This window comes from Dromiciops gliroides, chromosome 2, assembly GCF_019393635.1.
Source record: "Dromiciops gliroides isolate mDroGli1 chromosome 2, mDroGli1.pri, whole genome shotgun sequence".
Taxonomy (NCBI): domain Eukaryota; kingdom Metazoa; phylum Chordata; class Mammalia; order Microbiotheria; family Microbiotheriidae; genus Dromiciops; species Dromiciops gliroides.
In genome coordinates this window covers 46,382,217-46,958,932 of record NC_057862.1, presented here as the reverse complement: position 1 = coordinate 46,958,932, position 576,716 = coordinate 46,382,217, and the positions used below count along the sequence as shown (strand labels likewise).

Genomic DNA, 576,716 nt, shown 5'->3' with positions numbered 1-576,716 from the left:
AAAGTGATTTGCCTAAGGGCACATGGGTGGTAAGTGGCCAAATAAGGATTCCACATCTTACACCCTTTCTTCTATATCATCACCTCTGGTGGTGCCCCAGATCATGACCCCAACAAGGTCCTCTATTCCTAGGAGAATACTTGGCTCAACTATGTCAATTACTTGCTCTTGGTTATTGGCACTGAGAGCCCCATCCCCCTAAGTGTCCAGTCGTTCCTACCTTTGGGGTAACTTGTTTCCATTCATCCAGATTCCATTGCCATCCCATAGAGACCCTGAAAACATCTCTCTGATCCCCTCCCAAGATTATACTGTGCCTAAATTCTTCAGCAGAAACCCACTGTTCACAATATTAAGAAGGATGCTTTTTTGAAAGAATGAGGGAAATAATTTAATAGAGCATTTTTGCGCGGGCAATGATGTGACTTGCCCAGGGTCACACAGTAAGTGTCAAGTGTCTAAGGCTGGATTTGAACTCAGGTCCTCCTGAATCCAGGGCCAATGCTTTATCCACTGCACCACTTAGCTGCCCCCTAATAGAGCAAAGTTTTAAAGGGAAAGGGGAGAATAAACATTTATATAGTGCCTGCTATGTGCCAGGTACCATGCTAAAGGCTTTACAAATACTATCTCATTTGCTTCTCACAACAACCTCCTAAGATAGGTGCTGTCATCATCCCATTTTACATTTGAGGAAACTGAGGCCAATAGAGATTAAGCAAGGGATGGAGAGGCTGCCCATGGCCCCCTATTCTTCCTAATATCAGGCAGCTGTGTTGTTAGCAATGGCATAGACATTTTCCCAGAGCCACCCAGCTAGTAAGTGCCTGAGGCTGGATTTGAACTCAGGTGTTCCTAAATCCAGAGCCAGTGCTTTATCCATTTCATCATGGCATTGTATCTAACAGCTAACAGTGAACTGATGCTATGCAAGATGCTAAGGGCAGGAAAATAGACATAGCATAAACCCTACTCTCAAAGAATTGACCATTTAGTAGGCATATAAAGGAGGTACACAAAGAAGCACTACTATGTTCCAGGCCCTATACTAGGTACTGAAGATACAAAGACAGATTCATATTGGCCCTTGTCCTATTGGAGCTTTCATTCCAGGAGGGGAAACAACTTTCACACAAATCAGTGAATACAAAATATATACCAAGTAATGGCAGGGAGCAAGGTGGTATGTTGATCATGAATAGTCGGTAGGGACTCCTTTAGTGAAGTGGTGGCTCTTGAGTCCAGCCTGGATTGGAGCTAGGGATTCCAAGAGGTGAAGTAAGGAGAGAGCAGTGGCCTTTCGGAGGATAAGGACCTACTTCTTTGTTTCTTTTAAAAATCATTGGGGGGGGGGGCAGCTAGATGGCGCAGTGGTTAGAGCACCGGCCCTGGATTCAGGAGTACCTGAGTTCAAATCCGGCCTCAGACACTTGACACTTACTAGCTGTGTGACCCTGGGCAAGTCACTTAACCCCCATTGCCTGCCCAAAAAAAATGGAAAAAAAATCATTTAGGAAAGAAAATCATTTAGGGGGCAATGGATAGAGCACCGGCCCTGGATTCAAGAGGACCTCAGTTCAAATCTGGTCTCAGACACTTGACACTTGACCCTGGGCAAGTCATTTAACCCTCATTGTCCGCCCCCCCCCCCGAATAATAATAATTTAGATATCTTTTGTTTTTATGTCACCTTCATTTCTAACCATATCCCTCCAGGGAGCTGTCCCTCAGAACATAGAATACCAAAGAGGGGGAAGGCAGTTCTACACCAACTAGTAAATCAAATATGAAAGGATATATAGTATCAACCATACATGGTCCTCTGCCCTTGCAAAGAAGGCCCATTTTCTCATCTCCTCTCCAGGACCAAAACTGGTTATTATAAAAACCAAACATTTGGTTTTATTTCTTTATTCTTTTCCTTCACATTATTGTAGCCACTGTGCATGTCGTTTTCCTGGTTCTCCTTCAGGCTGCATCAATTCATATAAGTCTTTCTATGAGGACTCATTTAACATCAAAATATTTTGCAAATCCTTACACTATCCCTCCTCCCCTTGATAATGTTTGTGTTGTATGCTACAAGGCAGAAAGTGCTACGGTCAGAGGAAAGATCTGGACGAGTAATTCCCTACCTCTGGGCTACAGACTTCTTGGAAGTCTGCTGAGTTATTGCAAGGGGTACACGTCCAGTCACATACCTTCTCAATAAGTGGATACTAATACAGATTTGTCTTGATTAGTATAAATAATGAATTCCGTGAAGTAGTCACATTATTTGAATTCACGCTGCATATTTACATTGAGCTGGGATCATTTCTCATTTTTATATAATCATAACTTTAAATAGTGTGAATTCAAATACATGAGACCACTTCATGGTTTTCATTCACATGGATTGGGACCTAGCTGTAATATAGATGCTATCATGTGGGAAATCTGCCCATTTTCTTGAAGTTAAAAATAGATCCTTATACTTGAAAATGTTAAAAATCATTGGACCAGATAATTTGTCTAAGAAATTTGAAAAAGGAAAGATCCTTTTCAGCTGGTGCAATCAAAAATGGCTTCTGGGGAAATGTGGCACCTGAGATGAACCTGGAAGGAAGAAAAGAATTTCAACAGGCAAGGATTAGAACAGGATGCAGTCCAGGTATTAGGAGGCAGCAGCCTCCTTAAATATGTGGAAGTGAGACAGGACCAGATGAGATCAATGAATAGCTGGAATATTGCATGCGTGAAAAGAAATAATAGTATTAAACAGGCTGGAAGAGTAGATTTGGAACCAGGTGGTGGATTGACAGGCATAAACTGGAATATATTCCAAGAAAGTGAATAGAAATGGCAAAGAAACTTGAAACCATGATTATCAAGGGACAGTTGAGAGAACTAGGAATATATTATTTGCCCTTCATTTCTGAAGAGGACCAGTGGCGTCATGGAGTGAGATCTTGACTCCCTCTTGAACTGGATTTAAGTGAGTCAGAGTTGTACAAAGTCCTCAGCCTCAATCTCTCTTTCAGAGTCATTGAAGTTCAGTGTCAATAAAAAAATCAGGATAAGTGGCGATGGTTTGGGAGACAGTGGGTGGTCTTGGTATCTTCCATGTCCGACCAACACTCCGCAGGGCCCACTTTATCCCCCTTCATGGCCACAAGAACAAATTATTCTCATCTGTTCATTCCACTGGTGTGTCTTCCCATGCTTGGGGTAGACATCCCTCTGACTCATTAACAGGTGTAAATCCTGCTGGTTACCCTCAGCCTGGTTTAGCCCATTCACCAAAACGGTTTACCAAGGCACAGCTTTTGCATAAACTTCAGCTTCTTGGAGCCACAGGTGAGAGTTTGATGAAAGGTGGACACCAAAGTTGAATGAGCAGCCCTGAAAAGGGCTTGGCAGGACCTCATACCAGAGGTACTACGTAGAACACCCCCAAAAAACCACTAGCTGGAAAAAAGACTTTCTGGAATGGAGCATGGTCATGGTTTTCAAATATAGGAAGGGTTATGATGTGGAAGATGGAGCCGTCTTATTCCATATGGCTACAGAAAGTATACTAGGACAAATGCAGAGAAAGTTGGGGCACATTTCAGTTAGTTACAAGAAAGAGCTTTCTAAGAATCTAAGTTGTCCTACAGTGAAATTGCTTGGTGCCTAGCGCATAATAGGCAAATGTTGATTGATTGATTGATTGATTGATTGATTGATTGATTGATTGATTGATTGAAATGGTCTTACCCATAATGTAGTAAGCTCCCCATTATGTGAAGTGTTCAAGTAGAGGGTGATGACTTGTTTTCAAGGATATTAGAGAAGAGAGTCCTATACTGAATGTGAGTTTAGACTACATAGCCAGTTGTCAATGGTGAAAAAATTCATTGGATTTGGATGACTAGAATAGACCTTGAATTGTCAATTTGATCCTGCTACTGATTCTGACCTACATGACATCAGTTCCATCTCTGTACCTCAATTTCCTCATCTATAAAAATGGTGAGGGGCAGCTAGGTGGCACAGTGGATAGAGCACCAGCCCTGGATTCAGGAGGACCTGAGTTCAAATCCAGCTTTGGACACTTGACACTTACTAGCTGTGTGATCCTGGGCAGGTCACTTAACCCTAATTTACCAGCCAAAAAAAGAGAAAGAAATGGTGAAAGAAATGACTTCTAATCTTCCTTCTGATTTTAAGAGCTATGATCTCCTAGAGCAGGGATTCTTAAACTTTTTCCACTCACAACCCCAGGTATATAGGCACAAAAAAATAAGTCCACACAACCTTGTACTGTTGCCAATTACCTCCACATTCAATTGCATTACCCCATGTAGGGTTGCCACCCACAGTTTAATAAGTAGGTTCAAAAGTCTCCTGATTCTATCATTCTTGTTTACAACCTGTATACTCCAAGGGATCCATCATCTTCGTCACATGAGTATCCCCTCCAGTAGTGCAGATTGTACCTGTACATTCTTGCCATTTGTCCATATCCCACCCCCATAAATATCCCAAAGAGTTCTACCCAATGTGCTAGAGACTTTACTCTGCATCTTTCAACGCTAAAGTTTGTTTTTAGGAAGAGATCACCATAATATGGAGACAAGTATTTGAGAGAAAAGATCACAAAATCACAGAATTCATAGATTTACACCTGAGGTCATGTAGTCCAACCTGTTCATCTTACAAATGAGGAAACAAGGCTTACAGAGGTTAACTGATTTACTCAAGGTCAGGGTGCAACTAATAGACAGACCTGGAATTTAATCACAGTTTCCTAGACTTCCACTGTAGAAGCTAGATGGAATGATTGATAGAGCACAGGAATCAGGAAGACCTAAATTCAAATCTAGTCTAGACATCACTAGATGACTCTGGGCAAGTCTCTATCTGTAAAATTCCCTCCTAGGGTTGTTGTATAGAACAAAGGATAACATCTCTAAAGTGATTTACAAACCTTAGAGTGCTATATAAATGCTAGCTATTATTATTACCACATTGAAGATGACTCAAGTAACTCAATGGATTTGTCTGGGATCTGCTGTGGATTATACGGTGGGAGGGGTGGAGACAATCCTAAAAGGAATCAGTGTGTTCTTGTTGAAGAGCTATCTTGTGGGACAGCTTTGAAACGAATGTGTTCCATTTAATACATTATTTTTTCAAGTCAATCTCTACATAATATTCATACACAGCTTAAAACTGCACTAAGACTTTTTGACACTCTGCATAATCCTCTTTTTCTCTTCCTCTTTGAAGATGGTAATGCTCATACTTATTGGTATTTGTCAAGTTTAGAATTTTTTTTTAATTTTAATTGTAGAATTTTCCTAATCTTAAAGCAAGTAAGTTGTTTCCTAGCTCCATGGAGTTTTAAGGACAATTTACCTTTTAATCAAGTTTTCCCTTAGAGAGAGAAAAAGCATTTTACCTATTTCATGAATCAAATCAGAAGATCTCCCTTAGCTAAGCTCACAGTCTCCCAGACCAAAATTTTGGCTCTAAGAGACATTTTCAAGGGGTCCCAAGAATCAAATAATGGAGATAATAATACTAATTAATAATAATAATAATGACAGGTAACATAATCCTTTAAGGTTTATATATGTTGTCTGATTTGATTCTCATAATAACCCTATAAAGTTGGTAATGTTATTTTCTGCTATTTTACAAATGAAGAAACTGAGGTTCAAGGAGGGTAAGTGATTTGCCCAGGATCACACAGTAATTATTTGAGGTAGGATTTGTACACAGATCCTCTTGACTCCAAGTCCAATATTCTGTCCCTTTTGGCTCCTAAAAGATCCTTAAATGGCTCCCAAGCATCCCCTGATCACCTGAATAGTCTGAGGTGGGTCTTTCATTCCTATTTGAAAGTTTAGGTTGTAAAAATGTAATAGGGAAATTTTAAAAGCTGGAGAAGAGGGAACAAAATTCAGGAGCTTCACCCACAGATGGGGAAACTAGGGCTAGGAAGCTTTGAAGGAGGTACAGCAGGAAAAAGCTGGGTGCTTGGGGTTATACAGAAGTGAAGGGGTGTAAGAAGGATGATAATCAACCAGAGACCGTAAACTGTTTTCAAGTACCTTTGTGTATGTAAATTATGCTTCTAAACACTTGATGTTCAATTTCAAATCACTTTTATCTATTCATTAAAGCTGGTCCCTATTGAACTTGTCAATTACACACACAACACCTACTTCACAATTCTCTAGGAAATTCTGCTAATTCATGAAGCATTTTTAAGTACCTGCTATATACCAGTCACTGTCCTAGAGGTACGAAAATAAAATAAGACCTGATCCCTGCGCTCAAGGAGTTTATCATCTAGGGGGAGGTCAAGTTACACAAGCAACTTTAGGAGCCCAGAATCTCAGCTGTGGGAGGGATCTCAGAGGACATCCAATGCCACTTACACTTAGGTAGAACTTCTACCTACTTCTTCTTCTACTATAGAAGTTGTTAATGGGGGACATAGTCTCTGGATAGATTTCATGGGGTTGTGTGTTAATTGGGATGAGTAGAAATAGATCTTTGTTTTCACAAAAAAATAGATCTTTATTTTATAATCCTATGCAGTTTGTTTTATGTAGTTAAAGACATTGTGAAAAAGAGGACAAAAAATACTTCCAATTCTCTGTGGAATGCTACAAAGTCATCCAACATCTTTAATGCTGGAAATAACAAACAAAAAATGAAATCAGACATCATCCCTACCCTCAAGGAGTTTATACTCTAGTAGGCAGATTGTATACTAGCAACTGCAGTTAACTTGAATAGGGGGAGAATGACATCATTATTTTCACTTACCTACTGTTTTCTTTGTAATTCAATGTATTTTATTTTATGCATTTAAAAATATGATTCTTTTCCACTGCCAAAAAGGTCTAGGATACAGGTTTAAGGACCCTTGCTCTACAACATCCTCAACAGCATGGGGGACAGTCAGTGTAAAGGTTTGGAGTTGGGAAGTTGCGGGTACTCTACAAGGAATGGGACAATTGACCAAGATCACTGCAGGGCAGTGTATAGTTAGAAGAGTAAAGAATAAGATGACTGCAAAGGTAGGAAGGGGCCAGGTTGTAATGAGCCTTCAATGCTAAACAAAGAACTTCATGTTTGATACTGGAGCTAAGAGGGAGCCACTGAAGTTTATTTTTTTATTTTATTTTTTTTTTTTGCAGGGCAATGGGGGTTAAGTGACTTGCCCAGGGTCACACAGCTAGTAAGTGTCAAGTGTCTAAGGCCGGATTTGAACTCAGGTACTCCTGAATCCAGGGCCGGTGCTTTATCCACTGCGCCACCTAGCCGCCCCCTGAAGTTTATTTTTTAAAAGGGCTACAGGGTCAGATCTACTCTTCAGGAAAAATCTCTTTGATAGGACTGTGGAACCTCTTTCCACTATACTCTTTGCAGAGGTTATTAGTTCAAGTGAGAAGTGATAAAACCCTGGGGGAAGATTATTAGTTCAGGTGAGAAGTGATAAAGCCCTAAATAATTATAGTCAGTCAATAAACATTTATAAAGTGCCTACTATGTGCCAGGCACTGTGACAAGTGCTGAGAATACAAAGAGAGGCAACAGTCTTTGCCCTTGAGGAGCTGATTTATATGGGATCTGAAGGCTAAAAAGCACTTTGCATAGATTATCTCACTTCCTCCTCATAACAGCCCTGTAAAGAAGGGTCCTCTCTGCCCCAGATGGGGATAGAAGCTCACAAAGGTTCTCCATTTCTCAGATGAGGGAATGGAAGCTCACAAAGGTTAAGTGACTTGGGGCAGCTAGGTGGTACAGTGAATAGATAACTGGCCCTGGATTCAGGAGGGCATGAGTTCAAATCCAGCCTCAGACACTTAACACTTACTAGCTGTGTGACCCTGGGCAAGTCACTTAACCCCAATTGCCTCACCAAAAATTAAATAAATAAAAGGTTAAGTGACTTGCCCAGTATCACCTAGCTAGTAAGTGTTTGAGGAAGGATTAGAGCCCAAGCATCCCTGGCTTTAAGTCCAGCACTCCATCCTCCACAACATGTTGAAATCAAGTTGTACCTATGTGGATGTATAAGGAGGAGAAAGATGGGATGAATAGGGTAGAATTGACAGGATTTCCCAAATGAAAACATATGGAGTATGAAAGAAAGGGAAGATAGAAAATGACTCCAAGATTTCTATTTTGGGTGACAAGAAGAGTCCTGGTGTAATAGAACAGTATTAGAACAAAACACAGAAGAGGGACAGGTTGCTGGGTGAGGGTGTGTTTACCTTGGAACATGGGGATGTTGGGATGCCTAGAGGTCAGCTATGTGGAAATAACCACTTAAGTTACTTAACTTCAATGAATCTTTCTTTTCCCATCTGTAAAATGAAGAAATTAGACTCAGTAGCCCTCACCATCCCTTTCATCTATAGTCTTATGATCTTAAAGTGGTGAGAAGCCATCTTATAGTAAAGTCAAGGAATGAGAGGATGGTGACAAGTGGAGGCAGGAAGTAGAGGTCACTCTGTTCAGAAGTTTTGCATTGAAGGAGATGAGAGAAACCATATAACTTGAAGAAGTAGCAGCATCGAGGAAAGACATTTGGGAGGGTTGTTGTTGTTGTTAGAAGGAAGCAGGAAACTGGATAGGGGAGACCTAAGCATGTTTTTCAGCAACAGAAAAGGATCCAGTAAGGAGGAAAAAACTAAGGATATTCTCATATCCTTATCCAGCAGGACTGACGAAGGTCCCAAAAGAAGTAGGAGAGAGTCAGATCAAGGTCACCTGATAGAAGGGTTTGCTTTCTCAGTGGTAAGCCAAGACTAGAAGATAAATGATGAATGAGTGGAGAGTGGATAAAGACATAGAGTTTGAGATATGAAGGAGCGAAAATTAAAGGAGATGAGAGGGAAATGATGTTAGATGCCCTTCATCTTCTCAGGAAGATAGTAAGTGGTGAAGTTGTCTGCTAAGAGAATGTTAGTGGTGAAGAAGGAGCAGAGAGGAGGACTTGAGAGAGAGAGAGGAGACAGCAACACCTGTTCCCCATCCTCCCCCGGCTCCCTTGTCACTGGAGATTTCCCATTCTTAGGGCATTAACAAGGTCTGAGAGCCTTAAGCTCTTGAGAGCTCAGAGATGTTGATTGTTTGGCCTCAGCATTCAGACAGTATTCAGGGGGTTGTGATGACCCTTCACAAAGGTGGAATAATCATGTTAGTGTCCTCCTTGGATTCATGTACACTTGGGGACATCTGCCAACTCCTAGTAATGAATGAATGGAACAAAAAAGCAAAGTTAGGCTTGATGTCAGGAGTAGCTTAACTCCCTCCAAGTAGAACAGGCTGCCTTGGAAGGAAGCAGGTTTCCCCATTCCTAAAGGTCTTTAAGCAAAAACTGGATCACCATTTTTCAGATGTGTCATAGAAGGGGCATTCTTATACAGGTAGGGTTGGACCAGAATGAACTTTGAGGTCCATTCCAACTATGAACCTGAAGATATGTCCAGTACCACATCAATAAGCAGAAATAACAGTCAAGTAATTCAGAAGCTAGGATATGATTGTTATCATTATTACTAATAATATTTAGCATTGATATAACACTCTACGATTCACAAAATGGCATACAAATATCATCTCATTTTATCACAATCACTCCCTGGAAGGCAGGTGCTATAATTATCCCCATTTTACAGATGAGGAAATTGAGGCAGATAGAAGTTAAGTGACTTGCCCAAGATCACACAGCTAGTAAATATTTGAAGTAGGATTTGAACTCAGGTCTTCCAGATTCCAAATCCAAGTGTCTGGGGCCAGATTTATCTTCCTGACTCCAGATCCAACACTCTATTCACTTAGCTGAAGTGATCAAAGGAGGGAATCATAGAATGAAAGACTGGGACCTTAGAAGCAACAGAGTTCAACCCCTTTCATTTTACACACAAGGAAACTGAGGCAAAAATCATTAATAATTATTGGTATTTGGATAATAGATTTAGAATTAAAAAACATCTGGTCCAATCCCCTCATATTACAGATATGGAAACTGAGGCCAAAAGAGGTCATATATTATAAGTATTTGGCCTATAGTTTTATATCTGAAAGGGATCCAAAAATACAATGAATCCAACCCTTTCATTTTACATTGAAGGAAACTGAGGTCCATGGAGGTAAAATGACTTGCCCAAAGTTATACAGGTAATGAGTAACAGATATGAGATTCAAATTCAGGTCATTTGATTCCAAATTCAGAGCTGTTTACATTATTCTATTTAGTCAGCCAATAAGTCTTTTCTGGGAACATCTCATGTACTCAATTCAGCGCTCAATGCGGGAAACAGTCAAGAGAAGGAGCAGCCCATGTTCTTAAGCAGCTTCCTGAGTGATTGGAGGGAAATACCAGAAACAGAGAGAACAGTATTACAAGACAGGGAAGAAGGGTTATAGACAGTAAGAGTTCCAAGATGGAATTCAGAAGGGAATGTTAGAGTGAACTAGAGTGGTCTGGAAAAGCTTCCTGAAGGAGATGGGGCATGAGCTGGGAAGAGATAGGAAGGATTTGGATGATCAGAGAGGATTAGGGAGGATTCTTTCGTAGAGGTCGGAGCACAGGGAAGCTAGGGGGTGCAGTGGATAGAGCACCGGCCCTGGAGTCAGGAGTACCTGAGTTCAAATCCGATCTCAGACACTTAACACTTACTAGCTGTGTGACCCTGGGCAAGTCACTTAACCCCAATTGCCTCACTTAAAATAAAAGAGGTAAGGGCACAATCAAAGACGAGGATACAAGCATAGCCACTGAGTATTTGGAGTTGGAATAACTGGGTTCAAACCCCAGCTCTGATAATACCTACTTTCTACAGGACTTACATGAGCTTGGGCAAATCTCTTTCCTCATCTGTAAAATGAGAAGTTTGGACCACTAGATGACCTCTAAGGCTCCATCCAGCCCTGAACCTATGAACCTAAATGTCAAATATAACCCCCAGCATGGCTTGGTCTGGAAAAAGTCTTCCTTCCCAGTAGGCAGCACACAATGGGATGTGAGGGGCACCAGGAAGACCTGCTTGCCCAGAAATATATTCCCCACTGGCTTCTCTTGTTGCCTGCAATTCCCTCATTAAAACCATACCCTTTGGTTTCGACATTGCCCTCTCCCCTTCCTCAGGGACAAACTCTAAGTCTTCTCCACCTACATGACTTTAGACATCACCTATACTTGCTCCTTTTTTAAAATGGGGAAACTGAGGCACAGAGCTATAAAGGGACTTCCACTTAAATCAGGACTTAAGTCCTGGTCTCCTACCTCCTGGTCTAATGCCTTCTCCACCATGCCATACTGTTTCCCCAGAAGGAAGCAGGGTAGAGGGTCACCCCCTCCCCACTCCCCCAACAAACTTTGCCTCTTTCCCAGTTTTCCCACCCAGAGCCCATCCTCCTCCACTTGGACTCCACAGCTCCAAGAAGGGTCTGACCTGGAGAGGGTCTCTGGAATGTCTGGCCTAATTTACTAATCTCCTTATTGGTCCCCTAATCACATCACCATGGAAACCTAGGTGAGATCATAGGCATAATAAAAGGCATTAAAGGAACATTCCCTTTTGGCTCCACTAGATACTCAAACCCCAAAACAAATCCCCTAGGAAGCCTTGAACAGAGGGGAAAGAAGAAATAGATTGCCCTGCCCTTTGGGAGCCCCCACCTGAGGTGGGCAGGGAGGCCTGGCCCTCTCTCTTATACGGCTTCAGGCCTGATGGGAAAGTTGGGGAGCCCTTGATTTCCAAGGCAGACATGTTACCTGCTAGGATTGAGTCACACCTAAGGTCCTGAATTAAAGACTGAGGCTCCTGGGCCCTTCTCTCTTTGCCAGGGTAGGAATCTCGTGATGACTCAGGTCATTGAAAATTCCAATCTGAGCGTGTCCTCTCCCAAACCCTCCCTAGTTGGGGCTCACAGCATCCCCAGAGACATCACAGCTCCTCTGGCTGCTTCCAGACACATGTGTCGCCGCATGGCTTTTGTTTCATAGTGTTTAGGAATTTAGAATGGAGTTAAAAAATATCCTGGCCTCTTTCCCTTGGAGGAGGGAGAGGTCAGCAGGAATTTGGAAGCACTTCAGCTGCTCTAAGACCCTTTCCCTTTCATCCTGGACAGGTCACCTGTGGAAAGGGGAGGGCAGTTAGAAAAGAACACTGGTAAGACAAGACCTGAACTGGGTATCTCTAAGATTGCTTGGGGAGGGGGAAAAGGGGAGGAAGACTCAGCATTTGCCCTTCCTAGAGTGACTTGTGGTATGAAGGGAGCCTGGAAAGAGAGGATCAGTGTGACTCAGTTTCCCCACTGAAAAAATGAGGGGTCTAGACTACATGATTTCAGGGATTCCTTCCAGCTCCAATATTCTGTAACAACAAAGACCAGAGCTAAAGGAAATTCCTGTGCCCAGACACTAAAAGAAACATTGGAGATCATCTGTTCCAACCCCCATCCCATTTTACAGAAGGAGAAAGTGGAGGTGCCAAGGATAAATGAGCTCACCCAAAATCAAATAGTGTGAGCTGATTCCCAATTTCTTTCCATTGCCCTGTGTTGCATCTTCAAAGTTATTAAAAGTTTCAGGAGTCACAGTAATAATATCTGGTCAGGCAGGAGATATTTCACCACATAGCCCCATGATGAAAGGCAATCCAGAAAGGAAAGATCACTGGGCTGGGTACCAGGCAGCCCTGGGTTTAAGTCCTGGTTCTGCCACTAAATCCTTGGTTAATCTTGGGCAGTCTATTAATTATTCAATCAGGAAGCAATTTTTAAAGGTCCTTGATGTTCCAGGCATTTTGTGAGGCTCTGGGGATGGCAGGAAAAGCCCCTGCTCTCAGGGAGCTTATTTTGTTGTTGTTGTTGTTGTTGTTGTTGTTGTTGTTGTTGGGCAATGAGGCTTAAGTGACTTGTCCAAGGTCACACAGCTAGTAAGTGTCAAGTGCCTGAAGTCAGATTAGAACTCAGGTCCTCCTGAATCCAGGACTGGTGCTTTATCCACTGTGCCACCTAGCTGCCCCAGGGAGCTTACTTTTTAATAACTGATTACTCCAGCACCTCTGCACCTCATTTCCTTCTTCTAAAAAATGAGGAGTTTGGGTTGGTTGATCTCTTCTAGCTCTACTTTTTATAACTCTGTAAGGTTCAAACCCCAGAGCATCCCCTGCTTCTGATCAGCTCCTGACTAGAGAAATCAAGGTACTGGATGAAAAAAGGCCAAGAAGGGGGCGGCTAGGTGGCGCAATGGATTAAGCACCGGCCCTGGATTCAGGAGGACCTGAGTTCAAATCCGGCCTCAGACACTTGACACTTACTAGCTGTGTGACCCTGGGCAAGTCACTTAACCCCCATTGCCCCGCAAAAAAAAAAAAACAAAAAAAACAAAACAAAACAAAAAAGGCCAAGAAGTTCATAATTCACTGGGTACAAATACAAACTCTCTAATACCAACAAAGTACCTTGAGCCCAGCCCTGTACCTTGATCATCCCTTTGCACTAACCCTTATGGCTATTACTCACCATCCGACCCAGTTAGGGGAAAAACATTTAGTTTTTCCAGGGCACACACACATACGAACACATACATACACACGCACACACACAAACACACACCATACATTCTTTCCTCATTTCTAAAATGAGAATAATAATAGCACCTACCTCCCCCAGGGTTGTTGTGAGAATAAAATGAGATAATATTTGTAAAGTGCTTTGGGAACTTGAAAGTGCTATTTAAATACTAGCTATTATTAGCTACTATTTTAAGCTTTTGCCATGCTTGAGAAGCAGAAAGCACAGGGATTATTAAACCCATTGCACAGATGGGGAGGTTGAGGTCTGAAGAGGTTTGTGCCAGCCTACTTTCTCCACCCCCCCCCCCCAAATACAAGTACCAGGGAGAAGAAAGGAGAGACAAAGGACTGTTGTTTAGTCATTTTTCAGTCATGTCTGACTATTTAGAACACTATTTGGGTGGTGGATTTTTTTGGGGGGGAGCAAAGATATTGGAGTGGTTTGCTATTTTCTTTTCTAGCTCATCTTACAGATAAGGAAACTGAGGAAAATAGAGTTAAGTGACTTGCTCAGGGTCATTGCTGTTGTTGTTTGTCCTTTGTTCATGAACAGGACCCTGGCATCAGGTTGACATTATGACTTGCACTGAATTGGATTTAAGTGAGGGACAGCTGTGCAAGGTCACCAACCTCAGGATCCAATGGCAAAATATACATCAGGACAACTGGAGATGGCCCCAGATGTTTAAGGCAATTGGAGTTAAGTGACTTGCCCAGGGTCACACAGCTAATGGCTGGGGCTGAATTTGAACTCAGGTCCTCCTGAGTATAGAGCTGTCACTCTATGCACTGTACTCCCTGGCTGCCCCATGACAAAGAATAGGCAATGTTATTTTCACCCACAAATCAATTTCTTTTAGGATCCCTGGGATGATTGTTTCCATGGCTGAATTTGTTGGTCAAGAATGAGACAAAGGGTTCTGCCACCAGACAGAATAACTCCTTAGAGTCCAGGATATCAGTTACATTGACATGTGTTCCATCACTCTGACGTCCTTGCTTAAAAAAAAGAAAAAAAATCTATACATCATGATGGAATTCTCCAATCAGATAGGAAAAGAAACTGGGAAAATCCTCTCTGAAGAAATTAGTATTTAATAAGAAAACATGAATGTCAGTGAACTAGAAAGAGACATTGGAGGGGTGGCATATAGGGGATGATAGATGAATGATAAATCAATGATGGGGAGTGATGGTAGCAGCTGGCAAAAGAGCATGTGTAAGATTATAGGAGGCACTTGAACCATCCAGGGCTTTCATTTGCTGAATGCCACCAGGAGGACCTCTTCTCTGCCCACCTATCACCATGACCTTGACTGTAAATGTCCTGTCCAGAAGTTCCAAATCAGCATGAGTATTACAGGTTCCTAAACAGACCAAAAAAGGAACCTTAAACAAGGACCTAGTTCAAGTTCCTCATTTTTACAAACAGGGAAACTAAGGCCCAGTGAGTTTAAGTGACTTGCTCCAAGGTCACACAGGCAATGACAGCCAGGATTTGAATCAAGCTCTAATTCCAAATCCAACACTCTTGGTACTATAATGACCCCCCAACCTTCTCCAGAGGTGAGCTTTACAGCTGCAATGTGTAAATTTCACACCACTCATATGTGAAAAGCCATCTTATTCTAGTATTTAGAGCTAAAAGAGACCTTCTATCTAGTCCAGTGGTTCTCAGACTCGAGTCTCAAAACTCCTCTGCACTCTTAAAAATTGAGGACCCCTCAGAAAGAGCTTCTGTTTATGGGGGTTATATCTACTGATAGTTACCATTTTAAAAACTTAATGTTTTAGTATTATTATGAAAATAATTTTGACTTGTAAACCCCCCTGAAAGGATCTCAGAGACCCCAGTGGATCCCTAGACCACACTTTCAAAATCTATTCTAGTTCAATGCCTTATTTTGCAGTGGAGGGTAAAGAAGCCTAGCAAAGTGAAATGACTGTCCCAGGGTCACACAGGTAAGTAATGGACTCAGGTATCACAGGATCACCAACATAGACTTGGAAGGAACCACCTTAGTAACCATGTGGTCCAATACCTTCTTTTTACAAATGAGGAAACTGCAGATAAGAGAAGTCAAGTGACTGTCCCGAGACCACACAAACTTGAATTTGAATCCAGGTCTTCTGATTCCAAAGCTGGTGTTCTTTCAATTGCTCCAACATTCCAAAATTCCACCTTCTCCAAGAAGGCTTCTGCTATCAATAGGACTTCAGAATCTCTGCTCTTCCACATATTCTACCTTTATCCTCAAAATTCTGTAGATATTTAAACCTATCTCTCTACATTCCCCAGATTCCCTAGACAGTCCTCCTGTTTTTACTTTGTTCCAGCCACAATCCATCCTGCCTGCATGTCCGAACCAATCTCCTGAAGACAGAACACTATTCATGCCACTCCTCTCCTCAAAGTCTTTCAGCCCCTCCCAATTACTATGGTTGTCAAGGCTTTCCATAATCTTCTCACACACACACACACACACACACACACACACACACACACACACACACACACCTTCTAACCTCATTTCCCATGGCTCCCTAACATAGCTCCTGCTCCAGCCAGCCAGGTCTCCTCAATGGCCCCTTACACAATGCCCCCTGTACCACCCAAGTTTTTCTCACACTTTTCCCACAAGTTGGAATGCCCTACCTGCTCCATCCTGCCTTTTCAGGTCCTAGAATACTTTTCTCTTCACCATAATATTGTCGATATTATTGTAATAGCCATGTGCATCACCATCAATGCTAGCATTGCTCTATCAACATCTTCATGACCATTGCAATTACCCCCATCACTTTCCACATCGGAAGTATCCATATGACCATGAAAGTCAGTATCATCACTGGCATCAGCAACATTCTCATTATCGTGACCCTCATCAGCATAAACGTTCTCACTATCACCACCAGCCTCATCACGGCCATCACCATTGCCATCAGCAACCTCATCTTTGCCATCCTAGACTCTCAGAGTTGGATGGGATCTCATAAGCCACCTAGTCTAACATGCACCTGAATAAGAATCCCCTATAAATTGTTTGTAATTTAACCTTTGCTTGAAGACTTCCAGCAAAGGAAATGAAAAGCTACGTGCTGCACTCATCCATTCCACTTTTCCATAGCTATAATTGTTGCTCCCACTGCATCGAGGGCCATCTCCAGTCGTCTTGATGTCTATCTTGCCACTGGACCCAGATGGCTTCAGAAGAGAGAGTGAGGCTGGTGACTTTGCACAGCCCTGCCTCACTTAAATACAATTCACTGCAAGTCATGACATCACCCCTGATGTCACAGTCCTCTTCAAGAATGAAGGACAAACAACAACTATACTTGTTAGGAAGTTGTTTCTTTTTCTAAATTAAGCTTAAATCTTCCTTTCTATACTTTCTACCCATTGTTCTGAGTTCTTCCCTATAGGCCAAGCAGAATAAGCCTAGCCACTTCCACGTTATTATCCTTGAAATACTTGGGCAACCATCACATATCTACTATTTTCTGTTCTCCTAGTTAAATATACTTAATTTCTTCAACTGGTCCTCATGGAGCCTATACTTGAGGCCCTTTACCATTCTGGTCATGTTCTTCAGCTTATCGATGTCCTTCCTAAAATGTGGTGCTCAGGACTAAACACAATAATCTGGATGTGGTCTGACCAGGACAGAGTGAGTAGAGATGATTGCCTCTAAATCCTGAACAAAATGACTCTCTTAATGCATCTAAAAGCTGCAGGAGCATTTTAAGCAGCCATATCATATTATTGACACATGTTGAGGTGGAAGTCCCCTAAACTACACAGATCTTTTTGACATAAGCTACTTTCTAGTCCTACCTCCTCTTGTTGTACTTATGAAATTGATTTTTTAGACTCAAGTATGGAAGTTGACATTTATTCCTATAAAAGTTCATCTCTCCTCAGATTCGGTCAAATTTTCTAGATTATTGAGACATTTGTGAGTCCTTAGCCACCCTCCCAGTTTTGTGCAATATGAAAACTTGTTAAGTATGTCATCTATGTCTTTTTCCAAATTGTGGAAGAAAATGTTAAACAATCCAAGGCCAAATACCCCTAGGACACTTCCCTACAAGACTCCTTCCAAAGTGACATGGAGTTCTTAGTGATTACTACTAGGTCCAGACATTCTACCATTTCCAAATCCCATTTAATTATACTCTCATCTAGCCCATGTATCCTTATTTTCCCATAAGATAAGCAAGAGAGACTTTGTTCAATACTTTACTTCAAATAATTGTCAACATTGCTACCATCAACTTGAGATCCTCCACCATTGTCACTACATTAAAAATGGAACCAGACTACATTCATTGTGTGAGTAGCATGAATCCATCACAGTTGAAGGCAAGGAAATACCTTCACATTTCAAAGTACAGATACCCAAACAACCCACCTATTTAGTAAAAAGCCATGCCTACCATGCAATAACACATTGCAGATCTGGAGCACCATGGATGCTGAGAAAGAGTAATAGTACATTCACACCATAGAGGAAAAGCCAAAAAAACAGCTGGCACAGCTGGAGCTGCAATTATCATTTGCCTTCTGTGTTGTAAACAGTCTGGACTGAATTTGCCCAAGGAGTCCTCTGATGCTGGCGATCTAATCAGCTACCTTTCTCAGCTTTCTGAGTCAGGTTACTACACATAGAAACTCTGCATTTCAAATCCAGAGCATTCAGGGAGGTACCGGTGTTCTGGGAAATTCTCTGTCAAATCTAGGATTTCTCCCTTACCTGACCTGTTATGTGTCTCCCTCTATTTCTGTTTTCACCCATTCAAGATTGCAGCAAGAAAGGTGTGCCCTGTCTTTGTGTTCCCATAGGAAGGAAAATTGCTAACCCTTGTCCTTTGCTGAGTTGGGAAAAGGAAGGAGAGAACTGGCCCAAACTTGTCAGACCACTAGGGGTAATGGCCAAAGATGAAAAGTGACCTCAGATGAGAGTGAATTCACAGCTGATCAAAAAGAAATACTTTGGGGGGGGGCAGATAGGTGGTGCAGTGGTTAAAGTACTGACTCTGGATCCAGGAGGACCTGAGTTCAAATCCAGCCTCAGACACTTGACACTTGCTAGCTGTGTGACCCTGGGCAAGTCTTTTAACCCTCATTGCCTTGCCCAAAAAAGAAGAAAAAGGAAAAAAAGAAATACTTTGGCTACAAACTAACCCACCCTCATATAGAAGTGTGATTCTACTCTCAAGAAATACCACTTGGGGAAGATGTCAGTCAGTGCCCTCTCACCAGCTCTGTGGCCTTGGGCAAGCCACTTTCCTGCTTTGTGCCTCAGTTTCCCCACCTGTAAAAAGGAACTACTAACCCCTGCTTAAAATGGCTCAGAATAATGCATTGAAATGCATTGAAAGCTACAAACTGCTATGCAAACATAAGGGCTTAGTATTAATATTATTATTATCATCAACACCACAGGAGATGATTGCCAGTTTACAAAATCCCTTACTTACATTATCCCAACTGATCTTCACAGCAACCTGGAGATGTGGGTAGAATAAGCATCATTATCCCCGTTTTCCAGGTGATGAAACTGGGACCTCGGAGAGATGAAATAACTCACCCAAGGTCACATAGCCATTGAGTGTAGTGACATGGGTCCTAACCAGTTAGGGGTCAGACAGGAAATCATCGCAATGGGATAGCAAAGAAGGAGAGCAAAAAGAAAGGGAGTGGTTTCTCTTCTTCTCCCACACATCCCGAATTCTCACTCCACCATGTGCAGCTCCTTCAGTTGGTATTCAGTGGAATAATACTGTTGGTAATGAATTCATTTTGCATTCAGTAGGATAACACTCTTGGTTATGAATTCATAATTTGCAAAGGGATAATACAAGGATACTTTTTTTTCCCTTCAAGCCATCAGAGAGGCTGTTGCTTACAAACTTGTAATTCTCTGTTTCGAATCTGTCTGTAAATGACACTATTCTGAGCTGAATAACTCCCGGGGGCAAGGCACACTGTTTCAGAATTAGACATTGAATATGGCATGAGCCTGCCATCCTGTGCGGCCCCCAGTCATCCCCCCCATACATAATAATAATTGTTCACATTTAAATAGCATTTTATGATGGAAAGGGGGATTCTCCTGCAATTCCCAAATAAGTGCTACTCCCCAATATGCATTTTGTCTACCTGACAGCCGGTCCTCACTCTCTTCTCTTTTCCATTTTGTCAAGCCACCATTGCCCACTCTCTTCCCTTCCCAATTCAGTCCATCTCCCATCCCTCAGTTCCCATCCCTCAGTTCCCATCCCTCAGTTCCCCTCCCTCAGTTCCCATCCCCAGTTCTGTCTGTCTAACTCTCAAGCCTCACCCTTCTCCCTTTCCCCACTCTGTTTCTCCTCAAGTCCAAGCATCCCCCAGTCCTGGCCAAGCATGTCTTCTAAACATGTCTGTTCATCCCATCACCACCTTCTTCTCCTAGTATTCCCTTCTTTTTATTCATCTTCATTTCCTCTCTCTACCCTGGGGAAACTGGAGAGTCACTGAAGGGAGGCTGTACTTTTCAATTCAAAACCAGGCCATGGGGAAATATATATATATATAGATTTAGGCCTATCAAAACATTTTCCTGAACATCTTCCCTTCCTTCAAGGGACTTCGAGGCCAGGATCAACCAAACAAAAATGGACAAATTCTGAGAAGAAGAATGACATAAAAGCAGTCAACAATAACAGAGTACTCAACAAGTCTTTGCTGAGTGATCCAGTATGAGCAGCCTCATAATAGGAGCTATGGAAGAGACAAGAGAAGTCCTTGCCCTCAAGGAGTTTACAATCTCATTGGGAAGATAAGGCACATTTTGGAAAGGATTAGAAAGAGCAGTGGTCTCCACTGAAGTCCTTTGATGTTTCCTGAGAAAGTGGGGGTAATACAAGGTTCTTGAAAGGTTTGCAAGTCTAGCCTGGAGAGGGATTATGTATCTGCCATTGAGAAGGACCTGCTCAACAAAGTTCAGAGAACTGATCATCATAAGATGATAAATGGTACTAACCAAAGAAATTAATAAAAATCACATTGCTAGGGGGCAGCTAGGCAGTGAAATGGATAAAGCACCAGCCCTGGATTCAGGAGGACCTGAGTTCAAATCCAGCCTCAGACCCTTGACACTTACTATCTGTGTGACCCTGGGCAAGTCACTTAACCCTCATTGCCCTGAAAAAAAAAGTAACCAAAAAAAAATCGCATTGCTACCCATGCAATCACGGGTGATTCACTTAATCTCTCTGGGTCTCCATTTCTTCAATTATGAAGTGAAAGGGCTACACTCGTGACCTCTAGAGTCCCTTCCAAGTCTATGAAATGAAAGAGAATCTGCCTTCAAGAAGCATACAACTTAATTGGGGAGTAGGGGTGGGAGGTGGAGGGATTGTTCTGCATATACACCAATAAATATGATACAAGGACCAAGTCCTTATATATGTTAAGACCAAAGTAGAATTACAGGAAAAAAACTTGCTAGGAAAATTTGTGGAATTTGTGGAATGAGAGATAATATATTATAGGCTGCTTGGATTTCAAATCCCTATCCTGCTATTATTTATCAAGTCATTTAACTTTCCTGAGACTCAGTTTCCCCTCTAAAGTTCCTTCCAACTCTAAATCGTGAACCTATGATCTCTTTATACTTAACCAACCCCAAACCATCTTTCATCCCACCCACCAAACCACCAAGACCTGACAAACATGAGAAGTTTGTTCTGTGTAGATGGGCCCTTTTACCCCTATTTTCCACTCTTTGCTCAGGGACAATAAATAAATCAATAGGTACTATTGCTATCGCAGAGAACATTCTAGTCTACTGCCCTACTGATCCACTCATCATTCCTTTGACTGCCTGGCCCAGAGGTTCTTATCCTGGGCCTATTTACAATGTGAATTTGTCTTTTTTTGAAATATATTTTCCAAGGGGTGGCTAGGTGGCACAGTGGATAAAGCACTGGCCCTGGATTCAGGAATACCTGAGTTCAAATCCGGCCTCGGACACTTAACACTTACTAGCTGTGTGACCCTGGGCAAATCACTTAACCCCAATTGCCTCACCAAAAAAAAAAAAAAAACCATATATATTGCTGTGGGCAGTTAGGTGGTGCAGTGGATAAAGCACCAGCCGTGTACAAATCCGGCCTCAGACACTTGACATTTCCTAGCTGTGTGACCCTGGGCAAGTCACTTAACCCTCATTGCCCCAACCCGCCAAAAAAAAATTGCTAACCATATTTCAATATAATTAGTTTCCTTTGGAATCCTAAGTAATTTTATTTAATGTATTTAAAAACATTATTTTGAGAGAGGATCCATAGGCTTCATCAGACTCACCCAAGGATGCATGACAAACACAAAAAAAGGTAAAGAATCTTTGGCCTAGACCAAAACTCCTTGAAGTGTGTTTGTCTCCAACTCCTCAACAGCAGGGGTTGTCTTACTTTTTCATTTATACCACTAGCACTTTGTATACAGTAAGTGTTTAATAAATGCCCCATTCATTTGTTCATCAATCCATCTTCTGTAACGAGCTTCTGAAGGTCAGGAACTATCTACTTTTATATCTGTCTGTAATAGCACCCAGAATAGTACCTGCATACAATAGGCACTTAATAAATATGTGTTGAGTAATTTGATTAACCCAGGGCTAGATCCTATAGTTTGGACTTTTAAGTGCTATAAGAGGTCAGAGCAATCAAGGAAGGCTTCATGGAGAAGGTGGGATTTGAGGAAGATTTGAAAATGGATTTAGATGAGTTCTCCTTCCACCTTCCTGAAGTCAGCCTCAGCTCCTTCCTAGGCAATCCCCAACCCCATTTTTATTCCCTCCTACCTTATGCCCCACCATCATACACACACACACACACACACACACACAGCTATACACCCAGATCTCTGAACTTGAATTCTTCAAACCACTCATACACAAGGTTTGTCTCCATCCCCCTTCTCTCTCTTCAAATTACTCTATATTTCTTGTTTTCCACGTGCATCCTTCCAGCAGAATATAAGCACCGTGAGGGCAGGCAATATTTTCATTTTTTGTCTTGGTGCCTCGAAAATAGTAGATACTCAATAGATGTTTATGGGGCTGAATTTCATTGAATCCAGGGGAACAATATCTCCTCTCTCTGGGACCATAACCTAGTGGGACCTCCTCCCCCTCCTCCAGGAACACAGGCTAAGAACAAGTGTGCTTGTCTAATCCTGCTCCCCTTCCAGACACTTCATCCTCTTTGTTTCCTCTGCCTTGAACTCTCCCTATCTATCTGCATCCTTCTCTAGCCAGTTCAGTTTAGCCACAACAATTAACTCATTCATTCTCTTTTTCTCTGGGCTAACAATGGAAGAACAAGCTCTGAGTAAAAAGGGAACAGACCAGGATTATAAAGGCCTCTAGTGGTGTCCCTGACTGTGGAGGGAATGCAGAGGAGAAGGCTGGGGGTGGAGGAAGGAGAGAAGCCTCGACCACTGTCAAAGCCAGCCCCAAGGGGAAGTGCCTGGCTTACCCATGTGCTCCGGAGCAGGCTTAATTGGCAAGGGCCTTTGGGCCTTAAACAAAACACCAGATCTCAGTTCCAATGATGGTGAAAAGCAGATCCCTGCGTATCCAGGCTGGAGACAGAAGACAGTCAGAGAAAGAAAAATGAGCAGTTGGCATTCTCCCAGGGGGCACTGCCACAGAGCTCCACTGTGCTGGGAGCCAGCCAGTGGAATGGGGTCCAGGGAGTCACTCAGCCTAGGGCATGGAATGGGGGCTGTGGGGACAAGAGTTAAAGAGGAGAGCTCAGCAATGGTGGAGAAATGGGAAAAGGAGTGGTGACTATCCCAGGAAGCCAGGACTTTCAGGGAAGAGATCCTTGAAAGGGATCTCCCTCTCTCCATCTCTCTCAATCTGTCTCTCTCTGTCTCTCTGTCTCTGTCTTTCTCTCTCTGTCTCTGTCTCTGTCTGTCTGTCTCTCTCTGTCTCTTTCTCTCTCTGTCTCTCTCCCTCTCTGTCTCTATGTCTCTCTGTCCGTCTGTTTCTCTCTCTGTGTCTCTCTGTCTGTCTGTCTCTGTGTATGTGTGTGTGTCTCTCAGTCTCTGTCTTTCTCTGTCTCTGTCTGTCTCTCTGTCTCTATGTGTGTATGTGTGTGTCTCTCTGTCTTTCTGTCTGTGTGTGTGTGTGTCTGTGTGTCTGACTATTTCTCTCTGTGTGTCTGTCTCTCCCCCTCCTGGGAGGGGGAGATGATGACGTTTCTAGAAGATGATGAGTTTCTAAATTAGTGATAGAGCCATGTCTTGATCTCCAGGCCGCAGTAGAACTTTGGAGGGGAAAGGGGTGAGTTGAGTAATGGATTTGCAGCTAGGATGCCAAGGCTCAAGAAATGGCTCCTGCATTTACTAGAGTTATGATCTTGAGCAAGTCATTGACCTCTATTCTCTGATCCTCAGTTTTCTTATCTGTAAAATGGGAATAATAGACAATTTCTTAACTCATAGGATGAAATCTGTGCCTCCTCCTAAAGGCACCCTTCCTCATCCCCTGTGCTCTCTCCCTGTGCAGGTATTCTTGTATTCCTTTACCCGCATCCATGTTTTACCTCCCAGTAGAATGTTAGCTCTCTGAGGTCAGAGCCTCAGCTTCCATGTTGTTTTGGTCTCCATCATGCCCTGCCAACACATGGCATGGAGGGCTCCTTTAAAAGGAGCCTTACTCCAACTCTTCCAGTTGGGAAAACATCCATCCTACGTTTTCAGGATTCACATGGTTTGATGGAGAAGCTGGAAGTCTGGGAACCTGAATTCCAGACTAATTGGCCCTTCCATGCCTCAGTGTTGCCACCTGTCACGTGTCCCAGCAAAAGTCTGGCCCTTCTGTCCTCCCCACAAAGATGGTGAGCTTCACTGCATCATAGACCATTATTGGGAATAGCTTAGAGATCAAGAGTTTGGAGGGATCTGATCTCTCACATAGTGCAGGGGTTCCATAGGTTTCAGGGGACCCATGGACTTGGATTAGGAAAAAAAACAACATCTTCATTTTCACTAACTGTTGACTGAAATTGAGCATTTCCTTCTATTAGAAATGTAGGTAATGGAGGGGCAGCTAGGTGGCGCAGTGGATAGAGCACTGGCCCTGGATTCAGGAATACCTGAGTTCAAATCCAGCCTCAGACACTTGACACTAGCTGTGTGACCCTGGCCAAGTCACTTAACCCCAATTGACTCGCAAAAAAAAAAAGAAAGAAATGTAGGGAACGGGTCAGCTAAATGGCGTAGTGGATAGAGCACTGGCCCTGGAGTCAGGAGTACCTGAGTTCAAATCCAGCCTCAGACACTTAACACTTACTAGCTGTGTGACCCTGGGCAAGTCACTTAACGCCAATTGCCTCACTAAAAAAGAAAAAAACCAAAAAAAAAGAAAAGAAAAGAAATGTAGGCAACAAACATATTCAGACAAGGGGTCCAAGGATTTTATCTGACTGCCAAAGGCATCTGTGACACAATAAAGGTGGGGACTCCCTGATTCCAGCCCAACCCCTTGATTTTAGAGATGAGGAAACTGAGACCCAGAGAGGTTGAGTTCAGAGGCAGGATTCAAACCTGTCTTCTAGCTCCTAGTGAAGTATTCTATCAATATCGACTCTGGTAAACTGCCTCTGTGTCACTGAGTAGAGCTACAAAATTTCCGGAAATGTTGAAGCCAGTGGGAGGCCAGAGAAGGAAGGGGTTTGAGGGAGAAATAGAAACATCAACAACAAAAAATTAAATATATGCAATACTTAAAATTTTAGTACATTTTGCAGGCCCCTGTTGGTCTAAGCCATAAAATACATTATGTGCTGGATAGTCTCCTCATAAAATGATCGTGGTTGGTTTAGGTAGAGAAATATGAAAGACTGGGGTGGGGATTATGGAGAAAGAGTTGGGATTTTATGGGGCGGAGACCCTTTTTTGTAAGGAAAATGTTTTTCCTGAATTTTATAATTTTCCTTTTTCCCTTCCCCTACCTCATGCCTCACCTGGGACCTTTACATTTCTGTCCCAAGTCTCTACAGAAGACGGTTCCCCTCTGAATAGCATTCACCCCTGAAGGACAAGGAGTTTCCTTAAAGAGGGGAGATTAAATTCAATTCAACAAGCACTTATTAAGCTCCACTTACTACTATACAACCATCCATCAGGGCACCAGATTCTTACCAGGGTAGCTATCTTGCCCTCTTCCCTTCTGCTGCATGCCTTTTCCCATCTGGAATATCAACACTCTGGAAAGGGACCTAAGCACACTCTCCTCATCAATTCTTATATGTGTTTTATTACGGAGAATTAAGTCATTCAGTTTTCCTACTCCCTGGGGAAGAACAGCCAAGATTGAAGGGGAAGTCAGTCCTGGACTCAAGGGTCCCTAGCCTGAGGCCCTAGAAACTTAGGAAGAGCAGTGCTTCCTGGCCTGTCTTCCTATATGGCCACCCACACCATGGCCCAGCCAGTGCGAACATCTTGCCAACTGTCCTTCCATTCGATGTTTATTTTCCCTCTATCCCTCACTTCTGTGCCACCTGAATCTCTTGACAGTCCAAGACCTTCAACCGCAAAGCCTTAAGAATAGTGGTGCTGGGGCAACTAGGTGGCACAGTGGATAAAGCACTGGCCCTGGATTCAGGAGGACCTGAGTTCAAATGTGACTTCAGACACTTGACACTTACTAGCTGTGTGACACTGGGCAAGTCACTTAACCCTCATTGCCCTGCAAAAAAAAAAAATAATAATAGTGCTGCTTCCAGTCCAGTGCCCACAGCCATCATCCTGGGAAGCAACCCCTATGGAGATGCAGCCTGGCCACTGCCCCTGCAAGTGATACAGTTTCAGCTACAAAAGACGAAGAGGAGAAAGTTCTTGCCACCAATGTCCTTGGCTTTGTCAAATGATTCAACATCAGAAACAGATGTGATTGTATCAGTAAAGTGACTTCAAAGAAGAGTATTAACATTTGCTTTGCTGCTGCACCCTGTGGACCACAGGACTTTTCCATCTGACTTCCAGCTAAAATCTTCTGTATGTATTATCTCCCCCATTAGAATACGAGTGTCTGTCTTACTATTCTCTCCATATCCCCAGCACTTAGCACAGTGCTTTGCACATAGTAAGCCCTTAATGAATGATTTATTCATTCATTCTTGCTCCAGGAACAATAATAAAATCCATTTTACTACTTCTCCTGACAAGGGCATAACAATCTATTACCCTGAGGCTCCACTTATGATTCCTGTAACTGTCTAGCCCTAAGCTCCCAGCTGGGCCACCTCCCAAATAGAATGAAAACTCCTTGAGAGTAAAGGCTTTGTATTCATGCCCTCCCCTCCCCCAGAGCTCAGCATCTTTCCTGGCACATAGTAGGCACTGAACAAATGCTTCTTGAATGATTGGTTTGTATGTGAAGGGAATGCATTCAACTCTGGGGATAAAAAGAAGCTTACATTCTTCTGGGAGATACAATATTTACACAGATAAGTAAATACAAGATGATTTGAAGCAAGAGAGAGCACTAACAACTAGGGGAGATCAGGAAAGGCTTAGCCAAAGGAAGTGCCCTGGAAAGCATCTCTCCTCTCTAGCTCAGAATCCTTAAGTTCCTTCCAAATTCAAGTGAAACATCACCTTCTACATGAAATCTTTCCTCATTCCCCCAGCTTCTGGTTCCTTCCTTTCTACCCTGCCCCCACTGGAAAATATATTTGTATTTGTGTATTCATTTTTTATATTTTGTATATTCTCATATATGTACATATTATTCAAATCCAGCCTCTGACGCTAGCTGTATGGCCCTGGGCAAGTCACTTAACTGCTTCCATCCTCATTTTCCTTCATCTGTAAAATGGAGATAATATAGAACCCACCTCCCGGGGTCATTGTTGTTGTTTCTGTAAATTATTGTGTGCTTGTTTTTGTTATTATTTTCTCCTCTAAAACAATGTAAGCTATTTAATGACATAAAATGTTTCTTTTTCTTTTGGTATCCCCAGCATGCTTCACAGTGCATGCATGTAGCAGCACTTCATGAATACTAGTTAATTGATTGATCAATGATTGAAGAGAACCTGAGTGGCAGAGGTCAAGAGAGGATGCCTCCCAGGCATGGGGACAGTCTGCATACAAAAGCATGGATGAAATAGTGAGTTCAGAGAACAGCAAATTGACTAGTCAGGCTGGAACTTAGGTTCTGAAATGGCCACCCTGGTCAACGTGTACAGAGGGCTTTCAAATCCCAGGAGGAGGTGGGAACAAAACAATGGGATTATTGCTCCGGCTATACCATTACATTCAGAGACATTCATTCAACAATCAATTGATCTAGAAGCGGAAAGAGTGTGAGACTTGGAGACAGAAGGCCTGAGTTGGAGTCTTGGCTCCGACACTTACCAGATTGTGATTTTGGGCCCCTCAAGACCTCAGTTTCCTCATCAACAAAATACAGGAGGGAAAGGCATCTGCTCCTTACTTTGTAGCATCCCTATGAAGATTGAATGAAATAACATTCATAAAGTGCTTTGTACATTTCTCATCTACCAATGTATGACAGCACCTACAGTTTGGGCACTGAGAAGTGACTTGCCCAAAGTCACTCAACTAGTGTTTCTCAAAGGCAGAACTTGAAGCCAGATCTTTCTGGTTCCCCAAGCTGGCTTGTTATTCATTATGTCATTCTGCCTTTCACACCTGCTGTTTTTATCCTTCAGCCCATCTCCTAATAAATGCAATGATCTATCTCTACCTTCACTGGAACCCTCCCTTGCAACAAATAAAAATTAAGCAAAAGTAGCAAGTCCATAGACCCTATGTAAATTTTTCTAGACCAATAGTCACCTCTCATGCATGAGATTTTTCCAGAACTAGGATTCTCATCTTTCCACTTATTTCATATTTCCTTGTATTATAGTTATTTTGATCCTGGGATTCATGGGATCATATGGATTGAGAATCAGAAAGAAGCTCAAAGGCTGACTAGCCCAACCCCCTCATTTTCCAGATAAGGGAACTTAGACATAGAGAGATGAAATATCTTACCCAAGATCACACAGGAAACAGAGGTAGAATTCATTTTTTTTATTTCAAAGCCAAGGATCTTTCCACCATGCCACATGCCACATCTTTTCATCCATTCCTTCCTCATATTGACTTAAGAATAGGGCCTGGATTATAACTATGCCTTTCTCAGTAACACCTAGTATTGTGCCTTGAATAGAGTTTTAAATGTTTCTTGGATTGAATTTATTAAATTTGTCACCTATACCAGGGACTCTCCTAGAAAAGCAGGGCTAGGGCTTTGGATTCCCGTGCACCAGTTTTAGTCCTAGGGAAGCTGAGAGCAAAAAGAGGGAAGTCATACTTTCTTTGAACTTTTATTACCCCCCCATTCCAAAGTTCTAGGGAAAATTTCTTAAATGAAGCTTAATCATGGCTCTATGATTCTTTGGATCCATGGATCTATGATTCTAGCTCCCCAAAAAGGATTAACAATGTCCTTTTTAGAAAAAGGTACTCAATGCACAAAGTAAGATATCAGGTATGGGACAGCTCTTCATTTCCTCCGCAGGAATAAAAATGCTTGAAATATAAAAGACTCCAGAAACATGCACTAACAAATATTTTATGGAAACAAATATTATTATACTCTCTCAAAAAGCAGAGGACCTTTTGCCTGCTAAACAAGTATGTCACTTTCACCACTGACTTACACTGTCCCTGGCAAGGCAGGGAGTGACTTGGATTTTCTATCTATAGTCAAATGGGAAAAAAAGTGGATATTTCTGGATCAAAGGGTATGCACAGCTTTACAGCCCTTTGGACAAAGTTCCAAATTGCTCTCCAGAATTGTTGGATCAGTTCAAAACTCCAACAGTGCATTAGTGTCCCAATTTTCTCACATCCCTTCTAACATTTGTCACTTTCCTTTTCTGTCATATTAGTGAATCAGATAGATGTGAAGTGGTACCTCAGAGTTGTTTTAATTTGCATTTCTCTAATCAATAGTGATTTAGAGCAATTTTTCATTTGACTACAGATAGCTTTGAGTCTTCATCTGAAAACTGCCTGTCCATATCTTTTGACCATTTATCAATTGGGGAATGACTCATATTCTTATGGGCTTGACTCAGTTCTCTATATATTTGAGAAATGAAGTCTTTATAAGAGAAACTTGCTGTAAAATAATTTCTCCCCATTTTCTGCTTTCCTTCTAATTTTGGCTGCATTGAATTTGCTTGTGCAAAAACTTTTCAATTTAATGTAATCAAAATTATTGGGGCAGCTAGGTGGTGCAGTGGATAGAGCACTGGCCCTGAATTCAGGAGTACCTGAGTTCAAATCCGGCCTCAGACACTTAACACTTACTAGCTTTGTAACCCTGGGCAAGTCACTTAACCCCAATTTCCTCACTTAAAAAAAAATTATCCATTTTACTTCCTGTAATGCTCAAATTCTTCTGTTACCCATAGATCTGACATATAAGATATTCCATGCTTCTCTAATTTGCTTATGATATCACCTTTTATGTTTAAATCATGTGTCCACTTCAACCTTATATTGGCATACGCTGTGAGATGTTGGTCTATACCTAGTTTCTGCCAAACTGCTTTCCAGTTTCCCTAGGAGTTTTTGTCAGATAATGAGTTCTTGTCCCAAAAGTCTGTATCTTTGCATTTATCAAACACTAGACTACTATGGCCATTCGTTACTGTATATTGTGTGCCTAATCTGTTCTACTGGTGCACTGCTCTATTTCTTAGCCAGTATCAGATTGTTTGGATGATTACTGCTTTATAACATGTTTTGAGATCTAGTATAGGTGGTAGACCATTTTCCTTCACATTTTTTCATTGATTACCTTGATATTCTTGATTTTTGTTCTTTCAGATGAATTCTATTGTTATTTTTCTAGCTCTATAAAATAATTTTAGTAATTTGATTGGTGTGGCACAGAATAAGTAAATTAATTTAGTTATAATCACCATTTTTCCATAGCTCCATTCAAGGCCACCTCCTAGAAACCTTTCCTGATTCCTCCAATTATAAGATTATTTTCACCCTGTTTTCCAAATAACTTCCAGCTTATTGAATATACATTTTGTATTTACTATGTTCAGTACTTTCTTTCCAATAAAAATGTAAGCCCCTGAAGGCAGGACTCTAGGCTCTGATTCTCTTTATCTAACCCATAATTTGCTCAAGTCACTTAAACTTTGCTTCAGTTTCCTTAATTATAAAATGGAGATAATAATAGCACTTACTTTATAGGGTTTTGTGATGATCAAAAGAGATAATATTTGTAAAGTTCTTAGCACAGTGTCTGCCACATAGTAAGCACTTAATAAATGTTTATTCCCTGACCCCTATTCTTTTCCAATACTTATCCCAGTGCCTGGCACAGAAAAAGCTAATAAATTTCCTTCTATTTTTTTCTTCATTCCTGTTTTTTTATTCCTTTCACCACTAACTAACATGGTGCCTGGAACATAGTAGATGCTCTATCCACTGCACCACCTAGCTGCCCAGAACTCAATTCCAGATATGGTCTGACCAGGGGAGAGTTCAAGGAACTGTGACCTCCCTTGACCTAGGGTGCTGAGTCTCTCTTAATAGATCCTAACCTTGAGTTAACTTTTTTTGCAGCCATGCCCTACTGTTCGATTCAACAAACATGTATTAATCCCCAATCAGGTAAGCAATCCTAGATCTATATCTAGAAGAGATCAAACTTCTCATTTTACAGGTGAGGAAACTGAGGTCCTCTCTGAATAGGTAGTAAGTGTCAGAGGGGAGATTAAACTCAGGTCCTCTAACCCTAGAATGAGGTCTCTTTCCAGTGGGTCATACTGACTTCCTAACTTTATGCAAAGTATTGCACTAGATCATGGGAATATGGTCTGGACCTGTGGTTTTATTAGTATATGGAATTCTTGATGAGAAAACTTTCTCAACCAATGCACACCAGAACCTATTAAGTAACTAATAGTCTTAGAGGAATGTCTGGGATTGAAAGGAACTTGAAAGATACAAAGACAAAAAATGAAATAGCCAATGCTTATGTAGCAAGCTGTGGAGAGAGACATGATGGAGACTGCCAACTCCTCTCATGTCAGTTTCTTCCAAGGGTTTTTTTTTTCAAGTCGATGATCTGAAGAGAGAATGGCATCATTCATCTTCTCTCTTGAATCTAGAAGCCAGAAGAAGCAAAAAAGACTTAAGAGATTATATCTCTTTTCCCTCCTGCTCTCACCAACTCTGCCCCAATTGTCACATAGAAACAGGGTGTTGTAAGCCGATAAAATTAGCCTCAGGCGCCCCAAACAGGCCACCCCTCCCCCAGGGCAACTGCTCTCCCTGAAATCGCCCCAGGCATCCAGGGGAGTAGAGAAGGAAAGAGGCTGCTGATGAGAAAAGAAAAAGGGGTTTCCAGTGACTTGAATGAGGGTGGCTTTCAGTTAAGAGGGGAGCGATGGAGAGAGAAGGAGGCAAACTGGTCTGAGTGAGGCATGGCTGCGATAGGGACAGGAGAGAAAAAGAGAGAGTGAGGCCATTGGGGTCAAGTTCACAGGTCATATTTCTTGCTTATTTCTACATTTATCTCTAAGTTTATTCTCATAAATAAATCCTGTATTTGTTTTAATTAAAAAGAGGCATTTTTAATCTTTTTTTCTTACCAGGCTGGGAGAGGCAGTGGAGGAAAGGGAGCCCCCCAATTGGTTCTTCCCATATTAAATTAAACCCTTTAAAGATTAGATAGAAAGTTAATATTTTTTCAGAATGGCAACCGCAGCAGGACTTATGAGCCACTTATAGAAAGTTTTCAGATTAGTAAGGCAGTTAACATTTTTTTTACAGTATTAATATCCACTAATGAAGAGAAAGGCCCATACCAATGGACTTTGGAGTTTGAGTCACATTTGCATTCTTTTGTTGACTCGCAATTGAACTTGGAGTCCATTAAACCCCCCAGATCTTTTTCAAAGGAACATCTATCTATCAGTGCTTCCATTATGTCCTCTTTGCATGGTTGGGGTTTTAAGCTCCATTGTGGGACCACCCATTGATCTCAATTAAATTATATCTGTCCCATTATGTCTATCATCATTCCATCTTGTTAAAATCTTTAAGTATCCTGACCTTTATCTGACATATTATCGCTCTCAAATTTGTGTAATCTGCATAGTTAATGATTTCACAGAATCATAGGATCTCAGAAATAGAAGGTCCTTCAAAGACCAGTCCAAGATTTTCTCCCAGTGTATAAGTCCCTTCTACAATATCCCCAATAAATAGTCAATAGTCTTCTGCCTAAATACCTCCAGTGATGATAAACTTCTTATTCCAGAAGGCAGCCTGTTACCTTGTTGTATAAAGTTCGTTGTTAGAAAGTCCTTCATAACATTAAGTCAGAACTCACTTCCCTGCACCTTCTATCCACAGCTCCTAGTTCTTAGTACAGAACAAAAGCAAAAAAAAAAAAGCCTAGTTCTTGTTCTACACAATGATCTTCCATATATCTGAAGACCATTCTCAAGTCTTCCCCAAATCTTCTCTTTTCCAGGCTAATCACCCCTAAGATGAAATATTCTAACCCTCCAGTCATCTCTGTATAACCTCACAATTCCTTGAAGAAATTTCTTCCTAGATCCCTGTTTCCATGATTGGTGACTGCCTCTCCCTGACACCTTTCAGGAAAATCCCTTGCTATACTTTACTCCTAACTCTCCTTTCATCTCCTCCATAGTCTTGTCAGCTACCTTGCCCCAGCCTCTTTGGGTATCCTTTCCTCTCTGTTCTCCCCACAAATCATGATCTCCTTGACACTGTCATTGTTCCTGCTGAGGGGTGTCAACCTATTTTTCTATGGACCTCACTGGTCATCCCTTTAACTCTCTAAGTCAAAGTACCCCTCCCTGGCCATGGCACTACCCCCTTTTATGGTGATGTCCTCATTATAATGTACTGTCCTTGAAGGTAGTAACTATCTTCACCTTTCATATTTGTAGCCCCAGCCCTTAGCACAATGGTTGGCATATAGTGAATAGTTAAAAAATTTCATTTATTCATTCAAATTTCTTATAAGAACATGTGGACAACAAGTTAAGATAATGGGAAAAATAAGGAAAAGAAGCATAGCACAGCATAGTTCAAACCCCACCTCCAACATTTACTACCTGTGTGACCCTAGGCAAGTCACTTAACCTCTCTCAGACTCAGTTTACTCATCTGTAAAATGAGAGTTGGACTAGATGCCTTCCAAAGTCCTTTCCAATTCTAAGTCTATGATCCTGGACTCAGGAGACTCTTTTTAGCCTTAGGAACATTGATTTCTTCACCATCCTGGAACTCAGTTTCTTCATCTATAAAGTAAGAGCAAAAATAAGAGCACTGGACTAGATCTCCAAAGACCTTTCCAGAATTAGCCACCTACAATTCTGGGACCCAGATTAAGGTCTAGCTGAGACCCTCACTAATTGGGTAATGCTGAACAAGTCACTTCAGTTTGATAAAGGAAGTAAGGAAAGACCTAAGCATTAATTACACAGCTACTACATGCCTAATACCATGCTAAATGCTTTTTAAAATATTTCATTTGAGAGTGAAGTGCAGACTCTTCAGGTCCAGCTGCCACCTCTGCCACACCCACAGCTTCCCGCTTCTCCTGCTCCAGCCTAAGCTTCCCTGGACCATGGCCAATACCAAGCACACCTTCATTGCCATCAAGCCCAGTGGAGTCTAGCAGGGCCTGGTCAGGGATACCATCAAGAGTTTTGAACATAAGGGATTCTGCCTTGTGGGCATGAAGCTCCTTAGGGCCTCAGAGGAACATCTGAAACAGCATTATGTTGACCCTGAAGGACAGGCCATTTTTCCCTGGGCTTGTGAAATACATGAACTCAGGACCTGTTGTAGCTATGGTCTGGGAAGGCATGAATGTGATGAAGACAGGCAGAGTGATGCTGGGGGAGACTAACCCAGCTGATTCTAAGCCAAGAACCATTGGTGGGGACTTCTGCATTCAAGTCAGCAGGAACATCATTCATGGCAATGATTCTGTAAAAAGTGCTGAGAAGGTGATCAGCCTGTGGTTTAAACCTGAAGAACTGGTTGACTATAGGTCTTGTGCCCATGACCGGGTCTATGAATAAGAATTTTTAAATGGATATAGACTGTACCCACCACTCTTAGTAGTTATGGTATGTGTGTGTGTGTGTGTGTGTGTGTATTCATCATGGAGTATGAATATGTGTGTGTGTCTGTGCGTGTCTGTGTGTGTGTCTATCCCTGAATACAACACCTCATGCCAGGGGAATGAAAAGAATTGGAACCAGCATTTTCTAAAACAGTCTTGTAAACCTGTTCAATAAAGCCTTGGAAATTAAAAAATATATATTTCATTCAATCTTCAGAGTGGGAGGTAAGTGCTATTATTATCCCCATACTAAAGATGAGGAACATGAGGCAAACAGAGGTAGTGACTTGACCAAGGTCACATGGCTATTAAATATATGAGGCCAATCCAGGTCTTCTTGGCTCCAGGCCCAGTGCTCTATCCACTGCACCACCTATTGGCCTCAGTGAAAACAATGCTGAACATGAAGTCAAAGGACCTGAGTTCAAATCCCAGCTCTGCTCCTTACTGCCTGTGTGACCATGCCCAAATCCCATAAAAAATATGCAGTTTCCTCATCTGCAAAATGAAGAGATTGCTCTAGATCAGGACTTCTTAAACTTTTTCTACTCTCAACTCCTTTTCACCCAAGAAATTTTAATGTGACCCCACGTAGAGATATATATGAAAGAGGTATACAAATCAAACACTTAATGCCAAATTTTTCATAACCCACAGTTTAAGAAGCTTTGGACTAGATGACCCCAAAGGTCCTTCCCAGTATGATATCTTTGTTCTTATGATTCAACTCTCTGAAGCCATCCCTTCCTGTACAAGGCATGTCTGAACAAGCATGACTGTATTTTCAGTACTTACAAGGTTCCCAGCACTGCCTGATCCCTTCATGGCTCTGCCTTCCATACAGCTGTGTCACAAGGAAAGAACCATACAGATGAGAGCCAGTTTGTTCTTTTCAAGTAGTACTCATGTGACATGATTTCTAGACCTTTCGTCATCCTCCTTATTCTCATGTTTCAGTTTGCCTGTGGGCCAACTGAGAGGAGTTTCATTGGTCTGCCTGGAATCAGAGGGGTGCATTAGATGACCTCTGGGGCACCTCCTGGCAGAATGAGCCTATATGACTGAAGAAGGCAGCTTGCCTCCTCTGAGATGGGGCTTCGGAATTGGTGGCTGGTGGAACACAGAGAGTCCTTTAAGTGCTTCCTTGCCTGCCTTTTAGCCAAAATAAATGAGTCTGTGCCTGCATCTTGACTTATCACATTAAGGGGATGGAAGCACAGTTCAGGGTTAGACCTTAGCACTCTCCTGTTCTACCTCCCTTCCTTCCCTTTCTAAAAACATAAAGTATCATTCCTCCCTCATTTTCCCTCCAACTCCCTTTATGGGCATCATCTCTTTGGTCCCTCCTCTCATTTAGCCACCAATCAAGCTCACCCCAGGGTTCCTGTTACCCTGCTTCCCTACCTCCTCCTGAATCTGTTCTGTTCTAAGTCATTTCTCATCCTGCCTCTGATACTTATTGCCTGTAGAACCTGAGGCAGTCACTGCACTTCTTCAGGATTCAGTTTCCTCAACTATGAAATGAGGGGATTGAACTAGAAGACTTCTAAAGTGCCTTCTATTTCTAGATAAATAATGCCTGCTTTCCAAGGTAACACTTAGTCGTCTGCTCTACTCATCATGGTAGCTAGGTGGTGCAGTGGATAGAGGCAGGCCTGGAGTCAGGAAGACTCATCTTCTTGAGTTCAAATCTGGCCTCAGAATCTTACTAGCTGTGTGACCCTGGCCAAATCACTTAACCCTGTCTGTCTCAGTTTCCTTATCTGTAAAATGAGCTAGAAAAGGAAATGGCAAGTCATTCCAGTATCTTTGCCACAAAAACTCCAAATGGGGTCACAAAATGACTGAACAACAACTACTTATCATTGTCCTGACATTATGGAAGCTGGATAATCATCTAGTTCTTCATAATAGGAATGGGAGACAACAGATAGGAGTATAGACTGGAGATATGGAGACCTGAAGAACTATTAAACACAGAGCCCTTTCCTGGTTTGGGGCTGGGAATTATCACATGGAAAGAGCAATGGTTGGGGAATTGAAGGTGCTGGTTTCAAATTCCACCTCTGATGTCACACTACATGTGGGACCTTGGACAAGTCACCTAACTTCCATGGGCATGAATGTGCTCATCTGTAAAATGAAGGTCTCGGGTGAAATGATCTCAAATGTCCCAGCTGGCTCTAAATCTATCATCTTACATTCTCGAAGGTCCCTCAATCATCCTGACAGCTAACAGCCTTGGGTAGCTTGAATAGACCTTCCCAAGTACCAGAGAGAGTAAATTAAGGAATGATTCCAATGCTTTGCCAGTCCATGGACAAATAGAGAATGTTCCCCTTAAGGAAAACTCCAATCTTTTGTATTAATTGGGAGAAAAGACATTGAATTTGGGGTCAATTTTCCTGAATAGGAGTTTCCATGGGAGGCTAGAAACAGTACATCTTAGTGGGGGGGGGGGGAAATCACCATATTTAGAGAGGGTAAATCATAGGATCATGAGATTCTAAGTTTGAAGGAATCTTAAAGATGGTCTACACAGGGGTTCTTAATACAAAATTAAGTGCATATAATATGAGGCAAATGGAAGTAAAAGACTGTATTAACAACAAGAGTGATCAAGGGAGGCCATAGAGAAGAGGTGGCACACAAGCTGAGCTCTGCAAATAAAACTGAGATTTACCAGAGAGAACAGCACCAGGAAAGTGTTTGGAGGATGCAGGACTTGTTTCCACTCCTCTATCTTCTGATGAGGAACCTCTGAAATTAGGTAGGCTGGATGATTGAGGGAAAACTTTTGATGAAATAAAAGCCATTCCCCCTTGATCTGACCTGCCCCAATTTGCTTGAACATCATTCATTTATTCAACAACAAGTATTTATTTAGTGCCTTCTATGTAACTGGTCTAGCACAGGCACATAAATGCTAGAGACCAGGGATACACACCAAAAAATGAAACAGTCTAAGATTGATGGAATGCCCACAGTGTCCTGTGTAATACAGGGTACTGGGATGGTCTAATGAAGCTTTCAGCACACTATAGTCACAGCCTTCAATTTGTGTGAATTAAATACATATAAATAACTTGATAAATCAAATAAACTAGGAATTTGACCTGGGACTTCATTGAAATAGGAAATTCATAGATAAGGAAACTCCTTTTACTAATGGAGATTGGTACCTTTTATCAACTTATAGTCAATCTACAGGAGTCCTTAACCAGAAGTTAAAGCACAGTCACCCTTGTTTTAAAGGTTTTAATAACTGTATCATACTATAATGGGTTCCCTTGTAATACTATGTTGTTCATCTTATGCATTTAAAAATATTATTCTGTCCATTGGTTTCATGAGACTTCCAAAAATGTCCTTTAGAGAGATGAGAGAGAGTCGATCCTGGTTCTTACTGGTCATTATGTGTCAGAGGGGAGGACTATATACCAGGCCTTCCTAGCACCATGGCCAGCTCCCTCTCCACAAGGCCACCGTGCCTTTCCATAAAATAAATGAAATATAAATACAGTTCTTCAAAAAGTTATATTCTATATCCCCACACCACTTGATGTTGTTGCCAATTTCTGTTCTCCTTGCTGTCAGGTATCATGACATCAGGAGGTTGCTTGCAAGTTGGTGTGACTGGGCAGCACGAGGAATACCCCCTACCAGTTTACTACCACATCTAAAATTCCACCATTGACATTCCTTCCTTTGGTCACTGTCTCCAAAAGGCCCCGTTTAAAATTCAATTACCTGTAAGAGAAACAACAGAGGAATCCATTCAAATCTAGTAAAACTGCTTCTCAGATTATTTTATCAGATTGGCTTCAAAGGCCAAGAATCCTTCCTTCCTCCCACCCGCCGCCTGCCTGGTGGGGAGGAAGCCGGGGGTCAGAAGCAGTGTGTGTCGCTTTAAAGGCTCCCCGCTCCGCTCGGCCCGGCCCCCTTCTCTGACAGTGCAGAGAGGCTGGGCTGCCTTTAGCTCAGCCATCGCCCAGAGCTGCCAGTCTAGCAGGAGGCAGAGCCACCCGCCCGCCTGCCTGCCAAGCCGGCTCCCTGGCACCGCGGTTCTGTGCCCGTCCCCCCAGAATCAGGGGACAGGAAAGAGAGCGGCCCGCGGACCGAGAGGCCCCGAGGTGCCTGGAGAGGACCCATTCTGCTCTCCCCATCCTCCTCCTCCTCTTCCTTTTCTGGATTTGGAAAGGCACTGCACGCCGTTCCTGTGGAAGGAGGAGCAAGTGCCCGTTCCCGCAGCCCCATGGCTGGCTTCCCTTGCGGATGGGCTGGGAACCCAAGCATCCAGAGCTGCCCAGCTCAGCTCTGCTGACAGCCTAAGGGTGTTGAGGAGTTAAAACCCCAAGAGGAGGCTACAGAGCCCCCAACGGGGCTTCCTCCTCCGCTGGGCTCCCCTCGCCGCCCCCCCCTCCCCGGCGCAGCGCAGGGCGCAGAGAGAGAGAGAGAGAGAGAGAGAGAGAGAGAGAGAGAGAGAGAGAGAGAGAGAGTGCGTGTGTGTGTGTGTGTGTGTGTGTGTGTGTGTGTGTGTGTGTGTGTACGCGCGCGCGTGTTCGGGTGCGCGCGTGTTTGTGTTCTGTGTATGTGTTGAGTGTGTGTGTGCTTGTGCTGGGTATGCTCTGTGTGTGTGCGCGCTGAGTGTGTGTTTGTGTGTGTGCTGTGTGTGCGCGCGCCGGGGTGCGTCCCCCCCACCCCCACCCCCGCCCCGGTCCAAGCTCGCTCCCACCCCCTCCCCGCCCCCACCCGCGCCCCGCAGCCCTCTGAGCCGGGTGGGAAGAGGAGGACGCGCACGGCCCCCGGGAGGAAGAGGACGCGGAACCGCCGCCCCCCTAGTGCCAAGGAGCTGTGTGCCGTGGTGCAGCCGGATCCGAAGGGGGATGGGACACAGCGGCGACCCCCAGCGCCCCCACCCCAACGAGGCGCAGAGAGCGCCTCCGATCGCCCTACCCAGTTGCCGGCCAACGGTCCCGGACCAAGCTTGCAGAGCTGGCCTCGCCTGATCCCGACAGCTACCCACTCCTCTCTTTGGATTCCGGATCCCGCGCCGGAGGTTCGCTCCCTGCTGACTTTGGTTCTCCTCTGCCCCGGGACCGGCCTGCCGCCTACTGGGCTTCCCGCCGGCCCCGCCGCCCCTGCCGTTCCCTGCAGGAAATGTCCCGGTCACCTGTGGCCTCTCGCCCCGGCCCCGCGCCGCGGTCCGCGCTCCCGCTGACTCCCTGCGGACACCAGCAGCCCAGTGGCTTGCCCGGCGCTTCTTCTCCCTCTGCTGCCCGCGCCTGAGTCTATGTCCGGACCCGGTGTTCCAGTTGGGGCAGGGGATGATCGTTGAAGGGATTTGTTTTTCCCGGGCCTGAAAGGCAGGGGCCGGGAGACTCATTCTCAGACCTAGACCGAATGTGAAAGCTGGGGTAATTTTGTTTGTTTGTTTTTTCTTTCTTGGAGAACGGAATTCTTCGTCCCCCCCCCCCCCCGCCTTCCAGCTGCGCCAGATGTTGTCCACTGCTTAGAGAAACTCGGGGACTCGTCCGGGCAGATCCTCTCCCTTTGAACACCCACCCTAGCTAGGGAGCTTGGACCTCCCTCTCCCATCCCCCCTCCCCCAATCCTCCAGCCAGTGGCCAGAACTGGGCCCCGGGCCCATCCCATGTCCTGACTTTGAGGGCAGCTCTGGAGCCGCCCCGACCTGGCTAGTGAGTCCTGGGGGGAGAAGGGGAGGGGACAGGCCCTAAGTTAGGGCTGTCCTCTTTGGCACCTCCTTCCCCCGCCCACCCCAGGAAGGAGGGTCTAAAAGGTGGGGAGAGTCTACTAGAAACGGAATTTGGGAGCTCCTCTTGGAGGGGGTGGAGAAGAGCAGAAGGGCAGCCTATTTGAAAATTGAAGGGGACCTTCCTTAGGCCCCAGGCCTAGGTGTGGGGGGGAAGGTGCAGTGCCCCCCTCCAGCTTCCTCCTTTCAGCCGGTGAAGCATTTGGTCCCCTCTCCTGCTGTCCCCTTGAAGTAGAGTTCTCTACCCTTTTCCCAATCCTTCTCCCCTCCCCTTCCAAGCCAAACCAGCAAAGGGGACAGGTTGAGGGAAAGGGGCGGTTCAGGAAGCCCACGGTACTCCTGCCTATTTTTTGCTCTGGTGCAAAGAGATCTCTTTCACTGGAGAGCAACCCACGTCCCTGCCCTCCTCTGGAAACCCCTACTTGTTAAGAACAGCGTGGAGAAGGAAGGGTAGGCCCTGCTGCATCTGGAATCCTCTGTGCTGACATCCCGCGCTTCCCCCCTTCTCTTCCTGATGTAGGACAGACTAGGAGTTTGAGGGCTGTGCTTGTCACCCCCTCCCATACATCCCGGGCCCCAAGGACATCACAGGGGACGACTTGTTCCCTTCCATCCCCCAGGAACCATTCCCCAGCCCCGTCTCTGGCAGACAGCCACCAGAACCAGGGAGGCGGGGAGTACCACTTCAGCAAGTGGACAACAGAATCCACCCCGGAGACACACACATCCCCAAGCCCTAGCTCCAGGCTGCTGGTTCGATTTAGCTCTCGGCTAAGTCTTGGGGGCTGCAAAGCTGACACTTTTAACCCCTACTTTTGTGCCCCTCTCCACTGGACTCTGCCCCTACTGATCAGTCTCTTGCCCTTATTCCCCTCCCTCTGGGAGTCCCTGCCCCCTCAGGTGAGCAGTCCCCAGACCAAGGGAGGAAGAGGAAAAAGAACAGAGGGACAGGGAGCTGGGCTGAGATCAGGTGGGTGTGGGCTGGGGCTGGGGCAGCTGGGGGGGGGTGCCGTTAAGATGTGGAGCTCTCCCTGGCTGAGAGGGGCTCCAAGGAGGCAGTGGCAGCGTGAGGCCCAGAGAGAGCAGCATGGACAGGCCCGTGGCAGCGTGGTGAAGCATGAACATCCGGAGTGCCCAGGACCACGGGCAGGCCAGTGACAACCCCGGTGGTGGTGGTGGCAGTGGTGGTGGTGAGAGAGAACGAATCCGGAGGCGAATGAAAATGGTCATCGGGCAGCTGGAGGGCATCCTGCAGGAGCTGAAGGAGGTGGCCAAAGAGCTGAGAGAGGTAAGGATGGTGGGGGTGGGGGTGGGCAAGCAGGCTGGAGAGCTGGGCTGTGACTGGAGAGTGCCCAAGGGCCAAGGTGGGGGGAAGGGGGAAGGGCTTACTGGTTCTCATCGGAGTAATCTCAACATTTTTTAAGTTTCATTTCTTTTTGTTCTTCAGTTTAACTCGATACAAAGAGAGTATGTGCATATTGTTATAATTTTGACAGAGGTGGCTTCTAAGCCATAATTAGTATAAATGTCTCCTTCCAAGTCTCCCTTCTCAAAAAAAAAACCCCTCATTCCTGGGGTGGGGGTGGGGGGAAAGAAGGGGAGAGAGAGGTGGTCTCTTCTTTTCAGAGAATCCTAAACCCTAATCATGTCCATGTCCCATTAGCCTGATGTTAGAGGAAGCAATCTTGCTTGCATTCACGTTGGGATTATGAGTTAACTCTTTCAGGGCCCCATTGCCGAGTGGTTACAACCCAGTGCCCATGAAGCCAAGGTTACAACCTTTTTCACCCAATGAGTTGATTATATTCAAACACAGAGGGGAAACTGTTGCCTGATCTCAGACTGACCCACCCCTAACCCTCACCCTTATTCCCACTCAGTGTCTTACACATGTGTAAGATCACAGGAGACATCATGCAAAAAAGGTAGATGGTTTAGTGTACTCCATTTGTAATGCCAAAAATCCAGTTTAGCTCCTGTAAGGTGGATGGGAAAGGGCCCTGATTTAGAATCAGGGAACTGAGTTTGAATTATCCTTTTAACTGTGCAAGTGCCTTTTCCTCTGCACCTCAGTTTCCTATTTGTGAAATAGGGGAGGGGTGGAATAAATAACCTATAAGTTCCTGTTTGGCTTTAATTGTGGCTGACGATGCTGTACTGAAAGGGCTCAGGAGTATCCCTTCTGTATACAAAGGAAACCCCACTTTAAGGATATGTAAGGCCCCAGAAGAGTCAATTCATCCCTTTCCAGAACATTAGCCATGTTTTCCCTTCTCCAGGCTAGAGTCTGAAGAGTTTTGTGGGTCTCATTTAATTTAGACTGATGAGTACATGGTTGATTGGGACAGACCTTAAGAGTGTGAGGCAGGGCATCCCTGCTGACTATCCCCTTGGTAGGAACTGCCCCAGGGCAAACTGCCAAGATAGAACTGTATCTTGGTATGATATATGGGTCGAACCCTCCCTCTCCCCTATCCCCAATGCTTTTGGGACCAGAGATGGAGAAGGATAAAGAAGGGGGAGGGAGGAAGCAGGCAGAAGAACTGACTTGAAGGGCAAAGGATTGCCTGGAGTGGAGCATGTTTCTTGAGCAATTGTAGGACTGGGTACCTTTGCAGAACAGAGAGAGCCAAGAGATCGTATAAGAGAGAGACAGAGAGACAGAGACAGAGAGAGAGTGTGTGTGTGTGTAGTGTGTAGTCTGGTTAAATTTCTATTCCCAACATCTCAACAGAAATGAAGTGCATATGTCCTTGGCTCTCCCCAAACCCCACCCCAGGGTAGCTTTGAAGCCCAAAATGCATGACCCACTCTTCCCTAGCCATTAGTTCCTAGTAGTTAACTGGATTTGCCCCAAGAGTAACATTTCTGCAGGGCCAGGTGGGTTTTAAGCAAATGTAGACTCCATGTAACCAGGATCCCATAGGGGTTGGGGGGACATATCAATGGAGCTAGAATGATGGGTCCTGGCAGTCCTTTATGCAGCTTCCCACAGAGTGACACTAGAAAGAAGAAAGAGCTGCCACTTTCTAAGGAAGGAGGGATATGGGCACTAGTGTACGGGCTGCTCAAATGGAAACTTCAAAAAGATGGAATGGAGGATCTAGCTGTGGGCATTAGATCTGGCGGCTCCTCGGACACAATCTAGGGCACCTTTGGCCCTAAGACTCTTTCCTTTAACCTGTGCTTAGGGAATATCAATTTGGCAGCTGAATGGAGATTGGATGAAGGGGGAGAGAGGCTGAGTGCAGGGATACCATTTAGGAGATGTTGCAAGTGGAATTGGAAGTGGAATTCACAAAACTCAGCAACTGATAACATAGAGGAATGGGGTCTTGCAGATGGAAAATATTTTCCTAAGCACTTACTACATACCAGGCACTGTGTACATACAAGTGATGCAGTGAATAGAGCACTGGTCCTGGAGTCAGGAAGAACTGCATTCAAATCAAACCTCAGACACTAAGCTGTGTGACCCTGGGCCAGTCCCTTTACCCTGTTTGCCTCAGTTTTCTCATCTGGAAAATGAGCCAGAGATGGAAACGTCAAACCAGTCTCTTTGCCAAGAAAACCCCAAATGGGGTCATAAAGAGCCCAACATGACTGAAAAATGACTCAACAACAAGTAGTACACAGAGTAGTAGTCAGTGATCTCAGAGGGAAGCCACTAGCAGTGGGGAGAATTGGAAAGGCCTCCAACAGAAGGTGCAATTTAAGCTGAGTCTTGAAAGAAGCCAGAAGACATAAAAGAGGAGGATGAGCATTTTAGGCATGGGGATAGCCAATAAAAAGACCAAGAGTGTCATGTGAAGCATGAACAAGAACATCCAAAAGGCTGGTGTTGCTAGATTGCAGGATATATGGAGAGAATAAAAGGTTAGCAAGACCAGAGTTGTGAAGGTGGTGAGATCCTGTACCAGAATTTACAAGTGGCCAAAGAAGGGACCATCTATAAGAAACGTTGTAAAGGCAGAGGCAACAAGACTTAGCCACAGATTGGACACAGGGGTGGGGGGGAATGAGAATTTGAGGATAACACTGAGGGAGAGTCAAGAGGCATGGATGATTTCTAGGTTACAAACCTAGACACAAAAGATGGTGGTACTCTTTACAGAAATAGAGAAGTGGGCTGAGTGGAAAAGATAATGAATTCAGTTCTGGACATGATGAGTTGGAGGGCCTTATAGAAATATTGACATGGAGATGTCTGGTAGGAAACTCCAGAGAGTGAGGAAGGTGGATATGTAAATTTGGGAGTCATCTGCATAGAGATGAGCATCAAAACCATGAGAGCTGATACCAGTGGTATAGAGAAAGAAGAGGACCCAGGACGCCTCAATATGGTTCTTTCTCTCCTTCCAGAAGATCCACAGGTGTTTCTCAAGTATAGGGTCACAGAATCGGATGACCTCAGAGACATCCATTCTAAGCCATTCTTTTTTTTTGGGGGGGGGGGCGGGACAATGGGAGTTAAGTGACTTGCCCAGGGTCACACAGCTAGTAGGTGTCAAGCATCTGAGGCCACATTTGAACTCAGGTCCTTCTGAATCCAGGGCCAGTGCTTCATCCATTGCGCCACCTAGCTGCCCCAGTCTAAGTCATTCTTAAGCAAGAATTCTCTCTTTATCATGCCGCACAAGTGTTGATTGACTCTTTGGAGGTAGCTAGTTGGTACAATGCATAGAATACCCAAGTTTAAATCCAGCCTCAGACACTTACCAGTTTGTGACCCTGTGCAAGTCACTTAACCTCCCAGGATCATTTTGAGAATCAAATGAAATATTTGTAAAGTACTTAGCACAGTGCCTGGCATTCAGTGAGTATTTAATAAATGAGTTTTTTCCTTCCTTTGTTTGAAGACCTCTAATAAGGAAGGGACATACTCAGTGGATGGGGAATTAAGGCATGTGTATACAACAGTTCCTATGAGAAAAGGTTTGTAGAGAAAAAATGTTACAAAGGCAGAATGGGCCCCACCAAAAAAGTTACTGTGGGGGCAGCTAGGTGGCACAGTGGATAGAGCACCAGCCCTGAATTCAGGAGGACCTGAGTTCAAATCCAGCCTCAGACACTTGACACTTACTAGCTGTGTGACCCTGGGCAAGTCACTTGACCCTTATTGCCTGCCCAAAAAATGTTATTGTGATTTCAGGCTACCTTAAGAAAATCCAGAACCAGGACTAATGAAGTCATTGTCTCTTACTCTCTGTCTTGGTTGGACCACAACTAGAAGATCTTGGTCAGTTCTGAATCCCACATTATAGGAAAGACATTGACAAGCCAGTGTGTTCAGAGAAGGATAATTAGTATAGTGAGTAGACTAGAGAATATGCCCAAGTAGGATTGGTCAAGGGAACTGAGGTTATTTAACCTAAAGAAGAGAAGGCTTAGGAGGCATATGATAGATGTTTTCAAGTATTTATAGGGATGTCATGGAGAAGGCTGGACTCTGCAGTATGTAAAAATAGGGGTGACTCTCATTCTCTGTGGGAGACTAGGTGAAAGTTCCAGAGAAGAAAATTTGGACTTGATGTAGGTAAATTGTCCATCGGTGGAATGGGTTGACTGAGCGACCATTTGTGAGATATCTTGGAGGGGAAATTATTGTTCAGGTATGGGTTGTGCCAACTAGTCCCTGCTGTTCCTTATGTCTTGGTGATAGGTCAGTTTCATTTGTGTTGCCCTGCTCCTGGGGTTCTGTCGAGCTCATCTACACCTCCATATCTACTGCCTTTGAGCCTAGGCTGGGCCAAGTGGCTGGGGAGATTGGTAGGCTCTGGGAAGCAGGTGGTTTCCTCTCTATCCTGCTTCCCAGCTTAGGGTTCTGGGCACCAGACTGTATCAGTGGAGTGGGTGGGAATATGGAACATCTCTGCCTCTGCCCCCTACCCTCTGCCATTAAAAAGAAAGAAAGAAAGAAATGAAAAAGAACAAACCCCCCACATAGCCCAGCAGGGGCAGAAAGAAGGGAAAGCTCTCCACGGAGTCTCTGGGGCAGCGTGGCAGGCTTTGATCTTCTGTTTTTCAAATACACAACCCAAAAGATGTTATGTCGGTGTCAAGTGATCAGGTAATTTTCTCTCCCGGAAGCCTTCCTTTCCATCCATCCTCCCTACCAGGCACCAAGGCTCTCAGAAATGACCAGTATCCACCTGGGTCCACCTGGGATCATTCACAGCCTTGAGCTGAGTGTGGGTTTCAAACTCAAGAACTTGTAAAAATCATCATAACAGCTAACATTCAGGTAACACCATAATGTTTGCAAAGCATGTTATGCCATATTCCCTTGCTAGAGCTGGAAAGGACCTCAAAGATCATTGAGTCCCAGTCTGGACTTGAAAAATGGGGAAACTGAGGACTAAAGCAGGGACATTAAGTCACACAGAAAATGAATGACAGGACTTAAAGTAGAAGCAGGGTGTACTAATTTCCCTGTCCACTACTCTTCCCACTAATCGATAGGACTCCAGGGCAACAATGAGCTAATCAGATTCCATTCAATCCAATAAACTTGGCAAAAGAGTCTTCTCGATGCAGAGAACTATACTAGGCTCAGTGGAAGACAAAAGTTTTAGGTAAGACAAGCTGCCTCAGGGGCAGCTAGGTGGCTCAGTGAATAGAGCACCGGCCCTGGATTCAGGAGAACCTGAGTTCAAATCAGGCCTCAGACACTTTACACACTCACTAGCTGTGTGACCCTGGGCAAGTCACTTAACCCCAATTGCCTCACTAAAAAAAAAAAAAAAAAAAAAAAAAAAAGACAAGCTGCCTCCCCTCATGGAGCTCATAGTCGAATAGAGGGATAATACATCTGTGCACATAACTTCTGTCTGTAGTAATATTCGAGAGGGAGCATGACACAGAGTCCAGGAAAGTCAGTGATAATAACTGCTACTACCACTAACATCAATATAATTTTTTACTATATGCCAGGCACTGTGCTAAGTGCTTTACAATTATTATCTGATCCTCACAACCCTGGGAAGCAGATGCTATTATTATCCCTGTTTTCAGGGGAGAAAACAGGAAAACAGGTTTGGGACTTGCCTATACTTGCACAGCCAGTAAGTTTCCATGGATTTGAGTTCAGGTCTTCCTAATTCCAAGACCAGTTCTCTATCTATAGGAAGACCTGGGTTCATGTCCTACCTCTGAAACAGATCAACTGTGTGACCCTGCAAGTCCCTCAGTGCCCTAGACAAGGGCTTCTTAAACTTTGTCCACTCGTGACCCCTTTTCACCTAAGAAATTTTTATGTGACCCTGGCTATATAGGTATATATAATGTAACAGTTGCCAAATTATTTGCAATTCCCACATTCAGTTATGTGACCCCATATAGGGTTGCAATCCACAGTTTAAGAAGCTAGTCCTGGGGCAGCTAGGTGGTGCAGTGGATAGAGCACCAGCCCTGGAGTCAGGAGGACCTGAGTTCAAATCCGGCCTAAGACACTTAATACTTACTAGCTGTGTGACCCTGGGCAAGTCACTTAACCCCAATTGCCTCACCAAAAAAAAAGAAGAAGAAACTAGACCCTAGACAACTCTTTGAAGTTTATAAAGTGTTGACCAGCCCTGGTACTGGGGCACAAAAGCAGAAATGAAAATGATGCCTGCCCTCTGGGAGCTTATATTCTGCTGGGAGTAGGAAAGAGACAATGTATTCACACATAAGCAAAAAGAGTATGCAAAGTAATTGTTTGTGAGGGAAGCACTAACTGTTGGGAAGACCCCAAATGCTCCCATATCAGAGACTGTCCTTGTAAATTGATCTAGGAGAGAGACCATCTCAGGGGTGGCAGAAAGAAGGAGATGGGATGGGAACATCAAGTCATTCGATCTGCCTGCTAGACATTGATTGGGCTTTAAAGATGGCATTAGAATTCAGCTGGTGAAGGAGAGAATACAAACATTCCAGGGACAGGGAGCAATGTGTACAGAGATGGGGAGCTGGGAACACAGGACATAGACAGAGGCTAGAGGGTAGTGTGTTTTGGCAGGAGCCAAGAGGCCTTGACTAGAAATGCCAGTGCAGGCTTATGGTTTCCTGCCAAGGCATTTCAATTTTAATAGAGCCTTCTGGAGGCAGTTAGCCAATCAAAGTCCTAATGATGGGTAGTCAAGAGGGGAATGGGGTACTTTCTTTAAACCCCATGAGCACCTTAATCTTCCCATGTCTGAGGTCTTCCCCAAGGGAAGGGCTTCTCAATGCCACTTTGCCAATGCACATTTTGACATCAGTCCTCTTTCCGGGGTCTCTGGTCCACAGAGTGAGTCCAGGGAGCAGGGAAGAACAGAGGTTTCCAGGTGTTTAAGAAGCCCTGTGAGGAAAGCAAACCAGCAACAAGAGCTGACTAATGAGAAAGAGAAGCTGAGAATGAAGGCGTTCTAAGAACACCTGGGCTCCCTGTCCATGTGCTTGAATGGGAAGCAGGGACAGAGAGAACCAAGTCCCTCTTTTTTATCCCATGTGCCTCTACCAGAATCTTTGGCAGGTTGCTAAGGCAACGGGAGTCTACCAGATAGTAATGCCGCCTAGTGCTGATGGCATTTGCTGATAGGGGGAGGGGCAGGCCTCCAAACTTCCCTTTCTCCCATGACCAAGCAGTCCCAGAAGAAGAGCAGAGCTAGAAGAAAATTTTCAATAGGTTTGGTCCCTGGGAGGTTTCAGGGTGACAGGCCAAAGTAGTGGATGAGAAGGGAAGGTTGTGGCCAAAGTATAGGACAAGGGGTGACTTTGAGAAAGTCATGGCCCACTCCCTGGGTCCACCTGGGACCATTCACAGGCCTTGAGCTGGGTCTGAGCCTTAAGCTCAAGAATGATCTCTTAAGAGCCTTTGAACCTAAGACCCAGGCCCACATCAGTGCCTTTGGATGAACCCTGGTGGAGCCAGGAGGTCAGAGCTTATTGCTGGGAAGTCCTGGGGCCTAGTAATGAAGATGGGGGTGGGGAGAAAAATTTCCAGCATCAGAAAAGGCTGGCCCTGAAAAATGGCTGGTAATCAATAGAGTTCCCTTTGATGTGCACATTTGAGAAACACCAAATCAGACCTGTATCCCTCCTGCCCCAGAGGCTCTGCAGAACGCTCCAAGCAGCTCTGTCTTCTTATGTGGGGGAGGGAAGGAGGAAGGAAGAGAGGAAGTCAAGGGGGAGAGGAGTAGTGTCTTTTTTTGGCAGGGGGATGAGGAGGATTTTCCAATGTTTCTTCACATTCCACCAGTACATTCTCGCATTCAGAGTCCTTCTTTGGGCCTCGGTTTCCCTTTCTATAGAAAGGGAAAAAAAACAGGAGGCTACCAAGTGAACAAATGGGAAATTGGGTGAGGTTCTGATGAAATAAAAGGTTTGTATGGGGCTGCTATCAGCAAGTGTGGTGGGGAAGGCAACCTTAGGATAATGGTTATCTATGGGGAGAGGAGGTAGGCACTGAATGCAAAAGCATCATCCCCGCCATCTGCAAAACCAGGTCTTTTTGTGGTGCTTCTTAGAAACCCCACCCCCTTTAGTCCAGGAATGGATGTTCCCATTTCAGGGGGGGGGGGAGGCAATTGGGGTTAAATGACTTGCCCAGGGTCACAGAGCTAGTAAATGTTAAGGTTCTGAGGCTAGATTTTAACTCAAGTCCTGAATCCAGGGCTGGTGCTCTATCCACTGCGCCACCTAGCTGCCCCTTCCCATTTTTTTCAGCCCCTCTCTCATTCTGAGCCTACCTGGAGGCAGCATCAAAGTAGGGAAAGCCCATCAGTCTGGGCTCGTGCTTCTGCTGGTTCGTTCCACTGAAGGGGCGGGGCTGAAGAGAGAGGATACAGTAAAACTGGAAGCAACAGTTTTGTAGCAGATTCAGCTCTGTGAGCCTGTTGTTCCTGGGTGATCAGTCAGTCAGTCAACAAGCATTTAGGAAGCATTTACTCTGTCACAGGCCCTGTGCTAAGCACTGAGGGTACAAAGAAAGGCAAACCCTGGGTGGCTTCCCTTGAGTATCTCTGTTCAACTACAACAACAAAACACATTTATTAAACACTCAGTGGTTCCAAGAGCTGAAGGATTGTACACAGAGAATTCCTGACATTGGGGGTGGTGTTTCTGCATCACTGGGTTGGAGACAGATCCCAAAGCACTGAATTTCTGAAGTTTCCTGTGTAAAAATTAAATCTTTGCACTTCCATTGAATGACTGTTGTGTGTCCATACGGTACTTGGTGCCAAGGAAGAGATGCTAAAGGCAGGTCCATTCCCATTGGGCACCTCAGTCTCCTAGCCCAGAAAACCCAGTGTATGCCCAAGTCCTAGACTTTCAGTGATTGGATGGGGATCTTTGAGGGGAGGCTGGATGACCAAGGGTTGCAAATGTTTTTGAGGAGATTCCAGTAAATATATGGACTGGGCCAATCAACCTCTGAGCTTCTTGGGTTCTCTATCTTTCCAGCTTTAATTAGTGAGTCTTCTCTCAGGGTCCAGTAAGCCCCACAGGGCCCTGCTCCCCTAAGCTGATGCTCAGTCACTGTGAGGAGAAAGTTCATGGAGGTGTATTCATTGCTTTGCAGAGCACTCGGTGGGAGGCCCTGCCCATAAAATGGCATAGCTATTTCTTTCCAATCCATTCTGGACTCATGTCTAGGTGAGTTCATTAAATTTCAGTGGCAGGGTTATTCCTTTTGGAAGGAGGGAAAGCATTAGAACAAGATGAGACATTTTTGTGGTGGAGGCCCATACCACAGAGGAGGAAACCGAGGCCCCCCCAGAGAAGAAGAGTAGCTTCCCTGGGTATTCTGACTTCCAGTCCAGGGCTCCAAGAATCAGATTGTGTAGTTAGAGTGGAAGGAAAGAAGCATCAGAGCATTCTCTTTCTCTTTCTCTCTCTCTCTCTCTCTCTCTCTCTCTCTCTCTCTCTCTCTCTCTCTCTCTCTCTCTCCCTCCCTCCCCCTCTTTCTCTCTCCCCCTCTCTCTCTCTCCCTCCCTTCTGTCTCTCTCTCCTTCCCTCCTTCTCTCTGTCTCTCTGTGTCTGTCTGTCTGTCTGTCTGTCTCTCTCTCTTCTGACATGGAAAAAGGACAGCTCTCCTCACCATAATCTGAGACTCTGTTCCCAAGAAACTTAAGGATCTCCACTATGAAGACAACGCCCAACCACCATTCCCATCCACCAACCAAATTTTTGACTTGGCAAACAACATACAGGATCAAAGGGGCAAGTCCTTCACATGACAGAGAATGAGACTGGGTATCCAGAGACCTGTTAGTAAGTTTTGACTCTGCTCCTCAACTGCCATCATGCCTTGAGCAAGTGACTCCATTCTTTCTGTGCCTTGGTTTACTCTTCTGAAAAATGTGGGGGCTGGCCCATTCCAGCCTTGGCAATCTGTGGGTCTTCGAGCACTCCCAAGCCATGAGGCCATACCTATTTCAGGAATACAGAGCAAGGGAATGATTGAGGGGAGTGAAGGGTTCATTACAAAAGTCTTCCTGGAATAAGTGGGTTTGGGACTGAATTTTGAAGGAAGGAAGAAGGGTCATGAACAGTCAGAGAGGTGAGATGAGAAAATTCCAAGCAGGTTTGAAGCTGGTATGTCCAAGGGACCAGATAGAGCTTAGGGTAAATATTGTCTCACCCTCAGAGGTTACATTGGTTAGATGTCAAAAAATGGAAAAAGAACCTTTAGAAAAAACCATTCACATTTCCACAGCAGCTTTCAAAAAACAATTTCCTCACAACACAACCATGTGGAGTAATTCAGATATATCCCCATTTTACAGATAGGGAAACTGAGTCATTCACAGCTATTAAGTCACAAATAGAACTCCCACTCATCTTTTCTGACTCTAAAGTTAAGGCCAGGCTGAGAAAGAGTCAGATGGGATCAACTGTGACCTGGTTTTCTAGAAGACCTCAGCCTAGTATTCTAGTATCATTGGTGAAGATCAAGCCTTAAGGTTACCCAAGGCTTCAATGCATAGGAGGAAAAAAGACACTTCCATTCCATTCTCATTTCCATGCACCCTGCCAAGCCATCCACCCAGTCAAGCATCCCATGTATCCCAGCCCAGCAATGGACAGTAAGCTGCCTCCCTGTTACCCCCAAGATTAATCTCAGCATGGTGGCAGAGTGTGCTAAACCAAGTCAAGAAGAGCTGGATTCAAATTCTGCCTTTGACACTTAACAGCTCTAGGCAAGACCTTTGGGAACCTCGTTTATAAAATGAGGATAGTAATTAATAGCACCTACCTCCCAGTGTTCTTGTGTGGTTCAAATGAGACAGTGTACATTCAATAAGGCTTTCTAAGCCTAAATTTGAGTTTTCATTGCTGTTATGGAGAATCAGCAGAGTATAAAGAGCTGTCATTGGAACCAGGAAGATCTGAATTCAAATCCTGCCTTTGACACATACTGACTGTGTAACATTGGCCATGTCACTTAACTTCTCTATGTCCTAAGGTCCTGAGGCAGCTAGATGACACAATGGATAGAACACTAGGTCTGAAGTGAGGAAGACCTGAGTTTGAATACATCCTGAGACACTAATTGGATGCTCATGGGTACATCATTTAATCTGTTTAGCTCAGTTTCCTCAACTGCAAAGTGGGAATAATAGCAGCACCTAATTTTCAGGGTTGTTGGGAGGATAAAATAAGATCATATTTGCAAAGCCCTTAGCATAGTGACTGGCACTTAGTGGGTGCTACAAAAAGACAATCTCTTTCTTAAGTAAGACTCAAAGTTGCGGTGAAGGTGGTGAGAGGAAAAGCCCAAGAGGGATGGGGTCTTTGCTTGGTCTGGTTGAGAGCTGTGTGAGTAAAGAGAGAGGGATAGATTCAGACTAGGCTGTGGGGGCAGATTCAATAAGGCCTGGCAAGGAATTGGATATGAGGGGTGAGGAATACTGAGCAATTGATAATGCTAAGGTTTCAAACCTGGATGATTGGAGGGCAGGAGAGGAGCTGGTTTGGCCTTTCTTGGTATCCCTGGTGCTTAGCTCTGGCTTTGCCAAGGAAATCATAGATCCAATCCTTATCATCATCATTATCATGTTATTATCCTCACCTCCACAGCTATACTTTTGCACTTGATATGCCCTATCTATTCTAGTCTGTTTTTTCTCAATTCTATCTCTGTCTTTCTGTCCCTCCGTCTCTATCTCTGACTGTCTCCCTCTTTCCTTCTCTTTCTCTGTCTCTTCCTCCCCTCTTTCTGTCTCTTTTCTCTGTCTCTCTCTCAAACACACACACATACATACACACATTCATACATATACATACACATTTACACATGCACTCTCATGCGCACACACACACACTCACTATACTTATTCTCACCTACAAGCCTTTTTCATCTGCCAGTGTGGAAGCTGAGACACCAGCCAGGTGTTCCCAGGGACAGAGAGCATTGGCAGCCAAACCTTGCCAGCTTGATTGTGCAGCCCTATCCCTGCTGGGTGGCAGTTTCCTCCCCATTTACCCCCTATATAACATTAATGGTTTGCAGATTGATGTGGTTCTTTAAAGGTTTTCCAAGCCCTTCTCCTCCTCCCAGCTCTCTCCCTTTCCAGATCTCACCTGTCCTTCAAAGCTCCCTCATATGCCACTACCTCCAGGGAGCCTTCCTAGACCAAACACCAGTTCACACTGACCTTCCCCTTCTCTGAATTTACTGAGCACTATGTGCCCAGGCCATGTGTTTTAGTCCTTGGTAGTCTGGCTTTGTATTATTCCCCAAGTATTTTTTTATCTCCCCAGCCAGACCATGAGGCTCCAAAGGGCAAGGGGATGCACTATCTCTCGTCTCCCCCACAAGGTGAGGCACCCTTGATCTGACTGCAGTTCTCCTCCACCTTCACCCTTGATGCTAAGCATGTGACATCACCTTTCACACCCAGGACAAACCCTCGTGGCCCCCACTGACATGAGAGTCCCGTGGAGGGTGGAGGGATTGTGTGGAGGTGGGGGAGAAGCATCAGATCTGTGTCACTGCCTGGTGTGGAAGCTGAGGCACTAGCCAGGTGTTCACAGGGACAGAGAGAGCATGGCAGCCGATCTTTGCCAGTCAGACTATGGCATCACATCCCTGCTGAGCAGCGTGTGAAGCAAAGCTGGGAAAGCCACCTAGAGTGTGAGTGTTAGATAAATGTGTCCAGGCAGAAGGCGTGATTTGAGCTGGGGAGGCGCTAGGGACCGCAGAGTCTGTGCCAAAGTGGGTCAGCTCCATCATCCGCAGCTCAGCAATAACAAAGTTGATTCTCCCCCCTCCCTTCTTTCTGCTCCTTCTCCTCCCCCCACCCCACCCCCAATCTCCTCATCCAGACGGATTCACCCAACCGCTCTGGCCAATTAGTCAGAGTGGCCGAATGGAAATCATGAATCACATTTCTCTCACCCCCCCAACATCCAAGAAAGATAATAAATAACATAATCACAGAATTAAAAAATAATCATCGGTCATAAATAATGCAGTTCCCCAATTACATAACCCAGCTGCCCACGAAGCCAGAGAGGCAGGAGGAAAGGGAGACAGAGAGGAGAAATGCTTTGTCAGATGAGGTAAGAAGGGGCTGGGGAGCTGCTGGAGGGAGCTAGATGCAAGGGTCACTGCTCCCCTGAGCCTGTTGGAGGCCTACAGAAGCGAGGGACATGCTTTGCTTCCTTAGCTTCAAGGGAGCAGAAGCCACAGGGAGGAAGTGGGAGTCTTAGCCCCAGGGAGACTGGAGCTGAAAGGCTAACCGGGAGTGCAGGCATTGAATAGCATGCACGGAGAAGGGATGCCAAGAGCCAGATCCCTTTCCTGATGTCAGCTGCATCCTTCCTCCTGGTCTCCTCACTCCCCACAGCCCCTCCTTCACTTCCTTGTAGCTCTAGCAACCCAAAGCTGAGCTTCCTGACCTCCATGCAGCCCCACTGTGCAGCCACACACACCCCAGGAGGGGCATAGCTGCAGGCTGAGTGCCAACAGCCCTGGGACCTTACTGGGCTTCCGGGGAGGTTTATCATTAACTCTAAGTACAGTTGGGTGCTGAGGATCCCCACACAATACAGTGAAATCCCAAAGTCTATTGCTAACACCCCTACCTTCTTCTATTTCCCTACTTTCCCCAACTTGGAACTCAGGACCCTCGGGGTCCTTTTCTTATCTGGAAGGGAGGCCTCTGATAGACTCATTCTTCTTGCAACAGGAGAGACTTATGCTCCCCTTTGGGACAGATTACAGGATGAGAGCAACATGCAGAGAGAGATGCTAAACCCACGAGAATAGTAATGGAGGAATTTCAGGCAGTCTGAGAGAAGGGGAAGGCGATATTTCTAGGAAGGGGTCCTTTCTGACATTTCTTACATCATAGCAAGTAGGCAACTGCCTACTCTGCTTAAGGATAAGGCTGGTTTTTTTCTCTGTAGCCCTTTCTTTTGTGCGAGGCAATGAAGGCTAAGTGACTTGCCCAGGGTCACACAGCTAGTAAGCATCAAGTTTCTGAGGCCAGATTTGAACTCAGGTCCTACTGAGTCCAGGGGCGGTGCTTTATCCGCTGTGCCACCTAGCTGCCCTGTACCCCTCTTTTAAGGAGTAGGTCTCCTTATCCCATCTAGGCTGGAAGTGCCAGGGCTATTCATGGACCAATCCCATTACTGATCAACATGGGAGCTGAGACCTGCTCCTTTATTACCTTTGCCTTTCATTAGGCAATCTGATGGCCCCCAATTCCAGGGACTCACTCTATTCATGACAGATTTCATATGGATACACAATTAACTTAGCCGCTCAGAACTCATGAGCTCAAGAGATCCACCTGCCTTAGCCTTTCCAGTGACAGAGATTATAGGTAAACACCACCACACCTCCTAGCCTTTGTGTGTGTGTGGGGGGGGTGGAGTTAGTTGCTGACAGCCCTTTTACCTGGTTAAATATTTATGTTCTTTGTACAAGAGACTATGTCCTGCATGATTTCAAGTTATAGCATCTAGCAGTCCCTTTCAAATAGATCAGGCAATCCTATAAATGGGTTTTCTTTTCTCTGGATGCCACATGCCATCCCATGTTTTCGAGCTCATGGCAAGGTGAAGCAGGTGCCTTATGGGGGTAAAGTAGAGGGGTGCACCCCCCCCCCTTTATCCAGGATCCACATATCTGCAGCCTGTATACCAATGTTGATCCACAAGTCACAGTCTTAGAGAGTTACCTGGGGTCACTTAGAATTTAGTATGCGACAGAGCTTCCTAACTCTGAAATCAACTCTGTCAACTCCAGATATTTTGTAGATGAGGAAACCAAAACCCAGATACAAGAAGTAGTTGGCATGATATCAAAAATCCCTCCACTGGGGCAGCTAGGTAGCACAGTGGATAAAGCACCAGCCCTGGATTCAGGAGGACCTGAGTTCAAATCCAGCCTCAGACACTTGACACTTAACTAGCTGTGTGACACTGGGCAAGTCACTTAACCCTCATTGCCCTGCAAGAAAAGCTTATAAAAAACAATCCCTCCACCTCCAGCCAAGCACTTCAGACTTTCTCATGATGGGCCTCCTGTGGCTGTGATACCAAAGCTCTGCTGAAGACCCTGAGCCCATGTCACCCTCATTAGGAGGGTTAGACTAGATGACATCCAAGGTCCTTTACAGCTCTAAACCTTTCTCCTATGATCCTATTCTTTCCATGCTGAACTTATCATTTGGTCACTTTCCCCAGGAATGTAGTGTAGGAATAAGATTTCCTATTTGATAAGATCCCTCAGTCCTCTGTGTCTTAGCTTCTTCATCTGTGAAATGGAGATAGCTTTTGTTGTGAGTGACTGAGGTGCTCCGATTTCATTAACTGTTCAGTAACTAGAGATTTCTGCATTTCTGTTCCCAGGCACCCAGACCTGGATAAGAATCATGCAGTCTATAGAATGTAAACTTCTAGGGGGCAAGGGCTATTTCCATTTTTGTCTTGGTATTCCAAGTGCCAAAAAGAGACAGTGTGGCATAGTGGATAGAAAGCTGGCCTTGGATTTATTAAGACTTGGCTCAAGAACACCCCTAATTCATACTGGCTGTATAATACTTAATAAAAGTTTGATGAACTGAATTAAATCCCTCTGGAAGATGGTCAGCATCGTTTTGAACTTGAAGTAAAGAAAGCCCTGAGGGGCAGCTAGGCAGTGGATTAAGCACTGGCCCTGGATTCAGGAGGACCTGAGTTCAAATCTGGCCTCAGACATGATACTTACTAGCTATGTGACCCTGGGCAAGTCACTTAACCCTCATTGCCCTGCTTTTAAAAAAGCCCTGAGTTCAAATCCTACCACTGACACCTTTACCATAGTCATTTTATTTCTCTGAGGCTTAGTTTCCTCGTCTGTGAAATAGGGATAATATCTTTAGACCCCCACCTCACAGGGTCATTGTGAGGATAAACGTAGGTAATCTATAATTAGTGCTTTACAAAGCATATTATGTTAATTTTCTTCAATGTCTTCAGATAGAGCTATATATTCCAGTTAGTATTGGATAGATAGTATCAGGACTCTGGACAGTGACATGTTTCCCATGAAAGAAGCCTCCATTCATATTCAATAATACAAAAGTTCATAGAATTTAGGGCCCACAGGGCCCTTAGAAATCATGAAATCTATTTATATTTTATATTATCTGAGGCCCAGAAAGAAGCAACTTCAATAAGGTCATATTGGTAATATTTGAACTGGCATTTGAACTCAGGTCCTCTGGCTCTAAATTACTTTCTACTAAGACTCTACTATCTTTATTGAGTGTCCAATCTTGTTCTACTAAGGTTAATAGGAAGACATAGTCTGGTTGGAAAGATGGAAGGAAGGAAATAAGTACCTACTATATGCCAGATACTGTGTTAAGGGCTTTACAAATATTATCTCATTTGATCCCAATCATGGGGGCAAAGGGCTATTATTACCTCCAGTTTACAGATGAAGAGAGTGAGACAGACAGAGGTTAAATGACTCATCCAGGATCACAAACCTAGTAAGTTTCTGAAGCCAGATTTGAATTCAGGAAGATGGATGTTCAAATGGAAGAAGATCATGCAAACAGCTATGTATATATAAAGGTCTATGTGAAGGGGAATGTAATCAAAGAGGGGAGGTGCTAACAATGGTAATTGGGATGGGGGTGGATAAATAGAAAGGTCTCCTGAAGTAGGTGAGATTTGAGTTGATCCTTGACAGAAGCCAGTAAATGAGTAGAATTAAGGGGAGAACACCAATGGGAGAAAAACAGAGTTGGGAGGTGGAGTACCATGAGTTGAGGAGGCTAGTACTGCTGGGTCCAAGAATATGGAAAAGAGAGTCAAGTTTAAGGAGACTGAATGGGTAGGAATGGTTCAGGTTATGAAGGGCTCTAAAACCCAACCATAACATTCTATATTTGAGCCTAGAGGTAGAAGGGAGCCACAGAAGATCATTGAGTAGAGGAATAACATGGTCAGGCCATAGCTTTAGGAAGATTTTGGGCAGCTAATTAGAAGATGACCTGGAATGCAAAGAGACTAGAGGCAGGGAGATGAACCAGAAGCCCAGTAGAGTAGTTCCAACATGAGGTGATAAAAGCTCATATGTTGTGAAGGTAACACTGAGAAGATGGCACCATATTTCTTAGGTAAAGTGAGTGTAAGTGAGAAGCCACCAATGACACCAAGGTTTTGGGTTTTTTTGGTGAGGCAGTTGGGGTTAAGTGACTTGCCTAGGATCACACAGCTAGTAAGTGTAAAGTGTCTGAGGCTGGATTTGAACTCAGGTCCTCCTGAATCCAGGGCCAGTGCTCTATCCACTGCGCCACCTAGCTGCCCCAACACCAAGGTTTTGATCCTGGGGGACTGAGAGGATGGTGGTGGAAAGGGGAATGATTAATTAGGGTGAGTGCTGGGATCCCCAAAGAAATTGGCCTGGTTAGAATTTGAGAGAATATAAATGGGAGTATTAACATTTTGCCCAGGATAGTTGTTAGAACCAAACTGTGCAGGACTTTCAATGCCAAGCTAATTTTGGATGTTTGGATTGTAGCCTGTAGGCAATGGGGAGCCATTGGAGGATTTGAGTAGGAGAGTGACACAATGAAAGTGGTGTTTTAGGAGGGTTGGTCTAACAGCTGTAAAGAATAAAGTGTATACACACACACACACACACACACACACACACACACTCGACTTGAGATTGCCCCAGATGTTTTAGGCAATCAGGGTTAAGTGACTTGCCCAGGATCATATAGCTAGGAAGTGTCAAGTGTCTGAAGTCAGAATTGAATTCAAGTCCTCCTGATTCCAGAGCCAGTGCTCTATCGACTGAACCACCTAACTACCCCTAGCAGGAGGAGAAGGAGTGGTAAATTAGATGACTTCTTTCAGCTCTAGATCTGAAATACTGATTACGAAGAAAGAGAAATTTTGAAGGACTGCTTGGTGAGGCAAGAACCAGCTGATCTCTCAGGCTTTGCCCAGATCTCAGAATTTGTGACTATGATTGTTGGCCTCTCACAGAGAAAGGAGCTGAGAAATAGGGAGAGGCATCAAGACAGAGGTTGAATATTCCCCACAGACCTCAGCCTTCCTTCCCAAATGCTTATCTCATTCTTTTCCCCTACAGTAAAGGGAACTCCTAGCCAACTCTTACATCCAGCTGCCTCAAGAGTCCTAGATGGAGCAAAGGTTTCTAGGGGGAATGCCAGTGTGTCATGTTGAGCACTAAAGCTTCTAGGAGTCTAGATACCTGGATGGTAGCTCTGGTCTGGGCTGCATTTTCCTTACTTACAAAATGAGAGGATTGGATAGACGATATCTGAAGACCCTTCCAATTCTCTCTCTCTCTCTCTCTCTCTCTCTCTCTCTCTCTCTCTCTCTCTCTCTCTCTCTCTCTCTCCCTCTCTCCCTCTTCCCCTCTCTCCCTCCCTTTCTCCCTCTTTCCATCTCTCTCTCAACCTCTCCCTCTCTCCCTCTCCCTCCCTCTCCCTCCCTCTTTCTCTCAATCTCTCTCTCCCCCATCCTCCCTCCTTCCTCCCTGTCTCTCTCTTTTTCATGTGTATATAATTATTTCCCTGTACTCCGAGACAATCCTGAATTACACATAGACAAAATGATTATTAAATCTTTGAGGGAAATCACACATTCCAAGTAACCTGAAGTAGAGAGGCAGGTGGTGAGGGGCTCCCTGAATTAGCCCCACGCCCACACTGTCTGCTTTTCCATGCCCAAAACCCACTCTTCTGCTCCTCTGTCTGGGGCCGGCCTTCATGGTAGGCGGAATACACAGCAACGAATTCTGCTTTGGAATTTGAAAGGGGACCAAGAAAGACTCCTAGCTCACAGATAGCTCCACTCAGTTCAATTCAAATATTTGTTCAAGTGTTTGCTATGTGCAGAGCACTGTACAGAATTCTGGGAAAGAGCTAAATAAGGATTTACATTGACAATTAAATGTTTTTTTTTTAATTTGGCTAAGACCTGGTCCCTGCCCTCATGGAGTTTACAATCTACTAAGGGGATATGACACATATACATATTACCAAAACACAGGAGTAGGTGGGAAGGGCATTGGAGAAGTGAAAAATCCAGCACCAGTGTCATAAAGGCCTAAAGGGGAAGGGCATTATCAGACCAGAGAGGCAGGAAGGGAAGGAAAAAGGATCAGAGAAGGAGGCCTGGCTTTTAAAGGCTCTCACCCCGACCTGTCCTAGTGCCTGGAATTCTATCATTAATATATTTTCCTTTAAGTTAAGTCGTTCAAGACCTCTCTTAATAATAATAATTTTTATTATAATAAAAATGACGACCAGTAATATTTGTATAAATAATCTTTGAAGGTTTTCCGAGCACTTTTGAGCCTCATGATGACTCTGTGGACCATAGGCATTATGATTATTGGGCAGACAGTGGAATGATTGATGTGAAGGCACTTTGGAAAATGTGAAAGCTTGGCCTATATGAGGCTGATGCTTCTGATTCTCATCTGAGCCATTCCTTGATTCCTTGATTCCTCTAGTCTCAAGGCCTCAGAGGCCTTGTTTTAGTTGCCCCCAGGAGAGGCAGCTAGGTTAATGAGTCTACAGTGGGGCCCATGGGCAAGGAAGACTCTATCCACCAACTCCCAGATATACCTGTTGTAGACATTTGGGATTTGAAATGCTTGGGTTTTTTAAACCTGGCCCCAGAGAATTTTTTAAATGGTTTGCACCTGGTGGGTGGTTTGGGGTAGGGCTGCGGTTGGGGGGCCAAGAAAAACAGAATGTGTGTATGTGTGTTTGCTGGACCCTTTTAGGAGTTCCATCTTTGGGACCCCTGAAGAGCTTAGATTTTTCTCTTTTCTTCTATTACTAGATGACCTTGGTCAAATCATTTCAGCCCCTATCTTTCTTCTCTCCACTTTATGACCTTAAGCAAGTCACCCTTTCTCTAACCCTCTCATCTATAAATTTGAGGGGTTGGATTAGATCAGGGATTCTTAATCTTTTTTGTGTCATGAGCCCCATTGGAAGTCTGAACTCAGAATAATGTTTTTAAATAATTGAAGCAAATTCTCAATTTCAGTTAGGGTTTAATGGAAAATGATGGTATATATTTTCCTATCCAAATGAACAGACCCCTGAAAATTTGCCCATGGGCTCTTTGGAATTCTCAAATTAAGAAGTCCTGGAGGGGAAGCTAGGTGGTGCAGTAGATAAAACTCTGGCCTTGGATTCAGGAGGACCTGAGTTCAAATGCAGCCTCAGACACTTGACACTAGCTGTGTGACCCTGAGCAAGTTACTTAACCCTCATTGCCCTGCAAAAAAAAAAAAAAAAAAAAGTCCTGGAACAAATGAGCTCTAGGGTCCCTTCCAACTCTAAATGTATGATTTAGATCTCTCTTCACTATCCCCTGTCCCATTTGCCTCTTCTGTTGCTCTGGCTTGTCCCCACCCCAATTGACTGTCTCCTTCAACCTTAGTCCTTCCCTGAAAAAAAAAAACAATTTTACCCCATTTAGACTTTCCAGAGCACTTTCATATCTATAGCCTAATCTGATCCCTAGTTTCCTCCACTGTTGCCAAAAATAACAAATATTATGCCCAGTTTGCAGATGGGGAAAAAAATGAGATCAGGAAGGGAACTTGTACAAGTTCATCCAGCAAGACCTAGGATTAGGTCCTAGATTTATAGATTACAATCCAGTGGGGCTTTTTACTACTTGCTGAGTAGATCATTGGAACTTTGGAGAAGACTGATCACAAGTTAGTTAAGAGCAGTTTGCCTAGTTTCATTTTCTTCCATCCTCAAGTTGCCCCCAACCTTAGCAGTTCATTTAAGACTGACATGGATTCTGAGGAAGGACAAAGAGCATACTGACAGAGATTTAAGTGTGTCCTCATGTAGCTAAGGGTCAGCATCCATATATAAGACCTTTAGGGAGATGTATAACAAAGTCTTGCCCCCTAAGACTCCCAAGGGAAACTGATCCAGGAAAATGTAGTCCAAAGGGAGGAGCTGGTATGACACTGATATTAACCAGATGGATTTCAGCTGGGAAAGATCCTGGGCTGTGTAGCCTAGAGGTGACTCTAGAGTTAATCAAATCCAATAAATTTATACATTAACTACATACTATCTGTCAAGCAGTTGTGTTAAATGCTATAGATATAAAGACAAAAAATAAAGAAACTCTGCCTTGATGGGGCTTATATTTTACTGGAGGAAAACATGATCGTAGAAAATTATATACAGTATTTATTATATGCATACTATGGTACATAATATAATATAAACATATACATATATGTGTATAACCTACATAGGTTACAAGTATTCCAAATACAAATTAATTTTGGGAAGGTGAAATGAATCACTAAGAGAATCAGAAAAGGGTTTTTTTTAAGACACCGCTCTTCAAGGTGAGCCTTGAAGAAATCTAGGGATTCCATGAAGCAGAATGAGGTGGGAGAATCTATTTAGAAGGACAGAAAGAGGGGGTTGGATTGTCATGTATAGGGAATGTCAAGGAGACAGCTTTGGTTGGAATGTTAAGTGTGTAACAGGGAATAATGTGAAATCAATCTGGAAAGAGAACTTGAAGCCAGATTGTCACAGGCTTTAAATGTCAAAACGGAGAGTCTATGCTTTCTCCTAGAGACAGTGAGGAGTACCTGAAGCTTCTTGAACTGGCCTCCCATCTGCGCTTCAGTAAGATCATTTTGGCGGCTATGTGGAAAGCAGATTAGAAACGGGTGAGCCTGGAGGCAAGAAGAGCAATTAGAAGGCTATTGAAATAGTCTGTGGGAAAGGGGCTGAACTATGGGAATAAGCTATATGATTGGAGAGAAGGATATGAAGGTGAAATGTCAGGTAGGATCCACGAGAAGGCAGCTGGTTGTATATGTGATGTGAGCTCAAAATGACACCAAAATTGTTAACTGGAGTTAACAACTCTCTCAAATCTGGAACTGGAAGAAACCTGAGAATTCCTCTGGTCCACTCCCCTCCTTTTATATATGAGCAAACTGAATACTAGAGAGTTTAAGTACCTTGCCCAAGTTCATTCAAATAATAATTGCTATTATTCTCCAACCTTTAAATAGCAGATTTGCAAAATACTTCTTTACACTGAGCATTACAAGTACTATTATAGTGGAGAAAGCACCGTCCCTGGATTCAGAAGGACCTGAGTTCAAATATGGCCTCAGACACTTGACACTTATTAGCTGTGTGACCCTGGGCAAGTCACTTAACCCTTATTGCCCTGCCCCCCCAAAAAAATACTATTATACCTATTTTACAGATGAGGAAACTGATTTTTAAGTTATTTGCCTGAAACCATTGAACTATATATATTTTGGAAAATAAAATTCTATTCAAAAAAAAAAGTGCCAGACCCAGAATTCAAACCCAGGTCCAATGCAAATGTGCTTTCTATGAGAATTTGCTGCTTCTTTCATTTGCCTAATACTTCACTGCCTCTCCCATGCCATAATTTACTAATAGCAACTAGGATGTGTTGGGGCAAGAACTGAGCCTACTTCATTCTGACTCTGAGTTTGGACCTCCTCTAGGCAGGCACCTTTTTGGCTCTAATTCCACCATTAGAACTTCATTCCTTTGGATACACAATAGGCACCCAAATAATCCTGACTGATAATATGGTGCAGCAAGGAGGAGAGTCCACTTTTCCTTCTGATATGAAATATGCTTCGAATTTAGGTGAGAGGTTTAGGGCAGCATCTCTGCTCACAAAGGAGTGTAAAATCCCTTTCTTTAGGAAGAAAAAAATGTGAATATTTGCTCTTGTGATTCCAAAAGGTTCCATGAAGAAATACCCTGACCCTTTGTGAACAATCCTTCTCCATGTGCTCTGGCTGAGGCTACTGAGCCTCCAGGTGGCCCCGCATTGAACTCAGTTTTAGTTATGAATTGGAAAACCTGTCAGAGAGAGGAAAAGATCAATTCTCTTGTGTCTGGAGCATTCTTATCTACCCCTATAAAATAGCTCCAGAAGCAGTGGATGGAAGTAACAGGCAAATTTCTGCTCAAGATAAGCAAGAACTAGGGACAGCTAGGTGAAGCAGTGGATAGAGCACCGGCCCTGGATTCAGGAGGACCTGAGTTCAAATCCGACCTCAGACACTTAACACTTACTAGCTGTGTGACCCTGGGCAAGTCACTTAACCCCAATTGCCTCACTGAAAAAAAAATTAAATAAAAATAAAAGATAAGCAAGAACTTCCTAATGGTGTGAACCATCTGTTGAAAAGCACTTAGCACAATGCCTGGTGCATAGTAGACACTTAATAAATGTTTATTCATTGAAAAGTGGAATGGGAAGCCTGAGAAGGTAGTGAGTTTTGCATCTTTGGAAGGTCTCCAACTGACTGAATGACTGTTAGGATTGTTTTAGTTGGCATTTCTGTTCAAGCATGAGTTGGACTTGGTGACCTCTGAGATTGCTTCCAGACCTGAGATTTTATGAATCTCTTAAAGCCTTTCCTTGCCTTTGGATTAACCTGAGAAGGCCACAGTGGGAGTCTGCTTCCCAAAACTGTTTGCCCAGAGAATCCTCCTGTTCTTTGCCTGTCTTTTACAGACCATGGTGATGGATGTCAACTAGGAAAGTCAGTAATATCAGGAATTGGTATTGAATGGAACACATAACAAATGATCCATAGGATGGGAATACCCTAAGGTTTTGTGTTCATGGGGACACATCTGATTTACAGTCCAACCAAGATGGCAGCTTGGCATAGAGTAAAGCGCATTGTACTGGAAGTAACTAGCTATACGACCCTATATCACATCCTTCTTCAGAACCTTTATTCCTCCAGTTATAAGAGTTATGTAGATGATCTAAAAAAGTTCCTTCCAAATCTTGTAACCTATGAATATTTTCTCTATTTAAATGGGACAGGAAAGGGGGTCTACATAGGCTGGGCCTACAGGCTTCTCCTAAGTCTTCATCATCCTTCCTGCAAAATATAGTCAGATTTTCATCTGGTCTTTATTGAGTACAAAGTATTCCCGAAGGACACGGCTGGGGCCAGCCTGGAAAAGCAAGAGAAAGGCAAATTGTATTTTTAGTAAAGCCATTATGAGAAGAAGTGGACAAGCCACTTAACCTTCCTACCCCTGCTTTTCTCTATTTATAAAATCATACTGAGCTCCTCCTCAGGAGATAATGTGGAAATAATCAGGACTTCCTGGGTATCTGCAGATCCTTTGGGAGAGTCATCTGCAAGGTGGGCTGCAAATGCCACCTTTATCATGATTAATAGGAGGGGCCAGTCATACCCATAGATGAAGTACGTGGCCTATCTGTGCAGTACGATTTAAAGAGTCACATGAATCACCCCTGGCCCAAATTATCTTTCTTATTCACCTGCCCCAATGCCTAAAATTCCCTCATTATTGCTTTCCCCCTTTGGGATCAGCATTGCCCTCTCCAAATCCCAAAACTGGGCAGGGAGTGTAGTAGGGATACACCTGTCAAACACCTTCCTCTGGGACAGGTGGCAGAGGTAACTTAATAGCTGAGGCAAAGAGATGTGACTTTCCCATAGTCACAAGCCAATAAAGTGTCTGATGTATGATATGAATCCTAACTTCATGTCCAGTTCCCTATACCATGTACACTATACCTCCAGTACACTATACCATGATGCTTTTCTAGAAGAAAAAGGGGGAGATGGAGCAGAGAGAGGAAAGCAAAGAACATGGGCCAGCTCCCTGAAATAGGGTCTTCCAATTATATAATTTCACCTACTGTTAACAAAAAAGGGGGCTTGTGTTCACTGTCTTCATATGACATGTACAAGGTCCTGTCTGGGTCCCGCCCATGAATTCTCCTCAGAAAATCTCTATCAGGCTCTAGGTGGCATCAGGAACATATTTTACAGAATGGCAGCATCACAGCCAAAGAGGTGCGTGATGATGATGGGTGATAGTAAGTTAGAAGGGTTAGAAGGGACCTCAAAGACCTTCTAGTCCACCCCAAACCTGAACAAGAAGACCTTCAACAGTTCACATAGAAACAGTCATCGGGTCTTTGCCTGAAGATGTCAAGGGAGGAGGAAGCTTCTGCCTCCAAGGCAGCCCATGTATTGATCCATCCTACTTTTGGTAAGCTCTCCTTTTTACAAAGTTCTTTTTTCCTTGCACTAAGCCCAGATCTGCCTTTTTGTACTTTTTCATCCAATTGCCTCTAATTCCACCCTCCAAGGGATCAGCAAGAACAAGCCTAAGCCCTGTTCCACATGGTAACCCTTCAAATGCTTGAAGCTAGATATCATGGGCCCCCTGAGCTTTCTCCTTTTCAGGATAAATGTCTCCAGTACCATCTCCCTGTCTTCATATGGCATGACCATAAAGTGTGTGTGTGCATCATCATGCTGTTCATGCCCCTTTGTCCTTTCCAGTAACTCTTTATGTGTTACTTTCCCCCACCAGAATGGAAACTCCTTGAGGATAGGGGTTGGTTTACTTTTTGCTCATATTTGTATTCCCAGCACATACCACAGTGCTGCTGCCCAGTAAGTGTTCCATCCATCCATCCATCCATCCATCCATCCATCCATCCATCCATCCATCCATCCATCCATCCATCCATCCATCTTTCCATCTATCCTATCCATTTGTCTATTTGTCTGTCTATATATCTATATCTATATATATAATCTTTGTATCTATCCTGCCTGCCTATCTATTATTTATCTACCTCTCTTATCTATCTATCTAGCCTGTCTGCCTATCATCTACCTCTCTTTATCTATCTATCTATCTATCTATCTATCTATCTATCTATCTATCTATCTATCTATCTAGCCTGTCTGCCTATCTATCATCTACCTCTCTTCATCTATCTATCTATCTATCTATCTATCTATCTATCTATCTATCTATCTATCTATCTATCTATCTATCTATCTATCCTGTCTGCCTATCATATATCTACCTCTTTTATCTATCTATCTACCTCTCTACCTCTCTTATCTATCTACCCTGTCTGCCTATCTACCTATCTTTATATATTTCTACATGTATGTACATATCTAGATAGATAGTATATCTATCTGTCATATCTATTTATCTATCTTATCTATCCTATATGTCTATTAATCTATTATCTATCTGTCTGTCTTCTTTCTATCTACCTATGCCCTTCCTAAAATGGGTCCAGAGCTGAACACGATAATGCAGATGGATTCACACCAAGGCAAGGTACACCAAGGTTACCATTGTCCTCATCTTGGATGCTGTGTCTCTTAATGCAGACCAATATTGCATCACCCTTTTGAGCTATTATATTACATTCTTGACTCTCATTGAGCGCAGAGTCAGCTAATGCCTCACATCTTTCTCAGATCAACTTCTTCTACATGTAAAGCTGGCTTTGGACCAAGTGTAAAACTTAAATTTGTCTCTATAAATATTATTTTAATAAAGTGTGGTACTCTTTTAATGGTAGGGTATGACAGGAAAATTGAGAGGAGAGTCTACAGACACAGTCTACATACAGCCCTTCCCCATCCCCCAGTTCTAGTCCATCAATATCTTTTTGGATCCTAGCTATGTCTTCCACCATGTTTAGCAATTCCTCCCTATTTTGAGTGATATGCACATTCGATAAGCATGCCATCCTTGACTTTATCCAAGTCACCAATAAGAAATGTTAAATGGTTCAGGGGCAAGCACTAATCCCTTGGACACTCCACTAGATTATTCTTTGAATGTTGACATCAAACCATTTATGACTCTGGATCTGGCCATTCAACTAATGCTGTATCCTCGTGGCCATGCTATCACCTAGCCTGTCCTTCCCCACAAGAATAACATTTTACTTCATCAAATGCTTAGCTAGGTAGCTAGGTAAATGTATCTACAGCATCCTCCTGACTTTTGGTCTTGTAACTATCAAGAAAGAAGATATGGTTAGTTTGGCATGACTTGTTCTTGGTGAAGCTATGCTGGCTCTTTCTAATCATCGCTTCCTTTGCTAAATGTGCATTATCATCCCTTTCATAATGAGTTCCAAGCATTAAAGTTTAACTTACAGGTCTATAGTCTTCAACTCTATCCCCCCCATTCTTTTCTCTTTTTGAAAATTGGTATATTTGCCACTTTCTTATCCTATGTCACATATTCCCTTTTCATTATCTAAGTTCATTGGCAATGGCTTAGTTTCCACATTCAAAAGATTTTTAGTATCCTTGAATGATGTTCATCTGGGCCTGGTAACTTGACTTCATCAAGAAAAGCTCTCTTTCTATCTCCATAATTCTTTTGGATATCAACTTTTTTATTATCCATTTTTATTCTGTCTTTTCTAGTTCAAAAATTCTTTTCTTTGGCAGAGAAAAAAGAAACAAAATAAAAGGTGAATAGTTCTGCATTCTTTCCATCATCCATTATTGTCCTCTAATCCTCCCACTATCCACAGTGCTCAGCATATCATAGGTGCTTAATAAATGCTTCTTATCTTGACTTGACACCAAACAGTGGTCATCTGACTTCTTTGATCTTCCTTTCCTCTATATAACTTTTTAAATCCTTCTTTCTTCTCTTCAGCTTGCTTCATCAACCTCAACTCATTGTGATATGTAGGATCCTTGATGCTCTTCTTATAGGACCATATTGTATTTCTTCATGAATCTTCCACTACCTATCTTGGTTCCTATCTTCTGCATGTATTTGGGGGGGGGGTGCGCAATGGGGGTTAAGTGACTTGCCCAGGGTCACACAGCTAGTAAGTGTCAAGTGTCTGAGGCTGGATTTCAACTCAGGTACTTCTGAATCCAGGGCCGGTGCTTTATCCACTGCACCACCTAGCTGCCCCTGAATGTATTTTTAAAAATTGAAATTGGTTAAATCGTTAAACAAAATCATTAAGCACCTACTACATGTAGCCAAGCATTGTGCTAGGCACTGGGGCTAAAAATACAAAATTGAGATAATTCCAGCTTGCAAGTATTAGTCTTTTTTGACAATTGCCACTTCTCTTCATCATCAGAATTGTTTATCTTTGTGTCTTGAGAATTTTATATTTCAGAATCCTATCCCTCCTCTTCTCTTCAGGTCCTATCCCTTCTATGTTCACTTCCCCCTTGGAATTTTAGGCCATGGAATCGAAGCATCTTTTCTTTAAACCCTTTGAAATATGCTCCCCAAAATCTAGGGTGCATCACTCTCCTCTCCTCTCACAAATTATAAGATGCAAGAGTCAGTTTCTCCCAAGGTTCTCATCATTTCTATTTCAGCAACCAGTTCCTCCTTACTAGCTGTGTGATCCTAAGCAAATCACTTAACTTTTTGTACCTCAGTTTCCTCATGCATAAAAAGGAAGAGGTTGGACTCGCTGGTCTTTAATGTCCCTTCCTGCTCCAAATCTAGGATCTTGCTTTGTGATGTTTAAAATCTAAATTGTGGTCGCCTTAAATCAGAAGCTTCAGCTCCAGTCTAGTCTAGAGTTCCAGCCTGGTTGGGTTCTTCCTGAAGTCCTCCTCCACGAGCCTGCTTTAATCAGGAACTCCCCTCGAAAGCTGTTTGTGGAAGCTTTTTTATACATCTGGAACAGAGGTGGTCCTTACACACTGCTTCAAGGTGATTGGTTGGTGTCATCCAAATCCATTGTCTTTGAAGGTGTTCTCAAGTTGAGTTCACAGTCTAGTTTCTGAGAACAATACCTTCTTAAGGGATAGCCAGGTGTGATTACAATCCAATTAACGTGAAGTAGGCTTAATTAGCAGTCAATCACTCTCACTTGATTCAATCAGTATAGATTAATCTCCAGGTGGGTCTTTGAGTATCTGCTAAATCCCATTATTTCATCACAACTTGTAAGAGTTAATTCCAAAATAGTAGCTCCCCTAGCATTTCCTCCATCTGCTGAAAGGTTGAAATTATCATTAAGGCAAACTCTACTTATCATAAAGTTGCTCTCTGCTTTAGACAGAGATCAAGGAGATATTCAAATAATTAAATCCTTTAATTAATTTTATTCCTATGCTAGGCTCCCAGTTTCTCCCAACTCCTTAGATAGCTCTTCCTTCTGGCCAGGTGGTCTATAGGATAGCTTAACGACAGTCTGTTTTTTGTTTCTGACTCTATCCATCTTTACCTGAACACTCTCCACCATTGTTTCCTCTAGTTCCTAGATTTCCACACATGAGTATCTTTTTTTCTTAAGGCAATCAGGATAAAGTGACTTGCCTGGTATCACACAGCTAGTAAATGTCTGAGCTTAGATTTGAATTCAGGTTCTCCTTAGTCCAGGTTCAGTTGCTGTATCCACTGTACCACTTAGCTGCCCCCATATGGCTATTTAATATAACATAGAGTGTAGAGTAAGGCCTTGGTTCAAATTGTACATATGACCCTTCCTAAAACATATGACCATGAGCAAGTCACAACCTTTCTGAACCTTGGCTTGCTCGTCTGTAGAATGGGAAAATAATAATAACACCTACAATATCTACTTCACAGAGCTATTGTGAGGCTCAGATAAGATAATATATGTAAAGCTGTTTCCAAACTTTGAATAATAACAACATTTTAATGTTACAATATATTTGTTATTTAAAATGTTTAATATGTTAATAACTAACATTTACATAGCACTTTAAGGTTTGTAAAGGGTTTTGCAAATATTTTATTCTCTCCTCACAATGACCCTAGGAAGTAGGTGTTATTATTATCCTCATTTTTCAGATAAGGCACACAATTATCTCCATTCTACAGTTGAGGAAACTGAGGTAGACAGAAGTTAAGTGACACACAGCTAGTAAGTATTGAAGCTGTATTTGAACTCATGTCTTCCTGATTCCAGGTCCAAAACTCTATCTTCTCTACCACCTAGCTACACGTCACTTACTGTTGTTGTTATTATTATACACACTCAACTTTTTACCTATTTTTCCCCTTTGAATAAGGTATACTCAGAACCATATAAAGGTATCTAGGCAGTACATTGGGTACACTGGGCCTGGAGTTTGGAAGATCTAAGTTCAGATACATCCTTAGCTGCTATTTAGTTGTGTGACCTTGGGCAAGTCACTTGAATTCTATCTCAATTTCCTTAATTGTAAAATGGAAATAATAACAACACCTACCTCCAAGGGTTGTTGTGGGGAAAAAAACCCAAAAGACTGATAACAGAAGAAAATTTAGGGTGTTTCATAATAGAAACTGAACTGGAAAAGAAACTGGAAAAAAACCTCAAATGAGATAATATTTGTAAATTTCTTAGCACAGTGCCTGGCGCAGAGTAAGCATTTCATAAATGCATCCCCACCTCTACCCCTGTCATATTTAAATCTTAGGTCCCATCTCGACAAGTCTCAATGACTGCTAAAGTAAACTTCTCTTATTAAAACCTGCATTGAGATCTTTGTTTCTTCTTGCTTGCTGTCCATACTTTTTGTATTTGGGCATATGATGACAGGGCTTTATTGCAGTTTTCTTCTTAGGATTTTGTCTCTTCTGGCTTTCCAAACATCTCTATCTCTCCTACTCTTCTACAGTGTAGTTCCTGGCCATGGTATCTATCTTGGTTAATATACAGAAGTAGTTTTCTTCCTCCCTTTTCTTTTCAGTCTTATTTCGATTCCTTTTATGAGACTCAAGACAAACACATTTTTAAAAGCCTAGGTTTCCATATCTCATCCAAGTTTGAGGTACAAGAGCTCCTGATGGGCTCAATTCCCTGACTGTCCTACATGGACACCTTGACCTGCTCCATTTCTGATCTGGGCCAATTTGTTCCTATAAGGCATTAGAAAGACTCACTGTATGCATACCATGATTAGTGCAAACACCTGATGGGTGTAACTCACTGCATCTCAGAACACTTAAACTCAAGAGATTCTCCACCCCACCTCACTTTAGCCTCCTCAGTAGCTGGGATTACAGACCTGCATCACAACACCCAGCAGCAAATACATTTTGGCCATCCCTTGTTCCATGTGTTCCAACCCTGCCAAGGGCCCATTGTGCCTATATTTTAAGCCAGAATACAGAAATCCAAAGTCTCTCCCCATATACTGTCTTCTTAACCAGCTGTTCACTTCCTAAATCTGCCTTTCTCTTTTGATTCTTTAGCCTTCGCTCAGTGGAAGTGATGAGGACACCACCTGGGCCCCAGAGGTTTTTGGTTTCTTGCCCAGGATTTCTTTCTGGCTGAGCTCTGAGCCAGCTTTGGTGACTATAGCATATATTCAGGTAGCTTGTTCATACTTTAAAGCAAGAATGTTTATTCATTCCCATACCAAATGCCATGTTCCTGCAATATCCTTTCCTTACACTTACCCCTGATCAATTAATCTCTGGTTTTCCCAAGGAGGAGCAAGAGTGGAGGGAGAGATAAAAGAGAGGGAGGGAGAGAGAGGGAAGGGGGAAGGGGGAGAGAAGGAGGGAGAGGGAGAGAAGGAGGAAGAGGGAGAGGAGGGAGAGGGAGAGGGAGAGGGAGAGGGAGGGAGGGAGGGAGGGAGGGAGAGAGAGAGAGAGAGAGAGAGAGAGAGAGAGAGAGAGAGAGAGTGAGAGAGAGAGAGAGAGAGAGACTTTATTAAGTGCTTACTATGTGCCAGGCATTGTGCTAAAACACAAGACATCAGAAGCAGAGCCAGGAGAGGAGTTAGCACAGATGGATGGCCTAAACACTTCCAAAAATGGTGATCTGAGCAGGAACTCAGCATCATAGGAAAGAAGCTGCAAAGGCAGAGACATCTCCAGTCTGAGAAAGCTGCTAGGGCAGAACTGGAAAAACAGACTAGAGGATGGGAGGGCTTTTGATTCATTCAACAAAGATTTGTTGAGTGCCTACTGTGTACTAGGCACTAGGAATACCAAGACAAATACAAAACAATCCCTGCCCTCAAGGAACTTATATTCTATTAGGGGAAAACCACATACACAGAAAAATAAATACAAAATCTACAGAAATACAAAGTAGATACAATGTAATTTGGGAAAGGGCAACTGAAGCTTGGGTATTCCAAACAGGCTTTCTGTAGGAGGTGACAGTAGGTCAACTTGGAGGTCACCTGGGAATTCCACAGTGGACACTAGAAATCCTAAGAAGTCAGTCCTGGGACTTCCCAAGGGAATATTTTCCCCATTTTAGTCCTAATTCCTTCTCTGGACTCGATGGAATCCAAAGGAAGGATGACTAAATATTCTTTGTGTTTGACCATACAGAACCCCCCAGCCCAGACTCTATGAACCCAGCCATCCATAAATCAGCACATCTTTCCTGAGTCCTCTGGTGTCTTAGTCTGGTCCTGGTGCTGTGGAGAAGACAATTGAAAGAGACAACCTGGGTTCTGCCCTCAGATTGCTCCTAGTCTAGATAAGATAACAAGATTCACCATGTGACACCTTTAGAAAAGAATTGGTAACTGATGTGTTTGGACATTGTGATTCTATAGGAAATCAGAAAAATGGGACTCTAAATAGTCAGGGAAGGCACCCAGGAAACCGTGAAGCACCAACTGTTAGTAGGTCTAGCTTGGGTTCAAGATGGGGAGAATTAGAACCAGATATTTGAGAGATTACCATTTCTGAACAGATAGCTGCTTGTTCTTGGTCAGAAAGAAGACTAGGGATCTTTAAAAAGGTCAATGAAATTTTGATCATTGAGGCTTAATCCTAGGTCAGAAAGACCCTGAGGCAGTCCCATAAGGGTAGTTCTGACCTTCGAAGACTCCAGGAGCAGGGAGATGCCCCACATTTAAAGCCTCTGTTCCCAACAACGTCATGGTAGGATGGGGAATGAATATATTTCTGAAAGCTCCAGCAAGGGATAATACAGTATTCCTAACTCTTTACCCAGTTCATTTTCAGGGCCACCTCTTCCCCCAGGTGGCCAGGTCTGCTGCTACTTTGTCCCCATACTACCATGCTCTCAACCAGTTGTCACTTGGAATGGAACTACTAAACAAATTCCCATTTAGAGGACGTGTGTTTGCATTTTAAGGGATCCTTCAAAAGGAATGAATGTCTACTGTTTAAAAAAAAGCCATACATCAGCAAAGCCTTTAAACTAAGATTGTAGTAGAATGAAAGCTCCTTGAGGACAGGTACTATCTCATTTTTGTCTGTTTTCCAAGCACCTAGCGCAGAGTCTGACACAAAGTATGCTTTTTTTTTGGCGGGGCTATGGGGATTAAGTGACTTGTCCAGGGTCACACAGCTAATGTCAAGTGTCTGAGGCTGGATTTGAACCCAGGTACTCCTGAATCCAGGTCTGGTACTTTATCCATTGTGCCACCTAGCTGCCCCACAAAGTATACTTTTAATAAAATCTTGTTAAATTGGATTGGATTAAATTGAAGATTAGGTGTGTATAATAAAGATTATTTCTGGGCACAGTGCCTTAGCATCAGGTACCCCTCATATCATGTCATATCATGCCAGCAGCTACCTACAACTTGAAGTGGAAATCAATGTGCATTATAATTATTATTGTTTTACTCTGCTTATGAGAAGCTGACCCTGTCCCACTGTTTTCTCCCTCTTATCCTCTCCCTTTTAGCCCCCTTCCCCAACCAGGTCACTAGGGGCAGCCCCAACCTGGCTCTTTCTCCAAAAAGTGAAGCCCCTGAAGTTACCCAGGGGAGAGACAGATACTGTCACCAGTGATTGCTGGTACCCAAGGAAATCTCCCCATTGAGGTCCCGCATTAACTCTCTTTCCCAGAATCATGCCCAGAGCCAGCAGGCAGCTTAGGAAGTGCCAGCATGCATTGAAAAGCTATATTTTCAGAATATGTTTGCTTCACAGCTTCCCGGGTGTGAGTGGTGAATCAGTCACTCGTCCGAACTCCCACCAGCTGGGCCGCCATGAATGGAGCTGGTGGCTTCAATTGGGCGGGTGGCTCCAACTCAAGGCATGGGATTGGCTGGCCAGACTTGGATGGAGGGAGGCCTCAAGTCAGATTCAGTTTGTCAATCATGACCATCCTCAGCCTTCTGATTGTCTACATGTGCTGAAGACTGGTGATGGCACCTTACATCTGCAAAGTGATTTTATATCTATTCTCTTGTTATTATAACAGTTCTGTCAGATAGGTAGGGCTAGAATTACTATTCCCAACTGACAGATTGGGAAAGTGAAATCTAGATATTTAAGTGAAAGATTCCAAGGTAGAAGAGAAAAAGCCCTGGCTTTGGAAGCAGAGGACCTGGGTTCCGATCCCATCTCTCTGGTGCTTACCACCAATGGGACCATGAATCAGTCACTTAACCTCCCTGGGCCTCAGTTTCATCATCTGTAAAATGAAGGACTAGACTATGTGGCCTCTGGAGTCCTTTCCAGGGCTAGATTATGGTCTTCGTTCGGACATAACAAGTCAGGATGCAAGGAGCAGGAGTCAGGCCTTTCCCCACCCTCAGTGCCCAGCCAGCGTTTCTCTTGGGGTGGGGAAAGGACTCACTTCATCCCAGCCACTGTCTCTTCTGAGTAGGCCAATCTAGGTCACCCAGGCTTTAAAAGGAGATTCAGAATTTAGGATGGTTTGGGCATATGTGGACAAAAAGGGATGGAGAGGCTGCACAAACCCAATGGGCTTAAGATACATTGAAGAGACCCATCACCACTCTGGGATGGTTGGGGCTTCGACCCAAGGTGCAGCATGGGCTGGGGAGTCTTCCTCCCCATGGCAGCTACTGTCTTTTCCCCTCCCATCCCTCCGGTGCTGCCAAATCCTACCGTCCCCTGGTTACCATCCCCAAGGTCCCATTCTCTGATGTCCCTCTCATGAGCCTCCTTTCCCCTCCTAACACCAAACTCAATGAGGACAAGGATCAGTTTCCCTGAGAGACAGGCTTCCCTCTCTCCGAGTTCATCTGCATCTGCAGGTAAACCATTCTCCAAGTTGACTCCACCTTCCCTCTACCCACCAGCCAAATTTGCTGCCCACTTAGTTACAACTGGTTATGGCTTTGAGACTAAACCTAATGGCCTTTCCTAGGATCAATAGCCTAGCCCTACCAGGAAGGACTATCTTGTGGGTCCAAATATTGGTTGAAGGAAAAGAGGGAAGAGAAAGGGCAGAGAATTTGGGGTTCAGGGAAAGTGAGCAGGTAGGGAGCCATTCTTCTAGCCTACATCTTGGGGTTTTTTGCAGGGCAATGGGGGTTAAGTGACTTGTTCAGGGTCACACAGCTAGTAAGTGTCAAATGTCTGAGACCGGATTTGAACTCAGGTACTCCTGAATCCAGGGCTGGCGCTTTATCCACTGTGCCACCTAGCTGCCCCTTCTAGCCTACGTCTTGACAGAGGTCTTCGCATAATGGGAGAGAGAAGGGACATCCATGCCTGGTACAATTTCAAAAAGGCCTAGGCAGTCAGGAAGACCTTGGTTCAAACTATGCTTCTGACAGTGGATATCCCTTCACCCTCTGATCATTCAAGGGCCTGGCCTGACCATCTACTCCTTCCCTCCTGCTGTGTCAGGGAAGGCCCAGATATTTCATCACTAATTAACAGTAACAAGACTGCAACATGCAGCAGCTGCTGATGAGGCAGGAGAGCTGACAGTGGGGATGGAGGAGGGGGAGACAAGGGAAAGAGGTCAGGAAACTGTACCCAGTGCCTTCCCAAGAGGCACCATGGTCAGAAGAGTACCAAGGTTCTCCCAACTTTACTCCTCTCCCCAGGGAAGTGCCCAGTGCTAGCAGTGAGCACTGGCATAAAGGGATAATGGCATCCAGGGCCAAGTCTCCTTTCCCCAATATCAAGGCATCCTAAGCCTACAGCAGGACAGAGTCCTCTGTAAACTTGTTTTTGTTTTACATTTTGATAACTGTATTTCAAAGTAATTGGTTTCCTTTGTAATCCTGCATATTTTATTGTTTGCATTTAAACCCGTTATTCTGAGATTTGACTATGACACAAAAAAGATTGAGGCCCAGCTCTGTTCTCTCCATGTCTCTCATCCTTGTCCCCTCCTCAGGCCAGGAGACACAAAACAATGGTTTTAGATGAGCCATGAAGGGCTTACGCTCATTGTGAGACTCCTGCTGGGTGGTCCCCATACTCCAACTCCAAGCACTTGGCCCAGTGCCTGGCACATAGTAAGCACTTCATAAATGCTTGCTGATGACTGCCTGACTCCCAGGGGGCAGCCCCATCTAGGATACAGAAGCCCTAAAGTCTGGTTCTGGCTTTGTGACCCTGGGGAGAGAGAAATCATTTCTATTTACTGAGTGTATCCACAGGTTCTGTATGCACAATACAACTGATTGACTTCTGCAGGAGAAGAGCAGTTAGGATGCTAACAGCTGCTATGACCTCATCACTAGAAAGAAGAGAAAACCAGGAAGTGCTGGGACCTTAGATGTCATCTATTCTGGCCCATTCATTTTAGAGACAGAGAACCTATATGACCTGACCAGGGTCACACGCACAGGAAACAGCCAAGCTGGAATTCAGATTTCATTCCTCTGGCTACAAATCCTATGTTCTTTCCGTTAAGCTCTGAGGCCTTAACTTTTTGCTACTATGGAGCCCTTTGGCAATTTAGTGAAGTCTATAGATCCCTTCTCAGAATAACACTTTTTTGCAGGGCAGTGAGGGTTAAGTGACTTGCCCAGGGTCATACAGCTAGTAAGTGTCAAATGTCTGAGGCATGATTTGAACTCAGGTCCTCCTGAATCCAGGGCCGGTGCTTTATCCACTGTACCACCTAGCTGCCCCCTACCAATTCCTTTCTAATGACTCAAAGAGAATGGCCAGTGATAATCCTCTCCTAGGATCTCAAATTTTTTTACAACCTCTAGTCCCCACCTTCACTCAATCCAGAACCTTGGGCATCGATAATCATTCCCTCTACTACCCAACAATGGCAGTGCTTTTGTAAGTTGCTGAGCTGTTTAGGATGATAGATATCCTTTAGACCTACCCCCCACCCCAGTTTTACACTTGGGTAAATGAGGCCCAGAAAAGTGAACTGAGGTCACATATGCACTAAGTGGTTGAACTGGGATCTGAACCCAGGTCTTCTCATACTAAAAGTAGTATTCTTCCCAAGACCACACTTGTTACTCCCTGATTCTTCTCACTATGCACCTGTTTTGGGAGCAGGCAGAGATACGGGACAAGGCTTGCAATGAACTGGGCTAGACTATCTAAGACCAGATGCTATACAAGATGGTTTATAAGATGAATGGGCTATCTAAGACCAACTGTTGTAGCTGTGGTCTCCTCACTAGAAAGAAAGGATGGCCATAGGATTCAAATCAGAGGGCATAATATGACCTTAAAGATCACTTAGCCCAATTCCATAATTTTATAGAGGAGGACACTGAGTCTTGTTGACTGGAATCATAAGATCTAGAACTACAAAGGACCTCAGAGGCCAATGTGCCCAATATTATTTTACAGGTGAGGACACTGAGGCTGATGGAGAATAAATGACTTACCCAAGATCACATGTATAGTAAGCAAAGTCATCTGACTCTAAATCCTGGGGTTCTTGCCACTGTGCTAAGACTGGGATTCAGCAATCACCTTGGGTTTTTTAATGTAAATAGCATTTATTTTTTCCAATTATATGTAAAGACAGTTTTCAATGTTCATTTTTTATTTGTTTTTGTTCATTTTTTATAATAATTGAGTTCCAAATTTTTCTTCTGCCCTACCAACCCTCCCCCCTCCCCAAGATGGTAAGAATCTGATAAAGATTATACATGTGCAATCATGTTGAATATATTTCTACATTAGTCATTTTGAATCACTTTGTTTTAAAGGATTCAGAAGGAGCAACCATTTACATGACCTTCCTCCACTTTTAGGAACTTAAAACCTAGAGGAAACCTGAGTGGTCTCTGCCTCTTCATAGCCCTAGGATCCTAGCCTATCCTTCAAAAAAGTCAGGCATAGTCTGCCACATTCCTCAATCCATGATTATCAAATATGAAATTTACAAAATGTTAGCATAGTGCCTAGTACATAGTAGGTGATTAATAAATGTCTGTTTCCTTCCCCAAGAGGATACATGTTCAGAGAGGGTAAATTGTTTTTTCGAGAATCACGCAGTATCAGTCCAGGCTTCAGAACTTCAGATCATGAACAGCGCTACCACTGGGAAGAAATATAATTGGGTGGAAAAGACAGATGGATATATAGGGGAAGTAACCTGGGAATTGTGAAAGAAATGGAGAAGCCAGGACCACAGAATTTCCAAGCAAAAAGAAACCTGAGAGACCCTTCAGTGGAATCCATCCCTAAACAGGAGCCCCACCTCCAATGCCCCTGATGAGTGGTCCCCCAGACTTTGCTTGGAGGCTCCTGTTCCTTCCAGAAGCAGACTGTTCCACTTTTAGACACTTCTGATTAGTTAGAAGTCTCTTCTTACGTGAAGCTGAACCTCACTCTTTTTTTTTTTTACGGGGCAATTGGGGTTAAGTGACTTGCCCAGGGTCACACAGCTAGTAAGTGTTAAGTGTCTGAGGCCAGATTTGAACTCAGGTACTCCTGAATCCAGGGCCAGTGCTCTATCCACTGCGTCATCTAGCTGCCCCCAAACCTCACTCTTGATCCCTTCTATCCACTGCCCCAGAAGCTCAATAGAATGAGTCTAATCCCTTTTCCACATAACCCTTTAAATCTTGGACGGCAGTTATTGTTACCCCTTCCCACAAAGTATTCTCTCCTCCAGGCTTGAAATCCCCATTTGCTTCAACCAGTGCCCGTGGGACATGACCTCCAGCCCCCCAGTCTTTTGTTCACCCTCCTCCGGCCAGGTTACAGGTTGTCAATGTTCTTCCTAAAGCTTGCTGCCCAGACCTAAACACAATCCTCCAGATGAGGCCTGAAAAGGGCAGAGTGCAGAGGCTCTGTCACCCAGATCTGGACACTAGGAGCCAATTAGTGCCACCTGAGAGTTCATTAGCATTTTTAGATGCCAGGTCCCACTGTGGATCCAGATGGAGTTTGCCGTTCAACTGGATGAATGCAACTGGGAAGGCATCATGGGTAGTGAGTTGTCCAGCCTGTAGAAAGTGTGGCTCTGGGGGGCAAAGCTGAGACCAGCATCTGAAGAAAGGGAGTGAGTGGACAGCCCAGGTGCAGAGTTCAAAGAGGCAAGCCAGGGCTAGTGTCTAGAAGGAATTCTCAATCTTAATCCTTTTGGCAGCCAGGCAAAGCCTACGGATCCCTTCCCAGAATAATATGTTTAAATGTATAAAATAAAATGCACAGTGATAGGCAAAAAGCATTGGTTGAGGGCCTACTATGTGCCATGCTCTGTGATAAGCTCTGGGAATAAGAAGCCAAAAATAAAAACAGTCCCCCCAACACTTAGGGGGGAGACAACATGGATGAGGTGTTGCGCATGGTTGTGGGAGGAAGCCAGCCTTCAAAGCCTCTTACATTCATGCAGGCAGCTCTGGGATTATAAGGCAGACATCCTTCCCCACACCCCGCACCCACTCACAAGTACATAGACTCTCCTATTCACACTGACATCATCACGGAGTGTAAGACATCCTTACACACACACACACATACAGAAAGACACACACACACACACACACACACACACATATCCTTATACTTAGGACAATAAAGCTGGCAAGGACCTTGGGAAGCAGTTCAGCCAGAGATTCAGAAGTTTTGCTTTGGCCTAGGGAGAAGCCAAAGGGCCCCTTCTCAGAATCATTTTTTTAATGCATTAAACAAACTGCATTGGATTATTAAGGAACCTAATTATATTGAAATACTGTTATCAAAACATTTTTTAAATACAAGTTCACAGACTCCAGGTTGAGAACCTCTGCTCTACTCCACTGTGTAACGTAGGGGGAAAGGTTCTAGATCTGGGAGTCAGGAAAGCCCTGTTGAGAGTACATGTAAACTACTGCGCTTGGTTCCGGGTGCTGTGCAGTAGAAAAGACATTGACAAACTGGAGCATAGCCATAAAGGGGCAACAGGTGTGAGGGGGAAAATGAAAGATTATGCCAGGAGATCATTTGACACACTCTGCCTAGAAAGGATCATCTCTTTCTAGGGGGAATGTGGTAGCTGACTCAAGATTTTGAAGGATTGTCTTATAGAAAAGGGATAAGAATTTTTTTTTGCAGGGCAATGAGGGTTAAGTGACTTGCCCAGGGTCACACAGCTAGTAAGTGCCTGAGGCCGTATTTGAACTCAGGTCCTCCTGAATCCAGGGCTGGTGCTTTATCCACTGTGCCATCTAGCTGCTCTCAAGAATTTTTTAAATGTAACTCCCTCCAAAAAGAAAAAGCTAGGAGAGAGGGGTGGAGGCTGCAGAAAGACACAGTTTATGGTCAATGTAGGGAGAAATATCTTAACAATCAATCAGAGCTCTCCAGAAGTGAGTGAACTGCTTGTTGTTCTCGTCAGCAGTGATCTTACATTCAATCAACACTCATGAAGGATAAAGTAAAGAGAATCTCTGTTCTGGTACAGGTTGGACTGGTTGACTTCTGTCATCTCTTCCAACTCAGAGATTCTGTGAATCCCATTTCTGCCATTTACTACCTGTCTGACCTTGGAGAGTCCCTAAACTTCCCTCTGGGACTAGTCGACCTCTGAAGTACCATCCAGCTCTGTCATAGAATCATAGATTTAGAGCTAAAAGGCTCTCTAATCCACCTCTCTCATTTTACATATAAGGAAACTGAATTTCTGAGAAGTTAAGTGCATTGTGAATGATTGTTGTTGTCCAGTTATTTTTCAGTCGTGACCCCATTTGGGGTTTTATTGGCAGAGATACTGGAGTGGTTCGCCATTTCCTTCTCCAGCTCATTTTATAGATGGGGAACTGAAACAAACAGGGTTAAGTGACTTGTCCAGGGTCACACAGCTCGTAAGTGTGTCTGAAGACAGATTTGAACTCAGGAAGATGAGTCTTCCTGACTCCAGGCCTAGGGCTATCCACTGTTCCACCCCACTGCCCATGGTAGGCATAGTGTAGCCCAAAGGTAAGGTATAAACCAGGAACCATGATCTGAGATGCAGTGAACAGGACGAAGAGGCAAAGCTTGGGAGTGGGCAAACCACTGCAAAAAATAACATGAGCCATGTTTGTCAGTATGTCAGCCATCCCTAATCTGGTGTCCCAGCCATGGGACAGTTTTAGGTCCTTGATAAAGTCCAAGTTTTTCACTTCTTCTTGTGCCTGCTGAAGCATGGGCAGCATCTTCAACAGCCCCGATTTCCCACAGGTATGTCTTTTATAGGTTTTACATTGGCAACATTAGCATTCCTTCTATGTTCAGGGGTTTTAAAACTTTGTCATGGCTGACAGCTTTGTAGACATGGCATAGATAGAGGACTTCCCAGTAAGCCTCCCTCATGCTAGGACCCACTAGAAACCAATTCTCCTTTGAGTTTGAGGAATTGATTAGCTTTCAGCTGACTCTGGGTTTTGGCATTTTGACCTGATGGGTCAAGTGTAGGCATTTCAGGTTAAAGTTCCTCAGTGGTAGGAATGGCCATGTTGGGGACTGATCAGAGGAAAAAAGATATGTTGATTCACAGGACAAGGAGTTAGTCCATAGGATGCCACACCCTGGGATGTAGGAAATCTAAAAATTCCAAACAAGATAAAATAGGGCTTAGCTGAGCAACCTCTGATCCAGCTTCCAAACAGTTTGGAAATATTCTAGGGGTTTTGACTTCTTTTTGCACAGGGACTGGGGTGTCTGGTCCCCTTTAAATTGCATCCTAGGTCTGAAGGACAGCCTTAGAATTATCACTATTAGACAGGATAAATCTCCTCCACTTGTGCTAATTTGCTCGAGAAATAGGTGCAGGACCACGATGGATGGACCAACAGCTTCAATGAGGACAACCCTGTTGTGACAAGCCTCAGTTTCCACCAGAAGGCATCAGTGGGAGCAGAGGTCTGAGTAAGTCAAGACTAGGCCTTTCACAGTCCACCAAATGAATTTTCTGAAAGTGACCACAGTTTTCTGTACCTTGTGAAATGCCTCTGAGTATTTCGACAGGAAATTACACCCAAGAGAGAAGGGAAGTTCTAGAGCATGAGATCCTGAGGATGCAAAATGAAGTGATTCTAATGAGGAAGAAAAATTAGGTGTTGTCTAAAAACCAATATGGATGCACAGGGATCTCACCAGCCAATCAATTTAGATCTTGTTTTAAATGTACAGAAGATAGATAGAAGACAGGTAACAGAAAATGAATAAAAAACAGATGATGTGATATGGGCCTGTAAGAATAACATCATCAGACATGCTAAAACTGAGAACAAGCTGAGACTTCTGACGAAAGCTAAGGATAAGAAAAAAGACCACAATGGGGGATGGTGGAGGGAGGATCATAAAAAGAAATAGGACATTCATGCCATGTGGATGGGCTGATGATAATGGATGATGAAGAGAAGGGGCAGCTGCTCACCTTTTATACTGATTGTATTTTCTCTGCCAAGGAGAAAGATCTTTAGGCTGAAAAGGACAGAACAAAAATGGGCACTAGAAAGTTGATACCCAAGATAAATAAGGAGCTATGAGAGCACTTGGCTGCCCTTGATGAGTTCAGGTCACCTGGCTCAGGTGAACAACTTCCTTAGGTACTCAAAGAACTGGCAGATGGGGTTGCTGAGCCATTGTCGGTAATCTTTAGAAAGATCCCGGAGAACTGGAGAGGTGCCTCGAGATTGGAGAAGGGCAAATGGCCCATTTTTTTAGACATAAAAGGAAGAGAATTGAATCTGCAAACTATAAACCAGTGAGCTTGACTTTGATTCCTGGCAAAATGATAGAACTCATCATTAAATGGATGTTTAGTGAACACCTCGAAAAGGAAGCAGTGAACAAAAAGAACCAGCATGACCTCAGCAAGAACAAGTCGTGCCAGACTAACCTCATTTCCTTTTTTATCAGGGTTACTAGATTGGTAGAACAGAGGAATGCCACAGATATGGTTTCCCTAATTTTAGCTATGCATTTTATAAAATTCTCATGGATGAGATGGCCGGATGCAGGCTAGATGAAAATGTAGCTATGTGGATTCAGAACTGGTTGAATGGCCAGACCCAAAGAGTAGTCATTAGTGGTTCAATGTCAGCTTGGAAGGAGGTCTCCACTGAAGTGCCCCAGGCAGCTGTGCTCAACCCTGTTCCATTTAACATTTTTATCACGGAGTTGCAACAAGGCATAGATGGTATGTTTGTCAATTTTCAGTTGAAGCAAATTTTCTGCAGGAAGAGTGAACACATTAGAATCAAAAGGAACAAGATCAAATGGGTAAACAAAGCCAAAGCTAATAAGATGAAGTTTCCCAGGAATAAATGTATACTCAGATTCAAATGGATACTCAGATTCAAAGAATCACCTTTGCAAGTAGAAGATGAAGTGAGGGGTAACTAGATAGCAGTTACTCTGAAAAAGATCTAGAGGTTTTAATGGACTTTAAAAATCAATAGGAGTCCCTCGTGTGATATGGCAGCTAAGAAAGCAAATGCAATCACAGGTTGAATGATGTGAGGCATAACATAGAGAGGAAAGGAAAGTGATTGTTCCACCGTTTCCTGCCCCAGTCAGGCCCCATCTGGTGTACTTCATGCAGTTCTGAGAGTCATGCTTTAGGTGTGACACTGATAAACTGAAGGGTGTCCAAAGGAGGGCAACAAGAATAGTGAAGTGACTCAAGTTTCCCCCACACAAGGATAGTGTAACAGTGAGCCTGAAAGACACGGCATCACTTGACTCCAGGTGTTTTCACTGACTGTCCACCATGTTTGGAATTCTTTCCCTCTTAAGCTCCATATTGTGGCTTCCTTGACTTCCTTCAAATCCCAGCCATTCCTGATCCCCCTATGTGTTGTGCCCACAGCATTATATTGTAAGCTCCTTAAAAGCAGAGAATGGGGGGTTTTGGGGCCTTTCTTTGAATTTCCAGTACTTAGAGCAGCACCTGACACGTAGTAGGTACTTAACAAATGTGTGTTGAGCAACTGACATGATAGACATCTCTAAGTATTCAAAGGACTTTTCAGTGGAACAGGATTAAACATGTTCTGTTTGGTCAAAAGGGGAAGAATAAGAAACTATGGGTCGAAGTAGTAAGCAGGACAATTTAAGCTTGATGTAAGGAAAAATGAGAGCTATACAATAATTAAGTGGATTGTGATCTAATGATCTAGTGACTTCCTCCTCAATGAGAGTTTTCAAACAAAGGCTGAATGACCCGTTGGGTTTGGTTAATATCCATATTCAGGTGTAGGGTGGACTAGAGCTTAGTCAGTGGGTCAATGGTCCCCACCACCCACCCAGCCCCCACCCCCGGCCCAGACACAACAGCAGTAAAGACAAAGCACAAATTCTGAGGACCACTGGAGAGTCTTGCCAGTATTGAGTCTTCATTGCAATTGCACTTATGCTTCGGGCAGCTAGGTGGCGCAGTGGATAAAGCACCTGCCCTGGATTCAGGAGGACCTGAGTTCAAAGCCGGCCTCAGACACTTGACACTTACTAGCTGTGTGACCCTGGGCAAGTCACTTAACCCTCGTTGCCCTGCAAAAACAAACAAAAAACAAGAACAAAAGAAATACAATGATCCAAAAAAAAAAAAAAGAACACTTATGTTTCCCAAAGCTCTATCTTTATTTCCTGACTTGAGACCTTCTAGTACCCCATTAAACCCATCTTTTCAAACTGGCACTGGCCCAGGTTGGATAATGTTCTATGCCAAGGTAAGTGTCCAAGAACCACATGGACCATGTTGGTACTTACAGAAGGAATTTTTAGTAAATTAGAATTGTTCAAAATACACCCCCTCCCCACAGTATATCAGGTCTTTAGCAGCAAGGTCCATGTAGCACTGGAAGAGGGCAGGGATATTATATAGCCTGAACAGCATGATGATCTATTTGTATTTAACCAAAGCTAGTCTGGAAGGCTTTCAGTCATCTCATTCCCAAGTCCTTACCAAGTGGCAGGCTATCCACAGGAGTAGTTCAGCCTGAGCTCATTGACCTAGGAAGTAGAAGATTAGTGCTAGCAGGTAGAAGTTCTTGATGAAATTCAGGCCAGAAGAGTTGTAGAAAAGATGTAAGAGCCCCCTTTTGTTTTGAACAGTATGGGGGTTCCAATAGGTAGGTAACTGAATGATCCCCTTCTGTTGGTTTTTCTCAGCAAACTCATGAATGTAAGGGGCTAAAATTCTAGCTATACTGTCTAAAATATTTAATGAGTGGTCACCAATAAATTATACGCTTTAGCAAGAGTTAGACTTTTAAGCATTTATTAAGGAGAATAAGAATTTGGTAAAGAGAGAAAGGCCTATACTCATCTATCTATTAAAGGGAGGGTGCATTTCTAGCTCCCTTCTCCACCGGAGTCCTCAGGAAAGAGAGAGTCAAAGCCCCAGCCTCCCCCTTCTTCCTCCCACAAGCAAACATCACTTCCTGATGCCAAAGAAAAAATGCATGGTATTGCCCTCAGAGGCCTTCTCCTCATGGTGGAGCTTTGCTACAGTAAGTCTCCAGCAGGTGGCATCATTCAAATCATTACATAAAGGATGTAATTTCCAACTCTATTAAGGAGGAGAGGTGGCCTATGCTAATGGAGATGCCCAGGACCATCATTGGAGATATCAATTTCTATTGAATAGTCATTGAAGGAGTAGTGCATCCACTTTGATTGACATCATTCCTGGAGTCTTAATATTGCCTAGTGACCATGTGGGTACTGAAGAGGTAGCACTGGTTTTAGGAAGAGGAGAAGGACTGGGCATGCTTCTAGTTCCAGCTGATGCTTGGGTTAGACTGGGCCAGTAATTTGACCTCCAAGAAGATGGACACTAGAGAAGACTGGGTAATGTCAGAAAGGCAGCATGTTCCCCACCTCAAGACTGTAGGCATTTGGTCTCCTGAGGGATCAGTCTGGCCTGGGGGGTGTCCATGACTATGAGTGTTAGTGTCATGACTTATGTGCTAGTGTCGTGTTTAGGATTTCTTCTAGGCTCCTAAGTCCATTGGGACCCAGACCTACAGCCTCCTGGTGGTCAAGGAGTTCTAGTTCAGGGGCAGGAGGAATGGGTCAATGGCTACAGAGAAGAGCAGAGGATAGGCAAGTCACTCTGGGTTTTGATGTCATCATCTAGATAATTAGGGGGTTGGATTAAAGGACCTCTAAGACTCTTTTCAACTCTCAATCAGTGATCCTATTATTTTATGAAATGTGGGGCTGCCAAGGGGGCCTTCCCATAGACCTTGGTTCATTTCCCATTGGCCATAGGACCCAAAATCATGGGTTAGGGTAGCTGTGCCAGTGCAGCACACTGTCTGTGAGATACCAGCTGTGTTCAGTGAGGATGAGCCAAAGAATTCTAGGATCATAGACTGAAAGATGGAAGGGATATGGGAGATCATTTAGTCCAACCTAGTCACTTTATAAGCAATATCAGTGAGGCCCAGAATACTTAAATGGCTCATCTGAAGTCACACCTCCAGAGAAGTCTGGAAGATCCTCTGACTCCAGGTGCGACCCACTCTCTTTGCCTCACACTGCTTCTCTGACACTTTAACAACAAACTGCATGAGTTTCCTGGAGTCTGAGATAATATCCTTGAGAACAAAAGGCAGCACCTAAACAGAAGTAAACCACAAAAACTGCCTTGGCTCACTCTGTGCAGAAAGCTAGGAAGTTCAGTGGGTGGAGAACTTCTCAGGTACATTTTGGATGTTGATCCGGGGTGACCTGCCATGGAGTGGATATCGCCTCTCTCAAGGTTCCCTTTCCATGGGATAATGGTGGTTTTGAAAGGGATGGGTGTTAAAGGAGGCAGTCCATCAGCAATATTTTTCCCCTCAGTAGGAAATGCCATCATAGCCTGGGAATGGAAGGCCTGTAAACCCTGAGTCTGGGGAGAAATAGCAGTGGCTCAATGATCTCTTTGTACCCGAGTAGTAACCACAGCTTCCCTTCCCTCCCTGCTTAATCCTCTGCAGCTGTGTTCGAAGCAGGGGATCTGGGTGACCTAGGGCTTCACAGCCAGGACCCTGAATCCAGCCCACTGTAAAGCCAGTGAGGAGACATGACTTCCTGGGACAAATGGTGTGCATTGGGAAACAATGATAAATTAAGTTGGATCAGGTCGGATTGTTAAGAACCTCAACTTCCAGACTGAGTGAGGAGTTTGACCACAAAGCAGTGGGGAGCCATTGAAAGTTCTAGAGCTGGGGTATGTATGATGGAAGAGAGTAGTGGCATTTGGGTAGAAAGGGGCAGGTGACAGGTTGACATTTAAGATGATTCCCCTCCATCCACCACAACCCCCCTAGCTCAACCTTGGTCTATGTCTTCCAGGTCTTGGTTCTCTGCCTATGGGCTTCCTTACTAATGGATTTTCTCTTAGAAGGAGAGCCTTCTCTCCACAGTTCTGAATGAGTGGTCAGGTATAACCAGTGGAATCTCATTTGGAACCATACCTTGATCCTCTGACTTATCTAAGACTGGCAACTAGGAAAAAGTCTGTTCATCTTTATTCTTTGTCCCCAGCTCCTATCAATGACAGGCTGAGCCCCTACCTCTCAGCCCACTAGAGCTAAGACTCCCAGATCTCTGCTTCCAATGCCTTTACTATAGTTGACGGCCCTGTGGATCTCCAGTCCTCATCCCTTTTTATAAAACTCTGGTAAATGGAGTCTGAGTGTGATGAAAAGGGCACTTTCTGCCAGATATCCATGGATGTAACCTTATACCTTGTGGCATCTTGAACCACTTTGTGTTATCCCTTCTTGAATGAATGAATGAATGATCATAAGAATGTTTTTATCATCCCCTCCCCTTTCCCTTCCCCTCCCCCCCCCAATCTCTACTAACACTCCCACCCCTATTGAGGAAAATAGGCTGACTATATAGGGAAACTCCTAAAGCCCTGCCTCCACTTGGAAGCATCCTCAGCTTAGCTGATGAGACTCCCTCTGCTACTCTCCTCCAGCTCCAAATACAGTCATGAATTGCATTCTTATTATGGTCTCAGCCCCCTCCAAAAAACAGTGAATATTGATCAAAGGTTTCCCATGTCCAGCCCTCCTATGCTGAGTTGTGTTGTCATGGAGACAGGAAAGAAAGACCCAGGCCCTGCCCTCCAAGAGCTCCAAATCTCAATGAGAAGACAGGAGTCATACATGTGAGAAAATGAATGTATGTATGATTGAGGTCTAAATAGTCTGATCAAGACTTTAAAATCAGAGAAAAGGGAGAGTGGTAAGACCTGAGGTTGTCAGAGAAGGCTCCCTGCATGACTTGGGTCATGAAGGATAGAAATCCTAGATTGTTCAAGCTGGCATGGACCTTAGAGACCATCCAAAGGTACATGCTGACACCCCTGAATAAAAAATCTGCTATCGGGGCAGCTAGGTGGTGCAGTGGATAGAGTACCGGCCCTGGATTCAGGAGGACCTGAGTTCAAATCTGGCCTCAGACCCTTGATATTTACTAGCTGTGTGACCCTGGGCAAGTCACTTAACCCCAATTGCCTCACCAAAAAAAAAAAATCTGCTATGGCTACCTAGTACCCCTAGAAGAAAATACACACTCCTTAGCCTAACATTTCAAACCATCCAGTCTGGCTCCAACCCACTTTTCCAGACGTATTTCACCTTACTCCTCTTCCTGCTCGTCACAATCCAGGCAAAACAGCCCACTAGCTGTTCTGCAAACTCAGTATTCCATATCCTCTCTCCACACCTTCCCACGGACTGGGCCACGTGCCTAGAATCCACTCTCTCCTCCTTTCTTTCTCTTAGCATCTGTAGCTTTCTTCAAGGCTCTGCTCATATGCCACCTCCTATATGAAGCCTTTCTAATCACCTTCAGTTGTTACTGCTCACCCCCTCCTTAAATCATAGTTTCACTTATTTGTGCACACATTGTATGTCCCTGGCAAGACATATGCTCCTGGAGGGCAGGAACTTGGAGTAAATGTTAGTTGAATTGAATCTGGACTAACCCTCTCATCTCAAAAAAATGAAATTTGGGTCTGGAGTACCCTAGGCTACAACACAATTTAGATGGGAAAAGAGGAAGGAGGATGCAATGCCTAGTGGGAGAAACATTCTGAGCCAAATGCAGGTGACAGGAATCAGCATAACCAAATGCAGGGAACCATAAGCCTATGGGTTCTATGTTGGAACAGGATCAAGTGAGACTTTAAAAGCATTGTGGTATGATTATCGTCTAAGATTTAGAGCAGGAAAGCACCTTAGACACCATCCATCCCCCATCTCATCCAACTCACTTATTTTTTTTTTGAAGACAGTACATTTCTACCTCCACAACGCTGGAAGTAATAGGATTGGCCTGTGAGCAGCACTTGTAGCCTTGATGAGACCGGGAGATCAGCCTTTTTTAATGAGGGGAAAGAAGAGAAAAGGGCAAAGCAAGGGACTTAAATGAGGTGGGGGTTGGATGATGCCTAAGGTGCCTTCCAACTCTAAATCATGTGATCCAATAATCCTACAACAGTTTTTAAACCCCATTTGACTCTTTCCCAACATAGATCCCATAAATCTAGGAGACTGGACCTGGTCAATTTCTGACCTGGGCCTGTTTGTCCCTCATTAGGCAACTTGGTGGTCCCCACTCCCAGTAGTTCACCATATTGATACCTAACCCAGTGCAGACATGATTAATTTAACCCATAGCAGCTCAGAACTCCAAAGCTCAAGAGATCTGCCAGCCTCAAATTCCCCAGTATCAGGGATTACAGAAGGGAACTACCATATCTGGTTGTCCCAAGTTTTCCAGATGAGCACATTGAGGCCCAAAGCAGCTGGATGATTCTCTCAAATTCACACAGTGAGCAAAACAGATCGGTGTCAGACTGAGAAGAGGCTTAAAAGGCAGAGTTTAGACTTGACATCAAAGGAAGTAAGGAGCCAGTATGAGTTTTTGGGTGAGGGTATGACTGTCCTATCCCACTTTCTGTCCTCTCCAACCTAGTCTTCTCACATGAGAGATCAGCAGAGTCTGGTGAGCTTTTAAACCTAAGTGGTTGCCTTGCCTGCTGAAACCTGGCTTTGTCAAGACTTTTTGGAAGCCTGTTTCATTGATCTAGTTACCTGATCTCTCTATCAGAAGAGCTGGATTTGGGGAGTAAAGTGCTCACTGCATTAAATAATAATAACAACAACAACAACAACAACAACAACAATAATAATAATAATAATAATAATAATACCTTGTCGGCTGGGTGACTGGCCAGAGCCTTACTGGGAAACTGACAACCTTCTGCTGCTCCATTTGCTTTTCCTTTGTTTTATTGTTTACTGGAGTCCATTAAAGTGCAAGGATCATGGGGTAGATAGAGATTGATTGGTCTATAGCCTGACCCTTGGGTAGATCAGCCAGCTACCTACACAGTGTGACATCAGTACTCTGGGACAGCCCCTTCCCCATCTCAAAGCATTTTAAAGAATGGGCAATAGGTTCCCCCTCACTTGATATGCTCAAGGAAAAGCTGCTTGGCACTTGTCAGATAATTGTACAGGAGATTCCTATACAGGGACAAGACTGAGATGGCCTGTTCTGTCCCTTCTGCTTCTGAATTTCTGTGATTCTAGATGATGTCTGAGATTCCTTTCAAGGGGTACAAAAGCCCTGGTTGCCCCCCATGAGACCTAAGACTTAGAATCCACATGGCCCTGGGAGAGCATGGTACCATGGAGAGATCAATTGTTCTAGAGTCAGAAGACTTCATTTCAAATCCCAATTTTCTTAACCTGAGCCTCAGTCTCCTCATCTGTACAATGAGGGAGTTGGAAAGCCTCTGAGGCCCTTCTTTCTCCAGATAGATTTATTGTCCTATGATCCATATTAAGAGTTTGCTGACTGCCCTCAGAGTCAGTTTTCTAGAGAAAGGAAAACAACTTGGTGGTCCCCACTCCCAGTGGTTCACCATATTGATGCCTAACCCAGTGCAGACATGCCCTGGGGCTGTAGAAATTGAAAAGGGGGAACCACAGAAGAGAAGCAGAAACCCAAAGGGCAAGGTACAGAAATCAAAAACAAATTGCTTGGACTTCCCATGATTATTGAGTGTCAATTCTGCTCCATATGCTCCCACTAGAAAGAGATTCCCTATTCCCATTCCCTTCTGTTAGAGTCCTGAATTTGCTGCCATCCAGAACCCTCTCTATCCTCTCCAGAGTAGCCTAGAGGAGAACTTCTCTACCTAAGAGAGATGGAAGCAGGATGCATGCCTGATGCTCTAACTTCCTTGGGATGGGCCCCTACTGGTTTGGTGGAGGGGATAAAATAGGCAGGCTTTCTTGTAACCATCAACATGGAACATTAATTCAGCAACAATCTCTCCATGTATGGAGAAAGAGAGACAGATGTAACAACCCCCACACACACTTTCTGGGAATTTATAATCTAAGATGGATTCATAGACACAAACTGAAAGGCATGGTGTGATTGGGAGGACTAAGGTACAATTGAAAACCTTAGATCTGAGGTCAGATTGTTTCAGTACAAGATCTAGCTCTGACATATAATAATACCATTGTGTCCTTGGGCAGGTCACTTAACTGACATTGGTCTCAGTTTCCCTATCTGTAAAATGGATATTAATAACACCCCCTCTATCTACTTCATAGAGGGTGTTGATGAGGATCAAAAAAGCTCATGCATGTCAAAAGGGCTTTATGATATTGAAACATTACAGCAATTGGACCTGGAATTCTGTCGGCATGATGCTCCATATTTCATGCAGTTCAGGTCATTTGATTCTCATAATACCCATTCTGTAAGGCAAGTAGAGTGGGGTTTATTAAATCCACTTTACAGATGAGGAAACTGAGCCCCAGGGATATTCAATCATTTGCCAGAGACCACACAGAAAATCAGTGGGAAAGCAAGAACCAAAACCCACATCCCATGACTCCCAGCTCAGGAGTCTTCTTTGCAACACACCTCCTCCAGAAGAACACACTAAATTTAATATTTACAAAGAGCTATGATTTCACTGGTTTGGGTGCTTCTTCCACCAATACCTTAGTAGACAGTTTCATGAGTTGCTGTGACACATTTATCACCTGGTGGCTGGTCCTCTGGCTCTGAGTCTCTACAAATGTGGCTAAGCTGACATACATTCTGCCATAGAGTTCTGAACTTGAAAAATTTGCAGCTGGGTGGAGCCTGGCAGGGTTTGTACTTTTATGTTTAGCCTCCAAGAGCCCAGAATCACTTCTCCACCATGATGAGAAGGCAGATGAGGACCTTGGCAGAGAAAGAAATGAGGCTTAATTATTGACTTATACAAAGCAGGAGCCAGTCTGGAAAGACCATTAAATTGCCCTGACTTTGGATGAGGTACAATCATAGCAAACTCTTTGCCTATGAGGTAACATGGTCCAGTAATGAGTGCAGAATTCCTGAGCCCTTGAATTTCCAGCCCACATCTAGTCAATACTTGCCTTGTGACCTTGGTCTCATCCCTTTCTATGCTTCTGCTTTCTCAACTGTGTAAAACTAAGCTGTTTTCACCTTTGTTCATTGATGACTGATGGGGACCATGTTGACAAAGTGCTCTTTAGGGAAATACCTTTTTAAAATACAGGTTTGCTTCTCTTAATGAAGTAAGGAGGTGTTACTGGACAAGTGAATGTAAATTGCATTTTCTTTTCCCTACTATTTCAGAAAGGCTTCCCTTTCATCTCCAATGGATCTCCATGGAGTAAGGATTCCTAATTCTTTGTACAGGAATATCTCCACCCTTCTTGCCCCCAATTCCTCTGTCAGTTCCTTATCCATTCATAAACAAACACTTTAAAGCAGAAGAAGAGCTGCTATTTAAAGGAAGCTTGGGGAAATCTTTTCATAAACTGAAGAGTACTTTTGCAAAGCAAAAACAACAAAAAAACCCACATCGAATTGTCTTCATTTCATAAAATTAGGATTTTCACAGAAAGGATTTGCTTGCTTATATACACATAGGTGTGTGTGCATGCATACACACACATACACACGCACATGCATACATACATCCACGAATTCTCCAGTTTTCATGATTCCATACACAATGGCCCTAATTTCAGAACAGTGGACAGCTCCCCTTGGCTGATGCTTGGATGTTGCTTGCAGAGGTGGAACTAGGGAAGCTGGCTGAGCACCAGCTGACCCCTCCCTCCTCCTCTTCAGCCCTGGAAACAACACTGAAAGGATTTCCCTCCCTCCATTGAAAGCTCCTGGATTTTCTATATCACTGTCTTATTCTTGGTGTCTCTCTGAGCCTTTGCCCTTTGTCTTTCTGTTGTCTTTTGTATCTATCTTTGTTTCCGAATGTCTAACTCTCCCTTTCCTCCCTCTCTTGTGGCCCTCCCTCTATTACATTTCTATGTATTGGGTTTCTTTCTGTGGGCAGTGTCAGGATTTCACTTGTCACTGGTGACCAGCATGGTGGGCAGTGACTGGCCTGTGTCCATTCCAAATCCTGCTTTCTGTTGTGTTCATCTGAAACCTTTTAGCAAGGGACCCTCAACAAAGAAAGCATTGCTCCTTTATTGCTTTCCAAATAACATTTGGGTTATTTGTTCTCTCAACAAATAATGCAGTTGATGGAGAGGGGGAGAGAGGAGGGAGGAAGAAAGAGGAAAGTTTGACTAACCAATTTGGCACATAGGCTTCATAGAGAATTGCCACCGAATGTTAAGGATAGAGTGAGACCATCTAATCACCCCTTCCTTTAACAGAGCTTAGCTAATGTGCCCAAGGTCACACAGGGAGTAAGTGGTAGTAGCAGCAGGATTTGAGGTCAGCATACTAACTCCAAATCCGGTGTTCTTTCACCAGGAGGGCACATAGCCAAAAAGATCATCAGATCCACTTTGGTTTTCAATTTACCACTGCCACCCACGACCAGTTTTACTCTCTTGAACACTATGGTACTGAGCCCCAAGGGCTAACAGAAGTTACTTAGACTGGGGGCAGCTAGGTAGCACAGTAGATAAAGCACTGGCCCTGGATTCAGGAGGACCTGAGTTCAAATCCAGCCTCAGACACTTGACACTAGCAGTGTGACCCTGGGCAAGTCACTTAATCCTCACTGCCCTGCCCCCCCCAAAAAAGATAAGTTAATTAGACTGCTGGGATTGGCTGATTCTCCTTTCTTAGGAATATTTCTTTTGTTTCCTTTTATTGCAACATTGTATCCTTGTTGCCTCCCCTGTCACTTTTTCCACTGTGGTACCCTATCTGTTTGACTTACCTTGTTGATGGCTATTCCTGTAACAACATTGGATCTATTTCACCTTATTCTTTTCTGCTGCCTCTAATTATAGCACTCCAATCTTGTAGCTTTGAGCCTGTTTTGAATGGACCTGCTAATAATCCTTCTGGGCAGGCTTTTAAAGGACCCACACAATCCAGTAAACAACATTTATTAAATACCTACTGTATGTAGAGCAGTATGCTCCCTGCAAGGCAGTATATACCCTCATGATATAATGGATATTGAGTTACTGGATTAAGAGTCAGAAACCCCTGGATTCAATCCTGTCTCCAGACACTAATTGTGTACCTTCAGTGTCTTCTTACAGTTACACACATACACACATTTTATTTCCATGTGTCTTGGGCTTATCTCTAAAACAAGAATAAAAATAGCACCCACAGGGGCAGCTAGGTGGTAAAGTGGATAAAGCAGCAGCCTTGGATTCAGGAGGACCTGAGTTCAAATCCAGCCTCAGACACTTGACACTAGCTGTATGACCTTGGGCAAGTCACTCAACCCTCATTTCCCTGCCATAAAAACAAACAAATAAAATAGCACCCATTTCACAGGATTGTTGTGAGCATCAGGAAGGTTAATATATATAAGGGACTGCAAAGACATCCTTATTTGCTTTCTCTCTCTCTCTCTCTCTCTCTCTCTCTCTCTCTCTCTCTCTCTGGAGGGAGGGAGGGGGGACAGAGCAATGACAGTTAAGTGACTTGCCCAGGGTCAAGTGTCTGAGGCCAGATTTGAACTCAGGTCCTCCTGAATCTAGGGTGGGTGCTTTGTCTACTGTGCCATTTACCTGCCTCCAAGAAATCCTTTTTCTCTCTGTAAGATAAAAGCAGTAGCTAGGAGGCACTAGGGTGCACAGAACACTGGACCTGGAGTCAGAAAGAGCTAAGTTCAATTCTGGTCTCAGGCACTTACAAGTCGTGTGACCCTGGGCAAGTCACTTAACCTCTGTTTGTCTCAGTTTTCCCCCAACTGGAAATTGGGAGTAATAATGGCACCTGCTTCTCAGGGTCGTTGTGAGGATCAAATGACATATTTGTTAAGCCATAGTAGGCACTATATAAATGTTAACTATTATTATATGGTAACATAAAGAAGAAGCAGATTCCAAAATTAGACACCCAGATATGAGGTATAGGTACAGCAGTAGACGAAAGGAAGGTAGTCAAGGATGATATGACAGGTCACTGAATCAAGTCAACCAAGAAGACTTAGGAACCAGAAAGGTCAAGGGGTTCTAGGTGTCCAGCTAAGGACCAAGAATCAAAAATTCTAGACCAGGTTTAGAAATTAGTAAAAGAGAAAGCCCTGGGGACACAGGAAAATGGAGACCCAGAATGTTCAGGAAGCTAACAGGGATAAGCAAAGCCTAGGGCCCAGACTCAAGTCTTTTATTGGGTGAATAGGAATATCTGATAATCATCTGAGATTATCTCAAGAGGTTGATACTTTAATACCCTAGGATAGAAACAGAGGGAGGATATATGGGATTTAAGGAAAGAAAATGAGTGTTGGTCTTGGCTTAGACATACCATGGACACACTCAGTTCATTCTGTGCCCTGGTTCTTTCCCCAAGAAGAAGCAGTTGGGGATGGCTGCCACCTCGCCCCTGCCTTGACCTACCCGTACCTTCCCATTCTCCCATCATCCAAATGGTTTCAGGATTTTGTAAAAATATTAACTATATCTACCACTCTATTTCTTAGCCAGTACCAAATAGTTTTGATAACTGCCACTTGATAGTATATAGCTTCAGATTCTGTTTGGCTAGCCAAGGGCATCTCTTAATCCTTTGATATTTGAATCATTCTTTCTCAAAGGGACAACAATCTGAGGAGCCTGACTGACAGATAAAATGAAAATAATGGGTGGAAGTAGATTCTTTTGTTAAACTGGGAGGGATTTTTTAATGGGGACCCATTTTATCAGTGATCCATCCTTTAGTTAATTAATGAAAATTTTCATGTGAGTCTGACTTCTTCATGCCACAAAAGCTTGTAAGGAGGCAGCCTGATTTAAGTGGAGAGAACGAAGGCCTAAGAGATAGGAAACCCTGGATTCATGTCCTAACACTGGGATATATTAGTAAGTCACTTAACCTTTCATTGTCCAAGAACACTCTCAAGAATTATCAGCTGCAGAAAAGTTGTTATCTTTTTTTCTTTTTCTTTTTCTTTTTCTTTTTTTTTGGTGGGGCAGTGAGGGTTGCCCAGGGTCACACAGCTAGTAAGTGTCAAGTGTCTGAGGTCAAATTTGAACTCAGGTCCTCCTGAATCCAGGGCTAGTGTGCCACCTAGCTGCCCCCTAGTTGTAATATTTACTGTGGAGCTTCCTCACTCATGGTTCTCTGCCTCAATGAAATCATGAATCTAAACCCAAACAAAATTCAGCAAATTCATAACTTCTGGGACTTGGGCTAGAAATACTCAGTTAATAAAGATTACTTCTACATTAAAAAATATTAACAATGGCTAGCAATTAGCTAGCACTTTATGATTTACAAACTCTGTGTCTATAATTATCCCTACTTTACAGATGAAAAAACTGAGGACAAAAATAGATTCAGTGACTTTCCCCCATCCATACAATTGGAGCCGGAACTCCACCATGACTCCAAATCTCACTCTCTTTCTCCTGCACCAAAAGACTAGACAGGAGAAGGATGTTGAGACAGCTCTGGTATAGTAGATTAAACATTGGTCCCGAGCTTGGTTCCTAGTTATGTGACGATCAGCAAGTCCTTTTCTCTTGGGGGACCTCAGTTTCATCCTATGTAAAATGAAGGGGGTGGAGGGCAGCTAGGTGGCACAGTGGATAGAGCACCAGCCCTGGATTCAGGAGGACCTGAGTTCAAATCTGGCCTCAGGCCCTTGACACTTACCAGCTGTGTGACCTTGGGCAAATCACTTAACCCCAATTGCCACACCAAAAAAAAAAAATTTTTAATTAAAAAATTGAAGGGGGTGAACCCTTCCAGCTCTAACTCTCATGAGCCTTTGAAAAGGGAAGGGGAGGGGGCCAAGTACAGTGGAAGTGTTTACACTGTATTTCCCCTTGTGTCTCCTCTTCCTGCATCCTGGAGCAGGTGGTGAGCCAGATAGACAAGCTGACCTCCGATTTTGACTTTGAGCTCGAGCCTGATGATTGGACCACAGCCACGGTCAGCAGCACATCGAGCAGCGAGAAAGGTGGCGGGAGTGGCCCCTTCGACCTGACCCACCTGGACTTCATGACCTCAGACATCCTCTCTGACAGCTGGGAATTCTGCTCTTTCTTGGACATCTCAACCCCTTCAGACTCAGGCGAGGGCCCTGAGCCAGCCCGACAGCCTCCCACCCCTGACTACAGGCTGATGAATGGAGGTGTGCTTATCCCCAACGGGCCCCGTGTGGAGACCCCTGACTCTTCTAGTGAGGAGGCCTTCAGTTCTTGTCCCCCTGATCCCCCCAAGAGCCAGCAGGCCCATCGGACCCCGGGCACCAGGGAGCGGGTACGTTTCAGTGACAAGGTGCTCTATCATGCCCTCTGCTGTGATGATGAGGAAGGAGAGGGGGAAGAAGAACAGGAAGAAGATGGGGGAGCCCCATCCCCCAACCCCCCCCAGACAGAGCCCCATGTGGCACCTCTCAAACCCCCCCTTGCATCCTGCAAGCCACAGAGGTCTCCCCTCACCAGCCGGAATGGGGGTCACACCCCTACACTCACCCCAGGGTCAGGGCAGACCCGAAGGGTCACACGGAACACCAGCACCCAAACGGTGTCGGATAAAAGCACCCAGACTATCCTGCCATATGCAGCAACCAGACAGAAAGTCAAAGGGAAAAACTGAGAGGAGCAAAAGGGATGGGGGTGGGGAGGGCATGGGCAGGTGGGGAAATAGATACACATATATATTTAAACAAATACAATCATAATAAAACAAGAAACAAAAATGGCCAGGAAAAGGTCGTAAGAACTCCCCAAACTTGTCATCCAGGCAGGGCCAGCCCTACCTATTGACAGACTGGGTGGTTGCCTACAGGTGTGACATGAGCATTGGAAAAATTCCTCCACAAAAAAAAACCCACCCCCAGCCTGCCACAGTGCCTGAAATGTCCCCATTAGAGCTATCTCGATTTGGGTCGGGCATCACTCCTCTCTTATGCGGAATACCTCCATGAGAGAAGGAATCTTCAGTCCCTCCTACATCAGGGGGAAATACTTTGTTTGATGTTTTAATCTGGGATGAGAGACAGGGACAGCTTGAGAGCTCTGGTACAAAAGGGGGAAGATGGGATACAGAGGCTGAAAAAGACAGGAAAGGTGCTGGGGGCCCAGACACAGCTTTTTCCAACTTCCCAATTTCACTGTCTGTTAAACAAGTAGGGCTGGGGCTCCTTCCCCTCAGCTGACAGGGTTGAGATAACTACACTCAACCCCTGGATCCCACTCTGAGAATACATCTTGTATTTGGGGTGATATCAGGGCCACCCTTACCATAGAATTATTTTCTTTCAAGCTTAAAGGGACTTATCATTAGCATTCCATCATCACTATTATTGTCATTTAATTCCAAACCCTCATTTTACAGATGAAGAAACTGAGGCCCAGAGAGGGAAAGCAATTTGCACAAGGTCAAACAGCTACATTAATGACTCAAACTCCTGAATCCAGTGATTCTTCCACTAAACCCATTCATCTTCCAGCTAAGAACAGGGGCTCTTGCAAAGGTCATTCCCCAGCCCAATCAACCCCAGACCAGCCTAGGGCTCTAGGGAAGGGGTTGTACTCCTATCATTTTCTAGGGTAATGCTCTCCCATCTTAGTTCAAAGTCCCCTGAGAAGCATATCAGATGTTTCTCTCCATGTCTGGAGGGACCTGAGCCCCTTTCAGAAGGAAGACAATTATTTCTCTCCATGGGCAGGTGGTGGGGGGGGACCTCGATTTGCATTGCAGAACTATAGAATCTTATTGCAACTATAAGCAGATGCAAGGGGTAAAAAGAAAGAGAAGATAGGTTATCGAAATAATCGTGTGGTTTCTCAATAGAAGAGAGTGACTTAGGGACTTCATAGGATCACAGCCAGAGAGCTGGAAAGTTAAAGATGAGGAAACAGAGTCACAGAGCCATGAAGTCTGTCCGGTGTCACACAGCTTACAGTAAGTGTCTAAGGTAGAATTTGAAGCCAGATCTTCCAGAATCCAGAGCTCACTCCATTATGCCCATCACCCACCAAATGGTCTTATTGCAGGGAACCTAGGGCACTGAATTTCTGCTTGTCTGTGACCCCAGGGCAAAGTCTATTCCCCTTGGGTTGGACTCAAGGTCATTGAAGGAGAGCATAAACTCCCCCACATAGCTTCATGATGAGTAGTTATAACATCTGAAAATAACTACCTGTCTTTGTCTCTGAAATGAGCACCTTTCCACACATCTCCCCAGTACCCCCAGACTCATTCTTTTGATTCCAAGAAATATGGTTACTGACAGGGTATTGGGAAAGGTTGGGAGAGGGAACAAAAATATAGGGAAGGGGAAAGGAAAGGTGCTGGTACTGAGGTCAGGAAGGTTTTCTGAAGGATAGAATTCATTCATTTGAAGTTAATAATAGCAGCTAGCATTTATATAGTGCTTTAAGATTCACAAAGAGCTTCACAAATATTATTTCATTTGAACCTCATAACAACCCTGGGAGGTAGGTGTTATTATTATCATCCCCATTTTACAGATAAGGAAACTGAGGCAGACAGAGGTTAAGTGATTTGCCCAGGGTCACACAGCTAAGAAGTATCTGAGGTCAGATTTGAACTCAGGAAGATGAGTCTTCCTGACTCCAGACCCAGTACTCTATCCTCAGTCCCTGCCTATATTATTCAAAATAACTTGTGAGTAGTGTGGAGCACCCTGAAAATAAGCTACTTTCCATGAGAAAGGAGAGTTCCCCTTTAAGAGAAATGAAGGGGTAGAGGTGGGGAAGAAGAGAGAGATCATAGGCTAATTGTCTGGAAGTATTTGAAAGATTATCATATGGAAAGGGAGATGAGATTTGTTCGGTTTGGCCCCAAAGGGTAAAATCAGGAGAGCTGGGTGGAAGTCAGAAAGAAGTAAGCTTAGGTTTAACCTGCTGGGATGACTTGCTAACAATTAGAGCTGTAATAACAATGATAACTCATTTATATAACTTGAATATTTATCTCATTTGAGCCTTACAACAACCCCATTAGTAAGTGCTATCACAGCTCCATTGTACAGATGAGGAAACTGAGTTTCATAGAGGTTAAGTGATTTGCCCAGGGTGAAGCATCTAGTAACTTTCTCAAGTGGCATGTGAACTCCAGACTTGCCAACCTCTCTGTCTGATCCAAAAGTGGAAGGAGAGGTACAGGGTTTACCCACACTGGAGGGCTGTTGTCAGGTGTGATTACTAGGGATGCTGTGGGGGGTGGGGGAGGTCTGAACAGTGAGCTTCCTTCCAACCCTAAAATACTGTGATTCTGCACTCCCAGAGGACTGACTCCTCAGGATAGATGGAAAGCAAGAATAAATAAATGCCATCTTACCCACCTAGGCTAATTGTGCCTAGGGTGGGAGGCACCAATAGAGTGGCATGCTTCCCAGGATCTATGTAGCAAAGGGGAAAAACACCAACTAAACTGGGAAAGTTGAACCCTCCTAGGGAGCTTCATTATGTGAACAGTCTCTACTTAAGACAAGACTTCTTGAGGATTCTCAGAATCCCTTGGATGAGGGTCATGCAGATGACCCCTAACCCTGGTCACAGACCAAACCCTAATACCAGCCAGGGTTTGGCTCTTAACGCGATCATTAAACGCGCTGTCTGTTCTGGTCATAGACTGAACACAAACTGGCCCTGTCCTGACCCTTAACCTTCTAGTCTAATCCTTAGAAGGTGGTGAGATACAGAAGAAGAATTCTGGATTTGGAGTCAAGGGACAGGGGTTTGAATCTTGGTGTCACTACTTATCGCCTATGTGATATTGAGAAAGTCTCTCAGTCTCAGTTTCCTAATTTGTAAAATTAAGAAGTTGGATTCAATGATGGTCCCTTCCTTCTGTAGCACCTCCCAGCTCAAATCATATGATTCTTCGACCCTTAACCTTGACAGTGGATTGATTCCTAACCAGAATCGAAGTTTGAGGCCTAACCCCAGACCAAGACTTACTCTGAACATCAGCCACACCCTCCCCCTCAACCCTATCCACAAACTCCCTCTTAAAGGGGATTGGATGAGAATTGAGGTGACACACTGCTGCCCACCCGCTTTGTGGATTCACTAGAAGAAAAGCTTAGGAACTCTATGATTTGGGGATCACCTAAAATGAGGTCAAGGGAGAGCAGGGTTTTGTCCAAGGAGCTGGGATCTAGAGGGATGCTGCCAGCACTTTCAACCCTTTTGTGGCATACAAACAGTGATGCTTCACACCTCGTTAGGGAGAACAAATGGGGGAAATAGGAAACTGCTACATGGCAGCTTCCTTTCCACCAAAGCTCATCCTCATACTGTCCAGCTGTGCTCTCCTCCCCCCAGTGAACTGAGGATACTTATTATGCAAATTACCCCAGGTACAAAAATGGCTAGTTATGGCTCTGGGAGTCATCAACCTCACTACAAATACAGGACAGAATCTGACACTTTTCCACTCACCATAAACCACACTGATCCTGCCTCTCCCCCTCTCCAGCCCCCAGCCTCTAAATCCCTGCAGAACTTCTGGTCTGAGCGACTGTCAGACCCAATAACAGACTTCTCTAATTGTTCCTTGTATATACATCTGGTCTCCCTACCCTGCTAGAGGCTGAACTCCCTGAGAGCAGGGACTGTCTTCTCTTCCTATTGCCAGCACAGAGCCTAGGGCAAAACTGGAGGCCTCTTTAAAGACCCAACATGAGTTGTGTGCAGTAGAACTCAGGAGTAGTCCCTGGTCCTAAGGAGCTCAGTTTCCCACAATGAGATCTCATTTGATACCTGAGACTAATTTTCAATTCAATTCAATTGAGCAAGATGTTATTAAACACTTAATGTATAGAAGGGACCATACTGTACAACTGGGGCATTCAAGAATGAAAAACAGGCACCCTCCTGGTTCTCAAGGTATTTACAGTCATGGGTATGAGACATGTACATGCATAACTATGGCCCAAAATAAAAGAAGAGATCGGAGATGTGAAGGATTAGGTGGGGAGAGAGATTGGTTCTAGCTGAGACAATAAAGGATGTGGCACCTGATCTGGCTTTGAAGGATGGGTAGGGCTTTCAAAGGGAGAGATGCAGAGGAGTCTTTCAGATATAGGGCAGCGGAATCCCTGGATAAAGGCAAGGAATCTAGAGAGGGCTAGTTTTGCCAAAATGTGATCTGCACAAAGTGGAGTCCTGTGAGATAATATTGAAAAGGTAAGTCAAAGGCCCTGAATGCCAAGTTAAAGAGGTTGTATCTTGTTACCCACTGGTTACCTAAGATCTTTAAGGTAAGGAATAAGTTGGGTTTGTTTTGGTTTGTTTTTTTGGCAGGGCAATGAGGGTTATGTGACTTGCCCAGGGTCACACAGATAGGAAATGTAAGTGTCTGAGGCCAGATTTGAAATCAGGTCCTCCTTAATCCAAGGCCAGTGCTTTATCCATTGTACCACCTAGCTGCCCCATTTAGGTAAAGAATAAATTAATCAGGGCAGTATATGAGAAAGATAAATTTGGGGTCAGGGAATGAGTAAGTGAATGAATGAATGAATGAATGAATGAATGAATGAATGAATGAATGAATGAATAGCATTTCTCAAGCACTTGCTTTATGTCAAGCATTGAGTCTACAAATATAAAAGGTAAGACAGTGACTACCATAAAGGAGCTAAAATTCTAGTAAGAGAAGACAACACACATAAAGGGAGTGGCCACCAGGAAAGGGTTGGGTTTGGCTGGTCACAGGCAAGGTGAGTATAGCTAGAGGGGGATCAATTGATATCCTCTTTTCAGAACCAGTGGGTGCATTGATTACTCTTCTCAGAGCAAGAGACTGGAAGCATAAAGAGATAAGGCAGGTCAGGGAAGGGGTTGCTCACCATTGTGGAGGCAGAGCTGATGGCATGATGGATGGTCAGGTAGAGATTCAGAGGCTAGAGTCAGAGAAACCAGCTAAAAATCACTGGAACAAATAATGGAGAAGAGATATAGATGATAAGAAGGACTTAAGTCCAGATGCGGAAATGGGGTATGAATCTGGGGTTCCTTTCATGACAACCTCAGCCAGTAATCATGCCTAAATTAGGCAGATGACAGGCAAACCTAACTTAGTGTTTTCATAATAGCAACATCCAATTTAGTGCTTGGCTTTTATGTTTAATTGGTGTAGTTGAAGACATGGCCCTTCTCCTTCCAGACCAGTGTCTCTGACTCTCTAGGAGATGATAGATAGATAGATAGATAGATAGATAGATAGATAGATAGATAGATAGATAGATAGATAGATAGATAGATAGATAGATAGATAGATAGATAGATGATAGATAGATAGATAGATAGATGATAGATAGATAGATAGATAGATAGATAGATAGATAGATAGATAGATAGATAGATAGATAGATAGATAGATAGATAGATAGATGATAGATAGATAATCAACAGAGAAGACAGACAGATTCTGTTTGAGTTCTCAGTATTTTGATGGATTTCACTAAACTATTCACATGTTCATTTGGGTGCAGTCTCTAGTCAGTGGGAGGGTTTCATGGGATGTACAGCCAGCCAGGACCTCAGCTCTAGTCCCTCATTTTAGGTCTCAGTGGTAGTTATATAGTAACTCAAATAGAGTGCACTTTCCATCTTTGGCAAGGGTTAGAAGTAAGTCAGTCTATGGCTAGGATTAGGAATTTCAAGGCTCAATAGCTGAAAACAGAAACACCTGAGTAGGGGACACCTACACAACCTTTTCCACCAGATTTTAGAGTAGATGAATGGAGGGAGGGTGGGGGGGACAAGGAAGTATGTATAAGAAGACTCTCCTGTTTCCTGGAGAAGAATTTCAGGAGGGGTATCACTGACAAACTCCCAACAGCCAAAGCCAGAACAATCTCCTCTGTTGTAGACTCTCCCTCAAGCTCCTAAGCAGCTCCCACTCCCATGAAGGAAGCATGACCACCTAGCACCCCGGACCCCAGATCAGGCATCCCTGGGAGCTTCCTACCTCCAACATGGCATAGGAAAGGGTGAGACTTGAACCACCTCATTCCTCTACCATGAGATCTGTCCTACTGCCTTGTTTCTCCATTGAACCCATTCTACACACACCCACCTCTCCGACCATGTGTTAATAATGACAACTCATTCTCAAAACACTTTAACTTTTAGAAATTGCTTTCCTCCTGTCCACCCTAGGAAGCAGGTCACTCAGTCAATCAATATTAATTAAGCACTTACTGTATGTTCAGCACTGAGCTAAATGCTAACAATACAGAGACAAAAGACACGAACTGCCCTCAGTCACAGTCTAATGGGAGAGATTATGTGCAAACAACTATATACAAACAGGATAAGGAGGAGGAGGAGGAGGAGGAGGAGTGGTGGTAGTGGTAGTGGTAGTGATGGTGATGGTGATAGTAGTAGTAGATAATTTTATATATATATAACCAATATTACCAACTGTGTTCCAGGTACTGCACTAAGTGGGTTTTTTTCCTTGTTGCTAAGTGCTTTATAAAAACTATCTCATTTGATCCTCATAGTAACCCTGGGTTATAGGTGCTATTATTATCCCCATTTTTATTGTTCAGTCATGTCTGATTCTTTGTGACCCCATATGGAGTTTTCTTGGCAAAGATACTGGAGTGGTTTGCCATTTCCTTCTCCAGCTCATTTTACAGATGAGGAAATTGAAGCAAATAGTGTTAAGTGACTTACCCAGGGTCACACAGCTAGTAAGTGTCTGAGGCTGAATTTGAAGTCAGGAAGTTGAGCCTTCCTGATTCTAGACCCTGTGCTCTATCCACTATGGTACCATCTAGCTTTTTACAATTTTACAATAAAGAAAACTTGCCCAGGGTCATACAGCTAGAGGGCTTGAGTTTAAAACATGGCTGTGCTACTCACTACCCATGTGACCCTAGACAAGCCATTTCATCCCTTTGGCCCTCAGTTTCCTCATCTGTAAAATGAAAGAGTTAGACTTGATGATTTCTAAGGTCTCTTTCTGGCCCTAAAAGTCTATAATCCTGTTATTTCAGTGTTCCGAGATTTGAATTCATTACTAAGATCATTGCTAAGGTCACTGCTAACTTTGCCTATATTTGAAGACACCCACATCCCCATCCTCAATCACTAATGGATAGATCATTCTAAGCAATATACTGGTCCAATGCTTTCCCACCCATTCATTTAAAGAGACATCTCTAGGAAGCAATTGTACTAAGCTTTGGAAAAATAGAAATGGAAAAGGCTAGAAATAGCATCTCCTCGTTCTCATCTCCTGCCTCTCTCCTTCTGCTTTCCTTCCCCACTCTATTCTCAAGAATGCATCTTGTCTTCTTTCCAGGGGATGGCAATGTCTTAGAGCCAACACCCCAAGATTGTTCCCTTCCTAGCTAGAACCCTTAAACTTCTACACTGGAGTATTATCCCCCTAATCAAAGTGGGCATAGGAAAGAGAGTCCCAGAGGCAAGGTCTTTAATGGAAATATCCATGTACTGGGAGTTAGAAGCCATGCATTTTTTTTTTCTTTTTGACATGAAAAATTCACTTTATTTTGGAAAAAAAATTAACCTTTTCTCTTTATACTAACAGGACAAGATTAAGCAGAAATTTCTTAACATTATCCAGAAAAATAACAAGATTTAAAGCAGCCAGTTTCTGGCATTAATGTAAGCACTACAGGCCTATTCAGCAGGGGTAGCCTCAGTGCTCTCCTGCTCTGGGGCAGGTTCACTGCCAGAGAAGCCATGCATTCTAATCCCAATTCTGTTAACAACTCATTGTGTAACTTTGGATAAGTCTCTTCATCTCTATAGGATTCATTTTCTTCATCTGTTCATAGGAGCTAGTAATATTTGTCCTGCATACCAGGGACCATTATGAAAGACTTTTTGAAAGGAATACTGGATCCTACCACATGTAAGGCAGTAGTAGTAGTAGTAGTAGTAGTAGTAGTAGTAGTAGTAGTAGTAGTAGTAGTAGCATTCCTTCACAAAAGTCCTGTTTTCAATGTCTCACTAAAGCATTGAGGTTCTCAAACAGTTGGAGACATTGGGTCCTCAAAGGCCAAGCAGCAAAGCACAAATTAACAATCTGGAAAACCTTTGAAGACAGATGCAGTGATGAAGTGATCCTCCCAGGATCGGCTGAGCTGAGTGCCAAGGGGTTAGCTGGCAGGAGGTTGGCTACCAGGGAAAGTATTTTTGAGTATCTAAGCTCCTAAATACCAACTACTAGGTGGGGTTGTTATCTGTGTGAGTGGAGTAACCACCCACATGGACAACATCAAGTAGGCAGCAGAAATGTCATCACTAGGGTGGGGTGACCTGGGCTTTCCCAAAGGGCAACAAAATGTAGATAGCACTGGCAAGCTCCTTCAGGAGCATAGAAACAACTGAGCCTTAGACCTAGGTAGCAAGTTAGCTTTCTACCTAGTTAGCAAGAACAAGAAACTACCAGATGGCTTATAGTTCTGAAGCTGCCTCTGTCTCTCTCTGTCTCTTTTTGCCTGTCTCTCTCTTTCTCTGTCTCTCTGTGTCTATCTGTCTCTGTCTCTCTGCCTGTCTCTGTCTCTGTCTGTGTCTGTCTCTCTGTCTCTGTCTGTCTCTCTCTGTCTCTCTCTGTGTGTGTCTCTGTCTGTCTGTCTGTCTGTCTGTCTGTCTGTCTGTCTCTCTCCCCTACCTCCAACTGAATTTGTCTTGGAAAGTTAATTGGAGGATCATTTTTGTCCCCATTGCATTTTGTGAAGCTTGCCCCAGGTGGAAGATATGCTAGTTATAGCTCTGGGGAAGCAAGCAAAATGGAATCTAAACCATGAAATGACAGCCCAACTCCTATCGTACTATTCTTGTCCCTAGGGATATTTATCTGCAGAGAACTTAGGGAGTAGGGTGGGAAAGCAGATAATCATGAGAGAGAAAGCCAACCTCCAGCCCGAATCCTTTGAGCTGTTCTTCTGGGTTGGGAAACGACAGCCCTAAGTAGGACTCTCTCACCAGAAGGGGGCAGACCCAGTCCAGGTGAGGATAGGGAGCCCTTAGATTGAGTTTGGCTAATGGTCAATGCCTTTGGTGCATGGATGGCTTCCCCCAGCCTACCCTGTGACTTGAGAGCCTCCCCCATCATTCCCATGACTAGGTTTCGCACATCTCTGCTGGCAGCCATCTCTCCAATGCTCTTGGCAGCACCGGAGGGTGGGAGAGAACACAGAGCCCGAGCCAGCACATACCAAAGCCCAGCTCAGCTGTCAACAGAAGGAAGAGAATTGGCTTAGGGCCAAGAGATGAGCTGTGGTGTCAGGCTCCAAGTGTTTCTATAACTAAGGGGGCTTCTGTTCAGGGGAGCTGCAGAAAAGCAGGTCTTCTCTTCCTTCCAGAGAATAGCACAACTGGGGCTTGGAGAAGGAGGAGGCTTAGGGGGAAAGGGGGGCAAGCCCACAGGTCGCTGAGGTAACAATGGAACTGCAGAAACTCACCTAGGGAGGCAGCACAATACAATGCAAAGACCACAGGAGTGGGTGGGTGAGGGCCTCGTTTCTAGTCCCAGTTCTACCATTAATATTCTGTGTGACTTCTCTCTCACACAGACTAGGTTTCTTGATCTTTAGAATGAGCTGACCTCTAAGCATGTCCTCAATAACAAGGGCAATTTCAGGCATGCCCTAAGCCTCTCTGCCCTCTGGGTAGACAACCAAGAACCCTCCTGATCTACTCTAGCACCCCACAAATCTTCAGGCTAACTAAGAGAGGGGCCCAAGAGGGTCTGTTGAATTCAGACTCTACGCCCCGGCCTGTCTTTTCGGCCATAGCTTTCCCTTCCTCGGGGCATCTCTGGTCAAAGAGGAGAGATACAGTCCCTGTCCTCACAGAGTCCTTGGGCTGAGAGGGGATAAAGGCAGCTGTCCTCAGAGAATCCTTCATCACCAAGGAATTAAAAGTCCCTGAACTCTAGAAGGCTCTAATCTGGAGGAGGAAATGCAATCCCTATTCTTGGGAAGAAGACATAATTCAGGAATGAGAGAGCCCTCAGGAGCAGGATCAAATTATAGCCCCTGTGTACCAGGAAGCCCCTAGCCTGAAAGGTGAGGGAGAGCCCTGACCTCAGAAGGGTCTGGATGTGGGAAAAGAAGCACTTGCTCTTGCCCAGGGAAGCCACAACTCTCTCATCACATCTGGAGCCCCTTGTTCACAATATTTCACTTGATTCCCCTTGGCAGGGAAAGAGACCTGGAGCCAGATGTTGGAAAATTGCTATAGCTTGATTCATTGCCACCCCCAGCTCAGCCAAAGACGTGCCACAAGGATAATAGCTCCTCTGTTGTCCTCTCCCCACATTTCTATTAAGGACAGATTTACAACTTTCACCAGTCGTATTCGTGTTGTTTCATCAATCCTGGTCAGTCAGGGCTGAAAAGAACTGTATTCTCTTCCCATTCCCAGGGCCAGAAGTCAGGGATGACCATCCAAGGCCAAGTGACCCCAAGAGGAATGTTGTGGGGGCTACAAGAAACAGGAAGTGGACCTTATAAATTTCCACCTAATCATGGGGTAGGCAGAGAGTCCCCAAAATGTTGAGAGAGTCCAGAGATCTCCAGACATTTGGAGTCTCTAGGATGTAAAAACCTTTTCACCAGGCAACCTAAGAGTGGCCTTGGGCTGCTTTGGTATGCTCTACAGGGTTGAAAATCCTCCTAAAGTAGGCAGCAGAGAATGCACAAGGAATTTTGCCGTGTCTGACCCTCCTGGTGGCAGACCCAGTCAACGAGGGGAGAGATGAAGAGCTCTCCTTCAACCTCACAACAACCTGAAGGGCCAAATGAGACCATCCCCACTTTACAAAAGGAGCAACAGAGACCTTCAAATGGGGGTAAGGGGAGAAGGGATGATCCATTTGATAAAATATCACCAAGTGTCAAAGATAGAACTCAAAGGGAAACGGTATGCATACCCACCTAAAGACAAAGAGAGAGCGGGTATACTCTCCACCAGCCCATCACATCTGTGTGGAGGTAGGAGGTGTGGTCAAAGTTCAGCAGCTGGCTAGCATCCATTCAAAAAGTAGAAACTGAGATGTATTGTCATCTCCATTTTACAATTTCACATAGTTGAGTTGTTTTGTCCAAGGCCCCATAGTCAGGAGAAGATAGAACCAATTCTTGAACCCAGGGAGGTTCTATTCCCTTGTACAACCCATACCTTCAATAGCTAAACAAAGACTTTGGGGCGGGGGGGGGGGGGACAAACTTGGCATTCCAAGGCCATTCAAATAAGAGAATATTTGGAAAGCACTCAACACAGTTATCAGCACATAGTAGGTGCTTAATAAATGTTTATTCCCTTCCTCTCCCTTCCAAATCTGGCTATGACCCACTGTTCCTGTCTAATCTTCCATTCAATTCCATTCATGAGACACATAAGTTCCTATTATGTGCAAGGCATTCTTGCAAACTTCAGCACATGCAAAGATAGACACATCAAATACCCTGATCTCAAGGTGACATTGCTCTCTATCTTGTATGCTGCTCTCCAGCCACTCTAGATGAGTCATGTTGCCCCAAACAGGTCTAGGGCTCTTCTTTCTCCATGCCTTTGACTGTGCACTTGAACTGTGCTCCTTATCCCTACCCACCTCCATCTATACCAACCAAAGCTCTGAACATTTTTGAAGTCCTAATTCCAATGTCACCTCCTCCATGGTATAGTGGATAGGGTACTGAGCTTGCTCAAATACTGCCTCAGATACTTGTGACCTAGATGACCCTGAGAAAATCACTTAACCTCTGTCTGCCTCAGTTTCCTCATCGGTAAAATGAAGGAACTGGCCTCTAAGTTCTCTTCCAGGTCTTTATCTATGATCCTAAAATATCCCCAGCCAGAAATAATAAGAATAGCAAGCATTTATATACCTCTTTAAAGTTTGCAAAGCATTTTACAAATATTGTTTTGTTTTATCCTCACAACAACCCTGGGAGAAAAGTGCTATTATTATCCCCATTTAACAGATGGGGAAACTGAGGCAGACATCAGTTAAATGACTTACCCAGGGTCACACACAGCTAGTGTCTGCCCAAATCTGAACCACTGCACCATCTAGCTGCTTTCATCTATCCCTCCAATGAACTTCCTCTGTACTGTCTCTCTCCTATGCTACCTAATTATAATCTCGCCACCTCAAGGAACCTCAGAGGTCACCTACCCCAACTTGTGCAACTATAGCCTATGCTTTTCACATTGGGCCTTTTATTAATATAATTGTAGCAGAGGCTCTGAAACTACCCTTAGAATCCTCCCTCCCACTTGTGGGTCCCTGAGGGCAACGGCATTGTCTACATTGGCATTTTAAAGAACAGTGAAGGGCTGGGAATAGTTTTTAAAAATGCTATCCACGTCTTTTTCAGATCAAATGCTATGTAGCTATGCCCACACATATTACACTTGCAAACTTGATTTTTTAACCCATGTAAAAGACTTTGCATTTATGCCAACTAAATTTTGTCATTCAATTTGACCAGCCAAAATTCTTTTGAAAACTGACTCTGCCATCCAGTGGGTTTGCTACATCTCTCCCATTGTGTTTATCTTAAGATAAGATCGATCAACCATCAGTAAGGATTCATCCAGTACTGCTGTGTGCCAGACACCATGCTCAGCCCTGGAGATGCAGAGACATCTTACATTCAATAGACAGAGCCAGCGGGTACACAAATAATTCCAAGAGACATAAGCATGTCATTTGTAGATTTAGTCAAGTCAGAAAAATATTCAATACTTAGGGCATAGACAATAGATCCCCCAGGGAATTCCACTGCAGATCAATGGAGGGCAGCCAAGTATTGCAATGGATAGAGTGCTGGACCCAAATTTAGGAAGACCTAAGTTCAAATCCATTCTCAGACACTTACTAGCTGTGTGACCCTGGGCAAGTCATTTCACTTCTGTCTGCCGCTGTTTCCTCATCTGTTAAATGGGGATGATAATATCACCTCCCTCCCAGGGTTATTGTGAGGACAGAATGGAATGACATCCATAAAGTGCTATATAAATTCCAATTATCATTATTTCCCTCCAAACTGACATCAAACCATTAATGACTGGTTTGGGGTTTTGTGGTTTCATTAAAAGCCTGTCAGTAACATTTATCAAGCACCTGCTTTATACCAAGCACTGTGCTAAGCCCTGGGGATACAAATACCAAAAAGAAGTAAATCTCTGCCCTCAGTGAGCTTACAATCTAAAGACGACACACAAAAAAAAGCTGGAAGGGGGGTTAGGTGGACCTATTCATTAGTACAACTTAGAGGACGTGGCATTTGTGGAATGGCCAGACCCAAAGTGGAGAGTAGCACTTGTTAGTTTGTACCTTTGGGTATATGCCCTGGGTTTTATGCCTGGCTCCCTCCTAACATTTTGCCTTCTGGGGGCAAATGGATGTCCCCGGTCCCTCTCCCATTTATGGGCTCCACTATTCCTGCATTCCTTAATAAAGGTCTTTCTGTGATATGATCACTCTCATATGATGGGCATTCAGCCCTCGAGCTCTGGTAGCTATAGTACTATTCCTGCCAACATTGATATATCAGGGAACAGACTTTGGGAGGAGAATCGGTGGCAAGTTGAAGGCAGTAGAACATGAGCATAGTGAGATTTCACTTCTGGCCCTACAGCCATTGACCTGGGATGAGACTATAGTTGAAGTCTTCACCTCTGGGCAGGAGAAAATTCATGAGATGAGTTGTGGGGTAAGAGGTTGAACCTGTGAAAAGTGGTACAGAACAGACATGGCATTGATTGAGCTACCAAGTGGTTGAGAGATGTTCTAGGTTCTTAAAGTCACTGAAGATTAGAGAAAGTACGAAATGTCCTCAAGATAGTGGCTCCACCCCTCAAATTTGTTTTTTTCTTCTATATTGTCTAGCTCTTTTCTGCACTGATCAGTTTTAAGGAGAAGTGTACAAAAGACTAGGGTGTGGAGAAGGATAGTGTGATGTGGGCGAAGACAGCCCCCAAGGTAAAGTTGGATACACCAGTCTCCATGATGAATTATTTCTGGGTGCCCCAGTATGTCGAGATAAGGACCTGAGGTGAAGTGACTTGTGGAGGCAACATGAGAACACACTGTCCTTGCCCCACAGTGTTACTGTTAGCATAATCAGGGAGGTATAGAATTTGAGCTGAGGGAGAAGGAAGGCAGCAGCTATAGCCAATATCCCTAACAAGGACTGGGGAAAAAAGGATAATGCTCATATTACTACACCATACTTCCTAGAACAACTCTATCTCCCATTCTGAGGATACCTATAGCTTTATATGAATGCAAGGAGAGCCCATACCTCTGGTTCAGTATTCCAAAAATGTTCTTCAAGTAGTAATGTAAAGCTGGCTATTGGCAATTAGAAGAGCCTCATTGCTATATGAATACAATGGAATACTATTGTGCTGTAAAAAACGATGAGCAGGAGGAGTTCCTAGAAACCTAGAGGGTCTTGCGTGGGCTGATGATGAGTGAGATGAGCAGAACCAGAAGAACATTGTACACAGTATCATCAACATTGAGTGTTGATCTACTGTGATGGACTATATTCTTCTCACCAATGCAATGGTACAGAAGAGTTCCAGGGAACTCATGATGGAAGAGGATCTCCAAATCCAAGGGAAATAAAAGAACTGTGGAGTATAGATGCTGAATAAACCATACTATTTCTTTTGTTTTTGGTGCTGTTGTTTTTTCTATTTTGAGGTTTTTCATCATTGCTCTGATTTTTCTCTTATAACATGACTAATGCAGAAATATATATATATATACATATATATATACATATATATATATATATATACATATATATATATCAGATTACCTGCTGTCTAGGGGAGGGGGGAGGGAGGGGAGAGAGGGAGAAAAACCTGATATTGGAAAGCTTGTATAAACAAAAGTTGAGAACTATCTTTACATGTAATGGGAAAAAAATAAAATACTTTATTAATTAAAAAAAAAAGAAGAGCCTCATTGTGACTTGAGAAGTGTTATTCTGGGGAGTCTGGTTACCTAGAATTTTACCTGTGAGTCTGGGTTTGTGGCTTTCTATAGTCAATGTGGGGTTTTTTTTGGCTTAGTATTCTATGCTATAAATTATCTAAGGATTTTCAGCACAGAGTACTGGGTAATGATGATTCTATGTCCTAAGGTCTGTGACAGCTCCTTTCCCTATTCTCTCAGGAATATCAATCTCAAAGGTTGGAGAATCCTGACAATCAGTGGGCATGGATGGGATCCTGGTATCCGTCACTAACCACCCTTCTCCAGAGAGTAACTGGGAGTAAGCTCTATCACTATAATTCAGATACACAGCTCTAGGCTTAGGACAAGCCCAACTTTGTCATGACTCCAATTACTTTGGGTGTTAAAAATGGACTCTAGAGCAGCAACAGCAGCCTTGATCTCAGACCAACACAGATACCCATGAACTCTCCTACTTACCACAGTGATGAAACAAGGGGAAAGACGGCCAGTCCCCAACACTGATAACACCCAGCTGCAGTGTTCCTCCCAGCCTTGCCCAGTCTCTCTGCCTACATTCATGCTCCTTCCTCTCACCACTCATAGAGTCTGATGGAATCCAAGATACACCAACCCACTTCCCACTATTGGCTCCTGAGAATGCTGGTGTGACCAGCCTCCACTTAATTTTGCTGTTCCCAGTGCACTACAAGTATGTTCTGGGGGAATCTCCCACGTATAGCACAAAGCACTGCCTCCTCCCTCACCTGCCTCCACACCCCACAATGCTGACAGACACCCCCACAAAGCTGACAGGCATTCTACTAAGAGAAATGAGACACAGATGAAATTATGAGAAAATAAGAAAAGCTAATAGATAATCCAGCACAAGTCTGTATGCTGCACCCAGTTGGTGCTCAAAGAGTAGAGAGGAAGATGCGATCTGTGTGAGCTGGAGCCATGAGAGAAGACGTCTTGGAGGTTGTGGAGCTAGAGATGAACCTTAACCATGGATGAAGGAGAGAAAGGGCCTCTGGAGGGACAGACTGTCCAAGGCCGTTTTCTCTAGGATTAGCCTGTGCCAGGCTGCCCTACATTCCCTGTTCCAGCTTCAGGAGGGGAGGGCAGACATAGGGAGCTGGGATATTTTTAGCTGATGAGGTCTCGTGGAGAGCTGGCTGTTCAATGATATTTCATCAGGAAGGGAAAAGGAAGGAAATAGAGGTGGGAGTGTGTGTGTGTGTGTGTGTGTGTGTCTGTGTGTCTGTGTCTGTGTCTGTGTCTGTGTCTGTGTGTCTTTGTGTGAAGGAGGTGTCAGGGAGCACTTCCTGGACCTCTCCCCAGGACTTGGAATGTCTCTTTGGAAGGGAAAGACCCCAAGTCAGGGTTATGGTCATCTCAATTATGGGTCAGTGTTGGGGGGGCAGGAATTCTGGGAAAGGAATGCCAAGTGGACTCAAACATACAAAGAAGAGGAAAATTCTATGAAGTGAATAAGAACAGATTGTAGCCTTTCCATGGACAGGAAATTCTAGACTCAGAATTGGAAGGCACCACATTTAATCCAACCCCTCACTCTGTGCATGACCATTCTACCTGGTGGTCATCCAAGCTATTCAAAGACTTCCAGTGACTGAGAACTCAGTGCAATGAGGTGCCTGACACTAGCACCATCTCCTTTCTGCTCTTCACCTGGAATATCTAAAAAGACTGCAGGAGGCTCTTAACTCAAATGGAAAAAAAAACCACACCTATTTTCACAAACTTCTCATTTAAATGTAGCATTTCCTCCCATCATTAAAAACTTCATCTGAGGAGTCCAGAGCCTTCACAAGGCTGCCAGCAGGGTCCAAAAAAGGTTAAGAATGCCTTTTCTCTAAGGTCATCTTCAACCCCCCTATTCCATACTCATCTCCAACTGGAGATGCTACATTTGCTGTCTGTACCACATATTCTCTGTCTGTTTACTTTTTAATTGGCATCTGTCTGTGATTCTTGTTTCTCCAACTAAAATGGCAGCATCCTGAGGTTAAAAACAGCTTCCTCTCTTCAGTCTTCCACAGGGCATGGCATAGGGCTATCACTGATTTCTACTGCCTGGGTTAGGAGCTTTCCAGGAATTCTTCCTACAGCCAGGGAAGAGGAGTCGGGACATTCTTACACAGGTTTCTGTCCAGAGGCCAGGTGGTGCTTGACCTTCAAATTAATTAACAATCCAGATGGGACCTGAGTGTCATTGACCCAAGACAGGAGGTAGGGCAGTTAAATGGAGAAGTAAATCCAGTGCTGGGCCTGGAGTCAGGAAGACCTGAGTTCAAATCTCATCTCATATACATAATAGCTGTATGACCCTATATGTCACTTAGTCTCTGTTTATCTCAGTTTCTCCATCTGCAAAATGGGGATAATAATAGCACCTACCTCCCAGGTTTGTTGGGAGATTAAATGAGATATTATTTGTAAAGTTCTTAGCACAGTGCCTGGCACATAGTAAGCACTATGTAAATGTTAGCTATTAGTTATTATTATTATCATTAGACAACAAAAGAGAATCTAAGGGTAATTGAGACTGAGTTCAGTCTAACTGCGCTCACTGCCCATCCCAGATGGTCTTAAACATGGAGAAAATATGTAACAGCCTCTTGTGCCCACTATCCTTTCAACTAATCCAGTCCTTTTCTCTCTCTTTTTTTTTTTTAGTGAGGCAATTGGGGTTAAGTGACTTGCCCAAGGTCACACAGCTAGTAAGTATTAAGTGTCTGAGGCTGGATTTGAACTCAGGTACTCCTGATTCCAGGGCCGGTGCTCTATCCACTGCGCCACCTAGCTGCCCCTCCTTTTCTCTTTAAGAAGGTTAGTCCTTTGCCACTGAAGCTTCTACCAGAAGCTGTGCCAATTCAGAAGGAATCTGAAATAGCTGAAGGGGACACAGGCCAGGGGTATCCTTATTCCAGTGCTTAGAAGCATGGCCCCAAGGGCTTGGGACAGTGTGAGCACACATCTAGTGGCTGAGCAGTGATTCTTATATAGTAGAATGACCCTATGAGCACAGTTGGTCCCTATGAGGGGTGACAGAGGAAGGAGGGACCACAGTCTTGCTCTTCCCAGTCTCACAGCCAAGACATGATTTGGCCTCCAGGAACTGAAACAATGTGGCACCTCCCTGCCACTGAACCCAAAGGAAGAACTTCCCATTTCTGCTTCTAAGCTCACTGGGCTCCTGCCCCTCCCCCTCCAGCCACCTCCCTGCATAAAGATGATGAAGAAGAAAAAAATGAGAGGAGATAGTTGTGTAGACAGACATTTCTGGGGAAGGCCCAAGTGTGGAGAGAGAAGGAGAGAAACAGGAATAAATCAATCCTGAAGAGAGATGACAAATTCTCATGGCAGAATAGAAGCCCCAAAGACATTTATTTATCAAAGCTGGGAATCCAATGTCTTCACAAGGAAAAAGATGTGCTGTTTAACTAGCATAGTCATGGAGAGAAAAGTTGTATTTTATAATACATAGAGTTGGCCTCAGAATCAAGAAGACCTAGGTTCATGAACTGCTTCTGATGTGGACTGGCTAGGTTACCCTGAACAAGTCCTTTAACTTCCCAGTGCCCCCAAAATGACAAAAAAAAGACTGTAAGTTATAAAACAAGTGCAGATATGCATTTGTAGAAAGAGTGTCTTCACCAAATATTCCCTATAAAATATGGTCCCAAAAACGGGGGTGGAATGGAGGTAGGGAAAGGAATGGACTACCCTGGGAGAATTAACCAGCTTCCTCTATTCCCTGCTAGTGACTAGTGACTAATAGTTAATAATAACAGGCAGCCCTGTTGAGGAAACATGAGATAAGAAAAGGAGGACAGGACAGAAGAGGAAAGGAAAGAGAAAAAGAGGACAAGAAAGAAAGGCAACATGGAAGACTAGGAAGAAAAAAGAAGAGAGGAGGGGGAAAGAAAGAAGTAGGAGAAGAAAAGGAAGGATTGGGCAAGGGGGAAGGTAAGGGGAAGAAATGAGAGAAAAAGAGAGAGAGGAGAAGGTAGAAAATATATGGTAAGAAGATGAAGGAAGGAAGAGAAGGAAGGAGGGAGAAAGAAGTGAAGGAAGAAAAGGGAAAAGGAGGGAAGCAGAAAGAAAAGAGGAAAGGAGAATGGAGGGGAGGACGAAGTTGAGGGGATGAAGATAGGTGAAGTAGAAGATAAATGAGGAAGAAAGGAAGAAGGGGAAAGAGAAAGGAGGAGGGGAAAGAGGAAAATGAGAGGAAGAAGAAAAACAGATGAAGGAAGTAGGAAGTGTAAAGAAGAAGAGTGAGGGAAAAGAAGGCTTGGGAGAGGGAAAATGAGGGTTAAAGAGTTTGGGGAAGATGAACAAAGAAGAAATGGAAGAATAGAAGGGAAGGAGAAGAAGGAGGAAAAGAAGTAGTGGAATTGGAAGTCTTCGAAAGAATAGGATTCCTCTGTGCAATAGTCTCTCTAGCATTAGAAAAGATGAATGAGAAGCAGAGAAGAGATGAACAGTGAGTGTTCCCATGATAACTTTTCCCAAGGAGGCATCTGGGAAGAGGGTGAGTGTTGAAGTTCAGCCACGTGATCTGCAAATGAAGGGGTGAGAGCTGTTCGGTTCCAATCTCTCTTCTCTTCCTTTCCCTACTCAGGGACTGGTCTTTAGGCATTGGGCATCTAGCATCAGGAGGGTAGGAGGTGAATTCTGGAGGCTGAAGGGAAGGGGTCCCTGTTAGCAGGGCTTCAGGACAAAAAGAAGGGCAGCTGGAAATGCTGAATAATGACCAGGGATAAGGTTTCAGGACTGTTGTTGTTTGTCCGTCATTCTCAAAGCGAATCATAACATTGGGATGATGTCATGACTTGCAGTGAATTGTATTTAAGTGAGGGAGGGTTGTGCAAAATCATCAACCTCACTCTCTTCTCCAGAGATATCCGGGTCCAGTAGCAAAATATACTTCAGGATAATTGGAAATGGTCCCAGATGTTTAAGGCAATTGGGGTTAAGTGACCTGCACAGAGTCACATAGCTAGTAAGTATCTGAGGTGAGATTTGCACTCAGGTCCTCCCAACTTCAGGGTCAGTGCTCTACCCACTGCACCGCCTGGCTGCCCCAGATTTCAGGGCAGGTGAATAAGGGAGGACCAGAGTTAAGATTAACAGCACATTCCAAAACTGCTAAGTAGGGATCTGCTTTGGAGAAATCAGCCTTGGGTTAGAAATGCAAACAAATGTAACCCTAGTAGCAGAAGGTCTTATGACATGAAGGACCCAAGTGCACTCTGGGGGATTTTCTCACTCTCTTGGCTTGTGACCCCCACAAATGTGCACATGTTACCTCTTTAGACCATCAGTGCTTCCCCACCTGCAAACACACAGCTCATGTTGTAGAAGCATGTTCTACAAATATTGACAATGATAGAAGTTGGAGCTAAGAGGGACCTCAGAGATCATCTACTCCATCTCCTTGTTTCATGGATATGTTATGGAAACGTGACCCAGAAAAAAAAAGACAAAGGCACAAGATTAGTGTCAGAGGTAGGACTTAAACCCAGGACTTCTGACTCCAATTCCATTCATTTTCCTATTTTATTAACAGGCGAGGAACATATTCCTCTACCATTCAATTCAACAAACATCTATTAAGTCACAACTATACCCAAGGTACATTAGATAGAATGCCAGGCCAGGAGTCAAGAAGACCTAAGTTCAAATCTAGTCTCATATACATATTAGCTGTACGATCCTACACAAGTCACTTAGCCTCTGTTTACCTCAGTTTCTCCACCTGTAAAATGACCTGGAGAAGGAAATGCCAAACGACTCCAGTATCTCTGCCAAGAAAACCTCAAATGGTCAACAGATAATTCAGACATGACTGAAAAATGACTGAACAACAAGTGTCCCAAGCCAGAGGCAGTCATGGAATCACAGAATCTGAGAGTTATAGGGGCCCTCAGCTGCCATCTAGTACAATCCAAATAGCGATCCAGTATGGCACAGCCCATAGAGAGGCCTTGGAATCACAGGACTTTGGCTCAAGTTTCTCTCTGCCAGTGGGAACTTGGATAACATCTCAGCACTCCCCAACCCGCCCCCTACCCTGTATCCCTACCCTGTATCCCTACCCTACCCCAGGACAGGTGATTTAACAATCCAAATTAATAGAGGGAGCCAATGAAAACACAGGTCTGGGCTAATGTGCAAAGCACCAGACACGAAAACAACAACTGGACAATAGTCAGACCCAAAATGAAATCCTCAGTGTCATAATCTTAAGTGTGATGATTCTTTTGTATTACCCTGCTCTGCTCCCTAGCAGTAGCAGGAGGTAGGAACACTGGTGTCTCTATCTCTGTCTCTGCCTGTCTCTGTTTCCGTCTCTATCTCCACTGTCTCTATCTCTGTCATTCTGGGCCTATCTCTGTGTCCATCTCTGTCTATCTCTTTCTGTCTCTGTCGCTGCCTCTGCCTGTCTCTGTTGTCTGTCTCCCTGTGTCTCTCTGTATGTGTGTCTGTCTCTCTGCATCTCTGTCTCTGTCAGTTTGTGTCTGCCTCTGTCTCCCCTTCCTGTTTGTTCCACATGGAATTCCTAGTTCCTTGTCAGTCTCTCTATTTCTCCAGTCTTTCATACAATCTACCTTGCACAAAATGAAAATAAACCTTTAGGCCTTCTTCTCTTGGGTTCTCTCCCAACTCCCACTTCCCCATTTTTTCCAGTCTCCACCCATGCCCCATTGCCATGTGTGCCTCCCAGTGAGAAGAACATTTGTTTTCCCCTGTTAATCAAGTGGGAGAGAAAAGAGAAAATAAGAGAAATAAGAAAAGCTTATAGAAAGAGAGGGAGAGGAGAGAGCAGGGAGGTAATTTGTGATGATAAAGATACAAGGGAAAAAAGAAAGAAAAAACCAACAATAAAACATCTTGAAAGCATACAGAAGAAAACAAAAAGTTCTAAGGAAGACACAAAGAAACATTCATTTTATTACTTAAATGTTAAATATAATATATCATTTTAAGAAGTGTAACAAGTTCACAATTTCATATAGAATCCTGCTTTGAATTCCCTGCATATTAAAATGTTTATTTTTGTTCCTTATTGTTAAGTTCATGATGAAAAAATGTTTAATTATAGGTTTATAGATCTGGATTAACCCTTAGAGAGTATTTATTCTGGGTGAGTCATTAAACTCTGTTTGCCTCAGTTTCCTCATCCATAAAATGGGGATGATAATAGTACCTACCTCTCAGGGTTGTTGTGAGAATCAAGAGAGAGAATGATTGTAAAGCACTTAGTACAGTGGCTGGCATGTAATAGGCACTCTATTGATGCTAGCTATTGTTGTCATTGTCATTGTTGTTACAGAAAAGGAAACTGAGGCTCAGAGAATCCCCCTACAAAGGTAGTTGGGATATGAACTCAGAGCTTATGATTTCAAATGGAGTGCTTCTGCCAGGCTGAAATCCCATGAGGAAATAAGAGAGAACTGGTAAGCATGGTATTGATAAAGGAGCTAGCTCCTGGGAGGAACAGAGCTGACTGGGTGAAAATCCATCCAGGCACAAGTGAAAGACTGACATAACCCAATACTCTTCTATGTTGGGGAAATTTATGAGGAGCTAGAAAGCTCAGATCAGTGGGAAAGAAAATGGGAAACAAGTTACCAACAAGGAGAAAGCATTCAAGTCTTCTCACGGTCTGAACTTATATGCACCTGTACAAATTTCTGTCCCCCTCATCTTCAGTGCACCCTGCTCTCTAACCAGACTGGACTCTTCACTGACCCCATTTCACTGGCCCCCTTCCCACCCTGGCACAAAAGGATTATGGGTGCCAATCATTTTCCCCAATCACTGAGACTTAAGCAAATGTCTTCTATCCACCCTCAAAGTGGTATCAGTGGGTAAGTCCATGCTCCCTGAAATCTTGTCAAGTTAATGATTCAGCTTCCCTGATCAGCTCCCTCTACACGCACCATGCTCATTCCTGCTTCTAACCCTAGAATGCCCTCCCCCTCCTCTCTGTCTGTCCAAAACATACCCACCCTCTAAGACCTAATTGAAGCCCCAAATTCTCCAGGGAGCCCTCAGAAAGTGGGTTTTTTTTAATTTCTTAATTCTGAACTTAACAAACTCCAAAAGGAAAAAATAGCATCTCCATGTATAGAGTAGAATAGAAAAAAGAGAATTGTACGTGAAACTGTGAGTGTCCATTATATACAGCTCATTTTACCTTTTAAGGATATGATAAATACAACATGTAATTTTCAAAGCTATCCTGTCTGTCTATGTCTCCTTCTATCCTTCATTCTGTTCTCTTTTGTGTGTGTGTGTGAGTTTCGAATGCTTCAGTGACTCTCTTCTTTCTTTCTTTTCTTTTTTTAAATAACTCTACCACTATCTAACCCTAGAAGAACTCCTTAGAGGGTCAACCCACTAACACTTTGGGACAACTCATCCCATTTTTTGATAACTAGCTCTAATTACAAGTAAATTAGTGCATATTGCTGATCCAACATCTGCCTCCCTTCGATCTGTTACTCTTAGTTCTGCCTTCTGGAACCAGAAAGAGCAAAGCCATAATCCCCTTTCCCCAATGCAACCCTTTAGATATTTAAAGAAAGCCATAATTTTCCTTTCACTCTTCGCTTTTCCAGCCTGAACAACCTTTGATCTTTTAACCACTCTTATGGAGCAAAATGTCTAGTCCTTTCATCATCCTGGCGATCCTCCTTTAGATACACATACTACCTGTCAATAACCCCCCCTTAAATGTGATCCCTAAAACTGAACACCCTATAAGGTACTCTCTGAGCAGGGCAGAATACATTAAGACCATAACCTCCAAGAATAGCACAGTGAAAAGAATGCTAAATTTGGAGCCCCAGGAACTGAGTTCAAATGGTGACTATGCTACATAAGACCTTAGAGAAGGCACCTTATATTTCTAATTTGTAAAATAAGGGAGGGGAAGAAATAGATGATATTTTTAAAATATCCTTTCCTTTATCTGTGACCCTGAACACTGTCTTCTCTTAATGTAGCCTAAGATTCGAGGTGGGGAATCAAGTGAGAGCTTTGAATTGTAGAGTCTTAGAGCTGAAAATGAGCCCTTAGAAGGAGGATACTGGCTAAAGGATCTCTAAGCTCTCTCCCAGCTCTAAATCCGATAATCCTTTTAGGTCATCCATCCTGGTCTTTTGCCTTTCTGCAGGTGACTGTATGAATCAATGATTTGCAGGTTTCATTAGTTTAGTGAGACTTCTGTGCCTCCCTCTCCCCCTGACCCATTTCCAGAGGTCTCTTGTGCTCTTGGGAAATGCTAGGAAAAAAATTCTTAGGGTACAAAAAAATTTTAATTTGAAAAACGCCTACTAGGCAGAGAAGGATTATACCAGAGAAATACTAGGCTGCCCTCAGCTGGGGAGAATATTCTGAAACGCACCTTGAGACAAGAAATCCCTACCCAGCCCTGTGAACCTATGATTATTCCCAAGGGGGAGTATCTTTGCTCTGACTGTGACTGTGTACTGACAGAAGGCAGAAATGGCAGGGGTTGGGGGTGGAATAGAGGGGGATAGGAAGGCTGCTCACAGTGATTCCAGCCTGAGTGATTGGTTCTGCTGGGTCTGGAAAGAAGGAGGTGGGGGGGGGGGAGACAGGAAGAAGCTAGGTGGATGAAAGGACTAAGCTAAGGAAGACTTAAAAGACGGGAGAGGAGTCAGAGTCTGTGATGAGTTACAGAGGAGTCCTGTCTTTGAAGACTAAAAGAAGCCTTACTGAGAAAAATCCTGGGCAAACCAAGGAAGGGAGGTGACTTTGACACTTGCACTTTGAAAAGCCTGGATATCCAAGGACTACAGAATAAAGGTTGGATGATCTGCCCTCTGGGACCCCTCCCAAGAAACCTTCCCTGGGGAACATGCCAAATTAATATCTTAGCCTCTCTTTTTCATTAAGGGCACACAACCTCCACCCACCACCACCAATTCTTCCCCCTATTTAACACACACACACACACACACACACACACACACACACATACACACACACACACACACACACACACACACACACACACACACACCACTATGCTAAAAAAATCTCACTTGGGGTCAGGGAGAGTCAACCATAGAATTTCAGTGAAATGGAGCTAAAAGGGTCCTTAAGGATCACCACACTGGCTACAACTCATACTAGCCATCTCCTATGCTCTCAGTCTCATACAGGAAACAGTTAGGTGGGATGGAATGATACTGGGAAGAAAAGATTGGGTCTTTTCTTATCAAATACAAGACAGTTTTTGATAAGGGTTGAAAGGGTCCAAATGCCTTCCTGGAAGTGGTAGAGGTCAAGGGATTGGAAGAGATGACCTCTGAGGTCCCTTCCAATGCTGAGACTCTGAGATTCCATAACTCAGTGAGTGGTACAAGGAAAGAGGAGTCAAGACAAAAGGGAGATCAGTGAGGGCTAGAATTGTAGAATCTCAGCTTTGGAAGCGACCTTAGAGCTTAATTCTACTCCAACCCCGATTTGTACAAGATGGAAGGATTAGATAGATGAAAGGGTGTATGGATGGATGGATGGATAGATGGATGGATGGATGGATGGATGGATGGATGGATGGATGGATGGATGGATGGATGGATACTTAAATAGATACATAGATGAATAGATAGACAGATAGATGGATGGATGGATACATAGATACATAGATGAATAGATAGATAGTCATTCAGACAGGCAGACAAGCAGGCACACACACACACACAGAGGCAGAAATAGAAAGACCAAGACTGAGAGAGAGAAAAAGGAGAGAATAAAAGACCACAGACAGAGGGATAAAGAAAGCATTTATTAAGCACATAGTATATGGCAGGTATTGGTACTGTGGTAAGCCTGGAGATGCAAATACAAGTAGGACTTCCCTGCCTTCAAGGAGCTCACATTCTGACAGGGTGAAACAACACAAACACATAAAAGGGAGCTGAAAAGGAAACCATGTAGCCCATGTATCAGCAGGTTTAGAGGTGGCCAGGAAGAACCTGGTTCCAGGTAAGATAAGGTAAAAGTATACCTATAAAAGGACAGACTGGTTCTAGGCATGGAGGCCAGGGTTTCCATGGGAAGGAGATGGGGATGACAGACAGAGCAGAGGAAGCACAGAATGGAGGAAGCATTTCATGGAAAGACCTCCATCAATGAAAGACCTTCTAAGTCAGTCCACCCTACTTTTGAAAAGCCTTCATTTTTAAGATGTTTATCCTAAGGGCAGCTAGTTGGCGCAATGGATAAAGCACTGGCCCTGGATTCAGGAGGACCTGAGTTCAAATTCAGCCTCAGACACTTTACACTAGCTGTTATGGCCCTGGGCAAGTCACTTAACCCTCATTGCCCCGCAAAAGAAAAACAAAACAAAACAAACAAAAAAAGATTTTTATCCTAGAATGCTCAAAATCATTAAAAATAAAAGAAATTTCACCTCACACCCTGCAAATTTGCAAAAATGACAAAAATTGGCCACAGTCAGTGTTGGAGGGATTGTGGAAGGATGGGCACACTAATGCATTGTTGGTGGAACTGTAAAATGGTACAACCATTTTGGAAAGCAAGTTGAAATCATTCAAATAAAGTGACTGAAATGCCCATGCCCTTTCAACCAAAGAGTCCATGACTAGGCTTATGCCTCAAGGAAGTTATCAGTAAGAAGAAAGTCCAAAATATTTATAGCAGCATTTTTGTGATAATGAAGAATTGAAAACAAAGTCAATGCCCATCAACTGGGGAATGGTTAGACCAATTGTGGTACATGAATATAATGGAATATTACTGTGCTATAAGAAATAATGTGCAGTGAATACGGAGACAAATGGAAAGATCTATATAAATTGATGCAGAATAGGAAAAGGAAAGCCAAAAAACAAATATAAACATTAACTACAACAATGGAAATGGAAAGAACAATGACGCATCAAAATAAATCAAAAGAAAATGTAAAAAAATTACAAGATCAAGCAGGATTCAAATGAAAAGACATGAAAGGAGCATCCCACCCCAACCTACCCTTTTGTGGATGGGGGAGGTAAACAGCTGTTACTCATTGCACATGTTTTCAGACTTTTTCAATGTATTGATTAATTGTAGTGACTTTTTTTGTATCTAAAAAATAATTATCATGTGGAATGACTTTCTGTGAGAGGGAAGGAAGGGGATACTTGGGATAACTATAGTGGTTTAAGAAGAGAAAATGTCAATGGAACTTATTTTTTTAAAGAAGTTTATCCTGATATCACACTGAAAATTGCTTCTCTTTTGTCCATGATTCTTAGTCCTGCCCTCCAAGGCCAAGCAAAACCAATTTAATGTCTTTTCCGCATGACAGATCAGATGAGATAACACATGTAAAATGCTTTACAAACCTTAAAGCTCTCTACAAATGCCAGCTATTAGCTCTTATTAAGACAGGTCTTGAAATACTTGAAGATGGTTATAATATCCCCTATCTTCACTTCTCCAGGCTAACTGCCCCAAGCTCCTTGACCAACTATGGTCAGCAAAGGCTTCCTGGAGGAGGTGGGGCCGGCATCAGGCCTTGAAGAGACAAGAAAGATTGGAAAGCATCATAGTGCGAGCTAAGATAAAGAGATGACGATGAGCTTGGACTATTTATGGGATGATAAGGAGCTGGGCTTGGTGGGAGCATGCATGTTGGGGTGGTGCAAGAGAGAATATGGATAGATAAGGTGTGTGTCATCACCACCTCCTCTAGTATCCCAAAGGCCTCCCTCAGATCAGCTGAGACCACCCCCCACACTCTACTCCCTCTCATCTACAGAGATGCCAAATGACAGCAGATTTGAGTAGAATAGAAGAGAGAACAACAAAAGGGGGAGATTGTGTATGTGTTGCCAGCTAAAGGTCTTTTAAGTCCTACTTTAATGAATGGTGGGGAAAATGGTGAATAATTAGCACACTCAATGTTGTTAGATAAATGGGCTGCTAAACCCTTGAAAATAATATGCTGCCTGGGAGGCAGAGAAGGAGGGATACTGGGCAGAACTGTGGTGGAGAGAGGGAGGGACAGAGGGAGAGAAGAGAGAGGGAAGGAGGGAGAGAAAAGAGAGAAGGAGGGAGAAAGAGAAGAGAGGAAGAGAGGGGGAAAGAGAAGAGACAGGGAGGGAGGGAGAGAGAGAAGAGACAGGGAGAGAGGGGTAAAGAGAGAGAGATCAATAAGAACATTTTAAATAGGTTTCCTAATGTAGGCTAAACATCCCCACATCACTCCAAACCCGTAATGAGCTCTTAGAGCCATGGAGACCTAGAATCCAGAGATGGAAAGGACCTTTAGAGATTACCTAGTCCAACCCCCATCACAGATGAAGAAACTGAGGTAGGACTGCATAGCTAGTTAGTGGGGAGGCTGAGTTTTGAATCCACGCTTTCAGATTGTGAATCTTATGCTCTTTCTGCTTATGAAGAGGCAGTGGGTTAGTAGCACAGGTGTAAGAATCAGAGCCTGGAAGACCTCAGTTTCAATCACTCCTCAGGCATTTACTCTCCTTGTGAAAATGAGCAAGTTGCTTAACTTCTCAAAACCTCCACTTTCTCATCTGTAAAATGGGGGCGATGATACCCATAGTGCCTTCATCACAATGTGGGCTCTGCAAGATAATGAGCACAAAGCCCTTTGCAAATCTTCAAGCACTATATAAATGTCCATTATAATTGCTGTTGTTGTTATGAGATAAGGGCACGGCATCCTCAGCAGAGCTGATTCTACCAGGTGAGAGCCCAGGAGGGCTGGCCATAGTCTCCTCCATGCAGTCTGTCCAGCGTGACACCAGCCAAGGAGGAGACAGCAGCGATGTGGCAGCCAGGCAGTGTGATGGAGCCTCAGGCCAAAACTGTCCCCTTCCCTGAGCAGCACATGGGGAGCATTAGGGATTCTGACGTTGATGAGCTGAGCTTCTGACTGCCAGGGACTTTAGCCTTCTTCCCTGACTCTCTGTCTCCTTCTTGTGCCTGCCTCCACCCCTCAACACACATACACACACACACACACACACAGAGTCAATTGATTAGTTCAGTCAGCAAACATATATGGTTATCTCTTCCACATTGTGACTTGCCCCATTGCAGTTTCCATATGTTGCAGGTCAGCATAAGAAATTAAATGGGAATCTGGGAGGAGATTTTTGGAAGCTACAGACAACACAGATGACACAGAGCCTATGATGAAATATTTAGCCCAAATTTTATAATAAGGTATTGTAAACACCTCATAAAAGAAAAAGAAAAAATGAAGGTTTCTTCTCTGGTAGGAAGGGAAGGTCAAAAAATTTTACTTGGATTTTCTGGATCGCTGGGTTGCCACATTCCTAACCCCCCCACACCCCAAGATGTGGAAGGGATAACTATAATAAGCACTTACTAATGTCAAACATTTGTATTAAGTGCTAGGGATACAAAGAATGGTAAAAAAAAAAAACACTGACCCTGCCCTCAAAGTGCTTACCTTTTAATACACACATACACACACACACACACACACACACACACACACACACAGAACAGTCATTCTGGAGTAAAAGGACCTGAGTTTGAATCGTAACTTTTGCTACTAACTGTGTGAACTCGAACACATGCCCTCCTCCTAAAGCATCAGTTTTTTATCTGTAAAATGAGAATGGAGCAGGAGAAGGGTAGACTAGCATTAGACGGGTAGACTTCTGAGACACCTTCCAAACTCTAAATCTTGTGATTTCAGTTACCTACTTCAATCCCCCTTGCCAGGAGAGCAAGGCTGATTATATTGATTAACATAAGGGTCTGGATTTGTAGATTAGATAGATAAAAAGATGGATGGATGGATATATACATAGATACATATAGATTTACGGATCTTCCATATATATATATATATATATACATATATATATATATGGATTTGTAGGAGATCCATAAATATATAAATCCAGAGAGAGAAAGAGAGAGATTATAGTAAGTTGAGCAACCTTTCCAGAGTTCAACAAGGCAGGAAAGTCTCAAGGCTGTGTGCTTTTCTCCTAAGGAAACTCAAATTTGGAGATCCTCCCTCAAATGGTATTTCTTCCTTCAGGGTGGCCAGATGCTTGGGAATGATCAAGGAAGGTAGGAAAGGGAATAAAGATCCGGCCTTTGGACAGGACTTCCCAGAATCACAGAGGTCATCTTGTCCAGTCTGTAGCTTTCTTGCATCCCCCTCTTTAACATCCCTGACCATCAGTCACTCAGAGTCTGCTTAAAGACCCTCCAAGATGGGGAATATGTTACCTCCCAAAGCAGCAAATTCCACGTTGGGGGCAGGTCTAAGTGTTGGTGAGTTTCTCCTTGTACTGAGATTAAACATCTCTCTGTACTTCTTTCTGCTGCTTCCAGTTCTCCCCTCTGGGGCCCAAATGAAACAAGTTTCATTCTTTTTCCTCATGACAGGCCTTCAAATATTTGAAGACAGAAATCATGTCCCTATGTGAAGAAACATACCTCTGTGTCCCCTGGTGAGTTGTCAGACACATCCGGTACCCTGTTCAACCAGGAGTCCTGGGGGCCAGTGGAATAGCTTCACGATGGCAGTGAGGACAGAAATGGGCAAGAATTCCTCACAGGTGAGACAGCAGAAGGGGCCCTGGATCGGGGATCACAGTCTGGCTAGAAATCTGGACTTGGTGTTAAAAGTCCAGGCTTCTCATCTGATGCTAAACTCTCTGTTACTTAATCTGATCTAGTCACTTAAACTCTCAGCCCCAGTTTCTTCCTCATCTCTTTTTTTCAAAGGGCATGGGAAACCATGAACTTGTGTTCTGTACAATTTTAAATGTGTATTAAATTGACCAAGCTAAATTGTTTTCTGTTGGTGTACAAACTCTCTCAGTCTGTGTTTGTTTCTCCCCTAACCCTCTGGAGGCAGAGCTTGCTGAAAACATTCCTGAGAAGGTGTTTGTACTCTCCAAGCAAAACTCGGGTCCTGATCTGGGGGAGGGGAGGAGGCTGAGCAAACAGCCCGATAACCTGCCCTCCCCTGGTTTCCTGGGTCCTCCCATTTGGAGTTTCAAGTTTCACCTTCAGAGCTGATATTTCTATAGGTGTGACCTCAGCTGATTGATCCTCGCAATCCTCCATGAGGCAAAACAGTCATGGAAGTTATGTAAGAAGAACTGCATGTTGTCTGCTTAGTTCCAGAGAGCAGAAGAAAGAGCAATGGGGAGAAAGGAGATTTCAATAGTGTATAAGGAGAAACCTTCCCAGAAATTCACATAATACAGAATGGAATGGGATGGCTTAAAAGATAGTGAGCTGGGGCAGCTAGGTGGCGCAGTGGATAGAGCACCGGCCCTGGAGTCAGGAGTACCTGAGTTCAAATCCGGTCTCAGACACTTAACACTTACTAGCTGTGTGACCCTGGGCAAGTCACTTAACCCCAATTGCCTCACTAAAAAAAAAAAAAAAAAAAGATAATGAGCTGCCCATCATTGAAGCTAGGTGGTACCATAGCACCAGGAAGACCTAAATGTGACCCTGGGCAAGTCACTTTACCCTGCTTGCCTCAAGTTCCTCATCTGTAAAATGAGCTGGAGAAGGAAATGGCAAATCACTCCAGTATCTCTGCCAAGGAAACCCCAAATGGGGTCATGAAGAATCGGACACGACTGAAAACAACTGAACGACAACAATAACAAAATGTGATATACACCTCAAAGAGCTTACACTTTAATTGGGGAGACAACACAAATAAGACAGTGGTGGCCAGGGTCTGAAAAGGTACAGAGATGGTCAGAGGCACCATAGAACAGTAGATTGACACTGCCCACCCAGAAACAATGGCAAAGTTGATTTGATCATGGTTCATGGTCCCAGAACTGGAGGTGGGGTGGGATGCTGGCAAGGGAAGGGCACCTCCAGAAACTTCTCTAGGGAAGGAGTTTCTCCAGGCATGATTTCTGGTGTTGGAGGAAAGGCTCCTAGAGAGGTCATAGAAGAGGTGGCCAGAGGAGAGAGAGTGAAGTGAAGATTGCCCAGCTCTGTCCTAAAGTACAACTATGGGAGAAGTAGCCACCGGTCAGGAAAACAGGGTCCTGGGTGGGAGCGCCTCCAAAGCATGCCGTAGAAGAGGTGACCAGAGCCAAAGAAGCAATGCTTCATTATATTATATTATAGCAGAAGGTATCAATTGATTTCTGGGGAGATAACCTCATTGCCCTGGGGTTCCCAAATACCCTTGGGACCACAATGGCTGCCAAAGTATGAGGACTCACATCATCTACATGTCACTGAAGGTCCAGGAAGTGGAAGGGAAGGGGGAGGGAAGAGAAAGGAGAAGTGGGAGGGAAAAGAGAGGGGAAAGGGAAGGAGGTGAGAGAGGGAAAGGGAAGAAGAGGGAAGTAGAGGGGAAAGGTTAAATCTCTCCATCTCTGACAACCAAGTCATATTCCCCCAGGACTGGGAAAGATTTCATCCCTCAGAAAAAGCTCTCTGACCCAAGGGATTTCTGCCTTAGTGTCTTGGAAGGTGCTGATGACCTTGTCCTATGGGACAAATTGCCATCTGCTTCATAGATAGGAAATGTGTTATCTTTATGCCTTATGTGTATATGAGGAGAGAAATGGATCGAGAGAACAAATAGAGCTAGACAAAGAGTTTAGAAGAGAGGGGAAAGGAGGAGTAGAAAGTAGAATGGGAGGAAGGGGGGAAGGAGATGGCAAAGAGGGGAGAGGAGAAAAAGGGGAAATAAAATGGAAACACTGCAGGATCTGGGGAAGCTGAGGCCAGTGAGGGAGGGGGAGGGGGTTCCCCATTGGGAGAGGAAGGGGGAGGGGCAGAAGCCCAGCCCCTCACTCTTGGAAACATTTTGTGTCTCTGAGTCTCTTGGGCCACTTCTTAATGTTCAGGGCTCATCGTGCCCACTGTCAGAAGATAAATGGGTTGTTTTCCAAGGGCTCGTTCTGGCTGTTGCCTCCGCTAATGTGCAGCATCTTGTCATCCTGGTTCTGTTGTTGCTCCACAGCTGAATCCCGGTGAGTAATAGATTGGCTTCATGGAAGGTTTCTTCCCTTCTCTGAACTCTAACTAAATTCTGACAGTATGGGGCTGTCCCACCTGAACTCCTCCTCAGCCTAGCAGGTCAGAGAAAAAGCCCAAAGTGGCTGCCCTCAGATTCTGCAAGAAAACAGAAGATTCAACAGGGTGGAGATCAGCCAGATTCCATTCAAATCAATTAAATGAACACTTATTGAGCACCTACTGCATATGTGCCAGACTCTGTACTTATCCATCCTTAATCCCTTTCCTAACCTCCAGACTCATATCTCCTACTGGACATTCCTGACTGGTTGTGTCATGGACATCTTAAACCCAATATGCTTTAAACTAAATTTTTATCTTTTTCCTCCCCAACCTCAAACCTTCTTCCTTTCTTCTTATCTTTTCTATTACTGTGGAGGGCACCACCATCGTCTGAATCACTCAGGCTCATAAACTAAATGTCATCCTTGACCCATCGCTCTGTCACCAACTCCCCCCAATCCAATCAGTTCCCAAGCCCTGTCCATTTTAACTTCATAATATCTCTCCTAGGCTCTCCCTTCTCTCCTCTAATGCTGCCATTACATTGGTAGAAACCCTCATCACCTCACACCTGGACTATTTCCATAGCCTGCTGGTTGGTCTCCCTGCCACAAGTACCTTCTCACTCCAGTCAATCCTCTTCTCACCTGTCAAATTTGTCTTCCCAAAGCATGGGTCTGGCCATGTCACCCTTCAATTCAACCAACTCCAGTAGTTCCTTATTGCCTTCTGGATCAAATACAAAATTCTCTGTTGGGGGCTAAAAACCCTTATAACCTGTCCCTGCTTACATTTCCAGTCTTCTTCCACCTTACTGCCCTCCACATCTTCCATGATTCAGTGGTGCTAGCCACCTTGTTGTTCCTCAAACAAGACCTTCCATCTTCTGCCTCCATGCATTTTCACTGGTTCCCTGCTATGCCTGGAATTATCGCCTTCTCATCTCTACCTCTTGGCTTCACTTGCTTCCTTCAAGTCCCAGTTAAAATCACACTTTCTATAAGAATCATTTCTTGATTTCTCCCATTGCTAGTGCCTTCCTTCTTCAATTATCTCCATTTTATTCTGCATATATCTCATGTTTGCAGGTTGTCTCCTCCATTTTATGGTGAGCGAAGAGCAAGGACTGTCTTGACTTTCTTTGTATTCCCAGCACTTAGCACAGGGCCTGGCACTTAATAGGCATTTTAAAAATGCTTCTTGACTTGACTTGACAAGCATTCAATAGGTGAGGAAATAAAGCCAGAATGGCCAGATGACCTGCCCTAGGTCATTAGCTAATAAGAAATCCAGAATTAGAACAAGCGTAGGGTTGAGGTCAGTCTAGGACCAGAGAAGAGTTTTGTTTTATTTGGTTTCTGAACAACATAAGAGAAAAGGCTAGACTGACCTTTGGATGAGTTGTGTTTCAACCCATGACTATGACCCCATTAGCACCATGCATTGGCCACTGAGTTCACCAGTCCCATTAATTAGACATATTTACAGAGAGTCTGCTGTGTCCTGGGAACTAAAAAGCAGCTACAAGAGCTAAATTTTTTATTTCTAGAAACTCCCTCCATGCACAGACAAGGCGGAGCTATGGTTAGAGATCAAATGCTCACATTATGCAAACATTCTGCCTTTCTCCAGCCATTTCAATGCTAGAAAATGAATGCTAGCCCTGAAATCAAGAAGACCTATGTTCAAATACAGACTCAGGCACTTACTGGCTATGTCAACCTGGGCAAGTCACTTAACTTCTGTCTGTCTCAGTTTCCTCGACCATATAATGAAGAATATAATAATATCTACCTCCCAGGGTTATTGTGAGGATTTAAAATGCTATCTATTGCTGCTGCTGCAGAGGTGGTGGTGGTAGTGATGGTGATGGTAGAAATCTATTGAGTCATCAAAGTAGACACCCTAGAGGAAGAGGACTTTGAAAAGAGATTGAGAAAAATGTTTGGCAAAGCTAACAAAGAAGGCTGTTTCAGAGAGACAATAAAGGATTGCATATTAATAACAAAGTCAAGAAGACCTGGGTTCAAATTCCATGTCTGACACTCTCTGTGTGGTCACGAAAAAATTATTTAACCTCTCTGAGCTTCCATTCTCTCATATTTAACCTGAAGACAATAATATCTTTAGCATCTAGGCGAGACAGTGGTTAAAATACTGGATGCAGATTCAGAAAGAGCTGAGTTCAAATCCTACCTCAGACACTTGGTAACTGTTTAAGCTTGGGCATGTCACTTAATTTCCCTGTGCCTCAGTTTCCTCATCTGCAAAATGAAGATAATAACACCTACCTGACAAAGTCGTTGTGGGGATCAAATGAGGTAATTTATATATGTCACTTTATAAACCTTAAAGTGTTATATAAATGCTAGTTATTGTTATTATTATTTATTATCATTATTTTTACCACCTCACAGATGAGGTTCAAATGAGAGATCATTGTGTAAATGGTAAATTTGCAAACTGTAAAGTGTTAAGTAAATGTCAGTTACTATTACTGACTGTAGGAGAAATCATTCATTTATTTAACATGTTCTGTGTGTATAGCACAAGAGCTGGGAGAAAACAGGTACACGTGGGTTTGAAAATAGCAGAATTCATGGAAGAGGAAGGGATCCTTCCCACCTGTGTGCCCCCCACCCTTGCCCAGGCCAAGCTCGTTTCTCAACCCCTCCAGGAAGCCCTCCTGGAGGTTATCTCCCTTCTCTAATCTCCTTCAGCACCAGCTGCCTGAACCATAGCCTAGCTGGTCTAATTATTGCATGTGTGTACATCTTTCCTCCCCAATGAGACAGTCAAACCCTGAAGATGGGGAGGAGAAGCATGTCATCTCTTCATTACCCACCAAGAACTGCTCCCACGCTGTCTTGATCAAGGGTAACAGTAGGTGAGTATGTGGCAATGCAGGTGTATAAATGAAAGTGTGTGTTTGGGTGTGGATGGCTAAGTGAAATATGGTGGGGGTCAGGGTGAGCATGTTGATATTTGTTTCTGTGCAGGTGTGCAAATGAGGCTATGTGAGAGTTGGTATGGATTCCCACTCATAGCCTTCAGACCCTCATCACCCCTTGTCTGAACTATTGCAATAACCTCTTTATAGGTCTCCCTTTATGCATCTAGGCTCTCCCCTCTCCAATCCTTCATACAGCTGCCAGATTCATATTCCCAAAGCCCAGATTGAATGAGGCCATTTCCCTGCTCAAGAAGTTGCAATGGCTCCCTGTTACCTCTAGAATATTCCTTCATCACCATCTAGCTCCAAACTCTCTAGATAAATTTCACATTTCTTTATCATGTCAAACATCTATAACCCACCAGACTTGCTCCCAACATCTCATCTCCCACAAGCACAGCTGCACACGGTCTGTCCACAATGAGATCTATCTCTTGGAATCTCTGCTTCCTTTTGGGGGATGAGCTCAGAAGCCATTTCCATCAGGAGACTTTGATTGATTCTACTTTCCTCCTTCCCCAAATTATTTTGTATTTATCGTTATTGCCCCTGATAAAACATAAGCTACTTGAAAGCAGAGATTGTTTCATTTCTGTGCAAGAGGAGTCTTAGACACACACTCACTCACTACCCCCAATTAATATAAATAATCAGATGCTATAGACCCTGGTGCTTTGATCAGGCAGGAATGATTCCCATAAAATGAAAAGATATAAAGCAGATATATTTCATATTCCAATAAAGTATAAAAACTTAAACGATTCCAAGATACCTCTTTGAATCATGCAAGTGAGCAAAGCCATAGACTAGGCAAAGGAGAAACCCTTAATCAGTCTGCAAGAAGTGAAATGTTTCAGGCCATTGGGATAAAATGAGATGACTATGCAGGAAGTCTACTGAGATTATCTGAAGAGAATCAATTTGAGAGCTCACTAGTTCAATTCCATGTGCTAATAGCAAGCCAGCCTAGTGCTAGAGAAATTCCAGCCTAGCTCTCAGAGGGAATTACTTGGGGGAAGGGTAACTCCCTCCATGATACAGTGAGTGGATAGAGAACTGGGTGTGTTCATGAGTTCAAATCCAGCCTTAGATACTTACTAGCTGTATGGCCCTGGGCAAGTCACTTCTCCCTGTTTGCCTCAGTTTCCTCATCTGAAAAATGAGCTGGAGAAGGAAATGGCAAACACTCCAATATCTTTGTAAAGAAAACCCCAAATGTGGTCATGGGAGAATCCGACACCACTGAAATGACTGAACAGGGGAGGAAGGAGAGAATCTCTATTTCCTCCCCACGTTGGCCAAAGGAAAAAAAACCATGTGACCTTCAAAGAAGCAGTAGGTCTGGACTTTTCACCTTGCCATTATGCCAAAGGGGAACTTCTAGAGGGCTCCATAAAGGGGAAAAGACGATGTCCAGTTATCAGCAGCCAAGCATCCATCCTTTGACCGCCGGAGCTGAGTCTGAGCCCACGTTCCCCTAGATTCTGTCTCTATTAGTGGAAGAATGCAATGCCCCAGTCTTTTGGAGGAAGGTACTTTGGTCCTCAGTATAACTCCTCAGTATATATCTAATTGATGCTAAATGGTTAATTAATATTAGAGAAATATTAAATGGTGTGATATTGGAGCACATTGGAAGTGAGTCCAGGGGCAACAGTATTAAATAACCAAAGCCCACCCCTCAGTTTTACTTACCCCTAAAACTTCAAGGGTTTTGGTAGTCATTAACCTCTGCAGGCCCAACTTGCTAATAATGATATTTATACAGCATCAAGCCTTTGGCAATTATTATCTCATTTGTCCTCACAACAACCCTGGGAGGTGGGTGCTGTTATGATTCTTCCTTTTACAGATGAAGAAACTGAGGTAAAGGGAGATTAAGTGATTTACCCAGGGCCACACGGCTATTACGTGTCTAAGGATGGATTCGAACTCAGGCCTTCCTAACCCTGGCCCATCAATCTATCCACTACACCGCCAGGCTGCAAATGGGAGTCGGAAAAAACTGCAAAGGGCGTGCTGTATCTACCACTATATCCCCAGTCCAGCCCCTGGCACATAATAGATACTTTATAATGTTAGTCGATGATACATTTTGGTTTTGTTTGTTTGTTTGTTTGTTTTGCGGGGCAATGAGGGTTAAGTGACTTGCTCCGGGTCACACAGCTGGTAAATGTCAAGTGTCTGAGGCTGTATTTGAACTCAGGTCCTCCTGAATCCAAGGCCAGTGTTTTATCCACTGCACCAACTAGCTGTCCCCGATGATACATTTTGTATTCCCTTATTTGTATACTGGTTATATCCCCCAATTGTATATAAGATCTTTGAGAGCAGGTATTTTTCACAGTGCTTAACACAGAGCAAACACTTAACTTTTGCTAAATTGAGAGTAGTAATCTTGGGGTTAGGAATCCTGGTTCCTGCACTCAATGTTTGTTATGACCTTGGGAAAATCACTTACAATTTTCTGATCCTTAGCTTTCTCATCTGTAAAATGGAACACTTGGACCAAATGCCTCAGGTCTCTTCCAGCTTGAGATTAAGGTGACTAAATGATCAGGCTATCTGTGGGGGGGGGGGGGTAGATACATAAGAGTGTGAGTCAAAGTAAACATTTGAGTGAAGAAAAAAGTATGCCAGCAGATGGGTCAGTTTGACTGTAAATGAAGAGAGGTGTGTAAAAGGAGTAGTGATATGTGTGTGTGAAGGAATATGAGGGGTAGGCGTGAGGCCTTTCTGTGAACTGTGTTTGATAATCTCCCCACTCCCAGGATATGCCGAAAGAGGCTTCTGATGCTTCCCAAGGCCCAAGAGGTCATTCCCTTGCACCTCTGAATTAGAAGTCCCTGGTTATCTATAAATTACACTACAACCAGCACGATTAAGCAGGGAAGTTTTCATTTCCTTCTTCCATTTAATTGGAGAAGTATTTGAGCAAAGAAAGCCAAGCAATGAGGAAAAGGCCTCTGTCCGCTAGTTAATTAAAGTATATATGATGGAAAGAGAACAGGTAGGTGGCACCATAATGCATAGAGCACCAGGCCTGGAGTGAGGAAGACTCATCTTCATGAGTTCAAATCTGGCCTCAGACAGTTCTTAGCTGTGTGACCCTGGGCAAGTCACTTCACCCTGTTTGCCTCAGTTTCCTCATCTGTCAAATGATCTGGAGAAGGAAATGGTAAACCACTCCAGTATCTTTGCCATGAAAACGCCAAATGGGGTCATGAAGAGCCAGACACGACTGAAATGAGTGAACAACAACAACATAATAAGAAAAGCACTGACTTTAAAGGTAAAGGTTTGAAAACTAGCTTTGAGGGGCAGCTAGGTGGCTCAGTAGATATATCACCAGCCCTGGATTCAGGAGGACCTGAGTTCAAATCCGGACCTCAGACACTTGACACTTATTAGCTGTGTGACCCTGGACAAGTCACTTAACCCTCATTGCCCCAGGGGGAAAAAAGATAATTGATTCTGAAGTCCTCCTTAGGGGCAGCTAGGTAGAGAAGTGGATAAAGCACTGGCCCTGGATTCAGAAGGACCTGAGTTCAAATCTAGCCTCAGACACTTGACACTTACTAGCTGTGTGACCCTGGGCAAATCACTTAACCCCCATTGCCCCGCAAAAAAAAAAAAAAAACAATAGTAGACAATGTTTACATAATATTTAAAATTTGCCTTTGCACATATTATCTAATTGGATTATCAGAGCAACTCTAAATGATAGGTTCTGTTATTAATATATCCACTTTACAGATGATAAAACTGAGGCTCAGAGAGGATAAATGGTTTGTCTAGGGGGTTATACAACTGGAAATTTTAAGAGTTGGGATTTGAATTCAGGTCTTCCTAATGCCAAGTCCAACAAAAAGACTTTGAGCTGAGAAAGGGCATGAAAAACACAATTTCTTCCTGAATTGATCAGATAATGAATTTGAAGGCCTCGAAGGAAGGAACCAGAGTTAACAGTACTTGGTCCCCAAAGCTCAGAGCTCCTCATTCTACCTCATCTTCCTCTCAGTTATATAAGTGCCAGACTAACCTCATTTTCCTTTTTGACAGTATCATTAGACTGGCAAATTAGGAGAATGTTGTAGATGAAGTTTACCTAGATTTCAGCTATGCTTTTAGCAAAACCTCTTATAATATCCTTTTTTTAAAAAATCATTTATTTCACCTTCATTTATGTGTTTCTCCAAAATGAACCAAAATGAAAAGAAAAGAAAAAAACAAAACCCTCATCATAAGATGCATAGTCCAGCAGAATAAATTCCCATGCCTGAAAAAGAGACAGAGATAGACAGATAGATAGGCAGATGGATGGACCGGCAGACAGATAGATAGATAGATGATAGATAGATAGATAGATAGATAGATAGATAGATAGATAGATAGATAGATAGATAGATAGATAGATAGATAGATAGATAGATAGATGGATGGATGGATGGATGGATGGATGGATGGATGGATGGATGGATGGATGGATGGATGGATGGATAGATGGATGGATGGATGGATGGATGGATGATGGATGGATGGGTTTTCTATATTTTAAGTCCATCACCTCTCTGGAGGGAGGTAGATGGCATATTTCAACTTTCAGTATTTTGGACTTGTGGTTTATCAGCGCACTGATCAAAATGTTAAAATCCTAGGGGGCAGCTAGGTGGCACAGTGGATAAACACCGGCCCTGGATTCAGGAGGACCTGAGTTCAAATCCAGCCTCAGACACTTGACACTTACTAGCTGTGTGACCCTGGGCAAGTCACTTAACCCTCATTGCCCTGAGGCAGGGTGGGGTGGGGTGGGGAGGGGCTGCTAAAGTCCTTGAAGACTGTTTCTCTCCATGATGTTGTTATCTTTGTATAAATTGTCTAGTTCTACTCACTTCACTCAGAATCAACTTCTAGAGTTCTTCCTAGTTTCCTCTGAAACTGCCCACTTCATCATTTCTTATGAAATAACAATATTGCATTCCATCATTTATGGAGCCATTCCTAAATTGATTAGGACCCCCTTATTTTCCAAATTGGAACTACTGCAAAAAAAGGGCTGCCATAAATATTTTAATATCTGTGGAGCCATTTCCTCTTTCTATGTTCTTTTTGGGGTACATACCAAGTAGTAATATTTTATATCATCCCTGTGGAAAAAATGGAACTATGTGACACTAGATAAGGGAAGAGTTAGATAGAAGTGGCTTAATAATAGTACCAATGATTTGGTCTTTGATGGGGCAGTGTTCATTTGGAAGGGGATCTCCAGGGGAAAGTCCCAGCGATCTGAGTGTGGCCCAATTTTGCTCACTATTTTTATCAGTGACTTGGAGAAAGGCATAGATGGCAGGCATGCCTATCCAATTTGCTGATGACACATAGTTGGAAGGATAACAAACATGTTAGATGACAAAGTCGAGCTTCAAAACTATCTTGACAGGCTAGAACACTGGGCTGAAATCATATAAAATTCAATAGAAATGAAAGTTACAGTTTAAACTCCAATAAAGAAAAGTCAACCTCACCACCAAAAAAGAGAGAAGGGAATCCAGAGAACAGTTCAGCTGAGAAAGATTGGAGGTTTTTGCATTCAGTGGCTGCCCCGAAAGATAATGAGACCTTGGGATTAACTTGAACTAGTTCACAGTCCCATACTACTAATTATTTACATTCAAGGACGTGCTTACCAAGTTTTCAGAGGACACAAAGTTAGGGAGAGTTTTCAGTTTACGCGGCGCCTTCCTCCCGATGACCCAGGGAGCTCAAGATCATGGTATCCATCGCGTTTCACAAATGAGGAAATCAAGACTCCCAAAGGTCAAGTGATTCACTTAAGATGACACAGAAAATAAAATCTCAAACTCAGGTCTTTTGACTCTGAGAGGTCTCCTCTTTTTATCCAATCCCATTGCCCTCAGTCCCAGGGCTGGTAAACTGTCAGAACTGGGAGCACAGTCCAGATCCTGTGGCTCCAAGGTCAAGGTCCCTCCCACTAGACCATGCTGTGGTCAAGGGTGAAGGGGCCTTTTCTTGAACATGGCGTTGGGGGTTCTCCATCTGCAGGTCTGGCCTCTGGTGAGGTCTGCCTGTCTGGTTACTATAAAGCCCCACAGAACTAAGAATGACTTCTCAGATTGGACCAGGGGTGAGAGGTGGAGGTGGGACTCTAGAGATGCCATGGGATTAGGGATGGGAACTGGGGTGGGTGTAGGTGAGTCAGGGATGTTATGTCAGATGGAACTGGGGAGGTACACAATAGGCAGGGCGACTTGGGTGACAATCTCCACCTTGTTAATACCCCACCCTTTGGGAATTTTTTTTTAAAGGCAAAGCAAAGGATATTTTAAGAACAAAAAGCAGGGCAGTACCAGGGCAGACCTGGAGCATTAAGCAGCCCAAATAAGATTGCCCCAGTACTGGGACTTATGGCCCCAAACCAACTAGGACAAATTACAAAGGCAGAATGTGCTAAGGCATCATCAGAGCCCACAAGGTTGAAACGCAGAAAGCCAAGGATAAAAAAAATGAAATCCTCCTCAAAAGAGAGCAAGGAAAACCTTCCTCAGATCAGTCAGGCAGGTCATAAGCCAGAAGGCACAGTGGATCATTTGTTAAACCTGAGTTTGAATCTTGCCTCAGACACCTACTGGCTGTGTGATCCTGGGCAAGTCACTGAACTTGTCTCAGCCTCAGTTTCCTCGTATGGAAAATAGGGATAATAATAGAACCCACCTCCCAAGGTTGTTGTGTAGATCAAATGAGATCATAATTGTAAGATGCTTTATAAACCTTAAAGCACTATATAAATGCAAGCTATTATTGATGTTGTCTGACTCTGCGTGACCCCATTTGGGGTTTTCTTGGCAGAGATACTGGAGCCCTTTGCCATTTCTTTCTCAAGATTATGTTACAGATGAAGAAACTGAGGCCATCAGGGCTAAGTGACTTGCCCAGGGTCACCTAGCTAGTAAATTCTGAGGCCAGATTTGAACTCAAGAAGATGAGTCTTCCTCATTCTGGGCCCAGCCCTCTGTGCACAGTGGTGCTACCTAGTTGTCTGTTGTTATATTAGTGTCACCATTAATTCAGGGAGGCTAATATATATATATATGTGTGTGTGTGTGTGTGTGTGTGTGTGTGTATACATATATAAATGTGTGTATACATATATATACATATACATATATATACATATACATATATATACAGAGAGAGAGAGAGAGTAAATGCCCTTCCCTGAATCCTACTTTTCTGACTGCTGAATATCTCCACCTAGATGACACCCTGGAACCTCAAACTCAGGTCCAAATGTGAGCCCACTGTCTTTTCCCCTGAATCCACCCTCCTCCCAGCTTCCCCCCTTCTAGTCAGTACCTCTACCATCCTTCCCATAACCCAAGCTTGAAATTTCAAGGTCATCTCTTTTTTGTCCCTCTTCCAAACCCTCAATATCCAATAAGTTACTGAATCTCTCTCTCTCACTCCCTCTCTCTCTCCCCTTCCTGTCCTTATCTCTCCTCTTCTTTCTCTTTCTAGAGAGATATATACATATACATATATATGCATGTATATGTATATGTACATATGTGTGTATTGCATGAGTGTGTATATATCTATATATCTATGTATATCTGTATGTGTATATATATGAGTATCTATGTGTGTATATGTATATGTATATCTGCATGTGTGTATATATGTGTGTGTATATGTGTATGTATGTATGTGTATGTATACACATACACACCTCTTCCCCACTCACACTGCCCCTACCCTAGTTCCATCTTCTATCACCTAGACAATTATAAAAATCTAAATGACCTCCCTTCCCATCTCTGCCCTGCTCTAATCTATTCTTCATACTACTACCAAGATAATCTTCCTAAGGTACCATATCTAAACATATCACTCTGCTGCTCAAAAGTCTTAGGTGGCTCCCTATTACTTATAACATAAAATCTACTTTCCTTAGCCTGGAATTTAAGGTTTTCCATTGTCTGTTAATCAGCTATTTTTTCCGTCTGATCTTATACTCTTATAATATTCCCTATCCTGCACTCCAATAAACTAATTTCTATTTATGTCTGACTTTAATGTTCACAGAGCATAATTCTCACAATGACCTGGAAAGGTAGGCAGCATAGGCATAGTTATTCCTACTTTACAGCTAAGGAAACCAAGGTTCAGATAGGTCCGGTGACTTGTCTTATAGTCACATAACTAGTCATGTAGCTAGTAAATGACAGAGCAGGGGTTCAAACCCAGTTCTTCTCTTTCTTTTTTTTTTTTTTGGTGGGGCAATGAGGGTTAAGTGACTTGCCCAGGGTCACACAGCTAGTAAGTGTCAAGCATCTGAGGCCGGATTTGAACTCAGGTACTCCTTAATCCAGGGCCGATGCTTTATCCACTGCGCTACCTGTGCTTTTCTACCATGCCATTCTGTCTTGCTAAAATCTTGCCAAATTGAATGATTCCCTACACCCTGACTATCTTGCCCTTTGCCCCATCTTTGGCAGGAACTCCACAGTGCACTGGATAGAGTGCTGGCTTTAGAGTTAGAGGACCTCGGATTCTAATTTTGTCCCTACCTATGTGACCTTGGGTGGATGACCCGTCCCTTCCCCTCTCTGGGCCTCTGTTTCCACATCTGTAAAATGATGAGTTGGGGTATGGGACTTCTGAGATCTTTCAGGTCTATGACATCTTTTCTTTCCTCTGTGGCCCAACTCAGTCCCCATCTCCTCTGCAAAACCTTCCCTCTTCATCCCAGGTGAATACATCCATTTTCTCCTCAGATCTCTTGTAGAACTTTGTCTGGATCATTCCTTCACCTGGGCCACCTTATATGATATTTGTATAAATGGCATACCCTTCCATCGAATTATAAGCTCTTAGACTAAACAAAATTTCTTGTCATCCTTGTATCTCTGGCACTTAGCTCACTTCTTGGCAAACAGTAGGAGCTTAAAGTGATTTTAATTGAAATGAACTGAAATAAATGAAATCAGATGGAAAGGAGCAGAGAGCAATAAACAGGTAGCATTCAAAAGAGAGTAGTGCTGAATCTCTTTTTAACTCCAACAATGTTAAAACTAGGGCAGCAAAGAAATACGAAAGGCCAACTGGAAGACATAGACACTCAAAGTCTAGGAGTTAGAATCCACCCTTCATTCCCCCATCCTATTCACTTGGATTAAACCTATGATCTCACTGGTTTAGGGAATTGTCAGTGAGAAAACCCATCTACCAATGAAGACTGCTACCTGCTCTGGTACCTATAGTCTCAGAGAAATACTTGAGGACAGGAAGAGGTTAAGAGACTTTCCCAAAGTCACAAAGTCAGTAGGTGTCAGAATCAAGACTTGAACCCAGATTTTCCTGTCTCCAAGGCCAGCCCTCTATACTCTAGACCACACTGTCTCTCCTTTACTTCTTGCCATCTTGAAAAATAAGATATCTTTGGGTATAGACTTCAAAGTACATAACCAATTGCATATCCTAGTTGCTCATCCCCAAAGACAGGCTTGGGAAGCTAGGTGGCAAAGTGGATAGTGTCAGACCTAGAGTCAGAAAGACTCATCTTCATGAGTTCAAATCCGGCTTCAGATACCTACTAGCTGTGTGACCCTGGGCAAGTCATTTAACCCTGTTTGCCTCCATTTCTTCAGCTATGAAATGAGCTGGAGAAGGAAATGACAAATGACTCCAGTATCTTTGCCAAGAAACCCCCAAATGGGGTCACAAAGAGTTGGACACTACTGAAAGAGGCACTTAATTCTGAGCACCTCTTTGAGTCCATAGGCAATGGTAGACTAATCCTAGATCTAGCCCCTGTATTTTGAACTTGCTTGGTCTCTCAAGTACTTCTAAGCCTCTGCCCACATGTCACAATTTGAAAAGGTTTTGGAAGGTTGTTCCAAAAAATATTTTCCTTGGGGGCAGCTAGGTGGTGCAGCGGATAAAGCACTGGCTCTGGATTCAGGAGGACCTGAGTTCAAATGCAGCCTCGGATACTTGATACTTACTAGCTGTGTGACCTTGAGCAAGTCACTTAACCCTCATTGCCCTGCCCCCCCAAAAAAAAATTTTTCCTTATCTACTATCCCCAGGGTCTGAACTTTTCTCATGAGAGTGTGATTCCTTTAGAAGCTCAAAACCTTTCCATCAAATGCAAATTCTTGGAATGGGTTATTGTTACCAATAACTCCTATGAATGAAATTCCCACTTGAGTGTGAATTAGGTTATCAGGTTCTTTCTTCCTGACATCTAGCTGGGAATGAGGCCAAAGAAGAGGGAGCTGTGATGGGAAGATGCACACAAGGGAGGTGGGAAGGCTTCACCATCTTCACACTCTAGGAAGAAGCCAGCCAGGGCCAGGTCCTAACCCTGGCTGATCCTGCTAGCCACAGAGAAAGAGGAGATGACCTAGAGATCATCTAGCCTAAATCCTTCACTTTGCAGGTGAAAAAAACCAAGGCCCAGAGACATGAAGAGATTCCTCTCAAGCGATCACATAGGTAGCAGATCGACAAAACTGGGATTCAAACCCAGTATCTCTTAAGTCCAAATCCAGTGTTCTTTCCACTATACCTCTATTCAAGAGCAGCTGCTGGTGCAATGGATAGAGCTCTGAGCCTGGAGTCAGGAAGACCTGAGTTCAAACCCAGCCTTAGACACATAGCCAGCTGTATGACCCTGGGCAAGTCACTTAACCTCTATTTGTCTCTATTTCCTCATCTGTAAAATACAGATTAATAATAATACCTGATTTTCAGGGTTGTTGTGGGGATCCAATGAGGTAATATTTGCAAGGCCCCTAACCCAGTGCCTGGCACAAATGCTTGTTTCCTTCTTTACTAAATAGCATACACAGGCCTAGAATGAATCACTTCTCCTGGCTTTGGTATTCCTAGATATAAAATGGGGACAGAATTTCCCGATGCCAATGAAATCACAGGTATGGTCTTTATCCCTCTCCAGTCTAACTCACAGGGATACTTCAAGGATCCAGCAAGACTAAGGATGGGAAAAAGGACTGACAGGCATAAAGAATTGATCAAATCAAAGAACTGGGAAGGAACATGAAGAGGAAAACCAAAGGTGGGGGAAGGCAGGCAGGAAGAAAACCATGGCTCCAGTGAGGGGGAGGGCAGGAGGGGCGAGCCCTTTGGTGGAGCAGCCTGGGTCCCCAGTGCTAAGAATTACATGCTTCGCGGCAGTCTCTAATAAGATCTGATATACAAGACAGTAATGGAGCTCCTGTAGCCAACTGACTTCCGAACCAACATTAATCACACTTCAAATAAATAATTAAAACATTTCTTTTAGACTCAACCCTGGCAGTTAATTAGCACCACTCTAGACCTGCTGCTGGATAGAGATTTCTCCCCCCCCCCCGCCATGTTTATAATTGGTGGGGAAAGAGCCTCCCAAAATATCCAGCCTTCATGATGGGTAGGGTGGCTGTTCAAAGTGGGAGAGAGCCAGAGTGGAAAGGGGAGGGGAGCCCTCCTTCTTTTGAGTCTTCCTTGCTCAGAGTCTAAGAGAGGAGAGAGGAACTCTGTCCTGGGGAGCTGGGAGCTTGGGGAGCAACGGGTTTCCATGGTGAAAGGCTAGGTTGGCTGGCTGCTCATATTCTGGGTGGGCAGGAGAAGGGAGACAGAAGCCAGGCCAGCCAATGATATGTCCAGGCACTCTGCAAATCCTCCACCTACCAAGCTGGCTTCTAAGAAGAATAGATAGACAGAAAGATTGTCCTATGGATGAAGGAGGAAAGTCCAGGGGAAGGTGAAAGAGAGTGGAGATTTAACCCTTTCTAGACAAAGGATAAATATCGCCACCTAGCCCCCATTCTTTCTGTCATGAAAGGATTTAGAACTGGAGAGAGTCTTACAGATTATTGAATTGACTCATAGATAAGGGCACTAAGAACCTGAGAAACCATACACAACACCTCTGGGATCCTTCCCTGTCTCTTACACAACTAGCTCAGGCCCTCAGAACTTCTAATCTGGGCCACCCCTATAACCTCCAAATTGGGCTCCTTGCCTCTAGGTTCTCCCTGACCCAATCCATCTTCCACTCAATGGCTCAAGTACTTTTCTTTATTTTTTTTAAATATTTTTTTGGTGAGGCAATTGGGGTTAAGTGACTTACCCAGGGTCACACAGCTAGTAAGTGTTAAGTAAGTGTCTGAGACCGGATTTGAACTCAGGTCCTCCTGACTCCAGGTCCGGTGCTCTATCCACTGCGCCACCTAGCTGCCCCAAGTACTTTTCTCACAGCATAGATCTGTCTATGTCATGCCCCTGCCCAAAAGGTCCAGGAGCACCTGAGTGACTCCGCAGTAAGATACAGAAATGCTTCTGTCTGGATGTATCTCTACCTCTCATAATACCTAGCTGCAATTTGGAACTGTGCCCAAAGAGCTATAAAATTGTGCATGCCCTTTGACCCAGCAAAACTACTGCTAAGTCTGTACCCCAAACAGATAAAAAAAAGGAAAAGGACCTATTTGTAACAAAAAAAATATTTATGGCAGCTCTTTTTGAGGTGGCAAAGATTTGGAAATCAATAAGATGCCCATCAATTGAAGAAAGGCTGACCAAGTTGTGGCATATAATCGTGATGGAATACTATTGTGCTATCAAGAATGGTGAGCAGGAGGCTCTCAGAAAAACCTGGAAAGACTTACATGAACTGATGTAGAGTAAAACGAGCAGAACCAGGGGAACATTATATACAGTAACAGCAATATTGTAAGAATGATCGATTGTGAATTACTTAGCTGTTCTCAGCAATACAATGATCCATGAAAATTCTGAAGGACTTATGATGAAAAGTGCCATTCCTCTGCAGAGAAAGAACTGATGGCATCTGAATGCAGATTGAAACATACTTTTTCTGGGGGCAGCTAGGTGGCGTAGTGGATAAAGCATCAGCCCTGGATTCAGGAGGACCTGAGTTCAAATCTGACCTCAGACACTTGACACTAGCTATGTGACCCTGGGCAAGTCACTTAACCCTCATTGCCCTGAAAAAAAATACTAAAATAAAAAATATTTTTTATAAAAAAAGAAACATACTTTGTCTTTATTTTTCTTGGTTTTTAAAAAAAATCTATGTTTTCTTTCATACATATTACTAGCACAGAAATATATGTTTGCATGGCTGCAAATTGCTTGCCTTCTCAATAAGGGGGAGGGGAGAGAGAGAATTTGGAACTTAAAATCTTTAAAAATAAATGTTAAAGGGGGAAGCTAGGTGGCACAGTGGATAGAGCACCGGCCCTAGATTCAGAAGGACCCAAGTTCAAATCCAGCCTCAGACACTTAACAATTACTAACTGTGTGACCCTGGGCAAGTCACTTAACCCACATTGCCCTGCAAAAAAAATGTATATAATACTCAGTTTCCTTCCAAGTTCATCGCAAGCCTTGCCAGTCCTACATAAAGATTTTCCTGATTCCCCCAACTGCTGGTATATCTCCGACCCTAAATTACCTGCCAATAAGAGAAATGGACCTGGAAATCAGGAAAACCTAAATTTAAGGCCAGCATCATTCACTTACTAGTTGTGAAACTTCTGTTTGCCTGAGTTTCCCCCCACTGTGAAATGGGAATCATAATAAGAGATACCTCCCCAGGTGGTTAAGAGGAAACTAGAATTCAAACCCAGATCCTTTGATTCCCAATTCAGTTCTCTTTCTCATGTGCCATGTATAATAGCCTTATGTTTATATCATTCTACATATTTATGTGTCAACCAACATACATTTTAAGTGCCTGCTGTGGAACCAGGCACTGTGGGAGGCCCTGGAGATATGACTGAAAACAAAATTGATCATGTCCTCCAGGACAGCATTCTATTCATTTACATTCTGTTAGGAGAGATGACACCTACACTTAAAAGTATATGCAAAATATGAACCAAAAAATATAAGGGGATTTTGGAGGAAGGACATCCAAGGGGCACCATAGTGCACAGAGCCCTGGGTCTGGAGGTAAGAAGACTCATCTTCCTGAGTTCTAATCCAGCCTCAGATACTTACTAGCTGTGTGACCCTGGGCAAGTCACTTAACCCTGTTTGCCTTGGTTTCCTCATCTATAAAATGAGCTGGAGAAGGAAATGGCAAACCACTCCAGTATTTCTGCCAAAAAACAACTTCAAATGGGTCACAGAGAGTCAGACATGACTGAAAATCAACTGAACAACAAAAATTTTGGAGGAGAGGTGCTAGAAGTTGGGGTGGAGTGGGTAGAAATCAGGTTCCCTGCTAGATCTAATCTTCCAGTCGGTCAAATAGAATGTGTTAAGTGCCAACTATATACCAGGCACTGCACTAATTATTGGAGATACAAAAAAGGCAAAAAGATAGGTCCTATTCTCAAGAAAATTAAGGATTTTCGGAGGAAGAAGTGAGGATGGAGTATACTCCAGGCAATGGGAGAGACTGTGCGAAACAGGAAGACAAGAAATAGAGTATCCTGTGTAAGGGATAGCAAAAAAGCCAGTTGTGCTAGATTGTAGAGTTTGTGAAGACACATCATGTATAATAAAGCTGGAAAGATACCTTCAAGAAATCTTGAAATACCAAAGGGAAGAGCTTCTTTTTGATCCTAGAATAATAGAGAGCTACTGAAGTTTATTGAGCAGAGAAACGATGTGAGCACATCTGTACTTTAGGACCATCACATTGGCAGCCAGGGTGAGGAAGAAGGATGGGGAGAGATGTTGTAGAGGTTGAGTCAGCCAGATGTGGTGATTTGTTGGCTACAGGGGATGGGGAAGAGTGAGGGATTGAGGAAGACTCTCAGCTTGCAAACCTTAGCAATGGGAAGAATGGTGGTTCCCTTCATCATAATAAGGAAGTTTAGAAGAGGGAGGGTTTGGGGGAAGGGGCTGTTGAGGAAGATAATGAGATCTGTTTTGATGCATTGAGTTTGAGATGCCTTCAGGGCATCCAGTCTGAAGTGTCCAAAAGGCAGCTAATGATGTAAGACTGGAGCTCAGGAGACTAGGGCTGGATAAATATATCTGAAAATCATCTGCATGGATATAATAATTGAGCCCATGGGAGTTTGAGAGATAGCCAAGAGATAGTGTATAAAAGACAGAAGAGGAGCCAGGACAAAGTCATGGGGTACACACCTATGAGAGCCGTGTCACACACACACAAAAAAACCCAGAGTGAGTGGAGATGGTATCCAGGAGACAGGGATCAACAGTGTCAAATGCCTCAGAATAGATCAACTTCTTTCTCCATGTCAAAAGATCTGCAATTTCAGATCTTTTGGGTAGGTGCTAAAGGAGGCAGTAGAGCATGTCACTTCAGTGGCAACTGGAAGACCATGTATTGGGCATGCCTTCAAGGACACTTCTACTGATGTCTTCCAGGTTAGAAAAGGTGATCTTCAAGGTCCCTTCCAGCTCTGGGATTTTCTGATCTCATGAATAAGGAGCCCTGTTCACTGCTGAGACATTATTGAAAAAAGCCCTGTACATGGCTGAAATGTTATTGAAAAACCTCCTTCCTTATATTTTCCTGTCCTTCAGATGACAGGATGATCTATTTATACAAGAAAAAGCAGGAAATGCTGATCTGAAGGAACAACAGAGCCTATTGTTTGATGTTATAGATCTTGGGAAATCATAATAATAGCTAAAAATTATATAGGGCTTGCTAAGTAATATTATAGATATTATCTCACGGATCCTCACAACAACCCTGAGAAGTAAATGCTATTGTTATATCCCCATTTTACAGAGGTGAAAAATGAGAAAAGCAGAGGTTCAGTGATTTACTCAGGGTCACACAGCCAGGAAGTGTCAGGGCAAGATGTAAACTCAGGTCTTTTTGACTCCAGGTATGATGATCCACAGTACCACCTAACTGCTCCAAAGCATAATTATACCTGCAACATTCATTTCATAAGATTGTTAGGAAGTTCAAATAAACTAATGTATGGAAAGCACTTTGGGAAAAAAAATACTATGAATTACAGTATGATGCCCCTGCAGCACCCTGCAAAACTGCAAAGTTAACTTTGGGGGTCTTCCACTCTTGGAGAGTCAGTCCTATCACCCAGTGCCCTCACACGCCGCATCTTGGACCCATGTTTCCCTCCTCCTCCCTTATGAAAACTCAACTATTGTTGGTCTCTTCAGGAATCAGAAAGTTGGGAGGGATCTCTGTGTCCATTTGGTCAAACCTTCCTTCCACAACATTTCTGATGAGTAACCATTCAGCCTCTGCTTAAAGACCTCTGGTGAGGGAAGCACACCCCTCCTGGGTGTGCCCATTCCATTGGCTTTGATTGCTAGGAAGGTCTTCTTGACAGGGAGCCTAACTCTGCCTCTTTGTTGTTCCAAGTTCTTTTTTTTTATAAGAAAAGTATTTTATTATTTTCCATTTACATGTAAAGATAGTTTTCAACATTTGTTTTCATAAGATTTTTAGTTCCAAATTTTTCTTCCTCCCTCCCTTCCCTCCCCCCTCCCCAGGACAGCAAGCAATCTGATATAGGTTATATATGTACAATCACATCAAACATATTTCTGCATGTCATGTGTTGTTCCCAGTGCTGCCGTCCTGGGCCTGGGAAGAAGGACTCTAAACCAGGAACAGCAGCCCTTGAAATCCTTGCATGCCACTACCATGCCATGCCAAGTCTTCTTCCCTGGGCTAAGCATGACCAGGTCCTTCAGCGGAGCCTCCCAGGTAATGAACTTAAGGCCCTTCCCCCTCCCAGCTGCCCTTCTCTGGACCCTCTATGACATGTCGAAATCCTTCTCAGGTCATAGCAGCCAAAACTGAAGGTGGCTCCTCAGCTGTAGGTGGAGTAGAGAGGCAATGAGTATAGAGAATGATGTCTTCCCAAGTGCCAGCCACCGTATTTAGCCCAAGATTGCCTTCGCTTATTTGACTGCTGCAACCCACTGTTGACTCATATTGAGCCTGCAGTCAACTAAAACCCCCGGATCTTTTTCAAATAAACTGCTGTGCCTCTGAAAAATCCCAGTGGGCTCCTTTTCATTGAGCATTAATGATGGATAACAGTTTCAAGGGTTCCCCTTTCTGGAGCTATTTATATTTTAATCCTGAGATGACACAGATGTAGAAAGAACTCTGGACCAGAATCCTGCTCAGGGGACCAGGATTCTAGGCCCAACTTTGCCACGCACTTACCTGGGTGACTCTAGATAAGTCATTTCTGTTTTCTGGGGCTTGGTTTTCTCAGGTGTAAAATTAGTTTTGACTGATGATCTCTGAAGTCTCTTTCAGCTTGACCATCCTATGATCTAGCTAAGTACTGTGTGAGTGGTGAAGACAGTGAGAGATCAGAAGAAGGGGGGGAATTATCACCAACGGAAAGAGCTCTGTGTTAAAGTTAGAGGACCTGAGTTCAAATTCTGACACTGCCATTAATTAGTCATGTGATCTTGGGTATGTCATATAACCTCTGGAAGAGATGATTGCTAAGGTCTTCTCTGGATCTATGAACTTAAAATAAGCCTTTGTGGGGAAAGGGTCTGAAAGATTAGGAGGAAAGAAAAGGGAATTCCACTAGAAGAGTGTTGTTCAGTCATGATCATCTCTTCATGTCCCCATTTGGAGTTTTCTTGACAAAAATACTAGAATAGTTTTCCATTACCTTCTCCATCTCATTTGACAGATGAGAAAACTGAGGCACAAAGAGTTAAGTGACTTGCCCAGGATCACACAGTAAGTATCTGAGGTCAGATTTGAACACAGGTCTACCTGACTCCAGGGCTAGTGCTCTAGTCACTGTGCCACCTAGCTGCCCTTAAGAAGAGTAAAGAATCAGGGCAGCTAGGTGGCACAGTGGCTAGAGCACTGGCCTTGGAGTCAGGAGGACCTGAGTTCAAATCCAGCTTCAAACACTTGACACTTACTAGCTGTGTGACCCTAGGCAAGTCATTTAATCCCAATTGCCTCACCAAAAAAAAAAAAAAAGAGTAAAGAATCAACAATTAGAGGAGCTTCCAAGTCCTGGGACAGTCTAAGTCTATAAACACAGAGTGGAACAGCTCTCACCAAACCCCTCTCAGAGCCTGAGTGACCTGTGGCCCTTGGACAGAGTAGCCAGGGTAACTGACAGAATAGCAACAGGATCTCCTGGTTACCCCAAAGAAGGTGGAACATAAAATTACAGATTTATGTGGGCACATTTTTGCCGGTCCTTAAACAATTAGTCTTGGGAATAGAAGAGTAAATGAATGTATAATTCATTATACACATTATACTATGTATATATACATATAAAACTGTGTATACATTATAATAAATAAATTATAATTCAGGGAATAGTACACTTGTCCTTTTAATATCAGACAGCACTGGGTGCTAAACTAAACTGATAACAATCCTTAGAGAATTAAAGACTGTTAGAGTATGGCTTTGGGGTAGGGTGGAGAGGGCAGGATAATCACCATCTACTCCAACCCCTTTCATTTGAAAGATGAAGCCTAGAGAGGAGGAGGGATTTGACCAAGGTTAACAAGGCTAAACATAGAAGAGGAAGAATTTGTACCCAGGCTTTCTCACTCCACACTGGGGGTGTGGGGCATTGATGCACCGTGGTGTCATGTGATAAAGACTTGGGCTTGTGGAATGGAATTTCCCTGGTGCCTACCACCCAGGGTTTTTGTGAGGCTCAAATTAGATCATGTAGGTAGAGCATTTTGCAGACATTAAGGAGCTCCATAAGTGTCTGTTATTATTATTTCCACTCTACCAGGCTACCGACCTGGTGACCAGGCTGCCTGGGATGAAGGTACTGGGCATCATGAGCCACAGGGTAGGACAACTGAGGTTTTCCTCAGGAATTTAGAGCGCAATTGCAATGTCTAGTCTTTCCAGGAGCACAGAAATAACTGGGTTTAGTTCCTGGTTATCAGGAATAACTAATTAAAATAGAAAACTAACCGATCAGCAGCATTTGATGGGATCCCCTTTTGCCAACTGCCCCAGACATGTTTTCAGCTATGTGTTCTGTGTACAAAAATTGCAGCTTTCTCAGCTCTCTGACATCCTTTCCATCCACCCACCACCTCTTCGGCCAACGGATAAAGTGGGCCCCATCATGGGGTCAGTCAACCCTTCTTGCAACAGTCTTTTCATTCATAATTCTGTTCCTCCCTTGCTTCCCTTTCTTCCCATCAATGACAGTCAAATGTTTGCCTTTCCTTTAAATCCTTCCAGGGAACCAGTCCACTTGAAAGAAACATTCAATGCATGTCCCCTTATCCTTCCCACCACACCTTCTGTAATCTACAGAATACTTCCCAGCATAGCGGTTCCCCTACCTTTGCTCTTCTAACAATATTAACATATAAACATTCTTCTTTGAGACTAAAATTGTTACAGATCAAGGCTCTGTTGCCTCCACTGAAGTGTTTTTTAATAATTTTTAAAGGTTATTTATTAGGAAAACTAGGCAGTTGAAACCTACGGCTATTAGGGATAGCCAATCCTTATCGCCTCCTTTTGAAAGCTAACATTGCTCAGTGAAATATTCTCTTCTCTCAAATCGTGCCCCCATTAGGACTCCAGAAAGCTTGGGTTGAGTTCCCTCTCTGCTCTGGAGCTGAAAGAAACAGAAATGAGATATTTGTCCATTTTTGTCTGACTTGCAAGTCAGGAATTTTTTCTTTTTCTTTTCCTTTTTTTTTTTTGTTTGTTTGCCAATAAAAATCCAACAACACTATTAAACTCTCTTTTGGAAAATGGAATTGATCTGACAGTTGAGGGCTTCCTGGAAGAGTAGTTACATAAATCCAAAGGGCTGGCACCAAGCACAGCAGTGCCCTCCACACTGTCTTCTCCACTTTCCCCAAATCATCATTAATCCTGTCCGGCCAGCATTCCTTCATTGTCTGCAGGGCATACACACTCAGCCAAGTATCTTCCAGATCTGTCTGCTGATCCATCATTTATTCATTATATACAACCTGAGCGAGTCACCTAAAATTCTTTCGCCTCAGTTTTCTCATCTGCAAAATGAAGGAGGTTGGATTAGATGTTGTCTGAGATGCCTTAGAAGTCAAAATCTTATTTCTTATCTAAAATCAAACTTCCCTCAGTCTGACAGATGGAGGAGGGAAGAAGCATTGATCAGTATTTCACTGAGTTCTGACATCACTAAGTTTCTCTTCTGATGCCCCATCATGGCACATAGAGATGGTCCTGGGATCCTGGAAGTAATGCCGACTTTAACTAGACTCTAACAGGTCCTACTAATCTGGAAAGGGTTCGAGTGTCCTTAGATTATCACATATATACTTATCAATGGTTATATTTCTCTCCTTTCATCACCTCAGTCCCCAATAGAATATTTAGCTCCTTGAAGGCAGGGAGAGTTTGGTTCTTGTCATTGTATTGCCAGTGTCCGTCCCATGGCCTGGCATGTAGAAAGGGCTGAATAAATGTTTGTTTAATCTAGTTGAATTGAATATGGAATGATTAAATATGCCTAATGTAGGGTATAGATGGTGCTCTGGAAGGCAGAGGAGAGGGATGTCAGTGTGGGCCCAAGGAATCAGGGAAGTCTCCCTTGAAGGATGTTGAGGGAGGAGAGGATTTGGACGGGTGTACAGAGGTAGTCAGGGTGGCATGGAAGCACTCACTCTTTATTACTTTCAAGCGCTGGATTCTATTATTGACTGTATTGTGTGTCAAGGGTTTTCATACCCCATCCTTTGCCAAAAAAACCCTTTGGGCAGAAAGAGGGATTGTCTAGTAATGATGTAGGTATCAATCAATCAATAAGCATTTCTTAAGTACCAAACACTGCGTAGTATCAAAAGCTTAATCAGGCAGCTTCCTAATTATCTGAGGAAGGCTGAGAATGGAGAATCCATCAACAAGCATTCGTCAAGCACCTCATCTGTGCCAGGCGCTGCATTAGACAGAATGGGCATATATATATTTATACAGATGATATACAAAATAAATTAATACAAAGTCATTTCAGGGAGGGGGAGGGGCACTAGCAGGAATCAGCAAAAACCACATGCAGGAAGAAGCATTTAAGCTGAACTTTGAAAAAATTCTAAGAGCGACCAATAAGGAGAAAAGGCATTTCAGACATGAGGAAATAGGCAGTGAGAAGGTACAGAGACAGAAGATGAATAGCATGTGTGAGGATCAGCCAACAGGCCAGTCCGTAAGTGCATCCCTCTCGTGGATTACCATTACTTATGCTAACTACAGGATGGAAACATTCATTACACTTAGACTTCTCAATTCATGCAATCAAACATTATTAATCAAAAAGAACAAATGATACTCTCTAAAAAGAGATTCCCCCCGTCACCCTGATGTTTTAAATATTCATTACACTGATACTTCTTAATTCATTCAATCAAATTTTATTAATCAAAAAGAGCAAACAATGCTCTCTAAAAACACCTCCCCGTTACTCTGGCATTTTAGAGGTTCCCATGGGCTTCTTACTTACCAAAGTAGACTAGGTCCCCTCTCTCCCCAGCTAGCCATGCGTCTCCCTCTGCGGTGGTCTTCCAGCAGTCTACAAATCTCAGTCAACCAATGAGCACTGCCCTGGAGCAATACAGGCTTACTCTAGTCTCAAATGTGGAAATGCGGGAAATGCAAGAACTAGCCTTCCTTAGAAACAGGCTGATAACTGGCATCTCAGGTGGGTTTTTATACTTTTAGCTGAAGTTGTTTACCACATAATTTGATTGGTAATTTATGTCCGAAAGTACTGATCAAGTTGTTTATAAGATTTTCTCATGTCTTATCAGAGGGTCTCCATATGTTTCTCAGTTGTTTTTAAAGATCCCCAAATGTTGTTTATGATATTATGCCACACAGGTGCTTTTCTTATTGTTGAAAAACAACTTATAAAAAAGCAACTTACTCAAAGCAGCTCAATCACAAAATAGCGATTTAAAACAAAATGGAATCAGTCATGCTAAGTGGACAAACTATCTTATTAGGGTCATAAAACCTATTCTCACTACATTTTCAGTTATACTGAATTGACAGACTATTTTATTAAGGCAACAGAATTTACTCTTACTGCAGTATGTACCATTCAGTGTGGGAAGAATATAATGTAATGAGCATGGAAAGGTAGGTTGAAGTTGGAGTGTGAGGGGGTATAAATGTCAGAAAGAGGAATTTGCTCTTAGAAGTCATTGGGAGAGGGGCAGCTAGGTGGAGAAGTGGATAAAGCACTGACCCTGGAATCAGGAGGACCTGAGTTCAAATCTGGCCTCAGACACTTAACGCTTAATAGTTGTGTGACCCTGGGCAAGTCACTTAACCACAATTGCCCCACTAAAAAAAAAAAAAAAGAAGAAGAAGAAGAAGTCATTGGGAATCATCGCTGTTTGGCAACTGCACTATTAAGTTGGAGCAAAAGTCTCAGGTGGGCCAATCCCAACCTGGTGGGAAGTAACTTTGGAGTGCAATGAATCTGTGATCTCATTGAGGTGGCATTGCCTACAATCTTTTCATGCCTACCCATCCTGATCAACTATCTTCTATACACACCCATAAGTTCATCATGATGGGGTCTATTACACATGGTGGGGGGTCTTCCTCAAGTTCTTATGACATTGTGGGGATACCAGTGGACCATATGAACTGTCCATTAGTTATCTCTTACTCTCTGTTAGATTGGCCGATCTTCTTATGCAAAGAAATGCCATTTTTTCCCCAGAGGATGTGAGGAAATTAGAGATCATGGTATGAGTCTTCCAACCTAGAAAGGCTCACAGGCCAAAGCATACCCAAGGAACTGGAGTTACATAGAACAATAACCAGGGAAGTTCAGGTGCTACTTTGATACTTTACTTTTATTCACATTCCTAATTATCCCGATCTCATGTATTCTTTCTGAATATGTATATAAGGGAAAGGTAACCCTGGACTCAGGAAGGTGCCAAGTGCTACAATAAAATCAATGCTGAATCCTAGGGAGCCCAGGGCATTTGCCTTTTCCTTTTCTCTCTAAAGGTTCCTCCTCTGTGCTAGACCTAAACACACAGGCTAGATTCAATCATAGAAAATTCCTCTGGGTTCCTGCAACACAAAGCACTTAAATATTCTCCAGGGATCCCTGAAACACATAAGCTAACTATAGGTCCAAGCTCATCCCTTCCTAGAGCAAAGAGACTAATTTAAAAATAAGACATAGAGGGGCAGCTAGGTGGCGCTGCAGTGGATAAAGCACTGGCCCTGGATTCAGGAAGACCTGAGTTCAAATCTGACCTCAGACACTTGACACTTACTAGCTGTGTGACCCTGGGCAAGACCCCATTGCCCTGCAAAAACAAACAAACAAACAAACAAAAACAAACAAACAAAAATCAAAAATAAGACATAGAGAAGTCCCAAAGAGGTACTGGACTCCCGAAAGGGTTTAAGCACTTGGGGCTGACTGCTCTACATTTCTAGATCAGGAGACAAACCTTGTCCTATGAATCTAAAGTCTATAAGGATCTCAAACAAGCTGTGTGGACTCACAGAATGATAAGGACAGCAGTCTGGGTCTGACTGAATAGTTATGAACCATGTGTGACTGAATAGTTGGATGGCCTATACAATTGGGTACAGTAGTACAACAGGTAGAAATATTCACACATTCAAACAGGCAAAAGTTACCTCCAAGAAACTGGTCTGACTGTGAGAAAACATAACAAACTGTCCAAAGAGAAAAATGCTCATTTTTCTCTAGTACATAATAATAATAGCTAACATTTATGTGGCACGCTGCAAAGAAATTCACTGGTATTACATCATTTTATTCTCGTAATATTGAGAAGTAGGTGTTATTACTATCTCCAGTTTACTGGTTACTGGAAAACTGAAGCAGATAGAGGTTAAGTGACTTGCCCAGGGTCACAGAGCTAGTGAGTTGGATTTGAACTCAGGTCTTCCTGACTCCAAGTCCAGTGCTCTATCTGCTGTACCACATAGCAAAATAAGAGTTCTGGATGGAGAATCTCTCTAGTGGAGTCCTGGATAAAGCTCCTCTCAGTAAGGCTCCTCTCTCTTGACTTATTCCCCCAACCTGTACTTACACTCACAGTTTAAGGTCCCCAGAGGGTATGCCAACTACATATTCTATGGAATAACCAGGGATAACCCTTTAAGGTCTGTGTTTTAGTACTTTACTTTCAAGCCTCTGCCAGTGTGTTTCCCATATGATTAGTCATCAAAAAATTCAATTACCTTCTAGAAAATGGTATTTCCAGGGTAAGATAGCAAGGACAGTTGGTATAAAGCACCCCCCACAAACCAAGGACACACTCTTCCCTTGTATACACAGGGTCCTAGGAAATAAAGAGCTTAAATTGAGAGTACTATTGTATTGAGGCATGAGTGTAAAGAATCTATGTGAAGAACAGTTAACTCATGGTTACAGGAGGTCCCTTCTTGGGTCTAATAGCAGGCATGCTTCTCTGGTGCAGAAATCTCTTTCTATATCCATCAGCGTCCCTGTTTATCGTCACTGTGTCCCCTGGGTTCATTGTCTGCTACTGGTTAATCTCCAATGACATGGTCAGTGGAGGATAGGAGGAAAGAAAACTATGCCATGCCTAAACCAAACCATGCCTAATAACAGAAAGAGAGAGAGGATGGGGGCAGGAGAGAGAGATTCCCACTCAGTAACCCAGCTGAAATCCTTAAATCATTTCTTCCACTATTTAAAGCCCCCATGGGTGTGGTTAATTCTGGGGGGCTAGGCAATCATTCTGTTCCCTTCTTGACCCAATTAGAGTTCACACTTGATAAAAGAATTGGAGGGTATACGAAATATTCTTTATTTTTTTAAGCTTAATCATATGTATTATTTAATTGAGATTTGACAATTGCACTTGTCAAACCCCCTCCTTTACATGTATATTCAGTTTTCCCTTACATAGAAAGCCCTTTAAAAAGCCTATTGATGCTCTGGGATGGACGACAGGAGGTTATCAAAAAGAATGGCTGCTAGAATTAGTTGTCCATTCACCAGTAGGGGATTTAGAGACCAGTGATGATTAACAAACAGGTGAAAAATGAAAGCCCCAAGGCCAAAGGCAAAGAACTCTGGGACTAGGTCTGAGAAGCAACTCAGGCCCCTGGAAACGAATGAAAGAAGTAAGGTCTAAGGTCTGGACTGGTCTCATCCACCTACCAGTTATTGAATGACTTAGAGCAAATGCCTTAACCTTTCTGGACCTCAACTCCTCATCTGGAAAAGACTGGAAACCTGTGGTATTGTCATCCATCCATCTGTCGTGGTCTCTGTCTGTCTGTCTCTGTGTCTGTGTCCATATGTCTCTCTCTTACCCCTCAGCCACCCTGTCTCTATTCCCACTATTCCCGTTCCCTCTTTCATATTTCCAATATCTTCCTTTCATTTTTATACTGATTCCTCACTAAAGCAGGTCATACAGAAGAGATTCTTTTCCTTATACCTTCCCCCCAAAAGGCAGATCTGCAACTTCCCAAGGTGTTTGACATCCCTGTCTTTCCACGGAGTTGTCTTTGAGTTTACCCTAAGTCCTTCTAACTGCAGTCTACAGATGAACACTCAAAAGAGCAATGCATTTGGGTACCTGGTAAGAGCAGTTTGGTATATTTCTCAGGTCACAGAGGTACTCTCATGCTATTATTATTTTATTTCTCCAGTAAGAGGGCCCTGCTCAGACCAGCTTCATTTCATTAATATTTCCTAGTGATGAAGTTAGTAAGAATTTAAAATTCAATCCGATTAAGAAAGCTATAATGAACAAGAAGTGGCACATTAATTCATTAGCAGCAAATTACACTAAATTATCTGGCAAATAAGGCCAAACTTCCATTCACTTGCCAGGTTTTCAGAAATCTTTCCCCTCTGGCATCCCCCCAGAAGCATCATCTGAGCTCTGAAGTTATTTTTCAGGAGAGGACATGACAAGACAGAAAGCATGAAACAGAGGCAAATCATTTCATAAGAGACAAAGCTGCAGCTCTATGTCTAGATGCCTAGAGCCGAGAGGAAACTCAGAGACCCTGTGGTCCACTCGCCCCCATTTGGGGTGGAAACTGAGGTCCTCAACTCCAAAAGGAGGTGAAGTGGAGGCAGCTAGGTGGCACAGTAGATAAAGCACCAGCCCCAAATTCAGGAGGACCTGAGTTAAAATCCAGCCTCAGACACTTGACACCAGCTGTGTGACCCTGGGCAAGTCACTTGACCCTCATTGACCCACCAAAAAAAAAAAAAAAAAAGAGGTGAAGTGATTTTCCCAAGGTCACATGTATTAAGTATCAGAGGCAAGATTTGAACCTAGTACCTCTGACTCCTAAGTCAGTACTCTTTTTTTGTGGGGCAATGGGGGTTAAGTGACTTGCCCAGGGTCACACAGCTAGTGTCAAGTGTCTGAGGCTGGATTTAAACTCAGGTCCTCCTGACTTCGGGGCTGGTGCTCTATCCACTGGGCCACCTAGCTGCCCCATCCATCACCTATTACTTGCATTTCAATTCATTAAGTAACTCCTAGGAATCAGGTACTGTGCTGTGTGCTAGGAATACAAAGGAAAAAACAAAACAATCGAATCATTCCTTAAGAAGCTTGCTTTCCACTGAGAGAAAAGAACAGTACAAAAAACAAGGAAAATTGAGGTTGGTGTTGGGAGGATTATGTGATCCCTTATGGAGTAGATGTGAGAGAACGAGTGCACAAATACACTGGGGCGGGGTAGCTGTGAACTAGTCCTTCTAGAAAGCAGTGGCAAACTATGAGCAAAGAATCATCAGGCAGCTCATACTCTTCAATTCAGTGATGCCAAAGAGGACTAAAAATAGGAGAGGGGCAGCTAGGTGGCGAAGTGGATAAAGCACCGGCCCTGGATTCAGGAGGAATCCTGAGTTTAAATCTGATCTCAGACACTTGACACTTACTAGCTGTGTGACCCTTGGCAAGTCACTTAACCCTCATTGCCCGGGAAAAAAAAATAGGAGGGCACAGTCTGTACCAAAAGGGGCAGAGGATAGAGCACCAGACCTGGAGGCAGGAAGACCTGAGTTCAAATGTGACCTCAGACACTTATTAGCTGTGACCCTGGGCAAGTCACCCAACTCTGTTTGCCTCAGTTTCCTCATCTGTAAAATGAGCTGGAAAAGGAAATGGCAAACCACTCTAGTATCTTTGCCAAGAAAATCCCAAATGAGGTCATGAAGATTCAGACATGATTGAAACTACTGAATATACCAAAATAATCCTAGCAGCACTTTTTTTGGTAGCAAAAAAAAACCAAAACAACTGGAACAAAGCAAGAATGTTCAGCAATTGGGGAAAGACTGAATAAGTGTGAGATATAAATATGATGTAATTTTATGGTACTCTAGGACATAATCTGAAGGATTCAGAAAAAAAACTTAGGAAGACATGTATAAAATGGTGCAGAATAAAGAAAATGGAACCAAGAAAACAACCAACATAATGACTACAATGGTGTAAATGAAAATAGCCGTAAATGACCCCAGACTCAGATGATTGTGAGAGCGGAGAACATTATAGATATTCCTCTTCTTGTGGGTAGGTGATTAGGAATACAAAAGGTAGCATATGCTGTCAGTCTTAGTGGCTTTGTGGGTCAGTTACATTGGATTGTTTTTCCTTATTACAAGAGAGGGTTCGATGTGGGGTGGTAGACTGGGAAATAATTAACATAGTAGGCACTTATGACATGAGTATAATGGAAGATTACTTGGCTGTAAGAAATGATGTATGAGATGAACACAGAGAAGTCTGGAAAGATCTACAGGAACTGATGCAAAGTAAAGTAAGCAAAGCTAAGAAAATAATATAGACAATGACTACATCAATGTATGGGGAAAGAACAACCACCCCCCCAAATAATCGAAAGGGAATGTTACAAAATTATAAAAATTAAGCAGTACTCAGAGAGATGAGAAGACATAACTAATCTACAAAGGCAGGAGGAGGATAGGTGTTCCACATTGCATGTGTGTTTGGGCTTTTTTGAGATATCAATCCATTTTACTGATGTTTTTTTCTTTAAAAAAAAATACTATTTGTTATATTGAATGACTCAGAGGAGAAGGGGGGATACTTAGGAAAACTGATGATGTAAGAAACAGTAAAAATATTTTTAAAACATAAAAGGAGGCTGTTAGATCATCAAATACTAAATGGATCTATGAGCTCATCAATGTGGCTATTCCTTCCAATGAGGTAAATTATCCCCACACACACACACCCATCTACCCTTTAAGACTTATCCACATCCTCCCATTAGGTCACCTCTGGTACTCTTCATCACTTTCTCCTCACACTAGAAGGATATCACTAGAGTATGTGAGCCATCCACTAGTTCCCTCTAATTCTCTGCATGTAACCAGTCTATAATCTTTTTGATCATACGTTTCTCTGCTGACATCCTTTCATCTGGTTCTTATTTATTATGTGTTGAAGCCTACAATATCCCTCTCCATTGCCCTCTGAGTCATACTCATTTTTCATTCTTGAGAAGCAATCATATTCCATCACTGGTAGTCATATAAGAACACAATAGAATATTGGTATCTAAGATAGTTCAAATAATATCAAAGTGTTTTCAGTGTGTTCATTACTTTTGCTGAATTTTTTGTAGTCCTCTTTTTAAAAATTGTTTATTATAAAGAATGGCTCTCTGAGTGGAAGAAGGATACAGGGTGGGTATAGATGATATAAAAACAAAAGGTAACAATAAAAATCTCTTTTTTAAAACGATATATCTTCTCTTCTGGAATAATTTGGGGGTCATCAGTGGAGATGTGCTATTTCCCAAGGGCAGGCTAACTCACTCTTCTCACATTTAGTTGTGGGACCAATGCATTATCTCTTTGCAACATCTGTCCAAGATATATGGACTAATGGATGGTTCTATTGTCTATCTAACCGTATTCCATAATCTGAAGGAAAAAAGGCATTCTTCATCCACTGGGTTTTTCTGGTGATGGTTAGAGCAGTCTCTTGAGTGGTTATGCATCTCTTCAAGGAGACAGAAGTGTTTCTGCTTGGTGCAAGCAGTGTGGTGTCACACATAAATGGGAACATCTTTCCAACATCTGGAAGACCTTCCCATCAACCAGGGAATACCTTAGCAACTTGAAGTCTGCACCATATCTGCTCTATCACAGTGGAGAGCACCTTTGTCAATGAAATGTCCCTATTTGTATGCCTCTCCTGATATCACTGATTAGCAGATCATTAAACAAGGTTATCTCTATTGTTGTGCCTTTTAATAAATCAACCAATTTGAATGTATTAATGAGATACACTGTTAGAAGAGTCTTTAAGGTGGTATTTTGCTCTGTCAAATCAAATCCTTTTTTAAAAAATAATCAAACAATAAGCACAGTGGGGTTTTATATTCTCTACATCTTTCAGTCATCTGCGTGATGGTAATGATGTAGTCTACTGTGGAACAGAGTTTGTGTAAGCTTCCCTGTTCTCTACTGATACCCTTATCAAAATGCCCTCAATCTATGTGTAGATTATTCTCATAAAAATTTTATATAAAAGTGACAGCAGGTATACAGCAAGTTGTTGATTTTCTCCCTGTTGCCTTTTTTCAGGATTAATAAGGACTAAAGTTTTTTTTTTCCCTTTGCCTTTGTTATCTCTCTCTCCTTGAGACACCTCATGAATTGCTCCCTCACCATCCTCACAATTGTGTTGCCTCCAGCATGGATCTTATCCATGTATACTTGATCTAGCTGTTTTTTCCCCAGTCTTTATTCTTTTTAGTATGATTTTTGCCTCTCCTATAAATACACACAGGCCTGTGATGATAGAGTCCAACTTTGAGAGTTGAAAGTGGAGAAAAAGGGAGCAACTAGGTGGTGCAGTGGATAAAGGACCAGCCCTGGATTCAGGAGGACCTGAGTTCAAATTCGGCCTCAGACACTTGACACTTGCTAGCTTGTGTGGCTTTAGGCAAGTCACTTAACCCTCATTGCCCCACCAAAAAAAAAAAAGTGGGGACAAGTTTGTTATTAAAAAAAAACCTTTGCGGTTCTTTTCAGCCATGAAAGCCTGGGTTCAAATCCTGCTTCAAAACCTTATTAGCTGTATAATCTTGGTCAAGGCACTTAACCTTTCTGAGCCTTAGTTCTTTTATCTGTAAAATGGAGATTATAGTAGTATAGAGGTATCATGAGGATCAAAGGACTGAGGACTGAACCTCTTGTTTCATCCTCTCCTGGATGAGGGTATTCCCTCTACCAAGGCAAAACAGTACCTGTTCTAAAATGGGAGAACTTGTCTTAGAGCAGGGGTGTCAAACTCAATAGACATATGGGTCACATTATACCACACATTAAGGATCCCTGCCTGCCACATATTGGCTTAGAAAACCACATATTCTGTTCTATTGTATTTTTATTTTGTAAAAAATTTCCATAAATAATAGTTATGATGATTGATTATAATGGCAAAACATATGGTACCTACTTTGCTGGGCTTTTATGAAGAAAATTATCTGTCAAGCTTAAGGTACTATATACAGGTTATAATGAACAGGATACTATCAGAAAAACCTGGAAAGACCTACATGAACTGAAGGAGAGTGAAATGTACTGTATACAAAATAACAGCAATAGTGGGGGATGATCTGCTGGGAAGCATGTGGGTTTTTTTGTGTTTTTTTTTTGCAGGGCAATGGAGGTTAAGTGACTTGCCCAGGGTCACACAGCCAGTAAGTGTAAATGTCTGAGGCCGGATTTGAACTCAGGAACTCCTGAATCCAGGGCCGGTGCTTTATCCACTGCGCCACCTAGCTGCCCTCAGCATGTGGTTATTTTAAGCAAGACAATGATCCACTATAACCCTGAAGGACTTATGAAGATTGCAGCCTATCTGCAGAGAAAGAATTGATAGTATCTTAAAACAGATGAAGACACATTTTTAATTTTTTTTTCTTTTCCTCTTTGACAATTCCTTAATCTGAAGTTTGGGGGTTTTTGACTTTGCTCTCACAATTAGCTAATATGGGAATTTTTCCATGACTACTCATGTATAACTTATTTTGAATTGTTCAGTTCTTATGGGTAGGGGGTGGTAATGGAGGGGGAAAGAGAAATTGGAACACAAAGTTTTTTAAAAATTGATGTTAAAATTTTGTTTTTACATATATTTTGGGAAAAAAATTCTATTCAAATAAAAAAAAAACAATTTCCAATTACTTTTTTTTTTGGTGAGGCAATTGGGGTTAAGTGACTTGCCCAGGGTCATACAGCTAGTAAGTGTCAAGTGTCTAAGGTCGGATTTGAACTCAGGTCCTCCTGACTCCAGGGCCGGTGTTCTATCCACTGCACCACCTAGCTGCCCATCCAATTACCTTTTAATTTGGTTGAGGCAGCACCAAGGAGTGTTTTGGGTTACAATACCAAAGTGGTCAGAATGTTTAATACCTCTCCCCTAAGGTACTAAGCGGTTAAATAATCCATCCAGAGTCACATGGCCACTGTGTGTCAGAGACTAAACTTCAGCCCAGGTCTTCCTTTCAGACCAGCTCTCTGATCTAGTCCCCAAAGAGCTCCTGAAGCCCTGTTCTAATCAAGCAGCCATACTGTGTCCTCCTGAATGCTCAGAATGCTTCCCCATCCCCTTTCCATCACCAGATTCCTGGCGGAGGGAGCTCTGGGGTCCCCATTTCATAAATAAGGAACTAAGCTTAAGGCCATGTTCATCAGGGACAGTACAGACACACAAGGAAGGTGGAAGGACAAAAGCCCTGGAGAACCTAAAACTCTTAAGCAAGCAAAGGAGGTCAGCCAGCCCCGTGAAAACCCATCATGTCCCACCCTGATCTACATAAGCTTCCCCATCACTGGTGCTGACTAGATAATGCCACTTCAGGTATACCCACAGATTAATGAACCAAAGTCTCCTAGATTTTTGTTGTTTTTTTTACACAAGCTGTTTTATGTCTTCCCCAAGCACAGGATTTGTCATTTAGTCCTAATTCTATTTGATCCATATATCTAATCCTAGTCTCTTTCCTGAGTTCTAGTGCTGTTATCACCAACTAGCTAGTAGACATTTTAAACCAGACATCCTATCAAACTCGAGTCAAACTCAACTCATCTTCCTCCCCAATGCACTCCTCTTCTAAACTGCTCTATTTCTGTCAAGAGCACCCCCATCCGATCTCTAATCACTCAGGTTCGCCAACTAGGAGACCTCCTTGACTCTTTATTCTCCCTCCCCCCACATATCCAAGGGGTTTATAAATCCCATTGATTCTACCTCCATGACAGCTCCCATATCCATCCCCTTCTCTCTATCATTCCATCATTGCCCTAGCTCAGGCCCTCCTGATCCCTCACTTGTAGCATGACTACAGCCTCCTAATTGTTTTGTGTGGTTGTGGTCTCCCCCTCACATGCTCCAGTCACTTGATCATCCACACAGCTATGACAGTGACATTCCTAAAGCAGAGGTCTGATCTTGTCACTCAGTAGCTTCCTCCTAAGATCTCTAGGATACAAACTCTTCTAGCATTTAAAACCCTTCACAACCTGGTTCCAACTTACCTTTCCAGCGTTTTTCTACATTGCTCCCTTTCATTCACTCTTTGGTGCAGCCAAACTGGTTTTCTTGTAGTTCCTCACACGTGATGCTCCATCTCCCATTTCTGTACCTTTGCACTGGCTGTCCCTCATGTTTGGAGTGCCCTCCCTCCTCAGCTCCACCACTTAGAACCTCTTGTTTCCTTCAGTCAACTGATACACAACCTGTTTCATGAAAACTTTCTGATTTCCCCAAATGCTAGTGCCTCCCCCTCCTCCAAATTATCTTGTATCTATTTAGTATATACCTATATTTATACATGTCGATGACAGATGTAAGCTACATCCCTTCAAGGGCAGGAAATCTGTCACTTTTATCTTTGTATACATGTTGTTGTTCAGTCATTTTTAATGTCTGACTCTTTGTGACCCCATTTGGGGTTTTCTAGGCAAAGATACCAGGATGGTTTTCCATTTCTTCTCTGGCTTATTTTACAGATGAAGAAACTGAGGCAAACAGGGTTAAGTGACTTGCCCAGGGTCACACAGCTACTAAGTGTCTGAAGCCAGATTTGAACTCAGGAAGAGAAGTCTTCCTGACTCTGGGTCCTTCACTCTATGCCCTATGGTGCCACCTAGCTGCCCTGTGAATATATATTAATAATTGCTTATTGATAGCTTCAGTCCACCCCTATAGCCTGTGAACATAATTTTGCATCTCAACATTCTCTAGATGAAACTCACTGTGCAACCAAGCAATTTACTTTCTTTCCTTTGGGTCTCAGTTTCCTCAGCTGTCAACTTGCTTCTTGGTTCTCCTTTCGAGCTTCATGTCATCAGCCGATCTGGCAAACATGTCATAGATACCGTCATTCCTGAAAATGCCACACATCACTACCAACTCTCTGATTCTGTACATCTGTATTTTTTTTTGGCAAGGCAATTGGGATTAAGTGACTTGCCCAGGGTCACACAGCTAGTAAGTGTCAAGTGTCTGAAGCTGGATTTTAACTCAGGTCCTCCTGAATCCAGAGCCGGTGTTTTATCTACTGCACCACCTAGCTGCCCCTGCACATCTGTATTTTTAATGCTTCTTTCATCAGCCTGACTTTCAGGGCTATCCAGAATCAAGAACCCATTTTGCTTCCTCAGCTTCAGTTCCCTCTACTCCCCTCTACTTATCCTCCGTCCCAGTCCTTCTCCCAGAAGACAAATGCCTCTTTCTGAGGACCATCATCACAAAAGAGATATTTAGAGCTGGAATGTACCTTACAGATAATATAACCCAAACCCCTCTTTTTACAAGGGAGAACCTAGTAGGTTCAGAGAGGCAAGATAATTTGGCCAAGGAGTAGAATCAAGATTTGAACCCTAGTCCTCCCATTTTAAATGCAGGTCTTTCTTTTTTTTTTTTAACTACATCATCAAAAAGTCATGGATTTAGAAACTAGAAGGGTCCCAAAAGTCAATCTAGACTAATGCTCCCATTTTGACTGAGGACCAGAGAGGATCAATGAATTTCCCATGGTCACAGAGGTAGGACAATAGGATGGGTGATAATTGTCAGAGAGGAAGTTCAATTTCAGGACCTTGAACTGCATCTGCTCTACTATGGTGCTTTGACCTAATTACCTGAACAATAGAGACAATAACACTGATAATGAGGGCAGCAACTCACCTATCAATTAGACTCTAAGGGGGTCATGGAGAACGTTCTTCATAACAATGCTATGAGGTTAGTGGTACAAACATTAGCCCCAATTTACAGATTAGGGAACAGATGACAGCCCCAGAGTCACCCAGGTAGAAAGCATCAGAGCCAGGACTCAGAGGTCCATATTCCAGGTCCTGGGGCCCCTTCCTCTTACTACATACCCTTCTCAACAACTACCTATCCCAGATCCTAGCCTCCACCATGCTTTACTTATCTAAGAAATAGATAGGGGGGCAGCTAGGTGGTGCAGTGGAAAAGGCACTGGTCCTGGATTCGGGAGGACCTGAGTTCAAATCCTGCCTCAGACACTTGACACCTACTAGCTGTGTGACCCTGGGCAAGTCACTTAACCCTCATTGCCCCACCAAAAAAAAAGGAATATACACCTAGTTCCTCCCCCTCAAAAAAGGAGAACTAGATAGGGGAGGGAAGAGTAAGTGTTATAAAACAACATGATGGTATGATAGAAAGAATGCTGGAGAATTTGTGTTAGAACCCTGCATCTGCTACTGATTGACTTATTTGAGAAAATCACTTTTTTTCTCTCATGGCCTTGATTTCCTGATCTGGATGGTGAGAAGGGAGGGGAGGACATCAGATGGCATTTAGATGATATCTAAAGGTATACTCTAGCTCTAGGATTTGGACAAAGCTCTAGACTCTGGACTGGGTTTAAATGTAGGTTCTGCCACTTAGTATCTGTGTGACTTTGGACAAGTCACTTACATTCTCTGAACCTCAGGGTCTTCATCTATAAAATGAAGAAGTTAAATTAGACGACTCATTAAAATCCCTTCCAGGTCTAAATCTATTATAATCCCATGATTCTAAGTCACTGTCTCTCGGGGTCTCAGTTTCCTCATCTGTAAAATTAAAGGATAACTTCTTAAGTACCCTCCCAGGTGTAAAGCAGTGACTCTATGAGCCAGTTCTGGGTATCTAGGAAACTAAGGATGCGACTGCAGGAGCATCCAAGCCTCCTCTTCCAGAGGATGGCCTCCATCTGGTGGTCAGAGGTGGGAACTGCACTGGCTCATCCAGCTCTTCTGTGCCCTTGACTCAGAGCCCCGCTGATGCATGAAGTTTGCCTTCCACCATCCCTCCTCCGTCCCAGAGCAGGCCAAGGAGGTAGATGCCTCAAGCTAAGAATGCAGGAGTGTGCAACAAAGCGCCCTCGCTCATATATAAGCACCCTCGTGTATTTATGTACATATTTTCATGGTTGGAGAGCCTGTTCTCTGTGGCCTGTGGGTACTTTGTTGGCGAGGGGGATTTGTGGCAGGGAGAGTTCAAAGTCTCCGGTGAACACCCGGGGCAGAAGCCATACTTTCCAGACCCTGCCTTGGGCACAGAAAGGCTGCATCCCAGCCCTGCCACCTACAGCATCTCTCCAGAGAAGACTGGCTCTCAATGCCCAGAGGCCTTTGTTCAGTGCCATTCTGCCTTCCTGCTGGGGCACTCGGTACTCAGAGCACTCTCTTCCCTGTGGAGCAGCAAGGCTGGAAAGTGAAGATCGATTGGCAAAGGAGGGACAGCTGGATACAGTGAATAGAGCACCAGACCTAGAATCCAGAAGTTCTGAATTCAAACCCAGCTTTAGGCACTTAATAGCTGTGTGACCTCAGGCAATTCTCTTTGCCTCCATTTGTCTCAGTTCCTCATTTGTTTAAAAAAAAATGGGAACACATTGGAGAAGGAAATAGCAAACCACTCCAGTATATCTGCCAAGAAACACCCCCCCCAACAAAGTTTTTCTTTTGGGGGGGGGGCAGCTAGGTGACTCAGTGGATAGAGCATGAGGCTTGGATTCAGGAAGACTTATCTTCATGAGTTCAAATCTGGCCTCAGACACTTATTAGCTGTGTGACCCTGGACAAGTCACTTTACCTGTTTGCCACAGTTTCCTCATCTGTAAAATGAGCTGGAGAAGGAAACGGCAAACCACTCCAGTGTCTTTGCCAAGATAACGCAGACACTCCTGAGCAGAAGGGTCGAGGAGATATCATCGAGGACACAGCTCTTGTCATTAGCTTCGTGTCACAAGTCATCCTCTCCCAAACCCATTAGGTTTTCAGGGCTCAGGACTTCTGGTAGCTTTCGGCACAGCCCAATACAATCCTTTTCCTAGATATACATAGAATATTGGAGGGCATGAATACAGATAAAGCAAGAGCCATGAAGATAGCCCAACTCCCCAAGAGGCCCGCTGCTCCGCCTCATTTGGCTCTGCTGCTCTCCTTCCTATTAGAGGTCAATAAACAATTACTAAGCACCTACTCTGTATGGGCACTGGGCTAAATACATGCCTGCCGTCCCTCAGCCAGGGGAGGAAATGATCTGAGGAGGTGTGAGATGATTCCTTCTTGCAGGACGATGAGTTTCTGGAGATCATGAAGTCCAAGAAAGCAGGCAAGTGGGAAATGATGAGGTAGATACCCTGGAGTGGCTGCTGCCTTCCTGTTCCCACAGCTCCAGTGCCCTGCCTCCCTGATTAGGTTAACAGATAATGGTGATGTTCTACTCTCTCTTTAAAAAAACAAAATGAGACACATAAAGGTCAGCACAGGAAAGGAGGATTTACAGTGGCTCTCACAGGCAAGCACCTTGCATCAGCCTTTGTTTGATTGCAAGCTAGAGAGATGGGGCTGATCTATTTAAATGAAGCTCTAATTTAGCACAGAGGAAATTTAAGGGAGTCACATCTTAATTGGGTCCACCAAATATACATTTGTGTAACAGCTAGGGAGCTCCTCCTCAGATTCCTGGAGTCCGGAATGTCAGAAAGGCTCTGGGGTGGGGGTGGGGAGGACAGAAGATGATGCAAAACAGCAGAACTTGTCCCCCATTCCTCAGTAAATCACCCTTCCCCCTTCCCCCGCCCCAACTCCAGATTCCAGGAGAACTTGTAGGAAGGGTCCCTCTATCTTGCCTCTTCCCCTGAGCCAGACACCTGAGTGGTAAATTACATTAATGAGGTTTCATGGCCCTTTTTGCAAATGGTACCAAAGCCTAATGCCTATCATAGATCAAGTCCTGCAAATGAAATAACCCCGTGTCCTCTCTTTAATATGGATTTGATACCTGCAGGCTTTAGCTGATCTCACTCTGAGAAATATTTGTCTATTAAAATGCACAAGCTGGAATCTTGCCCAGGAAGGGTACCTAAACATAATGATTTCCTGGTGATCCTGTTACCGGACGTCCACTCCATCCTGGGGGCCAGCTTCTCAAAGGCTGCACAATCCCCAACACACACCAAGCTTACACACACGCACATACACACGCATACACACACACATATGCATGCACACACACATACCAGCTTACACATGCACACACACGGGTGCAAACACATGCATACTCGCATGCCTGCTTACATATTCCCAACACATACATGTAATAACTGTTGCTTACCCCCAACACATACCACTGCTGTACAGATAGATACCTCTAACACAATACACCCACTGAATACTCCAAATACCAGATAACTGCTGCATGTTCCAAACACAAATGTATACAGTTTCTGTGTTCTCTGATACTCAACTATGTATCACATGCATATATACACACATAGAGACACACTCGCCTGCTATATATCAAAATCCTCTACTGTGTCCTCACACACACACACACACACGGTTACTGTGGACCTTCTATACAATACATAACTATGCTGTTTGTTTTGTCATTTTTCAGTCATGCTCCACTCTTTGTAACCCCATTTGGGGTTTTCCGGGCAAAGATACTGGAGTGGTTTGCCATTTCCCTCTCCAGCTCATTTTATAGATGAGGAAACTGAGGCAAACAGGGTAAAGTGACTTGCCCAGGGTCACACAGCTAGGAAGTGCCAGATTTGAACTCAGATCTTCTTGATTCCAGGCCCAATACTCTAAACACTAGGACACCTAGCTGCCCCAGGTGCCCCTTAACTGCTATATACATACATACATACACACACACACACACACATGTATATACAACTACTATTCATCCCTACACAAATACTCATGCATATGACTGATGTGTAAACTCCCACATACAATCTCTTTGTACCCCCACCCATATACATATCTATTGGGTACCCCCCATTCTTACCCAGCTTCTTCCTACATACACATACAAGGGATGGGTGCCACCCACACATAAACCATCATGTACTTCCACTTAAATATCCAACTTCTGGGTACGTCTAACATATGTACAATTTCTTTGTACCCTCTCCAAGCATACATACCCATCTGCTACGTATACCCCACCCCTTGCAGCTGGGTACCCCAGGACACATACACAATGGCTATCTACCCTTAACCTTAAAGCACTCCAGTAATGTCGGTTATTCTTATTACATCCATCATATATACATGACTGCTGGGGACCCCACCCACCACACACAACTGCTGGATATACCACCTTTTCCTTCTCTCTGGAAATCAGTATATTTGCCATTTCCCGTCTTGCCAATCATGATATCAGCAACTACATACATAAGTTCCCCAAATCCCCTGGAATAGTGTCCATCCAGCTTTGCTGACTTTAACTCACTGAGAGCAGCAAGGTATATCTTTCCATCCACTCACTTGCCTTGAAGTTTATTTCCCTGCTTGCCACCTTTGGTTTCACTTTCCCAGTCTCGAGGTCCATGCTCCTTAGCAGCAAAAATAAACAAAAGAGGAAAAAAGTAGCCCCGTCCTCCCTATATCCACCCTGATCGGTGGTTCTGTCCCTTCTCTGATTGTCCTCTTGCCCCCAACCTAGCTCTTAAAAAGCCCTTTTTTGTAGTTCTCACCATTCATCACAAATCATCGCTTATTGTGGAGCATTAGCTCTTCTGGTGCCACACCACTCTGTTGTCACAATCCTCAGTTCCCTGCCTTTATGGCTGTCTCTTATCAAGGTGGCATGGGTACAGTGGAAATCCTACTGACCCTGAAGTAAGAACTGGATTTGAACCCAAGCTCCAACAATTCACTGTGCAACCATGGGCCACTTAACCAACCTGAGCCTGATGACTTGAACCCATTAAAGACATCCTTGGAACATTCTTTCCATCTTGTCCCTCAGATTTGGCTAGGATTACTTATTAATCATTTGAGTGTCTTCCCTCATAAGAGACTGATAATAATAGGTACATTACCTACCTCACAGGGTCCATTTACATTGGTCCCTCAATCATTTCCCCATTTTCTTTCTTGTCAGAATGATTTGTGCTTGTGCCATCAGAATTTCATTCTTGAGAGCTTCCTCTCTGTTCCTCTTGAGCTGTCTTCCCCACAGAACCTTGGGTCCGGGATCCTACTGTTCCTTTCTCCGAAGTCTGAAATCCATTCTTTCCAAGTCTAGGACACACGTTAAACCAGGCCCGGCATTGTCCCTTTATCTATTGCAGAGTTTAAGCTAAGCTCTGCCCCAAGGTTCTCATCAGATCTACATGGTCAACCAATTCTTTTCCTTCTCATCAGAATCAGGCCAAGAACTTGAGATTCTCCACATCCCTTGTAACCTCCAAAGAATGGGATTCTCTGGAAAGCAAGTCAAAAATTTCTCGGGGGCTGTTTTTAAGGCAGGGAGAGAAGCCCAGCAGCTCTCTGGATGGTTGAGGTCTTCAGTCACTACCTTACTTACCTGCCTTTATACCAACTCTGTGATCCATATTAGAACATATTGCCCATTTCTTCCTTCTGACAGGGCATTCTATAATATACTTCCCACCATGACATCACCTCTACTTCTGCTTCTCTTTACTAAGCACTTATTCTTTATCATGCCCTATGCTAGGCACTGGGAATAAAGACAAAAATAGAAGTTCTTGCCTTCACAGGACCTTACAGTCTATTGGAGGAAACAACATGTATACATAGAAATACAAAATCCAAAACTGAGGCCGGAGAGTTGACTTGTCCAAGGTCACATTGTTGAATTAGCCCTTGAACCCTGTTCCTGATTCCCAGCCTTGCTTGCCTTCCTAGGGAAGGAGCCTCCCAAGAGTGACATCAGTGGAAGGTTAGAACTCATTATCTCTCTTCCTCCCCACCTTTCCTCCATTCCATTTTCCTTCCAGTCACTCAGATTCACAACATTGAAGAAATCCTTAATTCTCCCCTCTCCCTTCACCCTCAGCTGCCTACTTCCCTCTTCTCTCTCTCTTTTCTTTTTGTTTTGTTTTGCGGGGCAATGAGGGTTAAGTGACTTGCCCAGGGTCACACAGCTAGTAAGTGTCAAGTGTCTGAGGCCGGATTTGAACTAAGGTCCTCCTGAACCCAGGGCCGGTACTTTATACACTGCACCACCTAGCTGCCCTCTACTTCCCTCTTCTCTTGAATCTGCCCCCCTTCTCTATATACTTCAGGCCCCCAGCTCCTCACAGCTGGACTGTCAAGTCAACAAGGGTTTATTAGGCACTTACTATGTGCCAGTCATTGTGCTAAGCCCCTTATCTGAAGGGGCTCACAATTTAATGAGGGAGAGACAGGGAACACACAAACAACTATGTACAAACAAGATACAGACCAGATAAATTGGAAATGATTAATAGAGGGGAAAGAACTAGCAATATGGGAGATTGGAAAAAGCTCCTTGCAGAAGGTAAGATTTTAGCTGGGACTGAAAGTTGGGGAAGCCAGCAGGGAGAGATAGGGAGAGAGAGAATTCCACGCTTGGGGGTAGAGTTGTGGGGAGTGGGGCAGGCAATGAAAACATAAGGAGTCAGGGGCAGCTAGATGGTACAGTGGTTAAAGCACCAGCCCTGGATTCAGGAGTACCTGAGGTCAAATCCAGCCTCAGACACTTGACACTTACTAGCTGTGTGACCCTGGGCAAGTCACTTAACCCCCATTGCCTGCCAAACCCCCCCAAAAAACAAACAAACAAACAAAAAACATAAGGAGTCAGAAGATGCAGCAGCAACATCTTTGGATAATTGCAAATCTATTCATCGAACTACTCTCCCCTCTCCATTCCATCCTCCAAATAATTGCCAAAATTCTCTTCTTAAAGCTCAGATCTGATCATGTCATTCCCCCACTCAAGAATCTTCAGTGGCATCCCATTCTCTCCAGGCAAAAATGCAAAGAGCTCGGGTGAGCATTTAAAAGCCATTTTCAGTCTGGCTTCTGGCTTCAAGTCTACCTTTCCAGGCTTATTTCTACAATTTCCCTTCTTGCACTTGATGTTTCAGCCAAATTGGCCTCTTTGCAGTTCCCTAAAATCAACATTCCATCTCACCTTGGCATCTTCACAGTTCTCGTGCCCAAAATATCCTTCCTTCTCACTCCTAATCTCTCAGAATCCTGAACTTCCTTCAAAGGTCAGCCCTGCTGTCTCCTACAAGAATCCTTTTCTGATCCTTCTCATTATCGCTGCTGCCTCCCAGTTTAAACGAGCATGTCTGTACTTACTGTGTCTGCATGGTAACCCCCAATCACATGTAAGTTCCTTGAGGGAAGGAATGGTTGTGTTTTGGTTTTTTATTTTGTCTTTGCAACTTCAGTGCCTTGTGCAGAGTATGCTCTTATTACCTGGGTTGGACTGGATCAAGGTTGCCTGCAAACAGTTCATAATTAAGGATATCTTTGAAGTTTGAACATCTGGAGTGAGTTCCCTCCCATGTCTGAGCCTGCACTCTTGACCTGTGGTCAGCAATGGACTTCAGCTATCCTGATTCCCAAAGCAAAGTTGTAGTATTCTTTTTTCTTTCTTTCTTTCTTTTTTTTTTTTTTTTGCAGGCAACAGGGTTTAAGTGACTTGCCCAGGGTCACACAGTTAGTAAGTGTCAAGTGTCTGAGGCTGGATTTGAACTCAGGTACTCCTGAATCCAGGGCTGGTACTTAACCACTGCGCCATCTAGCTGCCCCAAATTGTAGTATTCTTAATCTGGGAGCCGCAGCCCAAGAAGAGATTTCAAGGGGGTCATGAATTTGGATGAGAAAAGAAATTTCATCCCTACTTTGACTCTAAAATCTAGGGTTTCCTTCAATTATTTAAAAATGTGATTCTGAGAAGGGGTCTCTAGGTTTCACCAGATTGTCAACAGGGTACACAACACACAGAAAAACGTCAAGAACTTCTGCTATAAGGAGACAGACCCTCATAGCAAACCTGGCTCCCCGGCCAATCCCTACCCCAACCACACGTCAGACAGTCTTTCAACAAAACACAAAGCATTTATTTTTCCTACAAAACATGACCAAGGTACAAACTGTCCCAGATTCCAGCATTTAAATTAGAAAAACCCCTGCCTCCCCTAGTCTGGGGTAGGCCTATGCAGAGGTCCCTCCTGCCCAGCTGGAGAAAAGACCAGACCATTGCAGCCACCCATGGGCAGAAGGGAAAACCTTGGAGGAAAGAGGGCTGGGAGGCTGAGGCCAGAGAGTGATGCCTCCTGTTCATGGCTGTTTCTCCAGGAAGCAACCCCCCCATGCCCCATGCACCCCACCCCAGCACCATTGGAGGCAGTGTCTGCCCCCACCCTACCCCCATTGTACATAAGGCTAAGGAGGAAAAGAGTCAGACCAGCCACACTCTCTTCAAATGCCTGAGCTGCAAGGGTTTGGGTTTCTGAAATTGACTTTCCTGGGCTTCCCTGATTGGCAGGAGGAGTAAGGCACTGACCTTCAGCTCCCAGGAAGGAAGGATGGAATGAATCACAGCTGATGTCACTGCCTGAAATCTGTACCAGAGGCGTGGCTTTGAGTTGCTGCTCAAGGGGTATGCAGAGTGCACGACTGACACCTGCTGCCCAAGATTGGCACTGCCACCTTGGAAGAGGGTTTGGATCCTGACTGAAGGTTCCCCCGAGGCACCTGGGAGAGACTGGGATGGCACCATGCCCGACCCACACCACCACTCCTAAATGTGGCCTCCAAAGTGGGGGGAGGAGGGCAAGGGTGGGGGCAGCTAGAGAGGAGTATGGAGTCTAAGAAAACATCAGAGCATTGGGTCCAGAAGTCGTGGGGTACACGGATTAGCCAGGGTAGAAGGAAGGGAGTCCCAAGGATGCCCTCTGGGAGAGGAGATGGTTGTTCCAAGCTGTGAGGGTAGAGGTACTGATTCATCATGTGTCCTCACCAACCCAACATTCAAGAGTTACTGCCTTGCCCACCCCTCGTGCTCCTGGAGAAACCGCGTGACCAGCACACGGCTCCCCACGTGGGGGAGGGAGGACTACTAGAACAGACAGCGGACATACAGAAGCAAGCCCTCACTTAAGGCTGTGGGGATGCCTTCTATCTGGATGGGCACATGTGGCATGTCTGTGTGGCATGTGCTCCTTCCTTTAGCTTCCACATACATGCATGTCCATGTGTGCTCTTCATGTGTGTGCTTCTCATGCATTACCAGTGGGGGTGCCAGTGAGTGATGAGGCTGAGGCTGTGTGCGCACTTTGTACGTACATTAGTGTGTCATGTGTGCATGCACACGCGTGATCACGTGTGGGTGGTGTGTGCTTCCATGAGGCATGTACATGCACGTGTGGAGGCAACACTAAGAGGAAAAGGCTATGGGAGCATCGTCCACATCTGGAGGGCAGGGGAGGGACAAATCAAGGCTGAAGTGAGAAAAGCGAGGCAACAGGGAAGTCAGTGTATCCTTTGGAGAAACAGTACAGTCGAATGGTCTGCACGTCGTGTGACCCTGGACGTCTCAGAGCCTCAGTAACCTCATCTCTAAAATGGGGATGATTTTTGCACAACCTCCCTGCCCCGTGGGCAGGAAAGGACTTTGTAAACCTTAAAACACTTATAGGAGTGGGAGCTATTATTATCGTGTCCACCAGAGAAATAAGGCAGCAGGGTTGACTGTCTATTGGACCCATCCGGTAAACGAGGCAGCAGGGTAGCGTATTCGAGATGTGTGAGCCCAGGGGCCCCTCCTCCAGCTTCATGTAGCATGAGAGGCGGAGCAGGTGTCCATGGCTGGGGAAGCTCAGGAGCTGGGTCTGACGTCCCCCCACACACATCGTCCATCCTTCCAGCTCAGGCTATTTCTTGCCCTTCATCTGCTCAGGGGAGAGAGAACAACAAACAAAAAGGGGGCTGTCGATAAATGGGGCTTCACTGTGAACTTTCAGAGGTGAAAGTAGCGTGGCCTCTATAGGGTCTGTGTCCTGCGCATGCTTGAGGTGCTTCAGGGCCCCACGGTGCTTTGTAGGAGGAGTTTTATGGGCGGGGGAGACGGGGAAGAGCGCAAAGGCTCCTGAAGTGAGTGTCAGCTAACACAGGGCGGAATCCTAGCTCTAGCACTAGCAATGACCGCGGGTCTCAGCTCCCTCATCTGCGAAATGGGAAAATACCTGAACGACCTGCCTCAACATTGTAAAATAGTTTATAAACGTGAGGCGTTGCTCCTGATTGGCTGAGGGGGTGCTGACACGGACTATAAACCAAACAATGGGTTAAATCTGCTGAACTAGCAGGGCGTGGTGAAACCCAGAGGTCAATAAGGATCCCATTGTAGGACCAGCCAACATGATGATCTACACCTCCCCCCCACACACACACATATACACATATACACACATGCACACATACACACACATATACACGCATACACACATACACATATACACACATACACACATGCACACACACACACTCAGCAACTTCACAGCCAAATTATCTGCCTTCAAATCTTAGAGCCACAAAATTTGGATGCTGGATTTGGAATCAGGAGGCCTGGCTTCTAACCCTGACTCTGCCCCTTCCTGGCCATGACCTTGGACCCTCTTGGAGCCTGTCTTGTTGCCTGTAAGACGGAGGAAATAACACCAACACTTCCTTTCTCACAGAGCTCCTATCAGGGCCAAATAAAATCCTCCACAGAAGTTGGCCATTGGGTCATTTTTCCATGTTCTGACTTTCACATTCCTTGTGGCCATATGATAAACTTGACTACTTTATTGTGAGTGAAGACACTCTCATCCCCGGAACCCCCTCCTCCTTAAAACCTCAAGATGCAGGTCTGAAATGGAAGAGAGTGATGAGGATCTGATGGAACAAAGCAACATGTCAGGAAAGATCAGATGACTGGGGCAGGGGCAGGGGAGAGGACGATTTGAGCTAAGGACTAGACAGGGTTTGTCCAGTAAGCCGGCAAAGTGCCAGACCAGTGGAGTGGGCCTGGGGACTGGCTGGGTGCCCCAAACTGCTGGGCTCCCAGCTCACCATGGGGAGCGCTTCACATTTCCCTTGTACCAACTGCACAGCCAAGGACGATCCTATCAAAGGCTGGTTCACTCTGGGCACGGTGACAGAATGAAGGAGCTAAAGAGGACTAACCGACAAAGGGACCCCCCCCCTCCCAGGGCACTGGCCCAACGATTCTCCACTCGCTGATAGAGCTTGGTCTAATTATCATCATATCAGGTGAGCTCCTGTGCTTCTCGCTCTAGCCCCAGCTAGCTGATTAGGAATCCCGAGAGGAGAGGCCAGTCAGAACCGTAGCCCACGCATGGCTGACAAGGCAGGGGGTGAGTGGGGGTCACCCGAGGTTTTTTCTGACTCTACAGTTTTACCTCAGGCCCATAGACAGGAGATACAAACAGGACTAGAGAAGAAGCAGGAGTAGAGAACAGTGGGGAGAATGGGGTTTGGAAGATCATAGGATCATAGATTTAGGGACCTCGGAGGTGATCTATGCTCAACCCTCTCCATTTCTTTCTTTCTTTCTTTCTTTCTTTCTTTCTTTCTTTCTTTCTTTCTTTGTTTCTTTCTTTCTTTCGGGGGGGGGTGTGAAGCAATTGGGGTTAAGTGACTTGCCCAGGGTCACACAGCTACTAAGTGTCAAATGTCTGAAGTCACATTTGAACTCAGGTCCTCCTGAACCCAGGGCCCGTGCTTTATCCACTGCGCCACCTAGCTGCCCCTCAACCCTCTCTTTTACGAATGATTAAACCAAAGCCGGGAAGGCCTCTGACTCCAAACCCAGCATCCTTTCATGTTATCCTCCTATTTTTCCCCTCCTGTCCGACTCCTAGAAAGAACAATCTATGTTCAGCGCTTCCTACGTGTATCTCCCCCACCCTGCCCCAACCCCCCAGTATGCCCAGAATCCATGTTTCTCCCATAGCTCCCAAGTCTCATGATCTGTTACCATTTCAGGGGAACCTCGGCCAGAGAGAAGCCCTCCCCTGATTCCAAATCCCTTCCGACTTTACCTTCTGTATTGTCTGTATTTTTCAGAGGCTGCAGGGCTGCAGAAAGAGAATCATCAAACAGTCAGAGCAGGAGACCTCAGAGATTTTCTAGCCCAGTTTCCTATTTTATTAATAACAAATCACCTTTCTATAACACTTCGGGGTTCCCAGGGGCGTTTCTTCACACCCACCCCGTTGAGGTTGGTAGTGTAAGTGTTTTATGCCTATCTTGCAGATGAGGGAACTGAGGCTCAGTGAGACTGGCTGATTTGCCCTTGGCCACACAGCTAATAATTATAAGAATCTTGATTCAGAGTAATTCTCCTGACCCCAGGCCCAGTGTCCTATCCACGGGAACGTTCTGCCTCTTCCGTATCCCTCTGCTTACAGATGGGGAAACTGAGGTTTAAGAAAGGGACATGGAGGAGAAGGTTGGAGGAGGGAGGCAGGCAGGGATTAGAGGCTGGGGCCTTATGCAGGAGGAGATGGGGCAAGGGGGAAAGATACAGGCAAAGATACAGATACAGGCAAAAACCGGAGGCCCAGAGAGGTAACATTCGGACAAGTTAGTGGCAGGCCTGAGATTTGAACTCGTGTCTTCTGAAGGGATAGGAAAGAGACAGGGAGAGCAGTCCCATCCCTAACTATCCGCATACCTTTGGATGTAGCACCTAGCTGCTGCGAGGCTGCCTCATCATGCAGAGGACAGGGATCCTCGCCCCCGTGCTCCCTAGCTCACAAAGATGCCCCTTCTGGGGCATGAAGGGTACACAGTGCTGGCCATATACAACATGAGTCTGGAGTCGCTGGTGGATGTCAGCGATCTAATCTCTCCCTCTGAACCTCAGGCCCCTGGATGGCTGAGAACTGGCTAGCTGGAAGATGAGCTGGCTTGCCTGCATCCCCCTCCTTTCAGCATCCCTTCTCCCTCCCTCCCTCCGGAGCCTCCCCCGACATCTTCCTGAGCAACATGAAAAACGAGGCCTCCTCCCCCGTGAACGGGGCTGTCTTTGCAGCCGCCACACCCTGGCGCTAAGGGCCTGAGAAAATTAATGGGTCTCATTTGCAGCAGTCCTGGGAAATCAATCTTCCCTGTCCCATCTTTGGGATGGAGCGGGAGGGAACGTTAGCCATCGGGGGGGGGGGGGGGGGGGGGGCTGCGGCTGTTCCCCGGCTTCCAATGAGTCAAGAAACATAAGCCTGAGACAACGAGCCTTTTGGTCCCCTTGAAGGAGCCGGGGGCAAGGTCACTGGCTGGCTCCTCCCAGGAGCCACCAGGGGAGCTAAGCTGTTCAGGCTGTCGGGAGAGGAGCTGCTGAGCAGGGCCGGGCCCTCTCAACTCAATTAAATAAATAGTCCTCCTCTGTCCCAAGGCATGGCAGAGTGAATTAAGAGCTGGCCTTGGAGACAAGAAGAGCTGAGTTCAAGTGCTGTCTTCTGTACATGCCAGCGATGTAACAGAACTTCTCCGGGAGCTGGGCAGCTCTCAAAGATTCTGGGAGTTTCCTCACTTGAGAGGTCCCCCTACTAATGAAATCACAGGTCCAGTCCCTGACCCTATGTCCCAAGCCCCTCACTATATGCTAGATGGTGCAGTGGATAGAGCGCTGAGCCTGAAGTCAGGAAGACCGGAGTTCAAATCTGGATTCAGACACTCATTAACCGTGTGACTCTGGACAAGTCGACTGACACCCCTTTGTCTCAGTTTCCTCATCTGTGAAATGGGGATGATAATAGCATCTACCTCCTAGGGTTGTTGTGAGGATCCAATGAGATGATAATTGTAAAGTGCTTAGCATAGTGCCTGGCACATAGTTGGTGCTCTACCCACCAATATAGTAGGTGCTATGGCCACTGTTATTAGGGATAGAGACAAAAAAGAGACAGGCCTTGCCCTCAAGGAGCTTAAATTCCACTGGGAAAATTAACCTGAACTCAGAAAAATAAACAGAAGGTAAATCGGAGAGAGACCCCCAACAATTGGAGGGATCGTAGCTGCAGAGCAACTGACAGACCACCTGGGCCAGCCCTCTTTGTGTTACACGTGTTCAGGACCACAGAGGTGAAGGGACTTGGCCAAGGTCATACAGCTAAGAGGTGGGATCTGAACCTGGGTTCCCTGACTGCAAAGTCAGAGTTTCTTTGCACTGGGCCACACCTGCCCTGGAAGGCAGCACCTGAAATGAGTCTTGATGGAAGATGAGGATCCGGGGACCATAGACCTGGAGAGGGGAGGGACCTTTGGGGCCACGGAGACGGACCCCTCTCTTTACAGAAGAGGAAACTGAGGAATGTAGCAGTTACATCATTTGTGCAGAGCTATTCAGCTAATGAGGGCCCGGGGCAGGGTGTGAACTCGGATTTTCCTGTCCTTAAGTCCGGCCCCTGAGTCCTTACACCACACACCACATGGCCTCTCCTAAGAGGTGAAAGGAGTGAAGGCATGCATGCACGGTGGACAGTTGGTGCAAAGGCACAAAGGCTGGAGACTGCAGGTAGACTGGGGAGGAGAGAGTAGGCCTGGAAGGCCGTGTTCAGGATGCTGAGCAATGGGAATACATCTGGAAATCCTGGTTGGAGGCAAACGGAGGAAGACTTGGAAAACCAGGTTGCACGATTTGCATTTTCCCTAGATGGGGTTCAGGGGTCACATCATGTCAGAGCGAAGGCCCTCAATCTTCTCCTGGTCCACAGGAGACCACAACAAATCAGCCCCATCCAGCTCTATTGTAAGCCTGCCATGCCCTTCCCTTCACTCCCCTAAAAGTGAAATGAGTCCTACAGCAATCTGTCTACCAGCCACACTCTGCCTCCCACCCCCCACCCCAAACCTAGCTTGTATAAAACCTGCAAGAAGCAGTTCTTAGATTCAAGGGGGCACGGGTTCAAAGCTTCTCTGTGTCACTCGTTAGATAATCTCTCTTCAAAAAGGGCTAAGAAAAATCCCTATAGTATTGACTCCACTCCCCCAAGGCTGCTGTGAGGAGCCAGTGAGATCATGTATGGAAGGGCTTTACAGACTTTGAAAACATCCCAGAAATGTCAGAATTAACAGCATCATTACTATTTTTCGTTTCATTCTCCATATTTTGTTCCTTTTAATGAGATCTCACTTTATCCTCAAGACAGGGAAGCGGCAGGAGAGGTATTCTGTGCCTGTTTTAAACAATGTAAAAAACTGGGACACAGATGTCAAGTGACCCGCTCAAGGTCATTCACAGGACAAAAGGCCAGGTTTCTGGACTCCTCGACTAGGACACGAAACTGCGCTACCAGGTGCATAAACAGAATCTTAGGGCTGGAAGGCGCATCCTATCCCACCCTGTCATTTTACAACTGAGAAAATTAAAGCTGTCCTACAGCCAATGAGTGTTGGAGGTTGAATCTGAACTCAGGTCTTCCTGACTTTGGGGGCTCAGAGCTCTATCAACTGTGTCACCAGTGAGATTCAAATCACTGGCTCGTAGTCTAGAGGTGAAAAGGAAATCAATTAGTATTGATTAGTTTGGTTTATTTTTAGTTTGATTATAGGATTAAACTCAGATTTGCCACCCCAAAGCATAGGTATATCTCATAGTCCAGTAGGCACACTAATGTCTGAGAATCACTGCTTATCAGATTAAGGATACATCTGACGGGTCCAGGGGGCACAGAAGTGGGCATTTCGATCAGCCAGACTCCTCTGAACACGGGGCGGGGAGGGGGGTGCCTCAAACCAACACAGGAAACGCCTTTTCCTCAATACTTGTATCATGTGTTGTTCCTCCCCTCTGAACCTCTCAGGAAGAACAAGCATCTAGATTAGACCTACCTGTCTTGGATCCTTCTCCATCCCCATCCTGGTCCTCAGCCCCTGAAAAACAAAGGGGGTCAGAGAGCTTTCTCATCCTCGGTCCCTCCCAGAGTGCTGAACGTCTCCACCAGGGCTTGCAGCAAAAATATTTGGGGTGGGGTGGGGTGGTCAAATCTACAAGTCAGCTATGACAGAGACTGGAGTTCTGAGTGATTCTCGTCCTTGTTACCAGTGTCCAGAATCCCAAGGATAGGCACAGTCACCCTTTCATTAATTCATCCATTCATCCAAGCTTCATCCATGAACTCACTCACCCACCCATGAAACTCTACCCAGCCTGCCTGCCCACTCTTTTCTCTTTCCATTAATCCACTTCTCCACTCATCCATCTACCCAGCCTTCATTTACTCATCCATGATTCATTCCTTCATTATATATTTAGCTTGTAATATCGAAATGTTTTGCATGATTTCACATGTATAATTGATATCATATCTTTCTCGAAGGATAGGGGCAAGGCTGGAGAGAGGAAGAAAATTCAGAATGCAAAACAATTTTAAACAAATGTTAAAAATAAATAAATAGTGGGCTTGTTAAAGGGGGAAAATAAAATTTCTTGAATGAGGAAAAATTACACATTCACACATGTATGTACATGTGCACATGTATATTCATGTACATGTGTGTTCTATTGTGTGTACATATACATATGTGTGTAATTACAGATATCCTTTCTCCCACACTCTGCTGGTGAAAGCCTGTTCCTTGTCTTCGGGAAGCCCCTGGCCTGAAGGGAGAGCTGTGAGCCAGAACATAACCAGGCACCAGAGAGCATTGGCTGGGGCCACACTAATGTCAGAGCAGGACTATCCTGGGACTTTGAGACTCTCCAATGCTGGCCCTGGACAGTGACTCAGAATGACATCTCCCACCTCCACACCTTTGCACTGGCTGTTCCCCAGGCTTGGCGTGTTTTCCCAGGCACCTAAACCCTGCCTCTTAGAATCCTTGGCTTCCTTCCAGACTCAGCTCAAACTCTAACTTCTCCAGGAGGTGATTCCCAGGCTCTGCCCCCGCCTCCAACTACCAGAGCCTTCCCTTCTATGGTCACTTTTCATGGGCCTTATGTGGGTGTTCTGCATGCCTGTTTAGGGACATGTTGTCTCTTCGGTTAGAATGCAAACTCCTTGAGGCAGGGGCTGGTTTTGCCTTTCTTTGTATCCCAGAACTTAATACAGTGTCTAGCAGTGATAAGTGTTTAACAAATGCCTGCTGAGAGATTGATTGGCTGATGAGAACCTGAGGAGCCCATAAACCTCCTGACACTCCTCCTGACACTCACTGACACCCAGGTGAATGTGCTGGTCTAGCCCCACTTCCATGACCTCAATCCCAGCCCAGCCCCACCACATCCGTCTGCCCCAGGCTTCCCCTCTGAGACTCTTGTGCACCGCCAAGGCTCAACCACCAGACACATTCATTATAACTAGGTTACAACCAGAACTAGACAAGTGTGCGGGCAATGGGAGTGGGACAGAAAGTGTGGTTTGTTCTGAGCTGCTCACCAAACCCCTCGGGACTCACTGGCTCCACTTTTTTTTTCTTTTTTTTGCGGGGCAATGGGGGTTAAGTGACTTGCCCAGGGTCACACAGCTAGTAAGTGTCAAGTGTCTGAGGCCGGATTTGAACTCAGGTACTCCTGAATCCAGGGCCGGTGCTTTATCCACTGCGCCACCTAGCCGCCCCCAACTGGCTCCACTTCTATCAAGGCTGGGCCTTGGCCCTTCCAGCCTCACTCTCGCCCTCCCTGGCCCGGCCCTGCTTTCTCTGAATCCCCATAGCAGGGAGGTCAGTCACTAACTGACCATTCGGGTGGGTCCTCACTCTGCCCTCTAGGGCCAAGTGGAGCAAGCCTGATGCCTCTTCCACAGGACGGGCCTGCAGCTGTCACATTTCCCAGCCCGCCCCAAGTCTTCACCTCAACATATTAAACATCTCTCCTTCCTCCTTTACCCATTCCTCCTCTGATGTGGTTCCAAGCTCCCTCATACCCTCCCTCATCCCTGTTGTCTGCACATGCTCCGCTTTGCCACCGTCCTCCCTAAAAGTGGCCCCCAGAACTCAACGTGGCACCCCAGACTTCCAGACGGGACAAAGTCCAGCAGTACTAACACTCCCCCCACCCTGCTCCCACCACCTCCTGATCTGATGTGCAGGAGCACATTTTGGAAATAGCTGCACACACTTGTGGGATCCTGGGAAGACAAGACCTACAAGTCAACACTGAAAAACACTGCAGAGACAGCTTCCCAGGGAGGCAGAAAGAAAAAAAGGAGCCGTGTAGGGCTTCGATTAAAGGTAGCAGCCAAAACTGGATACTTGGAGACAATGCAGAGAACCAGGAAGGGTTCAAGACATTTCCTTTTCCATCCCTCAATCAACAAGGCTTTTAAGTCTTACAAAATGATTTATTCATATATGTGTGTGCACATGTGTATATGTATACACCTGCATGTATATACTGGCATATACATGCATGCATACACACACATATATGCATACACACCTCTACAACTGCATGCATGCATGCATGCATAAAGACATACATACACACATACACACATACATGAATCTCATTTCATCCTTCTAACAGCCCCATATGGTAGAGGTGCTGTTATTATCCCCATCTGTCAGATGAGAAAACTGAGGCCAAATTAAGCAACTTGCTGAGGGTGATCTTACTAGTGTGAGGCAGGATTAGAACTCAGGTCTTCCTGTCTCCATGTCTAGCACCCCATCTACTTGGCCACCTAGCTGCTTTATTAGGTGCCTACTATGTGTCAGGCATGGCACTTGAGTGCTAAGGATGAAAAGACAAGCAAGAAATGGTCCTCCTGGAAGTACTTACATGAATTGATGCTAAATGACATGAGTAGAACCAGGAGAACATTGTACACAATATCAACAACGTTGTCTGTTGATCAACTGTGATAGACTTGACTCTTCTCAGCAACACGATGGTCCAAGATAGTTTCAAAAGACTCATGAGGGAAAATGCTCCAAATCCAGAAAAAAAGTAATGTGGAATCTAGACGCAGATTGCACCATACTATTTCTACTTTTTTTAGTTTTCCTTTTATGAAGTTTTTCCCTTTTGCTCTGATTCTTCTTTCACAGCAGGACTAATGCAGAAATGTGTTTAATGTGATGTACATATATAACCTATATCAGATTGCTTGCTGTCTTGGGGGGGAGGGAGGGAGAAAGATTTAAAACTAGAAATCTTATGGAAACAAATGTCGAAAACTATCTCTACGTGTAACTAGAAAATAATAAAATACTATTAAAAAGAAAAAGAAAACAGTACTCGACTGCAAGAAGCTCCAAAGGCTCGCTCCTTTTGTCTCCCATTGAGCCTGTGGTCAGTCGGACCTGCCCGATCCCCTTTGCCTGGACAGTAGGTGGTCAGGCTGTGCCTTTCCCACGCTGTGATCCTTTGAAGCCGAGGGCAGGAAGGCTGGGATTCACTTTGCTGGGTTCCAGGCCAACGCTTCAGCACCCTGAGGTTCCCCGGGATGCTGCCTATGTCACCCAGCAGAGCAGCTCTTCCTTCCACTGAGTGTCATCTGAAGATGAATCAGGAGGCTCACTGCGCCTTCAGCTCTCAGGAGTCCCCTTCTGATGATGAGACTGTCCAGCCCCGATAGAAATGCTGGATGGATGAGGGAAGTGACCAAGTGGGCCTGGCAATGGACCCTCTGCCCTGCTCATAGATCCTACAAAGCCATGCTTATCAGGGCCACTATATTGGTGCTGTACAGCGGAAAGGCAGGACCAGAGCTCCATTTTACCACATGAGTGACCTCAGGTAAATTGTCTAATCTCTCGGGACCTCCAGTTCCTCTTCTGTCCAATGGGGAGAAGCCAATGAGATGGGCCCTTCCCTCCAGGCCTGTGAGCTTGGCTCACACTGCTCCCCTCTCCTGGAATGTTCTGCTCCCTGCTCTCCACCTGGCCAAATGTTCTCTGTCCTTTGGAGGCCCACCTCAAATGCCCTCCCCTTCAAGAAGGCTTCCCTGATGACTCCCTCCCTTGACCTGTCCTTGCTCTGAAATCCTCCTATAGAACACGGAACTTGAGTGTCACCCAGTGGCTCTTCATTGCTCCCTAATTGATCCCTGGGCCAGACAAGGGGTTTGCTGCCCACACTGGTCATTAAGAGACTTATCATTAGACTGTCTAGCATTGTTTTGTGTCTACATGAGTCTCCTTTCACCAGGCTGACTCTGAGCTCCTGCAGGCGGAAGGCAGGTTTTTACCTTCCCCTGCTTATTATTATTCAGAGGCAAGTCCAGAGCTGGAGACACTGACCATGAGGGCTTCAGCAAAGACCCACTAAATGACTGATGTGTATTTCTGAGGGCTTGTGGGTGTGGAGACAAAGAGATGCAGCTGGGATGGGAGCCCAGCAGTGTGTATGACATTACATCCCCCGCCAAAACTGCACATACAGCCAACAAAAGCAACAGGGCTGGCTGAAGATGAAGGGCAGTGTTGCTCCTTGTCCTATGGGAAAGCACACAAAGTGACTCCCTCTCCTGGCCTGACTTTTACCCCTATCTTGACTCCCCCAACTCTCTGAAGCAGGAAGACATGGTGCTCCCAAGAGCCCCAAGCTTCTCTCTGCTCCCCCATACCTGCCTGCTTAAGCTAAACCTGTGCCCTAATATGTGTGGGGAAGTCCTGGTGTGGAAACTCCCTCCACCGATGAAGACGAATCCCACAGCAGACTAGTCAGAAGACCCTGAACCCAGGTGTTCAGCTCATACTTCTCAACTGTAGCAGGGGCCCGGGAAGTGCTTGTGGAATCTGGATTGGGGGGTTTAGACAACACGGAGAGGCAGAAGGGACCTGAGTGGCCACCTTATCCAGCCCTCTGTTTGCCTCATCGTACAGAGCCTGAGAAGTGTGCCCATGATTCCTACAATGCAGGCCTCAAGTCCTGCTCCTGCTGCCTCTAAGGCCCGCTCTCGGTCCTTTGGACTTCCGGCCTCCCTCCCAACCTGCTGATCATCCTGAACCTCCAGGACCTACACATGCCCATGCACACACACACACACACACACACACACACATCTACTCATTCACGCTCACACTCAGGCACACTCACATACTCATACACTCAGATATCCACTCATTTGCGCTCACACTCAGGCTGGCTTGCACACTCATTCCCACACACTTGCATGCTCATGTTCATTCCCACCCTCCAGTACACCCCCCTCTCTCCCTCACCCCCAAAGTCTCACCAGCATTCTCTTCCTCACAGCTCTGCTTTATTTTCTTCCGGCACACATAGGCAAGAGCCCCCAGCAGCCCCAGGAGGCAGACAGAAAGCCCCACAGTCACCCAAAGGGCCTCCGGTGGGAACGCCATCACCTGGCCTGTGGGGGGGGGGAAGCAGATGAAGCAGAGAAGAGTGACCCGTCAGCACCGAGCCCTCCCAGTCACCTGCAGGAGTTCTTGAAGAGCAGATAGCGCCCACCTCCCTGAGAGAAGGATGAGGGCTGACCAGAAGCCAGCAGAAGCCACTGGGACAGTTAAGTCTTCAGGGCCTTCACGAGAGCCAGGTCCAATCCCCACCCCATCGACCTCTTCCCACCCCTCAGACCCAAGCATGGCCCTGCAGGGTACACGGCTGGTGTGGAGAGCACCCCAGATGGGAGATCCAATGTGGCAGAAAGAACCAAAGGACCTTTGGTGGCTTTCGGTTTATTCTTAAGTGAAGTGGGCAGGACTACTTGTTCAAGGGAGCCCAGGGGGCTGCCTGAGACTGGCATTATGAGGCAGGGCAGTAGCAAGTGGAAGGAATGACCAGTAGAGGTCACAAACCACCCCTCCTTTCCCAGAGCCTGACCCCTCCAGAAAGTAGACTATAATCCATCTGAGCAGTGAACCCAGAGCATTCCCAAAGAGGAAGGTAGATACATGAGAGAACCACAGAAGAGGGAAGCAGAAAAGGCACTTAGTCCAAGCTAAAGAAGAGACAGGGGGCCTAGGAGGACCCAGGCACTGGAGCTGGGGGAGAGAAGAAAGCATCAAGGAAAAGGAGAGGACGGGAGTAAATCAGAGCATTGTAAGCCTCTGCAGAAGTCAGGGACCAGTAGAGACTTGCAGCTTAGAGTCTGAGACGAGCTAAGTCAGGCTCGGTCGGCCAGGAAGCCAAGCGCCAGACAGACAGACCTCCCCTACTGGGGGCCTTGGCTAGTGGAAGGAGGGGAGAAAACCCAAAGGAAAATCCCGACTTCTTGGAAACAGAGGAGAAAGGGACTTGAATGGGGCTGGGGGCCAGACACAGGTGCCCAGGCTTGAGGTCTAGGAGGGGCACGTGTCTCCTCCACTGCATGGGGCTGGATTTAGTCTTTCTTCAGTTCTAGGATGGTGTCCTTGAGAGAGAGCCTGGCTAGCAGGGAGGCCAGGAGGGGTGGATGGGGCTTGTATTGCTGCATTTGAGGAGAGGTGGGAGGAAAGGGCGCACAACTGCCTGGTTGTAGCCCCAAGAAAGAGCCATAAGCCCTCAGGGAGGGTACTGACAACAGAAGTGAAAGCCAGCAAAAATCCCCTCCCTTCTTTGCAGAGAGGTGGGACCTCGGGTGCTGAAGTTTGAGTGTTTATGTTGGTTTGGCCAAACTGCCCCCCACCCCTCTCCCTCTCCCTCACTCACTCACTCCCTCTTTCTCTCTCTCTTCCCTCTAATCTCTCTTCCCCCTGAAGTGGGATGGAATTAGGGCGATCAAATTGATTGTGAGTCATCCCAAAAGAATTACAAGACTCAGTAACTCAGTATCCCAAGTTTTATTGAAAGACTGTTGACCACAGGGAGAGAACCAGAAAAAGAAATGGAAAGGTATCTCTCGAATAGGGAAAGAAAAGATATTTATAGTATAGATAAATTGATTATCAGTCTCATAATAATCTCCACCTCAGGGAGGTACAGGGGAGGGCTTATCCTAATTTGGACTTCCTGGGGTCCTAAGCCAACCCTCAAGGTGGGTACCTTCTTCCATAGAGGTATGTTTGTTGTTATTGTTGTTGTTTTTTGGTGGGGTAATGAGGGTTAAGTGACTTGCCCAGGGTCACACAGCTAGTAAGTGTCAAGTGTCTGAGGCTGAATTTGAACTCAGGTCCTCCTGAATCCAGGGCCAGTGCTCTATCCACTGTGCCACCTAGCTGCCCCCAGAGGTGTGTTTTTAGGGTTTACCTGTCATAAGGTGAATCTGGGAACAAATCTGAGCTTCTCTACACATGTTCATAAAAAGCACACCTAAACTTGCCAAGGTCAGTGTCTTGGTGTTTTTGATCTCTTTCTTATTCTTAGGGCTAATTTGGGGTGTTCAGTTAGGATCTCTGTGATCTCTTTGCATTTTTGTTGTAGTTAGGCTCTGTATGACTTGTTTCTTTATGTTTTTGTTGTGGGTGGTAATTAATGGGGGTGATTAATAGGAGCCAGACCTCAAGGTACCAGTTAACAAGAATCTAGGCCCTGTCTTTGATGAGGGCCCAAGGTCTTAGGTTATATCCATTAACTGGGGTCTGAATCCCTCTTAGAGCTCAGCTCTAAATCAGAGCTCAGGTCTTAGGATTTTTTCTGTTAACCCTTTTATTGCCTCCTATATGACCCCCTCTTTCCCCTTTTCTCTCTCTCTCTCTGTCTCTCTCCCTCTCTCTCAAAAAGAGATGGCTCACTGGGTATGTGATAGAGGAATATATTCAAAAATGAGGGCAATGTAAAAACAAAAGAAATCAATTTTTTAAATGTTACAAAAGTATTTAGGTAACAACAAAAAGGGCACCATAAATGTGACCTTTCCCAGAGGGGTAACAGGAAACAAATGCAGGCTAAGACACCCTCTGGCTTGGAATTTGTGATCACTCTAATGTAAAACACAGGCTTTCTTACTCTCTGAAAAGAGCTGGTTTGCTAAGTTACTAAACAATGGGAATGAGATTTGTTTGGGGAGTGGGGTGGGGGGGGGAGAGTATTTAACCTACTCTAGAGTTCAAATTGTTTCCAAGTACTTTAGAAGAGCCCATTTCCATATGCACTTCATGTTCTATTTATAAATGGGCTAATGGCTAGGAGGATTGCAAGATGGGAGTATTATACAAATAGAACCCAGAATTCAGAGAGCCCTTGGTCGGTGCTTCAAGCACTCGGCTTCCCAGGGGTGGTTGCTTCCTCCACCAGCACAGAGCACAACCTCTCTGTAGACCTAGCAGATGATCCTTGAGAGAAGCTTAAAGACAATTTCCCATCACCCTCCAGTCATTCTGATGCCTTGCCTTGCCAAACCTGGCCAGGTTAAGTCCTGAAACGGCAGGCACACATTCCATCACCGGGCCAGACTCAGAGACCCTGCAGCCCCTTAGGCCCTAGTGAACCTTGGCGTGACCAAAAAAAAGAAAGACGCCCCACACCATGTTGAGCTGTCAGCAGAGGAGGCCTAGCAGTCGCTAGGATTCACTTCAGGTTCAGTGGATAGAGGCTGACCTTGAAGGCAGCAAGACGTGAGCTCAAGGATGGCCTCGGACACCTTCTAGCTGTACGATACCTGGCACGGCAGCCTAGTCTCCAAGAAGACTAAGTGCAGAGAGGATGGTGACCTACATTGGTAAAGGGTGTTTCCTCACCTGAGAATTTCTTCTGCCAATGAAATTACAGGCCCCGGCTCTATCCTTCCTCAAAGCCTCCCGTCTGGTCAGGCTTGACTCCCTTCCCTTGTTCAAGTGACTGGGTACACGCGAGCAATAAGATTTTATATTTTTTAGAAATTTATAAATTTTAAAATTAGAAAAATATTTTTAAGCGTCACAGATGTTGAACTGAGAGGGATCTCAGGAGCATCTCGCCTTTCCATTTGACAGATGTGGGAACCGAGGCTGACAGTTATTAGCCAGGGTCACATAGTTAAGGGCCTGTGGTGAGACTCAAACTCTACGCTTTCTGACCCCAAGGCTGGCCCTCTGTCCCCCCTACTAGACTGAAAGGTTGAGGTTTCAAAATGTCTGCCGGCCACTCCCACCCCCTCCCAGTGGGTCAGAATTAAAGGCATCTGGCCCAAAGGGGCAGGAGGCGCCAGAAGCTGCCCCAAGCCCAGGGCTGCCCCCACCCCCACCCCAGGCCAAGCCCTGACCACCCGCTGACCTGTAATGATGACAAAACCGAAGGCATCTTCCTGTAACACCGTGTTCCTCACCAGGCAGCTGTAAGTACCGTTGGCCCCCAGCGTGACCCTCAGCACACTGAGCACGTCGAAAAGTCCCTCCGAGTTAGCCAGATGGGAGGTAGTCACGTTGCTGGTCAGGGCTCCCCCAAGACCATCCTGCCAGATCACCTCGGCCTCCGGGTAGCCACCATAGCTGGAACAGGTGATGGTCACTGTGTCCCCTGGCTTCAGGTCCTTACTGGGCTCCAGGGTCATGCTGGGCTTGGAGTAGGGAGCTGGGGGGGGGTGGCAGAGAGGACAGGGAAGGGGTCAGAGAAGGGTCCTATGGATACACAGCCAGGAGGCTGGGACAGCCATAGGTAAGGACAAAGCAGATTGGGAGGAGAAACTTCCAAGTAAGAATTCTTCACATTTGTAGTCATGCACCCCTTTTGTGATCTACTAAAGCCCCCAGACTCCTTCTCAGAATGTTTTTAAATGCATACAACAAAATACGCAGGTTTACAGAGGAAACTATCAAACTATTTTTAAAATTCACAGACTCCAAATTAAGAACCCCTGCTTCAGAAACAGTGAGGACAAGGGAATGAGCCAAAGCCCCCAGCCCCAGCCCACCTCCCCACCACATTTCCCCCGGTCTCACCAGCCACCTGCAGGCTGACGGCAGCACTGCTATAGTGTTGGATCTGCACGAAGCAGGTGAAGCTGCCCTCATCGGTGATGTGTACCCGGCGGAGAAGAAGGGAGACATTGCCTTGGGCCAGCCGGTCATAGAAGAGGGCAGTGCGGTTGGTGTAGGCACTGCCCTGGTCAGCCAGCTGGTCCTGGCCCTGAGAGAAGCTGTGTACCAGCCGCTTGGTGTCCGTCAGCTGCCAGATGAGGCTGAGCTGGGGCAGCGTGAAGTTGGGGCCAGGCAGAAAGGAGCAAGGCAAGGTGGCATCCAAGCCCACCAGGGCCACCACGGGGTCATCGGGCACAGTGATCTCCACCGCACCTAGAGGGCAGGCAGGAAGTGAGAGGGCTAGCCACGGAGCTGTGAGCGCTTCCTGGAGACCTTTCCAGGACCCCTCCAGCATCTGAGCCTGAGGAAGGACCAAGGCGTGGTCTCTGCCTCCCTCCCCCTGCTCCCCACATCCTGCCTCCTTCTGCCCTTTACAGTCTGATCTAAAAGCAGACAAATTCCTTTCCACTTCCCTAGGAGGCAGCAGAGTGTGACAGAAAAAGCAAAGGATCTGGAGACAGAGGACCTTGGGTCAAATACTGCCTGATAATTATTACTGCGGTATCGGGTAAATCCTATTATCGCCTTGAGCCTCAATTTCCTTAACTGTCAAATGAAGGGGTCAGACTACATGACCTCTAAAGTCCTTTCCCGATTTAAATCTATGATCTTGTCCCTTACACTTGGGATCTATCCTTACCTTCATCTGAGACTGACACACACAAGCCCAGGCCCGTCCCTAGAACCCAGAGCCCAGAACTGGCAGCCTCGTATGTAGGCTCACAGAACAATCTGGGTTTGACCTGGGGCCTCTCTAGGAAGGAGGCCAAACGGGGGGTGCCGAGGTTTGGGCCCTACTACTTCCTCCCCCACCAAAGGACTCTCATAGCTTTCTTCTTAGGGTCATAGATTTGAGCTGGAGTGAACCTCAAGTCACTTTACAGACGTGGGAACTCAGGCCCAGGGTGGGGAAATGACTTGCCCAAAGTCACCCAGGAGTAAGCTGGGAAAAGTAGAATCTGGACTCAGGTCTTCTGTGACTCCCGTGGTCTTTCCATTGTTCCACAAATAGAGAATGAGTCTCATCTCCTGGGGCTGGAGGGGATGCGTGGAGAATTAGGGGAGAGGGTAGGGAAGTAGGAGATACGGAAAGAAGAGTGGGCAGCCTCAAGGTTTTCCCAGTGTCCCCCATATCTCTCCCTACTCTTCAGGCACTTGCCCCTTGCAGAGGGGAAGGGTGTCTCCCCATCCCCAACCAGAAGAAACATTTTAACAAACATTCTTCAGGGGGATCTCACGTGGAATCAGACCCCTGCGAACTAGGCATCCTGAGTGCCTGGATCCCCAGGCCCTGAGCCTGGCAAAGGCATATGGGAGAAGAGCCAAGGCAGGCCTGTCAGAAGCCCAACCTCAAAGTCTAGGAGCAAGAGCAGATGCTGAATTCCAACAGTGCAAGCATCTCTCCTCCCGGGTGGGAGGGGTGGGAGGGGTGGGAGGGAGGAGGAGGCCCTGGGAAAGCTGTAAAACCAGCTTGTTCCCTCTTCCAGCACCAGGGGGCGGTAAAGGCTTAGGGAAGACTGAGCCTAGGTCTGCAGTGACAGAGCCCCCCCCCCCCCCCCCCCCCCCCCCACACACACACACGGTCCCTCCCTCTGCTCCCTCCTCTCCTGGGCTCAGGTAGAAAGGTGAGGGGCAGCAGGAGGGATGTGGATCTGAGTCTTTCCTCCCTTATTTCCAGGCCATTCATCCTGCATCACTGATGCTCACACTGGGGCCCGTGATGTCCCGAGGACTTCTGGAGGAGGGAACTCCTCCTGCTGAGGCAGCTCAGCAGCCTCGTACCTTGTGCTCAGGGAGGTGCCTGGAGCCCTGAGGATGATGGTCCTTGCCCCCACCCCCACGGTCCAGAATCAGAAGCAGGCCTTCAAGCCAGGTGGTCTTCCGGGCCCCAAGGCCAGCTCTCCATCCATTTTGCCAACGGCCTTTTCATGTTCATAATAAGACATTTCCACAGCACTCACTACCAAGACATTTACATAAAGAACACTTTGAAATTTGCAAAATCCTTTGCATACGTGGCCTTGTTTAATCCTTAGAAAACCCCAAGTAGGTGGTGACTAGGGCATAATTATACCCATCTTGTCAACATGTAAGAGAAGTTAAGTGACTTGCCCAAGGTCATGCACCTAATCAGTGTGGGAGGATTTGAACCCAAGTCTTCCTGCCTCAAAGTCCCACATCCCCACTGTGCTACGTAGGTGAACACTTTACTGAGCGCTTGCTATGTGAAGGGCTTCACGTTCAGTATTGTGGATGATAAAGGGGGACGTAAGCCCTAGAGTTCTCTCCAACAGGAGCTCACAATCTCTCACCCTCACCCCATCCTGCCAAAGGTCCAAGCCTCTCCTTTCTCTGTCCTCCCTCCCCTCATTGGCCTTACCTGTCATGCCAAGCAGCAGCAAGACTCCAACTCCTGAGCCCAGCACAGACCACCACAGCATCTTCTGGGCTAGGCCAGCATCCACACCCCTCCGGGCTCTGGACTGAGAAAGAAAATATGAAATTAGGGGCCTTCGAAGACTTTGAATGTCCCCATAGCAAACCCTGCCCAGCACACACACTCACACACACACACACACACACACACACACGTCAACACCACCAATAACACATGTTCCATTAACCTGGAAGCTGCAACTTTCCCCAAAGCCAGGAATCCAAATCTTCCCCTCCCAAGCCCCCTTCCCCCATGACCAACCCTCAGCCAAGAACTAGGCCCTGTGCTCTAGAAGCCCCCAAACTCCCTGAGAGCAGGGACTGTCTTGTTCCTTATTTCTGTTGCCTAGCACACAAGATTCCCAAGGGCCCTGTTTGGCGTCTAATAAATGTGTGTTGAATTAAATGGACAGAATTTCCTCGGGGATAAGCTTGCCTTGCCTCCCAACATCATCCTTCACAGAAATGGGGATGACGAGAACAGGAACAGAAACAATAATAGCTCTTCATAGTGTTCATCTGACACTTTAAGGTTTGCAAAGAGTCTTACATATGTCACCTCATAGGATCCTTACAACAACACTGTCCAGTGATATCATTATCCCCATTTGACAGATAAGGAAACTGAGGCTGAGAAGAATTAAGGGACTTGCCCAGGGTCACACAGCTAGTCAGTGTCCAAAGGAGGATTAGAACTCATGTCCCCCTGACTCCAGGCCTGGCAGTCTATCCACTGTGTCACCTAGCTACCCATCAACACCCCTTCTCTTGCAGCTCCACACACCATGCCTGTGATGCCCCAATCCCAAACACTCTTCCCTCATCATCATTCTTCCCATATGTTTAATCCCAACCCTAAACCCCCCAGGGCCCCCTCCTCCAAGGAAAAGCTTCCTCATTCTGGGCAGAGAAGGGCCCAGGGAACGTACGTGGCTTGGTGGGGCTGGTCTGAGTCAGCAGCTGAGGCCCAAAGTAGGCTGGGAAAGGGCTGACTCCCCAAGGAGCTGGCCTGCAAGGCTGGTTTGAGCCAATGGGCTGAGGATCTTCCCAGACTACGTGATTATGCAGACCTGCAACAGAGAGCGGGTCTCACCCTCAAGAAGACTGGACTCTAGGGGCAGCTAGGTGGCACAGTGGATAAAGCACTGGCCCTGGATTCAGGAGGACCTGAGTTCAAATCCAGCCTCAGACACTTTACACTTACTAGCTGTGTGACCCTGGGCAAGCCACTTGACAAGTCAGGAAGACCTGAGTTCAAATACTGACTCAGGTAGTTGGTAACTAGGTGACCCTGGATGAGTCCCTTAGCATCAGTGTGCTCATCTAGAGAAATGGGGATAAAAACAGCACCTGCCTCACCGTTTTGCAACTAGATGACATAATATATGTAAAGCATGAGTGTTAGCTATTATTAGGATGAATCTCTCAGTTCCCCAAGCAGCTGTCAGTTGCTCTCTGTGCCTCACTTCTCTCATCTGTAAGATGAAGGGCATGGCACTAAGACCCTCCCAGCTCCAACACAAATCCCCTATTATCTGAAGATCATAGCTGGTAGAGGAGGTGCTGATAGACATTGGCATGAGGACACCCATGAAATCAGAGGTCCAAGAAATAAAAAGGGAGCCCTCCATGATCCCGGACTGAACTCTGGATGAAAGCTCTCCCTTTGCCAGGCAGGTAGCGCCTCACCCTAAGCCAACCTGCCCCTGGGAACCAGGCATCCCAAGTCCCTGGATCCCCAGGCCTTGGGCCAGGCAAAGGCACGTGGGAGAGAAGCCAAGGCAGGCCTGGCAGGAGCCCATCCCCCAAGTCCAGGAGCCCAGAGCAGATGCCGAATTCTGACCGTGCAGGCAGCTCTCCTCCAGGGAGAGGAGTGGGAGGGAGCAGGAGGCCCCGCCTTGGCACCTTCTGCTGGGGAGGCAGGCAGCCTGGAGGTTGCTGGCATGCTCCCCAGGAGCTGTCACTCTCCACCTCCTCCCCTTGCCGGCTCTAGTGACATAGAAGGGCCCAGGTAAAGCAGGCCTCCTTTGGTACAGCCTGGCTTGGATGGAGACCCACTTTCAATGAGCCACCTCCATGACAGAGCAGGCAGGCAGGGCAGGCACTGCAGTGAAGAGAGCTTTCCTTACACAATGCACTGCGTGGAGGGAACCCAGGAAGGGAGAAAAAGAGCAAGCATCTGCCCCCTCCATCACCCCAGTCTGCTCGTCTCTCCAGCCACCCCTCGGGTAGCCCCTGTCCAGAAGCAAGTCCTATGATCTCAGAGAGAAAGCAGGGGAAAAAGGGGAAGGGAGGGAGGGATGGGGGAGAGAGAGACAGAGAGTGAGAGACAGAGAGACACAGACAGAAACAGAGACTGAGATAGAGACAGGGACACACACAGAGACAGACAGAAACAGAGACAGACAGAGATAGAGACAGAGACAGAAACAGACAGAGACAACAGAGAGACAGAGACAACAGAGAGACAGAGGCAGACAGAAATAGAGACAGAGACAGAGACAGAGACACAGAGAGAGATAGAAACAGACAGAGACAGAGAGACAGATCTGGATGGAAAGAGGGAGGGGGGAGAAAGAAGAGGAAGGAGGAGGGGAGGGAGAAAGAAGGAGAGAAGAGGAAGGGAGGAAGAGACAGATAAAGACAAATAGAGACAGAAGCAGAGACAACGACAGAGAGGGCATAGAGTGAGAGAGACAGGCAGTCTATACAGAGCTTATAGACTCTTTAAAGGATTATCCTTCAAATTTGTGAAGAGTGTGGAAATTTATTTTGATTTGGGGGCCCTACCTTAGCTAATTATCATTATTTTTTTTACAGGAGAGAAGAGGGAAGCCGGGGATCTGTGGGCAGAGTGTCTTCCAACCTGCCACTTACTAGATGTGTGACTTTGGGCAAGTCATTGCCTGACTCTGGCCCAAACTTTGCTCATCTGTAAAATGACAGAGAGGCGACAGACTCCATATGAAAGAAAGAATGAATGCTCGTGAACTGACCATGACTAATTTTTAACATTTCTAAATTATTTTTAAATGAGGGGATTGGACCAGGTGATTTCTAAAACCCCTCCCAATTCCAAATGAGGTCATCAGGAATCCCCGCCATGTGCCCTACTGGCCATAAGACATGGTCCTTTAGTCCCTGCTTAAAGAGCCCCCAGTGCAAGAAGACCCCTCTCCCCAGGGAGCCTGTTCCATTCCTGGGCAGCATTAGATGTTAGGAAGTTGTGCCTATCACTGAGTCTGAAATCGACATCTCGGCTGCTTCAAGCATTACAAGCCTAGTCCCCTTCCTCCTGACCGAGAGGCCTTCAGTTACTTGAATACAGCCTCACGCCTCCCCTGCATCTTCCCTTCTCCAGTTACTTGCAATGATTCCCATGTGGCGCACCTGGACATTATCTTGGGTGAGCTTATCCATGTACTCCATGTTTTCAAAGTCTGGTGACTAGAAATGAATGGAGCCAGGCTATCATCTCCCTAGCATCAGACAGGCCGCTTATATTCATGCCATTGAAAACTGCATCCATGTTGTTGTTTTTTTGGTTATCCTCTTTGACTTGTTGAATTTTTTTCCCTTTCCCAAGGGTGTTCAAGTTTTTTAAAAGGCAGCCTGGAAGGGGCAATGCTAAACTCAAAGGAGTGAATCTCTAATAGCAGAATGTCAGACACCATGCAAGGCCAGCAGGGCAGTGGGACATCTAAGTGCACTGTATACCACACTGTGTAATTGGTGGCTGTCTGAGACTAAATGCTGCAAGCAAAGGACTGCTAAGGTCAGTCCAGTAGAGAGCATCAGAGGCTCAACGTCAGATCCCGGGCAGACCCCAGGGCATTTCTCTGCCTCAGTTTCTACCAGGATAGTCGTCCATTCACCCAATCATTCATCGAACAAGCTTGAGTTTGGGTTGGAAGCTCAACAGTGTCATCTTGGACGAGTCATCCTGTATTTCACCCACTGAGTCATGTTGCTCTTTTCCCATTCTCCATGAAAACACCAATTTCTTTTCCTGGCCTCACCTGCAGTTTCCCATCTCTCACACACATTGCCCCGCCCCCACCACCAGTGATCCAGAGAGGCAATGGTTTGTCCCGTCCCTAGAGCAGCCTGCTCAGAGATGCCTGACCCTCTGCAGAGGAGCAACCACAGAGAAAAAGTACAAGTGTATCCTGCTCTTGGACTGGGCAGAATCTGGGAGACATCCACCCCTCTTCCCAGAAAGGCTCTGATCTCCACTCTTCTCCCTGTCCTAGCATCTCTAAGCACCGTGCTTGGACACAGAACACCATAGCAACAAGATAGATGAACTCAGAGCCGGGAGACCTGGCTTCTAATCCCACCACCGACACTTCCTAGCTGTGTAACCTCGGGCAGATCACTTTACCTGGGAATAATACCAATAATAATAATAATAATAATTTGCACTGGCCTACCTCATGGGTTGTTGTGAGGAACAGTCTTTGTGAACTTTAAACTGCTACAGCAATGGGTATAATCATTATTAGATTAGAAACAGCAGCATCCTCTATACACTATCCCCTGGCTATAGGATCGACCTTATCTGAGGCAAGGAGGCTGTGCAGAGGCTAGAATGCTAGAGTCAAAAAGGCCTGAGTTCAGATCCAGCCTCAGATACTTTCAAGCTGTGTGACCCTGGATAAGTCACTTAATTCCTCTCTGCCTCAGTTTCCCCATTTTTAATAACAGCATCAACCTCCCAAGGGCTTTGTGAAGCTCAAATGAGATCACATATGGAAAGTACTTTGCAAACCTTGACTCTAGAAATGCTAGGACTTGAAGGAAGGGATGATGTGAAAGACCCTAGTAATTTCTTCCCTCTCTCCCAGAAAATCATTTGATTGATCAATTAATTAACTGGATTCATGAATGAATAAATAAATGACTATGTGAATAAACAAATGAATGAATAAATAAGAGATAAATGCTCTTCTCCTACCACCTGCCACTGCAGGCTAAAATTCCTTGAGAACATCATTCCTTTGGGCTAAGACATTATACAGTATATTGATCCTTTATCAACCACTGCCCCTTCCTTGCAGAATGGTTTATCAGATGAGCACAATATGACCTAGAAAATAAAGACGGGAGTAAAAAGTATAAGCCTGGGAAGGCAAGAAAGACAAATAATGAAGGACAAACCAAGGATTTTGTATGTGATCTGGGGGTAATAGGGAGCCACCAAAGTTTATTGAGGAGAGGGTGACATGGTCTGACCTGCGCTCTAGAAAAATCTCTTTGGCAGCTAAGTAGACAGTTGGATTTGGGGACACTCTGAAGGTAAAGAGATGAACTACAAGGCTGCTGCAATGGTCCGTTGATCTTTCTCCTCAAATCTTCCTAGAGAAATATGCCTGTGTCTCTCCTCTTTCCACCTCATATCCTGCCCTTGGAGCAAATTAAACTTCTTTCTGTAAATTCCACCCCCAACCTTACCCACTACAGAATAGATGATAAACTCGTCAAGACAAGGGACCATCATTTCCATCTTTGTATTCTCGGTGCCACTACGGTCACTTGCAAATTCTGGGGGAAAGTAGACCTGTGATTTTACTGGTTTAAGGGAACTCCCAGTGAGAAAATGACTTCTTCCAGTGCAGGTCAGCAACTGCTTCTGCCTCTGACCCTTACCAACCATGTGACCTGGGATAAGTCTCTTAACTTCCCTGGACTTCAGGCCCCTCAACTGCAAGATTGGACTCAGTCTGTGAGGTCTCTTACAGCCGCCCTCCATTTGTTCTTAAAAAAATAGCCTAAAACACTATGAAGTCAAATGACTTATCCAAGGTCACAATCCAGCCGGTCAGAGGTGAGACTCAAACCCAAGTATTCCTTGCTCTAAGATCAATTCTCTCTACACTATGCCATGCTACTTCTTCTCGCAGTTAATTCTTAGTAACTGTTGGCTGAATTAGGTGCGGTTTCTTCCCCAGCAGCCTCTGAAGGGCTTGGGCCACAGGATGGGAGAAGAAGGTCCCATAGGCTCCAGGGCTGGCATATTCCAAGTGGGGTAGTGGACTTGAGAGAGAACTAAAGCACAGAGGGGGACTGGTGAGGGGGGGCAAGCGCTTTATAATAATCTCCTTTATGGGCCTGAGATTTAAAATGTTCAGGCGAATTGTGAGTGATTCAACAAGGAAAAGACTAGAATGGGCAGAGCACCATCCACCCCCTCCAACCAAGTCACAAACAGCAGCAAATCTCCAAATCTCCAAATCTCTCTCTCTCTCTCTCTCTCTCTCTCTCTCTCACACACACACACACACACACACACACCCCAAACATTCAGAGCACAAGTGCACTCTTACAAGGCATAATGATCTCATAACAAGCCTGGTTTTCTGCCGGGCAGGGGTTGGGCTGCCAGGGGGACAACTCGTTTGAGCATATGAGTTCTAATCTATTTGTCACAAAAACAGATTCATTATTTTATAATTCTACCCTCTCCCACAGACCGCAGACTAATTCAATTATAACAATAAAACAAACATTTGTTGAGTCGATGTGCTTTGTTATAGCAAAATGTTTTGTGTCTGCTAAATTCATAATAAAAAGATTTTGAAACGTTTTTTTTTCAAACACTCTCCTGTGTTGGCGCTAGGAGCACACAAATGAAGAAACGACATCGTGCCTGCCCTAGAGAAGCTTCCAGTCTAAAAGAACAATAACAATACTAGCTGACATTTCTACAGAACTTTAGATCACATAAATGATCTCCTAGGAGCCTGACAACAAACCTGGAAAAGAGGGGGTTGTTATCTCCATTTTACAGTAGGTAGAGGGGGGTAGAGGGTAGAGGGTAGAGGTGGAGAGAGGTTAAGTTGACTTGCCAGAAGTCATACGTACAAATAACTAGAATGTGAGTTAGTTAAATTGTCATCAAGTCCAGAGGAGAGCTCAGACTGCAATGAGAGACTTGATTCAGAGGGCCTAAGTACAAATCTGGGCTCTGTTATTTAAGGTTACCTTGTGACCTTGAGCAAATAAATCCCTCTCAGAACCCATTTCCTCAATTGCAAAATAAGGGAATTAGGCTAAACAAGCTTTAGGGTCGATTCCACATGGAAACATTATGATGGGATGATCATGGAAGTCTGCAAAGAGTGGTGGTAACTGATCCTTGAAGAGTAAGAATCCGCCATCACAGAACATCAGAGCTGGGGGAGACTGTAGAGGTGATCTACGGCCATTCCCCTATTTTACAGGTGAGGACACTGAGGCCCAGCGCAGCAAAGTGATTTGCCCAAGGCCACACAGCTAGGTGGTGACGAGGTTGGAACCAGAATCCAGATCTCCTAACTTGTACTCAAGTGCTCTTTCCTCTACACCATCAGGTAACAAAACCCCACATTGTACGGCTGGACAGACAGACAGACAGACAGACAGACAGACAGACAGACAGACAGACACACACACACACACACCCCAGTACCAGCAGCTGCTTCTGAGAGAGGCTTAGGGGAAGGGGAAGGGGAAGGGGAAGGGGAAGGAGGAGGAGGAGGAAGGAAAAGACTCCACCTCCAGTTGACCAGTGACTGGATTCCTTAGCCCCAAAGCTATTCAATGGAGCTGGATGGAAAGGAAGCTACCTGTTTCCCCTGCTTTAATAACATCCGGCTCTCCCTCCTGAAGGGAAATAATAAAAAACTATTAAAAGCTACTTTCCTGAAACCTGGTCCAGAATCAGTTGTGATGAACAAACGGGATCAAGGACCAGCCATACTGAGACTAGATCAGTTCATGTGAACAGAGGACAATCGTTAGCTGATCCGAGAATCTTGCCTCCAGAGGACTCCGGGTTATATCTGATTTGACCTGAACCTTCAGACCAGGGGCTGAGGATAGAAACCATACTCTCTCATCCACTACCAACACCACCACATCCCACCCCCACCCCCCTTCAGGGGCTCAGAGATAGGGAGGGAGTATCTTTTCTCTAAGGTCACACAGCTAGCCAAGGATAAAGTTGGGTAGAGAACACAACATCCTGGCTCCAAGACCCATGCTCTATGAGGATTGCTGTTTGCTGTGTTTCAATGATTAATGATAATAATAATATATCACTTTAAGGTTTTTATCCCATTTTTATCTTTACAACAATCCAGGAAGGTATGCGCTATCCACATTTTACAGATAAAGAAACTGAGGCAGGAAGAGGTTAAGTGACTTGACTTGGGTCATACAATGCTACTGTGTCAAAGGCTGGATTTGAACTTGGGTCTATCCTAACTCCAGGTCTGGCTCTCAAGCCACTGCACCCGCCTAGCTGCCAACACTATGGATCTGAAGACTATATCCTCAGTCCCCCAGAGCAGGGAGAAAATCACAAGAGGCAGGAACTGCTCTCTTCTAAGTGGGGATGCCCCTTTACTGATTAAACCCAATAACTAGAGACCAGGGCCATTCAACAGAGATCAGTACTAATAAGCACCCATTGATACCAACCTGTAGGCACGGGAGCCCTTCCCTACATGATTCGTATTGATGGGGACTTACTAGTATTGATCTCTGTTGATTAGTACTAGTCCTGAGGATAGCCTGAGTCAGACTCAGGAGTCTGAGGGGCCAGCTTGCTGTCCAGGTGTTCAAGGCTGGAAAGGCCTAATGACGAGCCAACTTCCTCCCAGGACACCTCCTGTTCAAAAGCCGGATGCTACAGAACCCCTGAAGCCAGCAGTTTTTCCCTCTCCATTCATGACTGTTTCCTTGGCTGACACCACATCCTGCCTGACAAGGGACCACCACAGAGGGAGGAAAAGCTGCTATTTCCTCTAGGATTCCCTCCCGGCATCCCTAGACCCAGCCCAGGGTTAATAAAGGAACATTCTTGATTGTATCTTTGATTGAGTCTCAGATAATCCCTTTTGGTTCTTCCCTCTCCCTTCAAGCTTCTCTCACCCTCAATCCAATCACCAATCTTAGCCCCCTCTTGCTCTCTACGATGCCTTTCAGACCCATTACTCAGATCCAGAGGGGCCGTGCAGGTAGAGGAAAGGAACGTAGACTTGGGATAACAAGAGACACGGGTAAAATCTTATCTCCATAACTTCTTAGCTGTGTGATTAGTTACTACCTCTCTCAGCCACCCTTTTCTCAGGTCTCCTTGACTCTAAAACTGATTTTCTGTCCACTTACACCGTCCTGCCTCTGTATTACCGTCGTTATCCTCATCACCCACCCACCCCTCCATCCATCTCTACGGTCACCAGCCCAGGAGAAGTCCTCACCATCTCAGCCTGTTTTACTCCTCACTTGCTCTCCCCACCTCCAGGCTCTCCCTCACTCTGAGTCATCCTCCATATGCTGTCAGATTAAGCTTCCTAATAATGTACAGCTCTGTTCTTCAAGTGCCCTTTTTTATATCTGGCATTTGCTTTCCCCATCAAGCCCCAGGGCACTACAGGGCCTCACCCCCGACAGCCGTGGCTACTCAGAAGAGATCTAGCCTGCCACTTCACACTGGGAAAAAACAAGTGATTGAACAATGCATGATGTTTAGAAACATGACACAGTTAGACAAGAAACCCACTGGATTCGGCCATCGGGATATGTATTTTGGACGGACATGACACAAGGAAAGTGAACTAGGCCCAGAGTTGAACAGAAAGAGAACAGGACTGCATGTAAAAAATGGGGCAGAACTTTCAGAAATTCTAAGGCATTCTTTAATACAAGACCATGTCTTTTTTAAAAAAGGAAAAAGGGGGGGGGGGAGGCAGCTAGGTGGCACAGTGGATAAAGCACCAGCCCTGGATTCAGGAGGACCTGAGTTCAAATCTGACCTCAGACACTTGACACTTACTAGCTGTGTGACCCTGGACAAGTCACTTAACCCTCATTGCTCCATCAAAAAAAAAAAAGGGAAAAAAAGCCCACTAATATTCTCCTGGTGATGCTGTATGGCTGTGAATCACAGAACAGCAGAATCTCGGAAGAAACAAAAGACAGTTGACTTAAAAGTCCCTGGAAAGAAGGCTGGTTGGTATAAGTAGGTCATAGCATGTGACTGACGATGGTATATAAACCAGAAGGAGTGTGAAAGGCATGATGGACGTCATGGATCACTAGAAAGAGAGTTGGACATGGAAGGAAACCTATTGACGTGCAGTAGAAGAGGGGGATCATAAAGGACCAGCTGGAGTGGATCAGAGGTAGCCTTGAAATGATAACTAAGCGGGGCAACTAAGTGGCACAGTGGATAAAGCACTGGCCCTGGATTCAGAAGGACCTGAGTTCAAAGCTGGCCTTAGACACTTGACACCTACTAGCTGTGTGACCCTGGACAAATCACTTAACCCTCATTGCCCCACCAGAAGAAGAAGAAGAAGAAGAAGAAGAAGAAGAAGAAGAAGAAGAAGAAGAAGAAGAAGAAGAAGAAGAAGAAGAAGAAGAAGAAGAAGAAGAAGAAGAAGAAGAAAGAGATGATAACTAAACTACCAAGATGTAAAAGGGCAACATGAGGTACCCAGTCTCTTGCGGCATCTACCTATCTAAACAACTACCCCATATGGTTCATCCAGAGTGGCCCCTCTAGCCAGAAGATTACTGGGAGATGGAGAGGTGAGAGGAGGAGAGAGGTGAAATGGGCAGCAGGCAAAGGGCTCACTCAGAAGAGCTGTGCCTGCCACCTTAGGGTGATGCTCTTTGTCCAACAAAAAACAGGGACAGTGAGTAATGTCTTTACCCAAGGAAATGGGACCAGATCTCTTCGTTTTCTGTCTGCTACAGCATCATCTCAAAACTGGTTTATGGATTGATTGGTTGGTGGAAAGCTCAGCTCCATGCCCTGCTTTAGCCACAGACCCTAACTTCTAAAGTCCTCACCCTAAATGTAACCCCATGAATTTGCTAGATGGCCCTAAGCAAGAAATGCCTCTCCTCTGGGCCTCAAAGGTTGGAGATGGTCATTTGTACAGTCTCATCCAGCCTCTGGGGCTTTCTCGTTACAGGCTAGAAGTCTATGGTTCTATGAATTTGCACCTGCAAATGCCTTTAAAAGCTAACTCAGACCTCCCTCCCTCCCTCCCTCCACTGAAGGAGAATTGAGACAGGGAAGTGGCAAGAGCTACTAGGGCAGAGGAGGGGGAAGGGAAGAAGGGGGGGAGGGAGGAAAGGGAACAAGTCCTTATTAATCAGCACCTTCTAAATGCCAGGCACTGTGCAAGGTGCTTTATAAATATTGCCTCATTTGACAGAGGGAGGGACGACCACTCGGTTGGAACCCCCCACTCACTTGATTTGAGCCATTTGGCCAGCAATGCCCTCCCAGCTGGTTAACCTCTTTCAGGGGTTCAGAGCCCATCTGGAGCCTGAACTGCTGGGTGATTAGCAAAATCAATTCAGAGATAATGAAAATGAAGTCCTCTAAGCCCCCTGGCCCTAGCCTAGCTCCAGACAGGAAGGCTCCCCAGCTTAATCCCACCTCGCTGGGCCACTCTATTCCTTCCAGCACCTCCACGCCTGACCCCTCCCTGCTAGCAGGCAGCTAGTTGCACAGAACTGAAATTAGTACTCTATTGGTCTGAAAATAGGCCATGCTTTTTTTTTCCCCAAATATGGCTTACATAAAACCCAAGTGCAGACTATATTTGGTGTTATTTTTCAGGGTGTGCTTATGTGTATTTTTTCTTTCAAAGCAATCTCATTTTAGAGGTGCATCATATATCCTGGGCTGTCCCGAGCTTAGGCAAAGAGAGTACAACGGATGATTCTTATTGGGTATGTTCTCTGCATCCACATGCATGCCCTCTCTCCTCTATTTAAATGGTATCCAAGATCAAGGGTTTGGCCTCCTCTATCAAATGAGGGCTTTCTGAAAAGAGCCACAACTGACTCCCACAGAGCCAGACTTCCCACAGCTGTGGAAATCTGGGAGCTTTAGGAACTTTCGCTCCCCTGGGCACTTGACTTCCATTTTCACCCACCATCACCCCCCTCCACGTCTCAGCCCCTCATTTGGCCACCATAGGCTGGTATCAATGAGATGAGTTTTAGGTAGGTCCTAGAGAACTGTCATAGGGCAGCTAGGAGGCACCATTGTGCACAGAGCGCTGGGCCTGGAGTCAGGAAGACCTAAATTCAAATCCAGCCTCAGACACTTATTAGCTGTGTGACCCTGAGCAAGTCACTTAATCCTATTTGTCTGTTTCCTCATCTGCAAAATAACCTGAAGAAGGAAATGGCAAAGGACTGCAATATCTTTGCCAAGAAAACCCCAAAAGGGGTCACAAAGAGCCAGACAGGACCAAACAACAACAGGGAACTCTCAGATAGTGAAAGGGCTGTCATGAAGAGAGGGATTAGGGTTCTTTTACTTGGTGCTAGCCAGCTTGCAGAGAGGAAGATAAAAGGGGGAAATTCCTGGCAATTATAGGAGACAGCTCATACCAGCTCAGAGCCAATTGTTAAATTTCAGCATGGGGCAGCTAGGTGGCGCAGTGGATAAAGCACTGGTCTTGGATTCAGGAGGACCTGAGTTCAAATCCAGCCTCAGACACTTGACACTTACTAGCTGTGTGACCCTGAGCAAGTCACTTAACCCCCATTGCCCCCGCAAAAAAAAAAAAATTAAAATTAAAAATTAAATTTCAGCATGAGCATTTCAAACTCAGAAATCAGCAAATGCTACAAATCAGGGCTTAATTATTTTGTTCATTGTCTAGATTGAATAAAGAGATGGAGAAAATGTTAATAATTCAGATTCAGTTTAAGAGTACATTAAACTCATGAGTACAATAATCCCTCCCCAAAGCAGGTTGTTAAACATTTACCAACACACCCCTGGTTAGGTTTCCTAAAATGGACCGGGAAAGAATAGGTTCTGCCTCCCAGGAACTCTTCACAGTAAGTCTGTATGGTCATTTACTAGGTATGAAGAGAGCACTTTTGCTCAGCTAGACACTGAATGAGATGGTCCCTAGACTCTGGGATCTCTTGGCCAGGTGGGTAAGACTTATCAGCAAGACTCTATGACCCAATTAACCACTTGCAGCCATTGTGGACCAGTGTCTCAGGGGACCAGCAAGGAAGAGACATACTTCCAAAGAAAACAGATTTTCACAGATTTTTGACTAGGAAGGGACTTGGCGCAAAAATGTTCCATCAGACAAAAACCTCTTAAGAACAAAAACTATCTGTCCTCCCTTCTCCAAACCCCCTGCCCAGAAGATCCCCCAGAAGAGGCCATAGAGCATAGAATGTTGGAAGACAGACATAAAATCTTAGCCCTGGAAGAGACATTTGAGCATAGAATGTTAAAACAGAATGTCAGGGCTGGAAGAAACCAGAAATCATCAAGAACAACGCTGTCGTGTTACAGATAAGGAAACTGAGGCCCAGAGCAGTTAAGAAACTCTCCTACAGTTATACAACTAATACATAGGAGCTCTAGGATCATGGAAAAGATGAGAATAGTGCTCAGGGAAATTACATTTTTGGGCTGTGTGGTGTTACACACAAAACATCTGAGGCAAGTTGGTTATGCAGTGGATAGAGTTCAGGAGTTGAGTCAAGAGGACTTGAGTTCAAATCCTTCCTCAGATACTCACTACCTGTTTAACCATGGGCTAGTTATTTAACCTCTCTTAGCCTCAATTTCCTCATCTGCATAATGGGATAATGAAGACTTCAAATGAGATGGTACTATAACTTGCCTTGCAAACCTATGTAAATGCTAGGTAACAGTAACAATACCAATCATAAAATGAAATAGCCTCATGGTTGCCAAGTCGGCATCAAAGACTGTTTCCATTTCTTTTTATTTTTTCTCTATGGAACTTTTTTTTTTTGGCAGGGCAATGAGGGTTAAGTGACTTGCCCAGGGTCACACAGCTAGTAAGTGCCAAGTGTCTGAGGCTGGATTTGAACTCAGGTCCTCCTGAATCCAAGGCCAGTGCTTTATCCACTGTGCCACCTAGTGACTGTTTCCATTTCTAAGGGAAATTCCATTCTGGGGGTTCTGGCTTCAGGCCCACTGGGATCTCCTGGGGAGGCCACAGTTGTTGGCTGTCTCCTCCAAGGATGAATCAGCTCTGACCCTTGGATTTCCAGGGCCATCTTCCCCAAGCTGCTCTCAAGCTCCAGGATCCCACCTAATAAAAGAAATCTATTCTCTTTCCCCCAAATGCTTTCCGGGTGAGTCAGGCTAAGAGCGTTATCTTCCCCAAAGGCAATGAAAAGACCGGGTTGGAGCCAAGATTTTCCCAGCATCTTCAGCAGGCTTCCCTTCTCAGAAACCTCCTTAATCCTCAGAAAAGCCAAGCTGGGTGGAGAGATGGTGGCTCAATCCACCCACCTCCTTCTAACATGTATCTCTAAGCAATCTTCAATCACCCACACCCAAATTATCCAGACCAGCATCACAGAGAAAACAAAGCAGTGGAAAATGTCAAGGTCAGAGCTAGCTGACTCTGGGATGTATTAGATCAGTTCTGCTGCAGGAGCTGATGTATCTCTACAATTACATTTTGGTGAAAGACTGAGAAATGAGTTTGCTTTTTTTAAAAAATTCGCAGCAATTGCCAGGTTGCAAAGGAGGAAGAATTCTACAAGGGGCCTAATTCATACTCAGATAATGGAGATTAGACTTCCTGGATACTGTCGCATATGAAGCAGATTTCACATGGATCATGTATAAGGGAATTGATCAAGAGTGTTCCCCCTCTCAATTTGATGGGCTTAAACTGCCAAGCCTCGTGTGGGACTTTTTTTTATTTTATATTCCCATTGAGCATATGGACACCTCCTTAGGCATTTCCTGGGGGGTGGGTTTCACTGATGGGGGCTGCCTTTGAGGTGCACTGGTAGGCTTGAGTTCTTGTGGGAGAAAGCAGGTTGTTGTTTTTTATTATCTTTATTCCTTTTCACCTGGAGAGATCCTGAGAGCGCAGCAGATGGGAGGGAGAGAAGAGCAGGTTTCCCCACCCCTAAGATCCTTTCGGCAGTCATGGAACAGAGGCAAATGTGCGCACATATCATCCATATGGAGAAACAAGGAGTCTGGACTTTGTACTCGGTTACGCTGAATCGCTAGGTGTGGGTCCAGTGGTAAGGGGGAAGCTAAGCCTTCAGCGGTATCGAAACGCTGAATATCTATGTTTGCCTCTGACAGGCTCTGGCAGCAGGCCCATCGGGATCCCCTGGGGAAACCACACTTGTTGGCCAAAAGAGGGAATCACTTCAGTGCTGGAGCTGCTTATCTAGCAGGCCCGAGTGCATTTCCTTTCCTGGGCATTCCAAGACTGGGGGGGGGGGGGGGCTCTGAGTCTAGGGAAGATTAAGAAGCCTAACCAAAGAGGAAGGAGAATTCAGTCACTGTTTACGGGCTACCCCGAGTCCTTTGATGTTTGGTCTGCATTTGTTTACGGGCTCTTGCTTCCTTCACAAGTCCTTTCTGTGTCATCTATAGGATAAAATTATCCTGCTGCTTTGCAGGAGCTGGGGACTCTGGTTCTGACATCCGCAGACACCTGAATACAAGCTATAGGCTGAGCTATCCTAGAATAAACCATAGGACAGGGTGAGAGATGCTCATGTGGGATCAGCCTCCTAGAATGAAGTCCCAGAGCTTGGGGACACTGGGCTACAAGTTAAAACCCCAACTAATCCTTAGCTATGATTGCATGAAGGTAACCTGGGAAGTTTCTATCATATTCCCATTCTACAGATGAGGAAACTGATATTGAGAAAGATGAAATGGTCATCACCTGGTGAGTGTCAGAGGCAGGACCGTCCTGACTCTACGTCCAGAGCTTTTCCCACTACATGTGTTATCTCTCCTCTGAATATTTGCTCCCAATAAAATGTAAGTTCCTTGAAATCAATTCTATTGAATTGAATTGAATTGAATCTGATATTGGAGAGGGGGGAGGAGGCAGGGAGAAAAAAAAATCCCAACAACTGGAGAATTGCTGAGCCAGCGTCACTGATCCTTAAAGAATTAGGGAGAGCAGGAAAGGCACTCCCAGAATGTAGAAAAGGCAAGCCTTGCTCTGCTTTTCAAAAATCGGAAGGTTAATTCTCTGAACTACAAACTAGCAGACTTACTGTTGATTCTTGGTGGAATTCCAGGCCACATTCTGCAAATGCTGGTTTCTAAGTGGTTAGAAAGAGAGCTAGGGATCAATAGAATCAAGCATGGGTCCACTGAGAACAAACCATGCCAAACTAATCTCATTTCCTTTCTTGACAGGGTCATTAAATTGCCCGGGGGAATTCCATCGACACTGAGTGCCTGATTTCCACAAGTCCTCTGACCAGACTTCCACTGGATCTTCTTCATGGGTGAAATGGAGAGTCCCAGGCTAGATAATCATGCAGTTTGGTGAATTTAAAATCTGTTCAATAACATTGTCCAAACAGTGGTGATTAATGGATGGACATCAACCTGGAAGGATGTCTTGGGTAAGGTGAAACCAGGCTCCATCCATGGCCCTTTTCTGTTCAGTATTTTTATTAATGACTTGGAAGAAGGCTCAGATTGTATATAGAATCTTGAGGAGTGCTGCAAAGTTCTGAGAAGATGGAATCTATGAGAACCAATGGGCTGGAACAAAGGGCCAAAGCATTCAGGCGAAATTTGATACGTAATCAGTGAAATCTAATAGGTATAAGTGAAAAGTCCTATAGATGGATTTCAAAAATCACCTGCACAAGGATAGGATGGGACAGATGTGGCAGAAGAGGAGAGCATGAACTTCTAGCTCAGCGCAAATCAGCAGAGTGACCCAGGAGCGAATGAGATCCTTGGCTGCGGCCAGAACAAGCAGAGTCGTTGTCCTGCTGGGCATGCTCTGCCTGAATCAGAACACCCCTGAGGACTCTGGTCTGTGGTGGTTGCCACACTTTAGGAAGGACATTGATAAATAGCAAATAGATGAAGGAGACCAGGTTAGAGAGAGAATTTAAAGTGATACAACAAAAGAATCAGCTGAAGGCCCTGTGGAGGCTTTACTGGGAGAAGGGAAGACTTGTTGGGACATGATGGGTGTTTTCAGATATTTGAAGAGCAATCAAATAGAAAGGGATCAATAATAATGAAAGTAACGGCTAACATTTATATAGTACTAACTATGCGCCGGGGGCTGCGCTTAGTGCTTTACAATTATTATGTCATGTGCTGATCCTCACAACCCTGGGAAGTAGATGCTGTCAGTGCCCCCAGTTTATAGATGAGGTAAACAGGGGTTAAGTGACTTGTCCAGAGTCACACAGCTAGTGTCTGAGGCTTAGACTTCTGATTAGACCTCTACTTGGCTCAAGGAGTCAATAGTCCTACTGCTCTCTGAGCCGGTCTGGAGAATTGTATCTTGTCCTGAGTGTCACAATTATAAAAAGATATCGATAAAAAGGATACTGTCAGGGCAGCTAGGTGGCGTAGTGGATAAAACACTGGCCCTGGATTCAGGAGGACCTGAGTTCAAATTTGGCCTCAGACACTTGACATTTACTAGCTGTGTGACCTTGGGCAAATCACTTAACCCCTATTGCCCCGAAAAAAAAAAAGATACTGTCCAGAGGAGAGCAGGCTGGATGGTCAAGGGATTGGAGCTCATGACACGTGAGGATCTGCTGAAAGACCCAGAGATCATTAGTCTGAACGTGACTTAGGGGGGAGCTGATAGATGTCCACATGTATGTGAAGCACCGGCATATGAATGAAGGAACCCATCTGACTTGTTTGGACCCAGGAGGCAGATCCAGGAGCAATGGGTGAAATTACAGAAAGGCAGGTTTCAGCTCAATAGAAGAAATATGGCTCTCATGGGGCAGCTAGGTGGCGCAGTGGATAAAGCACCAGCCCTGGATTGGGGAGTACCTGAGTTCAAATCCGGCCTCAGATACTTGGCATGTACTAGCTGTGTGACCCTGGGCAAGTCACTTAACCCCCATAGTCCCGCAAAAAAAAAAGAAATATGGCTCTCATAAATGGAGCTATGCAAAAAGTGGAAGAGGCTAAGGATGTGGACAGACAGTTTCCAGAGAAAGAAATCCAAGTTATCTAAGGCCATGTGAAAAAATGCACCAAAGAATAAAAATTAGAGAATGCAAATTAAAGCAACCCTGAGGTTCCACCTCACACCCATCAGACTGATGAAGCCAAAAAAAACAAAAAATGGCAAATGCCGAAGGAACCGTGGACAAACAAGCACATTGATGCACTGTTGGTAGAATGGTCATACCCATTCTGGAAAGTAATTTGCTGGGGCAGCTAAGTGGTGCAGTGGATAAAGCACGAGTCCTGGATTCAAGAGGACCTGAGTTCAAATCTTACCTCAGACACTGGACACTTACTAACTGTGTGACCCTGATCAAGTCACTTAACCCTCATTGCCCTGCCAAAAAAAAAAAAAGTAATTTGGAACTATTCTCAAAGTTATTAAGCTACGAGGCCTATACTCCAAAGAAATCAATGGACCAGTTTGTACAAAAATATTTATAGCAGCTAACTAAAAGGTTGCTTATCAATTGGGGAATGAACAACGTATGATATGTGAATGTCATGGAATACTTTTGTGCTATAAGAAATGATGAGGACTTGGGTGAACAGATGCAGAGCAAAGTGAGCAGAACCAGGAGAACAATTTACATAATAGCATCATTGTACTAGCAAACAACTAGGAAAGATTTCAGAATTCTGATCAACATAATGGCCCAACTCTGATTCTGGAAGACACATGATGAAACATGCTGCCCCCCTCCAGATAGGGAGATAATGAACAGTATGCAGATTGAGACATGCATTCTTTGTATATGGCCAACATGGAATGTATTTTGCTTTGACTATGCATATTTGTTATAAGGGTTTTGTTTTTCTTTTTCTTTTTTTTTTTTTTTGCAGGGCAATGGGAGGTTAAGCGACTTGCCCAGGGTCACACAGCTAGTAAGTGTCAAGTGTCTGAGGCTGGATTTGAACTCAGGTCCTCCTGAATCCAGGGCCAGTGCTTTATCCACTTCGCCACCTAGCTGCCCTTCTTTTTTCTTTTTCCCCAATAGAAGCGCAAGGGCGGGAGGGAGAGCAATAGATTTTTGTTAGTTGAAAAAATAAAATTTAATTTGTAAAAAGAGGGGTAAGAGGGAAGAGGATACCTTTTCAGGTAGTGGGTTCCACCTCGCTTAGGTCTTAAATAAGAAGCTGGCTGACCATTTGTTGGGCTGTCATCATAGCAAGGACTCCGGCTCATAGGGGGCTTGACCTGATTGATGACTTCTGAAATCTAAAGAATCTTGAGAGTCTATGATAACTTATCCTGAACCACATCTGTCCACGTTGGACTAAGGTTCTTCTCTCCAGTGCTATCTTGGCTGCATAACCACACACACATACACACACACACACACACACCGTAAAATGCAAGTACACACAACACATATAACATATACCCAACAGACAAAACACAAGTACACACACACACTATAAAACACAAGTACACACAAACACACAACACATATAACATATACTCAACAGACAAAACACAAGTACACACACACACACACACACACACACACACACACACACACACACCCCTTCTAACCAGGTTTCTCTTTATGGCTTTACAGCAGACATTTATTTGTTGCTTCTGAAATCACAGGATCACAGATTTAGAGTTTGAAGGAAGCTTACAGATTATCCAGTTCAACTCTCATTTTGCAGATAAGGAAACTGAGGTAAACAGGGTTAAGCAACTTGCCCAGGGTCACACAGCTAGTAAGTGTTTGAGGCCACATTTGAACTCGGGTCTTGATAACTCTGGGCTTGGCGCGCTATCCACTGCACCACCTAACTACCCTCACCCATCTTTTGCAAAGGAGGAAATTGAGGGAATGAAGCTTTCCCAAGGTCAAAGAGTGACAAAACCTGAACTAGAACCTGTAACCTTCTGATTGTCTTCCCCCTTTCCATTGCGCCGTGCCAGGCTGTGCCCAGCTGGTGGGATGGCATGGGGCTAGGGTTATACTGGAAAGTAGAGGGAGGAGGATCAAAGGAACATGGATTCAGATCTCGAGGGGGCCTTTGGGACCATCTAATCCAACCTACTCATTTTCCAGATAAGGAAACCACTACCCAGTGGTGCCCAAGGATACACAGAAAAAAAGTAAAAGAGGCAAGATTTGAACCCAGGATCTCTGACTCTCCAAGCTCAACGCCCTTTTGTACTGTGCCATGCTGCCTTTCAGAGGAGGCTGAAATGCCCCCAAAAGGAACTTTGGTCATAGTCGTCGATGGAATTCTACCCCTATGAGGCCTCTTCCCAGGGGAAGGAGGTACCTGGGGTTAGGGGTTGAGGGAAGTCCTCCACTGATGTGTCATGTGCATACCAAGGATCCCCCCAAAAGCCCCAGATGGGCTTCCAGCTCCTTGCCTCCCTAAAGCAAGAAATTCAGGCTGTGAAGCAGTCGGCCAGTGTGAGCCCCACGTTGGTGCTATTGTTCTACGTGGATGTGACCCAGAACTTGGGGGGAAGACACAGTCCCATCACATGGTCTGACTGGAGAAAACATCAAACCCATCATATGATCTGACTAATCCCCACTGGACCCAGGCCAGAATTGCCTGGATATCCCTCCCTTCCACCCCACCCTGAAGGCAATGCCAAAATGCAATCAGAGACAGCCTCAGCCTAGCTGTCCCTGGGAGTTTAGATCAAGTCTAAGAACTCAGGGCCTTCTGCTCACTTCCCCATCAAAGGCCCTATGGCCAACGTTAGACAAGCTGAGGAAATAATAAACCCATTAAATAGACTCTGAGCAGCCCCAGATCCTGGTTTCCAATAAGGTAACAGCCCCCTCTCCCTTGCCTTCCACAGCTTGATGTTACAGGATTCTTGAACCCAGAACTAGAAGGCATATTAGCGATCACTTGGTAGAAGAGTCTCATTTTACAGATGTGGAAAGTGGTACCCAGAGAGGGAAAAGAATTTGCCCAAATTTATACAACCAATAGGTAGCAGAGCTGGAATCTGAATCTCGATTCTCTGACCCAAAATACAGGGCTCTTTATACTCCACCCTATTGCCTCTTTAAGTGGCTTTCTCCCTCCATCCAGCTTCCCTTTGCTAGGACCCCAAAGGCAAAAACTATTAGCACCTGAAAGAAGGAGGAGGGATGAATAAGGCCTCTGTGCAGTAACCCAGGAACTAGCCAACAGCCTAAACCACAGGGGTCTGGAGACAGATGGAGAGAGAATAGACTGATTGAGGAAAATGAAAGTGGGAGGGGGTGTGTGGAGTAGGAAGGGGAAGTCTGAAGAGCAGCAGAAACTTTTAGCCCAAGAGGCAACGGTGGAATGAGTAGAGTCCAGAGTCAGAAAACTTGCTTTCAAATCCCAGCAAGGACAGAGGAGACCCATCTCATGACCTCAGGTTCCTTCTGCATCAAAATACGTTGTGCTATGGTCTCTGGGCAAGCTCTTCTCCAGCTCTCTTGATGCTGGAGGATACCAACAGGACACTCGGCCATCCGTGAGTTCTCCCACACTCTGGCTGGGTGATGTGACCAGTCCCTCTTTTTTCTGGCCATGCATTTCTCTGAAGACATCTTTTATGCCACTTCTCCCAAGTAACTCCTCATGCACAAAGCATTACAGGACACTGAAGCCCACCATGCACCCCTTCATTGCCCTTTGTGGGACTCTCAACTTCAACCTTTCAAAGACTATGGGTCTTTGACAACTTGGCCCATTTGACATCACAGGAAGAAAAATAGTATTTAAAAAATGGGCCTTTACAAGGAATTAGAAATTGAGGGGCTGCCCATCAATTGGGGAATGGCTGAACAAGTTGTGGTATATGAATGTAATGGAATTCTATTGTGCTATAAGAAACAATGAGCAGGAGGAGTTCAGAGAAACCTGGAAGGACTTTCATGAACTGATGATGAGTGAGATGAGCAGAACCAGAACATTGTACATAGTATCAACATTCTGTGTTGATCAACAGTGATAGACTAGATTCTTCTCACCAATGCAATGGTACAAGAAAGTTCCAAAGGACTCATGATGGAAAAGGCTCTCCGAATCCAGAAAAAAAATAAAAGAACTGTGGATTATGGATGCTGATTGAACCATACTATTTCTTTTGGTTTTGGTGCTGTTGTTTTCCTTTTTTGAGGTTTTTCCTTTTTGCTCTGATTCTTCTCTTATAACATGACTAATGCAGAAATATGTTTAATGTTATTATACATATATAACCTATATCAGATTTACCTACTGTCTAGGGGAGGTAGGGAGGGAGGGAGAAAAATTTGAAATTGGAAATCTTATAAAAACAAATGTTGAAAACTATCTCTACATGTAACTGGAAAATAATAAAATACTTTTATTTTTTAAAAAGTGGGCCTTTATTTTGAGGAGAAACTTGACACCATACAAATGGTTGTTTGGTGTTGATAGGGTGGCTAGGTGGCGCCACAGTGCATAGAGCACCAGACCTGGAGTCAGGAACACTGAGTTCAAATCTGGCCTCCTAGCTGTGTGACCCCGGGGCAAGTCACTTCACCCTCTTTGCCTTAGTTTCCTCATCTGTAAGATGAGCTGGAGAAGCAGTCCAGTGTCTTAGCCAAGAAACCCCCAAATGGAGTCACTTGGCATGATACAAAAGTTAGACTACCTGGACTCTTGGGTCCCCTGCTCTTCACCTCCCTAAAGTAGGAAATTTGGATGCTGAGAAATGTGAATTATTACAAAGTTATTTGTGTTGACTTCTAACTTTCCCCACTCTACTGTAAGCCCTGGTCTTATTCATCTGTACTTCCCTACAAGAATCTGAGCACTTCCGTACTATGCCTTCATACTGTCTGAATTCAACCAGTTAACAAATCAAAGTTTCAAAATAAGTTGATTTGTCTTTCAGTTCCCATTCATGCCCTCCTCTTCTAACAGCAAGTCTGGGTTCTTTATGCCTCTTCTGGACATGGCCTAGGAGAAAAGTGATGGGTTTAGATCTTCCCTCTACTGAGACAGGCTCTGTGACTCTGTAAATGGCCTTCTAAGAGTTTCTGTGGCCAAAAAAAAGTCATTGTCAGGTGTTCATCCTGCTGGTGTTGACCCTATTTGAACTTAGCTAGGCTGGTCCTCAGACACTGGGCCCAGATTCAAAATCTTTCCAGCTTGGTAGGCCCTACTCTACCAGGCATTTGGCTCAGAACTATTGTTTTCAAGAAACTAAGGTTACGTCCTCACCATGATAAGCGACTGGAGTAGTGAAGGAGCACTGCATAGTGGATAGAGCACTGGACTTGGATTCAAATCCCACCTCAGACACTTCTTAGTTGTGTGACCCTAACCATATACCTTAACCTCTCTGTACACCAGTGTTCTCATCTATCAAATGATGGAGCTGCACCAGATGTTCTAGAGCCCCTTCAAGCTCTAAGTCTATGATTCTATTCTACAAATCCTGCTCTCAGGGAGTTTACAATCTAATTGGGAGGTAAGACATGTACACACATCACTAAAATATAAGCAAGTGTGGCATAAGCAAAGGAAAGGGCAGGTCCAGTCAAAGAGTTAGGAGAAATTTAAGGAAGAAGAGATCATTTTTACCTGGGGGAGGAGATGAAGGTAGAGAATCATATAAGAAAGACAGAAAAAGTTTCCTGACATCAGTTAGCCCTTGATGGGGGATAGGAGCAGATGGGGCGGGGAGAACCTTCAATAGTTGGATATGAGTATGTGTGAGGAAGGATAGGGACATTTAAATAATATATACATATACTTATCTATATTATAACTATGTGCACATTTATAAATACATATTTAAATACAATGATAAATATGCATTTTACTGTAAGAGATAATTCTCAGGCATGACTCAGGGATAAGCCCAGCCCAGCCTAGTCCAGACAAGGGGGAAGGTTTAGTATTAATCACATACCCAAAGGGCCCATCTTTTTACATATAACCTGGGGCACAGGTAGGCAAGCTACTCACAGGATAAGTGTGACTGTGGCAAGAGGAAATCCTCTATGGAAGCAAAGTATTACATTACAGAAGTTACTTTGAAGTAGCTAACTTCTTCTTCTTCTTCCTCTTCCTCTTCCTCTTCTTCTTGTGGGGCAATGAGGGCTAAGTGATTTGCCCAGGGTGACACAGCTAGTGTCAAGTGTCTAAGGTCAGATTTGAACTCAGGTCCTCCTGAATCCAGGGCTGGTGCTTTATCCACTGCGCCACCTAGCTGCCCTGAAGTAGCTAACTTCTAAAGAGGCTTCTGAGTAGAAGTCCCAGGGCCCTGATTTAATGAACAGAGAAGACTAGCAGCATTCAAGAGCACCAGTTAATAAGCCCAAATCTCCAACAAGTAGCTTGGTTTTTCAGCCCTCATTCATGCCCTCATCTGATAGCTCCCCACATCAGAAATACTCCCATGGGGTGTGGTGTCTGCATGCCCGTGCTGGGAGGATGCCAGCTATGACAAGTCTTATGAGGGTAGGGTAGTCTCTCTTGTCCAAGGAATAGTCTAGCTAAATTCAGGAAAGCTCAGCATGCGGGTGGTCTCAGAGAGATGCCATTTTTTCCCGCCTCAAAGACTCAAATGCAATCTTTTATATTGTAGAAAGTCTGGCATCTGCAAACTGACTCAATCATGTCTTTCAAGTCCTCAGGGAAATCATTTAAATCATACCAGCAATCTGGCCTGGAGAGGCCACTTAGAGTGAAGCAAAAGCCTTGTACCCAAGGGTCATAAATGGGGCTCAAATCTTAAAGTCACTTAGACCCTTCACCCTGGGGCAGCCCACTGCAGTGGAGATAGGCCTAGATTAGGCAGGTTTGTTGTTCAGTCATTTCCGTCACGTCCAACTCTTTGTGAAGTTTTTGAAGTTTTCTTGGCAAAGATACTGGAGCGGTTTGCCATGTTCTTCTCTAGCTCATTTTACAGATGAGGAAACTGAGGCAAACAGGGTGAAGTGACTTGCCCAGGGTCACACAGCTAGTAAGTGTCTGAGGCCAGATTTGAACTTAAGTCTTCCTAATTCCAGGGCCAGTGACTTTGCACTATGGCCACTTAGCCACCTAGGATTTGGAAGCTGGAAGACTTCAACTCTCAACTCTTCTACTTCTTACCTTTGGAACTTTAAGCAAATCGCTTTAGTCTCTCTTGGCCTCAGATTTTCTAGATGACCCGAAGACTGCTCAGCTCCCTTCTGACTCCAAATCTACACCTCTCTGAGCTTTCAGGAAGAACTGGTGGGCAATGTAAAGAGTGCTGAACTTGGGAGTCACAGGACCTGAATTTAAATCCCTGCTCTGCCATTTATTCCCAACGTCATCTTGGGCTTGGGTGGGTACATAGGTGGCGCAGTGGAGAGAGTGCCAGGCCTGGAGTCAGAAGACCTGAGTTCAAATCCAACCTCAGGTTAGTCATGTGACCCTAGGCAAGTCACCTAACCCTGTTTGCCTCAGTTTCCTCATCTATAAAATGAACTGGAGAAGGAAATGGCAAACCACTCCAGGATCTCTGCCAAGAAGATCCCGGGGCAGCTAGATGGCGCAGTGGTAAAGCACCGGCCCTGGATTCAGGAGTACCTGAGTTCAAATCCGGCCTCAGACACTTGACACTTACTAGCTGTATGACCCTGGGCAAGTCACTTAACCCTCATTGCCCTGCAAAAAAAAAAAAAAAAAAGATCCCCATTTGGTCATGGACAGGCAGACGTGACTGAAGAAGGACTTAATGACTACAACCATCTTGGGCTTGACAGTCTTTATGGGCTTCATTTCCCACATTTGTAACAGAAGGAGGTTGGAATAGATGACCTCTAAGGCCTCTTCCAGATTTAAATTCCAAGCTGATGATCTGTAACACAAAGATCCAGATGCCCGCCCCGCCCATCTCAGGGGGCGCTTGTGAGGGTCAGAAGCTCACCAGTCCTTAGTATTACTTACACATTGATTTGCTTAGAGAACCAGGACTAGCACAGTGGATGGAGAGAGCTGGTCTCAGGGTCAGGAACACCTGCTTTTAGTTCCAGCTTCAAACACTTACTAGATAAGTAATACTGAGAAAGTCAGCTGAACCTCTTAGTGCCTGTTAGGAAACTAAGACTAGCTTACAGAACAGATCTTGCTCCGCAGAGGTCAAGGGAGTCCCATGCTAGTAGCCAAGGAAATAACAGGTCAGGACAAACAACAAAAGAAAAAGATTTGCTTACTAAATCCTCTCTGTAGATAAAGCAAAACTTGTCTTCCAAATTCCTCCTCTGAGTGCAGATTGAAGCATACTTTTAAAAAACTTTGTTTTTCTTGGGTTTTTGTGTGTGCTTTCTTTTACAACATGGGTAATATGTTTTGCATGACTTCACATGTATAATTGATATCATATTGATTGCCTTCTCCAGGAGTGGGGGAAGACGGGAGGGAGGGAGGGAGAGAGAGAATTTGTACCTCCAAATTTTCAAAAGTGAATGTTAAAAATTCTTTTACATGTAATTGGGAAATATTTAATGAAATAAATTAAAACATTTTTAATTCCTCCTCTTTTTTAGACCTTGGTTTCCACATCTGAGGGAGCCAGACTATATTATATCAGGAGTTTTTAACCTGAGAGGGGTCTGTGGATATATTTCAGAGGATCCATGAATTTACATGGGGGGGAGGGTGTGATGACATCTTTATTTCAACGTCATTGATTTCCTTTTAAACCCGTGTATTTCATTGTATGCATTTAAAAACATGATTTTGAGGAGAGGTCCATGTGCTTCACCAGATTCTGCCAAAGGTGACACAGAATAGGTTAAGACACCTTGGATTAGATGATCACTTTCACCTCTGAATATTATCCTATTTTAATTAGAGGAGCATCAATTAATGAGGTTGGGTTATAGATAAACTCTCCTTCTAGTAATCAACCTATCAATAGCTACTGAAACTGGTTGTGGGTTGTTATTAACAAGAGTGAATCAAAAATTAACTGTGGTTTAAAAGTTCCAGCCAAAGTGAGTAAAGAAACGTCATTTTCACTTAGTGTCTCCTTCTGTCCCCAACACCAGTCAACTCCTAACTTCCCCATCTCACCTCAAGCCCATCATAACTTTCAAACCCATGACTGCCAGCTTTTTGTGCCAATATTTCTCTCTCCCCTACCCTCTAAGCAGCCTCTGATTACAGTCTGTTTTCTCTCCATCCACAATTATCTGCTTCTCCCCATACACATCCTCCACTCCTTCCAGACCTTTCTCCTCACTGTCCCCTCATGTACCGTGTTGACTTCCGTTTTTATGCCTCAGCTCAAGCTGTCCGACAAGCCCAGGCTTCCAGGTACCCAGAATAACTCCAAAAAGAGCCCCTTGTCCAAATCCTCCCCATCATTTAAGACCCAGCTCCAGTCTCACCATCCTCAAGAAGCCCTCCTGGTCCTCCCTAGAGTATACTGATCACTTCTCTTCCCTCTCAACTCCTAGAGCACCCCGAGTCTGAGCCATATAAATTATATATGCTCGACACATCTGAAACTGAACTCGTGAGTGTGTGCTTGTGTGTGCTTGTGTGTGTGCGTGTGCGTGCGTGTGCGTGCGTGTGTGCCAGTATCCTTCTGTCTGGCCATCTGTGTTTCTCTGCCCCGCCAGTCTGAGTGCATGTGGGTAGGGGGAGGAAGTAGAAATGCAGAAAGGGTGAGATGGGAGCCCCAGGCTAATTCTGCTCCTCCCTTCTCCAGGACTAGAACAAAAGCTACAACTGCCAACTTCTCGTCTGGGGTCAGCTCCGGTGCCTTGCCAAGAGAGCGGGCGGGCGGGCTCCCTAACCAGGGCACGTCTGGTAACAAAAGACGCTGCCCCTCACCACCCTCCTCCGAACCTGCCATTCCCTTCCCCCAGAATCCCACCAGCTCAGGGCTCCCGCCTCCTCCCCGCCAGTCCGGGCCAGAGCCAACAAAAGCCAAGAGCACTTACCCTCCCTCTCCTCCTCCTCTTCCTCCCTCCTTCTAAGCAGTAGCAGCAGCCCCAAGCCGCTTCCCGAAGGGTCCCCCGGGGGCGCAGGCGCGCTCCAGTCTAGTTGAGCTCAGCCCCCTGCAGGGTCCGACCCCTTTCTCTACCGGGAGTCGGGAGAGGGAATTGGAGCTAGGGAAGTCGCCGGCATTTTCTGCTGCCAGGCCGAGTCCTGGAAGTGGGGGGGCCGATCCCGGGCCAGCCGCGGTCAAGACATGAATGGAGGGACCGAGCAGGAGAGGGCTGGGCTGAGCTGGGCTGGGCTGGGCCAGGCTGGTGCAGACCCAGGAAGCTGGGCTGCTGGCGGTCTCCGGCAGGCTCTCCCAGGGAGGGCGGGGAGAACTGGGGGACTGGAAGGGGTGGGGGGTGGGAGCGAACTGGGCTGCCAGGGCTGGGGGGAAGTACCATATTAGTCAGAGTATGGGGCGCATTTTCCCTTCCCCATGCTCATCCCCACCTCATTGCCCCCGTCCCCACCCCCAAAGCTGCCTCGTAGAAAAGTTGAAAACTTCCTATAATCGACATGTTTTTCATTGTAAAATCATGGGCTGTTTTTTCTTTCAATGAAATTTCATTTTTAGGAGGGGCCTATAATCAGATCAATACAGTACCCAGGACTCGGAAAGCCAGCTGGGAATGATGTCATCGTCAGCCCCCGCAGGCCCAGAAATGGACTGGCCTGGAGGCTGGATTCCCTCTCCAGGCTGGAGCCCCCTAGGCCGGACACTCCCAGGCTGGTGGAGGAGTTGGGACTAAGCCTGATGTCCCCTGGGAAAAGGCTGAAAACCTGGCCAGCCGCCCCAACCTTAGGGTCTAGCCATACTCCTGAAAGCGGTAGCTCTGCTGAGCTTGGAATGGCAGTGGGGAGGCTGGCACCCTCTGTCTGAGCCCCTGCCGAAGCCTAGACCATGCCAACCAGAAGGGCTGGGGCTAATCTCAACCATCAGCACACTTGACCTCAGCTGATCTTCCCCTGCCCATAGGAGACACCTCTACTCTTGTGTTCCGCCCTAGGAACAGGAATAGAGCTGACACACGCCGCCCCCACCCTCCCTCCCCCATCTGGTTTGTATAAAATCTTACTGGCCCGCCTATAATCAAGGTTATTTTTTTTAGCTGAATCTATTTTTTCCCCCTTCAATATCTCGTGGGGGGTAGGGGAAATGAGACTGCCTATGTTCGAACCAATTTTACTCTCCCTAATTCTCGATTTTCTCTATGGAATGAAAGTTTGTACCTGGTGATTTAGGAATGGCACCATAAAGTCAGAGAACTTGGGTTTGAAACCCCGCTCTGTGAAGTACTACCTACCTGTGTGACTTGGGGCAAGTCGCTTCCTAGCCCTGGTCCTCAATTCCCTTAATCCTCCAATGATCATTTATTAAGCATCTCCCGTCAGGCATTGTGCCAGACACTGGTATAAGAAGACAAAAAAGGAAACGAACTCAAGAGTCTGAATTCTAAGGTGGAGTGGGGGTGGGGGGGGAACAATACAATACTGGATGGATGGATAGATAGAAAGAAATGAATGTAGATGTAAAACAATTTCTGGGAGAGATTAGTATTGGCTTTCTCTTGAAGAAAGTCTGGGATTCCACCAGACGGGAATAGAGGGAGTGGAGGGGGCAATGAAAGGAGACAGGGAAGCCTGTTTGAAAGTCCAGAGATAGGGTATGATGTCTGTGTGGGAAAGTAGGCCATTTTGGCTAGAAAACAGAGTGTATACTTGAGGGAGAATAATGGGTCTAGATAGGAAAGCTGAAGTCAGGTAGTAGAAGGCTTTTAAACTCAGAGAGATTTGGATTTTATTCTAGGGGAAAGAGGGAGTTATTGGGCTTCTTGAGCTGGGGAGTGACATCTGTGCTTTGGGGATATTAATTGGCACCTCCAGAGGACAGTTTGGAAACGGGAGGGACTTGACTCAAGGAGGCTAATTAACAAGAGGTGATGAGGGACTCAACCAAGGTAGTGGTTGTATGAATGGAGAAATGATGGGTACTGGAGACATTATGGAAGTAGGATCAACAAGATTTAGCAGCTTTTTGATTATGAAGGATGAAGGAGAAGGAAGGGATGGGAATAACTCCAAGGTGGTGAACCTCGGTGAGCACAAGAATAGCGGTCTCCTTATAGAATCAAAAAGTTAGGGGGCAGCTAGGTGGCGCAGTGGATAGAGCATTGGCCCTGGAGTCAAGAGAACCTGAGTTCAAATCTGACCTCAGACACTTAACACTTACTAGCTGTGTGACCCTGGGCAAGTCACTTAACCCCAATTGCCTCACCAAAAAAAAAATAGTTAGGAAGAAGAGAGGGTTGGGGGTGGGGGGAGGGGAAGATAATGAGCTGTTTTAGACATATTGAGTTTGATATACTGTAGGGACATCCAGGTGCAGATGTCCATTAATCAGTTGGTGATGCAGGACTCTAAGGAGAGAGTATGGAGAGAGGAAAAAGGATCTGGGCTTCAACCACATAGAGATGATAGTTAAACCCATGGGAGCTGATGAGAATAAAAAGAAAGCTAGTACAGGGCAAAGATTCTTAATATTGTTTGTGTCACAGACTCTTCGTCTATGTGTCTACTGAAACCTAGACCCCTTCTCAAAATAGTGTATTTAAATTTAGTAAACAAAACATATAGGATTGCAAAAGAAACCAATTATATTGAAATACATTTATCAAAATATTTTTTTAAAAAAACAAAGTTCATTGACCCCAAGTTATGGACTTCTGTTATAGAGAAAAGAAGAGAGCCAAGAACACAACTATAAAATGAGAGCTTACACTAGAAGACAAGCTCTAAACCATCTAATTCTATATAACGTAACTCCCCTTAGGTACCGGGCCCCAGCTTCCATATATGGTAGTGATTGCTGACATTTATACAGTGAAAGCTTGTCTTTCCTCACAACAGCCCTGTCTAGTACATTGGTTGGATGCCATTATGACCATTTTATAGATGAAGACAATGAGGCTCAAGAGAGGTGTAGTGATTTGTTCAACGTTACAAAGGCAATAAGTAAATTTCAAAGGCTGTTCCTGTTACTCTTGACTCCTAGTCTGATGTTCTTTCCAGTACTACTTACTGTGAGTAAGAGTGAAAATTTGCCCTGACTACTGGTGTTTGGAAAATGGCCTAACCTGTGGCATATCTAGTCCAGGGCTGGGTTTAAGGAATCAGTCAAGAAGCCAGATCCTGCACTAAGCACTGAGGATAGATGGAAAAAGAAAAAGCAATCCCTGTGTTCAAAGATATTACATTCTTTTTTATGGGTTTTTTCAAACTTAATAGTATTTTATCTTTTTCCAGTTAATGTAAAGATAGTTTTCAACATTCATTTTAATAGGATTTTGAGTTCCAAATTTTCCTCCCTCTCTCCCTTCCCTCCCCAAGACAGCAAGCAATCTGATATAGGTTATATATGTACAATCACATTAAACATACTTCCTCATTAGTCACGTTGTGAAAACAACCAGAACAAAAGAGAAAAACCTCAAAAAAGAAAAAAAGTAGAAACACTATGGTTCAATCTGCATTTAGATTCCACAGTTCTTTCATCTGGGTGTGGAAAGCATTTTTTTCCATCATGAGTCCTTTGAAATTGTCTTGGATCATTGTATTGCTGAGAAGAGCTAAGTCTATCCCAGTTGATCATCACAAAATGTTGCTGTTACTATGCAGTGTTCTCCTGGTTCTGCTCACTTCACTCAGCATCAGTCAACTTAAGTCTTTCCAGGTTTTTCTGAAATCTGCCTGCTCATTATTTCTTACAGCACAATAGTATTCCATTACATTGATATACCACAACTTGTTTAGCCATTCCCCAATTGATGGACATACCCTCAAATTCCAATTCTTTGCTACCACAAAAATAGCAGCTTTGAATATTTTTGTACATGGGGGTCCTTTTCCCTTTTTTATAATCTCTTTGGGATATAGACCCCGTAGTAGTATTGAGGCATCAAAGGGTATGCACAGTTTTTTTTTGTTTTGTTTTGTTTTTCTTTTTGTGGGGCAATGAGGGTTAAGTGACTTGCCCGGGGTCACACAGCTAGTAAATGTCAAGTGTCTGAGGCCAGATTTGAGCTCAGGTCCTCCTGAATCCAGGGCGGGTGCTTTATCCACTGTGCCACCTAGCTGCCCCTGGGTATGCACAATTTTAAAGCCTTTTGGGCATGGTTCCAAATTGCTCTCCAGCATGGTTGGATCGGTTCACAGCTCCACCAACAGTGCATTAGTGTTCCAATTTTCTTGCATCTTCTCCAACATTTATCATTTTCCATTTTTGTCATGTTAGTCAATTGTATAGGTGTGAGGTGGTAGCTCAGAGTAGTTTTACTTTGCATTTCTCTAATCAGTAGTGATTGAGAACATTTTTTTTTTCATATGGCTGTAGATAGTGTTAATTTCATCATCTGAAAATTGCCTGTTCATATCCTCTGACGATTTCTCAATTGGGGAATGATTTGTATTCTTGTTTATTTGATTCAGTTCTCTATGTATTTTAGAAATGAGGCCTTTATCAGAAATACCATCTGTAACAATTGTTTTGCAGCTATCTGCTTTCCTTCTTGAATGAGCATTTCTTAACCACTTACTATGTGCTACACACTGTGCTAAGTGCTAGGGGTCAAATAGAAGAGCAGTCCATGCTCTCAAGGAGCTCATGTGTAACTGACAAGATGACATATATAGGAGAGCTCAGCTACAGGGCAGGTGGCAAGGCCCAGAGGTCTTAGGATGCATTGGGCTGTCTTCCCCATAGGAGTCACCCATCACAATTGGGAAGGGGGAAGTAAAGAAGGGATTCAAGTTTTCCTCTGATAGGTCATTCTCTACCTAGGAGGGGAAAGAGCAATTGGTAGAAAGGTTAGAGGTGGTCTCTGGAGTGGGAAAGAGTGATAGGAAAAAAGGAAGAAGAAGCTCTTGCTTGGCCTAAGTTCTAATGGGGGCCCTCCAAGTGCCCCCACTGCAGCATTTTCCCACGGTGACCAGCCCTGTATCCTTCTTGAAATCATGTGAGTCCTTGATGATAGACCACTTCTAGCACAGAAATCATCACTGGCCAAATGCTGCAGCTTACTTAAGTTCACTATGTGTCTTTCCATTGCCCTTCAGGTTGACTTTGATGTCAGTGTTCTGTGATTTGCAGCCCTGTAGAATCATGGGGGAGTCATATATCAGGAAGCAGCTTGGGATCATTGAAAGCACTGCCCAATTCCCCAAATACAACCTAGTGGCTCTCCTCCTACTCTGTTTTGTCCTCAACTCATCTGCAATACTTGATGAATTTTTATGAACTGATGGACCAACTTCACGGGCTGTCCATCCAACCATATGTCACCTCGACAATATTTATGCTTCATCCACTTGGTTCTTCTTTGTGGATTGTTGGGCTGATCTCTTTTGAGCAATGGTGGACCTCACTGAGGAGGCCTGGAGTGTTCTGAGGCATGTTACAATCAACATAAAGTCATAGGGAAAAGGAGATTTTGGAGAACCTTGCCATTTATTAGGAATTGGTCTTCCTTTTGGACTTTTGGCAGCACATTCTGCATGAATGACCCTGGAGAACACAGTTTTGTCTCGTGCTTCACCTGTGATTTCATCTCCTTCTGCATCAGTTTCCTCCTCTGTAAAATGGGGTGGTTGAACCTGATGACCTTAGGGTGCTTTCCAGCACTGATCTATGATGCTATGGGCCTATGCCATTCAAAGGTCACTGAATCATTATCTCTGTGGTTGTCCCCATCAAGGAGTCGCACAGCCTTGTGGGGGAATAGTCTTTCAGGCTGGAGTTTGTTCTAATAAGCCAATTTTTTTGTGACCAACAAACAATAAGCACAAGAGGATCTTGTGTTCCATATACTATTCTAGTGTTCTTTTAGCCAGGTGTGTGACCACAGAGATGTGAAATACTATAGGAAATCATCCACAAAGCATCAGGCAAAAGCCTACCTTTTCCTGTCTCTTGTTATCCTCACCCCCACCTTTGCGAGTCTCTGGCTTCCTTCAAAGCTCAGCTCAAGGTCCAGCTCTTTCCCATACAGAACCTTTCCTCCCCTGCCCTGTCCCTGCCTGGCACCCTCTCCCCTAAATTAGCCTGCATTCACATCATATTTATCTTGTATAGACTTGCACACATCATTTCACCAAATCAAATGTAAGCTCTCTGAGGACAGGGGGCCTTACCTTTTGCTCTAAAGCTGCATGCTTAAGGAACCCTGGGTTTTTCCTTTGGTCTTGCCCCTGAATATCACCTCCATATTTGAAGTTTCTCCTAATACAATGGGAGCTCCCCCCAAGAGCTCTTCTATTTGTACCCTTAGCACATAGTTAAGTCCTTAACACTTTTTCATTCATTTACATTTCCTGGCAAGTAGTAGGCACTTATAAATGCTTGTTGACTGATATCCATCAAAACAACAAGGAAGGTAACCAGCACTTATTAAGAAGGTACAATGATACCACCAAAACCAATAACAATTATGAAAATAAATGAATGGTAATAATGAAAATAATGGCTCAACATTCATGTACTGTTTTAAGGTGTGCAAAGCACCATCCTCACGATAACCCTGAGGTAGGTATTACCCTTATTTTACAAATGAGAAAAGAAAGGTTAAAATCACTGTTGATACCAGAGTTCAGATGTGACTCCAAGACCACCTCTCTGTCCACAATTCCTGACGCTCTAACCCTATCTAGTCCCTGCCTCATGGAAGCTAATTCCCTATGGCTGTCTTCACCTCAGTTTGCCCCCAATACAATGGAGAGAAAAGCCCCTGCCCCCAGCATATAAATGACCTTTAGAGATCTTCCAGTGAAGGGCTCCCCTCCTTTTGTTCTTTTACAGATGGGGAAGCTGAGGCCCAGATAGGGGGGAAGGCAGCTGCCCCAGGCCCCACGGTTAGACTGTGGCAGAGCTGGAGCCAGACCCCAAGTCTCCTGACTCACACCGGTGGCCACACAACCCCACAATAATGAGGGTTCATGAGACCAGAAGAGGTTGGGTCCAGGGTGGAGCTGTCTATAAATACCCAGGCCTGATGGGCAGGAGAGCTGACCACAGAACATTTTCCACTGAGCTGATGTTTCCCTCTGGTTTCCTCCCACACCCCCCCACTCACTCATACACACAGAAATACCCAGCACCACTGGGGTACCACTAGTGGGCAGGGGCAGCAACTCCAAGCTGCCCAAATGTTGTCAAAAGGAGCAGACACAATAAAGGGTGTATCAGAGGTCAACACTCCTTTGGCTGTTTGGACACATCTCCCTCAGAGGTTTCTCTCATGAGGAGGACACATAACATAGGGCAGTGGAATTTAGACTGAGGAGCCCTGAGCTAGAATCCCGGCTCCAGTACTCATATGTTGGAACAGTAATAGCTAGCATATATACAGATTGATGTTTTAGAGTTCATGAGGTACTTTATAAATACTATTTCATTTTACCCTTGCAGCAAGGGGAAGAGAAGAGAATAAGCATGTTACTATGTTCCTAGGACTGGGCTAAGTACTGGGAAGAAGGTACTTTTATTTTACAGATGAGGGAGAAAGGTAAGTGACTGGCCCAGGGTCACACAGCTGGTTAAGTGTCTAAGGCTGGATTGGGGGGGGGGGGGCAATGAGGGTTAAGTGACTTGTCCAGGGTCACACAGCTAGTGTCAAGTATCTGAGGCCAGATTTGAACTCAGATCCTTCTGAATCCAGGGCCGGTGCTTTATCTGCTGGGCCACCTAGCTGTCCCTAAGGCTGGATTTGAACACAGGTCTTCCTCATTCCAAATCCAATGCTCACTATCCAGTGCACGGAAGAGTACTGGATTCAGAGTCAGAACATGGATTTGTGACCTAGTTCTAGCTGGATCATTTGTTCATGAATTTGGGAAAGTCACTAGTCACTAGAGAATTCATGTGGTGCAGTGTGGGAGGAAATGCCAGGTTTGGAGTCAGAGGATGTGGGTTCAAATCTGGATTCTTTAACTTATTTGTGTGAGTTTGGGCAAATCACTTCCTCTCTGTGCCTCAGTTTCCTCATCATTAAATGAGGTATTAGACCAGATGACTCTGTGGTTCCTCCCAGTCTCAGACTTATGGTCCTGGGATATCTCGCCTTTCTCCATTTCCTCTCCTTGAAGATGATGAGTATGGATTAGGTCAGTGCTGAGCTCTACCTCTATAACCCTTAGTCTTCCTCTGCCTCCTTGTGGTTAAGAGCTTCCGGACTGAGGTGTCCCCAAACCGGTGGTTAGGCCTGGCATTCCCCTCAGGAGACTGAGGACCAGGAATGGCTCCTTCACTGTCCCATGCTAGACGAAATCCCACAGGCCCACCCCTTCCTGTGCAAAACCTTGTGGGAACCACAGCCATCCTTCTCTCCCACTTCATCTGCGGACTGACTTCAGGCTAAAGGCTAACCATTCCCAGCAGAGGAGAGAACGCCTGACAGATCCTGGGTGATGCCGAGGGAAAAACCGCCATCTCACAGTCAGAAGACCTTAAGGTGAGTCAGAAGAGCAGAGGCTGGAGCTGGAAGGAAGCTAAAAGGGCATCTGCCCCAAGCATCTCTTTCTACCAGTGAGGAAAGTAAAACCCAGAAGGGCTGGTCCCATGACTTAGCCCATGTTACCCAGCTAGCAAATGCTACCCAAAGGACTCCATCCATTTTCCTCCTCCTCCTCCTCCCTTCTTCTTAACATTTTACAGTTTAGGAAACTGAGGCAGGCAGAGGGTAAGTGACTTTCCCAAGGTCATATAGCTAGTATGTCTAGTCTGAGGCTAGGTTTGAACTCAGGTCTTCCCTGACTCCAGGCCCTGCACTCTATCCAATGAGCCACCCAACTGGTCTCATTTCTCTTTACTAATAAGGAAAATAGGAACCATAATAAACATATTCCCTCCGTCACAGGATTCCTATGAAAAGAAGGCCTTGTGTTTGGTAAAGGGCTCTGGCACCTTGAGTGATTTTTCCTCATCTGTTCAATGGTGTGCACGTCCATGTGTAATTCTCACCAGGCACAGATTGTGCTACCACCTACATAATGCAGTTTCTAGGCCACAGGGAAGAGCTCTCTGTCTCTCCATCGGCTGGCTGTGAGCAAAATGTTCACTGTTAGAGCTGCACAGCCTCTGGGTTAGGATGGCAGTTCCCTTGAAAACGCAGGCAGTCCTCAAAGAGAGAATACCCCAAGCCTTGACAGTTCCTCACACGTTAGTATGAAAGTATCTATTGCTAACTGGCAGTGGTGGTGGTTCCGGGAGCTCCTGATTTCTTAGTCTTAGGCACCTTCTGTCACCTTAGCACAGGATGACACAAGAGTTCCCAATTGGTCCCCAGTGACCAGGGTTTACAAAGAAGGTGGTCAGTTACAGACCAGTGAGGATGGACTCTTGTGGGAGAAACTTCCCTTACTCTGTAGCCTACTGGAGTGAGGCTCAGCTTTGGATCTTTCAGCCTCAGGACTCTTTCCTTGTGTTTTCTCTCCTTTGGAATTCTAGCAAGTGGAGGAGGAGGAGAGAATTTCTTGACCCTCCCCAAGAGGCAATGATGGCTTGCAAACTGCCCTAATGTAAACACGGACACAAAACAGGTACTTTTCTAGGCTAGACTAACTGATCCTTTAGTTCCTGGCCACCTTCTTCTTTCTTTTTGTTCCTTTTACAAGACCAAGTCAGCAACTTGAAATCCTGAGGAACATGTTTCCAGTCTCGCCAGTCACCTCATGGGTTGCAAATTCCTGAGTCCAGAATTCTATCATGGTCTGACCAAAGGGAAGAGTACAATGGGTGTAACAGACTATCTAGAGGCACATCTGAGGCTTAGAGATATTATGCAGTTATCTCATATCCTGGCTAATTGTACCTTGGGTGCCTAGTGGTGGAGGATCATGCTACCTGTGGGGGGGTGGGGGGTGGGGGGGCGGGTTTAGCTCAGTTTTTAGACCTTTCTCCAGAGCTTTATTCTAGGAGGGTAGCTAAGCCAGAGTGAAAAGCTTAGATCCCAGTGTCGGGAACCCCAGGATCAAACTCCCATCTAAATGAGACCAGAGCCCCTGGTGGACTCTCTTGGGCTTCTCATGACAGACGCTTTCCTGGAAACATGTTTTGATTGTGGGGAAATGGGAAGGAAAGCCTTGGTTGGAGAGAAGGAACCCATCAAGGAGTCAGAGCTCGACTGTTGAAGCCAATCCACTTAGTCCAGCTTAATACAATTCAAATAAATAAATAGTCACTGAATGTCTGCTGTACGCTGTGCATAGTAGCATGGCCATAATTTTTCCCAGGGCTGGTGGACTCTGTGTTTGTGTGTTTGCCTCTCTCTGCAAGGATGTGAGCCTGTGTTTAACACCGCATGTAGATGATGGTGACGAGCAGATGGACAGATAGCATTTGTTGTCGTTAAGTCATTTCCATGATGTCCGACCCTTTGTGACCCCATTTGGGGTTTTCTTGGCAAAGATCCTGGAGTGGCTTTGCCACGTCCTTCTCCAGCTCATTTTACAGAAAGAGAAACTGAGGCCGACAGGGTGAAGTGACTTGCCCAGGGTCACGCAGCTAGTGAGTGTCTTGAGTCCAGATTTGAACTCAAATCCTCCTTACTGCAGGTCCAGCGGGCTAACCACTGCTACCTCACCGTCTCAGCTGTCTGAAAGTGTGCATGTATGCATAGATGTGTAAGTCCATGTATTTATTTGTATGCATGCATCTGTTTATATATATACATACAAGAACATATGTCTATCAATGTCCCTTAATGATAATGTTGTATTTCAGAAGGTGGAGGCAGGCCTGGGGCAACACTATTCTGATTCTGACCCGATTCTGATCCACAGAGATGAGCCCACTGCTAACACAAAATGGCTGGAATCTTGGCACAAGAAACCATGTCATCCTAGTAGAGAAGTAAGGGAGAGGAAGGAATGATCCACCCACAAGTCCCCTGGATTAGAGAGAGCAGTTTTTTTTTTTTAAAAGAACTCAGAGAAATGATAGGTAAGATCCAAAGTCTTGACACTTGGTAGGTATATTGCTCAAAAATGAAATCCGGGAGAAGCAAATGGAAATGTTCCAATGAGGATAAAAAAGCAGAGCTGGCTAAAAAGGAGGCTGATGCGGCTCCAATTCATACTTTTAAAAGATACATACAGAAGAAAGAATCAGTGTCAGAGAAACAAGCAAAGAGAAGAGTGCCCAGTGCTTCAAGAGGAGGCTCTAAATGCCAGACTGAGCCAAGGTTGGCAATGAATGCCAAGGACAACATGGGGGTGGGGAATAGGGTTGGTTTGCTTTCTCTTTAAGTTATGTTGGAGGCACAAAGATAATCAAAGGTCTGGGACCATTGCTATTTGTGGATAGAATGGTGATAACAGATGAAGACTGAAAGATTGAACTTCAGTTGTGCCTGACTCTCCATGACTCCATCTGGGGTTTTCTTGGCAAAGATCCTGGAGTTGTTTGCCATTTCCCTCTTCAGCTCATCTTACAGATGAGGAAACTGAGGCAAATGGGATGTGACCTGTTCAGGGTCACACAGCTAGCATGTGTCTGAGGCTGGATTTGAATTCCTGACTCAAGACCCAGAGCTCTATGTACTATGGCGCCACCTAGCTGTCCTGAAGACTGAACCACCTCATTCTTATTTTGCTTATGTTTTCTCTTCTGAGAATGATTTTTGGACTGGAGAGGACAGAATAAATACATTTAACAGGAATTTGAAACCCACAAGTAAAGAGATGACAAGAAAGTACATAGGAACTGTCAATGAGTTCAGGTCATAGTGCCTGGCATTCAGAAGGGTTTTTAATAAATGCTTGTTGAATGAATGAGTGAGTGAATGAATGAATGAATGAATGAATGCCTAGGTAAACAACATGCTAGGGGGTATGGAAATCTTAGCAGTTGCAACAGCTAAGCTATTGGGATCACTGAAGATTGTAGAGAATGAAAGTATTACCTCAGACCCAGGGAAGGACAAATGAACCAGTTTTCAAAATAAAAGCAGAGCCTGCAAACTCTAAATGAGATTAACTTCTAATCTGTCAAAATTTGTGAAGACGTTAGTAAAGGAACAGTTGGTGAGCATTCAGAAAGGGAAGGAGTGATCACTAAAAGTCAGTATGACATCATCTAGGACAGGCCATACCAGACTTACTCACTTTCCATTTTTGACAGGATAACTTAGAGATCACCACATCCAACTGTCCTATTATACAAATGAGGAAACTGAGGCTCAGAAAAGTGTAGCAACTGGTTTACTATCCCTATGGGGTACTCATGGTGTGTCTGAGGGAGACAAGGCACACACAGATAGTTAAAAGACAACACAAGACAATATTTAATCCAGAGCCACATTTAAAATTTATATATGTATATATTATTTCATTAAATATTTACCAATTGTATATACATTTCTTTTAACATTTTTCAAAATTTTTAGTTCTAAATTCTTTCCTGATCTCCCTACCTGCCCCTATTCCCCATCCTTGAGAAGGCAAATAATTGGATTTTGATTATACATTTGAGTTCATGCAAAATATTTTCACATCAGCCATGTTGCAAAAGAAAATACAAATGAAATAAAATAATAAAAATAAAGTTAAGTAGGCTTCAACCTGCACTCAGAATTCATCAATTCTCTCTCTGGAGGTAGATAGCATTTTTGATCATGGGTCCTTTGGAATTGTCTTGGATCTTTGTCTTGATCAGAGTAGCTAAATCTTTCAATGTTCATTATTATTACATTATTGCTGTTATTGTATACAATGTTCTCCTGGTTCTGTCCTCTTTGCATCAGTTCACATATGTCTTCCTGGGTTTTTCTGAAACCTTCCTGCTTTTTATTTCTTATAGCACAATAGTATTCTGTTACAAACATATACCACAACCTGTCCAGTCATTCCCCAATTTATGGGCATGCCCTCAATTTCTAGTTCTTTGCCACCACAAAAAGAGCTTCTATAAATATTTTTGTACAAATAGGTCATTTCTTTTATCTCTTTTTTTCTTTTTCTTTCTTTTTTTTTTTTTTTTTTGCAGGGCAATGGGCGTTAAGTGACTTGCCCAGGGTCACACAGCTAATGTCAAGTGTCTGAGGCTGGATTTGAACTCAGGTACTCCTGAATCCAGGGCCGGTGCTTTATCCACTGTACCACCTAGCTGCTCCCATTTCTTTTATCTCTTTGGGATATAGACCTAGTAGTGGTATTGTTGAGGCAAAAGGTCAGTGCAGCTCCATAGTCTTTTGGGCATAGTTCCAAATTGTTCTCCAGAATGGTTGGACCAGTTCACAACTTCAATAAGAGTGCATTAGTGTCCCAGCTTTTCCACATCCCCTCCAGCCTTTGTCATTTTCTTTTTGTCATGTTAGATAATCTTATAGGAGTGAGGTGGTACCTCAGAGTTGTTTTAATTTGCATTTCTTTAATCAATAGTGATTTAGACCATTTTTTCCCCACACTATGAATAGCTTTGATTTCTTCTGAAAACTGGCTGCAGATCAGGCATATTTTTTGTTTGTTTTAACAAATGGTATAAATAATTTAAGCATTTACTGTGTGCAGATAAATAAGACAAAGATAGACAACTGGATAGGCCACCAGACCTTTGAGTGTACAGGGAAATGGGCCCAGATTTCAATTCTTTTACACAGAATGAGCTCTGGGCAGGGGAAGTGATCAGCCAGAAAGATTCACCTATCTGTGATTTTTGCTAGATTAAAAATCAACAAAATTTCTTCTAAGACCCAATTGGCTCCTGCAGCATTTTGCCTTGTATAAGGTAAATGGATCCCCAATATCTTATCAGCCTTCACATTCTTCCATGGGACTGGAAGGGAAGCCAGAGGCCATATAGTCCAGCCCCATCATTTTACAGATGAGAAGCTGAGGTCAAGGCAAGTTAAGGAACTTGCTTGTTACAGAATTAGTAAGTGTCCGAGCTGGAATTTGAACTCAGGTCCAATAACTCCCAACTTATTGAATGCGACATAATCAATAAATAGTTCTTAAGCACCAGCTGTATGCAAGGGGCTTTGCTAGACAGCAAGGCTACAAAACCAAAAAAACAAAGTCTCTACCATAAAGCAGCTTACATTCCAGAACCAAAATAGAACCTAATTGAATTCCCTAGAATTGAATCAACCAATCAATACACATTTTGCTAAGTGCCTGGTATGTGCCAGGCTGACTATTACAGAGAACGTCTGGTCTTTCTGGTCTTTAGAAGATGACATTTGCACAGGGAATCCATCCACATGCTCTGTAATTGCCTAACATTTTAGCAGGAATGTCAATGGCTGCAGGCCTCTTTTCTATCCACTGCAGTGAAAGCCCAGTTTTCTTCTTCTCTCCATTCAGGGTTCTCCCCTACTGAGCCGGTGTGATGGCATAAGGCCTAAGGCTGAACGTGAGAGTCACTTGCAGAGGCCCATCTGGCTTCCTGTCAACTGCGCAGGACCCAGGCTCTGTATCCATCACCATCCAGGAGTAGTTCTGGGCTCCTGCTGCCTGGCCCAGATCAGAAGGAACCTCTCCAGAGCCTTCCTGCCCCTTTCTATATTCCTAGCTTCAGAAAGTCGCTGCAGAGATGTTTCTTTTAGGTCAGTGCAAGGACTCGACCTCAGAGCCCCACTAGGCAGTTTGTTAGGCACTCATTAAGCACTTACTGTGTGCCAAGCACCATGCTAAGTGCTGGGGAGGCAAAGAAAAGTCAAAGAGAGCCTCAGCTCTCAAGGAGCTCACTACTTAATGGGGGAGACAACCTGTAAGGAACGATGGAGAGATAAGCTATGTACAAGATGGCCTGGAGGTCACCAACAGAGGGAAGGCACTAGAATTAAGGACTAAGAGGAAAGGCTCCCTGTAAAAGGGGAGGTGGCTTGGCTGGGACAGGCAGGAAGGCAGCCCAGGACTGTGGAGTGAGGGTTCGCCCTTGAGGTTCTGCCACCTCCAAGCTCTGTGGTCAATGGCAGGTCCCCTAACATCCCGAGCCTCAGTTTCCTCATCCGTAAAATGAGGGGACTGGGTAGCTGACCTCTGAGCTCCCTTTCAGCTCTGGGCAGATGATTCTCAGTGCAGCTGTCTGGGGCCTCCCTCCCTCCCTCCCTTTGTTCTTCCGCAGATGCCGAACTGAATTCTGTACAGGCAGAGCTCCCGCTCCAGGGCCCAGCAGCAACCCACAATTTCAAGTTCATTTAATCAGATGAGTCACACTGATCTGTGACAATGAAGCCTGAAGGAAAAAAAAAACACTAAAAATGACTAGAGGAAAAACCACCTCCAGTAATTAACTTGACCTGTGGAATGTTTCTCTCCACCCAACCCCAGATTCTGGAAATGGGAAGTCAAATTTTAAATGATAAATGTTAATTGCATAACCAAGAGTTAGACAGATAATAAAGTTTGTTTAGCACATTCAGGCAATCAGACTGATCAACAAAGATAGACAAAGGACCTGGGCATGAAGAACCATGTGCTCTTTTTGACCTAGAGATTACTGTTAGGCATATGTGCTCCAAGGATGTCAGAGACAGAGGAAATGGTCCCATATGCACAAAATATCTATAATATCAATTGTTCTAAGAACAAGAACAGCAAAGAAATGAGTGTCCATTGATTGGGAACAATCTGGACCAATATTACTATATGAATATAATAGGATGTTATTGAGCTCTGAAAATGAACATGAAGAATTCAGAGAAATTTCAGAAGACTTGTACGAACTGATGTAGAATGAGAATAGTTCAAACAGTGACCACGATAATATAAAAGAAAACATCTATACTAGTCTTCAGAACCCTGACCAATGCAGTGGTCATTCATGAACCTTGCCTCTGCTCTCAGTAGAGAGGCGATGGACTAGGCCTGGAAGGAGGCAGACATTTTCAGGCACGGCCAATGTAGAGATTTAGTTTGTTTGACTGTGTCTATATGTTACACAGGAGGGTTCTGTAGGGAAGGGGGTAGTCACTAGGAAGTAAGTTTTTAATGCATACATACATACATACATACACACACATCATACTTACATACATATGATTTTTAAAGGGCCATGTGTTCCTTACCACAGAGAGAATGAAACCCTATCATTAGATAGTAAGGTACTAGGGTTATGCTGCCATATGTGATAGTCAGGGTTGTTCTTGTTCTCTTTGGATTAGGGACACAGTACTTGGAGAGCAGATCCTAGGTCATGTGCTTTCATGTCTTTTTTCTTTTGGTTGGCAATTGGGGTTAAGTGACTTGACACTTCTCAGGCCATTAACCCCCTTCAAAGACTCAGATTTGGATACCTCAAGGACCCTTGATCTCAGCTATGTAGCTACTTCCCTCCACTAAACATACATTGCAGAGAACATCCCTTTTGTGGGTTAAGTCTAAATAAACGCTGACAGACATAGATGGATGGATGGATGGATGGATGATAGAATTAATCAATCAAACAATCCATTACCTGGTAGCCAACTTTCTCATGATAAGCCTCTTCCAACTTAGCTGGTTCTTCAGACAACAGATGTAGAGTTCAGTTAGTCAATCAACAAACAGGATTCATAGGCTTAACATGACCAAACCTGTGATCAAAGCCTTTCCTGATTGGTAGGGTCTGCCAGAGTTCACACTCCATTGCCATAGTCTCTGAAAACCCAAGGTCATCCATATGCCATGATTTGGCATCAGAGGAAGACGTGTGTGTGTGTGGAGTTATAGATTCATAAAATTTTGGAGCTGAGCAGTTCACTACTTACACAGCACAAAACAGCAACAAGGGCTTGGTGACCAGGTATTTGTCTCCAGGCGCTGAATTTAGAACGTCCTGGGGTTGTTTCTCCAAGCTCTGCCTTGGATCCCTCACTCTGCTTCCTCAATGCTTCCTCCCTCCATGACCTCATTAGTCCCCATGGGATTCATTACATCTCTACACAGATGACACAAGGACCTACACAACCAGCCCTGAGCTGCGGTCATCAGCTTGAATCACCACTGGCCCACTGGACATCTGGGACCTTCTAACTCACTATGTTCCAAACCCATCTTGTTCCCCTCTCCTAACCCACCTTGTTCCCCTCTCCTAACCCTCTCCCCTTCCAAACTCCCCTGCTTCTGCCAAGGCCATAAGGCCAGTTACCCAGGCTCCCAGCCTCAGTGTTATCCCAGATTCCTCCACTGACCTCAGCCGGGAATCCATCCAATCAGTGGCTAACTCTTCCTCTTTCTACCTTCACCACATCCCTTCTTCCTATTCACACTGAGCCACCACCTCGATTCTGGTCTTTGTTGCTTCTTGTCTAGATGACGGGAACAGCCTCCTGACTGGTCTCCCTGCCTCTGGTCTCACCCCATTGAAATCTATCCTCCCCACAGCTGTCAAACTGATTTTCGTTAAAGACGGATATGACCAAGTCATTCCCCTGCTCAAAAAACTCCAGTGGCTCCTTATTGCCTCTCAGATGAAGCCCCAACGCCTCTGTTTAGCTTGTAAAACTCTTTACAACCTTATCTTTCCCACCTTATTATGTTACTCCCTCTCATGCACTGAGTTTCAGCCAAACAGGCCTGCTCTCTGTTCCTCATACAGGATACAGATCTCCCACCTCCGTGCCTTTGCCCCATTCTGGAGATGCATCCCCTCTACAATCACACCTCAAAGCACTGCTCTCTCCCTCCAAGACACAACTCAAGATCCCCCCACTGCCTCCTCTCCCCAGTGACTTTGCTTTTCTTCTCTATTTATTCTGCATACTCGCACATGTACTTGTTCTCTCCCTGCTGGAATTAAGTTCCGTGAGGGGAAGAATTGTCTCAGTCTGTGATTTTGGCTCCCTAGAATGTAGCACAGTACCAAGCACATACAGCAGGAAGCCCTTAAAAATGCTGACTGCTCGACTGACTTGCCGTTCTTCAGCATGCTAAATGCTCCACCTCCCCCCTGCTCTCCCTATGTGAAAACCACCTCCCCAGGAGTGACCACCACGAGGGGCATCTTTGATGCTGTTTGCCCCCAATTAGAGCTACACTGCCCCCCACTCCCCAAAGACAAGGTTTTCCTTCCCAAACGACCCCCCTCTTCTGAACCTTGGCATTCTCCACTGCCTCAATTCTACATATAGTCCTCATGACACTGAAGGGATAGAACATGAAAAACAGTTCCTGCCTTCAAGAAGCAACATTCGACTGGAGGGAGGAAACATATACACAGATACATAGATCAAAAATAGACTAAGTGATTTTGAGTGAGGGTACTCAGCCTGACATTCAACTATTCCCCAAAGCTCACCAAAACCAACTCTCTTATAGAGTTGGAAGGCAAAAACCTTCTCTGTTGCGTTAGAAAGTGCAGAAAGGTTTTAAAGACCAGGACTATTTTTGTTTTTTCTTTGTATCCCTAGTGTTTAGCGCTATGCCCACATAGTAAGTGCTTAATAAATGCTAGTTAACTGACTGATTCAAGAACATAGTCCAAGCTCATTTTGCAGAGGAGGAAACCGAGGTCCAAAGAGTTAAGTGACTCATCCATGGTCACACAGATAGAAAGTGACTGGCCCAGCATTCAAACACAGACCCTCTGACTTCAAATCCAATGCTTTTTCCATTGCACTGCTTCAATAGTAGCTAAGAATTTATATGTATAGGGCATGCATACATAAGCTTTGTCATGAAATCACTGTAAAGAATTAATTGTTATTTGACGTTTTTGTGCCTCAGTGCGCACTGGCCTGGGGCTCCACCCACTGATTGTAGCCGTTGCCATGGCGCTGGCACCTCATATCATCACCACGCCTACATGGGCCTGGCAAAATTATAATGATTGGAAGCCTAGTGAGGGCAGTCATGTGACTGTCAGAGCAGCCAGACAATTGGTTGGGGGCTGTGTGGGGTTTCTGGGAATGGGGAGAGGTCATCATTCTAGCTGAAAGCTGGAAGGTGACAGGAGCTCTGCTGTGTATTCTCAGCTGATTCCTGGGTGGTGGTATTTTTCAGGTTGTATAATTTCCCTTTCCCCATTTTATTTCCTTTCCCTTGATCCTACTGGTCCTGTTTGTGTTTTGTTTTTTTAAGTTCGTTCTTGTTAAAATAAATCCTGCTCTGTTTTGAGGGAGGCTGCCGGTCTTCTTCCTTGCCCCAATATCGCGGCGAGCCGCTGAGCTAGCACTCCCCTATTAAAAATTGGCCCCCACATCACATAATATGGATCTACACTGCTTGCCAAGTTATTTTGGTGGATGTTTGGGCTTTTTTGGGTTTTTTCCATTCCAACCTTCCTCTTCAGGGTTAGTTCTCCACTGAAATGACCCACTATGAGATTATTTTCCACTGCAGTGACATCCCACTCTTACCATCCTTATCATCCTGAGTTCCAGGAAAATGTTACCTTGAGCATGATCTCTGATTACCAGCCAGTTGCCTCCTACACAACTGGACCAAGTGACTGCAGCCCAGTCCGTGATATGTCCAGTAACAATATTCCCTGAGAGACTGAGGAGGTCTCAGGCCCACCATTAACTACGGACACCAGAGACTTTCTCACCTCTTGATTGGACGCTCTATTATCTTATTGCACATAAGTGCAAGTGCCCATCCTGTCCTTCTGGCCCCAGATACTTGGCCGTGCTCCCTTCCTGCAATGATGCTCCTGCCCCTGCCTCCTCCTGTGCACCCTCCTGGACCAGCTCCTGCCTTGTGCCTCTGCTGATTAGTGAGCACCAAGGGAGCTTCCCCCAGAGCTCCTTGTTCTATGAACAGTGACTGTATCATTCTTATCATGCCCCTAGGAAGGAGACATAATTCAGTTGCCCTGTGGCTCCACTTACCATCCCTGTGACTTCACTCGACCCTTACATTACTCCCCTACATTCATTGTTGTTGTTCAGTTATTTTTCAGCCATGTCCAACTCTCCATGACCCCATTTGGGCTTTTCTTGGCAGAGATACTAGAATGGTTTGCCTTTTTCTTCTCCAGTTCATTTTACAGATGAAGAACTGAGACAAACAGGGTGAAGTGACCTGCCCAGGGTCACAGAGTAGGGAGTGTCTGAGACAAGATTTGAACTCAGGCAGATGAGTCTTCCTGACTCCAGGCCCAGCATTCTGTGCAATTTGTCCCCTAGCTCCCCTACATTCATTCTATTCCCCTATTAGACTGTAAGCTTCTTAGGACAGAGAGGGTTTTTCTTTTGTGTTTGTATCTCCAGCATTTAGTCCAGTGTCTAGAACACAGTAAAAACTAAACAGACCCGGGGCAGCTAGGTGGCACAGTGGATAAAGCACCGGCCTTGGATTCAGGAGGACCTGAGTTCAAATCTGGCCTCAGACACTTGACACTTACTAGCTGTGTGACCCTGGGCAAGTCACTTAACCCTCGTTGCCCTGCAAAAAAAAAAAAGAAAAAGAAAAAAACACACAAAAAACTAAACGAACCTCCATTCCTTCACTGTTGGCTTATACTTGGACCATGTTATCTAGGGTGCTATGAGTTTAGTATTGTCATACCCTAACAATCCGGTGCCTTCTCTAGCTAACCCCCACCTTCACTAGCAAGGGGCTTTGCTGTCTTTCCAGTGGTTTCTTTTTATTCTCTCATCTGTAAATCTGATGACATGTACCAGCATGCTCACCAGGCCCAGCTGGTCATTTAGACAGGAGCACAGTGCCAATTGGTTTGGAATTTCCTCCTTTAGCAGTGGTGATACTCCATCTTCCCCTACCAAGATGGCCCTTGTTTGCTAGAATGACATGGTATATTGTACTAAAGAGTGATCCCACAGGCCTCCCTCCAACATGCCAGTCACCATGTTATTCCTGTGGTAGAAAAAAGGTTGGTTTGATTTCACCGGTGGAAGACCTTCCTCCAGCAGTGCAATGAACACCGGTTTTGCAATTTCTAGTCTTAGAGAGCTGCGCTGGGAGGCTGGGTATATTAAGTGATCAGGGACACACAGTCAGGAGGTGTTAGAGACACAAGTTGAGCCCAGGTCCATCCTGAATGATGCTTGCCCCAACCACAATGCATCATGCTGCCCCTCAACTCTTCCCTTCAGCCTTAAACTTCTAATAGCTGCCCAGCAGGGGTTCCTCTCTCCCATCTCAAGGACAGCCCACTCCAGGGAGGCCAATCCCAATTTTTCAATAAAAAAGGGTGAGCTTTGCCACCTGGGAGGCAGAAAGCCAGAGCTTTGGAGCTGTGTAGGGCCTCTGAGGCCAGCTGGTCTCACCCCTGAGGACCAAGGAGGCTAAGTGACTAGCAAAGGATCACATGGCTAGGAAGTGTCACTGCTGGGATTCAAACACAGTGTCCCAATGCTCACTCAATGCCTGCCACACCATGCTGCCTCTGGTGGGTGCATTTTCAATGTCCAGTTTCACTGGCCCAGGAAGGCTAGCATAGTTCCCCTGTCCCTGGGACGTGGGCCAGGAGATGATGGCAGTCTCAGGTGGCAGCTTGGCCACCACAAAAGAACCATTCACTCCCTGTGGTTCCTGCAGCTGCTCACTTTTTCATGTGCCACCTAAATCAGCCCCTCCAGGACTGCAAAGGATGCTGTTCCCATTCTGGTAGTAAAAACAAAATCAAAGCCGTCAGCCAGATACCCAGGAACCTCAGGAGTCAGCTCAGACATGGCTTACCAGGTAATCTTTAGTTGTCAGAGACTCCACTCAAACAGCACCACCCGTGCCCATCCTTTGGGGAAGCATACCAACCTGACCACAGGCAGACAGGATGACTAGGGAAGGAAAACAAACACTACTCACTCTCTTGATTGCCATTCCCCAAGGATGGGAACCCTGGCAGAGCACAGATTCAGAGATGGGACCCACAATGATCACGGCCACACCACCTCACTGCACCTAGAACAGACTCTCACTGTTTCTCTCCTCGCCCTGAGTTACTTTTTGTTAGAATTGTAAAACAGAAGCTGCAAATACATTGCCTTCTAGCAGCCTGTGTGGGCATGACTAGCAGAGCCCTCCTCCAAGGGAAATGGCTATACCTGCTCTCTTCCCACATCTCCATTTCTGCTGCCTTGCTTGCCCTGCTGTGCTAACAAACATGTTCAAAACTGAAAGTGGTTATTTTTATACTTCCCCACCCCCAAACTACCAACGCCTTCTGAATTCCCTATTTCTGTCCATGGGACTAGTACACATCTAGCTACCCAGCTTCAAGCTTTGATTTATCTTCTGTCAGCACAGCCCCCAACCATATAGCACCAGGGCAAAGAAGGCAAGGACATCATCTCTCCTCCCATAATAAAGAGAAACGCTGAATTAGCCAGTGACCTTAGATAGCTACTGTTCCTTGGAATCACTCTGCTATTGCATCTCCTTCAATGGATCTCTGCCCAAAAATCAGTCTCTGCTTTTGGATAATTCTTGATTCCCGTTCCTCAAGCTGTTTGCCTTCTGATCAGGTGTTCATCTGCCCAAATGGGAGTCTTTGAACTGGGTTACTCATTTAGTAACTCACTTCAGTTGCTTATCTCTGAGCTCAACCACGCTGCCTCTAATCTAGTCTGCTCCCTTTTTACCCTTTAAGTAAATGGTACCATGTAAATGTCAGCTATTCTTAGCAGGGTAGGCCGAGGCAGGACAGGCCTTTAGAGGAGGGCTGAGGTGGTGGAGAGAAGCTTGCACCAGAGAGCCCCTACGTGACCTTGGAGCCAGGAAGATCTGGATTCAAATGCTGCCTAGCACACTTACTTGTGTGACCCTGGGCAAGTCACTTAAACTATTTAAACCCTAATTTCTTCATATCATGAAATAAGAAGATTGATCTAAATAGTATCAAAGGGTCTAGGTCTAAACATGTTCTCTTGTGTGGAACTAACAGTTGCTCACGTAAGGTCTTGGTTTTGTTGACTTCCTTCTTTACCATTGTGAGAACTATGTGCTTGCGGGCAGAGGTCAGTCTTGGCATATGGTGGGCAGGGCACCATACATATATTTCCCCAGATTCATTGATGGGAATTTATTATATCCTGGAAAATCTTCTGGTGTTTCAGTCTTAGTTAGTGAAAAAAATATGTCGAAAAGAATGAAGTTCAAGACACACAGTTAAGCAGGATAGTCTTGGTAATATTGTAATTTATACTTTACAAACACCAAGCCCCAGGAATTTGAGTTCCATAGTTTTCATATGCAATCCTCTTTTTCTTTGTATATGGAAAAGTTCATGTTTGATATTTTTAAGTTCATAATTTTAAAAATTAAGGTATATAAAGGAAAAGAAACTATTTTATCCAAGGCTCTCCGGTGACATCCTTGCTTGTATCCTCTCTGTCCATCCAATTCCATTTTGGGGTTGTCAGTCTCCAGCCTCACTGGGGAATCAGTGCCCTATTCTTGCATTAGTTTAAGGGAATCAGTCTTGGCCCCCACTATGTGAGGTCCATGAGTTAGTCTCAACTGGAAGTGTCAGTCCCAGGAAGGTTTCTCTAATATATTGTTGTACCCTGTTGTACCTATCTCCTGTTCTTTGCTCACTTGGGTGTCTGAAATTAAGACCAGTAGCCTTCCCTTAAAACACCAAAAAGCACTTATCACTTTCAATATTTAATAGACAGTATGATTCTTCTGCAAATCTCTTGTATTTCAGCAAAGACCTCAACAGTGCTATGAACCAAAAGAGTGAGAAAATCCTACAAAGTGAATCCAAGATCTTTGGGTCCTGCCAGTCTTTGACATAAGGGTTACATTTTGGGAGCTCATGCATGATTATCCATTGAAGTATGTACCATCTGCCTTTGAAATAGATAAGCTTAGCTAGAACTCCTTGCAAATGCTAAAGCAGTCTGTGAAGCTAGCACACATTTATTGTGGTATATCGCAGTTTAAGAACAAGCTAAGGGTTCCCATTTGTTACAGTACTGGTGCCCTGGAATGTTGGTTTTGTAAATACCACTGATGAGGACCCACCCCATGACTAGGACTGCTTTGGAGCTTCTGGGCAGGTATGGGATATAGGATATTGAATAAAATGTTTGGGAGGAAGAACAGTACAAATGCTTTGTTGTGTTTATTTCCAGAGTCAATAGAACTGCCCACTTTTCCTAGAGGAATATCTGGAGAGGATACATGCAAAGTAAACACCCCAACCCCCTTTCTTCAAGCACTGACTTCTTAAGGGGATTGATTATATTCTAAAGGAAGGAGGAACTATGTCAGATCCAGTGAAATTATGAGAGTAGTAGATTACCTTGCCAGCTGCAAAAATACATCCACATCACCACAAGTACTGGCACAGGTCCTGAGGCAAGTTCTGAGATAGATATTATCACTTCCCCTTGAGTGGATCCCCACAAGAAATTGCCATTAGAAGGTGCTGTTGTTGAGAGTTAGCATGAGGTAGTAGATTGAGCACTGGCTTTGGAGTAAGGAACATCTGGGCTCCAGATCCGATATTTAGCAGCTGTGTGATTCTGGGCACATCAGCTTAACCTTGGTAGTGCAGAAGACAAATCCTAGGACTTATTTACTACGTGACAGAGTATACTGGTGGAAGGACTTCCCACACCCTCCAGGCATTCCCTCACAGTGTGACTGTGGCATGAGTACACACAAGTGCTCTAGTTATGCCTTGGATTTTTGAGCTAGGAGAAGAGACTCGAGTCCTGGCTGGCATCTGCTCTTGAAATGCCACAAGAGCGATAGGTGTTAGATACAGACAAGTGAAGATGGCTGATGGAGAGCCTCTGCAGGCCAGTATTTAATATGCTGAATATTTTTTAAAAATCAGAAACCATATGTGAATGTTTGAAGTCACTGGCTAAGCATTTAGGGGTATAGAGAGTGAAGATGACCACCATATCAAGTTCCCATGTACAATCCAAGTTTTAGTTGTGTACAAGGGCTAAATGAAAGACTAATGGTGAAGAGGGAAATGGTGGAAGCAGGAGGACTTTTAAGAGGCAATGGTGAAAGATGGAAGTAGGAAAAGAGAAGATGGAATGGGCTAGAAGGATATTGCAAATATAAAATTGGCAGGAATGTATTCTATTTTCTCAGTAAAACTTTTCCATCTCAAAATTGGAACACTAATGCATTGTTGGTGGAGCTGTGAATTGATCCAACCATTCTGGAGGGCAGTTTGGAACTATGCCCAAAGGGCTATAAAGCCCTTTGATCCAGTAATACCACTATTAGGTCTTTTCCCCAAAGAGATCATAAAAAAGGGGAAAAGACCCACATGTACAAAAATATTTATAGCTGCTCTTTTTGTGGTGGCAAGGAATTAGAAATTGAGGGGATGCTCACCCATTGGGGAATGGCTGAACAAGTTGTGGTATATGAATGTAATGGAATTCTATTATGCTGTAAGAAACAATGAGCAGGAGGAGTGCAGAGAAACCTGGAAGGACTTGCATGAACTGATGATGAGTGAGATGAGCAGAACCAGGGGAACATTGTACACAGTATCAACAACACTGTGTGTTGATCAACTGTGAGAGACTTGACTCTTCTCAGCAATACAGTGGTCCAAGATATTTCCAAAGGACTCATGTTGAAAAATGCTCTCCAAATCCAGAAAAAAAGAACTGTGGCATCTAGATGCAGATTGAACCTTGCTATTTCTATTTGTTGTTTTGTTTTTCCCTTTTGCTTGAATTCTTCTTTCACAGCATGACTAATGCAAAAATATGTTTAATGTGATGGTATATATATAACCTATATCAGATTGCTTGCTGTCTTGGGGGGGAGGGAGGGAGAAAAATATGAAACTAGAAATCTTATAAAAACAAATGTGGAAAACTATCTCTACATGCAATCAGAAAATAATAATAAAATACTTTTATGATTAAAAAAAATTCCATTTCTTCTCCCAAACCCTATCTTCACACCTGTACCCTGTCCCCCTCTAAAACAAACAATGCTGTAGAGCAGCAATTTAAGGCCAACAAACCATGCTAAGGTTTACTCAGATATTCCAGACAGACAAGGCCCTACCTAAATAGGGTGGAATGAATGGTCTGGGGTGCCTACATTTATAGGATGTTCACAGTAATTGCAATCATTCAGCAATAAATGAGTACAACACACTGTTAGCAACAATTATTATTTAAAATCAAAAGCTACCAGATGGTGAAGGCTTCTTTTTCCATCTGTTTTCACTCCAGGTGAGTTCCTTCACTGGCTTTTCTCCTTCATGGCCTCCCCAAACACTATTTGAAGGTTTATCCTGACCACATTTGTGCTCCTTGCTCCAGGCACAAAAATTAGTAGTTAAGGCTCTGATTATAGATGATAAACTGTTATTGTAGCAATCACAACTATTTAAAAGGAAGAACAAGTCTTTCAGTTATTCACAACTGACAAAATTGATCAGGGAAGGAGAAGAAAAGCAAAACATTAAAGAGAATTGTAGGAAAAAAATCATTTTAGCTATATAGACCCCTATGTTCCCAACTTAGGCAATGACAGCTACTTTGAAGCAGGAGCTGTCTGAGCAAGTGTGTACTTTGAGGATTATGGTTCAGCATGCTGTTCAATTCTGTTGTAATTGGGGAGGTTCAAACTCTTGTGCCAAGGAGACCAGCCACTGGAATTGTCCCAAGGTTGGTAAGTCATGTGTTTCAATGGAATTAATATGGATGCTTGTGGGCCAGATGCACCCAAGAAGAAAACTAATCCCTGCTATGCCAGAAGTTACAGTCTGAAGGAGAGGTACCAGAAATTGTTGATGGACAAAGGGAATGGGGCAGAACCTATTCTAGTCACTGACTCTCACCAGACCTGTTCCTCATAGGATGCTGGATAAAGACTGAGAGTCAAGAATATTGAGTTGTGCTTGACAGGGAGTCATCCTATGAGCAAAATTGGAGGCCTGTACCTTATAATTAGAGCTTTTAACCATAAGAATGTTTTCAGCCCAATAAACATTTATTAAATGTCTATAATGCAAAAGATAATGGGAATACAGAAACAAAAATGAAAACCTTCCTGCCCTTAAGGAGCAGGGGGGAGGGATACAACCTCTCTCCTCAGGTAAGTCAATGCAATATAATCATAGAAGGAAAGAACATTTGAAATTGGGGAGATGAGGGGAGGTTTCATAGAGAAAGTGGCACCTTTGGCAGGTCTGGAAGAATGACAAGAATTCTAAGAGTCAGAGATGAGGCTCACAGCTGAGAAGTGAAATAGGCCAGTGTAGCTGAGACACAGGATGTCAGGGGATATCACCACACATTTAGAATTGACACAGTTGGCAAAGAGGAGGACACAACTACCTCGATGGGCTGAGTCCTCTTGTGGCCCTCCTAGATTTTCTGCTTTGATCTGGACAAATTCCTGCTTCATCCAAGTACCACCCAGTAAACAAGGACAGACCCAGAACCTGAACACTGTGACCATCATGTTTCCTGCACGGGAGCTTTGTAAGAGGACAGAGGGCAGTACTGGCAGGGTCCCCAGGGAGTCTCTGTAGCTTAGCAATTCAAAATGTGGCCTGAACCACGATCATCTTTGGTGACTCTTGAGAGATTTGATTTTAGGAGCTCCTTGGTGCTCAAGAAATGAGCCTAAAACCCTTTCCAGACTAGTCTTCTCCCCAAGTGAACAAAAGTTAAGGTCTTCCTTTGAAATGAATCAAGGGCAGAAACTTAACTCTCCTCTAGATAAGATTACTTCCCTAACTCCTAGAAGAGATTAAAGTCTGAACCTTAGGGGAGTGTCCTCTTTGGAAACTAAAAGTTAAGGTAATGATCATGGGGGAAAACTTTTCAATCTTTGTGGGATCTGTTCTCAGAAGGAGCTGAATTCTGGAATATTAACTCCCAACTATTTTTAACATATTATCATATATTCCTTATTCGAGATTCTTATAAGTATTGCTTCAAATCATCTCGGAACAGAGGACATGGGAGACAATGTCAGTTTGGTCATCTCTTGGCTTGAATATTGAACAATGCTAAATTCAGTAAAAATGTTTCTGGCAGGCTTGAGCCTAAATCTCAGAATAGAACATTAGTATTAACTTTTTTGCTATGTGTGAGCTATGAAACCCCTAAGCAATATAAAGAAAACAGTATAATCATAATCAATAGCATCTCTATACTGCTTAAAGCACTTTACAAACGATCTCCCTTTATCCTCAATTGAGGGGGGGTGCCATTATTCTCCCCAGTTTACAGATGAGGAAACTGGGGCAGATAGAGGTTAAGTGACTTACCCAGGGTCATACAGCTAGTGAATGTCTGAGTCTGGGTTTAAACTCAAGTCTGCCTGACTTCAGGTCCAGAGCTCTATCTACTGGGCCACCAAGCAAAGTCATGGATATAGGATAGGGCAAGATGTATAATGGACCAGTTAGATATGACTTGGTAGAATACAAGATTCATAAAGGTGACTAGTAAAAGATGAGTTAGAAAGGTGGGTTTGATGGCGGAGGCTAAAAGGGTTAACAGAGAAACTAAGGTTTGTGTTCTTACAGTAACCAAGCGGGTTTGCCCCTCTCAACCCTCACCATCAACAGAGGCTCTAACTAGGGACCAGTAACCATTAATAGCCAGTAATATTCCTAGGTGACAGGACAGCTAGAAACCAGATCTTAAGTAAAGAGATACCATCAACACAGAGACCCCCCTGGGTCTGACAAGTTTAAGCCTGTCTTTAGGACCGTTTGCAGAAAAGACCAAATGTGTCCTTAGGTTCACTTGAAAAGTGAGCCACAAAACACACCTCCAGGGAAAAAGGTACCCGCCTTGGAGGTTGTCTTAGGACCCCAGGAAATCCAAATTAGGATAAGACCTCCCATGAACCTCCCACAAGGAGGAGATAAACCACTTTTTCTTCCTATAAATATAACCATTTTCATCCTCCTATTCAAGACACCTCCCTAGTGGTCTCCCTGTGGTCACTCACAGTATTGCAATAAAACTTGGGAAACTGAGTCACTGAGTCTTGTAATTCTTTGGGACGGCTCACGATCAATCTCATAAATTAAACCCACCCCCCACATCAGGTGGAGATTAGATTATGGAGGGCCTTAGAATATTAAAATTGCAAGGGACCCTAGAAATTATCTAGTACAACCCCATATGGAGATCTCAGCATCCATCTGTCCAACCAATATTACAAAAAGACTCCCCGCTACAATACATGCACTAAGTCATTGGTGGTCCAGCCTCTGCCTGAAGCCCTCCAGTAAGGAGCCAGCCCTTTATACTTTTTGGACAGCTCTAGGTGGTAAATTTTTTCCCCCTTTTTCTCCTGATATCAAACATTAATTTGTCTTTTTGGAATGTCTAGTTCTGCCCCCTGTGACCCAGCAGAATAAAGAGTTGTGCCCATCATATATTTGAAGTCAGCTCTCATGTCCCTGCTAAACCATCTCCTCCTTAGGTTAAACATCCCTGATTCCCTCAGCTGATTCTCTTATGGTGAACTCAAGGCTCTTCACTGTGCTGGTCGCCTTCGTCTGGGTTCTCTCCAGTTTCTCAATGCTCTTCTTTAACAATGCTTTCTTAGGTGGGGCCTACAGATGTATTCTGATGACAGTACAGGACAGCACACCTAGCAACTCCTTATGCCAGTCCCCAATCACATCAGCTTTCATGGTTGCCAATTCTGTCTGTAGTCTACCAAAACTCCCAGGCCATTTCTGCACAAAGTGCCACCTAATGATGTCTTCTCATCTTGTACTAGTGAATTCGATTCAATCTTACACATACCAAAGTATGAGTTTATATTTATCCCTATAGAATTTCCTTGTATTAAATTCAACCCAAAGTTCTAGGCAGTTGAGAGCCTTTTGGGCCCTCTTAACGTGGACTGCATTGGCTAACCTTCCCAGCTCTATGTCATCTGGAAGTATGACAAGTATTCCTTCTATGTCTTGAGCCAAGTCTGATAAAAATGTTCCGCAGCCAGGGATAAGCTCAGACCCCTGAGGCACCTCACTGGAGACCTCCTCCTATGCTGATATGGAACCATTTATAACTACTTTTTGAGTCATGACTTCTTGAGTCCAAACAATTCAACCAGTTCTGAATCCATTTAATGATACTGCCACCCAACCCACATATTGCCTTTTTGTTTTCCATAAGAGAAGCATGAGACGATTTATCAAATGCTTTGCTAAAATTGAAGCAACTTTATCTGTGTATCTGTAAATATTTTCCTGATCTAGCTAGCAGTAGTCACGGTCAAATGAGGAAATAGTGAGTTTGACACAACCTGTTCTGATGAAGCCTCGTTGACTCTCTGGGATTTGCTGCTTCCTTTTTTAGATATGTACTAAGAAAGCCTTCTATGACTCATTCTGGAATTTCATTTTGTACCAGAGGAAGATGAAGTCTTGAGTGCCATGCTACAGGGTTTGCAGTTTTTTCCTATGGCATAGGAAGCCAGGGAAGTTTTCTGGTGTAATGAACAGAGCAATGAATTTTGATTCAGAAGATCAAGGTTTGAATCATGGCTGTGCTCCTTTACTATCCCTGTGACCTTATGTAAGGCACTTTTTAGCAGCTCAGGATATCAGTTTCCTCATCTTTAAAATGGGGATAATAAAATGTGCCCTGTTTACTTAGCGCTACTTTTGAGTCTTCTTGGATGGCAATAGTCATTAAGCATTGAGGAAGCACCTACCACATACTAGGCATTTCACTGGATGTGAAGGTGGCCATGTAACTATGGAGGGTTATTTGTTATTTGGCAAATGCTGTTTTAAGATCCACGTAAAAATCAAATTAAAGGTGAACTGAAGGAGGAAAGAGCCTGGAGCAAGGAGATAAGCTAGCTGCTTAGCAAGCTGATGCTATGATAAAGTTCTGGAGGGCCCAAAACTGGTGGCAGGGAGAATAGGAATAATATATTGAACCAAACAAAAGGTTCTTAGGCATTTAGTTAGCTCCTTTCAGAAATTTAGAAATAGAGTGACCCTCCTATGGGAGAAGGTCTCCTCGGTCACACAGGGCGCTCTCAGGACTCAGAAATCCAAACTGATTAGTATAGTATCACAGGGAGGCCTGCCATCCAGACTGCAATGAGGCACAAGATACTCCCTGGGGTGGCCCAAACCAGATTAAAGTCAAATTGGGAAATATTTAACAAAATAAAATAAACAAAATAGAACATAGATGATGCTAATATGTGGTTTTCTAAGTCACTATGTGACCTATGGGGATCTGACTGAATGGTTTACCACCAGTGTTGAGTGCTGGAGTTAGAGAGATCTTTGAGTTTCATCTTAATTACTAGCAAGCTAAGTGACCTTTGGCAAATCACTGTACCTCTCTAAGACGGTTTCCTCATCTATAAAATGAACTCTAACATTTTGAGATTACAAGTACGATATCATAGAAAACCCTTGGTTGTTTTTTTGCTTTTGAGTCCCATTCTTTGAGGAAGGAGGAAACTCTGCCTAAGGTTTGAACAATTCTGAGAACATGGGGAATGAAAGATTCCTCTTGAAAGTTTGACTAGTTGTTCAGCAATACCCAGAAAATGACTAATTGCCACCCAGGATCCAGATTGTTTCATTTAGTTTGACGGTCTGTAACTTTTCCTGTTTCTAGTCCATTAAAAAAAAATACTTTGGTTTTCTTGTGAGATTCAAACGTACAGGGCCTTCCCACTGAAATGACCTATTTACACTGTCTATATCTCATGTGTATATAGTTATTTTTATGTTTCAGCTCCTTGAGGGCAGGGACTATGTTTTAGTTCTTAATGAATTTTTGTTGACTGACTGTCTCAATGACAGGAAGGAACAACTTCTTCTGGCATCTATACAAGAGCTAAATAAATTGATACCAATCAGTTATTTCTTTTCCTTCCTTCCTTCCTTCCTTCCTTCCTTCCTTCCTTCCTTCCTTCCTTCCTTCCTTCCTTCCTTCCTTCCTTCCTTCCTTCCTTCCTTCCTTCCTTCCTTCCTTCCTTCCTTCCTTCCTTCCTTCCTTCCTTCCTTCCTTCCTTCCTTCCTTCCTTCCTTCCTTCCTTCCTTCCTTCCTTCCTTCCTTTTCTTTTTTGCGAGGCAATGAGGGTTAAGTGACTTGCCCAGGGACACACAGCTAGTGTCAAATGACTGAGGCTGTATTTGAACTCAGGTCCTCCTGAATCCAGGGCCAGTGCTTTATCCACTGTACCACCTAGCTGCCCCCTAATAAGTTATTTCTATGTCTAGGTATCCAACTTACTCAACATTTGGATTTTTTTTTTCCTTTCTTTAAAAAAATGCTTTACTTAACCAACACCAAATGAGATGAACATCCCTAGATACAAAACAGAACAGAAAAAAGGGGATTGTACACAAAGTTGTGAATCCATATTGTGGCCATCTTTCTTTTCTAAGCATTTAATGAAGTGAACATAGTATTTTTCAAAGTGGCCCTTCTTTGTCTATGTTAACTATTGACATTCATTCTGTTTTCTTCCATGAATTAAAAAATTCCTTCAACGACCCTTTTTCCATACTTTTCCTTTTATTCATTTTGGCCACTTATTTTCGAATTCCCCTTTTCCTCTTAACCTTTCTCCCCTAGACAAAGAAAAACAAAACCTTGTATAACACGTGCATAGTCAAGTAAAACAAATCCCTATGTTGGCCATGTGCAAAAATATCATTTTCATTTGGTACCTTGAGTTTATCATCTCTCTTTCTGCAGGTCTCTTGAATGTTTATCACCTGTCTTTGGAGTCATGGTAAGTCACTGCTTTAATCAGAATTCTTAAGTTTTTCACAGGTATTTTTCTTGTCATTGTATAATGTTGTTATAGTATAAATAATTCTCTAGGTTCTGCTCATTTCACTTTGCATCGGTTTATGCAAGTCTTTTTTTTTTTTTTGCGGGGCAATGAAGGTTAAATGACTTGCCCAGGGTCACACGGTGCCAAGTTTCTGAGGCTGGATTTGAACTCAGGTCCTCCTGAATCCAGGGCCAGTGCTTTATCCACAGTGCCACCTAGTTGCCCATTTATGCAAGTCTTAACAGGTTTCTCTGAAGCCATCCTCTTCATCATTTCTTATAACACAAAAAATACTCCACTGCATTCATATACCTTAATTTGTTTAGTCGTTTTTCAATTAATGGCCACCCTCTTAACTTCCTGTTCTTTATCATTAAAAAAGAGCTGCTATAAATGTTTTTATAAAGGAGGGTCTTTTTCCTCTTTCTTTAAACTCTGGAGATAAGCCTAGTGGCATATTTCTGGGTAAATGGATATGCATAGTTTAGTGATTTGGGGGGCATAGTTCTCAATTGCTCTTGAGAATGGTTGGACCAATTCACAACTTCATCAAGTCAGACTATACACATTTTTTAAGGGCCTGCAGTGAACCAGGCCGTGCTAAGTGCTAGGGATACAAAGAAGGGCAAAAGACAATCCCTGCCCTCAAAGAGCTCACATTTGAATGGGAGAGACAACAAGCAAACAAATATGGGCAAACAAACTACATATAGGATAAACAGATCAACCTAGAATTAAAGGAGGTCAGAAAAGGCTTCCTGGGGAAGGTAGGATTTTAGCTGTCAGGGCGGCAGGGAGGTGGAACAGCACATAGAGGACCAGGCCTGGAGACAGAAGACCTGAGTTCAAATCTTACCTCAGACACGTCCGAGCCATGTGACCCTGGGCCAGTCCCTGCACCTGCCTGCCTCAGTTTCTCCACTTGCAAACGGGGATCATAGCAGCACCAACGTCCCCAGGGCAGCAGCCCGACACAGAGCAGGGAGCGGAATCGATGCGGATTCCTACCTGCCTCCCCTGTCACCTCACAGCTCATTCCCTCCCACAGACTCCCATCTCCAGCCTCCTCGAACCGTCTGAGGCCGTCTCCCCCGCCGGGCTGGCCTCGGTGGCCTCTTCCAAGCCCCTCTCCTAGAGGCCTACCCAGTGAACACGTCTGCGGCCCCACCCGTGGCGCAGCCTCCTTCCCCGCGGGGGTGGGGCCCAGAGGGTGGCCGTGCCCAGCACGTGCAGACGCCCAGGATGAGGATGAGGGCGACGATAACAATAACAGCAACGCCGGTGGATCGATGGCCGTCGGTAGCCCGGGCCAATGGCCCCGTTCGAGAGCTGCCGTTGGCGTCTTCTGGGGCTAAGCGCCTGGCCTCGGAGGACGTGGCCTCAGATTCCGGCACTTCGTCGGCCGTGTGCCTTCGGGAAGGTCGAGGGACGACGGAGGCCTCGGCCATGGCTCACACTCTTATGGAGATTTACACAACGCTTTCCTCCCACCCCACGTTCGGCGGCAAGCAGGTGATCTCATCCCCATTTCACAGATGAGAAAACTGAGGCTCCCAATCCGGAACGCTCCTTGCCGCAGCAGCTCCGCCCAGCCTTTAATCTACAATCCGACCATGCCAGGATCTATGATTCCTCACACACCCGCTACACTCCAAGGTGCACCTCAGGTCCACCCGCCCCTTACGCAGTAGCGTCTAGTTTTACGTGGTGAGGCGAGGTGGGGGGTGGGGGGGGAGAAAAGGGCACCAGTATCACGTGATCGAAACACTAGCCAATCAGGACAGGAGGAGGTGGGTAGCCGTTCCAGTCGGGTCTTTCTCCGTCGCCGCCCCCGCCCCTTTTTCCTCTCGCGAGAGGGTGTTCTCGCGAGGCTTCGGTGCTGCGGCGGTCGGAGGAGGACGGGGAAGGACCGGAGTAGTGCCGCTGCTGCTGCCACTGCCACTGCCACCGCCTCCTCGCACTCGAGCTCCTGCGCGCGCACCCTCCCTCCTTCGCGCCCTCCCTCCTTCCCTCCCTCCTTCCCTCCCTCCCTTCCTTCCCCCTCCCCCTCCCCGCCCTCCCCATTCGCCGCTGTGTCTCCGGCCAGAGAGGATGTCGGCCTCGCCGCTCCCCAGCTCCCTGGTCCTCTCTCTGCTGCTGGTCACCGGCTCCCTGCTCCCGGGGCCCGGCGCCGCTCAGAACGGTAAGGACGGGACTCCGAGGGAGTGGAGGGGGCCCAAGTGAAACGGGCCGCCGGCCTCCGCGGCGGGGCGGGGGAGGGATGGGGGCCGGGGGTGGCGGGCCTGACGAGCCGGGCTCTGAGGCTGAGGGGGCGGGGGGCTGCGGGCCTGACGAGCCGGGGTCCGAGCCCGAGGGGGGATGAGGGGCGCCGGCCTGACGAGCTGGGGTCCGGACATGAGGGGGATGGGGCTGCGGGCCGAAGGAGCCGGGGTCCGAGCCTGAGGGGGATGCGGGGCGGGAGGCTGCGGGCCGGAGGAGCCGGGTCCGAGGCCGAGGGCCCCGCCTGAGGGGAGGGGGAGGGGCGTGTGAGGAGGACGCGTCTCTTTCCCGAGGCGGTGGAAAGGGTCGGGGGTCCTAAGGTTTCCCCCAGGGCAGGGTGACCTTAAAGAAGACTTTCCTCTGGGCTGGTCGCCCCCGGGGGGGGGGAGGGGAGAGGAGTTGGGGAATCTTGCGGAGTCCAAGCCTCCTGGGAAGGCCTAGGTGGAGGAGAGGGAGAGGTACAGGGGCTAGAAGCCAATGTTGGGGTGCAGAGAGCCTGGGGAAGGGAGGGGGGGCGAGCCTGTTAAAGAAGAGTTATGGTCTAGGAGTGGGTTGGAAAGCGAGGAGGAAGGAAGGGTTGTCCAGCCAAAACCCCCGAGGAGACAAGGTGGGGAGACGACTGGAGAATGGGAGAGATTGGGGGGAGCTGGAGCATCTGGATATTTATGGAGAGAGAGGAAATGTGAAGAGGTTGGCGTCCCTTGGAATGTGTCTGGGGGAACAGGAGAGGAACATGGCCCTGGAATGAGATTGGGGGGGCCGAGTGGGGGATGCTGAAGACTCTTGAGGGGAGTGGTTGGAAAAAATGGAGTTCCCTAAATAAAAGAAGGTGGAAGAAAACTAGGGCAAGAGGAGAGGTGGAAGAGGCAGGGTTGAGACTCTGATTTGGGGGAAGTTAATAGAGAAGCTGGAGTGCCTGGGTGTTAGAAAAGGGATAGGGAAACGAGGTTGGGAGTGGGGTGAAGGTGGGGGGATGAATCCCTTCCTATTGGTTTGGAGAGTGGAAACACTCTAGGGAAGGGTAAGCATCAGGGATTTAAGTCAGGGTGGTCTAGGGTAGTGGTTAAGCCTTGAGAAAGCAGGGACTTACAAAGAGAAGCGCCGGGTTGGGGTTTAGAGGGAGGTAGATATAGGAAGCTTGACAACAGAATTTAGTGTTTCTAGAGTCCATCTCAGGTAAGAAAGGGGAATGGAAAGGGGAGATTTGGTTTAGCACTCGGCCACTCTGGAGGAAAATGTTAAGTAAATTAAGAGTGAGATGGTATAAATTCTGAGAAGAGATGCATAAAACCAACTTGAACATGTTAACTAGTTTTGGTAAAGATTTAGCTGATAAATGATCTTTGAAGGACATGAATAAGAAACATGTTGAAAAATGTTTTCTTACGATTGACTTATACCATATATTCTATATTGAAGAATCAATTTCTATTTTTTTCTAATGTGACAGTTTTTCGTTAGGAAGATTTCTTGGAATTGTTGTGTATAGAACTTTAAATTTGATTTTCATGATTTTTATTAACACTCTTAACTGGTTTTTATATCCTAGAGCTCAGACTGACATTTAAAATTTTTCTTTTAGACTTGAGTACTGTAAAGAAAAAAAGAGATTTAACATTCTGAAAAAATGGAAATATAGCAGCAAATTCTTGGGAAATATTAGTTTAAAATGATTATAGTACTAAATAGAATTAATCAGATCTTGTGTTTCATGGCATCAGCTGTTCACCACAGGGGTCAGGAAAAAACCATTCTCCAATCTACAGCATTGACTATGTTAAACATACTGTCTTTTTCTGCTTTCTTCAAAAGTATTAGACCATTGAGGAATGCAGGAGGAAATTGGGTCTTCATCTGTCCTAGTACTTATATTACTATCTCAAATTTTTAAAAGTATAATTTTAATTTTAGCTATTAATAGACTTGTGATATTATTGTTTAATTTTACACAATAGGTGAGAGATGCCCTTAATTTGTATGGGTTTAGTTAATCTCTGTTTCCTTCAATGCTTTGTAGCAGTAAAATTGTAGTTTCTTAGCAACTAAAACAAGATTCTTTACTAAAAGGCCTCATCTGGTTGTTCTCAGTGATGTGTGTTCTAAATACAGTGTACCACACAACCTTTTTCTTGAAATGAGTTTGCATCCAGTCACATGACATGGCTAGTAAAGTGAAGCAGAACTGACTGGTTGACCCAAATCTGTATAAATTTGAGGAAGGGCTATGCTTGGATTTCTAATCTTGTAGTCACGAATAAGATTGTCTTTTATGGCTCCATAAAGATTTGACCCTTCAATATTTGTGGCAATGGCATGCCACAAATTAGAAAGTTTGATATTGCCGAAAAACTGTCATGGAACAAGTACATTCATTTGAAGTGTTAGATTATTTAGTTGATCTATTTAAAATGTATTCATGTGTTGATTGAATGTGTGCTTTTCTTAAATGTACATTATGTATTCTAATGGCCTATTAGACATAATAACTTTAAGGCCTCTGTAGAATTGTATATTTTTCCCTCCAGATTGTGTGAACTCAGGATCACCACTTCATGATAAATTCTTGTTTGAGAAAGTATGATCAATTATAAAAGAAGAAACTATCCATAAAAATACCTTTATTTTTGAGAAAGAGAAATGTGGACTAAGATGGTGAATGCTGATGATGCTTCTAACCTTAAAAAGTGACATTATTAATATGGATTCTTTTCCTTCATGTATTAAGTTCAGCATCTTTGATTTGTTAAACTCTTCATTGGCTTCTCAGAATAAAGGTAATGAGGTCATTTGGTAACCCTGCATGCAGAGATCTGTGCTTATCCTTATGTAATTTTATAAGGGAAGCGTTTAGAATACCCGCATTGTCACTGGAATTGGAAATTGTCTTCAGGAAGGGGCTTTTCTTTTCTTTTTTCTTTTTTTCCTGTTTTCTAGATCACCAGTGCTGTCTTTCAGGGAACTAAGTATCTTATATGCATTATGCATCACTTTCTTAATTGTCTTACTTTTAAGGACTCACACCTCTTATAGGGAAGGGGATGTTGAATGTACTGGGAAATTTTTGAAATTGGTTATATAACTTAACAGTAAATGAAAATAGTGTTCAACAAAAGTAAGTACTTGGGATTTGACTGAATTTTCTAACATTCTTAAAATTGGGAATTCTGCTTGTATGGAACTAGGTAGTTAAATCCATATATAACTTCCACAGGATCCAAGGAAGAAAAGTTTTCTTTTTTCTTTCTAAAGCTGTTTGACTTACATATTTTGACAGCTCTTTCCCTAGGGGTATTGTTTTGTTGTTTTACTGTTGATCTTGCTACTTTTGTTTGGGTGGACTTATCTAAGCAAAGCAAGAACATTCTTATATATATTTAAGAAGCCATCTTAATTTTGGGCATTAATGACATAAATGGCATTAGAGGCTGTATTATAGATTTAGAATCAGAGGTTCCTAGCTCTGATACTGAACAAGTACAAGTTACTTAACCTTTTTTGAGGCTATAGTTTTCCATTCTCTGAAGTGGGGATAATAACGATTTATTACCCAGTTGACAAGATTATATTCAGAAAAAAGCTTTATAACCCTTAAAGCAGTATTTTTAACATGATGAATGATGTCAGATGACTATCTAAGGCTCTTCATGTAGAATTCTAAATAGGATTAAAATGCATAGCAAAAACATTTTACCTTTGAATAGTATATATTTATTTCTTCAGCATAAACAGTTGGTGACATCACGGTAGTTCTCCCCACACAGAAGTCTGCCTTCAGCCCCACTGCCTGTTGACCATAAACTGTCTGGACTTGATTTAATGGCCCAGCCAGGCATGAGACTTTGTCAGGGGGTCTGGTATTTAAAAAAAAAAAAGCCAAGTTTCAACTCAAGACATGTATTCTGGGATTCTGATTCATTCACTTTGCTTTACAGAGGGCTTATTGGATCCTAATTAAAGAGACCATATCAATGGGTTCCTGTCTTCCAAGAGGTTAGAAAATAAATAGTTTAACTTGTAGATCAGAATTTGACCTAATATTTAAAAGAAAAAGTCACGGAAAAATAAAGTGCTTCACATTTTCCACAGGTGATTGCAATGTGTGTAATTTCACATTAACTGTATTACCAAAAGCACCAATAGAGTTTCTAGATGGAAATGGAGAATTTAGTCTTAAAAGGAATTATTCACATGATATAGATAAAATAGAATTTCATTCTATCAGTGTTAACTACATAGATGTGATTAACTCAGATAGAAATGTGACCCTGTCATTGTGATAAGGGGGTGTGGTCGTGCATGCAGGCCTGTGTGTAGATTCAGGAATTAAGCAATTTGTGAAATAATCTTAAAATTTTTTAAATTTAAATTTTTATTGTTATCTTTTGTTTTTACATCACCTACCCCTTCCTTTCCCCAAGATCTGTCCATTATAACAAAGAATAAAAAAAGGGGTGTGTGTGTGTGTGGGAGAGTTCAATAAAACTAACCAACATGTCAACCAAGTCAGACATCATATGAATTGTTCCAAGTCCATAGACAACACTTCCTTGTAAAGAAGGGAAGGAGGTGCATTCTTATATTTTAATGTAGATAATTGTGATCATTATAATTTCATAGCATTCAGTTTCTTTTGTAGTTATTTACATTGTTTTAGTAGTATATATTGTTTTTTAGGTTATGCTTCATTTTGTATTATTAGTTCCTATAAGTGTTTCCTTGCTTCTTTGTATTCTTCATATTCTTTGTTACAATGTAATAATATTTTGTCATTCACTTATGAAAATTTATTTGGCCATTCCCCAATTGATGGACTGTGCTTTGTTACTAATTCTTTGCTGCAACAAAAACTGCTACTATAAATATTTTGGTGTATATAGAAACTTTCATTTATATGTCTAGCAGTAGGAGCTCTGGGTCAAATGGTATGGCTGCTTTAGTCAATATCTTAGCAAATTTCCAAATTGCTTTTTGGATTGGTAAAATTAGTTGACAGCTCTACCACTAGTGTATTAATGTGCCTGTCTTTCCACCACTCCTCTAATATTGACTAGTTCTATCTTTTTCCATCTTAGATCATTTTTAAGATATACGATGAAAACTTAAAAGTTGTTTTGATTTATATTTCTGTTGATTATTATTGATTTGATTCAGTCTTTTATGTGGTTGCTAATAATTTGCAATTCTTTTGAGAAGTGACTTCATATCCTTTGACCACTCATCCACTGGGGAATGGCTTTTGAAGAATTACAAGTTCATATTTTTAAAAATATGTTATAGAACTATTTTAAGATTTTTTTTTAAACAAACCTTAAAAATCTTTTTAAAAAACTTGAGGGAGAAGAGGCAGATTGGTACATGTCTAGAGTATATGTATTCTAACACATGTTTTAAGTATTTAGGTAAAGAGATATAACTTTAAGCCTTTATGCAAAGAAATCATAGGAAAGAATTGTTTGCCTTTCTGATGAATTCTATTCAATTTATTGTTTACAGTGAGCACAGTCTGGACAGGATCAGAAGTAGAGAATGCAGTTTTTAAGAGAAAGGGAGAGACAGAAGAAAACATGCATTAATTCAAGGAGAAAAGCAGGATTCAAGAATGAGGAGTGAATCTTCGTTTAAGGAGCATCTGGAAGACTAGAATCTGTCAGGAAGAATAAACTAGACCAGAAACCATCTTAAAGTAAATTAAAACCCCTAAATTAAAATAACGATGGAAAATACCTATTGTAAATGGATCGCTGATTGAAGTTTTTAAAGAAATCCTATTCTCATGTATTTATCACCTTTAATGAAATATTAACAGTGTTTATCATATGGAGTTGTTTAGCTAAAAATACTTTTAAGGATTTGGTACATGGCAAATATGGATATTTTTGTATGTGTTTTTAAATTTAGTTGGATTCCTTATCCATCTAGACATTAGTCTAGATGGACGTTCCTAGACAAGGGTTAGATTTCCATAATTTATTATTTTTTTATTTGAAGAGTACTTCATCTGATTCAAGCAAATGAATTCTGAATTTCTCATAACTATTAAGGACTTATTTTAGGAAGGCAAGAAACAAGCCTTCCAAAATTAGATGACTACTGACTTAAGTTATTTATGCTTCATATATCCCCAAGTGTAATACATTCACTGTTTCACAGCTATGGACTTTTAGATTAAAAGGAGCTTATCTAATAAACAGGTGAAATGTCTGCTGCATTATAAGAATTTTTTCAGTTCCACTTTGTGAGAATTGCTTAGGGATAAATTTGAGAATGTTATTGAAATTAAATTTGCCACAAATTTTAATTATATATTTCATCTGTCAAATGCCATCTTTTGTGCCTCATTGTTGCTTTGAGGTAACTTTGGGTTCTCTAAGGATATGTATCTCTTTGGGTATCTCTAAGGAATGTAAACTCTGGTAGAGATGTTGTGTGGAGGAAAAAAGGCTTTGAGTAAGAAACGGGTAATGGACTTACATACAGTTTGTTGTCCAAGGATCAGCCCAATTAGGTATGGAGAGACTTATTACCATATGGTTGGCCCGCAGGTGGTTTTGTTTTGTTTTTCCACTCACAGTAACCCATGAAGATCATCTAAGAATTGGACTCTAAGGCATGGAGGTGCATTGCTATCCATGTTGTTAGAAGGAGCACTAGGGAAATCATAGAACTTTCTACTAGCTTCAAATTGTACAGTAAGTTTGCCAGTATTAGTTGAATGAAAACTATTAATAAGTCTATTTTGGAGCATATATACATCCATCCATACACTTGTGTGTCTATATCTGTGTGTATATAGATAGATAAATAGATAGATAGACATGTACATATATACTTGAATTATGTACTTAATTAAAACATAAGTAAATAATGCTTCCGTGAGTAAAGTGTTTTTGATGTACATAAAAGTAAGTATGGTGTAGTTTTTTGTGTCTGTAGTTCTTAGCACAGTGTCTGGCATGTTATATATGCTTAACTGATTGGATAGAAAACCTGCGGCTTGAGATCCAAGTTAGGGTTCAAAGCAACTGATTGTGGCCGTGGGCAAATCACTTAACTTTTCAGTGCACTACCAGTGATATTAAACTTAAATAGAAACAGATCTCTATGGGCTGCAAATTGACTCAGAAAACCACAAATTAACATTATCTATGTGTGTTGTATTTTTGTTTATTTTGTTAAACATTTCCTAATTACATTTAATCTGGTTTGGCTTTAGTCAGTAGTGGCCTGGGGTGTATAAGTACATTTCTTAGTCCTGCTAATGTGTAATAATTTCACCTGGTTGGGCAGTTTACCTTTGCTTACTCTATGAGGAAATTAATAGTGCAAGTAAGATGAAAAATAGAGATTCTTAACCTGGGATCTATGACAACCATTTCAATATGATTGGTTTCTTTTGTGATCCTGTGTATTTTTATGTACTTAGAAACATGATTCAGCAAAGGGGTCCATCCATAATCTTCAGGGGGGTAGGGACATAGCCCCAGGGGCCTTGACAAAAAAGGTTAACTCCTGATGTAGAGGATATGTTTAACCTCTCAAAAGAATTGTTTAAAGGGATAGTAGCATAGTATATACCACTATGTTGCTGTAGTTTTGAGAAACCAGTCTTCCTGATTAATAGCAATTATTGTTTTTTTCACATGTATTTTTCCAGGTGGATACAGGTGTGAATATTTTGCATTTTCCTGTTTTGCTCTTTTTTTCCTTATCAGTGTTAAATCCAATTATTTTCTCAAATTGATTAGATATTTTATAGAAACACTTTAATGATTGCCAATCAGGAAACTTGAGCTCTAAGTTTAACTTAGACATTAGCTACATGACATTGAACAACTCACAAACTCTGGGCCTCAGTTAAATCCACATAGATTTTGCTTCTCTAACACTTGTTTCTTCCATACAGAAGTAATTGAAAAAATTTCATCTTAGTTGATCATAAAACTGTAAAGTGGGTTTAAACCTCTTTTAGTTCAACAAATACATTAATTACTAACTCGGTCACTGAAGGAAGGCAGTGAGCCCAGGTACTGAGGCTACAAAGACTTCAAGGAGTCTATCATCTGTGGTCTAGCAGGAAGAGTTGGGCACATGTACAGATAACTATAATCGAGATCAAGATATGATTACTTGTATAGATGGGGTCAGCAGTGACATGAGATTCGAAGAGAGATAACCTTTTACCTGGGGAAGTCAGAGAACACTTCATATAAAACTAGTACCTGTGCTGAGCATTGAAGGAAAGAGAAGGGTCATAAGTTAATGATTATATTCTGTTTCAGGCACCAGGAAGGACATGTGCAGTGCCTAGAGACAAGAGAAGACAGGTCATGTTTGAGGAATGGCAAAGAAAATAGCTTGGCAGGAGTGTAGCCTATGAAAGTGTTATGACAGTAGATTTGCTGTCGAGGGTATTTCCAGGGTAGGAGAAGTCTAGTATTCAGTAGATAGTCAATGGGAAACTACTTAGGATTTTTGAACCTGAAAGTAATGCAATTAGTGTTAAAGCCCTTTGCCCTCTGTAGTGGGGCTTTAACTTAGAGATGTTATACTTCATTATGTATCCTCTATCTTAAAAGGACTCTTCTGTGAAAACAATCTAATGAGTGGAAATGTTTTTTAAAGCCAAATGTCTCTTCTGCAAATGAATACATTAAAAAGCCCAAGAATGTGTGTTCCAGTACAACAAGCCACAAGCTCTTTCCCTCCTTTTTTGCTCCTTCCCTCAAAAAAAATATAAGCCCTGGAAGACAGCATAGTACAAAGAGCCTTGAGATTGGGAATCAGGAGACTAAGGCTTTCGTTTCAATTTAGATATTAATTAGCTATGGTACATACATTGGGCATCTCTCAACTTCTCTCAGCTTCAGTTTCAATTTCTATGATGGACTATAGAAGCTCTTAAGATCACCGCTGTAAACTAGAATTCTACATTGCTTTGCTAGTAAAGTTCCTTAGAGAAGGGTCTAGAAGTTGTGAATCTTGGTTTTGGGGGGGGAGGGGCTACCTTTGGAAGTAGTAAAGATAGATTTTGAAGTGTAGTCTCTCATGATTTCTAAATCCTCTTGAGAAAGCATTAGAATTCTTGTTTCCAAGAGAGCACAGTACATTTGATATATAGGTCTCTTGAATAAAACTTCCTAAAAAAACTGCCATCATTGAAAAAAAAATTACTTCAGAAAATATTTCAAAGATCTATCATTTCATCAGTATGAGGGGTAGTACTTGCAGTGATGAATGAAGATACAGCCTCTATAGCTGACTAAATGGTCTTTGAAAGTTAATGGACTGGGCAGCTAGGTGGCACAGTGGATAGAGCAGCAGCCCTGGATTCAGGGGGGCCTCAGTTCAAATCTAGCCTCAGACACTTGACACTTACTAGCTGTGTGACGCTGGGCAAGTCAACCCCAGTTGCCTTACCCAAAAGAAAAGAAAGTTAAAGGACTTAAAAAGAAAAAAAAAGAAAGCTAATGGACTACCAACCTGGTATTGAACCTCTTTGAACTTGGCAAGGTTGGTCCTCTGACCCCAGGTCTGTACTTAAAGCTTTCATCTTGTTTGGACCAGCCAGGGTTTTCACTCTGTTCCCATATGGCCTTCAAGAACCTAGGGTCACGTCTATGCCATAATCAAGCATCAAAGTTGTACCTTACTATATGGGATTAATTATTAGAAAATGAAAATGATTGTTAAATTTTTTTATGATATATCTCAGTTAAATGAAAAATGTCTGCTATTAAGGTTACACTGGCATCAACTTCATAATGTAATTTTTTCTGTTAAATTTTTAAGTTGGGTTGTGTTATTTCCTCTCACCCTTCCCTCCCTATGTACTTTATTTTTATCTCTTGTTCTCTGTCATTTGAAGAATATAAGACTGCTTCTGTAAGCCTTTTTATATTAGCTTTGAATAAACCCACATTGCTTCCTTCATCAATATACTCTTTTTGTTTGTTTTATTTTGGTTTTGTGGGGCACTGAGGGTTAAGTGACTTGTCCAGGGTCACACAGCTAGCAAGTGTCAAGTGTCTGAGGCTGGATTTGAACTTAGGTCCTCCTGAATCCAGGGCCAGTGCTTTATCCACTGCACCACCTAGCTGCCCCCATCAATATACTCTTTTTTTTTTTTTTTTGCGGGGCAATGGGGGTTAAGTGACTTGCCCAGGGTCACACAGCTAGTAAGTGTCAAATGTCTGAGGCCGGATTTGAACTCAGGTACTCCTGAATCCAGTGCCGGTGCTTTATCCACTGCACCACCTAGCCACCCATCAATATACTCTTGAAGCAGAACATTGATGCCCTCAGCATTGTCAAAGTAGAATTGTTTAATATTTAGAAATTAGTCCAACCCTTTACAGGTGCTGCAACTGAGACCTAAATATTGTGAATTCCTCTCTTTTATTCTGTGGTATAACTTTAAGGTGGACCCTTATTCATACTACATAAAAAAACAATAGAATTATCAAACTACAAATCTTCTAACAATTAAAATGCAGCTAGTGGAATCAAGAAAGTATAAAATCTTTAGTTTGAAAGGTGAAAAATACTGTTGACTAATTGTAACTACATAAATAGATGTTTTTGTAAGGTTTAGAGCTTAACTTTCCTTTTCTGTTTGGTGCCATATAGGTTCTTATTAATGCCAAACTGTCATCTAAAAGGATGTAATTGAATAAACTCTTGAAAATAGGGATTATATAATATATCTGTCAGTGTTTTCCAAAGTGCATGGCAATATCAGTCTTATGGCGGTATTTTTATCAGTGTACATTAGAAAATTGAAATATAATATTATTTGTCTTCTGTATTTTAGCTTTTATTTAAATATCAGTTTGGGGGTTTTTATCCCCGAGACAAAAGGGCTTTGTTAGGGTTTAGTGGATAGAGAGAGAGCCTCCCAGTGGCTCTGACACATTCTGTCTGTATGACACTGGGACTGGTTCAAACCTTTTCAGTGCCCTAGGGTCTACAGACCTCTCTAAAAATTTAAATTTCAGAACAACTTGCATAGGTAAGAGAGGTTTCCTATACCAAGAAAATGATCACTGTGGAATAAAAAAAAAGATTAAAAAATAGAAACTACAATGGTTGCAATAATTAAGTAGCAACAATCTCTGAAGAATGTTTTTTAAGTTTATTGTTTTCATATTTGTATTTGAAGTTTGGTTTTAAAATGTATTTTCCTACTTTTTCTTTATCCTTCTTTTGACTTCCTGATGCAAAATTCCAGATATTAGTTTGAAAAATACTTGTAGCATCTTTTACCAGGATGTTAAAAGAGGAGAGGAAGCAGAGTCATTCCTGAAGATTCAGTTGTCTTTTAGAATGAAGAGCCTGAAGCAATAGAAACTATCTTGCTTTTTATGTTTGTTTGTTTTGGTAAGGCAATTGGGGTTAAGTGACTTGCCCAGGGTCACACAGCTAGTAATTGTTGAGTGTCTGAGGTCGGAAACTCAGGTCCTTCTGAATCCAGAGCCGGTTCTCTATCCACTGCGCCACCTAGCTGCCCCAACTATCATGTTTTTTAAATCTGTTTTTTAGAGGAAGAAAAAAATAATGAATGGGAAAAAATGTAGAACGTGTTGGAAGTGACCTTAGGGATCTAATCTAACCTCATTTATTTAGTCTAACCTCATTTATTTATTTATAAATTTATTTATTATTGGTGCTTTAAGTATGCTTTCTTTTTTTATACCAGTTATTTTCCAATAAACTTCCTTCCTTCACCCCCATGGAGTTCTCCTCTGCAGCAGTAGACCACCAATTGTCTACTGTTGCAGGGAAGGAAACATTTCATTACTGGGCCTGTGGAAACAATGATTAGTCATTACATTTAATAATAATGATAGTTAGTATTTGTTAAGCACCTGCCTTTGTGCCAGCCACTTTGCAGAGCCCTTTACAAACATCTCATTTGATCCTCACAGCAGCCCTGGGAAGGAGGTGTTATTATTAATCCCATTTTACAGTTGAGGAAACTGAGACAAATGGAGGTCAAGTGATTTGTGTACAGTCATATAACTATGAAGTATCTGAGTCCAGATTTGAAGTCAGGTCTTCCTGATTCCAGGCCTGGTACTCTCTCCACTGAGCCAGGTAGCAGTTCATCTGATTTCTGCTGACTTTTTTCTTTATGATTTTCATTATTGCATTCATAGATTTTTTTCTGGTGCTACATCAAATCAAAGAAGTTGCCCATGTTTCTCCGAATTCCTCATTTTTTTATATGGTACAGTAATATTCTGTTATATTTACATGTTACAGTTTGTTGAACCATTTCTTCAATCTACCGGCACTCAATTTGCTTGCAGGTTTGTGTTTGTTTTTGCTACCACAAAAAGTGCTGCTTGGAAGGTATACACAGTACCTTTCATTCTATCTTTGCTCTCCTTGGGGTATATACCCAGTAGTGGTATTCATAGGCATGAACAGTTTGTCTTTTCTCATGTAATTCCAAAATTTTCCCCTAGAATGATTGGATCATTTTACAGCTCTACCAACAATGTATATGTGTTTGATTTTCCAAAGCTCTGTGAAACAGACTAATTTTTTCAATCACCTTTCACACCTTAGGATGTGAGATGAAACAGTTGTTTTAATTGCATTTTTCATATTTAATACTTTGGAACATTTTAAAATGTTTATTGATCCCTTTCTTTTTCCAATGAGAAAATTGAAACCCAGAGAAGTAATTATGTGCCTGAGGTCATACAGCTGAGAAGGTAACAGAGCCTCGATGTGCATGTAGGTTTTCTGGGGTACTTTTTTTGGGTTTATTTTTTGTAATCAGAGACAAAAAATGAAATAAACATACACATATATACATATATATGCATATATAGATATATAAATCAGGAATTTTACATGGAACCATTAATAATAATGTAAAATCAAACATTAACAAATGTTTGCTCTGTATTCCTTTCTAAGTTGCTCTGAAATTCTATAATCTTTTATTTTTAACATTTTTATATAGTCATCTGCATGCAAAATAACTTATATGGAAGAGGGATAGGATTTCTCTTCCTTGGTTCCAGAGGGAATGATTGGAGCAATGAGTAGAAGTAGCAGAGAGGCAAATTTAGTCTTGATAATAGGAAAAGACTTCCTGATAATTATCCCAAAGTGCTTTTAGAGATGGTGGACTTCTCCCTTGCTAGAGGTCTTCAGGCTAAATCTTACTTAGATGACTACTTGTAGTGTGTATTATAGAAAAGATTCTTCTTGTTAGGTACACGGTGAACCTAGATAGCCTCTGAAATCCCTTTTAACTCTGAGAGCCTATAATTCGATTGTGTAGGTACTTCTGGTTCTATTAATCTTGCTTGGTATCACTTCATATAGATGCCTTGGGGATGTTTTTCTGTTCTTGAGTTGGGAAGTGACCATCTAAAGGAGTGTGTTAATATGCTTTAGGATTAGCCATGTTCCAAGGCAATTGGACTGAAAAAGGATATAGGAAATCAGAGGTATTGGGAAATCATTGGGGAAAAGTCAGTGACAGACAGCATTCAACTTTATTAAAAATGTTACATTTCAAATCCTGTACCATGGCTGATGAAGTAGGTACAAGCAAGGCAAATTATAACTTAAAGGTATTCGGTCCAAAGAGGGGGGTCAGATGTCGGAAAGCTTGCCATGAGAGACTGGGCTGTCCTTAACAGTGTTTCCCAGTGTTCTGCAGAAATCTGGTGTTCTAGGAAATGTGAAAGGTTCTAGAAGAATTTTAGGGCCAAGTATTTTTCTTTCTAAAATATTAAAAACAAAGATATATGTATGTCAAAATACTTAGACATAGTGATTTTTTTTTTGCCATGTGAAAATGGGATCAAGTCCTTCTGTTTTGCCTCAATGTATCTGTTTTTTCCTCCTCCAGATAAAGTGGAGTCATTTTGTACTTCCTGACATTGATGAGGTCTATCCATATGTTTCAAACTCCAAAATATTTCAATGCTGTTATGAAAGAAAACATTCCATAATCACATATCAGAATTATGGTACTGTTACTATCAAACTATATTTAAAAAAATTAATTGCTATAGCTATTGACAACAGTTTTGGGTAAGCGTATGTATATATATATATATATATATAATTTTTTTCCATAAAAGTATTTTGTTATTTTCCAGTTACATGTAGAGATAGTTTTCAACATTTGTTTTTATAAGATTTCTAGTTTCAAATTTTTCTCCTTCCCTCTCCGCTCCCCAAGACAGCAAGCTATCGAATATGGGTTATAAAGGATATATTTATTAATATTATACCAATAAAGGATTGACCACCTGTCTCCTTAACTTCTTAGGTCGAGTGATAGAGAAAGCAGGGAGAGAGCTTCGGCGTAGCAGTTAGCAGGAGCCAGAGACCCAAAAGACCTACAAGACCCCCAAGAGACCTACTGGCCTCTTCCTAGGGTTTTTATCCTTTTGTTAGAAGCAAGTCATTATACCTTGATCAAAGCTAATTGGTTAGCATCATTTGGTTCCATTGGTTGCCATGATTTGAAGGTAGTCCACATCAAAATGAATTCTACAGATGACATCAGGGAAAAGTATGCAAAAGACCTTCACTGAAGTTGCTCAAGGCAAAGTCCATTACCTAGATGTTGTCTGATCCTTCACCATTTCTTTTGTTCCCTTGGTTTTGTCCTAGATCAAGGAGAACTGGACTTTGTGGAGTGGAGGAGTGGGAAGAGAAAGTGCTGAGAAACTGATCCCTGGGTCCTCCCAAGAAATCCATTATTAATAATTATTTTCTCACATATCTTTGCCAGAACTGAACCTCTGCTATTAAGCATCGTTTTCATACTGTTTGGAAATATGTGGGATGCAGATAAGAAATTATATATTTCTTACAAGCTGTGAGACAAAGCTGAGGGGGCTAATTTGATGGAAAGGTATTGCTGGGGCATCATCTATTCATATCTTCAAGGTAACAATGGAAATGAAGTAAGGGAATTAATCAGCCTCCTAAGATGGAAGAACTATAGCAAGGAGCAGTGGCTGACATGAAGGAAATGCTGGAGGGTCAGGAAGTTCTTAATGAAACTCATACTAAAATAAGAAGAGTTCTGCATACTTGGACACTCCAAGTAGGATTCTCTCTTTGCAATTAAGATCTCATAGGGTCACAAATTGAGACCTGGAAGGGATTGTAGAGGTCATAATGGTCCAACCCTTCTTATAGATGAAGAAGCTGAGACCCAGAAGCCAAGTTTCATACCATGCTTTTCATCTCTGGCAATGTTTCTGATCAGAAATTAAAATTCTAGTGTAGTTAAGCTCCTTCTGTCTCCATAGTTTGTGTGTCTGGAGTCCTTTGGTTATTTTAAATAACCTTATTTAATAGGGTTTCCTTTTTTGTATGCTGAATGTTATCAATTTGAAAACATGTATTTCATAATCCGAACTGAAAGGGTCCTCAGTGGTCATAAAATCCAACTCATACCTGCTCCCAAGTCTTTTATCCAGTATTATAGACAAAGGGTCATACAATTTCTTGCATATTCAGTTTGATACTTTGTCTTTAATCTCTGTGGGGTTTTTAAAAGTCTTCCTTTAAATCATTTCAAAGACATATATTTCATTATGGGCAAAGCCCTATTACAGCAAAAATAGGATGAAGGACAGCTCAGAGTAGTGGCACTTTCTTATTTTGATTACACCGAATTTTCTAATACAGCAAAAGCTTTTTCCATTTCAAAGGCTTATTGGTATGCTGTTGGCAGAGCTTTCTCAGTTGCTAATTCACTGTGAAAATGAAAACTATGGGGGTGGAAAGGAGAACTGAAATGTATTACAACTTTTCATAGTTTTTATTCAGCATTTAGTCAGTTAACTAGCATTTATTAAATGCCCATTATGTGCTAGGCACTGTGCTAAGTGCTAGATACAAAAGAAAGGCAAAAAACAGTCCTTGCTCACCAGGAGCTCACGGTCTAATGAAGGAGAAACAATATGCGAACCATGTACAAATGAGATGCATAAAGGATAAATGGGAGATAATTTACAGAGAGAGGGCACAGATATTAAAAAGAACAGGAAAAACAGCTTTCAAAAGGCTGAGACTTGAATGAAGCCACAGAAGCCAGGAGCCAGAGATGAAGAAGCAGAGTATTCTGGGACTAAGGGACATCCAGTGAACACCAAGTCAAGAAATGGGTGTTGTGAGAAATGAACAATGAGGAGGCCAGTGCTACTGAATTGTAGACTATGGGGAGGGGAGTAAATTATGAGAAGACTAGAAAGATAGTAAGGGGCCGTGTTATGAAGGCCTTTAAAAGCCAAATTATTTTATATTTGATCCTGCAAGTGATATAGTGGAAGAATCAGGAGATTTCATTGAGAAGTTATCACCTCATCAGACTCTTGGAGAAGATAAAGATCTTGAAGGCAGAGAAGAGGGAGTATATTCCTGGTATGGAGGATGATTGATGTGAATGCATGCAGGTAGATTCTGACCTCTTCAAGGGTGGGACTTATTGATAATTAGAAATCTAAAAACTGGAGAGCATAATATTGAAACCCCAGCATAGGTGGTATCGAATGACATGAAATTAGAGCTGATGTTAGATTAACTGGACAGAGGTCAATAGGTAGCACAGTGGATAGAGTTCTGGACCTGGAGTCAGGAAGACTCCTCTTCCTCAGTTCCTCAAATAAGCCCAAGTCACTTAACTGTTTGCCTCAGTTTTCTTATCTGTAAAATGAATTGGAGAAGGAAATGGCAAACGAGCCAAGAAAACCCCAAATGGGGTCAGGAAGAGTTGGACAAGACTGAAACATGACTTAACAACAAAACATTTATTAAGGGCGTATTATGTGCCAGGTACTGTGCTAAGCACTGGAAATACAAAAAAATAGGCAAAAGACATCTGAGTCCCTGCCCTCAAGGAGCTCACAGTCTAATGGGGGAAACAAGTAAACAAATATGTACAAACTACATACAGGACAAAAGTTATTTCTAAGATAATGGGTTTAGGGTAAAACCCCAATTAAATACACCTCTGAAGAGTTCCACAAATGAAGTAGTAAAACCCCTTTATGTGCATTGTCATTTGATCTGAGGATCAACAGTCCTGTGAGAATTAGCTATCAAATTGATTTTATATCTGAGGAAACCAAGGTTATAGGAATTGTCTGAAGTTACACATTTAGTAAATGACAGAGACTAGAACCCATGTTTTCTGTTTCCTAGTCCATTGATCTCAGCATTATATTAGCTATCAAACTCATTAAAAAAATAGGATAATAGAATATAGGCATTAATAGGTACCACCGAGTCAATAATTTCATGGTTTAGTCTTTGTGACAGAGAGGCTACTTTAGGAAATTGTGTTTTTTTAAGGGTTGTGAACAGACTAGCTTTTGGCTTTGAACCCTTCCTATTGAATGAAATAATTTTCATTACTAATATCCCTTTATCTTTCTTCCCCATTTCTGAATCTAGTCTAGTTTTAGTCATAGAGAATCAGAGGAAAGACCTTTTTGGGGGGAGTGGGGGGTTTTGTGATTTAAAGGTCTTTACCTATTCTATATACTATGATGACTTCTTGTTACCTCTCGGTTTAAATATAAATTGGCATTATTGAATATTAAAATATAGCTTTTGTATCTGCCTGTCTCCTACAAACAGATCAATTATCTAATAATATCTCCTACTGATTAGAAAGAGAACATGATATCCCTACCTGTCCTTCTATGAAACAGATCAGAGACAGAAAAAAAACATCATATCAATTCAGCATTTTGTCCCAAGAAAAAAGATAACACAGCATGATCATGTGGAGATTTCCCTTCTAAGAGAGAAGCTCAGGGACTCCCCATTTCTGAGGGTATATATGGTTTTAGTCCATTGATTACAGGGGGGTGTCAGTTTCAATAGTATGCAGAAATCAACCCAGAAGCAAAAAGCAGTTTAACAATTTCAGTTATAACAAGTATGGAGGGAATACAGAAGCATCACGATAAGACTACAGGATTCCAAAAAAGATGTTACCATGAGATAGGGACTTACCATCCTGAGGGAAAAGAAGTCACTAGGTAGGGTCTTTTATTTGCTAGCCATCTGGGTTCAGGTTTGGAGTTCAGTTGAAGGACGTTTTGCTCCTATTAACCCAGGGTTTCATAAAAAATACTTTTGGATAATATAAGGTACCTCCATCAAATCCAGGTGATCCATATATTCATTTAACAGCATTTAAAGCATTTCATACCCTGGTTACCCGTTCTCCCTTTCCATCCTTTTACACTACTGCCCTCCAGAATTGCTTTCCTCACACATGACTCTTCATCTCTCATCTCTGTGCCTTTGCACTGGCTATTCCCCATTCCTGGAAAGGATTCTCCTCTTACACTTGTGTCTCTGGGAACCTCTAGTTTCCTTCAGAACTCAGCTCAAATGCTTCTGCTGAAGCCTTTGTACCTTCTAGCTACCAATGCTTTCAAGGATACACTGAATCTGTTTGGATGGGCTTGTCTGTACCCCATGAGGACAAGTTCCTGCCACACAGTAGACACTTAAGTACTTGTTGCTTAAATGATCAGAATGTCCTTTTTTGTGCCTGGCCTTTCCCAGGTAATTGTGGTATGGCATGGCAAACATGTTGGATTTGACCCCCTGGGGTACTATTAGCCAAATTTACATCTCTTCTGGGAGTAGGGAGGCAAGTTTGAGGTGGTTTCCAATTATTCATACATCCCTTTGAATTACCCAGTTATCTAGTTGTATTGTTTTATGTTAGGATTCAGATTCATTCACCACACATTGTGAAATGTTTATGAATACCAGGCTTGCTCTGAGGGAGGAAGCCTGTCCCTGAGACAAGCTTCCTGGAGCCTTCAGGCCACTAAAGCACCTCCTGAGGCAGGAGGACTGAATATAGCCACTTCTGCTCACTGCCACTCATTCCAATCTTCTGATCTGCCTCCTGGGTTCTGAGACTCCCTGGGCCATCATCCTACTATAAACCTGGCTTCTGGGGAACCTTCTTAGGTCAAAGCAACTATGAAGATTGTCACCTCCTAGCAGGAGGCCCTTCCTGGTTCCCCCCCCCCCCCCCTTAGAGCTTTCCTCTCTAAGATAGCCTTTTCTTTATTATGTATTTATCTAATTATTAACACATTGTTTTCCCTAGTTGAATATAAGCTCCTTGAGGGCACAGAATGATTTTGCCTTTCTTTGTGTTTTTAGTGCTAAGCACCTGGGGCCTGGCCCTTTGTAAGGGCTTAATAATATAATGATAATCATTTTAAAATAGGAATTGACATTAAAAGAAAATTTTTTGCCCCATCTCATTATGTAAACATAAAGTAATAAAAAAGTGAAAATTCTTAGTCATCACTCAAGCATCTGTATGAAGATGTAGAACAAATTTATTATTCTGAACAGGTTTAGGAGATCAGTTTCTTAGGGTGAATTACAGCGTACTTGCAGAGCATAAAGTCCCATCAAAAATTGTTGAACTGAAGTGTTTGTATTTATTATCTTCTTAATATTTCTACATTTCTTCTCAGCTGGCTAACTTTTAAAATATGTGGTGATAAGCATCCCTAACTAGTTTTTTAATCTCTTTGTCTCTTCTTGTTTATTCAAGTCTGACTTTTTGTGACCCTACGGACCATAGCATGCCATGTCATCCATCCTCCCTAAGTCTGTCCAAGCTCATGTTTATTGCTTCCATGACACACTATCCATCTCATCCTCTGCCATCCCCTTTTCCTTTTGCCTTCAGTTTTTCCCAGCATCAGAGTCTTTTTCAATGAGTCCTGTCTTATTATCTGACCAAAGTATTTAAGCTTCAGCTTCAGTATTTAACCATCCAATAAACAATCTGAGTTAATTTCTTTAAGTATTGACTGATTTAGTCTCCATGTTGTCCAAGGGAAAGCCTTCTCCAGCACCAAAGTTTGAAAGTGTTGACTCCGTGGTGCTCAGCTTTTCTTGTTCAACTCTCACTGCCATACATTGCCATTGGGAAAACCATAGCTTTGACAGTACAGACCTTTATCATCAGCAAGGTGAAGTCTTTGCTTTTTGCCATAGCTTCCCTTCCAAGGAGCAAGGGTCTTTTAATTTCATGACTGTAGTTGAAGTCTGAAGTGATCTTTGAACCCAAGTTCTTAATCTCTACAGGGTCATAGCATACACATTCCTGAGAAACAGTTTTGTTTTTAATCTTCAAATAATAGGCAGAAAGGAATTTAAGTCTCTGTTGGAATGACAGACTGACTATTCCAAGCTAGAATTGAGTCAAGAAACTTTCTATGGCTGATAAGTGTAGCAGCCCTCTGCAAGGCTACCACATACCTACTGGGGAGTACATTTTGGAAGTCTTTGTGGAATGTCTTCTCATGTAATCTTTAATTTACTGACTAGTGACTCAAAGATAAGAAAATTCAGTCCTGGAGGTGGGGAATGGATATAGAGAATCAAGTTCTTGGATCTCTTAACTTAAAAGGGCAAAAGTTAAGATGTTTAATAAGAAAGAAGAATCTGTAATCTATAGAGAGCAGCCTTTTTTGTTCCAACAAGAACATTAGACTGCAGAATACGTCACCAAAGACTCACTAGTCAGAGTGTGAGCTGGCTGGCATTTATATTTTAGGAGTAGGTATGTATATTTCAGCAGCACTTTGGCACCAGAATGGGAAAGGTTTGGTGCTTGCTTTGTTTTTGGTGATGACTCAGGGTCACTTTACCATTCTGCAACACTATCTGTTACCGAAAGAGCTCAAGAATTGTATCAAGTCTAAGCTTCTGAAATACACCTTTGGGGAAATGTGACAAGCCCAACAGTACCAGGTGAGCATGGGGTAAACCGATATCTGTACCCATGTGTTGTCCTCTGTCTAGAATTGAATATAGTTCTCATCAGGATTAATTAAAAAAAAATTATAACTAAGTTAAGGGAGTAAATTTACACTTCCCTTTATGGATCTCATTTGGTGTTAATTATTATAACGTTTATTTTTCACCTTTCCTGGAGAAACTTTACTGTCTTTGTCATAGCAGTTAGTGATTCATACTAAAATATTTATAATCTTTAAAAATACAGCAAATGAAGGAGTTTCCTTTAAAGTCTACCAATGCCTCTTCATAATAAGGATGTAACTCTAGGTTTTTAAAGGTTTCATCAGCAGAGCATAGGTTTTGGCAGATCTTACCAAGCTGTGAAGGTTTTGAGAAAAGGCCCAATAATATACTTTATGTCTTTGAATAACGATTTTTGTCTCAAAAACTCAAAAATAGACTCTGTTAAAGTGTGGAGTTTTGGTCAGTGGAGGGGTATACATACATACATACATACATGCATGCATACGTACGTACGTACATACATACATACATGAAATCCTGGATCATTTATAGTATTGAAGAAACACATGAAAAGGGGTGGGGGGAACGTGTGTGCATTCTTGTTTATCTTGATGGAATGGACCTTTCATTCTGAGCCAGAGTCTTGATTGTTACTACAAAGAATATTGGTTTTGGATGGCTGGATTCCTCATATTAGGATTGCCTTTCCTCTTAGCAGCTGGAGAGAAGATCTCTCTTAAATGGAATGAGACATGTGAGCATTGGTTTACAATTAACCGTGTTTTGTGGGCAGACAACCTAAAGCACTCTTATTCTTTGTCAGCTCTAGTTAGTGTTCTGAGATTCTCTGTGAATATTGGAGTCACTTCTCTTAATGTTAAGCTCTTCTGAAAGTTCTCCTTTTCCTTCCCTCCAGATGTTGAAAAGGGGCAGTAAGCTGGCAGATTGTGAACTGCCAGATCGTAAACTCGGCAAGTTTATAACCTTGTCAAGGCACCACAGGAGGACCACGTCAACAGTCACTACCCTAGCTCAGGCATATGGTAATAAGGGCCAGAAGCAGGGCTGTGGCATTGAGACTGGAAACCTGGGTTCCAGTCTTGACTTTGCCAGGAATGACTTCTGTGCCCTTAAGAGTTGTTTATGACACTTCTTTCCTTGCAGCAGAGAGGAGGATGATAATAGAAAAGACACTGTAAACATGATTAGACATGTTCTTGGTATTGGACATTTTTTGCTTTATTGCTTTTCTTTGTCCTAAGAGAGGCTTCCATCTGGAGAGATGGAGTGGAAAATGACTGCCAATAAAAAAAGGGATCCAAGTATTTTTTTAAAGGCAATTTAGCCTGTCTTGGCCTCAGTTTTCCTATCTGTAAAATGATGAATTGAAATGGGTCTCTTCCAGCCTCAACATTATGTGCTGCAATGTACTTAGTTCTAACGCTCCTGTGATATATAGTGACAGGAAGGGAGGCAGCATGGCTCAGTGGTCACAGCTGGTTTTGAACCCAGGAAGGTCTGAGTGCTGGTCCCTGCTCCAACACATCCTGGCTTTGTGCCTCCGCGCAGTCACGGCCTCTTTGTTCTCTAGGCATCTCTTTCAGACTGAGTCATGGTGGCTTTGTGGTTTAATCTCTTGGGTCTCAAGGCACTTTTCTCTGAGATTATGGCTTGTGCCATAGAAGTTGCTAACCTGCTTTGGTAGGAGCTTCACACACGAAATCACAGGTCTAGTCTCTTCCTGTGTAGATTTAATGGCTTCTTCTGGATAACTCTTCTGTGCCCTTGTCATTGTAGCTTTGTCTCAGTGGCAGTGTCCACATGTTTCATGCAAGAGAGAGAAAAAAATACATGCATGATAGCCACAAAAGGAACATAACCATGAGAAAAATGACCCCTTGATATCTACAAAGTGGTACAAGGACATTGCTATTTCAAGTGACCCGATAGCAGAAGCTTTAAGTAAGGAGTCCCCAGCTCTTCCTCTCCTGTCATCTCCATGTTTTCCCAGTGACCTTTCTGTAGCATTTCACATTGACCACCCCTTAAATGTTCTGTCCTTCCTGGGTTTTCATGACACCACTCCTTCCTGGTTCTTGTCTGGCAGGTCCATCTCAGTTTCCTTTCTAGCATCGTTATCCAGGTGTCAGCCCCTTATGTGTGTGTCTACCCCAGTGCTCTGTCCTGTGTCATGTTCTCTTTGTATACTTTTGTTTGAGGGCTCTCCTTAGCTCTGTAACGATTGGAATGACACCACCTACTGGAGACTTACTGTAGAAAAGCTCCACCATGAGGTGAAGGTCTCTGAGGGCAAGACCATGCATCTTTTCTTTGGCATCAGGAAGTGACGTTTGCTTGTGGGAGGAAGAAGGGGGAAGGCTGGTGTGCTGGCTGACGCTCTTTCCTGTGGACTCTGGGAGAGAGCGGCGCTAGGAATGCGCTCTCCCTTTAATAGATAAATGAATGTAGGCCTTTCTCTCTCTCTTTACCAAATTCTCATTCTCCTTAATAAATGCTTAAAAGTCTCTCTTGCTAAAGCTTATAATTTATTGGTGACCACTCATTAGATATTTTAGACAGACTCGATAGAATTTTACCCTTTACAGCTCCCATGGATTCAGCTGTGATTTGTGTGTGGAAGATTCTTCTACATATCCAGCCCCATCTCCCTCTGGAACTCTGTATGCTGCCTCCAGCTGTCTTGGTGTTTCATAGATATGGCATGTCCTAAAGAGAACTCAAAATATAAACTTCTCTTAAAGCCCATGATAAGCTCCATTCTCCCACTAGACAGATTTCACATCCTGCTCTTATATGTGCTTCATTTAAGTCACACTGGCTTCCTTGCCTCAGTGCCTTTACAGATCCTCAATTAAAGTGCCACTTCCTACACGAGACCTTTCCTCATCCCCTGTAGCATATATTGCTTCTTCACCCCTGGTGCAGTGCTTGTTCTCTTGTTGGTACTTAATAAATGCTCCTTGAATTGAACTAATGTGTTTTTTTCTTCTTGTTTTGGTGAAGAATTACTTTTCATATCCCTGAAGAGGTCATTAGGGGTAGTGGTGGTTGGAGGGAATTCCTGAATAAAATCTTGAATGGAATGGGGAAAAGGTGGGATACCCCCTACCCCCTTTACTCCTTTCCTTTTTGAGAATCCCAGTAAACTATGGAGAAGGGGAAATGTGGTGGCAGGAAAAGACTTGAAATATACCAATAAACAGATTTGAGATCTGCTTGATTGAGAACTTTTAAAAAGGCAGTAAGTTTGTACTAAGGCAGAAAGTTTTTAAATGTGTAAAGTCCTGTCAGATTTCTGCCATTCATTCAAGAAGAAAAGCAAAAGCAAAAGAAGAAAATTCCCTGTTGACTTCCTGTTCTCCTAAACTCAAGAGGAATGAAGTGTTAGCTTTTATCAGGAAGACCTGTGTTCAAATCCTGCCAAAGATTTGCTGCATTACCCTCGACAAATTTCTTAACTTCTCTGTTCCTTGGTTTTGTCATCTGACTAATGAGGGATTGGACTCTAAGCTTTAAGGTTCCTTCTAGCTCCAGATCTATCCTTCAGTCCTACAAGGACTGAATTATAGCTTTCCATGGATCCTATGTGCAAATAAGTAGAGTATAACAGGGGCAGACTAAACCAATCTATGTTTGGATTTTTCATATAGTTTTCAGCCTGATGAATAATTGTGGTGTTTTTCTGCATATTAGCCTTAATATGGGGCATTCATTTTTTATACACACACACACACACACACACACACACACACACACACACACACATATACATATACATATATATATATTTTTTTAATTTTATTTTACAACAAACATTTTTTAAAATTTCTTCCAGTTACATGTGAGGGTAGTTTTCAACATTCATTTTCATAAGATTTAGAGTTCCAAATTTTTCTCCCTCCCTCCCTTTCCTCCCCGCTCCACAATATCGTAACCAGGTTATATATGTACAATCCGCAAGTGTTCTTTTTATCAGTTCTTTCTATGGGGGTGCATAGTAAGCTTCCTCATTAGTTCCTTGGGATTGTCTTGGATCATTGCATTGCTGAGAGTAGTTAAGTCACTCACAGTTGCTCATTGAACAATACTGCTGTCACTACACACAATGTCCTCCCAGTTCTGCTCACTTCACTATACATCAATGTTCATTAGTCTTTCCAGGTTTTTCTGGGATCATCCTGTTTGTCATTTCCTGTAGCACAAGACCATTCCACTACAATCATATAGCACAGCTTTTTCCATCATTCCTCATTTGATGGGCATTCCCTTTATTCTCAATTCTTAGCCTCCACCAAGAGTTGCTATAAATATTTTTTGTACAATTTTTCCCCCTTTTCTCTTTTTCATGATTATTATTGTTAACTGTTTCCCTTCCATCCTATTCCCTTCCCTATGATAATTATTCTATTATCCCTCTTCTTTCATTCTATCACTCTTCAAAACGGATTTGCTTCTGTCTGTCCCCTCCCCCCTCTGCCCTTCTTTTGCCCCTCTCTCTATCCCCTTCCCCTCCTATTTTCCTGCCGGGTTAGAGAGATTACTCCACCCAATTGAGTGTGTACATTATTCCCTCCTTGGGCCAATTCTAATGAGATTGAGGTCTTTGAGCCAATTGTGATGAGTGTTAGGCTCATTTACTACCCAGATTAAATAGATTACCCCACCCAGTTGGGTGTGTGTGTTAGTCCCTCCTTGAGGCAGCTCTGATGAGTTTAAGGTCTTTGAGCCTTTTCTGATGAGTGTAAAATTCATTTACTGCCCTGCTCCTCTCCAATCTCTTCCCCCACTCCATAAGCCTTTTCCTGTTTCTTTCATGTAGGATTTCACCTCTGCCCTTCCCCCTCCCCCAGTGCATTCCCTTCACCCCTCAATTTAACCCTAAAGATATCATCACCTAGCTAGGTGACACAGTGGACAAAACATCACCCCTGGACCCAGGGGTATCCCAGCCAAAACCTGGCCTCAGACACAAGACAGTCACCCACTGTACGACCCCAGGTATGTCCCCCAGCTCCAATTTTTTTTTTTAAATGGGTCTTGTATTTGGAAGTCACATTTGCCATTCAGTTCAGGTCTTTTCACAGACACAAGACAGTCACCCACTGTACGACCCCAGGTATGTTCCCCCAGCTCCATTTTTTTTTTTTAAATGGGTCTTGTATTTGGAAGTCACATTTGCCATTCAGTTCAGGTCTTTTGATCACAAATATCTGAAAGTCTTCTTTTTCATTAAAGTCCCATTTTTTTCTGCTGAAAGATTATGCTGAGTTTTGCTGGGTAGGTTATTCTTGGTTGTAATCCCATTTTCTTTGCCCTCTGGAATATCATATTCCATGTAGAAGGTGCTAGATCTTGTGCTATCCTGACTAGGGCTCCACAGTACTTGAATTCTTTCTTTTTGGCAGCTTGCAATATTTTCTCCTTGACTTTGGCTATAATATTCCTAGGAGTTTTCCTTTTGGGATCTCTTTCTGGAGGTGATTGGTGGATTCTTTCAATTTCTATTTTAGTTGCTTCTTCTAGGATTTCAGGACAATTTTCCCTGAGAATATCTTGGAAGATGGTGTCTAAGCTCTTTCCTTGATCATGGTTTTCAGTTAGACCAATAATTTTCAAATTATCTCTCCTGGACCTATTTTCCAGGTCAGCACTTTTTCCCAGAAGATATTTCACATTGCCCTCTATATTTTTTATTCATTTGGATGTGCTTTATTGTGTCTTGGTTTCTCATAAAGTCACTAGCTTCCTCATTCAATCCTCATTCTTAGGCAATTATTTTCATCAGAGAGCTTTTGTACCTCCTTTTCCATTTGGCCAATTTGACTTTTCAAGCTGTTGACTTTTTTCTCATGTCTTTCCTGCATCACCCTCATTTCTCTTTCCATTTTTTTCCTCTATCTCTCTAACTTTATCTTCAAAGTCCTTTTTGAGCACCTCTATTGCCTGAGACAAATTCATATTTTTCTTGGAAGCTTTAGATATAGGGGCCCTGATGTTGACATCTTCCTCTGAGGGTGCACCTCTGTCTTCCTTGTTACTGAAGAAACTTTCTATGGTCCTCATCTTTGTCTGCTCATCTTGCCTTTCTTTTACTAGACTTTTAGCTCCTTAAAGTGGGGCACTGTTTCCAGGCTTCACTATCCCAAGCTTAAGAGGTCCCAGGTGATATGATTTAAGGAGGATCAGGTTCTTCACTGGCCTGTTTCCTGGTCCTTAGATGACCCCAGACCAACTTGCTAATCAACCAACTTTGTGTGTTGTGGTTGTCAGCTCTGACGAGCCTGTGCCCCTCCCCAACCTGGGCCACTGCTACTGGAGCCTACCTCCTGGTTCTCAGCAGGGGTAAAAAAATCCAAGTTCTGCCTTGGCACCAGCATAGACTCCTGTAGTCTCCCCCTGCCCAGGGCTCAGCCCACTCACCAGACTGTGAGTTTAGTTCCAGACAACACTGGTGCTTCAGCTGATTCAGAGGCTCTGGGGGTCTCCTTCTCTGGTGAGGCCTTCCTGGGACTGGATCTGTGTCAGGGTGACTGTGGGGTTGGGCTCAACTCCTGTATCAGCACAGCAGCTCCCTTCTGACCTTCCAAGCTGTTCTTAGTTAGAAGATGATTTCAGCACATTCTTCTGTGAGTTTTGCTGCTCCGGGGATTTTCCTATGGCGTTATTTAGATGTTTTTTGGAGTGATTGTCTCATAAGTTAGGGAGCTCACTACCTTTCCTCTGCCATCTTGGCTCTGCCCCTGAACTCCATTCATTATATATTTAGTGGTCCTTTTTTTTTTTTCATTTATTTGTCTGTTTTTGTGGGGCAATGAGGATTAAGTGACTTGTTCAGGCTCACACAGCTAGTAAGTGTCAAAAGTCTGAGTCTGGATTTGAACTCAGATCTCCTGAATCCAGGGCCATTGCTTTATCCACTGTGCCACCTAGTTTCCCAGTCTTTTTTTTTCCATAATCCGTTTTTTCTATTTATGTAGAACTTTTTAAAAGTGCTTTACCTTCTATCATTTTTCTTAAGTCATTTTGTTCAAGGCAGGATTCTAGGCTTATTTTATTCTTGTATAATTATGAACTTTAGGAAATTCACAAATAATCTTAGCTGCATTTCACTTTAGGAGTTGAAGACTAGTAGGTAGAGGTACTGCTATAGATGGATGCCACAGGTGAAGGGCAGTCAGTCAACAAACATTTGTTAACCAACTTTGTGCCAGGTACTGAGCTATGTAAGTGCTATGGATAAAAAGAAATGAGCTCAGGATCTTCATGGGGGAGACAACATGCAAACAGCTATCTATAAACAAGCTATATTCAGGGTAAATTGGCTAATCAATGGGCATTAAAATTATAGGTGCTTCTGTCAAAGGTGAGGCTTTAGGCTTCTGTAGAAGGTGAGGTTTTAGCTGGAAAAAGTTCAGGTAAAAGGAAGACACAGAACTGAGTTCTGCATCATTGTGAAGCTGTAGTTAACCAGGATTTATAAGCAGGACTTTGCAATTTTCTGTTTTTCCTTTAGGAGTAAGAAGTAAATGACAAGAAAAACAAACTGACCTTTAAAAAAAAAATTCCAGGGCATGTTTGGAATCAGGGTAGATTCAGACCATCTACAATCCTACAAAACAAGAATAAATGTTTGGAGAAAACCTGACTCCCTACAAAAATTTCAGTAATAAGAGATTATTTCAGTTATATTCACTAAGACAAGAAGGCAGGCTCCTACATTTTCAAAAATATTTTCAACAAAGATTGAAACAAAAGGGCTTAAACTAGCTGGAAAGATAGAAGGAATACTGGATTTGGAGTAAATTGTAAGACGTGGATTCTCATCCCAAATCTGGCACTTAACTTATCACTTTGTGTAGCCATGGTTAAGTTCCTTAACTTCTCTTGACCTCGCTTGGCTCATCTGTAAAGAGAAGGTTGGACTGGATCCAGTTCTACATCTTTGACCCTACCATCTAGTTAAACTGTACTATGCCACTCCAGCAAATTGTACTTGAATGGTGCATATCTGATCGGGTCTGTTTAGGTGCTTAGACAAACTTAGTTCTAGTTTGTATTGGTTTTTGGCTCTTTTTATATTGCCTTTTATTCGACTGTTAGTTGCACTTGTAGCTCAGTGGTTAATTTCCCAAGTAAGTAAAGATAAGTGTTTGTCAGGTGAACTAGGAAGGGTTATCTTTGAGACCGGCCTGCAATAATGTTCCTCAGAGTACAGCCTGATAGGCTCATGGTTCATAGAGGATTTCTTTTGGATTAATAGTGTTTTGGAGGTGTGAGGAGGATGGCCTTCCTGGCAGCACCTATTTTAATGTGGTTGAGAAAGACAGGCAACCAGAAGCTGTGAAGGAATGATGACATCCCAGAAAGGAAGGCCTAAAAAGAAAAGGGCTTAAGGGCGAAGAGGTGGGAGAGATGACTAAAAATCTAGATGCTTAAGACATTTTTGGAAAAAGGTTAGATCAAATCCAGCCTCAGACACTTGACACTAGCTGTGTGACCCTGGGCAAGTCACTTAACCCTCATTGCCCCACAAAAAATCCCCCCAAAAAAAAACAAAAAGAAAGAAAGAAAGGAGAAAGGTTAGATACCCTTAGTTTAGATAATGAAATAGGATTATTTCTGAGTGGAAATCATGTGACTTGAGAAACAGAATCTATTTCAATACAGCCCTTGACTTTAGCAGTTATTAATGTGTTGTAGGGGAAAGCGTGCTGAACAAGGTGGCTCAAGCTCTGTGTTCTAGTCATATCCAGCATTGCTGCAAACTAGTTGGATGACCTCAGTCAACCCACCCTTTCTAATCCTCAATTTCCTAACGTGTAAAATGAGGATTAGAAGAGAGGGGCAATTTTTGAGTGAAAGAGGAAAACAAAATACTCATTTTTTCAGCATAAAGTACTTTTGCTGAATCTGTGCTGACATAGGAAAAGAGAAAAGAGTGATGACTTCTCGTTCCTACCACCTTTCCTCCTGAGTCAACTCTTCATGAAAAGATCTGCATTTCTTTTCTTCCCATACCCCTTCCTCCTAAATCAGGTAGTTTTGCTTTTTTTTTTTGAAAAAGAGACAGCAAGCTTGGAGTCAGGAAGAGTGCACTTAAAATCTGGCCTAAAATCAGGCACTTCCTCATTGTGTGACTTTGGACAAGCCACTTAATCTCTATTTGCTTTAGTTTTCTCAACTGCGAGATGAGGATAATGACAGCATCTACTTCTTAAGAGTTGTGAGGATCTATGCCATACTTGTGCTGGTGCTTAGCATAGTGCCTGACCCATAGCAAGTGCTAAATAAATGCCTGTTCTCTTCCCCCTTCCCCGGATTTCTGTTTAGAATGGAGGGAGTAGGGAATATGATAGGATTGTGGAAAACTGAATCATGGTAAGTTAGGGAGAAGAATGCTCCTTATTTTTTGTTTGTCCGACAGAGGCTTGGGCTATATAATATGGTCTAGGAGAAAGCCATTGCGGGCTCTGACCCCAGTTACTTGTCTGTCAGCTTTATTAGAATGTCATTATCAGCGAAGCAAGTGTCTTTGAAGCTAAATTGTTAGTATTCCTTTGAGAGTTTTTGGTTTTATTTTTTACTGTCTGTGCTAGGGATAGAACTAGAGATTCTACCCCTCAAAGCACAAATAAATCTTAGTATAGGCTGGCTCTGAGAGGAAAGATCACTCTAATTGTTCTTTCTGTTATTTGTACCTGACGGTCTTTATATAACCTTATTTTTTAAGACTGGCATCTGAAGGAATTCTTCCTATTCTGGTTAACCCATTCTTCACAGTATGGGACAATTTAGTCTAAAGGGATGGGGCACCTTATTACTGTACATACATTGGGCAAAAATAGGTTTTTATCCCATGGACATTTTCCCCTTGCCCCTTTCCCCCAAAACTATTTTCTTGCTATTACTATTTGTTCCCCATCTGTTTTTAGAAGGCAGATAAGCTTTTAGAAAATGAGCTGTAATTATCGAAGTTGTTGACAAGGACTTTTTTGGTAAACATAAACCCCAGTGTGCAGTGTGTGATAACAAAGATTCCTTTTTCAGAGCAGCTGCTCCTATTTGCTATATGGTTGAAATTTACCTTCAAAAAGAAATCATATTAGTTTTCTTAGAGAAAGTTTTCAGAATTTAAAATGTTGATACTGGCACCATAATATACCTAAGGAATCATAAATCAGTTTTATTTTATTTTATTTTTTAGTGAGGCAATGGGGGTTAAGTGACTTGCCCAGGGTCACACAGCTAGTAAGTGTCAAGTGTCTGAGGCCAGATTTGAACTCAGGTGCTCCTGACTCCAGGGCCGGTGCTCTATCCACTCTGCCACCTAGCTGCCCCAAATCAGTTTTATTTTAATGGGAATTATTTTTCAGTTATTTAAAAATCATTCTCTATAGTTTAATGGCTTTGATTAAAATGAACAAAGTATTTGAAGTCTTAAGCTTATGAAAAACAAACTTTTAAATGTTTAAATTGTAGCTTGTTTCTGTGCCATACCAATATGAGTAAAGTGCATAGTTTGTTACTAAATTATACCATCAAAATTGGTTACTAATCACATTTGTCAGGAGAAGGGGAAGGAGGAGGAGGAAAGGAAAAACATACAATTGACAGTGAAGTTTGGTGTAATCTAGACACCAGCTTTACTATGTTGGTTCCTCCAGACCCCAACCCCCTCAGTCCCCAAGAATCCTTTGGTCTATTTAGATCTTATCTAGGAGTTAGAGGACCTGGTTTTACATTTACTGCCTTTGTGATTGTGGTCAAGTCACATAGCCTCTCTGGGATTCAGTTTCTTTACTTACAACACGATGATTTGGTCAGATGACTCTAAGCCTTCTTCCATCTCTGAATCTTTGGTTCTGAGATTTTGATTTTCTCCATTATGTTGCTGCAGGATGGGATGGTATCTGGCTTGAGAATGGGCACCATTTTATAGCCCTTGAGAAGCTGCTTTGTCTTTTGAGAGGTGGTATATTTCAGTTACATTTTCTGAAGGTAGGGCATTGGGAATCAATCTTGACTTTTTCTCGGCGGGATGGGCTTCTCCACTTGGAGACTTTAAGGTAAATTCTCTGTTAAAAAGGAGAAGATTGGTTTATAGCTTTCATCACTGCTATTAATCCTCATTGTGGATGTTCTGTATTGAATATGAACTAGATCCATACTGAGATGCAGGAGAGGGCATATCTTCTGGAAGTGTTCTACTATTCTAATATTCATTGATCATAGGAATTAGAGCTAGGATGATCTAGTACAACTGCATCATGTCCATCTGACCAGAATAAATTTTGTCTTCAAGAAGCCATCATTTCAAGGGTATTTTTTTTTAATGATTTTGAACTCACTAGGTTTTTTGATATGTTGCTGTGTCTTAAAAAAAGTCATAATCTGCTGGACAGACCTGGTGATAAACTTTCTTGAATTTAGCTTGACTGATAAAATAAACTAAAGAAGATTTGCTGGTACTTAGAGGGATCTTTATTTGTCTCTGGTTTTGAACCTGACCTTTTTGGGTGAAAGTCCTGTAATTGGGCAGCCTCTATTTTTACCTCAGACCCTGGGATCAAGGAGCTAATATGAGTCTAATGAGTCTAATGTATAGGGAGTGTAGGGCTTGCAGTGATTAAAGAAAACCGTTCCATGTTGACTTTCCTTAAGGTGTCATCTAAAGCAGCCTGGAGAATGCTAAGAAAACTAAGCAGATAGACATGGTTTATAAGTACTTGTTGCTCCTTTGACTTGAGAAGTTCTTAGTTTTTCTTAGACTATGAAGTCACTACTTAAAATGTTTTTGGCCAGTGTTGCTTTTGAGGTTGAGACTTGCCCAGCATCATATATATCAGAGGTGTGTGTGTGTGTGTGTATTTTTTTTCCCTTTCCTCACCTCGCCCCTCAAAAAAAGATGGACATTTTGATGTTACAGTCAAAATAGGAATAGTTAATGTCTTATATGTTGGCCGTTTAGGATTAAATTGAAATGAAGCTTTCTTGCCTGAACTGAGGGAGAAAATTGCCTCTTTTCTCCAGAAATGCTATACATATGAAGATATTCCTTCGAGGAGATTAATGGGGGTGTGGGTGGGGTAGAGGGAAGGTGGAGAAGAAGACTAAGACTACATGTACAAGATATTCACCAAAGTTTTCAGCTTATTAGAATCCACTTGAGGGTTAAGTTGGTGTTGTAGATTGAATGCTAGATTTGGAATCAAGAAGACTTGAGTTTGAATTCTGCCCGAGACTTCTCATTCTCAGTCAAATAACCACTCATACTCAGTTTTCTCATCTGTAGAGTGGGGATACTAGCACCGACCTCACGGAGTTTTTGTAAGAGTAAAATTAAATAATACATTTAAAGTGTTTTTCAAACCTTAAAGTGCTGTATAAACATTAGTTTTATTTTTGTCCTTGTCCCTGGTGTTCTCTTGACTACCCCTTAGTAAATAAGATGCTTGTGTGATTGAATCATTGTGTGAATTACTGAGCCTGGTCTAGACAGAAGAGAGACTTAGCAGGAGAGGGTAGTAATCAAAGCTGCCATGGGGTTATTTTCACATTTTTCCTGTCCCTTCTAATTCTTAAACTTTCCACCTCCACTTAATTAAAATAATTTCGATTCATTGTCCTAGATTGAACAGTATTGCATGTACAGATTTAATAAGCTGTTTTTTAAAGATAAATTTTTTATCTTTTGTTTTTCATGCTTTTCCTGCCTCTTTTATAGAGCCATCCATCTCTTATAATAAAGAAGAAAAAACAGTTCAGCAAAACTGATCAGCACATAGGAAAAATGCTACATCTGTAGCATTGCACATCCATAGTCCAACACCTTTGTGGAAAAGAAAGCACATTTTTTTTTTGTTTTCTAATTTACTTTTTTAAATAGTATTTTAAATTTTTTTCCAATTACATGTAAAGATAGTTTTCAGCATTCATTTTTGTAAGATTTTGAGTTCCAAATTTTTCTCATTCCTTCCCTTCTTTCTTTCCTCACCTCTGAAGCCAGCAAGCAACCTGATAATAGGTCATACAGTACAATCAGGTTAAACATATTTCATATTAGTCATGTTGTGAGAGAAGAATCAGAACAAAAGTGGAAAACCACAGGAAAGAAACAAATAAAAAACAACAAAAGTGAAAATAGTATGCTTCAATCAGCATTAAGACTCCATAGTTTTCTTTTGGGATGTGGAGAGCATTTTCCATCATGGGTCTTTGTCTTTTGGCATCGTCTTAGATCACTGTATTGCTGAGAAGAGCTAAATCTATTACAGTTGTTCATCACACAGTGTATTGTGTACAATGTTCTCTTGGTTCTGCTCATTTCACTCAGCATCAGTTCATGTAAGTCTTTCCAGGTTTTTCTTAAATCAGGAGTACATTTTTGATACTTTCATTCTGCTCAGCCATGGAAATATTGATTTAAAAAGGGCCCATTAATGTGGGACAAAGGGATGTTTTTATTCCTACCTTACAAACAGCAGTATAGTCTATATCAGTATTTCCCAGTTAGTCATACTACAGAACTCTAAAATGATGATTTACAGTTCCATGAACTTTCTGAGCCTCTTTTGTATATCTCAGATGTTTAAATGGATGTATAATCTGCTTCCTGTGAAGCAGATCACAAGCCATCCATGCTAGCCCAGCCCGTGCAACTCTTTCACCCCTTTTCTGACTTTGCTGTCATTGTCCACCCAGTGTGCTGGGCACCTTCCTTGTTTTCTCTTGTCATTGCAAGGAAACCATGCAAGTCCACAGGCTGTCCATGGAACAGCTTTCTTTTCTTTTTTTTTTTTTTTTTCAGGGCAATGAGGATTAAGTGACTTGTCCAGGGTCACACAGTAAGCGTCAAGTGTCTGGGGCTGGATTTGAACTTAGGTCCTCCTGAATCCAGGGCTGGTGCTTTATCCACTGCATCACCTAGCTGCCCTCAATCATCTTTCATTTTTGCTGTGTAACCCACCCTTGTTCTTTTTGGCTGATGTATTTGTGTAATGTCTTATACTCTCATGGTCCTCAATAATTCCATTTTTCTAATAGGTGGCATTCTGCCTACACCCACCATGTACCTTTCTGTTGCCTTCTAGGTTATACTTATTTTCAGAACTTTAGAGATTGTGATGTTCTGTAACTTGTAGACATACAACCTTAATATCACACTGACTCAAAGATGTAGAGAATACAAGATCCCACTGTGGTTATTTGTTGACTGTATAAAAACATTTCAACATTTAATTTGGTAGAACATCTTGCTGCCTTCAAGGCTTTTCAAGAAGGTGTCTCCCATGCATATGTCACAATTATATAATACTTGAAAGGTATAGCATCAAATATTTGAGACTGTTTCAGGGGGTCTGTGAGGTCAAACTACTTTCAAAATAATACTTAGATGTTTTAATTTTGCATATAGTAAATATCGGTAAATATAACCTATATAAACAGAAGCTTTTTTTTTTTTGGTGGTGGAGTGAATCCCAATAATTTTTAAGAGTGTTAAAAGGTCTTGAGACCAGAAAATTTGAAAACTTCTGGGTAATAGAGAATTGCTCTGAGTCAAGAAGGTTTAATATCTATCTTTCTTTTATACTCTCTGATCCTGATACTCTGTGATACTTTACCTCTTAGTGCCCCAGGCAACTTTTGTCAAGATTAATTTAGCTGTACAGAGCAGGTTCTATCTCCATCCCTAGTTAGCTGGATCACTGAGAGAGCCACCCTCCCCCCATCAGTATAAATACCTTGGATAGAGATTGCAGATGGAGAATGGCTTGGGCCTGACATGAACAAGGTTGCCTGGATTTCATTGGGGAAGTAGCAGCAGAGTCCTTTTCGTGACTCCCAACTTTTCCCTGAAACGAAGACCCAATTTTTTAATACCACTATCCTATTGATGCACTTACGTGAGTCATAACACACACACACACACACACACTAAATTCTTCAAAATAAGCAGATTTATTTTAGTACTAAAATAGGTAGGGTGGGGTCTTACGGTAGAGATTTATGAATGTCAGGTTAAAAAGCCTATCCTGTAGGATGATGAGCTTTTGAGGGGCTTTTTATGAGGGGATAATGTGGTCAGACTGTCTTATATTAGAAGACTAATTCTGATAGTGTATGCAAGTCGGATGGGTGCAAGGGACAGGCAGGAGGGGAGAACAGCTAAGAGATTGTTAAAATTGTGCAGGTGAGAGGCGATGCAGCCCTGAATCAGGTGCTGGACATGGTGATGAACATAAAATTTATTTTCGAGGTAGAACCAACAGGATTTGACAACTGATTGATTCGATGTGGCAGGTTATGGTGAGGGAAGAGTCCAAGACTGCTGAGGTTTGAGCCTTGGTGCTATTGTCAACCAAGATGCTGCAGTTAGGAGAGACAGGTAAGTTCTGTTGAAGTAGATGCATGCATACCCAGAAAGGCAGGCATGAAAAAAAATATTGGATTTAAAATTTGGGGAAAAATCATAACTGGTGCACATCTTGCCAAGAGAACAAAATAATCTCTGGACTTCTGTCCCCTTTTAGCCGCACTGGAGCGAAACTTCTTTTTCCATCCTTTGCTGGGGCTCAGCCTCTGCATCAAATGGAATATTTCAGTGTAGAAACACAGCTTTTCTCGGTGGAATAGTTCATTTACCAACAGTTAATTAGACAATACAGAGTGTGTGGTGTGTATACACATGTATGCTAGATGGCACACAGTCCTTGGAGCCAGGCAGACCTGAGTTCAAATTCTGCCTTAGCCATTTAGCTAGCTTAGCTGTCTGATCCTAGGCAAGTCACTTAACCTTTTATCAGCCTCAGTTTCCTCTTCTGCAACATGAGAAGAAGAAGAAGAATAGCACCTGCCTCACAGGATTGTTGTAAGGATGCGTACAAAGCACTTCAAAAAACTTAAAGCACTATGTGAATGTGATAATGATGATGCAGCATGTGTGTACCCATAGTACATTTTCAGGGCTAATTGAGAGATGTGAAATATTCATATTCCCTAGAACCTCAGGTTAGGTGTCAGCAGGTTATCTTGTTCAACCTTTGACTGAGATTGGCCCTTTGGTCAATTGTAGTCTAATTTCCTTTCTTAGATAGTCAGGAAAGCAGAGACTGAAAGAATAAGATCTGTGGGCAGGAATAGAGATCGGATGGTTTCATCAGACGAGCGTGGAACTGATTTTGAAGACCTAGCTGGCCTTGGTTAACAGTCGCTGGGAGGAAGTCTAACTTTACAAACCTATATACCGGCCTGCTCTGGAATTAAACAGGGAATTGTAGGTGCTATTATTCCTGTTTCAAATGTGTACATATGTGAAAACTGTTTTCTTTTGGAATTGAATTCAGCTTGTTCCATGTGCCCCTCTTGACTCCACAGTCCAGATGCCCAGCTTTTTCGAGCCAGAGAACTTATTTTTCTCTAGCTACTATACTCAGCTGTCTTTCCTTTTCTCCACTCTTAGTCACACAATTGGATATTCTTATTTTTCCAACTTGGTCACATTGTTTAATAAATTTTTCCTTTTGCCTTCCTCTCCTGAACTGGGATCCTGCAGTTTCATGATTATTAAATGCAATAATGATAGAGCCAATTTTAGTGCTCAGACTTACTTGACTTCTAGTTGTAATCATTTATGTCAGGGATGGGAGGTCGTGATTATTTTGCAAAGCAAAACCAACTTTTCTGAATTTGGGGGAATGGTTACAATAGGGCTCCAAGCTCCCTTGCTTACCTCACCAAACTTCAGCTTTTGTAGAAGCACATATGCCTTTGCAGGCATCTACTTTTCATTCTGAAGGTACTGGTGTGTCTTGGAAGCAAAGGGTCTGATTTAGACTGTTTACCTTCTTCTGAGAACTGGTTCTTCTCATCTACCAAATTGAAAGCAATTTTGGATGGGTAATGAGGTACAGTTTATTGCTGATCTTCTCTTCCTATGCTAATTGTGTGAGTACTTTACAGAGAAGTTCATTTCACTAACTCCCTACTGCTAGCAGGAGAAAGAGGTTAGGTTGTACAGGTTTTGATGACTTTTCTAGTATCAAGGGTTCTCCTGATTTATGGAGAGGTTGAATGGCATTGTGGAAAGAATATGGCCTCAGAGTGGGAAGACTTGGATCCTCCCTGTTTCCTTCTTGGCTGTGACACAAGTGGTGACCTTGGGCCAGTTGTCAATCCTCTAGGATGTTGTAGAGGGAGCTTAGCAAGTTCTTTTACAGTGTTTATGCTGTGTGATTGATACTTAATTTGCAGGTCTTTGTTTCTTTATTTGTGAAATGGGCGTACTACCTGCCTACCTATGGTTGTAGGATCAGTGGAAATGAATGGGAAAGCTCTTAATAAAACAGTATAACTTTTGTCCAGGTGACAGATTTTTTTTTCATGGCCCCGGACAAGGATATCCGAATGAAAAAGTCTTTCTCCTTCCCTCTATTTATCACACATTCAGCTCCTCTAGACAGAGGGGTAAAGTGAAAAAACCCTCCTACCATTTGGAGTCAGGTTCTGGCTTTGAATTCTAGCTCTGCCATTTACTTCGTATATGATCATGGTCAAGGGAGAACTTGTCTGTTTTGTAATATGCAAAATGAGAGGGTTGAATTCAGTGACTTAAGGTCCCTTCCACCTCTAAATCTAGGGTTTAGTGATCATCAGTCCCTTCAGAGCCAATACTTTGTTGTATCTTGAACCAGCCTGCTCAGCAAAGAATAGTGTACGGTTCTGTTTATTTTTAATCAATGGTCCTCCCTCTGAATTGTTTTAGGACTCCTCCACTTGGGTTTTTCTGTTTTGCATGGATTCTTTGTTCATCTGGGCTTCCTTTGTTGAAGGCTTGTTATACCATAGGTTCAAATTTCCTCCAAGCTGTCTTAGGAAACTGAAGTTAATGACAATTCTATTAGAGGAAAATAAGCAAGTCTTTAGTTAACCTTGCTAATAATTACGAAAATTTGTCAGCTCAAAGATCTTTCCTGACCTATTCTCATTTCCCTAAGAAACCAACAAATTAAATAATCATCCTCTATACCTTTCTTGGAAATAAATCTTTACTTAGAGTTGTTTGCATACCTGAAAGGAGGAAAAATAGTTCAAGGAAATGAATAAAGTATTGGCTTATAGTGAGATTCATCCTTCTTTCCTAGCTAACACCTGTCTTTATATAGTGTTGCCTAATTATACTAATGCCCACATGCTATGCTGTCATCCATTGGCAAGATAGCTGAGAGGAGGCATCAGGGTGAGTGGTGTGCTTTGAGCTTCTTCTGGAACTGAGAATGATACCTGTGTGACTCCTGAGGGTCTTTGATCAAAAACATTTTATGAAGACCTGCTAGGACTATGATTTGGAACAATATAAATGAGTTTTGTGCACATTGTACTTGACATTTCAATGTTTTTGCTTTTACCTCAGAGCCATGTAGGTCAAGAGTCTTGAGGTCATCGTACCCCCAACCCCGAAAGAATGTTTAAAATATTCTTCTGGTCAGAGAATGACAGAGCTGGAGGGATCTTAGTAATTTCAGCCCATTGCCCTCATTTCACAGGAGACACTGACACCCAGAGAGTTGAGGTACTTGTCCAAGATCATGTAGCTAATTAATAGCAGGACTAGAAGATGCCTGGCTCCCAGGAATAATACTCTTTACTATGCCAGGATACTTTGTCGCTTAGATTTGGTTCTGGCCTCTCCTTGTAAAAAGGTACTTAGACTCCTGTTAAATGAGTTTTTTCTAAAAGCAAATACTGTTACACTTCCAAGTATAAGACTTTCTTCCTGTATCCTGGATTTTCTAGTTGGGTTAGCCCCATTCCCTTTGCTTCTATGGGGCAGAAGGAATGTCCCTTTTAATTTGTACATCTCCTCTGGAACATGCCAGTGTGCCCATCTCTGTTCACTTGCAGAGGTGCTGCTCCAGTGTCCCTAGAGAGAATGTGCGGCCGGTCTTCACTGGTCTCTGTCATCTTCCCATGTGATGTTTGAATTGGCAGAGAGGGCAGTCTGTAGGTGTAATAAGTCAGTAAGAGACTGTACCTGCTCTTGCCTTTCCAAGGATCTAGCTCCATAAGCTTTTCAAAAAGGCTTTGATTTTTCATGTTACGTTTCTACTTCCTAACAGAGTATCACTTTGATCTGAAGCCCTAAGCAAATCTCTGGTGGGGGGAGGAAAAGGGAAAGTATCCATCTTCATGGGGTGGGGGAGTGAGGAAGGCCTTGACTGAGAGTGGCCTGCACAGTTGAGCCCTTGCTTTCTCCTACAGGTACAAGTTTGTTTCGGGGAATTGTTCTTATTGGAGCTAGTTAGAAAAACGTAGGCAAGAAAATGTGGTCAAGTACTAGGGTTTGTTTCCTTGGTGGTTTCTTCCCCCCGCTCCCCCCCCCTTGGTGTTTTGGTTTTTTTAAAGTCGGCCAGTTAATAAACATTTATTAAGCACCTACTATGCGGTAGGCACTGTGCTAAGCTCAAAGGAAGAGAGTCCAGCCTGAGTTCAGGACAAAGACTTGCATCTGATGGACCTCTGACATTTGTCAATGGCTTCCTTAGATCCCATCTCCGGACGTCCAGGAAAGTGTAGAGTGGGCCAAAAGGAAGCTTTCTCTGGGCCATTTAACATGCACTGACTGCTGCAACATACCCAGGGCAGGCAGCTCTCCCGGAGAGCCTCTGGCTTGGCATTTAACCCTGATGCTGATTCCCACTTGCTCTTTCATCACTTCCCCAGTTTGGGAAAGGTAATGGTCTGTGCTGTGAAGATGCTTCCCGGCCTTCAGGCTCTCCCATTTCTGCCCACTGGGCTCATTGCTAGCGAGGCTGCTAAGTGGGCTTGCTTCTGCCTGGCAGTTGTTGTCCAGGGCTATCCCAGCTTCTAATCAGCCTGCCTTTGCTCCCTAAGCTGGCCAGGGTGGTTCTTCTACAAGCTTGTATGAATTGCTATTACTGTCTCTATTTTTTAAATAAATCCTTTTCTGTTCTTTGCAACTCATTTGCTTTTTTTCTTTTCTTTTAAAAAATTACTATTAACACCTGTTGATTTTTTTTTTCTGACTGGCCTGTCACTGCATTCCTGCTGCCCCTCCCTCTAGCTGGGTTTGTCAAGTCGCCCATGTCAGAAACTAAACTCACGGGGGACGCCTTTGAGCTGTACTGTGACGTGGTTGGGAGCCCCACTCCAGAGATCCAGTGGTGGTACGCAGAAGTCAACCAGCCAGAGTCTTTCAGACAGCTGTGGGACGGTGCTCGGAAGCGCCGTGTCACCGTAAACACCGCCTACGGGTCAAACGGCGTGAGTGTGCTGAGAATAACCGGCCTCACCTTGGAGGACTCTGGGACTTACGAGTGCAGGGCCAGCAACGACCCAAGGAGGAATGACTTGAGGCAAAATCCCTCCCTAACATGGATCCGAGCCCAGGCTACCATAAGCGTCCTTCAGAGTGAGTCCAGCACCCTACAGTAGTAGCACTGTAGTCCGTAGAGGTGGCCCAGTGACCCTTCTTCCCTTCCATCTCCTTCCTAGTATGACCACCCACCCTGTCTTTGTTCTTTCACACCCACAACCTCCTCAGTTGTAGCATATTAAAACATTTGTGGCAGTTTTTTTCCCTTTTGCCCTTCCTTCTCCCCCTTTTGTACTCTTCTCCCCATTTTCCTCACTTCATTCCCTCTGTGTGTCTCTTTCCTCTCTAGGAACAAAGGACTTGGGAAAAATCTATGAAAATGTCTCAAATCTCCTGCCATATGGGGTGGGAGGGGGGAGGGAGGGACGTGGGGAGGTTTAAAATAAAGTTTAAACTCCACAAAAACCACACTCTCCAACCAGCCTAGCACTGAAATGGTTTCTTCCCCTCCCTTTAATTTTATAATAGGTTTGCTGCCTTCTCTTGTGCCTTTTTCTATTTTCATTTTTCTCCCCTGATCTAACCACTTTTGATTTTTTCTGGTCATCTGTTTGGAGCTCTCACAGTGGCTGCCTTCCTTCACCTGTGTGGGTTTTGAGTCCCTGTGTGTCTGCCCTTCCCTCTTTGTGGTTTGCTATGATTGTACACTGTGTGGCAGGGCATTGGCGCTGGCCGCCATTGCTGTAGTGTAGTGTGATGGTGTATTTTGGTTGTCCCAAGTCACCTGCAACTGTGAATTTTCCCATAGTTCCAGCTCCTTTTCTTTTTTGAAAACAGTGGCATGTGTGTCTCTGATAGCCTTCCACCACAGCAGCATACTTCTCACTTGCTCTGTTCATTGGATCCTCTGTTCTTGCCAGTCATGGAACAGTCAGGGACGTGTACCATCTGTCCTATTACTAGGAGCCTGGTTACTCTAGGTAGTCCTTTGGATGTTATCTCCCTGTGACAACTCGGCTCCGATGCCTTTCCAGGACTTGTTATGGGAAGGTAGCAGCCCTAAGTTCCTCTGGAGTTCTACACAGGAGGAACTTCACAAACTGCCCGCTTCTTTGGCCAGTAAAGCTGAACAAGGCAGCTGGCTCAGGACACTCCCTAGTGACCATAGTAGCAGGTAGAGGGAATGCATTGGACACAAGAGTTTTCATTTCTTTTTTACTATCTGGAAAGTAACTTGCTCATTGGTACAGTTGGGAGTGGGGTGGGAGGAGGGATGGGTAAGAAACAACTGGAAAGGCAACAGGCTCTGCTAGCAGTACTCCCATTTCAGTATTTTGCAATTGAAGCCCATGTTTTCTCTAATTGAGGGGTATTCTGGGAATTTTTCTCCAGGCTCATATCTAGCATTAGCTAATCAATCTCCTCGGTTCTGAAATCACTTGGTGTGTCTCCACAGCTTGCACTTCAGATAGTAAGGACTAAACCACTTCCTGGGACTTCCGCAGTAATAAATGAGGGAAGAGAATGTAGGTCTTGGTCTCTGTTTCCTTAGGATTCTCTTAAACCACAGTCATTCTGGAAAGTGGGGATTGGAAGCTATTCTGTATAAAAACTTGGCCAAAAATGGGGAAAAAAAGTATTTGGAAGACAGAGATGAGAGCCACTACGGCTGGTCCTGTTAAGTCAGAGAATTTGCCTTGGGAAAATGGAAAAGAACACCGTGTAGACATATATATGGGGGAAATTAACCAAATGACATAGATTTTTTTAAAAAGCATTCTTTCCTCTGCATGGACCCCCTCTTTTCCTATCCCTCTCCTGACCCATGTTCCTTTGTCTCCTCCTAAGAAGCAATTTTTATAGGTACTTAAAGAATATCGATCCGACTAGTCCGTTAGGCTAATGGTGCCTCTAGGCTGGTGGTCTGTATCTGGTGTTTACCAGAACCAAAGTGCCTTGCCTTTGCAGCTTTCCCAGTGTACCTGACTCAGAGACTTAAACACCAGAGCCCTGGATGCTGAGTTTAGGGAGGGTGTGACTTCTTAGGAGGTACCTCCAATCAGTTAGTGAGAATTGACTGGGGGGTCACGTGCTAGTTTCACGTGATAGTCTGGACTCTTCAGATTCCTTGGAAATCAGTTTCTTAATTCACCAGCCTCAGACCAGTGAAATAAACCCTGCCCAGCTACATCTACTCTTATCCTTCCTTGCCAAGCTCTCAGGTGGTGCCTGATTTTAGGGTCCTCAAAGCCCTGCTTAGCTCTCTTGAATTGCTGTATATTTATGACTCTTCACTCTTCAGGAAGTTTTACCTGTGGGCCACGGGGAAAGATCGAACTTCATCTTTACCCCTTAGGAAGACGATCCACTAGCAGTACCTTCCAAAATCCTGCAATTATGAATAACAGTAGAAATAGGCCCATTTGGTTGGGGTTAATCCTGACCTGCCAAAGCCCCAGACTGACAAAAGGAGATATTAACCAGCCCATGCTGCCCAAGGAAGGAGTTGCAGGGTAGGAATTTGCTCCCTGCTACTTTAATTGGCATCAGTGTCAAGTCAAGGTATACATACACTGGCTTCTGGCATTTCTAGGCTTCCTGGATCACAGCCATGGCTTGGGCCAAGCCATAGCCGGTGTTCTGGTTCAGTCAGAGCTGCTGGCTCTAACACCTTAAAACTTGAAGGGAATCGTTAACCCTCAGAAAAGAGAATAGGACGCAGATTTCCATTGGACTGGAGCTGGGCCAGACCTCAGCAATAATTGGCCACTAGAAATGTAGTATATCTCTGATGATAATGATACTGCTACAGATACACATTGGAAGTGTGGTGGGAGGTGATTCCCCAGGGCTGGTTTGTATGTATTTTCTTGTCACCGTAGGTGATGGCTGTGACCTCTGCTGAGTTTTACATATTCAGTACAGAATCACACCTCACGCCAAAAACAACTCAAATTCCTACCCCATTTACTTCCAAATGAGTCTGTCCTGGATCTTTATCGCTTGCTGTGCCAGTATTGTTTGAGAAGAACGGGCAGAAGACTAGCTTTCATTTCTTCCTTAATAGTCCTAAGGAGCACCGGTCATTTGCATAGCTATTGATGAAAATGCTTCTCTGCCATCTGGCCTCTCTAGACTTAAAAATAAGAAAGCTCTTGCTGGCCTTGTCCTTGCAGCCCCCTTCCTCATGTCACGGGGGAGGGTTTGGAGCTGTGCAGGGCAATGAAATTGGACAGTAAAATAAAAACCTAAAAGCGTGTTTGGATTTTAATGTTAACTTTATTTATACTTTTGGTTTTCCTTTTGTGAAGTAACAGTTTAATCTTTTAATTTTTTTCTCTCTGTTTGGTCTCGATTTTCTCTTGGGAGTGTGATGCCTTTCTAATGCTTTCTGCTGCCGCTGTGTGTGCCTTTCATCGCACAGATTCTGTTCAACTTCCTGAGCTACGGGGATTTGGCTTCAGTCCAGTAAACATTGAAGACCATGAGAGATCACTGTACTAATGACTGTGTTAACATGCATCTGCTTCTCTGTCATAGTGGCTGTTATGCCCCCATTATTCGTACATAAAGACCCTGCCTGTTTGATGTTAACTGACCTGATGATAAACTGAAGAGGACTTTCCATAGGTTGATTTGTTTGTAGAGTAATTTTAATGTTTAATGTTATCTTTCACCATTATCTTTGAAGTTGAGTTGAATTGGAGTTGAAAATTTTACAATAGAAAAAAAGTACTTGGAAAAGTAGATTTTGGAAATATTTCTTTCCCTTTTCCCCAGGGGGAAAAATTGTTCTGGATAGAGGAGAGGGTTTCTTGTCCCTGGAATGAGGGACAGTAATGCATAAAAAGGTATATTGGAGTTGCAGATTAGAAGTAGCTGAAAAGAACAAGGTGATGTAGAGGAATCTTATCTTCACACAAGGGGTGTGTGTGTGTGTGTGTGTGTGTGTGTGTGTGTGTGTGTGTGTGTGTGGAGGGGGGGAGGAATTGGCAGGTATGAAAGATCAGATTTTTCCATCCAATAGTTGTTGGCCAACAGTAAGAGGGTGCTAAAGTCTGAGTAAAAATGAACAATACCTGATTGCTATTTGCTTTCAACATATTTTCCAGTTGAGACTTCCAAAAATAATTGGGTATAATTTAAAAATCTTTTACAATTTAGTCTCACATATTTTCGCTCCACTGGAAAAGGATGGCCTCATATTTGAACCCACAGTGCCTATTACAAAACATGAAAGGATGGGCCCAGCTCCATGGGGTTGGTAGTGTGGTGGTGGTGGTGGTGGTGGTGGTGGTGGTGGTGGTGGTGGTGGTGGTGAGGAAGAATTAATATGTCCAAATAAAAGAGCCTTTTACTGTGCTGTTAATTCTCTGACCTTGGACAAGTCATTTCCCATTTTTGAAATGGGGGCTCTGAACTCTAGGCTCTCTGAGGTTCCTTCTAGCTCATAATGTCTATGATGCTCCTCAAACATTTCACACTCTGCACTTGGTCTCATCTGTCTCGAGTGGAATTTCAAGTTTCATTTCTGAAAGAGTCGATGTTTTGGAATGAAAGATGAGAACAGTTCCTTTAGAACCTTAAATTAAGGGAACAAGGCAGACTTCCACTAGGAAGTGTGTGCGTTTGGAGCCAAGTAATCTTTATGCTTCATTTTACTTTGTCAGAAATGGTTAATTATTGGTATGTTCATAGTTAAGTCCATCCATATATTTCCTTCATTGATCCTAGAGCTGCAGGCCTCAGTCACCCCATAGAAGAGGTTGTTGCAAATATAAAACATCCTGCCATGATTGATGAAAGCTACCAGGTAAAGCCTGCCTGGTCTTTGTGAATAATAGCTGAAGCCTCAGGCTTTGGGTTGGGCACCATGTCACAAGGACATTGCATTTCAAGAATAAGTGGGATGTGACCAGGAGATGTTCAAGTAATGGGTCCCGGTCTTTCACGTGTGGGCTGACTCGTCCTTAGGCTGTTGTCTGCACTGGTGGTCATCTGCTTATATACATTATTTTTTTCTTTCTTGACTTTCTCCAAAGTGGTGAAGTGAATTTCCTCATGTGGTCCTGTCTGCTCCCCACCCTCTTCTCCCTGCCCCTCTCCCCTGCCCCTTCTGACTCCCAGACCCATGCTGCCAGAAGGGAAGGTTTATGGCCCCCTGTCACTGTGCCCTCTCCTTACAGAGCCCAGGATAGTCACCAGTGAGGAAGTCATCATTCGAGACAGCCCCGCCCCTCCCTTCACGCTGCAGTGTAACCTCACCTCCAGCTCCCACAGCCTCCAGTACAGCTACTGGACTAAGAATGGGCTGGAGCTGACGGCCACCCGCAAGAACGTCAGCAACATGGAATACAAGTGAGAAGGGCCAGAGTTTGGGGGGGGGGCAAGGGGTATCTTCCAGGACAGGGGGCCAAGGTCACTTGTGGAGAAGGTGGGAGATGATGTTGGAGTCACGTGGGGTTTGTTAGAGCAAGTTTTCCTTTAGGTTCTATTTGCTGTTGACTTGTTCTCATTCTTGAATGGAATGTTTAAAATGGATTGTAGTCTGGTTATGGACAGCTTTGAACCACTAAGTATCTAACAGTCAGGGAGGCCAGAGATGGACTGGAAAAGCCTTTTCAGGAGTGAGCATGTTTTGGGGAGTTAAGAATGCACATTATTATCCCCATTATCTACCTGAGGAAGTTATGACCCCGAGAAGCTCAGTACATTGATTGCCCAACATTCCACAGTATGTGGATAAACCAAGAAACCAGCTCTTCTGACTTCCTCCATTGTGAGGGTCACACTTTTCCTTACTGCTGACTTGCTATATGACCTTGAACCGATTTCTTAACCTCTTTGGGCCTCAGTTTTCTCTAAAGAGATGGGAGAGGATCAATCATAAGTTGTTTGTACTTGATGGTGTTTTTATCATTTGTTTTCATGCTGCCTGGGCCTCTCTGGGTGGTGGGTCTGTTTTACTTGGTTAGCCACAAAAGCCCCTTCTCTATGGTCTACTGATGATGACCTCATGTCTGTGAATTCAGCTGTTAGCCAACCTGTGTAGTAGAGAAGTTAGGGTCAGCAAGCTCAATAACTTTTAGGGTTTCTTTGGTCTGCACTAGAGGCAACATTGATATGTTGATCCTAAAAAGCTCCAGGCTGGGCACTTCTAATTTCTAACTTTGCTTTTATGTACTAGCCAGCATGAGCTTTGGGTTTCAAATAGAGGAGTGATTTGTCTTCCTCAGGGAATAACCAAAGGGGAATCATACTAGAGTGTCTTCTCACAGGAAACATGACCACAGCTCTTCCCCAAATCAGAAGTATTTGTAGCTAATAAGAGTTGTATTTATACCCTTTTTGAGAGGCCAGGTTTGTTTTTTTCAGAGTGACTAGTCAAGGACAAGATCGCTAGGGACAAAACAAGGAAGACTTCCATATGGGGAGCATTATCTCTTGGTTTTTCCTCTGAGAAAAGTTGTGCTGTCCTTTTTGTACATGGATATTGTTTCCTTTTGTGTCCTGAGCAGAACATGTGTTCTGCATTTTCTTTAATGATGGGAATGTGCTTCATTTAGCCAATATACATTCTCATCTCTTCCCCCTTGTGACTAACAATAAACATGTAGAACAGTTCATTGTGAATAAGAGGTGGTCAATCTGTGGTTGAGGTAGCTAATCCTGTGACCTTAGCCTCATTAACACTGTTCCAAGAACTGAGCCAACCAGACAGTCTAGAGCCAAGGCTTCTTAACCTTTTTTGTGTCATGGACCTGCAGGCCATGTCTGAAGGCTATGGATTCCTTCCCAGAATGTTTCTCAGTGCACAAAATAAAATGGGATTACAAAGGAAACCAGTTATTTAAAATACTTTCCAAAAGTTGTCTAATTCTCTGGAAAGGTTCCTGTCTTTGTGCCTTCTCCAAAGTTCCTCTTGCTTGCCACAAAGTACCTGACCAGGATAAGGGGCCTAGTACCACATATAGGTCCAGATTTGGCCTCATGATTGGACAGTACTTGGTCAAGTACCTCCATGGGAGGTTTTTCTGTGGGCCTGCCACTTATATGGAGTTCCTGGCTTCCTTTAGTGAGATACTGGTGCCTTGTTAACATGAAAGCACCAGGCACTGTTTCTCTTATTGATGAACACTGTTAGCCCCATGAGCGGAATAGAAATGGCAAACTGCCTCTACCTGTTGGCTATGGATGGGGCTTCATGGGGAGGTTTGGGGAGAAGATGAGGCTGTTTTCTGCTCCATTCCCACCAGGTGGCCAGCGGAGAGGCTCAAGTCGAGGGAATTAGTCAGAGTTCAGTTCTACTGATTCAGGAAGAATACAGCAGCTTGAGGATTTCTGGATGTGTGTGTGTGCCCATAGAAAAGGGTTTTCGCCTCTTCTTGGCTCCTTTGTATCTTGAGTCACACCTGTCTTCTAGAACACAGAGAAACTTTCTCTGAAAGAATTCTGCCTCTTCACTTCTCCCCCATATTGTACAATGCCACTTTGTCTCTTCACCTGATTTCTAATTTTATTTTGCAGGGTCAACAAACCCCGATCGGAGGACTCAGGCGAATACCACTGTGTGTTTCAGTTTCTCAGTGCCCCAAAAGCAAATGCCACCATTGAAGTGAAAGGTATGTCAGGGCTGGGATCGGAGCTTAAGCACTTTAGGTACTACTACTACTACTACTACTACTACTACTACTACTACTACTACTACTACTACTACTACTACTGTCCTGGTTTGGTTTCCTGTTTTCTTCATCTTAACCTCTCTTTTTTCCTCCTAGTTTTACATGGGATTTTGTTGACTGTTGTGCTCAAGTAGGTGATCATTTTATCTGTGAATCATGTGCACGTGGGAAAATTTTACTTTTCTGTGCAGAACCAGGTCTAGCTTCTTTTTAGTGGCCACAGGTTAGACAGCTATGTGGCTATTAGTTCTTAGGAAGGACATTTCTGATAGGGAGGAGGTTTGGACAAGAGAAGTCAGAAATAGAATTTAGAGCTGAAAGGAATTTTAAAAATCATCTAATCTCTCCATTTTATAGATGGGGAAACTGAGACTTAGAGATGTGACTCGTTCAAGGCCACAGAAATCAATCGGTAGCTGAGTTAGAAGAACTCAGATCTTCTGAGCACTTTGGTGCTCTTTCCCCTGCAAACAGTGCTTGAGGTCACACTTGGTTGTTATCGACAGCGTTAAAAGAAGGATGAATATCGAGCCCGAGCTTGGGCACTGCCTTCCTGAATGTGATTGTGTTTCATTAGCAGCCCGTCTAAGATGTGACGTAGAAATTCTAGGGAGGGTTTTGTCCATGTTCTCATGACTAATGAAAGGGTCAGAGCTGATCTTCCTGAATCTGTGTGATTCACTCTGCCATTCATTCTAACATCTCCAGTAGTAATTCCTCTATGAAGTAGGTGGCATGAGTATTGTCCCTCTTTTACAGATGAGAGATGGAAGCCAGTTTGAAAGTGTCAGAGCCAAGGTTTCAGCCTCAATGTGTCTGCTACAAATGAGCCCTCTTTTGCTCAGCCATATCGTCTGATACATATCATGCCGGCTCCTTTTGTAGCAGCAAACCGAATGGAGCACCCATGCACCAGGAATGTTACAGAACCCACTCCTGCTATAAGCAATGAAGACAAAGACAGTTTCAGAGAATCCAGGGAAGACTTGTCTCAGCTGATGCAAAGTGAATTGGGTTGAATACAGTGACAACACTATAAAGACTCAAGAAAGCTTTGAGCAATGCAGTGACAAACCATAGTTGTAGAGGACTGATGATGAGCTGCTCCACTGCTGACAGACAGGGGAAGGGTATGGCTTCAGAGTCCAGGATGAGGCCTACATTTCTGGCCATTTGGACATTGAGTCACTGTGCATGTTGGTTCAAAGGTTTTCTTTTCCTTTTTTTAGTTCAGAGAAGGTGGCTTTTTGCTAATTGAAAAAAATATATATTTTTAAAGGGGGAAAGTAACCCCTCCCCACACCAAACAAAACCACATAGACACACTGTGCTGCCTCTCTAAGAGGAGGCTCTTTCAATCATTCATCTTTGTATCTTCTGTAGAACCCAGCACTGTGTCTTATATATAACAGGAGCTCAAGTGTTGAATTAATAAATAACAGTGTTGAAGGAATTCTTGGTCAGATACGGATTAGATTAAATGGATCCTGGAGTGCCTTCCAACTCTGATTTTCTAAAAAGAAAAACACAGACTAGAGTAGAAGGTGAGGTACCTGAGGACAGGAATGGTTTTTCATTTAGTTTTTGTAACCAGTGTACTTTGCAGATAGTGAGTATTGAATAAATTCTTGGATTAAATTTAAGAAGAGACATGCTGAAAGGTGGCATTATTAAGTGGCTTATATGAGGAATCATGGTCTTGTTCACTGTATCCTTTAGCACTTTCCTATTTTTCTTCAAGAATATTTTGTTTGTTTTCTTGTGGGGCAATGGGGGTTAAGTGACTTGCCCTGGGTCACACAGCTAGTAAGTGTCAAGTATCTGAAGCCAGATTTGAACTCAGGTCCTCCTGAATCCAGGGCCAGTGCTTTATCCACTGTGCCACCTAGCTGCCCTCTCAACCATTATTTAAAAAACAAAAACAAATCTGACATTATGGACCCCTGACCTCCACAAAGAAGCAGGGGAAAGTGTCTTCTCACATTTCCCTGAGAGGCATTTGTAAGGACCACATTTAATATGGGGGAATGAATTGGGTAGCTCACCATAATATTGGGGTAAGAAAGGAGATTAACAGCCTCTTTCAGAAAAAAACAAAACAGGGTTTATTCATGGGAACAAATTTAAAACACAAGTAAGGTTAATAAAAATAGGGACAAAGAAAAAGGGAATAGGAGAAGGAAAATTATACAGCCTGCAATTACACCACTGACCTGCAATCACACCACTGCCCGGACTCAGCAGTTCCCAAAAAGCAAACAGCTGCATCCCATCTCTCTCTCCCTCTCTCTCTCTCACTCCAGAATGAATCTCTCTTTCCTTCTCCTTCCCAGAAAACCCCTCTCCCAACAGGAAAACAACGGGCTGTCCACACAGCCCCAAACTAATTGGCTGGCAGCCCTGATTGACAGAATTAACAGGGGACCATAGAACTGTCAGCCTCCCAAACGCTGAAGGTCACTTGACTACCCTCACCAGGTTTCTGGTCATGGTAATTTGGCCAGGCCCATGTAGGCATTGGTGGTGATGACATGAGCTGCAGCACCATAGTGATGGCCACAGCCAGTGGGTGGAGCATCGTGCTGGCCTCCAATGCCTGAGGCTGGCCAGGGCATGGGCTGGGGCTTCTAATTTTAGCCAAAGATGGGATCATAGAAACCTCAAATCACAATTAATTCTTTACACATCCCATAAGCCAATAATATTTTTTACAAAAAATAAAGAGGAGGGAGAAGAGGAAACATCAACAAAACCAATAAATATATATTTTTAAAGAAACTCAGTAATCTGGGCCCTTGACTTCTGCAGAGGAGTAAAGGGAGGTGTGGGGGCCACATTTAATATAGGGAGAGTTAATTGCGTGGCTCACCAGAATATTGGGGTCCTGGAAATAATGAGGGACCTCTAGGTCCAAAGCTCCCTCCCCTCCGAACTGCCTTTTTAGATATTTCTCCCAGGCCAATAAGAAAGGAGCCTCACAGCCTCTTTTCCACAAACGAATCAGGTTTTATTAATGGGAATAAAATAAACAGCAAAGGTGAAATTAATAAAATCAAAGACAAGGGAAGAGGGGAAAAGAAATACGGATAATCCCCCTAACTCTAACCTAAGTCTACACAATCCCCAAACTCGATTCCAGTTCAACTAATTCAAAAGAACAGGGCTCCTATGTTAACTGACCACCTGGAGCCTGTAGCCTCAATAGGAAACAGCTTTGCAGCCAGGGCACACAGGACAAAACTGCTAAGAACTTCTTTCTGCCTGCTCCTGCAGCTCACACCACCCACCACCGTTTTACTCTCCCTCCCCCAAAAGGGGAGGTCCTTCAGACTGCCTATGGAGAGTAGTTTCTCCTGCTGACATCAGCAGCATACATCACTCAGGACAGGACAGGTGTGGCCCATCTCAATCAGTCTGCCACAGAGGTGTCTTCTTATCGCTTTTTTTTTTTTTTTTTTGTGGCCAGTTTTGACTGTCTTGTGGCTGTTTCCATTTATATTGTTGCAGTTCTTGTGTCTTGGGTTTTCTTTTTGTTGGTTTTTTTTTTTTGGTTCTGCTTATTTCATGTTGCAATGTTTTCTCACAGAACCTGTTAGGAGGAACTTCAGCATTCACTTATTCCAACCTATACCACTATCTTAGTGCACTTAATGTTGTAGAAGTGATGGGGCATCCTCTGAAGTTTAAATAATATATGAAATCCTTTTTATAGAACAGGAAGTAAATGTCTAGAGCTTTTTATGCCTCATGAAGTATAGCACAGGTTGAGAATGTGTATTTAAAATGATTTAGATGAATGGATGGCTGATCTATACTTAGTTATTAAGGGATATGAGATGTTTTGCAATATCCCTCAGCTTCAAAGTTGCCGTATCCCTATGCTGTCCCACAGTATGTCCATTGGTGCTTCTGTCAAGCACAGAATACTGGGCTGGATAGACCTTGGAGCTGGACCAAGAGGGTAAATGCTGGCATTGGTCTGGGTGCTACACATGAAGTCACCTTTAGATGAGGAAACTCAGATTTTATTTTACACAGTACTGTACGGTGGTCTTAGATTCAGCTCCATTTTTGTAGGTGCCTTTCCTTTTATCCGTCCATAGGCAGATAGTCAAAGTACTGGGGAATGGCAGACATATCGGTTTGTTTTAAGCCCCCAGTATGTCTCCACCAGCTGTAGCTGAGATGAGTTAGATGGCTGGACTATTGATTTGGTCAAATAGGACTAACGGAAAATGCACCTTTCTAGGCTGAACTTGTGGCCCAGAACCAAAGTGTTAGAAGAGATAGGGCAGCTGGGATGCAGGGAGTATCTGGTTAATTGCCATTACTGTGCCTAATGGATAATTACACACAGCTGTCATTACCGATGTGGAGTTAATGATTGCTGAGGGATAGATGCCTTCAGGCTAAGAAGGGCAACTGTTTTTTTCTGTTTGCTCAGCAGCTTGCAGAGGTGGCGTTCTATGCCCTGTACTTTTCTTGGCTCCCCCAGGTATCGGTATGTTGAATCAGGAAGACCAGAGGATAGGAAGCCACCAGCAAACTTCTTAAATCTTGAAGTGTTGTGTTCTCATTGCCCTGGGTCAAGAGAAAGAAGCCCAGTACCCAGTTATTGGGAATCCATTTAAGGTGTATTCATGTGGGGGGCAAAATGAGAACCCATTCTGGACAGTCCTAAAGACATGTGCTAGCATACTTTGTGCAAACCGGCTTTTCAGAAGGATCCTCAAATTCTTCAAGGATCTTTTCCTTACCCATAAAACTCTGTATGGCAGTTGAACACCTTTAAATGATGGGAATACTCAAATATGATGGAGACTCAGAATATTTCAACATCTGCTCAGTTTTGCAGGTATCTGCATGGAACATGCAGATGAGTCTAGGATTGAGGCAGGTTTTCAACTCCTGAGCTGGGTGTTGCTGCTACTAATTGCCTTATATTTGAATTTCTTTTGTTGTGAAATTCCTTTCATATTAACTACATCATTGTTCCTGGGAGAGAGAATTTAAAAAGTAAAACACAGTTTCCAGAGAATTAGTAACATCCTGGCAGTGAGTGAAAGGAGGAGATTCTGGTTCCCTCTGGAGAAAGGGAAGTGTCTTTGAGAATCCCTGATGCAGGTGGAAGCCTGGGTAGCTGGTATTGGCTTCCTCTGAGCCTTGAGAGTCTCCTGTGTACCAGGTATTCCCTGACCACAGTTACAGCTAGATTTTTACTGGGTGGCTTGTGTGCCCACCTCTATTCTTACAACTCTGACAAGCCTGCTTCTCTCCTGCTCTGGCATTCCCCACACTTTGCTCTGGCTTCATAGAGGGTGTTTTTCATGCCTAAGGTTTGCTTTCTTCGGGGAGGCTAAAATGGAGCAGTGGAAATTTGGGAGTCAGTTACCAAGACTTTGTGTGCTGTAGAGCTCATAGGAGCAGAAGAATGAAGGAGGCAGTGCAAAGGGGAAAAAGGTGTGAAAATGGAGGTGAGATACTAAACTGTTTTCCCCTCTAGTATGTGGTCTCTTAAGCGTAATTATGGACACAAAACAAAAACAAAATAAAAATTATTCCCTAGCAAAAAAAGTAAAATAGAATTAAAAAAGGACAACAGCCCAGGAATTCTTTACCTGGTAACCACAAAGAAGAAGACTGTGGATAGATTTCAGGGCGTTTGTAAACTCAGAAAAAAAAATTACATCTTTATTTCATTAAGAGGCAGCTAGTTGGCTCAATGGAAAGATCTTCTTGACAGAAGACCTAACTTCAAATTTGGCCACAGACACTTACTAGCTGTGTGACCGTGGGCAAATCTCTTAATCTCTGTTTGCCTAGGAGTCAGCTAGGTTGTTCTTGGATAGAATGCTGGGCCTGGAGTGAGGAAGATCTAAGTTCAAATTTGACCCCTACCTGCATAAAACTGGAGAGGGAAATGGCACACCACTCCAGCATCTTTGCCAAGAAAACCCCATGGACAGTACAGTCCACAGGCTCACAAAAGGTCAGACATGACTTAACATTGGTTTCATCGTATTCCTTTATCTTTTATGCATTTAAAAACATTCTGAAAAGGGGTCCTTAAGCTTCACCAGATAGCCAAAGAAGGTCCACAACACAACAAAGTTTAAAAATTCCTATGTAAAGACCTTACCTGGGGTGGAGCAAATCCCCTGATTTTGGCCTGTCCAAGTAAGGCCTGCAATAAAAGCCCCTTTTTCCTCCTGCAGGGAGTTTGAATATCAACTAGCATCCAATTCCACAGGCTCTTCACCCGCCACCCCAAGGAATCAGCCCATTCCCCAAGCTTAGGCTCCCTACTTTCTTCCTTTAATGCCTAGTTCTGCTTGACATAGATAAGAAGACTGAAAACCCATTGGTGGATCTTACCTTTGGGGGCCCATTTCTTCTGTTTCCATCTGGTCCCTGACGTCCCCTTTTATTGTAGTATTTCCTGTTCATAAAACTGGCTTGCTTTACGTTGTCTCTGTTGATGCTGTCTTTCTGTGCTCTGTGCTTGTGGGTCCTATACCTTGGCATCACAGACACCTATCCTAGCAATGTAACCAAAAACATTCAAATAGAAAAGTTAGCATATTTCTCTCCTTGCCTCTCCCTTCTCCTTTTCCTTCCTCCTTCCTCTTCCGCTTTCCTCTCTCTACTCTCTCCCTCCTCTTCCCCTCCAATCCGCTCTTCTTCCACCAACCACCCCCAACATTAAGGGATAAATAAAACCTCAGCTGTCCCTACCAAGGTCAGACTCTTCAGAGGGATGTATTTGGTGCCTGGGCCGTACAGGAACCCACATAGGGAATGCTCCAGCCATGCTTCACTTCACTTCCTTCTCTCTGGCTGCTTCCTTCACAGCCTTGGTGTAGCCATACATGTACTTTTGTCTCCCCTCTCATTGTTCCTGCTTGGGGAGTGTCACTATCTTTTCATGTGGCTCCACTCAGTACTCCTGTAACTTTCTAGTCCAGAATCCCTCTCTCTTGAGTGTGTTGTTGCCTCCATTAGAATGTAAAGTTTCTTGGGGACAGTCTCTTTGTGGTGGTGAAGAATTGGAAATTGAGGGGATGCCCATTAGTTGGGGAATGGCTGAACAAGTTGTGGCATAGGATGATGAGGGAGTCCTGTTGTATTGTGAGAAATGGCAAAGGGGATGATTTCAGAAAAACCTGGGAAGACTTACATGAACTGATACAAAGTGAAGGGAGAAGAACTGGGAGATGATTGTGCATAGTAACAGCAATGCTGTAATGATGATCAGCTGTGAAAGACTTCTCTACTCTGATCAAGACAATGATCCAATACAATTCCAAAGGACCAATGTTGAAAAATGCTGTCCACCTCCAGAGAGAGAGATGACAAATCTCGAGTACAAACTGAAGTCCAATTTTCTTACTTCATCATTTTTTTGCTTTGTTTTATGATATGGCTAATATGGAATTGTGTTTTGCATGATTTCACATGTATAACACACATTGTTTGCTTTTCAGTGGGTGGGGGAAGGGTGAGAGGGAGAGAGAGAATTGGAAATTCGAAATTTAAAAAGAAAAGAATGTTAAAAAAAAAAATAACAACCAAAGACAGCCCTTTGCTTTTGTAGCTCCATCCTTCATAATTCAGGCCCATGCTTGAAACATAGTCAACACTTTTATTCGTTCGTGATTCTGTACCTCTCTGGCCTCAGTCTTTGTCTTTGTCCTTATAGGCCTCTTGCTACTCTGATTGTCCCCTACCCCCTGAGGACCCCTCCTAAGTGGACACACCATGTTATTTAACATACATGTGCTTCCCCAAAGCCTTCTGTGCCACACACTGTCTTTGTCACTCTCACACCCAGTCTGTCTCTTCTACGGTGACGTAGTCTGTTAACTGCCAACGTCTGCTGCAAGGGTGCGTCCATGAAGTTTTATTGTGGCAAGGCAGATAGAAGACAGTGGTGGTGAGGATAAGGTCACAAGACTCACCACCTTCTGTAGTGACTGCTTCTGATTCCATCCCTCCCAAGGACTCCTGGCCGGGTCTCACAGTCTGTGCCTCCTCTGGCATTGATGTATTAATTAATTAATACAATCAGGTTTGTTTTCTTTGGGCATATTGACGATGAGGGTCTCCAGGTCTCCAGCAAAGTTGTAGTGCTTGAGTATCCTGCCCCAGGAGACAAGGCCCTTGTTCTTCTAGGTGTCAGAGTTCCTGGATCATGCCTGGTAGTCTGCAGGGTGGGGACTAGTGGCACTGGCCTGGATGCTGGGAATCTTTCCTTTTGGTCTGAAAACCTGGTGCACATGGCTAATAAGTGTGGGACATTGACCTGTATCTCCTCTGTAGCAAGGACTTCTTTCTGTGATATTTAAAAAATCCAACTGTGGTGTCTAAAAATCTAATGCCTGGTCGTCTTAAATTAGAAGCTTTAGCATCAGTCTTTGGGCATTAAGCATTTATTAAAGTATATTAGGGTTTAGCAGAAAGAGAGAGAAGCCACCTTCACCTAGCTGTCCCAAAGAGCGAATGCCCCCACTTCCACCAGAAACCCCCTGTTGAACTAGAAGAGGGCAGTCCACACACACACACACACACACACACACACACACACACACACACACACACACACGGCTCCAAGCTAATTGGCTGGCCCATTGACTGACATGACTTATAGGTGGTAGACATAACTTCTGCAGGCCAATCTGACCTTCGAAATCTCAGAAAGGTTACCTCATGCTTTGTCCTCAGGGTGGAGCTGCCCTGGTTCTCCCAATGTCTTTCTCATCAGGGTGGTGGTGCTCTGATTCTCACATTTCTGAAGGTGGAACTATTGGTGTATGTAGCTTTTGAGGATGTGTGCACACAGTTGAAAGGTTTCTTATATTACATAGTAGATGAAGAAGCAAGAAAAGGTTCCAGAAGGAGGATTAGGGGGCACAGTGCTGGTCAGTCAGACATTTATTTAGATACCTTGAAAGCCAGTGAGAGTTTGGAGTGTGAGCCTTTGCAATGGTTAGCATCATCAAAGTTGTCTTTCTTTAGGTGGCTACACTAATAAATTTGGTGGACGGACAGCTCCCTAAGACAATGCTTTTGGTGAGTCTTGTTCCTAGGCTAGCCCTGGCTTCTTTAATGGAGGAAGGTTCCAGTGAGAAGTGAAGAGGGAAGGACCAGGATCAGGAAGTGGTATGTATGGAAGAAGCCAGAACTGAGAATGTTGGGCCGCTGGTCTCCTCTGCAGTCCTGCCCTGCACCTCCAAGGGATCTAGGATCATGAGGTCTCCGTGGTTGTGACTGGTGTTGGGAATGTCTGTTCTGAGGGCAAGCCAAGGATTTGTTGGGAGTCTGGGCATAGAGAAGAGCCCAAAGGGCAAGTTGGCCAAGACCAGTTTGAAATCTGAGGACCAGCCAGGTACTGACCCTCCCAAATCTCCTTGGTAGGATGAACTAAAGCCCAGGTAGCCTCCTCTCTTTGGTGCTGAAAGATTTCAACTGTGATTTAGGGAGCTATGGCTTGTGTTTGGAAAATGCGGGTGGTCTTTTTTCTTCTCTCCCCCACCCCAAACTCCTGCACCTAATTGTCATGGGCTTTTTTGTCTCCACTTCCACCTCTCTCTACCAATCCCTTCCCTTTCATTTGCTCTAGCACCCCCGCTCCAACTGCTCCCTCTTCTCTCTCCCTTTATCCCCCTCCTTCACCCCTCTCCATCTTTCACTACCAGTTCATTTTCTGTGCTTCTCTGAATCCTTCATATTCATTGTTTCTTACATTGCAGTAATATGATATTAGTGAACCACATATTTTTTTAGCTATTCTCAATTGATTGACATCTACTTTGCTGTTTCAGAAATGCTGCTATAAATATTTGGGGGTATTTGGGGGCTTTTGGGAGGAGGTTGTATGGGAATCATGTATTTTTCTAGCTTTGACCTCTTTGAGGTCAAAGATCTCCTTTAGCAGTATCATCTTTGAGTCTGAGGATATTCATAGTTTAACCACTTTTTTTTTTTTGCATTGTTTCTAGAATTAATTTCTAGAATGGTTGAACTCATCCCAACTCCAACTGGTGTAATGTGCCTGTCTTCCCCCATCACACCCATTCAATATTCCTATATTTTGTCATCTTTGCCATTTTGCTGGTATAAGGTGAAAACTCAATTTCAATTTACATTTCTCTTCTTAGCAATCTTTTATATGGTTGGCATTTTTTAAAAAACATTTTTTGAGGGAGAATGTTGGGAAAATGTCTTTAAAAAGTCAAACTTTAGGCAACTAAATGTACTTTGTGGGATACCTTCTTGTGCTTTTTGAATCGGCTAGGGTACTATGCCTGGAAATTTTGTGTCCTGTCCTGGCATCTTTCTATCTGGCTTATCTGGGGGTGGGAGCTGAGGGAAGAGGCGGATCATTGTACTCTGGTGGGATGCTTAGGGTGCTCTTCTCCGAGTTCCTTTGGTGGTAAACTGGTGGCTTCATTGCCTGAGTGTGTACCTGGGGTTCCTATAGCAATATCTTTTTTTTTTTAATTAATAAACTATTTTATTTTTTTCCATTACATGTAAAAATAGTTGTTAACTTTTGTTTATACAACCTTTACAATTTCAGACTTTTCTCCCTCCCTCCCCCCCTCCCCTAGACAGCAGGTAATCTGATATAGGTTATATATACACATAATAACATTAATCCTATTTCTGCATTAGTCATGTTATAAGAGAAAAAAATCAGAGCAATGATGAAAAACCTCAAAATAGAAAAAAACACAACAGCATCAAAAACAAAAGAAATAGTATGGTTCATTCAGCATCTATACTTCACAGTTCTTTTTTTCCCCCTGGATTTAGAGATCCTCTTCCATCATGAGTCCCCTGGAACTCTTCTGTACCATTGCATTGGTGAGATGAATATAGTCCATCACAGTAGATCAACACTCAATGTTGATGATACTGTGTACAATGTTCTTCTGGTTCTGCTCATCTCACTCATCATCAGCCCACGCAAGACCCTCCAGGTTTCTCTGAACTCCTCCTGCTCATCATTTCTTATAGCACAATAGTATTCCATTACATTCATATACCACAACTTGTCCAGCCATTCCCCAATTGATGGGCACCCCCTCAACTTCCAATTTCTTGCCACCACGCAAAGAGCAGTTATAAATATTTTTGTACATGTGGGTCCCTTTCCCCCTTCCATGATCTCTTTGGGAAAAAGACCCAAAAGTGGTATTGCTGGGTCAAAGGGTATGCACAGCTTTATCGCCCTTTGGGCATAATTCCAAATTAGCAATATCTTTTAAAGCCATCTTTGTTTTACAGCTCTGCCTGAGATTACTGGCCACAAAAGAAGTGAGAACAAGAATGAAGGGCAAGAGGCACTTATGTACTGCAAGTCAGTTGGATACCCTTATCCAGACTGGGTGTGGCGAAAGAAGGAAAATGGTGTGTTCGTGGTGAGTGATGGAGTTAAGTTCTCAATACTTTGGGATGCTAGTACAGTGGTCGTCTAGCAGTCTGGAGACACACAGAATTTGTGTGTGTGCCAATTGTAGCTGACTTCCTTATCTCCCAAATCACAGAATCTAAGAGAAGTCTATTCCAACATGTATCTGATTAGTCAGCCAATAAGCATTTATTAAGTGTCTTCTGTGTGCCACGCACTGTGCTAAAATGGGGAATACAAAGAAAGACAAAAGACAGTCCTTGCCCTCAGGGAGTTCACAGTCTAATAAGCTGTCACACAGGCTTCTCCTGGAGATCTCCAATGAGGAGGATTCCACAGCACCCTAGAAAAGGCCTCATCTACTTTGTATGGCTCTTCCACATTAGGAGAATTTTACCGCCGTCAAATCTAAGTCTGCCTGTTTGCAACCCCCTGTGTGGCCTGGCAGGACCGGCCTAATCCTTCCATCCCAAGGTGACCCTTCTCAGACACTTCATCACAGCTGTGATGTCTCTTCTCCAAGCAAAGTCAGTCAGTCATCAGGTATTGATGACGTGGTTTTGTGCTGGGGAGACCAAGGTAAACATAAGGCCGCCTCTGCCCTCAAGTAGGTTGCCTTCTGTCAGGGGAGGCAGTCTGTAGGCACACACAAAATAAAGACCTGGTGCCTGGTGGGGGCACTGGCAGCTGCAGTCGATTGCTAAATGACCCACGTAGGAGGTGGCGCTTGTGCTGAGCTGTGAAGGAAGCTAGGGATTCTCAGAGGTGGAGGACAATGCAGGTGTGAGGGACAACGCTCCCAAGGGCAGAAGCAGGAAGGCCAGTTTGACCATACTTTAGATAAGCAGGAGTTTGTAACCATTTTTGGTATCATGGACCCCTTTGGCAGTTTGTGAAGCCATGGATCACTTCTCAGAATCATTTTAATTGAAGGAAATGCTGAGTTTCAGTTAGAGGTTAGTGAAAGCAAAGATATGTTTTCCCATCTACATTCTTGGATCCCCTGAAATCCATACATGAACCCCTGCTTTTATGTGAAAGGGAGGTTGGAGCCAAGTATGAAGAGCTTTTGATGCCAAACAGAGGAACTAAAAATACAACAGATGTTTTCTGGTCCTCTATGCCTTCCTTGTTGCCTTCTGGACACACTGCTACCTGTCTTTCTAAAATGTGTTATGTACACAAAACTGAATCCAATAATCCAGATGTGGCCAGACTGGGGAACACCAGAACAGACCTAACCATTTACTTGTTCTGGTTTATGATGTGTCTATTAATTAAGCCTTGGGTTGTTTTTGTTTTTGTTTTTGTTTTTTGTTTTTTGTTTTTTTGGTGGGGCAGTGGGGGTTAAGTGAGTTGCCTAGGGTCACACAGCTAGTAAGTGTCAAGTGTCTGAGGCCAGATTTGAACTCAGGTCCTTCTGAATCCAGGGCCAGTGCTTTATCCACTGAACCACCTAGCTGCCCCCAAGCCTTGGGTTTTTAGGCTGCCATGTTGACACTTGACCCATATTGATTGAGCCATCAGTCTACCACAACCCTAGATCCTTTTCATCCTCCCTCTCATATCTACCCAATAGCCCCTTCATCTTGTTGGTTTTTTAAAAATCTAAGTGTAGGACTTTTTATTTATGATATTAAATTATGTCTTATTTGATTTGGGCCCCATCATTCTAGCCTGTCGTGATGTTATTGGGCAACTTGCTGCACATTGGACAGGCACAACTTTTTTTTTTTCTATTGAGTAATTGATAAAAATATTGAATAGCCTGAATTCATCGCCTAGAGATGGGTATGTCCATTTTTAAAGGCTAGACTTTTTGTTGTTGTTGTTGTTGTGTGTTTGTTTTTTTGTTTTGTTTTTTTTTTTAGTGAGGCAATTGGGGTTAAGTGATTTGCCCAGGGTCACACAGCTAGTAAGTGTTAAGTGTCTGAGGCCGGATTTGAACTCAGGTTCTCCTGACTCCAGAGCCAGTGCTCTATCCACTGAGCCACCTAGCTGCCCCTAAAGGCTAGACTTTAATCAATTTCAGATCCTCTTCATTATATAAATCTTGCCCATGATGATAGCATAAGACTGTCAAAAACTTTGCTGAAGTCATAGTAATATATCTACATTTTCCTAATTTACCAGATGAGTTTCTGCAGAGTCCAAATGGGAAATGAAGCCAGCCTGGCCTGCCTTGCTTCCCCGGCAGCCATTTCTAATTCTTTAGTTATCACTGTTTCTCCTCTTCAGTAAGTGCTCACAAACCATTCCCTGAAATGTATTCTAGAATGTTCTCAGGAATTGAAGGCAAGCTTGCTGGTTTTTTTGGAAACTGGGTCACTGCTGACCTTTCATGCAGTGCACTTCCCCTTCTTCAAGCTTTCCGAGCTCAGAAATCACATCTGCTCATTTCTGAAGGGCCCACTCAAGGATGGCTTGTCAGAACCTGGTGACTTGACCTCCTGAAGATAGCTGGATGTTGTCCATCTGCTCGCCTGTCTTGCTTTGCTCCTTTGTAGCCCTTTTTGCTCTACTACCCCATGTCCAAAGATCATGTTTCTTGGAAGAGAACCAAGAAGCAAAATTCAGAGTTAGTGTTCTGCTTTCTCAGTCATCGATTATTATCAGCCAACTCAAGCAAGTCCTAGACCTTCTTTGATCCTCCCCTTTTTCTCAACATAGCTAAAAATGACCCCACACCAATTTAAACCATCTTTTTTTTTTTTTTTAAGTGAGGCAATTGGGGTTAAGTGACTTGCCCAGGGTAATAAGTATTAAGTGTCTGAGGCCGGATTTGAACTCAGGTACTCCTGACTCCAGGGCCGGTGCTCTATCTACTGTACCACCTAGCTGCCCCTTTAAACCATCTTATTACTTCCCCTGCCTTGGAAAGTGTGAATCAGTCAGACAAAATATTCTGAAGCAGAGGAAGGAAGAAAAGAAGAGATTTTGTTTTTTGTTTTTTTAGGCAATGGGGGTTAAGTGACTTGCCCAGGGTCACACAGTTAGTAAGTATCAAGTGTCTGAGGCCAGATTTGAACTCAGGTATTCCTGAATCCAGGGCCGGTGCCTTAACCACTACGCCATCTAGCTGCCCCGAGATTTTGTTTTTTAAAAATTTTTAATTTTTCTCAATTACATGTGAGGATTTTTTTGAGTTCCAAATTTTTCTTCCACCCTCCCTTCCCTCCCCTCTCCTGAGACCAGCAAGCAGTTTGATATAGGTTATACATTACTATTATGTTAAACATTTCCACATTAATCAGAGCAAAAGGGAAAAACTGCAAGAAAGAATAAACAAGAACAAAATAACAAAAAAGCAACAACAAAGGGGAAAATAGTATGCTTCAGTCTGCATTCAGACTCCATAGTTCTTTTAAGTTGAGATTTTTTTTAGGCCAGTTAGTGCTTACTTATGAAAAGTAAGAGTGCTCTCTTCTGCCTCCAATTTTCTCTGGGTTTCCAGAGCATCGATAACAAGTAACTGTAATTATTTTGGCAGCAGTTATTGCGCAGAGAAAGGCCGGTAGCATGGAGGGTAGTTAGGAGTTTCTCATAATGGTTCAGATGACAGGTGATCAGGTCTTGCATTAGGGTGGTGTGAGTACAAAGAAGAGATTGTAAAGGAAAAATGGACAGGAGTTAGAATTTGATTAAATGTTGGGAGTGAGGGAGATGAGAATCTCAAATGTCTAGGTTAGATCACTGGAATGCTGAATTTGAGGCGCAGTGGGATAGTCAGGTTGGGATCCATTGTGGGGATTTAGAAAGGCAGAACTGAAGCTCAGATAGAAAATGATTCTGGAGTTTCTTGCACCGAAGAAGTGAGTGAATGAAGTCGAAAGAGACAAGGGTTGCCCATACTTAGGAGCTGTAGGTAGAAGGAGAACCATCCAAGGAGTGAGCAGAACCCAGTAGCATGATGGAAGCTGAGTGCCTTTGCCCTGGCTGTCCCCCAATGCCTGGAATGTGTTCCCTCCTTGCCACCACTTCCTAGGCTCCCTTTCTTCCTTCAAGGTTGAGCTCAGTCACCACCTTTTATATGAAGCCTTTACTGATCCCTGCTACTGTCTTCTCCCTCATTCCATCTTGTATTTTTAATTGTATTTGTTCTCTTTATATTTGATATATACTTATGTATGAATATATTGTCTCCTCATTGGGATGTCACCTCTTGACAAGTAGGGATTGTTTTATTCTTTCTCTTTGTATCCCTAGCATCTAACATCTCGTTGGTACTTAATTAATGACACTTGTTAATTGAAAGGGAGGCATACAGTGCTTGGAGCATGGTATTTGAGGTCAGAGAACCTAGGTTCAAATCCCACCTCTGCCACTTACCTGTGTGACCTTAACAGAGGCATTTATAGTTTCCTCATCTGAAAAGCAAGGGGTTTTGACTGGATGACCTGAGGTCCCATCTAGCTCTCTTATCTGTGACTTTTTATTAAGGAGGAAGTGTAGTGGTCAGCAGTGTCAGATAGTTCACAAGGGCTGAGAAGGATGAGTCTGAAGGGAGTTATTGGTAGCCTTGCAGAGAGCTTTCAGTAGCACATTGAGCATGGCTGACAGACTGCAGGCAGTTCAGGATAGTTGACAACATAGAGGCAGCCATGAAAACTACTTATGTTACTGGACACTTGGGAATGAAGCAGAGAGATGTTCACCTGAGAGAGAAATAACAGTCACTGACGTCTTAAAGAAAAAAGACTGGGAAATCCCGAAGTAGATTTATAGGTAAAAGGAGAGGAGGAAACAGTAGCTCGAGAGAGAGAAAAGATGAGAAGATGGAGAAAAGGTCATATGACAAAGGAACTGGGCCACTGGAGCCAAGGGAAGAGGGAGTTGGGTTGGAAGGACCTTTGACTCAAATGTCTTAGCATTTGATTAAGAGAGATTTTGCTTGTGGAGATTTCCTAGAACACATCAAGGACTGAGTGGATGAAGCTGGGAGTAAATATTCTCCGGGATCCACCAGCCGTTGGGCACTGGCTGCTGGTCCAAAAGGCTCCTTCATCCAGGCCCTACTGGACGGTTTCCTCTTAGACATGAAACAGTGTACGGTTTGGGGCCAAGCTTTTCCGTAGTCTCATTTGAGACACATCCTGGCCATAGCTTTATCCTGTGGAGAGAGTTTGGGTCCTGGGTCATGAGGTTTTCTACTTCTGAGTGAACTGACATGTTTCAAATGCAACAGGGCACTGGCTTACCCACCCTGACCCTTGTTTACCCTCACTTCTTCTGCCCCTGAGCACAGGACTTAGTCAACACCTCTGGCAGATTCTTCATCATCAACAAGGAAAATTACACAGAGCTGAACATCATTAACCTCCAAATTACTGAAGATCCTGGCGAGTATGAGTGTAATGCTACCAATGCCATAGGCTCAGACTCCTTCGTCACTGTCCTGAGAGTGCGGAGCCACCTGGCCCCACTCTGGCCCTTCCTGGGGATCTTGGCTGAAATCATCATTCTTGTGGTGATCATTGTGATATATGAAAAGAGGAAGAGGCCCGATGAGGTTCCAGACGGTAAGAGCATTTCCAGAACACAGCTGTAACTTTGGGGTTTATTCTTGGGGTATAGTAGTTTTGAGGGTTCATCGGACCTCAGGATCCAAGATGGAAGAAGGCTGTGGTTTGTTTTTCCCCAAGTGAAAGAATAATCCTGTATATTTTTCCATGTTGGCTATTTAGAGTTATTGTCATAGCTGTAGTTTTGTCTGGGAGCTCTTATCAATTCTGAACTTCTCACCCACTGGAGAATGGTAGCAATTCTGTTTTCTGTTCTCTATCTCATCATTCATAGATACTGGTAGGACAGACTGGAACCTGAGAAACCCTTAAGCTTTGTCTAGGACTGACCCCAAAGTCTTTGGCCACCTAGACCTTGTCAGAGCTAAGATTCATCTTCTCTTCTCAGGGATTTCTCTAACACAGTCTGACTCTTCATTGAGGAACTATTAGAGCCATGTGATTTTTGTATCTCCTTTGGTAGAAAACTCTGAAGTGTTTTTCAAGGCTCCCCTCCCCTCCCCTCCCCTCCTTTGTAATCACTTGCTAATTAAACCTTCCATCTTCAACCCCCTGGATAAGAGTAGTAGAGTGCAGGGAGATTGCTGAACACCTAAACACTCATTGCCAAGAAGCTGGCTGGGCTTTGGAGATGACTTAGATAGACAGTGCTTCTCCAAGCCTAAGCCTCATTAAAACCAGTAGGAGGAATACTGATTGATGGAGGCCTCTGACTGTCTCTCCTTCCTCTCCTCACCCTGTGCCGTTCCTCAGATCATCTAAAGTCTCCCTTCTGTCGAGTGGGATGGCAGAAAAGCATGAGAATTCAGCTGGCAGTGGTGCCTTTGCCTACAATGGCTCTCGGAGGCTTCTTGCCTATTTGGGGATAGGATGTGAATCCCAGGTTCAGGTTCTACCCAGAGTCAAAGGCACGGGTCTGTGCATCTCTGAAGTATCTGGGAAACAGACCATTGATGGGGGCCATTTTGGAGGTCAGTTGTTGAGCCCATCAGATGTGGCTCTAGTACAGCTAAATTTGCTCCAGGCTGGAGCCTTTGACTCTGGTACACAAGGAGCACTACCCCAAAACGCTTTTGTTCATGGGACATCAAATGGTTGAGTCTGGATGTGAGTTATTTGGAATGAATTAAGTAGAATGAAAATCTGAGATTGAGGGGGTTCTTGCTGTCAGCTCCATTGCTGCGGGCTATTTTGCAAACTTGAGCAGTCTTTCCTCTGATGTCCATTCATAATAAACTGAGCATAGATTTGCAGGGGAGTCACCGTCATGGTGACATTGCATTGGCCCCTGGGATCTTGGCCTCTCTCCTGCTTGGCCAGTGGAGCTGCTGCTCTTTGAGGTGAAAAGACTTATTAAGTACATGTTCCTCTGCAATCCTAATGCCCTTGGATTCTGCCGTGCAGTGTAGGCTCAAGTTGACAGGCTGCACTTGAGGACACAAGCAGGGGCCTTGAGTTTTGCTGTCATTTTTACTGTTGGCTTTTTGGAGGGCAGTTATGCCTCACCCAGTTGTATTCCATGAGGTTTTGTAGTCGTGCCTGCCTTGCAGCAAGCTTAACCACATGATTTTCCTCAATTCCTGGACTTGTTTGGGAAGTCATTAATCACCTTAACTAACAGCCAGGCCTGTGAAAAGAATCAAGTAGGCTTGAGGGCTGTTGAGTAGTGATGGCATTAGGAAATGTAGCCAACTGGGGAAGCCAGCCACTTTTAAAAAGACCTCATTTGTCAGACTCAAATGATGAGAGCTTTGGAGAAAAGCTCTTTGCAAGAGACATCTTTGGCCAGCAAGCCCACTCAGCCACTCAGAAGAACCTTGGTTTGTCACAAGAGTAATTTAGCTTTAAATGAATAAGCCCTTCTTAAAAGGAGCCCTCTGTCTGCCTGCCTATCTACCTCCCTGCCTCTGGGGTAAGTGTGTGAGCACCTGAAGGAAGGGCGTGGCCAAGCCAGCAGCTCTTCCTTTCTTGGCCTCCCACATGGATAAAAAGATAAAATGCTCACCTTCCTGTGGTGTGCATCCTTTCCTCACTCCTCATTCCAGCAGCAAGCACCGTGCAGGTTTTGCTTTCCACTCTTACATTGCTGCCCCTATCATTTCCTTTTCACCATCTCCCATATTCTCTTCCTAAACCTTGTGAACCTTTTATCGCAACCATTTCCCTGGTTCTGTTGTTTCTTTTCATTTTTCAGTGCCTTTCCCCTCCCTACACACTCTTCTCAGCCCCATACAAAGCTTCTTAAATTTATCAGACATTATTCCCTACCCCCCACTCCCCCCCAGGTGGTTAATCTTTGGAGTGGATGGAAGGAGTTAATTATACCTGCTTTAAGATTGAGTTTCCAGGCCAATCAGCGCACACCTTTGGGGCATCCTTCTCGCTCTGTATTGGCTTCTTAGATACCATTATGGGAACAGAAATCTTTTTATAGACCTGACGTGATTGTTCTCTGCCAGATGGGTGCTTTATTACCAAGATATGCCTACGTTCCATTTCAGACTCACTGCTTTTTTTGGGCATGTGAACTCTTTACTGATTATTCACATCTTGTTCAGCCCACCAGTTCTTGATATCCCAGTCCTCTAGCTTGAAAAACAAATGCTGGTATAGCACTATCCAAAGCAGAGTGGAATAATTATTTTTCTTCTAATGTTCCACTTTTGATAAAATTGCTTTAAAATCTTATGTAAGTGATGCCCTGGGAGTGGGAGGTGGCTATCAATCCTGCAGCCAAAAATACCAAGGTCGTTTTCTCACTGGATCCCCTCGCTGAGAAAGGGTTAAATTATCTCTAGACCCCATGACGTGTGTTTCCTTTGGAATGGATTACCTTAGTAGGTTAGCGTACCTTTAGAAATTTTGCCCTTCTGTAGACCCTGAGAAAATGTTATAAGGGCTGATTGGGACGTGAAAAGGATCTCAAACATCTTGTCTGAATCTGGCTTTGAATAACTAGAAAAGGTTAGAAGTTAAATACTAGGGGAAGGGGGAGGAAGGGGAGATGCAGTTTCATTTTGGTGCCAGATACAGACACACACTGTTCCATGAATATGTAATTTTAAATTGTTCCTGCTGGGTTGCATCACAGTTTGAGAGATTATGAGAGTGACTGATGCTTTTAGTGCCTCACCTTGGAAAAAGTACATCTTGGGAACTGTTACGGGATGCTTTCATCCATTTCAGTGATTTTGAAGATACTGAAGCAAAGGGAAGCTTGAGGTTGGGAGGATGGAGGAGTTCAAAAAAATTATAATCCAACAGAAAGGGTCTTTTGCGATTTTAACAGAGTATTCCGAATTGTAATTTGGCTCAGATACATTCAGGATTCTAGAACCATTTTGATATTGGGAAATGCTTTAACTCCCAGGCCTATTTATCATTTTAAACATAAAGATCATATTCCATTTGAACTTCTATAGAAGGCCTGAAAGCAAAAAGCTTCCTTTAAGTGATCTCAAAAATGTATATTCAGTTTTCTTTAACTAGAAAACAAGTGGGTCAGTAATGAAACAGCTCATAGAAAAAGAAAAGAAAGTAACTGAAAGTACAAGTTCAAACCGGCTTGCTTGGATTTTATGCCACAGATCTGAGATCAGATGAAATGAAAGCAGCCACTGTCCTATTCTATCTCCTAGACATATATTAGCGTGTTATGCTCTGGTGGAATGTTCCTCCCTCTAACATGAACAGAAATCCAAGTTAAGTGAGGAAAAGCTAGTAAGGGATGAATCTTAATGAAATATTAAAATCAAACCTTCTGTAACTCATTCTAAAATCTAATGGTAATGTTGAAGTACTGACTAGAGAGTGATTTCTGAAGTCCTTTTCTTTAAATTCCGTTTGCCTGAAGGTAGTTTTGTGTTATATAAAATGGGATTCGCCGAGCACCTGCAGATCCTTCTCCAGATTACAAGGAAAACCCTGGAGAAGTGAGGGTTTAATGCATTCATTTGGAAAGACTGTACATTCAGGATGACTCATAGTTTTCAGCTGTCCTACCCAGGATTTCACTGTAGATTAGAACACACACACACACACACACACACACACACACACACACGTGTTGTTTCCATCCTCACCAATACTCGCATCTGACCAGTAGCTGTAAGTAATAGTGAGTGTGACAGAACAGTCATAAATAAGCCCAAGGGTTTGGGGTGATGTTGATATTTGTCGGTTACTATGACTTCTTTTTTTTCCCCCCTCAATTGCATCACACCCTTAAAAATGGTGGTAAGTGAGCGATCTGCATGCTTTGGAGTTTGTTTACTCTCCGCTTCAGTCTATACGATGCACAGTTCATGATGTTAACACTTCTTCAAGTTTACCTCATTCACGTTCACAACTAATTTGGATTTCAGTTTGCTGTTTAATTTTTTTTTTAATTTCTGTTCCTTCCCCCCCCCCCCATATTTCTGTTTTCTTCCTGTCCCCTGAATTCCTCATTAGGGGTTAAGTCCCTTTTTTGTCCGTACTGTACTTGTGGGTATGTTGGCTGCAGTTAGTGGTTCAGACCAGCAGGGTAGAAGTGCAGTGCTTTTTTCCTTTGTTCTTTTGAACCTCTAGAAAAGAATGTGCAAGTGAACTTTGGGGGAGGCAGGGGAGGAGTTCACCAGGTTTAGAAGTTAGAATGAATAACAACTGCTCCCACTCACAGGCACAGCACCCACACTGCTTCATCATTGCTAAAACGCCTACCTCCATGCAGTCCTTTGCACGTTAGAAGCCTGTTCAGCTACAGAATGGCATCATTAAACTTATACCAAAGAATCACACTTTGTCATGTTGAGGGGAAGCTCTTAGGGCAGTGACTGCCAGACTACATTGTTTTTGTTTTGTTTTTCTTGTTTTCTTTCCAGTTTGGTAGCCAGGGTGCTGATGTTCTTAAATCTAAGATCTGGTGCTAGCATTTGGGGTTTTTAGATGGCCCTGCTAGAGCATTCACTAAAAATATTAATTAACTTGCTGGCGTCTTATTCTCCATTCACAAGTTTCAGCAGTGCCTTGTTCCTAGCATGTAGCATATTTGGCTTGGACGTGATGGTGGGAATTGAAAGATGTTTGTGAGGGGAAGATTTAGTCTGTGCTTTATGTCTCAGTACGTAGTGTGTCTCTGTATATCCCCACTGCATATACAGCACATGGATGTCTCTCGGTTGTCCTAGTTTTTTTCTCTGTTCCCGTTTTTTGGATAGTGAGCGTAACGTTGCTAGTGATGGACTCCTGTGGACACCGGGGGTGTCGCTAGCCTGTTGTTTGGCTGCTGAGTTGTTGGTCTGTGGTCAGTTCTTTATTTTTTTGCTCCGGTCACTGTGTGCTGGCGGTAGCTTTGCCTCTCTGTTGCCTCGAAGGTACAGGTGGAGCAATGTCTCCTTCTGACAGACATTCCTCCTGGTGTGTGCTCATGCAGATGCCTACACTGAGACTGTAATTTCCATACCTGCTTCATGTGCACTGAGCCCCCTTGTGGAATCCTGCTGAGAGTTTGACTTGAGTGAAGCCAAATGCTTCTGTTTCATTTAATCCATCTGATTTTACTTATGATAAAATGGAATATCCAATAGAAAAGTTTGTATAAATGTTCCCTCCCCTTTGTGGATTTCTTTACATTCCCGCTTTAGAGGCATCTTGGTCACCCTTAGAGGGAGCAAGAAAACAAAAACAACCTAAGTAGTAATTACCAAATGCTAATTGGATCTTATAAATTTGTGAGAAGGCATCTAAACTCAGATGACTGGATGCTTTTATTTCTGGTTTTGGCCAGGATACAGGCAGAGCACAGGTTCTCTTTGTAGCATGCCCTTTCGGTAGAGGAGGGACACTACCGTTTGACCTTCATTCTTGAAGGTGCACATTACCCACTGCTGGCCATGGGCAGCATTTATTTCCCAGTGGCACACGTCACCGTCGTGGCTTCCTATTCCACCACCTCATTTATTCCCCACTTTAACGATGCCAGGATAATTGCAGACATCGAGAAAAAGAACTGTCCCTTGGGGGAGGCAAAGCTTTGTTTGTAACCATAGGGAACATATGAGTCCGTCCACATTGGAAGACAGGCTCCAAGCTGCAATCATTTCAAGAAAACAAGCAGCAGGATTTCACAACTGAAATGTCGGTTTGTCTTCTCATCTGTTTAAGAGTGAACCACTGGAACTTGGGGACAAGATGAGTGTGATGGTATTGCAGCTATCTGTCCGCTACAGTTGCAGTTTTTCATGACAAGCATTCAAAGTGTTAACGAAAACCATTGAAACAGCGCACCTGCCATTAAAAACTTGAAATCAGAAAAATAACTCCATGAGTCCTTTGCACTACCAAGTGGAATGGCCTTTAATAAATGCTATGGATAGACCAGTTTGCCAGTTGTAATTTTCGGTCCAGGTAAAAGTCCTCTACAGACTCTAACTCCGCTGTTTCTCTTCTTCCCTTATCTTTGAACAAAATTTGAACTGAAATACCTACTACAGATGACGAACCAGCTGGACCGATGTAAGTACCTTCTCCATTGCTTGCCTTAGTAATTACCTGATAAAATGGAATTGAATTCTTTTGGATTTGCAGTGAAATAAAGTGGGGTGAGTTGGAATAGCAGGGGTGCTAATAAGAGGAGGAAAGGTTATGAATGAAAGTGAATGTTACAGTGTATGATTCTTAGATTAAACACTGGCCAGATGGATGATCTTTTGATTCTCAGGAAATGCAATACAGTTAATTTTTTTTTTTTAAGATAAGCTTAATTATTTTGGTGTATATAGGGTTCATTTTAGGTAAATTTGATGTACTCCAAAATTCCAAACTGGTAGCATAGGAAACCATTTCATGATTCTGAGTCTCTTTCATCTTTATAAGGAAGGGGAAACTCTGAATCTCTAAGGCCCCCTTTCAGCTCTGGAATAAATAATGTGAGCATTGGTTAGTGAAATGTGATTGATAATACAGCTCAACTGACTTGCCTCAGGGAGAAAGACTGCTGCAATGGTGAAAGCTGGGGGTGTTTTATGGCCAGAGGATGGAGTGCCTGGGAAGTAGGGAAAGGAAGGGAAAGGTAGACAGAAGATCTTCAGTGCACTTTCAGTCCACCTACCCCTTTTTCCCTGCCCCTCACCCCCAGTCTATAAGGAGATGTTAAAAACATTGGTAAAATTGGGCAGTTAGAAAGATTATCTGAGTCAGTTTACAGTTGACAGTACAACAGTGAAAGATGGCTGTATACTGTCTTGGGAGTCAAAAGGTCTGCCAAATGAAATAGAGTAGCTTACAAAAAGCATTATCTATGAGTTCTGTGCAGTAATACTTCTTACTACACCAGGGATGGCAGTAAGTGAAAGGTTTCCTGTATTTCCATGTGTTTAAGATTTTAAAAAATTTCTGACTTTGAATTTAATTCTCATGATGCAATTTTTCCTCCAAAGGAAAACCAACTCCACCAACAATCACAAAGATAAAAACTTGCGCCAGAGAAACACAAATTAAGTACTGCTTACAATGTAAGTATGGCCTTCTTCAGACATTTGCACAGTAACATTCAAATGCACTGACATCTGTTGACCTTTGTTCTCAAAGTTCTGCTGCTTTGGTAGATGGCGGGAATACATAGTTGGAAGCGTTTTAGGATTGCAGACAATGTTCTTTCCATCTGAGTAATTGAGAAGGAACACTTTCCAACTGAGTTGAGTGCCATATTTGCATGCATCATTCCAGTTAACATTTTGAGGTTTTTCCAGCCTACATTTTGCAGCATTATTCAAGGAAATTGAAAATGACCAAAAATCAATGCCATTCTCAGGCTGGATTATTCCTGGAGGCCACCACCTCGCACTTTGTCACTAAGTCCCCTATAATAGCACAGCATCTGGATAAGCAGATATGCCAGAATTCTCTCTCCTTCAGCACATGGAGAACAGAATTTCACACCACATCCCTGAGCATGTTGTTTGTCCCTGAGATTTGTTTAGTGTTCACTCTCTCCTACCTACTAAGGTACCAATGGCTTGAGTAGTCTCCTTTTAAAATTTCAAATCCTTTGTTTCTTCACAGAGCTTTAGTTTCCTGAGACTGGTGGCAACATGACCTGCTAAATTTTATGCCTGGACCTCTTTGGTTCCATAACTCCAGCTGTATTTGATTTTTTTTTTCTTTTTCTCTCCTGATTTTTCAAGTGAGCAACAATATGACGACTGTCTAAAGCATGCCTTATTTAGCCTCTCCTATAAGGATGACCTAGCCAGACACATTTTAGACAATGCTTCAGTGTAGAAGGTGTAAACTATTTGGGGCTTGATGTGCTGTGAATGTTGCATTTTTTCCTTTGTGAAAATATTTAAATAGAAGTAAGAAAGGTCCTGTGAGGATCAGCTCATGCATGCGCCATCTTTTACTTAATGCAGCTATTACATTGGCAAAGCTCTAAATTGCACTGCTGCCATCTAGTGATACATTTTTGTAAAGTACAGCAAACCTAAAAATATATACAGTATATATATTATATATATTATATATATTTATATTTTTGGGGGTGGGGAAAACCAAAATACAGTAAACGCTTGATTCCTTTTTAAGCTGCTGATATTCATTCCTTATTGTATGTTGTCAGATGAGAGAATTATACTGTTCTGGTACTTAAAGAGGAGTAATATAAACTGAAATTTATAATCTTAAGGGCTTAACCTAAGACTTTAATGAGATACTGGGACAGTCTAATGAGCAGTTATGATGAATTGCAGTAAATACTACATATATATGCACATATATGTGTGTATAATTGCTTTTTAAGTGATTTTGTTCTTGTTCAATCCTGTAAATTCTTAAATCCTTTTGCACTGATGTGTTGAACCATATTCTTTGTACATTTAATTCAGGCAGACTTTTATAATTTACTTTTTTGTTTCCAATGATCTTAAAAAGTGTTATAGCATGGTAATATTCTATGCAACTAATTATGCTTTTCAGTTGGACACTGTAATTTCCCATCTTGATTTAACAGTTGATTGTAGAATTACAACCTGACAAGGTTCTCATTCGGTGCAGAGCTGTCGATGCATGAACTTGTGTTCTGTGTATTTGTTGAAGTGCAATGATGTATTAAAAAAAAAAAAAGTGGATTCACATGTTTTTAAAAATAAAACACTGATAAAAGAAAGATGTTTGAAACAACAATCTTTATTCTACTAACTAACTTTGGGAGAAAGCATTTTATCAATAAGGTAGCTACTTATTTATGTATACAACATTCATTTTCCAACCCTGTCAGCTTCTTCAGTTCCTTCTCTACGTCTTCTACAAATGCTGGGAAATTCTGATCCATAAGGCATAACTTCAGGAAGGGACCTAACTCTTCTGCATTCCATGCAGCTTGCTCATAGGCAAGTGGTAGTTCTGCAGATGTCAGGACAGACTGCAAAGACAGGACAAGGCAAGCTTTTAATAGTGTGAATCATGCAGCACCCATGCCTTTCTTGACTCACCTGCATGGGATGGGTCTCTGAACTAAACAGGTAACTGACAACAGAAAAAGGGAGCCTTCTGTGTGAAGCCTCACATAACCATCTGATGGAATACATTTCGTAATCTGCCCTTTTTAAAATACAGGTATTCCACACTAACAAGCCAAATGTTTTGCCAAGAAGAGGCTACAGTGAATGGCCTTTTCTACAGTGCCTGTGCCACATTCAGAGGATGAAGGCTAACATGTTATTACGATGCCAGGAGATCTAGGTTTACTCCTGACTACTGTTTACTAGCTATGTGACCTTGGGTAACGCTCTTGACTTCCCTGGCCTCAGTTTCCCCACTTGTAAGAAAACGCTGCAAAAGTAAAGGACCTTAGAAACCATCCAGTCCAGTGGTGTGGTTCTTTGACTTTCTGAGCACTCAGAGTTCAAATGCCATAAAAGGCAGAACCGTCTGGAGTCGCTTTTGCTCCAACACTTGTTCCAACATGACTGATACATTAAAGAATGATTTCAGCATAATAGGAATTTTGTGTTTGCTTGTTAAGTTTTTTCATCATTGAGAAACAGCAAGAGCACACAGAAAACAGCACCACTTCCACAAACAAACTTCAGGTCTTTCTCAAGGTCAAGTGCCGTATTTACTGTATCTCTTCTGGTGCAGAAGGAGCTGTGGGCTGAGGAGGGCTGGTCCAACCCTACCCCTTACCCCATCTTCCAGCATGGCCCCGGGAACCTGCTCACCAAGGCCACTCTCGTTCCAGCAGTGACTTGACTTTGCCAATCCAGGCCCTGTGGGAGCTGGAGGCCATGGACACTGCCACTATCCACTGTACTATGTGTGTATTTCTTAACCATTTTACCTGTATAAAACTCTGCTACTGTTTTTATTGGTTCCTCTCTTTTTTTTGAAGTGTCACGGACAATGTTTTTGAGTGCTGTGCTAACCCCAGGTTTTGAGTGATTTTGCATGGCAGCATGATTTTTAGGAACACATTATATAGCAGAACTGACTATATTTCAAATAAATATTCATTTAAAATAGTTAATATCACAACACAATTTCCTTGTGTTAAAAAAAATCTAAAATAGTGCTAGATTAAAAATGAAGCCTTTTTTTTTTAAAAAATAGACTTTTGGCAACGTGGTGAAGCCAGTTTGGGAGGGGGGTCCCTTTCTCAGGATAATGTTTTTTAAAGTCATAAAATAAGATACATGTCCTTACAAAAGAAGCCTTAAATTCCTAGACCTTAGCTTAAGAACCCCTTGGTTAAACCTTTTATATAGTAGCCACTGGTGATGTATGTTGGAAGCACACAGTACATAATATAAGTGGGAAGTACTAGATAAGCTGGTTTTGTCAACTGCTTATGCAGCTTGTCTGTAAAGGGTGTGGACCACTGGGCTTTGGAAGATACGGGTTTTCCTATCTTGAACACCAAGTCCCCAAACCTCTAACCCTCAACATCCTCATCTATAAAATTAAGATAATAAAACCTTCAGTACCTGCCCCAACCTCTACGGGAGATTTTTTAAAACCTTTTATAAACTTTAAAGCACTGTGTCGTTTTGCCACATTATCACTTGGCCCTCTTGTCAGAGCTGCTGTTGTGATAACTAAGGGGACTTTTAAGAGAGTAATGATCAGGTAGTACAAAGGAGAAATAACTGGTGAAATCCAGTGATGGCTAAGAGAGCATGAAGAGCTGTTCTGCAGAGAATTTCTGGGAAAACATGGATTAATGAGACTGGATAAGGTGTGGGAAAGTTGTCTGCATCTGCAGGAGTATCAGCCTAAATGAATCATGGCTTCTTCAGACTTGAGGAGAGATCATTTGGAGCTGTGAAGGTGCATACTGGAGCTGGATGAAGAGGAATGTTTTCATTATAGGAGTAGAGAGGGTTGAAAAATAGAAAAACTTTCTTGAATTGCAGTCAGAAAGAAATAAAAATGGTGGGGATGGGCATGCTTGTAGTTATGTTTAAATTTTAATGGCCAAATTCCACAGAAGGAATTAATTCATAAACAAGGATAACCAATTTGGCAGATGCCGAGACATATCTAGGGCCAGAAGAGGGGAATCCTCCTACTTCCTTGACCAGAAAGGCCGTGCTTTTTTGTTTAGAATATCCCAAATAATCCATGAGGACACACCAAAAAGAGTGCTCTGGATTAGGATGGATCAAGTCAAGAGCTTTCAAGCTGGTTCAAGAAACCCATGTTAGGTCAGGATTTCAGCAAACCTCAACTTTTTCTGAGGAATCTTCCGTTTTATACGTTTATTGTCTATTTCCTTTTCCCTCATCCTCTGTGTGTAGTCTAAGGATAGCAATAGCCATGTGCTATTTATGGGACTCCTAAGTGCTTACTTAGCATAGTGTGGTAAAGACCTGGAATGTACAAATAAAGGGAGATACTACTCTTCCTGTGAAGCTCTAGCTACACACACACACACACACACACACACACACACACACACACACACACACACACACACACACACACTCTCCCTCTCTCTCTCCAAGGGGAACGTAAATACCTACTACCAGTGATGTTTAAGCAGAGGCTGAATTGGTCCTTCTAGGAAGCTGCTACTATAGATAGGCTGGGCTAGGTGATTTCTAAGGCCCCTTTTAACTTATCCCCTCCTTTTCCTATTCACCCCCTCTTTTGGCTGAGCCTGACATGCCATGGAGTGGCTAGCACTGCCCAAGGCATGACTTTAAATATTTGTTGTGTGTAGGAATGAATGAAGAATATGGTGTTTGGAATGAATGAAATTCTTCTGGCATAGTGAATTTTATGTCACTGGAATTATACTCAGGCAGGGGTCCAGTTTCTTTATTAAAAATGGAATTAATTCAACCCCAAAATTTTGGCTAGATATTTGAATGCTTTGAAAGTGAAAGCTGTTATTTTGAATATTCAAAAAGCTCATGTCTGAATTAATAAGCCTATAATCTGGAAATTCAAGCGAAAAACAAAACCTCAAGGAGGAAAAAGCATACCAAAGCAGCACTTCAGGTGGGCCTCTCTCGAGAAAGCAGGTCTGTTGCACCAAGACTGAATTCTCTCACATTTCCCGCCTCTTTTTCCATACTGAGCTGGTGAGAATGAAGGCCACTTAGCAATGAAGACTTGCCCTTGAATCTGAAAACCATAGCTGATCTGCCTCTGCCCCCAAATTGGTTTTCACTGTTTGTTTTCTCTGAAATAGCTCCAAAATTTCATTATCAAAATGAAATTGAGGCTATTCCCCTCAGCCACCTGGGGAAGTTAGTGGCTGATTCTTTATCTCACACATTAAAAGGCTACTAGCCCTTGCTCTCAGATCACTCTTCCAATTTTTATTTACTTGTGAAAACAATTCTCCTATACCATGTGCTAGCTTGTCTAATCTTGTACCAAGGATGAAGAAAACAGTTCCTTAATTCTCTTCTACCTTTGATTTCTAAGCTTCCTTTATCATGATTTCAGTTTACTTTTTACTATACAGGAAGCTCAAAAGTGAAATATAAATTAAGAACCATATCTTTTGCCAAAAACAATGCTAAACCTTTTTAAATATTGATCACAAAAGTTGGCTCTACCTGTGCTAGTTGTATCATTGTTATCCTTCCTTCTGGAAAGGTGTGGGACGATGCATAATGCTGTTTTAAATTCAGATGTAACTGGAATAAAACAGAACATACATTTTAAAAAGTGAAATGAGGAAAATAATAAAATACTGAACAAAAAAATGAAATGAGAAGAGGGATGGAATGTTTTTGTTTTTGTTTTTGCTGGGCAATGGGGATTAAGTGACTTGCCCAGGGTCACACAGCTAGTAAGTGTCAAGTGTCTGAGGCTAGATTCAAACTCAGGTACTCCTGAATCCAGGGCTGGTGCTTTATCTACTGCGCCACCCAGCCGCCCCCGGGATGGAATGTTCTTAAAATGCTACAGTTTTAAAATTTGAACATCCAAGAAAAAACATAATTGTCCAAACTATCAAAAGGTAATATGTCAAAATATAGGTGGAATCTATTATCCTATCAATAATTAAATTAAGACCCATTTACAAAAGTGAAACTTTTAAATCAGTATGGATCTCTGTTTAACTGTAGAAATCCTTTAAATACCACAAGTTAGTATCAAAGAATCATGATCTGTATTTGCTATGCCTTGATTTCTGCTGGGCTAAAAGTCACTCCCCTGCCTACCAAACATCTAGGAACATCTTTATGCAACTAGTCAGAAGAGCAAAGAGTGGAATTACTGGAAATGGGGGGATGGTATGATGCTCATGCCTGAGAAGGCCAGGGGAATGTTCCTTGTTGACAGAAGAGCATGAATTCACTTTTATCAATCAAAAACAAGTAACATATTTTGCTTGAGGTTACTATTTTTTTTTTATTTTTTGCCCAAGGGACCCCTGCTACCCATTCTCTCTTCAATCCCTTGTACTTGCTCTTCTACCCACAACAACTACACTGACATCACCAAATGCAACTGATTTTCCCCCCTAGCCAAGCCTACCATCTAATACTCTCTCCACCAGGTTCAGAAACATTATCCTTGGTCTTGATATCTCTCCAACTGCTTCTTTTCTGTTAGCCTTTTTCTAACTCTTTATTATGGATTTCCCCATCATTCTGACTTTGGGCTTCTCTTTTTTTCTCTTGGAAATTTCATTCACCCTCAGGGTTTTAGCTACTATTTCAATGAAGATGGAGCCCAAATCTCACTTGTGCCCAGGCATGACACCTCTATGAGGATGCTCTTGGTTACTTCTAAGTCGGCATGCCCCAAACCAAACTCTTTAGCTTTTCCCTACACCTATTCTTCCTCACTTCACCACTTAAGTCCATGGCACCTGGACTTAGTAACTGAATCCAGAAGCGCTCCTAAATCGAGGCCCTGTGCTAAGGGATAGGGATACAAAGAAAAATGAAAACAGGGTCTGCTATAGAGCAGCTCACATTCTTAAGGAGAGGAGACATGCAAATAGCTGTACATCTGTGACATGCTCCGTATAAACGGAAGGCCCTCAGGTCCCTCCATCTGTGTGACCTTGTTCCCCTACCTTTTCCTATCCAGGCTCTTTGAATTCTGCCTCTGCCTCCCCTTTCAAAGCCATTTCCACAACCACCATCCTAGCACAGGCTCCTATCGCTGCCTTCTCAGACCAGCCCAAGACCTTCTCACAGGCTTCCCCCTCCTTCCAACCATTCTTCACACTGCTGTCAGAACAGCATTTTCTAGGCATATGTTTGTTTGTGTTCCTCTTCGGCCCAAAAACCTTTTGTAAGAGGAAGTGCACCTAGAACACCGGCCAACACTGAGGGTCTGCAAGAACTAAAAGACAAACGTGGAAGAGTAAAGGGGAAAGGCCTCCAGAGGCAAACTGACTTTTCCCACTCCAGAAAGGGTGAGAGGCTTAATGACCTGTCTTCAGGGCACTTTGCCTGTGTCCCCAGTCGCCGTCTACATTACACTCCCAAAGGAGGATGACAGGTGAAACTGACTGGATTGAAACTAGTCCCCCTAAGGCTCCATGAAGTGGCTTCCTGGTTTGCTTTTTAGCTTGGAACAATCTGCTGACTAGGGAAGGCAAGCTTTCTCCCTTCTCCCAGGAGGGGACAAACCATCTCCGAGCTGGGGCTCTATGGGAACCTGCTGATCCTAAGCTAAGGGTCACTGCCCTTCCTCACAGAAGGTGCCCCAAAGTACCACACACCCAAGCCACCGGCTGAAGGTGGGAAAAGACTAGCTGCCTAAGGAAGAACAAACCGCCTTATCCACTAACCACTGTCCAGGAGCAATATAATCTGCCTGGCACTGGCTGATCCCATCCGACAGCCACGGCACCTAGGGAGAAGCCACCACGACCACCACGTGGCTCACTCAATCCAGCTGAGACGCTGTTGCCAATAAGGAGCAGCCAGCTCACACGATACTGTACTGGCTGAAGGGCAGAGCAATGCATCCATCACTGACACCATCTCTATAACAAAAGTAGTGAGGCATTTCCCAAAAGAGACTGAAGCCCTGCATTTCTGGCCTTGTCAGTGACTTTGGCCACTTGTGTTACCCACATGTGTGCCTCACTACAGCTGGACCTTAAATCTGTGCCCATTCTTCCTTCATTTAGACTCTGGGTTTATTGGTGGGAGAGAGTTCCCTAATACTGAGGGGAATTGCTTTGTAACAACCTCTACTGATAGGGTATTTGAATAAATTCCTTCACTAAAGAGCTGAGTCTATAAGCTGACTGTTTAGGGACAGCACACTGGGTGGGAACTTGTGAGTTAGTTTTCAGGACAGCCACACACACACACAGGGCTACCCTGAGGATGCTGAAAGTAGCAGCAGCCATCCCTCAGTTATTTATTAGCTAGACAGACTTTGCCTGTGAGTTTGATTCCTTTATTCTTTGTGCCTCCTAGATGAGGGAAATTTCTAATGAGAGCCAGAGAACCCCTGCCTCACCACGTACTCTGTGGCTCTACACATCAGTTATCTCCCTGGTAACTGAAAATTGGGGGGGGGCGGTGGATGAGATGGCCACAGAATGCCTTCTTTCAGCTAAAGGCCTGTGATCCCAGGAGCCTAGGGAGTTCTCTATCTCAGTGCTTCCTCTGGGCATAGCAGGAGAGCAGCCTACTTACTCCATGATGCAGCATTCCACTCTGCTCACTGTCCTTCACTTGACTTTGCGTGGTTGGTAGCTGGCTAGGGCCTGGCTGCAGCTCCTGGCTCAGCTCATCAGGAACCTGGATTGTTATGTACTGTTCAAGCTTTTGTACACAATGGCAGCAGTTTTCCAAGGCCTGCTCTTTCGAATCACCTCCAAACTGCACACGGAACATGCGACTCTTATCCTGTATAGGAAAAAAAAAATGGTAAGTATTGACAGCCTGTCTTGTCACTTCTAATTAAAAAATCCAGGTAAATAAGAGAGCAGGGAGAGAAAATTATAACTGCCAGAGAATCATACTCCTGTGAAGCATGGCTCATGAGATCAGGGACTCTTGGACCTGCTGCAGGCTCAGTAGAACCACAACTACTAGGAAATGTTACACACTGACATCAGGGTGAGTTGAAATGTTACAACCAATTAATGTGCTACTCAACCATGTCCACAAGTGTTTTTTTGTTTTTTTGTGTGTGTTTGGTTTTTTTTGCGGGGCAATGGGGGTTAAGTGACCTGCCCAGGGTCACACGGCTGGTGTCAAGTGTCTGAGGCCGGATTTGAAGTCAGGTCCTCCTGAATCCAGGGCCCGTGCTTTATCCACTTCACCACCTAGCCACCCCTCACAAGTGTTTTTAAAAAAGGAAACAACACTTTTTTTTTTGGTTTTCGAAATTGGCTTCCAAGGCTTCTTTCCAGGAAAGTGAAAAAGTAAATAAGAATAATGCATTCGGCACATCAGTCAGAAATATTTATTGTGTATGCTATATTATCAGTCACTGTACGTGGTGCTCAGGATACAAAGATTAAAATGAAAAAGTCATCTATCTTCAAGAAACTTAGTTTTTTTTCTTTAATAGTTTTTTTTGTTTTGTTTTTGTTTTGTTTTGTTTTGTTGTTTTACCAGTTCAACATTTGTTTTTAGGATTTTGAGTTACAAAGTATTCTCCCTCCCTCCTTTCCCTCCCATCTCCCCAAGACAGAAAGCAATCTTAGATAGGTCATATATGTATAATCACATTAAACACATTTCCACATTAGTCATGTTGTGAAAGAAGAATCAGAACACAAGGGAAAAACCTCAAGAAAGAAAGAAAAAAAACAAAGAGAAAAATAGAAACAGTATGGTTCAATTTTCATTCAGAATCTACAGTTCTTTTTCTGCATGTGGAGAGCATTTCCCATCATGAGTCTTTGGAAATGTCATGGATCATTGTATTGCTGAGAAGAGCCAAGTCTATCACAGCTGATCATCACATAGTGTTGCTGTTACTGTGTACAATGTTCTCCTGGTTCTGCTCACTTCACTTAGCATCACTTCATGTAAGTCTTTCCAGGTTTTTCTGAAATCTTCCTGCTCATCATTTCTTACAGCACAATAGTATTCCATTACATTCATATACCATAATTTCTTCAGCCATTCCCTCAATTTCCAATTCTTTGCCACCACAAAGAAAGCTGCTATAAATATTTTTATACATGTGGGTCCTTTTCCCTTTTTTATGATCTTCCTGGGATAAAGACCTAGTAGTGGTATTACTGGGTCAAAGGATATGGACACCCCCAAAGCCCTTTGGGCATAGTTCCAAATTGCTCTCCAGAATGGATGGATCAATTCACAATTCCACCAACAATGCATTAGTGTTCCAATTTTTCCACAGCTTCTCCAACATTATTTACCTTTTTTGCCATATTAGCCAATATGATAGGTGTGAGGTGGTACCTCAGAGTTGTTTTCATTTGCATTTCTCTAATCAATAATGATTTAGAACATTTTTTTATATGGCAATAGATAGCTTTGACTTCTTCATCTGAAAACTGCCTGTTCATCCTTTGACCACTTCTCAATTGGGGATATATTTGATTCAGTTCTCTATCTATTTTAGAAATGAAGCCTTTATCAGAAACACTGGCTATAAAAATTGTTTCCCAGCTTTCTGCCAAAAACTAATTTCTGCCAGAAACATTCTACTGGGGGAGAGGGCATATAAACTACAAGTTTCCCCATAAGTCTTTGTATAATTGTAAGCTATTCAAGCATGCCAGCTTAAAAGGCAGCTTTGGGACACCCTGGATAAAAAAGTAGGTACAAAGTACATGAGTATAAACTAATGGGGCAAAGAAGAGGCACCAGCTGCTCTGCTGGGCGGGGGGGTGCAGCAAAGGCCTTGTCTGAAAGGATTCCACCTAGGGAGTCTTAGAGGTGGCAAAGAAAAGGGTGCCTAGTGACAAGATGGGAAGTGGAGTCCTGGGTGTGAAGAGTCACACAAAGGCTGGCTTGTCTGGACTGTAGCAGGCACAAAGGGGAGTAATGTATAATACAGCTGGACAAGCTGGCTGAGGCCTGGTTGTGAAGGGCTCTCAATGTCAAACAGGGAAAGTTTGTATCTTAAAGTAGAAGCAAGAAGCTCATTCAGTTAGTGACCTCTATTATTGGAGATTCTTTTTAGATGTGGATTTATGGCTCCTCAAACCCAAACTTCTGTGACTGCAAGAGAGAAATGAATACAGCAGGGACGTGATCAGACATGGGCTTTAGAAAAGCCACTGGCAGCCTTGTGGAGGATGGTTTGGAGAGGGCAGAGCCTTGAGAAATGGAAACCAAGGAGAAGGCTTGCAACAGTCCAGATGAAAGGTAATGTGGGCCTGAATTAGGGTGATGACCATATACATGAAGAGAAAGGGTTAGAACAGACCACATTTGACAAATGGTTGGATTTGTAGGATGAAGGAGAGAGGTGCTAAAGAAGACTCAGGTTGTGAATCTGAGGAATTGAAAAGATGGTGGTTTCCTCTACAGAAATCAAGAAGTTCAGGAGAGAGGAGGTTTGGAAGTGTAGATGAGTTGTTTTAGATATGCTGAATTTCATAAGCCTGTACACTGTGCTATGTTGGTGTTCAGAAAGGCAAAACTTTAGGCCATTATGACATCTGGATGAAACCTGGCAAGATAAAACAGTTAATTAGCCCATGGTTCATTCAGCTTTAAACATTTTACTTTTACCTTGCAGAAGCTGTAAAGGGGGCTGCAATGCTAGTGGAGTTTGTGCTAATAATTTGCAGTGTCTGTCTTCTAAATGAGGCCAAACCAACAAATCACTTGGGAGAGGAAGGGTGCTAATCTACCCTCTGATGGGGTAAACCCAGAGACAATAGTAGCACTTAGAAAATTAGCAAGAGTAGGCACAGATATTAAAAATGATAAAAAAAAATGGTAACTGCATGACATAATCACAAAATGAAAGAGGGACTTCAACAGTGGTGAAAAAGTTATAGTCTTTTGCTCAAAAAAAGGGAGGAGTCAAAAGATAGTTTACAATGAAATTATTTCCCTGTAGTGTGACACTATATGCAATGCCAAGGAGTTCTGATGTTAAACTTACTGTAGGATGGTCACTATTTTTTCTTGTTTGCACCTATGATTTCAAATGTAGAAACATAAAGTCTTTGAGAGTTGCCTGGACTACTGAACAATTATGTGATTCGCCCTTGGTGACACAGCTAGTTTTCATCACAGTCGGTACCTGAAGCAGGTCTTCTTTACTCCAAGGCTGGCCTTCTTTCCTGTGTGTCATGTTGCCTCTCCAGTATAAATGGGTTCAAAGGACCAATATTTGAGCTGCTTATCATTGACCACATTGAAAATGTTGAGCTCATATTTGACAAAGTCTGAATCAGCTCCCACAAGCAGGTTTCTCCCAGTCTCCATAGTCCTTGTTTCCTATATTTAAGCCATTTAAAATTGTAGACACAAGCCCAGATGGCAAGGTCAGGCCAAGCCGGTGGAAAGCATTTAGCTTATTGACAATGCCTAATAAATGACCAGGGCATCAAGTTCAGGGGAATATATTTGTACTATGGAGAATTCCAGACTTTGTGGAATCTAAATTCTAAAATCAAGTGGCCCTGAGGAAAATAACTTTTATTTTTAAAATCTTTAATATTCAGAGATTGGTATCTCAGAGCCACTCTCTCTGTGCCATGCCTTTCTCCCCATGAGAAGTCCAAGGACTTCTTTCATGGTTTCCCTTCCCTTGCCCCTAAATAAACTACCATCTTATTCTTAAAAAAAAACAAAACAACTTTAATATTCAATTCATACTCATACAGTATTTCTTCTGGTACTTCCTCTAAGTCTGATTTCGCCTTGTTAGAGGCAAACCATTTAGGACTAGTTTCTTATTTGGGAAGAATTCATCTTAGTTTGGGTTAGAAAAAATCTAAAATCCATTCATTCTCTACATAAAAACCTTTCATGTAGGCTACTCCTATTATGATTCTGCAACATCTAATATACTCTCTGAGACACAACCATGTTTTTAGAAATTTCATTTTAGATTGAACTATACTCAGCAATACAATGATCTGACTATTGATGAAACATACTATTCACCTCCAAAGAAGGAACTGATATTCACTTTCTTTCATCTTTTTCTTTTATTCAGGTTCCTTGTACAAAATGACTAGTATGGTAATATTTTACATAATTGCACATGTATAACCTATATCTAATTGCTTACCACCTCAGGAAGTGGAGAGGGGAGGGAGGGAAAGAGGGATAAAATTTGGAACTAAAAACTATAAATTAAAATGTTTATTATTTTTTTAAAATAAGGGCCTTTATAATTTGGGGGGGATTTCATTTTAGTTAACAGAAAAGTTGAAAGTGAAGTGGCAATTATTATTTTTTACAAGGATGATGAAATCCTAGACTATTAGCAAACCACTGTATTGGGGTTTTGGGGTTTTTTTTGTTTTTGGATTTTTTTATGGGACAATGAGGTTCAAGTGACTTACCCAGGGTCACACAGCTAGCTAGCTAGTGAATGTCAAGTGTCTGAGGTCAGATTTGAACTCAGGTCCTCCTGAATCCAGGGCTGGTGCTTTATCCATTGTACCACCTAGCTGCTCCCGCAAACCACTGTATTAACAGCAAACCATTTATCAATCTAAATGTACTTTTTAATCAGTTTGACAGCTGGGAATTGTATATAGAGAGGTGACTAAAATGACAGTGTTGGATGTATTTCAGAAGTCTCTCTGTTCTTATGGATGTGAAATTTGTAAAAAGTGATTTCTAATGTGTCTTTCCAATTTTTATCATCTCAAGCCAGAAACACTATTTCAAGGCATGTAGACCCAAGATAAAACAAGGTATATAAGGGATAACTTGAAGATGAGGTACATCTCCTTCACCCATCTTAGACTACTTCTGTGATCACATGAATTACAATGGAAGCTTACCGGAATGTTAAATGAAAGAATTGTGAAGTTGAAAAGCTTAACAAGATTTAACTTAACACCAAAAATGTAAAGCCAAATGAACCTGCTTATTTTCTTTTTTTTTTTTAATAAAGTATTTTCTTTTTTTCCCCGTTACATGTAAAGATAGTTAAGATAGTTCTCAACCTTTGTTTATACAAGCTTTACAATTTCAGATTTTTCTCCCTCCGTCCTCTCCCCTCCCCTAGACAGCAGGTAATCTGATATAGGTTTTATATATATATATATATACACATAATAACATTAATCCTATTTCTGCATTAGTCATATTATAAGAGAAAAAAATCAGAGCAATGATGGAAAACCTCAAAATAGAAAAAAAAACAACAGCATCAAAAACAAAAGAAATAGTATGGTTCATTTAGCATCTATACTCCGCAGTTCTTTTTTTTTTTTTCCCTTGGATCTGGAGATCCTCTTCCATCACGAGTTCCCTGGAACTCTTCTGTGCCATTGCATTGGTGAGAAGAATATAGTCCATCATAGTAGATCAACACTCAATGTTGATGATACTGTGTACAATGTTCTTCTAGTTCTGCTCATCTCACTCATCATCAGCCCATGCAAGACCCTCCAGGTTTCTTTGAACTCCTCCTGCTCATCATTTCTTATAGCACAATAGTATTCCATTGTATTCATATACCACAACTTGTCCAGCCATTCCCCAATTGATGGGCACCCCCTCAACTTCCAATTCCTTGCCACCATGTAAAGAGCAGCTATAAATATTTTTGTACATGTGGGTCCCTTTCCCCCTTCCATGATCTCTTTGGGAAAAAGACTCAAAAGTGGTATTGCTGGGTCAAAGGGTATGCACAGCTTTATCGCCCTTTGGGCATAATTTCAAATTGCTCTCCAGAATGGTTGGATCAGTTCACAGCTCCACCAACAATGGATTAGTGTTCCAATTTTCCCACAGCTTCTCCAACATTTATTATTTTCCTTTTTTGTCATTTTAGCCAATCTGATAGGTGTCAGGTGGTACCTCAGAGTTGTTTTTATTTGCATCTCTCTAATCATTAGAGATTTAGAGCATTTTTTCATATGGGAATAGATAGCTTTGGTTTCTTCATCAGAAAACTGCCTGTTCATATCCTTTGACCATTTCTCAATTGGGGAATGACTTGGAGAACCTGCTTATTTTCTACAGGAAAATGAAAAGCTTAAGAATGAACACCCAGTCCCTGACTGTTATATTCTGTGATTGGTTTAGACAGAAGAGCGTCCGACATTTTAAAAAGTGATTTAAGTACTTCTAAACCCACCCTATCCCCACATAGTTAATAGAATAAGAAGGATAGCAGTACACTCATGAGGCAGTAAGATGGCACAGTGCCTCACACACCAGTCGTATGACCCTAGGCAAGTCACTTAACCTTTGTATACCTCAGTTTCCACAGTTGTAAAATGGAGATAATGACATCTCTTGCTTCACAGGATTGTTCTGAGGACCAAATGAAATACTTGTATAGTGCTTAGCACAGTACCTGGCATGTAGCAGGTACTTTAAAAATGCTTATTTCTTTCTTCCCTTCCCAACACTCAGTATAAGAATTCTAAAACTAATCATATACTCTGACCTTGTGATTCTACTTGTAAAATTATGTCCTTGGGATGAAAACCAAAAAATGTGTCAATACAAACCTGATTAGAGCTTTATTTGTAATAGCAGAAAGTCAAAAAGTAGCTAGATGGCTCAATGCATAAAGTGCAGGGCATGGAGTCAGAAAGACTCACCACCTTTCTTCTGGTTTTGAAACAGACTGGCAGGGGAATGTCATCTCCCTGCCCCATTCCCTTCAGAGCTGGCCTCAAGCTCTAAGCACACATCCTACCTATACTATATGTCTGGGATGGGGCCACTTCCCTTTGGTGTCTGCCTTGCTTTGGTAGAAGGCCTTGTGAAAACATGATAGTCTGCTTACAGCTATGTCTCTCACCAGCAAAGAAGCATTGCGAGAATCTCCTGGAGCAGCGGGCTAAAAGTACCTAAGCAGTATCTAAGCAACTTCAGGAGTGGATGGGAAATGGGCAGGGTTGGCATCAGGTCAAGCACTGGACATGTCAGTGGAGACTTGAAGGAAACCAAGAGGTAGAACTGAGGACGAAGAGAATTCCAATTATGGGTGACATCCAGGGAAAATGCTAAGAGCTGAGAAATGAAGAGCAGCAAGAAGGCTAGTGTCACTAGGAGGAAAGCATCATATAAGAGCAGCGGAAAGGTAGGAATGAGCCAGGTTATTCACTATTTTTTATTTATTTATTTTTAGTGAGGCAATTGGGGTTAAGTGACTTGCCCAGGGTCACACAGCTAGTAAGTGTTAAGTGTCTGAGGCCGGATTTGAACTCAGGTCCTCCTGACTCCAGGGCCGGTGCTCTATCCACTGTTCCACCTAGCCGCCCCTATGGGGAGCCAGGTTATTAAGGACTTTAAATGCCAAACAGGATTTTATATTTGATCCTGGAGGTAATAGGTAGCCCCTGGAGTTGATTGAATGGGGAATGAAGTGGAATGGATTATGTGTGAGATGGAGAGACCTGTGCTTTAAGAAAATCAATGTGACAGCTGAATGGACTTTAGAGTGGAGTGGAGAGCCTTGAGGCAGAGAGAACCACCAGAAAGAGCAGTAGTCATGTGTGAGGGGATAAGGGCCTACGCCAAGGTGGTGGCAGTATCAGAGGATAGAAAGGATGTCTATGAAAGATAGTGCAAAGCTAGGACGTGGCAACTGTTTGAAAATTGTTTCATGTCCCAACAAGACTTGAATACTGGTGTCCAAACTGACTGGCCACATTACTAGATTCTCTTCTAATCATTCTGTAATGCACTCTATTATTTTGTGCCCAGCATTCCCTTTTCTGTGTGTTCATCCTTTATTTGTACATCAGGTATTTTTCCTATTGATTTCCTTCCTTTTTGGAGGAAAGACTACAGCCAAGAATGGACTTGTACCTCAAGTAGCTGGGATAGATGTGACAAGCCAATTAATGTAAGAATTGGAGAGCCTAGTACCATACTTTGTATATAACTGCATGACTAGGTTACAGAGCGAGGAGAAGTGTGTACCCAGTGTCCCTGTGAGGCCTCTGTGCTGAAACGGATCCCTTTAAATATTACAGAAAGAGCCCTCCTGTCTTCACTGACCACACCTTGCTGGTTCTCTCCATTCCTTGGGCTTTCAGCACCTGCATCCTCCTCAGCTCCCCACCCATCTCTCAGCCCCTCCTCTTCAACAGCTCTTCCTCCTCCTGTGCCTCCAAGTTTGGATGCCTGCCCCCTCAGCTCTGTGTGCTCTTCTCCTGTCCATTGCCACAGATTTTTTTTTTAATCATAAAAGTATTTTATAATTTTCTAGTTACATGTAAAGATAATTTTCAACATTTGTTTTCATAAGATTTTTAGTTCCAAATTTTTCTCCCTCTGTCCCTTCCCTCCCCCTTCCCCAAGACAGAAAGCAATAGGTTATATATGCACAATCAAATTAAACATATTACTGCATTAGTCAGGTTGTAAAACAAGAATCAGAACAAAAGGGAAAAACCTCAAAAAAGAAAAAACAAACATAGAAACAGTATGGTTCAATCTGCATTCAGAATCCACAGTTCTTTTTTCTGGATGTGGAAAACATTTTCCATCATGAGTTCTTTGGAATTGTCTTGGATCACTGTATTGCTGAGAAGAGCCAAGTCTATCACAGCTGATAATCACACAGTATTGCTGTTACTGTGTACAGTGTTCTCCTGGTTCTGCTCACTTCACTCAGCATCACTTCATGTAAGTCCTTTCAGGTTTTTCTGAAATCTTCCTGCTCATCATTTCTTATAGCACAGTGGTATTCCATTTCATTCATATACCACAACTTGTTCAGCCATTCCCTAATTGATGGGCATTCCCTCAATTTCCAATTCTTTGCCATCACAAAGAAAGCTATTATAAATATTTTTGTACATGTGGGTCCTTTTCCCTTTTCTATCATCTTTTTGAGATACAGACCAAGTAGTGGTATTACTGGGTCAAAGGGTATGAACAGTCCCATAGCTTTGGGCATAGTTCCAAATTGCTCTCCAGAATGGTTGGATCAGTTCACAACTCCACCAACAACGCATTAGTGTTCCAATTTTTCCACAGCTTCTCCAACATTTATTATTTTCCTTTTTTTGTCATATTAGCCAACCTGATAGGTGTAGGGTGGTACCTCAGAGTTGCTTTCGTTTGCATTTCTCTAGTCAATAGTGATTTAGAGCATTTTTTCATATTATTGCCCCAGCTTTAACAGTCTACTTCCATGTGGATGATTCCCTAAAGCTGTGTCTCCATTCTCTATGTGTGTCTCCCAAGCTCTAACCCTATACTTTTAACTGCCTGATGGCTCTCTCCACCTCTGTTTCTCATGAACATTTCAAGTCACCTCTGACGCTCAGCTCCTCTGTAGCCTCTCCACCCTCTGCCTAGAAACTCTAGAGGTCTTCTTTTAGGGGGGTTCAGAACTTTCCAGCTCACTTTTCTGTCTGCTGCTGATTTGTAATGCCACAAATACCGTGCCCCGTACTCTCTATGTATTATACAGTTGTAAAATGGAGATAATGACATCTCTTGCTTCACAGGATTGTTGTGAGGACCAAATAAAATACTTGTATAGTGCTTAGCACAGTACCTGGCAATTTTTTTTTTAACATGAAAGAAAATAAAAAATATGTAAGAGAAAACGAAATGAAACACATACATTTTAGCATCCAACAACAAGAAAACTACTAAGCAAATATCAAAAATAAAGCAAACCCTCTTACTTCAATTTTTGCATGAGCGGGTAGGGGAAGAAAGTCAATAAAAAAGACATTTAGGCCCTTTATTTTTTTTAGGCCCTTAATTTTAAAATTGAAGCAATTTCCCCACTGCCAACTGGACTTGTGCTTCATTCCTTTCCTTATTTCATGATGTTTTATAAATCATGGAATTTTGGTTAAAACATCCTAATAATTAAATTTAGAGTTTTTATGAGGCAACATTTCACAAATGACAAGGTTAAAAAAAAAAGAAAAACTACCCATGCAGAAAAGAATGGTATGCCAGCTTGGTTGGCACTGTCTGCAAAATGCTTGCCTTTATTGTCGATCCAAACAGTAAACAATCCACTCGTCTTACAATCTTCAGCCATTTCTTGCTATCGATGAGTGAAAATCCTTCCTGGAACAAAAGAAAGCAAAACAGAATTAGACGAAATTAACTAAAAAACCAGAAGGGTCTTATGAAGGAAGCTGTTTCTCAGGCACTGCCCCCCCCACCCCGGTAGGATTTATTTGTTCATAATGCAATAGTAAAAATTTCTCAACATTATTAAAGGCAAAAATAGATTTATAGATACATATACATTTGTTGGTATGAACCCTAATGTCCTGGAATTCTTCCTCTATGATCAAAATGCTTTTGATTAATTTCTGATTTTTTTCATATTTTCAAAAAATCAATAAAATTTCATTTTTAAATCTAAATTGACATTTTCACTGTACAGTGATAAATGAACAAGATAATGTAAAACATGGTCTCCACTAAATCTCTTCTGTTTGCCAGAATCTAACTTTATAGTTATGGGGGAAAAAAAGGTAGTTCACTTCATACTTTGTAGTACCAAGCTAGAGATACTTCCCAACACAATGAATATACAGTGAGCCCTCTTTCCAGGAGCATGCTAGGATTCTATACAGAATAAAATGGAAGTAATTTTCTTTTCTTTTTCTTTTTTTTAATTTTTTAGTGAGGCAATTGGGGTTAAGTGACATGCCCAGGGTCGCAAAGCTAGTAAGTGTTAAGTGTCTGAGGCTGGATTTGAACTCAGGTACTCCTGACTCCAGGGCCGGTGCTCTATCCACTGTGCCACCTAGCTGCCCCCTAATTTTCTTTTTAATATACAGAATTCTTCAGCATCAGTCTTGGCATTTTTTTGGGGGGGAAAACAAATGAAATAAACCAAGAGGGCAGCAGAGGGCATGCAAGTCTTGTGAGACAGTTGAATCATCAAAAAGTTGCAATAAACTTTTTCTTCATCTTATTAATAAAGTAAACAGAACAGTGTATGTAACGATTATGCCTGCTCTTAGGTTCTAATTATGCTGTCACTGGATCTCTTTAGATAAGCAGTACATTAAAGCAAAACCCACTTAACATATGGTAAAACTAATCCAGGGATTTCATAAGCTGACAGTATACAAATACTGCCTGCAAATTGGCTTTCCACCTCATAATGATATTCCACAATGGCCACAGTGCCCTCCTGAGGAATCAGAGATCACCCTAACTACTGTTAGAAAAGAAAATGAATGTCATACCAAAAGAAGGGGGGGGGGTGAAGAAGCCAAAGAAAATCTACCTTCTTTTCTTTGAAAGAATTCTTCGTGTGACTTAACAACTTAGGAGTATGATGTTGTTTTAATTAAAAAATGACAATTTTATTTTTTAAATAAAAATATTTTATTATTTTCTAGTTATATGTAGAGATAGTTTTCAACATTTGTTTTTATAAGATTTCCAATTTCAAATTTTTCTCCCTCCCTCCCCCCACTTCCTTAGACAGGTAATCTGATATAGGTTATATATATATATATATTTAATTTATATATTTTTTATTTTTATATATATATTTATTTTTATTTATATGTATATTTATTTATATTTTATATATATATATAAAATAACGTTAAACATATTTCTGCATTAGTCATCAGAGCAAAAAGAAAAACAAAAGAAATAGTATGGTTCAATCAGCATCCATATTCCTCAGTTTTGTCTGTTTTTTGTTTTTTCTGTATTTGGATAGCCTTTTCCATCACGAGTCCTTTGGAACTTTCTTGTACCCTTATATTGGTGAGAAGAATCTAGCCTATCACAGTTGATCAACACATAATGTTGATGATACTGTGTACAATGTTCTTCTGGTTCTGCTCATCTCACTCACCATCAGTTCATGCAAGTCCTTCTAGGTTTCTTGGAACTCCTCCTGCTCGTCGTTTCTTATAGCACATTCCATTACATTCATACACCACAACTTGTTCAGCTATTCCCCAATTGATGGGCATCCCCTCACATCCCCTCAACTTCTAATTCCTTGCCACAACATAAAGAGCAACTGTAAATATTTTTCTTACATGTGGGTCCTTTTTCCTTTTTTATGATCTCTTTGGGAATGTGAGTGAGATTTTCCCCATCCCTTTGTTATAAGAGATTCACCATAGTTATAAGTGATTTGATTAAGATAATAATCAATATCTTAACTAAAAAATTGTCATTATATTTAGATATTATTTTGTTACAATTACATAAAGTCAAAAGGTTAAGTCTTTCCTCATATTTCCTAACTTTCCAATGTCCAGCATTAAGTAATATCACAAGATATAGTAGTCAGCAATGCTATATTTTAGTAATCATGAGTGAGATACTTTTCTATAAAGAGTTCACGCTGCTGACCAGTGGCCTGACAATGACCCACCCTATTGTTATCATAATGCTGACATTTATGGTCATTTAGGTAGTTCCTCATATTTCCTAAGAATATGTTTTAATTTTAGAGGCACAACTAATAATGATAAAATGTTGTACAAGTGTAACTTTTGGAAAGGTATATAAATCCATGGATTGTGTAATTCTGGCTCTTTCAGGTCCAATGCCTGGATGACTGGCTTTATTGGGAGACTAAAACTCTCTCAATAAACCTATTGGCTTTGTTGGGGGACTAACCCTCTCTCAATAAACCTATTTGCTTCAGCCTGGAAACTTTGTTGTTTTTGTTCTTCTGTTGGACTTAAAATTTTCCCCGACAAGAAAAAGACCCAAAAGTGGTATTGCTGGGTCAAAGGGTATTCACAGCTTTGTAGCCCTTTGGGCATAATTCCAAATTGCTCTCCAGAATGGCTGGATCAGTTCACAGCTTCACCAATTCATTAGTGTTCCAATTTTTCCTTTTTTGTCATATTAGCCAATCTGATAGGTGTCAGGTGGTACCTCAGAGTTGTTTTAATTTGCATCTCTCTAAACAATAGTGATTTAGGGGCAGCTAGGTGGTGCAGTGGATAGAGCACCAGCCCTGGATTCAGGAGGACCTGAGTTCAAATCTGGCCTCAGACACTTAACACTTACTAGCTGTGTGACCCTGGGCAAGTCACTTAACCCCAATTGCCTCACTAAAAAAAAAAAAAAATTAGTGATTTAGAGCATTTTTTCATATGGCAATAGATAGCTTTGATTTCTTCACCAGAAAACTGCCTGTTCATATCCTTTGACCATTTCTCAATTGGGGAATGAGTTGGATTCTTATAAATTTTATTTAGTTCCCTATGTATTTTAGAAATGAAGCCTTTATCAGAAGTACTGGCCATAAAAATTGTTTCCCAGCTTTCTGCCTCCCTTCTTTTTGGGGGGGGGGAGCAAGGCAATTGGGGTTAAGTGACTTGCCAAGGGTCACATAGCTAGTAAGTGTCAAGTGTCTGAGGCCAGATTTGAACTCAGGTCCTCCTGACTCCAGGGCCAGTGCTCTATCCACTGTGCTACCTAGCTGCCCCTTTCTGGCTCCCTTCTAATTTTGGATGCATTGCTTCTGTTTGTACAAAAACGATTTAATTTAATGTAATCAAAATCATCCATTTTGCATTTCATAATATTCTCTATCTCTTGTTTGGTCATAAACTATTCTCCTTTCCAAAGATCTGAGAGGTAAACTATTTCTTCCTCTCCTAATTTACCTATGGTATCACCTTTTATGTCTAAATCATGTACCTCTTTTGACCTTATTTTAGTATAAGGTGTAAGATGTTGGCTAGACATCCAGTCAGGTCAACTCTATTGAACTATGGGAGTTTCTATAATGGGTCAGACTTGTGATCTGTCTAGCCAAAGATTCTTTTGTCCATATTTTCTCTTTTATTCATCCTTCTGTTAGACTTATCCAAAACTGAGAGAGGGTTACTGAAGTCTTGTTACTACTCTTTATGTCTTCCTGTAACTCAGATATTTCTTTTGTGAATTTGGATGCTAAGGCATTTAGAATATATAAGTTTATTACTTGTTTGTTGTCTGGTTCCTTTCAGCATAATGTAATTACCTTGTTTATCCCTTTTTATTTTTTTTAATCATTTTGTTTTGTCAGCATAATTGCAATTCCTGCTTTTTTTGCATTCACTTGAAGCATAGTAAATTTTTTCCCACCCCCACAGTTTTATTTTCTGTTTGTGTTTGTTTCTTAAATTTCTTGTAAGCAACAAATTGTAGGGTATTTTTTCCTTATTCAATCTGTCACTCTTTTTTATTTTATTGGATTAGATACATTTACATATAAAGTTATTAATCATATTTTTTTCTCTATCTGTCTCTAATATTGGGTTTTTTAAAGTCACAATTTTCCCCCTCATCTGCTTTAAACACAGTTCTATGTTATTCCAATGATTTTACCTTAATCTTTTTTAAGGTGCCCCTTTTCCCACTGGTTATATTCCCCCTCACCCCAATCCTCTTTTCTCATTTGTTATCCCTTTCCTTTTGGGGTTTTGCTTATTAGTTCCTTTTTCTGTCTTGCTTTTATCTGGTTATATAGTTCTCCCCACCCTACCCACAGTCAAGTTGATTCCCTCTTCCTTTTCCACCCTTTCCCCTTTCCAAAAAGGATTCTCTACTCTCTTCGTTATCAATCCTCTCTGTCTACTCTAGACCCTTATTCTCTGATTCATGACCTATAATTATCTGATCTCCCTTTATTCTCTGTATTCCTTATATAATCAAAGTTTCCAAAGTATCCATTCTAGGGTTTTCCCACAAGGCAGTTTCTGCCACTGCCTTGCATACTTTTTTCCATAGATTCCCTTTTTCCACTGTCTCACTCTCAGAACAATGCCAATTCTTGCAGTGGTCAGAGAAAACAGTGCCCCATGCTTTCTTCCCTCACCCCTCTAGCTGTGCCAATGGATCTGTACTCTCCCCTGGTTATCTTTTTCTCCATTTGCCTCCCAATCTCCTCCTTGGGTCCATGCCTTCTTGTTCCTCCAGGGGCCAGTTGCTCATAGGAGATCCAACTCCCTCCCCTTGACATAGGATGAGTGGACTTTTCAAGCATCAAATTCCCCAGATCACACTTAACAAAAAGTCCCCAACAACCTTCACAGACCATCCCTCTTCCCCAATCTGAGTGGAATCAGTGGACCTCCCATCACTGTTCTTTCCCACTCTTTTCACCCACTCACTCCCCTGCAGACTGTTCTCTTTCTGGGACCACAGGGGCTGCTTTTCTCTCACTGCTAGAACTTGATCCTCTCTGTTCCCCTGCTCCCCTCCCCCTTTCACATACCCTCTCATGTTGTAATGTAGTACCACAAAAACAGAACAAAACAAAAAACCTGTAGGCAGGGTATTGAGAAGATCTTTCCTTAATGCCCCAGGCCTGCCACTTCACCATTACTTCCACTGAATTTCTGCTTTCATAAGTCTCCTTGTATACATCTAAAAAGGAGTCTCTTACTAGTCTTGCTGTCTTTAGCAGCCACATTTATTTATTACTCCTGCGTTTCTGATTTTTGAGGTGTTTGAGAAGCAAATAATTTTTCTACTTTGGGTTGGCTTTCTAAAAAATTTTGAAATGCCTCTTTGTTATTGAATGTCCATCTTTTTTCATATGGTTAAGCATGATAGATCACCCTGGGCTGCATTGGGAGCTCCACTGCTCTTCAGAATACCACAGTTCTCCCTTTATGTAAATGGACCTTTCTGCAGGTCACTATGTAAAGTGATTTTTACATAATACAAATCTGCCCATGGACTTGGAGGAGGAAAGGAAGAGGTAGGAAGGGGGTAATATGCCTGTGGAGGGAAGTGGCTGGCACACAGTTCAAGGACCAAGGACACATAGGGACTAGGGACAAGGAAACAAGAGCAGGAGGGGGCCAGGGCCAGAACTCAAAGTAAGAACATGCAAGGGGCAGACACGTAAGGGCCAGGGACAGACAAGCAATACACGAGCATGGACTGATGGAAGACAGAAACACTGGGGTCAGACACACTGGGTTAGGAACTTTCTAACTATACCACTGGGCTATTCCCTCTGCAATCCCAGATACCTCACAAGTTTAACCAGACTGGCAGTCTGGATGAAAACAAAAAAACAAACTAGATGCAGATAATCTCAGAGAAAACAGGAATCCTATCTGCAACATCCCTGACAAGTGGCCATCCAATTTCTGCTTGAAGATTCCAATGAGGGAAAACTCACTTCATTAGGCATGGTGATAAGACCTATGATCGCAGTTATTGTGGAGATCGAGGTTAGCGGACTGACTGAGCCTCAGGAGTTCTGAGCTGCAGTGCTTTATGTCAGTGGATGTCTACATAAGTTTGGCATCAATGTAGTCAGCCCCAGGTTGCTGAGCTGCAACATAGCTACCAGGTTGCCTAAGGGGAGGAGAGGAAGACAGTGATCCACTGAGAAGAAGAGAGAACAGATATGCTATAGCTACTATCATTTTGAGTGACAAATTTTAATTGTTTGGATTTTAAAAAAGGAAAGGTTATTGAATAATGGAGACAAAGGGAGATTCTGAAAATTACAATGTGGAGAAAGTAGTATTCTAATTCCCTATTTCTTGTTTGTCCTTCTTTTTTTTCTTTTTGGTGAGGCAAATGGGGTTAAGTGACTTGCCCAGGATCACACAGCTAGCGTTAAGTGTCTGATGCCAGATTTGAACTCAGGTCCTCCTGAATCCAGGGCCGGTATTTTATCCACTGCACCACCTAGCTGCTCCTGTCCTTCATTTTTGAAGAAGACCATGATTAAGCGGTGATGTCATGACTTGCAGTGAATTGGATTTAAGTGAGACAGGGCTATGCAAAGTCACCAGCCTCACTCTCTCCTCCAGAGCCATCTAAGTCCATTGCTAAAATACAGATCAGGACGACTGGAGATGGCACCAGGTGTTTGAGGCAATCAGAGTTAAGTGATTTGCCCAGGGTCACACAGCTAGTAAGTGTCAAGTGTTTGAATCTGGATTTGAACTCAGGTCCTCTTGACTCCAGAGGAAGTGCTCTATCCACTGTGTCACCTCATTCCCTCTACTAATATGATAGGGATACAGGTGTGTGAGAGAAATTATAGTGAGTACTAGAGAAGATAGATGGGGACACAGAGTCATCAGAGGAGAACCAGACTATGATGAGGGCTAAGAAATGGAAAGAATGTGAGTGAAAGAGGAAACAGGTAAGAAGAGTTTGTTTTCTATGGAATGGGAATTCCAGGAAGCACATGAGAAGCCCGTGAAAGACAGACCTAAAGAAGTAGGTAGGAGAATTTCCAGGAGCCTGTAATATCCCTGAAGCCAAGGGACAGTAGTAGGAGTTGGGAGTGAGCAATAGTGTTAAAAATTGCAAATATCAAGGTGGATAAAATCTGAAAACAAGACACCAGATTTAGTCATTAGGAGGTAACATGACCTTTGAGAGAGAAATTTCAATACAGTGGTGAAGGCTTAAGTCTAATTGCAAGAGGCTGAGAAAAGAGCAAGTATAATAAGGGAATTGGGGATATAAAGTTTTTTCAAGAAGTGAGCAGTAAAGGGGAAGAGAAATATATTATTCTCATTTCAATTTCTGCATATTATGAGAGTTATCTGTGGATTTCAGTTGCAGTCTTCCATATCCCTTATTTTGATTTGGGGTCGAGAAAGGGATTGAGGGCTTGGTAGTTCAGGACTGTAATTTTCTCCATGTCCAGAACTCCAAATGTGGAAACTGCCCTCACTGAAGCACATCAGTAACTTATCTATAACAAACTCTTAAAGAAATACCTAGAGCAAAGCTTCTTATACTGTAGGTCATGTAAGTGAATGGGGTCATGAAAACTTTTGCATCAGTAAAAGGTGACATATACCTATTTTACATACCTATATACCCTGGGTCATGTAAAAATTTCTTGGGCAAAAAGGGGCCACGAGTGGAAAAAGTTTCAGAAGCCCTGGCCTAGAGTACTAAGTAATTGACTTGCCCATAGTCACACAGCTAGTTTGTGTCAGAGGCATAACTTGATTCCAGGCTATCTTGTCTCCAAGGGCAGCCCTACAGTCATTATTCCATACTCCTCTCATATCCCTATTCTCTATTATCTCTCACTGTCCCCTAGTATCATAAATATCTGAAACAAGGCCAAAGTGAAAAACCAAGAAGAAATGTCTAAAGGCAATGAAAGAAACAATATGATCACTTAGACAAGAAAGACAGACACATATAAAATAACAGCAGCTATTGATTCTGGAAAAACTGAAACCCCAGAAAGGTGGCAGTAAATGACCCGATGTTTCTATTTAAGGAACTCAATTGAAAATACTTCCAACTCAGCTGTAACTTCCTCTACTTTCTAATTATACCACTGAACTACTCCCCTTACCCCATCCAAGTTAGCTCACAGTTTTGATCTCACCTGCAATTTTGAACAAAAACAAAACAAAAAACAAAAAAACCCCTCTAGAAGTAGAAGAGCTTAGAGCTGAAAAGGACCTGAAAGATCACCTCCTTCAACCTATACCTAACAGGAATGTCATCTGTAACATCCCTGACAGATGGTTACCAGCTTCTGCTTGAGGAACTCAAGTGATGGAAAACTATCTCCTACTACAATCCATTCCATTCCTCAACAGTTCTGTTAGGACATCTTTCTTTAAATGGACTGAAATTTGATGATTTGACAGTTTCCACATATGGGCTCATTGGGACCAAGCACATTAAATCTTCAAATAGTTAAAGACAACTATCATGGCTCCCCTAAGTCTTCTTTTCTTCAGGATAAACGTCCCTACTTCCTTCAACCAATCCTTATATAACATGGTTTATTTTAGCATTCCCTCAGCATATTGGTCATTATTCTTTGAACATCTCTAGTTTGTCAATGTTTTTCTTCAAATGAACACAATACTCCTAATGTGGTCTGAACAGAGAAAAGTGTAACAGGACTATAAACTCCCTCTTTCTGTTACCTATGCTTCATTAATGCAGTCTAAGAATGCATTACTTTTTTTTTAATAAAGTATTTTTTCCTGTTATATGTAAAGATAGTTCTCAACTTTTATTTATACAAGCTTGCCAATTTCAGATTTTTCTCCCTCCCTCCCCTAGACAACAGAACATAACTTTTTAAAATATCGTCACACTGTTGCAATACACTTTAAAAAAGTATTTTAATACGCACTTTTCCAACTACAACTGCTCCCCATTATGCAGTTGTGCAGTTTTTATACCATCAAATTTTATACCTTCTTAGTAAATTTCATCTTAGATTCAGTCCAACATTCCAGACTTAGGACATTTTTTAAGATCCTTTTTTCCATGTATTAGCTATTACTATTTGGGGGGGGGGGCAATTGGGGTTAAGTGACTTGCCCAGGGTCACAGAGCCAGTAAGTGTTAAGTGTCTGAGACCAGATTTGAACTCAGGTCCTCCTGACTCCAGGGCTGGTGTTCTATCCACTGCACCACCTAGCTGCCCCTAGCTATTACTCTTAAGTTCATGTTATCTGTGAATTTGTTAAACAGTATCAAGAGCTTCTTCCAAATTCCTGACAAAAATGTCGAACAGAACTGGTCATACATAGACAGAGTCCTGTGTTACTCCACTAGAGACACTCTTCTATGGTGACATTAATCCACACTCATTGGGTACAGTCATTCAGTCCCAAATCAACCAATCAATCAGCAAGAATTTGTTAAGCACTCGCTATGTAGAAGCCACTGCAGAAAATAAATTTTATTTTCCAAGAGCTTACATTCTGACTTTTCTGTGGATCTTCATTCAGGTCATGACCATTAACTGTGAGTTGTACCTTTAGATTTGTCCTTTTCTTCCTGTATCTATATTACCTCATTTGGTGATCTTATCTACTCCTATGGATTCAACTCCCATCTCTATGCGGATGATTCTCATATTGATTTGTGCAGCCCTAACCTCTCTCTGGACCACCAGTCTGGATGTCTTGTAGACATCTTAAACTCAACATGTCCAAAACAGAAATCTTCCCTCCAAAATCTTCTTTCTAATTTCCCTATGACTATGGAGAATACCACCATCCTCCTATCGACCTAGGTATCACCCTGAACTCCTCACTTACTTCGTATCCACCACATCCAATCAGTTGTTAAGTCCTGTTGGTTCTCCCTTCACAACATCTCCATTCCCCTTTCTCCTCTACTGCTGCCACTACCCTGGTGCAGACCCTCATCATCTCAAGTCTAGACGAATGAAAAAGCTTCCTGGAGGTTGGCCCGCCTCAGTCCATCCTCTATGGTCAAGCTGATCTTCCTAAAACTCCCTATTCAGATAATTTCAGTGGCTCTCTATTCTTTCTAGGACCAAATATAAAATTTTGTTTGATGTTCAAAGCCTTTCATGACTTAGCCCTTCCTACTTTTCCAGTCTTATTACAGCTTATATGCCACCCCACCCTACTCTCAGAATGTAATCTTAGATCCAGTGACACCTAGCTCCTTTCTGTACCTCCCTCTTCTGCCTCCAGTCATTTTCAATGTATTCCTTCAAGTCTCAGATAAAACATTACCTTCTGCAAGAAGTCCTTCTGGATCTCTATTCATGTTAGCCTTTCCTCTGTTGATTATCTAACCTGTGTGTAGCTGGTTTGTACACTGTATGTTGCATAGCTTATAATATAAGCTCTTTGAGAACAGGGACTATATTCTGCCTTTCTTGTATCCTCACTGCTTAACAGAGTCCCTATTATATAGTGGGTGCTTAAAAAATGCTACTTGACTGACATCTCACCACTTTCCATCTCTTAGTCTTAAATGCCCACTTACTCTTCTGCTTATTAGTTTGTAAATGTAAGGGACTGGACTACTGGGCTTCTAAGGTCCTTTCCAGCTCTAGCTCTATAATTGTGTGAGGTACTTCAAAGGATGTGCTGACATTTAGTATCATTATTACTATTAGTAATCTAATGCATGACAAAGATGACAGGGTACTGACTTGAGGTCAGGGAAAACAGCCTTTGTGGCCCTAAATAAGATGCTGCTTAACCCATAAGTGCCTCATACAACTCCCTAGGACTTATCTAAATAGAGAACTGGCACTTTAAGGCTTTTGAAAGTCAAATTTTCTATTCAGCTCTGGTCTTTTTATCAAGAATGCCTGAATACCTCTTTTTCAATGACTGCTCATTTTGTCCCCTGAAGGAGTATACTCAGTTTTATTGGATAGGTAATTATTGATTGTAATCCCAGTTCCTTTGCCCTCTGGAATATCATATTCGAAGCCCTATGAGCCTTTAATGTAGAAGCTGCTAAGTCTTGTGTGATCCTGACTGTGGCCACATGGTACTTGAATTGTTTCTTTCTCAATGCTTGCAATATTTTCTCCTTGACCTGGGAAGTCTGGAATTTGGCTATAATATTCCTGGGAGTTTTCATTTTGGGATGTCTTTTAGGAGGTGATTAGTGGATTCTTTCAATTTCTATTTTGCCCTTTGGTTCTAGAATATCAGTGGAGTTTTCCTTGATAATTTCTTGAAAGATGATGTCTAAGCTCTTTTTTTTGTTTTGTTTTGTTTTAATCATGGCTTTCAGGTAGTCACATAATTTCTTCTGGCTCTATTTTCCAGGTCAGTTGTTTTTTCAATGAGATATTTCACATTGTCGTCTATTTGTTTCATTCTTTTGGTTTTGTTTTATTGTTTATTGATTTCTCATAAAGTCATTAGCTTCCATTTGCTCAATTCTAATTTTTAAGGAATTACTTCTTTTCAGTGAACTTTTGTACCTCCTTTTCCATTTGGCCAATTCTACTTTTTAAGGAGTTTTTTTCTTCAGTGAATTTTTGTGCCTCTTTTACCATTTGGCCTACTCTGGTTTTTAAGGTCTTATTTTCTTCAGTACTTTTTGTATGTCTTCTTTATCAAGCTGTTGACTCTTTTTTTCATGATTTTCTAGCATCACTCTCATTTCTCTTCCCATTTTTTCTTCTATCTCTCTTATTTTATTTTCAAAGTCCTTTTTGAGCTCTTCCATGGCCTGAGACCAATTTTCTTGGAGGCTTTGGATGTAGAAGCTTTGACTTTATTATCTTTTTCAGGGGATGTGTTTTGATCTTCTTTGCCACCATAGTAACTTTCTAGGGTCAGAATTTTTTTTCTGTTTGCTCATTTTCCTAGCCTCCTTCTTGACTTTTAACTCTTTGTTAAAGTAGGGCTCAGCTTCCAGGGTAGAGGGTGCACTGTACCAAGCTTCGGGGAGGGAGGGGGGGAGTTGCAGCTATTTTCAAATATACTTCTAGAAACCTCTAAGTTCAGTTCTTCTAAGGTGGTATGATCTAAGAAGAGATGTGTTTACTACTCTCCTGTCCTATGCTCTACTCTATGAGTGACCAAAAACACTTTTCTGCTCTGGCATGGTGAGGACCATCCATATTCCACTGCAGCCACAAGCTCTGGCGTGCTAGTGCTCCTCCCTGCTCTGGGACTGCCACCCAAGACTGCAACCTGGATCTGAGGATGGGCAAAGCAACTGAGTCCTGTCTCAGTGCCAGTGAAAAGACATCTGAAATACCATTCTGACCAGTGGTTCAACCCCTTTCCTGTGTCTGGGCTGAGTTCCAGAAGCAGTTGCTGTCGCTGCTGATTCAGTGGTTTCCAAGGCTTGCTCCTGGTTTGCTGGGGCCTTGTCTGTGCTGGTGCTGCCTGTGCTCCACTCTCACCCTGTTACAAAAGACCTTTCTTGACAACCTCCTCAGTTGTCTTTGGCTGGAAAATTATTTCACCATGTCCTTTTGTGGGCTCTGTTGCTCCAGGAATTGTCTTAAGGCATCATTTAAAGGTATTTGGAGGGGTTTTGGGAAGAGCTCAGGCAAGTCACTGCCTTTCTTCCACCATCTTGGCTCTACATTCTCCCCCCCCCGCCCACACACACACTTTAAGGCATTGTACATGCATTATTGAGTAGTTAGGTGGCTCAATGGATAGAGTGCTGGGCCTAGAATTAGGAAGACCTCAGTTCAAATCTGGCCCTAAACACTTGCTAGCTCTGTGACTCTGGGCAAGTCACTTAACTCTGTTTGCCTCCATTTCCTCCTCTGTAAAATGATCTGAGAAAGGAAATGACAAACCATTATCTTTGTAAAAAAAATTCTATATGGTGTTAGGAAGAGTTGACTGAACAATACATACATTATTTCATTTGAGCCTCACTACTACCTATTACCCAATGAGATGTATAGTACATGTATCATCATTTAACAGATGAGGAAAATGAAGCTCAAAAAAATTAAGTGATCTGCCAATGATAATACCTACCCGAGTGGCAGAGCTAATACTTGAACCCAGGACTTCTAACTCCAAGACCATTATTCAAATATCATGTCCATGGAATTGCCCCAATCTACCAGTCTGTAAAAAGGAAGTTAGGGAGCATACAGAAATTCGAATCAGGAAGAACTTAAGTTGTATCCTGTCTTAGACATTTGCTATCTTTATGACATTGGACACGTCACATAAACTCTCTATCTCAACTTCTGCATGTGTAAAATGAAGGTAATCACTGCACCTAATTTATAGGTGTGTGTGTTTTTTTTAACATGTCAAATCTTTATAAATAAACACCCAGTGAAGAGAAAAATGACAATTCTAATTCATCTTTATACACAGAGTACTAACAGCAAATGGGTAAGGAGATTGCCTGGCTGCTTGGCCGGCCCCAGGAGGCCTCAGCCCCTGATGGGCCCAGCTCAGGCACCATCTAATCTGGTGCAGAGCGACACAGACAGAAGAGTCACTAAGGCATCGTGCATTTATAAGACCAACTACCGACCAGATGATTGCACCAAGTGTCAGGCCATTAGTTCTGGAGCAAATTGGGAGGGATGGGGTGGTTCAAGACAGGTCTTTACATCATACTCTGTGGCTGCAGGGGTGAGTGGGGGTGGAGCAGGGCACTGGGAAGAAGGGGAAAAGAGGGTTGACTTTGTAGAGAGAATTAGGGCCACAATCAGGCCGTACAGGCCAAGCACCTCAGCGAAGATCAGAATCAGGATCATCCCCACAAATAGTTGGGGCTGCTGAGCTGTCCCCCGAACGCCAGCATCACCTACAATGCCGATGGCAAAGCCAGCTGCCAGCTCGCTCAGGCCCACGCTGAAGCCTGCTCCCAGCTGAAGGAAGCTCTTGAACAGGGTGATTCCCAGTGTCAGAGAGTTGGTGATGAGAACAGCCACCACCAGACCATAGATAGCGATGATACCAGCCATGACGACGGGAATGATTGACTTCATGATCATCTCAGGTCTCATGACTGACATGGCTGTAATACCAGTGCCACTTTTTGCTGTGCCATAAGCCGCACCAAGAGCATTGAAGGCCATGGAGGCTGAAGCACCCACGACAGTGAAGAAGGACCTGTATTCGGGACTCTCTGACATGTCTGCATGGGATCAGTAGGCCAGAAGGTGGACGGGGTGAGAGAAGAAAGGCAAGGGCACGGGACTGGGTAGTGTGGGTAAAGGACTGGAGGGTGGGTAGGCGGGTGGGACGACATTAATTTGGGAGACCCATAGGTGTGTTTTTTAAAATTATCACTAAAACTGTATTTTATAAATCAATTGCTATTTATATATTAATTGCTCTTGTACCCGTTTTGATAGTAAGCATTTATTATTCATTAATATCATATATACCAGTAAAGAACTGACTGTGTAATAGTTAGCACAAGCAGGAAAAAAGCCCCAGACCCATGTTGTTTCTCAGAGAGACAGCACATGGTCTCAAGGAGTGTTCAGAAGACCTACAAAACCTACCATGTCCTAGGAGGAAGAGCCCACACCAAGAGAGCCCCTGACCCTGGTGTGGTCAAGGGTTTTGATATAGGCAATATACATTGATGGAAGCTAATTGGTTAGGGTCATTCAGTTCCACTGGTTGACATGACTTGAGGATGGTCCAAATAAAAATGAACTCTACCTGATGAACCAATGGAGGAGACCCTTGCTGAAGGGCAAACAAAGTCCAGTATCTAGGTGTGGTTTAATCCTATCAGTTCATTCAGCTAGACTAAAGAATCAATCTCCATTTCTTTTGTTCCCTTTCCCTTGTCCCAGACAAAATTTCAACTTCTTCAAGAACTGGACTTTCTGGAGTGGGGGGGGGAGAAAGGCTTGAAAATGATCTCTGGTCCCCCCCCCCCAAGAAATTCATTATCAATTAATTATTTTCTCACGTAGGGTTAGTATAAAGATCGAATGAGATAAAATAAGTAAAGCACTTCAAAAACCTTAAAGCACTATATGTGAGGGTTAATTATTATGACTATTTAAAAAGGAACTTAGGCCAATATTGTCTAATGAATTCAAGCTGGCTCTAAGTAATGCTGACTTTTCACTCATAAACCATTTCTTTAATAATCTATTCTACAATTTTTCCAGAATTCAGTGAGACTCAACAGCCTACCTTCTTTCTGTTATATAATCAGTACATTTACCTGTTTCCAGTCCTGTATCATTTCCCCCCTTCCCCATGATTTTTTCAACAATTTCTGATAGCAGTTCAGTAGTCGCACCTGAAAGTTCCTTTCCAGTAAGTCGAGATGTAGGTCACCTAGGTGTGGGGACTTGAATTCATTGAAAGCAGCTACTTCTGGCTGTTGCTTGAGTTTCAGTTCCCTCCTAACCATTTTTGTTCTTTACCTCCCAGAGTGAAGATCATTCAGCTTCATAAAAAAAGAAGCAAAACAGGGACTGAGTAGCTCTACCTTCTTTCTGTCATCTATTACCATTATCCCATCCATCTCAGGCTACACTTTTACCCATTTTTGAACATCCTCTTGTCACCAACATAGCTTAAAAAAACCCAACTCTTCTTTGGTCTTTCGCATTCATCACAATCTTCCACTTCATTTTTCTGTTCCTGGCATTTTCTTACAGAACCATGATATTCTTTTATATTCACCCAAACCCTTGACTTCCATCTCCTCTATGTGTCTTTTTAAGATTAGAGTTACCTGATGAGCTCTCTTTGTAGTCACATTCATATCTTTAAACAACTTCCTTTGTTTTTCCTCAATGTAACTGTCACAATTTTGTTCCTTCAACCTACATCCCCTTATAAAATTGTAGGCTGTGTGATCCTACCTCTCCTCCTGTGAATTCTCTGAAATCTGCTTTCCCTAAATCTAGGATACACATTAGACTTGCATTCCCTCACTTATCGGTCTAGTCACTTGTTCCTTCATTTCCTGTCAATTTTATTTGGGCAGCCTATTTGTCCGTATTACTCAGAATCAAATATAAGTAGCAGTCCCCCTCATTACTCTCTCCATAAAATTACCAGAAAGGAAGTTGAATTTCTCAGGTCTCTGCTTTTAAACACTTCTAACACTACTAGATCCTGCCTCATATACCAGCTTTAAGATATCATTCCAAAACTCATCAGCCATTTTCTCCTCTTGACTGGATAGACTCCCAAAATAATATTGCTTCTGTTACTCCTCTACTGATTCTTAAATATTCCACTGTGTCTTCTCTGTACCCCAAAGACCAAGTGTTTGGATTTCCACACAGGTATATTCCTTCTATTATTTTTATCTAATTTCTTTAGAATAGGGCATATATCTTAATTGTCATATTCCAGGAACGCATCACACTCTAACAAGTCACAGTGAAACCTATGATACTTAAGTCTCTCCTTAGTCTGAGGCCAGGGGCATTATTATTCACATCCCATTCCTTGGACAACATTTCTTGTGAGTTCCTATGCCATACCCTTGACTGGTAAGGTGATAGGTAAGTTAGCTTTAGTCACATGCTTTTTATGTCATAGCAGATGCTTTAAAGAAAACATAGCACTTTATTTTTACAAAATGACAATAAAAATGCACACACCTGCTACAAACACCCTGAGTCAGAGGAAAATAGCATAGAAGAAAGTAGCAAAAATAACTTGATGACTAACCACTTGACAAATCCATATAATCCCTAAACCCCAAGTGCCAAAAGAACTTTATATTTACTGCATTTGATAAGGAACAGGGTACCACGTGACATAGTCTAAAACTTTATCCTGGCTCAGTTTTCAGGACCTTCAGTTTCAGACTCACATTTTCTAGAACAGGGGTTCTTAACCTAGGGTCCATGAATTTGTCATTTAAAAAAAATTGTAATAACTATTTCAAAATTTGTTTCCTTTGCAATCCTATGTATTTTATTTAAAGCATTTAAAAACATTATTCTGAAGTGTGCATAGGCTTCCCTAGACTTAGTACTAGAATTGTCCATGATACTGAAAAATGGTTAAGAACCTCTATTCTACAGCACAGATTTTTTTTGGGGGGGGGGTGGTAAGCTTCAGATACAATGCTAGGAATCAGGAGTAGAGGAACACTATATGAAAGCAGGAGTTGCTTAAGAAAATCATAACAAAATTATGAGAGAAAGGAAAGAAAAATATCACAAAACCCCATATTCGAATTGAAAGGATCATTGGAAGTTATCTAGTACCTAGCTTCTTAAACTGTGGGTCACAACCCCATATGGGATTGTGAGAAAATAATGGGTTTGGGGATGCCCAGAGGCCACCAAGAGGATAGTATTGAAATTGATTGGATTGACTGCTGATTAACTCACCTAAAGTTGACTTGATTGCCATAATACTTGAGAACCTGGCCCTCAGGGGGCATGTTCTCTTAACTCTGACCTCAGCACATTCTGCTCATGGGCTGTCCTCAAGTCCAGTGAACCAATGTATTTGGGTTATGCTAGCCAATAGCTTTGAGCAGTGTGGAAGGGCCACCTCTCCTCTGGACCGAGAGGAAGCTTACACACTCAGACAGGCTATGGGACATACTTGTGGTAGCTAGATAGGCTTAACTTTCTGAGCCAAGTGTTCTCTCTTTATTTTTAAAGTATATCTAATATACTTTAGTAAATGCTTCATGCCCCAAACTGGTGCTAAAGCTTCTAATTTATAAGTAACAAATATATTAGAAACCCCAGCTAATTTTCCCTAAACTTGGGACAGAAATAATGTAACCACATATAGTTGTGGGGTTTTTTATGTGCAATCACACCAAACATTTATTTCTGCATTTAGTCGTATTGTGACAGAAGAGTCAATGCACATGGGGAAAACCTCAAAAAAGAAGAAAAAAAAACAGCCCCAAAGTAGAGACAGTATGGTTCAATCTGCATTCATAAACCACAACTCCTTTTTCTGGATGTTGAGAACATTTTCTATTATGAAATTCTTGGAAATTGTTTTGGACCATTGCATTGCTAAAAAGAGCCAGGTCTAACACCATTGTTTATCACACAATGTTGCTGTTACTGTATACAATGTTCTCTTGGTTCTGCTCCTCTCAGCATCAGTTCATGTAATTCCTCCTGCTCATCATTATTTTTCACACTGATTTTTTAAAAAATTTAAAATACCACACATAGTTTTACATGAGACAGATCGTGAAACTGAATGCAGGAGTCATAAAAAATTTGTCAACAGTAAAAACCTGGGTTTGTGTAAAAATGTCTCCTATGCAAAGGGGTTGCAAGTGAAGAAAGTTTAAAAAACACTGATTTAGTACAATCCCTGCACCTTACAAATGAGGAAGCTGATATCCGGTGTGGTAAAATGAGATTTCGGCCGACTCGTTTGGGAGGGGCCCCACCTGGCCCGCCCTGAAGTTATGATGTGTGCTACTGAGGTCAGAAGGAGAAGCTTCTCTCCATAGACAGTTTTTGAAGGACCTCTCCTTTTGGGGGAGGATAATTAGATGCTCGCTGAGGGGAGTCAGTCTCTTCTGGAGTTTGCTCTCTTCTTCCCTCCCTTCCAGTGGCGTGAGCAGGAGCAGCAGCAGCCGAGTCATTCAAGGCTGGTTGTAAGTTGTGCTTTCCATTGAAGCTACAAGCGCCACGTGGTAAGGTATAAGGTACTCTGCTCTTTTGAATAGACTTAGGTTAGAGCTAGGAGAATTATCCGTATTGCTTTTTCCCTATTTCCTTGTCTTTGATTTTATTATTAATTTCACCTTTGCTGTTTACTTTATTCTCCCTAATAAAACATCTGTGGAACAGAGGCTGTAAGGCTCCTTTCTTATTGGCCTGGGAGAAATATCTAAAAAGGCAGTTTCTGAAGGGAGGGAGCTTTAAACCTAGAGGTCCCTCATTATCTCCGGGACCCCAATATTTAGGCGAGCCACCCAATTAACTCTTCATATATTAAATTTGGCCCCCACACCAGTGAAATGAAGTCACATGTTCAAGATCACAGAGCTAATTACTGTAAGAGCTGAGAACAGAATCTAGGTGTTTCTACAAACCATACTATTTCTACTGTATTATTTAACTTTCAATAAGTACTGTCAATTATTAATTATTCACACTAATGAAGGAAAGTAGCCATAGAAAAAGAATTTTTGAAATGCATTTTTAGAAACTGATATGACTATGTGTACTGTTCTAGGAATTTCATACTACAATCCTTCAAAATTGATCCTAGTGCAGGGCAATATGAAGATGGTGAAACTGAAACACTTAGAAGTGATCACTGAAGGACTTCATGGACTTGGGAGTCACAATAGCCCCTTTGTGGGTTTTCTTTTTGCACTACTGTAATGAAGTTACCTCTGACTTGTGACCAGTGCCCACAAAGGTTGAGTTGAGCTATACAGGAGAATTTCCTGATGATTCTGTTAGAGAAATATTTCACAGAATGACACACACTAACCACTCTCTCACTGCATACTCTTCTCTATAAACTTTCACAACATTACTCTCTCCTAGCTTTCCAGATACCTGACTGCTTCTTTTCAGTATCCTTTGAGAGATGTTTATCCATGGGGATATTTATTTTAGTCTGGGATCCACCATTTATTAATGTGTTTAGTCTTGAGCAAAAGCAAAACAAAACAAAACCAAAAAACCGCAACTTCTTTGGATTTCAGTTTCTTCATCTGGAAAATGAGGGGCCAAAGTAGATGACTTCTAAGTTCCTGCTAGCTCTAAATCCATTATACAATGTGGTAGGAGGTTAGGGGAAGGTTTTATGAAGCATGTGGCCCCTGGGCTCAGTCTAGAAGAAAGACGAGGATTCTGAGAGATAAAGATGAGGAAGATGTGTATTTTTGGTGTAAAGCTGGGCATTACTGTGGCATATGATTGTTTACTCACCACCTCCTCCCTTCACCTAATAGGGACAAAATTTAGCCTCCTCAACCTGTGCTCACACCCTTAGGGGGACGCTATTCTTCAATGGCTCATTCTTGCAAGGGAAATATAAATGAACGCTGAGTTCAGGTTTTAGGGTTTTGCTTTGGAAGGTTATATGATCATTCATAACACTAAAGTGTGACTCATTAATCTCCATGGATTTCTCACAAAATTAAGTGTAATACTACAAAGGAAATATGGATGAACCTTTAATGAAATCTAGAACTTTCAAGAATTCCAGAGGTAAGGGACAGAACTGGATAGAAACTTTGAGATGCAAAGCTGGGAGCCAAGAGAATGACAGGAAATTAAATTACATGTAATAAATAAATCGGAAGGGAGTTCAGGGTGATGAGGTGATGAACTGTTTACATTCTTTTTTTTTCTCACTTTGATAATTTTTTTTTGGTGAGGCAGTTGGGGTTAAGTGACTTGCCCAGGGTCACACAGTTAGTAAGTGTCAAGGGTCTGAGGCCAGATTTGAACTCAAGTACTCCTGAATCCAGGGCCAGTGCTTTATCCACTGCACCACCTAGCTGCCCAAACAGTTTTTTGTTTTGGTTTGGGTTTTTTTGGTGAGGCAATTGGGGTTAAGTGACTTGCTCAGGGTCACATAGCTAGTAAGTGTCAAGTGTCTGAGGCCAAATTTGAACTCAGGTCCTCCTGACTCCAGGGCCAGTGCTCTAACCACTGCACCACCTAGCTGCCCCTTGATAAATATTTTTATTTAAAGTTTTGAGTTCTAAATTCTATCCTTCCCTCCCTCCCTTCTCCCTGAAGTGATAAGCAATCAGATAAGGGCTTTACATGTGCAATTATGTAAAACATTACCATCATATATTATCTTCACAATGATCTTTTGAGGTAGTTACTAGAGGTACTATATATCCATTTTACACATGAGATAAACTAAGACTCAGAGAGGTTAACTTGCTCACGGTTGTAGAGCTAGTCAGTTTTAGAGGTGTACTTTCTTTTTTCTGTTTAGAATTTTATTTTCCAAATTACATGTAAAAACAAATTTTTACATCAATTTTTTAAAAACTTTGTGTTGAGCTGTTTACATTCTAAACAAGTGTACTTTTAGAACCTTAAGGTTCATAAAGTAGAATATGACAGAGAGAGGAACCTGAGGTGATTTATTTGATTTCAATGGTCTTAGGGGAAGGAAATGAGAGGGAAAGGGGAATAAACTGGGAACAAAGGAATAAATGGTGCAATCTTATTATGTCACATAACAGGAGTGCATGTGATAAAAAATTTATAAGCACAGAAAAAAAGGAATGGGAATAGGCATCCCATCAACTTTACTTTCATCTGAACTGGACAAAGGAAGGTTAAACACTCATATCTCAAAAGTATAGTGTAGAAATACATTAAACTCAACTATGAAATATGTAAGAACAGGGTTGGAGGAGACTAGCAAGCAGGGCAAGACAGGTGATGGAACAGTTACACGGAAAATAAACTACAACAGTAGAGGATGGAATGTGAAGGGAAAATTGTGTTCAGTGGGTAGAGCAAAGGGAAAGAGAAGAGGAATAATGGAGCAGAAATAAACAGAATGATCTAATTAAAGATCACTACTGTTGAGCAAACTCCTCTTTCAACATTTTTTTCTTTGTAAAGAGAGGGGTGGGGTTGGAGAAAAAAAATTAAAGAGGACAGGACAGAGAGAAATATACAATTAACAATCATAACCATGGGGGCAGCTAGGTGGCACAGTGGATAGAGTACCAGCCCTGGAATGAGGAGTACCTGAGTTCAAATCTGGCCTCAGACACTTGACACTTACTAGCTGTGTGACCCTGGGCAAGTCACTTAACCCCAACTGCCTCACCAAAAAACAAACAAACAAACAAAACATAACCATGGATGCAAACAGGATGAAGTCATGAAAATACAGCAAGAAATAGTCAAGATTTTCAGACAACAGCAAAACCAGACATGATCAAAAGAGAAAACAACATTATGCTTAAAGGAACCACAGATGATCGATCAATAGAAATACAGATGCACTAAACACCATAGTATCTAAATACTGAAATGAAAAGTTAAATGAATTGCATGGAGAAATAGTAAATAAAAATAGTAAAACAATAGTGAGGGACACTTCAGTGTACCCCTTTCAGAACTAGACAAGTCTAAAGAAAAAGTAAACAAGGAAAGAGTTAAGGTCCTAAACTGAATTTTAGAAAAATTATTTAGAACTATTAGAAGTTATTTAGAATTATTAGAAAGTTTAGAAAAATATCTGGTAATTAATGAATGGGATTAGAAAGAACTTTACTTATTTTTCAGTAATTGATCATGTGCTTTCATAAAAATCTCAGAAACAAATGTAGAAAAGCAGAAATTCTAAAAAAAACCAAAACCCTTTAACTGATAATGCTGGAATAAAATTATATTCATAAAGGGCCTTGGAAGAAATGTTTAAAATAAACTGATGATTACATAATTAAATCCTAAATAATTAGTGAGTCAAAGAACACAACAGAGAAATAGTAGAAAGTATCAGAATCTCCCCTAGCTCCCCAATTCCACCCCTTTAGTTAGGCTAGTTCTTTCTGTGAAAGGCAAGTGGATTGTCCAAAAAACTTAAGTGACCTGGGGGCAAGGGTTAAAACCAAGTTACCACTGGAGCAGCTACTTGGAAGCTTCTGGCTCTTTTGATGTGGGTTCCTTGTCACCTAAGGGCATTAAAAGATATACCACTGTGGAGTCAGAGGCCCATTCAGACATGACCAATGTCTTAACTGTTGAATGATCTGAGTACTTAATATAGTTCTAATCTTGGAGCTAACTTCCCAGTAAGCCCCAGCCTATTCATTGCATATTGCAATTAATAACAACTCACATTTATATGGTACTTTATGGTCATAAAACTGGGATATGTTATCTTTTATTTTCAAAAAAAATGTAAGACAGGTAGTACAAATATATAAATTTTAAAATTGAGGCTCAAAAATGTTGAATTGCTCAAAGTTGCACAGCAAGTAGCAGAAACAGATCTGAAATCATGTCTTCTGTCCAGTGTTCTTTTTTGCCTATTTTATTTTCATTTTCCTGGTGTTCTTTCCTTTATGTCACATTGCCTTTGTTTTCCCTTATACTTTAGTTTTTTAAATAATATTTTTATTTTTTATTTTTCCCCAGTTATATGTAAAAACATTTTTTAACATTCACTTAAAAAAAAAATTTGAGTTCCAAATTTTTTCTCTCTTTCCCTTACATCTCCTCCTAACCCTCCACCCTGAGATGGTAAGCAATTTGATACAGATTATATATGTTCAATCATCATGTTATGAAAGAAGACACAGATACAAAGGGAAAAAAAGACAAAAAATACAGAAAGTGAAAAATGGTATGCTTTATCTGCATTCAGACTCCATCAGTTCTTCCTCTGGAAGTGGATATCATTTTTCATCATGAGTACTTTGAAAATGTCTTGGATTGTTGTATTGATGAGAATAGCTAAGTCATTCGCAGTTGATGAACATCATATAGTATTTCTGTTACTGTGTACAAGTGAGAACACTTCACTTTTCATCAGTTTATATAAGTCTTTCCACGTTTTCCTGAAATCAGCCTGCTCATCATTTCTTATAGTACAGTAATATTCCATTACCATATAGTTAGTGTTTTGGGGTTTTTGGGGGGGCCTTAAGATGTATATAACAATTGATCCATAAGGGTTGAAAGAAAAAGTATTTCCTTCTGGTGGGATGGCTATCATCTTTAAAAACAAATGGTGAGATGAAAGATACCTTTAGCATTAAGGTAGTTTTTTTTAGAAATTCTCTTGAAAAGGAAATAGAAGCCACTCTATGGAATTTGTAAAAGAACTCAGGGTTGTTGAGAAATGATTATTTCTGTCTGATAATAATTAATTATTGTGGTAGAACCAAGGTTTTTCTTCTTTTCTACTTCCTCGTCCAGAAATCAATCAGTGTGGGAAATCTATCTTAAATATGGACCCAGGCCAAGATCTAATCCAAGACAGTAAAAGAAATTCTAAGTTTAGGTTAATGGGTAAATTCCTCTCATTGTCTTTGCTCATACCATATAAATGTCAATTATCATTAAGTGAATATGGATGTTCATGTATACTCCCTTAAATAGCACTCCTAGTAGCAGACCAACTGGCAATCTATTACAATAGTGTGAAGGCCAACATTTGATATACGGAGTGTTATTTGGGTGACTCACCTTAATGTTGGGGTCCCAGAAATATGAGGGACCTTTAAGGTTTATTCTCCCCTCTGAACTGCCCTTTTTAGATATTTCTCCCAGGCCAATAAGAAAGGAGCCTCTAAGCTTTAGTTCACAAAAGGATCAGATTTTATTACTTGGGAATTAATTAAACAACAAAGGTAAAATTAATAAAAATCAAAGATAAGGAAATAGGAAAATGGAAATACAGATAGATATTCTTTTTCTTTTTTTTTAGAACAAGATGGTAGTTTATTTAGGGGCAAGGGAAGGGAAGGGAAGGGAAACCATGAAAGAAGTCCTTGGACTTGGACTTGAGGAGAAAGGCATGGCACAGAGAGAGTGGCTCTGAGAAACCAATCTCCCAGATAGATATTCTTAACTCTAAACTTAGCCTATGCAATCCCCAGATCGTTTTCTATTAAGCTGAAAAGTTTACAGTTGCTGACCAGAAACAGCAGTCGCCTGAGACAGAGCACAAACACACGCCGTGCACCACCACCACAAGGGCCCAAGCCGAAAGGCCGAATTCCGGAAAAACCCTTGCATTCCGGAAACAGCTTGCCTCCCTTCCGGGAGCGTTCAATCTCCCCTCCCCCAAAAGGGGAGGTCCTTCAAAAAGCTGCCTTTGTAACCTCGGGGTGGGCCAGGTATGGCCCCTCCCAAATGAGTTAGCTAAAAACAGAAATATTAATCTTTACCACAAATAATTTTTACCACAATAGTCCAAGTGTAAGGTTGCCAGCCTTGGTGACTAGGAGGATGGTAGTGCCCTTAACAATAATAGTCTGGAAGGGGGTAGGATTTAGGGAAAAGATATGAGTTCAGTTTTGGACATGTTAAGTTTAAGATGTCTACTGGACATGCAGTTCAAGTGCTTCATGGGATCTAGAAATGTAAATCTGGAGGTCAGTCAGTGGTTAGGGCTGTATGATTTGGGAATCATCAACACAGATGTAATGAAATCCATGGGAGTTGAGGAGATCACCCAGAAAATAATATAAAGGGAGAAGAGGGCTCAGTATGGAATCCTCTGGCATACCCAAAGTCGTATAACCTGAATGAAGATCCAGAAAAGAAGACTGAGAAGGAGAGCAATCAAAAATGTAAGAACAAAACCCAGATACAGTAGTGTCATAAAAACCCAGAGAGACAAGAATATCAAGGAGAAAAGAATGACTGATATTGTGAAAGACTAAAGAGAGATCAAGAGTTACGAGGATTGAAAAAAGCCATTACATTTGGCAATTAAAGAGACTGTTATAAAATATGGAGAGGGAAGTTTTGGTGCAGTGACCAAGTTAGAAGCCAACCACAGAGACTGAAGGAGAATGTCAAAGGAAAGGAAGCAGAAGTACTTACTGTAGATAGCCTTCATAAGTTTAGGCACAAAAGACAGAAGAGATGAAGGGTGATAGCAGGGATGGAAGGATGCAGCGAGGATTTTCTGGAGAATGAAGGAGACATACACATGTTCGTAGGCAGCAGGGAAGCAGCCAGTAGACAAAGAGAAATTGATGATAAGTGAGAGAGTAAGGATGGAGGCAATCTGTTGGAAAAGATAGGATGGAATGGGATCATTTGTACACGTAGAGGGCTTAGCCTGGGCAAGAAGGGCCACTTATTCATGTGACACAGGGTGATGGAGGAAAGTGGCAGAGAGCAGCTCTATGATGTGAGATAAGGAGGGGAGAAGATGAATCCTTGGAGACTGGCCTCAGTGTTTTTGAGGCAAAGTTCTCAGCTGAGAGGGCAAGAGGAGAGGGAGACATCAGAGGATTGTGGAAGGATGAAAAGGGTTGGAAGAGCCATTGTAGTGAATAGGGTAGTGAATTAATGAAGGAGGTGTGAAAGAATTGCATTGCAGCAATGAACTCCTAGTTGAGGTTATGTAACATAAACTTGTATTGGACCCAGTCAGCATGTTTTGTGATTCTCTTCACTTTCACTTAGTAGCACCTACGTAGGCAGTGGATAATGGGGGTAATCCAAGGATGAGACATGGAAAGACAAGACCAGTTATATAATTTGGGAGTAAGGGACTCAAGAGAAGAGGGGCATGTAGAATTAAACTGGTTCATCAAGGAGTCAAGATAGCGAAATGAAGAGAGACTGGGACTGGTGTAATGAAATGGCTCTTTTCTTCCATGGGAAGAAAAAAAGCAAAAGCTGGTGACCACTTCTTGGGTGTGTTGTAGAGGACTTTTGTTCAGGTTAAGGGTTGGATCAGATGGCCTCTGGGGACCCTTTCCAATTCTGAGATTCTATATACTAGCACTGGCATCAACAGTTGAAATTTTTTCAGACTAGGCTTTCAGGCATCAGTGAACTAGGGTAACCTCTTCCTTGATGAAAATGGACAAGTTTTTGAAGTAGATGAAGTTTGTCTTTCACATCCTTCCAGCTCCATTTTCTGAATTTCCTATTATCTTTTCATCACCTTCATGCTGCTGCTCCAAGGCCTCTTGTTTTAACTTTCTATTCCATCTCTCCCCAAATCTAAAGTCACCTCTTTGCAACTTCCATTTACTGCTGCTGGTTCTACCCTCTGGGGCCAATACAACTCTAATCCCACAGGTCAACCATTGAAACATGTCCCCTCCTAAATCATTAACTTCTCTAAAATCACATAGTTGGTAAAAAAGAACCAATGAGAAATCAGGTCCTAAGATTCCCAATCCAGCATCCTTTCATCAGAACCTGTCTGAAAATTGGGTGGGCGCTATCTCCCACCACCCATCAGTGGTAGAAAAAGCAGCAGCAAGAGGACCTAGGCCTACTCCATATCTTCAAAAACTACAACAATCATATCTCCAGTTCTTTCTGTTGATTTTATAATCACATTAAGATGCATACTTTTCCTTCTGATCAACAGATCCATTATGTTTAGTCTAGAATTGGAACAAAATGTCCTCCTTTTTAAAGCTAGCTAAGTAATGCAATGCCTAATGTATTTCCCTTAATATATCCCAATTTCTCAATTACCTACTATACAAGTATCTTTTTTTCTTGTACAAAAACTGTCCATTTCTTCATTCAATAATTTGGTTCTTCTAAATATTTTCTCATCTGTTATAAGGAAGAAAACACTCATAGGAATAACTTTGGGGGGGGCAGGGCAATCAGAGTTAAGTGACTTGCCCAGGGTCACACAGCTAGTGTCAAGTGTCTGAGGCTAGATTTGAACTCAGGTCCTCCTGAATCCAGGGCCGGTGCTTTAGCCACTGTGCCACCTAGCTGCCCCTATATTTTTAAAATATACTCCCCAAACTACATATAACAGGAAAACTTTTTATTGTATTGGTTAATTTTGCTGAACTGTCCCCCCCCCCCACCGCCCACTCCCTCTTTTATTCTTTGTCTCTCTGGGGTAGGCAGAGGGAATACACTGGGAAAATCTAGGAGATGTGAAAGCAAAAGACATCAATGAAAATTTATTAAAAAACAAAACAAAAACAACAAAATATACTCTACATAGGACAACATAGTGAAACTTTCTTTGGCAATCTTTGCTGCTTAAACTCAGAGTTTTACTTTTATTTTTTAAATTAACAAACAAGGAAGCACTACTACGCAGTCTCAATTGCTTCCACATTTCACTAGAAATTTAATGAATTTCACGAGATATAACTTCAAGTACAATTTTTTTAAAATATAGGTTTCAAGATTCCCCTATAGAAGTACAAAATGACTTTATCTTCATCTTTGTTTTTTAAAAGCCGATAATATAGGAATATGAACATCATAGTTCCGATTTTTATTGATGCTCTCAAGCCACTGAAACTTATATACATACATAGATGTATCTACACAAAGTGTGCGTCTGTTTTCTTGTGAGAATTGTAAACTGGTATGCAGAATGTAAAATTAGCAGTGCACTTCTATATAATGGCCCAAAGTCGGTATGAAAACCAAAATCTGAGCTATAAAATACTTCTACCATTGAGAACATCAAAATGTGAGCAAATGAAGAAACAGTGACTGCTACCACCCTAATAAGTGTACAGTGTTATAATCAGTGGTTATATATGTACACATATTCATTTTTGTATATATTTTTCTATTAATATTTCATAGACATCTCTTTGTGATAGCACACTCCTGTGCTGCTTCTTTTCCTGCCTAGGAAGTTGATGTGATTGTACTCAACCATCTTTCTGGCATAGAGAATATATTTCACAAAACCTATCTGTCCAGATTTATTTATGTAAAAGATTTACTAATGTAATTTTACTGTATTCTTACACAGGATTTTATTTCATGTTTTTAAAGTACAGAAATACATATAGTTAAATGCATAATGGTAAGAATACAAAAAAGATCCTGACAGGATAAAATAGTGAGCCAAATTTAATAAGATGAAATTCCACAGGGATAAATGTAAAGCCTTTCTAATAGGTTAAAAAACCTGACTTCGCAAACAGAAGATGGGGGAGTGGGAATCTCATTGTACTCTACCTGAGTTAGACCATACCTGCATTTAGTTTTGTGTATAAAACTCTACTAAGGACACTGCTAAGCTAGAGAACGTCCAGAGAAGGGCAAAACAAATGGTGAAATGTTTCAGATTCATGTCATATGAAGACTGGCTGAAAGAACTAGAGATGTTTAGCCTGGAGAAGAGAAGACTGGTTATCTTCATGTATGTGAAGGGCTGATGTGGAAAAGAGATGATGTTTGGCTCACAGGTTCAGACAGTATTGAGAGGAATTTAGAGCAGAACCAAAAGACAAGGGAAAACAGGAAAAAATGGCTTACCAAGAGTTCTTTTCTTTGGTTTTTCCCATTGATTATTATCAGAAAACAAATATAATAGATCAGTTGCAAACACTACTTTTTAAGTTAGTCAGTGGTCAAAATTAGAGTCAGAGGCAAATTTAGGTTTGATATTTGGATAAATTTCTCATATTTAGAGCTAACTAGAAGTGGAGAGGACTGCATCACTAAGTAGTGGGATTTCTCTCATTGGAAATTTTTAAACAAAGGTTGGATGATCGATCATTCATTAGGTATACTGCAGAAAGATTTTTTTTTTCCAAGTGTGGTTTGGACTCAATAGCCATTGAAATCCCTTCCAACTCTGAAATTCTGGGATCCTGTGTAATGATAAGCTCTGTACTCCATAAAATTTCTTATTTATGCAATCTTGAAGTGCTATAACAGTAGACACAAATAACTGGAAAAAGCATTTTTTTTTCAGATCAAGAAGTATTTATTAAGTACTTATGTGACCTCAAGTTACTCGTAATCTAACAGAAGAGCTAAAAATCACTGTACGTAGTGGAGATTTGTAGGTTCATATATCATTCTATTTTTCTGTTCTTTGTATAGCAAAATGTTCATGTTTATTGATTTTATCAAGTTTATAATAATAAAGTTAAAAAGAAATGAGTCGTGATAAAAAATTATATGAAAAAGACATCCATAAAATTAACACAAAAACTTGAATTACATAAGAAAAAAATCTTGATAGTAAAACATTTAGTAACAAAGACTCATAGCAGTGTATGTCTGGAAACAGCAAGCTTTCTTTTAAACTGAGTAAAAATGAAGATATTATTGAGGCAGCTAAGTGGCACAGTGGACAGAGCACCGGCCCTGGAGTCAGGAGGACCTGAGTTCAAATCTGGCCTCAGACACTTGACACTTACTAGCTGTGTGACCCTGGGCAAGTCACTTAACCCCAGTTGCCTCACCAAAAAAAAAAAATGAAGATATTATGAACAACTGCAAACCTATTAGATTTCAATGTGATGGATCATTTATTAATTTAGTAGGAAAATTATTTTCTAAAAAAGTGATTTGATTCAATTCTTAATTACTTCATACTTATTTGCTACAAAGAGCGTATTATAAGCCTACATTAAGTTGGCATTTATAGACTGGATCTTCTGACTATGTTGGCAAAGTGAGTAGTGAGATAGAAAAGACTGAACTGAAAAAAATCTATCAATTCCATTCTGTGTAGTAAAAAAAGGGGACCAAAAATATGATAGAGAAAAGCTATAGTTCTAGTACAAATGAATGTAATCTGAAGCAATTAGTGATGTCACTTCCTACCATCTGTACCTCTTTCTACTCCCTTTTTTCTTTGTCTCACTTGTTTTTTACTTTCTTACCTGTGACTATTCCTTAGACATGCCAGTGGCAACTATCTGTCGACTCAGGCTTTCTTCTTTCTCCTACTAAAAACACTGTTGATGACTCATGACAAAATTCAAGGAGCATTCCTAATTCCCATTTTTTTCTAACATTCTCACTGCTTTAAATATTCTGTTGTGACTATGGTAACTACTGTAAATAAATGTATGCATTTATTTTCTTACTATGTCCAGGTGTACCCAATGAAGATGAAATGCACTGTTCATATTAATACATTTTATTCCATTAACACGAAAAACAGATAAACTTAGCCTTGCTCATGATCAACGTGGTATTCCAGACCAAACTAAGAAAGAGAAATTCCTTGAGCACTATTAACAAGAAAGCCCGTAAATCCATTTGTTATGTCCAGTTAAGAATGGGCATAAGCCATTGCACATGAGTAAAAAGGAATCAGTTTGTCATCGTCTGGCGTCAAGCGTTGGGTGGCCATGAGTTTTGGACTGAATGGGTAAAAAGGAGCCTCCTGCTTTTGACTATGACCTCCTGCAATATCTGGGGGATGGGAGAAGAAACTTCTCTTGTTGCTCTCTCCACTTTCAGTATATTTTCGATCAATTCTTCTGTTTCTGCCACTAAAATACCCGTCTTTATCAAAGCCGCTGTCATACTTTTCACACAAGTTTAAATGAGGAATGCTTCAAATAGCCTCAGCATGAGATTGCAGTTTCTCAAAGGAAGTCAGTCACAGCTAACTCCATCAATTGCACCCTGTACCTCTGTGAATGGCTTAAATACGCAAATTCTCCTGGCACAAAGATTTAATTCATCTGTGTTTCAGAGACCTCTTGCTTTTTTTATTAGCACAATCTCTAAGTACTGATTCATGCTCACAGAGTTATACTCTTGAATTAGAAAGAAAGAATGAACAACATCTCCTGTATCCTTTTCTAGTCTTAAGAGGTCAATTTCCAAGATCTTCTGTTTGATTTCTTCCTCCAGGACCAAAGGGTTTAGTAGGCACCATGTCTTCGTGAGCCATTTTCCCTGACAGATTCAGGCTAGAACCAGCATTTTCAAATCAAACACATAAATACAAGCAATTAAAAACTCCTTCAAACCATCAGGGACCTTCCTCAACGAGATATGAATTAAAAGAGGGAATATGAATGACCAAAAGGATCCTGTGAGTTACCCTCAGATAAAGTGAATGAGTAAGACAAAATGCCTACTTAAATGTACCACGTAAGGTGAAGGATTATTTCTGCCACAGGAGTTATCAGAGGAACACCAGACTTGAACTGGGGTGCCTCCCTAGGAGCTAAATGAGCACTGTTAAGGGACATAAACTTTGCTGAGACAATACAGTAATTTCTAACTGGTAGCAATCTTTGAGGACCTTCTCTTTAAGGGCTCTTCCTGAATTCAGAGCAAGGGGGAGGAGATTTCTCTCTCCTCTACCCACCCTGCAATTAATAGAAGTTCAAAGCATAAACAAATGAGAAAAGACATGTGCTTGCCTAGGCAGACCTGAGGTGGGAACTTGAGCTCCTGGATGCCTCCTGCCTCATTTTCCCCCACTAAGCTCAGATCAAGGACCAGTGATTCTAAAAATAGGTATTTCCAACATAAGCAGCTGAATCCATGAGTCTGAGAGTTCTTGGGGCAAATGCAAACTATCCAGTAGGAGATCATTTCCACAACAGCATGCTTTTTGGAGGAAAAAGCACGAAGAGGAGGATCCTCTATCTGAAAGACTAAGGAAAACAATGTCCAGCTGTCCAGGAGATCTGTATCTCTAACAGATCCAAGGTGAATACATGTATCCAAAATACTTGTTCAGCAGCCCATAGGGGACTGCAACAGACTGAATATTTCATTTCCTATATTTGCTTTCTGAATCTTTTGTCTTGGGTGTGTTCTATAGGGGTAAAATTATATATATATATATATATATATATAATATATTTATATATCTGATATCTATCTATATCATATATTTAGTATCTTTTCTATAATGGACCCCACTACCCACATTTTAAGGAGACCACAGAATAGAGTCAGACCTGACAGGATTGTGCCCTGGTCTGTGAACCTCAGAGGCTACATGGTAAGGGCCAATCAGATGACACTTTCATGAAAATCTGGATTGTACTGGCAAATCTGGGACAAAGAAACACCTATGTCCATATGATAGGTTTTGAGCACAGAAACCAAACATTTATAGTAAGATTAAATTATATTTTTCTTCATCAGAAACTTACATAATAATGAATTTTTTTTGGCTCCAGAAACTGAAAGAGAAAATCACATGATCATACAAATTCAGTGGGAATAGACCTCAAAAGTAATCTGGGGATGATGGTGAAAAATATGTTGGAAAACACTGTTACAGGGTATACAGAAGCTTCATGGCTATTATATATCACAAACACTTTTTTTCAAAGAGAGTCGGAAGAACTAGAAATGGTGACTACTGACTAATATCACAAAAATAGAACATTTTATTTTATTAAAAAAAATTTTTTTAGTGAGGCAATTGGGGTTAAATGACTTGCCTAGGGTCACACAGCTAGTAAGTGTTAAGTGTCTGAGGCCGGTTTTTGAACTCAGGTCCTTCTGACTCCAGGGCCGGTGCTCTATCCACTGTGCCATCTAGCTGCCCCCAAAATATAACATTTTAAAGACAGAAAACAACTGAATACTAATATGGGGCTTATTTCTTTATTGGCAATCTATATACAGTAGAACAAACATGAAAATCAATACCAGGGGCAGCTAGGTGGTGCCTTGGATAGAGCACTGGCCCTGGATTCAGGAGGACGTGAGTTCAAATCCGGCCTCAGACACTTAACAATTACTAGCTGTATGACCCTGGGCAAGTCACTTAACCCCAATTGCCTCACCAGAAAAAAGAAAGAAAAAAAAAGAAAATCAATACCAATTTGAGTATTCAATTGAGGATGCTCAAACCTAACTTATTTAAACTTGTAAAAGTCCCAGAATGGGAAATGGATAGTAGCCATTGACAAAGACTATCACTTTTTCCTAAATAATTTTAAATTATATAAACCAACTGCCAAAATGAATCCAAAAGAATCTAAAAGCTGCCTCAGGAAGTGTTCTATATCATTATCCACAAAATATCAAGAGATCTACTCAAAAGTCCTCAGTATATAGAGTGGACCCCTTCTGGAGGATTTGATGAAGAACATGGGCAAGAATCACATAGGATAAGAAGAAAACATACACAACCTGCACCCCCTCCTACCCCCCCAATGAAAAAAGTATGCTTCAGTCTGCACTCAGGTCATTAGTTCCCTCTCTGGAGGTAGACAGTATTTGTTTTTTATCATGGCTAGGCAATACCCTCACTGTTGATATCATAGATCCACTGAAGTAGCAAAGCTATTAAAATCAATTCTTTCTCATTAGATCATAAACAGATATTGATGCGGATATAGATACAGACATAGAAACACAGATAGACTCCTCTTCCTGAGTTTAAATCTGACTGTAGACACTTACTAGCGGTGTGGCCCTGAGCAAGTCACTTAACCCTGTTTGCCTCAGTTTTCTCATGTATAATAACAAAATTCATCTGGAAGAACATAAGGTCAATACTATCAAGGGAATCAATGAAAAAATATGAAGGAAGGTACCCTAGCAGTACCAGATGACAAACTGTATTACAAAGTGGTAATCATCAAAGCAAGCTGGTAGTGGTTAAGCTGTAGAGTAGTGGATCAGTGAAACAGATTAGATACACAATACGCAGTAATAAATGACCATAGTGATTGAGTGTTTGATAAACCCAAAGATCCAGATTTTGGGGGCAGGAACCTATGATTTTACAAATATTTCTGGGGAAAAATGGAAAGCAGTTTAGCAGAAAATAGACATAGACCAACATCTCACATTATACACCAGATAAGGTCAGAATGTGCACAGGCTTAGCCATAAAGGGTGAGGTCATAAGTATATTAGGGGAGCATAGAAAAATCTACCTGTTAGACCTATGGATAAAGGAAGAGAGGATCACAGATGGTAAAATGGATAAGTTTTTATTACATAAAATTAAAGTTTTGCACAAACAAAACTAATGCAAACCGAAATTAGAAAGAAAGAAATCATTTTTCCACTGCGCCACCTAGCTGCCCCAGAAAGAAATAATTTTTACATCACGTTTCTCAGATAAAGGTCTCATTTCTCAAATATATAGGAAACTGAGTCGAATTTATAAAAATAAGACCCATTCCCAAAATGACAAATTGTCAAAGAATATGAACAGGCAGTTTTTGGGGGGTTTTTTTGGTTTTTTTTTTCCCCCCTGGGGCAACGGGGTTAAGTGACTTGCCCAGGGTCACACAGCTAGTAAATGTTAAGTGTCTGAGGCTGGATTTGAACTCAGGAACTCCTGAATCCAGGGCCGGTGCTTTATCCACTGCGCCACCTAGCTGCCCCAACAGGTAGTTTTTAGATAAAGAAATCAATATTACCAATAGTCATATGAAAAAAATAACTCTAAATCACTGATTAGAGAAATGCAAATTAAAACAACTCCGAACTTAACCCTCATTGCCCTGCAAAAAATAAACAAACAACCAAATAAAAACAACTCTGAGGTACCACCTCACACCTATCAGATTAGCTAACGTGACAGAAAAGGAAAATGACAAATGCTGGAAGGGAGGTAGAAATATTTGGAGACTAATGTACTATTTGTGGACCTGTGATTTAGTCCAAACATTCTAGGGAATAATTTGGAACTATGCCCAAAGGGCCATAAAACTGCATATCCTTTGACCTAGTAAATACCACTACTAGGTCTGTAACCCAAAGAGATCAAAGTAAAGGGAAAAGGACCCATTTGTACAAAATACAGCAGGTTTTTTTTGTGGTGGCAAAGAATTGGAAACTAAGGGGATGGCCATCAATTGGGGAATGACTGAATAAGTTGTGGTATATGATTGTGATGGAGTATTATTGTGCTCTAGGAAATGACAAGCAGGACAGTTTCAGAAAAACTTGGAAAGACTTACATGAACTGATGCAAAGTGAAGTGAGCCGAGCCAGGAGAACACTGTACACTGTAATAGCAATCGTGTAAGGATGATCAACTGTGAAAGACCTAGCTACTCTGATCAAGACAATGATCCAAGGCAATTCTGAAAGACCCATGATAAAAAAAAAAATGCTACATACTTACAGAGAGAGAATTGATGAACTTAGTGCAGATTGAAGCATACTTTTTGACATTTGGGGGGTGGAAGTTGTATATGTTTTCTTTTGCAACATGGCAAACATGGAAATATGTTTTACATGACTTCGGATGTATAATCAATATATTTCTTGCCTCAATGGGTTGTGAGGTGAAAAGGGAGAAAATTTTGAACTAAATTTTTTTAAATGGATGCTAAAATTTAAAATGTAATTAGGAAACATTTAACAAAAATTAAAATATCTTAATATACATTAAATTCTATTTATATAATTTGTTTTTATATATTAATTTATGAATATTTCCCTTTCTCTTCCCTTTTGCCAGAGAATCATTCCTTGAAAAAAGAAGAAAAAAATAGTTCAGCAAAATTAGCCAATATAATCTTAAAAGAATATGTAATTTTCCAAACTCACAGTCCTCTCACCTCTACAAAGAGGAGATGAAGGCATATGTTCTTATTTCTGCCTGGCTTGACATCAGATATTTTTTCATTCTTTGTATTTATAAATCCCAGGACCTACCATAGTACCTGGAACATAGCAGACACATATAATAAATGCTTGGGGATTAACATACAAATGAGTTCATATGACCAAAGGGTTTAAAGCTCAAAGGGAGATGAATTATTTTTCTCATCTGACTTCTCCATTTCAACTCCTATGCTATTTAACAGTGTTGGAAGAAGTAATGATATAATGATGGAGTTCATTACCAATTTATGTTCTCTAATCTCAATTCCTTGAACAAAATGTCTACATCATAATCTGGCTCCCTCCTTCTTTCCAGTCTTTTGACACTTCATTTTCCTCTTCTCGTACTCTGCAATCCAGTGACACTGGCCATCTTGCTGTTCATCCCAGAGGACATATCCCCTCCCAACTTTGGTCATTTTTATTTGCTTTCCGCTATGCCTAGAACACATACACGCCCTACTTATCTCTGCCTTTTAGTTTCCCAGGCTTTTATCAAGTCTCAGCTAAAGTTCCACCTGGTACAAGAAGCCTCTTCCAGTCCTCCTTAATCTCAGTGCTGTTTCTCTGAGACTATCACCAATCTATCCTTTATATTTATTAGTAGTTGCATATTAGTAGTTGCATGGGGAGAACCCCATTAGACTGTCAGCTCTTTGAGAGCAGGAACAGGTTTTTTTGGGGGGTGCAATCTAGGCAATTTTCATTTGTAATTTCTTGAAATATATCAATTTTGGGGGAAGTCATGGTTTTCAGGTAGTCTTAATTCTTAGGTGATCTCTCGCAAACCTGTTTTTCCACATCAGCTGTTCTTGACAGATCCTTTTTGTTGTTGTTGTTGTTGTTGTTTTGTTTTGGGGTTGGGTTTTTTGTTTTGTTTTGTTGTTGTTTTGTTTTTGCAGGGAAATGAGGATTAAGTGACTTGTCCAGGGTCAGACAGCTAGTAAGTGTCAAGCGTCTGAGGTCAGATTTGAACTCAGGTCCTCCTGAATCCATGGCCGGTGCTTTACCCACTGTGCCACCTAGCTGCCCCCTAGCTGTTCTTGGTAGTACATACTTTCCCCCCCTATCTAAAAAAATTTTTTTGATTGTATTGTACTGTTTCTTTTTGTCCTGGACTTACTGCTTTCTCTTTGGCCAGTTATAATTTTTAGGGTGTCAATTTCTTGGGCAACCACCTTCTCTTTTAATCTGTTAATTCACTGTATTTTTATTTTTTGTTTTTAAACTTTTATTTTTTAAATTATTGAGCATTTATTTTCTCCCTTTCCCATCCTTTAAATCAGAGGCAGCTGCATAGTATAGTGGATAGAGTATTTTCCCTGTAGTCAGTAAAACCTGAGTTCAAATCCAGCCTCAGACACTTACTAGCAGTGGGACCCTGGGCAAGTCACTTGACCTCTGCTTGCCTCAGTCTCATCTTTAAAATGGGGATAAATAGTAGTACCTACCACATATGGTTGTTGTGAGGATCATATGAAAAAATAACTGTAAAGCACAGTGCCTGACATAATAGGGGGTCCTTAATAAATGCTTATAAAAATTGGGTGAGGAAAAGAAAGAAAAAAACATTTTAACAAATGTGCATGGTCAATCAAAACAAATTCTCACATTGGCCATGACCAAAAAGGTATTTTGCATTTTAAGCTTATTACCTCCATGCCAAGAAATCGATAGCATATTTCAAGCATTGGCCCTCTGGAATTACAGATGGTCATTTTATAAAGCAGAATTCTTAAATCTTCTAGAGCTTTCTCTAGAATATTTTTGATACTGTATAAATTGTTCTCCTGGTTCGGCTCACTTCATTCTGCATCAGTTCATATGAGATTTTTTTTCTAGTTTTCTGTGAAATTTTTCTTTCATAATTTATTACAGCAAATTAACATTCAATTATATTTATATACCATGGTTGTTCACACATTAACACACTGTTCATAAAGCTACAGATTATGCCATCCATGCTCAAAAGTAATTTATAATGATGCCCCAGAGTCTCTAAATTGTGCTTACCAGTGATATTACTACCAGTCCTATACATTAAAGAGATCAAAGAAAAGGAAAAAGACCAAATATTAAAATATTTATAGCAGCTCTTTTTTCTTCTTTACTATTTTATTTTTTCTAATTAAATGTAAAGATAGTTTTCAACATTCATTTTTGTAAAATTTTGAGTTACGAATTTTTCTCCATCCTTCCCTTCCCTCACCTTAAAGCCAGCAAGCAATATTGATATAGGTTACAATCAAGGTACAATCATGTTAGACATATTTCCACATTAGTCACATTATGAGAGAAGAATCAGAACAAAAGGGAAAAACCACAAGAAAGAAGAAACAAACAACAAAAAAAGTGAAAATAGCATGCTTCCATATGCATTCAGACACCACAGTTCTTTTTCTGGATGTGGAGAACATTTTCCACTATGAGTCTTTTGGCATTCTCTTGGATCATTGTATATTGCTGAGAAAAGCTAAGTCTATCACAATCAATCATCACACAATGTTGTTGGTACCGTGTACGGTGTTTTCTTGGTTCTGCTCATTTCACTCAGCATCAATTCATTTAAGTCTTTCCTAGTTTTTCTCAAATCTGCCTCCTTATCATTTCTTATAGCACAATAATATTCCATTACATTAATATATGACAACTTGTTTCCAATTCTTTGATACCACAAAAAGAGCAGTTATAAATATTTTTATATATGTGGGTCCTTTTCCCTTTTTTATGATCTTTTTGGGATATAGACCTAGTAAGTGATATTGCTGGGTCAAAGGATATGCAGTTTTATAGTCTTTTGGGCATGGTTCCAAATTGCTTTCCAGAATGGCTGGATAAGTTCACAACTCCAACCAACAATGCATAAGTGTTCCAATTTTCCCACATCTTCTCCAACATTTACCATTTTCCATTTTTCTCATATTAGTCAATCTGACAGGTGTGAGGTGGTACCTCAAGAGTAGTTTTAATTTGCATTTCTCTAATCAGCAGTGACAGAACATTTTTTCACATGGCTGCAGATAGCTTTAATTTCATCATCTGAAAACTGTCTATTCATATCTTTTGACCATTTCTCAATTAGGGAATGACTTTTATTCTTATATATTTGATTCAGTTCTCTATATAATTTTAGAAATGGGGCCTTTATCAAAAACATGAGCTGTAAAAATTGTTTCTGAGCTTTCTATAATAGCTCTTTCTGTAGTAGAATTATGGTACATGAATGTAACTTCCTTTCCTCCATAGCTTCCATTTCACTTAAAAATTACACTTTGAAGGAAAACTGGTACGCTAATCCACTGCTGGTGGAGCTGTGATCTGATCCAACCATTCTGGAAAGCAATTTGGAACTATACCCAAACGGCTATCAAATTATGCATACCCTTTGATCCAGCAATATACACTGCTAGGTTTATATCCTAAAGACATTCCCCAAAAGAGGAAAAATCTTATTTATACAAAAATATTTATAGCAATTCTTTTTTGTAGTGGCTAAGAATTGGAAATCAAAAGGATGCCCATCAACTGGGGAATGGCTAAATAGTGGTGTATGATTGTAATGGAACATTACTGTGTTTTAAGAAATGACAAGCAGGATAATTTCAGAAAGGACTGGAAAGATTTATATGAACTGATTTATAGTGAAGTGAACAGAACCAGAAGAATGTCATGCTCAGTGACAGCAATACTGTTTGACGAAAACTGTGAATGACTTAACTATTCTCAACAATCCAATGATCCAAGACAATCCCAAAGGACTACTGATGAAATATTCTATCCACCTCCAAAGAAAGAACTGATATTGATGGAACATAGACTGAAGCATGCTATTTTTCACTTTCACTTTTTTCTTTTATTCAAGCTGTCTTATACGAAATGACTAATATGATAATGTCTTACATAATTGCACATGTATAACCTATATCTGATTGTTTACAGACTCAGGGAGTGGGGAGAAGAGGGAGGGAAGGAGGGACAGAATCTGGGACTCAAAACTTTAAATAAAAATGTTTATTGTTATTTTAAAAATTACACTTTGAACCTCTTACTTATTTCTTCTATTACTTGTACAATCTTTGTGTCCAATTAATTTTTTTTTCTCTGAGTCTTTACTTGGACTTACTGGAAGTTATTTTCTTCTAGATTTACCTCTTGGGCTTTTTTCAAGCCATAATATTTCTTTATTGTAGTTTGGCCTTTCCCTTATCTCCTGCTCCAGTTTCTAGATTGGAGATTTTAAAGTTATTGTTTTTGTTCACTCATTCAGTTGGGTCTGACTCTTCATGACTCTGTGAACCATAGCATGCCAATACTATCCATGGGGTTTTCTTGGTAAAGATACTGGAGTGGTTTGCCATTTCCTTCTGTAGTAGATTAAAGCAAACAGAGGTTAAGTGACTTGGTCAGGGTCATACAGCTGGTGAGTGTCTGAGACCCCATTTGAATGCAGGTTTTCCTGACCCTAGGCCTAGAGCTCTATCCACTGAAACACCTAACTGCCTAAGTCAATCAATAATATAATAAGCATTTATATTTCTGTGGTTCTACATGAAAAGAGTAAGTTGAGGAACTGTGAGGTTAGCATGTTTAAGGGAGCATAAATACATATATTAAATTCCTCTAATATTAGAGCAAGAGTTGGGGAAGAGATAATTGTGAGCCAGGCACTTAACACATAGGAGAATGTCCTGGAAGTTGGAAGATAGCAACTACTAGAATTTTCATTGAATGGTAAATCTGGATTGAATGAACCTCAAAGGAAGAAAGGCTATTTACTGAGTGATGGTAGTAGAAGGGAGAATATCGGAAGTGGAAATGTAGATGGCTTTTCTAGTTGAGTGAATAGGCCTCAAGCACACTGGTTATTTCTATCAGTGCTGACCTCAAGGGAGGTCTCTACTGGCCCTCCTCTATTCAACATTTTTCTTACTGTCTTGGATAGCCATAGATGGTACTTTTACCAAATCTGTGGATGTCATGAAGTGGGGAAGTATAATAGCTAAAATATGAAATGACAGAAACAGAATCCAAAGGGATCTTGACAGGATAGAAAAATGGATCAATTCTAATTGGATGAACTCTAATTGTAATAAATGTAAAGTATTGGATTAAAAAATATCTATGCTGTATCCGTATAAGAGTTTATGTGAAAATTACCTGAGAGTTCAGGGGAATATAAGCTCAATATGTGTCGGTCTCATGGCAAAACAACCCCCAAAGCTAATGTAATCTAACACAGTGTGCCCAATACATCTTACACATAGTAGGCATATAAAAGGGTTCATTAAATTTGCATTTAGAAGGTATTAACAGAAGCTAAGTATTTTATGATTGAGTCTACTTTTCTCATCCTCTTCAAATTTTGGAGAATCAAAAGCCCGACTTAGCAAAAGCAAAAATGATTAATTGTTGCATATACTATTCTGTAATATAAAGGGTTCATCAGGTAATCAGGAAAGCAGGTGTAAAGATGCAGCGCAATTACTAAAGCAGTGAATACTTTATTCAGTTCATGAATGTAGTTCATTTTCTTAGGGAATGTGCTTATACTGAGATCAGATGCTGCCCAGAATGTAAAAGTTTTCTTGCGTGGCATGGGCATTTATAATCTGTCAATTCAGAAATTATGCACTTTGTAAAGAATTAATATTATTAGTTTGTTCAGAACATAAAGTTATATACTTGATATCTCTGAAAATATTAAGATGCCAATCTATACCCCCAAAAGAAACTCTTCTACAATATGCTTGATAAATTATCATTGACCCTTTGTGGGAAGAAAACAGTATGTAATATCACTAACACAGACAATCGTAAATTTGCCAAGCAACTTTATCTTATATGGCCAATAAATTTGGCTATTCAACAAGTCAAGCAAGTTTGATCCCTGAGAAGTTCTGAAGACTTAGAGGCCTAAAGCTGCATTGTTTGGAGATCCAGCCTATTCTTTACATCATCATCCCTTAATAGTTCTGAGTATAACGCAAGACTTGAGATTTGGAGAACTGTTTATATGGAGGAGATACAAATAGCTTTTTCATGATTGATTACTGGGAAATATAATTTAAAAAAAACACATTGCTTAATATTGGTGGAAGAGAGATAGTCACAGAATCTCAAACTTGGAAGGGAACTTAAAGAAACTATTAGGTCCAACCAGTACTACAAAAAATATCCTTCTACAACATTTCTGATAAACTGTCATCTGGGCTTTGCTTGAAGAATTCCAGTTATGGGGAACTCACTACCAACCAAGAGAACCCATTCCACTTTTTAGTAGTTCCAACTTTTTTTTTTTAAGTGAGGCAATTGGGGTTAAGTGACTTGCCCAGGGTCACACAGCTAATAAGTGTTAAGTGTCTGAGGCCGGATTTGAACTCAAGTCCTCCTGACTCCAGGGCTGGTGCTCTATCCACTGCGCCAGCTAGCTGCCCCAGTTCCAACTTTTAGTAAGGTTTTCCTTATATTTAATTTTGCCTGCCTATAATTTCCACCCATGGCTTCTAGTTCTATCTTCTAGAGCCACATAGAAAAAGTCTAATTCCTTTACCTTGTGAAAGCCCTTCAGCTCCTTGAAGAAAGCTATTATGACCCTCTGTCCAAGTCTTCTCCTCTGTACATTAAATGTCCTGAATGTCTTCAATTCATCATCATATGGCATGATTTTGAGGCATTTCACCATTTTGTTGCCATTTTCTGGATTTTCTCTAGTTTATCAAAACACAGCACTCCAGAAGAGGCTCAGTTCCCCAATGTCACAAATGATCTCTTAATTCCCAAATCTAATAAGCTTTTCTCATTCCTCACCCTCCTTGACCTTTCTGTAGGAACTGATACTGGATGCTGGGTGAACACCCTCTCCTGAATGAGATTCCATGACACTATTCTCTCTCTCTCTCTCTCTCTCTCTCTCTCTCTCTCTCTCTCTCTCTCTCTCTCTCTCTCTTCCTTCCTACCTGTATAAATTCTCCTTACTGTTCTTTGTTGGATCTTTATGTTTGTTACTCCCACTGGCTCTGGGTATATCCCAGACTCTGTCCTGGACCCCTTTCTTCTTTTTAATACATTCTCTTGGTGACCACATCAGCTTCCATGGATTCAATTAACGCCACTATACAAATAACATTTCCTACTTTCTGCTTCTTTATGACAATGTGTTGAGAAGACTGTGAGGGAAGAGGAAAACATGAGCAAAGTAGGACATCATGTAGGCAACCTGGGGGGTTTGGACTAATGAAATAAATAAGAGTTTGAATTTTAGGTAGGAGAAATTTGATAAATTTGGGAGAAATTGAGGAAAATCTGAAGGAGAATCATCTCTAGGAATAAAATGGTCCAGATTCTACTTCTTGGTTGAAAAAGAGTCAGAATCAAAGTTAATCACAGATATAAAAAAGAGGAAAGAAGATCAAGGAAAATTAGGGGATAGAATATAAAGACATAAACTTAAGAAGGATAAGGAAAGAAAAAAAGGATAAGAAGAAGGTGGATGGCAAGACAAGACAAATGAGAAAAGATAAGCAGAACACTCACAGAATTAAGCAAAAATAGATTGGCTTGGTGGATAGGTCAAATTAGTGAAGTGAATAGGAGGCTCGTGCAAAGCTGAAGGAGAGATGGATGTGGCTGTGGAGAAGTAAAGCAAAGGAAAAGAATTTGAATGAAGTTCTCAATTTATTAAAAGGTGGTAATGTCCATAAAAGTTTTAACCATGTGTATAAGATTTAGGTATAAATACCAAGTAATTATGAGGAGAAACTGTGCAGTAACTAGTATTAAATGTGCAATATTTGTATTTCTACCACAGGTGAATGATTATTACCTATATTCCAAATGTAGGCTGATCTGCTTACTAAAGGAAACAGTAAATACGGGAACAGAAAATGAAGAGAGAATGAAAGGTTCCTTAAACAGAATTGAGGCTTCAATGAGGGTAAAAAATAAAGAAAAAAGGGATCTGAGGTAGTGGAGGGGATACTCAACCCTTCTCAAGATGACTGGGAAATGATAGCTATATAATTACAGCTTAGAAGCAAATTTAAGACTATTTCTAAAGAAGATAGAGACCAGTCATGCCCTCAAGGAGCTTGCATTCTATTTACAACGCATAAAAGGAAGCTGAAAAAGGAGTGAGGAAGAAGGCACTCATATGGAAAAAGAAGTTCAGAAAGTCAGAAGCAGAGCTTGGAGACGAATGAAGATGTACATATGGCTGGCCTGGTCAATTCCTTAAAATGGAGGTTCCAGGAAGAACTGACCAATCAGGAAAGGGCTACAAGGGCAAAGAGATCTTCTAGGGTAAAGGGGACAAATGGATAGAAGGATCTAGGGCTATAAGGAAGCTGAGAAATGGTGGAGAAAGAATTCTGGAGAATCAGTAGTAGAGCCAAGAGAGAGAACTAGATGCTCTGAGGACTAAGAAACTGCTTGTCCTCCAAAGAGTGACATAGTAGAGTCACAGAAGCTCTCAGGCATAAGATTTTCCAAGAAGAGTCTGAGGAAAAGTGAATAGTAATAGTTGGTAATTATTTACTCAAGGGCACTGAGACAACAATAGAAAAGTCTATTGTTTTCCTGAGACTTGTATCCACAACATGAAAAAACCTCACAAAACTCATCAAAATGGGAGACAACAACTGATTTCTGGTATTTCACATGAGTACACATGACATTTCCAGAAGGAAAGAAAAATAATTGCCAATAATTATGAAGTATTGGGCAAGAAACTGAAAACCAGGGGCAAAGATTTTTCCTCAATGTGTTCACTGAAGGAAAAGAATGAAGATAAAATTAATTGGGGAATAATCATATAGATAATAAGGCAGCATCTGAGGAGATATAGATTTCTGGACCACTTCTTACAAATAAGAGATGAAAGACCCCTAGGCAGGTATGGAGGACACAAAAATACCTGGTCTTGTAATTCTAATCAAACAACTTAAAAATTTTTTTTAAATGGGGAAAGGGAAAGACTATATATATGCCTTCCTCCCAAAATGAATATTATGAACAGTAACCAGAAAGAAGAAGAAAAGTGACTGAGTTAGGCAGAAATTCACAGGATATAATATCCAATTTGAGTCAACAGTAAAATCCACGGCTTCAAATGTCTACACACAAATGTCCAAAGTTTAAATGGCAATCAAGCAGAACTATAGGTCCTGACTTAAGAAGCTAAATCAGACAGAGCCAAGATGGTAGGGTGAATCAGGAAGCTACCTGAACTCTCCCTAATTTCCCTCAGAAATGACATTAAATTAAACCTCTCAACAGATTCTGGAGCTTCCAAGCCTGCAAAAAAAAAAAAAAAAAAAAAAAGGAGTGAAACAATCTTCTGACTTAAGACAGCCTAGATCTTCAGGAAAGATCTGTTTCATCTGGGTAAAAGGAGAGCACGGCTCAGTACAGGTGGTGTCTGGGTAAGACTGCAAAAGGGTCTTAGTCACAGCACAATCCTAGCTCAGTAAGCTAATGGCACAGCAGGCCACTTGTGAGGCCTCCAGCCCTAGTGCAAAAGGCAATCTGCCAGCTGGGGTACTGGCTACCCAACAAACCCAACTAGGTTGGGCCATACCAGTGCAGTGAGCAAACTACAAGCTACTTATACCTCAGAGCTGGTTACTTGGCCCCTGGCACCCAGCAAAAGAAGCTTGGCATAGTGCATGCTGTGCCCCAGGAACAGAACTCAACCTTGAAAGGCACAAAAGAAACTAAAATATGAATAAGAAACAAAAAAGAACCCTCACTACTGACAATTACTATGGTGACAGGGAGGATCAAAACAAGAAGCTAAATCAGGCTTTATAAGTATCACTAAAACTTAGTGGGATGACACTCATATTTGGACCATGGACCTAGATGGTTATACCTTATTCAAAAGAAACAGATTAGGGAAAAGGTATATTGTATATTAAGAAGGCAATCTCATATGAGGGGAGGCTTAGTGGCATGATGGAGTTAGGAAGATTCATCTTCCTGAATTCAAATCTGGCCTCAGACACTCAGTAGCTGTGTGACCCTAGGCAGGTCATTTAACCCTGTTTGCCTCACTTTCCTCATCTGTAAAATGAGCTAGAGAAGAAAATAGCCAACCACTCCAGTATCTTTGTCAAGAAAACCCTAAATGGAGTCAAGAAAAGTCAGACATGACTGAAATGACTGAAGAACAATAATATTGTAAGGAAATACAGGAATTGAGGGGAGGCAGAAAAGAATTATGGGGAATGTTTGAATGATGTTTGAAAAGGGGCAGCTAGGTGGCGCAGTGGATAAAGTAGATAAAGCACAGGCCCTGGATTCAGGAGGACCTGAGTTCAAGTCTGGCCTCAGACATTTGGCACTTACTAGCTTTGTGACCCTGGACAAGTCACTTAACTTTTGTCCTGCAAAAGAGAAAGAAAGAAAGAAAGAATGAATGATATTCAAAAGAGGAAAAAATAGAAGTGTTTGTCACTGGAGAATACTATAGAAAACTTTGACAGAAAGAAGAAACAGATGAAGAGTTTGGAAAACAAATAACAAACCTGGAAAACAGACAGGATACTGTAGTAACGAGGGACTTCAATTATTCAGATAGCTGCTTGAGCTCTCTCACTGCCCAAAACAGAGCAGCCAATAACTTCCTGACTTGCCTTAGTGATGAATCTTTTAAAAGATGGAGGAACAGGGGCAGCTAGGTGGCGCAGTGGATAGAGCACCAGCCCTGGAGTCAGGAGTACCTGAGTTCAAATCCGGCCTCAGACACTTAACACTTACTAGCTGTGTGACCCTGGGCAAGTCACTTAACCCCAATTGCCTCACTAAAAAAAAAAAAAAAGATGGAGGAACCAACAAGGAAAAATCCTATTTGAGATTTTATTCTCACTATCAAAGAGAAACTGGTTGCTGGGGTAGAAATGATAGGAACCCTGGGGGAAGTGACTTTTCTCTCCTAGAATTTTTGATAGCGTAGGAAAAATATGCATCTTTAATTGTGGAAAACCACATTTCAGTAGTTTTCTAAATGAGTAAGATCCCATAGAGAAAAAATGCTTCAAGGGAAATCAGCCAAGGAAGAATAGAAGAACCTCAACAATGGGAAGCCACAGAGGCAAATAATTCCAATAAGGATGAAAAATTAGATTTGTCTAAAGAGACTGATGTAGATGACAGGAAATTCACCAACTAACTTAGATTTTTTAAATGTGTAGATGATGTAAGCAAGGCATCAAAGGATAATATAATCAATCAGTCAGTCAGTCAACAAGCATGTATTAAGCACTTATGTGTCAGGCATTGTGCTAGGAATACAAAGAAAGGGGAAAAAATGAACCAACCAACCGAACATAAACCAAAAAATATCATTTCCTGATCTCATTGTATTCATAGTTTAATGGGAGAAACAAAATGTAAACTAAGTATAAATACTATATCTACATGATGAATTGAGAATAGTCACTAAAGGCAATTGAGAAAAAATTTCCTGTAGAAGATGGGCCTTTTAGCTAAGACTGCCAGAAGGCAAGATGAGACAGAAGAAGGTTATGGCGGCCAATGAAAACACTCAGTCAGGAGATGGAGTATGTGGCATGGTTCTGTTAAATAGTGTCAGAAACTCTTAGACAGTTCAGAATGAACTGGGGCAAGCTACAAAAGCTAAGGACAACAAAACCAATTTTTGTCTTGTTTTGTTTTTCCTGAAGGAAAGAGAGCTAGCATTCATATTTTTTTCCTCTTGAAAAATCACTTGGTGCAGAGACTAAGGCAGGTAAATATCTCAACATGGGAAGAGACTGAGACAGCTTTGAAGTTTAGCCCTTAAGGGATCTTCTATCAAAGAGGAAAGAGTCAGAAAGTTAGCAATACAAGGCTATAAGGGGGAGAAATCTGAAATTACCAAAGATTAACTCAATTAAAAATCTTGAACATATCACATAAGTCAATAGGAAAGATATTAATAACAGAAAGATAACCTCCCAAGATATCTAAATGAACTCAAATAAGAAAATTGAACCAACAGCTGATGAGGCAGAATTTCCTGTGTATTCCTAAGGGGCAGGGAAGGAGGGGAGGGGAGAGGAAGAGAAGCAAAGTGGGGAGGGAGAGGGAAAGGAAGAGGAAGAGGGAAGGGGGAGGAAGAGGAGGAGGAGGAGGAGGAGGAGGAGGAGAGAGAGAGAGAGAGAGAGAGAGAGAGAGAGAGAGAGAGAGAGAGAGAGAGAGAGATGTATTTATGATCAGCACAGCAAAAATAAGTAGAAGAGAAAAATTTGAATCCACGGTCCTAAGTCTCTCCAAAGAAACAAAAAAGACAATAGCTTACTGGAAATAAAAATACATAGAAATGAAAGAAAATACAAATACACAGAAGAGAAGCAAAAAGCAGCATGTTAAAAGAACACATGATCTCTATAAAAGCAAAACATACTAAGCTTACAGACAGGATGTTAAAAGACAACTTAAAGACCATAGATAAGTCTACCAGAAGAACATGGCAAGTCAAAAAACCTGAAGACCACAATGCAAGAAAACTAACCAGAACTTCTGAATGCAAAAAAAAAAAAAAATGGCCTAATCAAAAGAATCCACAGCTCATCTACAAAAAAAATGAAAAACCTATCTAAGTCCAATATATACAAATTTAACAATGACAGTGACAACAAATTCAGCAAGCAACCACATAAAGAACTTCAAATATAAGAAAAAATATTTGAGTTACATGAGACTACTCTGCACCCACCATAAACCATAAGGGAATAGAGTAGGTCCCAAAGAGCAAAGAAGCTCAAGATGCAACCCAAAATGATGACCTACAAACCTAAGCATAATCAGCAAGGAGAATTGAAGACATTTTAAGAAGAGGTATTTGAAATATTCTTACCAAAAAAAAAAGGTATGAGCAGATTGGTTGTTGCTCTTCATTCTTGAAAAGGACCAAAACGACAATGCCATATTGGGGTCAAGGTACACAGTGTGTCCAACTGTGGCTGATCAGATAGGAACTCAGAAGGATCGACTACCCATTGGGCACAAATAGTCCACACGGACATTTGAAGTGAAGATATCTCCAAATTTGTATATGTATATTTCTTTTGAGCTGCTGCAATTTTGCTGCTCATAAGAGCACAGCACCTTTCTTCATGTAGGCATGTTGGTCCTGTGCCAGTGTTTCCCATGTCTCACAATCAACTGCAAAGTTCTTCAGAAAGACCTTGAAAGTGTTTATGTCGTCTTCTTCTGACCTCCACGTTAGTGCTTGCCTTGTGTGAGTTCTCCATAAAATAATGTTTTAAGTAAATGTACTTTTGGCATTTGAGCAACATGGCAGAGATTTGCACTCTCTGCAGGAGAGTCTGAATGCTTGGCAGTTCAGCTCAAGAAAGTACCTCAGTGTCTGGTACCTTATTCTTGCCGGGTGAGCTTCAGAATCTTCCTAAGACAATTTAGATAGATGAGGTTCAATCTCCTGGCATGGCACTGGTAGACTGTCCAGGTTTCTTTTCTTTTCTTTTCTTTTTGGTGAGGCAATTGAGGTTAAATGACTTGCCCAGGGTCACACAGCTAGTAAGTATCAAGTGTCTAAGGCTGGATTTGAACTCAGGTCCTCCTGACTTCAGGGCTGGTGCTCTATCCACTGCGCCACCTAGCTGCCCCACAGGTTTTACAAGTATACAACAATGAGGTCAACACAATGGCTCTGTAGACCTTCAGTCTGCTCTGCAGCCTATTCTCTCCCACGCTTTCTGTCAAAACCTCCCAAACACAGAGCTAGCTCTACCAATGAATGTGTCAACCTCATTTATGTGTATATCTCTAGAAAGGTAAATGAACTTATCCACATTCAAAATTTCTCCATTTGCTGTAACTAATGGTTCTACATATAAATGGTGTGGTGCTGGCTAGTGGAGAGCCTATGTTTTCTTGCTGTTGTTTGTTTTTTGCTAATAATTTATTTTTTAGATTTTTATTTTCCAAATTACATGTAAAAGCAAATTTTGACATCAATTTTTTTTTAAACTTTGTGTTCCAACTTCTCTTCCTCCCCTCCCAGCCCTACCCCAAGAACTCAAACAATTCAACATAAATTATACATGAGTAGTCATGGAAAACAATTCTACATTATCTAGGTTGTGAGAGAAAACAGATAAAAATAAAACTTCAGATTAAGGAATTGTCAAAAAAAAAGTGTTTCAGTCTGTTTTCAGATACCATCAGTTCTTTTTCTGTAGATGGACTGCAATTTTCATAAATTCTTCAGAGTTATATTGGATCACTGCCTTGCTGAAGATAACCACATGCCTCCCAGCAGATCATCTTACACTAATGCTGGTATTTTCTATACAGTACATTTCTCTCTGTTTCAGTTGATGTGGGTCTTTCCAGGTTTTTCTGATAGCATCCTGTTCATCATAATTTTTATATAGTACCTTGAACTTGACAGAATTTTCTTCACAATAGCCATATGTTTTAACATTGGAATACCATATGTTTTAACATTGTAGTCAATCATCATAACTATATCCCTCCATCCCATTCCCTTTCAATGATATTTACTCTGCTGTCTATCTTATTTTGCCCTAATACTCCTCAAAAGTGTTTTACTACTGACTGCCCCCTCCCCCACTCTACCCTCCCTTCATTCACCCTCCCTTCCTTATCCTCTTCCCCTCCTACTTTCCTGTAGGGTTAAATAGATTACTCTTCCCAACTTGGTATGAATGTTATTCCCTCCTTGAGCCCACTCTGATGAGGTTAAGGCCTTTGAGCTAATTCTATTTTCTAAATTTTTCTTCCTCCCTCCCTCCCTCCTCAACTCTCCCTATGAAGTCAAGCAATTCAATATATGTCATACATGTGGTGTTATACAGAACATCTTCACCTTCCTCGAAAGTGTTTTGCTTTTTACAGCTCCCTCCCCCAAACTTCCCTTCCCTCCTTCCCCTCTTCTCCCCACCCCAATCTCCTTCTCCTCCCACTTTTCCTTAGGGCAAAAATGTATTACTATACCCGCTTGACTATGTATATTATTCCCTCTTTGAGCCAATTCTGATGATAGTGAGGTTCACTCCCTCCCCCTCTTCCCATCCCATCTATAGGCTTTTTTTCTTGTTTCCTTCATGTGAGCTACTTCTCCCCATTCCACCTCTCTCCTCCCCCCTCCCCCAGTCTATTCCTCCTACCCCTCATCCCTATTTTAAAGATGTCATCATGGGTTAGTTAGGTGGCACAGTGGACAAAGCACCAGCCCTGGGCCCAGGAGGCCCAGAGCCCAAATCCAGCCCTAGACGCCAGACAACCCACCCTGTTTGCTCCACAAAGGACAAGGATACACAAAAAATAAATGCTTTACTAATACCATCCCTTCATATTCAGTTCAGACCTGTGTCCTCTGTGTATTCCTTACTGAAAAAGTTCTTATGAGTTGGAAGCATTATTTTCTCATGTATGACTATGAATAGTTTAACCTTTTAATGTCCCTCATGATTTCTTTTCCCTGTTTACCTTTTTATGATTCTCCAGGGTCTTGTATTTGAAAGTCAAATTTTCTATTCAGTTCAGGTCTTTTCATCACAAATGCCGAAACATCCTCTTTTTCATTCAAGTCCCATTGTTGTCTCTGAAAGATTATACTCAGTTTTGCTGGGTATGCAATTTTTGGCTGTAGTCCCAGTTCCTTTGCCCTCTGGAATATCATATTCCATGCCCTCTGGTCCTTTAATGCAGAAGCTACTAAATCTTGCTTTATCCTTATTGGAGCTCCACAGTATTTGAATTCTTTTTTTCTAGCTGCTTGCAATATTTTCTCCTTGACCTGGGAGTTCTGGAATTTGGCCATAATATTCCTGGAGGTTTTCCTTTTGGGATCTCTTTCAGGAGGTGATCAGTGGATTCTTTCCATTTCTATTTTACCTTCTGCTTCTAGAATATCAGGGGAATTTTCCCTCACAATCTCTTGGGGGATGGTGTCTAAGCTCTTGTTTTGGTCATGGTTTTCAGGTAGTCCAATGATTTTCAAATTATCTCTCCTTTTTTTTCCAGGTCAGCTGTTTTTCCAAGGAGATATTTCACATTGCCCTTTATTTTTTCATTCAATTGGATTTGCTTTACTGTGTCTTGGTTTCCCATAAAGTCACTAGTTTCCATTTGTTCAACCCTAATTCTTAGGCAATTATTTTCATCAGACAGCTTTTAAATCTCCTTTTCCATTTGGCTTTTCAAGCTTTTGACTTTTTTCTCATGACTCTGCTGCATCATTCTCATTTATCTTTCCATTCTTTCCTCCCTCTCGCTACATCTTCCTTCTATCTCTCCTACTTTCTCTTCAAAGTCCCTTTTGAGAGCTTCCATGGCCTGAGACCAGTTCATATTTTTCTTGGAAGTTTTAGATGTAGGAGACCTGTAGTTGATTTCCTCATCTGATGGTGCCCCTTGATCTTCCTTGTCACTGAAAAACCTTTCTATAGTTCTGAACTTTCTTTCCTTGCTCATCTTTTACTTGACTTTAAACTCTCCACTGGGGGCCCCTGTTTTTCAGTTCCAGATTCCCAGCTTCAGAGGGTCCCAGGTGTTTTGGTTTGAGGGAGGGCAGGTTTTACTCTTGCCTGGCCTGTTCTCTGATCTGAAGATAACCTCAAGCCTACTTACTAAACAACCAACCAGCAAAGCCGCTCAGGATTTCTTCCTGGTTTCCCGCTGGGGTGGGACAGCTGAATTCCTCCCTAGGTCCCACTGGTACCCTTGCACTTCCCCCCTCCCCACCCCAGCCAGCCATTCAGCTTTCTCACCCGACCCCACACTCAGTTCTAGAAGACCATTATTGTCCATTATTATTGTCCATTATTCAGAATCCATGGAAGCATGCCATCATAAAAATGGTGTACAATACACAGTAACAGCAACATTGTGTGATGATCAATTGTGATAGACTTAGTTCTTCTCAGCAATACAATGATCCAAGACAATGCCAAAAGATTCATGGTGGAAAAGGCTTTCCACATGTATAAAAAGAACTATGGAATCAGAATGCAGATCAATTCCCTTTTGTCGTTTTTGGTTTTTTATTTCTTCTTTCTTGTGGTTTTTCCCTTTTATTCTGATTCTTCTCTTACAACATGACTAATGTGTAAATATGTTTAACATGACTATAATGTATAACCTATATTAGACTGCTTGCTGGCTTTAGAAGGGGGAGGGCAGGAAGAAAAATCTGGAACTCAAAATCTTACAAAAATGAATGTTGAAAACTAACATGTAATTGGAAAAAATAAAATACTATTTAAAATGATGTACAATACTGATGAACTTCTCTGGGCAACCAAATTTTGCCATTATTTTCCACAAGTTCTCACAACTGACAGGATCAAAGGTCTTGGTTAGATCAATGAATATTGTGTACAAACCTCTATTCTACTGCTGGAGTTGTTGAGCAGCAAACACTATATAAACCATTCCTCAGCCCTTTTTGAAGTCACACTGGCTCTTGGGTAAATGATCATCTTTGAGGTGAAGGATCAGTCTATTAAGGAGGACTCTGGAAAAACTCTTGCCAACAATGACTAAGAGAGAGATGCCTCCTTCCCCTTGATTGTCATGGGACAACCTATTTCCCTTTCCTTTATAAAGATGGACAATGGAGGCATCCTTGAATTCCTAGGTGATAACCTCCTCCTGCCACATGACCTAGAAAATTTCCATCAGCTTTTGTATGAAAAGTGGACCACCTGCTTTGTAAATCTCAACTGGAACAGAATCAGCAAACAGGGGCTCTGCGACATGAGAGAAGCCTAATGGCATTCAAAATCTCTTCTTCAGTTGGAAGTTTGGCTACAGAGGTATTGACTTCAAATCTGAGGTATACAGAAAATGGCTTCAGCATCGACTGATGACAGTTCACTGAGAACACCATTGAGCCTATCTCTTCAGGATCAAGCCTTTATCACTAATCAAAGTGGCTCCATCAGTACTGAGTAGTTGAGAAGTACCATATGTCTTTGGCCCATAAACATCCTTCAGGGCCTCATAAAAGTACTTTGAATTGTTACCATCAGCATAAAATTAAATTTCATCTGCCTTCTTACTGAGCCCCAAATTCCAAATCTCTCTAAGCTTCACCTGTACTTTGCTCTTGATGAAGTTAAATGCTGTCTTCTTAGAGATAGACAAACTATACTGCTAGTAAACCCTGTGGAGTTCTCATTTTTCATTTAGCAGCTTCTGAATTTCCCCATCATTTTCATCAAAACAATCTTGATGTTTGCAAGTGTTCTAGCCAAGATGAATAGATGCAATACTGTACACCGAATCTCTGAGAGTTACCTACTCCTTTTCTGCTCCATTGTTGCCACCAGAGTGTTGGCTCAGCTTTCCCTCCAAGTTAGCAATGAATTTTTCATTACTGGAGAAGCACTCTAATCTGTTGGCATTAAGTCTTCTGGTAGTCATCTTGCCTCGAGGCCACTTTTGTTGAATGTGAATGTTTAGCTTGGAGAGGATGTCTATGGCCAGTCCGGCATTCTGAACCACACATCACCTCTGTCACTCTCTCATGCTGTCTGTTCTCTTCTCCTTACAATGAAATAGTCTATTAAGTGCCAATGTTTGCTGCAAGGGTGTGTCCATAAAGTTTTATTGTGTTTAGGTAAATGGAAGACAGTGTTAGTGATAAGGAGATTGAGACTCACAAATCTTCAGAGGTGACCCTTGCTGTTGCTGTTTCCTACTCCATTCCTCTGAAGGACTCACTGACGTGTGATGGTCTCTGTCTAGTGTGACATTAAAGTCACCCAGAATTATGGATAAGCTTGTCCTCTTTCAGTACATTGATGACAAGGGCCTCCAAGTCTTCATAAAATTTTAATTTGACCTGATCAGGGTTCATCATGGTGGGACGACAGGTATGAATGATGGTGACGTGACGCTTTAAAAAGTAGCAATTGCATTATCATGACTTTGTCATTCCCTCCTTTTGCAAGGCATACAAGCTTGTTGACTGGATTAGTTTTGATTGCAAAACCTATGCCAACTTCATAGCTCTCCCTTTTACTGTGGTCACTCCAGAAAAATGTGTATTCAGCTCCAATTTCAGTAAGCTGAACGTCATTTGCCAGCCTGGTTTTACTCAGGGCTGCTATTCGGGTGCAATATCTGCTGAGTTCTCTCACAATATAAGATGTTGAGATCTACTAGATTTCATATTGTCTATAAGCATGTGTACATTCCATGTACTAAGGGCAAGTTGAATCATCTTTGCAAAAGTTTTTGTACATGTTTTTTGTGTGTATTTTGACCTCAGGATGGGATCCTTGCTTCCTGCAACAAGCAGGTCAGGGTAGGTGAAGCAGATAAATTTTATGGCACCTTTTCTAGCCCCTTCCTTACAACAGGACATGAGTGTGGTCCTTCAAAAAGTTTGCTCAGATACATAGAAGGCTGCAGAGTCCCACTTCAGTCGAGGAAGAAGACAATTCTATATCCTGAAACTCCTATGTGCAGGGATGTGGCTACACCTCCCAGTATATCTGCACCTGCTGCTTTGTCCAATTGCCACAGAGGTGGGTAAAAATGGTAAAATAGTATAAGTGGTGTCATTTGACTTGCTCATACATTGGATTTAACCGAGGCAGAGTTTGGAGAAACCGCCAGTCTCACTTTCTCCTCCAGAGTCACTGAAGTCCAGTGGCAAGTCAAAAGTCAAGATGACTGGCAATGACTCGGGATGCCTTGGATAAGCCTGGCATCTTTGTATCTGATAAATCTCTAAGTATTCCACAATACTGTTTTCACCGCCTTCATGGCCATTGGAACAAATTGTCTTCATCTGCCCATTCCACTGGGGAAAGTCTTCACATACTTGGGATAGACACCTCACTAACTCACCAATGGGTTTGAGGCCTCTTGGTTACCCTTAACCTGGTTTAGCCCACCTCCCCAAATGCTTTACCAGAGTGTAGCCACTGAACATGCCACAGCTTCTTGGAGCCAGAAGTGAGAATTGGGTGAATCAAGTGGACACCAAAGGTGGATGAGCAGCCCTAAAAAGGTCTTGGCAAACTCTAACTCCAGAGGTACTAATCTCCCCTGAAGACTCTACACTCGGATTATTTAACTTGCAAATACCCCCAGCAACAGAAACAAAAGAAAGGTAAATAAATACAACTACCAGAGGAAATGCAAGCAGTGAAATAAATTACTGGTCAAAAAGAGGGTAATTTAAAAAAAAGACACTGATGAGGCTAAAAAAACCCATCATCACTGGGGACAGCTAGGTGACTCAGTAGATAAAGCACCTGTACTGGATTGAGGAGGACCCGAGTTCAAATCCAACATCAGACACTTGACACTTACTAGCTGTGTGACCCTGGGCAAGTCACTTAACCCCAATTGCCTCACCAAAAACAGAAACAAAAAATAAAACAAAACAAAACAAAAAAGGTAATAAACATGAAAGAAAAGAAAGGACTTGATAAGGTTAAACTGTTTACATTTCTATATGGGAATATATGATATGTATAACTCCTAACAACTTTATTATTATTAGAACAATTAGAAGTGTATGTAGAGGGCATGGGTATGAGTCAATTATGTTGGGAAAATCTAAGAAAAATGGAGGGATAAAAAAGAGGGATGCTCTGGGAGAAGGGGAAAGCAGGAGAATAGGGGAAATCATCTCACATAAAAGGTACACAAGGAAGAGCTTTTATAGTGCAGGAGAAAATAGAGGGGGAAGGTGGTCAGTGCTTGAACAGTACTCTCATCTGAGCTGGTTAAAAGAGGGAAGCATGCATATATACGCCCAGCTGGTATAGAAATCTATCTTACCTGACAGGGAAGTAGGAAAGGAATGGCTAAAAAAATGTGTAGGGGCAGGGGGAGTGATAAAAGGAAGGGTGGATTAAGGGAGGTAGTGGTAAGAAGCAAAACAAATTTTTGAGGTGGGACAGTGTAAAAAAGAAAGAGAGAAGGAAAAACAGAAGACAATAGGATGGAGGGAAATACACAGTAATCAAAACCATGAATATAAATAGCATCAATTCACCCATAAAACAGAAGCAATCAGAATAGAAACCAGAATCTAACAATACACTGTTTACAAGAAATATACTTCAAACATACACATGCAGAGTTAAAACAAGGGGCTGGAGCACAATCTATTAAGCTTCAGCTGAAGTTAAAAAAAGTCAGGGGTAGGGACATCTAGGTGGTGCAGTGGATAAAGCACAGGCCCTGGATTCAAAATGACCTGAGTTCAAATCCAGCCTCAGACACTTGACACTTACTAGCTGTGTGACCCTGGGCAAGTCACTTAACCCTAATTGTCCCCCCCCCCCAAAAAAATTCAGGGGTAGCAAACATCATCTCAAACAAAGCAAAAGCAAAAATAGAACTAATTAAAAAGATAATAAGGGAAACATTTTGATAAAAGGTATCACAGAATATCAATTTTATATATATGTTTTATATATATATATATATATATATATATATAAACACCAAATGGCATAGCAATCAAATTCTTACAGGAAAATTTAAATAAGTCACAGGAGGAAATTGACAGTAAAATTATACTAGTGGAGGACCTCAACTTTCTCCTCTCAGAACCAGATAAATCTAACCATAAAATAAATTAAGAATTTAAGGAGATGAACAGAATTTTAGAAAAGTTAGATATGACAGACCTCAGGAGAAAACTGAATGGGAACAGAAAAGAGTATATCTTTTTCTCAACTATACATGGGACCTTCACAAAAACTATGAACATGTATTAAGGCATAAAAACTTTACAAACAAATACGGAAGAAAGAAATAGTAAATGCACCTTTTCAGACCATAATGTAATAAAAATTACATTCAATAAAAGCCTTGGAAGTACAGATTTAAAATTAATTAGAAACTAAATAATATAATCCCAAAGAATGAATAGGTCAACAAACAAATAAAAATAATTTCATTAAAGATGATGACAACAATAAGAAAATATACCAAAATTCATGGAATTCAGCCAAAGCAGTATTAGAGGGATATTTATATCTCTAAATGTTTACATAAATAAAAAAAAGAATGAGCAGATCAATAAATTGGATATGCAATTAAAAATACTAGAAAAAGAATAAATGAAAACTACCCAATTAAATACCAAATTGCTAAACCTGAAAATCAAAGGAGAGATTAATAAAATTGAAATTTAAAAACCACTCAACTAAACAATAAAACTAGGAGCCGATTTCATGAAAAAACACACAATAAAATAGATAATCCACTGATTAATTTGATTTTTAAAAAGCAAATAAGAATATCAAATTAACAGTATTAAAAATGAAAAGGATGAATGCACTACCAGTAAAGATGATTATAAGGAGTTATTTTGACAAGTAAATGCCAACAAAACTGAAAATCTAAATGAAATGTATTAATATTTGAAAAAAAATATGAATTGCCCAGATTAAAAGAATAAGAAATAATGTACTTAAAGAACCCTATCTTGGAAATGATTCAATGAGCCATCAAACTGTTCCCTAAGAAAAAATCCCCAGGTTTAGAAGGATGTACATGAAAATTCTACCAAACAACAAAAGAACAGTTAACTACAGTACTATATAAACTATTTGTAAAAAAAAACAGATAAAGAAGTCCTACCTAATTCATTCTATGACATTATGTGGTTATGATACTATGTGATACTATGTGGTTATGATACCTAAACCAGGAAGAGCAAAAACAGAGAAAGAGTAAAACTAAGACCAATTTCCTTAATGAATGTCAATGCAAAAATTATAAAATACTAGCAAGGAGATTATAGAAATGTATCACAAAGATCATATATTAAGACCAGGTGGATTTTTTCCAGAAATTCAGGGTTCAATATTGGGAGAACTATAAGCATAACTGACCATTTCAGTAAAAAAAAATCACATGATTATATCAATAGATGCAGAAAATACAAAACCTGTTCCTATTAAAACACTAAAAGCAAAGGAATAAATGGAGCCTTTCTTAAAATGATAAATATCTATTTAAAACCAAGAGCAAACATAATCTGTAATGGGAGTTAAACTAGAAGGTTTCTCAGTAAGATCATTAGCCAGGATGAGGTAGAAATAGAAATTCTTTTAAAATAACTACAGACAATATAAAATACTTAGGAGCCTACCTGTCAAGATAAACCCAGGAACTATACAAATACAGTTACAAAACACTCTTCATGGAAATTAAAACAGAGCTAAATAACTGGAGAAATATTAATTGCTCATGGAAAAGCAAAGCCAATATGATAAAAATGACAATTCTACCTCAATTAATTTCTTATTCAATGTCATACCAATTAAACTACCAATGAATTATTTTTCAGATCTAGAAAAAAATAATAAAACTCATCTGGAAGAACAAAAGGTCAAGAATATGGAATCAATAAAAAAATGTGAAGATGACCTAGTGGCACCAGATTTCAAGTGATATTATAAAGTGTCAAGTATGAAAACAATCTGATACTGGCTAAGAAATAGAGTGATAGATCAGTGGAATAGGTCAGAAACACAATACACAGTAGTAATGTAGTATCTGATAAACCCAAAGACCCAAGCTTTGGGGGCAAAAACTTACCATCTGACAAAAACTGCTGAGGAAACCAGAAAGTACTTTGGAAAAAAGTAGACACAGACCAACATCTTACACCATGTACCAAGATAAAGTCAAAATGAGCACAGGATTTAGACATGAAGGGTGGTATCATAAACAAATTAGGAGAACATGGAAAATTTTACCTGTCATATCTATAAATAAGGGAAGAGTTTATGACCAAAAAAGATATAAGATGACAGAAGGTAAAAAGATAATTCTTGGTCATGAAATTAAAATTTTTGCACAAAACCAATGCAACCAAAATTAGAAGGAAAGCAGGAAATTGAAAAAGAATTTTTATAGCAACTTTTTCTGATAAAGACTTCATTTCTTAAATATAAAAGGAACTGGGGGCGGCTAGGTGGCGCAGTGGATAGAGCACCGGCCCTGGAATCAGGAAGACCTGAGTTCAAATCCGGCCTCAGACACTTGACACTTACTAGCTGTGTGACCCTGGGCAAGTCACTTAACCCCCATTGCCCCGCAAAAAACAAAAACAAACAAACAAACAAAAATATAAAAGGAACTGAGTCTAATTTATTTTTTTAAAGGGCCACTCCCCAATTGATAAGTGGTCAAAGGATATAAATAGACAGCTTTCAAAGAAGAAATCAAGGGGCAGCTAGGTGACACAGTATATAAAACACCGGCCCTGGATTCAGGAGGACCTGAGTTCAAATCTGGCCTCAGACACTTTATACTTACTAGCTGTGTGACCCTGGGCAAGTCACTTAACTCTCATTGCCCTACAGAAAAAAAAAGAAAAGAAAAAAATCAAAGCTATCGATAGTCACGTGGAAAAATGCTCTAAATCGTTAATGAGGTGGAGCCAAGATGGCAGAAGAAAGACAGTGATTCACATGAGCTCTTCCCCAAACCTCTCCAAATACCCTCAAATAATGCCATAAGACAATTCCTGGAGCAGCAGAACCCACAAAAGGACAGGGTGAAAACATTTTCCAGCCAAAGACAACTTAGAATGTCTGCAGGAAAGGTCTGTTCTCCCCTGGTAAGGAGGCAGTGAAGTCCAACACAGGCCACTCCAGCACAGCCCCAGTCCCAGCAAAACAGGAGCGAGTTTTGGGAGCCAATGAATAAGCAGCAGCAGGAGCAGCAACTGCTTCTGGAACTCAGCACACAAAGAGTAAGGGGGTCGAACAATTGACCAGAAGGAAATTATAAGGTTATTTTTGCTAGCACTAAATCAATAATGATTAGAGAAATGCAAATTAAAACAACTGACATATCAGCTATCCATCAGATTGGCTAACATGACAGAAAAGGAAAATGACAAATGCAGGAGGAGAGGTGAAAATACTGGGACACTAATGCGATGTTGTTAGAATTGTAAATTGGTCCAACCATTTTGGAAAACAATTGAAACTATGTCCCAAAGGGTATAAAATTGTGTAAACCCTTTGACTCAGAAATAATACTATATGTCTATCCCAAAGGGATCAAAGAAAAAGGAAAAGGACTAGCTATACAAAAATATTTATAGCAGCTTTTTTGTGGTGGTAAAGAATTAGAAATTACGGGGATGTACCCATCAATTGGGGAATGGCTGAATAAGTTATATGTGATTGTGATGGAATCCTATTGTGGTCTAAAAAAAGACAAGCAGGATGATTTCAGAAAAATCTGGGAAGACCTACATGAATTGATGCAAAGAGAAGTGAGCAGAACCAGAACATTGCACATAGTAAGAGGAATAATGTAAGTATGACCAAATGGGGAAAACTTAGCTACTCTCATCAAGACAATGATCCAAGATAATTCCAAAGGACCTATGATGAAAAATGTTATCCACCTTCAGAAAGGTAACGGATGAACTCCAAGTGCAAACTTGTGTGTGTGTGTGTGTGTGTGTGTGTGTGTGTGTGTGTACACATATATACATAAACAGACATATATATTTACTTTATTTTTCTTGCCTTTTTTGGCAACATGGGTAATATGAAAATATGTTTTACGTTATTTCAAATGTATAATTAATATCCAAAAAAGGAAATGTATGATATGTAACTGTGGAGCTTCTGTGTAGTCTAAAAGTGTTTAACCTCATTTGTTTCTTAATCATGATACATGAAATAAGAAAAAAATTACAATTAGGGCTGAGGTAGCTAGGCAGCTGAGTGGCATGGTAGATAAAGCACTGGCCCTAGAGGCAGGAAGACCTGAGTTCAAATCTCACCTCACTAGCTTTGTGACCCTAGGCAAGTCACTTAACCCAACTGCCTTAAACATCTGGGGCCATCTCTGGTCATCCAGATGTATTATCTTGCCATTGGACCCAGATGGCTCTGGAGGAAAGAGTGAGGTTGATGACCTTGCACAGCCTTGCCTCACTTAAATCTAATTCACTGTTAAGTCATGACATCATCCCAATGTCATGGTCCTCTTTGAGAATGAAGGACAAATGAGGGCAGCTAGGTGGTATAGTGGATAAAATATAGCCCTGGATTCAGGAGGACCTGAGTTCAAATCCAGCCTCAGACACTTGACGCTTACTAGCTACGTGACCCTGAGCAAGTCACTTAACTCTCATTGCTCCACAAAAAAAAAGAAAAAAAGAAAAAGAAAAAAAGAGAATGAAGGACAAACAATAATTTTGGCAATGCTTTGGGAGATAATAGATTCCTTGCCACAGAAGATCTTTCATTTGGAATCTGGATGAACATAAAAATACAGTAAAACAGATAATATTACATTTTAATATTAAATCAAAATGTAGTGGCCAGAGATCCTTATGTATGATTATTTTTCTATTTGAGTTTACCACCACTGTTGTAGAAAACATTTCTTTCTGGCTATTAGTCAGACTAGAAGATTTCTAAGGTCTCTTACATCTCTGAGATTCCACTGATTCTACCATAGGTAAGTGGGGTTATGGGAAGGAGGTACTATAGTCATAGAATGTTGCAAATACTTTTAGATGAAAGCATTGTATAGTTAGTTTTAGTTTTGGTTTACTTAGATCCCCTATAGCTATAGAAACTCCCCAAGTAATTAAGAAAAACAATTGTCCTTTATGTTCTCTGAGTAGTTAAGCATTCCCAAAGAATGACTGAAGGGAGAGAGAGAGAGAGAGACTTTACTTGACTACAGGGTTGGAGCCATCTAAGAGGGAGTAATTAGTTTTCCTGTTATATCAAACTCCCTGTCAGCCCCTTTACTGCTAAAAAATAAATGAACAAATATATGCTGCAGTAAAAAAAAATTTGCATTGATTTCAGTTATCTGAAGTTACCTTACATTTTTATTTGCCTTTCTTCATCCCCTTCACATTTGGGCCTCTATTTTCTGTCTCAATAATTCTCTTTTTTAAAAAATTATTTTAACATTTGTCAGTGAATGTAAATACAGAAACAAGAACACAAAGTAATTATAAATTGTCACAGGGGAAATGGGTTGTATGGGGGTCCTTATGTATTCCTCTTTAAAGAATTACACCCAAACTGAAGTAAAAAAAGCAGGGGTAGCAATCCTTACCTCAGACAAAGCAAAAGCAAAAATAGATCTAATTCAAAGAGATAGAGAAGGACCCTCAAAGGACTTATCTGGGCAGAGCCAAGATGGCGAAACATTAAACATACAGAGCTCCTGACACAATTACCCCCAAAACACCCATAAAACAAACCCTGGGGCACCAAACCCCACAAAAAGACAGGCTAAGATTATTTTCCAACCAAAGACAGCTTATAAGGGTCCATGCTGGGCTTCAAGAAGTGTTCAACCCCTCGATTTTGCTGACACAGTTCCCAGGCAGGCTGCACCAGAGAAACATACTTCTAAGCCTCCAAATCAGCTACAGTACCTGGGTCTTCTGGGACTAAGCTTACGCTCAGGTGAGAGGGCTGAACAACTGGTCAGGGGGGAAAGTACAGGGGTGTCTGCAGGACCTAAGGAGGAATTCAGCTATCCCATCCAGCAGGGAACCCGGAAGAAATCTTGAGCAGCAGGAGGCCCAGGTCGGGGAGGGGCGCAGGCTCATCGGAGCTAAGAACCACAGCACAGAAAGTTTTGCTGGCTAGTTAATTAGCAGGTTGGCTTGAGGTTATCTTCAAACCAGAGAACAGGCCAGGAGAGGAAAAAAACTTGCCCTTCCTCAAAACGAAACACCTGGGACCCTCTAAAGCTTGGGACAGTGTAGTACGGAAGTAGGGGCCCCACTGTAAGAGGGAGTTAAAAGACTGCAAGATGAGCAAGCTAAGAAAGGTGAGAACTACAGAAAGTTTCTTTAGCTACAAGGAAGATCGAGGGGCACCCTTGGAAGAGGACAGCAACCTCAGGGCCCCTACATCCAAAGCTTCCAAGAAAAATATGAATTGGTCTCAGACCACAGAAGTACTCAAAAGGGACTTTGAAGAGAAAGTAGGAGAGGCAGAAGGAAGATTTAGAGAGATGGAGGAAAGAATGGAAAGAGAAATGAGAGTGATGCAGGAGAGTCATGAGAAAAAAGTCAACAGCTTGAAAAGCCAAATGGAAAAGGAGATACAAAAGCTCTCAGAAGAAAACAATTGCCTAAGAATTAGGATTGAACAAACGGAAGCTAGTGACTTTATGAGAAACCAAGACACAGTAAAGCAAATCCAAATGAATAAAAAAAGAGGGCAATGTGAAATATCTCCTTGGAAAAACAGCTGACCTAGAAAATAGATCCAGGAAAGATAATTTGAAAATCATTGGGCTACCTGAAAACCGTGAACAAACTAAGAATTTAAACAGCATATTCCAAGAAATTGTCAGGGAATATTGCCCTGATATTCTAGAAGCAGAAGGTAAAATAGAAATTGAAAGAATGCACCGATCACCTCTTGAAAGAGACCCCAAAAGGAAAACCTCCAGGAACATTATAGCCAAATTCCAGAGCTCCCAGGTCAAGGAGAAAACACTGTGGAGCTACAGTCAGGATAGCACAAGATCTAGCAGCTTCTACATTAAAGGACCTGAGGGCATGGAATATGATATGCCGGAGGCCAAAGGAACTGGGACTACGGCCAAAAATCACCTACCCAGAAAAACTGATTATAATCTTTCAGGGGAAAAATGGGACTTCAATGAAAATGAGGACTTTCAAGCATTTGTGATGAAAAGACCTGAACTGAATAGAAAATTTGACTTTCAAATACAAGACCCTAGAGAAGCATAAAAAGGTAGACAGGAAAAAGAAATCGTGAGGGACATTAAAAGATTAAACTGTGTACATTCCTACATGGGAAGATAATACTTCTGACTCAGTATTAGGAGCGCTGAAAGGAATACACTTAGACAGAGGACACAGCTCTGAACTGAATATGAAGGGATGATATCTGTAAAGCATTTATTTTTTGTGTATCCATGTTTTTTGTGGGGTAGGCGGGGAGGGGTGGCTTATGTCTGGGGCCAGATGTGGGCTCGGGGCCTCCTGGGTCCAGGCCTGGTGCTTTGTCCACTGTGTCACCTAGCTGACCCATGATGACATCTTTAAAATAAAGTTAAAGAGTAAGAGGAATGCACTGGAAGAAAGGGAAAGGAAGAGGTAGATTGGGGAAAAGTAGCTCACATAAAAGAAACAAGAAAAAGCTGATGGAGGGGAAGGGAAGAGGGGGAAGGAGTGGGGGAGGGAGTGAACCTTACTCTCATTAGAATTGGCTCAAAGAGGGAATAATATACACACTCAAGTGGGTATAGTAATATATTGTGCCCTGAGGAAAAGTGGGAGGGGAAGGAGATAAGGGGAGGAAGGAAGGAAGGGCAGATTGGGGGAGGGAGCAGTAAAAAGCAAAACACTTTTGAGGAAGGTGAAGATGTTCTGCATAACTGCACATTTATGACATATCGAATTGCTTGATTTCATAGGGAGGGCTGAAGAGGGAGGAAGAAAATTTAGAACACAGAATTAGCTCAAAGACCTTTATCTCATCAGAGTTGGCTCAAGGAGGGAATAACATATACACCTCATTGGGAAGAGTAATCTATCTAACTCTGAAGCAAAGTAGGAGGGGAAGAGGATAAGGAGGGAAGGGTGAAAGTAGGGAGGGCAGAGGGGGGAAGGGGGCAGTCAGAGGCAAAACACTTTTGAGGAGGAATAGGGTAAAAGAAGATAGAAAATAGAGTAAATATCATGGGAAGGGAATAGGATGTAGGGAAATAGCCATGATGATTGATTATAATGGCAGAATGTATGGTACCTACTTTGCTGGGCTATTGTGAAGAAAATTCTTTGTCAAGTTTAAGGTACTTTATAAAGGTTATGATGATCAGGATGCTATCAGAAAAACCTGGAAAGACCTACATGACCTGAAGCAGAGTTAAATGTACTATATACAAAATAACAGCAATAGTGTAAAATGATCTGCTGGGAAAGACGTGGTTATTTTCAGCAATGTAGTGATCCAATATAACTCTGAAGGACTAATGAAAATTGCAATTTATCTAAAGAGAAAGAACTGATGGATCTGAAATCAGCTTGAAGCATAATTTTTTTTTGATAGTTCCTTAGTCTGAAGTTTTGTTTTTGTCTGTTTTCTCTTACAACCTGGCCAATGTGGAGATGTTCTGCATAACTACTCATAAATAAATTATATTGAACTGCTTGAGTTCTTGGGGGTGGGGAGTAGGGAGGGAGGGAGGAAGAGAAGTTGGAACACAAAGTTTTAAAAAACTGATGTCAAAATTTGTTTTTATATGTAATTTGGAAAATAAAATTCTAAACAGAGAAAATAAATAAATAAAAGTGGGCTCTTCGTCAAAAAAACTACTGATGATGATGATGATAGAGAGGCACTGAGGCATAGTGGACAGAGGTACAGATTTAGAACCAAGAAGAACTGGGTTCAAGTCCTGCCTCTAACCATAGTAAGTCACTTCTCAGTTTCTATGCACTTCTCTCTTTCTTTCTTTCTTTTTTTTTTTTGGCGAGGCAACTGAGGTTAAGTGACTTGCCCAGGGTCACACAGCTAGTGAGTGTTAAGTGTCTGAGGCTGGATTTGAACTCAGGTCCTCCTGACTCCAGGGCCGGTGCTCTATCCACTGTGTCATCTAGCTGCCCCTGCACTTCTTTCAGTTGCAGATAACATGCCAACCTGGCATGAGTAGATAGAGTTTCTTCACTAAGGAGTTCTTCATATCAGTGAAATCCTAGGTCACGTCTATATTTCTAGCAATAATAACTATTTACTATAACAACTGATCTAGATAGTGCTTTAAAAGTTTGTGAAGCATTTTGCAAACATAAAAATCAAGACTGACGTAAAGCTAAGCTAGCTTAAAAGTATATGTGTTTATCATAAGTTTATACTAAACTTACCAGTAAGGTCTGTCCTTGGGAAATGAAGAAGTGACCTGATACAACTATGGTGAGAACAAGAGAACCAGATTTATCATTAGAATCAAATACCTACAAAAAAAAAAAAAGAGAGAAAGATATATAAGACAGCCCATTAATGGTATAATGGAAAATATCCACATTGTTCCTTCTTTGTGTATGTTTGATCACGAATAGCTATCTTTTTTTCAGAATACCGTAAGACTCCCAAATATCTGAGAACAGGAACCTATAGACCTTATTCTTTTCTTACCATCTAAAAACACCTAATAGAATTTTTTAAATAATAAACTTTCTTTTTAAAATAGACTTTTATTGATTTCTTTTGTTTGTACACTGTCTAGATTTCCCCCTAAATTTCTCCTTATCCCTCTGAGAGAGACCAACCCATATAAAAACTTTTTTTTAAAGGAGGAAGAAAAAAAAATAAACAAGAAAAACAGGCCTTGTCCTCAAACTGTTTACATTCTAATGGGGGAAGATAACATATAAAGGGAAGCTTATAAGTGATGGATTGGGGAAATATGAAAATATCCAGTGCAAAGGCATGGTAGAGAAAGTCCAGAGTTCAACTTGGAGAAGAAACAAGACATGACTTAGCCTGGATACTGTACTTTAATGGAGATTCTTGGAGAAGCCACTGAAGCAGGAGAAGGCACAAGGGTCAAGGGTACTTCTAATTTGTGAATTCCAAAGTTACTATGAGTTTCTAGGATGATGTAGTTTCTGGGGTATGTTCTGAGGGCAAGCCATGAGAGCAATCTATTGTTTGCTTTCTTATTCTATATGCATGTTGTTTCTGCAAGAGTTTTTCAACTTTACATAATCAAAATTATCTATTTTATCTTTTATTATTGCTTCTATGCCTTCTTTAGCTAAGAATTTATCTCTCCTCCCCATGGCTGGAAAGTGTATGTTCTGCTTGTTTTCTAATTTTTTATGGTAAAAATTTTAATATTAATGTCTCACATGCAGTTTTGATATATTTAGAAATACAGTGTCACTTATGGCCTAAGCCTAATTTCTGTCAGGCTGCTTTCTAATTTCCTGGTAGTTCTTATCAAATAGGGCTTTCCTATTTATGGTTTCAGGTTTATCAAATACTGGGTTAATTTCCATTTTCTAATTCTTTCTATCATAGTTTGTTCCATTAATATTTTAAACATTTTTAGTATAAAATTATTCACTTTATTATTGTTTATTATTAAGTACTTTTGCTTTTTAAAAGAAATATCAAACAATTTTTACTATTGCTAACTTATTATATAGTTTTAAGGTCTGGAAGTGCTAATTGCCTTCCATTCTTAACTGTTTCCACTATTTCCCTTGATATTCTATGTTTTTTGTGCTTACAAATTAATTTGATTTTATTTTATTGAGCCCTGCAAAATACTCCTTTGATAGTCTGATTGGTATAACATTAAAACTGTAAATTAACTTTGGTAGTTCTCCATTGAACACTAAATATTCTTCCAGTTATTTAAGTTGTTTATTTCTTTAAGAAACATTTTATAATGAAACCTATTCAAGTATTGCATATATACTCTGGTAAATTGAGCCCAAATATTTTATGCATTTTGTAGTTATTTTGAACAACATTTTCTTTTATGGCTGCCTCTTGGATTTTGTTATATAGAAATGCTTCATTTCTGTGGGTATACTGTGTAACCTGAAACTTTGCTGCAAGTTTTGTCTTAAATTGTTTCTTTACTAGGATTTTCTAAAGAAACCAACATATATATATATTTTTTTGGGGGGGGGGGGGCTAAGGCAATTGGGGTTAGGTCACACAGCTAGTTGTGTCAAGCGTCTGAGGCCGGATTTGAACTCAGGTTCTCCTGAATCCAGGGCCGGTGCTCTATCCACTGTGCCATCCAGCTGCCCCCCACCATATATATATATATATATTTTAGTGAGGCAATTGGGGTTAAGTGACTTGCTTAGGGTCACACAGCTAGTAAGCATTAAGTGTCTTAGGCTGGATTTGAACTCAAGTACTCCTGAATCCAGGGCCAGTGCTCTATCCACTGTGCCACCTAGCCGCCCCCGCCCCACCATATATTTTTTAAATTCAATTTTATTTTATTTTCAGTTCCAAATTCTTTCCCTCCCACCACCCCATTTGAAAAAGCAAGAAAAACAAAAATCATTACAAATCAATTAATTAATAAAAATGTATTATACTAAGCACTAGGAATGATAGGCGAGACAAAGACAGTCTCTGCCCTTAAGGAGCTTGCAGTCTAATGGAAAGGACAATGTGCAAACAAACATATACAAGGTAAGCTACATAATGGATAAATAGGAAATAATGTAAATAGGGAAAGCACTGAAATTAAGAGGAGTTAGAGAACGCTTCCTCTAAAAGGTGGGATTTTAGTTGGAACTTAAAGGAAAATAGGAAAGTTAGTAGTCAAAGCAGAGAGGGAGTATAAAAGATATGGGGGACAGCCAGAGAAAATGTCTGGGGCTTAGACAAGCAAAACAAATTCTCACATTAATGATGTACATACACATACACACACACTCTTAATCTGCATTCTCAGACCATTACCTCTCTATGTGGAGGTGGGTACCATGTATCATTAGTTCTCTGGAATTGTGGCTGGTCACTGTGATGATCACAGTTCCTAACACTTTCAAAGTTGTCTTTATAATATGAATGTTATTCTGGTTTTATTCACTTAACTTTGCATTAGTTCATAAAGTCTTCCTAGCTTTCTCTGAAACCATTCCCTTCATCATTTCTTACAGTACAGTTCCATCACATTTATATGCCATAATGTGTTCAGTCACTTTCCAAATAATGGGTATCTCCTCAGTTTCCACTTCTTTGTTACTATAAAAAGAGTTGCTATAAATATTTTTGTACATATGAGTCTTTTTCCTCTTTCTTTGATCTCTTTGGGTACAAAGCTAGTACTAATACTGCTGGCTCAAAGGGTAGGCAAAGTTTAATAGTTTTGGGGCACAGTTCCAAACTGCTATCCAGAATAACTTTACCACTTCATAGCTTTATGAATAATATATTAATGTGACCATTTTTCCACAGGCCTTCCAGAATGTAATTTTTTTGGTCAACTTTGCCAATCTGATGGGTGTAAGGTGATATCTCAAGAAGTATTCTAATTTGCATTTCCCTAATTGCTAGTGACTTGGAGCATTTTTCCCCCATATGGCTATTGATAGCTTAGATTCTTCCTCTGAAAACTGCCTTTTCATATCCTTTGACCATTTATGAATTGGGAAATAGCTCTTATTACTACAAACTTAAATCTGTGCCATATAATGTATACATATATATGTATTAGAAAAAGACATTTATCAGATAAAACTTTCTGCAAAGATTTCTCCAATTTTTGCTTCTACAAAAGCTTTTAAAACTTTATGTAATCAAAATTATCCATTTTACCTCCTGTTAACATCTCTCTACTTCTAGGCCCTTTTCCTTTCTACTTTTTTCATCAATTCCATTGGTATTCTTAAGTTTTTGTTCCTTTAGAAATATTATCATTTTTTTCCAAATCTAAAAAATAATACTAAGAATAGTGTGGTATGACACTGAATGAGTAAGTTAATTTAAGTAGTATCATTTTTGTTCTATTTACTTGGCCTACTCATAAGCAATATTTCTCAAGTTATTCAGATTTATCTTTATTTGCTTAAAGAGTAGTTTGTAATTATGTTCATATAGGTCCTGTGTGGGTCTTAATAGGTAGACTTTCAACCATTTTAAATGGAATTTCTCCTCTATCTCTTCCTGCTGGATTTTGTTGATAAGATACAGAAATACTGATGATTTGTGTGAGTTTATTTTACATTCTGCAATTATGCTGAAGTTAATTATTTCAATTAGTTTTTTAGTTGGCTCTCTGGAGTTCTCCAAGTAAACTATTTTCATCTACAAATAGTGATAATTTTGTTTCTTCTTTCAATTTCTTTTTCTTGCCTTATGGCTATAGCTATAATTTTTAGCACAATACCAAATACTAATGATGATGATAGATAATCTTGCTTTATTGGAAAGGCCTCTAATTTATCCCCTTTATAGGTATTGCTAGCATTTGGTTTTAGATAGGCTACTTACCATATTAAGGAAAGCTTCATTTATTCTAAACTTATAGTTTTCCTAATATTGCACCAGCTCTGCTTTTCTGGTATAAATTTAGTCTGGTCATACTGTACAATCTTTGTGATGTATTTCTATAGTCTCCTTTTTATTCCATTTTATTTATTTTCTATTTATTTATTTTTGCAGGGCAATGAGGGTTAAGTGACTTGCCCGGGGTCACACAGCTAGTAAGTGTTAAGTGTCTGAGGCCGGATTTGAACTCAGGTACTCCTGAATCCAGGGCCTGTGCTTTATCCACTGTACCACCTAGCTGCCCCCTGTTATTCCATTTTAAATTTCTGCATTAATATTCATTAGGTATATTGGTCTTGTTTTCTTTCTCTATTTTGACTCTTCTTGGTTTAGGCATCAAGATCATATTTGTATCATAGAAGGAATTTGGTAAGGCCCTTTCTTTTCCTATTTTTCCACAGTTTGCATAATATTAGAATTGTGGAAATTTATTTTGATTTGGGGACCCTACCTTTAGGCTGAGATTAGAATGCCTTAGGCCCTCAGGGACTCTCTCCCTCCTCCTCAGCTTCAGCTGAGCGGAAAAAGCCCCGTGGGCTATACGAGATGCCAGGTCAGACAGCTGGGGGGAAAAAAAGCCCCCAGCTCCCTCCGACCTGAGCGGAGCTATCTGAAGGAATCCCAGATGGCCTGTGCTGAGGCATGAGGCTCAAGAGGGGGACTAAGTAGAGGAGGACGGACTAGAAAGACTAGAGGGGAGCAGGGACAAGGACGGAGGAGAGTTCGGTTCGAAAGGGAGAGACAGGGCTGACAAGGTTACAGGCCTTAATACAAATCAGGGAAAGTGTAACGTGCCCTGAGGCCGGAGGCAGCTAAGGCCCTTACTGTATTCAAGAAGTTCGAATTGCAGCAGGTGGGAAAGAGAAAGCAGTCAGGCTGTACATTTTATTTCCCTGTATTCTTAATTTTAAATAGTATCTCATAAATAAACTCTGCTTTGATTATTTAGTTAAGAAGCTTCTTAATATTTTGCTTATCAATTTGGGGTGGAACTTTATAAATGGCCCACATTAAATTAACGAAGTCAGATAGCCAGCAAGTCAACAGTCCCAGAATAAGTACCCCAATCAAATTAGCCCTCAAAATTAGCCCTAGTTAATAAAATATTTCCACAGAATTATGTGGGTTTTTAAAAAAAATGTGTGATAGAATTTACAGGACCTTCTAATCCTGGCTGTTTTTTCCCCCTTTGGAGTTTAGTAATATCTTCAATTTCTTTTTCTAATTTAGGGTTAAGTCCTCTAATTCCAGTTCCATTAATCTGGGTAATTTGTATTTTTGTAAATATCTATTCATTTCATTTAGGTTGTTAGTTTTATTGGTGTATAATATATAATTTATTTCTTCTTCATTAGTTGTAAATATACCTTTTTACTTTTGATACTGGTTATTTTAAAATCAAATTAGCTAAGGAATTATCTGTTCTTTTTTTTTAAAGCAACTCCTAATTTTATTCAGTAGTGTGGTTTTTGCTTCCCATTTTATTAATTTCTCCTTTGATTTTTAGGATTTCTGTTTTGGGGTTTAACTGGAGTTTTTCAATTTGTTGGATTTCTAAATTTTTTAGTTGCATGTCCACTTCAGTTATCTATTATTTCTGTCTTTTAGAGATACAGCTGTGCATTAAATATCGCTTTGGCTGAATCCCAAAACTTTGGTATGTTTTCACATTATCGTCATTATCTTGATAAACTTACTGATTGTTTCTAAGATGTGTTTTTTACACATTCGTTCTTTAAGATTAATTTCCAATCAATTGTTAATCTTTGTTTTAATGGTCTTTTATTGAATATAATCTATGACATTATGGTCAGTAAAAGATACATTTAATACTTCTCATTTTCTGTGTTTGTGAGGGTTTTATACCCTAAATACATGATCAATTTTTGTGAAGGTACAATGAGCAGTTGAAAATACATATAATCCTTTTTATTTCCATTGAAAATTCTCCAGAGATCTAGCATATCTAACTTTTCTAACATTCTATTAAGGTCTCTCATTTCTTTTTTTTTAAAGGTCTGAGAGAGGCAATATGAGGTCTTCAGCCATTCGAGTTTTACTATCTATAGTTATACTACCTATAACTCATTTAACATTTCTTTAAGAATTTAGATGGTCCCCAAAATGAGAAAAAGACCTATTTGTACAAAAATATGGTAGCGTGGTGGCTAAGAATTGGAAATCAAAGGAATGCTCATCAATTGAGGAATGGCTAAATAAGCTGGGGTCTATGATGGTAATGGAATATGATTGTGCCATAAAAAATGACAAGCAGAAGGGGCAGAGTCAAGATGGCGGAGAGGAAACAGCAAGCTGCCTGAGCTCTCCTTCTGTTCCCTCAAAAAGAACATTAAATCAAGCCTCTGGATGGATTCTGAAACTACAGAACTTGCAAAGAGAGAGAGACACACAGTCTTCCAACCAGAGACAATTTAGAAGACTTCAGGAAAAGGTCGGTCTGACTCGGGCAAAAGGGAGGCCCAGCACAGGGCAGCAGCCCAGCGCCAAGGGGGTCGGGGCAAGTCAGCAGGAGCTGTGGGCCACAGCCGAACAACTGAGGCCCCTGGAACCTGGCTCAAAAATCTGGTGGCCAAGAAGGACAGTGGAAAAACCTACCTGCACCGGCTGGGAGGGCCATGAACGGGTCAGGCGGAATTGGGCGCCTGGCCGAGCGCTCAGACAGGAAGTGCAGGGGGACGAACTGCACACACTATAAAGGCCTCAGAGTAAAAAGCCGGTCACACAGCACCTATACCCCTGCACAAGAAGCCCAAAACAGGGACCGTGGTGCCCCGAGAGCAGACCTCAATTTAAAAAATAAATAAATAAGCTGCAATAATGAGTAAGAACCAAAAAACAGCCCTCTCCATTGACAGCTTCTGTATCAGTAGGGAAGAAGCCAACGCAAACTCAGATGAGGACAATACCCTCAAATTGCCTCCATCTGAAGCCTCAAGAGGGAAGGTGAATTGGTCTCAAGAACAAAAAGCCTTCCTGGAAGAGCTCAAAAAGGATTTTAAAAATCAATTGAGAGAGGTAGAAGAAAAAATGGGGAGAGAAATGAAAGCAAAACAAGAAAACTATGAAAAAAGAATCAGCAGCTTGGAAAAAGAAGCACAAAGATTGTCTGGCCAAATGGAAAAAAAAGTGCATAATTTCACTGAAGAAAACAATGCCTTAAAAAATTCATTTGGCCAAATGGAAAAAAAGGTGCATAATCTCACTGAAGAAAACAATGCCTTAAAAATTAACATTGGTCAGTTCAAAGATAAGGAATCCATGAGACACCAGGAATCAGTCAAGCAGAATCAAAAGAATGAAAAAAATAGGAGAAAATGTGAAATACCTCATTGGAAAGACAACTGATCTGGAAAACAGATTGAGGAGAGACAATTTGAGAATCATTGGTCTGCCTGAAACCCATGACCAGAAAAAGAACCTAGATACCATATTCCAGGAAATTATTAAGGAGAATTGCACTGATATCATAGAATCAGAGGATAAAATCATCATTGAAAGAATCCACCGATCACCTCTTGAAAGAGACCCCAAAAGGAAAACTCCAAGGAATATTGTAGCCAAATTCCAGAATTATCAGGTGAAAGAGAAAATACTCCAAGCAGCCAGAAAGAAGCAATTTAAATATCATGGAGCCACAGTCAGGATTGCTCAGGACCTGGCAGCTTCAATACTAAAGGACCGCAAGGCTTGGAATATGATATTCTGGAAGGCAAAGGAGCTTGGATTGCAGCCATGAATCTATTACCCAGCAAAAATGTGCACTCTCAGGGGAAAAGATGGACATTTACTGACATTGGAGACTTTCAATCATTCCTGAGGAAAAGACCAGAACTGAATAGAAAATTCGATCTTAACATATAAGACTCAAGAGAAGTTTAAAAAGGTAAACAGAGGGGAAAAAAAAGGTTATTCAATTAGGTTAAACTGGTTATATCCCCACACGGGAAGATAAACTCATAACTCTTAAGAACTGTAAATGTATTTGGGCAGAGAGAAGGACTTTACACAGAGGGTATAAATATAAATTGTCTTTGATGTGATGATACAAAGAAAACTAAGGGGTTAAAAAGGGAGTCTATGGGGAGGAGAGGGGAGGAGAGGAAAGGGGAGGTGGAATGGGGTGAATTATATCATATGAAGAGGTGAAAAAAAAACTATTACAATAGAGGGAAAGAAAGGAGGGGTGAACATTGTTTCAACCCTACTCTCATTAGATTTGATTCAAAGAGGGAATAACATATACGTTCACTGGGATAAAGAAACTTAGCTCATTCTTTAGGGAAGCAAAAGGGGAAGGGAAAGGGGGGGACTGATAGAAGGGAGGGCAAAAGCAAGGGAGAAAAGGGTAAAGAAAAGAGAGGGGGGTGATAAAAAGTGAGGGCAGATTGGGGGAGGCAGGGGTAAGAAGTAAAACATCGGTGAAGGGAATAGACAGTAAAAATAACTGTGAATGTGAATGGGATGAACTCTGCTATAATACGGAAGTGAATTGCAGAGGGGATTAAAAACCAGAATCCTACAATATGGTGTTTACAAGAAACACATCTGAAGCAGAGAGATACACACAGAGTAAAGGTAAAAGGCTGGAGCAGAATATATTATGCTTCAGCTAAAGTTAAAAAAAGCAGGGACAGCAATCCTTATCTCAGACAAAGCACAGGCAAAAATAGATCTCATTAAAAGAGATAAGGAAGGAAACTACATCTTGCTAAAAGGCACTATAGATAATGAAGCAATATCAATATTAAATATGTATGCACCAAGTGGTATAGCATCCAAATTCTTAGAGGAGAAGTTAAATGAGTTACAAGAGGAATTAGACAGTAATACTATACTAGTGGGGGATCTGAATCTCCCCCTCTCAGAATTAGATAAATCTAGCCAAAAAATAAATAAGAAAGAAGTGAAAGAGGTGAACAGAATACTAGAAAAGTTAGACATGATAGATATCTGGAGAAAATTGAATGGGATAGAAAGGAATATACCTTTTTCTCAGCAGTACATGGCACATTTTCAAAAACTGACCATGTATTAGGGCACAAAAACATCATAGTCAAATGTAGAAAGGCAGAAATAGTAAATGCATTCTTCTCAGATCATGATGCAATAAAAATTACATGTAAGAAAGAGCCAGGGAAAAGTAGAATGAAAATCAATTGGAAACCAAATAATTTCATTCTAAAGAATGAATGGGTCAAACAACAAATCACAGAAACAATCAATAACTATATCCAAGAGAAAGACAACAATGAGACAACATACCAAAATCTATGGAATGCAGCCAAAGCAGTACTTAGGGGAAAATTTATAGCTCTAACTGCTTACATGAATAAAAAAGAGAAAGAGGAGATCAATGAATTGGGTATGCAACTTAAAAAGCTAGAAAAAGAACAAACTAGAAATCCCCAATTTAGATATAAACTAGAAATCCTGAAAATTAAAGGAGAAATTAATAAAACTGAAAGCAAGAAAACTATAGAATTAATAAAACTAAGAGCTGGTTTTATGAAAAAAATCAATAAAATAGATAAAATATTGGTTAATTTGAGTAAAAAAAAGAAAGAAGAAAACCAAATTACAAGTATCAAAAATGAAAAGGGTGATGTTACCACCAATGAAGTGGAAATTAAATCAATAATTAGGAATTGTTTTGCCCAACTGTATGCCAATAAATTTGACAATCTAAATGAAATGGATGAATATTTACAAAAATACAAACTGCCCAGGTTAACTGAAGAGGAAATAAAATCCTTAAATAAGCCAATATTAGAAAAAGAAATTGAACAAGCCATTAATGAACTCCCTAAGAAAAAATCCCCAGGGCCAGATGGGTTTACAGGTGAATTTTACCAAACATTTAAAGAACAATTAATTCCAATATTATACAAATTATTTGGAAAAATAGATGAAGAAGGAGTTCTACCAAATTTGTTTTATGACACAAATATGGTGGTGGTACCAAAACTAGGCAAAGCAAAAACAGAGAAAGAAAATTATAGACCAATTTCCCTAATGAATATTGATGCTAAAATCTTAAATAAGATATTAGCAAGGAGATTACAGCAATTCATCACCAGGATAATACACTATGACCAGGTAGGATTTATACCAGGAATGCAGGGCTGGTTCAACATTAGGAAAACTATTAACATAATTAACCACATCAATAAGAAAACCAACCAAAATCATATGATTATCTCAATAGATGCAGAGAAAGCTTTTGACAAAATACAACACCCATTCCTAATAAAAACACTAGAGAGTTTAGGAATAGGAGGAGCTTTCCTTAGAATAATAAACAGTATCTACCTAAAGCCATCAGCAAGTATTATATGCAACGGAGATAAATTAGAGGCCTTCCCAATAAGATCAGGGGTGAAACATGGATGTCCATTATCACCCCTATTATTTAATATTGTCCTAGAAATGTTAGCTTTAGCAATCAGAGAAGAGAAAGGAATTAAAAGAATTAGAATAGGCAAGGAGGAAACAAAACTATCACTCTTTGCATATGATATAATGGTATACTTAAAGAATCCTAGAGAATCAACTCAAAAATTACTTGAAACAGTTAACAACTTTAGCAAAGTAGCAGGATATAAAATAAATCCACATAAATCATCAGCATTTCTATACATGACCAACAAAGTCCAGCAGCAAGAGATAGAAAGAGAAATTCCATTTAAAGTAATGGTAGATAATATAAAATACTTGGGAGTCTACTTGCCAAGACAAACCCAGGAACTCTATGAACACAACTACCAAACACTCTTCACACAAATCAAATCAGATCTAAATAATTGGAAAGAGATCAATTGTTCATGGAAAGGCAGAGCTAATATAGTAAAAATGACAATACTGCCTAAATTAATTTACTTATTCAGTGCCATACCAATCAGACTACCTAAAAATTATTTTATAGAGCTAGAAAAAATAATAACAAAATTCATCTCGAAAAACAAAAAATCAAGAATATCCAGGGAAATAATGAAAAAAAATTCACAGGAAGGTGGGTTAGCGGTACCAAACCTGGAGCTTTACTATAAAGTGGGAGTCATCAAAACTATCTGTTACTGGCTAAAAAAATAGAGTGGTAGATCAATGGAATAGGCTAGGCACAGGAAATGCAGTAGTAAATGACACTATAGTAATGTAGTGTTTGATAAGCCCAAAGACTCCAGCTTCTGGGATAGGAACTCAGTATTTGACAAAAACTGCTGGGAAAACTGGAAGATAGTATGGCAGAAATTAGGCATAGACCAACATCTTACACCTTATACTAAAATAAGGTCAAAATGGATACATGATGTAGACATAAGAGGCGATACCATAGGTAAATTAGGAGAGAAAGGAATAATCTGCCTATTAGATCTTTGGAAAGGAAAACAGTTTATGACCAAACAGGAGATAGAGTATATTATAAAATGCAAAATGGATGATTTTGATTACATTAAATTAAAAAATTTTTGTAGAAACAGAAGCTATGCATCCAAAATTAGAAGGGAGGCAGAAAGCTGGGAAACAATTTTTATGGCCAGTACTTCTGATAAAGGCCTCATTTCTAAAATATATAGGGAACTAAATCAAATTTATAATAATCCAAGTCATTCCCCAGTTGAAAAATGGTCAAAGGATATGAACAGGCAGTTTTATGATGAAGAAACCAAAGCTATCTATTCCCATATGAAAAAATGCTCTAAATCTCTAATGATTAGAGAGATGCAAATTAAAACAACTCTGAGGTACCACCTGACACCTATCAGATTGGCTAAAATGACAAAAAAGGAAAATAATAAATGTTGGAGAAGCTGTGGAAAAATTGGAACACTAATGCATTGTTGGTGGAGCTGTGAACTGATCCAACCATTCTAGAGAGCAATTTGGAATTATGCCCAAAGGGCGATAAAGTTGTGCATACCCTTTGACCCAGCAATACCACTTTTGGGTCTTTTGCCCAAAGAAATTATGGAAAGGGGAAAGGGACCCACATGTACAAAAATATTTATAGCTGCTCTTTTTGTGGTGGCAAGGAATTGGAAGTTGAGGGGATGCCCATCAATTGGGGAATGGCTGGACAAGTTGTGGTATATGAATACAATGGAATACTATTGTGCTGTAAGAAACGATGATCAGGAGGAGTTCAGAGAAACCTGGAGGGTCTTATGTGAGCTGATGATGAGTGAGATGAGCAGAACCAGAAGAACATTGTACACAGTATCATCAACATTAAGTGTTGATCTACTGTGATGGAATATATTCTTCTCACCAATGCAATGGTACAGAAGAGGATCTCCAAATCCAAGAACAAAAAATAAAAGAACTGTGGAGTATAGATGCTGAGTGAACCATACTATTTCTTTTGGTTTTGGTGCTGTTGTTTTTTCTATTTTGAGGTTTTTCATCATCGCTCTGATTTTTCTCATATAACATGACTAATGCAGAAATAGGATTAATGTTATTATGTGTATATATATATATACACATTATGTGTGTATATATATAAATAAACCTATATCAGATTACCTGCTGTCTAGGGGAGGGAGGGAGAAAAATCTGAAATTGGAAAGCTTGTATAAACAAAAGTTGAGAACTATCTTTGCATGTAATGGGAAAAAATAAAATACTTTATTTAAAAAAAATGACAAGCAGGATGATTTCAGAAAGGCCTGGAAAGACTTGAACGAACTGATGTATATCGGAGTGAGCAGAACTAAGAGAATGCTGTGTACAGAGACAATATTGTTTGATGAAGAACTGTGAATGACTTAACTATTTTCAACAATATAATGATCCAAGACAATCCCAAAGGACTACTGATGAAATATACTATTACTACTCACCTCCAAAGAAAGAAATGATATTGATAGAATACAGACTGAAGAATGCTATTTTTCACTTTCATTTTTTAATTCAAGTTTTCTTATACAAATGACTAATATGGTAATGTTTTACATAACTGTATATATATAACCTATATCTGCTTACCACCTTAGGGAGGGGGAATAGGAAGGAGGGATATAAAAATTGGAACTCAAAACTATAAATAAAAATGTTTATTACTTTAAAAAAGAATTTAGATGGTATATAATTTAGTGACTGTGCTTAGTATTGCTATTAATTTATTATCTATGGGGCCAGCTAGGTGGAGCAGTGGATAGAGCACTGGCCCTGGATTCAGGAGGACCTGAGTTCAAATCTGAACTCAGACCCATGACACTTACTAGCTGTGTGATCTTGGGCAAGTCACTTAACTCCAATTGCCTCACCAAAAAAAAAAGAAAGAAAGAAAGAAAGAAAGAAAGAAAGAAAAAGAAAAAACCACGTATCTAATTTATTATCTATAGAAACTTTAAGCAAAATGTAGTTTCAGTTTATCTCTTTAAATGAGATCTATTTTTGCTTTTGTCTGAGATCATGATTGCTACCTATCTTTTTTTTCTTACTTCTGCTGAAGTGTAATAAATTATGTTTCAGCCCCTTATTTAAAATCTATGTGTATTTTCATATTTCTTGTGAACATCATAGTGTAGGATTTTTGTTTCTAATCTATTCTGCTATCTTTCATTTTTGGATAGTTGATTTAATTTACATTCTCTGTTGTGATGTTAATTATTTATTTCTCTTCATCCTATTCTCTTATATTTTTTATTCTATTTTCTATTCCCTATTTAAGTTTATTTCACCATTCCATCTCTTGAGTCTAAGCCTTTACAAGCATTGTCCTTCATGCCTGAAATGCTCTCCCCTTCCTTACTTGACTCCTAGCTTCCTTCAAGATTTGGTTCAGATTTCTCTCAAGTTCTACAAAAAGCTTCTTCCCATCTCACCCCATTCTCATTCCCCAACCAGTGCCTTGCCTCTGATGTTACTTCCTATTTATACTATATATATCTTGTATATTCATAGTTGTTTGTGTAGGGACAAATTTTTAACTTGGGGAGTGTTAGCTAGGTGGCTTGCTGCAATATTGGGGCAAGGAAGGAGATCGACAGCCTCCCTCAAAACAGAGCAGGATTTATTTAACAAGAACGAACTTAAAAAACAAAACAAAACAGGATAAGTAGGATTAAGGGAAAGGAAATAAAATGGGGAAAGGGAAATTATACAAATCTGAACAACACCACCTCCTAGGAATCAACTAAGAACATACAGCAGCATCCTGTCACCTTCCAGCTTCAAGCTAGAATGGCAAAAAACCTCCCTTCTTCCCAGCAGACCCCAGGCTGACCACACACAGCCCCCAGCCAATTGGCTGGCGTTTCTGACAGTCACATGACTGCCCTCACTGGGCTTCCAATCATTATAATTTTGCCAGGCCCATGTAGGCATTGGCCGAGTAGTGATGAGTAAGGTGCTAGAGCCATGGCGATGGCTACAACCAGTGGGTGGAGCACTGTGTGGTTTGCGGAGCCCCAGACAAACAGAGTTTTGTTTTTTTAAATTCTAGCCAAAAGATGGAGTCATAAAAATCTCAAATAACAATTAATTCTTGACATTTGCATGTTGTCTCCTCCATTAGCTCTTTGAAGGCAGGAATGGTGTTTTTGCCTTGTCTGTATTTCTAGTACATAGCACAGTGTTTGGGGGCATATGGTAAAAGTTTTATAAATGCTTGTTGAATGAAGGGAGAGGTCCAGAGGGAATTGTTTTTAGGCCACAAAGGTACAGAGGACCAGCATAGATACAAGTGGTCAAGGTCAATACAGGCACTTAAGACTAGTTAATTGACCACAAAATTCTGGACAGAAAAAATTCAGTTTAGCATCCTAATTTGCTTCTGTAGTCTGTTTTCCATTATTATGGATTCCTTAGTTCCAGTTTCCTGGTCTCATTCCCTTAATCTCCCTTGTCAGAAAACATAGCACCAAGCTATTTCCCCTCTGCATGAATCTTACCAGGTGGTAAAATCTAACATAGAACCTCTCTCTTGAATTGTCAGAGCCTTTCAAGAAGCTCTAAGGCAGCCATATCCTGTTTGTGCACAACATTGATATTCAAAAGTATCTTTTTAAAAGACAGCATCTTGGGCAGCTAGGTGGAGCAGTGAATAGAGCACTGGCCCTGGATTTAGGAGGACCTGAGTTCAAATCTGGCCTCAGAAATTTGACACTTACTAGCTATGTGACCTTGGGCAAGCCATTTAACCCTCACTGCCCTGCCGTTCCCCCCCCCCCCAATTAAAAGACAGCATCTCCCTCAGGCTGAAAGTATAGGGGCTACTTATGGGCCACATCCCACTACTGATCAGCACAGCAGCATTGAACTGCTCCATTTCTGACCTGGGACAGTATGCAGCCTCTTATTCCCAGTATCTCTCTATATTAATGTCAAACTGAGTGCAGCCATCCGATTAGTATAACCTACTGCAGTTGAGAACTCCTGAGTTTAAGAGATCTGCCAGCCTGAGCTTCCCCAATAGCTGTCAAATTTTTTTTCAAAATAGTGGTATGTGATCATCAAAGAATATCAATAGTTTTGTTTAAGTACTGACTCACATACAATCATTTTTTATGTCAAAATTTTCTTTAAGAACATCTGGATTTAACACTACATAGATCACATTTCTTAAAAACACATCTTTTGCAAAGATGAAATGCTTCCTTTTTTAAGTTTTTAAAAAATAAAAGGCAAAACTTTACATTCAAAAACAGAGATGATATAAAAATTCTTAGATATAATACAATTTTTAGATAAACACTTGAAAAAAGTTTATAATTATGCTAAAAATTTGGAAGAGAGGATAATTGTTTCCATAGTATCATCTCTTGCTCTTGCTATTGCAGGGTTCTCTAGAAGTCACATAAGTGACACATAAGAAAAATCCATAATACCTTAAATTAGGACTCAGATAAAGGGCCTCTGCAATCAAGCATTAAGTGCCACTGGAGTGTATATAACTCTATACAAAGGCAGGGGGAACTACAACTACAAGATTTTTGTCCCTCTTCACAAATGAAGAGTAGGTATTAAGGACAGATTATTACACTGAAAACCTAATGTCTCAGACTGCCCAACAAATAAAAAAATTTCATTACTTTGTGTCTCCTTACTTAGATATTATACTATATATAAAATATCTTAGTAAAATATCCCCTTGTTTATTTTGGGCTCTCAAAAATAATTTTAGAAAGTGACAAATTATCACTTCCTTGAAATGTTTTATTTTATTTTTTTGCAGGACAGTGAGGGTTAAGTGACTTGCCCAGGCTCACACAGCTAGTAAGTGTCAAGTATCTGAGGCAGGATTTGAACTCAGGTCCTCCTGAATCCAGGGCCAGTATTCTATCCACTGCACCACCTAGCTGCCACCTGAAATGTTTTAAATACAAACAGAATAAATAATTCAAAGTTGAGAACTGTTTCTATTTCAGTGACAACACTAAAAGTCATAACAAGATACCTGAAAATGAAGGTTTAAGGTGTCATATGTAACATACGTTAGTTTGGAACTTTCCAGGCATGACAGCTGTGCTAAATTAATATAATCCAAAATTGACACCAATTAGTTACTACAGCACTTTCAGATTAAAACTGGAGCATGTTTTATGATAGTTGGTATATGCCCTTCTAACACATGGAATATCACAAACTGGCTTTTCAGCAGTGCCTTATGCTTATACTTATGCTAAAATAGCAAGTATCATTTCACTGAAATATAGCCATACCTCATAGAATGCTATGGTATCTTTCACATTTAGTGCCAGCAATTCCTACTGACATGTATACCATCAGAGCAATCAATGGTGTCAAAGTTCAAATGGAAATGGGGGCCACTAAACTGTACATAAGGATCCCTGCAGGTTTCATTAGAAAAATCACATATTTACTGTATCTATATTCTGTTCTATCTTTATTTTACTAAATATTTCCCAATTACATTTTAATCTGGTTCAGAAGAGTTGCTGTTCAGTTGTTTTTCAGTCATGTGCAACTCTTTGGGACCCCATTTGGGGTTTTCTTGGCAAAGAATCTGGAGTGGTTGGTCATTTTCTTCTCCAGCTCATTTTTTACATGAGGAACTGAGGCAAACAAGGTGAAATAACTTGCCCAGGGTCACACAGCTACTAAGTATCTGAGGCCAGATCTGGACCTGGGAAGATGAGTCTTCTTGACTTGGGGCCCAATACTCTATCCACTGCGCCACCTAGCTGCCCATCAGAAGTACTGAAGGCGTTGTATTTGACAATTCGGCTCTACAGTACTACAGCTCATGCATCAAGAGAAAAGGGGGAGAAAATCAGCACAAGTATATATACACATATACACACATATATTATATATAACTTTAAATAAAATGTTTCCAATATACTTAAGATGAATTATATCATTATCAGCATTTTCATGTTAAAGCAAATATATCTTATAGAATTATAACTTTGAAACTACCAGTTAAGAGACCTAACCAAAGTTACACAGCTAGTATCAGGGACAGCATTTGAAAACAGATTAAGTTTTATCCATTTACTGGTTCTGTGAGGATCAAACATCATGCTGTATGTGAAAAATCTTTATAGATGATAAAAATGCTATATAAATGCAAGTTCTTAAGTTCCTCAGATAAGGTTCAGAGTTTTTTCTTACATTGATCCAAACTACTGAATTTTACATTAACAAATCCTGGAGTGTGCAAAAATTTCAAGTAGGTCATCAGCTGCTTCCCTACTAAGTAGCTGAGGAAGCTCTTGTAAATTATTTTAATAAATTTACAGATTATATCACACTAACAAAAAGTGGTCTTGACCTTCAAATCATAAAGTCCAGGATTTTATTTTCATGAATAGGAAGGTACTGATGTTTTGCAGGAAAGCAAACAAAACAATTTTTAAATGCACTCAGGTAAAATTGGCAATGGTAAAGAAAGGGGAAAAACATTCCAGTCCTCTGCAGCAATCATCTTAGGCATCAAAGCATGAGATTTGATTAACCTTAATTTTAAAACCCATTTCTGTGTGATTATATTGGTCATGAAATTATCCTATCCTTTTCAATCCAACTAACAGTATTTGACTTAATCACCTCAATTAGCAGTCATAAGTAGGTAGCATTTGGCTGGAAAATTTTCCTTTTAGCCTAAATATCTCTTTCATATAATAAACTAAAGAACAAATTATTTTATTTTATTTTTACCATACCTTTTTTTTCCAATTACATGTAAAGATAGTTTTCAAGATTCACTTTTGTAAGATTTTGAGTTCCAAATTTTTCTCTCACCCTTCCTTCCTCATCCCGAAGCCAGAAAGCAATCTGATATAGGTTATACATTACAATCTCATGTTAAACATATTTCTACATTAGTCATGTTGTAAGAGAAGAACCAAAACAAAAGGAAAAAAACACAAGAAAGAAGAAACAACAACCACAACAAAAAAGCAATAACAAAAATAAAAATAATATACTTCAATCTACATTCAGACTCCACAGTTCTTTTTCTGGATGTGGAGGAGCATTTTATACCATGAGCTTTTTGGCATTGTCTTGGATCACTGTACTGCTGAGAAGAGCTAAGTCTATCACAGTTGATCATCACACAATGTTGTTGGTACTTTGTATGATGTTTTCTTGGTTCTGCTCATTTCACTTGGCATCAATTCATGTAAGTCTTTCCTTGTTTTTCTGAAATCTGCCTGCTCATCATTTCTTTTTTTTTGTTTGTTTGTTTTTTTGGCGGGGCAATGGGGGTTAAGTGACTTGCCCAGGGTCACACAGCTAGTAAGTATCAAGTGTCTGAGGCCGAATTTGAACTGAGGTACTCCTGAATCCAGGGCCGGTGCTTTATCCACTGCGCCACCTAGCTGCCCCCGCTCATCATTTCTTACAGCACAATAATATTCCATTACATTCATATACGACAACTTGTTTAGCCATTCCCCAACTAATGGACATCCCCTTGATTTCTAATTCTTTGCTACCACAAAAGAGCAGCTATACATATTTTTGTATATATGGGTCCTTTTCCCTTTTTTATGATCTCTTTGGGATACAGACCTAGTAGTAGTAGGCTGGGTCAAGGGGTATACATAATTTTATAGCCTTTTGGACATGGTTTCAAATTGCTATCCAGAATGGTTGGATCAGTTCACAACTCCACCAACAATGCATTAGTAGAACAAAGTATTTTAAAGTCGTATGTATCTGGATTAAAGGAGAAAGAATGATTTGTCAGTATTGTTAGATTTTATGTCTTCGAATCTCTCAATTGTGTCCATTCTGTCTCTCCTCCTTTGAAGAACAAATATTCTATTCCTTTATTCTTCAAACTAGCTATGTTCACTCTACTTAATCAAAACTTAACAAAACCCATCATACATTCCAGAATGGTTCTTTTCAGCTGCACAACTCCATGGTTTGCCTAATTCCCTCACTGTCTATCACCATCACAGGGTTTGTTGCGTCTCTATTCATAGGTCTCAAGTTGGAAGGGAACCCAGAAGCCACTTATTCCTGTACTGACCTCCCTTCTACAACACTCCCAACAAATGGTCACTCAACTAAGGGGAAGGGGAACCCAATATCCTCCAAGGAAACTCATTTCACTTTTGTGTAGCTCTAATTATTAGGAAGCTTCTCATTATGTCAAATTTAATTTTTAACTGAAATAACTTTCACCTACTATAACAAATTCTGCCTTACAGGAGAACAAGCAGCATAAATCTAATCCATATTTCATTATGATAGCCTTCCAAATAACCAAAAACATGTACTATAACCTCCAAGTAGGTTTCTCTTCTTTAGACGAAACCACCCTAGTTCCTTCGATCTTACCCTGTGTCCAAGGCCCATCGCCACTTTAATCATCCTCTTCAAGGTCATTATTATAGGTAATAATAATAACTAATACCTATGCAATGCTTACTACATGCAAGGCACTGTGCTGTTCTACAATTATTATCTCATTTGATCTTCACAAGAACTCTGATGAGAACAATGAGTCAGAGATTAATTGACTTGCCCATGATCACACAGCTAGTTAGGCCAGACTTGAAATCAGGTTTCTCTGACTCCAAGCCTGGCACTCTATCCACTGTACCAACTAGCTGCCCCACTTACACTGTCAATGTCGTCCTTAAAATATAGCATCCAGAATGCCTCAGATTTGATGAAAGTACACTGAGGCTACCATTTATCATATTCTGGCCACTTTGCTAGTAGAACACAAACTCTTTGAAGACAGAAATGGTCTCGTTTGTCTTTGTATCTGCTGTCCCTGGTGTGTATAAGTATAGTGCCTTAAACCCTGCAATAAACACCTCTCTCAATACTGTACTAGTTTTTTGGGTTGACATCCTATATATATTGAGCTTGCACTCCACTAAAAACCTCATCCTACCTATACTACTGTCTAGACATCCTTTCCCAAACATCCATGAATAAGATCACCAATTCAGGCAGTCTAAGCAAATACTAAACTAATGACAAACTGGTCTGTGACCCTCCTTTAATTTCACAGAAGGAAATATTTCTTGATTCATTTCTCAGATGCTACACTGAGCAGGCTCCCAAGTTGGAGTCATTTTAATACTTTTCATTCTGATTTACCAAAGGGATCAGTGCTTTCAGGAATGATGAGCTGCTGCCATAGAGCCATGATTCATTGAATAGGAAGGATCTCAGAGGAGATTCTAATCAACGCAAATTACAGACACCTCAAAGATCACTAGAAAGACACATGGTAGGTATAGGTAAGTTTCATCAACTTACTAATAATGATTTATACTCAAGAAGAGTCATCAAAGACATCAAAGATATTTATAGCCTAAAAAAGGGATGGATCTGGGAAGAATGTGAAACCACAAATGGGAAAACCCAACCAATTTACTGATATTCTCAAGATAAAGACAAAAGCAAAAGGAATGGGGAGAGAAGAGAGAATGGACACTTGTATAGTGCCTGCTCTATACTAAGCACTGTGCCAAGTGCTTTACAAATACTATCTCATTTGATGAAGCAGAAAATATGGGGGCAGCTAGGTGGCACAGTAGATAAAGCAATAGCCCTGGATTCAGGAGGACCTGAGTTCAAATCTGGCCTCAGACACTAGACACTTACTAGCTGTGTGACCCTGGGCAAGTCACTTAACCCTCATTGCCCTGCAAAAAAAGAAAATATGGACAAAAGTCACAATGGATAAAACTGCATGGAGGAGTTGATTGCGACATCCTATACACTGATGAAATCACAAATCATACAAAATAGGCTTTTAAAAATTTTAAATGAGAGCTATCATATCTTCAAACTAGCCTTACATCAGTAAGCCAAGCAAGAACCTTTTATATTACTTTTTTCCTGGGGACATACTAAAAAACCATCAATATTTAGGAGTTTATTTTTGCCAGTAGTTGCTGAATTCTATCTGCCACTGTCCTTCATGGGAAAAATTCATTTGTCATAGAATGAAATTTAGTTATTGCTTCAAGCAATAAAGAAGAAACTATAGGTCATCCTCAACTTATGAATAAATAGAAATTTTATTTTAAGTCAATTGTTTAGAGGTATTTTCCTATAGAAACATTATTATAAAAGGTGTTTAAGTACAGTTAAAGGTTGAAATGCCACTATTTGGACATACTTCAAGTACAATACAGGTTAAACAGACTTGTAAGATATCCTGAGTACTTAACCATTTAAAACATTATTTGTATGGGAAAGTGGTTTCTAAGTTGCAATTAAGGACTATAAAAACACATTCTTTCTCCTTGGCTTTAGGATCAGGGGCTTAATTACAAGGGTGGAAATGACTTAGAACAATAAAATCACTGAATGCCACACTTAAAAGAACCTCACAGACTAGTGAGCTTAGAATTAGGAAGGGTCTTAGAGATGATCTATACTCACCCTTTCATTTTACCAATGAAGAAATTGGGGTTAAATGAAAGTGATGTGTCCCACTGTATATGAAAAAAGATAGGATTTGTTTTTGTTTTTGTTTTTTGTTTTTGCAGGGCAATGGCGGTTAAATGACTTGCCCAGGGTCACACAGCTAGTAAGTGTCAAGTGTCTGAGGTCGGATTTGAACTCAGCTACTCCCGAATCCAGGGCCGGTGCTTTGTCCGCTGCACCACCTACCTGCCCCCAAAGATAGGATTTGAACCGATTAAAAATCCAGTGCTCAGGGGCAGCTAGGTGGCGCAGTGGACAGAGTACCGGCCCTGGATTCAGAAGTACCTGAGTTCAAATCCGGCCTCAGACACTTGACACTTACTAGCTGTGTGACCCTGGGCAAGTCACTTAACCCCAATTGCCCTGCAAAAACAACAAAAAAAAATCCAGTGCTCTTTCCACCACATCACAGTAACTCTCTTGTTTTATCGATGAGGAAACAAAGCCAGAGAGGTTTCCCAAGGACACAGAACGTCCTAATGGGTGGCTAAGCCAGGCCTAGAAACAGTATTTCCTAATTTCAAGGCTAGTGCTCTCTTTTACTATATGAGAAAGCTCGCAAAACAAAGGAACAAAAGAATGTAGTAAGGTCCTATGTTCTCCCCTACTGCAATGTTTCTCAGGGAGAAGGGGAAATGAATAGAATCAAAGATAGTACTTAAACTTTTTCTATCATTTTACTGGTATTTTACTAATCCTCTTAAATTAGGATTAAAACTATTATTTTTCTCTGATGTAATACCCATATAATTGAACTATCCCCTAATGAAGCAAGCACAAGGTAATAATGAACATTGTGGTCATATAAGGAGACAAACATAGTAATTTAAGTGCAAAGTGTAATTGCTTATTTTGAATCATGAAATTTATCTAGAATTGTTAAAAGTATAAATTCATGGATTTCTTCATTTAAAAAGTTATTTCAAAGGTAACAATTTCATGTTACCTTTATTTTACTTACTGAAAAAAATGACACAAGTAGGTCAATTATTTTATGTTTCAGTTATTAAAATTTTAAATGACCTTTTTTCTGTTAGAAAAAAGAAAACTATGTCTAAGAAATTTGGCATAACCAAATAGATTATATCTTGTTAATTGTGTAGTCTGAAAAACCTAGATTAAGTTTCATTTAAAGCAAGTCAACAATTAAATTCAGTTTTAAAAACCATTTTGAAATGAATAATTAGAAATCTATTAACAGGGGGCAGCTAGGTGGCGCAGTGGATAAAGCACCGGCCCTGGATTCAGGAAGACTTGAGTTCAAGTCTGGCCTCGGACACTTGACACGTACTAGCTGTGTGACCCTGGGCAAGTCACTTAACCCTCATTGCCCCACAAAAAAAAGAAAAAAAGAATTTTTTTTAAAAAGAAAGAAATCTATTAACAGATTCTATATACATAACATGTAAAGGACAATCTGTTTAATGCAGCACTTGACTAGACTTCACAGATTGACCTAGTCCCACATCCATCTTTTATAAAAGAAGAAATGAAGGCCTAGACATGTGAAATTATTTGTTTAAAGTCATACGGTCAGTGAGTGGCAGAGGTGATACTAGAAGTCCATTATAATGACTAATTATCATGAGAAAGAGCATAGGCATGCAAAAAGAACTAAAAATTAAGCTCAGATTTGAATTTTGTATATTCAACATAGGTTAAGCTAAATTTTAGTCTCAAAAATTCTTATGTATCCTTTATTAAGAACCTAGCTTGGGGTGGGGAGGGACGGAGGAAGAGAACTTGGAACACAAAGTTTTAAAAAACTGATGTTGAAATTTGTATTTTACATGTAATTTGGGAAAATAAAATTCTAAATACTAAAAAAAAGAACCTAGCTACCAAGATTCTAGGAAGATGGCAGAATAAGGCAGGAAATTACCTGGCTCTCCCAAATCAAGGATTAGGGCAGAGATGACTATGTGAGGTCAGGCCTCGAGACAGAGCTCAGAAAAAAACAGCACAAAAAACCTGAAGCACAAGATGTTATCATCCCCCACACCTTTGGACTAGTGCCCAACTCTACCATAAAGTTAACAGTCAAGAAATAACCTACTAAAATGAGTAAGCAAAAGAGAAAGGACCTGACCATAGAGAGCTACTGTGGTGATAGAGAAGATTTGATTTGCCATTTCCTTCTCTAGCTCATTTTACAGATGAGGAAAGTGAGGCAAAGAGGCTTAAGTGACTTGCCCAGGGACACACAGCTATCAGGTGTTTGAGGCCAGATAAGAACTCAAATATGTCTTCCTGATTTCAGCTGTAGTATTCTATCCACTGTGCCAACTAGCTGCCCCTGTGGCCTGATACCAAACTCTAGAAAACTACTGAAAGGCTTTCCTCCTTATAAGCACTACTAAAGACCTTTCCAAACAAAAGGACTCAATAATATCCAACTCCTTGTTAAGACCAAGGGTCCCAACTCAGATAAGGGATGAGAAATGTCACCCTAAGTCAGTCCCAGGATTCAATCAGTCCAAGATGCTATTGAGAGGGGCTAAGGGATAGTGTCAGCTGTAGTCTGTATTTGAGGAAGGAAAGAGGAATACCTGAGAACATTCTATGTAGAGATACCTTATACTACATTCCATAATAATTCTAAATGATACATGACCTTAACATTAAAGATAATACTACAAAAAAAGATTAGACAAGACAATTATATATTTTTCACATCTTGGGTAGGCAATGCACACACAGCTATTAAGTGTCAAGTGTCTGAGGCCGGATTTGAACTCAGGTCCTCCTGAATCCAGGGCCGGTGCTCTATCCACTGCACCACCTAGCTGCTCCTAGGCAATGTATTCTTAACCAAGCAAGGGATAGAAGCAATCATACTAGATAAAATAACTTTGATTACATGAAACTAAAAGGGCAAAATTAATATAGCTAGAATAGGAAGCATAGTCAGGACATTTTTGCAGATACATTGTTCTCTTGGGCCACCATTTTGCTTTCCTTAGATTTAGGGTCCTGAGATGTTTGGATTTTATCTTATTTTATAGTAGAATTCTAAATTTAGCTTCAGATCTAGTTCTTCCTCTAAATGGTCACAACTGGCTGCAATGAAGAAATGATGAGTCTTTGAAGAACATGGCCTGAGTCATCTTTACCTGTGGGCCCTGGATGACTGGCAGCATCAGAGACAACATCAGATTACAACAGGGGCAGCTCATCTATAGATAACCCTTTGTATCTTCTACTTCTTTTGGTTTTTTTCTGGGAGTGCTAGTGTACTATATCCTGGACTAACTCAGCAATCCCATTTAGGTGGGTTAACAGAAGCAGTTCTTTAGGGGCTCAGACCAATTCAGCATTCAACTCTTTTTTTCCTCTGTAGTGTAAAACTGCGGAATCACCTGCAGAGCTAATCAAGACAAAGCAGTCCATCCCCCTCTGTGATTTCCCATATTCATGTTTTGCCTTTCTCAGTATCTTGATATCTATACCAATTAGAAATAAACTTTCTTTGGGAACAATAACCCCACTCATTTATGGCTTCTTCAAAGGTTACTAAAGCATTACCTTCTATTTAAAGTCCTTTGGCACCCAGGCCAACCTACCTTTCTAGCATTCTTACACATCACTTTCGTAGCCACTCTTTGGTCCAGCCAGAGTGGCCTTTCTGATGTTCCTCATACATGACAGGTCACCTCTCATCTCTATACCTTTGTCCTGTGCCACTGCCTGGAATCTGCTTCCTTTAACCTCTGCTTCTTAGAATCCCCAGTTTCCTACATGGCTCAGCTAAAGTGCCCCCTTCTAAGCAATGTCTTTCCTGATTTGTCCATGACCCTGTTGCCCCTAAAACTATGTCTCATCTGCTTTATTTTTACCTATGTATGTACATGTTGTCCTCTCCAACAGAAATTAAGTTACTTGACGCTAAAGACTTATTTTCATTTCTTTCTTTGTATCTTCTTTTTTTTTTTAATTTTTTTGGGGGGTGAGGCAATTGGGGTTAAGTGACTTGCCCAGGGTCACACAGCTAGTAAGTGTTAAGTGTCTGAGGCCGGATTTGAACTCAGGTACTCCTGAATACAGGGCCAGTGCTTTATCCACTGCACCATCTAGCTTCCCCTGTATCTTCTTGCCAACATACAACCTAGTACATAAAAATGATTAATCAAATGCTTGCTGTCACTTTTCACCAGCCCATCAGTGGCTACTCCCATTAGTCAGTCTGAGGAGTCCCATGTGCCACTGCTGCACCTAGCTGGTTCAGGTGCTGGCCAAGCAGTACAGGCCCAGCTGCACACCCCCATCCCTCACTCAACCTGCATTTGTCTCTGCCATCACAGAAGACAAGACATGGAGCAAGATGAAATAATCACAACTGCTGAGGGAAGAGTGGCCTTCACACACACACACACAAAAAAAAAAAACTGTTGTGAGGGTAGGGCAGACCTAGAGTCAATATTTGTTTCTTGAACACTCACTAAGTGTTTTACTCAGCTGCCTCTTTGAAAACTACTGCTTTAAAGCTTTAGAGGCAGCAAGGTAGCACAATGGATAGAACATGAGGCTTGGAGGCAGGAAGATCTAAATTCAAATTTAGCATCAGATAATTACCAGTTCTGTTATCCTAGACAAGTCACTTAACCTTTGTCTACCTAATTTCTTCACTTTTAAAATGGGAACAACAGCACCTACCTCCCAGATTGCTGTAAAGACAAAATATTTGTAAAGTACTTACCACAGTCCCTGGAACATAATAGAGAAATTAAAGCAACACAAGAAAATTGTGAAAAAAGAATCAGCAGCATGGAAAAGGGAGCACAAAGATTGACTGAAGAAAACAATTCCTTAAAAAATTCATCTGGCCAAATGGAAAAAAAAGGTGCATAATCTCACTGAAGAAAACAATGCCTTAAAAATTAAAATTGGACAGTTGGAAGATAAGGAATCCATGAGACACCAGCAATCAGTCAAGCAGAATCAAAAGAATGAAAAAATAGAAGAAAATGTGAATTACCTCATTGGAAAGACAACTGATCTGGAAAACAGATCCAGGAGAGACAATCTGAGAATCATTGGACTGCCTGAAAGCCATGATCAGAAAAAGAATCTAGACACCATATTCCAGGAAATTATTAAGGAGAACTGCCCTGATATTATAGAATCAGAGGATAAAACTGTCATTGAAATAATCCACTAATCACCTCCTGAAAGAGACCCCAAAAGGAAAACTCCAAGGAATATTGTAGCCAAATTCCAGAATTACCAGGTGAATGAGAAAATAGTCCAAGCAGCCAGAAAGATGCAATTTAAGTATCATGGAGCCACGGTCAGGATTGCTCAGGACCTGGCAGCTTCAACATTAAAGGACCGCAAGGCTTGGAATATGATATTCTGGAAGGCAAAGGAGCTTGGATTGCAGCCACAAATCTATTACCCAGCAAAAATGTTCACTCTCTTTCAGGGGAAAAGATGGACATTCAATGACACTGGGGACTTTCAAGGTTTCCTGATAAAAAGACCAAAACTGAATAGAAAATTCGATCTTAACATACAAGACTCAAGAGAAGTTTAAAAAGGTAAGCATGGGGAAAAAGTTACTCAATTAGATTAAACTGTTTACATCCCTACACAGGAAGATAATACTCATATAACTCTTGATAACTGTATATGTATTTGGAGAGACAGAGGGCATAAATATAAACTGTCTTTGATGTGATGACATAAAGGAAATTAAGGGGTTTAAAAGGGAGTTTATAGGGAGAAGAGGAAAGGGGAGGTGGAATGGGGTGAATTACATCATATGAAGAGGTGGAAAAAAACCTATTACAATAGAGGGAAAGAAGGGAGGGGAGAACATTGTTTCAACCATACTCTCATTAGATTGGATTCAAAGAGGGAATAACATATACGTTCATTGGGATAAAGAAACTTAGCTTATTCTTTAGGGAAGTAAAAGGGAAAGGGGGGGACTGATAGAAGGGAGGGCAAAAGCAAGGGAGAAAAGGGTAAAGAAAAGAGAGGGGGGGTGATAAAAAGGGAGGGCAGACTGGCGGAGGCAGGGGTAAGAAGCAAAACGTCGGTGAGGAGGAACAGTGTGAAAGAAGGGGGGAAAGTACAAAGGGGGTAAATAGAATGGAGGGGAATAGACAGTCAGTAATAATAACTGTGAATGTGAATGGGATGAACTCTGCTATAAAACGGAAGTGAATTGCAGAGGGGATTAAAAACCAGAATCCTACAATATGCTGTTTACAAGAAACACATTTGAAGCAGAGAGATACACACAGAGTAAAGGTAAAAGGCTGGAGCAGAATATATTATGCTTCAGCTAAAGTTAAAAAAAGCAGGGGTAGCAATCCTTATCTCAGACAAAGCACAGGCAAAAATAGATCTCATTAAAAGAGATAAGGAAGGAAACTACATCTTGCTAAAAGGCACTATAGATAATGAAGCAATATCAATATTAAATATGTATGCACCAAGTGGTATAGCATCCAAATTCTTAGAGGAGAAGTTAAATGTAACTTGTAACTACAAGAGGAATTAGATAGTAATACTATACTAGTGGGGGATCTGAATCTCCCCCTCTCAGAATTAGATAAATCTAGCCAAAAAATAAATAAGAAAGAAGTGAAAGAGGTGAACAGAATACTAGAAAAGTTAGACATGATAGATATCTGGAGAAAATTGAATGGGACAGAAAGGAATATACCTTTTTCTCAGCAGCACATGGCACATTTTCAAAAACTGACAATGTATTAGGACATGAAAACATCACAGTCAAATGTAGAAAGGCAGAAATAGCAAATGCATCCTTCTCAGATCATGGTGCAATAAAAATTACATGTAAGAAAGAGCCAGGGAAAAGTAGAATGAAAATCAATTGGAAACCAAATAATTTCATTCTTTTTTTTTTTTTTTTTTTTTTTTTTAGTGAGGCAATTGGGGTTAAGTGACTTGCCCAGGGTCACACAGCTAGTAAGTGTTAAGTGTCTGAGGCCGGATTTGAACTCAGGTCCTCCTGACTCCAGGGCCAGTGTTCTATCCACTGCGCCACCTAGCTGCCCCAAATAATTTCATTCTAAAGAATGAATGGGTCAAACAACAAATCACAGAAACAATCAATAACTATATCCAAAAGAAAGACAACAATGAGACAACATACCAAAATCTATGGGATGCAGCCAAAGCAGTACTTAGGGGAAAATTTATAGCTCTAACTGCTTACATGAATAAAAAAGAGAAAGAGGAGATCAATGAATTGGGTATGCAACTTAAAAAGCTAGAAAAAGAACAAACTAGAAATCCCCAATTTAGATATAAACTAGAAATCCTGAAAATTAAAGGAGAAATTAATAAAACTGAAAGCAAGAAAACTATAGAATTAATAAAACTAAGAGCTGATTTTATGAAGAAACCAATAAAATATTGGTTAATTTGATTAAAAAAGAAAGAAAACAACCAAATTACCAGTATCAAAAATGAAAGGGGTGATGTTACCACCAATGAAGTGGAAATTAAATCAATAATTAGGAATTGTTTTGCCCAACTGTATGCCAATAAATTTGACAATCTAAATGAAATGGATGAATATTTACAAAAATACAAACTGCCCAGGTTAACTGAAGAGGAAATAAAATCCTTAAATAAGCCAATATTAGAAAAAGAAATTGAACAAGCCATTAATGAACTCCCTAAGAAAAAATCCTCAGGGCCAGATGGGTTTACAGGTGAGTTCTACCGATATTTAAAGAACAATTAATTCCAATATTATACAAATTATTTGGAAAAATAGGTGAAGAAGGAGTTCTACCAAATTTGTTTTATGACACAAATATGATGGTGATACCAAAACCAGGCAAAGCAAAAACAGAGAAAGAAAATTATAGACCAATTTCTCTAATGAATATTGATGCTAAAATCTTAAATAAGATATTAGCAAGGAGATTACAGCAAGTGATCACCAGGATAATACACTATGACCAGGTGGGATTTATACCAGGAATGCAGGGCTGGTTCAATATTAGGAAAACTATTAACATAATCAACTACATCAATAAGAAAACTAACCCAAATCATATGATTATCTCAATAGATGCAGAGAAAGCTTTTGACAAAATACGTCACTCATTCCTAATAAAAACACTAGAGAGTTTAGGAATAGGTGGAACTTTCCTTATAATAGTAAGCAGTATCTATCTAAAACCATTCGCAAGCATTGTATGTAATGGAGATAAGTTAGAGGCCTTCCCAATAAGATCAGGGGTGAAACAGGGATGTCCATTATCACCTCTATTATTCAATATTGTACTAGAAATGTTAGCATTAGCAATCGGAGAAGAAAAGAGAATTAAAGGAATTAGAATAGGCAAGGAGGAAACAAAACTATTACTCTTTGCAGTTAATATGATGGTATACTTAGAGAATCCCAAAGAATCAACTCAAAAATTACTTGAAACAATTAACAACTTTAGCAAAGTAGCAGGATATAAAATAAATACATATAAAACATCAGCATTTCTATACATGGCCAACAAAGTCCAGCAGCAAGAGATAGAAAGAGAAATTCCATTTAAAGTAACGGTAGATAATATAAAATACTTGGGAGTCTACTTGCCAAGACAAACCCAGGAACTCTATGAACACAATTACAAAACACTTTTCACACAAATCAAATCAGATCTAAATAATTGGAAAGATATCAATTGCTCATGGTTAGGCAGAGCTAATATAGTAAAAATGACAATTCTGCCTAAATTAATTTACTTATTCAGTGTCATACCAATCAGACTACCTAAAAATTATTTTATAGAGCTAGAAAAAATAATAACAAAATTCATCTGGAAAAACAAAAAATCAAGAATATCCAGGGAGATAGTGAAAAAAAATGCACAGGAAGGTTGGTTAGCTGTACCAAACCTGGAGCTTTACTATAAAGTGGGAGTCATCAAAACTATCTGTTACTGGCTAAAAAATAGAGTGGTAGATCAATGGAATAGGCTAGGCACAGGAAATGTAGTAGTAAATGACACTATAGTAATGTAGTGTTTGATAAGCCCAAAGACTCCAGCTTCTGGGATAGGAACTCAGTATTTGACAAAAACTGCTGGGAAAACTGGAAGATAGTATGGCAGAAATTAGGCGTAGACCAACATCTTACACTTTATACTAAAATAAGGTCAAAATGGGTACATGATTTAGACATAAGAGGTGATACCATAGGTAAATTAGGAGAGAAAGGAATAGTCTACCTTTCAGATCTTTGGAAAGGAGAACAGTTTATGACCAAATAAGAGATAGGGAATATTATGAAATGCAAAATGGATGATTTTGATTACATTAAATTAAAAAGGGTTTGTACAAACAGAAGCAATGCATCCAAAATTAGAAGGGATGCAGAAAGCTGGGAAACAATTTTTATAGCCAGTACTTCTGATAAAGGTCTCATTTCTAAAATATATAGGGAACTAAATAAAATTTATATGAATCCAAGTCATTCCCCAATTGAGAAATGGTCAAAGGATATGAACAGGCAGTTTTCTGATGAAGAAATCAAAGCTATGTATTCCCATATGAAAAAATGCTCTAAATCACTATTGATTAGAGAGATGCAAATTAAAACAACTCTGAGGTACCACCTGACACCTATCAAATTGGCTAATATGACAAAAAAAGGAAAATAATAAATGTTGGAGAAGCTGTGGAAAAATTGGCACACTAATGCATTGTTGGTGGAGCTTCTAACTGATCCAACCATTCTGGGGAGCAATCTAGAATTATGCCCAAAGGGTGATAAAGCTGTGCAAACCCTTTGACTCAGCAATACCACTTTTGGGTCTTTTCCCCAAAGAGATCATAAAAAAGGGAAAAGTACCCACATGTACAAAAATATTTATAGCTGCTATTTTTGTGGTGGCAAGGAATTGGAAATTGAGGGGTTGCCCATCAATTGGGGAATGGCTGAACAAGTTGTGGCATATGAATGTAATGGAATTCTATTGTGCTGTAAGAAACAATGAGCAGGAGGAGTTCAGAAAAACCTAGAAGGACTTACATGAATTGATGATGAGTGAGATGAGCAGAACCAGAAGAACACTGTACACAGTATCATCAACACTGTGTGTTGATCAACTGTGATGGATTAGATTCTTCTCACCAATACAATGGTACAAGAAAGTTCCAAAGGACTCATGATGGAAAAGGCTCTCCAAATACAGAAAAAAAACAAACAAAACTGAGGAATATGGATGCTGATTGAACCATACTATTTCTTTTGGTTTTGGTGCTGTTGTTTTTTCTATTTTGAGGTTTTTCCTCATTGCTCTGATTCTTCTCTTATAACATGACTAATGCAGAAATGTGTTTAATGTTATTATATATATATATACACATATATTATATATATGTATATGTGTATATGTGTATATGTGTGTGTGTGTGTATATATATATATACCTATATCAGATTACCTGCTGTCTAGGGGAATGTTGGGAGGGGAGGGAGGGAGAAAAATTTGATGTTGGAAAGCTTGTATAAACAAATGTTGAGAACTATCTTTACATGTAACTGGAAAAAAATAAAATACTTTTATCAGAAAAAAAGAAAATAGGCAAGAGGGATTAGTGATGAAAAAGGCATTCTCCTGAAGGAGATAAACTCAAGGATACAAATAGAAGGACTGGCCTTGTGAAAGAGAAGGGCCACCTCTTATTCAGAGCTTAGAACAAAGGTGGAGAGAATGAGAGACAACATAGAAGTGTTTTTGCATTATGGAGTAGTAAAAAAAGAGTTTATACCAGATGTCCTTAATTTTATCAATAAAGTAGATGGCAAGACCTTTTGCCGAGAGAGAAAAGGAAGAGAGTTACATAGGGGGGTTGAGGAGAAATGAAAGCTGCTGCATGGGCTTGTGAAAGTCAAGCAGGAAAGAACAAAAGGAATGCCATCCAGCAAAGAGGGCCCATTTGAAACTGAATATAGTGGATACGTGTGGTACAATTGTGTGATTTCTTCCACCAGGATTTAGCAGAAAACATGACGAGCAAAAAAGGTAGATAGAAGGGGTAATCAAGGATAGGAGTTTGGTAACCTGACTGTCATCAGGACAAGATAAAAAGTATTTAAGTCTAGAAGACATCAAGTTCCTCACTTCTGAAATGAAAGAGTTAAACTAGATGATGGCATGCGATCCACACATCCAAATCTGGATCCTATGCTCTTGATTATAATGAAGTTGTCCCTTAAAGGCTCAATCTGCCTCTGCAATTTCCATGAAAATTTTAAGGGTTCATTTTCAAAATGCTATTAAACTGACCAAGAAAGGCTAGTGTCTTCTCTCACTGCCCATTATAAATGGGTATCAATATTATAGCTGCTTCAAATATTAGTGGGGACAATGCAGCTACCAGGACTAGGCAGAAAGCCACAGTGACAGGAGTAGGCAGACACTAGCCTAGTGGCTAGTCATCAATTTCCATATACGGTCCTCCTCTTTATGCCACCTTTGTCCCCTCTCTTTATCTCTACCAGATGTTTCAGAGTGAAAGAAGGAGAGGTTGGTTCTACTGCACTGAAAAAGTTCTTCTTGGCACGGCTTGGTGGCACAGTGGATAAAGCACCAGCCCTGGATCCAGGAGTACCTGAGTTCAAATCTGGCCTCAGACACTTGACACTTACTAGCTGTGTGACCCTGGGCAAGTCACTTAACCCCCATTGCCCCGCCAAAAAAAAAAAAAAAAAAAACCCTTTAAAAAAAAAAAAGAAAGAAAAAGTTCTTCTTAATAAAGATAATAGCTAGTATTTACATAGCACTTTAAGGCATGCAAAACAACAACCATGGAAGATAGGAGATATTACTATCTCCATTTTACAGAATAAGAAACTGAGGAAGATAGAGGTAATGTAACTTTCCTAAGGCAGCCAGTAAATAATTGAAACTGGATTTGAACTCAGGTCTTCCTGACTCCAATTCCCAGTGTACTATCCACTATAACCTTTAATTGCCTCCAGCTAAATAGGTTGCCTAAACTGAGGCATGACAGCCAGCACAACATTCACATTCACATACACTCGCACACACCCCCCCCCAAAACTGGCTATCAGACAGCTCAAACTGGATATTCTGGAGATACCTTAAACTAGACATACTAAAACTGTCCTCATTATTCCTCCTGCCCAAGCCCTTCTCAATTCCAAACCTGTCTATTTCTTGAATAGGTAACCTCCAGCTTTCTAGGGACTCAAGATTTGTAATCTGGATATCATCCTAAACTTCTCACTCTCAGACCGAAAAGATCCAGTCAGTTGACAAATCTCTCCCATTCGAGCCCTTCTCTCCATTCATGCAGCCACCCTCTTGCCTAGATTATCCAAACAGCCTTCTAAGTGGTCTCTCTGCCTCTCTCCTGTTAGCACTCCAGTCTATCCAGTACACTTTCAGCAAGGCCATCTGACCACAGCTCTCCAGTGGCATTCTACTGCCTCCAGGACCAACTCTCAGTTCTATACATTGTGGTTCCAAGCCGTAAGGCCTTCCCACAGTTGGTGATCCATCAAACTGGCCTCTCTCCACTCCTCTCCCAGCACACGCCCTCTCCAATGTCCCAGTGTTTGCACTGTCCTAGTGTTAACATGTACCTCCACTTTATCTCAACCTCATCGAGTTCTTCCCCTTCTTCCTTGAAGATGAAGCTTAGGCATGATCTACATCAAGCTCTTCCTGATACCCACAGCTGCTAGTTCTCCCCCTCCCTCCCAAACGACATTCTATTTGACTACTTTGTACTTATTTGTATTTAGTAACTTAATACATGTGCTATATTATAGGTACTTCTTGGCTCTCCTGGAGAGCTGAGGTTGTTTCATCCTTTGTATGTCCAATGGCTAGCACAGCACAGTGCCTGGAACACAGGAAGTACTTAATACACACTGGATGACTGAGAAATCCAATGAGCAACCATAAGTAATTTCTTCTACCACAGAACTGCACAAAAAGAAATGATGCTCTAAAAGGTTATCCCAACAAACTCCCAGCATACCAGATATGAGCCATGGAGAAGTGTAGCCTCTGAAGGGTCCTCAGGATCCAACACTCTGAACCTCAAAGATCCAAGGACACCTAACCCTGAGAGTTGGGAGGTCAACACAACAATCCAGAGGAATTATGACAATACCAAGCAGGGCTGATCACCCCACCAAAAAAGGGCATGAAGGGGCAGAGTCCAACCCTGACACAAAGCCCCCATTCAGGAACTAAAGATGGAAAGATGGTTAAATCAAAGAAAAGCCCAAGCAACATATTTTTTAAATTGTGGTTCTAGGGATGCCCCCAAAGTAGAATAACTCTGTAACAACTGCAAGCAGACACTCAAAGGAAAAAATAAACTTTCCACGAATAAAATGTGACTACCTAGAAGAAATGAAGCAAGTTATAAAAAATGAAATAGAAGCTGCAGGGAAAAAAGCTATAATAAAAAATAACTTAGAAAAGAAAGTGATAAACCTTAAATAAGAAATGGAATCCCCCAAAATCATAATAGACCAAAAAGAAATCAATGACTACAAAGGACAGTAAGAACTAGAAATAAATCAAAAGATGAAAAAATAGAAGAAAATATCAGGTATCAGCTGTTAAGAATTGAACCTGATATGCACAATTACAGCAATATTGTTTGATGAAGAACTGTTCAGAAGGAAGGGAAGAGGGACAGAATTTGGAACTCAAAACTTTAAATGAAGATGTTTATTATTTTTTAAATGTAAAAAAAGAACCTGAAAAAGGGTCAAGGACAAAGAATTTAAGAATCATTGGACTTCCTGAAAACCATGCTTTTAGTTTAGTTTAGTTTTTTTTTAGTGTGGAGAGTATATTTCAGGAAATCATAAATAAAAACCGTGGGATTCTATTAGAACTACAGGACAAAGTACAAACAGAAAGAAATAACCAATCATCCCTTGGGGAAAAAACTCAAAGGAAAAGTCCCAGAAATGTCATGTTCAAAATCCTTAGTTTCAACATTAAAGAACAAATACTACAAGCATACGGAAAAAAAAGAATAGGTCAAGTTCTACAGTCAAGGAAATACAGTTAAGGTTCACACAAGACCTGGCAGCTTAGCAGAAGAAATACAGGCTTACATTCAAGAATCATTTGCCCTGAAATATCAGGTAAAAGAAAAAATTGGCTTTTACTGAACTAGAAAAATTTCAAGCATCCCTGATAAAAATACTAGAGCTAAGTAAGAATTCTGAAATTCAAACACAAAACTTAAAAGAGACCTACAGAGGTAAATTTATTTGAGCAACTACAACAGGATGTGTTGATGATGAACTAAAATTATTTTTTAAATTTTTAGCTCTAAATCCTTTACTTTCCTCCCCCAGTCATTGAGAAGGCAAGAAAGATGATATCCATTATACATATGATGTTATGCAAAACATATTTCCATGTTTGCCATCTTGCAAGAAAAATCAATTATAAAATAATGTCTCAATATGCACTGAAAGTGCATCAGTTCTCTCTCTGAAAGCACTTTTCATGAATAGTACTTTGAAACCGTCTTGGATCATTGTACTGATCAGACTTGCTAAATCTTTCATAGTTGATTATTGTTACAATATTACCTGATTCTACTCACTTCATTTTGCATCAGTTCACATAAGTCTTCCCAGGTTTTTCTGAAACCATTCACTTCCTCATTTCTTACAGCACAATAGTATTCTGTCACAATAACTTGTTTAGCAATCCTCCAATTGATGGGCATCTCCTGAATTTACAATTCTATGTTACCACAAAAATAACTGCTATAAATATTTTTATACATATGAATCCTTTTTTTTCTTTAATCTTTTAGAGATACACACCTAGTATACTAAAAGAGATCCCAGAATGATAACTTCAAGGAATATAATAGCCAAATTCCAGAGATTCCAGGTGAAGGAGAAAATACTGAAAGAAGCCAAAAAGAAACCATTCAAATACTGTGGAGTCACAGTCAAGATCACACGAGACTTAACAGCTACTACAATAAAGTAGTGGAGGACTCAGAATATGATAGATAATCTAAGAGGCAGAGGAGATAGAATTACAATCAAGAATAACCTACCCCAGGGACAGCTAGGTGGCGCAGTGGATAGAGCACCGGCCCTGGATTCAGGAGGAACTGAGTTCAAATCCAGAATCAGACACTTTACACTTACTAGCTGTGTGACCCTACTAGGAAAATCACTTAACCCCAATTGCCTCACCAAAAAGAAAAAAGAAAAAAATTAATTGGAGAATTCAGGAGGCAGAGCCAAGATGGCAGAAGACAGGCTGTGACTTCTGCAAGCTCTCAATAAACCTGTCCACTCACTCCCAAATAATGCCATTAAAAAAACCCAGAGCAGCCTCACTCACATCAAAACAGAGTGAGACTATTTTCCAGTCAAAGATGGCAACCATGACCACCTACTGATCAGGCTGAGAGAGCAGCTTCTTCTGAGGCTCAGCTCGCGAACTGATGAGAGGGGTTGGTGGTTGGCCAGGGTGAAGTGGCTGCAATCTCTGCTGGAGTTGGGGCAAAAGCGCCCTCGTTCTGAACCAGTGGACCGAATCGAGTGGTGGCTGCCCAGTGGGAAAGGGGCACAGGCACACCAAGCTTCTGACCATAGAAAATCAGATTTCAATCAGACATCTGCTTCTGGGTTGAGATGAGTAGGCAAAGAAAGCAGTGGACTATAGAAAGCTTTTTTTGGGGGGGGAGGGGGGCGAAGTACACCAGAATACACCCTTGGAAGAAGGTAATCACAAAGTCAAAGCTCCAACATCCAAAGCTTCCAAGAAAAAATATGAACTGGTCTCAGGCCATGGAAGCTCTCAAAAGGGCCTTTAAAGAGAAAGTAGGAGAGACAGAAGAAAGATTTAGAGAGATGGAGGAAAGAATGGAAAGAAAAATGAGAGTGATACAGGAGAGTCATGAGAAAAAAGTCAACAGCTTGAAAAGACAAATGGGAAAGGAGATAAAAAAGCTCTCTGAAGAAAATAATTGCCTAAGAATTAGGACTGAACAAATGGAAGCTAGTGACTTTATGAGAAACCAAGACACAGTAAGCAAATCCAAATGAATAAAAAAAAATAGAGGGCATTATGAAATATCTCCTTAGAAAAACAGCTGGCCTGGAAAATAGATCCAGGAGAGATAATTTGAAAATCATTGGACTACCTGAAAACCATGAACAAACTAAGAGTTTAAATATCATCTTCCAAGAAATTATCAGGGAATATTGCCCTGATATTCTAGAAGCAGAAGGTAAAATAGAAATTGAAAGAATCCACTGGGGCAGCTAGGTGGCGCAGTGGATAGAGCACCAGCCCTGGAGTCAGGAGTACCTGAGTTCAAATCCGGCCTCAGACACTTAACACTAGCTGTGTGACCCTGGGCAAGTCACTTAACCCCAATTGCCTCACAAAAAAAAAAAAAGAAAAAAAAAAGAATCCACTGATCACCTCCTGAAAGAGACCCCAAAAGGAAAACCTCCAAGAATATTATAGCCAAATTCCAGAGATCCCAGGTCAAGGAAAAAATATTGCAAGCAGCTAGAAAAAAGAAATTCAAATACTATGGAGTTACAGTAAAAATAAAACAAGATCTAGCATTTTCTACATTAAAGGACCAGAGAGCATGGAATATGATATTCCAGAGGGCAAAGGAACTGGGATTACAGCCCAAAATCACCTACCCAGCAAAACTGCGTATAATCTTTCAGGGGAAAAATGGGACTTGTGGAAATTTATTTTGATTTGGGGACCCTACCTTTAGGCTGAGATTAGAAAGCCTTAGGCCCTCAGGGTCTCTTCTGTGTGGGAGGGGCTGGTGCCCCCCCCCACCCTGCTTCAGCTGAGCCCAAAAGCCCCATGGGCTGTACAAGACGCCAGGTCCCTCCGCCCTGAGCAGAGGTATCTCAGAGATGCTGGGCTCTGGCATAGCCTGTGCTGAGGCACGTGAGGCTTGAGCACCCCCACCCCAGTCGCAGCCCTGACTGGCAGATTAGCTTGGTCTGTGAGGGTGCAGGAAGCCCCGAGATTTGAGTAGAGAGAAGAAAAGGTGTATATATATATATATATATATATATATATATATATATATATATATATATATATATATATATATATATATATATATACCTGGGAGTTAGATTAGAAGGGAGCTGAGCAGGGGGATGAGACCAACAGTAACACAGGACTAGGAGCAAGGAGGAAAGGCTGACGGACAAGATTAGGGGGGGCGGACAAGAGAGGCTGAGAAGAGGGTTGGACGGCCGAGAGCGGACAAGGACGGAGCGGTTCAGACGGACGGGAGGAGGCGGAGAAGAGGTCAAGCGGCGGCTGACGAGATGAGAAAGGTTGGAGCGAGGAGACTAGAGACAGGGCTACGAGGAGAAGACGACAAGGACTAGGAGCAGGGAAAAGAGAGGCCAAAGGGCAGACTGACGGAGCAGACAGACAGAAGGTCGGTGAGAGAGAAACGGGTTCAGCGGGGGATTTTCAAAGTGAAAGGGCACAGGCGGAGTTAGAAGAATGAGCTGAGCAGGGAAAGTGTAGCGTGCCCTGAGGCCGGAGGCGGCTAAGGCCCTTACTGTATTAAAAAAGTTCGAGGCACAGCAGGTGGGAAAGAGACAGAGTAGAAAGAGATGCACCACAATGCAGTCAGGTTGTACATTTTATTTCCCTGTATTCTTAATTTTAAATAGTATCTCATGAATAAACTCTGCTTTGATTATTTAGTTAAGAGCCTTCTTAATATTTTGCTTATCAATTTGGGAGTGGAACAGCATGGTGGAACTTTATATAAATGGCCCATGTTAAATTAATACCAGTCATATAGCCAGTTAGTCAATAGTCCCAGATTAGTCCTCCAGTCAAAGTAGTCCCCCCAAATTAGCACTAGTTAATAAAATATTCTTACATTTGAATGGCGACCACAAAGGGACTTACAGCCCAATTATAATTTCTCTAAACTTATAATTTTTCATAAACATATAATTTTTCATAAGTCCAATTATATATAATTTTCCCAGGTTAGATATAGTTATTAATAATAATTTTTTGTACAGGCTTCAATGAAAAAGAGTACTTTGGGGCATTTGTGATGAAAAGACCTGAAACAATAATTTCATTAAAGATAATGACAACAATGAGAGAAAATACCAAAATTTGTGGGATGCAGCCAAAACAATACTTAAGGAAAAATGTATATCCCTAAATGTTTACACAAATAAAAGACAGAAGGAGAAGATCAATAAATTGGGCATGCAAGAAAAAATTAGGAAAAGAACAAATTAAACATCACCAATTAAACACCAAAATGGAAATCCTAAAAATTAAAGGATTAAAAAAATTCAAAGTAAAGACATTGAAATAATAAATAAAACTAGGAGCTGGTTTTATGTTGGGGAGGGAGGAACTAAAATAGATATAGATATAACACTGATAAGTTTGATTTTTAAAAAGACAAAAGGAAACCAAATTACCAGTATCAAAAATGCAAAGGGTTAATGTACCACCACAGAAGATGAAATCAAAGAAATTATTATGAGCTATTTTGCCCAATTATATGCCAGTAAAACTGATAATCTAAGTGAAATGGATTAATATTTATAAAAATATAAATTATCCAGATTAACAGAATAGGAAATAGGATATTTAAATGACTCTATCTTAGAAAAAGAAATTAAACAAGCCATCAATGAGCTCCCTGAGACAAAAAAATTCTCTAGGACTAGAAAGATTTACTAAAACATTCTACCAAATATTTAAAGAACAGTCAATTCAAATATTATATAAACTATCTGGGAAAAATTCCATCTATGACACAAATGTAGTCTTGATACCTAAACCAGGGAGAGCAAAATCTAAGAAAATTATAGACTAATTTCCCTAATAAATATTGATGCAAAATTTTTAAATAAAACACTATCAAGTAGTTTACAATAGTATACTACAAAGATCATACACCATGACCAGGCAGGATTTATATAAATAAAGGGCTGGTTCAATATTCAGGAAACTATAAGTATAACTGACCTTATCAATAAGAAAACCAAAAATCACATTATATCAATACATACAGAAAAAGCTTTGGGCAAAAAATAAAACCCATTTCTATTTTTAAAATTAGCAAGCATAGGAATAAATGGAGCTATTCTTTAAATGATCAATAGTATCTCTCTAAAACCAAGAGCAAACATTATCTACAATGGAGATAAACTGGAAGCCTTCCCAATAACAATAAGATCAGGGTGAAATAAGGATGTCAATTATCACCACTGTAATGACTGGAATGATGCCACCTACTGGAGACTTACTATAGGAAAGCTCCACCATGAGGAGAATGCCTCAGAGGGCAAGGCCATGTGGCTTTTCCTTGGCATCAGGAAGTGACGTTTGCTCATGGGTGCTGTCTATCAAGGCTACCAGCCAATCAACTTGAGGAGCCTCCTATTTTCTGGGAGGAGACAGGAAGGAGGAAAGAGGGCCTGCGTGGACAGCTCTGTCTCTTTTGGGTTCCTGACTTGATGGTGGTGGTGGCAGCAGAGGACTTCACAGGATATTTGAGGAAAGATAGGAATGCCAGGCTGTTGGAATTTTGTTCTCAATCTTTCTCTTTCTATTTTTCAATAAACCCTTAAAAACCTAAACTCGTTTTATCAGTGATTTTAGTCAGTTTCCCCCAAAACTGGGGGAACAGATTAGAATCCACATTTAGAATCTTAAATTATACACTACTATTATTCAATATTGTATTAGAAATGCTAGTTATAGCAATAAGACAAGAAAAAGAAAGGGAAATAATAAGAATAAACCATGAGAAAACACAACTGTGACATTTTGCAAATGATATGATGGTATATTTAGAGAATCCTAGAGAATCAACTAAAAAACTAGTTGAAACAATATTAACAACTTTAGCAAAATTTCAGGATATAAAATAAATTCACACAAATCATCAGCCTTTCTATTACCAACTAAACCCAGCAAGAAGGAACAGAAAAAGAAACTCCATTTAAAGTAACTGTAGACAATATCAAGTACTTGGAAGTCTACCTGCCAAGACAAACCCAGAAACTAAATGAGCAGTTATGGAATACTTTTCACAAAAGTACAGATTTAAAGAATTGAAAAAATATCATGCTCTGTGTAGGCCAAGCCAATATAATCAAAATGATAATTCTATTTAAATTACTTTGCTTATTCAGTGCTATACTAATCAAAGTACTGAAGAATTACTTTATAGAGTTAGGAAAAAACCCCAATTCATTTGGAAGAACAAAAAGTCAAGAGTATCATGAAAACTGATGAAAAAAATGACAAGGAAGGAAGCGTAGAGGATCTTTCTTGTTGAGATTTTGCAGATGTCAAACTATCATCAAACAACAGAGTGGTGGATTAGTGGAATAGATTAAATATACAATACACAGTAATAAATGATCATATTAATCCAGTCCTTGATAAACCCAAAGATCCAGGTTTTGGGGGCAAGAACTCACTATTTGACAAAAATTATTGGAAAACTGGAAAACCGTATGTCAGAAACTAGGAAGAGATGAATATCTCAAACCATATACCAATACAGTGTTAAAATGGGCAAGTGATTTAGAAAAGTAGGGCAATATAAGCAAATTACAGGAGCGTAGACTCATTTACTTATCAGATCTAGGGATAAGGGAAGAGTTTATGACCAAATAAGAGACAGGATCACAGGAGATAAAGTGAATCATTTTTATTAAATGAAATTAAAGGTTTCTGCATGAACAAACCAATGCAGTCAAAATTAGAAGAAAAGTGGGAAACTGGGAAAGAATTTTTATAGCAAATTTCTCTGACCTCTTTTCTTAAGTATATAGGGACTGAGCCAAATTTATAAAAATAAGAGTAATTCCCCAATTGATAAATGATCAAAGGATATGAAAATGCTGGTTTTGGAAGAAGAAATCAAAACTATTAATAATCATATAAAATACTCTAAATCACTAGTGATTAGAGACATGCAAATTAGAACAGCTCTGAGAAACCACCTCACACCTATCATATTGGCTAACATGACAAAAAATGGAAAATGAAAAATGCTGGAGAGGAGGTGGAAAATTGGGACACTGATGCATTGCTGGTGGAGTTGTGAAATGGTCCAACCATTCTGGAGAAAAATTTTGAACTATGCCCAAAGGGCTATAAAACTGTGCATATCCTTTGACCCAGTAATACCACTAAATGTCTGCATACAAAAGAGGTGAAAAAAGGGAAAAGGGCTTACTTGTATAAAAATATTTATAGCAGTCCTTTTTTAGAAGCAAAGAATTGGAAATCAATGGGATGGCCATCAATTGGGGAATGGCTGAACAAGCTATGATACATTATTGTGATTACACTGTGGTGTAAGATATGACAAGGGGGGTGGTTTCCAAAAAAAACCCCACATGAACTGAAGCAAAGTGAAGTTAGCAAAATCAGGAGAACACTGTACACAGTAATAGCAATACTATAAAGATAATAAACCACGAAAAAGTTAGCTACTTTGATCAAGACAATGATCCAAGATGATTCCAAAGGAGTCATGATGAAAAATGCTATCCACCTCCAGAGAAAGAACTGATTAACTTGTTGCAGATGAAGGCAATTTGTTTTTCACTTTATTTATTTATTTTTTGCAACATGACAAATATAGAAATACATTTTGTAATGGTTTTCCATGTAAAATGGGTATCTTATTGCTTGCCTTCTCAATGTGTGATGGAAAAGGAGCAGGAATGGAGAGAATTTTTTTTTTTTATGTTTGTTTGTTTGGGTTTTTTTTGGCAGGGCAAGGCAGCTATATTTAATAAATATATTTATATGGATATTGGGCAGCTAGGTGGCACTGAAGGCCAGGCCTGGCAGTCTGGAAGATTTTTGTTTGTAGGGGGAGGCAATCAGGGTTAAGTGACTTGCTCAGGGTCACAGAGCTATTAAGTGTCAAGTGTCTGAGGCCGCATTTGAACTCAGGTCCTCCTGCATCCAGGGCACGTGTTTTATCCACTGAATCACCTGGCTGCCCCCTCCCATTCACTCTTTTTTTTTTTTTGCAGGGCAATGAGGGTTAAGTGACTTGCCCAGGGTCACACAGCTAGTAAGTGTCAAGTGTCTGAGGCCGGTTTTGAACTCAGGTCCTCCTGAATCCAGGGTCGGTGCTTCATCCACTGCGCCACCTAGCCGCCCCCCCCCCCCCCCCCCCCCCCCCCCCCGCCATTCACTCTTTACAATTGTTTCACTCATGATGTGCAATGCACTGGCATGTTGGACATGCATGTGTGTATCACGGGAATGTGTGCGATAGCATGACTCATGGTGTATGCATGCACAGGTGTGTCGTATACATGTGTCATGTGCACATGTATGCCTCTGCATGTGTATGTGTGTGTGCAATGTAACGCGACCTAGTCTTTCCCTTATTCAACTTTCCCTCAATACCCTCCCCTCTTCCACCTTGTGGCAGCATGTCACATTTGTACCCATGTGTCAGGCAGCTAGCACCATCTACTCTGTTTTTGGTGCCCCACATTCTAGGTAGATATTTCTAGGGGGCTAAGCATAGAGACCTTAAAGGATAGATAAGGAGGAACTGAAGCCCAGAGTTGAGGAATTCACTTTGGGACACAGAAAGAAGAGGATCTTTCTTGTTGAGATTTTGCAAGGGGCAGAAGGGGCTTTTTTTCCCCCAGGCAATGAGGGTTAAGTGACTTGCCCAGGGTCACACAGGAAGTAAATGTCAAGTGTCTGAGGCTGGATTTGAACTCAGGTCCTCCTGAATCCAGGGCCGGTGCTTCATCCACTGCGCCACCTAGCCGCGCCCCCCCCCCCCCATTCACTCTTTATTGATGACTTGCTACCTCCTTCAACTTGCTTACCCGGAGACTCACCTGGCTCTCTCCGCCCCACCCCCCACAGCCCGCCCCTCCCCCCCCACGGCCCGCCCTTCACCTTCCAGGAGGCCGACTGGTCCGACCCCTGCGGCGCCTCAGCTGCTGCCGTGAAGCGATCGGTGCCCGCAGGCACGAAGCGGCCATAGCGCTTCAGGGGCCACTGCTCAGAGGTGCAGGGGGGGACATTAGCGGCTCCTGCCATGCCCGACGCCATGCGGAATCGTCGTCGTCCCTGCGAGGCTCCCGTAGTCTTCCAGGAGCCCCAGCGACGAGCCCCGGGTGGCTCCGCGGCTAGCCAATCCCCGAGCGAACTCCTTCTGGTGCCGCCTCCCGACCTGACGGCGGCCAATGAAAGGCCGAGTCCTGGGCACGCGCCTACAGGCTCAGGAAAGCGCGCACGTGGCCCTGACTGTCACTAGGCATTTACTTTCTAAGAGCCTCCAAAGAGCTCAGGGTTTGCAAAAGGGGCAAGACCGAACCTGCGCTCAAGGTGCACCCTGTCTAATAGGAGAAGATAGCTATCATGTACAAACGAGCGCCGTGCAAGATAAAAAGCAATAATTAAGAGAGCGAAGGCATTAGGTCTAAGGGGCATTGGGAAAGGCTTCCTGTAGAAAGGGGCATTGGGGGTGGGATTGGAAGGAAGGCAGGGGTTGGAGCAGTCCTCATATGCACCTTGGCCCATGCTTGGAGTGGCTTTTACTAGATCAAATATATTGTGAAAAATAAGAATATGAACAGACTGCAAGGGGGAGGAAACTGAGGGGAAGAAAGGGTGTGGGGGGGAGGGAGGGAGGGAGGGAGAAAGAGGGAGGGGGAGGGGGAGAGAGAGCTGTGCTAGGTCCTGAAAAGTTAGAAACAGTTGTTGTTCCTCAGGTGTTTACAATTTGAGCTCTAAACACTGGACTTGGAACGCAAGATTAAAAGATGTAGAGAGGACAGGAACAACTTTGAACAAATATATTAATTAAACCAATAGATAATACTTGAGAAATATGTAGAGGCAAAGACCAAGTGCACTACTGTGTGTAAGGTCCTGTGTTGAGAGGCAGTGCAGTCTCTTGACCTCAAGCATTATACTTTTAGTCAGGAAGATCTGGGTTCAAATGCAGACTCTGACATGTTATAGCTGTAAAGCCATAGGCAAGTCGTTTGAGCCCTTGAGCCTCATCTGTAAAATGTAGATAATAAAAATATGTGTAGTACCAACCTTAGAGGGACCAAATGACCTAATGTATATGAAGTGCTACATATGTCACCTATTAATAATAATAATAATAACAATTTTTTTTTTAGGGAGGCAATTGGGGTTAAGTGACTTGCCCAGGGTCACACAGCTAGTAAGTGTTAAGTGTCTGAGGCCGGATTTGAACTCAGGTACTCCTGACTCCAGAGCCGGTGCTCTATCCACTGTGCCACCTAACTACCCCTAATAATAACAAATTAATAAATTAATACAAGGCCCTGTTGGGATGAATAAACAAGTCTGCCCTTATGGAGTTTATAAGCTAGTAGGGAGATACCCCAAGCATACAACTATATACAAAACAAAGAAGAGAGATAGTGAAGAAGCAAGAATCTTGCTGGCGTGTGAACTTATGCCAAAATGTATGACTAAGATGTCCATACCTGGCAACGAGATCCAACCACTAGGCGTATGACCCAATGGAGCTGAAGACTGATAGGTCCCAGTATGCCAAGATATTCACAGGCAGCACTTTTTGTGGTAGTACTCACCTAGAAACAAAGTAGATCCCTCTTCTCCCCCTCTCTTCAGAGATGAGGGATCACGAGTATGGAGCTCAGTGGCTGCTGATGAGCCGTCAGGAGTCCTTTTAGGTGTTTTTGCCTCATGACAGGGTGGAATCAAGACTGTCCCGTACTTCATTTATGCATTATGGCCTTAAGTGTTTGTACAAGAGCTAGGGACGGGCCTTTTTACCTACTTCTGTGAGGGCCCAGACATCAGTGATATTCAAACTACATTTTGATATTTCCCAGAAGGCAGCTCAGGGTAGGGCAATATCATAAGATCATAGATTTAAAATTGGAAGGTCCCTTATAGACAAACTAATCCACCCTCTTATTTTATAGGCTGGGAGGTGAAGGTCCCTTGGCAACAGTATTCATCATTTCTCTTATTCAAATGTGTTTTTTAAACAGAGAAGAGGAAAGAAGAATCTGCTGCTTTTCTTTCCTTTTGTCTAGAGGGCTTCTTAGAAGGATGCAAATGTTTGAGAGCCATCTCAGTGGTCACTACTATTACACTGGAAATAGAACAGGATTTGGGGAGAAGCTAGGTGGTACAGTGGATGCAGTGTTTGGCCTGGAGTCAGAAAGACTCATCTACCTGAATTTAAATCTGGTCTCAGACACTTACTAGCTGAGCGACCCTGGGCAAATCACTTAACCCCTTTTGCCTCAGTTTCCTCATCTGTCCAATGAGCTGGAGAAGGAAATGGCAAACCACTCCAGTATCTTGGCCAAGAAAACCCCAAATGGGGTCACTCACAGAGAGTCAGACATGACTGAAACGACTGAACCACAATGACAAAAAATAGGTTATAAAATCAGAGGACTTGGGTATGACCCTGTGTGACCTTGAACAAATTATTTCACTTTTCTGTTCTTCTATTTCCTCATCTGTGAAGTCTGAGGGCCAAGTCTTTTTCAGCCCCATACCTCTGCTCTATAGCGTGGCAGGCAGGATCATGTCTGGTCCTGTTACCTCCGTGGTTCAGACAGCCTATTTTAGCCCTGCTGGTGTCAGGGAGGAGAGGAACATATGCCTTGCATGGCTGCCTACTCACCATCTGATGCCAGCCCTGAATCCCGGTGGCTTTGGCCTTCTTGGTCCCAGGCTGCTGCTGTCAGACACACTTCACATGAGCAGACTGTAGGAGCAGAAGGAGCTGGTGTCCAGTGCCTGTCATCTGCCCAAGGACACGGAGGTTTAGTTCAAGTGTTTCCCCTGCAAATTCCCTTCCCAGTCAGAGGTGCCTCTGAGGTCCATTCTCCTGTGCCACCAGCCTTTGCAAGACCCAGGTCAAATTTGCAATACAAATAGCCCCAAATCAGAGGAGATAGTCATAGAAATGACATCATGCAGATACTCCAAATTCTCCTTAAAAGATAATAGATTTTAAACAACGAGAACCACACAAGAAAAAGATTTGGGTTCTGGGAGGAGATATTCTGAGAGGCTGGGAGTCTAGTCCCAGCCTTGGGCAAGTGATTTCCTCTCTGGGGGCCTTAATGTCCTCATCTATAAAACGAGGGAGCTGGACCAGCTGATGTCTGAGGTCTTTCCAGGGCTTTCAATAAGTGTTCTCAGACCCTTCTGACTGTGTTGCTCTCATCCTGAGGTGAAGGCCTTTGGGAATTAGGGGAAATCAGCCCCCATCTTTCCAAATGCTTCTTCTCAGACCCTACATTTGGGCATTTCTCAGTGGCTGAGACTGAAGGTGATTTTTCTCCCAGAGGCCACAGGGCTTTTCTCAGCACACCCCAGTGAGACAGCAGGTAAGGAGTGGGCACTAGGGATTTTATCATTTCTAATGTAATCAGTGCAATGTAATCACTCTGGGCAGGCACAGGAGGCAGCCGGAGGACACTCATGGTCTTCATTATTCACCCTTTGCCTGGGACACTCGAGATCTTTGCTGTCTCCCAACATGCCTGATTGTTTGTTTTCTCCTTGGTGGAAATGAAGGGAGAGAGCCCACCAGGACAGTTCTCACTCAGAAGAATGAATGCGTTACTGGGGAAAGACATTTGCTGGGCTTTTGGACCTCCTTCAGATCTTGGCCTGAAATCAGGGCCCCCAAGGGATCATATGCCTTTGTGTACACATGGGTGTATATGTTATATGAACACGTACAATTGTTTCACTCATGATGTGCAATGCACTGGCATGTTGGACATGCATGTGTGTATCACGGGAATGTGTGTGATAGCATGACTCATGGTGTATGCATGCACAGGTGTGTCGTATACATGTGTCATGTGCACATGTATGCCTCTGCATGTGTATGTGTGTGTGCAATGTAACGTGATCTAGTCTTTCCCTTATTCAACTTTCCCTCAATACCCTCCCCTCTTCCACCTTGTGGCAGCATGTCACATTTGTACCCATGTGTCAGGCAGCTAGCACCATCTACTCTGTTTTTGGTGCCCCACCTTCTAGGTAGATATTTCTAGGGGGCTAAGCATAGAGACCCTAAAGGATAGGTAAGGAGGAACTGAAGCCCAGAATTGAGGAATTCACTCTGGGACACAGAAAGAAGAGGATCTTTCTTGTTGAGATTTTGCAAGGGGCAGAAGGGGCTTTTTTTTTCCCAGGCAATGAGGGTTAAGTGACTTGCCCAGGGTCACACAGGAAGTAAGTGTCAAGTGTCTGAGGCTGGATTTGAACTCAGGTCCTCCTGAATCCAGGGCTGGTGCTTTATCCACTGCACCACTTAGCTGCCCCCTGAATAATCTTTAAGTCACTTCCTTTCTCTAATTTTTAGCTGTCATATCTGTAAAATAGGAATAATCCTCTATCATGCAGAGCTGTTTTGAGGAGAGTACTTTGCAGACCTACAAGTGTGATACAATCTAGAATGACTAGTAGTAGAAGTAATCATAGATGGCATTTATATGTCAGTTCAGGATTTCCAGAGCACTTTCCATGAATATTTGAGCTTCACAACATCCCTTTTAGGTAGGCATTTAATTATTATTCTCATTTTATAGATGAGGAAACTGAGGCACAGAGATATTATGTGCCCCCGGGCATGGTTCCACAGACAAGGATTTATACTCAGGGGTCTCCTGACCCAGAGAGTAAGTACCAGAAGTGGGATTTGAACCCAGGTCTTCCATCCAACTCCTCTTTGGTTAAATGACTGGCTGACTACTTCCATATTCCCCCTCATGGTTCTTTGAGATACCTGGGGGAGCGTGGGGTATATTTCTCTGCTGCCATCTACTTGAGCCCCCTTCTCCTATCTTCTCCCCACCCCCTCTTCAGACCCAGTTCCACTTAGCAGGTAACTCTGATAAAGTGATCTTTACTCCAAAGAAATGGCAAGAGTAGAAGCATCAACATTTCTCCCCAGTACCTGGCGGTATTCTCTTCCCCATACCCCCTCAGTTTCTGGGCAAAGAACACTGGGTTTGGAGCCAAGGGACTTTGATTTTAATCCTGGTTCCACTGTTTGCTCCGTGGGCGATTCACATCATTTCTCCAGACCCCAGTTTCCTTCTCTGTAAAATAATGGGGCCACATCAGATGACCTCTCAGGCACCAATTTATTCAGTCTAATAACCTTTCCACCTGATAGCCTTTCAAAAGCTTGAAGAGAGTTATCTTCTTCCCCATCCCCTAAAATTTTTCTTCTCTGGGCTAAATCTCTTCCAGTTCCTTGAACTAATTCTTGCATGGTGTAGTTTCCAATCCCCTAACCATCTTTATTATCTTCCTTCATCACGCTCTCACTTCTCAGCATCCTTGCTGAAATATGGTTCCCAGCATGAAATGTAATACAGCCTGATACAGATTAGCGTGAATAATGAACCCCTGAAGTAGTCTCATGTATTCGAGTTCACACTATTCAAAGTTATAATTACATAAAATATGATAATGGGTTCCATACCAGTAGAATATATGGTATGAATTCGAATAATGCTACCCCTTTAGGGCATTCTTTGTGCCCTCTGGGGACCTAGCTGTATTCCAGATGTGGTCTGTGGTTGGGGGCCTTTACTGATAGCTCTGGGGTGGAAGAGAATTGGCCCCATGGCCCCAGAGCCATGCCACTTCCAAGATAAACTCTGGTTTGTGGCAGGCAAGCCAGGATACGTGACTCAAAGGCACCTCGTCCTGGGATGCTGTGTAAGGAAGGAATGTTTTTATATAGTAACCTTTGTGCCTCTAATGACACGTTAACATGCACTGTTAGAAAGCAATTATTTGGAATGTTTTCAGTCTTTCTCTGTCACATGCAGAAGGCACTGATCCATTTCAGGAAAACAGAAGTATTTCAGTCTGCTTATGCTGGTGAAAGATGATCTCTGCTTGTCTAAGGACAAAATGAATAGTGAATAATGCTACCTTCATTTCTTTCATACCAGCTCCGGAGAAGGTGGACTGGTAAAAAAAAATATGTGTAGGCTGGTAATTTTGGGGGGTGAATGTTTACAAGGTTGGGTTAAGTGTCAAAAATAGAGACTTTAAGGAAATTTCAGTGGTTTAGCCTCAAGAAGAGAAAGGGAAGGAGGGAATATCAAGACCTACTTTGGATATATTGAAGTCTGACTACATAAAACAGTAACTAGCAATGCTTTACCTCTGCAGAGGATAGGGCAAAAAGAAATTAATCTTGGCCACATCTGGGAACTGGGAAGGATAGTAAACAAGTTTCATGACAAAATCCAGATCCAAAACACTCTCACCAGGCTAGAACATGGGCTCAGATCTGACAAGATGAAATTGAGTAGGGATTAAGGTAAAGTCTTATGAAGCTCCAGAAAAACAAACCTCCCAAGCACAGGAGGGGCTTGGTTAGATCATGGTTAATCTGAAAAAAATCCCAGGGGTTTTAGTGGACTTTAAGATCAATCAATATAGGCCAACAATATAACCTGGTAACTAAAATAAACCCTAATGCAGTCTTAAACGGCCTTACACACGAAGTATCCAGCACTAGGAAAGCGATATGATCATAGTTCCAAAGCTAAGAGGGACCTTGGCTGTCCTCTAATCCAATGCCCTTCCTCCCTGTATGTATATATGAGGAAATTAGAGGCCCAAAGAGCTTCAGCTCAGATCCTTTGACTCCCATGCTCTTTCCACTGAGACGCTTTTCCTCTACCTCATTCAATGAAAATATGCCGAGCTCCCACTCTGTGTCCCGCACTGTTCTGAGCAAGGAAAAAAAGATCAGGATTAAACAGTACAACTGTACTCAGAGTGTAGGGTGTTGAGTTCAAGAAAAATAGTCATAGGCTGGAGAGCATTGGGAGGTAAAGAGCAGGATGCGGAAAGGCCTCAGAACATGGCAGATGAGGATCAATGGAAAGACCCAGAGATGTTCAGTCTTGAGAAGATTTAAGGAGGCCGCCATAGCCATTCTCCCATCTACTACATGTCATACGGGAGAGAGATAGTTTGATTCCAATTGATCTAACTAAGAGTAATGGGTAGAAGCTCAAAAGAGCCAAACTTTGAGTTCTGTGTTCATAACAACCAAGATCTAGAGCTGCAAGGGACCTTCAAGGTCATCTACTCCAGGCTTCTGGTTTTACAGTTTGGGAAACTGAGGCTCAGGGTAGTGAAGCAATTTGGCCAAGGTCACACAGGATCAGAGGTGGAATTTGAAGCCAGGGACTCAGATTCCATGGCCAGTGCCCTTTCCATCATATACCTCTCTGTAGGGGGTTGCTATTAAGATGGCCCGACTGGAACATTAAGTGAATGAAGGAGATTTGTGAAGGGCGGCTGGAAAAGCAAGACTGAGCCAACTTGTGGAGCCAGGCTGAAGGAGTCTGCATTTGATATTGCCCGTGACATTTCACTTAGTTAAAATGAGTTCCTCTGAGGTGGTGGAAGGTAATCAATAGGAGTCTTGGTCCAAGGCCGATTGTGTAAGGCTCAATTGTTCTCACCCTTTTACTTAATCACACCTCCCCACCTTGGTGTATGAGGAAGGTGCCCTATGTCTAGATCCCATTCACCCACTAATCAGGACAGCTCAGTCCCAGGACAGAGCACCACAGCTGAGTGGATGATCAATTCTCCCATTAATTCCCTCCCATTGTGAGAATTCGTGGCAGGGGAGGTAAAACTTGGGTTCTGAAGGTCTGGGTTCAGAGAGTCAATGTTTCTCAGAGAAGAGGAACAACAGCATGGTGTATGGCAGAATCATACGGTTAAACAGGATCTCAGAGGTCATCTAATCTGACTCCCTTACTTAGGAAATAAGGAAACTGGGGCCCAGAGAGGCTAAGTGACTTAAGATGATAGCTGGAAGGGACTATAGAGGCTCTCGAGTCTAAATCCCTCATTTTACAGATGGGGAAACTGAGGCCCAGAGAATATTAGCAGCTTGCCCAAGGTCACAGAAGTAATAAGCAGCAGAATCAAGATCTGAAGCCCGGTGCTCTGATTTTAGAGACAGTGTTCCTTCCCCCACAATACACTGTCTCCCCAGTGAAAGAAGCCTTGTCACTCTCTGGGTAGGTTCTGGTTTGCTGGCAGATGGCTGTTTATTCAGGTGCCCCACTAGGCCCACCCCACATAGCTTCTCTGTCATCAATAACAATAGCCACTTAGTAACATGAAGTGAAGCCATCCTTGTCTCCTATCATCACGGAGGCCCTTGGGCCTGCTTCTTCTCTGTCTTGTAGAGTTTCTATCCCTTTAAGAGACAACTTTTTAGACACAAGCTCTCCTCCCCTCTCTCTCCACAACCCTAAGATAACCACTGAATGCAATCAAAACTGATCCAGATAGAGGGTGGCAACCGTGCTCCATTTAAAAGAAATAATCTGAATTTAATTAAATGGAGGATTACATTAACCCATTATTCAATCAAGTGAAAGGCCCTGTAACCTGAGAATTTGGATATGCAAATGAGCAAAGAAGCAGCTAGAGATGCTTTTAATATCTCCGTGTTTAGGGTCTATATAGAGGCTTGTACTCTGCATGCTTTTCCAAATAATTGATGTAAGGAGCTTTGAGATACCTCAGAATGATCATGGTTTTAGGGAAACAAATTAAGCAGCACATTAATTACATTGGTAGCTGACCTGAAATTGGAACTGCTGCATAGATGGAGGGTTAATGCAGGGAGGTTAGGAACATGGAGGGATAGAACAGCATAAAGCATTTTTAACTAGTGACAATGAAACTTCTACCATCTGAGAAATTGGTCATCTGGAACCTAGATGTTGATTGGGAAGAAACATTGCTTATAGAGACTGCCTTCCAAAATGAGAGTCAGCACCATTGACTAAAGGTCTGCTGAGTACAGGGCCTTGTACATTTTTGGGGGGTTAGAAGTGGGCCTGGGAGAGGGGCAAGGAAGGAGATGCAATCTTTCCTCTTCAGAAGTCCCCCTCACTACCAGTCTGATGAGGAAGGAATAGCTCCCTGCCATCAGGAGATTCCTGATATGATGGAGGAGAAATGTGGCTTATTCTTTCATCATTCTCTCTCTGACAGAGGAGGTAAGTGTTCTACCTTGAAGGAACTGTCACTGTTATTGGGGAGATGTACTTCACCCTCAGGAAGGTTTTAGGTACCATGATGAAGGAGAATGTGGCCCCAGCCCTTGGGGAGCATCTGATCTGATGGTTATCAAATGGGGAAGACAAAGCCCCAACTCTCTTTATACTCTGGTCTGATGAGGAAGACATGGTTCTTTTCCTCAAGGAGCTTATAATCTAGCACGTGGGAGACCAATAGAACATGAAAAAGAGAAGCTTTACCTTTTGGAATGGAACCTGAAAGAAAACCAAGTGTAGGAAAAGAAAACTGAGGCAGTCACTTCCTCATGCTTAGGGAGACGTCAATAATGCCAACAGGTGGAGATAGGAAAAACTATAGCACCAAAAAATAAAAAATGAACATTTCCATATACACAGAAGAACCCAAAGGAGGATTGTTTATGAAATCATGGATCTCCCTTCACACCATTGCTTACTGTTTTTTAATTATGTAATCATTTCCACATATCCCCTGCCCTTTTTGTTTCTTAAATATGTTCTTATTCTCATCCTTTGTTTTTTATATCACTAGAATTTCTTCCATCATCTCTTGCCTCCCAGAGAGCTATCCCATGTAACAAATATTTTATTTTTTAATGTAAAATATTACCATATTTGTCATTTTGTACAAGAAAACTTGATTAAAAGAAAAAAATGAAAGAAAGTGAAAAATAGCATGCTTTTAGTTTGTGTTCAATCAATATCAGTTCTTTCTTTGGAGGTGGATAGTATGTTTCATCAATAGTCCTTTGGGATTGTCTTGGACCATTGTATTGCTAAGAATAGAATAGTCAAGTCATTCACAATTCTTCATCAAACAATATTGCTGTCTCTGTGCATAATGTTCTCTTGGTTCTGCTCACTTCACTATACATCATTTCATACATGTCTTTTCAGGCCCTTCTGAAATCATCCTGCTTGTCATTTCTTATATCACAATAATATTCCATCACCATCATATACCACAGTTTGTTCAGCCATTCCTCAACTGATAGGCATTCTTTTGATTTCCAATTCTTAGCCACCACAAATAGAGCTGCTATATTTTTTGTACAAATGGGTCTTTTTCTCTTTTGGGGGATGTCAACAAATAATATTTTAAAGGAAAAAAAAGAAAAAGAAGAAGAAGAAAAAATCAATGACTAATCAACACTGAATCTTAAAATATTGCAAAAAATCTGAAAATATATAGAATGTTCCATATCTGTGGACCTCCAACCTCTGCAAAGGAGTGGGGCAGGAATGTCTTCTCATATTTCTTTTTGTGGCCAGGCTTGCTCTTTGTAATTTTGCAACATTCTCTTTTGATTGTTCCGTGGATATTCTTTCCATTTACATTATTGTAGTCATATTTTCTTTATTCTGTATCAGATCATGTAATTCTTTTCATGTTTCTCTGTATTCATCATGTCCATTGTTTCTTATTATTCCATTACCTTCAGGTACCACCATTCTTCAATCAATGGGCATCTTCTTCATTTCCAGTTTTTTGCTATTACAAAAATACTGCTATAAATATTTTGTTGAATATGAGGCCTTCTTATCAATAACCTCCCGGGGGTAAAAATGTAGGTATGGAATCTATGGGTCAAAGGTTATGGACATTTTATTTATTTTAGTTGCATAATTCTGAATTGCTTTGCAAAATGTTTGTACAAATTGACAGTTCCACCAACAATGCAGTTGTATATACTATCTTTGCACAACCCCTACAATATTGACTTTTCCCATTTTTTTTGGTCATCTCTGCCAATTTGCTGAGCATGAGGTGAAATCTCAGGATTTATATCTCTCTTATTAGGATTTGGAACATTCTTTGTTGTTAGTAGTTTATAATTCTTTTGAGAACTATTTGTTCATATCATTTGACCAATGATCTATTGGGAAATGGTTTTTGATTTTATATATACCTCTTGGTCATCTATACTCACACATTACTTTCAAAACTATCCTGCTTTTCAGTGCTTCTTTCTGAGCTTCCTTTTGTTCTCTTCTAAGCATTAGAATCATCCTAATCATCCCAAGAAACCTAAATCCTCTCATTTCTCCACTCTTGTCCCATAGGTCCTCTCGTTCTATTAGGTATCCCCAGAAAGACACAATACCTTCCTGCCAGCGCCCCCTGCTTCCTGTATGGAGAAACAAGCTGAACTTAACTTTAACCCATGTATAAACTGAGTAACATCTACAGGGAGAGACAGCCTGCAGCCGGAGAAGCCTGTCTGGATGCTATTCTCCAAGGGAGATATGATGGAACTAGACAGATTCAGCTAAAAGAGAATTACTGAGATGGAAGGATGAGTGAGAGAACAGACAAAAAGACAAAGCTTCTGTAGACTTGACAGATGAGACTAGGGGGGATATGATCAAAGTCTATAAAATCATGAAGGCAATCAAGGAAGGGAATGCGGTTTCATTCACCAGATTCCAGAATCTTAGAATGAAGGGCATCTCTTCAAGTTTGGAAGATGGCAAATCTGTATCTTAACTTTAGTTCCAGCACTAACCAGCTGTGTGAACCAAGAGGCAGTGGGTAGGCAATGGATTTGCAGTCGGGTTCAAAGACCTTGGTGAGACAGTACTAGCTGTGTAACCCTTAACTTCCCTGTGCCTCATTTTCTTCAACTGCAAGATTGGGAGATTGGACTTCATGGCCCCTAAGATCCCTCTTAGTTCTAAGTCTGTGATGCTTTGGACATGCTATGATGCATGGACCCTAGGATCATGGTTGAGTCTTTTAACCTCTCTAAGCTTCTGGGTTTGGTTTTTTTTTTTTCATGTGAAAAATGAGGGAGTTTGTATTAGATGATTTCCCAGGTTCCTTTCATGTTCTAAATGTTTTACTTAGAGACTCAAATGAATCTGTGATCTCTTCCATGTGGATGTTCTCTTCTTCAATGGATATCACGTCCATGGCTGCCTGTGTGACTCTTGTCCACACCCTCCCATAAGTTTGCCCCATGGAAGCCACCCAGTAAGCAGGGGGTCTTCCTTACCTTTTCTTGACATTGAGCAATTTAAAATTTAGACTACCTACCCTCCTGCTATATTACTAATCTCCCCCTCCATTTTCAATCCTGCATTTCTTTTTTTTTCTTTTTTTTTTGGGGGGGGGGCAGGGCAATGAGGATTAAGTGACTTGCCCAAGGTCACACAGCTAGTAAGTGTCAAATGTCTGACACCGAATTTGAATTCAGGTACTCCTGAATCCAGGGCTGGTGCTTTATCCATTGCACCACCTAGCTGCCCCTCAATCCTGCATTTCTCTGATGACACCCTTTGCTCCAATTCTTCACAATTCACATCCTCCAGCCATAAATTGGGGAATAGCCTAACAAGTTGCCATATGTGCGTGTAGTGGAATATTATTGTGCTATAAGAAACGACAAGCAGGAGAATTTTAGAAAAACCTGCAAAGACTTATATGAAATGATGCACAGTGAAATGAATAGAACCAGAAGAACATTGTATATAGCAACAACAACATTGTATGATGATCAACTATGAATGACTTAACTATTTCCAGTAATACAACGATCCAAGACAATTCCAAAGGAATCATGAAGAAAAAATGCTATTTACAGCCAGAGGAAAAAAAATATGTAATCTGAATGCAGATCAAAACATACTATTTTCATTTTCTTTATTTGTTCATGCTTTTTCTCTTGATCTGTTTATTCTTTAACAACATGAAAATATGTTTTACGTGATTGCCCACATATAGCCTATATCAAATTGCTTACCATCTTAGGGACGAGAGAGAGTTAGGGAGAAAATTTGTAACTCAGAATTTTCAAATGAATTTTAAAAGTTGTTGTTATGTTAATTAGAAAAAATTAAAATACTATTTGATTTTTTTTAAAGTGCATTCTGTAGGAAGATCTGGAGTTCAGGTCAGGGATGAGGGGTCATTCTACCTTGGGTCTACCTGAGACCTCAGGGGTCTTGGGTTCTTCCCTCTTCAGAATTTTCAAATATAGTCAAACCTCAGTCATCTGGATGTGGGGAAATCATTAAAAGAAATGTGACGGTGATTATTTGGTTTGCTTCTGGGTTTACATTTGGCTTAGACCTTAGTCACGTGTGACTTGAAGGGATGGTGATTTCCAGATTGAGCAGCAACAATGTATTTCTGCCTAAGGTCAGCTGAATTCAAAATCACTACTATTTATTAAGCACCTCCTATGAATGTGTTGCAATTCTAAGGACTGGAGATGCAAAAGACAAAGGCGAAACCATTAGGGAATCTTCACAGAGGACACACTTGCATTGTGAAGGAGAAGAAGGATTGGGGAGGTGAGGAGAGAGGGCATTCCAGGCAAGGGCACAAAAATGGAAAATAGACTGTCCTGTATGGGAAATGGCCAGAATGTAGACTATGTGAAGCAAAGTAATTGAAAATAAAGTTAGAAAGACAGGTTGGAGTCAGAATGAGGGGGATTTTAAATGCCTGGCTGATTGGTTTCTATTATATTTTTTTAGGCAATTGGGAGCTACTGAAGGTTTTTGATTATAGGGATGTCATAGTTAAAGCTATGCTGTGTGTAGGATGGATTGAACAGAAGTCAATAGGACCAAATAGCAAAGGGCCATTTTTTCCCATCCTCTCGTTTTGGGGGAGTCAAGGCTTGTGATTTCATGGATAAAGGGAATTCCCATGTGGAGACTCCTTCCACCAATATAGATTGTTAGTCCGGGGTTCTGAACAGTTAAGTGACTTGACCATGGTCACACAGCTGGTTCAAGGCAGGACCAGAATCCAGGTTTTCCTGACTGCAATGACTGTCTCTATCTAGTACATGAAATTACTTCACACTCAACTCCCATAGTCAACATTCGATAAATCTTCCACGATTGTGTTGTTATTTTGCATGACTAACTCAACTGTGAAGACTGGGAGCATGTTTGTTCTTCTTTCCCCTCCCCCCACAAAGCCCACAGTGCTCAATATATACTGATTGAGGTCAGTCAAATTAAAGTCTTCCCTAAACCAAGTCTCCTGAGTCAGAGAGACAGACAGACAGAGACAGAGAGATGAGAGACAGAGAGTGAGAATGGAAGAGAGGAAGGAGAGAAGGGAAGGGGAAGGGAAAGGAGGAGGAGAAAGAGAAAAGGAGAGGAAATGTGATGGGAAAAGGAAGGGAAGGGGAGAAGGGGAGGAGAGGAGGGAAAAGAAGAGAATGAAAGGGAAGGAGAGGAGGGGAGGAAAGAGAAGGGGAGAGGAGAGGGGAGGGGAGGTGATGGGAAGGGGAAGGAAAGGGAGAGCTGCCTCTGTGTGTGTGTGTGTGGGGGGGTTCCTATGGTTCATTTGGCCAAGTTTAGGAAAATGGCTTGTCTCTAGTATTTTCCAGCTGCTCATTGTTTTGCAAGAATGAATTTTGACAGGAAAGCTGAAGGCTTCTGGGGAAGGGGGAAAGGGGATCACATGCTTGTCTGTGTCTCCTTTTAACAAAACAGATGAAAACCAGGATGTGACTGAAAAGGAAATAACAGGGAGACGGCAGCATCTGTGAAATAGCAGACTCTTGTCACTTCTTCTTTTGACACCGGTTTCATATGGACCTGACGATGTTTAAAGACAGTGTCCATCATGGGGATTATAAAAAAAAAGAGGATGGAGAAGGTAGCTGTGGGAGCTCCAGATGCCCAACCCTGCAGGTGTCAGAAGCCTGCCTTTTCTACTCTCCTCTTCCTCCCCATCAGCTCCAGCTAATATAAAACCTAGAGTTTTATTGGACAGCTATCTCTAGTCAAGGAAGATCTTATGCTTTTCGAGGACTCCTGAGCACCCTATAGCTGCCGACAAACAGAGCATTTGTATTGGGATTATCGGGGACCAAGTCCTGTTAAGTTTTCCTTCAGTGTCTCTGGTATCTGTCTTTTCCTTTCCATTTCCCCATCCCTGATCATGACCTCATACTTGGACCGGTGCCATAAACTCCTGGCTTATTTCTCTGCTTCCTCTCTGCTCTAATCCATCCTCAACACCACCATCAGGATTATCTTTCTAAAATATCAATCAGTCATAAAGCACCCACTGTGTGCCAGGCACTATTCCAAGACCTGGGAATACAGTGGCAAAAGTGTCACAGCCCCTATCCTCAAGGAGATAACATTCCAATGGAAGAGACAGACAGACAGACAGACAGACAGACACACACACACACACACACACACACACAATCAGTTCAGTGAATGGGGGATGTTTAACTTGAAAAGGATTTAGCCAGGGACATAAGAACTGTGCTTGAGCATGAAAAGGATTGTTATGTGACTATGGAATGAGGTTATTTCTGCTTGGTGCCAAAGGGCAGAATGGGGAGCCAAAAGTGGATGTGGCACAGATATTTTGGCTCGAGGAAAGGAATAACTTCCTAGATGTTCAGAAATGGAGTCAGCCGGTTCTGGAGGTATTGGGTCTCCCCCTCTAGTGGTCACTGAAGGGGGTTGCTGAAGAAGGAGGGAAATTCTCATCAGGTTGGAGTCTGGCCAGATACTCTCCCTTGGCTTGCTTCCAACCCTGAAAATACCATTTTGGGATCCTGGCCCTCTGATGCCTTTATATATAATCCAAATAGCCTAGAATTCAAGGTCCTCCAGTTCCCTCACCTACTTTGCCCATATCTCATACTATTCCCTTCACATGAGACCCTCTAATCCAGCTTGGCTGGACTCCCACTTCATTATTCCTTGAAAATCTAGAATTATGGAAAAATAAGTAGGGCTAGATTTCTAGGATGCCATTGGAAGGATATCTACTGCCATCAACTTGAGCCCTCATGAACTGTGTTCTCTTCACTGTTTGGTGCAGCTACCTAGCACCCAGTTCTATTTAATCACGTAAGATCAATTAGATTTTACAAAGGGATATTTACTTTGTGGGCAGATAGGTGGTACAGTGGATAGAGTGTAGGGCCTGGAGTCAGCAAGACTCCTTTTCTTGAGTTCAAATATGGCCTCAGATACTTTTTAGCTGTGTGACCCTGGACAGGGCACTTCACCCTGTTTTCCTCAGTTTCCTCATCTTAAAATGAGCTAGAGAAGGAAATGGCAAACCTCTCCAGTATCTATGCCAAGAAAACCCCAAATGGGGTCATGAAGAAAAACTACTGAACAACAACAAAAAATTTACTTTGAAGAGATGACAAGAACAAAAGCGCAAACACTTCCCCCATTGCTCCCAGGGCAAAAATCCCCCTGTCCCACCTAGGTCTCTGGTGAGACTGGGTTTTCCTCAAGCATAGTTTCTACATAATGTCAATCCCACCAAAGTTCAAATCTAGATGAGGTAGGGCTACTAGAGAATCCTTGTCTTGGCTACTCCTAGGCTGGGACCTCAAGGTCATTCTTTGCTCTTGAGGGCATTAAAGATGAGCTGGATACAAAACTGAGATTCTGGGACAGACATTGGGATGCCACTCTCCCTTCACCTAATGTGTAAGAAAAGCCAGGACAGGCAAAGAACCCAGGCCTATATTGTGGTGGTTTCTCTGGGGAGTGTACAAGGCCTCTCCCTTTATAGCATTATCCCTCTCTGAAGACCCCCTGCCCTCACCCAGGAGGACATAGCCAAGGAGAAAATGGCTAAAGGGATCAGGCCAAGGCTGACCCAGGCCTTATATTCCCGGCTTCAGTGATGCAGTCAATAGAAAAAGAGTTCTCCTAACCACATGGTTAGTAGACTGGAACCAGTTACAGAATGTTTATACATGCTCAAGTCTTTAAAACTCACTTATATTATACATCAACACAGAACTCCAAGAAGCAGATTCCTTGGTTTTTTCATATGGGGAATTTTCATGAACTGATAGAATGATGCACTCTACATATATGTGAGTCCTTGATTCACCAGAAGCTGACTTTCTAGAGAGAAAAGGGGGGGTGTTCCTGGGCAGTGCTAGTCCCTAGAGGTCACCTCTCTAAAAGTGCCAAGTTCAAAAGTTCCAAATCTACCCTTCTGTAGAGAGAAGGGGGTGTTCCTGGGCAATGGGGGGGGGTTGCATCCATGGTCCCAAAGTTAGAATAAAAACAAGAGACTGCACCAATGTGTGGGGAAGTCCTTCAATATTAGTTTTGACTTATTTGGACAATGTAGGTCCAATGGGAAAGGGATGTCTCTTTGATAGCCCCAGGGTTTATTTTCCTTTTGGGGGGGAGATTATGAGAGCAAGGAGCCCAGCAGAGCTTATTTTAGGTAGGCAGAACCAGGAGATTTAGGGTTAGGGTTAGGAGACTGAGGGACAAAGGAAGATATCTTAGCATTTGGGGCACCTGGAGTTGAGCCCTCCAGTGATAGCAGTGTCCACAACTTGGAAGGAGGGAAACCCCAGGATAAAGGCTATTGTGAGGGGAGTCCATGGGATTCATAGGAAGTATGCTCTACTTGATGATGTAGCACCTGAGCTCAAATCCTAGGTCTGATGCTTATTACCTGTAGGAGAGACTGCTAGGTGGCACAGTGGATAGAGCATTGGTCCCAGAGTCAGGAGAACATGAATTTAAATCCAGCCTCTGTCACTTAACTCTGATTGCCTCTCTAAATTGATAAATAAGTAAATGAATAATTACCTGTAGAACATTGGATAATTCATTTAAGTGGTCTGGGGCGGGGGGGGGGGGGGATGTTGAATTATTGGCCCTCTAAGGTTCCTTTCTATATCTATCATTCTATGATCACCATTCTATGATCACCATTCTTTTAATGGTGATCATAGTGGCATAGTGATGGGATTCCCCCTTCTACTAAAGGCTTTTCCTAGAATTTCCGAGGCCCCCCCCAATACCTTCCTTCTGAGATGACTTCCCATTTACACTGTATATATCTCATATGGACATATAGTTGTTTGCATGTCACTGCTTCTATTAGACTGTAAGCTCTTTGAGGGCAGGGAATGTTTTTGTTGCTATTTTTCTATCCCCATGGCTTGTCACAGAGCCTGGCACATAATTAATTAATGCATGATGATGATCGATTGATCACAATGATAATTATAAGGCTTGGAATTATAGAGTCGTGGCTGTTGAGCCAAAAGAGAGCTTAGAGCTTATCTAGTCCAGCCTTGCAAAGGGAACTGACACAAAGACATTGACTTATCCAAAAGCAGACAGGTGAGGGTCAAACTCAAATCTTCATCTTTCAAACCCAGCAAAATCCAGCAGCCCGTGCTACTTCCCAAGGTCAACACACCAGGCTCTGAGCCTTATCTCTCTTGTATGCATGTCCCCCTGAACATCTAACCACTACTGAGCCTGAGCTTTCTCTTCTGAAAAATGGGGATGACACATCATAGGAGTTTTTGTGGAGAAAGATTTTATAAACCTTTAAGTACCAGAAAGGTGAGGCTGTTATTGAGTGGACCCTTAAGACATCTGTGGTGAATAATTCCCCTGACGTCCCATGGCCTGAGGTTTAATGGATTTTTACTGAGGACATGTTTGCCTGGTGGATGTGGCCCCAGAGGTCTGGTCCCTCTCTGGCAGTGCTCAGAACAGAAGAGAAAAAGCAACCCCATCCCTGGAGAGCTACGAGAGCAGCTGGCTGTTCCTGGCAGATCACCGAGAGGCCAGCAGAGGGCAGCGGCACACAACCAGACCATGCCCGACTCTCACACAGGCAAACCTAACCACTGTCAGCTTTCTTAATACAGTTCCAGCACAACCCCACAGCTGCCTGCGGGTTCGCCCGCAGGGCACAGCCCAAGTCAGCTCAGCCTGGGTATTCCTTGGCCCTGCGGCGGCTCTACCCTAAATTAGCATGACTTTGCTTGGCTGCTCTGGGCTTCAGGGACAGGCACTGTCTAGTTGGGTAGAGGGTAGGGTCTCCCCTAGATTTTAGCATCTGTGTTTATGTCTGATTACTCTTTTGTCTGGATCCCAAAGGAAAAGGATTAAGCCTTTCATTTCACCTTCTTTCTAAAGAGAAAATGCTATTGGGCCCAACTTTCAGAAGGCAAAGTGGAAGGCATAGAAAGGAGGCAGGGGTCTTGCAGGAACATAGGAAGTTCAGGGAAGCCCAAAATTGGTAGGGCATGACTTTTGTCTTGAATATAAGGGCAGGAAAGAAGAAATCAATCAACAAACATCTATTAAGCACCTACTATTTGCCAAGATTTTAGTAACTATTTTTACAGCTTTTCCATCTGGAGCACAAAGTATGTGTGCTGCAGTGACATTAATTAGTAGCATTCATTTGTCTGTCTTTGTGAAGTCTGTCCTGTCCTGTCCTGTCCTGTCTTTCCCTCCATTCCTGTCTCCTTCCCCCCTCCTTAATTTTTCAATCCCCTTCATAGTACCCTTTGGTATCTGAGTCCCATCAAGGAGGTAAATCCTGATAGACTTATTCTTTCTTAAGTGGGAGGGACTGAGCATGACTCTCTCCTAGTTAACCAGGAAATGCTGGAATCAAAAGGAAGTAGCATTAATGGGGGGGGGGGCGGGGGGGGGGGGATTCAGGCACTGTAGTCGATTGATGTGGGGGTTATTTGGGGATGGAGGGAGGCCCTTGTTTTCCCTTACATCATAATAGTATGGTCTAGTTGAAAGAGTGCTGCATTGGGAGTCAGAGGACCTGGGTTCAAATCTCACCTTTGCTTACTACTCGTATTAGGGCAAGTCACTTAACCATCCAGGTCTCTATTTCCTCATCTATAAAGTGAGGGTATGGAAATAGATGAGCTCTGCGCTTTCTTCTGGTTCTAAATCTATGCTTCTATTAACATCTCCACCCACAGATAAGGCCATTTCTGCAGATCACCCAGCCTGGTAAGCATCCCCTCCTGCTTGGAGCTAGGTTTTTACTTTCCCAATTCTAAGTCTCTCTTTTCCCCCTAAATCTCTCTTTTCTGTGGTTGATTTGAAAGGTCCTCTCTAACCCTTATCAAGCAAGGCATCTGCTGCTTCCTGGGGGCCAGACAACCAGAGAGCCCCATCTGTGTGGGAGTGGCTACCGCTCTTCACAGCTAAAGGAGTGTTTGGTCCCAGGGTTTCTTCCAGCATTGAGGATCATAAGACTCACATCCTCATTCTGCAAATGAAGAAACCAAGGCCCGGAGTGACTTTACCCAAGGTCTCCCTTATGTGTAGGTTGCCAGGCACTCTGGGATGTCCTGGGAGGGGAGGGGGTTGCTACTTATCCTAGAGACATGACTTCCCATCACAGGTTTGCTGCTCTTAAAAAATAGCTTAAAGTTCACAACTTCTCTGTGTGTGATGCAAGGGACTCAGCCCCACAAATCTGTACATAGACCATGTCATAGCATTCTGGGGACAGATGGCTGGTGGATGGAGGAGGCGTGAGCGGACTGGGATGGACATTTTCCTGAACTAGGAGCCTGCTCTTCAAAGGGCACGGCCATTGAAGGGAGCAGGCTGGTGGACAGTTCTGAGAGCAAAATGTGACCCCTGACCCTGTTACCTCTTCTTCCACCCTGCCTTCCCCACCTGTCTTAACAATAACAACAACAGGGATACCATTTGTATTTAAGGTTTGCACATAGCTTCATGTACATGATCTCATTTCCTCCTTGCAACAACCCTGTGAAGTAGGTGCTTTTATTAGACCCATTTTACAGATGAGGAAACCGAGGCTGAGAGCAATCAAGTGGCTTGTCAACGGTCACATAGGTACTAAGTTTTTCAGGAGGAAATTTGAACCTAGGTTTTTTTCACTTTAAGCCCAGCACTCATTCCAGCTCCTGGTCTGGGTTCACTGAAAAAAAAAAAAAAAGTAAGTCCAGTTGATATTTGTTAGTATGTAGAACTCAGTGGTTCTTTACTCTCATGAGACAGGACATAAAGAAAGGAGGCACATAGTAGGTACTTAATGAAAGTGTTTCCTTCCTCCTTTCCTTCTCTCTCTCCCTCTCTCCTTCCCTTCCTTCCTTCCTTCTTTTCTTCCTCCCTCCCTCCCTCTCTCACTTCCCTCCTCTCTCCCTCCCTTCCTTCCTTCCTTCCTTCCTTTCTTTCTCCCTCCCTCCCTCTCTCATTCCCCTCCTTCCTTCCTTCCTTCCTTCCTTCCTTCCTTCCTTCCTTCCTTCCTTCCTTCCTTCCTTCCTTCCTTCCTTCCTTCCCTCCTTCCCTCCTTCCTTCCTTCCTTCCCTCCTTCCTTCCTTCCTTCCTTCCTTCCTTCCTTCCTTCCTTCCTTCCTTCCTTCCTTCCTTCCTTCCTTCCTTCCTTCCTTCCTTCCTTCCTTTCTCCCTCCCTCCCTCCCTCCCTTCCTTCCTTCCTCCCTATTCTCCATGACTAGAAGTGACAATTTGTCTGTCCATACCTCCTATTCCTAAGGACAGTCACACAGTACACATAATAAAACATATGTGTATATACCATATACACTTACACACAGTAAATTACACAAGCACACATATAAAACACATATATACACATACATCCTATACCCCAAATCCCTTAATCCTTGCACATATATTTGGCAGGCACAGCCTATACCTCCTTGCTCCTCTTTTTATCACACTCACCCCTTCCCCCCACTTCACACTCCTTCTGTCTCCCAGTCAAAAACTAGCTAAGAGAAGTGTACATGTTGTACAAGCCTAAAAGTGTCATGGCCTCCTGGGGAGAAAACAATTTAAATCCTGAAAACTCAAGGAAGTCTGCCTTCTGCTGAAATACTACACAGAAGCAATATGTAGTACTTACAAGTCAGTATGGCACCATGGGAGGAGCACTGGACTTACAAATCCTACCTACATCTGTCACTGACTATTTGTGTGACCTTGGTCTGTGGGTCTTACTTTTCTTACTTTTAAAATGAGAAGATTGGGGGGCAGCTAGGTGGCACAGTAGATAAAGCACTGGCCTGGATTCAGGAGGACATGAGTTCAAATCCGGCCTCAGACAGGACACTTGTGTGACCCTGGGCAAGTCACTTAACCCTTGTTGTCCCACCAAAGAAAAAAAAATAATACTACTAAAATGAGAAGATTGGACTTAATGACCTCTAAGGACCCTCCCAGCTCTAAATCCATGATGCCATGAGATCCAGGTCTTTGGAGGTTGGTTCACCAATGCGAATATTCTTCCCTGAGAGGTAGCCCCACTGAAACAGAGAAGAGCATAGAGCTGGCCACATGGGAGAGAGTGCTGGGTCTGAATCTGGAGTTTTAGGACCTAGGCTCAAATCTCACCTTTGCTTCCTACTACCTGTGTGACCTTGAACAACTCTCTGGACTTCAATTTCCTTATCTATGGAGTAGGAGGGTCAGACTCAATAGCTTCTATCAATTCTTTGCATTCCCAATTTAGTATCTTCTTTTTTTCCCTTAATAGTATTTTATTTTTTTCCAATTAAATGTAAAGACAGTTTTCAACATTTGTTTTTTATAAGATTTTGAGTTCCAAATTTTTCTCCCTCCCTCCCTTCCCTCTCCCCTCCGCAAGACAGAAAGCAATTTGATATAGGTTTTATGTATACAATCATGTTGAACATATTTCCACATTAATCATGCTGTGAAAGAAGAATTAGAACAAAAGGGGGAAATTCACAAAAAAGAAAAAAGCAAAAAAAGTAAAAATAGTATGCTTTGATCTGCATTCTGACTCCATAGTTCTTTTTCTGGATGTGAAGAGCATTTTCTATCATGAGTCTTTTGGAATTGTCTTAGATCATTGTATTGCTGAGAAGAGCTAAGTCTATCACAGCTGATCATCACACAACGTTCTCATTACTGTGTACAATGTTCTCCTGGTTCTGCTCACTTCACTCATCCTCAGTCCATTTAAGTCTTTCCTGGTTTTTCTGAAATCTGCCTGCTCATCATTTCTTATAGCACAATAGTATTCCATTATATTCATATACCACAATTCATTCAACCATTCCCTAATTTATGGGCATTCCCTCAATTTCCAATTCTTTGCCACCACAAAAAGAGCAGGTACAAATATTTTTGTATATGTGGGTACTTTTCCCTTTTTTATGATCTCTTTGTGATTCAGACCGAGTAGTGGTATTGTTGGGCCAAAGGGTATGTACAGTTTTATAACCTTTGGACATCGTTCCAAATTGCTCTCCAGAATGGTGGGATCAGTTCACAACTCCACCAACAATGCATCGGTGTTCCAATTTTCCCATATCTTCTCAAACATTTATCATTTTTCCTTTTTTGTCATATTAGCCAATCTGATAGGTAAGAGGTGGTACCTCAGAGTTGTTTTAATTTGCATTTCTCTAATCAATAGTGATTTAGAACATTTTTTATATGACTATAGATAGCTTTAATTTCTTCATTTGAAAATTGCTTGTTTGTATCCTTTGAGTATTTCTCAATTGGGGAATTATTTTTATTCTTATAAATTTGACTCAGTCCTCTATATATTTGAGAAATGAGACCTTTATCAGAAACATTAACTGTAAAAATTGTTTCAAAGCTTTCTGCTTTCCTTCTAATCTTGGTTGCATCGGTTTTCCAACTTAGTATCTCCTAAAGGAGATAGAGTAAAAGTTTTTGAAACTAAATAACATTTATGGAAGGAATTATTAAATCAGATCTTAAAAATGAAGTGTCTAGAAAGAAAGGAATGGAGGGGAACTTCATATATACAGTACCATGATAATAATAATTAAAATAACTAGCATTTATGTATCATTTTAAAGTTTACAAGGTACTCTACATATATTAGAGGATAAACCCTTTGGCACTATACTCCTTGGGACCAATAATCCACCATCTTCATTTCATCTTTACCTATTTTTTCCATTTTATGCCCAGACATCATAAGCAACTCTTAGAAACCCAGCACTTAGCACATTGCCTGGCAATGCTAATTTTCTGATCGCTAGGTTCCTCTTTCATTAGAGACCTTCGAGAAAAAAGATGGACTATTACCTATTTAGGAATATTGGAGATGGGATTCTTTTGAGGGTAGGGGTTGAACTGGATGCTAAAGTCTTTTCCAACCCCTCTCCTTTCTCTGAATGCTGTAATCAAATCACCATTACCACTGTACTGGAAAGACTGCTCTTGTTCTATTTACCATCTTTGGGACTTCCCAGACAGTAGAAATTCTTTTCCCTGGCCACCACTCCCATATATGTATTGATTGCTCTGTCATTAGAATGTAAACTCCTTGAGGGTGGGGATTATCTCACTTTTGTACTTGTATCTCTGAGCATTTAGCATAATACTTGACACAAAGTGCTTGATGAATGTTTTTCATTCATTTATTCATTTCATTCATTCAAGTTTACAACAACCCTGTGAAGTGGATATTATGAGTATGAGGAAAGCAAGGCTAAGTGACTTACTTAGGGTCACAGAAATAAGTGTTGGAGGCAGGATCCAAACTCAGCACTTCCTGATGCCAAATTCAGCAATCTACCAAGCTAGGGTGCCTCTCAATAAACAAATGAATTTTGACGGTGATGCATTAGTGGAGGGGAACCAATTACTCTTCCTTCTGCTTTTCTTGCCAGAGTACATAAGAAGGAATGGGGTGTTGGTGATTTGAGGTGGTAGTGATAATGATGATGAAGAAGATGGTGAAGATTATACTTTTGGCCATGGTCGTGTGAGGGCCAAAATTTGATATACTGAGTGTTATTTGGCTGATTTGCCTTAATATTGGGGTCCTGGAAATATGAGAGACCCTTTTAGGTTTAACCTCCCCTCTGAACTGCCCTTTTTAGATATTTCTCCCAGGCCAATAAGAAAGGAGCCTCTAAGCTTTAGTTCACAAAAGGATCAGATTTCATTACCTGGGAATTAATTAAACAACAAAGGTGAAACTAGTAAAAATCAAAGATAAGGAAATAGGCAAATAGAAATACAGAGAAATGCTCTTAACTCTAAACTTACCATAAGCTGATTCAAAGGAATTTAGGGTTTTCAGTAAGTAACTCACCAACCTGAACAGCCCGCCAGTCTAAGGTTGCCAGTGCGCCACCAGGACCTCAGTCACCAGCCAGAGAGAGCGAACTCGAGTTCCGGAAGTCACTCTAGAGTTGACGTTCCAGAAGTGCCCAATAATTTTTACCATAGTGGTGTTGAAGATGATGATGATGGCTATGGTAGTGGTGACAATTAAGGTGTTAATACTGGGGCAGCTAGGTGGCGCAGTGGATAGAGCACTGGCCTTGAAGTCAGGAGGACCTGAGTTCAAATCCAGTCTCAGACACTTAACCCTTACAACTGTGTGACCCTGGGCAAGTCACTTAACCCCAATTGCCTCACCCCCCCCAAAAAGGTGTTAGTGCTGATGGGAATAAGGGAAATAAGGACACATGTGGATAAAATATTTTCTCAGTCTTTCTGCCTCCTCTTCTTTCTGGATTAGCCAGGCTGGGAGGGAGAGAAGGGAGAACTGGGAGCCTGAGTGCAATATTTAGGGTTTCTATTTTGCAGTTTTATGAAACTGCTGAAAAGGTTAAGGACATTTCTTTAAATGTTAATGACACGAACAGTCCAATTACAAGGGGGGAATTATTCTTAGACTGAGAAGACAAGGCACTTGGAGGGGGTGGGTGGGGCAACATGGTGTTAGAGGAGCTCACATAGAATGGAGTCATGGAGCCTTCTCCCTGCCAAGCAATTGGCTCCCCAGGGAGTTATTTACTGTGTGTGGGAAGATTGTCTATGGGAAAATGTCCCAGACAGGGTAGGCAGAAGGAACATTTTGCAAAAACCAACATTGTATTCCTGGGAAATCCCTATTAGCTGCCTCAAAGCTTTCTGGCCCTTTTCCTTTCTGAATTCACCTTTGCAGTGACAGGAAGGGCAAGAACATATGGCCACCAGTTGGCTTGAGTGTCGGTGGGAGCTGGGAAAGGGTCCAGGCAGAAAGATAGAAAGAATGGGAATACGGAAGCCTTAGATTCCATTGAAAAGCCAGTGAAATGCCCATGTGTTAATCCTCACTCTAGGAAGATCCCTTTGTTATTTTCATGAGGAATGCCAAGGATAGAGAAGAGAGTACTCCTGCGTGCTTGGGAAACCATCATTTGATGGGAAAGAGAAGAAGGAAACCCATGAAAATACAAAGGAATGCACCAAAAGCAACATGAGAATGAAAATAATATATATTCAGCTTTTTGTGTTCCTATTTCATGGGTGTTTGAACAGACCAAGCACATTTCTTCTCATTTCTACATCCCTCACCCTGCCACTACCTTCCATCTCTGCTGCCTCCTGTTATCAAACTGACCGTTCTTTCCTCATCTTTTTGGATAAATAGTATTTTTTAAAATTAAATGTAAATATATTTTTCAACATTCATTTTTATAAGATTTCGAGTTTCAATTTTTTTCTACCTCCCACCCTCCTTCCCTCCCATACCCTTCCCCAGAATGGCAAGAAATCTGATATAGATTATACATGTGCAATCATGTAAACATATTTCCACATTAGCATGTTGTGAAAGAAGAAACAGAACAAAAGGAAAAGCCACAAAAACCAAAAAGGTGAAAATATTATGCTTTGATCTGCATCGACTCCATAGTTCTTTCTCAGGTTGTGGATAGCATTTTATGTCATGAGTCTTTTGGAATTGTCTTGGATCATTGTATTGCTGAGAAGAGCTAAGTTTATCACAGTTGATCATTGCACAATGTTGATATTATTGTGTACAGTGTTTTCTTGGTTCTACTCACTTCACTCAGCATCAGTCCACTTAAGTCTTTCCAGGATTTTCTGAAATCTGCCTGCTCATCATTTCTTTTTTGCTGTTTAGAATTTTATTTCCCAAATTACATGTAAAAACAAATTTTGGCATCAATTTTTTAAAACTTTGTGTTCCAACTTCTCTTCCTCCCCCTTCTCTCCCCACCCCCAAGAACTCAAGCAATTCAATATAAATTATACATGAGTAGTCATGGAAAACACCTCCACATTAGCTAGGCTGTGAGAGAAAACAGATAAAAACAGAACTTCAGATTAAGGAACTGTCAAAAAATTATGCTTCAATCTGTTTTCAGATACCAACAGTTCTTTCTCTATAGATGGATTGCAATTTTCATAAGTTCTTCAGAGTTATATTGGATGATTGCATTGCTAAAAATAACTATGTCCTTCCCAGCCCATCATCTTACACTGTTGCTGTTCTTTTGTATGCAGTACATTTCACTCTGCTTCAGTTCATATAGGTCTTTCCAGGTTTTTCTGACAGCATCCTGCTCATCATCTTTTATATAGTACCTTAAACTTGACAAAAAATTTTCTTCACAATAGCTCAGCAAAGTAGGTATCATATGTTTTGCCATTATAGTCAATCATAATAACTGTTTCCCTCCATCCTATTCCCTTCCCATGATATTTACTCTATTTTCTATCATCTTTTACCCTATTCCTTCTCAAAAGTGTTTTTCTTCTCACTGCCCCCTTCCCTGCTCTGCCCTCCCTTTTTTCACCCTTCCCACCATATCCTTCCCTCCTACTTTCCTACAGGGTTAGATAGATTACTCCTCCCAATTGGGTGTGTATGTTATTCCCTCCTTAAACCAACTCTGATAAGATTGAGGTCTTTGAGCTAATTCTGTGTGCCAAATTTTCTTCTTCCCTCCCTCCTCAATCCTCCCTATGAAATATCTTTCTTTCTTTCTTTCTTTCTTTCTTTCTTTCTTTCTTTCTTTCTTTCTTTCTTTCTTTCTTTCTTTCTTTCTTTCTTTCTTTCTTTCTTTCTGTGAGGCAACTGGGGTTAAGTGACTTGCCCAGGGTCACACAGCTAGTAAGTGTCAAGTGTCTGAGGTTGGATTTGAACTCAGGTCCTCCTGACTCCAGGGACAGTGCTCTATCCACTGCACCACCTAGCTGTCCCCCACTCCCTATGAAATCAAGAAATTTGATATAAGTCATACATGTGCAGTTATGCAGAACATCTTCACCTTCCTCAAAAGTGTTTTGCTTTTTACTGCTCCCTTCCCCAATCTGCTCTTCCTTCCTTCCTTCACCTCTTCTCCCCCCATTATTTCCTTCCCCTCCCGCTTTGCCTCAGGGAAAAATATATTACTATACCCCATTGAGTGTGTATATTATTCCCTCTTTGAGCCAGTTCTGATGAGAGTAAGGTTCACTCCCTCCCCCACTCCTTCCCCCTCTTTCCCTCCCCTCCATAAGCTTTTTCTTGTTTCTTTTATGTGAGCTACTTTTCCCCAGTCTACCTCTTCCTTTCCCTTTCTTCCAGTGAATTCCCCTTACCCCTTAACTTTATTTTGAAGATATCATCATGGGTCAGCTAGGTGACACAGTGGACAAAGCACCAACCCTGGACCCAGGAGGCCCCGAACCCATATCTGGCCCCAGACATAAGCCACCCCACCCTGTGTGCACCACAAAAAACAAGAATAAACAAAAAAATAAATGCTTTACAGATATCATCCATTCATGTTCAGTTCAGCTCTGTGTCCTCTAAGTGTATTCCTTTCAACTGCCCTTATACTGAGAAAGTTCTTATGAGTTAGAAGTATTATCTTCCCATGTAGGAATGTAAACAGTTTAATCTTTTAATGTCCCTCATGATTTCTTTTTCCTGTTTACTTTTTTATGCTTCTCTAGGGTCTTGTATTTGAAAGTCAAATTTTCTATTCAGTTCAGGTCTTTTCATCACAAATGCCTTGACTGGGTGGGATAGCTGAATTCCTCTTTAGGTCCTGCAGACACCCCTGTATTTTCAGCCTCACCCCACCCCCCAGCCAGCCGTTCAGCCCTCTCCTCCAACCATTAGCTTAGTTCCAGAAGACATTGGTGCTGTAGCTAATTTGGAAACTCAGAGGTAAGTTTCTCTGGTGCAGCCTTCCTGGGGATTGTGTCAGCATGATCATAGGGTTGAACTCTTCTTGAAACCCATCATTGGCCGGAAAATAATCTCAGCCCATCTTTTTGTGGGTTTTGCTGCTCCTGGGGTTGTTTTATTGCTGTTTTGGGGGGTAATTGTAAAGAGTAAATATCATGGGAGCTCTGTGTTTTTAATGTCTCTCCTCCATCATCCTATTACATTCATATACCACAATTTGTTTAGCCATTCCACAGTTGATGGGCATTCCCTAAATTTCCAATTCTTTGCCACTACAAAAAAGAGCTGCCATAAATATTCTTGTACATGTAGGTCCTTTCCCCTTTTTATGATTTCAAACAGCCTATTTTTGGTTTTTGTGTGTGTGTGTGAGGCAATTGGGGTTAAGTGATTTGCCTAGGGTCACACAGCTAGTAAGTGTTAAGTGTCTGAGGCTGGAATTGAACTCAGGTCCTCCTGACTCCAGGGTCGGAGCTCTATCCACTGCGCCACCTAGCTACCCCTCAAACTGCCTATTTTTAAATATCTAGTTTGCCTCACCTCCTCCATGAAGCCTTCTCTAATAGCCCTAACCACACCAACCTTTCCCTTCCTGGTAATCAACAACATTCACCAATTGCACCCTATATCCTGGCACTCAGTGGTTTGCAGTTTAAGCATATTATTACCTAATGACTTTAATTCAATTCAAACTGATGAATGTTTATTATGTACCAGAGATCGTGCTGGGTTCTGGAGCTGCTAATGAACCAGTCTCTGCCTTCTTGAAACTTATAGGCTCTGATGGATGCATCAATAAATGTAAGACAACTAAAAATGTGATGGGAACAAAGGAGAGATACAACAAAAACATGTGAGGAAAGTCTGAGAAGGAAAAGATCTTGTATTGTTCTCTAATTATAATGTTTGTAAATCACTTGGAAAATTGTCTCCTCAAGTAGACAATTCTCTAAGGGAGAAGGTGTACAATTCAACTCAATTCAAATAAATTTGATTCAATAAATGATTAAATACGGTGGTTTGGTCTAGAGTATAGAGTCGAGTAGACTGGAAATTGGGAAGATGCAGGTTCAGATCTCGTCGGTGACATTCAGTAGTTGTATAACTGTAGCCACTTAGTTTCTTAGTCTCTTCATCTGTAAAATGAGGATAATAATATTTGCTTTACCTACCTATGTTTATTGCTCTCAAGAAAACACTTTGTGAACCTTAAAGAGCTTTAGAAATGTGAGCTATTAACTTCTAGCACTGGAAATGTGAGATAGGGGCATTCATAGGTAATATTTAATCATAATAATCATAGCTAACATTTATATAGCGCTTACTATGTTCCATCCACTGTGAAAAGGGTTTTACAATTGTAATCTCATTCGATCCTCACAACAACACCTAGTGGTAGATTTTATTATTATCCCCATTTTACAGATGAGGAAATTGAAGCAAACAGAAGTTAAGTGACTTGCCTAGGCTCACACAGCTAGTAAGTACACATACACACACACATACTCTCTCTCTCTCTCTCTCTCTCTCTCTCTCTCTCTCTCTCTCTCTCTCTCTCTCTCTCTCTCTTCATTTTTCCTGCTATGTCTTCTTGTTCTGTGATGGACAGACTGGTTTATGATTTCTCACCCAGTTGAGTACCAAAGATAGATTATCTGTTATGAATCTACCAAAAAGAAATAACATAGGAGTTAGAGCTGGAGAGATGTTATTCCTCATCTAGTCCTCATTTTTAAAATCCCTCAGGGTTTATGGAGGGCTTTCCTGACGACATCCCTGGGAGTAGGCAGCACAAGTGTTATTAACCCCATTTTACAGATGAGAAAATGAAGATCCAGAGAGATTAAGTGAATTGTGCAAATGATCCTGTCCTATTTATAGATATTAGCCATTATATTCTGGGAGGGGACAAGCATTTAACTTGTTCAAACAAATTTCCCAATTGGAACTGGGTTAAGAGGCAGCATGAATGTAAGAGTATAATTAAGTTGAGAAGGTCACCTGACTATACCAAGTAAATTAGAGATATGCTCATTAGCTGGTTAATAGGATCAATGTATACAGCTGAACTGCATAATAATTCAGAAGAGGAGGACTCCTACCTTAGGAATCATGAGAAGAAAGAAATTCCCACACCAAGAAGTTCCCCATATAGTTGAAATCATGAGTCTAGAACAACGAAAAATACACACACATATATATAAGGGCAGGCTACTGATGTTATCTTCATCCTTCTCCTCTTCCCCACTGGTCTGTTTTTGTCAGCTTGCTCTCTCTAGGGCTGGGCTATTTATAGGAATAATAGTTCCCATTTTTAAGAAAGGAAAGGAAGGAAACTAGGACCTACTATATGGTAGGTGCTATGTTCAGCTCTTTACAAATATTACCTCATTTGATCCTCACAACAACCCTGAGAAATAGGTGCTATTATCTCTATTTTGTAGTTGAGGAAACTAAGGATAATAAAAACTAAGTGACTTGCCTAGGGTCACACAGCCAGTAAATTCCTGAGGATGGAATTGAACCTAGGACTTCCTGATTCTAGGGCCAGCACTCTATCCACTGCACCACCTCACTGCAGATTTTTATTATTTATAATACTTTTTATTACACATATAGACTATTTATATGCTATGTACTTATAATAATCTTATAGGTAATACAAATATTATTCTCATTATACCGATGAGGAAACTGTCTTGGAGGGGTTATGAGATTTACCTAGGGCAACCTAATAATTATCAGAGCTGGGATTCAAATACACTGCTCCACACTGCTTTCATTCATAATAGTACTTCTTGTACGCATTTTTCAATGTAGCCCAAAAGATTTCTCTTCTCTCTCTAATCTTCTGTGACATTAAAATGAGTGTGTGAGGAAGCAGAGAGAGAGTCAAGTACATATCATTTATATGCATCATTTTGGGCAATTCTTCGTAAATCTACATTTGTTCCTGGAACCCTGGGAAGCCATCCAATTTATCTAATCCGCACTAGATAATTCATCTGTACAGACCCTCCGAGAAAGCCTTTTGAGTGACCCCATTTCACTGACTTGGGAACGGAAAGCCCATGTGATTTGATCATGACAGGAAGTGACAAGGAGCCAAATCCATTCAATTGAACAGTGTGCCAAGTCCCTGCTGAATGGGTCCTCCCATGCCTAGCATGGGGCAAAGGCCCCGGAAGGAATGCAGAGAAGTGATGTTTTCATTTTTTTCATCCCCGGGGCTTAGCAGAATGCATTGCACTTGATAGGTACTCAATGATAATAACTGACATTAACGGGATGTCCCAAAAGTCTCAACACAATTTTAAGTTTTAAAACAATGTTAAAACTTTTGGGACAGCAGCAAGGTGGTGCAATAGTCAGGAAGACTCATTTTTCTGAGTTCAAATCTGACCTCAGGCACTTCCTAGCTGTGTGACCCTGGGCAAGTTATTTAACTCTGTTTGCCTCAGTTTCCTCATCTGTCAAATGAACCAGAGAAGGAAACATCAAATCCCTCCAGTATCTCTGCCAAAAATATGGGGCCATGAAGAGTTGGACATGACTGAAGAAATGACTGAACACAAAACTTATGGGATACACTTTATAATGCTTTCAAGTTGCCCAAGTGCCCATCTCCTTTGAGTCTCACAATGCACCAGGGAAGTAGGCACTATCACTCTTTTTTTTTCCAGGATAATGGGGGTTAAGTGACTTGCCCAGGGTCACACAGCTAGTAAGTATCAAGTGTCTGAAGCTGGGTTTGAACTCAGGTCCTCCTGAATCCAGGGCTGGTGCTTTATCCACTGCACCACCTAGCTGCCCCTACTATCACTCTTATCATCCTCATTTCATAGATGAGGAAGCTGAGGCTCTGAGAAGAAATTATTTTCCCTATGGTCCCATTGCTGGGAGTGCCCAAGAGGAGCTTTCTAGCCAGGTCTAACTCCAAGCCCACTAGCTCTCCACTGGACTTGCCCTTTCCTGCTTGCTAAGGCAAAAAAGAAAGGCAGCATTGACTCAAGCAGAAGGGATTGGATTTAGAATCATAAAAGGTTTGGAGATGGAAAAGACCTTTGAACTCATCTAGTAAAACCCTCATCCAATCAGACCAACTCAGCAAATATTTACTAGGCCTCTACCAAATACAAGGTACTCTGCTAGGCACTGGAGATGCAAAGACAAACTGGAAATAATCCCTGTCCTCGAGGTGTTTAAAATCCACCTGGGGGTGGGGATAGTCCCTAACCTTTCCCTCCTTTTTTCTCTCTCCAGACATATAAATAAACTATATACGTATATACAAATACATCTTTATAATATTGTGTTTAATTATCTGTGTATATATTGTTTTCCTCAATGGAATATAAACTTATGGAAGTCAGGGACAAATTTTTTTCATCTTTCTATTCCCAGCACTTGATATAAGTTGTTGTTCAATTGTTCAATTGTATCTTTGTGACCCCATGGACCATAACATGCCAATACTGTCCATGGGGTTTTCCTGGCAAAGATGCTGAACAGCTGTTTGACTCTGGACAAGTCACTTGGTCTCTGTTAGTTGTAGCTTCTTCAGTTGTGAAATGGATGTAAGAAGAGTGCACACAGAACACTTTTTTAAACTTTAAAATGTTTACCTAGAAAACCATAAATTAACATCATCTATGTTGTACTGTATCTTTATCTATTTCATTAAACTTTTCCCAATGACTAAAATGCTTTATAAATATTTATTGTTATCATAGGAAATTTAACATGAACTATTATAATTTCCTTCATTTTATAGATGAAGAAACTGAGGTGCAGAGATGCCCAAGGTCACAAAGGTTATCAGCAATAATAACAGAATCTTTATAACAACCTTTAAGATTTACAGAATATTTTTTTTCTCATAAAATCCAGTGAGGTAGATAGTACTATTATTGGAAACTGAGACTCTGAAAGAACTATGTCTTTCTCAACCCTAGATTTGAACCCAAGACCAGTAGATCTAGAGTTAAAGGACTTGGGTTTGAACATCAACTTGTTCATTAATTTGCCATGTAATTCAGAAATCAAGGAGAGGCAGTGTGACATAATGGATAGAGCACTGGACTTAAAGTCAGGAAGAACTAGGCTTAGATTCTATCTTTGATACTTCATTGTTGTGTGGCTGCATCCAAGTTCCTGACACACTTTAAGCTTTGCTCATTCATGCTGGAGGCAGGCAAGGCAGGGCCAATCTTTGTGGCCTAAGAATGGAGCCCAACCAGACTGAATCCCCTGTGGTGGCTGCTGGGGATGCTACTGTACACACCTACCTGGGCACAGGTCTGTGTTGACCAGGCAAACACTATGGGAATAGGCATCTGATCCTGAGCTCTCAGAGGGGGTATAAAGGTTCGACTTTGGAAACGCTCCCCATTTCAGACATTTGGAGAGACGATGAATCAGGTGGGATAAAGCTGTGGACTCTTTTTAGAGGGAGCACTTCTTACTTGTGGTAGGAGCTCAAGAAATGTTTGTTGAATTGGATTAGCTTGCCTTGGCTTGGCTTTGATTCATCATGACTGCATAAGGATTTCACAAGTGGCAGACAAGAATATCATAGCAAGAGGTGACATGACATAATGGATTTAGGGTCAGAAAGACTAGGATTGGTGTCCCAGTTCTACCATTTATTGCTGGTGCCCTCCTTCCTCTTCGGACAAGACATTCAACAGCTTTAAGCCCCATTTTCCTTATCTGTAAAATGTGGGGTTTGGTGGCCCCTAAGACCCCTTGAGGTAAAAGATTTAAAGCTGAAAGGGACCTTAAAGCTCACTTAATCTAACTCCCTCATTTTACAGATGGAGAAACTGAGGCTGAGTGGTTAACAATTTGGCCAAGAGAAGTTGGCTCTTCTGACTCGAAATTTTGCCCCCTTTTTCATTATACCATGCTAGTCCCAAATCCTATAGTCCTAAAAAAATCCAAAAGAAAAAGACTCGTGAGCCTGACCTGGGATCTGGCAAAGGATGTGACACATCAGCCAGGGATTTCGGTTTGAAGTCAGGAAGCCCAGGTTCTGGCCGAGGTTCTTTTACTACTTGATCTTTGACCTTGACCAAGTTGCTTCCTCTCTGGTTCTTGGGTTTGTCATCTGTATTGTAGCAATGACCATGCTGTGCCTACAGAAATGGAGGGAGGACAAGCTCCGGCTAAGTGGCGAAATGGAATAACACAGACAACTTAGAGATACCCTCTCTTTCCTTGGCTTCTCCAACAATGTAAAGGCTTGCTTCCTACAGTGGTGATTATTATTCAGCTGCATTCCATTCTCTGATTATTCCTGCTAAATCTTTTTGGCCGGTTCCTCACCCTCCTTTGCCACCATTTAAAGCTTTGTCCTTGGCCTTCTTCTTGTGTCTCTCTGCATTCTCTCTTCTGGTGATCTCATCCACTCTCATGGTATCATTTATCACCTTTATGCAGATGAATTCTAAATTATTTCCAGATCTTCCCATCTGCCCAGATGCTGCCCTGTTTTTTCCCACCTGCAACAACATCCTTCATGCTGGACTTCCAGAAACCATGCTTCAAAGCCCCTAGGGGAGTTAAGTCACTCAGCTTTGGAGCTCCTGAACTGGGGCTGAGCTGTCTTGATGAGTGAGTGAGCACAGAATCAACAAGGACGCTGTAACCTAGCCTCCAGACTATCCCATGCTTCACACCCCATCTAGTCATTTACTCGGATCATCTTGCTGTCTGCCTTGCTGACCTGTGCAAATCCCACTCCTACCCATCATTGGAATTTCTTCCACTTGCTCCGGGCACAGCAATCAAATCAATAATGCTATTGCTTCTGGAGAGGATGTATCAATCGACTGTTCATAGATTAACTCACCATCTTGGTGACTCCCCAATTTAAAATTCCCTTCCCTGGCTACCCTGATTCTATATGTATTGTCTTCCTTTATGAGAATATAAGCCCCTTAAAGGCAGGAACTGTCTCACTTTGATATTTTTTATTCCCAGTACTTAGCACAGTACCTGGCACATAGTAAGAAGCTAAAAATAGTTTTCACTATATAATTAATTAATTCAGAGTTGTCTCTTATTTATATCTCTCCCCTCAACTTCTTCTTAGAAGTCCAGTATTGCATTTCTAAATCTCTATTATCAATTGATCCACAAGTATTGATTCATTAAGCACCTACTATATACTATAGATACTGGGGATGAAAAAAGAGAAAATTAATTAATCCCTGAACTCAAAAAGCTTAATTCTATCCAGGAAGGAGTGTGTGTGTGTGTGTGTGTGTGTGTGTGTGTGTGAATGATAAAAGGTACAGTGGTCATCGAGGTTGTTCAACCATTCTAATTCTTCACTCAGTCTACTACTGACTCATTGCCCAAAGGAATTTCTCATTAAAAATGCTATTTCTCGATTCTGAGAAGTGGGATCAAAGGATCTCTCTTATCTTTCTATTAGCTCCAAGCCCCATACAGAGACAGTGCTTCTGGCAAAACACCTCAGCGTTAGACCTGATGCTTTTTTTTCCCTTAGGGATTCTTTCCCTTTTAGGTACCTCCACCCAACTATATTCCCAATACATATACTCTACTAGAAAATTTTGATGGCAAATACTGTTTATAAACACTAAATACACTTTAAAATGAAGAAAAGTAAACAAGCTTTTGCTGTTCTCAAAAGAAAAAAAGTTTCAGGCTCCCATGAAGTTCAAAGGGAGAAATGAGATACAGGATAGCCCTCTCTGTGTCTGGAATCTGGGAGGCTTTTGTTCTACAGTCTTTGATCTAGATGGTTTCAAGTTTCTTTCTTGGTGGCAGGTCTGCCTGATTTCACTCTCAGCTCCATGTAGCTTTGTATGCCTTTCCATTCTCTGGATGTGCGTCTGCTGTTCATCTAGGTACGAACATTTTCCTCCTTGAGTAGATCTCCTAGACTTGGAGTACTCAGAAGGAGCCACAGAGTTCCTTGGGTCCAACTTCTCTATTTTACAGATGAGGAAAATTAATTCAAGGGAGGTAAGTGACTTGTCCAGTCACACAGGAATTATACCCATCAGAGGTGGGATTCAAATCCAGGTTCTCTGACTTGAGAACAAGTGCCCTACTTTCTGATAGTTTTGGGGTGTTTATCTTTCTCCATCACTACCTGTGCTCCTTTTTGACCCTAAACTCTTTGAAAGTAATACCTGTGCCCATCAGTATCTAACATGTGGTAGGTGCTTGATCAGTTGTTGAATTGAGTTGCTTATTGAATTGGGCTCAATATTCACTAAAGACCAAAGAATAATCATGTATTAAAGACCTATGACAAGCTTAGAATTTGAAGAATTAAGGCATGAAGAAGCAACTGAACTCTCCTGACAGGAGGGAGGACATTTTCAACTAAGTTTTTCTTTTCCCTTTTTTAAAATAAAAATTTCAATTAAGAAGCATTCATTTTCTTTTCTTCCTACTTTTACCCCATTGGAAAGAAGAAGAAAAAACTCTTATAACAAATATACATAGTCCAGTAAAACACATTCCCAATTTGGCCATGTTTGAAAATATGTGTTTTAATTTTCATCTTGAAGTGAGTAATGTACATCATCATTGGGCCTCTGGAATCATGGCTAGTCATTGAATTGGCTAAGTCTTTCAAAGTTGTTTGTGTTTTCAATGTTGTTGTCACATAAATTGTTCTTCTGGTTCTACTCACTTCATTATGGATCAGTTTATATAAATCTTCCTAGAATTTCCAGGGAGTTAAATTTTTTAAAACAGTTTTTGAGGCAATGGGGGTTAAGTAACTTGCCCAGGGTCACAGAGCTAGTAAGCATTACCTAGCTGCCTTCAGGGAGTTTTAAAAATTACTAAGTATGGGGCAGCTAGGTGGTGCAGTGGATAGAGCACTGGCCCTGGAGTCAGGAGTACCTGAGTTCGAATCTGGCCTCAGACACTTAACACGTACTAGCTGTGTGACCCTGGGCAAGTCACTTAACCCCAATTGCTTCACTAAAAACAAAACAAAAAAAAAATTACTAAGTATACATTGTGATCCAAATGCTTTTTTCTTCCTTTTTGTTATTGTGTTGAAGGTAGGAGTAGTGGTTAAAAATCTATTGTAGCAGTGTGGTTGTTGAAGAGATAGTAATAATTAACATTTATATAGAGGGCATACTATGTTCCGAGCACTGTGCTAAGTGCTTTACAATTATTATCTCCTTCGATCCTTACAACAACCCTGGAAGCTAGGTGATATTATTTCCATTTTACAGCTGAAGAAATTGAGGCAAACAGAGATTAAGAGACTTGCCCAGGGATACACAGTTATTAAGTGTCTGAGGTTGGAGGTCTTCCTGACTTCAGACCCAATGCTCTAACTATTGTGTTACCTAGCTGCTATTAGATAAGGACTTGAACTAGAATGGTAGCATTGGAAGTAGAGAGAAGTAGAATGGAAGAGATATTCCAGGGAGAGTAATGTGGTTTTGATACCTTGATTGACTGTCCCACTTAAAAATAATGTTAATAATAATAGCTAACATTTATAAAATATTTTTAATATTTATCTCTTCTGATACTCACAAGAACCCTGGGAGATAGGTGCTATAATCAGTCCCATTTTATAGATGAGGAAAGTGAGGCAGACAAAAGTTATATGACTTGTTCAGTCACATGGCTAGCAAGTATCTAAGGCTGGATTTGAACTCAGGTCTCCTTACTCCGAGTCCACTGCTCTATCCATTGTCACCTGGCTGCCTTTTTCTATGACACATCTTGGGGGTAGGTGCTATCTGGGAGATAAATGTTAAGATAGCATCTCTTTCTTTCAGGAGCTCAGTCATATTAACTATAAGCAATTTGGTTTTAGGCAAACCAGAACTAGGGAAGAGCAACTAGGGTTCTACCTCAGGGCTGGGAATGGGATGCTTCTTCCTTGTCATGGTCCAGAGACCTTGTGGTTTTCCACTGGCTTGTGTCCAAATTCCCTTACTCAACCCCATCCCTATCCCCAGGGTCCTGTAACCGCAGTACTCTTCCCTTGTAACCTCCTTCCCTTACTCCAATCCTCACCAATGCATGAGACTAACTAGGGGATGTCTTCTCACAGATTGATTGTTCTTATGTTCTAAAACAATCATATGTACTGTTGTGGCTTTGCCCACAATTGCTTTGGTCCCAAGTGAAAAGATTCCTAGTTATGACTCTGGCTTCAGGCAAAGTGATCATCAAGTGAATTGGCTTTAAGGGAAATAGTTTCAGGGGAATTTCCCTGGACCTCCTATCCAAGGGCACACAGAATTATCATGGATAGGATGGGAATTCAGGACTTCTGACTCCAGAGCCAGTGGATCACTTTCCATATATATTCTAAGTTGGTAATTTTTTAAAATTAGAATTATGGAATACAGATAGAAGTATCCTTAGAGAAACTGGCAACAAATTATTAAAGCATTCAGAAATGGGTAAAAAGGCCATATTATCTCTATAGGGGATTGAACAGCCTATGGGGAAGTACTATGTATTTTCTGGATTCTGTGCAGCTATTAGGACATGAAGGATAGTTGTTAAATACCCAGGAGGATGAAATGGAATTCCCAAGGAAACAAAAATGAGTGAAAATTACTCATTCCCCCTAGGTCTTGACCACCATCACAAGATGAGATGCTCGCAAATAGGCATTTCCTAGAAGCAAGGGTCTGGAATTGAGACTGTCTGCTCCTTCTTTTTGTTTTTTTTTTGTTTGTTTTGTTTTTTGTTTTTTGCAGGGCAATGAGGGTTAAGTGACTTGCCCAGGGTCACACAGCTAGTAAGTGTCAAGTGTCTGAGGCTGGATTTGAATTCAGGTCCTCCTGAATCCAGGGCCAGTGCTTTATCCACTGTGCCCCACCTGCTCCTTCTTAATAGAAAAACTCTTTCATACTAGTGACAGAGAGGAGAAAGAAAAGTAAACAGTAAAATGAGGAACAACGCCACTTCCTACACACACCTTGCCCTTCACACGTTACAGAAGAGGTCTCAATGTCACACCCCACCCCCCTCACCAGCCCCCCTCTCCCCAGTTCCCATCAGGGTTCAGTTTTCATCTCTAGGCAGAAATCATTGGCTCCATTTATCTATCAAGAAAGATTATTCATGCTTCATTGTTCTATAAAGCACCACAGGTTTGAGAAGTGTGTTGGCTCTTACAGATGAAGAAAGAATCATGGATTACTGTAAGGTTCAGAATCTGGGAAACTGGCTGACAATATAGGAGTGACTAAGGGAGGATGTCTTAAGCATTGAATCCAATGACCTTTCCTTGGTCTTCATTCTTCTCTGTCTCTGTGTCTGTGTCTCTGCAGCTTTTGATCCCGTTAACTCTTCCCTCTCTTGGCTTCCATGATGTTGCTCCTTCTTGGCTTTGGTTCTCCTCTCCCAACCCTTACATTTATGTAGTATTTTCTCAGATTTACAGAATACTTTCCTCATCATTGAATGTCTCCTTCTCAGGCTTCTTTGCAGGATTTTTCTTTATCTCTTGCTCTTAGCATTGGGTATTCCCCAGGGCTTAGTCATGGTCTGTCTTTTTCCCTTTGTCTCTCTTTTTTGTCTTTGTCTCTCCCCTCTTTTTCTTCTTCCTTTCTCCCCTCTTTGTTTCTCTTCTCTGTCTCCCTCTGTGTCTCTTCTCTCCTCTGTCTCTGTCTCTGTGTCTGTCTGTTTCTCTCTCTCTGTCTCTATGTCTCCCTCTGCCTTCCTCTGAGATCTCATCAATTCTCCCTGGTTCAAATACCATTCCTGTGCAGATGACTCCTAAATCTAGACATCTAGACAATCTCTCTCTTAAACTCCACATACTCATTACTAATAGTCTTCTAGTATGTGTCCTCCTATATGTCCTACAGTCACATCAAACTCAACATGTCTATCTCAAATAGAACCCATTATCCTCCCTCTCCTCAACCTATATCCCACCTCCAAACTTCCCTATTTCTATTGAAGACACCATTGTCCTCCCAGTCACTCATTTTTTTCCACCCTTGAGTCATCTTTGACTCTTCCCCCCGCTTCATATTTAGTCAGTGGCCAAGTCTTGTCAGTTCCATTTCCACAGCACCCTTGTACCCAACTCCTCTTTACTTACCACTCACCAGTCCAGTTGAGGCCTCACCTTGACCTTTAAATTGGTTTCCTTGCTTCTGGTCTCTCTTCTCTCTGATCTATCCTTCTTATATCTCCCAAAATAATATTCCAACATGTAAGGGAGCAGCCAATCTGCTCAAAACTCTTCTGTGGGTCCCCCCATCTACAGGATAAAATACATACTCCCCAACTTAGTACCTAAGATGCTCCCTAATCAGTCTGTAACCCCTCTTTCCAGACATGTCATCTTACTATCATTGGGGTGTTTGTGTCCCCAGTGCCTAGCACAGTGCCTGGTACATAGTAGTCACTTTAATAAATGCTTGTTGATTGAGAGATTCATGAATGCTGCATTATAAAAAATACTGGAGTAGTAGACATACTCCCCCCTGAGAAGACACCTCTTGGCTCCATGAATTAACACCAGTGGCTCCCCATTCCTGAAATGCATTCCTTCCTCATCCCCACTATCCTCCATCAAGGCTCAACCAATGGGTCAACATTTCTGTGAAACTTCCCTTGTTCTTAGTATGCCTCCCTAATTTTCCTTCTGCTTCTTTATTCACATACACATCCAGGGAATACAAAAAGTGGGGGAAAGTTTTCAAAAGACGTCCAGCCCTCACATTGATGTAGCATTTTCTCAGATTTATAGAGCACTTTCCTCATTGTCATTTGACTTTGTACATGTCTCAGGTCTTTCCTCCTCAATTTGATTATAAGCTCCTTTAGAGAAGAGACTGCATTTAATTTTTTTTTTTAGTGAGGCAATTGGGGGTTAAGTGACTTGCCCAGGGTCACACAGCTAGTAAGTGTTAAGTGTCTGAGGCTGGATTTGAACTCAGGTACTCCTGACTCCAGGGCCGGTGCTCTATCTACTGCACCAACTAGCTGCCCCCTGTTTAAATTTTTTTAAAAAAATTTATTTTACTTTAATTTATGGAATAAAACAACCATTTCACTAACAGTGTAATTAAAAAAGAGATTGTGCACAAAACTGCAAATCTATTATGTACAACTTGGTATTCCTTTTAAATATATCATAGAGTTATCACGTAAATTTATTTTTTTTCTTCCCTCCCCTCCTACCCTAGAGACGGCTACCATTTGATACATACACTCATATACACATATGTATACATATACTTATACATATACACATACATGTAACATCATTCTATACATACTTCTATTTATCAATTCTTTTGCTGGATGTAGACTACATCTTGCATACCTTTATAGTTCCTGAAATGCAACATAGTTTAGCTAGCATAGGGTTAAACATATAGAAGGTGATCAGGAAACATCTGTCAAATGATACTGGGGTGGGGGGGGGAAGGAGTGGAAAGGAGAGAAAGCCACAGTTGTAATTAACATATCTAATCATTCCTAGTAGCTGGATTACTATGGACAAGTCACTTAACCCCTCAACCTGTTTTCTCATCTGCAAGATGGGGAGAATGATATTCCTACTATCTATTCTAATGGGTTGTTGTGAAGAAAGCATTTTGAAAACCTTAGAAGTATAATATACACGTACTTCTTGGCACCCCTTTATATCACAGCAGTGTGGCTGCTTTTTCTGACTATTAGCCTCCTCTAAGGGCAAGGGGATCATGGAATTGTAGATTTGGAGCAGAAGGAGATCTTAGAAACCACCTAGTTCAATTCTCTCACTTTTCAGAGACTCAGAGTGATTTGCCAAAGGCTCTAAAGGTAGTAAGGGGCGGAGCTGAAATTTGAACTCAGGTCTTTTGTCTCTAAATATGGTATGTTTTTTGGATACATCATACTTTTGGCCCATGGATTACTTAGACAACCCCTCAAACAACTGGAATAACTTGTCTGTGCTCAGTGAGATTATCATGTACCAGCAAATGAATTTAGGAACCATCAATGGTTAGAACTGGAGAGGACCTTAAAAAGTCATGTGGTCCCTAGAGTGGCAAAGTGACTTATGACCTTTCATGAAGTCTTGCTGTGCCAAAAACAGAGCAGCCAGCCACTTTGCCTAGAGCATACCAGGTCATGCTCCCTGGGGAACTCATCAATGGGGTCCCATTTCCTGTAAGTCCCCTTCCCCTCCCCAGTACAAAGAGCAGCAAGACCCTTGAGTGAGGCATCAGGGAAGGGAGGAGAGTTACTTGAAGGGGACAGCACTGCATTATTGCATTTATGAAAATGGCATTGTCATTTTAATCTTAATTTAGCTGCAACAAAATATGTGAAGTGACTCATTGTAATAAAAAAGCCAACATTCCTTCTGTAGACTGAATAAGTAATGTCTCACACATACATGTATTACTACTTTTCTATTTCATGTAGTTGCTACTGTGATGAATAGAAAATGAATTTTTTAAAAGCATAGCTGAATTCCTGGTATCTTTTAGCTATCACGTGTTTTCTCGGTCAAAAATGGATAATGATTGTGTAGCTACTCTCCAGTGGGGCTCTGTTGAATCTTTTTTATTTTTTACATTAAATTGGTATCTTCATAGGTTGGGAACTGATTCTCTAAACCATGACTGCTTCTTTGTAGCTGGCCAGGTGATAGGACTGGGTGGCGGGGGGAATAGTCTTTGGTATGGCAATTCAAGTGCACAGGTGGAAACTAGGAAGTAAGAATTGGGGGTCCAAGAGGGAATACCCAGGGCAGGAGTTAGGGGAGGAGGGAGGATGAACCAAAAGGAGAAACTTCCTCAAGTCACCTGTAGTGGCAAAGGGTCATGCCCCAATTCCTGCCCTGAAGTCGGACAGCTGAGCTCTCTGACTCTGGAGCCAAGGCGGTTACTCTTCCTGCCAGGGAAAGTCTGGGCACACGTCCTCTGTACAGAATGGATGGTGGTTCAACCCACTTGCATGATTAGATTCCATGAAAAGTCATTTAGTTTTCTTTGATTAGCAGCTGGTTAGGGAAGTACGGGTTAGAGGTGAGTGTGGGGGGCGAGGGAGTGGGAGCGTGATGGACTTTCAGTGTTCCATGTTGCAGACAAGTAGCCTGAGGAAGCTTGTAGACAGGGAACAGTAGACTGTGTGGAGAATTATATTTGGAGCTGGAAGGGACCATAGAAGTCATCTAGTCCACCCACCCAATTTTACAAATGAGAAAACCTCAGAGAAAGCCCAGAGAGGTTAAATAATTTGCCCAGTTTCATACAGGTAGGAAGTGGTAGAGGAAGGGATTCCAGCCTGAGGAGGTAGCTTGGGACAGTGGAAAGAGCATATTGGCTCTGGAAACAGAGGTCTTAGGTTTGAATCCTGTGTGATTCAACTAGTCGTGTGACCTTGAACAAGTCACTGCCTCCCTAAGTTTTTTCCTCCGAAAATGTGGGAGTTGGACTAGATGGTCTCTGAAGCCCACTCCAGCTTTGGGTTTTTGTTCTTATCACTTTAAGAGTCTAATTCTAGAGCTCTTTCCATGCTCCCAGTAGCAGGGTAGAACAGTGAGCTATGCAGAGAGAGGGGAATCAGCAACTTCATGGAAGGGCATAGCATGGTAAGCCACATAGAGAGAGGAACAATGTGCCATGGGAAGGAGGAGACAGTGAGCTTCATGTGGAGGAAACTATGAAACTGCCCACTGTGTAAAAGGGTGAGAGAAGGAGGAGGAGGAGGGGAGAGTGAGTTGTGTGTTTTGGGAATAACAGTGAGCTGTGAGGAGAGGGTTGGGATGGGGAATTGTGGAGGGGAGGCAGTGAGCTATGTAGAAGGAGTTTCTGTGAGTCATGTGAAGGGGGGAGGGTGGCCCAGGGAACTGGGTGTGAACCAGGGGAAGCTCTGGAAGAATGGAATGAGACAGTGAGCAGTGTAGTGGGAGGAGGGGATGGCCAACTGTAAGGGGAAACATGAGTGAGCCCTGGGGGAGGGTGTGGATTCTGAGTTCGATGGAAGGCACACTCTGTTCCTTACCAGAAACTATTAACCATACTCTTGTTTTCCATAGTGTTGGCCCATGATAATGATTCTAAAAGGTCACTGAAAGCATCAGAGGGAAAAAACCCAAACCTTTAGCAATGCTATGCCCTGACCCCTGAAAGCTAAAGCATGATTTTAAATGCCCAATATGTTTTAATGTACTAGGCATGGTAGACTACTTAGTACAGCATTTCTGAAACCGATGTTTTTCCTATCAAAAATAAGAGTTGCAATCTAATATATAGCAAACATATTTTTCAAGCCCCTAGACAGATACAAATACTGTGAGAGAGAATGAGAGAGAGAGAGAAAGAGAGAGAGAGAGAGAGAGAGAGAAGAGCTGTATGAAGAGAACTAAAAATAATTCCACAGCCACAATAGTACTTGAATACCACCCATTTCCGGGGAGGCAGATTTTGGGCCTTTTATCATTTCATTAGCATTCTGCCTGTGGAGCTAAGTTGGCAAAATCCCAGACAGATCATAGAACCATAGAATCTCAGACTTGGAGGGGACCTTCAAGTTCATCTAGTCCAACCTCTAACTGAAATATCCCTTCTATAATATCTTTTTGTTTTGTTTTGTTTTTGTTTTTTCTTTTCTTTTTGTGGTGAGGCAATTGGGGTTAAGTGACTTGCCCAGGGTCATACAGCTAGTAAGTGTTAAATGTCTGAGGCCAGATTTGAACTCAGGTCCTCCTGATTCCAGGTGCTCTATCCACTGCACCACCTAGCTGCCCCCCTCTATAATATCTTGACAAATGGTCATCTAGCCCATCCTTTGAAGAACCCTAACCCATCAGTACCCCCCCACTACCTCTTGAAGTAGTCCAACCTATTTTCAAATAGCTGTAATTCTTAGAAAATTTTCCTTTTGCCAAACTTAAATCTTCCTCTCTCTAACCCACTGATCCTACCTAATTCTGCCCTTTGGGACCAAGTAAATGAAGGGAAATGCCTTTTCCCCATGACAACCATTCAAATATTTGAAGACAGTAGTCACATACACTTTAAAGCATCTCCTCTAAAGACTATACATCCCTGGTTCTTTGCACCTGTATTAATGTGGTATATGTCAGGGTCCCACAACCTCTGACTGCCAATATCCTGCAACCTCTGGAATTGGTGTACTCAAGAGAATAGGCAAGGACTCAGAAGGTAATGTCAAGGATGAAGTTGCCGCTGTTCTTGTGGTAGAGTATCAGTATTTCCCAAATTCTTTGGTGAATGCTATTCCTTAAGACATGCAGCAGTTTGAAGTAGAGCCCACAGCACAAGCTTGCTTCACACACACACACACACACACACACACAAATATGCACCAAAGGAAAACCTAACATAGATGCAGCTAGCACAGTGCTTGGTATATAGGAGGTGTTTAAAAATGGTTGCTGATTTTTTGACACACAGGAAAAGTCACCCAGACAACCAGACTTCTCCAAGCCACTCCACTCTATACTCAAAGATCTTACCTGGTTCTCTGGCTCTCCCATCCGAGAGAACAGTCAACATTGATCTCTTGGAAGCATCAGCCCAGAAGCCTAGGTAAGCTCAGCTTTTATGGGCTGACCACAGGCAGGGGGAGGGAGAAGATAAAAGAGACAGTGGGCTCTCATTAAGCTCATTGGCAAGAGCCATTGCCTTTCTGGTTGGAGTAAGAATATAGCTTTGTGTCCATTTTCCACACTTATCACCCTCTTCTGCATATGCTTATTTTGTCAATGTCCTTCTAAAACTGTGGTGGCCATGACTGAATTCAAACTGACCAGAACAGAGTAGAGGAGAGCCATCCTTCTGGACAGTCTTGCTTTTGCTTTGCTATTGGAGCCCAAGATCAAATTAGTTTGACTCACAATGTGCTTATACTTCACTGAAACCAACAGGTACTCATCATATGAACTTGAATTTCACATGAATTAGTTACACCTCCTCCATCCTGTTCATAAAAAAAAAATTGAACAGAGAACAGGACCAAGACCCAGAGAAGGATATGAGATGGCATCTCCTTCCATTCTTTACAGAGGTCAAGGGGGATGGAATATGGATGTGGAACACTACAGATAACACCAAACTTGCTTTTGATATATTGGTTTATTTTGCTGAACTGTTTTTCTCTGTTTCTGTTATAAGAGGTGACTCTCCAGAAGGAGGAGGCAGGAGGGAGAATAGGAGAGACTTTGTCAAGTGCCTTGTTGAAATCCAGCCAAACTATGGCTATAGTATTCCCTTGATCTACCAGTCTTGTAACCCTGTCAAAAAAAATAAATGAGGTTAGTCTGGCATGACTCGTTCTTAATGAATCCATGCTGGCTTATAGTAACCACCTTGTTGCCTTCCAAGTGTTCACAAACCATTTCTTTTAATAATCTGTTCTAGAATTTTATTAGGAATCAAAGTCAAGCCCATTGGTCTATAAAGTTTGAAAAATTTATCTTCTTCCTCCTCTTGAAAATGAGGACAACATTTGCACATCTCCACATTACGCATTGTCTTAGGCAATTTTCCCATCCTTTGTCTGTTTTTTTTTTTTGAAAGATCAGCTCATCATTCACATTTTCTGCTTCTCTCAGTAACCTAATCTCTTTATCTAGACCTGGTGATTTGAGCTCATTGAAGGCAGCAAGACACTCTTTCCTACTATTTGCTATTTACCATATTTTCCTCTTCAATTTAATAATAGTCATTCAAAGCAACAAGCATTCTTTAAGCCCTACTATGCGCAAGGTACTGGGGATACCAACACAAAAATGAATTAATTTCTGCCCTCAAGGGTTTGCACTGTAAACTTCCCACTCTGACAGTCTTGTATTTATCCTGTGTATACATATTTGTATGCATATATACACGTGAGTATAGCATATTTACACACATGTGTGTATATATATGTATGTATACAGGTACCCCAACATGTTGTCTTCCCCCAATAGTAAATAACCTTCTTAAGGGCTTCCCTTTTGTCTTTTTCCCCTAGCACTGATTCCTGGCACATAGTAGACACTTAATAAATGCCTATTGACTGACTGACAAAACAGAAACAAAACAAAAGTTGAGTAGTTTTGCCTTTTCTGTTCTCCTTTATTGTCCTTCATCCAAATCATTGTTTCTATTCTTTCTTTGCTTTTACTTTTGGGTCCAATATAGCTTTTTTAAAAAATAAAAAGATCTTTCTATTGTGATTAGCATTCTTCCACAGCTTCAACCCATTCTGGCCTTTAACTTTCCTGGCATTATTCTCACAAGACTCCACCACTGTTTTGTATTTATACTCAGTTACCTTCTCTTGTTTTCTCTCTTCCATTCTATCTTTTTAAAAAACTGAGTTGGTGGATGAGTTCACTGTGAAGACATATTGGTCTCTTTAAATAGCTTCCCCTTTTCTTCTGCATCAAAATCATTCATGTTTATATCTTCAAAATTTCACTCTTAGTAGCCTCACATTCTTCTTGATTCAACTTCTCTTGTAAAAACTTGAGTCACGGAATCCTATTTGTCCTTTCTCCGAAATTTGATGTTTCCTCTCCCAAACTCTGGAATACTCATTGGATTATACCTGGTTTTCCCCTCTTCATTCACTTATCCCAGATTCTAAACTGAAATAATCACTTTTCCCTAAATTCTAATTATTTCTATTTAATCAACCATTTCATCTTCATTGTATTTAATAAAGACTTATTGATTAATTGGTTGGTTATTGGATAGAAACAGGTGCAGTCATAGTTTCTCTAATCACTTCTACCATACGTTGAATGAAGTTTTCAGCAATGCAAGCCAAGAATTTAATAATTGCTCTGTTCTGAGCAGAGCGAGACCTCCAACAGATACCTGGATAGTTAAAGTCCCAATTACTATTATATCCTACCTCAATACCAACTAGGTGACTCATTTCTAGAACTCATCATCCATTTTCTCCTTCAGGCCAGGCTGTCTGTAATGTTTTCCCACCACAAGGTGAGCTTCTATGTCCCTCTCCCACCAGCCTTACCCAAATTCCCTTTATCACACTTCCAGCCTCTGGCAGGCTGCATGACCACATGTCATGTATGTTGCAGAGAGGAGGCCTATTCAGGCAATAAGCGCTACTCAATACCTTCTGATGTCCCTTCCCACCCTGAGGGTCTGCAGTTGGGATTCAGTGGAAATAGATGCTCAAACCTATTACCCAGCTCCAATATTTCATACCCCGCCCCCCTGGCCATACCCACCTCCTCTCCATCCCAGGCCCAGTGTGAAATTCCCCCTTCCCATTGCCAGGATTAGAAGGACAATCATTTGGTCATACTTATGAGAATCCAACTGCTCCCTGCACACCCTCCCCCCCCACCCCAGTCTGTGTGCCGGTTTCTTCCTGTCCAGCTGTTCCTATTCCCAGGGGTCAGGATGCAATTAGCACTTTCAGCCTAGAATACATCTGCCCTTTGGAGAAGTATCTACCTTACCAGCAATGGATCCAGTCTGTATCTTCTCCCATGGGTCCATTTAGCTGTTCAAGGCCCATATGCTGTTCCTTACAGGGTTAAAGGATAACTACTTAGCCGTAGTCTGTTGACCTTGGGTTTTTCTATGCTGGCTAGCTAGTCTGAAACAAAGATTCCTATAAATAGTGGCAAAACAATTATCTTAATCATGTGATAGATAATATTTACATAGTGCTTTAAGATTTGCAAAAACAACTTGCATATATTATTTCATTTGATCCTCACCAACAACTCTATGAAGTAGATGCTATTATCATGGCCATTCCACAGATGAGAAAATAGAGGTCATGAGTAATCAAGTGACTGCCTGTGGCAGGATTTGCATTCAGGTTTTCTCAATTTGAAGCACGGTGCTCTTTATTATTATGGAAGGAACTCTGAACTGAATATCAAGAGATGTGGGTTTTATTCCCAGCTTTGTCACTAATTCGTTGTATGACTTTGGGGAAGTTGCTTTTTCCTTTAGTCTGTAAAAAGAGGAGGGGAGGCAAGTCACTTAACCTATCTGCCTCAGCTTCCTTTCTGTAGAATGGGGATAATAATAATAACAGCTACCTCCCAGCGTTGTCGTGAGGATCAAATGAGAAAATATTTGGGAAGCACTTTGCAGGCCTGAAAGTGGCATATAAATGATGCCCCTATATCTATTAATATTAAAGTGACTTCTCCAAAGTTATGCAGCGAACAGTAACAACAATAATAACAGCTGGTCCAAACCATTCATTTTTATAGAGAAAGAATTTGAAACCTAGAGGAGGAAAGTGACTTGCCCAAAGTCTCAAAGATAAATAGGTAAAGTATTTATTAAATATAACCACTTCATTTGTGTGTGTGTGTGTGGGTTGGGTGAGGCATGCCCAGGGTCACACAGCTAGGAAGTGTTAAGTGTCTGAGGCCAGATTTGAACTCAGATCTTCCTGACTCCAGGGCCAGTCCTCTATCCACTACACCACCTAGCTACCCCTACCTCATTTGTTGTACTAGTATCCTGAGCTCCAGAGAGAGAGAGAGAGAATAAGTTACTTGCCCAAGGTCAGCCAGGGGATTAGTAGCAGAGCAAGGCATAGAACCCAATTTTCCTTACTTCTGGTAAAGGGGTACCTATAGTCTGCTACATCGCCTCTAGTCACTGTGGGAGCTAGCTGTTTACCCACTTCTATGGATGGGAGTTATGGACAATAGAGCCAGATTAAGCAAGTTTCATTTTAATCAGGATATAATAGTTTGGATTAATTACAACCACATGCTTTATATGGCTTTATAAGATTTATTTCAGGAACATATGTTTCTGCTCCATGAAGTTCACCCGGGTGAATGCCACCGAATTGGAGAATGTTGCCTCTCTTTAGGACCACCTCTAAGTAAGAGTAAACCACTCTTCCATATCCCTGAGCCCTTGACAATATCTCACACTTTTAGGAGCATCGATTTTGCCCACCCAGAGATTGCTTCGAGATCCAGGGCTGGTGCAGTGTCACCATGTGGAGACTTGGAATTTATGCTAGCTCTGGCTCTGACATTTAACAAGCTCTGTGACCTGGGGCTACTCTCATCTGTGAAATGGGAATAATAAATAATCCTCATAGGGTTGTCATAAAGAAAGGACAGTGTAAAGTTATATAGAAATACTATTATTATAATTGTTTTTAAGAGATTATTTCAGGTAGGGAATTCCCATAATTTTGCACACTCATCCATCAACTTGTGCAAATCATCCAGGAATATCCCTTTTTGGTAGTTATGGTTATTTGTTTGTTCCTGGATTTGCAGGGTGGCCCAAGGGAACCTCGGGTCCTTCTCAGAGATTACTGATAGACTACTACTCAGAGACTATTGACCAGAGGCAGTTAAGTGGTACAGTGGATAGAGAGTGTTGAGCCTGGAGTGAGGAAGACCTAAGTCCAAATCCAGCCTCAGACATTTATTAGCTTTGTGACCCTGCACAAGTCACTCAACAGCTTTCTGCCTCAGTTTTCTCATCTATAAAATGGGGATGATAATAGCACTTATCTCCTCAGGTTGTTATGAGGATCAGATGAGAAAATATTCATAAAATGCTTAGCACAGTGGCTGATATATATAGCAGGTGCTTAATAAATGCTCGTTTCCTTCCTCGTGCTTCTGATAAAAAGTGGAAAGCTCAGTTCAGTATCAAGAAAGACTGGGGCTCAAATTCTGTTATAACAAATCATTGAAACTTCCTGATCTTTACTTTTGTTCATCTGTAAAAGGGGATGATAAAGATGGAGCAGTGCCTGCTTTATTATTATGAGGATTGGATAAGATAATATGTGTAAAGAATTTGTATCATAGAACTTTTTTGGTGAGGCAATTGGGGTTAAGTGACTTGCCCAGGGTCACACAGCTAGTAAGTGTCAAGGGTCAGAGGTCGGATTTGAACTCAGGTCCTCCTGAATCCAGGGCCGGTGCTCTATCCACTTTGCCACCTAGCTGCCCTTATCATAGAACTTTAAAAGCTAAATAGATGTCAATTGTTATTAAAGAGAGAGAAATGAGTCAGTGTTATTCAAATGTGGTAATCCAACCTGTGGGGGCAAAGTGGCACAGTGGTTTGAGTGCCAGGCTTGGAATCAGAAAAACTCATCTTCACGAGATCAAATCTGGTCTTGGACACTTGCTAGATGTGTGACTTTGGGTAAGTCACTTAACCCTGTTTGCCTCAGTTTCCTAATCTGTAAAATGAGCTGGAGAAGGACATGGCAAACCGCTTTGGTATCTCTCCCAAGAAAACCCCAAATGGGGTCATGAAGTCAGACACAACTGAACAACACCACCACATCCCACCTAACAAGAAGGCCAAGCAAATCCAGTGATTCCAGGCTCTTGTAGGGAACATTCTTCAGCAACACCTAGAGGAATAGTATCCAGAAATCTCAGGGTTTTTTTGTAAAAAAGGGTTTAGGACTAGAATAGAGGTGATGATTTTTTCTTCTCCCACCTATGATTTAAAAAAAACAAACCAGGTGGTAACTGCCCCCAAAGCATCCTTGAGGTTATTCCTCCTTATTGGACACATGGCATCTCTTTGACAGGGTGAGAGATGGAGGCAACAAGAAAACATATAGACTCTAAGTTAGCTACATAGTCTGAAAAGGTTAGTATTCCACCACTGCCCCTCTTTTACATCTTAGGAGAAGAGCATAATTGTAAAAAGCTGAATCCTTCAGTGATCACAGAATTACTTACAACTCTGGTTCCTGGATTTCTAGAATTTCCTCAGTCAGAAAGACTGGGGAAGTTTAGGAGAGCAGTGTGAAGTTGGGTACTGTCTCCAGACCCAGTCTCTAGGAGCACATAGTTCTGGCACCCACCCTCTCAAAGGAAAAGCAATTTTCTAGGCTGCAAGGAAGAAGGGAAGAAAGAGGTCCTGCACAGCTGTTAGCATCTGGCTCTGCTCTCCTCTTCTCAGCCCAGCTTAGTTATTTTAGTGGACCCCATGGTGAAATCAGTGTGCAGCACCTGAGGTTTATGGGACAATTCTGTTGCCTTGTTGTTCCAGAGAAAACAACTTCTCTTATGGAAGGAAAAGATAATTGGTTCCATCTGAGAGTGTCCCCCTAGAGAACTTTCAATGAAGAGACAGCTTTTCCTGAGTTTGCTGCCTGTCTGTCTGCTTGACAAATGGAAAAGTTCTCATATAATCAAACCCCCTCATTTTTCCAGCTAAGGAAACTGAGCCCTAGAGTGGGAAATGATTTGCCTAAGGTCACACAGGTAAAATGTGGCAGAGGAGGAATGCAAACCGAAGTCTTCTCCCTCTAAGTGCTGTATTCTTTCCATGACAATATGCCAAGAATCTCGAGAGACTTGTCCTTTTTCCTTCTTATCTTGACCTTTACCCCCTCATTAGTCAGAGATTCCTGTGCATTTGCTTTAGATCATGGGTCTCAACCTGGGGTCTGTCAACTTGTTCTTTAACATATTTTGATAACTATATTTCAATATAATTTGTTATGTTTGTTATCATATGTATTTTGTTTTATGCTTAAAATTCGATTCTGAGAAGGGCTCCACAGGCTTCACCAAACTACAAAGGGGGTCTGGAACCCAAGAAAGATTGAGAAGCCCTGTTTTCGAGTTTGTAGAGAGTTTCCATGTTAAATTTCTCATTTGACTGTCACAATGCCCCTGTGATATAAGTGGGGGCAGAGCTCATTATTTCATTTGACAGGAGGAGAGACTGAGTTAGGATCAAACACCAGGTCTCTACTCCTAGTCTGATGATCAGCCCATGATAGCACACTGTCTCCCTTGGGGATATGGAGGAAACTAAAGGAGTGAGGGACAGTGAGTATAGGAATGAATAGTCATTAGGGAGACACCATTGCATGTCACAATGTGGGTGTGGGTGTGGGTGTGGCTTTTTTGGGGGGGGGGAAGTGGCAAATCCAGTTAAAGAGAAGCCATTTGGAAAAATAAATCATTCTGGACAGGGCTGAAATTTTGTTTTCCCATTCCTAGCTATCTTCTCCCTTAAATGTCCCTTGTTGATAATTTGTGGTTATTCCTGGGTCCTTGTTCTTTTCTTCCTTCCTCCATTGTCTGTCTATCTCTCTTTCCATCTAGCTGTCTAGCTCTCTGTCCATTTAGTTGTCTGCCTGTCCATTTAGTCATCTGCCCATCTGCCTTCCTGTCTATCTATCTAGCTCTCTCTCTCTGATTCTTCCCCCCTTTCTCTCTTTGTTTAGTGAAATTCATATTTATTCTGGTTCTGGAAAAGCCTTTAGATCTTTATCTACTTTCTCATCCTTCCATCCAGGAGAATTTCACATTTTGCTTCAGCCCCCTTTCAAGATTAATTCTCCCCAACCTGGCCATCTCCTCTCCCTATGAGCTTACACTCATTCTTCTTGGGCTAGAATGCCCAGAAACTATTGTAACCCACTTCAATGTGTGGTTCCTTTCCTGGTTCTCTTTCTTCCCCCTCCCTGCTGAAGGTAAATGAAGTTGGGTTTGATGTATCAAGAAATAGGGGGCTATTTAAAGTTCTTGGGTGGAGAAATGACAGGATGAGATGAATGTGCTGTTTAAGGAAGTTTATTCTGGCAGTGTTGTGAGGGATGGGAGGGAGCAGGGAGAGATCAGAAGTGAGACAACCTGTTGGAAGGTTATTACACCATCCAGGTGGGTATCAAAGAGCTCCCTTCCTAGGATGATGGTGGTGAGACTAAAAGATGAAGGGGTGCATGGGAGAGAGACTGCAGAAGAAGAACCAGCAGAATGGACCTGGTGGCTGGCTAATGAGATGTGGAGATGATGCCACTCACATTTATCTAGCATTTCAAGGTTATGAGTCAATAGTGTGATTTAGCAGCTGAAAAAGCAAATGTGATCTTAGGCTGCATCAAGAGAGGCTGTGGTAGTTCAGAACATTCAATAACTATAGAAAAAGCCACTGAGCTGGCTTAAGAACAGGTCTTATTGATAACATAATGGTCACACTCAGTCCTACAAAAAGGATACAGGATGTGTACACCCTCTGATTTATTGCTATCTCCAGGACTCCAGTTTGGCCTGGTGCTGGCAAGGCAAGTCACACAAATAGGTAGTAACTAAAGCCTAAGAAACCTGCTCATTCTAGGTAACTGTTCCATTCTGGATGGGCCATAGAGTTTAGGGGGCTATGAAGGCTATAATAAGGTAGCCAAAGGGAGCTAGGTGCTATAATCCAGGGTGATTAAACCCCAGCAATCATTGACTGCTTCAATTATGAGTAGATGAGATGAACTTCTAAACACAAGGGTAGCGAGGATTCCTTTGGAGCCAGGACCAACACTCATGAATATTCATCAGTCACTCCAGCTGGCTCTACCTACATATTTCCCTTTCCTGTCACATTTTAAAAAATTAAATTCAATAAGTCTTTGTTGAGCATCTAGATGGGTAAGTAGGTAGGTAGATAGATGATAGATAGATAGATACCTGAAAGAGTATTTATTAAACACTTACTATGTACCAGGCACTACACTAAGCACTGGGGATACAAAACCAAGAAATCCAGATGGTTCCTGCAGTCAAGGAGCTTACATTCTAATAAAGAAAGACAAAACATTAAAGGGATATGGAGAGTAGGGCATGGGGGAAAGAGAGTGAGCAACATGGCTGGGACTTGTCACGATATGGTAGTTATTAGGCAGGGACTCATTGATCACTGAGTTGACCTAATGGTCGAGTCCTCCCAGGTGATCAGTCAGCCTGTGTGGAGGTGGAACAGGCCAGAAAAGTGAGCCAAAAGTAGAGATAATCTACCTGTGCCAGTTGCTGGGAATACAAAGATGAAAATAAAAGACTCTTTGCCCACAAAGAGTTTATATTCCACTGAAGGAAAGTTTCATGTATACAGTTAAGTGCATTTAAAACAGAGAGTAGATATAACTGGGGGAAAGGCCTTATGAAGAAGATAATGGTACTTTCTAAGAGGCAAAGATAAAGAGGATAGCATTCCAGGAATAAGGAAAATTCTGTGCAAAGAACATGGAAGTGAGAGATGAAATATATAGAGAATAATTAATAAGCTAGGTTAGCTGAAACACAGTGGGGATGAAGGGGAATAATATGTAGTTAGTTTGAAGAAACAAGTTTGAGCAAAATGGTACAGGGTTTTAAATACAAGACAGAGGATCTTAATTTTAACCTAGAAGCAATAGGGAACCATTGAATATCCTTGAGCAGGAGAGTGACACAGTCTTTAGGAATATCAATTTAACAGCTATGTAAAGGATGGATTGGAGAGGGGAAAGCCTGAAGGCAGAGAGATCAGTTAAAAGGATACTGAAATAATTCAGGTCAGAGGGAATGAGGCTTGAACTAGAGAGGTGGCTACGTGAGAGAAGGGGCTGTATTGAATAGATACTGTAGAGGTAGGCTTGAGAGAATTTGGCAATTGCTTGGATAGGAGGGGATAAGGGAGAGTGAAGACATTAATAGGAAAGACATCCAGGGAAGTGCAATCAGGAGAGTTATTGCTTTAGAGATGATGCCTTATGAAAATCAGTTGAAGGAAATTATAATATTCAGCCTGGGGAAGAGAAGACTTAGGAGGACAACAATATAGCTGCCTTCAAGTATTTGAATAGCTGTCATTTGGAAGAGGTATTAACTTTGTTCTGCCTAGCCCCAGAGGGCAGAACTAAGTGTAATAGGTAAGAGTGGCAGATGGGCATATTAGCCTTAATGTAATTTCCTAACAATTCAATCTACACAAAAGTGGAGTGAGTTACCTTGGGAGAAGGTGAGTAGTGGAGCAGAAGGAGCAATAGTTGGGGGTGGGGGTGGGGAAGGACCTATCAAATCCTGGACATATGTGACTTTGAGCAAGTCAAGTATTTTTTTCTGGGTCATGGTTTCTTTATAAAATTGGGGATGTGGATTAATTGAACTCTAATATCCCTTCTATCATTAAACCTTGTAAGATAAGCAAAGTATCTTAACCCCTCTTTATATATGAGGAAACTGAGTTTTAGGGGAATTTAAGTGTTTTTCCCCCTGGTCAATGTAAGTGAGAGATATGGGGTTGGGATTCAGGTCTTCTGACTTCAAGACTAGTGCTTTTTTGAACGCTTCACGCTGTTTCTCTGAAATAAAAATATGACAACCCCATGCTGGGAGCTGGTACCAAGGCCCCAGCCAAGTACCTGCCAGTAACTATGTCCTGATCCAATGGAAAGAAGTTCTGCCAAGAGTGTGTTGTGAGGATCTAAAGCGATAATGTATATAGAGCTCTCTAAAAACTGTAAAGTGTTGTAATGTTTCAGCTATGATAATTTGGGGATCAAGATCTCACCTAGAAGGCCCAAACCTTCTAGGGTTTATGAGAATCACTTTAGGATTAAGGAAATCCTGTCTGGCAAAATCCCAACCTGATTGAAATAAAAAGGTTGTCATTGGGATAAACAGCAGTCAGCAAAAGACTTGCTGGGAGCTATCCACGGTTCTGCTTTCTCCAGCAGATCCTGCCTGGGGTGTTGATTTCTCAGAGACCTAGTCTTTTTGACCAAGGCTGGATCATGGGATCAATTTTCTAGAGATTGAAGGGATATCAGAGGCTATTCAATCCAATCCATTCAATCTATAGATACTGGAGCCATGGTCAAGTGGGTGGAAACTGAAGCTCAAGAAGGTTAAGTGACTTGTCCTAGGTCACATAAACAACCTGGTAGTGCCAATGCTAGTTCACACATAGTGCTTTACAGTTGAAAAGTACTGACCTTACAATAGCTCTTGGAGATAGAGGAATATGTGGTAAATAGCATTAGTTCCATCTTATATAAAAGGAAACAAAGGATCATCAGATTTAGAGCTGGAAAGAAATTTAGAGATCTTTGAAATGTATCTTTCTTTCATTTTATAGATGTGAAAATGAAGCCCAGTGATTTGTCTATTGTTATACAACCAGTAAGAGTCAGATCTAGTTTGGGGGGGGGGCGGGGCAATGAGGGTTAAGTGACTTGCCCAGGGTCACACAGTTAGTTAGTGTCAAGTGTCTGAGGCTGGATTTGAACTCAGATCCTCCTGAATCCAGGGCTGGCGCTTATATCTACTGCGCCATCTAGCTGCCCCCAGAGTTAGTACTTTAACCCAGGCTTTCAAATTCTAAGTCTAGTACTCTCTAAAGCACATGACTTGTGGCAACCATATCCCTGTCTGTCTGATTATACTCCTTACCCTATCCCTGAATGCATGATGCCCCATCTAGAGCCCATGTCCTTGAGGCCTCATTGATCTAGCTTCCTCCTACCTCACTTGAGACAGACTAGAGGACTAGAAAGATGGTGGTTTTGTGACACTGAAAAGGTGCTAGAAGGGACACTGGCAGTTTTAAACACTTATGTCCAAAGTTGTTGGGAAAGTAAGAATTGGAGGAACTAGACTGACCTATTTCCTGTCTCATAACACATTTATATTTTAAATGAATATGCAAGATCATGGCTCTTTGTTGTCCATCTGGCCAACAGGGATTGTGAAAAGAAAATTAAATGCGCACTGACTATATCCTGTCATAGACAGGCTGGCTCAGATGCAGGCTCAGAGTGTTAGAGCAAGAAGGGATCCTTGAATCCAAACTATATTTCGCAAAGGAGAAAACTAAGATTCAGAGAGGGTAGGTCACTTGCCCAAGGTTGCATAACAAGCTAGTAGCATAGCCAGTACTAGAATCCATATTTCCTGGTGCCCAGTCTAGTGCTTTCCTCATTATCATCCTCATTTTCTACATCTTCCTCTGCACTGGGAATAGCAATGATAAAGAGTTATACATATGGAAGATGGAGGAAGGGAGATAATGAGAAAATGACTTGGTGTACTGTCCCCAGCATACTTCAGAATGCATGCTAAATTGTGATTTCCCCATTCCTCCCCAAAACACCCCTATCCCTACTTTCCCAGGTGAATAGTAGAGAGAAATTGGGTCACTGCATTCATTTCCTTGCAGTTCATATCACAGTGAGGTGGAATGGGAGTAGGGTCCCTATATAATGTGGATTCCTTTTTGGAAAATTCCACCCATTGCCATACATTGTCCCCAAGGACCTCATCATCAGTCATGAATATTCCTTGTCATGACAGTCATATTCCTCCCACAAACACAAGTCTTTCTACATTCTGACCCCAGGCCTGCTAGAACAATCAATGGCAGGAGAAAAATGCTTTCTGAAGCCCCTGATAATCCACGTGGGTTCCAAATGCTGCTTGCCTGAGATCCAAGGTACTTGATTACTTCTGACAACAATAACACTAGCAGCTTATCAAGGAGAGTGGCACTTTTTCAGGAATAGAATGGGGAGGGGGTATGGGATCATCAAAGATGTTGAGTGATGGCTGTTTCAAGTATCCATGAGGGATGGCTGTACCAGATATTCTGCCTAGCCTCCCTTGAGAAAACATATAAGGAAATTTGGGAGATCCTACTTTAAGGGACCAGTGACCTACAGAAAGCTGAATCTATAGATACTGGAGCCATGGTCAAATGGGTGGGACAAACAGGGTATGGGAATAGAAAGAAGTCCTTAAGGCATTATATCCTTGAGAGGCAGCATCTCCTAGTGGTTAGACTAGTAACCTGCACAAGGTAGGATTTCAATCCTTTTGGTGACATATAAATAGAGGGATGAACCCTATCAGGGGGTGATGGCATTAGAATTATAAAATGTCAGGGTGAGAATGGGTCTTTGAGATTCTCTCTTCTAAGTCTATCATTTAACAGAGGAGGAAAGTGGGTCCCAGAAAAGTGAAACTACTTACCTGAGGGCACATAGCAAGTAAATGATTTTGGTGGAACTGAATCTAGAACCTGGAGGTCTCCTGTCTGCTAAGATTATGTGTGGACACTTGGTGGTAGGCAGATAGAAGATGATGGAAGCCATCGAGGTTGAAATGAAGGTTTTTCCTAAAGATCAGAATAAAACTTGAAGCACAAGTATAGATTCACTTTATAAGCTGATCATACTAACTAGGTCCTGAGTTGGCATTACAAATAAACAGATTAGGTGAGTGTCTATACATACATGTACACATACATGTACATATACATAGTGTATTGTATACATGTGTGTATGTATTATGATCATACATGTATGTACATGTAGACTGTATATACACATACAAGTATGTGTACACATTTGTGTGCACATATCCATACCTACATTTTTGTTAATTGACAGTGTCTGAGAAAGTCCTGTGGTTCAAAATATCTCCCTTAACAGTCTGTCCTAGTGTCCGTGAGAACTGAAGAGGTTACCTGCTTGGGGGATCCATCCTTTGGCCAATGCTGCCATAATCAGTCATAAGAATCTGCACAGCCATAGGGTCATAGATCAAGATCTGAAGGGACTTCATAGGCCATCTGATCCAATCACCTCATTTTACACATAAGGAAAAAGGAGTACCAGAGGGGCTTAAGGTCCAATAGGTAATAGGTGGCAGAAGGAGAACATGGAGCCAGGTCTTCTGCCTTTACAGTCAGAGGACCTGGGCCCACTGTCAGGCTACCCTATATGGAGAGTATGTACAGAAGATCATGCATGAGAATATCACAAGATGAAAAGGGATGATGATTTATGATCTGAACAATTGCAAGTGCCAACATCTTGTAGAAATTTTCAATTATACCCAGAATTTACCCCAGTGTCTTGCACATAGTAGGTATTTAATAAACGATTGTAGAATTGGATTGTTTGACCCAGGAGAATTTATTAACTCTCCAAGAGAATATAAAAGCCTTGAGGACAGGGAATGCCTTTCATTTACTTTTTGTAGTCTCAGAACCTAGCACAACATGGTTGTTGAATTCAATTGCTTCCCCCCTCCCCCATTCATGAATAACTTCTTCCTGTCCAGTTGGAAGCCTGGTCCTGGACTTGGCTCCTTGTCTTTATGTTGTAAGAAAATAATGGGCTTTGTCAACTCCAAAGGCCCCAGCTGTGATTGATTTGGATTGATTGGATTGAGTGAGATTGACTGATTTAACAGATTAACATACTTAAAGTTAATTCGATTGAAACCACACCTGCTGGGCCCTCAAGAGGGTATTGTTCTCAGAAGCTGTGGACTTTGACCTCAATACGGGACCACCCTCAAGTCCAGTGAACCAAAGGATTTGGGTGATGCTAGCCAATTAGCTTGAAGCAGTGTGGAAGGACTGCCTCTCCTTGGGAGGCAGAGGAAGTTTTGACTCTCAGTTCATGGCTCAAACAAGCTCGTGGTGGAGGATTTAGGAGAAGAAGCAGGCCAGGCTGAACTCTTATCTCTCCTCTAGGGTAGATAGGCTTTTTCATGGCTTTCTGACCCAGGTGTTCTCTTTTTTGCTAATAAATGCTCAATGCCCCAAATTGCTGCTAAAACTTCTAATTTATAAGTAAACCCTACCTAGCTTTCCCTTCACTTGGGAGAGGAATAAGGTGACCAAACATTAGATTTTAAATGTCACAATGTACACACAGGACATACAGATATAGGAAGAGACTGTCAAGGTCATCTGGTCCAATTGTTTCATTCTCCTTGCTATGATGCTTTAAAGACTCCATTTCAGCATTATGGGCTCTCCCTCCACTGAAAGATCTAATGGCAGATAGCCTTCATTGCTGCTAAGGCAGAGAGGGGACTCATCATCTGGGAGGCAACCTTACGATGACAAGCCTCAGCGCTTAGCACACGAGTAACATTTATGTGTGTACATATATATATATATATATATATATATATATATATATATACACATACACATATGTATGTCTGCATGTATATGTGTATGTGTATTGTACATGTATATGTATATGTATATCTATATCTGTGTGTGTGTGTATTACCAGGATGATAGTTGAAACTTTTTGATTGCTAGAACTTACTGGACTTTGTCCTTCATTGATATAGCCTTCAAGAGCCCAGGGTCACTGTCATGCCACAATGAGGTACCAGAAGGAAGTTCTAGTGGAGACCCCTCCTTCTCATTTTACTAATGAAGAAAGGCTGAGGAAAGCTAGGTGACACCCAAATTCCTATAGCTATTTAGTGACAAAGACTACTAGATCTCCTGACCCAGCAGTTTATTGCTCTTTCCAATATTCCAATTCCTACTTGCACCCTGCATCAGCCTATCTCCTCCTGCCTGGTCTGGACCTCTAGAAATTTTCTATTTAATTCTATATTTGGTCCATCCCTTCCAGTTTGACTTGAAATCTTGGACTCTGACCTCTGTTTCTTCAGTCTTAGATTCATTGCCTCTGCTAAATCCCTTGATGCTATTGACCATCAGACTTCCTGGTTGTAAACTCTTTATCTACACTGCACCATCTGCTGCACCTGGCAGTAGCTGATCCTAAGCCCTCCCTGCTTGTTCTGTCCTACTAATACTAGCAGCCTAACAGAGCTTTAAATTCTTCAATGTTTGCTTGATGTCTCCCTTATTAGATTGTGAGCTGGACAAGGGCAGGACTGTCTTTTGCCTTTCTTGTATCCTCAATGCTTAGCATCATGACTGGCACATAGTAGGCACTTAAATAATTATTGTCTGGCTGATCATTATAATTTTATTCTATTTTGGGTTGAAGGTTTGAAGCCTGCTACCCTAGCCTATTCCTAGAGTAGGTAGCCTCTGGATACTCCCAGACATTAGGACAGCTTATTGAGGAAAATAGTTTGAGACACAAGACTTTTTCAGAACTTGTCAACTAACATTATCGATGTTGTATGTGTATGTACACACATTATATATATATATATATATATGTAATATGTGTTTGTATATTTGAGTGTGTGTAGAGAGAGAGAGAGAAGAGAAGAGAGAGGGAGAGGGAGAGAGGAAGGGAGGGGAGAGAATGAGCATAATTAGAAAAGCAGTGGACTTGGAGTCAGGAGACATTTGGTTTCAAATCCTCTGACACCTAAAGGACAGACAAGTCACCTTACCTCTCTCAAAGTCTGGGTTTCCTTATCTGTAAAATGGGGCTAGCATAAGGGTTGTTGTCAGACTCAAAGGAGATAATGTATTAGGAGCACTTTGCAAACTTCAAAGCTCTGTACAAATATTAGCTCTTGTTTTTCCTTTGGGTCTTGAAGATTTTCTGGTCTTTAACAGTCTCCTTTAAAAGTACAAAGATCCTAGTGACAGGTAAAACAGGAAAGGAATACAAAGTGGACTGCTTTCTGCCCGTGATGATTCCAGCTGACCAATAATGGGTTAGGCCTCCTTGAGCCAGCCCATACTTCCTGAAAAGTGAATGTGAGGATAGCTGGAAAATTCAGCCTAGACAGGAACAGTGAGCAGGGAAAATTGGATTTGGGGATTTCCAGAAAAGAGGAGGTCATGGCAGAGCCTTGGAACTGGAGAAGGTGGGTTGGTCCCTGACAATAGGATGCTGGTAAATATTTAACAATTGGCTCTCCTAAAGAAAAACACACTTTAAAATTTAATTTGACTTATTAACATTTTTCCCATCACTCAAGCCTAGACAACCAACAGAACAGTAAGTTGGGTCCTGATTTCTGTTCGCTAGTTTCCAAGGTGTAAAATGCTTGCACTTGACTTCTAATTTGAGCTGCCTCCTGTTTACCCTTGCTTCTTCCATGGTGTGAGAGGTTAGGCTGGATGCCTTCCAAGGTCACGAGATTGTTGATGGAAGAGATCCAGCTTGAAGGGATCATAGAGGGTATCTAGTTCAATCTAATCTTTTACAGGTAATAATAATAACCAACATTTATATATCACTTTAAGGTTTGTGAAGCACTTTACAAATATTATCTATCTCATTTGATCCTCATAGCAATCTTGGGAGGTAGGTGCTAATTATCTTCATTTAACAGATTAGGAAACTGAGGCAGAGAGAGGCTATGTGACTTACCAAGGTCACACAGCTAATAAATTGCTTCCCCCTCCCCCATTCATGAATAACTTCTGTCTAGTTAGATAACTGAGGCTAGATTTGAACTTGTCTTCCCAAGTCCAGATCCAGAGTTCTATCCACTATGCCACCTAACTGCCTTCCTAGAAATTAGAAAAAAGACATAGATGGATTAAGCAACTGCCCAAACATCACACAGGTAGCAAATGACAGTGTTGGAACTTGAATCTAGTCTTCTAACTTCCATTCCTGCATTATTTCCAAAATCCTATACTGTCAGTGGATAGAGCACCAGCCCTGGAGTCAGGAAGACCTGAATTTAGATTTGGCTTCAGACATGTACTAGCTGTGTGACTCTGGTCAAGTCACTTACCCTGCTTGCCTCCCCCAATCTCCCCTCCTCAAACAAAACCAAACTACAAAATACTACACTACCCCCTAACTTTATCTGAATTTTTCACATTTGTCATTTCTCATGGTTCAATAATACTTAATCCCATTCATATGCAACAGTTACTTCAGTCTTTTGGCAAGTTCTTTACATATGTCTACACTGTCCCCTGCTAATATATGACTAAGAGTGAGGGTTGGGTCAATATCACAGGACCTAGAGTTTGAAGGGACATTGGACAAGATAGAGAGCTAACTGGTTTAGAGGATAGAATGTTGGACTCAGAGTCATGATGGCCTGAGTTCAAATTCAACCCTAGACACTTTCTAGCTGTGTGACTCAGGGCAAGTCTTTTCACCTCTGTCTGCTTTGGTTTCCTCAAATGTAAATGGGGGTGATAATAGCACTTGCCTCAAAGTGTTGTTGTAAGGGTCAACTGAAATAGTGTATGATAGGCCACTTATCACATAGTAGGTGCTAGATAAATGCTTATTCCTTTTGTCTCCTAGAGTACTTCACAAACATTGAAGTGCTACATAAAGGCTAGATCTTATGATTTTGGCCAAACTTGCCATTTTAAAGACAAGGAAACATCAAAGATCGAGAGAAGTGAAGGGACTTGTCCAAAGTCATGCAGGTAATAGTGACAACAGAGACTCTACTCAATAAGACTCTTTGAATTATTGTCTTCCTCTGTTGTCCGAGGATGTCATAGTTTATAGGACCTAGAAGTGGAAGGGACATCTGACAACCCAATGAAGTGGGTATAATTTCCCTTTTACTGCTGAAGAAACTGAGGATGAGGGAGATAAATAGACTTGCCCAGGGTCACACAGCTAGTAAGTGTCTAAAGTTGGATTTGAAATCAGGTCTTCCTGATTCCAAGTCCAGTATTCTAGCCTCTTAGCCATTTAGCTGTCTATGTTCCCCAGTGTCCCTTCCAGCTCTAGCTACGAAGATCTATGATATAGGAACATCCCTGCTTCAGCACCCGGTTCAGTTACTACAAGCAAATAACTCAGTTTGCAATATTGATGAATAGATTTGCTGTTCTTAGGGGTAGGAAAGGGTCTACTGCATGCCTGTGCCCCAGATAAAGCATCAGCACTGGCAAAGCAGACTGATGTGGTCCTGGAGAGGCCCTGGGGGAAGCAAGGCTAGCTTCTTCTACAAGTTCTGACATTTGTAATACTCTAGGGACCCTTCTGTTGTATTGCTTGTCTAGCTGTATAGGGGTGGGGAAAAGCTGAGGGGAGGTGGTGGGAAGGACAAGGGAGGTTCTTGTGCCCTATAGGAAGCCCAGAAGGAATGTGGCCCTGTCAACCCTTCCTGGTGGACGAGAGAGGCAAGAGTCTGAGCCCCTGGACACATGGCCCTGTGTTCTGGCCTCCTGGAGCCAGCCCAGCTGCTCAGGATAAAAGGGGCGACAGAGGGCTCCCACCCAGGGGCCAGCTTTCAGTCCATTTCCTGCTCAGCTTTATCTCCCATTTTTTCTCGTTTGCTATCACACACAAATTCCTTTGACAGGGTCAGCAAAGTGGGTGGTGTGGGTGGCAATGAACAACCTGCAGCTATTGCAGTCTGGAAGCTAAAGACAAGAGAAAACAACTTTAAACCCCCACCCCCATTACTGCTGGACAGTCTCTCCAATCGCTCATCTATCCCAGAGTCAGCAATATTTGTTAATCCCCACTATAGGCTGTCCCTGTCTTGATCCCTGCAGGTGAGTGATGGGTGTTTTAGGCAGAAGGAAGGGACATTGACTTTGTCTTCAGAGAGCCCCCAGTCTGATGAAGGCAATACACCCTTGGGTGGAGAGGAGAGAGGAGGGGGAGGGAGGGGAGAAATCTCTGGTCTGATGGCACATAACTGAGATAACTGAAAGTTTTTCTTATTTACTCTATATCCTGGTAGAGTCCCTGAATCTCTGAATTCCTGTTCCTCTCCTTAGAAGTAAAAGGTTAGGTGGTGACTCAGAGACACAAAAAGAATGTCTGGAGCACTTGGACAGGCAGGTAGCTGGCACAATGGACAGAGCACTAGACCTGCAGCCAGAAGGATCTGAATTAAGAGTCTTAGATACCTACCAGTTGTATGACCTTGGGCAAGTCATTTAACTTCTGTCTGACTCAATTTTTTCATCTGTAAAATGGGGACAATCATAGTCACTACATTACTTATAAGGATAAAATGAGATAATAATTGTAAAGTGCTTTGCAAACTTTAAAGAACTATGCAAACACACATTGTTATTATTATTTTCATCATCTCATCATTGTCATTGTTATTATTAGATGTTGCCCAAGTAAGTTGTCCAGGACAGCCTAGGCAAGGGCTAGTGAGTGCAATGAAGGGGGAGGGGTTGGAGATATACCTTCTTGTTGTAGGTGCTTAATAAATGTTTGTTGACTGACTATAGAAAATTAGTTCCTGGACTTGGTTGTTTTTAGGGGGAGGCTGCAGGGATGCATCCTTGAAAGACCCTGTTATGTAACAGAGACCTGATGGATGAAATATCAGTATGTGCTGAGGATTGAAGAGAGTCCATTCCTCAGAGGGAAGAATAGGGCCCTAGTCTCTAAGTACTTGACCTATTTTGGCCTGAAGTGGGAGGGTTGTGGAGGAAGGATTAGAAAGTCAAATGAATTTTATGTATTCCCTTTATGTATTCCAGTTCTCCAAAGCCAGCACTTACTTGGTAGTGTGGTATAAAAGACAGAGCTCTGGTGTTAGAAGACCTGAGTTCAAATCCTTCTTTTTTCACTATTCATATGACCTTGAGCAAGTCGCTTAACCTCTATGTTTTCACCTTCTGTAAAAGGATGAGGTTGAAATTTGAAATATTCTTTGAGAGCTCTTCCTGGTCTAAATACATAATCCCATGATCTGGGTTCAAATTGACATCTTCTATTCACTATGTGATGCCAGTTGGTGTCACTCCTCTGGGTCTCAGTTCCTTTGTCTGTAAAACATAAAGGGTTGGACAAGATGGTCTCTGGGTCCCTTTGAGCTCAATAATACTATGACTTGGATAACTGAGGCTGGCAGGAAGAGTTAGGGCTGAATGTTAGCATTAAAAACTCACTAGAACGACTGAGGTTGGCTTAAAGGAAGGAGCCATGAACTGGGCATCAACAGACATTGGTTCTAGCCAATTCATCTTAGTCCTGGTGTCCCAGAGATCTCTGACCTGTGTGACCTTGGCCAGGTAAGTCACCTGCCTAGTTATGCCTCAGCCACACCTGCCAAAGGGTCCTATTAACCTCTCATACCCAGGCATGGATCAGGGAATCTACTTAGAGGTTGCTTCTCCTTGGGGAAACTGCTTCAGTTTCTTCAGACCCTGTGGCACTTCTGCAACATTCTCCTTGGCCAAGTTAATTCCAATGCCTGTCTCCTCCACTATTAAAATTCACATCAAGATAAATAACTAATAGAGAAGCTATTTGCTGCTTAATTGTTTTTTAACTTAAAGAGAATTCTTCATTAGCCCCGGGGGTGACCTGGAAGAGCTGTCTGGTTTGGAAAGTGCAGAGCTCCCTGGGTAAGAGAATCAACAAAGAGGTGGGGGGAGCACCATATTGCACCCCCCACCATGCTCCAATTCCTTTAAGGAAATGGATATCCTTCTTCCAGAGAAACTACTCTTTCCTAGCTGGGCTACTGCTGCATATGGCTGATTTTTCCATGCATCCAGCTGGGGGCACCTAGCCTTGAAAGATATTGACCTGACATAGAGGAGGGGACTAAAAGGGTCTTTATCCTCGGTCTTTAAGCCTAGGGTCTGACCATATCATCTCCCTACTCACTAAGCTTCAGTGGTTCCCTATTATGTCCCAGGATCAAATAGAAAGTCCTTTGGGGTTTGAAGTTCTCCACAATCTGGCCCTGTCCTACCTTTCCAGCTTTACACTTCCTCTGTGCTCTCTAGGATCCAGCAATTCTGGCCCCTGGAACATGACATTCATTTCCTGTCTCAGGACCTTTGAATTGTCTGTTCCTCCTTCCAGGAGTGCCCCCCCTCTCACCTCTACCTCCTGGCTTGCCTGTATTCCTTCTCAACTCAAATTCTACATTGCATAGGGGGCTAGAGCCTTCCCCATAAGGTTACTTTTCATCTACACTGTATGTTGTCTCCTCCATTAGAATATTAGCTCCTTGAAGGCAAGCACCCGGTTTTTGTCTTTGTCTGTGCTTAGCACAGTGCCTGACATATAGTGAGTGCTTAGTAGACCCTGGTTGATTGATTCCTTATCACCTGGCCCCAGAAGAGGGAGGTATAAGTGTAGCCCTAAGCTTTACTACCTGTGTGACCTTGGATAAGGTCCTGAAAAATTGTCTTCTTAAATCAGGTCCAGTCAAGTCAATAAGCAGGCATTATGCTAGATGCTGGGAAGAGAAAGAAAGACCAAAACCTCATCCCTGCCCTCAATGAGTTCACAGTCTAATGGAAGAGACAACATGTAAACAATTATGTACAAACAAGAAGCTTATAGCAATAAATTAAGATAATCACAGGTGGGAAGCAAGATAAAGGAGGAAGGAGAAAGGCTTCCTGCAGAAGGTGAAACTTTAGCAGAAATATGAAGGAAGCCAGAGAAGTAAGAAGGTGAGGATGAGGAGGGAGAGAGTTCCAACCAGTGAAAATGTACGGGACTGAGAGCTGGAGGATCATGGGTAATGAACAGCAAGGAGAAGTAAGGTGCAAGAAGACTGGAAAGGTGGGAAGGAATGACTTTAAGAACCAAACAGGGTTTTATATTTGATTCCAGAGGTAATAGGGAGCCACTGGAGTTTACTAAATTAGGAGGGTGGGGTATATAACATGGTCAGACCTGTGCTTTAGGAAGATGAACTTGACTAAGCTAAATAGAGAAAGACTAAAGTATAGAGTTGAGGCAGTGAGATCCACCAGAACAGTGCCTATTGCAATAATCGAGGTATGAGGCAATAAGGGACTGCATCAGGATGGTGACGGTGTCAGAGGAACGAAGGAAGTAGATATGAAGTTTGTTGCTAAGATAAAAATAATGGAATGTGCAACAGACTGGATATGGGGAGTGAGAGAGAATGCAGAATTATGGGTGACACCTGAACCCAGAGATTATACCTCTTCTTCTTAGGCAGTTTGGTGTCATGCTGGGCCAGGAATCAGAAAGTCCCAAGTCCAGTCCCAGTCTCAGATACTTACTATCTGTATAACCCTGACCAAATCACTTAACTTCTTTATGCCTCAGTTTCCTTGATTGTCAAATGGGGATAATAGTACCTATCTTGCAGGGTTGTGAGAAAGAAGTGAGATAATATTTGTAAAGTGCTTAGCATGATATCTGGCACATAGTAGGCACTATGTACATGTTAGTTATTATTTGTCATCATCATCATTGTTGTCATTTCCCCCTCAGCTGTGCACAGGTCGGGGGTTCAATGAAGACCAATTCCCAATCAGGTTGCAGAAAGAGAGAGTTCTGATTCATCTGGGTTTGGAATAGGAATGCTCTGCCCCGGAAGGATACAGGAAAACTTCTTACAGTGAGAAGCACCCTGGGGACCTTCTGAGTAGAAGATCATCTGTCTTAAAGTGGGGAGTTAGGGCAAGTAGGGTATAACAGACTAAAGAGGAAATCAAGCTGAGGCTAAGCCTTAAAATAGAATTTACCTTTCCCAGTCTGTGGATATTGAATAAAGCCAATTAACCTTTCTTTATTAACTTATTAGTTAGAGAAGAGGGTTAATGATACCCAGGTCATGGTACTGACTGGTTGCCATGTGGAACAATCAGCTTTGCACTGCTTGAAATTTCATCATAGGACCATGGATTTAGAGCTGGAAGGGACCTTAGAGACCTTCATTTTGCAGATGAAGAAATTAAGGTAGGATTTGAATTCACCATCTTCCAGACTCCAAGCTCCAAGTCCAGTATTCTGCCACCTAGGGGTTGAATCATGGCTTTTGACTGACCTCCTCCTAGACAAAGGTTGTCTCCTTATCTAGACATCAGACTGACCTCTAATCCCAGTCACAAATTAATTCCTAATTCTGGCTGCAAACTAACCTCTGAAGCTTACTCTCTATGTGACCTTGGACAAGTCATTTCATTGCCTTGCTTGGGCTTTGGTTTCCTGATCATTGTTGATTCATCTTTAAAATGGGGGAATTAAACTAGATAGCCTCTGAGGTCCTTTCCTTTGAGATCCTATGATTTCTAATCTAAGCTTCAGTCAGCCTTGGTGCCTAAAACCAGCCAAAGTCCCTAACCCTGGCCACAAGTAACCCCTTACTCTGGTGACAAGAGTGACAATTGTTCTCTGGCCATAGGTTCAATAGAGCCATCTTACAAGTAAATATGTGTCATCAGTCATAATTGGGGTACTGAGGGCCACCCCTGCTGCTGGAGGCAATTCAGAGCACATGTCCCACCGACTGTGTCAGAGACGTGATTACTATACAAAGGACTTCCCCAGCTGACAGTTGGAGGTGGGGATGTGGGGGAGGTGAGTTTCATTTGCAAAGTCCTCTGCAAGCAGAGAGTGCATTAGGGATCTGGATCTCAATCCTTGGACATTCTCAGGATACCCTGAACCATGCAGACATCCCCATGGACCTAGAGAGGTTTTCATTCCCAGGTTGGAATGGGATTCCCAAGGGTTGGGGTAGGGAGAAGAGAGATGTGGAGAGAAGAAGGAGCTGTGAATTCAGGGACAAATGCTGAAAGTGACGGAGCCAGCCTGGACTTGCTTCTGCCCTCAGACAGATAACAGAGTCCATCCTAATTGTCAGCAGCAATCCTGCTCTGAGTAGGGCAGTGGTGAAAGCTCTGGAATTGGAGTCAAAGGACAGGAATTTGAACCCAAGGAGGGTTTGCCAGCTTTGTGATCTTGGGCAGAGAAAGCAGATCTACTCTATTGCTAGTTGACAGTTGTGCTTCTCAACAAGGGAAAGAAAATTCAAATTGAAAAGGCAAACATAAGTAAAAGCATCCAGACATAAAATGAAATGCAGAATGCCTGTTTGTCTTCAAGAAGACTTTTCCGGTCTTCTTTTCCCCCTTGTGCCTTCTGTCTGAGATTACCTCCAATTTATCCTGTATACATCTTGTATGTACATAGTCATTTGCACTTGCAATGTTTCCCAATCAGAGAGCAAGCCCCTTGAAGTAAGGGAGGTTTCTGTCTTTCTATCCTCAATGTTTAGCACAGTTCCTGGCACAAAGAAAGGCTTAAAATGCTCCCCGACTGACTGATTAGCAGGTTTGTTGCAAGGATATGCTGTAGACAAGATGTATTTTGTTATCAGCTAGGAATTTGACATAATGCCTTATAATGCTTCATAATGTCTTTTTGGACAAGATGGAGAAATATAGTCTGGAAGGTTGTGCCATTAGGGGAATTTAGTGCTGGTTGATGGCAACCTGGAAGGAGATATCTAGCATAGCATTCTGTCTTGTTCAACATTTTTATGAATTATTTGGATGAAGGCATAGAGAACATCTGTATTAAATTTGCAGATAACACAAAACTGGGAGGGACAATTAAAATATTCAATGGTAGAATCACGATTTAAAAAACATCTGGACAATACGGAACACTATACCAAGACAAAATTTAGCAGGATAAATGTAAACACCTGCATTTTCAGTTTTCAAAAAATTCCACTAAATACAGGATGGAACTTAATGCAGTTCTTATGGGAAAAAATGTGGAGAGATTAGTTTATTCAATAAAAGCCAACACCGTGGCTTAGAAATTGTGAAAACTAAAATGATTCTAGTTATGTTCATAGAAATAGGATGTCTAGATAGAATGAGCTAACCTCATCCTACCAGCCTCTGTTCTGGACAGACCACTCATACAGTGTCTGGTCCAGTTCTGCAGAAACTACAAGACAAGGGAGACATCAATAAGCTTGAGCTTGTCCAGAGGAGGAAAGTCAGGATGGTAAAGGGTCTGAAGAACACAATAACAATATTATTTGTATTAACCACTTATGTTCCTGTGGTGCCTTTTCAAAGCATCTTCCTATACATTGTCACATTTAGGACTGGGTTAATAGTGCTAGAGTTAAAGAAACAGACTTGGCAAAATTAAGTCACTTGTGTAATATTGCTTTGGACAAAGCTAGTAAATATTTAAGCTGGGACTAGAAACTTGGGGCATTCATTCATTCATTCATTCATTTATTCATTCATTCATTCACTTAGTCAACAGGAACTTGTTAAGTGACGAATGCTTGTTAAGTGCCAGTTGCTGTTCTAGGTGTGAGAGACACAAAAGACAAAAACAAAGCAACCCCTACCCTCCTGGCTTTTCTATGCTATTGGCAGAAACAAACAAAAGAAAAATGTACACAAATGAAACATAGATCAATGGGAGAGGCAGAGCATGTTATAGACAGGGTGCTGGATTGGGAGACAAGAAGATCCAGGTCCAAATGTCCTACCTTGGATGCTTATTAGCACTATGATTCTGGGTAAATCACTTTACCACTCTCTTCCTCAGTTTCCTCATATGTAAAATCTATGATCCCAATTTGCCTTCTGAGTGTAGGTCTGGTGCTCATTTCACTTCTCTATCCTATCTTTAACCACATCTCAGGACAGATCTAAAGACACTGGGGGAGGGGGTGGAGAGTTAGTCTGGAGAAAGCTTAGGGAAGACACAAATACAGTCTTAAAATATCTGAAGCAAAGTCATGAGGAAGAGGAATTACACGTCTTCTTTGTGACTCCAGAGGATAGAGGGTAGGACTAGTGAGTGGAAATTACAGGAAGGGAAATTTTGGCTCAATAGAAGGGAAGACTTGCTATTAGAGCTATCTAAAAATGGGTTGTCTCATGAGCTAGTGACTTCCTCACCACTGGAAGTGTCCAAGTAGATGCTGTATAATACCCCACCTCCAGCCCTGGTCAGGGAGGGGCTACAGAGATAATTTTTGTACCTGGAGTGGAAAGGGGGTGTGTGATGGGTGGAGTGACCTCTGAGGCTTCTTTCAGCTTTGGGAGTCCATGAGTCAGTGATTCATAGGCCCCTCAATTCTGAGCAACGTGAAAAAATGGAAGATGTCAAATCAGTAGTTTCTAAGTAGGTCACCTGAAATGTGGAGTGGAACCACAGCTCAGGTGAGCAGCCCCCAAACTGGGGGTCAGGCCTCTCTCTGCTGAGCCAGCCTGATTCACTGGGGAATCACTTGCCTGCCGAGTCACTGGAGTGGAGAAGCTTGGAAAGGAAAGGAGAGGAGAGGAGAGGAGAGGAGAGGAGAGGAGAGGAGAGGAGAGGAGAGGAGAGGAGAGGAGAGGAGAGGAGAGGAGAGGAGAGGAGAGGAGAGGAGAGGAGAGGAGAGGAGAGGAGAGGAGAGGAGAGGAGAGGAGAGGAGAGGAGAGGAGAGGAGAGGAGAGGAGGTGGGGAGAAGAGAGAAGATTCTCATTTTTGTCTGGGTTAGGTCCTCCAGCTAAGGGCATAGCTTGTGGCTGCTCCATACCCGGTGAATAAAGGCAAGTGACACCTTCTGGTTAATGAGATAATGACCTCTGATGACTTCTCCCAGCTGCTGATCTCAAAGCACTTCAGCAATGCTCTCAACCATATAAGTTGATTCAAGGGCTGACCCTTTCCAAATTTATAAGGCCCATAAAGTTTCTCTAGTATCTCTGCTCTTTTATATCTCCTGCACCCCTTATCCACCCACAAGCATCTTATTATCCTCATCAAGGAAGTGTCAATCTCATTTCCACTGAAGTATGAGACACAGAATACTTTTGTTCTGGGAGGTTTCAATTATAAGAGAGGAGTCTAGAAGGGCAATGATGAACCCAATAGAAGGAAGCTCTAATTGGGAAATGACAGGCACTGTGGCAGACTAGGGGGAAAGATATCTCTGATCAGGGAGAGCCTTTGGGTCACCCCTTACTTCCTATCATGTAGGCTTCTATTTTACCTGTGTGGAGACTCTCTCATTCTTTCAGCCAATTCCCCTTGGTTCTTTGAATTGTACTTTTGCTCTGGGAACATGAGGAATCAATCATACTGTCATAGGACAAATGATTTAGGACTAGAAGGGATTGTAGAGGTCATTTAGCCCAGCCCCCTCATTTTATGGATTAGTAAACTAAAACTCAGGGAGGCTGAGTGTGACTTATTGGAGGTCATACAGCTAGTCAGTGTCAGAGGCAGACGCCAAGTCCAGTACCATATCTATCCACTATGCCATGTTGCCTCTCCAATCAATCAATCAATCAATCAATGGGAAATTGCTAGTTAAGGGCCCGGCTACCTTATGAGCTATTATGTAAATTACTGCCTAGAGTCAGACATTTTTCTGCCCTTGTACTCTCAAATATATGACTCTGCTACAATCAGAGATGTCTCTCCACTGCCCCTTTCATACCCCATGCTCACCCCTCTCTCTACAGCTTCTTGGGCTTAAAATTCCCTCTACCTCTTTTCTACCTATTCCTCTAACTATCCCCAAGGTCAAATATGTCATTTAAAGGATCTAAATTCTACCATCCCCCAAGGTCCAACTTGAGGGTCACCTCTTCCCTGAGGCCTTCCTTAACTACTCCTCTGAACTTTCCTAACCCCAGGTAAAGGAACCTGGTGTCATCATATATGACATGATGATGCAATATATTAACACTTGAGTGGCTCCTTAATTTAAGTAGACTGGGGGCCGGGGGATAATTATCTGGGTGCTTTTGCAGAGGACACTGAGCTCGAGGTTAGTACTCTACAGCTTCCTGAGTCAGGACTGGCTTGGAGCTAGGCTTGAAACCCCTCATCCCATTCATTGTTCAGTCCCTACGGGCAAACCCTATGGAATGGAATAGAAAATGATTAAGTCCTCACTGTGCCACAAAAGGATGCAGCTACAGGGTGGTTTTCTTTAAGATGCTTGGCCAATGGCAAGGTCCATGGGCTCTATGGGAAGCAACTTGCCCTGCTCTCTTCCTTGGATTTCCCATCTCTTCCATAGGACTTTGATCCATGACACACACAAGCATCCAAACACAACTTTCTTATTTCTCCTAGTCCTTTACTCCTTCTCTATAACCCTCCCCATAGAGCCCTATTTTAGCTTTCCCTGGGGACTCCTCCTATCACGGAAAGCTGTGTTACTTATCTGAAATGCCCTCTTCAACATACCACCATATCCCCCACACCTATAGCCACAGGGTTTGTTCTTTTCTGGAAGTACTTTAACAGGAAGGGGTCCTGGGAAGGGTCAGCTCTATCTCCCAGTTTGATAGGTGTCTGGAGCTATAGAGAAAGAAGGGACGTCACAGACAAAGCATGAGAAAGGCAAGGAATCCAACCAGGAGAGGAAGGGGGTGCTGCCTGACAAGTGGTAGCTGGGCTCTGTGAGAAAATAATGGGGTTTGGGGACTCAGACCCCCCCACCCCACACACACACAGAGGAACTCCTAACTAACCAAAGGACGTTAACTAACTTAAGGCCACCTTCAAATCCTGGCAACCACACGTTTAATTTCAAACATCACAGCTCTATGTATAACAAATGCCTGGCCTTCTCATCTGTGGTGTGGGTGTCAAGGTGAAAGATGACAGAACACCCAATTGAGGACTTGGGTTTCTTGTCTTGCTTGGCTTTGCCACTGACTATGTGATTCTGGACTTAATTTCTCTGGGACTATTTTCTTGGCTATAAAATGAAAGGGATAGATGGACTGTCTCCAGATCGAGGGAAGTGATATTTTTACTAGACTGAGGGAGGTGATATTTTTACTAGACTGGGCACTAGTCAGACATTTAGAATATGCCATTCGTGGCTGATCACCGTATTTTAGGAAGGACACTGACAGGCTAGAATCTAGAGGGGCATGACTGAGCCTGTGAAGAGATTGGAGGCCCGGTGGCACAAAGATTAATTGAAAGAACCTGAGGATAGCTCATCTATAGAAGATGCAACTTAGAGGGGGACCAGAGAGCTGGTGTAAGAGCTATTAGACTCATAGGCTCCAGAGCAGAGGACTCTAGGACCAGTGACCAAGGAGGAGAAGAATCAAGGAGGCCCACTTTATTTCACTATAAAGAAGTGAGTATTCAATTAGAGTTATTTGGAATGGGTTACCTCATGACTTAGTAAATTTCTTGCCACTGAAGGAGTGGCATCGTGAACAGGCAATTGGACTTGGAATCAGGAAAACCTGGATGCAAACCTTGCTTCAGAAATTTATTATCTATGTGTCCATGGGCATATCACTTAACCTTCCTGTGCCTCAATTTCCTCATCTGTAAAATGAGAAAGGGGGATTCAAATGGCCTCTAAGTTCCTTTGAAATTCTAAATCTATTATAACCTATATCAGATTACCTGCTATCTAGGGGAGGGGGGAGGGAGGGGAGGGAGGGAGAAAAATCTGAAATTGTAAAGCTTGTATAAACAAAAGTTGAGAACTATCTTTACATGTAACGGAAAAAATAAAATACCTTATATGTAAAACAAAAAAAAAACAACAACAAAAAAAGAAATTCTAAATCTATGACCCTCTAAATAGAGGCTAAAGAACCATTTATCAGGGTTGGAAAGGGAGTTGGATTGGATGGCCTTTGAATTGGCTTCCAACTTGGAGACCAAGCTTGTCCCAATCAATAAACAAGCACTTATTAATCACCTACTACTATGTGACAGGCATTGTGCTAGATGCAGAATATAAAAATAAAATGGAGATAATTCCTGCCCTCAAGGATCTTACGTTCTACTGGGATCTTCCCATGACACCAGATTCCTTGGCTGATACAGTGATTGGCTCAGGCTCCTACTACTCCTTTCTCCAAAGAAAAGGCCCCTAAGGCAGAGTGCCTCCGTTATCTCCTGGGGCAAAGACCCTTTTGCTTCCTGGGGTAAAAGGAGGAGCACTTTCTGAGGGACGTTCATGTCTATTGCACTGCTACAGTTATAGGCTTTCTAACTTCGTGCACTTTAATTCATCGCATTATAGAAGTGGAAGGATTTTAGAGGCCATGAGAAGACTGAGGCTCAGAGACTTGTTCAAGGTCACCTGGGTTGTAAATGGCTGAACTGGCCCTCTGATTTCAAATCTAGTTTATTTTATATTGGCACCTCCCACCGACTTTCAATCTGTCTCCTAATCCCAAAGGAGCTCTTCCCAAATAATGGATCAGCCTCCAGGCAGCTTTTTGCTTAACGTAAAGGGCATGGTGGTGGGAAGAATGCTGACATTGAGTCAGAGGACCTGAGCTCTCTTCACAGATCTGGCACTAATGCCCTGTGTGACTCTGGGCAAATCACTTTCCTTCTCTGGTCTTCCTTTGCCTCTGGTGTAAAATGAAGAGGTTGGACTAGGCGATCTCCAAAGTCCCCTCCAGTTGTGACTCATCCAGTCTATGATTCTGTCACCAAGGACTTTGTTTCAAAATGGGGGCTGTGGGGGGAGGGGGAAATCCAAACATAAAAAAACACTAAAAAATAAGCAAACTCCACCCCCACTCCCAGTGATAAAAAACCCCTCCCAGCCCTTTTCCCATTACTCACAACCAGGCAACTTGTGTATTTTTATCCACACACCGGTCTAAATAAATCCTGCCACCTCATCCTGCTACTGAAGCCCCTGGGGCCCAGGAAGTGGAACTGTGTGGCTCCTTTGGAGTGACTGGGTGATGGAAGGGCTGGGGCTGAGCTGTGCTGGAATGGGGAAGAATCAGCAGATGCTAGAGTTAAAATAAAGTGTAATATTCACATGTATTGGGGGGAGGGGACTGTACTGCTAAGGAGGAGGGTGCATGTGGGATGTTTGTCTGGATGGGTCGCCATCCCCGGGTCCTCCCAGGGAAGATTTTCACAGCTTGTGTGTGCCATGTCACCAGACTTGTGCCACAGCCAGAGTTCTCAAGATTGAGCCAGAGGTCTCAGGACCCCACAGGACCCCCAAGATTAAGAGGTTTCTATTGGATAAACATCAGAGCCCAGACTCTCTCCAAGGACAGGTAAAAGGGGGATGGATGGAGGGAAAGAGAATGGAATTGACCCAATCCTTCTCTGCCCCATCTCATAGCTCTGGCCCAGATAAAAAAACTACAGGGAGAGATTCTCATTCCATCTTTCCTTCCCTACCTACCTTCAGGGTAAATCCAATAGGAAGTCATCAGATACAATGCAAAGAACACTGGGCTTTGGACTCCAGAGCTCTGGGTGCAGATCTTCACTTTGCTACTTAATACTTGGGTGACTTTGGATAAGTCAATTAACCTCTTTGGGCCTCAGTTTCCTACTCTGTAAAATGAAAAGGTTGTGCCAGATGACCAATAAGGTCCCATCTAGCTACATTTATGATCCCATCATCCCTTTAGCTCTAGTACCTAGGACAGAGGAAGCCACATTGTAGGGTAATAGAAGGAAGACTGAGTCTATGAGTCAGAGAACCTAGGTCCAAATCACACCTCTGATCCTTACCACCTCCTCTGAATACACTCAATAATGGTGCTTTTTTCCAGACCCAATAATCCTCACCCCATGTTCCCAGATGAGTTCCAGCTGGATTGGACCATTAAAGAATTCTACCTCCTTCCCTCTTTCCTGGCCACGGTTGGTGGAGGGGAGGAAATAAAGCTTGAAGGGTAATTCCACAGGGTCTGTGGGAGAAAGCAGATGTTCTAGGTGGTGTCTCATCAGCCAAACGGTGGGGGTGGGGGGTGGGGAAAGAAATGCATGATCCTGTGCTGCCAAAACCAGCCAGCATCACTTCTGCTCTAGACAATTGAGAGAACTGGATGCCAAGAAACAGCTCCTTCTGGCTCCCTCTATGTCCCCAAAGAGGAAGAGGGCAGGTACCTATTTCACACTTCTTTTGATCCAGCTAGCTATGTGACACTGAGCAAGTCACTTAACCTTTCTAGGCCTTGGTTTCCTCACATAAAATAAGGAGGTTGGACTACATGAGCTCTAAAGTAATTTTCAATTCTAAATTCTAGGATCTTTTTAATCCTATGAACTTTTACCCTGATTGCCATCATTCCCTAGTGAAAAGTGTGTGTGAGTGTGTGTATGGGGGAAGGGGGGAGATACCAGATTAGACATCAATCCCCACAAATAAAAGGCTTAACCATAGGGGAAAAGATTGTAAGAACATCTGTTCTAGGAAGAGCCAGCCTACCCTCCTCATCCTACCTCCAAGCAGGAGGATGTATTAATTTTGTAAACAAGATTTTTTCTTAATTAAAGAAAATTCACAGGAACAGCTAGGTGGCTCAGTGGATAGAGCACTAGCCCTGGCAGCAGAAGGACCTGACTTCAAATTTGGCCTTAGACACCTCACTAGCTGTGTGACCCTGGGCAAGTCACTTAACCCTGATTGCCTCCAAAAAAATCACCTCTCTCCCTCCTACCCTCCCTTTATTAAAAAATAAAGAAAAAGGGGCAGCTAGGTGGCGCAGTGGATAGAGCACCGGCCCTGGAGTCAGGAATACCTGAGTTCAAATCCAGCCTCAGACACTTAACACTTACTAGCTGTGTGACCCTGGGCAAGTCACTTAACCCCAATTGCCTCACTTAAAAAAAAAAAAAGAAAAAAGAAAAACAAAACCTTTGGAGCAAATACACATAATCAAGCAAAACAAAGTCCTACATTGGCCATGTCCAAAAACCTGTGCTTCAATCATGACCTCTCTATCAGGGTGTGGGTAGCCTGCTTCATCATCAGTCCCCTGGAATCATGGTTAGTCATTGCCCAGTTGATAAGAGTTTTTAAGTCTTTCAAGGTGTTATGGAGTTGTTATTACATAAATTGTTCTCCTGGGTCTACTCACTTCACTTTACATCAATCACACATGTCTTCCCAGGTTCTACTGCATCATTTCTTATAATACAATAGCATTCCATAACATTCATATAACATAATTTGTTTAGCTTTCCCCCAATTGATGGGCATCCCCTTAGTTTCCAGTTCTTTGTCACCAGAAAAAGAGCCACTACAAATATTTTTGTACATATTGTTCCCTTTGGAGTATAGACCTAATGTTGGTTTCTCTAGGTTAAAGGAATGCCTTAGAAACTTGTGGGGTATAATGCCAAATTGCTTTCCAGAATGGCTAGACCAATTCACAGCAACATCAAAAGGGCATTAATGTGTTTTCCCATAGCCAGGAAGGATGTGTTAATTGCAGGGATTAGTCAAGGTTCATTTAAGTTCTCCAGTCTCGTCTTGGACTTCTGGACCTAGAGAATGAAGAGCCAATCATCAGCATTATAGAAGAAGCATCAGACCAATGGAACAAGGTAGCTAAAGCCATGACCCTATACCAAATCCTTCATTTCTGACCCTTTGGGAAGTTTGTTTTTCCTAGTCAAGAGCTGCTATGTGCCTTGCTTTTTTTCTCCTTTGGACTCTATTTTGACTGACCCATTGCTGACTTCTTCACTATAGGCAAGCCCTAACACCTGCCCCTCTCCTATCCCAATGTCGGACAACTGGGCATAAATTTATAATACTGCACTCCCAGGCAATTTCATCAGCCTATGGAAAACTGCCCACCAAGAGATGTGTTCCTTGTCCCCATATCTGGCCCGAGAAGAGGAAGTTATCACTATCATCAATATAGCTGTTATCACTACAATGATCACCACCACCAATGTCGTCATCATTATAACAAATGTATTGCTATCACCGCCATCATAAGAAACATTGACATCACTCTTGTTATTGACAACATCATGACCATCCCCATTATCACCTCCATGCCCATTATTGCTATCCACATCACCATGACCACCATTATCCTCAACATCAATACCACAATTCTTTCCATCGTCATCACCTGCATCGCCATCACCATGTCAGCATCCCATCATCACCGCCGTCATTCTCATTATTGATATCATCGTTACACTCCCATCACCAGCACCATCATCACTTACATCATGATCATCATCGTTGTCATAATAATCAATCCATCATATCCAATTAAATAAGTATTGATTGGACAGGTGCCATGTATAATCCACATTGCTTAGTGGACAAACTATAGGAATTGGAGTCAAGAAGATCTTAGTTCAGATCTGTACCTTGGACTCTTTACAAGCTCTGTGTCCTGGAGCAAGTCACCGAACATTCATTTGCTCTGGGCAGTTCCCTAGGACTTACCTGCCAAATCATAAAGAGTTGCAGGAATTCCTATATTTATGAGCTCTCTGTGCTGATTTATCACGTATCTTTTCTACTTGTTTACTAGGTCACTACACTAGGTCCTGGGGATACAAAAACAAAACAAAAAATTTAAGGAACATAGATTATATTGAGAGATAGCATGGTATAGTGAAAGGCAGACTGAGTTTGGGGACAGAAGACCTGGGCTCAAATAACATCTCTGCTACTATGTGACCTTGGGAAAGTCACTTAACCCCTTTGGGCCTCAGTTTCCTTATCTATAAAATAAAGGTGTTGGACTCCTTGGCTCCTAAGATCCCTTCCAGACCTCCATTTATATACTTATGATTCTACTGGGAGAGATGGTGTAGGCAGAATTATTCTCTCTCTCTCTCTCTCTCTCTCTCTCTGTGCCCCAGTTTCTTGCTCTGTAAAATGAAAGGGTTGGATTAGATGATCTCTAGGGTCCTTTCCAGCTCTAAATGCTATGATCCAGTGATCTGTGACATGCCCACAGATGAGTATAATACATAAGGCAGGGTGTGACATTGACAGAGGGACCATCCCATTTGGACTCTAACATCACAATTCCCAGTGTGCTGCACGAGGAAATAAGAAATGGTAGAAAAGAAAACAAAGATGGGAAGAGTAGCATGCACAGAAGAGATTTGTGCTGAAAGCACAATTTTTAGGGCAGTAAGGAATTGATTCCCTAGCCATCTGTAAGAGGGGGAGATTGTTAAAGGCTTGGAAAAAAATTTGAAAAGGTGAGCAAGGAGACATTTATAATCATCTTCTCCTTTACCTTCTTTCCCATCTCAACAAAATGTTTAGGAGAATAATCCCCACATGCATAAAGGGCATCTATAATGAGGATATGATAAGGGTATGGACAGGATTTCATAAATAATATTCCAAGGTGGACCACATTTCTCCAGTCAGATTATTAACTGACAGGAAGGGAATATAGTTGTATTCTTCAAGAGATGTAGTAGGCTACAAATTACAGAATGCCATGGCCTCTGAAGAATTAAAGTTGATGGTCACCCAAAGGGAAACAGAGTATGTGAACAAGATTCATTACATTACTTATGCAAGGAAGTGTTGTGAAGGCTCTCATCAGAGAGATGTGGGATAAGAAAAGAAGTCAGGATGGATTATCATATGTCAAGATCTTCAGATCACTGATTGATAGTCTTTGAGGTCCATTGGGATCTGGGCAACGTCAGGCAACCAAAAGGCCTCTAGCATGTTAGGTAGCCACCCTGCCCCAATGGGACTTTATGGAAGGTCATGTATAAGAGTATCTACAGAGGAGAGAACATAGATGGTTGTGATTTTTGTCATTGGAAGGAACAGTCTGTGAGATTGAAGCAACTAATAGTACTATAATGATGTACATGGGCAAAAGAGGGATTCAGGCATAGGGCCCTAGGGAAATTTGAGGAGGGAGAGTACTATAATCAGGGGATTAGGGTGAAGAAGGAGTTCACTCCAAGATGGCTGGCAAGAAGCCCCCAGATAGGAGACAGCAGAACAGGATTGGGAGCAGCCAGCAGTCCTTCAACACCCACCTCTTCAAGGCAGGGAAGGGGCCTGAAGCAGTGGGAAGAGGGGTGCTCCTGAGGAAGCTCAGGTGTACCTTCCTCTCCATAGCCATGGAGACAAGGGCAGAGCTGAGATGTAGAGGCAGCAGGAGATGGCAGGGTTGGCGGCTGTTTGCCAAGCAGTTGGTGGAAACAGCAACAAAACAGTTCAGGTCAATGAAGGCAGGAGAGTAAAAATAGCAAGGGATGAAATCCAGAGCTCAGGGTAAGATCTGAGGGCCAGATGGGATCAAGTAAAATGGGATGCTAACATCAGTAAACTGGGATTGATGAGCCTGAAGTCCCAACCAGTCCAAGGCAGAAATCATGAAAGTAACAGTAGACATGGAGTTGGGCACAAATCTAGATGGGGCTAGGGCACTCAGAAAGACTGATGTCATAGAAAAAATGCTGCCCCTGGAGTCTCCAAAAACTTGCTTTTGAATTCTGCTCCTGGCACTTACTACTTCTGTGACTATAGTAGTCACTAACTGCAAGTGACCTTCATTAGTTCTCCACTAACAGGAAGGAGCAGAAAAGTATGGTTGGTCATATACAGAGAATGAAGGATAGATAACGGGTGCACTATCAGAATTTTGTCCTTGTACCTGGAAGAAGACCAGAGGCAAGCTGTAAGCATGTAAGAGAAGTCCCTTACATCAGGGTTTCCTAAATACTTTGTGTCATGAACTCTTTGGACAGACTGGTAAACTCTATGAACCCTTCTCAGATTCATCATATTTGTCGTCACAGTCGTCATCATCATCATAGCTAGCATTTATGTAGTGCTTTAAGGTTTGCAAAGAACTTTACAATTTTATCTCATTTTATCCTTACATCTGTCTTGGAAGGGTGGTACTGTTATTATCTCCATTTTACAGGTGAGGAAATTGAGGTAGATGGAGATTAAGTGACTTGCCAAGGGTCATCCAACTTGTAAGTATTAGAGTGTAGTTTTGGATTCAAGTCTTTGTAATTCCAGGCCCATGTGACAGGCTCCACTGTGACATCTAATTGCCTGTGTATAAGATAGGATTACAAAGGAAATCAATTATATTGAAAATAGCAATTAAAAAAAACTTCATGGATTCCAGCTTAAGAGCTTTTTCTTTAAAAGATTTAAGACATGGGGACAGCTAGGTGGCACAGTGGATAAAGCACCAGCCCTGGATTCAGGAGGACCTGGTTCAAATCCAGCCTCAGACACTTGACACTTACTAGCTGTGTAACCCTGGGCAAGTCACTTAACCCTCATTGCCCCACCAAAAAAGAAACAAAAAGACAAATTAATGTTAGGGGGCAGCTAGGTGACACAGTAGATAAAGCATCAGCCCTAGATTCAGGAATACCTGAGTTCAAATCTGGCCTCAGACACTTGACACTTACTAACTGCGTGACCCTGGGCAAGTCACTTAACCCTCATTGCCCTGCAAAAAATATTTAAGACATAATGAGAATTGCACAGGATAAGAAGGTCTAGAGGAATTGTGACCTGAGCAGAACCACCACACTGTGAGATCACAAATCCACTGAAATTATAAAGAGGCCCCAGAAGGAACTGGGGCATAAGTGGGAGGAGAAGAGAAGTGTTGTCCCTGCATCTCTCTGTGTTCTGGTGTGGCTTCAGCTCTACTCAGATCAGATAGTTGGGGATACCAAAGAAGCACTATGCTATTTCCAGGAGCAATGGCCAAACTTGGCAATACGAGTGAGTTCTGCTGATAGTCACAGTCGGTCTGATAGCTGGGATGCTGAAGGATGAATTGGAATTTGGTGTCTCACGCCTGAGTCACGGTCCAGACAGGAAATCCTGCAAGGGTGATTTGCAGCGGGGCTAGTGAGTGATACCATAAAAGGAAAACAGCAGGGACATTTATCAAGTCAAACCTAAGGGTTGGCCAGGATTCAACCCATGCAGGTTGAGCAGGGGAACATGGGTATGAAATGCTTAGAGAATGTCAAACAATTTTCCAAGCTAAGATTAGGGGATTGTTGAAGATACAGTAGGATCAAGTACTGGAAGATGGTATTTTTGCAGTGTTGAAACATGTCAGGAAAGATACAGAGTCAAGAGGGCATCAGCAGGCACTCACCTTGCCCCTATCAGGTCTGACATGGTCTTCCATTTATCACCTCCATGAAGCATCTTCTGGATAAGGGGACTGATTGATGAAGCAGGCAGAGAGCTTCCTAGGGTCCCAGAGCCTGGCATCCTCTGTGTCACTGAGATCCTAATAGCTCATTCTTCTCCTGCCATGGGTTATGAAGGAGGTGGTAAATCTCAAGTCCTGACTATCTCACCATTGTTGCCATTTCCATCATTCTCTCCCTCATGATTGTCAAAATCATCATCACCAATACTGGGGTCAAACTTTCCCAAGAAAGGATGATCCCTTTATGATCCTTTTATTCTCTTCACCCTGGGGGCAGATAACATGATTCCTTTTAAGGGAGGAGTGCTGGGGCTCTGATAGTAAGACTGGAAGTGGGTGAGCCTGGCAATAGTTCCTAGACTTAGGACAGTGACCTATGGAAAGATTAAAACCTATTTCTGTTAACCCTGCCCATAGTAATGCTATTCTGGTTTCCTATTTGCTGATTTCCCAAACTGATAGTCCATGTTGTGTCTTTGGCTCTTTGCACTGACTGTCCACCATATCTAGAATTTGCTTCATCCTCATTTTTCTCTATTGGAACTCTTAGGTTCCTTCAAGATTCAGCTCAGCCTCTTCTGATCATTTCAGTTGTTAGCGCTTTCCATGGCTCAAATGATCCTTTAGATATGTTATGGGGGTGACTAGGAGAACCAACAAATAAAGAAAACATAAAACAACAACTTATCACACACATTCTACTCTCCTAGAAGGTGAAGTCCAACTTTGTGGGATTGCTGAAATAGCTTCATAGTTTCATGGACATTCCTATTTTCTTTTTAAATGGAAAAGATTGTCTTCTTTGGTGTTTGTTAAGGACATAAGATTTTTTTTTAATCAAAAGAGGCATATATGTTTTCCCTCAAATCTGGGTTTAGCCAATAGAGTTGGGGTGGGGCTTTTCCTGGCTCGGTCACCAGTCTTTTTTTTTTTTTTTGGTGAGGCAATTGGTGTTAAGTGACTTGCCCAGGGTCACACAGCTAGTAAGTGTTAAGTGTCTGAGGCCGTATTTGAACTCAGGTACTCCTGCACCAGTCATTTTTGATACAGCATCCCAATCACGAGAATCATGCTGTGTCACCACCACAAATTGTATGTCTTTCAGCCAATGATGAGATATAAAATCCTTTGAAAACCTTACAGAACTATGCAAATATTATGCAACATAAATCATCATCACTGTCACTACCACCACCATCAATGACATATCCCCAAAAAAGGAGTGTGGTTCAAGTCTAGTAAATCAGAGAACTCCCAAGATCCTCCCTACCTATTTATTTATTAATTTATTTATCTGTTTATTTATTTACAAATTGTGCTTGTAGAATGTGTAGGACTTCATGTGTAGGACTGCTTGTTATTCTTGTCTTTGAGCCACAGGAGCCCAGAACTGTGCTTTACTCAAAGCAGGAGCTTAATAAATATTTTTACTTTAAATTTGCATTTCATAAATAGACTTAGGAAGTTGAGACCATCTTAGCTATTGAGCCAATTTCTTCCACTTGGAAAGACCCATGATATCATCACTATGGGCACTGCCTATAAGGATACCAATTGTACCCCTCCATGCCTTAGTTGAGGGTTTCATGAGCAGCTGTGGCCAAACAATGCTGCACCTGCTGGTCCTCCTTCCGGTGGGTGATGAGCACCTCTGAGTACCCAAGACATCCTGGGCTTTAGATGATGATCTGTCACTGGGCCCCTATTCTACCCTATTCAACGCAGTAGGCTCTGCCAAAGCTCCCTTGTTGGCATTGTCTTTAAGAGCTCAGCAGTAATTTTTCCCCCTTTAGCTGACATGTATATATTACTTTGCTGTTAAAGCACCAACTCCATTTTATTTGCATCTTACAAGATCTTTGTAAGGTAGACATTATTATCCCCCTTTGATAAACAAGGAAACTAAGTGCCAGAGAGATTAAATGATTTGCCAAGGTCACACCCAATGGGTGGCTGGGCTAGGACTACAACCCTGTTCTCCTCGCTCCCAGCCCCATATTATTTCTACAGCATCTTCTTGCTGCTTCCTGTTGTTTCTCTGTTATTGTTTCCGCAGTCACCTGAGTGCCGGATGGGTCTATGTGATTGCTCCTGCTCCTGCTTACAGCCCTGGAATTGTCTGGTCTGTGTGTGGCTGGGTTACAGGAGTCCTCTTCTGGCTCCTTGACTCTCTGGCAGAGTGAAGTAGATTTGGGCCTAGCTCTTAGCACTCAGCATAAATGTCTCTTGCTGGATGGAGTCCAGTGAAAGGAACATCTAATAATGCATTATCTTTACACCCTGGGCTGGCAGGGGGGTGGGAGCTGCTGAGACAGGCCTCTTCTGGCAGAGTTGCTATACCCTGGGAACACAGAAAAGGGAATAGAAAACAAGTCAGCCCTATCCCCTGCAGGGGAAAGAGGCATAAAGTGCCCCCACTCAATGGCTGAGGCCAGTGAGACCGTTCCTTTGCTTTTAGGGTTATCTACTATTAGGATGTATCTCCCCAAATAGGCTAAGCTCTCCTGAGGGTCACTGACCATGTCTTCCCCTGCCTCTCATATAATATCACCCACAGGATGCCATTTCCCTGCCATGTCCCAGTTGCCTTCCCACCCTGGAAAATTCCTTCACCACTTGCAGCCCTTTCCTTCGCTTGGTCAGTTCCTGTTGGAAGCTCTATGTTAAGGAAGTGCCCCAAACCAGCTGTTATCATTTCCTCATTCCTCTCCAGGCTTTGCTCCTGACTCTCCTGAATTTTACCTCCTCTATGCTCTTGAAGATTATGTTCTCCCCCTTCCCATTTCCAGCTTTTTTTGTTGTCTTGCCTCCCTGGGGCAGCTAGGTGGCACAGTGATTAGATCAGTGGGCCTGGAGTCAGGAAGACCTGAGTTTGAATCCAGACTCAGACACTTACTAGCTGTGTGACCCTGAGCAAGTCACTTAACCCTGTTTGCCCCAGTTTCCTCATCTGTAAAATGAGCTAATGGCAAACCACTCCAGTATCTTTGACAAGAAAATCCTAAGCGGGATCACAAAGAGTCAGACCCAACTGAACAAAAACCTCCCCTCTTATGGGGGCAGCTAGATGGTGCAGTGGTTAAGCACCGGCCCTGGATTCAGGAGTACCTGAGTTCAAATCCGGCCTCAGACACTTGACACTTACTGGCTGTGTGACCGTGGGCAAGTCACTTTACCCCCGTTGCCTGCAAAAATAAAAAAAATTTTTAAAAAGGAAAAAAAAAAAACCTCCCCTCTTAGAAGAAGCTCCCTGAGGTCATGAACTGTATTTTTGCTTGAATTCATATCCCCATCACTTAGCCAAGTGCCTGGCACATAGTAAGTGCCTAGTAAATGCTTGTTGACTCAACTATGTCTTCCACCTCCCTTTCATTGAAGTCAAGGGAATCTGGGAGGTGGGGGTGTTAAGTGAATAAATGAGTGAATGAATAAATGTCACTGAAGTTAATCTCACAATCAACATATCTTGTTTCTTTGTTCATTTGGTTTTTTGCAGGGCATTGAGGGTTAAGTGACTTGCCCAGGGTCACATAGCTAGTAAATGTCAAGTGTCTGAAGCTGGATTTGAACTCAGGTGCTCCTGAATCCAGGGCTGGTGCTTTATCCACTGTACCACCTAGCTGCCCCTGTGTCTTATTCCCCCACTTCCCCAGCTCTGTTGTAGGTGCTGAGGAGGATGTAGGAAAAGCCTTACTCCCTGCCCTCAGGATGCTCCCAGTGTGAGTAAGGAACCAAGACTCACAGGAAACAATTAAAGGCCAATTACAAAGCAACATATAAACAAGTTGTGAAGACTTTACTTAGCCCTAAGAGTTAAAGGGACATAGATTATAAAGTAGGGGGAGGAATTCTTTGAGAAGGTGACTTTTTAGTTGGGTCTTAAAGGAAGTAATGCCCATTGATTGATGGGAATATGAGGCAGTCAAATAATTTATATATTCATTCACATATATGTTGTTATATATATATATATATATCTACATGAATATGTGGACAGATATATATCGTTCATTCAAATAAAATGACTTTAAATGAACCACAGGTAGCAAGGCAGGAGTGGAAATAACTTTTGCAGCAAGAAAACTCACTATATCACAATTTAGTAAACAAGCCAGTAAATGGTTTTACTCCATATGTTGTTATAGCCTAGACAGGGAGAAGTACAATTGGCGCACAGAGAAGTGTGTGTGTCTCTGAAGGGTGAGTGGGCTTCTGAATAGGAGCCGTGCTAGGTTCCTAACAAGTCAGCCATTGGCCTTGGGGCAGTCTGTTGAGTTTCAGGGGGAGGAAAGACATAGACTTCCTAGTGTGCTAGTTTTATGTTGGCACCAGGAGCCCACGCCAGAGTGGACTCTGTCTTCTATTTAGCTTTGCATGAGAACTGGAGAAAGGAAGGCAAAACACAGGCATTAGAGGGAATTGCCCATTTAATACTGAATGGAATGGTAATATTTGTGTCAAGGAAGGAAAACTATAGTAAGCCTCTTAACCAGAGAGCATTAGCTTTGGAGTCAAGGGAAATGGGTTCAAATCTCACCTCTGTCACTTACTACCTATGTGACCTTGGATAAGTTTTGACTTAACCTCTTTAGGTCTTGGTTTCCCCATCTGAAAAAAAAGGAAATTGGACTAATTGGGCTAGATGGCCTCTAAGTTCTCTTCCAGCTGTGAGCCTCTGATCTTCCGAGATCAGGGGGATGCCAAAGTCCATTACAATTCTGAGATTCTGTGATTCTGAATAGCAAAACCTGCCTGTTGGAGGGATGACTTTGGGGAGGAGGGTGTGAATCAGGGAATCAAGGATAATGAGACAGACAAAGACAGACACTGACCCATCAGACCAATATAAAAGTAAAAGGTCTGGATTAGGTAGAGCTGATCACAGGGGCAATAGATAAGTCATCCAGTCCATACCCCACCTTCTTCTTCTTTTTTTTTTGGCAAGGAAGTGAGGGTTAAGTGATTTGCCCAGGGTCACACAGCTAATAAGTGTTGTGTCTGTGGTCAGATTTGAACTCAGGTCCTCCTGAATCCAGGGTGCGTGCTTTATCCACTGTGCCACCTAGCTGCCCCCACCCTTACCTTCTTACTAACCCTGTCTTACCCAGAACCAGCATAGCTGCTGTCCGGCTGCCTGGTGTTTTCAGGAAGGGCTAACACTGTGTAGGGACTGGTCAAACCTCAGGCTCTACAGTTGGTTCTGCTTCCAGACTCCTTAGAGGTTCTGAGGAATGTTAGGCCCACAGAAAGAGCAGCCAGCGTTAATGGTCCAAGGAATTTCCAGACCTGGGCAGGAAGTTTTCATAGAAGAGAAAGGAAGGAGAGTATAAGCATTTATTAAGTTCTTACTTAATATTCTAATATGGAAATGTTTTACATGATCTCACAGGTATAACCTATATCTTATTGCTTATCATGGCAGGGAGGGGGAGGGGAGGAAAGGAGGGAGGGATAGGATTTGGACTTCAAAACTTAAAAAAAAAACCCAAATGCTAAAAAATTGTTTTAACGTGTAATTGAGGAAAAAGAAAATACGTAAAATATTATGTCGTTTACTCATGAGAAGTGGCATCAAGAGGGACAATGGTGGATGGACAGCAAGTCTCAAAGACAGGAACACTTGGGGACATAGTGACTGTATGTATAACCCTGGGCAAGTCACTTAACCCTCTCCATGCCCCCAGACAACTCATTAACATGATAAATTTCAGAGAATTTACAGATCTATTCTGACAGAGGAAATTCCTCTCTGGGAGCTCCCTCTACAGATAAATTACAAGTCCCATTTAAAAAAAGTCACTTCATTTTTCATTTCTGAGCCAGAGGGGAAAGTAAGAAGGTTAGTTTGCAGGCATGTTTTCTATCATCCTTCAGTGGTCTAGTCTGAACAGAGGGAGGGTTCTAATGGAGGAAAAGACTATTTGCAGTCCTGACAAGTCTCATAGATCTGGCTCCCCAACACAAATGTTCTGCTCTAGATAGGCCAGTCTCCTCACTGTTGTTAACCGGCCATGCTCATCTCTTGTCTCCACCCTGTTCTCATTCTGCTCCTTCCTTCCCTCCTCCCTCCTCCCCAACCAATGTCCTTCCTCCTCCCCTTCAGCCCACACTGCTCCCTTCCTGTCTGTCCAAAACATATATTATTCAAACCACGGATTATGCCATGTGATTATATTCTGTTTAACTCTTGGTCTCTCTCTCCTCCTGTTTCATTATAGCACTCTGTTTAGACCCCTCCTTTGCCCTAATTATAGTCTAACTTGTATGATACTCATCTGTGTGCAGGTAACCCCCCCCCCCCCAATTAGGCTGTAAAGTCCTTAAGGGCAAGCAAGGATAGTCACCTTTTTGTCTCTGTATTCCCAGAGACCAACAAAGTCCACAAATGATTTATTGTTCAGTAATTTTTCAGTTGTGTCCTACTCTTTGTGACCCCATTTTGGGGTTTTCTTGGAAAAGATACTGGAGTGGTTTGCCATTTCCTCTTACAGCTCATTTTACAGATGAGGAAACTAAGGCAAATAGGGTTAAGTGACTTGTCCAGTGTCACACAGCTAATAAGTGTCTGAGGCCAGATTTGAATTCAGTACTCTACCCACCTAGCTGCCTCCAAATAATAGTCAATACTTAACAAATGTTTGTTGAATTGAATTATAAATAAAGGAATGAAAATGCATTTATTAAGCTTATTATGCACAAAGCACATTGTTAAATACTGGGGATACAAATGGAAAAGTCATCCAGCCCCTGCACTCTAGGAGTTCACATTCTAATGGGGGAGATAACACATAGATGTGGTTTCATCCCCATAGAAGGGTCCTTAGGTTCTTAGGGTACAGTGGCAAAGCATGCATCTTCTTTAGTGTCATTTCCACTGACTAAAAACCACATCTGTTTCAGATATTGAACCATCTGACAGTGCCAAGGACTTTGGTAATGAGAACTTTCTTTACCTGGAGTTCAGTAGCAGAGGCTGCTGAGAAGGCAGGAGAGGTTGCACCTGCAGAAACAGTTGCTAGGTCACCTCTCCACAGGGGTTGCTTACCTGGATGATGGCTGCAGAAACTGGGCTGCAAATGGAGCAGGATCCAGGAGGGTGTAAATATTCCCAGGGCTCTTTGTTGTAAGATCATGACTTATCTCCATCAGGATCTAAGTGGAGGTGATAGTGGAGGTGGTGGTCACAATAGTACTCAGATTCACCTGGCACATACTGCCTCCACGGTCTCTCACTCAGGATATCTTGCTGCTTCAGCTAGGCTGGCTTGCCAACCCTGTAGGTAGTCAACAGTTAGTGGAGCTGACTGGCCCCTTTTCTCAAAGACATTGCTTACCTTAGCTGGCACAGAGGCAGTTAGGTGGTGTAGTGGGTAAAAGGAACTGGACTTGGAGTCAGGAAGACCTGAATCTAAATTCCTCTCCAAATCCTAACTCACTATATGACCTTGGCTAAATTATTTAATAGCTCTCAGCCTCAATTTCCTCATCTGTAAAAGAAGGATAATCATAACACCTACTTCATAGGTTTGTTGTGATGGTTAAATGAGATTATACATGTACAGGGCTTTGCCAACTTTGAAGCTCCATATGAATGCTAGTTATTATTATCATTAATATTATTTCTTGGATAATGGCTGCAGAGACTGCATTGAATGTAGAACCATTAGATGTCAGGGCAGGGTTGGGGGGGAGCTGCTCTTACCAGGGCTCTTGGATTTATCTACCAACAGTTCCAGCGGCTATTGGTTAGTAGTTGGTTTATAATGGTGGTAAAGATGGTCATTTCCTTCTCTACCCTGATAGGCTGGGTCCTCAGAGAGCAACACTTATTTTTACTGCCTTCAGGGTCCCAGGGGAAACCCTGAGTAATTGTGGGTTCTACTATTATCCCTCCTATGCCTCGATCCGGTGTATACTCTAATATCAATTAACCAGGTAGTGTCTTCCCCATGTCAATCGATGAATTGACATCAATCCCCTTTTACAACAAAGGGATATTTATTGAAGAGGATATTTACTGAAGAAGTAGTTGAGGTACAAATAATGTCCCTCCAAATCAGCAGCATACTCTCCTTCTTGTTCATACTTCTTCCCTGGGGATTATAGTCTCAAACGTGAAATACAAAGGTACTAAACTCCACCCCTGCCCATCTAGGGAATACATTAAGTTATGGGATACCCCAAGACTCCTAGGTCATGGTGTCCTTTTCTCCCTTCAACAAATTTCCACCACATTCATTTTCTGAGTATTGGTCACTTATTTGATGAGTTCATCCCTTATTCCTTGCATATTTGGTGTCTTGGTTGCCACTGCAAGGGTAGGACCTCACTGGACTCAGTCACTGCTTCTTCCAGCTACAGTGGTCTGTGCTACTAATTTCAGTCTTTGAGGGGCCCTTTGATGATCCCTACTGAGATTTCAGCCTTTACAGTTCCTCCAGGAAACAAAAAACCTTTTCATAATCACCCAGTAACTCCTGATCTTTAGTCAGGCCTGGCTAAGAACTGGATCCCAAAAATTCCACTTGTTGGATCGAAACCAGGCAGGGATTATCATATGTATTCTAAGGATTGAGTTCTTTTTAGCTCACCCCTGTTACACAAGTTAGATTATACACTCCCATCTCTTGTTTCCTTCAAAATTCTGCATGAATGACACTTTCTACATAAAGACTTTCCTAATGCTTTCAATGGCTGGTATCTACTTACCCCTCCAACAAATAACCAAATTATCTTGTGTGTATTTATATAGTTACATGTCTTCCCCAATAGAAAGTAAGTTTCTTGAGGGCAGGCACTACCCTTTGGTTTTTGTATCCCTGCCTCCTCAAACAATGTTTGTACATTGAGCAGGGGGTTAATAAATGCTTGTTGATTGATTGATATAAATCATCTCATGTTTTCTCCCTGGCTCTTGTGTAGGAGTGTTGTCTCCTCAGCCACACTGTGTACTCCGTGAGGGAAGGCAGGGAGCCTCTCCTATCTCTCTGCACAGCAGACACTCAATATAGATGAGTTGACAGAATTCTGGAAAGAGTGGCCTGCTGAGATGTCCTCCTCTATGTCCCCTTCAAAGCACTTAGGCCCTGGCTCCTGCCTGGCTCCCAGGGTGTTTTGTCCCCTCCGATGTCTCACCTCTCCAGACTGGAAATGAGAACAACCATTCCAGACGCCTTATCACCGGCGAGTCCTCCCCCTGAGGACTCAGAGACAGCCCAGACCAAGCCAAGCTGTCAACACCCCTCTCACAGGCCTCCCTGGGAGATAAGGGTCCTGGCCCTGGCCTGGCATCCTGGCAGTACCCCAAGAACAGAAGGGGAAAGTAAAGGGAAAGGACAAAGAGAGCTCTAGACAAGACGGGGCTGGCTGAGTGAGGCCAGATGGACTTTGATTTGGGGGGGTTAATTTTTTTATTATGAACTTAACAAACCTCAAATAAAATTAGCATATCCATATGTGTATTAGGACAGAAAAAGAGAATCGTACATAAAACTCGAATCTCTATTATATATAGCTTGTTTTTCTTTTAAAGTTTATAAATTCAACATGCAACTTTCAAAGCTGTCCTACTTGTCTATAATTCTGTCTGGCCTTCCTTCTGTTCTTTTCTGTGCATTAATTTTGGCATTATTTGGATGGTCTTTTTTTTTCTCTTCTGTGCATTAAACATGTGTCATGACACATCTTTTTCTTTCTTTTTTTGGAGGGGGTGCTATCCTATCACCATTTCTCTTCTCTCTCCTATTCTTTCCCTAAATTGGAAAAAAAATAAAAAAATGGATAGTCTAGTAAAACAAATCTCCACATTAGCCACATCCAAAATACATGTGTTATTCTGTACCCTGAGTCAATCCATCACTGCTCTGTCAGGAGATTGAAAGCATGATTGCTGGTCCCCTGGAATCCTAGTAGGCCATTACATGGATCAGAGTTCAACTGGATAAACAATAATTAAGCTTCTCCCATGTGGATAGAACATGGTGCTAGGTGCTGAGGGAGATAAAAGATCCCTTCCCTCATGAAACTTACAGTCTTGAAGGGGGATATGACATATATGGGGACCACTACAATATAAATGGGACCATAGACTGAGAACTGGAAGAGACCTTCTGGGTCATCAAGTCTAACACCCTCATTTTACAGATGAGGAAACAGACCTTTACTGCAAGAGGTAGAATTATTTGTTCAGGGTCACATCTTGAAGAAGTAACACAGCCTGCATTTGAACATAGGTCTTTTGACTCAGAAATTCAACATTCTTTCTTTTCTCTATACTATACTGCCAAGATAAATGTAGGAGGCAGATGTGATGACCTTGCGGCAATTAAAATATCGGACAACTGTATGCTGACTTTATTAGAAAGCTACCAGGCACAGAAGAAAGAATATATGTTGGACTTGGGTCTAGGAAACCTGGGTTGGACACCTGTCTCAGGCACTCACTAGCTATGCAACTATGGGAAAGTCTCTTAAATTCTCAGAGCCCCTGTTTCCCCAACTATAAATTCCACCATGGACTAAGAGATAGCTTGGCTAATCAGGAGTCATAGCTCCCTCTGAGTACCCAACATGCAGTAGGAGCTAAATAAATGCTTATTAACAAATGAATGAGGAGTAGGAGTGGCTATATGTACTGAAAGCCTACCCAGGCAGGGCAACGGAAGTGAAGAGTAAGCATCATATTCCCCTTTCCCTTTCTCTTCTTTGTGCAGATGCCTCTCCTTAAATGTGTTTTTTTTCTTTTTTTCTTAAAAGAAACATTTTTATTTATAGTTTTGAGTTCCAAATTTTATCCCTCCTTCCCCTCTCCCCTCTCTGAGGCAGTAAGCAATCAGATATGGGTTATACATGTGTGATTTTGTAAAACATTATAAAGGATTTTTTTTTCCCTTTTTTGTGGGCTATAAGGATTAAGTGACTTGCCCAGGGTCACACAGCTGGTGTCAAGTGTCTGAGGCTGTATTTGAACTCAGGTCCTCCTGAATCCAGGGCTGGTATCTACTATGCCACCTATCTGTGGTCACCATCTCTTCCCAGAATATTAATTTCCAATATTGCTTAAAGTTTAAGAAGTCTCAGAGGTGTTTGTATTCAACCAATAAACAAGTATTCTAAAAGGGAAGAAAAAAAATACATATATAAACTATATTCAGCATCCAGTCAATATCCTCTTAGGAGACTGTCAAAGACCTAAAGTAGCAAAGCTTTAATGGTGGAATCTCAGATGATGGGACCCTAAATGGTAGGTATTTCTAAGGAGGAGTTTTCCCAGCACTGTTTACATAACATCATGCTATCTATGGATCTATGCTAGGCTCTGTGCAGAGGTTGGAGGAGTGTGGAGCTTGGTTCCATTCTGCTTCTGAGTGATGTAAGTGCTTCTCTCTTTTCCAATATTTCTTACTTCCTAGCCACAATTACAGATGCATGTCTTTGGGTTAAGGCATCACCTTGTTAAAGTACAGATGCCTCTGGGAGGAGGAACTTCTGTTGTCACCTGTAGCTAACACCTCCAGGTGAATGAGTTTATCAGATGTTTGACAGAAATCAGGACTGAATTATAGACAAGTAGAGCAAAGGAAGGGATAATTATCAGGGGAGGTCAGACAGTCCCTGGGTGAGGACCCTTTACCAACCAAACACTGGGCACTTTGGAGGGATGATGCCATGAGAAGGCAGAAAGGGTACTGAGGAGTGCAGAGGGATAGCAGGTTCTCGAAAACTACACTGGCATCATGATTTTTACAAGGGTGATTCTACAGGAATAACAGTGCTTACCCTCATGAAACTTACACTCTAGATACTTGAGCAGCAGCCCTGCCTTGATGTAAAAAGCACAGGCTTTAAGGTCAGATTTGGGTTCCTAATCCTAGCTGACAGTTAACTTGCTGTGTGACTCCACAGATGAGTCCTTTAAATTCTCTCTGCTTTAGCTTCTTCATCTGTAAAATGGGAATGATAATGCTTCGTGGTTCAAGATCACAGTCTGGCTCATCCTGGGACTCATATATGTGGAATTAGAACTTTGAGGCTGGAAGGGATTGTTTTAAGTCAAATCACTACTTCACAGAGCTGATTTGAGGAAAGTGCTTTGCTGGCCATTAAGAGCTATAGAAATGTAAGTCATCATCATCTTTATCATTCCATTTACTACTAAAAGACAAGACAAGTGGCTTGGGAGTGAAAGGAGAGGAGCTTCCTTATTGTATGGCTCTGAGTAAGTTTTTTTTTTTCTTTGCGGGGCAATGGGGGTTAAGTGACTTGCCCAGGGTCACACAGCTAGTAAGTGTTAAGTGTCCGAGGCTGGATTTGAACTCAGGTACTCCTGAATCCAGGGCCAGCGCTTTAACCACTGCGCCATCTAGCTGCCCCCGCTCTGAGTAAGTTTTAAACCTCTCTGTTCTTCATTTTTTTCATCTGAAAAAAAAGTCGAAGAAAAGAGTCATTTGGAAAAGGATATACTAATGAGTGCCCTACCTGGAACACTAAATAGTTGTCTTGTTTCCTGAAAGCAATTAAAACACCTTGGAATAATGAGAATCCATTTCTCACAGGTAGGGATGGAGGTTTTCATTTTGGTTATTAGGTGCTTTGAGATCCCTTGCCTATGGTGCACTCTACACAGCAAATGAGTCCAGCTAATGGCTCTGGGACTAGGGGAGAATGCTTCTCATTCCAGCTTGTTGGTTCCAGGAACAGTTGGGTCATAAATCAAACAAAATAGAAAATAATGATAATAAAGGAGAATGAGGTGTCTTTGCTGGCTTGAAAGCTCCTTTCCTAAGAGCAAAGCCTTGCCAGGGTGGATGGTTATGGCATTAAAGGGCCTTGCTGGGCCCTTAATGGCATTTTCAATTGTAGTTTCCTTGCTTGGCTCCCATGGGTGGAGCCAGAGATGGGGACCAGAGAATTGGATGGCCTACATTGGATTCCTGGAAACGACTTAGACTCAATGTTGGGCCAAGGGGGCAAGGGACTCATGTCCCTGGCTCCTTTCAACTAGCTGTGCCCCAGTATATTTCCTAACCCCAAGAAGGAGGAAGGGCCTCCACAGCCCAGCTTTACCTTAAGAGCAAGGTTTTAGAGTCAGAGCATATGGGTTCAAATCTTAGCTCTGCCCCCAGAGAGGGGAAGTGATTCACCTGCATACTTGTATGATGTTCAGAAATCAATCAATCAATCATTCAATCCATTTATTAAGTATTCTGTTTCTAGGCACTATGGAAAGCACTGAGCATACAATGAGAAAAGCAAGTGAGTCCTTGGCCACAAGGAGTTTACATTTTAATGGGGGAGATAGCATGCATATATATTTAGATATATAAAAATGTATTCAAAATAGAAATAAGGTAATGAGCTACTGGGGAGACCTGGAAAGGTCTTCTACAGAAGATAGTGCTTAAGCTGAATTTTTTTTGGTGGGGCAGTGAGGGTTAAGTGACTTGCCCAGGGTCATACAGCTAGTAAGTGTCAAGTATCTGAATCCAGATTTGAACTCAGATCCTCCTGAATCCAGGGCCAGTGCTTTATCTACTGCACCACCTAGCATCCCCCACTTAAACTAAATCTTGGAGGAACATAGTCATTCCAAGAGGCAGAGGAGAAGAAAGAGAACATTCCAAACATGGAGGACAGCTTGTGCCAAAGCACCAAGACAGGTGGCAGAGCATTGTATGTGAGGAAAAGTCAGTAGACTGGTATGGCTGGACATAGAGAGGAATAGTTTATAGAGTTATTAAGGCAGAAAGAAACCACTTGTAAAGAGCTTTGATAAGTAGTATACTTTCTATCTTTAGAGGAAATAGGGAGCCATTGGAGTTGCTTGAGCAGAGACAGTGCTGACCTGGTAAGACCTAAGCTTTAGAAAAATCACTTGGGTGGCTACATGAAGCATAAATTTGAGTGGGAAGAGACTTGAAGCCAACCAAATAGGTCACCTAACCTCCCAAAGAAGTTTCCTCATCTGTAAAAGTTGGATTTGATGATGTTTTACATCCTTTCCAATTCTGGAATCCTGTGATCTTACATTTCTAAACTCTCACAATTGCTTTCAATATACGTCTCCCCCCAACACACACACACACACACACACACACACACACACAGAGTCTGGACAGAGCAATCTCTTCATTGCCCCTTGCAAACCTTATAGGATCCCCTAGCCTGGAATGCTTTCCAGCTTTTTTCACCTGTCTAAATCTGCCCATCCTTCAAGGCCCTAATCAACCCCCCAGATCACTCCATCCATGGTGCTTGCCTCCATTTCTCTGAGATTTTCCTATAGCACTCAGAGTCTGAGCCTTATATTGTTTTGAATTATTCTTCATTGTGAGGGGAGAAGAATAAGTCTAGCTTTCCCAGCTAGAATGTAATGTTCTTTATAGCAGGGCTTCTTAAACTTTTTCCATTCATGATCCCTTTTCACCCAATAAATTTTTATGTGACCCCTGGTATATAGGTATATAAAATGGATATACATTACCCTTTATTGTTGCCGATTTTTGTGACCCCCACATTTAGTTACATGACCCTATAGGGGTTTGCAACCCAGAGTTTAAGAAGCTTTGCTTTATAGAAGGAGACTTTATCTTTTCCTTCTGCCTTTACAACTAGGCAAATAGTAGAGATGGACTGATTAAATTAATTCTGTAAACATATTTATCCATCTCCTTGGATAAGAACTGTACATCCCAAAGCAGTTTCCCCATCTGTAAAAGTTAGATTTGATGATGTTTTACGTCCCTTCCAATTCTGGAATCCTGTGATCTTACCTTTCTAAACTCTCACATCCTCTATCATTGTCATAGAGCCTCAGGGAAAGGAAGTGACAAGCAAGTTGGTTTTTGGGGGGCTCCTGTGTGATCCCCACCCATCTGATTCCTTTCAAGTTCTGAGTTCCCGTGGTCAATATTACTTATGAATCTTAAGGAACTCTTGTAAGTCTCATATCTCTTTGCTAAACATAGATAGATCTGGGATACTCTGGGGTATGGGCCTTACTCTCTTCCTGGCAGAGCAGAAGTAAGTCACATGGCTGAGTCTCTGTCTACCCAACACAAAAGGATGAGACCATTTAATGGGTCAACACTCCATGGAGCACAGGGAGATATGAATATATCTCCTTTATATCTCTAGGGGAGACATAAAGATAAATAACACACTACCCTTGTTTGCAAGGGTGCCGTGGTAAATTGGAAAGCTCATTGAACTTGTAGCCAGATAGATCTGATTACTAGCTGTGTGACTGTGGTGAAGTCACTAGAACTCTCTGAGCCTCATTGTCTCCATCCTTGAAATGGGAATAATTACACTTGTAGTACCTGCCTAGTAAAGGTGTTCCCAGTGAGGAAACTATTGTCATGGGACCCCACAGCTTCCAAAGAATGCAAATTGCAGATGATCTTAAGAACCATGGAGAGCGGCACGATGGCTTAAGCGGGTTGCCATATGACTTGTATGCAAGAAATGTTGTAAAAGAGATAACCCAGAAAATGGGGGATCTGAAAAGGATGTAGATTGGTCAGGTAGCAAAGGCAAGGTATAGCAGATGGACAGCCTAAGGGCTGTAATAGTACCTGTAGTTTGTTAGAAGGCCTAAGAAACGGCCACAGATGTACTGGAATCCTTTATGGAAGTAATGCAGTGTGGCAGAAAGATCACTGGTCCTGGAGTAAGAAGGCCTAGGTTCAAGTTCCACCTTTGACATTTACCATGAGTGTGACCTTGGACAAGTTAGCTTGAATCCCAGTTTCCTCATCAGTGAAATGAAGGAAGGTAACTCCTGAGATCCCTTTTAGCTCTTGATATGTGACCCAGGTTTGAAATCCTGACTCTACTACTTACTATCTATGTTATCTTGGGCAAGACACCTTATTCCTCTGTATTTTAAATGAGAAGTTGGATTAGATGTCTCTAAGGTCCCTTTCTACTCTAAAGTCAATGGTGGTGGTGGTGGTGATAATGGTAGTAATAATAACAGCAAGTATTTATATGGTGCTTAAAGGTTTGCAAAGCACTTTATAAATATGGTCCCGTTTTGTACTAACAACAACCATGGAAGATAAGAGTTATTATTCTCCTCATTTTATAAATGAGGAAACTGAGGTTGACAGAGGTTAAATGACCAAGTCAATGGGGCAGCTAGGTGGCACAGTGGATAGAGCACCGGCCCTGGAGTCAGGAGTACCTGAGTTCAAATCCGGCCTCAGACACTTAACACTTATTAGCTGTGTGACCCTGGGCAAGTCACTTAACCCCAACTGCCTCACTAAAAAAACCAAAAAACCAAAATGACCAAGTCCACACAGCTAATAAGTATCTGAGGTATGATTTGAACTCGGTCTTCCTGATTCTAAGACTATCATCTTATCCACTGCACCACAGACAAGAACAGGAATCAGAGCTATGGATGAGAATGCATAGATGTGCATAGTCAGTGGGAGTGCCCCCTATTGATGAGGTCATAGATCAGTACCATGGCCATCTCTGCAGACTCACTTCCCAGCTCCATACCAAGTTTGTTTTGCCCAATGTAGACAGTCTTCTGAAGGGGAGAGAGATATGGGGAGACAAAGAGAGAAAGGAATGAGAGAAAAAGAAAGAAGGAGGGAGGGAGGAGAGAGAGGGTTAAAGGAGAGAGAGAGAGAGAGAGAGAGAGAGAGAGAGAGAGAGAGAGAGAGAGAGAGAGAGAGAGAGAGAGAGAGATGCTTGCTCAGGAAATAGAACTGCTTATCTGATCCTCTTTTCTCCCCTTGCAGGGAAAGTCAGGTGGGGGTGGAGGTGAGGAGGGAGGCTAAAGGAAGCAGTTTAGGCCCTAAGACATCATTTCTCAGTCCCAATTAATAGCAACTAAAAATGTATAACTAAAATCAGGTCCCAAAGGCATTGGGTTTTCTTCCCTGCACTGACTAATAGGAACTTAATTTACAGGTAGATATGTCTGTGTAAGAGACATACCTGGCACCAAGAGCCCCTTCCTAAGTGTACTGGAAATTTGCTCACGGAAGTAGATGTAGGAAAATGAGGTTGTGTCATCAGCTGGAACTGAAATGGACTAGAGGCTATTGGAAACCCATAGTCCTTCCTCTTTATCCTCAATCAAGTCACCAAGACACCCTCCCCAATGCACTTAGGGAGGTCCTCTCATGCCAGGCAGGTATCTCACTCAGACAGATCTGCCTGTGAATTAGGGTCCTGTTATTGCAGTGAAGAGAACTTATTGCTTTCCCCCATCCTCCACCTACTTTTACATCCTCTTCCCAAGTCACAATTTCTCTAAAAACTCTGGCTCTTACCTGTGCACAGCTGTGTTTGGGGGTGGAAGAAGATAGAGGAGAGGACACACATGGCATGTCTTGTCTGACTGATCCTTCCATAGATAGCACAGTCCAGATCCCTGCCATTACAGGGGCAATCCTGCCCAGCCCCCCACAATACACATAGTTCTTTAACCCTTCTTAGTTATTTATTGGAAAAAAGTAGGTGAGGAGGGGTCAGTAGGTTCCCTACAGATCACCTTCCTACATCTAGGCCTGAAGCAAGATTATATCAACAGAGAAGAGTTCAGAGAATGTGAGGAAATGATTAACACTGAGCCCTGAGACTTCAGAAGCCTCTGCTTAGAACAGGAGTTCTTAAGATGGAGTCTATGAACTTGGTGGGTTTTTTTTAATATTGGGAAGACTATTTCAATGTAATTTGTTTCCTTTGTAATCCTATGCATTTTATTTTACACATTTACATACAAGACTTGGAAAAGGGATCCATAGGCTTTACTAGATTGCCAAATTGAGCCATGACACAAAAGAGGTTAAGAACCTCTGTCCTAAAGGGAGGGCCAGGTAGGTGTCATACTCAGTGCCTTGAAGTCTCTAAACACCACCACCCATACTATATCCTATAAGTTGCTAAGTCCTGCCATTTTTACCTTCATAGGATCTCTTGAATATACTCTCCTTTCTCCTCTGACACTGCCAACACCCTAGGGCATCATCTCATGCCTAAACTACTACAATAGTATGTCAGTTGGTCTCCCTGCCTCATGTCTCCACTCCAATCCATTCTTCACTCAGTTGTCAAATCTTCCTAAAGCACATCTGATCAAATCACCCCATCCCCCACCCCACGCAATCAACTCCAGTAGTTCCTTATCACTTCCAGGATTAAATAGAAAATCCTCCATCTGGCTTTTAAAGCCCCTCATTGACTACCCGTTCCTGCTTTTCCAGTTTTCTTATGCCTCACACATGTTTTGCAATCCAGTGACACTGGCCTCTTTGCTGTACCTCACAAAAGACAATCCATTTCTTGGTCATGGGAACTTTCTCTGGCTGTCCTCCATGCTTGGAACTCTTTCTCTCTCTCTCTCTCTCTCTCTCTCTCTCTCTCTCTCTCTCTCTCTCTCTCTCTCCCCCCACCCCCAGTCTGTTTCTCTCTGTCTCTGTCTGTCTCTTTTCCTCTCTTTCCTCATCTCTATCTCCTAGACTCCTTGGCTTCCTCAACTCTCTGCTCAAGTTCCACCTTCTATAAGAATATTTCCCCAGTTCTAATTTAATCTTAGTGCCTTCCCCTGAGTTCGTCTTCTATATATAGTTTGAGCCTTTATTTGTCACCCCAGTGCAGTGCCTGGGACATACTAGGAGCTTAATAAATGCTTGTTGACTTCAATCACCATCCATAACATGCCTCTCAGATCTAGAAGTCCCCCAAGGTTCAGTCCTGGGTCCTCTCCTTTTTTCTCTCTCTAGACCTCATCAGCTTCCATGGATTTAATTAACATCTGTATAAAATGTTTTCCTGTGGTAGCAGCAATATCTGCCCTGTAAGCTAGTCTAGTTTTCCCTTAAAAGGTACTGAGATGCCTCCCAGGATGTAATTGGCTCAGGAGATGAAGACACAACAGGCAGTGATGCTTCCAGAACTGCATATCCATCCCCAATCCCTCTCCTGAACTCTAGTCCCCAATCACTAATTGCCCATTGGACATTTTGAACTATATGTCCCACAGACTCAACATGTCTGAAATATAACTCATTATTTTTTTCTCCATATCCATCCCTTTTCTGAACCTCCATATTTCCATCAAGGTCAACATAATCCTTCCATTCTCCAAACTCTCTTACACCTCGGTTTTGTCCTTATTTCTCCTCACTTCCCATAAGCAATCAGTTCCCTGATCTTGTCATTTTTACCTCTACACCATGGGACCCTTTCTCACTACTTACAATCACCATGTTAGTTCAGGCACTCATCACCTTTTATCTGGACTATTGCAGTACATGCCTAATTGGTCTCCCTGCTGCAAGTCTATCCCCTCTCCAAATCCTCTGCACAGCTGCTAAAGTAATTTTCCCAATGGGCAAGTCTGATCATGTCACACACACACACTCCACTTTCCCTCGTCCTCCCCGCAACTCAATAAGATACCAAGTCTTCCTATACTCTCTAGGATTAAAATATGTTTATATGTTATTTTCCTTTGTTTTGTATTTATAAATTCACTTCATAAATTCACTAAATCTACTTTTCCAGCCTATTACACATTACTCCCCTTTCCACATTCTTTGGTCTGATCAAATTGGCCTTCTTATTCCTGGTGCACAACATTCCATTTCCTGTCTCCATTTCTCTGCCATCCCCCATGCACTCCCTCCTCACACTGCCTCTTAGAATTCTTTCAAGACTCACCTTCTACATGAAACCCTTCTTAATCCCCAACCCCCACTGCTAGTGCTTCCATCCCCAAACTACCCTGTATTTATTTTATATTTATGCTATATACACTTAGATATGTATGTATTTCCTCTCCCGATAGAATGTAAACTAATTGATTAAGGGGACAGCTCTATTCCCATCACCTAGCACAGTGCCTGGCACATAGCAGACATTAGACAACTAATTGGCAAATGTTTATTAAGTGCTTACACTGGGCTAAATATTGCAAATGCAAAGAAAGAAAAAACTCACAACCTCTGCCTTCAAGGACTGTACATTCTAACAAATGAGATGCTTGCTGGTTGATTTTTTTTTTGAGTGACCAATTGGTGGGCAATCTTGTGCAAGTCACCTTACTTCACTGCCCTCAGTTTCCCCATCTGTAAAATAGGGAATTTAACTAAATGATCCTTAAGGTTCCTTCCAGTCCTAAAGTTTCCTTTTTATGTGTATGTTAATCTTGTGTCCTCAGAAAGATTGTGAGCTCCCAAGGGCAGACTGGACATTGTCATTCTCTTGAATAAATGGATGATAGTAAATGCATTTATTAGGGGCAAACTGCATGACAGGCACTGTACTAAGTTCTGGGGATACCAATACAAAAAGCAAGATAGTTCCTGGCTGCAAAAAGCTTGTATTTTAAAGACAACACATATAAGGGAGTGGTGGTGGTTAGGGAGAGGAGTTGGGTTGGGAAGTCACAGAGATGGTAAGTAGGCCCCAAGATGCCCTGAATGGACATCTTTAACTGGAATGGTAGTGTTGGTCTGGTTTCTAGGTGGCACTGTGGATGGAGTGTTGGACTGGAGTCAGGAAGATCTGCATTCAAATCCAGCCTCAGCTGAATTTAGTTGTGTGAACTTTAGCAAGTAACTTAACTTTTGTCTGACTCAGTTTCTTTTCATTGTAAAATAGAGATAACAAAAGTTCCTATTTGTGGGGGTTGTTGTTATGATCAGATGAGATCATTTTTGTAAAGCTCTTTCTAAACCTTGAAGTACTATATAAATAATAATTATTATTAGAATAATTATTGTTATTATTATTATTATTCCCAGAGCAACAGGTAGAAGTATTGCCGAGTGGCAGTAAGCTGTGGGAAGGTGGGGCATATCACTGGTGTGACATGAAGATGAACAGACAATATGGTGGTTATGAAAACAAGGTAGATATGGAGAACTCTTACCAATCTTTAGCATTGGCCCCAGAGCAGGGGCTAGAGTGTTTCCCTCTAGACTGCTTCTTCTAGTACCTCACATACGGCCATCAATCAGAGCTTGCTAATTGATTGATGTAGGGCTGGGCAATGACAGGCTTCTTTTCCCCCTTTTGAGGTAGTCTTCCAGAAGTATCATATGAACTTATGTCCATTTAAATAGATAATATATGAAGAAAGTTTATTTTAGGACTAGAGAAATAAGGTAGGCTATCAATATTTATGGTGGTTTGCTGGACCAAAGCAAAAGTCCCTGTTTTGGGCTGAACATTTAGACAAAAGAATTTCCAGCTTATTTCAGGTTTAATGGATGCTCCCTTCTAATAGTAATTTCTCTACCAATAGGGTACCTTGGGAGGATATGGGCATTCTTGATGGGCAAGCGACTTTAGCAGATCTTGAGGCTCAACAGGGCAAAATTCTCACTTCATTTCCCTCCCCAACCCTTACTCTAGCCATTATCTGAAATCCCAGGTCCCTGCCATACTATCCACAGGATTCTACCTCCCAGGGGAGCTGCCAGCCCCATCCTTCATGGTGTCTGTGGGTGCAGACCAAAGAAAGACTGGGTTGAAATGGCAGGAACTCTGGCTTAGGAAGTAGGTCACCATCTCCATTCCTCTACCCATTCCCCAATTCCCTCTCTGCTCAACTGTGGCTAAATTCCATAGCATCAGCTCACTGAGTGAGAGTGCCGCTCCCCATATCCCCTCATAAGTGTGTTTAGCATTTTATGTAACAAGAAAGCTAGTTGCAAACAGATAACCTTGAAGTGTTTGGCCTCTTCTGAGAAAAGGCGCTTTTAAAATCCAAGGTGTGTGCAGAGTATCACTGTTATTACACTGGGTATCATTAGCACATGTCCAGTCAATTACACTTTCTCTCAAGGACACCCAAGGACATTCTAGGATTAAGCCATCTGTGCAAGAGACTTTAGGATCAGAACAGTTCAAGAGTATAAATAAATGCAAGCTCTTACTGCTGATGGGATTATTCTAGTTATTTCTCCATATAAGCAGTGCACCCTGTTGGACAAATGTGAGAAAAAGGAGGATGGGTCGGCCAGTATCTCCCCTACCCAGCCTCAGATGAGACACAGTCTTTTCCACCAAGGAAACTTTTCCCTGCTATATTGGGGGAAGGGAGTGTTGCAGAGATAATGTTCAGGGCACAGATTCTCAAGAGCAAGACTGAAGCACCTAGGGGAAAAATACTTCATGTCTGGAAGGCCATGTTGCTATTTAGCACCAGTAAGACTGAGGGGTAAAAGCACCCAGGAGAAAGGGGAGAAGCAATGCTGGGAGGGACCTTAACCCAACCCCCCAATCTAATCACTCAAATATTAATATTTGCATTGGCAAATCCAAACCCTAGCCCTATGTTCAAACCCAACCCCCCCATTTTATTTAATAAGCTTTTATTAAGCACTTACTATGTGCAGCATACTGTGATAAACCATGGAGGAGGTATGAAGTATAGATAGGTTTTGGTGGGATAAATGTACAAGTAGCTGTAATTAAAGAATAAAGTCGCTAGAGAGGTATAAGTTAGACACTCTATAATAAGATGAAGGTGGAAGACTGTGGTCTTGGGGAGAGAAGAAAAGTTTTGGAAGAGTCAGGATAAGGAATGATATAGAAAATCAAACCTTGGTACTGACCCTAACCTAGATCCCAACCCCAACCTTAAGCCCAAACTCAAAACTTTATCAGAGTCAGCATGGTTTGGTGGACAGAATATTGGATCTCAAGCCCTGGATCAGTTTCCAATATGAGCTCTCTTTCTTACAGTCTGCTCGATGTTGAGCAAATCCCTTTACCTCCTTAAGCTTGTTCCTTATAAATAAAAGGAGTTTGTTTTGTTCCTTTGAAATAGAGGAGCTGCCTAAAATGACCTGTAAGGGTCCTTTCAACTCTAAAGCCCAGGATCCTCTTGGAATGCCCTGCCCCCACTTTCTTCATCTTTACCTGTCAAAATTATATCCCTCATTCAAATTTATACCTCTTCGATGCACTTATTCTGAATGAATAAATATGATGACACTGACTGTAAGAACATCAGAGAAGTACACAATACTGGGAGTCTGGAGGAAAGAAAGACCATTCCCAACTAGAAGGATTCATTCCCAAATAGAAAGATCAGAGCAGTTTCCTCAGAGGGTGTGGCATTTGAATGATGGTTAGGATTCATGGGATCTTTCAACTGGGTCTTCTGAGAGCACCATGATGAAGTGGAAAGGAGGCTACGGGCAGATGCCAAAGACTTCAATTTGAAAACCTGGTTCTACTATTTACTAACTGTGTGACCTGGGACAGGTCATAGGGTCATAGATTTACAGCTGGAAAAGGTATTCGAGTCCCTCTGAATTCAACTCTCTTCATTTAGAGATGAGCAAACTGAGGCGAGCAGGGATACTAAGTGATTTGCTCAGTCACACAGCTAGGATCCAAGGTCAGATTTGAACCTAGTTTTTCTTTATTCCACCTGGGCAATAGTACCTATGCAGCTCTGAGCCCTTATTTTTTTTTTAAGTAAATGGCTCACAGAAAAGTCAAATAACTTGGCTAAGATCAGACAGTTAGCAAGCAAGTGGCAGAACTGAGAAGCTAAAGAATCCAGCCCCCTCCCACTCCACTCCACTCCACTGCTCACATTCCTTTAATGACTGAATTCCGTTGGCAACATTTGCTTCATGTTGTATTTCTCTCCCACTCCTAGGCACCCTACTCATTGGATCATAGATGGAGAGCTCAGAGGAACCCCAGAGGCCATTCAGGACACTCCCTCACTGGGGCCCAGAGGGATTGTGACTTGCCCAATGTCTCATAGCTAGTCAAGAGAAAGATGGGTTGCACGTGGTGAAAGCTTAAGAAAAGTGCATGTAAAAAAATGGAATTGGACCCCTTGACATTGGTCCTGGCTCTACAGAGGTGAGTCCCAGAGTCAGTCAGTCCCTCCCCTGTTTTCTCCCCTTGGAAAGACCACACTCTTTCCTTAGGCATGCACCCCTTTCAGACCCAGGTCATGCCCGGGGTCTTTGGATGTGTGCACATGCTGCTACCTCTGCTCCTCTTTGCCAGGAGAACCAGGGCTATGCATCTGTGTCATTTATTGGAGGGGGGGGAGTGTCAGCTTTCAGAGTTTTGGGGTCTGAACGTGGGGCCCTAGGCTGGTACAATGCCATGTGTACCTCTGTCACTCAAACATCCCCAGAAACGAAGTGGGGGAGTCCTAAAGTAAGAAGGCAAGTAAGCAAAGCCATTCTCTTCAGCAGGCAGGAGAGGACCGGCCCACAACAGTCCCCAGCCTCTCCGCTCCAGGACCACTTCTTGGATTATACTCCCTCCCTGGCCTGGTGGTCTTCATGCTAGTCCCTCCACAGGCTCCACGAATCCTCTGTGCTCCACTGCCCCGGGGTGAGGGTGTTGGGGAGCGGTGCGTATTAGGGTATTGCGGGAGTGGAGTTGAGGGAGGGGGAGCTACAGGGCTGCAGGCGGCTGTTGTGCTTGGGTCCGCGGCGCCGCGGGCCGCATTTCCTCGAAGTCAGAACCTAGAATGGGCTAATAGGTCTGGGCGAGTCCCCATCGGAGCGCCTGGCGCCTCCGCTAGTCTCCTGTCTCCTTTTCCCTCGTGCCTCTCCTTCCCCTCTCCCGACACCGGCTGCGCTCTCGGGAAAGCCGCGGCCAAAAAAAGAGCGGCGGGCGAGGGTGGGGTGGAAGTCCCTAATGGAGTGTCCACTCCCCAGTTGGTTGGAGTGGGCAGAGGAGGGCGCCCCCGCCCCTTCCCCCCCGCCTCCCCCAGAGGCACGGGGCTTCCCCAGCCCGGCCCAGTCCAGCTCTCCTCTCCCGCCTTTCCCAGCGCTGAGCCGAGAGCACGGCGGGCCACGCGGGAACGGATTTATGAATGACTTGGGCTTCAGCACCAAGGCGGTGTGCACACCGGGGCTGTGTCGGAGGCCCAGTGTCACGAGTCCCCCGCCCGGCCCAGCCTTGTCCTTCCCTGCCCCCTCGCAAGGCCTAGAGGTTTATCCAGCGGACTCCGGATGGGGAATGACAGGCCAGGGTGGGATAAAGCATATGTGTAGATTGGGGCGGGGGAGAGCACTAAGCCCCATTCTCCCCCCGGGAGACAGCCCAGCGTGGAAACTAGCCCCCAGCGCGCGAGGGCAAGGCTAGAGGCTCGGGGCTGACTGAGGCTGCACCCCAGCCCTCGGGCGATCCTTCTGGCGAGTCACTGAACTGGAGAGCACACCTTGCCCCGCCCCATCCATATTTTCTTCCAGCCCTCCCCCCACCCACCGCCCCTTGCCATCCACAGCCCCCCACCCCCCACCCCGATCGCTGCTGTGGCCCCGGATCCGGCCCCAGCCGGGTGAGGCAGAGGGCTTCTATCTCGAGGGTGCATCCCTTGAAGTCCCATTCTAGCGGGCCCAGCCGTCCCCGCCCTCCTGCTAGGGTTCCCGGGTCTCCACTCCTCTGCCCCTTTAAGATGCTCAGGTAGGCAGGCCCGGCTGGCAGGAGCGGCTCCT

At 42.2% G+C, this 576,716-nt stretch overlaps 6 protein-coding genes and 1 pseudogene across 17 annotated transcripts; 3 read left to right on the top strand and 4 right to left on the bottom strand.

The window, feature by feature from the left end:
- The first annotated feature begins 33,872 nt into the window (after positions 1–33,872).
- On the top strand, positions 33,873–35,094 carry LOC122742680 (annotated as a pseudogene).
- Positions 35,095–37,382: 2,288 nt separating this feature from the next.
- Positions 37,383–40,184, bottom strand: LOC122744153. Of its 2 annotated transcripts, none has more exons than XM_043989553.1 (2): positions 39,755–40,184; positions 37,383–37,573 (listed from the first exon to the last, which is right to left on the bottom strand). In XM_043989553.1, the coding sequence occupies exons 1-2, from the start codon at positions 40,182–40,184 to the stop codon at positions 37,401–37,403; spliced, it is 603 nt and encodes a 200-aa protein (XP_043845488.1). In that variant the 3' UTR covers positions 37,383–37,400. The 2 variants fall into 2 exon arrangements, with proteins under 2 accessions (XP_043845488.1, XP_043845489.1); XM_043989554.1 differs by lacking the exon at positions 37,383–37,573 and adding an exon at positions 37,613–38,548.
- On the top strand, positions 39,537–100,267 carry INSYN1 (inhibitory synaptic factor 1). 4 transcript variants are annotated; one of them, XM_043989551.1, is made up of 3 exons: positions 41,744–41,859; positions 83,780–83,881; positions 99,320–100,267. In XM_043989551.1, the coding sequence occupies exon 3, from the start codon at positions 99,464–99,466 to the stop codon at positions 100,061–100,063; it is 600 nt and encodes a 199-aa protein (XP_043845486.1). In that variant the 5' UTR covers positions 41,744–41,859; positions 83,780–83,881; positions 99,320–99,463; the 3' UTR covers positions 100,064–100,267. The 4 variants fall into 4 exon arrangements, with proteins under 4 accessions (XP_043845485.1, XP_043845483.1, XP_043845486.1 ...); XM_043989552.1 differs by lacking the exon at positions 83,780–83,881 and adding an exon at positions 51,619–51,806 and having other exon boundaries at positions 41,766–41,859; positions 99,317–100,267; XM_043989550.1 differs by lacking the exon at positions 83,780–83,881 and having other exon boundaries at positions 39,537–41,859; positions 99,320–100,160.
- Positions 100,268–179,165: 78,898 nt separating this feature from the next.
- On the bottom strand, positions 179,166–260,889 carry CD276 (CD276 molecule). 4 transcript variants are annotated; one of them, XM_043989922.1, is made up of 9 exons: positions 226,988–227,340; positions 200,017–200,157; positions 199,032–199,134; positions 196,514–196,864; positions 195,849–196,145; positions 191,953–192,087; positions 186,662–186,703; positions 182,872–182,907; positions 179,168–180,714 (listed from the first exon to the last, which is right to left on the bottom strand). In XM_043989922.1, exons 3-9 carry the CDS (start codon positions 199,090–199,092, stop codon positions 180,692–180,694), a joined length of 945 nt encoding a protein of 314 aa, XP_043845857.1. In that variant the 5' UTR covers positions 199,093–199,134; positions 200,017–200,157; positions 226,988–227,340; the 3' UTR covers positions 179,168–180,691. The 4 variants fall into 4 exon arrangements, with proteins under 4 accessions (XP_043845859.1, XP_043845857.1, XP_043845858.1 ...); XM_043989924.1 differs by lacking the exons at positions 200,017–200,157; positions 226,988–227,340 and adding an exon at positions 260,774–260,889 and having other exon boundaries at positions 179,166–180,714; positions 199,032–199,129; XM_043989923.1 differs by lacking the exon at positions 200,017–200,157 and having other exon boundaries at positions 199,032–199,129.
- Positions 260,890–261,549: 660 nt separating this feature from the next.
- NPTN (neuroplastin) lies at positions 261,550–336,882 on the top strand. Of its 4 annotated transcripts, none has more exons than XM_043989367.1 (9): positions 261,550–261,882; positions 302,869–303,216; positions 308,307–308,478; positions 310,648–310,742; positions 322,092–322,225; positions 327,461–327,734; positions 334,223–334,232; positions 335,156–335,230; positions 335,781–336,882. In XM_043989367.1, exons 1-8 carry the CDS (start codon positions 261,792–261,794, stop codon positions 335,214–335,216), a joined length of 1,185 nt encoding a protein of 394 aa, XP_043845302.1. In that variant the 5' UTR covers positions 261,550–261,791; the 3' UTR covers positions 335,217–335,230; positions 335,781–336,882. The 4 variants fall into 4 exon arrangements, with proteins under 4 accessions (XP_043845302.1, XP_043845301.1, XP_043845304.1 ...); XM_043989366.1 differs by having other exon boundaries at positions 334,211–334,232; XM_043989368.1 differs by lacking the exon at positions 261,550–261,882 and adding an exon at positions 298,137–298,173 and having other exon boundaries at positions 334,211–334,232.
- A 72-nt stretch (positions 336,883–336,954) lies between these two features.
- REC114 (REC114 meiotic recombination protein) lies at positions 336,955–466,407 on the bottom strand. Of its 2 annotated transcripts, XM_043989370.1 has the most exons (6): positions 466,254–466,407; positions 421,240–421,329; positions 354,251–354,334; positions 343,844–344,056; positions 340,784–340,864; positions 336,955–337,137 (listed from the first exon to the last, which is right to left on the bottom strand). In XM_043989370.1, the coding sequence occupies exons 1-6, from the start codon at positions 466,395–466,397 to the stop codon at positions 336,955–336,957; spliced, it is 795 nt and encodes a 264-aa protein (XP_043845305.1). In that variant the 5' UTR covers positions 466,398–466,407. The 2 variants fall into 2 exon arrangements, 1 of the variants encoding a protein (XP_043845305.1); XR_006355041.1 differs by lacking the exons at positions 354,251–354,334; positions 421,240–421,329; positions 466,254–466,407 and adding an exon at positions 340,202–340,297 and having other exon boundaries at positions 337,004–337,137; positions 343,844–343,898.
- Positions 367,992–368,579, bottom strand: LOC122741417 (V-type proton ATPase 16 kDa proteolipid subunit-like). Its single transcript, XM_043984883.1, has one exon. It carries the CDS (start codon positions 368,577–368,579, stop codon positions 367,992–367,994), a length of 588 nt encoding a protein of 195 aa, XP_043840818.1.
- Positions 466,408–576,716: the final 110,309 nt, after the last annotated feature.

Bases quoted from the DNA above. Each gene is read 5' to 3' on its own strand.
- LOC122744153 (XM_043989553.1), bottom strand. From the start codon at position 40,184: ATGAGTCTCCCGGCCCCTGCCTTTCAGGCCCGGGAAAAACAAATCCCT. The intron at 37,574-39,754 runs GTAGGGCGATCG...TCAATCATCCAG, and splicing joins GACCGTTGGCCGGCAACTGG to CCTACCTAATTTCAGAGGTT.
- INSYN1 (XM_043989548.1), top strand. From the start codon at position 41,689: ATGAACATCCGGAGTGCCCAGGACCACGGGCAGGCCAGTGACAACCCC. The intron at 41,860-99,316 runs GTAAGGATGGTG...TGCATCCTGGAG, and splicing joins TGGCCAAAGAGCTGAGAGAG to CAGGTGGTGAGCCAGATAGA.
- CD276 (XM_043989924.1), bottom strand. From the start codon at position 199,092: ATGCTGTGGTGGTCTGTGCTGGGCTCAGGAGTTGGAGTCTTGCTGCTG. The intron at 196,865-199,031 runs GTAAGGCCAATG...CCTGCCCTCTAG, and splicing joins GCTGCTGCTTGGCATGACAG to GTGCGGTGGAGATCACTGTG. The intron at 192,088-195,848 runs GTCAGCGGGTGG...CCCCCCCCACAG, and splicing joins CGGTTTTGTCATCATTACAG to GCCAGGTGATGGCGTTCCCA.
- NPTN (XM_043989366.1), top strand. From the start codon at position 261,792: ATGTCGGCCTCGCCGCTCCCCAGCTCCCTGGTCCTCTCTCTGCTGCTG. The intron at 327,735-334,210 runs GTAAGAGCATTT...TACCTACTACAG, and splicing joins GCCCGATGAGGTTCCAGACG to ATGACGAACCAGCTGGACCG. The intron at 334,233-335,155 runs GTAAGTACCTTC...TTTCCTCCAAAG, and splicing joins GACGAACCAGCTGGACCGAT to GAAAACCAACTCCACCAACA.
- LOC122741417 (XM_043984883.1), bottom strand. From the start codon at position 368,579: ATGTCAGAGAGTCCCGAATACAGGTCCTTCTTCACTGTCGTGGGTGCT.
- REC114 (XM_043989370.1), bottom strand. From the start codon at position 466,397: ATGGCAGGAGCCGCTAATGTCCCCCCCTGCACCTCTGAGCAGTGGCCC. The intron at 354,335-421,239 runs GTAAGTTTAGTA...CTTTTGTTCCAG, and splicing joins CCCAAGGACAGACCTTACTG to GAAGGATTTTCACTCATCGA. The intron at 337,138-340,783 runs GTAGAGCCAACT...CTGTCTTTGCAG, and splicing joins CAATGATACAACTAGCACAG to TCTGTCCTGACATCTGCAGA.